The following is a 576716-nucleotide window of genomic DNA, read 5'->3' as shown; positions in this document are numbered from 1 at the left end:
TGCACCCGTGGCCGTTGTGCCGTTTTCCGTTTTTTTTCACGGACCCATTGACTTTCAATGGGTCCGTGTAAAAAACGGAAAATGCACCGTTTTGCAGCCGCATCCGAGATCCGTGTTTCCTGGCCGTGAAAAAAATATGACCTGTCCTATTTTTTTTCACGGCCAACGGTTCACGGACCCATTCAAGTCAATGGGTCCGTGAAAGAACACGGATGCACACAAGATTGGCATCCGTGTCCGTGATCCGTGGCCGTAGGTTAGTTTTTATACAGACGGATCCGAAGATCCGTCTGCTTAAAAGCTTTTTCAAAGCTGAGTTTTCACTTCGTGAAAACTCAGAACCGACAGTATATTCTAACACAGAAGCGTTCCCATGGTGATGGGGACGCTTCTAGTTAGAAGAATACACTACAAACTGTGTACAAGACTGCCCCCTGCTGCCTGGCAGCACCCGATCTCTTACAGGGGGCCGTGATCAGCACAATTAACCCCTTCAGGTGCCGCACCTGAAGGGGTTAATTGTGCTGATCACGGCCTGTAAGAGATCAGGGCTGCCAGGCAGCAGGGGGCAGACCCTCCCCCCCTCCCCAGTTTGAATATCATTGGTGGCCAGTGCGGCCCCCCCCCCCCCCCCTCTATTGTAATAATAGGTTGGTGGCCAGTGCGGCCCCCCCTACTCCCTCTATTGTAATAATTCGTTGGTGGCACAGTGTGCCCCCCCCCCCCCCCCCCCCCTATTGTAATAATTCGTTGGGGGCACAGTGTGCGCCCCCCCCCCTCCCTCCCTCTATTGTAATAATTCGTTGGTGGCACAGTGTGCGCCCCTCCCTCCCTCTATTGTAATAATTCGTTGGTGGCACAGTGTGCGCCCCCCATCGGCCCCCCTCCCTCTATAGCATTAACAACATTGGTGGCCAGTGTGCGGCCTCCCATCTCCCCCCCCCCCCCCATCATTGGTGGCAGCGGAGTTCCGATCGGAGTCCCAGTTTAATCGCTGGGGCTCCGATCGGTAACCATGGCAACCAGGACGCTACTACAGTTCTGGTTGCCATGGTTACTTAGCAATAGTACAATAGTAGAAGATTCATACTTACCTGCTGCTGCGATGTTCGTGTCCGGCCGGGAGCTGCCTCCACCTACTGTTAAGTGACAGGTCTGTGCGGCGCATTGCTAAATGAACCGTCACTTACCAGTAGGAGGAGCTCCCGGCCGGACACGAACATCGCAGCTCCCAGGTAAGTATGAATCTTTTACTACTGTACTATTGCTAGTAACCCTCTGCCACCAATGATCGGGGGGGGGGGGTAGATGGGAGGCCGCACACTGGCCACCAATGTTGTTAATGCTATAGAGGGAGGGGGGGCCAATGGGGGCGCACACTGTGCCACCAACGATTTATTACAATAGAGGGAGGAAGGGGGGGGGCCGCACACTGTGCCACCAACAAATTATTACAATAGAGGGAGGAAGGGGGGGGGCACGCCTGTGCCACCAACGAATTATTACAATAGAGGGAGGAAGGGGGGGGCCGCACACTGTGCCACCAACGAATTATTACAATAGAGGGAGGAAGGGGGGGGGCACACTGTGCCACCAACGAATTATTACAATAGAGGGAGGAAGGGGGGGGGCCGGACTGGCCACCAATGATATTCAAACTGGGGAGGGGGGGGGGGGGGGTCTGCCCCCTGCTGCCTGGCAGCCCTGATCTCTTACAGGGGGATATGATAGTACAATTAACCCCTTCAGGTGCGGCACCTGAGGGGTTAATTGTGCTGATCACGGCCCCCTGTAAGAGATCGGATGCTGCTAGGCAGCAGGGGGCAGTCATGTACACAGTTTGTAGTATATTCTAACTAGAAGCGTCCCCATCACCATGGGAACGCCTCTGTGTTAGAATATACTGTCGGAAAGGAGGTTTCACGATCTAACTCATATCCGACAGTATATTCTAACATAGAGGCGTTCCCATGGTGATGGGGACGCTTCAAGTTAAAATACACCATCGGATTGGAGAAAACTCCGATCCGATGGTATAAAAGGGACTCCAGACTTTACATTGAAAGTCAATGGGGACGGATCCGTTTGAAATGGCACCATATTGTGTCAACGTCAAACGGATCCGTCCCCATTGACTTGCATTGTAATTCAGGACGGATCCGTTTGGCTCCGCACGGCCAGGCGGACACCAAAAAGACTTTTTTTTCATGTCCGTGGATCCTCCAAAAATCAAGGGAGACCCACGGACGAAAAAACGGTCACGGATCACGGGAAAACGGGACCCGTTTTTGCGGACCGCAAAAAAATACGTTCGTGTGCAGGAGGCCTAAATCACCTTTCTTTCCCATTCTGACATTCAGTTTGGAGTTCAGGAGATTGTCTTGACCAGGACCACACACACCCCTAAATGCATTGAAGCAACTGCCATGTGATTGGTTGACTAGATAATTGCATTAATGAGAAATAGAACAGGTGTTCCTAATAATTATTTATGTGAGTGTAGAAATTACTATTTCCCGGACTCCAGAAGGACCATCTCCATCTATTATATACTGAGAAGGTGTCATGTAGGAGAGGTCCCTCTGAGTGATGGGATTTAGCCGGCTTATATAGAAATGACTATTTCCTGGACTCCAGAAGGACCATCTCCATCTATTATATACTGAGAAGGAGTCATGTAGGAGAGGTCCATCTGAGTGATGGGATACAGCCAGATTACATAGAAGTGACTATATCCTGGACTCCAGAAGGACCTTTTCCTGTTTCATTGTTTTATGGGAGGTTAGGCCTGGATTCCTCTGACACATTAGCAGTACATATAGCCATCTATGATACACTTTATGAACTCGGCTTTTGTTTCTTCTAACAAATATTTAAAAACCAACCTGAGCTTCTGCAGGACATACCGTTGAAATGTGGTCAACCTTGTAGTATTCTTAGACCCCATCTACGATGCTGTGGCGTGGCTGTGTACTGCAGCCGCTCTTCAATAGACTTCTATGGGATAGAGTGCTCTCCCAAAGAAGCCTATGGTAGAGTGACTCCATAGTATGCCGCACACTTGTATAAACGGGAAAACACCTTTTAAATTTACTATTTCTAGGCGTCCAATGCAAACGATTTAGGCAGAATGTATATCCTAAAAATGGATTTGTAAAATTAATTTATCTAAGACAGATATATTTATGTAATGCCAGCGTACTACTTCTCCCAGCAGACATAGTATTCCTGTTAACTTCCATACATGCTGTCTGTTCACTGCTCCTCCATGCTGGGACACACATGCACAGTGTCTGCCCGTGGTGTGGCGTGTGCTCCCTTCCTGATGTTTATAAGGAAAGTGCATGTTCTAATAAGAGGGAGACATTCTATTTGTGCTCGGATCGGCTCATGCTGAGAGGGTACCCTACCTAAGCCTATACTCCACCCCCCCAACCTAGAAGCAGCAGAGTTATGCCGGAACTGCTTATCGAAGGGTAGCCTAAAGGGGGCTACCCCAATGATGAGACCTGAAAGAAGGGAGGGCTCCTGGGTGGGTTGAAATCGTTCGAACCGACAAGTGGGGGGAGGAGGGCCAGGTTTAAATAGTGAACGCCCCGCCTCCCCTCACACAAATGCGGCACTTATAATTGCCTACCACTTGTGCTCGGATCGGCTCATGCTGAGAGGGTACCCTACCTAAGCCTATACTCCACCCCCCCAACCTAGAAGCAGCAGAGTTATGCCGGAACTGCTTATCGAAGGGTAGCCTAAAGGGGCCAAAAGAACCATGCATAGGAGTTAGAAAACTTGATAACAGAAACTACAGACCAAAACTCGAAAGCCAATGATATTTCGTATAAGGATCCGGGATATTACGCATGGAACACGCGGAACTGCGACGACCCAACCGTTTGATGACATGTACCGGCACCTAATGCATGGACACCGTTGCTGCCGCGCCCATGCGGAAGGAATGTCCTGTGATCCAGCGAGGACTGACCCCTGAACCTGTCAACTAACCTGAATGTACGTAAGAAAGGCCGCGGTGGTTAGCCGGGCATTGCCTAGTTTGAGTACGGGAGAACATGCCGCTTGGACTAAATACTACGCAGCCAAGCCTCCAAGGACTGCACCGGACACCATCTGCTGTCCGTGGGAAAGTATCTGACCGCCACGTCTTGGACGAGGCCAAGGTGAGGACATAGATGGACCCGCGCCGGATGAGCTGACCTTTCCGCAGGCACCCAGCCAGCGTATTGGTGCCCATGAGCTCGCCTGACCTGAGGAATCCATGGAAGGCCAGGTACAAAGCTGTTTCTACCAGAGCGCTAACCTGTGGCCCGAACGGTTTGCCCCTGCAGTTTGCCTGTCACGGCCTGAACAAGCTACCGGTAAATGGCTGACGCCCATGTCGTTTCACAACAGACATCTTGCGCAAACCCTTCAACGCCGCTTTGATCGGGTGGGCGGAGAAGAGTGACGGTAGGTCCGGATGTAGCCTGTACCAATGGTGCTGAATACCTGCCATGTATAGTTAACAATTCTATAGGACAAGTTTAATTGAGAGTGGCAAAAACCCTGACAAAGCCCAATAGGTGAGTGATAGGCCCCCTTTTTTTTTTTTTAATCTCCATGCGTGAGAGACTCTAATGGCGGAGTCCTGTGTGTAAACCTAAAGCGGAGAAGCCATGCGTGAGAGACTAATGGCGGAGCCATGCGTGAGAGACTAATGGCGGAGTCATATGTGTAAAACTAAAACGGAGAAGCTCTGCGTGAGGGACTCTAATGGCGGAGTCATATGTGTAAAACTAAAACGGAGAAGCTCTGCGTGAGGGACTCTAATGGCGGAGTCATATGTGTAAAACTAAAACGGAGAAGCCATGCGTGAGAGACTCAGATGGCGGAGTCATTTGTGTAACCTAAAACGGAGAAGCCATGCATGAGAGACTCTAATGGCGGAGTCATACGTGTAAACCTAAAACGGAGCAGCCATGCGTGAGAGATTCTAATGACGCAGTCACATGTGCCAACCTAAAACGGAGAAGCCAGGCGTGAGAGACTAATGGCGGACTCGTATGTGTAAAACTCACATTGAGAAGCCATGCGTGAAAGACTCTAATGGCGGAGTCATATGTGTAACCTAAAACGGAGAAGCCATGCGTGAGAGACTCTAATGGCGGAGTCATAAGTGTAATCCTAAAACGGAGAAGCCATGCTTGAGAGACTCTAATGGCGGAGTCATATGTGTAAACCTAAAACGGAGCAGCCATGCGTGAGAGATTCTAATGGCGGAGTCATATGTGCCAACCTAAAACGGAGAAGCCAGGCGTGAGAGACTAATGGCGGAGTCGTATGTGTAAAACTCGCATGGAGAAGCCATGCGTGAGAGACTCTAATGGCGGGGTCATATGTGTAACCTAAAACGGGGAAGCCATGCGTGAGAGACTCTAATGGCGGAGTCATATGTGTTACCTAAAACGGAGAAGCCATGCGTGAGAGACTCTAATGGCGGAGTCATAAGTGTAAACCTAAAACGGAGAAGCCATGCGTGAGAGACTCTAATGGCGGAGTCATATGTGTAAACCTAAAACGGAGAAGCCATGCGTGAGAGACTCAAAAATGTATTTTTTTTATTTTTTTTATTTTTTTTTCACTATCAACCACTTAAGCAGCTCTCGTATGGGCACAGCTCTGAGTATGAGCATGAAGAGCATGGTATAACGCAGATCACCTGCACGGACTAACTAACATCCTGTGCCTAAATAACCCCCTTGGAACCTAATGTACGGCCGGCAGCAGGAAGCCAGCCACCGCCTATGATCTGCTCCCCCTGACCGAGCCTAGTACTCCTTCCCCTGATCCCTGCCTACCTAACGGCACGGCGGGCCCGTGCCAGACTTTATTGAAGATGAGGAGCCTTACCCCCCAGCCGCGTGGGGAGCTCACGCTGCTCCCTGGCAGAATGCACCAGTGCGGGGGAGCCCCCCTCCTCAGCTAGGGCCGACCCACCGCCGGCTGGACACTCGTACCGCGTGGGGAGCAGCGCCACTCCCTGGCAATGTGCACCGGATCAGAGGGAGCCCTTCCTTTACCGTGGGCCCCGGCCCCCGCTGGTTTGAACCGTGTGCCGCGTGAGGAGCCGCACAGCTCCCTGGCATTGTGCGCCGGTGCGGGAGTGCCCCCCCTCACCTAGGGGCTGGTTATTGTGACTGGAACCCGCTGGGAGACTGAAGCCTAACTGGACCTACCTGTGACCGTGAAGGCTGACCTCCCAGGCCGTGGCTGACCCACGTGCGTAGTCGTGACGCAACTACCCGTAGATGCCCACCCAGTGCCTGTAGTTAACGGGAGTGCGACCGAGTCTGTGGATGTGACCGACTAGCCCCTGTAGTCGTGAGGGGACCCTACATCGAGAGTAGCGGTAACGGACCATCGCCTGTAGACGTGGTAGTATTACCTCATGAGTCTGTTGACATGAGACTAATGCCTGCAGTCGTGGCCGGTCTTAATAATGAGTCTCTAGTCGTAACGGATTTGTGCCTGCAGTCGTGGCAGGGCTTTAGAGCGGGTCTGTAGTCGTGACAGACTGATGCCTGCAGTCGTGGCAGGACTTTATAACGAGTCTGTAGTCGTGACAGACTGATGCCTGCAGTCGTGGCAGGGCTTTATAACGGGTCTGTAGTCGTGACAGACTGATGCCTGCAGTCGTGGCAGGACTTTATAACGAGTCTGTAGTCGTGACAGACTGATGCCTGCAGTCGTGGCAGGGCTTTATAACGGGTCTGTAGTCGTGACAGACTGTTGCCTGCAGTCGTGGCAGGGCTTTAGAGCGGGTCTGTAGTCGTGACAGACTGATGCCTGCAGTCGTGGCAGGGCTTTATAAGGAGTCTGTAGTCGTGACAGACCTGGCAAAGCAACATTCCTATCTATACCATTATTATTATTTTTTCTTTTTTTTTTTTCTTTCCCCCCCCCCCCCCCCACCAAAGGCCACGACTGTAGGCGCCACCCTGTAAGAGATGCGCCAGAGGCCTGGACATAATAGTCCACCATCCCCCGTCCCCCAAGCCTATGCAGGAGAAAAGAGGGGGTTGGCCCCCGCATGCACCACCCCTGACTCACCTGGCGGCCATGACAGCCACGAACCCCACAGTATCGTAAGTTAGCCCACCACCTGTGGACCTGAACAACCAAGAACAGACGTGTGAGTGAGCGCACGCCAGCTGGGCGACACTTCACTCATGCCACTGCTCCCTAGCTAACCACCGGATTATTGTGACTGCGCCCGAACCAACCCCCTGACTGACCGTATGGGCTTACGGGCGGCCCGGCTGCGTGCGCAAAGTGACGTGGCCAGCCCCCCTCCTTGAAGCCCTCTTTATATTTGATCCTTGAACATATTCCAAATTTTATTTAAATATTTTTTTTTTTTTTTTTATACTCCTGCCTTAGTACCTAGCCACTGTGCCTGAGCAGAGGAGCCCTGCACCTGGACTGCAGTACCAGTATGGGCCTGTAGGTGTCGACCATCCCCCGCCCTCTCTCAAGCCAGGACCTGCTGAAGCGCAGCAAGCCAGTGATTCCCTTCTAGTTTAGAATTAACCATTGAAATCATAACTTGTTATACAGTGCACATGTCTGAGTATCTGCTTATCTCGTCTTGCCTGAGTTTGGCGCAGTAAAGAAGACGAGTTTATTCTGCAGCGGATTCCTAGACATGACTGAAAGTCACATAAGCATGTCCACCTTCACAGCCTCGCTAATTGTAATTACCAGGAGAACGTGCATCAGGATCGGCTGCGAGGGATTTGCGCTCCGCCATGTGGAACATTGCATCCCGTGCCCACCGCTATCGACTATTTGTACAGGGAAAGCCGCGGCGTATTAATCGCCTATAGGTTTCGGCTTCCGTCCCCTGATCCTGCAGCTGGACCTCCGCTTACTGATTGCAGCTAATGAATAGATTCCTGTGTGAGCGGACGGCGTTTTCCTCTACGGCGGAACGTTCTGATACGGGAGTGAGTGATATATAACGCTGCGTCGTGGAGCCGACGGCCGGCGTGACCGATGCTCAGGGTATGCGAGCGGACGTCGTGACCCGTCGCTGCTGAGCCACAGGTGAGGGGTGCCTGCCTGGGGGACGCTGCATGTGGGAGCGGGGGTGCATAGCGCAGGGCCTGGAGCGGATCGGGGTGCCTGTCTCGGGGTGCCGGAAGCGATCGGGAGTGCGGGCAGTCTCCAGCGCAGCTGGGGACCGGCGGCACGCTCGGCAGCCCCACATGTTATACATAGCGAGACGGGTGTGCAAGCCACCCTGCCTACCTAATCACCGTAGCGACGAGCTCGACGCAGCCGATCCCCCGATCCTCCAGTGACGCATGCCCTTCTCTGGCACCAACCCACAAGCCGATTCGAAATCGTTCGAACCGACAAGTGGGGGGAGGAGGGCCAGGTTTAAATAGTGAACGCCCCGACTCCCCTCACACAAATGCGGCACTTATAATTGCCTACCACTTATCCGTGTATCTGACCCCGGCTTGCGTTCCTGTTCTTTGACCTATAATCCCTGTTCTGATATACCGCTCCTGACCCGACCTGCACCTATGCTACTGGCCCTGACTAGATGACTGACTACCTTGGCCTGTATTCAGTCACTGCTCCTGCCTGACCCTTTGAGACTTGTTTTGTAGACTCTATTCTGCCTGGTCAGCTGTCACCTACTCCAGGTTAGGTGCTACAACCCGCAGTATGTTAGTTTATGCAGTTCATTACAATTTACCTAGTTGTCATACTAAATTTCCATTGAATACCATTTATGCCACATATGGTCATGCTCTTACCAGTCCCACGTGTAAGTGCTGCACTCAATACTCACAATTTGCACTGACACATGGGATGTGAACATGTTGCAGAAGTGCTGCAGATTTTCACATGCTAACAGACTTGCTTAGGGAACAGCAATAATCTGCTGCTTTTCTGAAACGTGTGTTCGCATCCATAGACTATCCTCTTCTATAATGACACAAAGTCCTATGCCATCATCGCTGGAACTGTAGGTCATTATGCACTGGTTAGTTTCTTTAAGCACAACCACAATATGATGGCATGCAAAAGTGTGCCAGCATATAGTTACTGTCAGAGGTCGCAGTACATTTTTTCCAGAAGAGTAGAAATACTCCTCCGACCATTTTTGAGGAGTATTTTTACCTGAGTAGTACTAAATTTGCAGTAATTCAAATACATAATATATCGGCCTACACTTGCTCACATCTGGGTTTGGAGCCTCTGTTGCAGATTCTGTCTAAAGACTAGGGATCGACCGATATTGATTTTTTTTAGGGCCGATACCGATAATTTGTGAACTTTCAGGCCGATAGCCGATAATTTATACCGATATTCTGTGAATTTTCATTTTTGAAAAAAAAAAAATCCTACACAAATCTGCTGAAAATGAATGTTTATTGTTAACGTGTAGGTTTTTTTTTCCTTTCTTATTCATTTATACTTAATATTTTTTTGTTGTTGTTTTTTTACTAACTATTAGCCCCCTTAGGGACTAGAACCCTTGTCCTATTCACCCTGATTAGAGCTCTATCAGGGGGAATAGGATCTCACACTGTCCTTGCTGCTCTGTGCACACAGCAGCATGGAGCTTACCATGGCAGCCAGGGCTTCAATAGCGTCCTGCCTGCCATGGTAACCGATCGGAGCCCCATGCTTACACTGCTGGGGCTCCGATTGGAGGAGGGGACCCTGTTGCCACTGCCACAAATGATTAATACTGGGGGGGCTTGGGTGGGGGGGCGCACTGCACCACCAATGAAGATAAATCTCTCATTTATTCATATACAGGAGGCGGGAGCTGGCTGCAGAATCACATAGCCGGCTCCCGACCTCTATCAGCGGTAGCTGCGATCCGCGCGGCTGTTAGGCCCTCAGGTGCGGCACCTGAGGTATTAACTACCGCAGATCGCAGCTACCGCTCATAGAGGTCGGGAGTCGGCTATGTGATTCTGCAGCCAGCTCCCGCCTCCTGTATATGAATAAATGAGAGAATTATCTTCATTGGTGGCGCAGTGGCCACAGCCCCTCCCTCCTCTTCCCATCTGTCTCTTCACTGGCGGAAGCAGCAGCAGCACAGGGGGAGGGAGACACTGCTTCCTTCTCCCCTGTGCTGCTGAAGGAAAACGGAGAGCGCTGACAGCAGCACGATCTGTGTTCCCCATACGTTATCGGAATATCGTCAAAATAGATGCCGATAACGGTCAAAATCCTGAATATCGGCCGATAATATCGGTAAAACCGATAATCGGTCGATCCCTACTAAAGACTAGACAAAAATGCCTTGTATGCAGCACTTTTTTGGTCTGGTAAAAAGACAGGCTCGTGGAAGGAATTTGAACGGATCCCATCATAGTAAGCGGGGTCTGTTCAGCTTCTTCCCTGTCAGTTAGGCCTGGTTCACATTAAATTTTTGCCATATATTTAACGTACACACAAAAACTGTATATACATTAACAGACTCCTCACACAGACTCCATACTGTGGCATCTGTCACCATTTTTTTGTTGTAAAAAAATAAAATAAGTTAGCCTACATGTTTTTTGTTGGACTTTGCAGGATGGAAAAAACTATACTACACTTTCCCATCCTGCAGAGTCCTGATCATATGACAAAAACCCTTACATGCCCGATCCAGCTCTTGTGTTATTTTCGTTGTTCTGCTCCATTAGATGAGCAGAACAATAGAAATAAATAGTGGTGATGTGAACGGGGCCTAAGAGATGGGGATTTATGCAAGGGACTAGAGCTGAGCGAATTTCATATTTTGAAATTTGTTTGGTGGTAAAAACAGAATTGCCTTATGGATTCTGTTACCACGGACCATAACGCAATTCTATGACGGAATGTCTTTAGAGGCATTCCGTTATTCATTCTGTCATAATAGAAGTCTATGGGCTGCATAACAGATCCGTCCTGTCTCAGTTATGCAGGAGAGGACTCAGGATCAGGAGAGGACTCCCCTGCATAACGGAACGGATCCGTTATGCAGCCCATAGACTTTCATTATGACAGAATGAATAACGGAATGCCTCTAAAGACATTCCGTCATAGAATTGCGTTATGGTCCGTGGTAACAGAATACATAACGCAATTCTGCTTTTACCACCAAACGAAGCACAAATGAATTTCTTTCATGAAATTTGCTCATCCCTACAGGGGACCATTACTGGTCTAAATAACATCAAGCTATTATAGCAAAGTTATAAAGTCCAGTCCAATATGGCGGATCTTCCCTGTACTTTACCACTCGGCTATAATAGCCTGTCTGCATTCACTACATACTGCACCACATACATGCGTGTGATGTACAGTACAGACCAAAAGTTTGGACACACCTTCTCATTCAAAGAGTTTTCTTTATTTTCATGACTATGAAGGCATCAAAACTATGAATTAACACATGTGGAATTATATACATAACAAACAAGTGTAAAACAACTGAAAATATGTCATATTCTAGGTTCTTCAAAGTAGCCACCTTTTGCTTTGATTACTGCTTTGCACACTCTTGGCATTCTCTAGCTTCAAGAGGTAGTCCCCTGAAATGGTCTTCCAACAGTCTTGAAGGAGTTCCCAGAGATGCTTAGCACTTGTTGGCCCTTTTGCCTTCACTCTGCGGTCCAGCTCACCCCAAACCAGCTCGATTGGGTTCAGGTCCGGTGACTGTGGAGGCCAGGTCATCTGGCGCAGCACCCCATCACTCTCCTTCATGGTCAAATAGCCTTACTTTCAAAGTTTTCCCAATTTTTCGGCTGACTGACTGACCTTCATTTCTTAAAGTAATGATGGCCACTCGTTTTTCTTTACTTAGCTGCTTTTTTCTTGCCATAATACAAATTCTAACAGTCTATTCAGTAGGACTATCAGCTGTGTATCCACCTGACTTCTCCTCAACGCCACTGATGGTCCCAACCCCATTTATAAGGCAAGAAATCTCACTTATTAAACCTGACAGGGCACACCTGTGAAGTAAAAACCATTTCAGGGGACTCCCTCTTGAAGCTCATCAAGAGAATGCCAAGAGTGTGCAAAGCAGTAATCAAAGCAAAAGGTGGCTACTTTGAAGAACCTAGAATATGACATATTTTCAGTTGTTTCACACTTGTTTGTTATGTATATAATTCCACATGTGTTAATTCATAGTTTTGATGCCTTCAGTGTGAATCTACAATTTTCATAGTCATGAAAATAAAGAAAACTCTTTGAATGAGAAGGTGTGTCCAAACTTTTGGTCTGTACTGTATGTGGTGCAGTGTATGATGTATACATGTGTGTGATGTATGTAGTACAGCATGTGATGTATACATGTGTGTGATGTATGTAGTGCAGTGTGTGATGATCACATACTGCACTACATACATCACACACATACTGCTGTCACCTTGTTCTGTGTCCTTCATGTCCGGGCCCAGTCTTTAGCTCCACAGCCGCCAGGGTCCTTGTGCAGCGCGCCCGGCACTCCATATTCAAACATGATTCGGGAGCCAGCCCCTCCTCCTTCCAGTGCCCGCCGGCTTCCCCTGATGCAGGACCTGTATCACTCCTGCGCCTGCCCATACTAACCAATAGAAAAGCTTCTTGCTGTCTTGAGCTTTGTTATTGGTTATTGCAGGCACAGGCAGCATCGCTGTGCTGCCTGTGCCATTCATAGCGCGCCCTATGCTGATGAAAAGCAGGGAAAAGTCTAAGGTGTATTGGTACGTCTTAGACTTTTTCCAGGGAGTAAAATGGCCTGAACAGGCGTCTATGACGTTTGTACAGGTGTTATTGCGACCTCTGATTATGGTAAACTAAATATAAAAGTCCCTATGTGCTATTTGTTTTAGGGATCGACGATATTGATTTTTTAGGGCCAATACCGATAATTTGAGAACTTTCAGGCCGATAGCCGATAATTTATACCGATATTCTGGGAATTTTTCATTTTTGAAAAAAAAAAAATTCCTACACAAATCTGCTGAAAATTTATATGTTTATTGTTAACGTGTAGTTTTTTTTTGTAAATCTTTCTTTTTCATTTATACTTTTTCATTTATACTTAATATTTTGGTGGGGTTTTTTTTTTTACTAACTTTTAGCTCCTTTAGGGACTAGAACCCTTGTCCTATTGAATAGGAGCTTACCATGGCAGCCAGGGCTTCAATAGTGTCCTGGCTGCCATGGTAACCAATCGGAGACCCAGGCTTACACTGCTGGGGCTCCGATCAGAGGAGCAGGGATCCTGTGGTCACTGCCACCAATGTTTTTAATACTGGGGTGGGGGGCGCACTGCCCACCAATGATTAATACTGGGGGGCTTGGGGGGGGCGCACTGCGCCACCAATGATTACTACTGGGGGCGCACTGCGCCACCAATGAAGATAAATCTCTCATTAGTTCATATACAGGAGGTTGGAGCTGGCTGCAGAATCACATAGCCGGCTCCCGACCTCTATGAGCGGTAGCTGCGATCCGCGGCAGCTGAGGGGTTAACTACCATAGATCGCAGCTACAGCTCATAGAGGTCGGGAGTCGGCTATGTGATTCTGCAGCCAGCTCCTGCCTCCTGTATATGAATGAATGAGATTTCTCTTGATTGGTGGCACAGTGGCCACAGCCCCTCCCCTTCTCTTGTTCTCCTTCCTCTCATTGGCAGCAGCGGCACAGGGGGAGGGAGACACTGCTTCCTTCTCCCCTGTGCTGCTGAGGGAACACTGAGAGCGCTGACAGCAGCGCGATCTGTGTTCCCAATAAGTTATCGGAATATCGGCAAAATAAATGCAGATACCGATAACGGTCAAAATACTGAATATCGGCCGATAATATCGGTAAAACCGATAATCGGTCGATCCCTAATTTTTTTAAATAAATTTACTTTTTTTTATCAATAAAAATACACCATTTTTTTAAAAATAAAGAATTTAATTACATAAAATATATATAACATGTAATAACATTTGGTAACCCTCTGCGCAGACAGGCTCTTCATCCTTCTCTCTTATCATGGTAACATCTGCTTCAGAGCATGCCTGTTAAAAATAAAACAAGTGGTTTTGAGTAAAAGATCCGAGGCCATCAAGTAACCCCTTGTCACCAGAGTCTATTACCAGAAACTGCATTCTGCCCCATGTCAGATTGAAGACCATCATTGTGGATCATGGACAAGTAGATAAGGAATGGTCTGAAAAGTGCATTTACAACAGGGGTGCACAACGTTTCCTGGTTGGGGGACACATTGCCAGACTAAACCAATGACGAGGGCCGAAATTAAAATTTAAAGGTGTATTAACAACTGAAATATTGTACTTATGGCATATTGAACACACATTACATAACATTAATGTCTAGTTACACTTCCAGGACTCCCATCTAATGGGAGAAATACATGAAAAATACATGTGAGCAGCCACAAGACATAGGCATACATGTCTGTTACCAGATGGTTGGGGGCCGCACAGAATGGTATCATGGGCCGCATGTGGCCCCCGGCCCGCAGGTTGTGCACCCCTGATTTACACCATCAGATTATGTCACCAATTTCTGTCCAATTAAACCAATAATTCCTGTGTGTAACAAAACATGTGTGATAACGGCCATTTGAACAATAATTGGTTATAAAATCCGTCAGATAATCTGTTAGTGTCAATGTACCATTAGGGCCCAATTAAAAGGAGGGATTATTGGGCAACAAGTGTTCATATAAACGCTCGTCACCGCTAATCGGGCTGTGCAAGAGGCCCTTCAATCAATTGACGAACAGTTGCTGACTTTGTGCATGTACTGTATGCACTGACCGTACACTGTAACATCTGGACCCTGCAGACTTCTCTATAGTGTCGGCAGTGTGTTGTACCATGTAACCAGAGCGGCACGCTGCCAACAGTATAGAGAAGTATGCAGGAGGCAGGATCGCTCAGTATACAGTGCTCGTTTGTGTAAAAGGCCAATGCAAACGAGCACTGATCAAAGGGCAGAATCGTTGGTCAGTATTAAAAGGGGTTCTACAATTTGCTTAAACTGATGATCTATCCTCTTGAGGTCCGATATGGATATCTGGAGGTCCGATATGGGGGGGTCTAGAAGTCTTACAGTGGTCTGATATGGGGCTCTTGAGGTCTGGTTTGGGGGGGCTAATCGGAGTGTGGTCTGAGGTCTGGAGGTCTAGTCTGAAATCTGATATGGGGGTCTGTAGGTCTAATGGGGGCCCAGAGGTGTAATGAGGTTTTGATATGGAGGTCTGATATAAGGGGTCTTGAAGTTGGGTCTGAGAGGTCTGGTCTGAGGTCTAATACATGGAGGGTTTTCTGACATGCAAGCCTAAAGGGGGTCTCATCTGAGGTCTGATCTGGGGGGGGGGACTGATCTTAAAGTTAAGTTTTTTTTTTTTTTGTACTTGCGCACTGTGTGGTACCAGTATTTTCAGGGGAACTGTTTCTGCAGTATAGTATTGGAGAGCATAGCAGAAAATATTAGAGGTGGCAGGATGGGGTGTTGAGAAGGTGGGAGGATGATGGAAAAGTAGGAAACTAAGATATCTGTTTGTCAAACTCTGCAAAGAGAAGTCACCATGGTAGTCTAGGGTTGGGCAATATCAAAAATTCACACGATAACATTAAAGGGGTTTTCCCATCACAGACAATGGGAGCATATCGCTAGGATATGCCCCCATTGTCTGATAGGTGCGGGTCCCACCAATGGAGAACGAAGAGGGGAGCGCTGTGGATTTCCAGGGGTCTGTCCACCACCAAGCGCTGCTCAGTGCAGATGTGAATGGGAGCGCATGCGCGGCCAATGCTCCATTTCATTTGTATGGGACCGATGAAAATAGCCAAGCCAGCTCTCGGCTATTCTCGGTGGCCCAATAGAAATGAATGGAAGGCGCCATTCTCGATATAGGTGCAGGTCCCAGCAGTGGGACCCGCACCTATTAGATAATGTGGGCATATCCTACCGATATGCCCCCATTATCTGAGATGGGAAAACCCCTTAAAGAAATTCATTGCAATAAATACCCATTTAGAATTAAAAAAAATAACGTTTGGGGCCACAAGATGTTCCACTGTATGGGGGCGGCCACAAGGAGCCGTTATACTGTATGGGGGCAGCCACAAGGAGCCGTTATACTGTATGGGGCGGCCACAAGGAGCCGTTATACTGTATGGGGGCAGCCACAAGGAGAGTTATACTGTATGGGGGCAGCCACAAGGAGAGGTTATACTGTATGGGGCGGCCACAAGGAGAGGTTATACTGTATGGGGGCAGCCACAAGGAGCCGTTATACTGTATGGGGCGGCCACAAGGAGCCGTTATACTGTATGGGGGCAGCCACAAGGAGAGGTTATACTGTATGGGGGGCAGCCACAAGGAGAGGTTATACTGTATGGGGCAGCCACAAGGAGAGGTTATACTGTATGGGGCGGCCACAAGGAGAGGTTATACTGTATGGGGGCAGCCACAAGGAGCCGTTATACTGTATGGGGCGGCCACAAAGAGCCGTTATACTGTATGGGGCGGCCACAAGACTCCCCCCTTCCCGTCCAGCGAGTAGGAAGGGGCGGTGCCATTTCATTTTTCGCCTCAGGCAGTAGAAAAGCTAGAATCGGCCACAGCTGTGGCTTTGCCATCAGCAGCCTCTGATTAGCAGGATTCACATTTCCAGCATAGCAAATTCCGTAATCAGATGGCGGCTGCGCTGATTGCAAATCCCACATCAGATTCACAGCACTGTGTGAATCCAGCCCATGGGTGCAGAAATGCTGCAGATCCCCCCCCCCACACACAGCATGGTTCACCCCCCCCCCCCCCCACACACACACAGCACGGTTCACCCCCCCACACACACACAGCACGGTTCACCCCCCCCACACACACAGCACGGTTAACCCCCACACACACACACACACAGCACGGTTCACACCCCCCCCCACACTCACAGCACGGTTCACCCCCACACACACAGCACGGTTCACCCCCACACACACAGCACGGTTCACCCCCCACACACACAGCACGGTTCACCCCCCCCCACACACACACACAGCACGGTTCACCCCCCCCACACACACACACAGCACGGTTCACACACACACAAACACACAGCACGGTTCACACACACACAAACACACACAGCACGGTTCACCCCCCCCCCCCACACACACACAGCACGGTTCACCCCCACACACACACACAGCACGGTTCACCCCACCACCCACACACACAGCACGGTTCACACCCCCCCCAGACACACAGCATGGTTCACCCCCCCCACCCACACACACAGCACGGTTCACCCCCCCACCCACACACACAGCACGGTTCACCCCCCCACCCACACACACAGCACGGTTCACCCCCCCCCCCCCCCACACACACACACACACACACACACACACACAGCACGTTTCACCCCCCCCCCCCCCCACACACACACACACAGCACGGTTCACCCCCCACACACACACAGCACGGTTCACCCCCCACACACACACACAGCACGGTTCACCCCCCCCCCCCCCCCCACAGCACGGTTCACCCCTCACACACACACACACAGCACGGTTCACCCCCCCCCCCCCACACACACACACAGCACGGTTCCCCCCCCACACACACACAGCACGGTTCACCCCCCACACACACACACAGCACGGTTCACCCCCACACACACAGCACGGTTCACCCCCACACACACAGCACGGTTCACCCCCACACACACAGCACGGTTCACCCCCACACACACAGCACGGTTCACCCCCACACACACAGCACGGTTCACCCCCCCACACACACACACACACACACACACACACACGGTTCACACACACCCACCCACACACACACACACAGCACGGTTCACCCCCACACACACAGCACGGTTCACCCCCCCCCCCCCCCCCCACACACACACACAGCACGGTTCACCCCCCCACACACACACAGCACGGTTCACCCCCCACACACACAGCACGGTTCACCCCCCCAGACACACAGCACGGTTCACCCCCCCACACACACACACAGCACACGGTTCACACACCCCCCCCACACACACACAGCACGGTTCACACACACCCCCACACACACACACAGCACGGTTCACACACCCCCCACACACACAGCACGGTTCACACACCCCCCACACACACACACAGCCCCGTTCACCCCACACACAGCACCGTTCACCCCCCCCCCCCACACACAGCACGGTTCACCCCCCCCCACACACACACAGCGCGGTTCAGCCCCCCCCCCACACACACACACACACAGTGCGGTTCACCCCCCCACACACACAGCGCGGTTCACCCCCCCACACACACACAGCACGGTTCACCACACACACACACACAGCACCGTTCACCCCACACACAGCACCGTTCATCCCCCCCCACACACAGCGCAGTTCACCCCCCCCCCCCCCCCACACACACACAGCACGGTTCACCCCATACACACACACAGCATGGTTCACCCCCCCCCACACACACACACAGCACGGTTCACCCCCACACACACACACAGCACTGTGTGAATCCAGCCCATGGGTGTGCACACATGTTGCAGAAATGCTGCAGATCCCCTCCCCCCCACACACAGCACGGTTCACTCCACACACAGCACGGTTCACTCCACACACAGCACGGTTCACCCCCCACACACACACAGCACAGTTCACCCCACACACAGCACGGTTCACCCCCACACACACACAGCACGGTTCACCCCCACACACACACACACACACACAGCACGGTTCACACCCCCCCCCACACACACACACACAGCACGGTTCACCCCCCCCCACACACACACACAGCACGGTTCACCCCCCCCCCCACACACACACAGCACGGTTCACCCCCCCCCCACACACACACAGCACGGTTCACCCCCACACACACACAGCACGGTTCACCCCCCCCCCACACACACACAGCACGGTTCACACCCCCCCACACACACAGCACGGTTCACCCCCCCCCACACACACACACACAGCACGGTTCACCCCCCCACACACACACAGCACGGTTCACCCCCCCACCCCCCCACACAGCACGGTTCACCCCCACACACACACACAGCACTGTGTGAATCCAGCCCATGGGTGTGCACACATGTTGCAGAAATGCTGCAGATCCCCTCCCATACAGCACGGTTCACCCCCCCCCCCCCCACACAGCACGGTTCACCCCCCCCCCCCCCCCACACAGCACGGTTCACCCCCACCCTCACACAGCACGGTTCCCCCCCCACACACATGCACAGCACGGTTCACCCCACACACACACAGCGCGGTTCACACACCCTCCACACACACACACACACAGCGCGGTTCACACACCCCCACACACACACAGCACGGTTCACCCCACACACAGCACCGTTCACCCCCCCCACACAGCGCGGTTCACCCCCCCACACTCCCCCCCCCACACACAGTGCGGTTCACCCCCCCACACACACATACACAGTGCGGTTCACCCCCCCCCCACACACACACACACACACACACACACAGCACCGTTCACCACACACACACACACACACACACAGCACGGTTCACCCCACACACAGCACCGTTCATCCCCCCCACACACAGCGCAGTTCACCCCCCCCACACACAGCGCAGTTCACCCCCCCACACACACACAGCACGGTTCAGCCCCCCACACACAGCACTGTGTGAATCCAGCCCATGGGTGTGCACATATGTTGCAGAAATGCTGCAGATCCCCCCCATACAGCACGGTTCACCCCCCCCCCCCCCCCACACGCACAGCACGGTTCACTCCCCACACACACACACAGCGCGGTTCACACCCCGCACACACACAGCGCGGTTCACACCCCCCACACACACAGCGCGGTTCACACCCCCCACACACACAGCGCGGTTCACACCCCCCACACACACAGCGCGGTTCACACACCCTCCACACACACACACACACAGCGCGGTTCACACACCCCCACACACACACAGCACGGTTCACCCCACACACAGCACGGTTCACCCCCCCCCCACACACACACAGCGCGGTTCACCCCCCCCCCCCCACACACAGCACGGTTCCCCCCCCCCCCCACACACAGCACGGTTCACCCTCTCCCCCCCCCACACACAGCACGGTTCACCCTCTCCCCCCCACACACACAGCACGGTTCACCCCCCCCCCATTTTCCAAGCATGTTCACCTCCCCATTTTCCAAGCATGTTCACCTCCCCCCCATTTTCCAAGCATGTTCACCTCCCCCCCTAATTTTCCAAGCATGTTCACCTCCCCCCCATTTTCCAAGCATGTTCACCTCCCCCCCTAATTTTCCAAGAATGTTCACCTCCCCCCCATTTTCCAAGCATGTTCACTCCCCCCCCATTTTCCAAGTATGTTCACTCCCCCCCCATTTTCCAAGTATGTTCACTCCCCCCCCATTTTCCAAGAATCTTCACTCCCCCCCATTTTCCAAGTATGTTCACTCCCCCCCCATTTTCCAAGTATGTTCACTCCCCCCCCCATTTTCCAAGCATGTTCACTCCCCCCCATTTTCCAAGCATGTTCACTCCCCCCCATTTTCCAAGCATGCTCACTCCCCCCCATTTTCCAAGCATGCTCACTCCCCCCCATTTTCCAAGCATGCTCACTCCCCCCCCCCCCCCATTTTCCAAGCATGCTCACTCCCCCCCCCATTTTCCAAGCATGCTCACTCCCCCCCCCCCCATTTTCCAAGCATGTTCACTCCCCCCCCCCATTTTCCAAGCATGTTCACTCCCCCCCATTTTCCAAGCATGTTCACTCCCCCCCATTTTCCAAGCATGTTCACTCCCCCCCATTTTCCAAGCATGTTCACTCCCCCCCATTTTCCAAGCATGTTCACTCCCCCCCCATTTTCCAAGCATGTTCACTCCCCCCCCCTTTTCCAAGCATGTTCACTCCCCCCCCATTTTCCAAGCATGTTCACTCCCCCCCATTTTCCAAGCATGTTCACTCCCCCCCCCATTTTCCAAGCATGTTCACCCCCCATTTTCCAAGCATGTTCACCCCCCATTTTCCAAGCATGTTCACTCGCCCCGCATTTTCCAAGCATGTTCATTCCCCCCCCCCCCATTTTCCAAGCATGCTCACTCCCCTCCCCCATTTTCCAAGCATGCTCACTCCCCTCCCCCATTTTCCAAGCATGTTCACTCCCCCCCCCCCATTTTCCAAGCATGTTCCCCCCCCCCCCCCCCCATTCCAAGCATGTTCACTCCCCCCCCCCCATTCCAAGCATGTTCACTCCCCCCCCCCCATTTTCCAAGCATGTTCACTCCCCCTCCTATTTCACCTCCACCCCCCCCCCCATTTTCCCGCCATGTTCACCATCCCACACACACATTTTTCCCCCCATGTTCACCCTCCCCCCCCCCCACACACACTTTCCCAGCATGTTCAGCCCCCCTCCCCTCAACACATTTTTGTGCACCCACTATAATCACTGCTGTTTCCCTGAGTGTAAATACCAGTCTGTAAACATATGTGATAAGAACGGACTCCCTCCACAAAGTTCTTCCCTCCTCCCGCCGCCAGCACTATAATCACTGCTGTTTCCCTGAGTGTAAATACCAGTCGGTAAATATATGTGATAAGAACGGGTTCCCTCCACCACCAGCAGTCAAGAGCATCCAGTGTAAATACCTATGGTAAAGACAGGCACTGGTTCTGCTCTCCTCTCACTTCAGAGGCCATCACTCTGAATAAGGATGCGTCCGCTTTGCGGTCATGTGATTTCAGTATGTCACGTGCCTCCATGACATCACAAGGTCCCTCCGAGTCATGGGATTTAGCCTTTACCTCAGCTGTATGGCCAGCAGAAGGGAAGCCGCTGAGTGCGGCATGCCGGAATCCATTACATAAAACCCTGAACTCGAACCTGCCAAGGCACATTGATCCGGCTGATTCCTCTTTCTCATAAGGAATCAAAATAGCTCAGTTGAATGAGGCTAGAGGGACCTATCTGGCGTTTATATGTTGCCAGCACCTGGGGAAATCCAAATATTGCGCCCCACCCCATGTGGCCATGCCCCTTTTTACAGATAATTTAGTATAGGTTACCTGCAGTTATACGTAACACCACAGCTAACACAGTGATAACTCTCTGAGTACAAATAATGTAGTAGATGGGTGTGAGCCCCCAGAATTCAGAACACACACACAGTGTGACCTGAAGTCTGGGGCCAAGCTGCTACAGTATGGGCCAAATTCTATATCCACCCTGCCATCACTACAGAACATACAGGGTAATACAGCGCCCTATACCTCTTACATCCAGTGATGTCTCCTTTGATGTAGATGTTCTCTTTCCTCATCTTCTCCTTTCAGACCAGACCACCAATTTTCAGCCATTTCTCGTATCTGCAGTTTGAAAAACAAAATCTTAGTTTACTACTTTTCCTTCCTCCTCCTATCTTCTAAACAAATCATCCTACCACCTGTGACACAGTGAGGGGTTGTGTCTGACAAGGCAGGCATTTTCCTCCCAGGATGTGTGGCTGGGCTGGTTTCCAGCCAGGTGAGGTAAAATACTGGACCAGAGAATAATTGCCGGTCCGGGTTTTGGCAGCTCCTGGCTGTCCTTAAATAGGTAGCTGGGCTCAGCAAAGATGTCTCTGTTTTTGGGATCTGAGGATCTGTGCTGGAGGGCTGAGAGCTGAGAGCTGAGCGAGCCACATGCTGGAGAAACAGACCCCCTAAAGCCTGCTGACTTGTGTTATAGGTGAATTGTGTTATATGAACTTTCCATTGTGTGTAAATTAACACCAAGACTGCAAAGTTAAAAAGGACCTTTCACTAGAATAAAAAATCTAAACTAAGCATACAGACATGGAGAGCGGCGCCCAGGGATCCCCCTGCACTTACTGTTATACCTGGGCGCCACTCCGTTCTCCCGAGAGAGAAAAAAACCTCTCAGGCTATGAGCTGAGCGCTGCGATTGGCCAGCGCTACAGCCTGGGAGAAGGAGACGCCGGCAGGTTCAACTGGGTGGAGCCGAACATATGAAGATACCGGAGCCTATACCGGTATAAAGGTAAGTGCAGGGAGAACCCTGGGCGCCGCTCTCCATGTCTGTATGCTTAGTTTACATTTTTTATTCTAGTGAAAGGTCCTCTTTAAGTGCTGATTTGTGCAATTGCCTCAAGTGTGAATAAACACTGACATTTTGAGTAGAGAACTTGTATTTTGCCTCTGTACTGTGCCCGCCTAACTATGAGCGAAACCCCACATACCCCAAATACTGTACCGCTGTGCTCCCCAATACTATACTGCAGAAACAGATAAACCCCCTGATAATAGTGCCACACAGATAATGCCCCCTTCAATAATTATTGGCACACACTGCCCTAAAATAACTGTGACCAGCAAATTGTGCCCCCTGAAACTAACAGTGTAAACATAACGTCCCCCAAAAATATTTGTAGTAAGCTGATACTGTGCCAAGGTGCCACCACAGTAATAGTGCTCCCAAAAGTCCCACCAATAGGAATAATTCTCTGCTAGAGCACACATGGTAGTAATAGTGCTCCTACAGTGCCCCCAGCATGTCCCCACTGTGCCCCAGAAGTAATAATGCTCCCATAGTGCCCATAGTAGTAATCATGTTCCCCATAGACCCCCAGTAGTAATAAAGCCCATCATAATGCCCCCAGTAGTAATAATTATCATTATAATGTGCCAGTGCAAAAAATACCCCCTTTAAATGCACCCAGTTGATCTAATGTCCCCATAGAACCCCCATAATGTGACAGTATAAAGGGCCCTAGTAGATGCCCTCAGTGCCCACCATAATTTGCAAGTATAAAATACCCCTTCTTAGTGCCCCTCATAGATGAGCCCATATTACTCTTCTCTCCTCTTCCCCATAGTACCCACCATAATGTGCCCTAGTATAAAATGCCCCTATACAAGAGCCCCCCCCCATATAAAATACCCCTTCTTTGTGACCTCAGTAGAAGCCCCCATAGTGTTCCTCTCCCTCCTTCCCCTTATAAAATACCCCTTCTTTGTGGCCTCAGTAGATGTCCCCATAGTGCCCCCAATAATGTGCCAGTATAAAGTGCCCCCCAATAATGTGCCAGTAAGATATTCCCCCAATCATGTGCCAGTAACAAGTGCACCCATAGATGCCCCCCAATCATGTGCCAGTAACAAGTGCCCCATAGATGCCCCCTAATCATGTGCCAGTAAGTAGTACCATATAAAAAAAATAAACACTTGTGCCTCTTTTAGACGGGCGAGATTTCCGCATGAGTGCAATGCGTGAGGTGAACGCATTGCACCCGCACTAAATCCGGACCTATTCATTTCTATGGGGCTGTGCACATGAGCGGTGATTTTCACGCATCACTTGTGCGTTGCGTAAAAAAATCGCAGCATGCTCCTCTTTGTGCATTTTCCACGCAACGCAGGGCCCATAGAAGTGAATGGGGCTGCGTGAAAATCGCAAGCATCCGCAAGCAAGTGCGGATGTGGTGCGATTTTCACGGATGGTTGCTAGGAGACGATCAGGATGTGGTCCCGATCATTATTATTTTCCCTTATAACATGGTTATAAGGGAAAATAATAGCATTCTTAATACAGAATACATACACTGCTCAAAAAAATAAAGGGAACACTTAAACAACACAATGTAACTCCAAGTCAATCACACTTCTGTGAAATCAATCTGTCCACTTAGGAAGCAACACTGAGTGACAATCAATTTCACATGCTGTTGTGCAAATGGGATAGACAACAGGTGGAAATTATAGGCAATTAGCAAGACACCCCCAATAAAGGAGTGTTTCTGCAGGTGGTGACAACAGACCACTTCTCAGTTCCTATGCTTCCTGGCTGATGTTTTGGTCACTTTTGAATGCTGGCGGTGCTTTCACTCTAGTGGTAGCATGAGACGGAGTCTACAACCCACACAAGTGGCTCAGGTAGTGCAGCTTATCCAGGATGGCACATCAATGCGAGCTGTGGCAAGAAGGTTTGCTGTGTCTGTCAGCGTAGTGTCCAGAGCATGGAGGCGCTACCAGGAGACAGGCCAGTACATCAGGAGACGTGGAGGAGGCCGTAGGAGGGCAACAACCCAGCAGCAGGACCGCTACCTTCGCCTTTGAGCAAGGAGGAACAGGAGGAGCACTGCCAGAGCCCTACAAAATGACCTCCAGCAGGCCACAAATGTGCATGTGTCGCCTCAAACGGTCAGAAACAGACTCCATGAGGGTGATATGAGGGCCCGACGTCCACAGGTGGGGGTTGTGCTTACAGCCCAACACCGTGCAGGACGTTTGGCATTTGCCAGAGAACACCAAGATTGGCAAATTCGCCACTGGCGCCCTGTGCTCTTCACAGATGAAAGCAGGTTCACACTGAGCACATGTGACAGAGTCTTGAGACGCCGTGGAGAACGTTCTGCTGCCTGCAACATCCTCCAGCATGACCGGTTTGGCATTGGGTCAGTAATGGTGTGGGGTGACATTTCTTTGGAGGGCCGCACAGCCCTCCATGTGCTCGCCAGAGGTAGCCTGACTGCCATTAGGTACCGAGATGAGATCCTCAGACCCCTTGTGAGACCATATGCTGGTGCGGTTGGCCCTGGGTTCCTCCTAATGCAAGACAATGCTAGACCTCATGTGGCTGGAGTGTGTCAGCAGTTCCTGCAAGATGAAGGCATTGATGCTATGGACTGGCCCGTCCGTTCCCCAAACCGGAATCCAATTGAGCACATCTGGGACATCATGTCTCGCTCTATCCACCAACGTCACGCTGCACCACAGACTGTCCAGGAGTTGGCAGATGCTTTAGTCCAGGTTTGGGAGGAGATCCCTCAGGAGACCGTCCGCCACCTCATCAGGAGCATGCACAGGCATTGTAGGGAGGTCATACAGGCACGTGGAGGCCACACACACTACTGAGCCTCATTTTCACTTGTTTTAAGGACATTACATCAAAGTTGGATCAGTCTGTAGTGTGTTTTTCCACTTTAATTTGAGTGTGACTCCAAATCCAGACCTCCATGGGTTGAAAAATTTGATTTCCATTTTTATATTTTTGTGTGATTTTGTTGTCAGCACATTCAACTATGTAAAGAACAAAGTATTTCAGAAGAATATTTAATTAATTCAGATCTAGGATGTGTTATTTTTGTGTTCCTTTTATTTTTTTGAGCAGTGTAGTACAATGGGGCTGGAGGGGTTAAAAATATATTTTTTAATAATTTAACTCACCTTAATCCACTTGTTTGCGCAGCCCGGCTTCTCTTCTGTCTTCATCTTTGCTGTGCAGTAGGAAAAAGACCTTTGATGACGTCACTGCGCTCATCACATGGTCCGTCACACGATCCATCACCATGGCGATTGATCATGTGATGGACCATGTGATGAGCGCAGTGACGTCATCAAAGGTCCTATTCCTCAAAGAAAAAGACAGACGAGAAGCCGGGCTGCGCGAACAAGTGGATTAAGGGGAGTTAAATTTTTTTAAATTAAAGCCCTATTGTACTATGCATTCTGTATTAAGAATGCTATTATTTTCCCTTATAACCATGTTACACCGAACCCAAACCCGAACTTCTGTGAAGTTCTGTGGGTACCAAACATGCCGATTTTTCTCACGCCTCAGAGGAACGGGGAAGGGAGACGCCTCTCCCTTGCCCCGCCGCAGCACATCTATCTCCCCCCCCATCCATGCATCCTGCCACCATCTGTGCCCCCCCCCCCATGCTGGCCGTACCCCCCCCTTTACAGCGTTGCCCCCATTTGTGCCCCTTGCCACTGATGCGGTCCCCCTGCTGTATATGATGGCGGCGGCTCCATTCCTGAGCCGCCGCCATCAGCAGCGAGTGTCAGCTGTATGCTGACACTCTGCTGTAACCCCTTAGATGACAAGGCAGCAGCATCCATGGGGTGAATAGAGGGAGGGGGCTCCCTCTCTCAACCATCGGGGCTGCTGCGCTACGATGGCAGCGCATGATGGTTGCCATGGCAACCAGACGCTTTGCAAAGGCGTCCGGTGTTGCCATCTACAGGAAATCTGATAGTATTATACTTTGCAATGCAAGAGCATTGCAAAGTATAGTACAGCCATAAGCCCCACTGGATCTTCAAGATCCAAGTGAGACTTGATAAAAAAAAAAAAGTGAAAATAATAAAAGTTTAAATAAACAAATGAATTAACCACTTAAGGACCACAGGTTTATACCCCCCTAGTGACCAGGCCCTTTTTTACAAATCCGCACTTCACAACTTTAACAGTTTATTGCTCGGTCATGCAACTTGGCACCCAAATGAATTTTACCTCCTTTTCTTCTCACGAATACAGCTTTCTTTTGGTGGTATTTGATTGCTGCTGAGATTTTTCGTTTTTCTGATATTAATCAAAATAGAATAATTTTCTCAAAAAAAGTGTATTTTAAACTTTTTCTAGTAAAATTGTTCAAATATAATTACATTTCTATACAAGTTTGTGTCAGAATTTATTGCGCTACATGTCTTTGATAAAAAAAAATCCAATAAGTGTATATTTATTGGTTTACGCAAAAGTTATAGCGTTTACAAACTATGGTACAAAAATGTGAATTTCCGCATTTTGAAGCAGCTCTGACTTTCTGAGCACCTGTCATGTTTCTTGAGGTGCTAGAATGCCAAGATAGTATAAATACCCCACAAATGACCCCATTTTAGAAAGAAGACACCCCAAAGTATTCGCGGAGGGGCATGGTGAGTTTATATAGGATTTAATTTTTTTTCACAAGTTAGCGGAAAATGACACTTTCTGAGGAAAAAAAATAAATAATAAAGTTTCCATTTCTGCTAACTTCTGGCAAAAAAAAAAAATCTCCCATGGACTCACTATACCCCTCAGTGAATACCTTGGGGTGTCTACTTTCTGAAATGGGGTCATTTGTGGGGTGTGTTTACTGTTCTGGCATTTTGGGCGGGGATAAATTGTGAGCAACCCTGTAAAGCCTAAAGGTACTCGTTGGACTTTCGGCCCCTTTACGCACCTAGGCTGCAAAAAAGTGTCACACATGTGGTATCGCTGTACTCAGAAGAAGTAGGGCAATGTGTTTTGGGGTGTGTTTTTACATATACCAATACTGTGTGTGAGAAATATCTCTGTAAATTACAACTTTTTTCCATTTTTATATACAAAGTTGTCAATTTACAGAGATATTTCTCTCACCCAGCATCGGTATATGTAAAAATACACCCCAAAACACATTGCCCTACTTCTTCTGAGTACGGCGATACCACATGTGTGACACTTTTTTGCAGCCTAGGTGCGCAAAGGGGCCCAAATTCCAATGAGTACCTTTTAGGAGGGCATTTTTAGACATTTGGATTCCAGACTCACGCTTTAGAGCCCCTAAAATGCCAGGGCAGTATAAATACCCCACATGTGACCCCATTTTGGAAAGAAGACACCCCAAGGTATTCCCTGAGGGCATGGCGAGTCCATAGAAGATTTTTTTTGGGCACAAGTTAGCGGAAATTGATATTTTTTTTTTTCTCACAAAGTCTCCCTTTCCGCTAACTTGTGACAAAAAGTTAAATCTTTCATGGACTCAATATGCCCCTCAGCGAATACCTTGGGGTGTCTTTTTTCCAAAATGGGGTCATTTGTGGGGTGTTTGTACTGCCCTGGCATTTGAGGGTCTCCACAATCATTACATGTATGCCCAGCATTAGGAGTTTCTGCTATTCTCCTTATATTGAGCATACAGGTAATGAGATTTTTTTTTCCGTTCAGCCTCTGGGCTGAAAGAAAAAATGAACGGCACAGATTTCTTCATTCGCATCGATCAATGTGGATGAAAAAGTCTCTGCCAAAAAATGTGCAAAAAGAAAAAAAGAGGGGAAAGGCGTCTGCCAGGACATAGGAGCTCCGCCCAACATCCAAACCCACTTCAGCTCGTATGCCCTGGCAAACCCGATTTCTCCATTCACATCAATCGATGTGGATGAATAAATCATTGGCAGAATTTTTTATTTTTTCTATACAAAGTGTTTGCCAAAGCATATGAACACCGCCCCTCAGCTCATAAGCCTTGGCAAACGTATCTTTTTTACTGCAGAGGAGAAATCTCGTTTTGCAGCGCCGCATACACCGACTTTGTGTAATCTGACAGCAGCGCAATGCTTCTGTCAGAATGCACATCAGTGCTGCAGCTGGTTGATCGCTTGGTCCACCTAGAAGCTAAAAAAAAAAAACAGGCAGCAACGCAATAAATTTATTAACTTTATAATAACATTTGAACAGAACATTAACTTTTTTGCTTACCTGTGATTTTTTTTTTTTTACCTTTAGAGGACAAACCTCTCCTTCCCCATGGGACAATGTGCAAAGCGCAAATCGCCCAGAGATGTGGTGAAGTACATTATGCACTTTGTCGCAGGTGAAAGGAGAGGTTTGTAGCAGCTCTGTGTGAAAGGGCCCTAAGACCCTGTGCCTGTCCTGTGTCGCGCGATCCCTACACTAATAGTGTACCTGTGTGTGGTACTTGAGGAAACACTCCCCTATGCATAGGGCAGGCTGGTCAGGACAGTCAGGACAAAAAACGGTGGTGTCACGCCTTATTCCAGCCCTACTACAGACACAACATCTTTTTCTTGGGGAACGGTGTGTCTGTCATGTAGCCGGCTAACTACATCAGGGACTTGGGGCACGGACCCTCCTGGATACAGGAGATTTCCGAAATGATCTCTTCCTGGAATTTTAGGAAGAATCCCGTTCTCTCAGCCTTACTGTAGAGAAGAAAACTATTATAGACAGCCAATTGAATTAAATAAACAGACACCTTCTTATACCAGCATCTGGTGCGGCGGGACACTAAATAGGGAGCCAACATCTGGTCATTGAAGTCCACCCCTCCCATGTGAAGGTTATAGTCGTGGACAGAGAGGGGTTTCTCAATGACTCGAGTTGCCCTTTCAATTTGTACTGTCGTGTCTGCGTGAATGGTGGACAGAAGGTAAACGTCCCTCTTATCCCTCCACTTCACCGCGAGCAGTTCTTGGCCACACAAGGCAGCCCTCTCCCCCCCTGCAAGCCGGGTATTAACGAGCCGTTGGGGGAAGCCCCGGCGACTAGGTCACGCGGTGCCACAGCATTGAATTCCGACTATATGTAAGTGCCGAAAGAGGGCCACGCTTGTGTAACAATTGTCCACGTATAAGTGGTACCTCTTGTGGAGTAAGGGTGACACCAAGTTCCAGACAATCTTGCCACTGCTCCCCAGGTAGTCAGGGCATCCAACCGGCTCCAGTTTTGAGTCTTTTCCCTCATAGACACTAAAACGATATGTATAGCCTGTGGCCCTTTCACAGAGCTTATACATTTTGACCCCATACTGGGCGCGCTTGCTGGGGATGTACTGTTTGATGCCAAGGCGCCCGGTAAAATGTACAAGGGACTCGTCTATGCAGATGTTCTGATTGGGGGTATACACATCTGAAAACCTGGATGACAAATGGTCTATGAGGGGCCGAATTTTGTGGAGCCGGTCATAAGCAGGGTGGCCTCTTGGATGACATGTTTTATTGTCAGTGAAAAGCATAAAGCGCATGATGACCTCAAAACGTGCCCTGGACATAGCAGCAGAGAACATGGGCATGTAATGCATTGGGTCTTTAGACCAATAGGACCGCTATACATTTTTTTTAGTTAGACCCATGCTGAGGATAAGGCTCAAAAATATTTTAAATTCGGAAACTGTGACTGGTTTCTACCGGAAAGGCTGGCCATAGAAGCTTTCCGGATTGGCGGTTATATACTGTGTGGCGTAGCAGTTGGTTTCTGCCACAACTAAGTCATAGAGATCCGCGGTGAAAAACAGCTCAAAAAACTCAAGGACTGATCCTAAATGAGCTGTCTCCACGCAAACTCCAGACTGGGCGGTGAAAGAGGGCAATACGGGTGCGGCGGAAGCACTGGATTGCCAATTTGGGTTTGCCAGCACCTCTGGGAGACTAAGGGCTCTACGGGCCTGTGAACGTGGTGGCTGTGACGGGGAAGTTACTGCACGTGCCACCGTACCAGCTTAAACTGCCCTTCTGGTGCTCGCCACTTCACCAGGGAATACGGCAGTGCTGGTAGAAGGTCCAGGATGTGCTGCGCTGCTGGTGTATGCCGCACCATAAAAAAGATCAGCGCTAGCACCACTCTGCTGAAAATGAGGCTCATCACGCGGGGTATGCAGAACACTGACATGGGGTCGGGTACGCCTGACCATAGCAGGGACCTTAACCTCGTTATCTTCACTAGTGGTTAGAGTGCCATTGCTGTCTACAGGTTCATATTCTGAACCACTGGATTCAGCGGGTGAGGCGTCCCCATCGCCTCTTCAGCGGAATACCACTTTTTTGACATTTTGGGCTAACTAAATTTAGGGGGTATTCCTCTGAGACTACCCAGGAAAAAGAGCACACCTGCCTAGTAAAAAGGAGTGCTTGCGAAGTAAAGCTGCGATCGCTAATAAAGATCCAAAAAGCTCAAAAGTGATCTTTATAGCGCCTTTTACAGTGTTTTTGCAGTGATCAGAAAAAAAATAATTCTGGCACTGCGGTGGGGCGGACTGAACGCAAGTGTGGGCACAAGATCAGGCCTGATCGGGCGAACACTGCGTTTTTTGTAGAGCCTAAGGTGACCCTAATGTACTGATATAGATCTGATTGCGATTAGTCTTGATCACTTACAGATACTATATAGTACTAGTGCTGATTAGCAACAGCGATGATGCTAATCGGCGACTAATCAGTGACTGCGGTGCGGTGGGCTGGGCGCTAACTACCTAACAAGTAGCTAACTAACTGGTGGTGATAAGGGACCCTTACAGGGGGGTGATCAATGACAGGGGGGTGATCAGGGAGTCTATATGGGGTGATCAGGGGTTAATAAGTGACAGGGGGGGTCGTAATGTGTGTGTGGTGCTTGGTGCTACTTACAGAGCTGCCTGTGTCCTCTGGTGGTCGATCCAAGCAAAAGGGACCACCAGAGGAGCAGGTAGCAGGTATATCAGACGCTATTTACAAAATAGCGTCTGATATACCTATCTGATTGGTTATTTTAAAAATCTACAGCCTGCCAGCCAATGATCAGGCTGTAGTTAAACTTGTTTACTGCGCAATCCTGTGAACGCGCACTCCTGTGAGCGCGCGTTCACAGGAAATCTCAGGTCTCACGAGATGACGCCAATAGGCGTCGCTGAGACCTGAGAGCGCTGCCGCCCGGACACCTATCGGCGTTACCGTGACGGCAAGTAGTTAAAATATAAATTTAAAAAAATCGCCTTTTCCTATAAAAAATGGGGGGAAAAACTACACATAGGTATCACCGCGTCCGTAACGACCGTCTCTATAAATATATTACATGATCGACCCCGTCCGATAAAAAGCCATTTTTTACATCACAAAAAGTGCAACACCGAGTGAAGGCGTATATCAAATAAAATGGTACTAATAAAACAGTCACCTCATCCCTCAAAAAATGACACAATAAATAAGAAAATCATTAAAAAAATAAAAACACTATAGCTCTCAGAACATGGAGACACTAAAACATCATTTTTTTATTTCAAATATGCTATTATTGTATTAAAGTGAAATAAAAAGAAGTGTATATATTAGGTATCGCCGCGTCCGTAACAACATGCTCGATAAAAAGATCACATGACCTAACCCCTCAGGTGAACACCGTAAAAAAAAAAAGATATAAAAACAGTGCCAAAAAAGAAATGATTGTTACCTTACATTACAAAAAGTGCAACATCAAAAAGGCGTATGCCCCCCCAAAATAGTACCAATCTGTCACCTCATCCTGCAAAAAATGATACCCTATTTAAGACAATCGCCCAAAAAATTAAAAAAGTTATGGCTCTCAGAATATGGAGACACTAAAACATCATTTTTTCTGTTAAAAAAATGCTTCTATTGTGTAAATTTTTTATAAAATATAAAAAGTATACATATTTGCTATTGCCACATCCGTTACTGCTCTATAAAACTGTCACATGACCTAACCCCTCAGATGAACGCTGTAAAAATAAATAAAAAACAGCCAATTTTTTGGTCTCCTTGCCCCATAAAGTGTAATAATGAATGATCAAAAAATCCTATGTACCCAAAAATGGTACCAATAAAAACCTCAACTACTTCTGCAAAAAACGAGCCAGCCCCTGCACAAGACGATCGGCAGAAAAAAATAAATAAATATGGCGTTCAGAAAATGGACACACAAAAACATAATTTCTTTTTCAAAAATGCTTTATTATGTAAAACTCAAACAAAGAAAGAAAGTAAACATATTTGATGTCATTGCGTCCGTAACAACCTGCTCTATAAAAATAGCACATGATCTACCCTGTCAGATGAATTTTGTAAAAAATAAAAAATAACTAAACGGTACCAAAACATAAATTTTTTTGGTTACCTTGCCTCACAAAAAATGTAATATAGAGTAATTAAAAATCATATGTACCCCAAAATAGTACCAATAAAACTGGCACCTTATCCCGCAGTTTCCAAAATAGGGTCACTTTTTGGGAGTTTCTACTGTAAGGAGTTCACACGAGCGTTGCGGGAAAATGTGCGGGTGCATTGCGGGAGTGCAAAACATTGCAATGCGTTTTGCAGTCGCGTGAGAAAAATCACGCATGTTTGGTACCCAAACCCGAACATCTTCACAGAAGTTCGGGCTTGGGATCGGTGTTCTGTAGATTGTATTATTTTCCCTTATAACATGGTTATAAGGGAAAATAATAGCATTCTGAATACAGAATGCATAGTAAAATAGCGCTGGAGGGGTTAAAAATTTTTTTTTAACTCACCTTAGTCCACTTGATCGCGCAGCCCGGCTTCTCGTCTGTCTCCTTTGTTGAACAGGACCTGTGGTGAGCATTCATTACAGGAACAGGACCTGTGGTGACATCACTCCGGTGATCACATAATCCATCACCATGGTAAAAGATCATGTGACGAGCGGAGTGACGTCACCACAGGTCCTGTTCCTGTAATGAATGCTCACCACAGGTCCTGTTCAACAAAGGAGACAGACGAGAAGCCGAACAGCGCGATCAAGTGGACTAAGGTGAGTTAAATTATTATTTATTTATTTTTAACCCCTCCAGCGCTATTTTACTATGCATTCTGTATTCAGAATGGTATTATTTTCCGTTATAACCATGTTATAAGGGAAAATAATAATGATCGAGTCTCCATCCCGATTGTCTCCTAGCAACCGTGCGTGAAAATCGCACAGCATCCGCACTTGCTTGCAGATGCTTGCGATTTTCACGCAACCCCATTCACTTCTATGGGGCCTGCGTTGCGTGAAAAACGCAGAATATAGAACATGCTGCGATTTTTCACGCAACGTACAAGTGATGCGTGAAAATCACCGCTCATGTGAACAGCCCCATAGAAATGAATGGGTCCAGATTCAGTGCGGGTGCAATACGTTCACCTACCGCATTGCACCCGCGTGGAAATCTCGCCCGTGTGAACGCAGCCTAAAAAATCAGAGGGGCTTTAAATGGGAAGTCCAGCAAAATCTGCCTTCCAAAAACCATGCGGCAGTCCTTTCCTTCTGCTCCCTGCTGTGCGCCCTTACATCAGGTTACGACCACAGGTGGGGTGTTTCTGTAAACTGCAGAATCAGAGTAATAAATATTAGGATTTGTTTGGCTGTTAACCCTCAATGTGTTAAAGAAAACAATGTAATAAAATGGAAAATCTGACCAAAAAGTGAAATTTAGAAATGTTATCTCCATTTTCCTTTAAATGGAGTCTGTCATCACAGTTTCACCTTTTTAACCCTTCCCATAGCTTTCTAGCAGCATTACAGTTGATAAAAACGTTACCTTTATAAGCAATCGTGGCAAACTGGCAAAAATCATCTTAGTAGAATATGCAAATGAGGGCTCGCAAGTGCCCAGGGGCGGCATCAACCTCGTAGGTGCCCAGGCAGCTCTGCCTTATCTTCGCTTCCCCCCGCCCATCCTTTCCCTCTGCCCGCCCATCCTTTCCCTCTGCCCGCCCAACTTCTTACTTCTCTCGCCGAGATCCCGCGCCTGTGCGCTGAGTCAGTCGGCCGGCGCATGCGCACTTCGATCTCCATTCCTGGTACGGCATCACAGTAATTAATGCGCATGCGCCAGCTAACGGCGAGGGATTTTTTCATAAATAAAGGTGAAATATATTGACTCAAATTTATGACTGTCATGAAGTAGAATGTGTTACGAGAAAACAATCTCAGAATGGCTTGGATAAATAAGTGTTCCAAAGCTATTACCACATAAAGTGACGCATGTCAGATTTGTAAATTTTGACCTGGACACTGGGGCATCAATGACCCTTGGTCATGAAAGGGTTAATATTGCTACAAACCAGTTTATTAATAGGCATAGAGTAATAGTAATGTTTCCCCTATATTAATTCTGGTGCCAGTCTTTGAATTCATTTTTTCCCCCTTTTTTTTACTTTTTTGTTTCTGTTTAGCTTTTTTTTGGGCGTGGCTCAATTTTGTAGCAATAAACATAATCAAATATCGAGCATCAATTCCATTTTTAGTTTTTCCTCCCTGTCTTCCAAGACCTATAACTTTTTTACTTTTCTGTTCACACACAGCCTTACAATGGTTTATTTTTTGCAGGACAAGTTGTAATTTATCATGTCACATTTTTATTGATTGATTTATATATTTTTTTGCATTACAGAAAAACGCAGAATATAGAACATGCTGCGATTTTCACGCAACGCACAAGTGATGCGTGAAAATCACGGCATTGAAGTGAATGGGTCCGGATTCAGTGCGGATGCAATGCGTTCACCTCACGCATTGCACCTCAACGGAATTCTCACCCGTGTGAAAGAGGCCTTAGAATTTTAGAAACAATTTTAAAACTTTTCAAGAAAATTTCCAAAACCCACTTTTTAACCCTTTCTACCCCGTGCCAGTTTTCACCTACCTGCCCAGTCACTTTATGTGGTAATAACTTTAGAACGCTTTTACTTATCCAAGCCATTCTGAGATTGTTTTTCATTGTATATAGTACTTCATGACAATGGTAAAATTGAGTCAAACTATTTCATTTTTATTTCTAAAAAAATACAAAAATTAGCACATTTCCAAATTATTTCAATTTCTCTACTTTTATAATAAATAGTAACTCAAAAAATAGTTATTACTTTACATTCCCCATATGTCTATCTGTCTTCATGTTTGGATCATTTTGTGAATGCCATTTAATTTTTTGGGGACATTAGAAGGCTTAGAAGTTTAGAAGCAAATCTTGAAATGTTTAAGAAAATTTCCAAAACCTACTTTTTAAGGACCAGTTCAGGTCTGAAGTCACTTTGTGAGGCTTAGGCCTCTTTCACACGGGCGAGTTTTCCGCGCGGTTGCAATGCATGAGGTGAACGCATTGCACCCGCACTGAATTCAGACCCATTCGTTTCTATGGGGCTGTGCACATGAGAGGTGATTTGCACGCATCACTTGTGCGTTGCGTGAAAATCGCAGCATGCTCTACTTTGTGCGTTTTTCATGCAATCATTATTATTTTCCCTTATAACATGATTATAAGGGTAAATAATAGCATTCTTAATACAGAATGCTTAGTAAAATAGGGCTGGAAGGGTTAAAAAAATAAAAAATATTTAACTCACCTTAATCCACTTCTTTGCGCAGCCCGGCTTCTCTTCTGTCTTCATCTTTGCTGTGCAGTGGGAAAAGGACCTGTGGTGATGTCACTGTGCTCATCACATGGTCCGTCACCTGATCCATCACCATAGTGATGGTTCATGTGATCGACCATGTGATGAGCCGCAGTGATGTCATCAAAGGTCCTTTACCCAGGTCCTGAAGAAAGAAGAGAAGCCGGGCTGCGCGAACAAGTGGATTAAGAGGAGTTAAATTTTATTTAAAAAAATTTTAACCCCTCCAGCCCTATTTTACTAAGCATTCTGTATTAATAATGCTATTATTTTCCCTTATTACCATGTTATAAGGGAAAATAATACGATCTACACAACACCTAACCCAAACCCGAACTTCTGTGAAGAAGTTTGGGTTTGAGTACCAAACATGCCGATTTTTCTCACGCGCGTGCAAAACGCATTAAAATTTTTTGCACTTGCGCGGGGAAAATGCGCGATTTTTCCGCGCAAGTGCAAAAAATTTTAATGCGTTTTGCACGCGCGTGAGAAAAATCGCACCCGCTTCTCATCCGGCCCAAAAACATGACGCCCGTGTGAAAGAGGCCTTACATAATAGAAACCACCCATAAATGGCCCCATTTTAGAAACTACACCCCTCAAGGTATTTAAAACTGATTTTACAAACTTTGTTAACCCTTTATGTGTTCCACAAGAATTAATGGAAAATGGAGATAAAATTTCTAAATTTCACTTTTTTGGCACATTTTCAATTTTTATCTATTTTTTTCCGCTAACAAAGCAAGGGTTAACAGCCAAACAAAACTCTATATTTATTGCTCTGATTCTGTAGTTTACAATAACACCCCATATGTGGTCGTAAACTGCTGTACGGGCACACGGCAGGGGGCAGAAAGAAAGAAAAAGCCATATGGTTTTTGGAAGGCAGATTTCACTGGGATAATTTTAAGTTGCCATGTCACATTTGAAGACCCCTAGAGTAGAAACTCCAAAAAAGGACCCCATTTTGGAAACTACGGGCTAAGTTGGTAGTTTTGTTGGTACTATTTTATGGTACATATGATTTTTGGTTGTTCTATATTACACTTTTTGCGAGGCAAATTAACAAAAAATAGCTATTTTGGCAACGTTTTTATTTTTTGTTATTTACAGTGTTCATCTGACAGGTTAGATCATGTGGTATTTTTAAAGAACAGATTGTTACGGATGCGAAAATACCAAACATTGACTACTTGTTTTGGTTGGTTGTTTCAGTTTTACATAATAAAGCATTTTTTTAAGTGTCTCCAAATTCTGAAAGCCATATTTTCTTTTTTCTTTTGGGCGACTGTCTTATGTAGGGGCTCATTTTTTTGGTATGAGATGGTGGTCTGATTGGTACTATTTTATGGTGCATATGACTTTTTGATCGCTTGCTATTAGACTTTTTGTGATGTAAGGTGACAAAAAATAACTTTTTTGACACAATTTTTATTTTATTTATTTTACGGTGTTCATCTGAGGGGTTAGGTCATGTGATATTTTTATAGAGCAGGTCGTTACAGACGTGACAATACCTAATATGTATACTTTCTTTTATTTATTTAGGTTTTTCACAAATTTATACAATAATATATTTTTTGAAACACAAAAATCATTTTTTTTTTTTATGTTTTGGGCGACTATTTTGGGGGGCATACACCTTTCTTTGATCGCTTGGTGTTGCACTTTTAGTGATGTATGGTGACAAAATTTTTTTTTTTAGAATAGTTTTTATTTAATTTTTTGCACGGTGTTCACCTGAGGAGTTAGGTCATGTGATATTTTTATGGATCTAGTAAAAACGGACGAGGCGATACCCAATATGTCTACTTTTCATTTTTTTTATGTTTTTACATTATTTTGGGAAAAGGACGCTTTTTTTTTTTTTTAACTTGAAACTAAATTTGTTATGTAAAACATTATTTTTGTAACTTTTTTTTTCACTTTTTTTTTTGTCCCACTCTGGGACTTCAACTTTTGGGGGTCTGATCCCCTTTCAATGCATCACAGCAGCGCAGGGACCCGATGGAAGCTCTCTCTCACACATCGCACAGTGCTGTGGTCTGCGCTGACCCGCAGCCTCAAGGGTTATGCGCCGGCATCAGTCTTTTCACTGATGCCGGCGCATACTGCAGGGGTCCAGCTATCAGTGACTGCCGGACCCCCTGCCACTGACCGGGCGGGCGCAGGCTCCTGCCTGCACCCGCCCAATCAGTGCACAGTAATAGTAATGGCTCTGGGGGCAAGTCACCTCCCGCTGCGCCGTATATTATCTGCCTGGTCGGGGATTTAAAGGACCAAATTCAATATGAAGTCCCTTCATCTAGGGCTTGTATAATAGAAACTACCGATTATTGACCCCATTTTGGTATCTACACCAATCAAGTTATCAAAACTAAAGTTTGTTAACCCTTTAGGTGTTCCACATGAATTAAGGGGTTATCCAATTTCTCAAACCCCCCCACATGTGCCGGGCCCCTCACAGATAATATACTACCCCACTCCCCGACACAGCTCCTGGTCCTGCGCCGCCACAATGCTAGGGAGGCTCGTCCCTGTCTGCCATTGGCTGCTCCCCCCCTACACCGGATGTTTTTATCCGTGTAAAGGGAGAAACAGCAGCAGCGGTGCGGGGACCTCGATCGGGTAAGTATATTACCTGTGAGAGGCCCGTCACATGGGCGGGGGTTGAGAAATTGGATAACCATTTTAAAGAATAATGGAGGTGAAATTAAAAAATGTCACTTTTTTTTGCTGAATTTTCATTTTAATAAATTTTTCCTGTAGTGTAGAAAGGTCAACAGCCAAACAAACCTCAGTATTTATTACCCTGATTCTGCAGTTTATAGAAACACCCCATATGTGGTCATGAACTGTTGTATGTGCACACGACAGGGCTCAGAAGGGAAGATGCACCATATGGTTTTTGGAGGGCAGATTTTGCTGGTTTTCAAGCACCATGTCACGTTCCTAAGTGGAAATCCCCATAATATGACCCCATTTTTGAAACTACACCCCCCAAGGAATTTTTGAAGGGGTGTAGTGAGAACCTTGGCTCAAACAAGCATTTCATAGAATATGGAAAACCTTTGAACTGAAAACTGTTAACATTAGAAAATCACCCACAATTTGTTATTCATTTTCTCCTGAATATGACAACACCCATATGTGGTCATAAGTGCTGTGTGAGCACACAGCAGCTCTCAGAAGGGAAGGAAAGTGATGTGGATTTGAGGCCTAATTTAATGATTTATACAGCATTGACTGTAAACTGCAGAGGCTCTGAGGTTAAGCCCCCAATAAGGCTGCATTCACACGTCCGTGGAACACGGACCATGAGATACTGGACTAGCATCCTGCTTAGTACAGGAGCGCACGGCGTCATTGGTTGCTATGACACCGTGCGCTTCCTGCTGCTGCCGCTGTACAGTGATACACTCGTATGATCTATACGAGTGCATTACTGTACTGTGGCGGCAGCAGCAAGCGCATGCGTCATAGCAACTAATGACGCCGTGCGCTCCTGTACTAAGCAGGATGCCAGTCCGGTATCTCACGGTCCGTGTTCCACGGACGTGTGAATGCAGCCTAAGTGTCCCTATTTTAGAAACTACACCCCTCACAGAATGTACCAATGGGTATAGTGAGCATTTTGATTCAATAGGTGTTTTGCTAAATTAATTCACAGCAGATGGTGCAAAGAGCAAAATTGCTAATTTTTCCACAGATATGCCAATATTGTTGTGTGTGGACATAAATTGCTGTTTGGGTATGCTGCAGGGTTCAGGAGGAAAAGACCACCTTTTATATCTTGCAGTGCAGATTTTGATGTATTGGGTTTAGGCTGGGTTCACACGGGCGTTGCAGGTTTCATGCAGGAACAGATGCGGGTGCGTTGCGGGAAAATGCACAATTTTTCCCCCCGAGTGCAAATCGGTTTATTGCGTTTTGCACGCGCGTGAGAAAAATCGGCATGTTGGTACCAAGACCTGAAACCCGGTCGTCTTCACAGAAGTTTGGCTTCGGTTAGGTGTTGTGTAGATTTTATTATTTTCCCTTTTAACAAGGTTATAAGGAAAATAATAGCATTCTTAATACAGAATGCATAGTAAAATAATGATGGAGGAGTTAAAAAATAAAAATAAATGATTTAACTCTCCTTCTGTCTTCTTCTTTAATGATAAGGACCTTGGTGAAGTCACTGCGCTCATTAACATGGTCCATCACCATGGTGATGGATCATGTGATCGGACAATGTGATGAGCGCAGTGACGTCACCACAGGTCCTTTTCCTCACAGATCATCAAAGAAGAAGACAGAAGAGAAGCCGAGCTGCGCGAACAAGTGATTAAGGTGAGTTAAATATTTTTTTAATTTTTTTTTAACCCCTCCATCCTTATTTTACTAAGCATTCTGTATTAAGAATGCTTTATTTTCCCTTATAACCATGTTATAAGGGAAAATAATAAAGATCGGGTCCCCATCCCGAAGTCCCTAGCAACCATGTGTGAAAATCGCACTGCATCTGCACTTGCTTGCGGATGCTTGCGATTTTCACGCCGCCCCATTCACTTCTATAGGTCCTGCGTTGCGTGAAAAACGCACAATATTAGAGCATGCTGCGATTTTCACGCAACGCACAAGTGATGCATGAAAATCACCGCTCATGTGCACAGCACCATAGAGTGAATTAGTCCGGATTCAGTGCGGGTCAATGCGTTCACCTCACGCATTGCACCCACGCGGAAAACTCCCCCGTGTGAAAAGGAGCCTTACGGGCGGCATATGCTATTGAACTGCCTCTGGGATACTAGTACAGTTTTTTTAGGAGAACCATTGGGGTAATTTATCAAACTGGTGTAAAGTAGAACTTGCTTAGTTGCCCATAGAAGCAACTCTGGCTATTGCAGCATAAACAGTGTGGGGGAAAAATGACATGTTATTTTTACTTCTGCTGGTCAGTATGATTACAGAGATATCAACTTTATATATATATATTTTAAAATTTTACCACTTTTACACAAAGCATTTAAAAAAAAAATAATAATCTTGTTTTTGCGTCAACACATTTTTTTTATTTTGCTGGCTATAGTCTTGTGTGAGGTCTTGTTTTTTGCAGGATGAGGTGATGTTTTAATCGGTACCTTTTGGGGTACATCTTTTTGATTGCTTGATACTGCACTTTTTGTAAGCAAGGTGAGCAAAAAATTCTCAGGAGTTCAGGTTTGGGTTAAAGGTTGTGTAGATTGTATTATTTCCTTATAACATGGTTATAAGGGAAAATAATAGCATTCTTAATACAGAATGCATAGTATAATAGGGCTGGAGGGGTTAAAAAAAAAATTAAACTCACCTTAATCCACTTGTTCGCGCAGCCGGCATCTCTTCTGTCTTCTTTGTGGAATAGGACCTTTGATGACGTCACTACGCTTGTCACATGGTCTGTCACGTGACGGACCATGTGATGATCGCAGTGACATCATCAAAGGTCCTTTTCCTCACAGATAAAGACAGAAAAGATGCCGGCTGCGCGAACAAGTGGATTAAGGTGAGTTTAATTATTTTTTTAACCCCTCCAGCCTATTGTACTATGCATTCTGTATTAAGAATGCTATTATTTTTCCTTATAACCATGTTATAAGGGAAATAATAATGATCGGGTCTCCATCCCGATCGTCTTCTAGCAACCGTGCGTGAAAATCGCACCGCATCCGCACTTGCTTGCGATTTCACGCAGCCCCATTCACTTCTTTGGGCCTGTGTTTCTGAAAAACAAGTGATGCGTGAAAATCACCGCTCTGTGCACAGCCCCATAGAAATGAATGGATCCAGATTCAGTGCGGGTGCAATGCGTGAAGTGAACTGAAACTCGCTCGTTGTGAAAGGGGCCTAAGACTTATTATGGGAAAGGGGCACTTTTTCTTTTTTACTTGAAACTTTTATTATTTTATTATGTATAACTAGGGATGAGCGAACCCGAACTGTATAGTTCGGGTTCGTACCGGAATTTTGGGGTGTCCGTGACACGGACCCGAACACGAACATTTTCGTAAAAGTCCGGTTCGGGTTCGGTGTTCGCGCTTTCTTGCGCTTTTTGAAAGGCTGCAAAGCAGCCAATCAACAAGTGTCATACTACTTGCCCCAAGAGGCCATCACAGCCTTGCCTACTATTGGCATGGCTGTGATTGGCCAGTGCAGCATGTGACCCAGCCTCTATATAAGCTTGGGTCACGTAGCGCTGCACGTCACTCTGCTGATTCAAGCATAGGGAGAGGTTGCTGCTGCGACGTTAGGGCGTGATTAGGCAGATTAACTCCTCCAAAAGACTTAATTCAGTGATCGATCTCCAGCTGTGGATCATTGAAGTGCTAATATTGAATTGCTCACTTTTTTTAGGCTGCCCAGAGCGTTTTTATATCACTTTTTTTCTGGGGTGATCGCGGCCATTTTGTGGCTTGTGGTGCGCCAGCACAAGCTACCACCAAGTGCATTTAACCATCAATAGTGTGGTTATTTTTTGCTATATCCTACATCAGCTGCAGGGCTGAGCCTGTGTCACCCAAGTGCATTTAAACCATCAACAGTGTGGTTATTTTTTTGGCCATATACTACATCAGGTGCAGGCCTGAGCCTGTGTCACCCAAGTGCATTTAACCATCAACAGTGTGGTTATTTTTGGCCATATACTACATCAGGGCAAGTTGAGCCTGTCAACCAGCGCCTAAAAAATAGACCTGACGTTTATATTCCTCCAAATCAGTACTGTTTTAGCTGGTCAAGTTATTTGTAGGTGACCGTAAAAGCACAGTTTTTGTTCTGGGTTGAAAAACTATTCCCAAATTTGCCATTCTCCAAATTTGTAGTTTCTGCTATATCAGCCTACTTTAAATCTATCCCAAAAAAGGATATCTTAGATTCAAGGTGCTGAAGTGTAATTCTGAAAAACTTAACACACACACTACCGTGCAGATACAAGTCTAATTCTGTGATTAAAGGTATATCTGTCACACAGCGCGTAAAAAATAGGCCTCACATTTCTATTCAATCAAATCTGTACTGTTTTAGCTGGTCAAATTATTTGTAGTGACCGTAAAAGCACAGTTTTGTTCTGGGTTTGGAAAAAGTATTCCCAAATTTGCCATTTTCAAAATTGTGGTGAACGGGAACAATGAGGAAAACATCTAATAAGGGACGCGGACGCGGACATGGACATGGACAAGGTCGTGGTGGTGTTAGTGGACCTCTGGTGCTGGGAGAGGACGTGGCCGTTCTGCCACAGCCACACGTCCTAGTGTACCAACTACCTCAGGTCCCAGTAGCCGCCAGAATTTACAGGGATATTTGGTGGGGCCCAATGCCGTTCTAAGGATGGTAAGGCCTGAGCAGGTACAGGGCATTAGTCAATTGGGTGGCCGACAGTGCATCCAGCACGTTCACATTATCTCCACCCAGTCTTCTGCAGAAAGCGCACAGATGGCGCATGAAAACAAGCCCATCAGTCTGTCACATCACCCCCATGCATATCAGGGAAACTGCATGAGCCTCAAGTTATGCAGCAGTCTCTTATGCTGTTTGAAGACTCTGCTGCCAGGGTTTCCCAAGGGCATCCACCTAGCCCTTCCCCAGGGGTGGAAGAGATAGAATGCACTAACGCACAACCACTTATGTTTCCTGATGATGAGGACATGGGAATACCACCTCAGCACGTCTCTGATGATGACGAAACACAGGTGCCAACTGCTGCGTCTTTCTGCAGTGTGCAGACTGAACAGGAGGTCAGGGAGGAAGACTGGGTGGAAGACGATGCAGGGGACGATGAGGTCCTAGACCCCACATGGAATGAAGGTCGTGCCACTGACTTTCAGAATTCGGAGGAAGAGGCAGTGGTGAGACCGAGCCAACAGCGTAGCAAAAGACAAAGAGGGAGCAGTGGGCAAAATCAGAACACCCGCCGCCAAGAGACTCCGCCTGCTACTGACCGCCGCCATCTGGGACCGAGCACCCCAAAAGGCAGCTTCAAGGAGTTCCCTGGCATGGCACTTCTTTAAACAATGTGCTGACGACAAGACCCGAGTGGTTTGCACGCTGTGCCATCAGAGCCTGAAGCGAGGCATTAACGTTCTGACCTTAGCACAACCTGCATGACCAGGCACCTGCATGCAAAGCATGAACTGCAGTGGAGTAAACACCTTAAAAACAAAGAAGTCACTCAGGCTCCCCCTGCTACCTCTTCTGCTGCTGCCGCCCTCGGCCTCTTCTGCTGCTGCCGCCGCCTCGGCCTCTTCCTCCGCCTCTGGAGGAACGTTGGCACCTGCCGCCCAGCAAACATGGGATGTACCACCAACACCACCACCTGCGTCACCAAGCATCTCAACCATGTCACAACGGCAGCGTTCAGCTCTCCATCTCACAAACATTTGAGAGAAAGCGTAAATTCCCACCTAGCCACCCTCGATCCCTGGCCCTGAATGCCAGCATTTCTAAACTACTGGCCTATGAAATGCTGTCATTTAGGCTGGTGGACACAGACAGCTTCAAAACAGCTCATGTCGCTTGCTGTCCCACAGTATGTTGTTCCCAGCCGCCACTACTTCTCCAAGAGAGCCGTGCCTTCCCTGCACAACCAAGTGTCCGATAAAATCAAGTGTGCACTGCGCAACGCCATCTGTGGCAAGGTCCACCTAACCACAGATACGTGACCAGTAAGCACGGCCAGGGACGCTATAATCTCCCTAACTGCACACTGGGTAAATGTTGTGGCGGCTGGGCCCCAGGCGGAGAGCTGTTTGGCGCACGTCCTTCCGCCGCCAAGGATCGCAGGGCAACATTCTTTGCCTCCTGTCTCCTCCTCCTCCTACTCAGCTTCCTCCTCCTCTTCTCCACCTGCTCATCCAGTCAGCCACACAACCTTCACCACCAACTTCAGCACAGCCCGGGGTAAACGTCAGCAGGCCGTTCTGAAACTCATATGTTTGGGGGACAGGCCCCACACCGCACAGGAAGTTGTGGCGGGGTATAGAACAACAGACAGACGAGTGGTTGCTGCCGGTGAGCCTCAAGCCCGGGCTGGTGGTGTGCGATTATGGGCGAAATCTCGTTGCAGCTCTGGGACTAGCCGGTTGACGCACATCCCTTGCCTGGCGCATGTGCTGAATTTGGTGGTGCAGAAGTTCATTCACAACTACCCCGACATGTCAGAGCTGCTGCATAAAGTGGCGGGCCGTCTGTTCGCACTTCCGGCGTTCACACCCTGCTGCTGCACGCCTGTCTGCGCTACAGCGTAACTTCGGCCTTCCCGCTCACCGCCTCATATGTGATGTGCCCACCAGGTGGAACTCCACCTTGCACATGCTGGACAGACTGTGCGAGCAGCAGCAGGCCATAGTGGAGTTTCAGCTGCAGCACGCACTGGTCAGTCGCACTGCGGGAACAGCACCACTTCACCACCAATGACTGGCCTCCATGCGAGACCTGTGTGCCCTGTTGCGCTGTTTCGAGTACTCCACCAACATGGCCAGTGGCGATGACGCCGTTATTAGCGTTACAATACCACTTCTATGTCTCCTTGAGAAAACACTTAGGGAGATGATGGAAGAGGAGGTGGAAGAGGAGGAAGAGGGGTCATTTTTAGCACTTTCAGGCCAGTCTCTTCGAAGTGACTCAGAGGGAGGTTTTTTTGCAACAGCAGAGGCCAGGTACAAATGTGGCCAGACAGGCCCACTAAGGGAGGACGAGGATGAGGAGGAGGTGGAGGAGGATGAGGATGAAGCATGTTCACAGCGGGGTGGCACCCAAAGCAGCTCGGGGCCCATCACTGGTGCGTGGCTGGGGGGAAACACAGGACGATGACGATACGCCTCCCACAGAGGATAGCTTGTCCTTACATCTGGGCAGCCTGGCACACATGAGCGACTACATGCTGCAGTGCCTGCGCAACGACAGCAGAGTTGCCCACATTTTAACGTGTGCGGACTACTGGTTGCCACCCCTGCTGGATCCCCGGTACAAAGACAATGTGCCCACCTTACTTCCTACACTGGAGCGTGATAGGAAGATGCGCGAGTACAAGCGCACGTTGGTAGACGCGCTACTGAGAGCTTTCCCAAATGTCACAGGGGAACCAGTGGAAGCCCAAGGCGAAGGCAGAGGAGGAGCAAGAGGTCGCTAACGCAGCTGTGTCACGGCCAGCTCCTCTGAGGGCAGGGTTAGCATGGCAGAGATGTGGAAAAGTTTTGTCACCACGCCACAGCTAACTGCACCACCACCTGATACGGAACGTGTTAGCAGGAGGCAACATTTCACCAACATGGTGGAACAGTACCTGTGCATACCCCTCCACATACTGACTGATGGTTCGGCCCCATTCAACTTCTGGGTCTCCAAATTGTCCACGTGGCCAGAGCTAGCCTTTTATGCCTTGAGGTGCTGGCCTGCCCGGCGGCCAGCGTTTTGTCTGAACGTGTATTCAGCACGGCAGGGGGCGTCATTACAGACAAACGCAGCCGCCTGTCTACAGCCAATGTGGACAAGCTGACGTTCATAAAAATGAACCAGGCATGGATCCCACAGGACCTGTCCATCCCTTGTGCAGATTAGACATTAACTTCCTCCCTTAACAATATATTATTGTACTCCAGGGCACTTCCTCATTTAATCCTATTTTTATTTTCATTTTACCATTATATTGCGGGGCAACCCAAAGTTGAATGAACCTCTCCTCTGTCTGGGTGCCGGGGCCTAAATGTGTGACAGTGGCCTGTTCCAGTGGTGGGTGACGTGAACCCTGATTCTCTGCTATGACAGGAAGACTGTTTCTCTGCTGACATGAAGCCAGATTCTCTGTACGCGACCTCTCTCCTCTGCCTGGGTGCCTGGGCCTAAATATGTGACAGTGGCCTGTTCCATTGGTAGGTGACGTGAAGCCTGATTCTCTGCTATGACATGAAGACTGATTCTCTGCTGACATGAAGCCTGAGTCTCTGTTATGGGACCTCTCTCCTCTGCCTGGGTGCCTGGGGCCTAAATATGTGACAGTGGCCTGTTCCAGTGGTGGGTGACATGAAGCCAGATTCTCTGCTATGGCATGAAGACTGATTCTCTGCTGACGTGAAGCCAGATTCTCTGCTATGGGACCGCTCTCCAATTGATATTGGTTTATTTTTATATATTTTATTTTAATTTTAATTCATTTCCCTATCCACATTTGTTTGCAGGGGATTTACCTACATGTTGCTTGCCTTTTGCAGCCCTCTAGCTCTTTCCTGGGCTGTTTTACAGCCTTTTTAGTGCCGAAAAGTTCGGGTCCCCATTGACTTCAATGGGGTTCGGGTTCGGGACTGAAGTTCGGTCGGGTTCGGATCCCGAACCCGAACATTTCCGGGAAGTTCGGCCGAACTTCTCGAACCCGAACATCCAGGTGTTCGCTCAACTCTATGTATAACACTTTTTCCTATTTATATATATATATATATATATATATATTTTTTTTTTAACTTTCATTTTTTCCCACTATGGGACTTTTGGGGTCTGATCCCCTCTACAATGAATTATAATGCATCGCATTGTACAGTACGTCAGTAATACATTGACAGTGTGCCTATGAGACCAAGGCTGGGGGCTGATGGGGTAAGAGAGGGAGCCCACTCCCTCTGAAAACCCTGTATATGCCGCGTTTTCACTGAATTAAGTTGCTGCAGGGAGGTAGGAAGTGTTATAAGGCCCCTTTTCACACGGGCGAGATTTCCGCACGGGTGCAATGCGTGAGGTGAACGCATTGCACCCGCACTGAATCCGGACCTATTAATTTCTATGGGGCCTGTGCACATGAGCGGTGATTTTTACGTATCACTTGTGCGTTGCGTGAAAATCGCAGCATGCTCTATATTGGGCGTTTTTCACGCAACGCAGGCCCCATAGAAGTGAATGGGGCTGCGTGAAAATCACAAGCATCCGCAAGCAAGTGCTGATGCGGTGCGATTTTTACGCACAGTTGCTAGGAGATGATCAGGATGGAGACCCGATCATTATTATTTTCCCTTATAACCGTGGTTATAAGGGAAAATAATAGCATTCTTAATACAGAATGCATAGTACAATAGGCTGGAGGGGTTAATTTTTTTAAACAAATTTAAGTCACCTTAATCCTCTTGTTTGCGCAGCCCGGCTTCTCTTCTGTCTTCATCTTTGCTGTGCACAGGAATAGGGCCTGTGGTGACGTGACTACGCTCATCACATGGTCCGTCACATGATCTATCACCACGTAAAAGATCAGTGATGGACCATGTGGATGAGCGCAGTGACGTCATCAAAGGTTCTATTCCTCAAAGAAGAAGACAGAAGAGAAGCCAGGCTGCGCGAACAAGTGGATTAAGGTGTGTTAAATTATTATTATTATTTTTTAACCCCTCCAGCCCTATTGTACTATGCATTCTGTATTAAGAATGCTATTATTTTACCTTATAACCATGTTATAAGGCAAAATAATACAATCTACACAACACCTAACCAAAACCCAAACTTCTGTGAAGAAGTTCGGGTTTGGGTACCAAACATGCCGATTTTTCTCACGCGCGTGCAAAACGCATTACAATATTTTGCACTCACGTGAGAAAATCACGCATTTTCCTGCAATGCACCTGCATCTTATCGGTACAAAAACATGATGCCCGTGTGAAAGAGGCCTAACAAGTCCCTTCCATATGGTTACTTCATTAATAATCCATTCACCAGTTTGACCATAATTTCTAGGCAGCTATTATTTTGGCTTATTTGTTTTGTAACATAATTTTTGGGGTCTGTCATACGTTTTACCTTCCAGCCAGTTACTTATAGCCAGTAACACTTCTCTGAATGACATCTTCCATCCAATATTGTGGTAGGAGGTATATACTCTTGTCACTTGGTCATATTGGATACGAGAGGAGTAAGGGTCCATTCACACGTCCGCAGTATTTGCATATCCGCCAAACACCGGGGCCGCAGCTGCGGACAAGAATAGGACATGTTCTATTTTTTTTGCGGGAGCCACGGACCGGAAATGCGGATGCAGACAGCACACTGTGTACTGTCCGCATCTTTTCCGTCCCCCTTGAAATTGAATGGGTCCGCAATTATGCGGAACGGATCCGGGCCCAAAATGTAAATGAACCCTTAAGAGTGAACTTCTTTTGCTCGAGGATAAAGCTCCCTGAGCTGATGTGCTACAAACAGAAATCTATATTAAATATGGTGGGTTCCCCATTTTTTTAAATGTTTTCTATATTTACCCCTCCCCCGCCACATTTTACAAAGCCACAATAAGGGTCTTGCTTCAGACTGAGAAGGTCACATTTCATCAAGGTGAATTACAACATTCTAACAATACATTCTTGCCAGGCCTAAGGCTGTGTTCTCAAGGTGAGGCAGCAATTGGTGGCTGAAACCCACCTACATGCTGTGGCCAATGGCCTATTTTACAGCAAAATCACATGGCCATGCAGTGTATGTTGAGTGGTTTTAGAAGCCTAAGGCAGCCACACCTTCAAAACACAGCCTTAACCACCTCAGCCCCCTATAGCTTAAACACCCTGAAAGACCAGCCACTTTTTACACTTCTGACCTACCCTACTTTCACCGTTTATTGCTCGGTCATGCAACTTACCACCCAAATGAATTTTACCTCCTTTTCTTCTCACTAATGAGCTTTCATTTGTGGTATTTCATTGCTGCTGACATTTTTACTTTTTTATTAATCGAAATTTAAAACGATTTTTTTTGCAAAAAAAAAATGACATTTTTTCACTTTCAGGTTGTAAAATTTTGCAAAAAAAACGAGATCCATATATAAATTTTTCTCTAAATTTATTGTTCTACATGTCTTTGATAAAAAAAAAAAATGTTTGGGTAAAAAAAAAAATGGTTTGGGTAAAAGTTATAGCGTTTAACAAACTATGGTACAAAAATGTGAATTTCCGCTTTTTGAAGCAGCTCTGACTTTCTGAGCACCTGTCATGTTTCCTGAGGTTCTACAATGGCCAGACAGTACAAAACACCCCACAAATGACCCCATTTCGGAAAGTAGACACCCTATGGTATTCGCTGATGGGCATAGTGAAGTTCATAGAACTTTTTATTTTTTGTCACAAGTTAGCGGAAAATGATGATTTTTTTTTTTCTTACAAAGTCTCATATTCCACTAACTTGTGACAAAAAATAAAAACTTCCATGAACTTCACTATGCCCATCACGAATACCTTGGGGTGTCTTCTTTCAAAATGGGGTCACTTGTGGGGTAGTTATACTGCCCTGGCATTCTAGGGGCCCAAATGTGTGGTAAGGAGTTTGAAATCAAATTCTGTAAAAATTGGCTGGTGAAATCCGAAAGGTGCTCTTTGGAATGTGGGCCCCTTTGCCCACCTAGGCTGCAAAAAAGTGTCACACATCTGGTATCTCCGTATTCAGGAGAAGTTGGGGAATGTGTTTCGGGGTGTCATTTTACATATACCCATGCTGGGTGAGAGAAATATCTTGGCAAAAAGACAACTTTGTATAAAAAAAATGGGAAAAGTTGTCTTTTGCCAAGATATTTCTCTCACCCAGCATGGGTATATGTAAAATGACACCCCAAAACACATTGCCCAACTTCTCCTGAATACGAAGATACCAGATGTGTGACACTTTTTTGCAGCCTAGGTGGGCAAAGGGGCCCATATTCCAAAGAGCACCTTTCGGATTTCACTGGTCATTTTTACAGAATTTGATTTCAAACTCCTTACCACACATTTGGGCCCCTAGAATGCCAGGGCAGTATAACTACCCCACAAGTGACCCCATTTTGGAAAGAAGACACCCCAAGGTATTCGCTGATGGGCATAGTGAGTTCATGGAAGTTTTTATTTTTTGTCACAAGTTAGTGGAATATGAGACTTTGTAAGAAAAAAAAAAAAGAAAAAACATCATTTTCCACTAACTTGTGACAAAAAATAAAAAATTCTAGGAACTCGCCATGCCCCTCACGGAATACCTTGGGGTGTCTTCTTTCCAAAATGGGGTCACTTGTGGGGTAGTTATACTGGCCTGGCATTCTAGGGGCCCAAATGTGTGGTAAGGAGTTTGAAATCAAATTCTGTAAAAAATGGCCGGTGAAATCCGAAAGGTGCTCTTTGGAATGTGCGATACCAGATGTGTGACACTTTTTTGGAGCCTAGATGCGCAAAGGTGCCCAAATTCCTTTTAGGAGGGCATTTTTAGACATTTGGATACCAGACTTCTTCTCACGCTTTGGGGCCCCTAAAATGCCAGGGTAGTATAAATACCCCACATGTGACCCCATTTTGGAAAGAAGACACCCCAAGGTATTCAATGAGGGGCATGGCGAGTTCATAGAATTTTTTTTTTTTTGGCACAAGTTAGCGGAAATTGATATTTTTTATTTTTTTCTCACAAAGTCTCCCTTTCCGCTAACTTGGGACAAAAATTTCAATTTTTCATGGACTCAATATGCCCCTCAACGGAATACCTTGGGGTGTCTTCTTTCCGAAATGGGGTCACATGTGGGGTATTTATACTGCCCTGGCATTCTAGGGGCCCTAAAGCGTGAGAAGAAGTCTGGAATATAAATGTCTAAAAAATTTTACGCATTTGGATTCCGTGAGGGGTATGGTGAGTTCATGTGAGATTTTATTTTTTGACACAAGTTAGTGGAATATGAGACTTTGTAAGAAAAAATAATAATAATTTCCGCTAACTTGGGCCAAAAAAATGTCTGAATGGAGCCTTACAGGGGGTGATCAATGACAGGGGGGTGATCAATGACAGGGGGGTGATCAGGGAGTCTATATGGGGTGATCACCCCCCCTGTCATTGATCACCCCCCTGTCATTGATCACCCTCTGTAAGGCTCCATTCAGATGTCCGTATGTGTTTGCTGATCCGATCCAGTGGATCCGTAAAAATCATACGGACCATCTGAATGCAGCCTGACAGGGGGGTGATCATTGACAGGGGGGTGATCAATGACAGGGGGGTGATCAGGGAGTCTATATGGGGTGATCACCCCCCTGTCATTGATCACCCCCCTATAAGGCTCCATTCAGATTGTCCGTGTTTTGCGGATCCGATCCATGTATCCGTGGATCCGTAAAAATCATACGGACATCTGAATGCAGCCTTACAGGGGGGTGATCAGGGGAGTCTATATGGGTGATCACCCCCCTGTCATTGATCACCCCCCTATAAGGCTCCATTCAGATGTCCGTATGTGTTTTGCGGATCCGATCCATGTATCAGTGGATCCGTAAAAATCACACGGACATCTGAATGCAGCCTGACAGGGGGGTGATCAATGACAGGGGGGTGATCAATGACAGGGGGGTGATCAGGGAGTCTATATGGGGTGATCACCCCCCTGTAAGGCTCCATTCAGATGTCCGTATGTGTTTTGCGGATCCGATCCATGTATCAGTGGATCCGTAAAAATCATACGGACATCTGAATGCAGCTTACAGGGGGGTGATCAGGAGTCTATATGGGGTGATCACCTCCGTCATTGATCACTCCTCTTAAGCTCCCTTCAGACGTCCGTATGTGTTTTTGCGGATCCGATCCATCTATCAGTGGATCCGTAAAATTCATACGGACCTCTGAATGGAGCCTTACAGGGGGTTATCAATGACAGGGGGGTGATCAATGACAGGGGGGTGATCAGGGAGTCTATATGGGGTGATCACCTCCGTCATTGATCACTCCCCTGTAAGGCTCCATTCAGACGTCACTATGTGTTTTGCGGATCCGATCCATCTATCATGGGATCCGTAAATTCATACGGACTCTGAATGCATGCCTTACAGGGGGGGTGATCAATGACAGGGGGGTGATCAATGACAGGGGAGTGATCAATGACAGGGGGGTGATCAGGGAGTCTATATGGGGTGATCTGGGGTGATCAGGGGTGAATAAGGGGTTAATAAGTGACGGGGGGGGTGTAGTGTAGTGTAGTAGTGGTTGGTGCTACTTTACTGAGCTACCTGTGTCCTCTGGTGGTCGATCCAAACAAAGGGACCACCAGAGGACCAGGTAGCAGGTATATTAGACGCTGTTATCATAACAGCGTCTAATATACCTGTTAGGGGTTAAAAAAAATCACATCTCCAGCCTGCCAGCGAACGATCGCCACTGGCAGGCAGGAGATCCACTCTCTTACCTTCCGTTCCTGTTAGCGCGCGCGCCTGTGTGCGCGCGTTCACAGGAAATCTCGCGTCTCGCGAGATGACGCACGGATGTGTCCAGGAGGAATGAATCAACCACCTTCCGGACGCATCCGTGCGTTAGGCGGTCGGGAGGTGGTTAAAGGGGTTATCTGGGCAAACCCTTATCTTCACCCAGACAACCCCTCTGATATGAGCATCGGAGCATTTCATTAGATCTGGTGACGTATCGGGTCTCTGCTAGTCAGAGGCTTCCTCCTAGCAGTGTTCCCGTTTAGCCCTACCCTAGTGTGTAAAACAGGCTAGGGCAGCGCTAAAGCCTGCCCATTAGTGCTGGTGACGTCACCGGGAACAGTGCTAGGAGAAAGCCTCCTCCTAGCAGTGTAAGGCTACATGCACACGACCGTATGTGTTTTGCGGTCCGCAAAAAAAACGGATGACGTTCCTTATGGCATCTGTTTTTTTTTGCGGATTCGTTTTTACCCCAGATCTATTGTAATAATGCCTATCCTTGTCCGCAAACTAGAAAAAAATAGGACATGCACTATTTTTTTTGTGGGGCAATGGAACGGACATACTGATGCGAACAGCAGCGTTTTTTGCGGACCCATTGAAATGAATGGGTCCGCATCCTATCCGCAAAAAAAAACAGAACGGACACAGAAACAAAATACGTTCGTGTGCATGTAGCCTAAGTTTGTAAACAAAAAAGCCCTTGCCCTGCGCTATGTAAGGGAGAGAATCGGAGCATGATCATTTATTGAGGATTCTAGAGTCGCCAGAAAACAAAGCAAAGCAGAAGTATGCAGGGAGCTGTGCTTGATTTTACATGAGGGGAAAGACCTTTCAGGAAGTTACCTGTGGCATCATATTATAGAACAGTGGTGGCGAACCTATGGCACGGGTGCCAGAGGCGGCACTCAGAGCCCTACCGCAGGGCATGGTTGGAATTGTAGTTTTACAACAGCTGGGGAGCCGCAGGTTGGCCATCCCTGCCTTAGACTCTTCCTGCCATTCATCAGCGCAGGGCGCACTATGAACGCACAGGCAGCGCACTGAATGTAGGCAGGTATTATTGGTAAATGATAAAGTACATAGAAGATATACTGGACTGTAGTATGCAGGTTAAATTGCTGTGTTGGCACTTTGCCTTAAATAAGTGGGTTTTGGGTCGCAGTTTGGGCACTCGGTCTCTAAAAGGTTCGCCATCGCTGTTATAGAACAATGCTGAAATTCAGGGAGCTCTTTACAATAAGCCATTGTTTCACAAATGTCTGTAAAGGCGAATGCATGGCCGGGGGTAGATTTTGTACACTTGTGGTAATGGCAGACTGCACTGCTAGCTGGATGTTATACACTGTGGTAATGGTAGACTGCATGCAGATGTGTAACTAAAATAAAAGGCTGGACCCCATAGCAAATTTTACACCCCCACACCCCCACACACAAACAACTTCCCCACAACCCTCCCTTCAGCAGCTAGTCAAGACCATCCAAGCTTGCTATAGAACCTCCCTCATACTCAATATTATGCCCTCTGACTGCCAATGCCGGCCCTATACCCACGCTGACGACCTATAGCGTGATGAAGGGCACAATATGTAAAGCCCGAAACGTTGCTTTTTCAAATGTTATAAAGTCCGGCTGAATAAAACACTAATTGCATTGAAAACTCCTACGGTGTGCTGTCTGAAACTCTGATTTAACCGTCTGAAAAATTCCTGAGGTGGAGTCAGGGATAATAATTGACGAGCACCCACCCATTTGCCAGTTTTCTGCTGAGTGCTGTGATCCACTGTGAATTTAATGCTCCTACACAGTAGTTATGCCTCCTTACTGCTCCGAAACAATAGAATGCTCTGTTAATGCATCCACAGTTACACCCCCTTAGTCACCCCCACAGTAGTTATGACCCCTTAATGTCCCCATACAGTAGCTATGTCCCCTTAGTTCATCCTTACAGTAGTGCTCACCCTTATATACGTGAAGGCCCCCAGTGGTACAAATAAAACAAAAAAACTGGGTAGAGCAGGCACAATGCAATGATGTAATTGCACTTGCTGGGATGAGTAGAGTCCCAAGCTGTGAAGTTGCCACTGCATTGCACCTGCTGGCGAGCTCGGACTGGACCACAGGGGTACAGGTGAATCTCATGGTGGACCCCCTCCTGGGAGGAAGTATAAGAGGACAGAACTACAGGTCCTATCATGTCCAGGCTGTTATTATATGCTATCATAGGGCAATACAGCAAGGAATCATAAGAGGAGAGAAGTATAAATCCCAGTATAGTGGCCCAATCACGGAGTACGGTGGGTGGCAACCGCATGAGGAGTCAACACAGTGGGCCAGTAACAGAGTGGGGAGGTGGGGGGAAACAGCAGTGGCTCTAACAGTACAAGATGGTGGGTGGCAGTAGGAAGGGTGGCAGCCGGTGTGTGGCATCAGGCGGATGGCAGCATCAGAATAGTGGCTGAAGCATGTGGCCAGAAGAAACTGGTCTTTTTCACAAAGTTTTGGTGTGGCACCCAAAATGATCTAATCTGATGCTTTAGACACTGGAGTGTGGATCCACGCCTACAAAGGTTAGTCTCTCAATATTTTGGGTGGAAAGATGAGTTCTCCTTAGTGTAACTGTGCCCCCTGCTGCACTAAACACTCACTCTGATGCCACACAACTAGCCAGGCAGGAAAGCTTGTTCACGGCAAACTCTGCTAGTTGCGGCCACAAATCAAGTTTGGCTGCCCAGTAGTACAGGGTTTCTTGGATGTGGGGTGGCAGGGTGCAGTCCAAGTATGCCACCACCTGCTGGTTTAGGTTCTGCTCCATGTCCTGGTGCTGGGTGGTTTTCTCAGTAGGCGGTTGAAGAAAAGTGCTCATTAGAGACTCCAGATTTAAAGGGATTCTGTCACCAGATTTAACCCTATTAAGCTAGCTGACATTAGGGATGTGATAATGTCAGCTTAACCTAACTAGCCTATTCCTACTTTTATCTATGCCCCCGTTACGCCAGAAATCTAACTTTTATAATATGCTAATTAGCATCTAGGAGCAGGGGGGCGTTGTTCCTGCTCCTAGAGGCTCTGTTCTCCCAGCTTTGTCGCCTCCCTCCAAGTCCTGATTGACAGGGCCAGGCAGCGCTCGCATCTGTCTGCCAGCCTTGTGCTCTAGTGAAATGTTGCGCCGTTCAGTATTCAGCGCAGGCCTCGAATGCTGAACGGCACAAGATTTCACCAGAGCACAGGGCTGGCAGACAGATGCGAGCGCTGCCTGGCCCTGTCAATCAGGACTTGGAGGGAGGCGACAAAGCTGGGAGAACAGAGCCTCTGGGAGCAGGAACTACGCTAGCCCCCCCCCCCCCACACACACACACTCCTAGAGGCTAATTAGCATATTATAAAAGTTAGATTTCTGGCGTTACGGGGGCATAGATAAAAGTAGAAATAGGCTAGTTAGGTTTAGCTGACATTAGCACATCGCTAAAGTCAGCTAGCTTGATAGGGTTAAATCTGGTGACAGAAACCCTTTAAGTTTCTGCTGATGGAGCTGGTGCTGCTCCTGCTCCTCATATAGTCTGTCCAACATGTGGAAAATGGAGTTCGAACGGGTGAAAACCTTGCATATCAGGCAATGTTGGGGAACACTATTCTGCCTTTGCAGCTCAAGGAGTTCTTTTTTTGCATGGTAAGGCTAGGTCTACACGACGACATGTGTCAATTTTTATGATAATAGTCTATGGTGTCGCAATGCGACTGTGACGCGAAAGTCGAAGAAAAATCCATTGCGAATGGATATTTTGCAACTGTCGCGTCGCAGCCACAAATCAAGGTGCGACAAATGTAGTCGTGTAGGCCTAGCCTAAGATGGGTGAAGTGCATGCACAGTTTCCTGGCCATTTCCAGGAGGTCTTGCAGTTGGATGGAAGACTTTAGGAACCGCTTTACAACTAGATGAAAGAGGTGCACCATGCAGGGTGCATGGGTCAGCCCTCCTCGACACAGCGCCAACACAATGCTCTTCGCTTTATCGGTGACCCTTGTTCTGATCTTCATTTGGCAAGGAGACAGCCAGGATTTCCTCTTAAAGGACGCAAAGCCGTTCTTCCCCGGTGTGACTCCATTCGCCCAGGTGCAGAACAGAGTGACATCGCTGTGCTCTAAATAGGTCGTATGGTGGAGGAGCAGTCTGAATTATGCCTGCAGTTGAGGCTGAGGACAAGGTTGAGGATGAGGAGGCAGAGGAGGACATTAGTGCAGGATTCACAGCTTGAGTATGCGGAGGCGGCACTGCTGTCACCTGGCCAAGTTGCTGTTGTGGCTGGGCAGGAGCCACATCTACCCAGTGGGCTGTAAAGGACATATATTGTCCTTGACCGTAGTTACAGCTTCACACATCGGCTGCCGTGAACTTTAGCAGACACAGGCTCAAAGACTTGCCCACCTTCTGTTCAACATACATGTGCAGGGCTGGTACAGCCTTTTTGGAGAAGTAATGATGGCTTGGGGCACAAAGGGGACAAAACTACTGTGAGGGGACACCAAGAGGGCATTCTTACTGTAGGGGGACCCAAAGGGGGTATTCCTACTGTAGGACAAACACTAAGGGGGCATGACTACTCTAAGGGGTCACTAAGGGAGAATCATTACTTTGAGGGGGGGCACAAAAGAGGCATAAACATTGTATGGAGACACTATTACACTGTCATACAAAGAGGTCACTGTCAAAGTGTGTAGGGCACAAATGGTCACAAATTGGGCAGGTTTGCAAGAGTGACATTGTTAAAAAAAAATATCCCTTTATCCATCCTTGCTTTCTTTGAATATGATGACAGAAAAAAACTGATTTATAAAATAATTATAAAAAAAAGCAATTTTATCATGTAAAAAGTAATAAGACATAGTGATGGACGAACAAATGCGATCAAATGTTTGCGAACCGCAAGTTCGCGGCGGGTCCCATTCATTTTAATGGCAGGCGAACCTGAAAAACCTTCAGCTCATATTTGCAGCCAAGAAATAATTACTAGAAGTGCCCAAATAGTCCCACAACATGGACAGTGACATACCAGATGTATCATTCAAATTTGCGATCTCCATTCATTATATTTTTCAATGCGAAATATGGGTAATGTAAGTTTTGCGTATGCTAATGCACAAAATAGGCGCGGCCTACTACCGCAATCAAATGCTGCACTACCCAAATGCACCATATAGAAAGTATATTATTGGTATATAACACCCCTACTTCAATCAGTTTTTTGGGGGGGCAACTGGTATATGACAACAGTAGAAATTATTTGTTCCAATGGTGTTTGTCACTATCTGTAGCTGAGGTAACACAGCTAAACCGCAAACAAATGCTGCACTACCCAAATGCACTATATAGAAAGTATATTATTGGTATATAACACCCTGCTTCTATCAGTTTTTTTGGGGGGCGACTGGTAAATCACACAAGTTATAATAATTTTTTCTAATTGCGTTTGTCACTCTGTGTAGCTGCAGTATCGCTGCAGAACCGCACACAACTGCTGCACAATACAAATCCACTATAATATGCTTTCTATGTTAGAAAGTATATTATAAGTGTATTACACCCCTCTGTACTGCACACCTATCAATAGTACACCTATACCAGTCCTTAAAAGGACTTTTGTGGACCTATTTGATAGCGTTTTTGTCCCTAAAAGTCTATCCCTGCTCCACACAGCAACCTTTCCCTACACTGACAAAAGACTGAATGTAAAATGGCGGCCAGATCGGGTCTATTTATAAGGTAGGGGGTATGTCCATGGGCTGAAACGTTTCAATTGGCTGTCCTGTACCACCTGATGGATGTGTCGTGAGTCAAAGTTCTTCACAATGTAAAAGAATATGGCGGACGCGAATATCTCCATATGTTCGCATGTTCGGCGAATCGCGAACGGGCAAAGTTCGCCGCGAACCGACCACCGGGCGAACCGCAAAGCCATCTCTAATAAGACATAAAAACTGTCGGAATATTTATGCTATCTCCGATTGACAGTCTATTATTTATGTGAATAAATTTGAATCTGTAATGAAGGAAGGAGATTCTAATCTATTATCATAAACACCAAGCTAAAACGAGCTCGTGATCTGCGCTAAGTTAGACGACGAAAAGAAGGCGGTGGTATATCAAAATATATATTTATTTCATAACAATAATACTGTGTTTCCCCGAAAATAAGACCTCCCGATAGTAAGGCCTTCCCGATAATAAGGCCCCCCCCGGAATATAAGGCCCCCGAAGCTACTGTAAGGCGCCTGACTCCTCTGGACCGTAGCGGCGGGCGCCGCCGCGCAGCTCACTGATTGGCCGCAGCGCAGCCATAGCTGTTCAGGCAGTGCGAGAGCTCTTTAAATCAGAGAGCCCGTGCCGCCGCCAGGACAAGCTGCCGCCTGCTGCTCGCTCTGCCCTGACGGAGTCTGGCTGACTAACAATTAGACAGTGAGTGAGTCGCACAGGGCAGGAGTCGGGCACATTGTGTGGAATCTGGCCGGCACGGACAAACAGGGGTGACTGAGGTGGGGGGAGGGGGGGAATGTCTGATAAAGTGGTGGGGGATGTCTAGTGAAGGTGGGAGGGGGGAGAGACTAAATAATCCACTGTCCGCTGGCACAGGGGAGGGGGATCACTTAAAATGACACAGGGGAATCAGAGGGGGGAATCTAAATGACACAGGAGGATCAGAAGGGGGTACTAAAATGGTAATCCCCCCCCCCCCCCCTCTTATTCTCCTGTGCCATTTTGATTCCCCCCTCTGATCCCCCTGTGTCATGGAAAAATAAGACAACCCTGAAAATAAGACCTAGCGCATCTTTGGGAGCAAAAATTAATATAAGACACTGTCTTATTTTCCGGGAAACAAGGTACGGTGCAAGCTAATAAGAAAATTGGTGACAATTGAAATTCAATCAATGATATGCAAAATAGTAAGAAAGCCAAAATAATCTAAAGTATACATATTCACTACTATGCCTATAATGATACCCCTCAATTATATCTGAAATCAATTTGATACCTGATTTCTCTCAGCCGACAAATGTCTGATTAAATCCAAATATGGTCTATTTCAGATTTTCCTCATATATATATATATATATATATATATATATATATATATGTATATGTATATTTAACTACCCATACCGGCCTTGAACTGAATTCAGTTCTTTGAAGATGATACCGTGTTTCCAACAGTATATATAAATCTCCCTGAATCGGATTAAGTTGTAGGAGGATGCTGCAGGTACACCCAAATCTTATTCCAAAACAGATACTATACACAAGTTATGGTTGATTATATATATATATATATATATATATATATATATATTCAGAGAGAGAGATATTATATTAATTAATTATCCTATAAAATATAGGTAAGGGTATACTATACCAAAAATGAAGAAGAAATCAGTTTCAATGGTTCTAAGATGGCTGCCTACAATGGCTGAAAAGGTGGTCAGGGCTGGATCTGATGGATTAAGATGTCTTCTTCAAGATGACCATCTCAAGCTGATTCAAGAAGATGATGAGGATGATGATCTGACTCCTGATCTGAGGAACTGATGATGGTTCTTTTCTGTCGGCCCATACCATCTTTTTATCCTATCTAAAATGGGACTGGTCTAGTTTAATCAACAACTAGTGACATCATTTTATAACTAAAAGGACTTCCCCTAGGGATTTTGCAATACATTCTTTAATTTTTTATCCTAACACTAGGTGGCACTAAGGCTTCATATAAAAAGTCTTTGGCAATTATAGCTAATTTCTGTATATATTATTTTAATTTGAAGAAGAGATACATTTTAACTAAGGTTTCATACAGACCTTGAAGAGACTGAAAAGAAACAATTACGTTTATATTTTGTCAAACAAATAGATTCTTTATAAAATCCCTGACTAAACCCAATTCATTCCAAACATACACTACAACACTTGTGGTCATTGTTTGGTAAAAAGACAGGGTTGGTTTATGATCACCTGTGTCCACATTTCTCCATTCAAGAAATCTTCAGGGAAATACATCATTAACTTACACTTTACTCTTGGAGACATTCCCTTAATTCTTACACTATATATATAAATATTACACATCTAATTATTTAAAACCCACGCAATATTAAGACATATCATATAGAACTATAGATAAACACTTAATCCAGCTCACCTAGGGGAGTGTTCCCGTAGCAGGCTGCAGGTAAATGAAGAACAGAAGGTCCCGGAGACAAATGAAGTTCCTCTTTCAGCTTTTTCTTTAATATTCACGTAAATTTACAGACATCACCATCTTCCACATGACGTGACGTTGACGCGTTTCGGGTAGACACCCTTAGTCGTAACATCATGCCAAGTGTGGCGTTCCTATTTAAAGGGGTTTGGAGATCACTCCCCCCCATGACCGGGAAAGAGTCTCCAACTCCATAGGTTGCCACACACTTTGACACACCTTTTCATTTCCTGCGTCAATTACTGGTATAATTAGTAACACACTATGTGAGCATTGACTTGGGCATGTTAACCCTGGGAGTACCAGGACGCTCATTCGCCGCCAATAGCCGCACAGTGTGAACATCTCATCATTAATTAAAACCGTATAATATACCCGATCAAAAACATTACATAAAATGAAACAAAGAGTGACCTTCAGTACTACTACAAATTATGACCTGTTACATTATAGCAAGTTATGTTAAGCAATTCATTTGCAATGCTATTGTTTTTTGCCAAATGCTGATAGTCAAAAAGGCTCCTTGTTGCAATTTGGGGACCACAGTAATACTCCTTCAAAGCAGCAATTATGATGTGTATATAACACAACTAGTCACATGATTTAAAATAAAACATGTATACACTGCTTTGGGCCGTTTTAGACAACCTCACTGCAAAGAGAGAAAGACGCCTAGTCTGACCACAGTCATATGAGCTTGGTGGACAAATGAACAGAGATGTGTGCAAGATCAATCAGCCCAAAATATTATAGCCATTCGTTTGGTAGATATATATAATGCTATATGTTCAGCAGTATATATTTGCTGTACTATTTATTTAATCATTGGCTATTTCACTGATAGACATAGGTCAACTCTTTTCTCAAATTGAGACCCGCTGGAATCCTAGTAGCAAGTCTAAAAATCCAGTAGGCTTCTCTGAGAAGGATTTTCTTTCGGTGATCCCCACCCCTTTTGGGGGCCAGAACTCGCTCGATGGCAAAGGCCTGGAAAAAGGACACCTGTCGTGCATGTATATGTATGAAGTGTCTAGCTGGTGAATTGGAGCCGGGAGCTGATGCCTCCGCCCTGCCTCTCTCATTTGATAAGACTGGTAATATTGCCTCATATTATAAAAAAAAAAAAATAGACAAAGAAAAAAGAGACACAGTCAATGTCTCAAAAAACATAGAACCAGGGGCGGACGGAGGCATAGGCCAGCGGCATCCAAGGAATACCCGACTGCAGATGAAACAGAAATGAATTTTGAGCAACTAGGTGTGGTAAATTTGTCTAGTATGACATTGAGCGATGAACAGAGATGTGTGCTTTCCCTTGGTTTGAATTTTGCACCTACAGGGCATTTTGACATGTTTTCTACTTTACTCGATATAAACAAATTTGTACGCAATATCACAGTATCCCGACACTTCTATGACATCCCGCCCCCACCTGGCCCCTCGCAAGATAAGACACAAATCCATGAGGAAAATTCATATAAAAATTTATTATTTAAGGAGCAGGTGTCATTATGTTGTTTAGAAGGTCTCCAGGAAGAACAGGGAATCAGGGATCTACCCGGTCCTCCTGGAAAGTTCCGCATACAAAATACGAAATTTTATCCAGTCATGTCACGTACAGACAGTATGGATACTTTCCAGGAAGTGCTGGAGAAAGAACTGAAAAATATTGAGATGAAAAGCAAAAATACAAGCTATCATAGCAATCGCAGTGCATCCCAAATCCAGGCACTCCAGGAGTTACAACAATGTGACTCCCTGGTCATTAAAATGGCGGACAAGGGGGGGGGCGGTGGTCGTTATGGACAAACAAATTTATGGCAATCAATTACGGGAAATGTTGGCTGATATATCCACATACAGTAAGTTATCAAAAGACCCATTATGGGAATATATGGAGAATTACATGTCATTATTACTGAAAGGAAAAGACCTAGGTATTTTTAGTGATAGAGAATATAAGTATCTGTGTGTGGATAATCCAGTCACACCGATTATGCATGCTTTGCCTAAAGTCCATAAAGGCGTCCACCCCCCCCCCCCCCCCTTCGCCCCATAGTGTCTGGAATCGGCTCCCTGACGGAGCGCCTGGGCAGTTGGCTGGACAATGTTCTCCAGCCGCTGGCCAGGCGCACACCAGGGTTCCTAAAGGACACGGCGGATGTGTTGCGAGCAATGTACAAGTTTGTCTGGGAGGAGAACTACTGTTGGATCACAGCGGACGTGGTCTCTCTCTACCCCTCTATCCCCCACAGGGTTGCTCTGTTGGCGATGGAATACCATCTTCATCGCTATACCGGACTCAGTTCCTGCCATGTGGATTTCATATGTGAAATGACAGAGTTCCTGTTAACTCATAATTATTTCATGTTTGATGGTGTGTACTACCTACAGATCCGCGGTGTGTCAATGGGAGCCAAATTCTCACCATCATTAGCTAATTTGACAATGTCATATTGGGAGGAAAAATATATTTATGATTTGAATAATCCTTTTATGCCTGGTTTGGTCTGGTACGGCAGATACATCGACGACGTGCTCATGGTATGGGCCGGCGGTGTGTCTGCCGTCCCAGACCTCCAGGCATATCTAAACAATAATGATTATAACTTACAATTTGTATGCGCAGCACACGCTTCACATGCAAACTTCCTCGACTTGACGCTCCGCGGCAGCCCGGGTGAGGTGGTGCACACCATCACTTACAGGAAAGAAGTAGCAGGCAATTCTATTTTGAATGCCAAAAGTCACCATCCTATCCACACTATCAGAGCAATCCCGGTGGGGGAATTTACACGTACAGCTAGAAACTGCAGTGAAATAGAAAAACTAGAGGAAGAGTTCAATAAAGTGGAAAAAAGATTGAGGGACAGAAATTATCCAATGTGGATGATCAAAAGGGGGAGAGAGATAGCTTCTAAGAAGGAAAGAAAAAACATGCTATTTGGAAAACCAAGGAATAAGTCTGGCAAGAAACTAGTTGCGGGTGGCGCCGGGGTGCATGGAGACAGTGACCAGGACAGAATTCCTACTTTATCTTTAACTTATAGCAGTGAATTTAATGCAATCAGTTCTGCAATACAAAAATCTCTGCCTATATTGTATGATGATCACATTCTATACCAGGCGCTCAAATCAGGGTGTAGAATTGTGTCTAGAAAGGCAACAACTCTGTCCTGCTCGCTGTCTCCATCCCTGTACACCGCCGCCAATAAAGGATCTAATTTCAGGCAGAATTGGCTTATTTACAAAGGATTCACCAAATGTGGTGGGAATCCCTGTAAAACCTGTGAATATGTGCTGCCCACAAAGCTATTTGAGAATTCAGACCATACGTGCAAATATCCCATCCGTAGTTACATAAATTGTAACACGGAGGGTGTTATTTATGTAATTAGATGCACGCATTGTGATCTAATGTATATAGGCAGCACATCCCGCAAATTTAAAAGCCGTATTCTCGAACATCTGAATTATATTAATAACCCCAACAGTTTAAACATTTCGAACGTGGCTAGACACTTCATACATATACATGCACGACAGGTGTCCTTTTTCCAGGCCTTTGCCATCGAGCGAGTTCTGGCCCCCAAAAGGGGTGGGGATCACCGAAAGAAAATCCTTCTCAGAGAAGCCTACTGGATTTTTAGACTTGCTACTAGGATTCCAGCGGGTCTCAATTTGAGAAAAGAGTTGACCTATGTCTATCAGTGAAATAGCCAATGATTAAATAAATAGTACAGCAAATATATACTGCTGAACATATAGCATTATATATATCTACCAAACGAATGGCTATAATATTTTGGGCTGATTGATCTTGCACACATCTCTGTTCATTTGTCCACCAAGCTCATATGACTTTGGTCAGACTAGGCGTCTTTCTCTCTTTGCAGTGAGGTTGTCTAAAACGGCCCAAAGCAGTGTATACATGTTTTATTTTAAATCATGTGACTAGTTGTGTTATATACACATCATAATTGCTGCTTTGAAGGAGTATTACTGTGGTCCCCAAATTGCAACAAGGAGCCTTTTTGACTATCAGCATTTGGCAAAAAACAATAGCATTGCAAATGAATTGCTTAACATAACTTGCTATAATGTAACAGGTCATAATTTGTAGTAGTACTGAAGGTCACTCTTTGTTTCATTTTATGTAATGTGTTTGATCGGGTATATTATACGGTTTTAATTAATGATGAGATGTTCACACTGTGCGGCTATTGGCGGCGAATGAGCGTCCTGGTACTCCCAGGGTTAACATGCCCAAGTCAATGCTCACATAGTGTGTTACTAATTATACCAGTAATTGACGCAGGAAATGAAAAGGTGTGTCAAAGTGTGTGGCAACCTATGGAGTTGGAGACTCTTTCCCGGTCATGGGGGGGAGTGATCTCCAAACCCCTTTAAATAGGAACGCCACACTTGGCATGATGTTACGACTAAGGGTGTCTACCCGAAATGCGTCAACGTCACGTCATGTGGAAGGTGGTGATGTCTGTAAATTTACGTGAATATTAAAGAAAAAGCTGAAAGAGGAACTTCATTTGTCTCCGGGACCTTCTTTTCTTCATATCATATAGAACCTAATATCCATACACATGAGGATTAATATAAACCTTACAATGAATAATAAAATTATATTCTTTCTATTCACTGAGATAAACTAACACTCAGTACATTTCTACTCCAGTGTCTTATGTAGGTAAATACTTTTCATTAGACCTTGGGAAACCCCCTTCTCGCAAAAACAGACTTGGGTAAACACTTTTGTACAGATTGTTAATCTTAACCACCTCCGGACCGCTGTACGCAGATTCGCGTTCCGGAGGTGGCAGCACTGCGCACAATCACGCATATACGCGTCATCTCGCGAGACGCGAGATTTCACTCCAAGCCGGCCCGCGCATGCGCATCGCGGGCCGGCAAAATTCAAAGAAGAAGTTCGTCACCAGCCTGCCAGCAACGATCATTGGCTGGCAGGCTGGCGATTTTTAAAAAATCCAATCAAAAGTCATATAGCAGATCATATTAGTAAATATGATCTGTTATATGGCTTGTCTGCTCATGTGCTGGTCCTTTTCGTCGGTTGGATCCAGCAGAGAAGCAGACTGAACTGTAAGTACACCAAACACTTCACTGTAGCCCCTGATCACCCCCCTGCACCCCAATTAACCCTTTGATCACCCCTTTGATCGCCCCTGTCAATCACCAGTGAAAGGAAAAAAAGTGATCAGTGTAAACTGTCACTTTTTTTTTTTCACTAGTATTGGCTGTTAGGTTTTAGGGATAGTTTAGGCCCCTTGGTTAGGTAGTTAGCGTCAGTTAGCGCCCAGCCCACCGCACCGCAGTCACTTTTATTCGCTGAATAGCGTATCGCTAATCAGCATTTGTACTTTTATAGTATCTGTAAGTGATCAAAACTGATCACGGTCAGATCTATAATAGTATTAGTGTCACTTTAGTTCGCCCTCCACCCAAAACGCAGTGTTTGCCCGATCAGGCCTGATCGGTCGCCCACACGTGCGTTCACCCACGCCCGCCCCACCGCAGTGACAAAAAATATATATTTTTTGATCACTGCACATTCATTTTACACGCACTGCGGCGATAAAAAAAATCTGTTTTGATATTTTTTATCAACCGCAGCGGCCTCCGGTACTTCGCTAGCCTCCCCTTTGTAAGACAGGCTTGCTTTTTTTCTTGGGTAGTCTCAGGGAATACCCCTAAATTTAGTAGTCCAAATGTCAAACAGGGGGTATTCTTCTGAAGAGGCCTACAGGATTCTGACCCAGTCGGATGAGGAGTGGGAACCCTCATCTGATGAATCTAGCGGGTCAGAATATGAACCTGTGGAAAGCAGTGGCTCTCTGACCCAAAGTTCGGACGAGGAGGTGGAGGTCCCTGGCAGCACCAGGCGTACCCGGCCCCGTGTCGCTAGACCACAGTTTATGCAGGATCCGCTTCAAGAGCAGCAGAGTGGGGCTGTCGCTGCCGGATCACGTGGTGAGGCATACACCAGCAGCGCAGCCCTCCCTGGACCTAGTACCAGCACTGCCGTACAACATGGTGACGTGGCGAGCACCAGAAGGGCAGTTGAAGCTGGTACGGTGGCACGTGCACTAGTTACCCCGTCGCAGCACAGACAGGCCCGTAGAGCCCCTAGAATCCCTGAGGTGCTGGCAAACCCTGATTGGCAGTCACCAACTTCAGCCGCACCTGTAGTTCCCCCTTTCACCGCCCAGTCTGGAGTTCGGGTTGAGACGGCTCAAATCGGTTCGGCCCTGGGATTTTTTGAGCTGTTCTTGACTGCGGAGCTCTTGGACTTAGTCGTGGCAGAGACCAACCAGTATGCCACACAATTTATATCCGCCAACCCGGGAAGCTTTTATGCCCAGCCTTTCCGGTGGAAACCAGTCCAAGTTTCCGAACTTAAATTTTTTTGGGGCCTTCTCCTCAACATGGGCCTGCCAAAAAAGCATGAATTGCGGTCATATTGGTCAACGCACCCGATTCATCACATGCCCATGTTCTCTGCTGCTATGTCCAGGGCACGATTTAAGGCCATCCTCCGTTTCCTGCATTTTAGCGACAACACCACCTCCCGTCCCAGAGGCCACCCAGCTTTTGACCGGCTCCACAAAATTCGGCCCCTCATAGATCATTTCAACCAGAAATTTGCAGATTTGTATACCCCCGAGCAAAACATCTGCGTAGACGAGTCCCTAATACATTTTACCGGGCGCCTTGGCTTCAAACAGTACATCCCAAGCAAGCGTGCCCGGTATGGGGTCAAATTGTATAAGCTCTGTGAAAGGGCCACAGGCTATACCCACAAATTTCGGATCTATGAGGGAAAAGATCAGACCCTGGAGCCGGTCGGTTGCCCTGACTACCTGGGGAGCAGTGGGAAGACAGTCTGGGACTTGGTGTCACCCTTATTCGGCAAGGGGTACCATCTTTATGTGGACAATTTTTACACAAGTGTGGCCCTCTTTAGGCATTTGTTTCTAGAACGGACTTGCGCCTGTGGCACCGCGCGAACTAGTCGCGCGGGCTTCCCCCAACGGCTTGCAACCACCCGTCTTGCAAGGGGGGAGAGGGCTGCCTTGTGTAACGAAGAACTGCTCGCGGTGAAATGGAGAGACAAGCGTGACGTTTACATGCTCTCCTCCATTCACGCAGACACGACAATCCAAATTGAGCGAGCAACCCGTGTCATTGAAAAGCCCCTCTGTGTCCACGACTATAATGCGCTCATGGGAGGGGTGGACTTCAATGACCAGATGTTGTCTCCGTATTTAGTTTCCCGCAGAACCAGACGCTGGTATAAGAAGGTGTCTGTATATTTAATTCAATTGGTGCTGTACAATAGTTTTGTTCTCTACAGTAAGGCTGGGAGAACACGATCTTTCCTCAAATTCCAGGAAGAGATCATCGAGAACCTCCTTTACCCAGGAGGTTCGGTGGCTCCATCCACCAGTGTAGTTAGCCGTCTACACGAGCGACATTTCCCCAGTGTCGTTCCTGGTACCTCAACCCAACCGTCACCCCGAAAAAGATGTCGTGTCTGTAGCAGGAGTGGAATAAGGCGTGACACCCGCTATTTCTGTCCTGACTGTCCTGACCACCCTGCCCTATGCTTTGGTGAGTGTTTCCGGAAGTACCACACACAGGTACACCTAGCATAGGGATTGCATCTCACAGGACAGGCACACAGGGCTATTAGGGCCCTTTTACTCTCAGCTGCTGCAAACCTCTCCTTTCACCTGGGATAAAGTGCATAACGTACTTCGCCACATCTTTGGGCGATTTGCGCTTTGCACATTGTCCCATGGGGAAGGAGAGGTTTGTTCTATAAAGGTAAAAAAAACTAAACAAAAAAAAAATTACCGGTAAGTAAAAAAGTTAAAAAAAGTTAATATGTTCTGTTCTAAAGTTAATAAAGTTATTGCTTTGCGGCCTGGTTTTTTCTTTTTTGTTTTGTTTTTTTTACCTTTCAGGTGGACCAACCGATCGACTAGCTGCAGCACTGATGTGCATTCGGACAGAAGCATTGCGCTGCTGTCAGATTACACGCAAGTCGGTGTATGCGGCGCTGCAAGACGAGATTTCTTCTCTGCAGTAAAAGATATGTTTGCCGAGGCATATGAGCTGAGGAGGTGGCGGTGTTCATATACTTTGGCAAACACTTTGTATATATAAAAAAAGAAAATCCCGGCAATGATTTATTCATCCACATCGATTGATGTGAATGGAGAAATCTGGTTTGCCAGGGCATACGAGCTGAAGTGGGTATGGATGTTGGGCGGAGCTCCTATGTCCTGGCAGACGCCTTTCCCCTCCTTTTTCTTTTTTTGGCAGAGATTTTTTCATCCACATTGATCGATGCGAATGAAGAAATCTGTGCCGTTCATTTTTTTCTTTCAGCCCAGAGGCTGAACGGAAAAAAAAAATCTCATTACCCGTATGCTCAATATAAGGAGAATAGCAGAAACTCCTAATGCTGGGCATACATGTAATGATTGCGGAGACCCTCAAATGCCAGGGCAGTACAAACACCCCACAAATAACACCATTTTGGAAAGAAGACACCCCAAGGTATTCGCTGAGGGGCATATTGAGTCCATGAAAGATTGAAATTTTTGTCCCAAGTTAGCGGAAAGGGAGACTTTGTGAGAACAAAATCAAAAAAATCAATTTCCGCTAACTTGTGCCAAAATTTTTTTTTTTCAATGAACTCGCCATGCCCCTCATTGAATACCTTGGGGTGTCTTCTTTCCAAAATGGGGTCACATGTGGGGTATTTATACTGCCCTGGCATTTTAGGGGCCCCAAAGCGTGAGAAGAAGTCTGGTATCCAAATGTCTAAAAATGCCCTCCTAAAAGGAATTTGGGCCCCTTTGCCCACCTAGGCTGCAAATAAAAGTGTCACACATCTGGTATCTCTGTATTCAGGAGAAGTTGAGGAATGTGTTTTGGGGTGTCTTTTTACATATACCCATGCTGGGTGAGATAAATATCTTGGTCAAATGCCAACTTTGTATAAAAAAATGGGAAAAGTTGTCTTTTGCCAAGATATTTCTCTCACCCAGCATGGGTATATGTAAAATGACACCACAAAACACATTCCCCACCTTCTCCTGAGTACGGAGATACCAGATGTGTGACACTTTTTTGCAGCCTAGGTGGGCAAAGGGGCCCACATTCCAAAGAGCACCTTTCGGATTTCACAGGTCATTTACCTACTTACCACACATTAGGGCCCCTGGAAAATGCCAGGGCAGTATAACTACCCCACAAGTGACCCCATTTTGGAAAGAAGAGACCCCAAGGTATTCGCTGATGGGCATAGTGAGTTCATAGAACTTTTTATTTTTTGTCACAAGTTAGTGGAATATGAGACTTTGTAAGAAAAAAAAAATAAAAATCATCATTTTCCGCTAACTTGTGACAAAAAATAAAAAGTTCTATGAACTCACTATGCCCATCAGCGAATACCTTAGGGTGTGTACTTTCCGAAATGGGGTCATTTGTGGGGTGTTTGTACTGTCTGGGCATTGTAGAACCTCAGGAAACATGACAGGTGCTCAGAAAGTCAGAGCTGCTTCAAAAAGCGGAAATTCACATTTTTGTACCATAGTTTGTAAACGCTATAACTTTTACCCAAACCATTTTTTTTTTTTACCCAAACATTTTTTTTTTATCAAAGACATGTAGAACAATAAATTTAGAGCAAAATTTATATATGGATGTCGTTTTTTTTGCAAAATTTTACAACTGAAAGTGAAAAATGTCATTTTTTTGCAAAAAAATCGTTAAATTTCGATTAATAACAAAAAAAGTAAAAATGTCAGCAGCAAAGAAATACCACCAAATGAAAGCTCTATTAGTGAGAAGAAAAGGAGGTAAAATTCATTTGGGTGGTAAGTTGCATGACCGAGCAATAAATGGTGAAAGTAGTGTAGGTCAGAAGTGTAAAAAGTGGCCTGGTCTTTCAGGGTGTTTAAGCACTGGGGGCTGAGGTGGTTAAGTTAGGGATTCTAAGTCCCAAGGGTTTTTACCTCATCCTGCCCTTTCCAAATAAGACAAAATGGTTTTTCTTAATGTTCATGTCCATACATCTGTATAGGCCTTATACTATGGACTCTTTTTATACCCAATAGTGCTGACAAATCCCCTCCCTTCTTCCCACGTTAGTCAAGGATCCCCTTAAGACCTAACTGGGAGAAGGTCGGAAGAATTTTCATGTTCATCAATATACAGGGTGGGCCATTTATATGGATACACCTTAATAAAATGGGAATGGTTGGTGATATTAACTTCCTGTTTGTGGCACATTAGTATATGTGAGGGGGGAAACTTTTGAAGATGGGTGGTGACCATGGCGGCCATTTTGAAGTCGGCCATTTTGAATCCAACTTTTGTTTTTTCAATAGGAAGAGGGTCATGTGACACATCAAACTTATTGGGAATTTCACAAGAAAAACAATGGTGTGCTTGGTTTTAACGTAACTTTATTCTTTCATGAGTTATTTACAAGTTTCTGACCACTTAAAAATGTGTTCAATGTGCTGCCCATTGTGTTGGATTGTCAATGCAACCCTCTTCTCCCACTCTTCACACACTGATCGCAACACCGCAGGAGAAATGCTAGCACAGGCTTCCAGTATCTATAGTTTCAGGTGCTGCACATCTCGTATCATCTGAAGGCAATCGTCTATGCTGTGAAGATACGAGATGTGCAGCACCTGAAACTACGGATACTGGAAGCCTGTGCTAGCATTTCTCCTGTGGTGTTGCTATCAGTGTGTGAAGAGTGGGAGAAGAGGGTTGCATTGACAATCCAACACAATGGGCAGCACATTGAACACATTTTTAAGTGGTCAGAAACTTGTAAATAACTCATGAAAGAATAAAGTTACGTTAAAACCAAGCACACCATTGTTTTTCTTGTGAAATTCCCAATAAGTTTGATGTGTCACATGACCCTCTTCCTATTGAAAAAACAAAAGTTGGATTCAAAATGGCCGACTTCAAAATGGCCGCCATGGTCACCACCCATCTTCAAAAGTTTCCCCCCTCACATATACTAATGTGCCACAAACAGGAAGTTAATATCACCAACCATTCCCATTTTATTAAGGTGTATCCATATAAATGGCCCACCCTGTATTTTATCCGAGTCTTTTGTCGCATCATAAAGTCATATCCTGGAAATGTATAACATCACAGAGATCCTGTGTCCAATGGTTTTAGCATGTAAGAAAACTTGGCACCAATCATGCCATTATTGCCTTGCACAATGTACCAATTTGGTACCTTTTCAAGCTAAAAATGGGATATCCTGTAGTTTTCATCCAATGTACAGTACAGACCAAATGTTTGGACACACCTTCTCATTCAAAGAGTTTTCTTTATTTTCATGACTATGAAGGCATCAAAACTATGAATTAACACATGTGGAATTATATACATAACAAACAAGTGTGAAACAACTGAAAATATGTCATATTCTAGGTTCTTCAAAGTAGCCACCTTTTGCTTTGATTACTGCTTTGCACTTGGCATTCTCTTGATGAGCTTCAAGAGGTAGTCCCCTGAAATGGTTTTCCAACAGTCTTGAAGGAGTTCCCAGAGATGCTTAGCACTTGTTGGCCCTTTTGCCTTCACTCTGCGGTCCAGCTCACCCCAAACCATCTCGATTGGGTTCAGGTCTGGTGACTGTGGAGGCCAGGTCATCTGGCTCAGCACCCCATCACTCTCCTTCATGGTCAAATAGCCCTTACTTTCAAAGTTTTCCCAATTTTTTGGCTGACTGACTGACCTTCATTTCTTAAAGTAATGATGGCCACTCGTTTTTCTTTACTTAGCTGCTTTTTTCTTGCCATAATACAAATTCTAACAGTCTATTCAGTAGGACTATCAGCTGTGTATCCACCTGACTTCTCCTCAACGCAACTGATGGTCCCAACCCCATTTATAAGGCAAGAAATCCCACTTATTAAACCTGACAGGGCACACCTGTGAAGTGAAAACCATTTCAGGGGTCTACATCTTGAAGCTCATCAAGAGAATGCCAAGAGTGTGCAAAGCAGTAATCAAAGCAAAAGGTGGCTACTTTGAAGAACCTAGAATAGGACATATTTTCAGTTGTTTCACACTTGTTTGTTATGTATATAATTCCACATGTGTTAATTCATAGTTTTGATGCCTTCAGTGTGAATCTACAATTTTCATAGTAATGAAAATAAAGAAAACTCTTTGAATGAGAAGGTGTGTCCAAACTTTTGGTCTGTACTGTATGTCTTTGGATCCAACTTCGCAAAGATTCTTGAAGTAAAATCTTATTTCCCATCATTCACAATCCTGGGACATCTGAAAAAACGACTGTAGATTCGGGTTGATGATTAGTTCCGTCTTGAATTGGACATCTCGGATCAACACTATCCGCACAATATCCGTATCTTTGTCTTCATCATCGTCGCCAGGAATCAAGTCTGGTTCCGCCAATTACTTCCTTTTTCAAAAATGAAAGAAAATGAAAGTATGAATACATATTCTTTAATATTTTGAGATATACAATTTCCCTAGCGTTGCTATATAAAATGCTTTGCAAGGAAAAATAAAAAACGGAACATCTGTAAACTCAGAGAAATCAGATTAACGCAATCCTTATTCATTCTCTTATTCAGCATCGCCTTCTATGATTCTCAGTTGGGATCTCGGATGACATACAGTACAGACCAAAAGTTTGGACACACCTTCTCATTCAAAGAGTTTTCTTTATTTTTATGACTATGAAGGCATCAAAACTATGAATTAACACATGTGGAATTATATACATAACAAACAAGTGTAAAACAACTGAAAATATGTCATATTCTAGGTTCTTCAAAGTAGCCACCTTTTGCTTTGATTACTGCTTTGCACACTCTTGGCATTCTCTTGATGAGTTTCAAGAGGTAATCCCCTGAAATGGTCTCCAACAGTCTTGAAGGAGTTCCCAGAGATGCTTAGCACTTGTTGGCCCTTTTGCCTTCACTCTGCGGTCCAGCTCACCCCAAACCATCTCGATTGGGTTCAGGTCCGGTGACTGTGGAGGCCAGGTCATCTGGCGCAGCACCCCATCACTCTCCTTCATGGTCAAATAGCCCTTTGTCACGAGGGTGTCAAGAGCCACGTCTGACTCAGTTATACCCGGGGTCAGGAAGTCGCAGCGGGTGGCTGCGCGTTCGATGTACAAAGACAGTGCTGTTTCGTAATGGTAGCTTTCTGGGTTTGCCTTGCAATCCTTTTTGGCTCACTCAGGGATCCGTAGCTTCTCCTATTCAGCTGTTTCTTGTCCAGCAATCCCAACCTCCTTATATTCCCATCTCCCACTTCTCTGGTTAAGAGATATAGAGCTTCCTGCCTGGACTGTTATACTGACCCACTGGAGCTGTGTAACTGTGTTCCCTGGTTGTTGTTCCAGAACGTTACCTTTCGGATCCCTGTTGGGCCTTGGTGGTCTGCTGTTGTCGCCCACCTGGGATTATATGTTTGTCTGTATTGTCTGTCCTCTCCTTGGTGTTTTCCTCTTAGTGTCAGTGGTGCGGACTAGTGATCCCACTGCCCCGTTCACTACACAGGGCTCATCTGAGGGAAAGCCAGGGTTTAGGCATGTGATCAGCGTACGGGTGAGGAACCCGTCTAGGGACGTCAGGGCAGTCAGGTGCCAGCCGCAAGGTGAGTCAGGGGTCACCACCTTTCCCTCTCCCTTGGACAGGGCCTTCCCATTTCCCTCCCTTTGCGTGACGCCGGTCATTACACCCTTACTTTCAAAGTTTTCCCAATTTTTCGGCTGACTGACTGACCTTCATTTCTTAAAGTAATGATGGCCACTCGTTTTTCTTTACTTAGCTGCTTTTTTCTTGCCATAATACAAATTCTAACAGTCTATTCAGTAGGACTATCAGCTGTGTATCCACCTGACTTCTCCTCAACGCAACTGATGGTCCCAACCCCATTTATAAGGCAAGAAATCCCACTTATTAAACCTGACAGGGCACACCTGTGAAGTGAAAACCATTTCAGGGGACTACCTCTTGAAGCTCATCAAGAGAATGCCAAGAGTGTGCAAAGCAGTAATCAAAGCAAAAGGTGGCTACTTTGAAGAACCTAGAATATGACATATTTTCAGTTGTTTCACACTTGTTATGTATATAATTCCACATGTGTTAATTCATAGTTTTGATGCATTCAGTGTGAATCTACAATTTTCATAGTCATGAAAATAAAGAAAACTCTTTGAATGACAAGGTGTGTCCAAACTTTTGGTCTGTACTGTACTTGTAATTGATTTACATGGACCCATTTCTCTATGAATCCATCTTTGGTATTAAATTTCACCTTATACACTACGGGTGATATTTTATCGATAATGTCATAAGGACCTTTCCATGATGGGAGACATTTTCTTTCTTTAACCCGATCCCGGGCAAAGTTAGAGATATATTCTATCACCTACCTCATATTACTTTTTAGTAGTCTTTAAATCATAATACGTTTTGTTACTTACGGCAGCTTTCTCGAGATTCTTCTGCGTGAAAGCAAACGCGTGTTAAAGATACTTACGAAGGTCCTCCACATACTGATGTGTTGTGAGATTTGAATATATATATATATATATATATATATATATATATATATATATATATATATATATGTATATATTTCTAATATATACATATATATATTGGCCCTGTGTGGCCAGTATGGGCCCAGTGTATATGTGGGGATAGATTTGTATCCTCCAGGTTAAGGCCATGCATTGCCACCGGTATGTCTGGGTATATATATATATATATATATATATATATATATATATATATATATATATATATATATATATATATATATATAGATATATAGATGTGTGTATGCCACAGTTATTACATACATCTATATATATATATATATATATATATATATATATATATATACTTATATAATATGCCCCAGGTTTTATTATAATTTGCTATATGGGTGTGTGTGTATATATATATATATATATATATAGGATATATACTTGTGTCACATATAGATTTGCACATGTATCACATTGGTTTTTGAATCATGTTTATCTGACTTTACACATGAATTTATGAAATTTATCATGCTTTATACCTAATTATGTTCACTGATTAATTGAGATGTAACATGCTATATATACACACTATATGCACCTCCCCTTTTTGTATCACTGCTTGAGAAAGATTCCAGTGTGCGAACCGAAACGTTGCTGTTTGGTGAATAAATTACTTATTTTACGTAAGGAAGTGCCGTGGATTCTCTTGGATTTTGGTATTTTTTAAGTTTTGGATCGCTTCATCAGCCGCTGGCACCCGCTATCGAATTATACTGCTGTGCTGTTCACACCTGCTGGAATTGTGTTGAATATTGAATCTCAGTGGACTGGCACGCATTTTATATGGAGCACAGAGGTAATATAGACCCCGCTGGGGCAATTTCACCAGACTTTTTTTCATATACGCAGGATGACGTTAGCAGGATTTTGGGTGCATGCAGAGGAGATGCCAGCTTTCTATCTACAGTACACCAACGGTTCTGGATGTTAAAAAGAATTACGAGATGGCTAGAAAGAGGATGATTACCTTGGAATTACATCTGACGACGACATTAAGTGAGTATTATAAGGCTCTCCACATCCCAAGAGGATTGCGTACTCACTGTCAACCAACTATGTACATGCAAGACAACGAATTTCGCTCCAAATATGAGTTAATTGCGAACACATTTTCATCAGATCTCATATTACTTAATATGGAGTTTCTCCAGCGGGATCTGATGGACACCATTAAACAGAGGGACACAGCAGAAACCCTCTTGAAATCACTGTTGCCTGGTGAGGATTTTGATGCTTATTTATCTAAATTCACTCCTCATTTGGAGAAGTTATATAAGGAAACTCAGGACACTAAACGCAAGTGGCAAAGGGATATGAGAGATTACAGCGCTGGTGCGGTATACAACTGGACTAAGTTAAGAAACTTACCACAATATAACAACAATATGGAGAGAAGAATCCAAAAGAAATGTATGCCAAAGAAAGGAAAGACACACCTCTACCGACTACTTTTTTAGGGGTGACTACAACTCCGGATTTAGAAAACCAACTAGGAGAGGTGGGAGAAGGAGACACAGAAAATGGAAAAACCAGAAGCAAGAGACAAATAAAGAAGAAGATTGTCAACAGCAGACAGTGGTAAATATCTCTTCACATGTCTTGATGTACAATTACAAATGTTATCTAAAGGTCTTAGCTTCTGTCCCAATCAAAGGACGGACTGGATGCAATTTGAAATCGATTTGCACCAGTTCTTCAGGAGACTGAAGCTTAAGACCTGGTTTATTACATATAAGAAAAATGTGGACTACACCGTAAGAGCTGAATTACAATTATCTGATTTCGACATATTTACCAAAAGTGATTTTTCTCCTCCCACTCCCGCTGGCGCTATTGATGTATTTGTGGAATCAGTTATGAATGATATTGATGTTTTAAAAAAAGGAGATACTGGGCATTTAAAACACCCTAATGTCACTGTTGCTGAGAGAGAGGTGGTGGTTGCCCTCGCCCGTGACCACGACCTCACCATCAAGTCAGCTGACAAGGGTGGTGCGGTCGTGGTCATGGACACGAGGAAATATATTGAGGAAGCTATGAGACAGCTCAATGATCCTTCTGTGTAGAAAAAACTATCTCAAGACCCAAAATGGGATATAGAGAGGAATATTAAAGGATTACTAGATGCAGGCCTACAAGGTGGCCTAATAGACGAGAAATTGAAGACTTTTTTGACTGTGCTGTATCCTAGGACACCAATTGTGTACTTGTTGTCTAAGATACATAAGGATCTGTTGAATCCCCCGGGAGACCAATTGTCTCGGCTAGGGATTCCCTGTTCAGTAATATATCGATTTTTCTGGACAAAGTGTTGCGGATACATGCAATTTCCGCTAAGTCGTACATTAGGGACACTTCAGATTTTTTACTGAAAATGAGAGAGGTAACTATACCCAGTGGTGCATTGTTGGTGTCCTTGGATATAGTCAGTCTCTATACCAGCATAAGACATGAACTAGGTTTGGAGGCTACTAGAGTTGCACTTAAAAACTCAGAATACACATCTGAATGTCAGGAGTTCCTTTTAGGATTACACCATGCCGTATTAACCAACAACTATTTTCTTTTTGGTGATGACTTCTACCTGCAAATGAGGGGTACGGCAATGGGGTCTAATGTGGTGCCCACTTACGCCAATATCACTGTGGCCTATTTGGAGGAGGCGTTCGTCTATGTGTCCCACCACTTCACTTTTGTTTTGGGGTGGTGGAGATACATAGACGACGTCTTCTTCATCTGGACGGGTACGGAGACACAGCTGGCTGAGTTTTTTACGTATCTGAACTCAGTAGATTGGGATGTCAAGTTCACCATTACTCATTCTAGTGAGAAAATGGTGTTCCTTGACATTCTGATCACGATTAATGAGGAAGGCATAGACTGTAATATACACATCAAACCTACGGATAGGAGCACACTGCTACACTATACTAGTGCACATCCTAGATCTATGGTGAAAACTTTACAGAGTAGTCAATTTCTAAGGGCCAAGAGAATAGTGAGCAACCCAGTACATCTGAAATAAACCTTGATTAACATGAAAGACGCCTTTAAACAACGTGGGTACCCAGTAAGGAGTCTTGTTATGCAGATGAAAAAAGTAGAGGAAGTGAGTAGGGAGCAATTACTTACCACTAACAAGATAAAGGCACATAGAATGAATAGAATTCCTCTTGTTACTACGTATACAGAAGACAGCTATCACATTAGAAACATCATCAATAAATACTGGCCCCTTCTTAAATATGGTTTTGATGAGGTGGATGAGTTCAGAAATGTACCTTTGATGTCCTATAGGCGACCTAGGAATCTGAAGGACAGACTAGTCCATGCGGATGTGGGCTGAATCAAAAAAGTGGGACAGACCTTCTTAAAAACACCTAAGAAGGGATGTTTCCCATGTTTGAATTGCATTAATTGCAAACAGATTCAAAAGGGAGGCTGCTTTACACATCCAACAACTAAATTCACATACAAAATTAACTTTTACCTGACATGTGATTCATCGTTTGTGATATATGTGTTGTGGTGCCCCTGTTTATTATTATACGTAGGAGAAACAACATTGGAGTTACAAACACGTTTCAATTATCACCGCTACACCATCCGTAAAAAACTGATGGATTTACCGGTATCAAAACACTGTACAGAAATGGGTCATAGTGAGAGAGATATAAAATGGATGCTTATTGATCATGTTCCAATGCCGAGAAGAGGTGGAAACAGAGGCTTACTACTTAAAAAGAGAGAAATCCTCTGGATTATGAAATTAGATACATTAAGACCAGAAGGGTTGAATGTTGAGTTCAGACCTTGGATATGTACATAGTTGGCTGCTGCCCTCTGGGTGTTACCCTTTACCCTGCTATGTCTACCTGATAACTATATGTGGGGTGCTATTTATATTTTCTAAATAGTTTCCTTTGTTTTACTTACAGATGATGTACAGTTGGGCGTTTGGATGATAAGAAATAGTGATTGGGATCCCCGCAACACATGAAGATGCTGAATAACCGCTATATATAAATGTATTGACAACTGTATAGCATTGACAAGATCATACACATGATAACATTTTTTATATATGGGTGCTCCTCCTTCACTTGGAATCTTGGACTTAATTCTGTACGGTTTGTACCTAGTTCTGACTGAAATGAGTGGCATAATACCACAATAAAGAAAAGGAGTGCGTAACACACCGGTATGAGAAAATACAAATCAATTTTATTCAATATCCATAAAAGACATACATGATACATACAGTCATGTGAAAAAATTAGGACACCCTTTGAAAGCATGTGGTTTTTTGTAACATTTTTAATAAATGGTTATTTCATCTCCGTTTCAACAATACAGAGAGATTAAAGTAATCCAACTAAACAAAGAAAACTGAAGAAAAGTCTTTTCAAGATCTTCTGTAAATGTCATTCTACAAAAATGCCTATTCTAACTGAGGAAAAAGATAGGACACCCTCACATGTATTCCCTCTTAAATTGGCTCAGATCTCACACAGGTATATCACACCAGGTGCACATAATTAGTAGATCGTTACTCTGCATGTTGAATGAGGCTTGCCCTATTTAAACCTCAGACATTTAGTTTGGTGTGCTCCTGACTGTTGAAGTGAGAGTGAGCACCATGGTGAGAGCAAAAGAGCTGTCAGAGGACTTCAGAAAAAAGATTGTAGCAGCCTATGAGTCTGGGAAGGGATTTAAAAAGATCTCAAAAGATTTTGAAATCAGCCATTCCACTGTCCGGAAGATAGTCTACAAGTGGAGGGCTTTCAAAACAACTGCCAACATGCCCAGGACTGGTCGCCCCAGCAAGTTCACCCCAAGAGCAGACCGCAAGATGCTAAAAGAGGTATCCAAAAACCCTAAAGTGTCATCTCGAGAACTACAGCAGGCTCTGGCTACTGTTGATGTAGAAGTACATGCCTCTACAATCAGAAAGAGACTGTACAAGTTTAACTTGCATGGGAGGTGTGCAAGGAGGAAACCTTTGCTTTCCAAGAGAAACATCGAGGCCAGACTGACATTTGCCAGCGATAAAGTTGACAAAGACCAGGACTTCTGGAATAATGTTCTTTGGACAGATGAGTCCAAAATTGAATTATTTGGACACAACAGCAGAGGACATGTTTGGCGTAAACCAAACACAGCATTCCAAGAAAAGAACCTCATACCAACTGTGAAGCATGGAGGTGGAAGTGTCATGGTTTGGGGCTGCTTTGCTGCAGCAGGACCTGGTCAGCTCACCATCATAGAATCCACGATGAATTCTACTGTGTATCAGAAGGTGCTTGAAGAACATGTGAGACCATCAGTTAGAAAATTAAAGCTGAAGCGGAACTGGACCATGCAACATGACAATGACCCAAAACATACTAGTAAATCAACCAAAGATTGGCTGAAAAAGAAGAAATGGAGAGTCCTGGAATGGCCAAGTCAAAGTCTAGATTTGAATCCCATTGAGATGCTGTGGGGTGACTTGAAAAGGGCTGTACGTGCAAGAAACCCCTCAAACATCTCACAGCTGAAAAAGTTCTGCATTGAGGAGTGGGGTAAAATTTCCTCAGACCGATGTCGAAGACTGGTAGATGGCTACAAGAACCGTCTCACTACAGTTATTTCAGCCAAAGGAGGTAACACTCGCTATTAGGGGCAAGGGTGTCCTATCTTTTTCCTCAGTTAGAATAGGCATTTTTGTAGAATGACATTTACAGAAGATCTTGAAAAGACTTTTCTTCAGTTTTCTTTGTTTAGTCGGATTACTTTAATCTCTCTGTATTGTTGAAACGGAGATGAAATAACCATTTATTAAAAATGTTACAAAAAACCACATGCTTTCAAAGGGTGTCCTAATTTTTTCACAAGACTGTATTATAAGACAATAAATGAGCAGGGACAGCCACAATCCTGCATCACACTGCTACCTGCCCCATCAAATGGATGGACATAATGGAATCTCAATGTATATAATATATAAATAGTCAATTATCCCCATGGATATAAAGCCAGATGAATGGAGAATCTACAGCAAGGGTATGCTTGCCTCAATGAACCGGTGTGCATGAATACCAAAGTTGCGGACACAAGGTCCAAAAATACTAGGTAAAGCAAGTGTGTAGGGCTACATACCAACAGAGCTGGGACAGGTACCAGGGCAATGGCGCTCCTCAACGCGCGTTTTGCGTATAGTTTGCTTCCTCAGGAGGAGTTAAAGACCGGAGAGGGAGAGAACACTATTAAGGCGCCGACAGCCAATCCTGTGTCTATTCTAACGTCATGTGATTCTCTGTGAAATTCCATGTCATCACGGCGGCGCATGACCAATCAGCGTCCGCCACGTCATATTACTTCCGCCCTTACTCTGAGGCCAGTGGGGGAGAGGGCGGTCGCACATTTATGATGCCGATCGCCATCGCCACCACCGCCCTGCACAAGAGAGAGAGGGCGGAAGGAGACGCCCGGACCCAATGGTCATGCGCACGGATGACACAAAGTGTAAGGAATCGATGAAACTCAATCAAGAGTAGGTATGGATCTGGTCATAGTGTATACATAATTCTAATATTCTATACATGGATACGTGGAGGTCCCATACTTTGCACATGATAAAGTGAACATTCAATTTGAAACAAAGTGTTATTCTCATAAATATACAAACAGTACAGTGATCATGGCACTACATCAGACAATCAATATGAACTATTGATTGTCTGATGTAATGTCATGATCACTGTACTGTTTGTATATTTATGAGAATAACACTTTGTTTCAAATTGAATGTTCACTTTATCATGTGCAAAGTATGGGACCTCCACGTATCCATGTATAGAATATTAGAATTATGTATACACTATGACCAGATCCATACCTACTCTTGATTGAGTTTCATCGATTCCTTACACTTTGTGTCATCCGTGCGCATGACCATTGGGTCCGGGCGTCTCCTTCCGCCCTCTCTCTCTTGTGCAGGGCGGTGGTGGAGATGGCGATCGGCATCATGAATGTGCGACCGCCCTCTCCCCCACTGGCCTCAGAGGAAGGGCGGAAGTAATATGACGTAGCGGACGCTGATTGGTCATGCGCCGCCGTGATGACATGGAATTTCACAGAGAATCACATGACGTTAGAATAGACACAGGATTGGCTGTCGGCGCCTTAATAGTGTTCTCTCCCTCTCCGGTCTTTAACTCCTCCTGAGGAAGCAAACTATACGCAAAACGCGCGTTGAGGAGCGCCATTGCCCTGGTACCTGTCCCAGCTCTGTTGGTATGTAGCCCTACACACTTGCTTTACCTAGTATTTTTGGACCTTGTGTCCGCAACTTTGGTATTCATGCACACCGGTTCATTGAGGCAAGCATACCCTTGCTGTAGATTCTCCATTCATCTGGCTTTATATCCATGGGGATAATTGACTATTTATATATTCTATACATGGAGATTCCATTATGTCCATCCATTTGATGGGGCAGGTAGCAGTGTGATGCAGGATTGTGGCTGTCCCTGCTCATTTATTGTCTTATAATATGTATCATGTATGTCTTTTATGGATATTGAATAAAATTGATTTGTATTTTCTCATACCGGTGTGTTACGCACTCCTTTTCTTTATTGTGGTATTATGTAATTGCGGGAGTGTACCGTTTATAGTTAAGACCGCAGGTGATTTAATGAAATGAGTGGCAGACAATTACCATAGCAATAAGTGGATGTAAATGAAGTTGGCAGGAGCTCCTAGCAATGGGAGCCTTGCGCACTCTAATTAATCCCCTTTAGACAGTTTGGGATAAGGCCGCCTGATAATCGCGCTGAACTTAGTTCAGAGGGATAGATATGGTGGCAAATCCGCTCTGTTCTTACAGTTTAACCCAGTGCTTTTATAGGGGGTTGGCTGGCATGATGATACCCGCGCTTGGGGACAAGTGCGCTATGGCCTGAGCCGCCTACTGATACAACTGATGACGTCTAGCGATGTCTTCAGATGTTAAAGGCCCCTTTAGTGCAAATTTGTGATCTGCCACTCACACTCTGTCGGTAGACATTACTTTAAATTGATATTCATTTTTGTGGTCCGAGACTCTGTGGTGTAGGATAGAGAGCACGAACTTGAGGTGATGGAAGCCAGCTCCATCTTGTATTAAGCTGGCCTCATCGTCTTAAGAAGTAGATAATTATAGAGATCCTGTGAAAAGTTCTACCTAAAACTACAGGACCTGAGACATGTGATCATCTCCATAGCAACGCTTACAAATAGTCCACATGTGACTACAATATTCCGATCACATGACTTTGCGATCAGCTGACCTGGTGATCAGGTGATATGAATGTCCGTAGAAGATGACTCATACTACTGACGAATGCGCAACAGCGACGCGCAGGCGCAGTTATCGAGGCACCACGCCAGATCCCCATGTGTTGCTCGGATCCCCATCAGGTCATAGGCGATCAACTATTGTTTTTAATTACAGTTGCAAGAGAAAGTATGTGAACCCTTTGGAATTATATGGATTTCTGCACAAATTGGTCATAAAATGTGATCTGATCTTCATCTAAGTCACAACAATAGACAATCACAGTCTGCTTAACCACTTAAGGACCACAGGTTTATACCCCCCTAGTGACCAGGCCCTTTTTTACAAATCGGCACTTCACAACTTTAGTGGTTTATTGCTCGGTCATGCAACTTACCACCCAAATGAATTTTACCTCCTTTTCTTCTCACTAATAAAGCTTTCATTTGGTGGTATTTCATTGCTGCTGACATTTTTACTTTTTTTGTTATTAAATTGAAATTTAACGATTTTTTTGCAAAAAAATGACATTTTTCAATTTCAGTTGCAATATTTTGCAAAAAAAACGACATCCATATATAAATTTTTCTCTAAACTTATTGTTCTACATGTCTTTGATAAAAAAAAAATGTTTGGGTAAAAAAAAATGGTTTGGGTAAAAGTTATAGCGTTTACAAACTATGGTACAAAAATGTGAATTTCCGCTTTTTGAAGCAGCTCTGACTTTCTGAGCACCTGTCATGTTTCCTGAGGTTCTACAATGGCCAGACAGTACAAACACCCCACAAATGACCCCATTTCGGAAAGTAGACACCCTAAGGTATTCGCTGATGGGCATAGTGAGTTCATAGAACTTTTTATTTTTTGTCACAAGTTAGTGGAAAATGATGATTTTTTTTTATTTTATTTTTTTTCTTACAAAGTCTCATATTCCACTAACTTGTGACAAAAAATAAAAACTTCTATGAACTCACTATGCCCATCAGCGAATACCTTGGGGTGTCTTCTTTCCAAAATGGGGTCACTTGTGGGGTAGTTATACTGCCCTGGCATTCTAGGGGCCCAAATGTGTGGTAAGTAGTTTGAAATCAAAATGTGTAAAAAATGACCGGTGAAATCCGAAAGGTGCTCTTTGGAATGTGGGCCCCTTTGCCCACCTAGGCTGCAAAAAAGTGCCACACATGTGGTATCGCCGTACTCAGGAGAAGTTGGGGAATGTGTTTTGGGGTGTCATTTTACATATACCCATGCTGGGTGAGATAAATATCTTGGTCAAATGCCAACTTTGTATAAAAAAATGGGAAAAGTAGTCTTTTGCCGAGATATTTCTCTCACCCAGCATGGGTATATGTAAAATGACACCCCAAAACACATTCCCCAACTTCTCCTGAGTACGGAGATACCAGATGTGTGACACTTTTTGCAGCCTAGGTGGGCAAAGGGGCCCATATTCCAAAGAGCACCATTCGGATTTCACCGGTCATTTTTTACACATTTTGATTTCAAACTTCTTACCACACATTTGGGCCCCTAGAATGCCAGGGCAGTATAACTACCCCACAAGTGACCCCATTTTGGAAAGAAGACACCCCAAGGTATTTCGTGATGGGCATAATGAGTTCATGGAAGTTTTTATTTTTTGTCACAAGTTAGTGGAATATGAGACTTTGTAAGGAAAAAAAAAAAAGAAAATCATCATTTTCCGCTAACTTGTGACAAAAAATAAAAAATTCAAAAGAACTCGCCATGCCCCTCACGGAATACCTTGGGGTGTCTTCTTTCCAAAATGGGGTCACTTGTGGGGTAGTTATACTGCCCTGGCATTCTAGGAGCCCTAATGTGTGGTAAGTAGGTAAATGACCTGTGAAATCCTAAAGGTGCTCTTTGGAATGTGGGCCCCTTTGCCCACCTAGGCTGCAAAAAAGTGTCACACATGTGGTATCGCCGTATTCAGGAGAAGTTGGGCAATGTGTTTTGGGGTGTCTTTTTACATATACTCATGCTGGGTGAGAGAAATATCTCGGCAAAAGACAACTTTTCCCATTTTTTATACAAAGTTGGCATTTGACCAAGATATTTATCTCACCCAGCATGGGTATATGTAAAATGACACCCCAAAACACATTGCCCAACTTCTCCTGAGTACAGCGATACCTGATGTGTGACACTTTTTTGCAGCCTAGATGCGCAAAGGGGCCCACATTCCTTTTATGAGGGCATTTTTAGACATTTGGATCCCAGACTTCTTCTCACGCTTTAGAGCCCCTAAAATGCCAGGGCAGTATAAATACCCCACATGTGACCCCATTTTGGAAAGAAGACACCCTAAGGTATTCAATGAGGGGCATGGCGAGTTCATAGAATTTATTTTTTTTTGGCACAAGTTAGCGGAAATTGATATTTTTTTTTTTTTCTCACAAAGTCTCCCTTTCCGCTAACTTGGGACAATAATTTCAATCTTTCATGGACTCAATATGCCCCTCACGGAATACCTTGGGGTGTCTACTTTCCGAAATGGGGTCACATGTGGGGTATTTATACTGCCCTGGCATTCTAGGGGCCCTAAAGCGTGAGAAGAAGTCTGGAATATAAATGTCTACAAATTTTTACGCATTTGGATTTCGTGAGGGGTATGGTGAGTTCATGTGAGATTTTATTTTTTGACACAAGTTAGTGGAATATGAGACTTTGTAATAATAAAAAAAAATATTTCCGCTAACTTGGGCCAAAAAAAATGTCTGAATGGAGCCTTACAGGGGGGTGATCAATGACAGGGGGGTGATCAGGGAGTCTATATGGGGTGATCACCCCCGTCATTGATCACCCCCCTATAAGGCTCCATTCAGATGTCCGTATGTGTTTTGCGGATCCGATCCATGTATCCGTGGATCCGTAAAAAACATACGGACATCTGAATGGAGCCTTACAGGGGGGTGATCAATGACAGGGGGGTGAAAAATTACAAGGGGGTGATCAGGGAGTCTATATGGGGTGATCACCCCCCTGTCATTGATCACCCCCCTGTAAGGCTGCATTCAGATGTCTATGTGTTTTGCGGATCCGATCTATGTATCCGTGGATCGGTAAAAAACATACGGACATCTGAATGCAGCCTTACAGGGGGGTGATCAATGACAGGTGGGTGAAAAATGACAGGGGGGTGATCAGTGAGTCTATATGGGGTGATCACCCCCCTGTCATTGATCACCCCCCTATAAGGCTGCATTCAGATGTCTGTATGTGTTTTGCGGATCCGATCCATGTATCCGTGGATCCATAAAAAACATACGGACATCTGAATGCAGCCTTACAGGGGGATGATCAATGACAGGGGGGTGATCTGGAAGTCTATATGGGGTGATCACCCCCCTGTAAGGCTCCATTCAGATGTCCGTATGTGTTTTGCTGATACGATCCATGTATCCGTGGATCCGTAAAAACATACGGACGTCTGAATGGAGCCTTACAGGGGAGTGATCAATGACAGGGGGGTGATCAGGGAGTCTATATGGGGTGATCACCCCCGTCATTGATCACCCCACTGTAAGGCTCCATTCAGACGTCCGTATGTGTTTTGCGGATCCGATCCATGTATCAGTGGATCCATAAAAAACATACGGACATCTGAATGCAGCCTTACAGGGGGGTGATCAATGACAGGGGGGTGATCTGGGAGTCTATATGGGGTGATCACCCCCCTGTAAGGCTCCATTCAGATGTCCGTATGTGTTTTGCTGATACGATCCATGTATCCGTGGATCCGTAAAAACATACGGATGTCTGAATGGAGCCTTACAGGGGAGTGATCAATGACAGGGGGGTGATCAATGACAGGGGGGTGATCAGGGAGTCTATATGGGGTGATCACCCCCGTCATTGATCACCCCACTGTAAGGCTCCATTCAGGACATCCGTATGTGTTTTGCGGATCCGATCCATGTATCAGTGGATCCGTAAAAATCATACGGACCTCTGAATGGAGCCTTACAGGGGGTTATCAATGACAGGGGGGTGATCAATGACAGGGGGGTGATCAGGGAGTCTATATGGGGTGATCAGGGTTGATCAGTGGTTCATAAGGGGTTAATAAGTGACAGGGGGGGTGTAGTGTAGTGTAGTGGTGTTTGGTGCTACTTTACTGAGCTGCCTGTGTCCTCTGGTGGTCGATCCAAACAAAAGGGACCACCAGAGGACCAGGTAGCAGGTATATTAGACGCTGTTATCAAAACAGCGCCTAATATACCTGTTAGGGGTTAAAAAAAATCACATCTCCAGCCTGCCAGCGAACGATCGCTGCTGGCAGGCTGGAGATCCACTCGCTTACCTTCCGATCCCGTGAGCGCACGCGCGCCTGTGTGCGCACGTTCACAGGAAGTCTCGGCTCACGCGAGATGACGCCAATCAGCGTTAGCGTAGCCTGGGGGAGCCGCCGCAATGACGCCTTTCGGCGTTACAGTTGCGGGAAGTGGTTAAACTAATAACACACAAAGAATTAAATGTTACCATGTTTTTATTGAACACACCATGTAAACATTCACAGTGCAGGTGGAAAAAGTATGTGAATAGGGATGAGCGAACCCGAACTGTATAGTTCGGGTTCGTACCGAATTTTGGGGTGTCCGTGACATGGACCCGAGCCCGAACATTTTCGTAAAAGTCCAGGTTCGGGTTCGGTGTTCGGCGCTTTCTTGGCGCTTTTTGAAAGGCTGCAAAGCAGCCAATCAACAAGCATCATACTACTTGCCCCAAGAGGCCATCACAGCCATGCCTACTATTGGCATGGCTGTGATTGGCCAGTGCAGCATGTGACCCAGCCTCTATATAAGCTTGGGTCACGTAGCGCTGCACCTCACTCTGCTGATACAAGTGTAGGGAGAGGTTGCAGCTGCGACGTTAGGGCGAGATTAGACAGTGATTAACTCCTCCAAAAGACTTCATTCAGTGATCGATCTACAGCTGTGGATCATTGAACTGCTGCTATTCAATTGCTCACTGTTTTTAGGCTGCCCAGAGCGTTTTTCATTCACTTTTTTCTAGGTTGATCGGCGGCCATTTTGTGGCTTGTGGTGCGCCAGCACAAGCTGCCACCAAGTACATTTAACCATCAATAGTGTGGTTATTTTTTGCTATATCCTACATCAGGGTCAAGCTGTCATCAAGTGCATTTAACCATCAATAGTGTGGTTATTTTTTGGCCATATACTACATCAGGGGCAAGCTGAGCCTGTCACAAAGTGCATTTAACCATCAATAGTGTGGTTATTTTTTGGCTATATCCTACATCAGGGTCAAGCTGAGCCTGTCACAAAGTTATTCTCAATAACTTCACACACACGCTACTGTGCAATTCCAAGTCTAATTCTGTGTGTAAACGTATACCTGTCACCCAGCGCCTAAAAAATAGGCCTCACATTTATATTCATCCAAATCTGTCATTACTGCTTTAGCTGGTCAAGTTATTTAGTGTCCGTCAAAGCACAGTTTTTGTTCTGGGTTGAAATACAATTCCCAATTTTATGACAAGACACGGAGGCTCGTATTGCATTAACTTTCTTTACTGATCTACCATAGCAGCAAAGAACAAAACTGGTATTACATAGAGAAAAAACCATGGTAACCAACTCCTCCCCACTATCTCAGTATATATAGGAACAGCCCTCTGGAATCCTCCTCTTTCTTTGCTGCTACCATAGCAGATAAGTGCTTTCTCTTTTATTATGTCTATTTTATCTTGTATTGGATCAGTTGATTTTACTTGCCCCATCCTTGGGGGCAGTTTTGTTTGATGTGCTGGGTTTAGTGCCTATGCTCCGATTTTGTCTGGTTATTTGTCCTCCTTTAGTTTTGTCTCCCTTTTGTTTAGTTTTCCAGGCCCTCTCTCGGGGTCCGTGCTATGCTACTCCGCTTCCCCCCTGACCGCTTTGTTTGTGTTAACATATACCTCGTACTTTGTCCGGTCCTTCTACTTCATCCCGTTGCCCTGCTCTTCATTCCGCCCGAGTTCTCGTGATAGGCGGGATTTCGGGCGCCATCTTTAATTCGCTTCTTCTTCGCGGTCTTTGCTTTCGCGCACTTGGCCGGCTCCTCCCCCGTTTCTCGCGGGATTTTCGCCGCCTTCTCTGCCGGTCACGTCAGTTCCTCCTGCCTGTCCCAACGCTCGGTTCGCTTCTGCGTCACTGCGTTTGTTCTGGTAAGCCTTTTCTGCCTCCTTCTTTAGCGTTTTTTAGCGCTTTTTTCTTGGTCTCTCCCCTGACTTGGCATTTTTCTTTTTCTTCCTCAGATTCTTCACCTTCAATATTAGTGGTGTGGGGTGATATACTCCCTCCTCCTTTTTCTCTCATTATGTCTGTAACCAGTACACCTGCGGCCCCTCCTCAGGACAATCCTACTCCTGTAGTTTCTCTCCCTTCCCTGGACAGAGTAGTTGTCATTCCATCTCCTGATGACCATGCCACTCTACTGCAGCAGTCCATCTCCAATGCCATCATATCGGCCATGGGTTCCATGACGTCTGCTATATCCCAGTTCATCTCCCAAGCACTTGGTGTTCTCCCAGGGCCCTCAGATCCTACACCAGCGGGGCAGCTCCTTACCCCGCTTCTTCCCAACAACAGCTTCACTCAGAACTTCTGGAGTTATTCCAGAAGGGTGCAATAGAACGCGCTCCCGCACATTCCGGGGGTGTCATCAGTACCATGTTTCTGGTACAAAAGATAGGGTGGCCAGATGCGCCCGGTGATCAACTTGAGAGCTCTCAATTCTCTAGTACTATACCGTCATTTCAAGATGGAGGGCATCCATCTACTGAGAGATATGCTCATTCCTGGAGATTGGATGGTCAAACTAGATCTCAAGGACGCCTACCTGACTGTACCAGTAGCCCTTGCTTCCAGGGATCTGCTCCGCTTCTATTGGAACAACCAGATCTGGCGTTTCACCTGCCTGCCGTTCGGTCTATCCTCCGCCCCTTGGCGTTTCACCAAGTTAATGAAGCCAGTGGTTGCATGGCTACGCAGCAGGGGGGTCCGCATGATTATATACTTAGACGATATCCTCATTATGGCACAGACCCCTCAGCTCCTGTTACATCACTTACACATGTCCACCAACCTTATTTCCAACCTGGGATTTGTTATCAACCAGGAAAAATCCTGCCTCAGCCCATCCACCTCGATAGAGTTTCTGGGATTCAGGGTGGACTCCATCTCCCAGACCCTCCACCTTCCTTTGACCAAGATTTACGCTATCCGCAAGGAGCTGCGGCATACCTTGGTACGTCCTCATCTCACCCTTCACCATCTTGCTCGGATTATCGGGCTCCTTGCAGCTTCCATTCAGGCCATCTTCCCAGCCCCGCTTCACTATCGGGCTTTGCAACGCCTGAAGATTGCTCATCTTTGGGCGGGGTCTTCCTATGCCGACACCATTGTTCTGGACAAGGAGACACGGGACGAGTTACAATGGTGGATCCAGAACCTCACGGTATGGAATGGCAAGGCGATTGTTGGTCCGCAACCAGACCTTATTATCGAGTCAGACGCCAGTTTACACGGTTGGGGCGCCCACTGCGAGGGGGTGTCTACGGGGGGACCTTGGTCCCCGGAGGAGACACGCCTCCATATCAATGGTTTAGAATTGTTAGCAGGGTCATTTGCGATTCGCAGCTTCGCCAATGGCACCATCAGGTCTTGTATCAGATTACGGATGGACAATGTATCCGCGGTCCGATACGTCAACGGCATGGGGGGAACACGTTCTTCAGTCCTTACTCACCTTGCAAAGGATTTTTGGGAGTTTTGCCTGACCCGGGGCATTATGGTAGTGGCGGAACATCTTCCGGGCCTGCACAATACTTTGGCGGACTGGAACTCTCGTTACATGTCAGACTCCAGCGACTGGAAGCTAGACGAGCAGGTTTTCCTTGCTTTAGCTTCTCACTGGGGTTTCCCCTCTATAGACCTGTTCGCTACCCGTTTGAACACCCAGTTGCCCAGGTTCTTCAGCTGGCGGCCGGATCCGTCGGCGGAAGCCATAGACTCTTTTCTCCAGCCCTGGGGGATGGCTCTGCTGTATGCGTTCCCACCGTTTTCCCTCATTCCACGGGTACTCTTGCAGATCCAACGTCAGATGGCGGATCTTATCCTTATCGTCCCTTATTGGAGAGCCCAACCTTGGTTACTTCAGCTTCTAGATCTGCTGGTCGATTATCCACTCCTCCTCCCTGATCTCCGGTCTCTCCTCCAGGGTCCCCTGGGGGAATTTCACCCCCTTCTTCAGACAGGGTCCTTACGTCTCCTCGCTTGCAGGGTCTCAGGGGTTCCTGGGACATCTCAGGAGTTTCGGATACAACTACGTTCTTACTGGAGAGCGCGTGGGCTCCAGGCACAAGACGGGCTTATGGATCCTCCTGGAACTCTTGGTCTCGCTGGTGCGCCTCACGCGACTTGGATCCCTTTCAGGCTCCTGTAGGTGCGATTCTTTCCTTCTTGTCCTCTTTGTATGACGAGGGTAAGGCTTTTCGCACCATTAATGTCTATAGGTCGGCTATCTCGTCCAGACATATTGGTTTTGAGGGTTGTCCTGCTGGGCAACATCCTCTGGTCCGGCGTTTGCTCAAGGGGTCTCGCCTTTCCCGGCCTCCCAGACCTCGTTTTTCCACCACTTGGGATGTTGCGGTGGTTTTGAGATTCCTCTCGGATTGGCCATTGAACTCTTTGTTGTCTCTTCGCCAATTGTCCGCCAAGCTGGTCACTTTGTTTTGTTTGATTTCCTGTAAGAGGGTCTCTGACGTGCGCGCCCTGGATCATGACGCCAGATCATTTACTCCGGAGGGTGTTCATTTTAATATCTCCAGACGGACCAAGACCAATATCCGTTCAGTGGCATATCCTGCTTTCCCTCTTTCTCCTCAGCTGTGCCCGGTGGCTTGCCTTCAGGAATATGAATCCCGCACCTCCGTTTTTCGTTCGGCACAGTTCCCTCAGCTGTTCATCTCTTTTCGCAGACCTTTCGCTCCTGTCACCAGCGTGACTCTTTCACGCTGGGTAAAGTGGATCCTTTCCTTGGCGGGTATTGATTCTAGTATCTTCACTGCACATTCAGTCCGCAGCGCGGCAGCTACCTCTATGACTGTCTCTGGTGCTCGCCTGGAGGATGTTATGAAGTTAGCGGACTGGTCTAGGGTGTCCACTTTTTGTGAGTTCTATTTCAGGCCACCTTCTCATGCCTTTGCCTCTGTGGTTTCTAGGCTTTAAACTTGCAATACGAGCCTCCGTGTCTTGTCATAAAATTTCATGATTTTCCTATTTTATGGACGTAAAGTCATGATTTTATTAAAGACACGGAGGAGAGTATTGCCCTCCCTTGTTTTATTCCCTCCCGCATATGGGATTATTGTTATTATTTATTATAAGTATTATTTATGTGCTTATTGCTTTGCATTCTTCAGAATTGCAGGAATTTGTGGTTTTCAATCACATATTATTTGGTTCCCTTCTTTTGTTGTTCGCAGGTTGAGCGGTTTTCACGGTGCAGACCATACTCAAGATTCCAGGGGAGTGTTTCCTGTTCCTTGGTTCAGATTACCATCTTCCGTTGAAGATCTCAGCTGTTGGAAGTTCCGGTTCCAGGTCACTGTTGACGTTTGGAAGTTCGTTCGTTTCCGGTGGTCTTCGCAAAGAAAGAGGAGGATTCCAGAGGGCTGTTCCTATATATACTGAGATAGTGGGGAGGAGTTGGTTACCATGGTTTTTTCTCTATGTAATACCAGTTTTGTTCTTTGCTGCTATGGTAGATCAGTAAAGAAAGTTAATGCAATACTCGCCTCCGTGTCTTTAATAAAATCATGACTTTACGTCATAAAATAGGAAAATCATGAAATTTTGCAATTCTCTAAATTAGTGGTTTCTGCTGTATCAGGCCTACTTTAAATCTATCCCTAAAAGGGTATATAAGATTCAAGGTGCTGCTAGGGTAATTCTCAATAACTTCACACACACGCTACTGTGCAGATCCAAGTCTAATTCTGTGTGTAAACGTATACCTGTCACCCAGCGCCTAAAAAATAGGCCTCACATTTATATTCATCCAAATCTGTCATTACTGCTTTAGCTGGTCAAGTTATTTAGTGTCCGTCAAAGCACAGTTTTTGTTCTGGGTTGAAATACAATTCCCAATTTTGCAATTCTCTAAATTAGTGGTTTCTGCTGTATCAGGCCTACTTTAAATCTATCCCTAAAAGGGTATATTAGATTCAAGGTGCTGATAGGGTAATTCTCAATAACTTCACACACACGCTACTGTGCAGATCCAAGTCTAATTCTGTCCGTAAACGTATACCTGTCACGCAGCGCCTAAATAATAGGCCTCAAATTTATATTCAGCTAAATCTGTCATAACTGGTGTGCCTTTATTAGTGTAATACGGTACCTAAATAGATAGCCAGATAGTGTTAGGTGTCTGTAAAAAAAGGCCTGAATTTGAATTCAATATATTGGCCCGAATAATATTTTTCTTATTGTGGTGAACGGTAACAATGAGGAAAACATCTAGTAAGGGACGCGGACGCGGACATGGTCGTGGTGGTGGTAGTGGACCCTCTGGTGCTGGGAGAGGACGTGGCCGTTCTGCCACAGCCACACGTCCTAGTGTACCAACTACCTCAGGTCCCAGTAGCCGCTAGAATTTACAGCCATATTTGGTGGGGTCCAATGCCGTTCTAAGGATGGTAAGGCCTGAGCAGGTACAGGCATTAGTCAATTGGGTGGCCGACAGTGGATCCAGCACGTTCACATTATCTCCCACCCAGTCTTCTGCAGAAAGCGCACAGATGACGCATGAAAACCAAGCCCATCAGTCTGTCACATCACCCCCATGCATATCAGGGAAACTGTCTGAGCCTCAAGTTATGCAGCAGTCTCTTATGCTGTTTAAAGACTCTGCTGGCAGGGTTTCCCAAGGGCATCCACCTAGCCCTTCCCCAGGGGTGGAAGAGATAGAATGCACTAACGCACAACCACTTATGTTTCCTGATGATGAGGACATGGGAATACCACCTCAGCACGTCTCTGATGATGACGAAACACAGGTGCCAACTGCTGCGTCTTTCTGCAGTGTGCAGACTGAACAGGAGGTCAGGGATCAAGACTGGGTGGAAGACGATTCAGGGGACGATGAGGTCCTAGACCCCACATGGAATGAAGGTCGTGCCACTGACTTTCACAGTTCGGAGGAAGAGGCAGTGGTGAGACCGAGCCAACAGCGTAGCAAAAGACAAAGAGGGAGCAGTGGGCAAAAGCAGAACACCCGCCGCCAAGAGACTCCGCCTGCTACTGACCGCCGCCATCTGGGACCGAGCACCCCAAATGCAGCTTCAAGGAGTTCCCTGGCATGGCACTTCTTCAAACAATGTGCTGACGACAAGACCCGAGTGGTTTGCACGCTGTGCCATCAGAGCCTGAAGCGAGGCATTAACGTTCTGAACCTTAGCACAACCTGCATGACCAGGCACCTGCATGCAAAGCATGAACTGCAGTGGAGTAAACACCTTAAAAACAAGGAAGTCACTCAGGCTCCCCCTGCTACATCTTCTGCTGCTGCCGCCTCGGCCTCTTCTGCTGCTGCCGCCGCCTCGGCCTCTTCCTCCGCCTCTGGAGGAACGTTGGCACCTGCCGCCCAGCAAACATGGGATGTACCACCAACACCACCACCTGCGTCACCAAGCATCTCAACCATGACACACGGCAGCGTTCAGCTCTCCATCTCACAAACATTTGAGAGAAAGCGTAAATTCCCACCTAGCCACCCTCGATCCCTGGTCCTGAATGCCAGCATTTCTAAACTACTGGCCTATGAAATGCTGTCATTTAGGCTGGTGGACACAGACAGCTTCAAACAGCTCATGTCGCTTGCTGTCCCACAGTATGTTGTTCCCAGCCGGCACTACTTCTCCAAGAGAGCCGTGCCTTCCCTGCACAACCAAGTGTCCGATAAAATCAAGTGTGCACTGCGCAAAGCCATCTGTGGCAAGGTCCACCTAACCACAGATACGTGGACCAGTAAGCACGGCCAGGGACGCTATATCTCCCTAACTGCACACTGGGTAAATGTAGTGGCGGCTGGGCCCCAGGCGGAGAGCTGTTTGGCGCACGTCCTTCCGCCGCCAAGGATCGCAGGGCCACATTCTTTGCCTCCTGTCTCCTCCTACTCAGCTTCCTCCTCCTCTTCTTCCACCTGCTCATCCAGTCAGCCACACACCTTCACTACCAACTTCAGCACAGCCCGGGGTAAACGTCAGCAGGCCGTTCTGAAACTCATATGTTTGGGGGACAGGCCCCACACCGCACAGGAGTTGTGGGGGGGTATAGAACAACAGACCGACGAGTGGTTGCTGCCGGTGAGCCTCAAGCCCGGCCTGGTGGTGTGCGATAATGGGCGAAATCTCGTTGCAACTCTGGGACTAGCCGGTTTGACGCCCATCCCTTGCCTGGCGCATGTGCTGAATTTGGTGGTGCAGAAGTTCATTCACAACTACCCCGACATGTCAGAGCTGCTGCATAAAGTGCGGGCCGTCTGTTCGCGCTTCCGGCGTTCACATCCTGCCGCTGCTCGCCTGTCTGTGCTACAGCGTAACTTCGGCCTTCCCGCTCACCGCCTCATATGTGACGTGCCCACCAGGTGGAACTCCACCTTGCACATGCTGGACAGACTGTGCGAGCAGCAGCAGGCCATAGTGGAGTTTCAGCTGCAGCACGCACGGGTCAGTCGCACTGCGGAACAGCACCACTTCACCACCAATGACTGGGCCTCCATGCGAGACCTGTGTGCCCTGTTGCGCTGTTTCGAGTACTCCACCAACATGGCCAGTGGTGATGACGCCGTTATCAGCGTTCTAGGTCTCCTTAAGAAAACACTTAGGGCGATGATGGAAGAGGAGGTGGCCCAGGAGGAGGAGGAGGAAGAGGGGTCATTTTTAGCACTTTCAGACCAGTCTCTTCGAAGTGACTCAGAGGGAGGTTTTTTGCAACAGCAGAGGCCAGGTACAAATGTGGCCAGACAGGGCCCACTACTGGAGGACGAGGATGAGGAGGAGGTGAAGAAGGATGAGGATGAAGCATGTTCACAGCGGGGTGGCACCCAACGCAGCTCGGGCCCATCACTGGTGCGTGGCTGGGGGGAAACCCAGGACGATGACGATACGCCTCCCACAGAGGACAGCTTGTCCTTACCTCTGGGCAGCCTGGCACACATGAGCGACTACATGCTGCAGTGCCTGCGCAACGACAGCAGAGTTGCCCACATTTTAACGTGTGCAGACTACTGGGTTGCCACCCTGCTGGATCCACAAAGACAATGTGCCCACCTTACTTCATGCACTGGAGCGTGATAGTAAGATGCGCGAGTACAAGCGCACGTTGGTAGACGCGCTACTGAGAGCATTCCCAAATGTCACTGGGGAACAAGTGGAAGCCCAAGGCGAAGGCAGAGGAGGAGCAAAAGGTCGCCAACGCAGCTGTGTCACGGCCAGCTCCTCTGAGGGCAGGGTTAGCATGGCAGAGATGTGGAAAATTTTTGTCACCACGCCACAGCTAACTGCACCACCACCTGATACGGAACGTGTTAGCAGGAGGCAACATTTCACTAACATGGTGGAACAGTACCTGTGCACACCCCTCCACGTACTGACTGATGGTTCAGCCCCATTCAACTTCTGGGTCTCCAAATTGTCCACGTGGCCAGAGCTAGCCTTTTATGCCTTGGAGGTGCTGGCCTGCCCGGCGGCCAGCGTTTTGTCTGAACGTGTATTCAGCACGGCAGGGGGCGTCATTACAGACAAACGCAGCCGCCTGTCTACAGCCAATGTGGACAAGCTGACGTTCATAAAAATGAACCAGGCATGGATCCCACAGGACCTGTCCATCCTTGTGCAGATTAGACATTAACTACCTCCCCTTAACCATATATTATTGTACTCCAGGGCACTTCCTCATTCAATCCTATTTTTATTTTCATTTTACCATTATATTGCGGGGCAACCCAAAGTTGAATGAACCTCTCCTCTGTCTGGGTGCCGGGGCCTAAAAATATCTGGCAGTGGCCTGTTCCAGTGGTGGGTGACATGAAGCCTGATTCTCTGCTATGACATGAAGACCGATTCTCTGCTGACATGAAGCCAGATTCTCTGCTATGGGACCTCTCTCCTCTGCCTGGGTGCCTGGGCCTAAATATGTGACAATGGACCTTTCCAGTGGTGGGTGACGTGAAGCCTGATTCTCTGCTATGACATGAAGACTGATTCTCTGCTGAGTCGCTGACATGAAGCCAGATTCTATGTTATGGGACCTCTCTCCTCTGTCTGGGTGCCGGGGCCTAACAATATCTGACAGTGGCCTGTTCCAGTGGTGGGTGACATGAAGCATGATTCTCTGCTATGACATGAAGACTGATTCTCTGCTGACATGAAGCCAGATTCTATGTTATGGGGCCTCTCTCCTCTGTCTGGGTGCCGGGGCCTAAATTATATGACAATGGACTGTTCCAGTGGTGGGTGACGTGAAGCCTGATTCTCTGCTATGACATGAAGACTGATTCTCTGCTGACATGAAGCCTGAATCTCTGTTATGGGACCTCTCTCCTCTGTCTGGGTGCCGGGGCCTAAATATATGACAATGGACTGTTCCAGTGGTGGGTGAAGTGAAGCCTGATTCTCTGCTATGACATGAAGACTGATTCTCTGCTGACATGAAGCCTGAATCTCTGTTATGTGACCTCTCTCCTCTGTCTGGGTGCCGGGGCCTAAATATATGACAATGGACTGTTCCAGTTTTGGGTGACGTGAAGCCTGATTCTTTGCTATGACATGAAGACTGATTCTCTGCTGACATGAAGCCTGATTCTCTGCTATGGGACCTCTCTCCAATTGATATTGGTTAATTTTTATTTATTTTATTTTTATTTCAATTCATTTCCCTATCCACATTTGTTTGCAGGGGATTTAACTACATTTTGCTGCCTTTTGCAGCCCTCTAGCCCTTTCCTGGGCTGTTTTACAGCCTTTTTAGTGCCGAAAAGTTCGGGTCCCCATTGACTTCAATGGGGTTCGGGTTCGGGACGAAGTTCGGGTCGGGTTCGGATCCCGAACATTTCCAGGAAGTTCGGCCGAACTTCTCGAACCCAAACATCCAGGTGTTCGCTCAACTCTATATGTGAACCCTTGGATTTAATAACTGGCTGAACCTCTTTTGGCAGCAATAACTTCAACCAAACGTTTAGTATAGTTGCAGATCAGACGTGCACAACAGTCAAGAGTAGTTCTTGACCATTCCTCTTTACAGAACTGTTTCAGTTCAGCAATATTTTGGGATGTCTGGTGTGAATCGCTTTCTTGAGGTCATGCCACAGCATCTCAATCGGGTGGAGGTCAGGACTCTGACTGGGCCACTCCAGAAGGCGTATTTTCTTCTGTTTAAGCCATTCTGTTGTTGATTTACTTCTATGCTTTGGGTCGTTGTCCTGTTGCAACAGCCATCTTCTGTTGAGCTTCAGCTGGTGGACAGATGGCCTTAGGTTCTCCTGCAAAATGTCTTGATAAACTTGGGAATTCATTTTTCCTTCGATGATAGCAATCCGTCCAGGCCGTGACGCAGCAAAGCAGCCCCAACCATGATGCCCCCACCATACTTCACAGTTGGGATGAGGTTTTGATGTTGGTGTGCTGAGCCTCTTTTTCTCCACACATAGTGTTGTGTGTTTCTTCCAAACAACTCAACTTTGGTTTAATCTGTCCACAGAATATTTTGCCAGTACTGCTGTGGAACATCCAGGTGCTCTTGTGCAAACTGTAAACGTGCAGCAATGTTTTTTTTGGACAGCAGTGGCTTCCTCTGTGGTATCCTCCCATGAAATCCATTCTTGTTTAGTGTTTTTCATATTGTAGATTGGATAACAGGGATGTTAGCATATGCCAGAGACTTTTGTAACTCTTTAGCTGACACTCTAGGATTCTTCTTCACCTCATTGAGCAGTCTGCGCTGTGCTCTTGCAGTCATCTTTACAGGACGGCCACTCCTAGGGAGAGTAGCAGCAGTGCTGAACTTTCTCCATTTATAGACAATTTGTCTTACCGTGGACTGATGAACAGCAAGGCTTTTGGAGATACTTTTATAACCCTTTCCTGCTTTATGCAAGTCAACAATTCTTAATCGTAGGTCTTCTGAGAGCTCTTTTGTGTGAGGCATCATTCACATCAGGCAATGCTTCTTGTGAAAAGCAAACCCAGAACTGGAGTGTGTTTTTTATAGGGCAGGGCAGCTGTAACCAACACCTCCAATCTCATCTCATTGATTGAACTCCAGTTGGCTGACACCTCACTCCAATTAGCTCTTGGAGATGTCATTAGTCTAGGGGTTCACATACTTTTTCCACCTGCTCTGTGAATGTTTACATGCTGTGTTCAATAAAAACATGGTAACATTAAATTCTTTGTGTGTTATTAGTTTAAGCAGACTGTGATTGTCTATTGTTGTGACTTAGATGAAGATCAGATCACATTTTATGACCAATTTGTGCAGAAATCCATATCATTCCAAAGGGTTCACAAACTTTTTCTTGCAACTGTATGTATGTATATTGATCACCTGGGTATTGTTGAATACCTCAATTAGAATGAAATATGATTTAGAGCTGTATTTTTGTCTAAAATATGTTTTGGGATATATACTTGTGTCACATATAGATTTGCACATGTATCACATTGGTTTTTGAATCATGTTTATCTGACTTTACACATGAATTTATGACATTTATCATGCTTTATACCTAATTATGTTCACTGATTAATTGAGATGTAACATGCTATATATACACTATATCCACCTCCCCTTTTTGTATCACTGTTTGAGAAAGGTTCCAGTGTGCGAACCAAAACGTTGCTGTTTGGTGAATAAATTACTTATTTTACGTAAGGAAGTGCTTACGTAAGTAAGCCCAATTGTCTGTATACATATGTATATATTATATAGCCAAATCATAGCCCCAGTCATGGGTGCCCCCCCCCAGCCTAATCCACCTGCAGGCGCATACCAGTGCGCCTGCAGAAGGGTGATGCCGCCAAGATAGCTGGACAATTATGTCCAGGTGCGGCTACTTCAAAAGACAGGGCATCAATAATGATTCCCTGCCTTTTGATAACATCTCCAGAGGTACGTGTACATATGTGCAGTCACAGAAGATGCGCACGGCAGGGACGCGCGGGCTGGGGCGGTGATGTCATATTGCCGCGCCAGCCCACGTGTCCTTACCTGCAGGCTGCTCGGGAGCAAGCACTGCCGGATTTAAATAGTCCTGCGGCACAGCGCTCTGCAGTTGAGCCGTGCTGCCCGATCCAAGCAAGAATCATCGCCAGGACAACGAGCATCATTGCAAGAATCATCCCCTACAACCAGCAATACAACCCCTGGATGGCTGGGTATTATAACCCTATACCACCAACGCTGCATTAACCCCTGCATTCCCTATACCACCAACGCTGAATCCCTGCATTCCTTATCAGTGACCCACTGCCCTCAATTCACTATACCCCTGCATTAACCCTTGTTACCCACTGCCACCAATTCCTATCTACCCTGCATTAGCCCTTGCTCCCCTGCCCTGCATTACCCATTGCCACCAATCCTTATCATTAACCCTTGCTTCCTATCCACCCCTGCATTCCAATATCCCATTAATCCCTGCCCTGCACTGTATTCCAACCCCTACAACCCCCCATTACCCTACAATAGCCCTGTATTAACTCTTTACTGGGCTAATATCCCCTGCAGTCATTATCGTGTTTTTAATGCCTTTGTCTCCCCATAGGGACAGCGTATAGAGCCAGGAGGGTGGGCTGCTGATATTTGTGTTTATGTGAAGTGTAATATTTAGATAGATTTGGGGAGGAATATTGTACTGTGTGTAGTGTAGTTTAGGCGTATTAGTGTATTGTGTTATTATACTGCGGTGTGTGTGTCTACATGTGTATATATATTTATAACCATTGATATATTATGAATAATAAAATATTTATTACACAATACAAATATACAAGTTTAACAATACGATATATATATATATATATATATATATATATATATATAGCGTATTGTTAGACTTGTATATTTGTATTGTGTAATAAATATTTTATTATTCATAATACAGTGTATAGTGTTTTTGGTTGCCGCCGTAGTATATTGTAGTAGCAGTAGTAATTCGCACTTAGTTCAGGGAATTAGGTAAGGTAACAGAGTTAGTTCCTTTTATAGTATAAATAGGCGGAGTCATCACTAGACGACTTACGCCTATTTATGAATATTAATTATTGAGATTAACCAAAATATCAATAATTAATATTCCCTTTTACATTGGCGAGCTAGGCCCACTGCTAAGAATTTGTTTCTGTGTTTGGTTTTGGTGAAGAGAATCGCTTACTCTGCGAATTAAATCGGGCAAGAGAGACGCGGACAGTCGTTTCTGTGCGTCCAGGGCCCGATAGTTCGGACAGGTAACGCGATTTTTCAATCAGAGTTAAGCGCAGAGCAAAATCTACAGCAGAGAACCAAAAATTTTCTGAGTTTGTAGAGTAATAATTTTCTAGTTGCCTTACACGCCCACTCAAAAACTTGCTTAAAGTCATCACATACCGTCACGGAGATAAAACCATCACCGTTGGAGCTGAACAAGAAGTCTGGCTGGTCAGGAGAAGTCTGGCTGGTCTGGCAGCAATCAAGGACAAGAAAGTACAGCACCAAAGAAGATGGCCTCTCATCAAAAAGTGAGTATGGACTTCTCCACACTGCAACACCTAGGCAAACATAGCTCATTCAACCCTATCCTCCCCACTACATACAAATTGACAGAGCTGCTATGGTCCACTTTGTTAGACCAGGCATACGCTCACGATAAAGTATGTATTAGCAAAAGTGTCTTCAATAAAACAAACAAAAGGCTCCAAATGTTAGCTAAATTGGTACACACCTTTGAGGATACCATTTGGAAGCCTGTACACTCAGATAAATCAGTTCAGGAACAATGCGGTATCTATGGATACAATGATTGTTCAACTTCAAGAGGATCTGGCTACGAAAACGCAAACCATTGCGGCTTTGCAGCAGTTTATCTCGAATCTGTCATGGCCTGGTACTAATGGTATGGTGCCCATGAAACAGGTTTGTGTTTCGGGAATGGCACGGGTAGACGGCGGCAACTGCGCCAAGGTCTCCCATGGATCGAACAGCCGACACTTTAGACACCAGGGGACAGGTGGAAAGGACGCTAATGTTCTCCCCAACAACCAGAGAGAACAGATAAAGCAACCGCTTCCAGGATCAGGACAACAATTGGGGAGAGGAAAGTGGTTGGTAATATACCACTTCCAATCCGCCAACGCGTCCAGAAAGACAGGAGGCGTTTTATCCTAACCATTCCAGTATGGAAAGGATACATTTCCTGTTACAAATCTGTAAGGAGATCCCAAAATATGATCCCTATGTAGATCCGTTTTTACCGCATGCAATATTTTCGAGGGTCATTGTAACAAATATTCTGTGGCCCCAGAATATCATATGGACCTGTTCAAATTGTGGTTACCTACACACCTGAACCGAAAGTATGAGGTAACGAGAGGACGCAACTCAAGAATGGACAGTTTTATGACAAGGAGAAATGTCTCTCCATACTCATGAGACTGGCAACGGGCCATTGGGACGTCACTCCAGATATCCTGTCCAAGTTCAAACCCACCATACAAGATGAGCCTTTGTCTCTGTATAGTCGGTTTGAAGCTATGTACAGAAGGGTTACAAAGGATCAAGGTATTGGAATTCCACAGGGTATTATATGTATATTTGTGGAAAAATTCCCATACCTTGACACTGCAATCCGGCTGAGTGCAGCAAGGGAGCCATCCCTCACAGATGCGACCATGATTATTGAGCAGTGTAGACAGGATACGCTGCAGAATAAAAAAATCTGTCAAAGTGAGGGAGCGTGTGCCTGTATACGTTAGATCTCAAGATGAACGTGTACAGCACACCAAATCCTACTCAACTGTTCGCCCCACGGCCCCGCCATTGAAAAAGACAGGAAGCGTTCGATGCTTCCTGTGTTTACAATACAGGCACATAAAGAGAAATTGTCCACAATAGCCACGCAATAACCGGGCAAATCCTGAGAAAACTGGCAATAATAATGGTTTCAAGATGAAACCTAATTATGCCAAAACAGAGGGGGATCATGTTGAGAAAAATCTGGGGCATTCACAAGGCCAGACACCAAAATGTGTGGCTGTTTTGAATACCCCAGAGCATTCAGTAGGTGGTGTGGAATCCACACCAAGTGTCCAAGGTAAAAACCTTCAAGTGGCAGTATGTATCTCACGGGTACCTACTGGGAGTCTGGTAGATATTGATTGAAAATCAGGGGTCCCTAAACATCTGGCACCAATATGTCCCATCATACTGGATTCTTCAGGGAGACCCCACATAAAAGCCAGGATAAAGGACCAAGATGCTAAAATAATGCTTGACACTGACATTGATAATGGAGATTTCCACACCAAACATGATTTACACCCCAACAGCCCTCAGTCTGTGGTGATCGGATTTGATCACATACAAGGGGGGAGGGGGATGTGAAGGTCCACAGATTACCAGATACATGACCCTTAGGATCCCAATGTGGTATTACCGTGGTTCTGACAACATAATTGGAACCGACGTAATGACACAAAATGGGTGGATCCTAGATCTGGCAAACGGTATTGTATGGAAGGGTCCCAGACAATCCAAGGTGTTTGTCATCCAACGCCAGTGTCTGGGACTACCTTTGCCAGCAGTAGAAAATTCTACTGACATGCTTCAACACAAATGGCCGGAGGTCTCACACCATCCAGACCTTAAGCCTATTGTATATGAGCAACCTGATCTGTGGGCCCAGAGTAAAAATGATTGTGGCAGACTGATTGGAGTGCAGGTGGACATACAGGGTCCTGACCCTCCACCTCAACGCCATTACCGCTTTCCACCAGAAGCCACCCATTCAATTATGGACACTGCCCAGGAATTGAAAGCTAGGGATGTGGTCATAGAGGGCAATTAAAAATGCAACAATGCCCTATGGCCAGTAAAGAAGAAGGGCACCAATGCTTGGAGGCTCACCATAGACCTCCGAGTACTCAACAAGTACACCCCAATGTCCGCTCCAGTGGTGGCACAGACTCCTGACATCATGGCCAGAATAACCGTCAAAAGTCGCGTATTCTCGACCATACAGTTGCAATAAAAAGTATGTGAACCCTTTGGAATTATATGGATTTCTGCACAAATTGGTCATAAAATGTGATCTGATCGTCATCTAAGTCACAACAATAGACAATCACAGTCTGCTTAAGCTATTAACACACAAAGAATTAAATGTTACCATGTTTTTATTGAACACACCATGTAAACATTCACAATGCAGGTGGAAAAAGTATGTGAACGCTTGGATTTAATAACTGGTTGAAACTCCTTTGGCAGCAATAACTTCAACCAAACGTTTCCTGTAGTTGCAGATCAGACGTGCACAACGGTCAGGAGTATTTTTTGACCATTCCTCTTTACAGAACTGTTTCAGTTCAGCAATATTCTTGGGATGTCTGGTGTGAATCGCTTTCTTGAGGTCATGCCACAGCATCTAAATCGGGTTGAGGTCAGGACTCTAACTGGGCCACTCCAGAAGGAGTATTTTCTTCTGTTTAAGCCATTCTGTTGTTGATTTACTGCTATGCTTTGGGTTGTTGTCCTGTTGCAACATCCACAGATGGCCTTAAGTTCTCCTGCAAAATGTCTTAATAAACTTGGGAATTCATTTTTCCTTTGATGATAGTAATCCATCCAGGCCCTGACGCAGCAAAGCAGCCCCAAACCATGATGCCCCCACCACCATACTTCACAGTTGGGATGAGGTTTTGATGTTGGTGTGCTGTGCCTCTTTTTCTCCACAAAGTGTTGTGTGTTTCTTCCAAACAACTCAACTTTGGTTTCATCTGTCCACAGAATATTTTGCCAGTACTGCTGTGGAACATCCAGGTGCTCTTGTGCAAACTGTAAACGTGCAGCAATGTTTTTTTTTTTGGACAGCAGTGGCTTCCTCTGTGGTATCCTCCCATGAAATCCATTCTTTTTTAGTGTTTTACGTATCGTAGATTCGCTAACAGAGATGTTACCATATGCCAGAGACTTTTGTAAGTCTTTAGCTGACACTCTAGGATTCTTCTTCACCTCATTGAGCAGTCTGCGCTGTGCTCTTGCAGTCATCTTTACAGGATGGCCACTCCTAGGGAGGGTAGCAGCAGTGCTGAACTTTCTCCATTTATAGACAATTTGTCTTACCGTGGACAGCAAGGTTTTTGGAGATACTTTTATAACCCTTTCCAGCTTTATGCAAGTCAACAATTCTTAATCGTAGGTATTCTAAGAGTTATTTTGTGTGAGGCATCATTCACATCAGGCAATGCTTCTTGTGGAAAGCAAACCCAGAACTGGTGTGTGTTTTTAATAGGGCAGGGCAGCTGTAACCAACACCTCCAATCTCATCTCATTGATTGGACTCCAGTTGGCTGACACCTTACTCCAATTAGCTCTTGGAGATGTCATTAGTCTAGGGGTTCACATACTTTTTCCACCTGCACTGTGAATGTTTACATGGTGTGTTCAATAAAAACATGGTAACATTAAATTCTTTGTGTGTTATTAGATTAAGCAGACTGTGATTGTTGTGACTTAGATGAAGATCAGATCACATTTTATGACCAATTTGTGCAGAAATCCATATCATTCCAATGGGTTCACATACTTTTTCTTGCAACTGTAGATGTTGCCAATGGGTTATTTTCCATCGAACTCACCGAAAACTGCATGTACAAATTTGCCTTTACGGTGGGGGACAAACAGTACATGTTTGGTGTACTCCCCCAGGGGTTCCACAGCACTCCCACATATTTTCACCAGGCATTGGCAGCCGTACTGAATGTATTTTCACAGCCGGAATGTCTTCTGCAATACATGGACGACTTGCTCTTGCACACAGAAACCATAGAAGAACACTTGGTTTTGTTGAGAGAGCTATTGGGACTCCTGGCCAGGTCAGGACTCAAGTTGAGTCCCCACAAGGCAAATTTGGCCAAAGCAGAGGTGACCTTCCTTGGGGTCCAAATTTCTTTTGGAGCCAAAGGGATCGTGGTGCCTGGCAGGAGCCAAAGGAATCATGGTGCCTCACAGGATTTGAGAAAATGTCTGGCAGTGGCCAATTTTATGAGGGAGTTCATAGAGGATTTTGCTGCCAAAGCGAAACCTCTCTATGAACTCCTCCGAGGAGAAGAGCCATCACTCAAAGGTTGGTCTGATACTCAGAAGGAGGCCTTTTCTACCTTGAAAAGAGACCTCTCCTCGGCCCCTGTATTGGCCACTCCCCATACAGAAGGGGAAATGGCCATACAGGCGCATGCAGGAATGCAGTCGATCTCAACGGTCCTTCTGCAACAGATAGGATACAAGACTAGACTGCTGGGATACTTCTCCAAGCTACTTTCGCCCGTTAAACGAGGGTTCGATGAGTGTGCCAAACAACTGGCAGCCATACTCTATGCCGTCAAAACCACCGAGCATATTGTAGGCCTCAGGCCCCTTACCTTGCAGACTCCACACTCTGTTGGCCCTCTTGCTACGTGATACACTCCCTGGAGTCTCCCAACAGAGATTCGGGAGGTGGATCATGGATCTCAGTGGCCGGGGTCTGCAGGTGAACCACAAAGCCAAGTATGTTCTGTCCTAGTTACTGAACCTGACTGGAACTGAACATAAAATTGTTGGTGAGCCGGGTTTCTCAGGTGTCCTGTTAATACCCAGGGGGCGCCACATAAACTCCAGTGTTACCAATAAAATTATAGTGGATTAGACTATTAGTATCTTGGTGAAAGGTTGCACTTACTTTACCGGGGAGGAGGGCATAGGATAAAGCTCAAGACACCTATACCTCAACCTCCCCCGCCGAGATCGCTTCACAAGATGTAATGATAGCTTCCTGGTCCCCAAAAGGATGACACCGGGGCTCCAATGTATTATGGCTGCTTCCGCCGTGTGTGCCATGCCCCATTCCCACAGTTCCTTCAGGACTGACACATGAACCAGAGGTTTGTTTTGGCTATTCTCAACGCGTTTCGGGAATAAATCCCTTTTTCAAGAGCATATACATATAACAGAAAAGGACGAACTTATATAGGGGAATACAAACACATGATATGGGGACATCCTCCTATGACCCCATAGGATGACCCCATATCATGTGTTTGTATTCCCCTATATAAGTTCGTCCTTTTCTGTTATATGTATATGCTCTTGAAAAAGGGATTTATTCCTGCAACGCGTCGAGCTGAACTAATAAAAGACTTCCTGCATACATTGGAGCCCCGGTGTCATCCTTTTGGGGACCAGGAAGCTATCATTACATCTTGTGAAGCGATCTCGGCGGGGGAGGTTGAGGTATAGGTGTCTTGAGCTTTATCCTATGCCCTCCTCCCCGGTAAAGTAAGTGCAACCATTTGCCAAGATACTAATAGTGTAATCCACTATAATTTTATTGGTAACACTGGAGTTTATGTGGCGCCCCCTGGGTATTATCAGGACACCTGAGAAACCCGGCTCACCAACAATTTTATTTTCACCTCAGTCCACCAGTGGGTACTGAATTCTTTCTCCCTTTTTTAGGGGGGTTTGGGGAGCTACCAGCTTACGGGATTGCAGTAAGAGTAACCAAGCTGGAAGAAGGCCCGGTGTCATTTGGAGAGGAACAATCCAAATATCCTCTTCTAATGACACACATCACCGCACCACAGCATCCCTGGTAAACCCGACAAAGGATCCTGTGTTATGATACCGGTACACAGCAACTTCCTCTTCCAGTGGTCCCGCAACATCTGCAAACAGAGCTGACTAGACTGAACTACCAACTGTTTGGACACCTCGGCCGGGATAAACTCTTGTCTCTCCTGAGGGACAAATTATACTGGTCAGGGATGTCCAATACAGTGGAAGAGGTCACTCAACAGTGCCAGGTATGTGCTCAGGTCAACACAAGGGCGATGGCCCTGAAGCCAGTGTTGCAGCGAGTTCCTCCTGAAGATGGTCTGTGATCCGCAATCCAAATTGATTTTATCGGACCTTTACCAACAGACAGTCGTAACTGTTGTTACACACTGGTGGTAGTGGATGTCTTCTCTAAATGGGTAGAAGCCATCCCCACGGTCAACGAATCAGCTGCAACCACTGCCCGTGTTCTCTGGGAACAGGTTCGGTCACGATGGGGTATCCCCAGAGTGATAGAGTCAGACAGAGAAACCCATTTAACGGGTAAGGTGATGAAAGTACTTTGTGGTCTTTTAGACATAAAGAAAAGGTTTCATGTGCCTTATCACCCTCAGTCTGCGGGCATCGTTGAGCGGATGAACCGGACCATCAAGACACAGCTATCCAAAGCACTGCTGGAGAAAGGTTCCTCCTGGATAACCTCTCTTCCAGCCGTGTTAATGGGTATCCGAGCTAACGAGGCTACCAGTACCGGTATCACTCCATTTGAGATCATGACCGGACGCAAAATGCCCCTATGCCTGCCCAATGAACCTCTAGTGTCGTAGCCCATGAAGAACGCCATCGCTAGAGACATGTTCCTCCAACAGGTTCAGCAGAACCTGAAGGAGTTATTGCCTCATGCTGCGATATGGCTGCACAAACCGTACCTACAGGGGGAGACACCGATGCCCTCTGTAAGAGAGCTAGTGATGGTGAGATGCAAACTGGGAAGGACCCTATCAGGTCCTTGAAGAAATAGGTGACACAATGCTAAAGGTACAAAGGCCGATGACAACCAAGAAGAAATCCCATAGACGACAGGACGTTTTTGGGATTCACATCGACCAGACCAAGGCCACCCGAGCCTCATCAACTCAATAACGTATTTTTGCTTAGAGTTGGGTGAGGGGGTGTTTTGTGGGTCGATGGTGGATCCATGGTATTTACAACAGCATATTCAACTACTTGACAGATCACAGGATGGAGACACGCCATGGAGCCAAATAGCCTGAAAAGAGATAGGGATCCTCTGAACAGGGTGTGTCTCCAGCTTGTGACACTGGTGGTAAGTATGGTGGCATGATGATGGCGGGCTCAGCCTCTTCGGGGGAGGGCCTGGGAGCTAATAATGGTATGGCCAACATATCACTTAGTAAACCCGGACTTTTAATGGTGGAATGCTTGGATGGAAAAATCCTGGAACCATACGAGAACTTCTCCTTTACACCGGGACAGTGGGAGGGTTTTGCCAAAGGTGCAATTCAACATTATACCCCTGTAGAGAATGTGTCTGCCATACAACATGACTTGCATGTCCTCTGCCTCAAGGAATTTAGACATTTTTAAGACTTAGACCCTACACCTATCAAATCTTTAAGATGGGTGTCTAGGGACCCTCACTTGCACCCTTACAAGCAAGTGGAAGCCAACACTTCCACGGTGTTGTGTACTAAGGGGTTTTGAGTCCTGAAGATGTCACTGGGGCAGAGTATAGTGGCTGGTATATCCTTAAAGCTACCTTCATAAGGAAGGATAGCCATGATGAGTTGAGTGCAAAGGGCACCCTAAAAGCTTATTGCATGTTGAGGGATTCCCAGATGATTATCACTAGGGAATCCAGTTATGTTCAGGGACATGTGTCCACAGATTAATTACGAACCAGTGTAATGATGTTAAAGTTAAACTGCAGTAACTCTGGTCAGGCCCTATGGAATGACCAGAGTAGTCCGGCAAAACTAGCACGGACTGATGCAAAGGATCTTAGGTATACTCAGTTAAGGGGATCTCCATACATACATAGTTACATAGTTAATACGGTTGAAAAAAGACAACTATCATGAGAGACAACTGTGTACAGGAGGTGACGGGATACTATTTCGTCACCTATGCCCACTGGGAGCAGGATATCCAGATGATGATGTTCGACACTAATCCCTGGAGTTGGGATTTAGTGTGCAACGGGGTGGACATCCCTACAGTAGATGTATAGATGGACGGTACCCCTATGACTGAGGAATACCGGGATAGGTATGTGTCTTCTGATTGGAAAGACCCCAGTGGCAGGGATATTAACTTTGACATCAATATAAATGGTTCTTTTAAATGGCCTTTTTGTGAGGCAGTAGATGAAGGGTGCTGGACATTTACACAGTGGGTTTATCTGTCCAAATTCAAACCTGTAGGGAAATTAGGGTTACAGGCTGGAGAAAGTGACCAATGGTATCCGTTCAAAGGTAGAGGGCAAATGTGTGTAACAGTGGTGAGAATCCCCTATGAAACAGAAGGTCTCAAACCTGTGAGACCACATTCAGATTCTTGCAACGCCCCTATCTATCAATTGGCAGATCCTATAACTCCTCAACTGTCATCCTCATGGAAGACCATCACGGGTGCAAAATTTGTCCTATTCACCTGGAGAATTTCTGTGGAGGATTTCAGAGTTGATCATTGGGATCACAGATGTGGGGAATTTATGAGGAACCAAAATGACATGATCAGAGGTTGGATAGAGGCGGGGCAAGAGGCAAGAAAAGATGACCCTCGACACGGAAAATTCAGGGGAAGAGCGATCTGGTTGCCATGGGAGTGGGCGCCCTGAACATTATGGATATGGAAGTCCTGAGAACTAAACTTGGGGATGTTGCGCGACACGCCAGGGAAGGATTCAAGACCCAGCTTGATGTAAACCACATCCTAGAGGGTTTGCAGCATTTGCACATAGATACCACTACCTCTCTATCTTCTGCTCTACGAGAGACATTTAGAAGGTTAGTTGTGGGTCTCTCGGAGGAGCAGGATAGAGCTCGGCTTGCTCTGGCGTGTACGCAGGTCCAAAGTGAACTCTCGGACAACCTTAAACATATTGTATCTTCTTTGTACAGCGGCCACTTCCCATTCAACCTCCGTCAATGGGTAAGTCCCCTGATCTCCTCTTTCGCAGCCAATCACACCAACTGGTGGGTGGTCCAGTGGCACGGATGTCAGAACCTCACTTGCACTGCTTCATCATTGGCACCTGTATCTGGCCATATTACACAGGGATACAGCACCATTAACCTAGGAATTATTGTAAATAACCGGACGGTACATAATCCACAGCTCCTCTCGGACGTTCAGACCTATGAGGGAGGCCATCCTTATGTTTGACACAGATGGATGTTGGAAGAAAGATGATGCCATCCTCTGTCAAGGTAATCAGGATCGGGTGCTTAGACACCAGTGTTGGAACACCAATGGGTCCTGTGAGATGAAGGCCAACCCAATACCCTTCTCCCAGCTGAAATACTTATGACAGGGGTATTGGTGTTGGTACCAAGGGCAAAATATGTCATATGCACTTTATGGAACAAATTGCACCGAGAGAGGAGAACTCCTCCACGGAGCGTATTGCACCCTTAGGAAAAATGGAAGTATCCAGCTTAAAGATGATGAAAAAATCGTAGCTTTATTGCGGTATAAAATCGTCGACATACAGGAAAAGTTCAGTTACGCGTTTCAGACCATAAACAAATAGCAGTCCTTCCTCATGACACATCGACCTTCTTACAAAACCGCACCCTATGGGCTGTTTACGCAGCTGACCATGCAATCAATCGGTCACATGATCATGGAAAACAGCACACATGGTGCAATCAAACACATCTAGTCAACTTGAACGTGAGATACAGAAAATAAAATAAAATCACAGATGCTAACGGACAACCTAAACAGGTGTACCGTCAATGCACATACATTAAAAAACAATGGCAAAAAAGGGTATACAGGGAGTGCAGAATTATTAGGCAAATGAGTATTTTGACCACATCATCCTCTTTATGCATGTTGTCTTACTCCAAGCTGTATAGGTTCGAAAGCCTACTACCAATTAAGCATATTAGGTGATGTGCATCTCTGTAATGAGAAGGGGTGTGGTCTAATGACATCAACACCCTATATTAGGTGTGCATAATTATTAGGCAACTTCCTTTCCTTTGGCAAAATGGGTCAAAGGAAGGAATTGACAGGCTCAGAAAAGTCAAAAATAGTGAGATATCTTGCAGAGGGATGCAGCACTCTTAAAATTGCAAAGCTTCTGAAGCGTGATCATCGAACAATCAAGCGTTTCATTCAAAATAGTCAACAGGGTCGCAAGAAGCGTGTGGAAAAACCAAGGCGCAAAATAACTGCCCATGAACTGAGAAAAGTCAAGCGTGCAGCTGCCAAGATGCCACTTGCCACCAGTTTGGCCATATTTCAGAGCTGCAACATCACTGGAGTGCGCAAAAGCACAAGGTGTGCAATACTCAGAGACATGGCCAAGGTAAGAAAGGCTGGAAGACGACCACCACTGAACAAGACACACAAGCTGAAATGTCAAGACTGGGCCAAGAAATATCTCAAGACTGATTTTTCTAAAGTTTTATGGACTGATGAAATGAGAGTGAGTCTTGATGGGCCAGATGGATGGGCCCGTGGCTGGATTGGTAAAGGGCAGAGAGCTCCAGTCCGACTCAGACGCCAGCAAGGTGGAGGTCGAGCACTGGTTTGGGCTGGTATCATCAAAGATGAGCTTGTGGGGCCTTTTCGGGTTGAGGATGGAGTCAAGCTCAAGGGTATAAAAGAAGAAAATCTAATGACATGGCCTCCTTGTTCACCTGATCTGAACCCCATTGAGAACCTGTGGTCTATCATCAAATGTGAGATTTACAAGGAGGGAAAACAGTACACCTCTCTGAACAGTGTCTGGGAGGCTGTGGTTGCTGCTGCACGCAATGTTGATGGTGAACAGATCAAAACACTGACAGAATCCATGGATGGCAGGCTTTTGAGTGTCCTTGCAAAGAAAGGTGGCTATATTGGTCACTGATTTGTTTTTGTTTTGTTTTTGAATGTCAGAAATGTATATTTGTGAATGTTGAGATGTTATATTGGTTTCACTGGTAAAAATAAATAATTGAAATGGGTATATATTTGTTTTTTGTTAAGTTGCCTAATAATTATGCACAGTAATAGTCACCTGCACACACAAATATCCCCCTAAAATAGCTAAAACTAAAAACAAACTAAAAACTACTTCCAAAAATATTCAGCTTTGATATTAATGAGTTTTTTGGGTTCATTGAGAACATGGTTGTTGTTCAATAATAAAATTAATCCTCAAAAATACAACTTGCCTAATAATTCTGCACTCCCTGTATATTACTATACAGGGATTCGACATCCAGGCTAGCCAATATAGTGTTTGGTGTCATAATCATGTCGTTGATTTTTAGGAGTAGATCTTTTGTGTCTTTAATATAGGACGGTAAGGTGATTACAAAAGGCCTCAGTATTTGGTCAACATACTGGCTTGCCCCCTGTGTCAGATTATCATTCCCGGAAACTATCGGTCTCCCTGGGATAGGAGTTTTCCCCTTATGCACTTTTGGGAGTGCATAAAAGGTAGAGATGGTAGGGTCTTTATTAAGGAGATACGTAAATTCATCTTTTGTTATTATATCTTTGGACTTCGCCTCTTGCAGGAAATCCTTCAATTCAATAGTGTATTCACTAGTCGGGTCATTGGAGAGTATTTGGTAGGTCTTTCTATCTTTTAGGAGTCTCTGCACCATGTCTACATAGTCATCTCTGTCCTGAATGACTATGTTCCCCCCCTTATCACTGGGCTTAATAACAATATCCTCATTGTTCTTGAGTTCTTCCAAGGCTTTTAACTCCTGGATATTCATATTTTGGTCTATATGATCTTTTCTTATTTTTAATGCTTTTATATCCTGAGTAACCAGGCTAACAAAGGTATCAATCTCTTTGAATTGTGCAAATGGCAGAGTGGTCTTTGATTTTGGTTTTAAGGTGGAGAAAGGGGGGTCTGGAATAATACCTTGTCCTTCATTCTCCCTCAAGAGGTCCTCTAGAGTCTGAATGCATTTTTCCTCATTTTCTTGTGTTTTTCTCAGATCCCACTCTGCTTGTTTGTGTACTTTATGTAAAGCTAATTTGCGCGCAAAGAGATTGATATCCTTTATCCACAAGAACTTGTCGCTCTGTGGAACTGGATAGAAAGTCAGACCTCTATCCAAGAGTGTTCTCTGTGCTATTGTTAGGGGGTGTATGGACAGATTTATAATCCGTCTATCATTATCTTCCTCTGTTAGTGCATTATCTCCTATTTGCTGTATCCCCATTTCTCCCGATCCCGTAGTTGTATCCCTGCCTGTCCTAAAAAAAGGGGGGCTATGGGTGTATTTATCTGGGTATTCATCTGTGTTGATGTTATTTGAGAATTGGAAGGATTTGGGTTCACATTGGTTGCCCCATTCACTGTCTGTCCAAAAGCAAACGGTTGTGCAGAGGTAGAGATGGAGTAGGATCCAGTAGATGGACCAGTGGTTGTGTTGGTCATTGTTGTATTTAGACCTGTATGGTACTGTTTTCCCATTATTGATGGACATATTTTTGACGTTTGTCTATTTTCTTGACTAACTTTATTTGGTGGTTGATATCTCCCTTTCTTAATTTTCCGTTTTGTCCCTGTTCTTGAATTAGAATAATTTCCACTGTATGTTGAACCCTCTGCCCCAGAGGTGTCAGTGTCAGAGTACTCAGTATTTCTCTGATAGGTGTTCCTAATGGTATTTCTATTTTTCCAAATGTATACTCTGTCAGACTCAAAATCCTGACGATCTCTAATATATTTTTTATGTTTACGTTCCTTGATTTCGTTTTGTAGGAGCTCTATATTTTTCTTAATTTGCTGTTCTAAATTATTAAATTCTGAGTGTTGGTTAAAGTCCTGTATCTCTTATTTCCTTCTCCAATTGTTGGTCTAGTTTAGTGAAGGAACTCTTCTCATATTCTAGTAGATAGCTTATTAATCTTTGTGAGCACTCAGTTAATAATTGCTCCCAGCCTTTGGTAAATACTGTGTCTTCCAAATTTGTATTTGGTCGTAGGGGGATACATAGCCCTCTATATACTATACCCTGCTGTAAATATGTGTCCAGGCTCGCCATTTCCCACCAAGCTCTAATGTGCTGACTATATGTTTTGTTCAAATTCTTGAACGCAATATTTATGTCGGTTTGATTTAGTGGAATATTAGTATTAGAGAATACTTGGCTGGCCTCTAAGGACAAATTTTCCAGGCTAGGTTTCTGCTTGAGAAATCCTGCCATTACAAAGCATTAGGAAAGGAATATGTTGATGGATTAAAAAAACTATACAGATTAATATAGTAGTTGGCTGGAAAATCAGCTGAAGAATCACTCTATGATTGGGGATCAAATAAAGAGGGTTTACCTCACTTTAGACTATAATATTTACAAGTGATCCACTGGACCCAGGAGGTCAAATATTTCAGTTCCAATAGTCTGGGACTATAATTCCTGTTTCTGGCCTTTTCTCTAATTGTTAAAATATAACCTTTATTTCTCCTTTAATAAACGATATAGCCACAAAAAACATATAAATTTAAAACAACATATGGAGGGCAATGCTATTCGGGGGCTATAGGCTTAGCATCCTCTGCTTATCTGTAGGTGAGCTAAGATCTCTATTTATCTTGGGGCAGGTATATCGACGACATCCTTATCCTATGGGATGGCACACGGACACTTTTCAGGGAATCCGCCCAGGTTTTAAATGATAACAACATAGGAATGCGATTTACGTACGAACTACAGGATAGAGAAATTGTGTTTTTAGACCTGAAAATCAAGATTATGGACAATGGACATATCGGTACTGAGGTGTACAGAAAACCAACCTCCACAAATAGTTATTTACACTGGGAGAGTTGGCACCCTCTGCCACTTGAGAGGAATACCTACGGGCCAATATTTGATGGCCCGTAGAAATTGCTCTGATGTAACAACTTTTGAAAAAGAGAGCAGACACCTCTATACCAGTTTAAAAAAAAGAGGCTATCCTACAGCCCCCTTAAAAAGAGCTTATAATAGAGAAAAAGCTATAAGCAGAGATGAATTACTTACAACCAGTCCTCCCAAGAAAAATTAGACTATTCGGTGTATTGGTACCTTTGACGGATATAACAGGGAAATATACAGCATACTTCAAAAATACTGGTATATCATTCAGACAGAGAGAGATCTGAGAGAAGTACTTACCGTCAATCCAAGCGTTACATATAGAAGGAGCTCCAATCTAAAAGATCATCTAGTGCATAGCCACCTAAAAGAAAAAGGAATTGGAAAAAATCTAATTAGAGAAAAATACTGTGGATCTACATCATGCGGGGATTGCTCTTTTTGTAGATATATCCCACGTATTAAAAAATTTACAAATCCATCAGATGGAAAGGAATATACAATCAGGCAACTGATCACCTGTAAGACCAAAGGAGTGATATATATTGCATCATGCCCATGTCCTAAATTGTACGTGGGCAAAACTATCCAGGAATTGAGGCTCCGTATCTCTGGACATATGAGCTCTATAGAAACAGGGAAAGACACACCAATTGCCAGGCATGTTAGATATATGCATGGCAATAATAATAAAGTCCTACGTTTCTGGGGCATAGAAAAACTAAGTATGGGTCCCAGAGGAGGCAACCTGGATAGAAAACTCCTACAGAGTGAAGCTAGATGGATTCAGAGGCTGAATACCATGAGTCCAAATGGACTGAATGAAGGATTTACCTTCACAGCGTTTATATAAATAAAATCTGAAGGAAAATAAATAATCAGAATAAGATAAAGTATCACTCTAGTTATCAAAAATAATTCTATATAGGATAATAATGAAAATAATAACTAATAAACTAATATGAAAAGCAAAAAATACAATAGAGCATACCTATCCAAAATATGCGGTTATATTGGTAAACAACTAGAATTAAGTTGGTAGGTTTGGTCAGAGTCGGTTCTTATATGAGCATAATTATATTGAGGAATGAGTATAGTTGTAAGAACATAATATATTCTAAGACATGGGCACGATATTTAATTGGTTATATCCATACAAACTATTAAGAATAAATTAAGTCCCGACATATGTGACCTATACCTGGCGGTTCGGGGGAATGGTTCTCTGTTTACTCCCTTCAGTGCAAATAGATCCCTAAAGGAGAAAAAAAGTCTAAGTCCTTATACATGTATACGAGAACGGAAAAATTCTAAGTGACTATACATGCGCACTGATGATATTAAAATCAGTAGTAATTTAAAAGTCTAAGCGCAAGCGCACATAATAGTTATAACAAATAAATAGTTATAATAAATAAAACACTAAGTCCAGACGCAGGCGCATATAATAGCTATAACAACGAAACTAAGGAATTCGAAGTTCAGGCGCAAGCACACATAATAATTATAAAAAACACACTAAGTTTCGATGCAGGCGCACTTAATAGTCACAATAATCTAGAAACTAAGTCCCGACGAAAGCGCACAAAAACAGCCACAATATATAAAAAGACACTAAGTCCCGACGCAAGCGCATGTAACACTATATATAGGAAATAGACACTAAGTCCCGACGCAAGCGCATATAATAGTTATAAAAAGACACTAAGTCCCGACGCAAGCGCACAGAATAGTCACGTCAAAAAAAGATACTAAGTTAGGACGCAAGCGCATATAACATCAATAATAGAAAAATAACTAAGTATCGAACGCAAGCGCAAAAGAAACATTGTGATTAGCTGACAATCTGACCATCGTGACCGACGGAACCGCATCTGGATAGGTCTATTCACATGCTCTTTAACACGAGAAATAACTCTATTGGACATTACTGAGCGGAAATCCGCCTTACGGATATATAAGTCCTTACAAATGAAACATTTGTGTTGTTAGTAGCTCCTTACCCCCCTGAAGAAGCCGCATCTCGCGGTGAAACATGTCGGGGGAGCTGCACCATTAGTTTTTAATGATTATGGTAGGGCAAAGGAATGATTAATTGGACGGCGATCTGCAGACGCCGCTTATAGACATATATTATAGGGGCAGAAAATAGGCAAAAATGCGGGCGGTAAGAGCCGCTATGAGTACTTGTTAAAATACATCCTACCTGAATACATACAGCACTGTAGGTTGGGCAATATTCCTAAGAGTTTTAGCTGCAAGGTGTCTGATGTCGGCTGACATTACAGACACGCACTCTATAATAATTTGCAAAAGATAAAAAAAGATAAATAGAGATCTTAGCTCACCTACAGATAAGCAGAGGATGCTAAGCCTATAGCCCCCAAATAGCATTGCCCTCCATATGTTGTTTTAAATTTATATGTTTTTTGTGGCTATATCGTTTATTAAAGGAGAAATAAAGGTTATATTTTAACAATTAGAGAAAAGGCCAGAAACAGGAATTATAGTCCCAGACTATTGGAACTGATCTATTTAACTGTGCACGTCCGCCGTGACACCACCCCTGCATTCCAATATCCCATTAACCTCTGCCCTGTATACCAACCCCTACCACCCTTGAAATAGCCCTGTATTAACTATTTACTGGGCTAATATCCCCTGCAGTCATTGTTACCCCTTTGTCTCCCCATAGGGACAGCGTATAGAGCCAGGAGGGTGGGCTGCTATTTATGTGTGTATGTGAAGTGTAATATTTAGATTTGGGGAGGAATATTGTACTGTGTGTAGTGTAGTTTAGGCGTATTATTATAGTGTATTGTGTTATATTGCGGTGTGTGCGTCTATATGTATATAAATTTAGAACCATTGATATAGAGATATATATTGTGGGGGTTTTGCTCTGGTCGGCAGACGGTAGCGGTGGCAGTACAGAGGCTCAGGAGACAGGCTTTGTGTTCAAACTGTGCTCTTTTAATTCACTTCAGTGCGTGACATCAAAAACTGTGCAATTCACACAATAGCAATGTTCAGAAACCCCACCTCCCACAACGGAGCCCCAAACGCTGCAGGCGTCTTGGTGTCTGTTCACACAGTCTCTCCCACCAGTGATTGGTACTACACCTTGTCGTGGGGCAGGTTCGTCTAAGTTCGTCTGGACAAGGGTTTGGCTCCGGCCACAGGATCCCTTCTTTTGGTCCTTCTCTGCGCTTGCATCAGTTGTGCAGTCTTTGTTAGACGGAGCGGACTACAGAGCTCAGTCCGACCCTCCGATCAGCTTCCTGCAGAGAGACCGCACTTCATCAGTCCCCAGAGTCAGTGAACACCAAACCTATATTCATATGCTCTGGGTGTAGCAGGAGGACCACACCCACCGAGCATGGTGAAGGATTAACTCATCACTACCTGACTAGGGCCAGAGAAACCAACCTGCCCGGATCAGTGTAGACTGACACCAACAACCGAAAACTGTCTGTTGAGAACAGGGGTACAGCGTTTCCTCCCCCCTACCCCATCAACCCATGGTGGTCCGTGGGGAACAGACACCCACCCTGCTCTTCGCCTGTTCCCAGTAAGAGCCGGCCTGGACCACTGTGTGAACAGCACTCACTGCTGACAAAACGCAAAAGTCCCGGCTCTTACTCCACCGGGGCCACGACCCCCGGTGGCACGTATCTTCCATCCACTACCACTCCAGAAACTCCCCTACTATATATTGTATGACTTGTATATTTGTATTGTGTAATAAATATTTTATTCATAATACAGTGTATAGTGTTTTTGGGCACTGCCGTAGTATATCGTAGCAGCAGTAGTAATTTGCACTTAGTTCAGAGAATTAGGTAAGGCAACAGAGTTGGTTCCTTTTATAGTATAAATAGGCGGAGTAATCACTAGACGACTCACGCCTATTTATGAATATTAATTGAGATTAACCAAAATATCAATAATTAATATTCCCTTTTACAGTGATCTTTGGAATGAAAATGACAAGAACGAATCTAGACCTAGAGGTATATTGTGGAAAGGAGACCCCTCTGTACGGGTACGATAGATTAAAAATAGTATTAAATTTGGCGACATCCTAGACAGATGAAACAGTAAGGAACAAAATGGTGCTAATGTCCCTCTGCACTCTGAGAGTGCCTATGGGGATCACATGAACTCAGAGGCACATTCAGGGCCCATTCACACAACTTTCTTTCCGCACACATCCCACAAATTGCAGATCTCATGCAGACCAATTAATTTCAATGGGATAGAAAATGTCCCATTCTTGTCTGTATTGCGGACAAGAATAAGCATTGCCTTCATAGGGCAGTATGTTCTGATCCGCAAATGCAGAATGCACACAACGGTATCCATGGATCTGCAATTTGTGGTCCGCAAAATCGGAAATAGTTCTGTGAATGGACACCAATCTTAGTGACTAAGCGAAACTTCATGGAGAAGCTATCCCTATGTCCCTAGAAAACTGAAGCCAAAGCAGCTTTGCACTCTGCCATAGACATGGAATTACTGTTTCAGCAGGGAAACAATCTTTCTGACTATAAGTTCCCCGACAGAGAATAGTCTTCTCAGCCAGATTGGCCACTGGACTACTTACCTTAGAAGGTCTCCCCACTGAGCTGAGACTGCAGGCTCTGTAACACATTGCTGTAATCTAGCTCCCAATAATGTTACCTGTCTGGCTGGGACCATACATCCCTTTAATATGGCATCAGGCAATATCCTAGTGTTTGCGTTTTTTGTTTTATTTTCTATCCTTTTTTGGGCTTTTCCTCTGTAGGTGAAACCATTTTAAGGTGAGCTAGCACAGCTTCTAATAATGCAGGTACGCCATCATGAAACAAAGATCTTCAGAATCCTGCTGATCAGAGACAGAATCGACATCCAGATGAGATGAGGCAGGAGATGAAGTAAAAGGAGTTGTAGATAAGGGAGGTCTTATAGATATGAGCAGAAAGGACCTGAGAGAAAGCTTCTGACGGCTGAGAAGTAAACCATTCCACAACCTCTTTACTATGTCTACACTGGAGACCTTCAGCTGGGAGCCAATGGTGCAGACATCTCCTACATTGTCCACAGTTGGTCCTCATACTACCATTAGCTTTATGGGATTCTTTGCAGAGTTCTGAAATTGTAACATTAATTCGATCACACATACGTACAAGCTACATATGAGCCATTCAAGGACACAGTATCCTTAACGACCGGGTCATTTTTCACCTTAAAGCGAACCTTTCACCTGGATTTCACTTAATGAACTATCAAAAGTACCTTATAGATCATCCTCATTGTGTTAGCACACGGTCTTGTCCCGCTTTTCTGTCATGTATATGCATGGAAAAATCGCTTTATAAAGTACTCTTCTCCAGCTCCACAAGTCCCGGTAGAAGTAAAGGGGGTAGCCCTTCCCTCATTCCAGGCTGTAACTCCCCTGTCCTAACCCCGCCTCTATGCAGTCTAATTGACACCCGGCTCAGTCGCTGGGACCGCGCTTGTACAGGCGGCGCATGCGCCGTTGGACTCAAGCGCGATCCTGTAATTGCAAATTACTGTGGAAACCTTGCGCCTGCGCTGTCCCGTTCAGTATTCGGCGCAGGAACAGTGAGTGAAGGATGCCCACCAGCTTCCCTCACTGCGCCTGCGTCGACTACTGAACGGGAGGGTGCAGACATGAGATTTCCACTGCAGACAGAGCCGGCAGGAGGAGACCAACACTGCCTGGCCCTGTCAATCAAGTGTAGCAGGGCATGGCCAGAGGTGGGAGAACAGAGCCACTAGTAACAGGATCAACGCCCCCCCTGCTCCTAGAGGCTCATTTGCATATTATAACCATCAGCTGTTATCAAGCTAGCGGGGTTACCTTTCACTGTAATCGTGCCTGTGATAATGAGATAACTATTTAAATATTATAGCTACAGAACAGGAAGTGTTCCGATTGAAAACTGCAGGATTTTTTTTTTCTTCTACATATAGTGACATAAATTAAAATAAATAAATAAAATCCTTTTTGGATTACACATATCCGTTGACATCTACGTTGTGTCTTGCATGTATAATCCAAATCACAGCATTCTTTCAGATCTGTAATCAGAATGATCCCACCAGGTGCTCCAAAAACCCCAATGACTTATAATTCTCAGCATCAAAACAGGGACTTACAGTTGTGTTCAAAATAATAGCAGTGTGTTTAAAAAAGTGATTAAAGTTCAAAATCCTTCTAATAGCTTCTATTTCCATACACACAAATGCATTGGGAACACTGCACATTCTATTCCAAATCAAAACATGAAGAAAAATATATTCAATTTGTGTTGTTCCTCAAAAAAAATTAAGTGAATATTAGACAGTTCAAAAAAATAGCAGTGTTTGTATTCTTCTTTACAAACTCAAATATTCACTATATAAACTGAAGATTTTGCTTTCCTTTAAATTACTTAACTAATATTTAGTTGTATAACCACTGTTTCTGAGAACTACTGTACATCTGTGTTGCATGAAGTCAACCACCTTCTGGCACCTGTGAACAGGTATTCCAGCCCAGGATGATTGGACTACATTCCACAGTTCTTCTCTATTTCTTGGTTTTGCCTCAGAAACTGCATTTTTGATGTCACCCCACAAGTTTTCTATTGGATTAAGATCCGGGATTGGGCTGACCACTCCATAACGTCAATCTTGTTGGTCTGAAAACAAGATGTTGCACGTTTACTGGTGTGTTTGGGGTCGTTGTCTTGTTGGAACACCCATTTCAAGGGCATTTCCTCTTCAGCATAAGGCAGCATGACCTCTTCAAGTATTCTCATGTGTTGAAACTGATCCATGATCCCTGGCATGCGATAAATAGGCCCAACACCGTAGTATGAGAAATATTCCCATATCATGATGCTTGCGCCACCACTGTAATGTGGCTTGAATTTAGTGTTTGGGGGTCATCTGAAACTGTCTCCGGCCACTAGACCCAAAAAGAACTTTTGATCAGTCCACAAAATGTCTCTTTAGACCAGCCAATGTGCTCTTTGGCAAATGTCTTTTTTTCAACAGTGGAACTTTGCAGGGGCTTCTTGCAGGTAGATTGGCTTCTCATAGGCGTCTTCTAATTGTAACAGTACTCACAGGTAACTTTAGACCTTCTTTGATCTTCCTGGAGCTGATTGTTGGCAGAGTCCTTGCCATTTTGGCTATTCTTCTATCCATTCGAATGGTAGTTTTTTAGCTTTCTTCCACGTCTTTCAGGTTTTGGTTGCCATTTTAAAGCATTTGCGATCATTTTAGCTTTGCAGCCAATAATTTTCTGCACTTCTTTATATGTTTTCCCCTCTCCAATCAACTTTTTAATCAAGGTACGCTGTTCTTCTGAACAATGTCTGGAACGACCTATATTCCTCAGAATTTCAGAGGGAAATGCACTGTTTTTCAAAAAATGAATGACCTCACTAATTGAAAAACACACTTATTATTTTGAACATGCCCCTTTCATTTATTGATTCAATTACACAGAATCAGCAGAATGCATGTCATTACTTTTGGATTTCTATTACTCTACTACACCTGCTAGTAAATTATTTGCCATGTAGAAATATAATTTCTACCAAAAAGGAGTGATTGATCACGTACGACTGCTATTATTTTGACACACAACTGTATTTCTGTGAAATCAAATCAAGGAGCTTCTTAGGGTAAATGCACACGATCAGGATTGCGTGCAGATTTTCCACGCGGATTTGAGTGTGGAAAATCCGCACCGTAGGTCATGTACATTGTTTTCTATGAGAATTTGAAATTCTCATGCACACGATGCAGATTATTTTTTTTTTCATGTGGATTTTTAACTACGGTGCAGATTTTAAAATCTGCAGCATGTCAATTTATTTTATTTTTCCTATTCGGATTTTCTCCATTCACTTCAACGGGAACAGTAAAATCTGCATGCGGAAAATCCACAGCAATAGATGCGGATTGACCGCACAGATTTCCCTGTGAACACCTGCGGATTTCAGTGCAGATTACATAGTTCATACGGTTGAAAAAAGACATACGTCCATCAAGTTCAACCAAGGGATAGGTAGGGATGCGAATCCCAAAAGGAAATCGACTCTCAGATTTCTACAAGTTTTCATATGCATTTTTCACAAATCATTGAGCAGGCACCTGCGATAAGACAGTTGCAGAGCAGCACAAATGGACCTCCTGACCAATCCGGAATGCACCAGCCGCGATAGGACCACCGATCCACAGCAGTCCCACAAATAGTAGTAGAAGGTAGAAAGGTTCACAGCAGCATGTCCGGTGTGACTGTTTATTGGGAACCAAGAGTGCACACAAAAAAAGATACGACGTTTCGGCTACGCAGTAGCCTTTATCAAGTATACAGATACAAGAAAGTGAGCAATCATATATACACCAGAGTGGCCACCCATGTGACATAGTGAGGCCAATCAGCTAAAAGCTCAATCTCATCAACACATGTGTATTAATTAAAATGGTCTGAGCTCCAATCAGAGTAATGATAAATAAAAGCTATGTGTACCTGATCCTCATTGAAAATCATCCAAATGCCTCAGCAATGTCATTTTCGCACGCCGGCGTCTCAACAGACCTATTGCGGATGTCAGTGACATCATCGCCCTTCGACATAGGCGGACCGCCGTCACGAACATCAGCGATGCGGCCACATCTCTCTCTATGACTACGGCACATACCACCAATTGGCGTTCATACAGCAAATCACGTGCCGAGCGCGTCATCAGCCCACGTGATCATCACCTGACCGGCAAAAGGTCCTAGATCCACCTAGACATAAAAAGAGTAAATCGGCCTTATGAATATCTATTGTATAATGCCCCTAATATATATATGGGGACCAAAATAATGTCTCACTCATATCCAATCATATGATGGAAGATTGGATAGAATATTTAATACATTTCAGATATAACTTATTGCCATATCACTACAAATCTCACGGTGGACAAATGACAATCAAATTGTCAATAGACATCGGCTTAAGGGAAAAAGAGAAGGCAATGGATGAGACAATGAGTCTCGGCATATAATATGGAGCTAGTGACCCTAAAAAAAAAAAACTATATCAAGGAGACAAATAATTAAAGTGCAAAAAAGAGTGTTAAAAATATATACCTTAAAGTACCATGTAAAAACATTATATACCGAATCGGACAACAGTAAATGAAAATCTACCTATCCACACTGTTTACATTAAATTCAATGTTAAGTCCCTGGGGTTGTAGGGATTGTAGTGTAAAAATCAATTTCAGCTCTTTCTTCCTTAACATACGCCCCCTATCCCCTCATCTCTTGGGTACCTGAACAGAATCGATGACCCGGAATCTCAGTGGGCTGACAGTGTCCACAATCAATAAAATGTTTAGCCACCGGCTTATCCATCATTTTTTTCCTTATAGTACTTCTGTGTATGTTAATGCGCTCCCTAATTTCCATGGTCGTTTCTCCCACGTAGATTAAACTGCAGGGACAAACGATCATGTAGATGACAAACCTAGACCGGAACGTGTAATATTATGCAATGTTGAACTTCTTGCCACTGTATGGGTGAACAAAAGTGTTCCCTTTCAGCATATTCCCACAATTACAGCAACCCAAACATGGGAAATTACCGGTCTTTCTGGTCTTCAGATAAGTCTGGAGCAGGCACCTGGGGACAATGCGCAGGGGGGACGATCGGCGGACGGACCGTGTGGACGATCGGCGCAAACTGCAGGTCAATTAAGACCTGCGGTTTGCGGCTTTTACAGGTTACGGCGGCGCCATCGGGTCTCCATGCGGCTGTAATCTCATAGGCCGGAAGCTGGATCTCACAGGCCGGAAGCTGTATGAGTGAGTAATACACACTGTATTACTCATTAGGCTAATGCATTCCAATACAGAAGTATTGGAATGCATTGTAAAGGGGATTAGACCCCCAAAAGTTGAAGTCCCAAAGTGGGAAAAAAATTAAGTGAAAAAAAAAAAAAGTTTTAAAAAAAAAAAGTGAAAAAAAAAGTTGAAAAAAAGTTTAAAAAATAAAGTCCCCCCCCCAAAAAAAAAATTACGTTTCAAGTAAAAATAAACAAAAACGTCATTTTCCCCAAATAAAGTAAAAAAAATTTTTTTTTTTAAATTAAGAAAAAAATAAATAAAAAAGTTTACATTAGGTATCGCCTCGTCCGTATCGACCGGCTCTATAAACATATCACATGACCTAACCCCTCAGATGAACATCGTGAAAAAATAAAAACTGTGCTAAATAAACCATTTTTTTGTCACCTTACATCACAAAAAGTACAACAGCAAGCGATCAAAAAGGCGTATGCCCACCAAAATAGTACCAAACAGTCACCTCATCCCGCAAAAAAATGAGCCGCTACCTAAGACAATCGCCCAAAAAAATTAAAAAAAACTATGGCTCAGAATATGGAGACACTAAAACATAATTTTTTTTGTTTTAAAAAAGCTGTTATTGTGTAAAACTTAAGTAAATTACAAAAAGTGTAATAGCAAGCGATCAAAAAGTCATACGCACCCCAAAATAGTGCCAAACAGTCATCTCATTCCGCAAAAATCATACCCTACCCAAGATAATCGCCCAAAAACTGAAAAAACTATGGCTCTCAGACTATGGAAACACTAAAACATGATTTTTTTTGGTTTCAAAAATGAAATCATTGTGTAAAACTTACATAAATAAAAAAAATAGTATACATATTAGGTATTGCCGCGTCCGTGACAACCTGGTCTATAAAAATACCCCCATGATCTAACCTGGCAGATGAATGTTGTAAATATCAAAAAATAAAAAACGGTGCCAAAACAGCCATTTCTTGTTACCTTGCCTCACAAAAAGTATAATGTCACGGGTAGAGTCACGGGAATCAAGATAGAGCGGAGGGGCACCAGCTGAGCTGCCACCCGGTCCCCTGTCCCTGCCTACTTGCACCACCCGCCCTAGGTGACGGAGCGCAACTGGGCGACAGTCCCTAACCTACTAAGTGCAAACAGAGAGAAAGAGACAGCAGGGAAGAGGACAGCCACTGAGAAGTTACAATAAGCAGAGAAGAGGTAGAACAAAAACGGAAGGCGAGGCGGGTCAACTAGCCGAGGTCAGTCCAGGAAGTCACGTCAGAACAAGGGAAGAGGCAAAGACAAATCCGTAAACAAGCAGAGGTCAAAATCCGAGAGGTAGCGTCAAGGCACAGGGAGCAGGCAGAAGAGGTGTCAAGAGGCGGATCGAGGTTCAATTCCAGAGGTAGCTTAATAACCATAAAGTAAAGTAGACAGCCTATAGGACGAAAATCACAGGCTATCTGTAGCCAGCAGGCCGCCTGTATTTATAGTGGGGAGTGAGGGTCATGTGACGTGGCCAGCGTCACATGACCGACAGACAGGTCGAGCACCGAGTGATCAGCTCGGCGCTCAAGGCAGACCTAGGAGCAGGGAGCCTCCCAGCTAGCAAAGCCGCCCTGGGAACGAGGCCAAACACAGATCCTTGCTCCCGAAGCTAAGCAGCAGGTCTGCGGCTGATGAGAGACCGAGTGCGCCCGTTACATATAATATAGAGCAACCAAAAATCATATGTACCCTAAACTAGTACCAACAAAACTGCCACCCTATCCCTTAGTTTCTAAAATGGGGTCACTTTTTTGGAGTTTCAACTCTAGGGGTGCATCAGGCTTCAAATGGGACATGGTGTCAAAAAAAACAGTCCAGCAAAATCTGCCTTCCAAAAACCGTATGGCATTCCTTTCCTTCTGTGCCCTGCCGTGTGCCCGTACAGCAGTTTACGACCACATATGGGGTATTTCTGTAAACTACAGAATCAGGGCCATAAATATTGAGTTTTGTTTGGCTGTTAACCCTTGCTTTGTAACTGGATTTTTTTTAATAAAAAATGGAAAATCTGCCAAAAAAGTGAAATTTTGAAATTGTATCTCTATTTTCCATTAATTCTTGTGGGACACCTAAAGGGTTAACAAACTTTGTAAAATCAGTTTTGAATACCTTGAGGGGTGTCGTTTCTAGAATGGGGTCATTTTTGGGTGGTTTCTATTATGTAAGCCTCACAAAGTGACTTCAGACCTGAACTAGTCCTTAAAAAGTGGGTTTTTGAAAATTTCTGAAAAATTTAAAAGATTTGCTTCTAAATTTCTAAGCCTTATAACATCCCCAAAAAATAAAAGGTCATTCCCAAAATGATCCGAACATAAAGTAGACATATGGGGAATGTAAAAGTAATAACTATTTTTGTAGGTATTACTATGTATTATAGAAGTAAAGAAATTGAAACTTGGAAATTTGCAAATTTTGTATTTTTTTTACTCCATTTTACCAGTGTCATGAAGTACAATATGTTGTGAAAAAACAATCTCAGAATGGCCTGGATAAGTCAAAGCGTTTTAAAGTTATCACCACATAAAGTGACACTGGTCAGATTTGCAAAAAATGGCCTGGTCCTTAAGGTGAAAATGAGCTCGGTCCCTAAGTGGTTAAGAATTCGTCTAAACCCTTTTTGAAAAAACTGTCTACTGTTTCTGCTGTGACCACGTCCTGAGGAAGTCTATTTCACAGCTTCACAGTTCTTACAGTAAAGAAGCTTTGACACTTCTGGAAACTGAACTTTTTCTTCTCCAATCGGAGGCAGTGCCCCCTTGTCTTTTGAGCACATTTTACATGGAACAGCTTTTCACAGTATTTTTTGTATGGCTCATTTATATATTTGAATAGGTTAATTATGTCCCCCCTTAGAAGTCTCTTCTGAAAGACTGTTAAAGATGTGTGAATTTTATTCTATATTTTGTATCTCTAGGACTGTAATGAGTTAACTTTTACTTTTTCAAGTGCTTCCCACCCCCCTCTTTGTTTCAAGGCTGGAGAAGAGAGGGGGTTGGGGCAAAGAGCTGTGCTGTGAGAAGTGTCTGTTTTCTCATCCTTGTACAGGTGTCCCAAGGGAGGTATATATAGAGAGTGTAAAGGAATGCATAAGCCAATCATATGGCTTAATGATATGTATATATTATTCACTCCCTATAGAGAAGCACCTCTTTGAAGTGTCACATATGACATATGCAGTATTATAGTTAGGATAAACGCCATTACAAATTGGCGACGGTAACCAGATGTTTACATTAGTTCACATTCCAAAGTAGTGCCCAGTGCGCAGATGCCAGGGTGTTATCTCCTCTCTCATCTCTTCTTCCTTTTGAGCCAATGGAATAATGCCTGGGCCTTTAGAAAGTACTGCCCTTTTCTGAAGATACATATATTACTTACTCTGTGTAATAAAAATTAGAGATTGCTTTGACCAGCTTCTGTGTCAGTGTCCAGTCTCTCAACCACGCGTGGATATTAACCCCCTGGGGGTACATTGATTTGGAGCACAGAGTGCATCTCAAATGCTCTAATTTAGGGCTACTTTATCAAATTGCACCCCAGATGGGACTCTGAGCGAATGTAGCATCCAACAGCTGACCAGACGAGCCCTGAGCTTGACGAACGGCAGAGGGGAGAGGACCGCAGCCTCAAAAGAAAGGTGAGAAAACTTTTTTATCTCATCTGCCTTTCTGCTATTTACTTTGTCATGCTCAGATAGTTCAGTCTGCTGTGAGGTGGTACCGATGACAGTCGGCTGTAATGCTGAAAGCTTGGAGTCTATAGAACCAATAGTCTGAATTTATAGATCACTCTGGTGTGTATATGTTTTGTGTGTGTCTGTGATTTATCTGAGGAGTGAGTTGAGCACAGACGGTAAGACCACAGACAAAGGGAGGGGACAGTAACCTCCTGGTTTGGAAGGGGGCGCTGTAGCGCCGAGGTGTGGGACAAAGTAAACTCCGGCTGACCTGGCCAGGAAGACGCGTGGGGCCTCATGACCCTTAGCAGGGAAGACTGCGGAGATATTCTCCACCTGACCTGACCCAAGGAAGACGCGACGGAGCCGTCTGAGACGTGCGGGGAGTCCCAGCTGACTAGTCAGACGTGATAGTCAGATTTTGAGCCAACCAGAGGGGAGGGTGAATCCTTTGTCTGCGGAGGAAAGGGTTAAAAGGTGCTGATCACTCCTCTGTTTTGTGTGTGTGTGTCAGTCTGAAATACTGCGGTTGAGATGGGTCAGTCCCACTCACATGAAGAAGGAGAATATACTGCTCCTCAGCTTGTAGCGAGAGAAGAAGGAAGTCAACATGTAAAAAATTATAAGAAGTTAATGAAGATTGCAGGATGTGATATTAATGGAGAATTGAAAGTTAAAATGTGAAAAAGAATGTTAGAGAAAGTGTGGCCCCGGACAGCAGGTCGCCCGGCTGGCAACAGGGATGAAAACCTGTAAGAAACTGTGAAGTTAGAGCTTACAGACTGTGGGCATCAGAACTCCTGTGATGTTGAGGGGGGGTTCTAATGAGTGAGAAAACAGAGCAGTGTCAGGATGTTAATTGATGGCACTAGCAAGAAAAAAAAGTACTTAGTGTGAGCTACAGAGATTCACTTCCCCCTGCCTTCACACAGAAACATTCCTGAGATAAGAGAAACGGGCAAAAGAGAAGGGGGGAGGGAATCAGAGTAAGTGATGTGTAATATATTATACAAGACGAAGAATTGTTCAATAATTTTCTTTCTTCTTTCCCAAACAGTGTAATGTGTGAATCCAGCTTTTAACAAAATGACTGTATGATTATAACATGTATATTGTCTTCTTATAAGAGTTGATTAATCACAGAGTGAAGACCAGAAGACATTGGAAAACACAGCACAACAGCGACACACCAACAGCAATTCTGGGTGTGGTTATCTGTTTCCAGGAAAGCTGTGTTTGTCTGTGCTGCAAGTTTTGGGATGAAACAAAGTAAACTATGTGGCTGGGTTGGAAGACAAATGATTCAGTGGAATGTGAATGGGTGTGGCTTTGAGTTGTAGTTGAGTCGAAAATGTGTGAAGACTGATGGATGTTTTTAGCAGTGCTGTGAATGCAATTCATATTTTATGTATAAGGGCGTGGTTATGAGCTGTTTGTGAAAATGAGTACATGAAAATGTGAATATGTATGGAGTACGATATTTGTTTTCATATAATATGCGCATTGAGAATTTTATTTTATTTTTCTTGGAAGATTTTTGGTTTTTTATTGGGGCCAACAGTTTTGATTGAGCTGTACTTTTTTTTTTTAATTGAAGTCAATGAAAAGTTTCTTATGGGCCCTTTGTGTGTGCTTAACATCAGAGCTCTGTTCTTATGGATAGCTGGGACACTACTGACGGACAAAAGGAGGACCACAGCGTGTGGACTTAGATGACTCAGAGCGGAGGGAGGATAGGGGTGGACGTTACAGACAACGACAGCCCTTGTGACCATCCCCTAGTTATAAGACACTCCCATGGAAGATGAGAAGTCCTGTTTTCCAGTCTATTAATTCCGCGATAGGGAAAGTTGGATACTTCTGTAAGCCAAAATGCAGAGTAACATCAAGCAGCATTGGGTTGTTCAGTGGTGCCAACCATAGGTAGTGTTCCTTTGGCATTGCTTCAGCCCTGATGTCAAACGCCTCATTGAAGTGAGGAAAAAGTAAGTCTGCCACCCTATAATGGTCCTGGGAGATGGGCCTGCAGAGTCTGTGGGACCCAGATCCCAGAAGAGTGTTGTGCTGTGTGTGGTACTCCTCGTCCACACCACACGAGAGGATTGTATTCTATGTTGACCATGCCCGGATCACTGTCCGTCCTCACAGACACCCATGTTTTTTTGTCATAAGGAAAACACAAAGAAAGGTGAGGGGGGGGGGGAGTTAGATCAAGATTAGGAAACAGGAAATCCAGTATCGGCTCTACTTTTAAACATTTTTAGCAGATTCAGTCTGGCCCAATGATATCCCTCACTCTGGGTGATAAAGTAGTCCCGTTATTGATTGATACTGGAGCAGCCAAGACAGTTGTGCACAGCAAACATGGCCTCCCCTGATTTACTCTCCAAGAACACCAGTCTTTGGGTAGAAGTGGATGGGAAAGTAGTACGCTCCCTTTTCAACAGAAACCATCCATATTAGATTTGCCCCTAACCAAGATGTGCTTGCCCGTTTTCTGGTCAGTGGTAACGCCCCTTGTTGCCTCCTGGGTGCATATTTGCTTGCAAAAGTACATGCTGGTATCTCATATCAGGAGGACGGCACTGTGAAGCTTACAGGTGCCCTCAATGACCAGGAACTTTGTTGGCCATTAGTGATAAAATTCCCTGGTCCATGTTTGTATCAGTACTCCCAGAAGCTGAGAAAAGCAAAACCACTCACCATTGGATGGTACATGACCTACATGCCGTTAATGAAGCCACAGTTTCTAACACCCACATTGTGCCCAACACACACACACACACACCTTGTTGGCTCAGGTTCCCATTACCCCTACTCACTCCACTGTGATTGATTTGTCCTTTAGTCCCTACCGCCTCACAGATGAGGTGGTAGATGCTTTTTATGCCTAGAGCTGGCAATTTTGTGTTCCCCCACACTGGGCCTATCAGATTATTACATTTAGATTGTATTGTTATGAAGTGAGTGGCCATGACTCAGCTGTCCTCACCCAACTGCATGGCCAGCAATAACGCCCCATAGCATATTATTCAGTCAGACTTGACCCCGTGGCCAGAGGTGCCCCTTTCTGCATCAGAGCTGTAGTAGTTGTACTAGCTATGCTTGATGAAAGCTCTGAGATAGTTCTGAACTACAAAGTGATGGTGATCTTACATCTATCCTCATGAACGTACAATCCAAATGATTGTTTTGTTGCCCGTTATTTGAGAATGCAGTGTTCCATTTTGTTGCCTGACAATGTTGCTCTCCAAAAAGTGTAATACTTTGGACTCAGCCACCCTGTTGCCTCTGGATCAAGGGGGGAGGGAAGAGTTAGGGCACCGCACTTTAACCTTTTCTTCCAGATTCAAAGGAAGAGGCTCATGACTGTTTGCAGATGATGTCACAAGAGGTAGTGGGATTTGGTAAATCAGCCATTAGGTACTTTAGATCATGTGCTCTTTGTGGATGGATCGAGGTATGGTCAGGGTGGCAGGTACTACACAGGTTGGGCAGTGGTGATTAAACGTGAACTACCACACATGTCTGCTCAAGAGTGGAGCTAAAAGACTCTGAAGATGGCTTGCAGATATGCAGATGGAAAAACAGCCCACATTTACACTGATTCCAAGTGTGCTTTTGGGATAGCCCATGACTATGGGCCCATATGGAAAGCCAGAGACTCCTTGATCACTTCAGGTAAACCCATCGAAAATGGGGAAGCAGTGAGGTCTCGGATGGAAGCCCTCGTCACTAACATGAGAGGTAATGATAGCAACGAAAGGCCACTGTAAACAGATGCAGAGAAGGCAAAGGGGAAAGCCACGGCAGATCAGGCGGCAAAAATGGCTGCCAAATTACCTAAGTAGACCCCTGTCTTAAGTGGCCACAGTTCAGGTCCCTGAAGTAACTCCTCCTGTCTCCCGAAAGTTCTTAAGACATTACAGAACTAGATGGGGAAGGAGGAAAGGGACTGGTGGATGGAAAAGGGGGGACTACAAATAAGAAGGGAAACTTTACCTTCCCAGGTCCCTCTACTCCACGATGGCACAAGCAACCCATGGAGTGATGCACCAGACAAAAACTGCTATGTGTGATTCAGTACGTAGCATATGGTACGCCCCAGGGTTCAGCACTTTAACAGTCAGACATACTCAAGGATAAATGATTTGTGCCCAGAACAATGTGGGCAAGGTGGTTAAGGTACCCAAGAAACACTTCTTGCTTTTTGTATCTGTCAACGTTTGCAGACTACCTTCAACTACCCAAGGTGGGCATGTATGAGTATGTATTGATATGTGATGACTTGTTTTCAGGATGGCCAAAACCGTACCCAAAGAAGTAAAGAAGATTATGGCCGAAGTTGTGGGCAGGTATGGGGTACTTTACATCATTGAAAGTGACACAGGTGTTCACTTCACAGGTGAAGTGATGCAGGAGATGATGAAGGTTTTGGGTGTAGGACAGGCCTTACATGCTTCGTACCATCCACAAAGCAGCAGTAGAGTAGGGAAAAGGAACTGAACGGGACACTAAGTTAAAGATTCAAAAGCCTTAATACAGTGCCTGCTGGTAGCCCTCTTTTAGTAAGGTATACGCCTAACCGTGAGACAGGACTTTGTCCCTATAAGGTCCTTTTTGGGTCAGCCCCTAGGATAGGATTTTAGTTCCCAGAGCAGCTCCAGATGCAACATGGTTGTCTGACAGATTATGTGATCAGTTTTGTACAAGCATTTGACTAAAGTACATTTTCGAGTTTTTGCTTCACTTCCAGGTTTTGATAAAGTACCAGGAACCCACCCACTTGTGTCTGGAGATTGGGTGGTAAAAGACATGTTAGAAAAGTCCTAAAACCCTGGTTTGATGGTCCATTCCGAGTGTTGTTGACCACAAGCACAGTGAAGCTCAAAGAAAAGCATAATTGGATTGATTTCAAGGAAGTGTTGAGACTGGTTTTCCCTTGTGTGACTGTTGATCATGACTCAAAAGAATATGGAAAATTGTATGAAAACTTCGGTCCAGTCTCCCCCATATAATGTCAACGCCAGTTAGGGAAAGATCATCTGACTTCCCCGTGCTCAAATCCAGTGTCACGGGAGGCTGTTCGCTAGGAATGGCTTGTCGTGGAAGCTGGTGAAGAGGATGTCGGAGCATTGGGACAGATGTTTAGGTTTAGGGAGAGAATGAAATTCAAGGGGGGACTGTTAAAGATGTGTGAATTTTATTCTATATTTTGTATCTCTAGGACTGTAATGAGTTAACTTTTTCTTTTTCAAGTGCTTCCCACCCCCCTCTTTGTTTCAAGGCTGGAGAAGAGAGGGGGGGGGGGGGGGGCAAAGAGCTGTGCTGTGAGAAGTGTCTGTTTTCTCATCCTTGTACAGGTGTCCCAAGGGAGGTATATAGAGTGTGAAGGAATGCATAAGCCAAATCATATGGCTTGATGATATGTATATATTATTCACTGCCTATAGAGAAGCACCTCTTTGAAGTGTCACATATGACGTATGCAGTATTATAGTTAGAATAAACGCCATTACAAATTGGCGACGGTAACCAGATGTTTACATTAGTTCACATTCCAAAGTAGTGCCCAGTGCGCAGATGCCAGGGTGTTATCTCCGCTCTTATCTCTTCTTCCTTTTGAGCCAATGGAATAATGCCTGGGCCTCAAAAAGTACTGCCCTTTTCTGAAGATACATATACCACTTACTCTGTGTAATAAAAATTAGAGATTGCTTTGACTAGCTTCTGTGTCAGTGTCCAGTCTCTCAACCACGCGTGGATATTAACCCCCTGGGGGTACATTGATTTGGAGCACCAGAGTGTATCTCAAATGCTCTAATTTAGGGCTACTTTATCAGACTAAATAAATTAAATTATTTTAAGCTTTCTTCATACTGTAATTAAGACCCTCCATTCCGTTCATCAGTTTAGTCGCTCTCCTCTATACTTTTTACAGCTGCAGTGCATCCTATGTACTAGTGCCCAGAACTGAACTGCATATTCCAGATGAGGCAGCACCAATGCTTTGTAAAGTGGTAATATCACATTCCTGCCCCGCGACTCCATGCCTCGTTTAATGCATGACAATATCCTGGGTGCCTTAGAAGCAGATGATTGACATTGTATGCTGCAATTTAATCTACCATTCACAAGGACACCAAAATCCTTCTATATAATTGACTCTCCCAGTGCTACATCACCTAGGACAGGGATGGCCAACCTGAGGCTCTCCAGCTGTTGCATAACTACAACTCCCAGCATGCCCACACTGCCTACAGCCATCAGCCTGCAGTAGGGCATGGTGGGAGTTGTAGTTTTACAACAGCTGGAGAGCCTCAGGTTGGCCATCCCTGACCTAGGACATATGAAGCACAGATTATTACTACCAAGATGCATAACTTTACATTTGTCCACATTGAAACTCATTTGCCAAGTTGATGCCCAATCACTCTGTGTTCAAGTCAGCTTGTAGTTTATGGACATCTTCCATAGACTGTACAATTCTACACGGCTTAGTGTCATCTGCAAAAATAGATATGGTGCTATTAATCCTATCCTCGATGACATTAATAAATAAATTAAATAATAAAGTGCCCAGTACTGAACCTTGGGGTACACCACTTATAACCTGGGACCGGTCTGAATAGGAATCATTGACCACAACTCTCTGGACACAGTCCTTCAGCCAGTTTTCAATCCAATTACAAACTATACTTTCCAAGCCTATAGGTCTATAAATTACCTGTGGAGGACCTTGATCCTTTTTTGAATATGGGCACTACGTTTGCCTTGCGCCAATCACGTGGCACTGTTACCAGTACCTAGAGAATCTTTAAAAATTATAAACAGCAATGACTGAACTGAGCTCTTTAAGCACTCTTGGGTGTAATCCATCTGGACCCGGAGTTTTGTTCACATTTACCCTATTTAACTTCTTGGACCATATCTACAGTTAGCCAATTGAGTATACCACTGGATGTACTAACAGCCTCGGCGCCACAGATATCAGCTCCTTTCTCTTTGTACGGAGCTAAAAAAAAATAATAATAATTTAGGAACTCTGCCTTTTCCTTATCTTCAGTAACTACTTCCCCTTTACCATTATTTAGTAGACCTACCTGCTCAGACCTATGGTAGGTTTTTTAGCATTTATATATTTAAAAAACTTTTTGGGATTTGTTTTGCTTTCTTTTGCTACCTGCTGTTCGTTTTGTGTCTTTGCTAATTTTATTTCCTTTTTGCAGATTTTATTAAAGCCCATTGTAATCTTCAAACGCTACAGCTGACCCCTCAGATTTGTATTTTTAAATTCCCTCTTTTTGTCTTTTATTGCACTTTTAACAGTAGCTGTAAGCCATGGGGGGGGGGGGGGGGGGGGTTAATTTTAGCCGTTTATACTTGTTACCTAAAGGGATTAATTTTTTGGTGCAATTACTCAATGTGGATTTTAAGCTCTCAGTATCCTAAGTATTATGTGACAGTAGCTGCTCCCAGTCTATGCCCTGAAATGCTGCCCTCAACCCAGGGAAATTGTCCACACAAATCCTTAACGTGTGCATTTACCCTGTAAGGAGTTGTCCAGGATTCACTTCAATGGGAGAAACGCTGCAGTAACCAGCTCTGTCCATTACACAGTGAACAGAACTGTGTATTTCCAGTGCTAGAGCTACTTTGGAACAGCTGATTGGGGTTTAATGTGTTCTAAAGAACCCATCAGGATGTTTTGCTGTTCTGAAGACAGCATGCTGTAGTGTTTCCCTCCAGCGAATGGTTGACAGCTTTCTTGCTTTTACTATACATAGGGAGAAAGCTGTCAATCTGTGGTGGGAGGCACAGGAAGTGCGTCGTAGTTCTTCCGTAGGCATTTGGTCTGTGCCTCAACTACGTATCTTGCCGATTGCGGACTCATTCAAGTCAATGGGTCCGCGATACGGAGTGCATAGGGCCGATGCCCGTATGTTGCGGACAGTACCAGAGGTCGCACTACATTTTTTCCAGAAAAGTAAAAATACTCCTCTTAACAATTTTGAGGAGTATTTTTAACCGAAGAGGAATACAAATTTTGCGGTAATTCATATATAATGCATAGGTCCACATAATGTTATGAGGCTGATATTTCTGCAGGAAAACCATTGCTAGTCTCCCATGCAGAAATTTTACATTTATCCAACATCATAGACTAAACATAAGACCACTGCTGCCATACATAGCGCCCACCTGACACTACTATTTACATATTACATACACAGCTCTATCACATGCCCATTACACAGATAGTTTACTATATACACATTGCACACACAGCTCTGGTACATGTCCATTACACAGATAGAATTACACACAAAAAAACTGTACAATAGACTGGTTACACTGACATACCCCTGCTTTATAAACACCTTCCATACATAAAGTACCTCTGCATTCTCCACCAGCACAGTCCTACACAGGACTGTGTTCCCCTAAATAGGTTTTTCCCCTAAATAGGTTTTTTAGCACGTGTACAAAAGAAGAGAAAGGAGCCGAGATCACCACAGGTCCTATAACCACAAAGTAGTTTTTAGTCCAGACTCTGGAGCTGCTCCTGGTGGGAGAGATGTCTGTGAGGGGCGGAACTTCTCGGGAGAGGGGTGTGGCTTCATGTGTGCCAGACCTGGCAGCTTCTGATACAGGGCTTCTGACTAGAAAAAGACCATGCGTAAAAATACGCACAAGTATTTTTCCAGGGAGTAAAATGACCTGAACAGGCATCTATGATGCTTGTACAGGCTTTAATGGGACCTCTGGCGGACCTGCTGTATGTGGGCAGCAATATGAGCATGGGGAACCCTAGTTTCTGTGCATGTACCCTTTAGGCAGAAGAAAAATTGCTTTAAATTGTGGCAAAATGTGCAACAACAAAAAAATCTGTAGTTGTTTTGGTGGCATTTTCGAGACAAGTTTTTCTTTTTCTCTATTGACTTCTATGGAAATACACTCTGCATCAACTGTGCAAATGTAGTAACACTACACTTCTAAAGTGTAGCTGTTGAAAAAAGTCTAACATGCACATGGTCGAGTTTTTAAATTCAAGTCAATGTGAAGTTGCTGGTGTCATTTTAAACGTGGATTCCACAAAAGAAAATGTCTGATTTGGCCAATGTGAATACCTCCAATTTTTTTGCTCCCACCAAAGCTGTACAAAAGTATTACAATGTATCCATCATAAGAGTTGGCTTTTTGTCCGAGAAAACAAATCTTTAAAAGCCAAAAGGAAGACTCTTTTTCATGTTTTCTATGGAGTCCATTGTTTTCATCAGACCAGCCTCTTTATAGAGGCAGACGGAACAAATTTAGCCATTCAAGTGTAAATGAGCCTTTAGAGGCATTCTTATAACATTGTTATTCCTGTACAAGTATACTACAATTATTTTCAACGCTATGTCCACCTTTGCACTGCAAAACTACAGGATTACCCTACACAGAATTTGTTGCAGTTATTTTGTTTCTACAGTTTCTATGCACACCAAATACTGCCATGATATCCTATATGAAATGTTTAAAGCAGTTTTCAATTTTTTTTTCACCTTTTTCAAACCAGCACCTGGAAGTGAAAACATTTGTAATTGCATGTAATTAAAAGTTTAGTATAGTGGTCCTTCAAGATACTATGGACTCAAAATACGATGGTCAACAAATTTAATATTATAACTTGAAGGACCACTGTATAGCCACTGAAGTATTCAATAAAATATATCTTTACAGCACCACCTGCTATTTCTCTTTATTTTTCCATCCATCTCAGAAATATCGCTCAGGTGGTACATGCTGAGTTCCACCCCTCAGCTGCAACGAGCCAGATCTACTGTTAGAAGCTAGGACAGTTACAGGGAAAGAGCTGAAAATCTAGCATAGCAATCTGAGCAATGAGTGGAGAGACCTCTAGATCAATGTGAGGTACAGGGCTGGTCTTAGTTTTGTTAGATATTGTCATGCACAATATGTAAATTTTCTTTTTTTACATTAATCATGGCATACCCACTTTAATTAAGACATATTACAAACTTGCTTCCATTTTTTAACAGAAAAATAAAATTGGTTGCAAAGATTTACACAGTTTTTAACCCATGCACAACATTTGATGAATATATACATCATAATGCCACAGAGGATGTATGGAGCGGGATGAGTCGCTGAGCCCACTCCAGACACCGCACATCTGGGTTGTGCTGCACAGCAGCATACATCTGGGATCTGATAACTCTGATCACGGCTGTTTAAACACTTAAATACTTTGCTCAATAGTGTTCACTGGCTATGGAATTGCAGGATTCAACAGGTCACCGGCACATCTCTATTCAATACAATGGGACCTGGCTGCTTTCCGGCATAAATGCTAGCCATGGGCCTGACAAATACCGCTGCATGTAGCATTTTTTTTGTCAGGCCTACAGCTGCCATTTATGCCTGAAAGCAGCCGGATCAGGCTGCCAGATGATGAATGCAGCCTTACTAAAAAAAAAAAATTATATTATATATATACACACATATACACACACACACACACACACACACACACGGCTCGGCCGCGACTGTCTCATTCACAGAGTGGCACGCAGCTGACAGGCTGAGACAGCAGCCGTAGCAACACACACTCTGAGCTACGAGACCCTGGTGTATTTAAATCTCACTTAGCATGTCTTTCAGAAAAGTTTCTCCTGGGATTCGAACTCTCGACCTTTCACATCAGAGGCAAGGCATTTACCCACACAACTATGAGAGCTGTATAACCAGTTACTTAAAAAAAAAAAACGACTTCTACTGTAGATAACTTTTATACCTAGTGTACATACACATGACAGCTGCCCCCAGCACACTGTGTATGGGTGTAGCAGAGCTGGGTGTGTTGGGGCAACTGTCATGTGTATGGTTGTACACTAGGTATCAAAGTTATCTACAGTAGAAGTCTTATATATATATTTTTTTTAAGTAACTGGCTATACAGCTCTCATAGCTGTCTGGGCAAGTGCTTTACCTCTGATACAGAAGGTCATGGGTTCGAATCCCATCATAAACTTTTCTGAAAGACAGGCTAAATAAGAACACGAGCACCAAATCTTCAACACTAGAGGCTGGTGGGAACACAGAAAGAGGAAGAGGCCTGCATCGCTGACATGGAGGTAAGTATAAAAGTGTTTTTTTTTTTATTACTGCCACGGGGGAGGGGGGGCTATTGGCACCATGATACTGGCACATGGAGGGGGGAGGAGAGAGGCACTTGATACTGGCACATTAGAGGGCAGGGGGAGAGGATGGCACTATAATATTGGCACATGGGGGGGCAAGAAATGGATATGAATCATGAGGGGCAGAAATGTGAAATGATGGGGGGGGCAAGAAATGGACATGAATCATGAGGGGCAGAAATGTGAACTGATGGGGGGGGGGGGCAAGAAATGGACATGAATCATGAGGGGCAGCAATGCGAAATGATGGGGGGGGGGGGCGCCAAAATGTAGATTCGCTTGTGTTGACAAAAATCCTTGTACCGGCCCCTTCCAGTTGGATTTGAAAAATGAATTTGGTACCATATGAAAGCTTGATATCTTGTTATGTAACTGTGCAAATATCAGATGTTTATAATTGTTATAAATAATTTTAATTTCAGGTAGAACCTGAGATGGCAGAGGCACAAGGAAGTTTCACGTCTGGGAGTTACAGGCTGTCATAAAGTTTTTGTTTCTCCAGGGAAAGAACATTCACACTGAGGACACTTTCCCCCCTAGTGTTTGTGACATCTCATTGTCAATGTCCTTTGCAGACTTTCCATGGAGAAACAAAAACTTCATGACAGCCCATAACTCCACAGACGTGAAACTTCCTTGTGATTCTGCCATCTCAGGTTCTACCTGAAAACGAAAATGGTTATAACAATCGTCAACATCTTATATTTGCACAGGTACATAAGATACGAAGCTTTCATATGGTACCAAATTCATTTTTCAATTCCAACTGAAAGGGGGTAAAGCCAGGAACTTCTCAGCGTCCCCCCAAAATGGTATCAATAAAAACTAAAGTTCAACTCACAAGAGCCCTTGACAGAAAAATAAAACAAATTATGAGTGTCAGAATATGGCAAAAAAGCCAATTTATTTTAAATAAATGTCATTTTAAATGTTAAAATTAAACAAATTTAAAACAAAAAACTACATAAAATTTGGTATTGCCATAATTGTACTGACCCACAGAAGAAAGTTAATGTAAATGGTGAATGACATTAAAAACTAAACAATGGCACATTTGTGTTTTTGCCTCCATCCTAACCTAAATATTTTTTTTAAAGTTTCTCTGTTCATTATACAGTACATTAAATGGTGCCATTAAAAACACAACTTGCCCCATCTAAAACAAGCACTGAGATGCTGAAGGAAAAATTTAAATTAGGGGTCTTGGAAGGCAAGGTTGAAGAAACAACAAGATACTGGTGTGACAGGAAGGGGTTAAGCCATTTAAATTAAATTTTTATCATTCTGATATGCCAAATGCACAATAATTAAAAGGGGTTTTCTGGGTTTGCTACAGTTTTTAACATATATGACATGTAGTTGCTTACCTCATGGACACCTTTCCTGTGATTTTTAATTTTTTTTTCAATTTAGACTCTCCTGACCCATTTTCAATATGTAGACAAATCACTTTGGTTTGATTACATCTTGCATGTAGCACTTCCTGTTGCTGTATCCAAGCAAACTTATGATGATGTCTCTGTCACAGCTCCAGCATTGCCCCAGCTAGTTTATAGCTCATCTAGTTACATAGACACACTCCCCGATCACTGCCCCTGTTGCTGCTTTGACATGTTCATGTATATAACATAACAAGAAGTAAGATAGAGCTGCATGGCCATGGTCATGTGACTATAGCCCAGAACGGAAGATAAATGCATTAAAAGGTAAAAAATACATTACAAAATTACAGCTACCGTCATCAATTATTTTAAAGGGTATTGATGCAAACCAGAAAATACCTTTAAGTTGGGTTTTAGAGCTTCTGTTTATCATGGAAGCCACAACACAGTGTTGGATCTGTCAAACAACACAAGGCACTTACAGACCCATTGTCTGACAAAGAAGATCATGAGGCCCTAACAGGAAAAACACCATTCATGTTTTTCCTCTAAAATCGGAATAAATCTGTAACTTAGCCTCATACACAAATGTGAACCATAACTTAATTTGAAGTTCAAAATAGTTTTCAACATACATTTTTTGTTTTGCTTAGGGTCCATTCACACGTCCGTTGTTTCTTTCCTGATCTGTTCCGTTTTTTGCTGAACAGATCTGGACCAGATCTGGACCCATTCATTTTCAATGGGTCCTGAAAAAAAATCTGACATTGAGCTGTCCGTTTTTTTCCAGGACCCATTGAAAATGAATGGGTCCAGATCTGGTCCAGATCTGTTCAGCAAAAAACGGAACAGATCAGGAAAGAAACAACGGACGTGTGAATGGACCCTTAAAGGGATTCTCTGGGAATGATTTGAAACAGCAAGTAACAACCTGTCCTACAATGTGAGCAGGACTGGTTACCTCCACTTGCAGAACTGACTAGGTGGGTAAGGGGGTGGGGCTATACTACACTGCTCTACAATAAGGGGATGGGGCCTTGCTACACTGCTCTACAATAAATAGAGATGATGCAATCCTGCCTACGATATGCCATCATTGCTAAGCAGCCTGGCAAGTACGCTCACCACTGTATAGTATAAGCAAGTGCTAGAATTTAGTGTATAGTGAGGCCTGCCCCCTCCCCCATTACTCTAGAGAGAGTTCAGAGAAGAGCTACTAAACTAGTACATGGATTGCAGGATAAAACTTACCAGGAAAGGTTAAAGGACCTTAATATGTATAGCTTGGAAGAAAGAAGAGACAGAGGGGATATGATAGAAACTTTTAAATACATAAAGGGAATCAACTCGGTAAAGGAAGAGAGCATATTTAAAAGAAGAAAAACTACCACAAGAGGACACAGTTTTAAATTAGAGGGGCAAAGGTTTAAAAGTAATATAAGGAAGTATTACTTTACTGAGAGAGTAGTGGATGCATGGAATAGCCTTCCTGCAGAAGTGGTAGCTGCAAATACAGTGAAGGGGTTTAAGCATGCATGGGATAGGCATAAGGCCATCCTTCATATAAGATAGGGCCGGGGGCTATCCATAGTATTCAGTATATTGGGCAGACTAGATGGGCCAAATAGTTCTTATCTGCCGACACATTCTATGTTTCTATGTTTCTATTACCCCCCAGGTAGCTCTGCAAGTAGTGGCAACCATTCCTGCACATATTCTAAGAAAGGTTGCTTGCTGCCATTTTAAATTATTCCTGGACAACCTCTTTGAAAAAAAAGAATTAAGAATTTTATAACATCCAAATTCCCAGGTCTAGTCACATACAATATATACAAGTTGAAGTACTACTTTGTGAATAATCCATTAACTCTCAAGGCTTTTTTTCTTTACAAAAGTCTGTTTTGAATTCTGCCACCAATTAATATAATGTACTACAAATTACGTTGATTTCTCCTGCCCTGCTGCAGAAGTCTCTTGTGGTACACTTTCTGCTAAGTTGTGTGCATGCTCTAGGAAAAGGTCCTTCAATACACTTAACTCTTTCGTCAATAGCTTTATTTTGGCCTCCAGCCTCTCATTCTCCTCTTTTAACTGATTCACCCGTTGTAGTGTATCTTGGGCTTTTTGCTTGCTTTTCAGTCTACTTTTCTTCACAGCCATATTGTTGCGTTCCCTTCGTAGGCGGTACTCCTCACTGCCACGATCCATCCTCTGTACTTTCTTGTTTTTACTTGGAGGAGTAGCTTTTCCACCTCCTTCTGGATTTAATGGAACAAGCTGGGGAGTTGGAGGACTACTCAGGTGTGAATTATTGAGACCATCATCTGAAGAAGATGGAGATATATTCATTTTCAAGTGTTGTGAATGCAAAAATGCTTGATAACCTGCAGTGAAATTACAGAATTTTTACAATTATCACTATATCAAGTAATATAATTATTTTTTTTAAGGCATTTATGTAATATCCTGCTTGTGTTATTCATATTACAATATTAACTGCATTACCATTTTAATAATGTTGTCTGGCATTTTTCTTTAAAGCCATCTTATACTTTAAAGTGGTTGTGCAAGAATGGGGGGGCGGCAACCTCTCTGTCTGCGATGCTCCGCTGCGCTCCCTCAATGTCAACATCCAGTTTGACATTGCTGCAGCCAATTACTGGTTGTGGTAGTGACCGGCTCCCCTTTGGTCATGACGAATGGTAAAACCAGATGTTGATATTGAGGGAGCCCACCTAAGTATTGCATGCTGGGAGAAGGAGTGGAAAGGCAGCGAAGGGAAGTAATCTTTTGTTTACAAGTCTGGTAAGTGTGTCCTCAGGATAGGTCATCAGTATCTGACTGGAGGGGTCTAACGCCCAGGACCCCCGCTCATCAGCGGTTTGAAAAGGATGTGGCACTCGCAGTAGCTCTGCAGCTTTCCCTCAGCTTTTCCTAGGCCAGTGACGTCACGTTCATCGGTCACGTAGCCTAGGAGCAGCTCAGCCCCACAGAAGTGAATGGGGCTGAGCATGATAAGCACAGTCACTATACAATGTACAACAATGTTGGTAAGCCTCACTGTCCTGGGTGTCAGACCCCCACCGATCAGATACCAATGACCTATCTTGAGGACAGGTCGACAGTATTAAAGTCTTAGAAATGCTTTTAAACAAGGCATTAAGAAGCATCAAAGAGTCATAAGGAAAAAATAATGACTTGCAGGGGGTGAATGCACAGTAAAGTTCTCTATTTTTTGTCTTTATTTTTGTAACAGTAAAAAACTGCGTCTTCAAACTGGTTGGCATGTGTGAATCAAATAGGAGGAGGGGGGGAATTAATTTTATTTCAAGGTTTTAACACCTTCGCTAACAGCAATGTGTAAACATGGCGTCCGCTCGCCCGTGCAGCGGGCGTCATGGCTGGCAGATCTCTGCTGTTTCATACAGCAGAGACCTGCGGCTACTTACCTTGACCGGCAATAATGCCGATCGCAGTAATTGAAAGCTTTAGATGCCGTGATCAAGCGAGATCACGGTAGCTACATGCGCAAAAACCCTTAAGCTCGCACTTCCGGGCCTTCTACAGATGCCCCGTGTGGCCAATTCGGGCATCGGTAGTTGCGCTGAACACTTTCAGCCTCGCTGATAATGCTCAAAGTGTTCATGCTGCAATTCTTATTTTGGCCTCCAGATGGCAGGCCAGAATAAGAAATGAGCAAATGGGGGTTTAAATGTCAATTTAAAAATCCCTTATAGAACAAAATCAAAGATTAAAAAACATTTATTGGCTCATATGACCTTCAAAATTAGCACAAAAAACAAAAAAAAGTTTAATTATATATATATATATATATATATATATATATATATATATATACACACACACACATACATACACACACACACACACACACACACACACACACACGCACACACTGCTCAAAAAAATAAAGGGAACACAAAAATAACATCCTAGATCTGAGTTAATTAAATATTCTTCTGAAATACTTTGTTCTTTACATAGTTGAATGTGCTGACAACAAAATCACACAAAAATAAAAAAATGGAAATCATTTTTCAACTCATGGAAGGTCTGGATTTGGAGTCACACTCAAAATTAAAGTGGAAAAACACACTACAGGCTGATCCAACTTTGATGTAATGTCCTTAAAACAAGTCAAAATGAGGCTCAGTAGTGTGTGTGGCCTCCCTGTGCATGTATGACCTCCCTACAACGCCTGTGCATGCTCCTGATGAGGTGGCGGACGGTCTCCTGAGGAATCTCCTCCCAGACCTGGACTAAAGCATCTGCCAACTCCTGGACAGTCTGTGGTGCAACGTGACGTTGGTGGATAGAGCGAGACATGATGTCCCAGATGTGCTCAATTGGATTCAGGTCTGGGGAACGGGCGGGCCAGTCCATAGCATTAATGCCTTTGTCTTGCAGGAACTGCTGACACACTCCAGCCACATGAGGTCTAGCATTGTCTTGCATTAGGAGGAACCCAGGGCCAACCGCACCAGCATATGGTCTCACAAGGGGTCTGAGGATCTCATCTCGGTACCTAATGGCAGTCAGGCTACCTCTGGCGAGCACATGGAGGGCTGTGCGGCCCTCCAAAGAAATGCCACCCCACACCATTACTGACCCAATGCCAAACCGGTCATGCTGGAGGATGTTGCAGGCAGCAGAACGTTCTCCACAGCGTCTCCAGACTCTGTCACGTCTGTCACATGTGCTCAGTGTGAACCTGCTTTCATCTGTGAAGAGCACAGGGCGCCAGTGGCGAATTTGCCAATCTTGGTGTTCTCTGGCAAATGCCAAAACGTCCTGCACGGTGTTGGGCTGTAAGCACAACCCCCACCTGTGGACGTCGGGCCCTCATATCACCCTCATGGAGTCTGTTTCTGACCGTTTGAGCAGACACATGCACATTTGTGGCCTGCTGGAGGTCATTTTGCAGGGCTCTGGCAGTGCTCCTCCTGTTCCTCCTTACACAAAGGCGGAGATAGCGGTCCTGCTGCTGGGTTGTTGCCCTCCTACGGCCTCCTCCATGTCTCCTGATATATTGGCCTGTCTCCTGGTAGCGCCTCCATGCTCTGGACACTACGCTGACAGACACAGCAAACCTTCTAGCCACTTGTGTGGGTTGTAGACTCAGTCTCATGCTACCACTAGAGTGAAAGCACAGCCAGCATTCAAAAGTGACCAAAACATCAGCCAGGAAGTTCCGTATAATTAAAAAATAAATACCTAAATTACAAATATAAACATCCTGGGTATCATCGTGACCGAAAATGCCCGTGCTATTAAAATATTTTTAAAAAAAATCTAAAATGGCGTAACGGAAAAAAGGAGGAAAAAGGCCAATTTGCCATTTGTTCATTGCTTCTCTTACATAAAAAAAGTTTATAAAATATGATCAAAAAGTCATGCACACTCCAACATGGTATCAATAAAAACTACAGATTGTAACGCAAAAAATGAGCCCCCAAAACAGCTCAATAGACATAAGTATAAAAAAAAGTTATGGGGGTCAGAATATGGGGATGTAAAAATATATTTTTTTTTATCAAAGTTTACATTTATTTTTACACTATTTAGAAAAAAATAAAAACCTACACATAATGGGGTATCATTGTAATCATAAGTTTTTCTATAAACAAAACGCTGAGGGTACAAAGCCCGTAAAACGGTGGAAGAATTGCGTTTTTTTTTCCAATTCCAACCCATTTGGAATTTTCTTACTGCTTCCCACTACATTTGATGACATAATTAATGGTGGCATTAATAGTACAACCTGTCACGCAAAAAATAAGCCCTCATACACCGAAATATAAAAAAAAGTTATGGGTCACGGAAAATAGGGAAGAAAAATGAAAACGCAAAAATGAAAAAACCTAAGGGTTAATGCAAAAAAAAATAAAAAATTTCTTCACAGCCATATTGTTGCGTTCCCTTCGTAGGCGGTACTCCTCACTGCCACGATCCATCCACGAAAAACATATCAGGGTGGTGAATAACTTTGCAAGTCATTGTACGTATAAGGTTTATTCACTGTAACATCATAGTATACAAGAGCTTGCAATGTGACAGAAAACCATAACCAAGACTAGTAAAAGTTATTTGTTTGTTGACTACTTCTTATAGTCCCCATATTTCAGGGCCCAGTCAATGTCTGTGCATTTGTTGAGTCTGCAGTTAGGGTACATTCACAGTTGAGGTTCAAATCCAGCAGGCTCTATCTGTAGCCTGTTTTGGCATAAATGCAAGCTTTTGAACGGACAAAAAAAATTCTGCTGCATATTTCAACATACTCTGTAAGAAGGTACCTGGAATCATCATGATGTAAGGTATGTGTCAACGAGGTTCCTGGCCTCGGTGAAGTAAGAGCCGGTATTTTATGTGTCAGCAGCAGCTATTGCCAATTGGCACCTTGAGATTTAGCATGGCTGTCATAGCTGATCCGGGACGGCTCTTACTGGCAGTAGTCAAAGTGCTGGGTGGGTGACTACTCCCCATGTTCCAAGCCGGGTTTTGCTAGGCCTAAAAAACCAGCCAGCACTGCCAGGTGTGTTGGATTTACCTCCCTCTGACAGTGGAGCTCAGGAGTCTGTGTGCTGTAAACTGAGGGCTGTGCTGGGATTTGAGGTTTGAGCCGGGCTGGAGGACTCAGGCCCCTCTAAAGGAGAACAGGCCGCCTATGGACTTGATGAGGCTGAACTGCTAACAGGGTGTGAATTAACACCCAGGAGAAAAGGCGACTTTTGTTTATAAACTTTCCTTGTGTGTGAACAAACACCAAGCCACATGCGTTTTGTGATACAGGTTATCTGCATTTTGTTATACACCAATGTGTGAATAAACACTGCTGTTTGATTCAAGAACTGTGCACTTTGCCTCTATACTGCATTCACTAGTCCTAACTACTAGAGCGAATCAACACAATTGGAGGAGGATGCGGGCAAGTGCAGGGAGGCTGGCGTGAACGCCGATATATTTTTGGGTTTGCATTTTTGGGCACAGTTGTATGTCGTGCATCAAACCTTTCAACCCGTGCACCAAGACAAAATGGAGGCGGTTGTGAAGGCCCTCATAGAGGCTAATTTGCAGCAGCGGGAGACCAACCTGCACCAACGGGAGGCTAATAAGCAGCAGAAATAGACCAACCAGTTGCTACTACAACACGTGACGGCAGGAGCAACCGCAAGCATCCACGATGCCCGGAAAGCAGTCCAGACAGCGATCCCTAAGATGACACCCGCAGACGACATTGAAACCTACCTGGCGATGTATGAGAAGGTGGCCATCAGGGAAAAGCTACCCCGAGACCAGTGGGCTGAGGTAGTCGCTCCATTCCTGGCATCTGATTTCCAGCGGGTGTATTTCGACTTGCCGGACGATCAAGCGGCCGACTACCAAAAAGTAAAGGGTGAGATTTTGGCAAGACTGGGGGTGAATGTGTTGGTCCGGGCCCAGCAGGTACATCAGTGGGGGTTTAAGCCGGCTGAGCCCGCGAGACCCCAGTATTATGACTCTTTTGCAAAAGTGGCTACAGCCTGATGTGCAGAGTCCCATGGCTATGCTGGATAGACTATTGGTTGACATATTCTGGGGGGCGTTGCCACCCCCTCTCCAGCACTGGATCGGTCAGGTATCTCCTAGAAATGGTGGACCTGTTGGAATGCTATGAGGCCACCAAGAATCTCAAGAGGGGTTCTTTTGGGAGATCCCCCACCCCAGGCTGACCGGTATGAGCCAATGAAACCCCCCCCCTTACCAGGGTCACCAAGCTCCCTGAGTCCAGCAGCGCCTCCGCCTGAGTGTCTCCCACTTCCACCTGGCACAAGTGGTCTAGAGCCTCCGGGGTACCTGTGGCACACTGTTTCCTAGCATATAGCAATTAGTGTCCATGGGGTCAACCCGATGAGGACACTCAGCCCTGGTGTGGCCAGGTTCCTGACACCGCCAGCAGGTTAACTGGGTCCGGCCCATAGGGGGAACCTCCCGGAGGGGGGTTCATTGGCTCATACCGGTGGGCCTGGGGTGGGGGGGATCTCCCAAAATCCTGGTGCGGTCCGCTGAGTATACTGGCCGGAAAGTTGGAGTGATGTGCATTCATGGAGACATAAAAAAAGACTACCCCACCACACTGGTGCCTTAACCACGGTGGCCGGCAGGTAGACCCACAAATTGGCAGTCACCACAAATCTCCACTATGAACTCAAAATAGGGAGAGACTTTCCAGGTTTCCCTGCCCTATGGCCAGATGTGAGAGTTACGGATACCCCTGATACAGGAATAAACCCAGGAGATTGGCCTTGTTCAGAGGAACCTGAGGCCGAAGGGTCAGCAGTAGGGGTGACCGCCACTTCGGTGGAAGAGGGGGAGACAACCCTGCGTAGGGTAATGGTGGGAGACGTGGAGGAGTTGCCATCAGGTCCTGGGTTGGCAGAACTCAACGTCTCTGGGGAGAATTTCGGTACAGCCCAACACAGAGACCCAACCCTATCCCGGGCCTGGGGGAATGTGGTAATACTTGATGGTGTACCCCAACAATCTGGGGCCGAGTCGATGTTTCCCAGTTTTGTGGTCCACCAAAATATGCTATATCTGGTAAACCAGCTGCGGGTGAACCTGTTGAACAGTTGGTGGTGCCCGGGGCCTATAGAAAACTTGTGTTAGAGTTAGCCCACCAACATGTTCTTGGGGGTCATCTGGGACTGCAGACGTTACAGGACCGGATACTACAACGGTTTTACTGGCCCAGTGTCTTTAGAGAGGTGGATGACTTTTTTTTTTTTTTTTAAGTCTTGCCAGAGCTGCCAAACCACTAGCCCCCAGCAACTGTTCCACAGTCCCTTAGTGCCCCTCCCGATTATCGAGGTACCATTTGAGAGAATCGCTATAGATCTCGTAGGCCCAGTATCGAAGTCTGCTAGGGGGAACCAAAACATCTTGGTCATCCTGGACAATGCACTCGGTACCCGGAGGCGGTGCCACTGTGACATACATCGGCCAAACTCATAGCAAAAGAGTTAATGGAGATGTTTTCCCAAGTGGGGATACCCAAAGAGGTTTTGACTGACCAGTGGACTCTTTATGTACAAGGTCATGCTGGAGCTCTGCAAGTTGCTGAATATCAAACAGATACAGACATCCGTCTATCACCTGCAAACTGACGGCCTAGTAGAAAGGTTTAATCAAATGTTAAAAACTATGTTAAAATGAATAGTAGCTAAGGATCGAAAGGACTGGGACCTCCTTCTGCTCTATCTTATGTTCGCAGTGTGAGAAGTGCCCCAGCCTCTACTGGGTCCTCGCCCTTCGAACTTCTATATGGCAGACATCCACATGGTCTGTTGGACATAGCCAAAGAGGCGTGGGAGCAACAACTCACACCATATAAAAAAAGTGTTGTTAAATAGGTTACCCAGATGCAGGAACGTATGGAGACATTGTTGCCACTGGTACAGGAACATATTGAGGCAGCTCAGCGCGTTCAAAGTCGGGTGTATAAATCGGCAGGCTCGGGTCCATATCTTTAACCCGGGAGATCGGGTTTTGGTTCTGGTACTGACAGTGGACAGTAAGTTACTGGCTAGGTGGCAGGGACCCTACGAGGTACTCGAAAAGGTTGGAGAATAAATTACAAGATACACCAGCCAGTGCGGCGGAAGCAGGAGCAGGTGTACCATGTCAGTTTACTCAAACCGTGGAAGGATAGGGAGACCAGTACTGACGATAGCCCGCAGGGGGAGAGGTTCCGGCCCCAAGTCTGATGTAAGGGAAGCAGTTGCCACAGTGAAGATTGCTGACAGCCTCTCCTCTAAACAGACTCAGGAGGCCAGGGAATTCGTCAGCAGGAGCACGGATGTGTTCTCAGACCTCCCTGGACACACTTCCATAATCCAGCATGACATTGTCACTGAGCCTCAGGCCAAAATCCGGTTGAAACCATACCGGGTACCCGAGGCTCAGCGACAGGCCATCTCAGAGGAAGTACAACTAATGCTACAACTAGACTTCATCGAGGAGTCTAGAAGTGAATTGGCCAGCCCTATAGTACTGATACCAAAACCGGACGGGACGTTGCATTTTTGAAATGATGCTGATTGAAAGGTTAGGACAAGCCCGGTATTTTTCTGTTTTGGACCTCACTATAGGGTACTGGTAGGTACCCTTAACAGAGGCTGCCAAAGAGAAAACGGCCTTTATCACACCGGAGGGGCTGTACCAGTATAAGGGGTTACCCTTTGGTCTGCATGGCGCCTCCGCCACTTTCCAAAGGCTAATGGACATTGTGCTGCGACCACATCGTTGGTACGCTTCGGCTTACCTGGACAATATTGTCATCCACAGTACCGACTGGGAAAGTCACCTGCCCAAAGTGCAGGCTGTAGTAGACTCCCTTCAAAAAGCAGGACTAACCGCTAACCCAGAAAAAATGCACGATAGGGTTAGAGAAGACAAAATACCTGGGGAAGGTCATTGGGTGCGGAGTGATCAAACCCCAAGTAAACAAAATAGAGGCGATAAGAAATTGGCCCCGACCTGTCACTACTAAACAAGTAAAGTCGTTCCTAGGAATGATAAGCTATTACATGACATTTGCCACTATAGCTGTGCCCTTGACAGAGCTCTTTAAGGGACGAAAATCAGTTATGGCTCGCTGGGATGAGCGGGTGGAAGAGGCTTTTTCCACTTTGACGTCGGCCCTGTGCGGGTCACCGGTTTTGGTGACGCCCGACTTTAATAGGGAGTTTGTGATACAGACAGATGCCTCCACAGTAGGCCTCGGTGCTGTACTCTCTCAGAAAGTCAACGGGGAGGAGAATCCTGTTGTCTTTTTAAGACGCAAGCTCACCCCAGCCGAAACCAGGCATAGTATAGTGGAGAGAGAGTGCCTGGTTATCAAGTGGGCACTCGAGTCTCTCCGCTACTATTTGTTGGGGAGAAAGTTCAGCCTGGTGACTAACCACTCCCCTCTCAAGTGGATGAGCCAGGCCAAAGAGAGAAATGCCCAAGTCACCAGGTGGTTCCTGTTCTTACAGAACTTTAAGTTCTTCATGTAACACAGGGCAGGCTGGTTGCAGGGAGACGCGGTTGCCCTGTCCCGGGTATACTGTATGGCAGGTGTTCACCCCATCAGGGTTGAACAAAGGGTGGGTGGGTGGGGGCTGGGTATGTAAGAAGGTACCTGGAATCATCGTGGATGGAAGGTATGTGTCACCGAGGTTCCTGGCCTCGGTGAAGTAAGAGCCGGTATTTTAGGTGTCAGCAGCAGCTATTGCTAATTGGCACTGTTTGATTCAAGAACTGTGTACTTTGCCTCTATACTGCATCCGCTAGTGCTAACTACCATTGGCCACTCACCGTACATAAGTGGATACGGAGTAAAAGCAGGCCCAAATGTGGGAGGGGTGATGTTGTTGGGTAGCTAGCCTTTGACTAGAAAAAATTAAAAGGGTTGTCCGGGTTCAGGGCTGAACCTGGATATACAGTGGGATGTGAAAGTTTGGGCAACCTTGTTAATCGTCATGATTTTCCCGTATAAAATTGTTGGTTGTTACGATAAAAAATGTCAGTTGAATATATCATATAGGAGACACACACAGTGATATTTGAGAAGTGAAATGAAGTTTATTGGATTTACAGAAAGTGTGCTAGAATTGTTTAAACAAAATTAGGCAGGTGCATAAATTTGGGCACCACAAAAAAGAAATGAAATCAATATTTAGTAGATTCTCCTTTTGCAGAAATTACAGCCTCTAAACGCTTCCTGTAGGTTCCAATGAGAGTCTGGATTTTGGTTGAAGGTATTTTGGACCATTCCTCTTTACAAAACATCTTTAGTTCATTCAGGTTTGATGGCTTCCGAGCATGGACAGCTCTCTAAGTCACACCACAGATTTTCAATTATATTCAGGTCTGGGGACTGAGATGGCCATTCCAGAACGCTGTACTTGTTCCTCTGCATAAAGTGGATTTTGAGCAGTGTTTAGGGTCGTTGTCTCGTTGAAAGATCCTGCCCCGGCGCAGCTTCAGTTTTGTCACTAATTCCTGGACATTGGTCTCCAGAATCTGCTGATACTGAGTGGAATCCATGCGTCCCTCAACTTTGACAAGTTTCCCAGTCCCTGCACTGGCCACACAGCCCCACAGCATGATGGAACCACCACCATTTTTGACTGTAGGTAGCAGGTGTTTTTCTTGGAATGCTGTGTTCTTTTTCCTCCATGCATAACGCCCCTTGTTATGGCCAAATAACTCTATTTTAGTTTCATCAGTCCACAGCACACTATTCCAAAATGAAGCTGGGTTGTCCACATGTGCTTTAGCCCACCTCAAGCGGCACTTTTTGTGCTGTGGGCGGAGAAAAGGCTTCCTCTGCATCACTCTCGCATACAGCATCTCCTTGTGTAAAGTGCGCCGAATGGTTGAACGATGCACAGTGACTCCATCTGCAGCAAGATGATGTTGTAGGTCTTTGGTGCTGGTCTGTGGGTTGACTGACTGTTCTCACCATTCGTTGCTTCTGTCTATCTGAGATTTTTCTTGGTCTGCCACTTCGAGCCTTAACTTGAACTGAGCCTGTGGTCTTCCATTTCCTCAATATGTTCCTAACTGTGGAAACAGACAGCAGAAATCTCTGAGACAGCTTTCTGTATCCTTCCCCTAAACCATGATGGTGAACAATCTTTGTCTTCAGGTCATTTGAGAGTTGTTGTGAGACCCCCATGTTGCTACTCTTCAGAGAAAATTAAAAGAGATGGGAAACTTACAATTGACCCCCTTAAATACTCTTTCTCATAATTGGATTCACCTGTGTATGTAGGTCAGGGGTCACTGAGCTTACCAAGCCAATTTGAGTTCCAATAATTAGTTCTAAAGGTTTTGGAATCAATAAAATGACAACAGTGCCCAAATTTATGCACCTGCCTAATTTTGTTTAAACAATTATAGCACGCTTTCTGTAAATCCAATAAACTTCATTTCACTTCTCAAATACCACTGTGTGTGTCTCCTATATGATATATTTAACTGACGATTTTTATCGTAACAACCAACGATTTATACAGGAAAATCATGATGAAAGGTTGTCCAAATTTTCGCATCCCACTGTAAGCGCCTCTCCCTTACCATATAGGAGTGGAGATTCAGAGTATTTCCTTTCTCCGATGCTCCCCTTGCTTTGCGCTGCATCGTGCAGGGCAAAATCTGTTTATTGTGAGCCGGTGACGAACCAGGCTTCACAACACCATGCTAGGCAGAGACTTCGCCTAGCAGGGAGCCCGGTGACCATCACAAATGGTTGTATAGCGCTGTTCTGGGCTGTTTTAGAGGCAGGTATTAGTGATTCCAACTTCTAAAACCACACAGAACAGCACTATACACCGCCCATTTGTGCCAGTGACATCACCGGGCTCCCTGCTAGGCATTAGTCTCTGCCTACCATACTGATGTGAAGCCTGGCACGCCTATTCATAGGCCATATGACGACATCACCATTCATCGGTCACATGGCCTAGTTGCAGCTCAGCTTGATTCAAGTCAATGGTGCTAAACTACACTGCTCAAAAAAATAAAGGGAACACTTAAACAACACAATGTAACTCCAAGTCAATCACACTTCTGTGAAATCAAACTGTCCACTTAGGAAGCTCACTGAGTGACAATCAATTTCACATGCTGTTGTGCAAATGGGATAGACAACAGGTGGAAATTATAGGCAATTAGCAAGACACCCCCAATAAAGGAGTGGTTCTGCAGGTGGTGACCACAGACCTCTTCTCAGTTCCTATGCTTCCTGGCTGATGTTTTGGTCACTTTTGAATGCTGGCGGTGCTTTCACTCTAGTGGTAGCATGAGACGGAGTCTACAACCCACACAAGTAGCTCAGGTAGTGCAGCTTATCCAGGATGGCACATCAATGCGAGCTGTGGCAAGAAGGTTTGCTGTGTCTGTCAGCGTAGTGTCCAGAGCATGGAGGCGCTACCAGGAGACAGGCCAGTACATCAGGAGACGTGGAGGAGGCCGTAGGAGGGCAACAACCCAGCAGCAGGACCGCTACCTCCGCCTTTGTGCAAGGAGGAACAGGAGGAGCACTGCCAGAGCCCTGCAAAATGACCTCCAGCAGTCCGCAAATGTGCATGTGTCTGCTCAAACGGTCAGAAACAGACTCCATGGAGGGTGATATGAGGGCCCGACGTCCACAGGTCGGGGTTGTGCTTACAGCCCAACACCGTGCAGGACATTTGGCATTTGCCAGAGAACACCAAGAATGGCAAATACGCCACTGGCGCCCTGTGCTCTTCACAGATGAAAGCAGGTTCACACTGAGCACATGTGACAGACGTGACAGAGTCTGGAGACGCAGTGGAAAACGTTCTGCTGCCTGCAACATCCTCCAGCATGACCGGTTTGGCATTGGGTCAGTAATGGTGTGGGGTGGCATTTCTTTGGAGGGCCGCACAGCCCTCCATGTGCTCGCCAGAGGTAGCCTGACTGCCATTAGGTACCGAGATGAGATCCTCAGACCCCTTGTGAGACCATATGCTGGTGCGGTTGGCCCTGGGTTCCTCCTAATGCAAGACAATGCTAGACCTCATGTGGCTGGAGTGTGTCAGCAGTTCCTGCAAGACGAAGGCATTGATGCTATGGACTGGCCCGCCCATTCCCCAGACCTGAATCCAAAATGAGCACATCTGGGACATCATGTCTCGCTCTATCCACCACCACAGACTGTCCAGGAGTTTGCAGATGCTTTAGTCCAGGTCTGGGAGGAGATCCCTCAGGAGACCGTCCGCCACCTCATCAGGAGCATGCACAGGGAAGTCATACAGGCACGTGGAGGCCACACACACTACTGAGCCTCATTTTGACTTGTTTTAAGGACATTACATCAAAGTTGGATCAGCCTGTAGTGTGTTTTTCCACTTTAATTTTGAGTGTGACTCCAAATCCAGACCTCCATGGGTTAAAAAATTTGATTTCCATTTTTTAATTTTTGTGTGATTTTGTCGTCAGCACATTCAACTATGTAAAGAACAAAGTATTTCAGAAGAATATTTAATTAATTCAGATCTAGGATGTTATTTTTGTGTTCCCTTTAATTTTTTGAGCAGTGTACAATACAGAGCACTGCCGCTATACAAAGGTAGTGCTGTGCTTGGAAAGCTGCTGCGCTCACCAGAGCTCCATGGAGCATGGTGGCTCCCTAAAACAGGATAGGTCATCATTCTCAAGTCCTGGATAAGCCCTTTAACCCCTTCAGAACCCTGCCATATTTCACCTTAAGGACCAGCCTGTTTTTGGAAATTTAACATTTGTCACTTTATGTGGCAATAACTTTGGAATGCTTTTATTATCCAAGCCATTCTGAGATTGTTACCTCTATCAAGAAGTACATTCTGCCAATATTTTTAATTTAAAAAAAATACCAAATTTACCCCCCCCAAAAAAAAAAAATAAATGGGAAAAACTTTCCAAATTTCAATTTCTCTGCTTTTAAAGCAGATAATGATACCTCATATAACAGTTATTACTTTACATTTCCCATATGTCTACTTTATGTCTGGATCATTTTGTGAATGCCATTTTATTTTTTGGGGACATTAGAAGGCTTCGAAGTGTAGAAGCAAATCTTAAAAATGTTCAAAACCCACTTTAGGCTACTTTCACACTGGCGTTTCTGGGTCCGCTTGTGAGATCCGTTTCAGGGCTCTCACAAGCGGCCCAAAACGGATCAGTTTAGCCCCAATGCATTCTGAATGGATAAGGATCCGTTCAGAATGCATTAGTTTGGCTGCATTCAGCCTCCATTCCGCTCTGGAGGCGGACACCAAAACGCTGCTTGCAGCGTTTTGATGTCCGCCTGACATGCGGAGCCAAACGGATCTGTCCGGATTACAATGTAAGTCAATGGGGACGGATCAGTTTTCACTGACACAATATGGTGCAATTGAAAACGGATTCGCCTCCCATTGACTTTCAGTGTAAGTCAAAACAGATCCGTTTGCATTATCATGAACAAAAAAAATGGTAATTCAAACAAATCCGTTCTGAACAGATACAAGCGTTTGCATTATCGGTGCAGATACAAGACGGATCCGCACCTAACGCAGGTGTGAAAGTAGCCTTAAGGACCACCCATAAAATGACCCATTTTATAAACTACACCCCTCGAGGTATTCAAAACTGATTTTACTAACTTTGTTAACCCTTTAATGTGTTCCACAAGAATTAAAGGAAAATGTAAATGAAATTTCACTTTCAGTTTTCCATTTTAATCTTTTTTTTCCCGGTAACAAAGCAACGGTTAACAGCCAAACAAAACTCAATATTTACTACCCTGATTCTGTAGCTTACAGAAACACCCCATTTGTGATCGTAAACTGCTGTACGGGCACACGGCAGGGCACAGAAGGAAAGGAGCGCCATATGGTTTTTTGGAGGCAGATTTCACTGGCATAATTTTTAAGAGGACCTTTCACCAGTTTTTACTTTATAAAAACGATACCTCACACTGTAGCCCATGTTCCCTAGATGTCATATAGCAAATTTTCATGATATGCTCCTCCGTTGCGCTGCTGTGCCCCTCGTTCTGTTTAGGCGCCCTGTATGCTAATTAATAGCATTTCAACAGGGAGGAGGAGACATCAGCTTTTCTCAGTGGGCATCTATCTGGCTGTGGCACTGTCCAATCACAGTGGAGCGCATCACATCCGGGGAGAAGGTTTTTTCTCAATGGCTGTGACACACTCCGCTGTGATTGGACAGCGCCACAGCCAGATAGACGACGCCTACTGAGAAAAGCTGATGTCTCCTCCTCCCTGTCCCGATGCTATTAATTAGCATACAGGGTGCCTAAACAGAACGAAGGGCACAGCGGTGCAACAGAGGAGCAGATCATAAAAAAAAAAAATTGCGAGAGGGTACATATGATTTTTGGTTGCTCCATATTACACTTTTTGTGAGGCAGGGTAACAAAAAATTGCTGTTTTGGCACAGTTTTTATGTGCTATTTTTATAGAGCAGGTTGTTACGGATGTGACAATACCAAATATGACTATTTTTTTAGTTTTTTTGTCAGTTTTACATAAAGCATTTTTGAAAGAAAATCGTTTTTTTAGTGTCTCCATATTCTGAAAGCCATATATTTTTTTTTTTGGGTGACTTATGTAGGGGCTAATTTTTTTTCGGGTTGAGATGACGGTTAGATTGCTACTATTTTGGGGTGCGTATGACTTTTTGATCGCTTGGTATTACAATTTTTGTGATGTATTGGGAAAAAAAAGATGGCTTTTTTTGACAGGGGTTAGGTCATGTGATATTTTTATACAGCAGAACGTTACGGACGTGGCAATACCCAAAATGTCAACTTTTTTTTTATTTAAGTTTTACACAATAAAAGCATTTTTGAAACAAAAATTTTTTGTTTCAGTGTCTCCATATTCTGAGAGCCATACATTTGTTATTTTTTTTGCCCGATTGTTTTATGTAGGGGCTAATTTTTTGCGGGATGAGGGGAGGGTTTGATTGGCACTATTTTGGGGCGGCATACGCCTTTTTGATTGCTTGGTGTTGCACTTTTTGTGATGTAAGGTGAGAAAAAAAAAAAGAAGGTTGTTTTAGCACAGGTTTTTATTTTATTTTTTTCTACAGTGTTCAGGTGAGGGAGTGGATCATGTGATATTTTTATAGAACCGGTCGTTACGGATGCAGCAACACCCAATATGTCATTTTATTTTTTACAATTTTAAGTGTTTTATTTTGGGAAAGGGGCTTTTTTTTTTTTTTTTTTTCTTCCACTCTGGGACTTCAGCTTCTGGGGTCTGATCCCCTCTGCAATGCATTACAATACATTCTGTATTGTAATGCATTGACTGTCAGCTTGTATGCCGACAGCCTACCTGTGAGACCCAGGCTAAGGGGCTGGATCTCACAGGCTTCCTTAGAAGGCAAGCCACGATGCCTATGGAAGGCATTGGGCTGCCATCGGGTCCCTGTCACTGCAGTGTGGGGACGGATGGAAATGCGGAGGGCACCCGTATCCTCCGCAAACCTGCTGCATGCTGCGGTTAGCTTTGACCACGGCATACAAGAGGCTAATATGCCGTTATCAGTGTTTTAACCGATGCCAGCATATGCAGCAGAGGCTCGGCTGTCAGTGACTGCCGTGTCCGTGCTGCTAATCGGGCGGGCGCAGCTCCTGCACCCGCCCAATCAGCCTGCTGTACATGTACGGCGCTGGTCTTTAAGGGGCATTAATGTAACAGACTCAATATTTTCTTTGAACACATTTTTCCATACTTCAAACACAGGGTATGGGAAGGGGATGGTAAGCTACAAGGGTTGTTTAGATTGCCAGGGGCTAAAGCCAGGCAGACCCTGTCCACACATTCCATCATAACCTGCTCTGTCCTGACATGAGGCTATCATGCTCTTTCTTCTAATCGGATTGGATCAGTGTCCTATACCATAAACATTTCATTGGCTTTGTTTGTCTTTATGTATATAACACTGAGAAAGGGGAAACCCAGACTATTGTACACCACCTCTGTGCAAGCTTGTTGTCTTCCGATAAATTGCTTGATCCTTGACAACTTCATTTTTATTAGAGGAAGCTACTGTAACAGTGGTTTTCTGGTTATAAAAAGGTACCCTCTATCCACAGGATAAGGGATAACTGTCAGATCGGTGGGGGTCCTACCACTGGGAGCCATTCATTAATGATCACATCTGTGCTCAGTTTTCAGCACAACGTTTTTGGTTATTTTTACTGTAGGACTCTTTTCTGTTACTAAATTTTTATCTTAATTTTTTTCCTTTTAATTTTTACTTCCTCCTAAATTTGATTTGAAATTTATTACAAGCCCCTTCACGTGTTACAGCACAATATCCACACCCCTTTGAATAAATAAAATTACACACAGTTTACACATGTCTAATACCATTCTCCAATAAAAAAAATATGTCTTGTTTGTCCCAAAGAGTGTATTTAGCTGAGGATGCGTACACCATTATTGCCTCTGATAGCGATACAGCCAGTGAGGGAGAAGAGGATGCCACATTCCTCTATTCATCTTCCTCACCATCCACTGATGAGGGACCCTCAAGAAGGCACAGCAGGACCACAGCTGAGGCAGCCCTCTGAAGTGATCTCAAAAATAAAAATAAAAAACCCTTCTCTTTTTAAGACTGAGAAAGACCAGACTCCAGTCTCAGATGTTTGAGACGCTATTCTCTCCTACTGCATTATAGTGTGATATGGTAAAGCCACAGGAGAGAAAAGGAGATATGACTAGGATTGCCAAGAGTGCACAAATACTGGGGGGTTGAGATTCCGAAGTTGGATATGGTATTTAAGGAAAGATTGCATAAAAGAGAACTTGTGGTCTAATCAAGGATTCAACCCAACCAAGGCCATGGTATGTTTGACTTGTTGCATGGTAGGAGATACCCTTAAGGGTAGGTCATCAGTATCAATATCTCAAAAAACCTTTAAATGCTTTCCATCAGGAAAGATATTGAAAGGACATTTCTTTCTGCCCAACAGAATATTTGTTCTGCGATATTTGTTCCTGAAATATAGGACTTCTTGTTCCTCCCTGATGTTTAAGACACTGTTACATTGTCTGAGAGGATTTTCAGATGTTGTCCTTTTAGGAGAGGATTGCCTTTCTTTAGGGATACTAGCACTGCCTTTAGCTCCCTGAAGTTCTAGGATTTTCCTGCTTTTGCCTGAAGTGAACTGCCCTAAAAATAGGTGTCTCTTGTTTGGGCGCCCCATCCCTTCTTGCTGGCATCAGTGCAGATTACTATATAAGGGGTTGGATTCCAAGGAACTCCTTTCTTCAAGTACTCTGGTTGTATCCACCATAATAGGGATTTCTTTGTTGTTGCCATCACAGATATGTTCCCTTTTTAGGGAATGGTGGTTTCAGTTCCAATTTGATAATATTGTCCCCTGTAACAGTGTGGAGTGAAACTGGGCCCATGAAATCATTGGGATGCATTAGGTCATGGGCCCCAGTACACTCATTGCTTCCCTTAAGGAACATATTTTCTTTCTCCTGAAATGTTTTTATTTTTTATACCATCATCTCCTGTTTGGTGGCTGGGAGGAAAGACATCTGTTTTTCCGAGTCCAGTAGAGTACCTAGAAAAACGTTCTTGGTATTGGGGAGTAAATCCAATTTCCCATAGTTGATGATCCATCCTAAATAGGGATAGTACAGACAGTGTCATCTGTAAGTAGATCTGTAGACAATATTCTGAATCTGCTGTTAGTAAGAAATCGTCCAGATATGGTACTATCGTCAGGTTCTTCAATAGGCGTTATTTCCACTACCAGTTTTGTAAATATCCAAACGGTAGGCACTGGAATTGATATTGCAGATTTTTGCCCTCCAGTTCCCCCACAAATCTCAGATACTATTGGTAGTATGGATGAATGGGGAGGTGATAATATGCATCTTCAAATTCAATGTGCATATAACTGCTTCTGGAACTACCCTGCTTGTCCAAAGAAAAAAAAAAAAAAGGTCGCCACCTGGATTTAACTAAGCGAATAGTTATGAGTCTCATATTGGAGATAATTACTGCAATGGAAGAAGGTCATGTGGTCTGATGAGTCAAGATTTAACCTGTTCCAGAGTGATGGGCGCATCAGGGTAAGAAGAGAGGCAGATGAAGTGATGCACCCCCATCATGCCTAGTGCCTACTGTACAAGCCTGTGGGGGCAGTGCTATGATCTGGGGTTGCTGTAGTTGGTCAGGTCTAGGTTCAGGAACAGTATGTGCTCCAAGAATGAGGTCAGCTGACTACCTGAACATACTGAATGACCAGGTTATTCCGTCAATGGATTTTTTTCTTCCCTAATGGCACGGGCATATTCAAAGATGACAATGCCAGGATTCATCGGGCTCAAATTGTGAAAGAGTGGTTCAGGGAGCATGAGACATCATTTGCACACATGATTGGCCACCAGAGTCCAGACCTTAACCCCATTGAGAATCTTTGGGATGTGCTGGAGAAGGCTTTGTACAGCAGTCAGACTCTACCATCATCAATGTAAGATCTTGGTGAAAAAATAATGCAACATTGGATGGAAATAAATCTTGTGACATTACAGAAGCTTATTGAAACAATGCCACAGCGATGGCGAGCCGTAATCAAAGCTAAAGGCGGTCCAACAAAATATTAGAGTGTGTGACCTTTTTTTTTGGGGGGGGGGGTGGTGACTTTTTTTGACAGGCAGTGTATAAGGGGTGTTGCAGTCTTGATAGATCCTATTTTAAAATTCCGATATTTGATCCAGTTGTTTAAATATTTTAGATTTATGATGGTTCTGTAGGTTCCTTTTGGCTTCTTCGCCAGAAAAAGTTTTGAGTAATAGCCTATCTTTTCCTGAAGACAGGGGACTGGAATAATGGTCTGTAGGAGATACAATTTTTCTTCTGTTAGTCGTAAATTCAGTTTTGTTGAAAGATAAATATTTGATGAGGGAGAGACTGGAACTCCATTTTGTACCCTTTCTGGACTAACTGTACGATCCAAGGATTTTCCGTCACTTCCACCCATTCCTTCCAAAAAGACCAAAATCTTGTCCTCAACTGCTGTGGTATCATTGTTCTCCTGGTCTCTTGTTGTTAAGGTTAAGAAAGAACCCTCTTCCTCTACCCCCTTTGGGATAGCTCCATGTGCCTGTCTTTCCTTTCCCTCTCCCCACTGTATTTTGAAACTATCCAGAGGATTTACAAAATGACTGAGTGTCACGAGGGTGTCAAGAACCACGCCTGACTCCGTTATACCCGGGGTCAGGAAGTCGCAGCGGTTGGCTGCACGCTCTATGTAGATAGGACTGTTTCCTTATGGTAGCTTTCTGGGTTTGCTTTGCAAACCCTTTTGGCTCACTCAGGGATCCGTAGCTCCTTCTCCTCAGCTGTTCCTTGTCCAGCACTCCCAACCTCCTTATATTCCCCTCTCACACTTCTCTGGTTGCCAGATATAGAGCTTCCTGCCTGGACATCTATTCTGACCTTCTGGAGCTGTGTTGCTGCGTTCTCTGGTAGTTGGTCCAGAACGCTACCCTCCGGATCCCTGTGGGACCTTTGTGGTCTATTGTGGTCGCCCACCTGGGTGAATGTGTTTGTCTGTCCTCTCCCTGGTGTTTCCCTCTTAGTGACAGTGGTGCGGACTAGCGATCCCACCGGCCCGTTCACTATCTAGGGCTCATTTTAGGGAAAGCCAGGGTTCAGGCACGTGATCGCCGCACGGGTGAGGAACCCGTCTAGGGACGTCAGGGCAGTCAGGTGCCAGCCGCAAGGCGAGTTAGGGGTCACCACCTTTCCCTCTCCCTTGGGCAGGGCTTTCCCTTTTTCCTCCCTGTGCGTGACGCCGGTCATTACACTGATGTTTCTTGGGTTTTTCTTCTGGGAACCCTTTTTTCTTGTCAGCTGCTCTTTCCAGTATCTTGTCTAACTCTGAGCCAAATACCTAAGAAAGGAATGGCACATCATTTATTTTAGGAAGCTATATCATCCTTCCAAGACATGAGCCCAGGGGCGTAGCTAAATGCTCATGAACACTCGTGCAAGAGTTCAGATTGGGCCCCCCTTCCCTCAGTGCTTTGTGGCCAGGGGCAGGGAAGCCCATTGCCTTCATGCTGCCTGAGGCAGAAATTGAAACGGTACCTCGGCCCATGCCAAATACTTGACATATCCCCTTCCCTCCAGTCAGAGATCTAACTTGACCAGCATGCACTTTCTATAATACTGGTGTCTTCATATGCAGCACAAGGGTCGTTGGGCCTCCTCAGGCTCCTGGGCCCGGTAGCGACTGCTACCTCTGCACCCACTATAGCTACGCCCCTGCATGAGCCACAGAGCACGCATGGCTGTACTTGATAGAGTTCCTCTTTAGGCCTAAAAACCGGCTTGATTCCGCATATGCACCTGCTAGGAATGCTGTTGCCATTTTCATTAAAGGAAAGAATTCCAGGATGTTTTCTCTCAAAGTTCGAATTCTTTAAAAAAAAATTTTTTTTTTAATAAATTCTTTATTTTATATATATTTTTCCTATCAAGATACATTTTGACACGATAAACAGGTAGAATGTGATATATAAGATAACAGATACAGTATTGTTAGATAAACAGTAAACATTATCTCACAGACCACAATGAGAGCTGAATAAACGATTCAGGTCTCTACTGATTAATGCTTAGTACATAAAAGACGTATAACGAAGAAAAAAAGAAGAAATACCATTCTTTCCAAAATTGCCCCGTCCCTTGCGCCTGCTGAACCTTCAAGAAACCTCTTACTCACTTAAGGAGAGAATGTAAGGGGAGAGAGTTAAGAAAGTCATGAGGTAAGAGAGGGGGGTGGGGGTTGCTTCTGACATCATAACCAGTTCTGCTATGTGTCCTATACCCATATAATCTATCCCATATTACTCTACATGGAGTTTCATGCTTGCGACACTTTCAAGTACGTATCATAGCTCCTAGTCAACCAGCTAGACATCTCTTCAAATTGGAGTATCCAACCCACTTTAGCACTCCATTTCTGTACAGAGGGATGATTTACATCTCACTGATAAAGGGACATAACATCCCGAAACGCATTTGAGGAAGTTTTGGGGACTTACTATAACCTCGACTTAAGTTGGAACTATTCTGAACTTTATTATTTTTCGCTATTCAATTCGATAATCGGAGCGCTCCAGCACGAAAGTTTACATAATCAGTGACTTGATTGAGTCACTGGCTTTGCCCTTTTCCCGGTTCAACCACATTCCGGTCACGTGTGTAGAATACTTGGTGAAGACAGCGCAAACAAATCACACCCTCTAATCCAGGCAAAGCGCACTACCAGACTCCACGTGGGATGCCGAGGCCTAGTCCGGGTAAGGCTACAATCGATCAACAATTGAAAGAGCTGCGTAGGGGAGAACAAAAAGAGGTAAGCGATTTTAGGTGCCGAAGAAGACACGGGACGCCGCGTTAAGACACAAGCTACCCGAAAATATTCACCCTGCACGCAAGTTCCTTAACAGACTGCCTCTGACACTGTATTAAATCGACAGGAGGGTCTTCTGTATTTTTATTGAACACAATTTTAACTTTATACCAACATCTATTAAGACCTGTACTTGGAATTATAAATTCGGATCAGCTACAACCCGAAAATTTGCCAGCGAATATTATAACAATCGAGATTATATTACTTTCTCCAATGAAAGGACTATGTGATTTACTTTTTTGTACACCATTTTTTCTGCAGATCATTGGACACTTGGAGCTACTATTTTTTTGGCTTTTTTTATAATCTCTTTTTATCTTTCATCGATTTGAGACGGCTTATTATCCATTTTATCAATATTTATTAGCCTTACATTGTCGTACTAAGTATTTGTATACTTTTTATCCTGTTATTCCAATATATTGATAACCCATCATCATCTGTGTCCATCATTATAAGCAATATGTGACTCCAAATCAGAGAGTGCCTGCTATTACAGTATCTAGGATTTAGATAAAGGGGGATAAGAGCTTTTGCTGCTGCAATGAGATGGGTTACTACATTTCTCTTAGATGGGGAGTACTGACTGGATGATTTAGATAAAACAACCATCTCCAGAGTGATCTTGAAATCATCTTCTTAATCTAGGGTTGCTTCAATACCAAAATTTGGATTTGGTTTCGATACCATAAAAAAGTATTGCGATACTCGATATCATGCGAAAAAAATAAAACACAAAAAAAGTCGCGTGCATTCCGCATTTTATGGAACGTCCGGCCCATAATAGAACAGTCCGATCCTATCTTTTGGCGCAGTCTTTATTTTTTCTGTTACAGCGCTCACCGCATAGGACAGTTTATTTATATTTTAATAGTTTGGACTTTTTAGACGTAGCGATATGTAATATGTTTATTTATTGTTTATATATTTTATATGTAAAATTGGGAAAGGGGGTGATTTATACTTAATATTTGTAAAAAAAATTAAACTTTTTATTTAATAACTTTTTCCCCCCTTAGGGGCTAGAACCTAGGATCTTTGAATCCCTTGTACTATTCACCGTGATAGAGCTCTATCTGGGTGAATAGGATCTCACACTCTCCCTGCTGCCCTGTGCATAGTGCACACAGCAGCAGAGAGATTACCATGGAAGCCAGGGTTTCAGTAGCATCCTGGCTGTCATGGTAACCGATCGGAGCCCCAGGATTACACTGCTGGGGCTCCGATCGGAGACTGCCCTTGTTCTCCTGGCTGTAGCGCTGGCCAATCGCAGAGCAGAGCTCACAGCCTGGGAGGTTTTCCCTAACTCTCCCGCACGCGAGTTCCTGCTAAGAAGAAGGCTGGTGACTGTCTTATTAGTTCAGGGATCCCCTCCCTCAGAGAATTTTCTGAATCTGTTACTAGGTCCCCTTCTCTAATGCGCGATAGAGGTGTCCATATTTCAGCTAAGCCTTCCCTTGTGAGTCCCAGCAGATCTGGGAGAAGACTCCCTGGAATCAGAGGGGATGGGAGTGGAGCCAGAACCCTACCCAAGGTCCTCCACGTTTTGCATACACCTTTGAGCATGGGGTCCAGTTCCGTCTCCTGTAAATTTTTATTCGGTAGCCATAAGTGGCTCTGAAATAAAGGACCTGCGCTATATTCACATAGTTCCTTAACATCACTTTGTCTCTTTGGTTCCACCAGTTCCAACCATCCATTTAATTGTATAGCTTGATAGTATGTGGCCACGTCTGGTAGTCCTAGTCCCCATTTCTCCCTGTGCCTTCGCAAGATATTATAAGGAATACAAGATCTTTTTCTGTTCCACAAGTACCGAGAGAACATCTTTTTGATATCTAGGAAGAACTTTGATGGCATGTGTATGGGAACCATTAGTATGTATAGAATTTTAGGCAAGACATATGCCTTAAGGACATTCTTCCTACCCATCCACGACAAGAATGGCAGATTATATTTCTGTAGTAGTAGTTGTTTGATATCTTCTAGAAGCAGTGCTCCAGACAAAAAAAAAAAAATGACCAGGAGCCATTGGCTCCTAAACTAAAAAAATTTAGGAGCCAAATTAAATTTTTTAGTCGCCAAATTTAAGATGCATATAATTTTAAAAAAAAAGGACTTTGAGAAGATGAGGCAGGTCACAGTAGTGAGCCAGCACTACATATAGGAGAAAACAGCACCACATACCTCTCACATCCAGGGACATCTTCTGGGAGACAAAGTGACTAAAAATGGCGAATTGCGTGGTTTAGAGTTTTTTTTTCTGTTACGGTCTTCACCGAGCGGAAATATTTTTTAATATTTTAATAGCTCACACTTTTTGACGATATGTAATATGTTTATTCTTTATGGTTTGTAAATTTTATATGTAAAACTGGGAAGGGGGCCATTTAAACTTTTAGTATTCTGGGTGTTTTTTTTTACTTTTTATTTAATAACCATTTCTTCCCTTAGGGACTAAAACCTGGATCTTTTCATCCCTTGTGCTATTCACCCTGATAGAGAGCTATCAGGGTGAACAGGATCTCGCACATCTCCCTGCTGCCCTGTGCTCTGTACACACAGCAGCAGGGAGCTGAACATGGCAGCCACGGCTTCAGTAGCGTTCTGGCTGCCATGGTAACGATCTGAGCCCCAGCAGTGTAATCTGCCACTGCCACCAATGAAGGGGATGGGACCCTGTGATCACCATATAACAATGGGAGACGACGACGAAGACACTTGTGGCCAGCGATAATGGGGAGGGGCGACGACGACACTTGTGGCCAGTGATAATTGGGGGGGGGGGGGAAGAGGCTTTGGGGGGGGGGGGGGCGGCACTGCGCCACCAATAAATGTAATTAAAGAGGACCTTTCGTGGGTCCAAAGAATATGAACTTAGTAGCAGGCTGCATAGAGCGGCGCCCAGGGATCTAAGTGCGCCCAGGGAATAATAGTAAGTGCACTTAGATCCCTGGGTGCCGCTCTATGCAGCCTGCTACTAAGTTCATATTCTTTGGACCCACGAAAGGTCCTCTTTAACTCATTTATACAAGTGTCTGCAGCGGTATCACAGACCCGGCACCCGACCTCAATAACAGGCCATGCGATCTGTGGCACCTGAGGGGTTAATTGCCGCGGATCGCATGCCCTGTTATTGAGGCCGGATGCCGGGTCTGTGATACCGCTGCCTATACTTATGTTTTACATTAATTGGTGGCGCAGTGGCGACAGCTCCTCCCCTGCTATCTCCCCATTGGTGGTAGGGGCGGCCGCGTCACAGTGGAGAGGGAGGGACTCCCTCCTTCTCTACTGTGCTACTGAAGAGAACTTAGGCTGCGCAGGATCACGGCGGTACAGTCACAAATGGCGACAAGACTAAAAAGTCTTGTTGCCATCTGCAAATTTTAAGGCGCATTGGCGACCGTTTTGGTCGCCATCTGGAGCCCTGAGAAGGGGTAAATAGTTGTATTTATACAGGTCAAGACATCTTGGGATCTGTATCCCGAGATATTTTATGGGTCCCGTGGACCAGTGAAAGGGTAGAAGGGCTTTTAACTGTGCCACCTGTGTCTCGGGTAAAGTGATATTCAGTATCTCCGACTTGGTGGGGTTTACTTTAAAATCTGAGATCTTGCTGAAATCCTCTATCTTCTTTTCCAAAAGACCCAGCCCCTCCCCCCGGTTCGTCACCAGGAACAGTAAGTCATCCGCGAATGCTGTACACTTCAGCTCTCCTTTTCCCATACCTAATCCCTGAGATTTCACTAGCTTGTCTAACCAATTGTATGAGAGTCTCTGCTACTAGGATAAACAAGGATGGGGAAAGAGGGCACCCCTGCCTTGTCCCGTTTGTGATGTCAAATGTCGGGGAAAGTGTGCCATTCACCCTCAGTCTGGCATGTGGTTGTCCATACAAAGGAAAATATCGATTGTATAAAGGGATCCGGAATGGAAAACTTTCTCAGGGTCGATCTCATGAATTCCCAGTTAGCCCTGTCAAACGCCTTTCCGGCGTCTATACCCAATAAAACTAGCGGTATCCTCCTTGTATGTGCCAGATAGATGGAATGAAATATCCTGTGAGTTATCCTTCCTTTCCCTACCCTTAAAGCCCAATTGTTCACATCATATCAGAGAAGGTAATACTTTGCCTAGTCTAACAGCTAGTATTTTCGCCCAGATCTTTAGATCTAAATTTAATAGAGATATTGGCCTATAGTTATCACAGTTTTGTGGGCCTTTGCCTTCTTTATGTATTAAAGTCACAAACGATTCCATTTGTCTGGCGAGGGAGTCTCCTTGTAATAATGCATTGCACACATCCGTAAATCTGGGGATAAGGCTCCATTCACACGTCCGCAAAATGTGTCTGCATCCTTTCCGCAATTTTGCGGAAAGGGTGCGGACCCATTCATTCTCTATGGGGACGGAATGTGCTGTCCGCATCCACATTTGCGGATCCGCACTTTCGCATCCGTGCTTCCGTTTCCGCAAAAAAATAGAACATGTCCTATTCTTGTCCGCAATTGCGGACAAGAACAGGCATATTCTATTATGTCGGCAATGTGCGGTCCGCAAAATGCGGAACACACATTGCCGCTTTCCGTGTTTTGCGGATCCGTGTCTCCGTGTATCCGCAAAACACATTGCGGACGTGTGAATGGAGCCTAAGGATCTCCTGGAATTTCTTATAGTAAAGTAAAAGGAAGACAGTCTGGTCCTGGGCTTTTACCCGGGGGGAAACTGTGTATTATCTGCTGCACTTCAGCAGGTGTAATTAGGTTGGTTAGGTAGGACGCCATGTCAGGTGATAGCTCCTGTCCTGTCTAAGATTCATCCGCGAATCAGTCAATCACCGGACCTGAATCCGATTGAGCATGCATTTCACTTGCTGAAGACAAAACTGAAGGGAAAATGGCCCAAGAACAAGATTCTTCTGGTCCTGACTCTCTTTTTGATTGAGGTTATATAGTGCTGCATAATATTCCTGGAAGGCTTTAGCTATTGCTGGGGTTTCATTTTGTATGGAGCCATCTGCTCCTTTAACTTTGGATATAAATGTCACATTTCTTGCTTTTTTAAGTAGAGAGGACATTAACTTCCCTCCTTTATTGCCAGGTGCATATATTTTATGTTGAAAATATAGACAGTTGCAGTAGAGGCCTGGCAGAGCATCACCAGGGATGAAACCCAGCGTCTGGTGATGTCTATGCGTTCCAGACTTCAGGCTGTAATTGACTGTAAAGGATTTGCAACCAAGTATTTAAAAAGTGAAAGTTTGATTTATGATTATTCTGTCCCATTACTTTTGGTCCCTTAACAAGTGGGAGGCAAATTTGCAAACTGTTGTAATTCCTACACCGTTCACCTGATTTGGATGTAAATACCCTCAAATTAAAGCTGACAGTCTGCAGTTAAAGCACATCTTGTTCGTTTAATTTCAAATCCATTGTGGTGTATAGAGCCCAAAATTTTTGAATTGTCGATGTCCCAATATTTATGGACCTGACTGTACCTTTTAAGGGACGTTGACCACCACCATGTATAACTGACCCACTAGATCAGATAAGTGAAGGAGGAATTAGTGGGCAGAGTTAACAAATGCAAGGGGACACTGGTCAACTGTCTATTGGTGCTAAACAAAAAAAAAAACTGTTGAGAGGTTCAAGGTTATCACAATTTCTGTAAATAGTCTACACTTTTATAGTTCTTGTTTTAAATCTTTTTGCATTTGAATGTTTCCACTGGGTGGAACATTGTGGGTCCTCATGGGGCGGAGGGGAGGGGCGGGGCGGGTGGGAGGTGTTTGCCCCTTTCCCTTCTGTTCTCCCCTTTCCTCTCCCCTCACCACCCTCCTCCTCCTTCCCCATCCCCTTTCTCTCCCCGAGGACAGAAGAATAAGGTCACTCTACAGCAAATATCTAAGGGTCTGGTCGACACGCTTGGGGTAAGTGACTAGGCGGGGAATACTCGATAATACCTCTATAGCCCACCCTCTGCTGTTAGATACTTAACCTGGGTGGAGACTCTCCTCCCTGTTTAGACTGGGGTTCCAAATTTGATTTTATATTTTCAATTCATGAATCTGTTTTAATAAGCTTTGAACTTACAGGGGTTTCTGACCAGGCAAAATATATATTTATAATATATATTTATACCAGCAGAGGAGACCCTAGCCGGGCTTGCAGTTAATTATTTTTGTATAAAACTGCCTTGGTCTTTCTGTTCTTCACCTCCTTAATTGCTGACGATCCTCTTTTTTTTTCTACTGTCTATCCCCCCTTTACTTCATACGTTTGAACCGATCCCTTCCCCTCCCTCCATCACCCTTATCTGAAAACCCTTCTTCTCAATAGTCAGTCTCTCCTACTGTAGATTACAAGAATACTGGTCTACTATGAGTGATATTAAGATTACCACATTTAACGTCAAGGGAATGAACTCCCCCTGCAAACGTAGTCAGGTGATGCTTACCATGTGCAAATTACGCTCCCACATAGTGTTTATGCAGGAAACTCATTTTTGTCATGGAAAGATACTAAAGCTACCAGCCCATCCATACAAACAATGGTTCCATAGCACACATCCCTCATTGGCCTCCAAAGGAGTAACCATAGCCATACACCATTCTGTCCCATTTGTATTGAAACAGCAGTTATCTGATGCCGAAGGTAGAATGTTGGTACTGAAAGGAGAAATAGCTTCTTGTAAATTCACACTAGTCAATCTATATGCTCCAAACACTTCCACAGTACAGTGGTTTATTAAAAACCTTGGATACTGGCAAGCTTTTTGCAGAGGGGCTCATAATACAGAGTGCTGACCTCAATTTAGTTTTAAACCCTGTAATAGACTCATCCACTGCTAAGTCACATTTCGCCCAAAAACATATTGGCAAGCTGCAATGGAAACTCCAAGACCTCCACCTGGTAGATGTCTGTAGATGTCTCAACCCAACAGTGAAAGACTTCTCGTTTTACTCCAACCCGCATAGATCTTATCAGAGACTGGACTATGTTCTAACATCTGCCTCTCTCCTGCCTCTTTTTAGCGCCACTGGGATAGGAAGTATCACCATCTCGGACCATGCTCGATGTAATGTGACTCTCACCCTGGCCTCCCTGCCTAGACGAGACTGGAGACTCAATTAATCTCTTTTGAATAACCAGCAACATTTGGAACAGGTTAGAACTCGGTTAAAGGCTTACTTTGAGACTAACTCTCCTGCACACAGCGCACACCCAATAATCTGGGAGGCCCATAAGGCTTAGATTAGGGTTATTTTTATATCCCTGGGCACCAAAGTAAAAAAAAGACCAGCAAAAGGCCAAAGATTCGGTCCTTGCACAGATGGCCACTGTGGAAAACTAAACAAACAGAACTCAGACTCCAACTACACAAGCTCCTATCACAGAAGGCTGCAAAGCAGATATTATATTTTCAACATAAAATATATGCACATAGCAATAAAGGAGGGAAGTTAATGTCCTCTCTACTTAAAAAAGCAAGAAATGTGACATTTATATCCAAAGTTAAAGGAGCAGATGGCTCCATACAAAATGAAACCCCAGCAATAGCTAAAGCCTTCCAGGAATATTATGCAGCACTATATAACCTCAATCAAAAAGATAGTCAGGACCAGAAGAATCTTGTTCTTGGGCCATTTTCCCTTCAGTTTTGTCTTCAGCAAGTGAAATGCATGCTCAATCGGATTCAGGTCCGGTGATTGACTTGGCCAATGCATAACATTCCTAAAACTCTTTGGTTGCTTTTGCAGTATGCTTTGGGTCATTGTCCATCTGCACTGTGAAGCGCCATACAATGAGTTCTGAAGCATTTGGCTGAATATGAGCAGATAATATTGCCCGAAACACTTCAGAATTCATCCTGCTGCTTTTGTCAGCAGTCACATCATCAATAAATACAAGAGAACCAGGTCCATTGGCAACCATACATGCCCACGCCATGACACTACCACCACCATGCTTCACTGATGAGGTGGTATGCTTAGGATCATGAGCAGTTCTTTTCCTTCTACATACTCTTCCCATCACTCTGGTACAAGTTGATCTTGGTCTCATCTGTCCATAGGATGTTGTTCCAGAACTGTGAAGGCTTTTGTAGATGTCGTTTGGCAAACTCTAATCTGGCCTTCCTGGTTTTGAGGCTCACCAATGGTTTACATTTTGTGGTGAACCCTCTGTATTCACTCTGGTGAAGTCTTCTCTTGATTGTTGACTTTGGCACACATACACCTACCTCCTGGAGAGTGTTCTTGATTTGGCCAACTGTTGTGAAGGGTGTTTTCTTCACCAGGGAAAGAATTCTTCCGTCATCCACCACAGTGGTTTTCCGTGGTCTTCTGGGTCTTTTAGTGTTGCTGAGCTCACAGTTGCATTCCTTCTTTTTAAGGATGTTCCAAACAGTTGTTTTGGCCACGCCTAATGTTTTTGCTATCTCTCTGATGGGTTTGTTTTGTTTTTTCAGCCTAATGATTGTTTGCTTCACTGATAGTGACAGCTCTTTGGTCTCGTCATGACAGTTGACAGCAACAGATTCCAAATGCAAATAGCACGCTTGAAATGAACTCTGGACCTTTTATCTGCTTATTGTAATTGTGATAATGAGGGAATAACACACACCTGGCCATGGAACAGCTGAGAAGCCAATTGTCCCATTACTTTTGGTTCCTTAACAAGTGGGAGGCACATATGCAAACTGTTGTAATTCCTACACCGTTCACCTGATTTGGATGTAAATACCCTCAAATTAAAGCTGACAGTCTGCAGTTAAAGCACATCTTGTTCGTTTCATTTCAAATCCATTGTGGTGGTGTATAGAGCTAAAAATGTTACGATTGTGTTCATGACCCAATATTTATGGACCTGACTGTATAAAGCTCTTTCCCCGCTCCGGTTCTTCCAGTTGGGGTAGTTGCTGGTCTGATCAATGATTTTACCATCTTAGTGGTCTTGGCTTTAGACACCTTTTGCCAGGGCCGTTTGTACTACTGGCATCCAAGTGGGTACATCAATAGGTTGGATTCCTAGGACTGACCAGGCACTTTACAAGTCCTCAGGTGTATGGATTGCTATCCTCTTTCCATTTTTAGGGATGGAGATACCAAATGGATATAGGCACGAGTACAGTATTTTTTACGCTCTCAGGGCATCTAGCAGTGGCTTCATGATGCGTCGGTTTTGCCAAAGTAAATGGTGCAATATCTTGATATATGGCTATGTCTCTCTCTCTGGCCGTGGATAAAATACGTGCAGTGTCCACAAACGATAAAATGCCACACACCACATTTCTGGGTATTTCAGACGGTTTTGGTGCTGGTCTAAATGCTCTGTGGATGCGTTCTATTGTTATCACTGAAGCAGCCTCTTGGCCCAGCAACTCAGTAAATACCTCTATGGCCACTTTACTTAGCGATTAAGCTGCCTATGTCTCTGGCAGCCCTTTTATATGCATGTTGCGCCCCCTGCTACGATATTCCTGATCATCTAACATAATCATCGCTCTGTTGAACTCCTCTGTATGCATCTCCATATATTTCGCCATTCCTGCAGAGTGTGTTACAATCTCCTGGACTGTGGTCTCTACTCTGTGCCCTATTTGCATGAGCTCTATTTTAATGTCCGACAATTCTGTGAGGACAGGTCTAATTGCTCGCTTGAGCGCTTGTCCCAGTACCCTGGTTAAGAAGGATTTGGACACCGGTGAACAGTCCTGAGCCTCCGTCTCCTCTCCTTGTATGCTATCCACTTCCGACTCCTCTCCCTCCTCAGTTCACGCCGCTGCCATCTTGGCGCTGATGCTCGGTGACTGTGTGCCTTTCTTTTTAAAGAAACACTGCATGTCCTGCTTTGGCGTTCTTGGTGTCTGGAGGGTCAAGCCCCCTCTCCCTGCCATACTTGACCATTGTGGTTCAGGTCACTGCTTCCGATTTGGTGTTAAGCGTTTAGGTGTGGAGGAGCTGAAGCTTCACACAGCCATCCACTTCAGCGGCCAGGCTCCGCCCCCCGGTATTTTAACATTGATATCAGATCCGGGGAGGTCTGACACCCAGATCAGCTGGTTGAAGAGAAAGCCAAATTCCATGCAAGCCTTCTCTTCATTGTTTACCTGCTCACTGTTCACATTGCAGCGGTGAGCAGGTTTAATTACAAGCTGTCCCATTCACTTTTTATGCGTTCCTACATACTTGAATAAACAATGACGGGAAGGCTGTGCTTGCATGGAGTGCGGCCTTCTCTTCAACCAGCTCCTGAGGATAGATCAATATTAAAATCCCAGAAAACCCCTGTAAGTGATTGTCTAATTGGTTCAACCATAATAGCATGAATCTTGCTACGGATGTGGCGGCTATATTAGTGTTTATTAAAGCTGTTGCATATTCCATGTTTTTTGGAGTAGACCATCTGATTTGCGATCCAAAAGGTTCTTTAAGAGAATAGAAATCTTTAAATAGGATGGCTATGTTTTTTAGCACTTTGGCCAGAAATTCCAAAAATTTATATATCAGTTACCACAGTTTTGTTTGTTCCTTGTTAAAGGGTTTCCATCACCTCGTTTTGACATAATTAGCTATCAGACACTAGCGATCCGCTAGTGTCTGCTCTACCAAACAATGCTATTATAATACCTTTGTATGCAGCCGTTTGCCTAAAAAACGAACTTTTATTGATATGCTAATGAGCCTCTAGGTGCTATGGGGGCGTCTTTTCAGCACCTAGAGGCTCGGTCTACTCACATTGTATGCCGCCCCGCTCGTCCGTTAAGCCCGCCCATCTCCTCTTGAATGCCATCCTCCATCTGAGCCAGCGGACGTATTCTCGCGCCTGCGCGTCTGTATTCGGCGCAGGCGGAGTGAATGTCTGACAGCTGCCTGCACAGACATCTCGGTCATCGGCGCAGTGGAGAGGTCTGTGCAGGGAGCGGTCAGACATTCACCGCGCCGAATACAGACGTGCACGGCGCAGGCGCGAGAATTAGTCCGCTGGCTCAGAGGGAGGATCGCATTCCAGAGGAGATGGGTGGGCTGGAGGGACGTGCTGGGCGGCATTTTGTGTGAGTAGACCGAGCCTCTAGGTGCTGAAAAGACGCTTCCATAGCACCTAGAGGCTCATTAGCATATCAACAAAAGTTCATTTTTTAGGCAAACGGCTGCACACAAAAGGTATTAAAATAGCATTGTTTGGTAGAGCAGACACTAGCGGATCGCTAGTGTCTGATAGCTAATTATGTCAAAACGAGGTGATAGAAACCCTTTAAACAGAAATCTATTCCTAAATGAGGGTACTTTCCTACCTAGCGTTATCCTTTTCCGGTATTGAAATCCGGTAAATGGTCTCAATACCGGAAAGAAACACTTCCGTTTTGTCCCAATGCATTCTGAATGGAAAGCAATCCATTCAGTATACATCAGGAGGTCTTCCATTCCGTCCCTTGTACGGTATTTGACCGGACAAAATACCGCAGCTTTTTTCCGGCCAAAATTCCGTAACACTACCGCACTTGCTGGATCCGGCATTAATTTCCATTGAAATGTATTAATGCTGGATTCGGTACCAAGTGTTCCTGAAATTGCCGGTTTTCCAGCTTCTAGCTTTGAAAAAAATTAAATACTGGATCAGTTATTCTGGATGATACCTGTCACGACTATGACTGATCCAGACAGGTCTGGGAGGAGAAGGTCGCAGCGACTTGCTACTCGCGATAGCTTGTGAGTTTGCTCCGTGGTTCAGGGTATGTCATCGGGGTTTTGCCTTGTGAACCTTTTTGTCCTGACTGGGAGTTTGTAGGCATCCTTCTCAGGTGAGTCCTGTCTGCCACTCCCAGCTACTATATTAGTTTCACTTTCACTTGCAGTCATTGCCAGATATAGTCCTTACTTCCAGTGCTATTCTGACCTTTGAAGGAGATCGTTGGACGGTATTGCTGTGGAGCTCTTGTCTGGCGTGGACTGTCGTCATTGGGATCACCTTCTCTGCTCGTGACTGGATAAGTCTATCTCTGCTGTAGATTGTTTGTTTGTTGCTGTCTTCCCCTGTTGTTCTCCTAGACACGAGTGATGGTGACTAGTGCTCCCATCGGCCTTTCCCCACACTAGGCTTGTTAGGGTGACTGAGGGTTTAGGCATCCTGCTCGCCGCACGGGTTCACACCCCGTCTAGGGTATCAGGGCAGACAGGTGCCAGCTTAGGGTTAGTCAGGGGTGGCCGTTCTATTCCCCATCCGTAGATAGGGGTCCCCCTACCCCTCTGTCTGGTGCGACACGACTGCTGCTGGGATAGCAGTCGTGACAATACCGGAAAGACGGATCCAGTATTTCAATGAATGAGTCTAACAGATCCGTATCCGAAATTATTATTATTTTTTTTTTAAATCCGTTTGCATACGGATTTCCGGAATCCGGCATGCAGTTCCGGCAACAGAACTGCCTGACGGATTCTAACAACGCTAGTGTGAAAGTACCCTTACCTTGGAATAGATCATTTCTTTTTTTGCTCTTAATTCACCAAATACCTCATACTGTCACATTGTGGTGTACTGGAGTTCCTCTACCGCAATAGCCTCCCTTACTGCAGTTATGAGAGAATCTATAGCCTCTATAGAAAATAAATATTTTTCAGAGCCTTCAGATGATGTGGATGGAACACTTCTTTCCGCATTTTCTATTCCACCACCTGATACATTACCTGCTGTTTCCCCTTCCGAATTAGATTCTGGATTTTTTATTTTTTTTTAGCAGGTGGAGGAGGGGAAGATACTTGAGAGAATCAGGTCCGACACAGACGCCTGAACTTCTTCGCTAAGGGTACGTCTGCACAACAACATTTTCACACATCAAAATAGGTACAACTACACTGCGACATGTCACGCAACATTTTTTGTAATGTTAGTCAATGGTGTTGCACTGCGACGCGACAGTTAAGCAAAAATCCAACTTGAATGGATTTTTGTAAGACCGTCTTATCACAGTCACAGCATGACACCATATACAGTCCTGATCAAAAGTTTAAGACCACTTGAAAAATGGCAAAAAAAATAAAAATCATATTTAGCATGGCTGGATTTTAACAAAGGTTCCAAGTAGAGCTTCAACATGCAACAAGAAGAAATTAGAGTGAGACAAAACATTTTTTGAGCATTCAATTAATTGAAAATAACGATTAAACTGAAACAGGCTGTTTTTCAGCTGATCAAAATTTTAGGACCACATGCCTTTAAAAAGGCCAAATCTGTGCAAAGATGTGGATTGTCATTTTCTGTCAGGTAGTCACACGTTGTGATGGCAAAGGCAAAAAAACTCCTTTTGAACGTGGTCGGGTTGTTGAACTGCATAAGCAGTGTCTCTCACAGCGCGCCATCGCTGCTGAGGTGGGACGCAGTAAGACAGTCATTTGGAATTTCTTAAATGATCCTGAGGGTTATGGAACAAAAAAGTCCAGTGGAAGACCCAAAAAAATTTCATCAGCACTGAGCCGGAGGATCCAATTGGCTGTTCGTCAAGACACTGGACGATCCTCGACTCAAATTAAGGCCCTTACTGGTGCTGACTGCAGCCCCATAACCATCAGACGGCATCTGAGACTGAAGGGCTTCAAAAACAAAAAAAGTCTTCAAAGACCTCGTCTCCTTGAACGCCACAGAACTGCTCTTTTGGACTTTGCAAGATCACCAAACATGGGACATTCAAAAGGTGGAAGAAAGTTTTATTCTCTGATGAGAATTTTTTTTAACCTCGATTGTCCTGATAGTTTCCAACGTTACTGGCATGGCAAGCAGATCCCACCTGAGATGTTTTCTACGCGCCACAGTGGAGGGGGCGCAATAATGGTCTGGTGTGCTTTTTCCTTCAGTGGAACAATGGAGCTTCAGGAAGTGCAGGGGCGTCAAACGGATGCTGGCTATGTCCAGATGTTGAAGAGAGCATTCCTCATGACTGAGGGCCCTCGTCTGTGTGGTACTGACTGGGTTTTTCAACAGGACAACGCTACAGTACACAATGCCTGCAGGACAAGGGACTTCTTCCAGGAGAATAACATCACACTTTTGGCCCATCCTGCGTGTTCCCCTGATCTAAACCCAATTGAGAACCTTTGGGAATGGATGGCAAGGGAAGTTTACAAAAATGGACAACAATTCCAGACAGTAGATGGCTTTCGTGCGGCAGTCTTCACCACTTGGAGAAATGTTCCCACTCACCTCATGAAAACGCTTGCATCAAGCATGCCGAAACGAATTTCTGAAGTGATAAACAATAACGGCGGAGCTACTCATTACTGAGTTCATGTTTGGAAGTTGGATTTTTTTTGGAGGTGTGGTTCTAAACTTTTGATCAGCTGAAAAACAGCCTGTTTCAGTTTATTCGTTGTTTTCATTAAATTGAATGCTCAAAAAATGTTTTGTCTCACTCCCATTTCTTCTTGTTGCATGTTAAAGCTCTACTTGGAACCTTGTTAAGATCCTTCCATGCTAAATATGATTTTTTGCCATTTTTCAAGTGGTCTTAAACTTTTGACCAGGACTGTACTACCATTACGAAAAATGTCGTGCTACATTACTGCAACAAATTGCCGTGCGACGAGTCATTGTGTAGAGCCGATCTCACCACTTCCTCTGCCTCTGGAAGTGACGAACCACGAAGCCCACAGCGCGTCTGCCTGCAGCATGGCAGAAGTGATACCGCGGCTGTTAGAAATGGAAAGAGACCCAAAGAACCTCTTCACAGGGAGGTGCTAGCTAGGCATACACTGGGACTGGGAGGAGAGGCTGGACACCACCCGACATAGCCCAGGCCTAATAACAGGAAACCCATAAGGGCGCCTGTAATCTTCATCCCAAAGCAGGTATTCTCTCTGCTCCTATCCCCAGTAGGGACAGGAAGAACATTGGAGACGGAAGGTCGTGGAGGGGCCTTTTAATCTCTGTCTTCCTGTCACTAGAGAGACCTAGAAGGACAACCTCCTGTGCTGCTGTTATGAGGGACATTCTGTGTGAAGAAAAAAAAAAAAAAAAAAAAAGATTACTTATCGGTAATAGTTTTTCCATGAGCACATGACAGCACCCTTGAGAGACCGCCTCCATCCAGGAAAGGAAACAGGAACTTTCGTGGAGAGGTCTTAAGGGGCTCTGCCCCTGTAGCACCATTTAATTGCGAGAACTTGTCCTAAACTAATATAAATAAATATATATATATATATATATATATATATATATATATATATATATATTTTTTTTTTTTTTTACATATATTTATTTACATATGTATTTCATAGATATGAAAACATAGGGTGGGAATAAATCCCGGGTGCTGTCATGGGTTCATGAAAAAACGATTACCTGTAAGTAATCCTGAATTTCCCCTACGTCCATGACAGCACCCTTGAGAGAAGACTAGAAACTAGCTTGGAGGGGGGCACTACCGCTTGTAACACTTTCCTCCTGAAGGATAAACGATCATTAGAGTCCAAATCTAATTTGTAGTGTCGAAAATAAGGACATGGAGACCTCCATGTAGTCGCCCTACAGGATGCATTGGCCCTTTCTGCCCATGAAGTAGAAATGGATCTGGTTTAATGAGCACCAAAACCCAAAGGTGGAGTTTCCCCTGCTGAGGAATAGGCTAAAATGATAGCCCCTACTATCCATCTGGCAAGGGTTCTAAAAGAAACATTATTACCTGTCACAGTGTGGTTCACTGTGACAGTTGTGTCCGTGTTGGCTGGCTGCATGCCCTCTTGCGTACTGGCTGCAGGTTACCTCCTGTGCAGGCTGGTTGCTTGGGGCTGCAGTGTCTTATGTGAACTGCTAACTGTGAAGGTTTGCTCTCCAGGTGATGCTTCTGTTTGTCAGTGTTACATGGGTTGTTTGTGCTCTGGAGTACTGGCTGCAGTGGACTCAGTGTATGCTGGTTGCCAGGGCAACGTCCTGCACTGCAGCCTGTGTGTTTTGTGGTTCTGGTGCTCCTGTTCTGATGGGTTAACATTCCCTGGTCTGGTCCTGGGCAGTGTTCCCTCTAAGCCTTGGCAGCTGCTGAGCAAGGTCAGTGATAGGAAAACCTAAAGATAATTGTCACATGAAAGAGCATACAGTATAACCCCTGCACCATCCCGTACAATACAGTATAATCCCTGCACCATGCTATATAATATACATTATAATCCCTACACTATGCTGTATAGAATACATTATAATCCCTGCACCATGCTGTACAGTATACATTATAATCCATACACCATGCCGTACAATATACAACATAACCCCACAGTGTAGGTGTTACACTCTATATTAGACGGCTTGGTGTATTGATTATGATGTATAATGTACAGCATGGTGCAGGAATTATAATGTATATTGTACGGCATGGTGCAGGGGTTATAATGTATACTGTACAGCAAAATGTATGGAGGTTACACCATGCTGGGCAATATAACCCCTGTGGGATAGATAGACCTATATGCAGTCTATACCTATACACAGTCTATACAGCCTACACCAATACACAGCCTTATACCTATATAAAGTCTACACGGTGCAGGCTGTACATAGGTGGAGGGCATGCTGCTGCAGAGCACAAAGACCCTTGCCAAGGGGTGAAACCAATAGCAGGAACACACCATACCAGTCATAGACTAACACTGGGATGGGATAGTGTGTTCCTGCCAGTGGTACTTTCAAAGTCCCCCCCCCCCCCCCCCCCTTGTGTTCTGCAGCAGCATGCCCTCCAGGACTGTCCCTAACATACTTATGTAGCAGGCAGCTCTCAGTCTCAGGAGAAGTCTAGCTTCTAAGATGGCGCCAACAATGCCTCCACGTTACCTCTCCCTGCGCACTGCTGCTCTTCGGTCAGAAAAAGAAGGAGGCAGCAGCAGTACCGCTGGAATATGTGGTAGGCGGCAGCCCGCTTACCACGCACACAAAAGGAGGAAGTTTGGAAGAACTCATCACTAGTGTGGGCATTTTGGAAGCAGGGTGAGCGGGCGCTGAGCAGACTTGGTAAACTTGTGCGCGGGGGCACAATAATTGCTGCACAGCCACGCAGCTTAGAGGGAACACTGGTCCTGGGTGTGGCTTATCAGGTGCCATCGTTATCCAGCTGTATCCATCTGTGAGGCTTGTGGTCAGTCTTTCTTGTGTCTTGCTGGGTGTAGCACCTCGCTACTCACCCAGGGGTTTTTTCCTATCTGCCCTTGTTTGTGGGGTCACCTGGCGTTGTTACTGCTTTGTCTGATGTTGTTGGTACCCGTTAGTGAAGGTGTTTTGTGTTATGTCCTTGTCTGATCTGTACCTGTCCTGTATGATGTTTATGTTATCCTTGTCCGTTCCTTGTTTTGCCTAGCAGTGCTCTACTGCATCTGGTAGTCTGGCAGTGCTAAACTGCTTCTGATTATTTCCTGTCCTATGTCCTGCCTGGCAGTGCCTACTGCTTCTGATCCTTGTCTGTTCTTGTCTTCCTGTAGTTCCTTTCTGCGCCTGTTCCTATCCCATGTTTGTCCTGCCTTCGTGAGAGGGTCCATTGCTTCCCCGAAGGAGGAATCTCAAGTTTGTGTGAATCTCTTGTCTTTGTAATCTCTAGTCTGTGTGCAGCTCTGCCTGAAACCCGCCATGCTTCCATCCAGCTTGGGGTCCAGGCATCTGGTTCTGTGCTGGTTCCCGTTCATCTTGTTGTCTGTTTCATGTCTGGTGTTTGTATGGGTTCCAGTTCTGTTGCGGTCTGTTCCACTGGTGCTTGCACCTGCGTGGTTCTATGCAGGTAGGGGCCAAGTGTACCGGGACCTTCCTGCAAGTGCGACCAGTGAGCCCTCGGCCCAGTTCCTCCCCACCACCAGGGGCCCTGTGAAGAATGGGGCTCACTGGCTCTCCGGGTTTTGCCTCTGGTCTGCCAGTGCACTTGGTTCTGTGGTAGTGCTACCACTATTGCCAACCTGTCTCTGTTGGTCCTTGGTCTGTTTTGCCTGTGTCCTTTTTGCTTGACGTCCCGGAGGTCTGCCTTGGGCCTCCGGCACGTGACATTACCTTTGTTCCCTCCCCTCCCCCCCAAACTGGACAAACAGTCTAGAGGATTTCCTCCACTGACTGGTGACATTCAGTCAGGCATCTTTTAACGTCTAGACCAGGGATGCTCAGCTTGTGGTCCTCCAGCTGTTGTAAAACTACAACTCCCACAATGCCCTGCTGTAGGATGATACCTGTAGGCTGTTCGGGCATGCTGGGAGTTGTAGTTTTGCAACAGCTGGAGGGCCACAGTTTAAGGATGCCTGCTGTAGGATGATAGTTGCATGCTGTCAGGGAATGATGGGAGTTGTAATTTTGCAGCAGATGGAGGGCCACAGGTTGAGCATGCCTCCTTTCCTTCTCATTCTTAGGGGACTGACACAAAGATGGGAGAACAATATCCTGGGACCTATGAAAAAGACTGGGCAAAAAAGATGGGTCCGGTTTAATGAGCACTCTGTCCTGCAGGATTTTAGTACAGATGTGTTCAAAATAATAGTGTGTTTAAAAAAGTGAATAAAGCTCAAAATCCTTCTAATAGCTTTTATTTCCGTACACACAAATGCATTGGGAACACTACACATTTTATTCCAAAGCAAAACATGAAGAAAAATATATCCAATTTGTGTTCCTCTAAAAAATAAAATTGAAGAGTGAATATTAGACTGGTCAAAAAAATAGCAGTGTTTGTATTCTTCTTTACAAACTCAAATATTCACTATATAAACTGACTGGAACAGCCCATTTTCCTCAGAATTTCAGAGAGAAATGCACAACATTTGCTGCCTTCCTTCCTTAAATAAGGGCAATAATTGCAACCTGTTTTTCAAAGAATGAATGACCTCACTAATTGAACTCCACACTGCTAATATTTTGAACATGCCCCTTTCAACTAGTGATTCAATTACACAGAATCAGCAGCATGCATGCCATGACTGTTGGATTTCTATTACTCTACTACACCTGCTAGTAAATTATTTGGCATGTAGAAATAAAATTTCTACCAAAAACAGTGATTGATCAGGTTAGTGATGTCTGACTGCTATTATTGAACACAACTGTATAAGGAGGAGAAGCTGAAAAGGCAGAAATCTCATCATGGCCACCAAAAAGGCAGTTTTAAAAGATAATGTTTTAATAGATAAATCCTGTAGTGGTTCAAAAGGAGGCTCCGTCATCCTTGACAAAACTAGATTTAGACCCGACTACTGGCTTAATTCTACTGACTGCCTTAAAGAACCTCTTAATCCAAGGATGATTTGCAATAGGGAAATCAAAAAAGGCACTCAGAGTTCTGTACTTTAAGAGTGCCAAGTCTCAAGTTCTTATTAAGGCTACTTTCACACTTGCGGCAGAGAGATCCGGCAGGCAGTTCCGTCACCGGAACTGCCTGCCGGATCAGGCAAAATGTATGCTAACTGATGGCATTAGTAAGACTGATCAGGATCCTGATCAGTCTTAAAAATGCCTGATCAGTCGAAAAAATGCATTGAAATGCCGGATCCGTCTTTCCGGTGTCATCCGGCAAAAACGGATCCGGCATTTATTTTTTCACCTTTTTTTCAGTCTGCGCATGCGCATACCGGAATGACGGATCCGGCATTCCGGTATTCTGAATGCCGGATCCGGCACTAATACATTCCTATGGGAAAAAATGCCTGATCCGGCGTTCAGGCAAGTCTTCAGTTTTTTTAGCCGGAGATAAAACCGTAGCATGCTACGGTTTTCTCTTTTGCCTGATCAGTCAAAACGACTGAACTGAAGACATCCTGATGCAAACTGAACGGATTACTCTCCATTCAGAATGCATGGGGATATGCCTGATCAGTTCTTTTCCGGTATAGAGCCCCTGTGACGGAACTCTATGCCGGAAAAGAACAACGCAAGTGTGAAAGTAGCCTAAGACCTTCTTGAAGGAAATCCAGAATCTTAGGCATAGGAGGAGGACTCAAAGGATCAACCAGGGCCCTAGTGAATTTTAAGAAAGTCTTCTAGACCCTAAGGTAAATAGTGGAATTTACTTCTTTCTGACAAGATAAAAAGAGTAACGTATTTTCTGGCGTATAAGATGACCCCCAACTTTTCCATTTAAAATATAGGGTTTGGGCTATACTCGCCGTATAAGACTACCCCTACCTGCCCAGCCCTCCCTGTCTCCAAGACGATCTTCTCCTGTCCAGGGAACGGACCATGGCAGCCAGGGCTTCACTAGCGTCATGGCTGCCATGGTAACCGATTGGAGCCCAGCAATTACACTGGGTCCCTCCCCCGTTTTGTGCCCAGCCGCGCCTAGAATCCTGGATCTCAGCGCCACCCCTCAATTTATTCACTGCACGTCGTCTTTTTTTAAACTTCTGAAGCCACTCGTAATCTAGCGCACGCGCAGTTAGTTGGCGCTGTCTCCTCTATTCCCTCCGCAAGAACAAGCGAGTGCCCCAAATAACTGCGCATGCGGGAGATTACGAGCGGCTTCAGAAGATAAAAAAAACAGAAGTGCAGTGAATAAATTCAGAGAGGGGCGGCGCTGGGATCCAGAATTCGGGGTGCGGTTGGCACAAAACGGCGACAACCTCTTGGGCACAAAGGTACCAGTACTGGTAATTTGTATATCTACAAAATCATTTTTTTGCAATAAATAAACCACAGGCCCCACCTCCGCCCCTCTCTCATCATTGGTGGCAGCGGGCAGCACAGGGGGGAGACCTGCTTCATTCTCTCATGTGCTGCCTTATACCTGGCGTATAAGATGTCCCCCGACTTTTGAAAATAATTTCTAGGGTTAGAAAGTAGTCTTATATGGCGTAAAATACAGTAGATACAACGTACGGGTCTATCCAAAGAAGTTATAAGATTTCACCTTCAAATACCAGGCTGCTAGATGAAGGTTTTTTTACTTCTGGATGAAAGACAGGCCCTTGAAATAACAGATCCCTCCTGTCCGGAAGAATCCATGGATCTGAAAGTGACAGCTTCCTCAACCAAGTGAACTAGGTTCTTCTTGGCCAGAAAGGTGCAATTAGAATGAGCCTCATCTGTTCCTGCCTCAGCTTCTGAAATACCTTCAGGAGAAGTCTTAAAAGAAGGAAAGGAATATAGAAGCTGATCCGGCCATGGAAGAGAGAAGGCGTCTATCCCTAAGGGCTTATGCAAATTGCAGATCTTCAAAAAACGGATGTCGTCTGTGTGCCTTCCGCAATTTGCTGAACGGAACAGGAGGCCCATTATAGAAATGTCTATTCTTGTCCCAAAACGGACAAGAATAGGACATGCCTCATAATTTTTGTGGGGCCACAGAACAGAGCAACGGATGCTGACAGCACACAAAGTGCTGTCCGCATCTTTTGCGGACCCATTGAAATGAATGGTTCCGTATACGGAACGCAAAAAACGTTTGTGTGCATGAGCCCTAACGGAGTGTCTCTTGGATTTAGGGAAAAGAAAAACCTGCATTTTTTTTGTTTTGGCTGGTTGCGAAAAAGTCTACATAAGAACAACCCCACAGCTGAACTATCTGATTGAATACCTCTCAATTCAGACACTATTCTCCCTGATCCAAATGGTTTCTGCTTAGATGACCCTCCACCTCGTTTTATTTTTTTTCTGCACTTTTAAGTGCACTGCCTTGATAAAAGTAATGTAAGGAATGATTAGTGAGAAAACTTCTGCAGTTAAAGAGGACCTTTCATCAGTCCAAACATTGTAAGATAACCATCAGGCTGTGTAGAGCGGCGCCCCGGGATATCACTGCACTTATTATTAATACCAGGGCACAGCTTCGTTCTCCCGCTATGTCCCCCGGTATTTTCGCTGACTTGGGTTATACTGGGAGGAGCCTGCCCTTTTTCTCCTGGGCGTCTCCTTCTCCCAGGCTGTGAGCTCTGTGCTGCGATTGGGCAGCGCTACAGCCTGGGAGAAGGAGACGCCCAGGAGTAAAAGGGCAAGTCAGCGAAAATACCGGGGGACATAGCGGGGGGACATAGCGGGAGAACAAAGCTGCGGCCTGGAATAATAGTAAGTGCAGTGAGATCCCGGGGCACCGCTCTACACAGCCTGATAGTTATCTTACAATGTTTGGATTGATGAAAGGTCCTCTTTAAGGGCATGAGACATTCTGATCTTGTCCCTCCTTAGGGTACTTTCACACTAGCGTTAAAGTTTTCCGGTATTGAGTTCCGTCCTAGGGGCTCAATACCGGAAAAAAAACGCTTCAGTTTTGTCCTAATGCATTCTGAATGGAAAGTAATCCGTTCAGTATGCATCAGGATGTCTTCAGTTTAGTCACTTTTACGGTATTTGACCGGAGAACATACTGCAGCATGCTGCGGTGGCATTTTCTCCGGCCAAAATTCCAGTACACTTGCCGGATTTCAAAACACGGCACGTTCGTGTGAACAAGTGTCACTACCAGAGCTTTGGGACGTTCTCACAGCTCTGTTTCTCCACCCCTGTGATGATGTCACTACTAGAGCTGGGAGGAGTTCTCACTGCTCTGTTTACTTTTGGTTTCCTTCCTCCCAGCTGTTCCTCATGCGTTTGATTTCCCTCTCTTTATATCACCCCTCCTCCTATTGTAGGGCGTGGATTATAGTTCTCATTTCAGTTGTAGCTCTTGCTTTAGTATCTTCACTTGTAGCTATCAGTTCACTGGACCTGTGTTCTGCTGCAGCAAGCACTCCGGATATTGCCAGCTGTCCTTGGATCCGTCTTCTCTGCGGCTGCAACACCTTCAGCTAAGTGTACAGACATTGTTGTGTACCTGATTATTTTCTGACTGGATCTGAGGTGGCCACGGTTCCCTCCATATACTGAGTAGGGCACCGGTGGCCGTGGCCCTTCCACTATTGTAGGGGTTACAGTGGTCATCAGTCTTAGGTACGTGGGCATGCCTCGTTCCGCCATTTGGATCCGGGCATGTGCTTTAGCAGAATAGGGAGAGCTTTGAGGGTCTGACAGGGGTCACCCTTTATCCTCCCTAGTTTGGGTCCGGTCAGTAGCTCCTTTACTGTGTATACTATTGTTGCTCACATACAGCCGTGACAACAAGCCCTTATGTTTACAATCATTTTGAAAGGTCCGTCTGGAACAAGATTTAGAAAATTTTTCTTTAAAAAAAAAAATAAGTCGTTCACCGAATTTTGAGCTAGATTTGCAAATTTTTTGCCTTTACGGTGGAGGAGAGAAACTCTAGACGAAAACCGTCTTTTATGATACCATTTATCCAGGGGTTTGCCAAGATTTTTTCAAGCCCGAAAAAATAAATACATTTTTTTTAAAAAAGAGTCTCCCCCCCCAAGGGATATTAAACGTCACTGTTGACCAGACTTGGGCCCTGAAGTGGACTGGGTATTAAAGAAGAACCCCTTATCCTTTCTACCTCTGTTTTCTCTCCAATTATTTAGCTTTTTGTCGGTTTTGTTCTCTCCCGTTTCTGCGAAAAAAACTGCTGCCTTCTAGGAGGTTTGGAAACAGGAAACACTTTCTTGTTGTCAGAGGCCTTCTCTAAAAGGTCATCCAAAACTGACCCAAAAAGCGATAGCGCAAAGCTTATTTTTTGCACCCGTTTCACCTGACCACCCCTTAAGCCAAAATGCTCTCCTAGCTGAGTTGGAGAAAGCCGCAGATCTGGCATTTACGGTCAATGCGTCAGCCGAGGTGTCCAAAATAATGTCCACTGCTTTAAAGATGGTTGGAAACACCCCTAGGAGCTGGTCTCTGGAGGTTTACTTTTGGATATGGCATTCCAATTCCTGTAACCATAACTTTAAGGACCTGGCAGTAAAGGTAGTGGCTATATTAGGCTAAAAAGGTAGAGTCCTCCCATACTTTTTTTTTTTTTTTTTTAAAGGTACAGCTCTGCCCATTTATCCATCGGATCTTTCAAAGTGCCGAGGTCTTCAAATGGCAAAGCAGATCTTTTTGAAATTTTTGCAATTTGGGGATCCGATTTAGGAGGCCTATCCCAACATGATGACTCGCCTTCATCAAAAGGATATTTTCTCTTAACGTTTCTAGGCATAAAAAAAAAAACAAAAAAAAAAACACTATCAGGCTTTTTCCACGCTTTCTGAATTAAGCTACTTTCACACTTGCGGCAGTGTAGTCCGGCGGGCAGTTCCGTCGTCGGAACTGCCTTTCAGAGCCGCCGATTTGGATGTGACTGAAAGCATTTGTGAGACGGATCCGGATGCAATGAATTTGTGAGACGGATCCGCAAGAACGGATCCGACTCTCCGCTTGTCATGCGGACAGACTGATCCGTCTCGTATTTTTTTTCACGTTTTTACCGGTCTGCGCACGCGCAGGCCGGAACTGGCACGCAGGCCGGATCCGGCACTAATACATTCCTATGGGGAAAAATGCTGAATCCGTCATTCCGGCAAGTCTTCAGTTTTTTTTCGCCGGAGATAAAACCGTAGCATGCTACGGTTTTATCTTTTGCCTGATCAGTCAAAACGACTGAACTGAAGACATCCTGAACGGATTACTCTCCATTCAGAATGCATGGGGATATGCCTGATCCGTTTTTTTCCGGTATAGAGCCCCTGTGACGGAACTATGCCGGAAAAAAAAAAGCGTGAAAGTACCCTTAAATACTTTATATTTTCATTTAATGGAAAAACTCTAGATTTTTTGTGCCCCAGGTCACCAAACATTATATCTTGAATTGATTTCTGATCTCTAGTTTCATCCACTTTCATAGTTGCTCTAATAGCCTTGAGCAGGTAATCCGTATCCTCAGGGGAAAATAAAGGTCTACCCGTGAATTCTTCATCTGAGGAAGAGCTTGAATTAACTAGGATTTCTCCTTGCTCATTCTCGTCGGAAGAATCTGTATCAGATATTACATTATAGTGACCCTGCTTGCCAGCAGCTGAGGAAGGGAGGCATTTTTTAAACATTGCGATTGAATCGGAAACTTCAGATTTGACAATATCTTTGATACTCTGAAGTATTGACGGGGATCCTTCATCTACCACCTAGTTAACACAATCCTGACATAACTCCAGGAAGGAGCAAGTTTTTTCTTGCATACAGCCACACTCTCTTCCTTTAATTTTAGCTGTGGCTTTCCTAGGGCCCTCTTTGGTATTCTAAAATAAAGAGAATAAGCCCCATTAGAAACTAAGGGGGCCTGGACATCAGCGCACGGTCTGCTCTCTTCCTCCATACTTCCAGATAAGGATAGAGAGTTATCCATAGGCACATCCACGGATGCTTGAAGGCTGGCTGGGATCTTTCTGACCACATGCTGATAAGGGTTAAATACCCTAGGTCGGGTCCCTGCCGGCATTCCCATGCGGCCCTTTATGTAAGAGGATGTTCCCCTCCTCATTTCCAGAACATGCGTTCCAAATACCAGAAGTTGCGTCCTCCAACTTCCAGGTCGCAGAGCACGCTCAGAAAATTCGCAGCCCCCCCCCCCCCCCACCTCTGTAAGCTACAAGGCAGGAGGAAGAAAGAGACCAGGCTTCCTAGTAACACCGGCTCGACAGAAAGACCCAGAAGGATGGCCCCAGAATTAGCAGGTGGCTCCTAATGGAGTCTTACGCCGCACCAGGTAACCACTACACCTAATACACACATCCGGGGCTCCTGCAGCCTAATCCTTAGCTCTCCACTATAGTTCCTATCCCTAGGACAGGAAACAGAAACTGGTGCTACAGAGGCAGAGCCCCTCCTTAAGAGCTTTCCACGAAAGTTCCCGTTTCCTGTCCTGGATAGAGGCGGTCTCTCAAGGGTGCTGTCATGTGCGTAGGGGAATTTTTTTTTATTGTATAGGTATATACAATTGCAACTGTATCTGCAACCTTACAGCTTACTCCCTGCTTTATCATTCAACTGCAGGCACTTTCCCCAGCAACAGGCGCAATGCAGCGAGTTCGAAAGCACAGAGGTCGAGGATCATTCTACAGCTGGGAAATTTTATTTTGTAAACAGAACTGTAAGGTGGGCCCTAAAAGGGCATAACAACTGTGCAGGGGCACTAAGGGGACTGGGGCAGTTTCGGCATGTATATAGAAAGGCATTGGGCGAAGCATGGCTTAGTGTCAAACAAATTTGCTGTGGCGTGCTATGCATACTAGAGCTGAAGTAATTGAGGGTGTAAATTAACCAGGCTCCCCAGTTCACTTGCTCTCAGCCTTGGGAGAGGGAGAAGCCACATCTCTGAGAGACACTGAAGGTCCTATGCAAGGAAACCGCAACCATCACAGGTTGCTGTTCAGACGGTGCATTTATTTGGTTGGACTGAGGAGAGCTCAGCCACGTCCTAGAGAGGGACCTAATGTTTAGGTAGAGCCTGGACAAGGCTAGGTGTTGTGGTTATGATTTTGTTTTATGCAACCTGTGGAAATAAAACTGGCCGGTTTAAATGCACTTTTGTCTCCTGAGTCCTCCTTGTGCGTAAAAGACTGACTATTTCCCCCCTACCCTTCACCCCTGGCAAGGCGAGCTTGCAAGATGCATTGTCATATACACACACACACACACACACACACACACTTTAGGCATACACTATATATACATATTCAGAGTATACATACAGTGCATATGGGGTATATAAATATATACAGGGTCAGGCAAATGTCTGGACACGCTCTGGCATAATTTGTAGAAAAGCGACTTCCAATGTATGAAAGTATTAATTGGGAGGAAGGATGCAATATTTGGTGGAGAAAAAATTTTTTGGGCCACCATTTTGAAGTCTGCCGTATTGAATTCCACACAGGTTTTTCCAGTGGGAAGGGAGTTATGTGGTATGTGGCTAGAACTTACTCAGAAATACACTGGATGTATCAGTTTTGACCCATCTCTACCAGTTTAGGAGTTAAGTGGGGTCAAGGTTTCCTAAAGTGCTTTGCATGATATGTTGTAGGTGTCCACTTTTCTCCCAGATGCACATGGTTTTTAAAGGGCACCTGTCAGCAGATTTATATCTATGAAACTGGCTGACCTGTTAGATGCCTTCAGATGCCAAGCACAAATACATTTTGGTCCCATGTTCATACGTGCCTGCATTGATGAGAAAAACGATGTGCTATATATGCAATGCAAATGAGCCTCTAGGAGCAATGGGGGTATTGCCATTACACCTAGAGGCTCTTCACTCTTGCAGAAATTCAAGCAAGAAAAGCAGATGAAAGAACCTCTGTCGGTGCTGCCAATGAGGACATCGGGCGTGGTAAGTATTTTTACAAGGTGGTTTATTTGTTAACGCGTTTCAAGAATGAAGCGCCCTCTTCCTGAGGACAATTAGACCCAGGAAGAGGGCGCTTCACCCTTGAAACGCATTGACAAACCACCCTGAAAAAATACTTGCCACGCTCAATGTCCTCATTGGAAGCGCTGACAGAGGTTCTTTCATCTGCTTTTCTTCTTGCTTGAAGCAACTCCGGCACCTGGTCCAGAGGTGCAGTTAGGAACCCAGGCTGCAGCCAAGTATCCCCGCCTGCTGGTCGGGACCTATAACAGCAAAGTCTTCAAAGTTGTTGTGACTATCTCACAACAACCTCTGGTAAGAGAACTACAGTCATTGTAACAATTATACTGTGCAAGCAACATCACAAATGAGGCACTGCCTCCTCGCTCTTCTTTTCATGTGCACTCTTGCAGAGAACGCAGAGCCTATAGTTATTACAACACCCCGTTGCTCCTAGAGGCTTATTTGGGCACATATGAATAGGAGACCAACACATCCCTTCAGCCGCCAAGTACACATGTAACAGGTCAGCCAGTTTCATAGGTACAAATCTGCTGACAGATGCCCTTTAAACATCCAATCCAGTCTTCATGAACACGCTTAAGAACTGCAGATGATACTTATTCATAGCTTTTGACTTCGAGAAGGAGTGCGTCATTGGACTGAGAGAAGTAGGATGGTCATTTCTATGAATTACACTCCATTTAGGCCATTTTGACCTAGCTGTTAGGAGGTGTTGGGGGCAGTTACGTGAGGGCATGCACACATGGCAAACAGGCTCTGGATGGCCTCAACCAACCACCAGTAGAAGATTGTTTGATTCATAGAAACATAGAATGTGTCGGCAGATAAGGACCATTTGGCCCATCTAGTCTGCCCAATATACTAAATACTATGGATAGCCCCCGGACCTATCTTAAATGAAGGATGGCCTTATGCCTATCCCATGCATGCTTAAACCCCTTCACTGTATTTGCAGCTACCACTTCTGCAGGAAGGCTATTCCATGCATCCACTACTCTCTCAGTAAAGTAATACTTCCTGATATTACTTTTAAACCTTTGCCCCTCTAATTTAACCACTTGCCATCTGGGCCATTTGCCCCCTTCCTGACCAGGCCTAATTTTGCAAAACTGACCTATCTCACTTTATGTGGTAATAACTTTGGAACGCCTTTACTTATCCAAGTCATTCAGAGATTGTTTTCTCGTGACACATTGTACTTCATGATAGTCATAAATTTGAGTCAATATATTTCACCTTTATTTATGAAAAAATCCCAAATTTACCAAAAATTTTGAAAAATTTGCAATTTTCTAAATTTCAATTCCTCTGCTTTTAAAACAGAAAGTGATACCTCATAAAATATTTATTACTTAACATTCCCCATATGTCTACTTTATGTTGGCATCATTTTGGAAATGTCATTTTATTTTTTTAGGACGTTAGAAGGCTTAGAAGTTTAGAAGCAATTCTTCACATTTTTATGAAAATTGCCAAAACCCACTTTTTAAGGACCAGTTCAGGTCTGAAGTCACTTTGTGGGGTCTACATAGTGGATACCCTCATAAATGACCCCATTGTAGAAACTACACCCCTCAAGTTACTTAAAACCGATTTTACAAACTTTGTTAACCCTTTAGGCGTTCCACAAGAATTAAAGGAAAATGGAGATCAAATTTTTAAATTTCACTTTTTTGGAAGATTTTCCATTTTAATCCAATTTCTTCTTTAATACATCGATGGTTAACAGCCAAACAAAACTCAATATTTATTACCCAGATTCTGCAGTTTACAGAAACACCCCACATGTGGTGATAAACTGCTGTATGGGCACACGACAGGGCGCAGAAGAAAAGGAACTCCACATGGCTTTTAGATGCCATGTCCCATTTGAAGCCCCCCTGATGCACCCTTACAGTAGAAACTCCCAAAAAGTGACCCCATTTTGGAAACTAGGTAATAAGGTGCCAGTTTTATTGGTACTATTTTTGGGTACATATGATTTTTTGATCATTAATTATAACACTTTATGGGGCAAGGTGACCAAAAAATTTGTTGTTTTAGCACAGTTTTTATTTATTTATTTTTAAAGCGTTCACTTGAGGGGTTCAGTCAAGTGACATTTTTATAGAGCAGATTGTTACGGACGTGGCGATACCTAATATGTATACTTTTTCTTATTTATTAAAGTTTTACCCAATAATAGCCTTTTTGAAACAAAAAAATTATGTTTTAATGTGTCTATGTTCTGAGAGCTATAGTTTTTTTATTTTTTGAGATATTTTCTTATGTAGGGGCTAATTTTTTGCGGGATGAGGTGACGGTTTTATTGGTACCATTTTATGGGACATACGCCTTTTTGATCACTTGGTATTGCACTTTTTGTGATGTAAGGTGACAAAAATTGCTTGTTTTGACACAGTTTTTATTTTTTTATTTTTAAGGTGTTCACCCGAGGGTTTAGTTCATGTGATATTTTTATAGAGCTGGTTTTTACGGACGCGGCAATACCTAATATGTATACTTTTTTTTATTTATTTCACTTTAACACAATTATAGCATTTTTTAAACCAAAAAAATGATGTTTTAGTGTCTCCATGTTCTAAGAGCTATATTTTTTTTATTTTTTGAGAGATTTTCTTATGTAGGGGCTCATTTTTTGCGGGATGAGGTGACGGTTTTATTGGTACCATTTTATGGGACATACGCCTTTTTGATCACTTGGTGTTGCAATTTTTGTCATCTTACATCACAAAAAGTACTTGTTTTGACACAGTTTTTATTTTTTTATTTTTACGGTGTTCACCCGAGGGTTTAGTTCATGTGATATTTTTATAGAGCTGGTTTTTACGGACGCGGCAATACCTAATATGTATACTTTTTTTTATTTATTTCACTTTAACACAATTATAGCATTTTTTAAACCAAAAAAATGATGTTTTAGTGTCTCCATGTTCTAAGAGCTATAGTTTTTTTTAGGTACCATTTTGTGGGACATACGCCTTTTTGATGTTGGTGTTGCACTTTTTGTGATGTAAGGTGACAAAAATGGCTTTTTTTGACAGTTATTTATTTTTATTTTTTATGGTGATTATTGGACTGGGTCTATTATGTGATATATTTATAGAGCCGACCGTCACGGACGCGGCAATACCAAATATGTATATTTTATTTTATTTTTTCTATTTTTTTATTATTTTTTTATTCCTTACTTGGGGATTTTTTTTTTTTATATGTGAAAACTTAATTTTTTTATTTTTTTTTAACATTTTATTTTTATTTTTTTTTATTTTACACTTTGCGTCCCCCATAAGGTCATACAAGACCTCTGGGGGACATTTAACTTCACTTTTTTTTTTTCTTTTCACTGTTGATTTCTCCTATAACTGGGGCTGACATAGTAGCCCCAGTTACAGGAGAAATGCACCCCCAGAGAGGCTGTACAGCAGAATACAGAGCTGTACAGCCTCAGTGCAGGGCTGATCGAGGTCTCTGAAAGACCTCACAGCTCCTGCACTGTCCCGGCTCAGACAGTCACATGTCCTGGAGATCGTGCTGATTAGACTCCAGTGAAAACAGCTGCTGGGTGAGTGTAAATGTTCCGATCTCTCTCTCCTGCTAGCACTGAGAGGGAGACAGTACGAGCCTTTCTGAGCGCTGTAACTGCAGATTACAGCGCTCACAACACATGCTCTGGAGACAATGCTGCTGATTTGTCTCCAGTGTAAACAGCTGCTGGGGGATCGCTGCTGGAGTGTGACTGTACCGATCTCCCTCTCCTGCCAGCGCTACAGAGAGGGAGACGGTACAAGCATTTCAGAGCGCTGTAACTGGAAATTACAGCGCTCACATGCCCTGGAGACCATGCTGATCGGTCTCCAGGGCTTACAGTTAAGAATTACGATCGCGATGCCTAGTTTAAATACCGATCTCCCTCTCTGACTGGCAGCAATAAGAGGGAGATGGTAGATGCATTTGTGATCGCTCTGACTGCTTGTCAGAGCGATCAAAAGCCTGGAGACCAGCAAAAAAGGTCTCAGGGTAAAGCTCCATGTTCTTGGCTGTCAGGAGGGAGCTTAGTCATGGAGTTTGTATGTACAGGGGCAGAGCACAGGAGGGAAAGCTGCAGGACGTTTTAAAACGTGCTATCAGAAATAGAGATCCACCTCCTGGACGTTTATAGTCAATGGGCAGACGGGAGGTGGTTAAAACTATGTCCTCTTGTAGCAGTTTTTCTTCTTTTAAATATTCTCTCCTCTTTTACCTTGTTGATTCCCTTTATGTATTTAAAAGTTTCTATCATATCCCCTCTGTCTCGTCTTTCTTCCAAGCTATACATGTTAAGGTCCTTTAATCTTTCCTGATAAGTTTTATCCTGCAATCTATGTACTAGTTTAGTAGCTCTTCTCTGAACTCTCTCCAAAGTATCAATATCCTTCTGGAGATATGGTCTCCAGTACTGCGCACAATACTCCAAATGAGGTCTCACTAGTGCTCTGTAGAGCGGCATGATCACCTCCCTCTTTCTACTGGTAATTCCTCTCCCTATACACCCAAGCATTCTGCTAGCATTTCCTGCTGCTCTATGACATTGTCTGCCTACCTTTAAAGGGAACCTGTCACCAGGATTTTGTGATTAGAGATGGGGACATGGGCTGATAGATGGCCGCTAGCACATCTGCAATACCCAGTCCCCACAGCTCTCTGCGCTTTTATGGTGTTAAAAAACAGTTTTGATCAATATGCAAATGAACCTGATATGTGCATGGGTGTCCGCAGAAATTTTTCCAGGGGGGGGGGGGCATAATTTTATTGACATCCATGCTCTGCTTGTTTCTGAGAATGTAATGAAGGGGAGGGGCATATTCATTATCACAAAGTATAATAACGCATGAGTTGTGCAGTGGCGGATCCAGAGCCTGGTCTCGGGAGGGGCACTTCCAGATTATTTTCTGTCCGCCGCCACAAAACAATGGTGCTTATAGAACAGACTACACAGTGTAGAGGTATACTGTATATTGTGTGGCACAGTGTATGCTATATGTGTATAACAAACATATTTCACATGAAAACTTACAGTTACTTGGCTTGGCCCTTGGAGATCTCGGACACCACTTCAACACTTGGCTTGGGGTTCGGTGGAGCTGATGTTGTGTTTTATCCTAATGAGAAAGATTTCATAATAAGGATTTGGAGAAGGGGCAGAGGAATAGCAGAGCAGGGAGAGGCTAGTGCTGCTACTAGGGGGTCATACCATGGGGGAGTAATAAAGCCCACCATAATGCCCCCCAGTAGAAATAATTCTCCTTATAATGTGACAGTGCAAAAAATACCCTCTTGTAATGCCCCCAGCTAATGTCCCCATAATGTGCCAGTATAAAATACCCCTATATAGTGCCCCCAGTAAATGCCTCCATAGTGCTCCTCTCCCCTTTCCTCCTAGTGCCCCCCATAAATGTACCAGTATAAAATACCCCAGTAGATGCCCTCAGTGTCCCCCATAATTTGCAAGTATAAAATACCCCTTCTTAGTGCCCCTCGTAGATGACCCCATAGTACTCCTCTCCCCCTTCCTCATAGTACCCACCATGTGTCCCAGTATAAAATTCTACTGTACAGAGCCCCCATATAAAACACCCCTTCTTTGTGGCCTCAGTAGATCCCCCAATCATGTGCCAGTAATGACAGCCCCCCCCATCATGTGCCAGTAATGACAGCCCCCCCATCATGTGCCAGTAATGACAGCCCCCAATCATGTGCCAGTAATGACAGCCCCCAATCATGTGCCAGTAATGACAGCCCCCAATCATGTGCCAGTAGCCAGAGCCCCCCATTATGTTCCAGTAGCCACCAGTATTGTACACAAAAAAAATGAACACTTATACTTACCTCCTTGGCAGCGATGCGATGCAGGCCTCTTCCGGCCTGTGTCCCGCGCTGTACGGCTCAGGCGGCCTCTGATAGGCTGCAGGCACTAAGCCGGCAGCCTATCAGAGGAAGGGAAAGTGACAAGGGACACGCCTCTCCCTCCCCTGCCTCAGCACAGTCATCTCTGTATCGCTGTCCTGAGGACGGCGATACAGATGACTATGCAGATAAACACTTCCATTGTGGAAGCGTTCATCTCCCTGTGCCCCGCCCCCCCACTTCTAAACAGCTCGGGGGGGGGGCAATAGCGCTGTTGCCCCCCCCCCCCCTGGATCCGCCAATACTGCTGGCCCCAGGGGGGGCACTTGCCCCCCCTTGCGGACGCCCATGGATATGTGTCCTGTATCCGGAGAGGAGTCCAGCGGAAAGGAGCCCAGCACCGCCCCGTGTCCTCCTCCTTGCTGGCTGACGTCACAGAGTGGAGCACCAAAATCTCGCGATGCGCGAGCTAGCGCATGCGTAGTTCGTTCCCTGTGCTGATGCCAGCACAGGTAATGAACATGATGCAGACACTGCGCATGCGCTAGCTCGCGCATCGCGAGATTTCGGCGCTCCAGCTCTGTGACGTCAGCCAGCAAGGAGGAGATTCGGAGGACGCGGGGCGGTGCTGGGCTCCTTTCCGCTGGACTCATCTCCGGATACAGGACACATCATGTTCATTTGCATATTGATCAAAACGGTTTTTTAACACAATAAAAGTGCAGAGAGCTGTGGGGACTGGGTATTGCAGATGTGCTAGCGGTCATCTATCAGCCCATGTCCCCAGCTCTATACACAAAATCCTGGTGAAGGGTTCCCTTTAAGTCTTCTGAAATAATGACCCCTAAATCCCTTTCCTCAGATAGTGGGTTAGGACTGTATCACTGATTTTATATTCTGCTCTTGGGTTTTTACGTCCCAGGTGCATTATCTTGCACTTATCAACATTACATTTTTGTTGCCAGATGTTTGACCATTCCTCTAGTTTTCCTAAGTCCTTTGCCATTTGGTGTATCCCTCCAGGAACATCAACCCTGTTACAAATCTTTGTGTCATCAGCAAAAAGTCCCACCTTACCATCGAGGCCTTCTGCAATTTCGCTGATAAAGATATTAAACAATATGGGTCCCAGAACAGATCCCTGAGGTACCCCACTGGTAACAAGACCATGGTCTGAATATACTCCATTGACTACAACCCTCTGTTGACTGTCCCACTGCCTAATCCATTTAACAATATGGGAGTCCACGCACAAAGACTGCAATTTATTGATAAGCCTTCTATGTGGGACAGATAAGCGATGTCTACTGCACCTCCGCCATCTATTATTTTAGTCACCCAATAAATAAAAAAAAATCAATACGATTACCCCAAAAGAGGGGGGAAATGGCAGTGCGTCTTATAAAACGCTGGTTGACTTTTTTTTTTTCCTGACACGGATATATCGCCGGCCGCTATGCTGCCCAGCGTGGTAGTCGATACATCAGTTACAGTGCGAGGACGGAGGAGGGGCTGGAGGCAACTCACAGCGGGGCCCGGTGCAGTCACTGTATTACACTGGGCCCCGCGCACAGAAATCTCTTTGTATGTAAAGTCTTTCTTTAATCCTGAATCAGTCGCTCTTCTATTGATAAACTAGCCTAATCGCCTGCATCAGTACTCACTATGAATGCAGCTTGCGGTCCGGCCAGCGTGTGACTGACGTCAGTCACACTCCTCCCACTTCATTAATGAAGCAGGAGCAGGATGAAGTCATGCGCCGGCCGGACCGCACGCTACATTCATAGTGAGTACTGATGCAGGCGATTAGGCTAGTTTATCAATAGGAGAGCGATTGATTCAGGATTAATGAAAGATTTTACATATAAAGAGACTTCTGTAATGACTGCACCGGGCCCTGCTGTAAGTTGCCTCCAGCCCCTCCTATACAAAAAATAAAGTAATGTAATGCTGTGAAACCTAGGGCCATGAGGGGGAGTAGCATAAGATGGTATGTGTGTCATCCACACATATAGCATCTTATGCTGGCCCCCCTCATGGCCCTATGTGTCATAGCACACATCCCCCATAACAGTGCGTCATCCACAGAGCCCCCATAACAGTGCGTCATCCACAGACCATTAGTTCAAAATCCACCAAAAGCACACTTTTTTTTTCTTATTTTCCTCCTCAAAAACCTAGGTGCGTCTTATAAAGCGAAAAATACGGTAGTTTGACATGATCTCCCTGAAGTAAACCCATGCTGTTTTTCATCTTTCAATCCATGGGATTTTAGATGTTCCACAATCCTCTCCTCAAGTATGATTTCCATTAATTTCCCCACTATTGATGTCAGGCTTAGGCCTCATGCACACGACCGTGTCGTTTTTTTGCTGTCTGCAAACCGCGGATCCACAAAAAATGGAAACCGCCTGTGTGCCTTCTGCAATTTGCGGAACGGGCGGCCCATTGTAGACATGCCTATTCTTGTCCGCAAAACGGACAAGAATAGAACATGCTATATTTTTTTTTGCAGGGCCTCGGAACGGAGCGACGGATGCAGACAGCACACGGAGTGCTGACCGCATCTTTTGCGGCCCCATTGAAGTGAATGGGTCCACATCCGAGCCGCAAAAACTGCGGCTCTGATGCGGACCATAACTATGGTCGTGTGCATGAGGCCTTGCTGGCCTATAATTGCCCGATTCCTACCTACTACCTTTCTTGTGAATGGGCACAACATTTGCCAATTTCAAATCTTTTGGGACGACTCCCGTTACCAGTGATTGGTTAAATAAATCTATTAATGGTTTTGCTAGTTCAGCGCTGAGCTCTTTAATAGCTTTGGGTGTATCCCATCAGGCCCCAGAGACTTATTTGTATTAATTTTAGACAGCTGACTTAGAACCTCTTCCTCTGTAAAGACACATGCATCAAAAGATTCATTAGTCTTCCTTTCTAAGGCCTCTTTCACGCTTGCGTTGTCCGGATCAGTCGTGTACTCCATTTGCCGGAAGTGCCCGCCGGATCCGTAACACCGCAAGTGAACTGAAAGCATTTGAAGACTGATCCGTCGTCAAAATGCGTTCAGTGTTACTATGGCAGCCAGGACGCTATTAAAGTCCTGGTTGCCATAGTAGTAGTGAGAAGCACTATACTTACCGTCCGTGCGGCTCCCGGGGCGCTCCAGAATGACGTGATCCATGCGATCACGTCATCCATGCGCGTGGGGCACCCTGACGTCACTCTGAAGCGCCCCGGGAGCCGCACGGACGGTAAGTATACTGCGCCCCCGCTCCCCACTACACTTTACCATGGCAAACAGTACTTTAGCGTCCTGGCAGCCATGGTAACCATTCAGAAAAAGCTAAACATCGGATCCGGTAATGCGCCTAAACGACATTTAGCTTAAGGCCGGATCCGGATTAATGCCTTTCAATGGGCATTAATTCCGGATCCGGCCTTGCGGCAAGTGTTCAGGATTTTTGGCCGGAGCAAAAAGCGCAGCATGCGGCGGTATTTTCTCTGGCCAAAAAACATTCCGGTCCTGAACTGAAGACATCCTCAACGGATTTCTCTCCATTCAGAATGCATTGGGATAATCCTGATCAGGATTTTTCCGGCATAGAGCCCCGACAACGGAACTCTATGCCGGAAAAGAACAACGCAAGTGTGAAAGGGGCCTAACTGAGGTCCTTTTCCTTCATAAAAACTGAACAGAAGTATTCATTGAGGCAGTCAGCTAGCTCTTTATCTTCTTCCATATACCTTCCTTTTGTTTTTAATTTGTTAATTCCTTGTTTTAATTTCCTTTTTTCATTTATGTATCTGAAGAATGTCTTATCACCTTATTCACCTACAAGCATAAGTAGCTGGTTTTTGGAAGGCAGATTTTTCTGGACTGGTTTTTAGACATGTCCCATATGTCTACATTTTCTTGATTGCTTCAGTTTTACATAAAGGCATTTATAAAAAAAAAAAAAAAAAAAAACAAACACACGTTTCTGTCTCCATTTGCTGAAAGCCATTTATTTTTTATTTTTTGCTGATAGTCTTGTTCAGGGGCTTTTTTTTTTTTTTTTTGAAGAATTGAAATTTTTATTGGTCAAATTTTTGGGTGATTTTTTTTTGATCATTCAATATTACATTTTGATGGGCAAGGTGACCAACTAATTGGTTGTTTTGGCACCGTTTTTATTTTTATTATTTTACGGCATTCACCTTAAGGGGTAGATCATGTGATTTTTATAGAGAAGGTTGTTACAGACGCAGTGATACCCAATATGTCTCCTTTTAACCCCTTAAGGACTTAGGGTGTACCGGTACGCCCTGTTTCCCCGAGTCCTTAAGGACTCAGGGCATATCGGTACGTCCTAACTTTAAACCGCGATTGCGGCGCGGGTTAATCGCAACAGGATGTCCGCTGAAATCATTCAGCGGGCATCCTGTCAACGCCGGGTCCCGTGCACCGCAGGTCAATTCAGACCTGCGGTTTGCGGCTTTTACCTTATCCTGCGGGCGGCGGTGCCATCGGGTCCCCATGCGGCTGTAGGGGGGACCAGATGGCATGGAAGGCATCGCTCTGCCTTATGGTGAAGAGCCTGTGAGATCCAGCCCCCTGGATCTCACAGGCCAGAAGCTGTATGAGTAATACACACAGTATTACTCATACAGCCAATGCATTCCACTACAGAACTATTGGAATGCATTGTAAAAGGGATTAGACCCCCAAAAGTTGAAGTCCCAAAGTGGGACAAAAGATAAAGTTGAAAAAAAAAGTTGAAAAAAAGAAAGTTTTCCCCCCCAAAAAATTAAAAGTTTCAAGTAAAAACAAAAACGTCATTTTCCCCCAAAGTAAAAAAAAGGTGGTATACATATTAGGTATCGCAGCGTCCGTATCGACCGGCTCTATAAAAATATCACATAACTTAACCCCTCAGATAAACACCGTAAAAAATAAAAACTGTGCTAAATAAACCATTTTTTATCACCTTACATCACAAAAAGTGTAATAGCAAGCGATCAAAAAGTCATATGCACCCCAAAATAGTGCCAGACAGTCATCTCATCCCGCAAAAAATGAGACCCTACCTAAGATAATCGCCCAAAAACTGAAAAAACTATGGCTCTCAGAATATGGAAACACTAAGGCCTCATGCACACGACCGTTTTTTTTTGCGGTCCGCAAAAACGGGTCCCGTAGTTCCGTGTCCGTTTTTTCATCCATGGGTCTAACTTGATCTTTGGAGGATCCACGGACATGGGGACGGAACCATTTGACGTTGACACAATATGGTGAAATTGCAAACGGATCCGTCCCCCATTGACTTTCAATGTAAAGTCAGGAGTCCCTATTATACCATTGGATCTGAGTTTTCTCCAATCCGATGGTATATTTTAACTTTAAGCGTCCCCATCACCATGGGAACGCCTCTATGTTAGAATATACCATCGGATTTGAGTTAGATCGTGAAACTCAGATCAGACAGTATATTCGAACACAGAGGCGTTCCCATAGTGATGGGGACGCTTCAAGTTAGAATATACTGAGAACTGTGTAATAACTGCCCCCTGCTGCCTGGCAGCACCTGATCTCTTACAGGGGGCTGTGATCCGCCCAATTAACCCCTCAGGTGCCACACCTGAGGGGTTAATTGTGCGTATCATAGCCCCCTGTAAGAGATCAGGTGTTGCCAGGCAGCAGGGGCCAGACCCCCCCCCCTTCCCCAGTATTATATTCATTGGTGGCCAGTGCGGCCTCCCCTCTCTTCCCCCCCCAGCCCCTAATTAAAATCACCCCCCCCCCCCCATCAATGATGGCGGAAGGTGATTTTAATTGGGGGGGGGGGGGGGGGGGGGGGGGAGGCCGCACTGGCCACCAATGATGGGAGAAGGTGATTTTAATTAGGGGGGCCACCAATGAATATAATACTGGGAAGGGAGGGGGGGGCCGCACTGGCCACCAATGAATGTAATACAGGCGAGGGAGGGGGGTCTGCCCCCTCCTGCCTGGCAGCACCTGATCTCTTACAGGGGGCTATGATACGCACACTTAACCCCTCAGGTGCGGCACCTGAGGAGTTAATTGTGCGGATCACAGCCCCCTGTAAGAGATCGGGTGCTGCCAGGCAGCAGTCATGTACACAGTTTGTAGGATATTCTAACTTGAAGCGTCCCCATCACTATGGGAACGCCTCTGTGTTAGAATATACTGTCGGATCTGAGTTTTCACGAACTGAAAACTCAGCTCTGAAAAAGCTTTTTATGCAGACGGATCTGCGGATCCGTCTGTGTGAAAGTAGCCTACGGCCACGGATCACGGACGTGGATGTCAATCTTGTGTGCATCCGTGTTTTTTCACGGACCCATTGACTTGAATGGGCCCGTGAACCGTTGTCAGTCAAAAAAATAGGACAGGTCATATTTTTTTGACGGACAGGAAACACGGATCACTGACGCGGATGAACAACGGTGCATTTTCCGAGTTTTCAACGGACCCATTGAAAGTCAATGGGTCCGCAGAAAATCACGGAAAACGGAACAACGGACACCGATGCACACAGTCGTGTGCATGAGGCCTAAAACATGATTTTTTTTTGTTTCAAAAATGATATCATTGTGTAAAACTTACATAAAAATAAAAAAAGTATACATATTAGGTATCGCAGCGTCCGTAATAACTTGCTCTATAAAAATATCACATGACCTAACCTGTCAGATGAATGTTGTAAATAGCAAAAAATAAAACCGGTGCCAAAAACAGCTATTTCTTGTAACCTTGCCTCACAAAAAGTGTAATATAGAGCAACCAAAAATCATATGTACCTTAAACTAGTACCAACAAAACTGCCACCCTATCCCGTAGTTTCTAAAATGGGGTCACTTTTTTCGGAGTTTCTACTCTAGGGGTGCATCAGGGGGGCTTCAAATGGACATGGTGTCAAAAAAAAACAGTCCAGCAAAACCTGCCTTCCAAAAACCGTATGGCATTCCTTTCCTTCTGCGCCCTGCCGTGTGCCCGTACAGCTGTTTACGACCACATATGGGGTGTTTCTGTAAACTACAGAATCAGAGCCATAAATATTGAGTTTGGTTTGGCTGTTAACCCTTGCTTTGTAACTGGAAAAAAAAATTAAATGGAAAATCTGCCAAAAAATTGTATCTCTATTTTCCATTAATTCTTGTGGAAAACCTAAAGGGTTAACGACGTTTGTAAAATCAGTTTTGAATACCTTGAGGGGTGTAGTTTCTAGAATGGGATCATTTTTGGGTGGTTTATATTATGTAAGCCTCGCAAAGTGACTTCAGACCTGAACTGGTCCCTAAAAATTGGGTTTTTGAAAATTTCGTAAAAATTTTAAGATTTGCTTCTAAACTTCTAAGCCTTGTAACATCCCCAAAAAATAAAATATCATTCCCAAAATGATCCAAAACATGAAGTAGACATATGGGGAATGTAAAGTAATAATTTTTGGAGGTATTACTATGTATCATAAAAGTAGAGAAATTGAAACTTGGAAATTTGGTATTTTTTTTATAAATAAAAATGAGGTTTTTTTACTTCATTTTACCAGTGTCATGAAGTACAATATGTGACAAAAAAACAAATCTCAGAATGGCCTGGATAAGTCAAAGCGTTTTAAAGTTATCAGCACATAAAGTGACACTGGTCAGATTTGCAAAAAATGGCCAAGTCCTTAAGGTGAAAAATAGGGCTGAGTCCTTAAGGGGTTAAATTATTTTTTTTTTTTTTACACAAACATTTTTGAAACAATGTTTGTCTATTTTCTGAAAGCCATTATTTTTATTTTTTTGGCCGATTGTCTTATGTAGGGGCTCATTTTTTGAAGGATGAGGTGACGGTTTGATTAGTACAATTTTGGCCAGAAGGGAGCAATCATGATGGATTCTGGCTTTGTCTTCCCTGACCTTCTTGAGAACCCTCGGTATCAGCTGAAGTGGAGGGAAGGCATATAATAGACCCTGACCCAAAGCATCTATCGCCTCTGGTCAATCCTTGGGAGATAGGGAGTAGAATCTTTTTACCTTCCTGTTCTCCCTGGTGGCAAAAAGATCTACTTGAGGCATCCCCCATAACTTGACAATCTTGCAGAAAACAGAAGGGTTCAGAGACCATTCCCTCTGATCCAGAGATCGACGGCTTAGAAAATCGGCCTTACAATTGTCCACACCTCTGATATGAAGGGCCGAGACGGACAAAGCTACCCCCTCCACTAGGGAAAAAATCTGAACCGCCAGGGACACGGACCGGGTACCACCCTGATGATTCAGATATGCTACGACCGAGGCATTGTTGGATAAAATTCTCACGTGTCGACCCCTGATCAGAGGGAGTAACTCCTGAAGGGCCAGAAAAACTGCCATAAGCTCTTTTAGATTTGAAGAACTGTCCAACATCCGGCAGTCCCACAATCATTGAAGCAAGGTCTCTCCCACATGAGCCCCCCAACCTACTGGGCTGGCGTCCGTGGTAACTATAAGGGGATCTTCGATCCTCCATGGGGCTCCCTGCCCCAGGTTCTCTAGTGACAGCCACCACTTCAGTGTCTGACAAATCTGGGATGATATCACTATACTGCTTTCCAGGTCCTCCATTTTTCCTGACCAGTTCCCCAAGATTTCCTCTTGGAGAGCTCTGTAATGGATCTAAGCCCATTGAACTGCAGGTATACAGGCGGTCAGAGTTCCTAGTACTGACATCCCCTTCCTCATGTACACACACGGATTGTTTATCAGGGTGTGAACCACTGACCTTATTTTCAGAATTTTTTCTGAGGTTAGGAAGGATCTCAGACACTGAATCCAGTAACATTCCCAGGAACTGTTGTTTCTTTTCTGGAATCAGTCTTGATTTTTCTCTGTTCAGGATCCAACCCAGGGTTGTCATGATTTCTACCACCTGTTGGACCTGAAATAAGCATCTCTGGTAAGACAGTGCGACAATCAGAAAGTCGTCCAAGTATGGGACAAACAGGATCTCTCTTTCCCTGATATGGGCTGCCATCTCTGAGACTAACTTCGTAAAAATCCTTGGCGCCATCGAGATTCCCCCCTGGAATCTTAAGCCCACTCTGAGATACTTCTGGTGCCCTGGAAACATCAGAAGGTGATAGTAGGCATCTTTGATGTCTAACACTGCCATAAAACAGTCCTTGTAAAGAAGCTGAATTACCATCTTTATAGTCTCCATTTTGAAGCGTTGGTATAACAGGTACTCGTTTAGAGACTTCAAGTTTATGATAGTCCTGTATTCTCCACTTGGTTTTCTTAGGGTACTTTCACACAAGCATTTTTCTTTTCCGGCGCCGAGTTCCGTCCTAGGGGCTCAAATCCGGAAAAGAACTGATCAGTTTTATCCCCATGCATTCTGAATGGAGAATAATCCGTTCAGGATGCATCAGGATGTCTTCAGTTCAGTCTTTTTGACTGATTAGGCTTTTCAGAAAACCGTAGCATGTTGTATTTTTACCTCCGGCCAAAAATCCTGAACACTTTGACTGAACGCCGGATCCGGTCTTTTTCCCATTGACTTGCATGAACGCCGGATCCGGCGCCGTGTGTTCAGTCAAACCGGATCCGGCTTTTGCATGTTAAACCCGAAAAATTTGAAAAAAATGTTAAAGTCCATAAATGGCGGATCCGTTTTTTCCAATGCATTTTTTCATTGTGATCAAAATCCTTATCAGGATTCAAATGTAATCCGTTTTCACACGTTTTTCCGGATCCGGCGGGCAGTTCCGGTGTCGGAATTGAATGCCGGATTTAAACAACGCTAGTGTGAAAGTAGCCTTACTAAAAACAGTAGAATAATATCCTGTGCCCCTTTCCTCTTCCGGACACTGAATGAGTGCGCCTTTTTGAATGAGTTTTGAGACCTCCTTTTCTAAGGCAGTCGGAGTTGAATAATCTACTCGCGTAATTTTGAATTGTTGCGGAGGGAACTTTTTGAACTCTAGCTTGAATCCTTCTTCTAATGAACGCAGAATCCACGCGCTGTTGGATATTTTGGACCAGACTGGGAGAAAAGATTGTGACCTTCCTCCCACCCTGGAGTCATTGGGAGCGGTCTTTCTTAAGGGGGGTCCCTGGATTGATTTTTGAACAGCAGCCCTTTGGACCTGGAGAATTTCCATCTATCACTTCTATTTGCTGGACTCCTATTCCTATCCCTATTTCCTCTGCCTCTCTGGGAAAAACGGTTCTGCTTACGAAAGGACGACTGAAAAGAAGACGGGAACCCCCTGCCTTCTCTAATATGTCGTCCAAGGAAGACCCAAATAAATATTTCCCCTCACAAGGGATACCACATATGCAATTTTTTTTAGGCCACATCCCCTGACCAATTCTTGAGCCAAATAGCCCTACGAGCAGAATTAGCCATGGATGAAGCCCTAGCGGACAACCTAACTGCATCCGCAGTGGCGTCTGCCAAAAAAAAAAAATCGGCTGCTTTCCAATAGCCTCGACTGATTCTAATAATTTATCTCTAGGAGTCTTATCCCGGATCTGCGTCTCCAGCTGTTTAATATTTGTGCCCTAGCCGTACAGGTGGAAGCTATATTAGGCTTAAGGCCCCTTTCACACGGGTGAGTATTCCCTTATAACATGGTTATAAGGGAAAATAATAGCATTCTGAATACAGAATGCATAGTAAAATAGCGCTGGAGGGGTTAAAAAATAAATTTAACTCACCTTAATCCACTTGATCGCGCAGCCGGCATCTCTTCTGTCTTCTTTCTTTGCTTTGTGCAGGAAAAGGACCTGTGGTGGCGTCACTCGGGTCATCACATGGTCCGTCATATGATCTTTTACCATGGTGCTGGATCATGTGATGACCGGAGTGACGTCACCACAGGTCCTGTTCCTGCACAAAGCAAAGAAAGAAGACAGAAGAGATGCCGGCTGCGCAATCAAGTGGATTAAGGCGAGTTTAATTATTATTTTTTTAACCCCTCCAGCGCTATTTTACTATGCTTTCTGTATTCAGAATGCCATTATTTTCCCTTATAACCATGTTCTTATCATTTTCTTCATACATTTGACCATACTAGGGGATTCTTCCGCTATAGTACTCTCAATGCACCCTTTACATAGGGGCTTAGTGTATGAAGCATCTAGTTTAGCCTTACAGATACCACATTCCTTATGACGTATCTTAGCGGTAGTTTTTCTGGGTTTCTCAATTACACCCTGGAAATTTAAACAAACAAAAAAATCACGATCTCTAGAGAAAAAAGCTAAATGTAGATCACTTACATTTCTTCAGGCCCATACCCATTCCTACCATAGATGCAGGGGTGACTGGGTCCTTAGGGTTCTCTCCAGAACTCTCCAAGCTTGAAATATCCCTATAGTCCTGGATCTGGAAGACCCCAGCAAAGATCACAGGGGAGACTGACTGGATACGGGCTTTATCCTTAGAGACTGCACACGAACACCAGGCAGAAGCTGTGTGCTGCTCTGGACGCTCTGCGCTCCTTCCTTTTCAAACTTGCCGCCTCTCCCCTAAGCACCGCACCTTCCTGCGTCCTGGATCTTCACTTCCTTGTTGTTTCTTCTGTCCTGCGCTCTCTGCCCGCGCCGCAAATGTCCTCAGGAGGGCCTCCTATTCAGGTACAGAGCGGGGAGGGTAGAGAGGGCTTCCGCACCCGGTATTTCAGCCGTCCGTCTCCCTCCACGGTGTGTGGAGCGGGGTCACCCGGCGCACACCTTCTCCAGCCAGCCTGCAGTGTCAAAAGGGAGAAACTACTCCCCACCGAAAATAACAAACACCTGTAGGTTGTCCTCCTAGGACAGGAAACCACTGAGGAGGGGCGTCTGAAGATTTATACCTGTGGGTTTCCTGTCCTGGGAGGTGGACCCCTCTCTCCTGGTGCTGTCATAGGACGAAGGGATAAAAGATGTTCCGTATGGCATCTGTTTTTTTTTTTGGATCCATTGTAATAATGCCTATCCTTGTCTGCCAACTAGAAAAAAAACAAAAAACAGGACATGCACTTTTTTTTGCGGGGCAACGGAGTGGACATACTGATGCAGACAGCACACGGTGTGCTGTCCGCATTTTTTGCAGACCCATTTAAATTTCCGGACACGGAAACAAAATACGTTCGTGTGCATGTAGCCCAAGCCTGATCAAGCTCCTGCCTCCAGCAGGACCCTGTCTGGCTTAGATACCATGGCAAGCCGGATGCCTATGTAAGGCGTCCGGTTGCTGCTACGGTGGCGCAACAGCCCGATCAGGGTAGGAGCTCCCCCGAATAACCCTTCAAGTCATCGGGACGCTGCCACACTATGCTTTTCCCTCCTGCAGAGTCTACCAAAAAAAAATATTAAATCAAAAAGGAGCTTCCCCCCCTTTGTTTTTTTTAAACAATGGAAACCTATGGTGATGGAGGTCAACGTATAGCATTTATCTGATGCATCAGTTTAACTTGCAAGTTATGTGTATACAATAAATGTTGAACCAAAAGGCCACATGCACACAACATACATCAGGGTACTTTCACACTTGCGTTTTTCTTTTCCGGCATAGAGTTCCGTCACAGGGGCTCTATACCGGAAAATAACTGATCAGGCATATCCCCATGCATTCTGAATGGAGAGTAATCCGTTCAGTTTGCATCAGGATGTCTTCAATTCAGTCGTTTTGACTGATCAGGCAAAAGAGAAAACCGCAGCATGCTACGGTTTTCTCTCCGGAGAAAAAAAACGGAAGACTTGCCTGAATGCCGGATCCGGCATTTTTTCCCATAGGAATGTATTAGCGCTGGATCAGTCCTTCCGGCCTGCGCAGACCGGTAAAAATGTGAAAAAAAAATGTACAAGACGGATCCGTCTGTCCGCATGACAAGCGGAGAGACGGATCCGTCCTTGCAATGCATTTGTGAGACGGATCCGCATCCGTCGCACAAATGCTTTCAGTCAGCGGCAGATCCGGCAGGCAGTTCCGACGACGGAACTGCCCGCCGGATCACACTGCCGCAAGTGTGAAAGTAGCCTTATGCGCAAGTTTTCCCTGGGGGGAAAGGGGTTTAGCAAATAAAAAAATAAAAATAAACACAAACAAGTACTCAGTTCTTCATTGATGCCACTGACCTGTTAACCATTTAGCTCCCTCCCCAGTGTGGTTGTACTGCCAGACTCTGAACAGCAGCGCTGCCTCCCAATGGGATATTATTATTTTTTTTACCTCTCACTAGGAAACATATATTTTTTTAAAGTCATTGGTATAATTTGTATATCAATGCATTACAGCCTATCACTGTAATGGTTCATTCAGATGACCGTAAGGCTCCGTGCCCATATTGCGGCCCTTGGACTTCCGGGTACGTGCCTCTGCATCGCAAAAGATAGAACATGTCCTATCTTTTGCTGTATCTTGCGGATAACTGACCCATTCAAGTCAATAGGTCTGCATCCGCAAATGGGGTGCACACAGCTGATGTCTGTGCACTGCAGGCAGCAATCTGCATCCCGCAGCACGGCAGGGAGCGCTCGCGTTTGTCTGAATGAACCTTAAGGCTGGGTTCAGACCTGAGCGTCTTTGATATGCGCGTTTAACGCGCGTTTTTGACGAGCGTTTTTTGCAATAGTAAACGCGCGTTTGACGCGCGTTTGTGTGATTGACTGCAATGTCCTATGGCCACAAACGCTCGTCAAAACGCCCCAAAGAAGCTCAAGTACTTGTTTGAGCGTAGGGCGTTTTACAGCGCGTTTTTCAGCGCTGTAAAACGCTCAAGTGAGAACCAGGGCCATAGGGAAGCATTGGTTTTCATGTGTTGAGCGTTTTACAGCGCGTTTGAACGCGCTGTAAAACGCTCAAGTGTGAACCCAGCCTAAGAGCCTAATAGACTGCCTATCACTGTGTCTTCAGCGTAGTTTAATATACATACAGTCATGGCAGGCCTCGGAGACTTTGTTAGGCCTCTGGCAGCCATGGCAATGCATCGGTGGCCCTCAATTGTCTTCACAGGGGACTGATAGTGATAGGGAAGTCTCTGTGTAACTGCCTAGATCAGTGAAGGCAAACCTTTTATAGACCAAGTGCCCAAACTGTACCCCAAAACCCACATATTTATTCCCAAGTGCCAACACAGCAATTTAACCTGAATACTACAGTCCACCACTATAGTATATCTTCCATGTACTCTATCATTTAGCTATATTAGCCTACCTGCATTCAGTGGCCTGCTTGTGCCTTTCATAACGCGCCTTGTGCTGATAAATGGCAGGAAAAGTCTAAGGCATATTGGTACAGCATAGGCTACTTTCACACTGGCATTTCTGGGTCCGCTTGTGAGATCCATTTCAGAGCTCTCACAAGCGGCCCAAAACAAATCAATTCAGCCCCAATGTATTCGGAATGGATAAGGACATCCATATCGCGGTACAGACGCATTGCCTTCAATAGGTCCGTCATCCACAAGAAGCAGTGAGAACTAGGACATGTTCTATCTTTTGCAGCTCAGAGGCATGGACCCCATGGAAGGGCTTCCCCTCCGCACTGCAAAATATAGGACAAGTCCTATCTTCCGGATCTCAGACAACAGGTCCGCACTGTGATGAAGAGTGCACACGGCCGATGCCTATGTTTTGCGGGTTTTAAAATTTTACATGACACAAGTCAATCAGAAATGCTGTGAACTTCCTTGACAAATGTGCCATGATGATGGACTCCATTAAAAAGGGCAGTTTTGTATAACATTTTCTGTAAACATGGCCGTGTGGTGCTGCTCAGCAGATTGGGCCAATATGCACCACATGCAGATGTGTTGGGTCCAAAATTGAGAACCTCCTCCCTTCATACAATACCCTTCTGGGTGCAGCTGCCATAGCACAATATGTGCATGCACAAGAGCAGCACTATGTAAGGGCTTGTTCACACCACCGTTGGTGTCCCATGCTGTGAGTGGCAAATTGCGGTCTACAATGCACAGGCACCTTCCGTGGGGATCGCAGACCCATTCCGCGATCCCTCCGTTCCGCAAAAAGAGAGAACATGTTCTATCTTTTTGTGGTGTGGAGGCACGGTTCGGAACCCCAGAAAGCACTCTGTAGTGCTTCCGTAGTGTTCGGCGGAATGACAACAGAACGGCGCCCGTGTATTGCAGATCCGCAATATGGGAATGGGACACCAACGGTCGTGTGAACGAGCCCCTAACTGTGAAGGTGGGAGGATGACAAGGCTCTCCAGGGCAGGCACAGAACTGGACACATCACTGAACCTGAGGAGTGCTTCCTGGAGAAGGGCTTTTCCAGCTTTCCCTGGAGAACTTTTGGAAAGCTGCCAGAATCAGGCTGACAGTCAGCCAGGCACATGACCTCTGCTGGAAGGAGCCAGAAATCGCGCTCAGCCCTCAAGTTTTGGAGGCTCTGGAAATGAAACCGCAACCATCTGAATTGTACATAGCTCTCACACAGTTTGGCAAATCACCAGCCTTTACCCATACCTACCCAGTTACCGTCTCTGCCTGCCTCAGAACGGACCACTACAAAGTCAGCTTTGTCTGCGCTTCTTAAACATGGTGACTGTACCTGAAGCGTGCGATTCCTGGAATTTATAGAATCTTCGCCAAACTTCTATCCCGTTTGGAAATGGTTTTATAACCACAAGCAGCTTACAGGAAAACCTTTCCACACAAAGCCTCGTTGCGAAATCTCACGGGTCTTTCTCCATATTATAATCAGCATGATGCAATCATTTGAGTGACAGGTCGACTAACCAATCAGAGACCGACGTCTATGTCATCTAGTTTCAGCATGTACAGCTGTTTACACGCGCTGCTAGATCGCCACTAGCACGTCGGCAAATACATTTTCCATACCTCTGAACGCTTTTATTTAGTCCGAAAAAGATTTTACATATATGCAAATGGAGCTATAGAAAGGAGCCCAAGGGGCTGTTAACAAGGAGGGACGGGAAGAAGCAGTCACATGATTTCATGACGTCATTCCCTCAAAGAAGCCAATACATTCTAAGCTTTACCACCACCATCTTGCTGTGCGCCAGCTTCGGACCCACGTGACCTGTCACTTGATATTGTGACGTCAGCAGGTCCATACCGCGCATAGAGTTTAGACGCTATCTGGTGTCCGTTTAGGAAGTGAGTGTGACAGCTCTCAAGGTGAGTGGCCAAGATTAGCTTTTTACATTGATTTGCCCGTGTATATAAAATGGGCACAGAGTCATTTGTGGCTAGAAGACGAATGGTTAAACAAACGCATCTGTCAGAAGGGTAGAAAAGAAAACCAAAAGTGAAGGCCACTGATTCCCACGTGCCATGTCCCTTTCTCTGCTACTTTCACACCAGCGTTTCTATTTTGCGGTATTGAGATCCGTCATAGGGTCTCAATACCGGAAAAAAAAGCTTCCGTTTTGTCCCCATTGTCAATGGGGACAACGGAATGCACCAGAATGCTTTCCGTTCTCATCCCGGAGAGCAAACCACAGCATGCTGCCATTTGCTTTCCGTCCTGGGATGTGGAGCAAAACGGATCCGACACGACCCCCAATGCATGTCAATGAGGACTGATCTGTTTTCTCTGACACAATAGAAAATGGATCCGTTCTCCATTGACTTTCAATGGAGTTCATGCCGGATCCGGCTTGGGTATGTTTAGAGCTCTTTCACACTTAAAGAGGACCTTTCACCGATTCTTACCCTATGAACTAACTATACAGACATGTGGAGCGGCACCCGGGGATCTCACTGCACTTACTATTATCCCCGGGCGCCGTTCCATTCTCCTGATATGCCCTCCGGTATCTCCGCTCACTAAGTTATAGTAGGCGGAGATACCAGTCCCTAAGTTATGGTAGGCGGAGTCTGCCCTAGCGCTGGCCAATCGCAGCGCAGAGCTCACAGCCTGGGAGGTTATTTTCTCCCAAGCTGTGAGCTCTGCAATGCGATTGGCCAGCGCTAGGGCAGACTCCGCCTACCATAACTTAGGGAACGGAGATACCGGAGGACATAGCAGGAGAACGGAGCGGCGCCCGGGGATAATAGTAAGTGCAGAGAGATCCCCGGGCGCCGCTCCACATGTATGTATACTTAGTTCATAGGGTAAGAATCGGTGAAAGGTCCTCTTTAAGCTTTTCTTTTCCGGCATAGAGTTCCGTCGTCGGGGCTCTATGCCGGAAGAATCCTGATCAGGATTATCCCAATGCATTCTGAATGGAGAGAAATCCGTTCAGGATGTCTTCAGTTCAGGACCGGAACGTTTTTTGGCCGGAAAAAATACCGCAGCATGCTGCGCTTTTTGCTCCGGTCAAAAATCCTGAACACTCTCCGCATCGACGGATCCGGAATAATAGCCCATTGAAATGTATTAGTCCGGATCCGTCCTAACATCTTCAGTTGTTACGACGCAACGACGGATCCGGAAGTTGCGTCTGCGCCAGGAAGTAGGAAGAGCTTGGCTGGCGCAAAAACTTCCACTAGACAGCCCGCGCGTGAGAAGACAGGGCTTTTTCCGGATCCGGCGTGTAATTCCGGAAAATGGAGTACACGACGGATCCGGACAACGCAAGTGTGAAAGAGCCCTAAAAGATAATATAACCGGATCCGTTCATAACAGATACAGATGGTTGTATTATCAGTAATGGAAGCGTTTTTGCTGAACCCTGCCGGATCCAGCAAAAACGCTAGTGTGAAAGTAGCCTTAGGTTGTGTGTGAACGTATATATACATAGTTATCAATGCGACTCCTTTAGGGTACTTTCACGCGTTTTTCTTTTCCGGCATACAGTTCTGTCCTAGGGGCTCTATACCGGAAAAGAACTGATCAGGCATATCCCCATGCATTCTGAATGGAGAGAAATCTGTTCAGGATGCATCAGGATGTGTTCAGTTGTTTTAGACTGATCAGGCAAAAGAGAAAACCGCAGCATGCTACGGTTTTATCTCCAGCGAAAAAAACGGAAGACTTAGGGCTCTTTCACACTTGCGGCAGGACGGATCCGACATGCTGTTCACCATGTCGGATCCGTCCTGCAGCTATTTCGCCGTGCCGCCGGACCGCCGCTCCGTCCCCATTGACTATAATGGGGACGTGTGCGGAGCTCCGGCGCAGCATGGCGGTGCACGGCGAAGGCCGCCGGACTAAAAAGTCGGACATGCAGGACTTTTTAGTCCGGCGGCTTTCGCCGTGCTGCACCGGAGCTCCGCCCCCATTATAGTCAATGGGGACGGAGCGGCGGTCCGGCGGCACGGTGAAATAGCGGCAGGACGGATCCGACATGGTGAACAGAATGTCGGATCCGTCCTGCCGCAAGTGTGAAAGAGCCCTTACCGGATCCGGCATTTTTTCCCATAGGAATGTATTAGTGCCGGATCCGTCCTTCCGGTCTGCGCATGCGCAGACTGAAAGAAAGGTGAAAAAAAAAAAAATGCCGGATCCGTTTTTGCCGGATGACACCGGAGAGACGGATCCGGCATTTCAATGCATTTTTTCGACTGATCAGGCATTTTTAACCATCTAGTTAATCCGTGGATCCGCAAAACACATACGGACGTCTGAATGGAGCCTTACAGGGGGGTGATCAGTGACAGGGGGGGTGATCAGGGAGTCTATATGGGGTGATCGGGGGTTAATAAGAGACAGGGGGGGGGGGGGTGTAGTGTAGTGTAGTGTAGTGGTGTTTGGTGCTACTTACAGAGCTACCTGTGTCCTCTGGTGGTCGATCCAAGCAAAAGGGACCACCAGAGGACCAGGTAGCAGGTATATTAGACGCCGTTATCAAAACAGCATCTAATATACCTTTTTTAAGGGGTTAAAAAAAAAAAAAAAATCGGATCTACAGCCTGCCAGCGAATGGTCGCCGCTGGCAGGCTACAGATCCACTCGATTACCTGCAGTTCGCGTTCACAGGAAATCTTGCGTCTCGCGAGATGACGCGCCGGCGCGTCCACTCGGAATAACAGGGCCGCCGCAAAGACGCAATCCTGCGTACGGCGGTCCTGTAGTGGTTAAGACTGATCAGGATCCTGATCAGTTTTACTAATGCCATCAGTTGGCATACGTTTTGCCTGATCCGGCAGGCAGTTCCGGCGACGGAACTGCTTGCCGGATCTCTCTGCCGCAAGTGTGAAAGTACCCTTATAAAGCTTGTAGGGCACTTATTTATTTTTTTGGAGAATTTTAGAGCATGCCGTTCTGTTCAGTTAAGTTTTGTCCCCATTGACAATGAATGGGGACAAAATGGAAGCATTTTTTTCTGGTATTGAGACCCTATGATGGATCCTTAGTACCGGAAAATATTAATGGAAGTGTGAAAGTATCCTAAGCAGTCAAATGCGACAATCTACATCCATGCCTACAGGGAATAGGGACAAAAAAAAGTTAAATATAAGTTAACCCCTTAGTGACCAGTCTGTTTGGGCCTTACTAGCTGTAGCGGAGGGGTAGCACCATCCACAAGGTCTCCGCTGTTAGACAGTAAAAGCAGGCAATGATCCAAATAGGCCGGTACAGCATACGATCCTTCCCTCCCAAGAACTGTAACGGAACGCCTAGCACCCCGACCGGGTACCTCCGTCGATAGGTGCTCCGAGTGCTTCCAGAGGACTCCAAGCACTCCACTTGACCCCGTCAGCACTGCAGACCCCACGAACCGCCGAAGCTTGGTGGAGGTCTCGCCGTCTCCTACCCACCCTGGACCTATGACAAGGCTCCAGTGGGTGAACCTCTCCTAAATCCAGAGACAGGAACCAGGAGCAAGCTCTTACAAGAGCTAGGAGAGTATACAGCGTATAGCAATCCCCACACACATGGAGACGAGGCTCTATGTTGAGTGTAAAACAGGAACTGACTTTATTTTAACACACAAGCATTTTATACACATCTTCCGACAAAGTTACCACCCCAGGGTTTTGTAAAAACGGCCAATAACCAGGTACCATACACTCAGACACTCCCACACAAAATCCTCCCCTCTGTCCATGATAGAATTACCTCACACTGGGTTGATGCAATCACAGACAGACAAATACACAATATCCTCTGTCCTGGAGACAACCGAGAAGTAATTCAATTATCTCTCAGGACAAAAGGACATCGCCAATACACACAGAGAGACAACAGGACAGGAATCCCCACCCAAACACACAATGTCACACCCTCCCAGCAAACACAGACATTAACATATCCCAGATAGCTCAAGTCTGAGGACATATCATTAGGTGAATGCCGCTCAGAATACACAAATACAATACAATTAGCTATCTGGGTCCCCTCACATAACAACATACAATTGCATGAATGCTGGCGGTTTTCATGCAGCCAGCATAGGAACGTTACAGCCCACCTGAACCATATTACACAAAACATATATATGCTTGGTTCTTTAAAGTGGCATACACATATGCAATAACATCGTACATACAGGAATGACAATATACAGTGGCTGGGTTTGCCACACTAGCCAAGCATTTTTTTTTCCTTTTTCCATCGTCTCCTTCCAAAGGCTATAACTTTTTTATTTTTCTGTCGATATAGCTGTAAGAGGGCTTGTTTTTTGCTAGACAAGTTGTAGTTTGGGGTGCACATAACTTTATGATTAGCTTCTATTAATTCTTTCTGGTAGTGAGATGGGAAAAACAGCAATACTGGCACTTAGTTTTTACGTTATTAATTTTACAGCTTTCATTTTTTTAGTATAAATAGCATTTCTTTATTCTCTGGGTCAGTACGATTACAGCGATACCAAATACATTTTTTTTTTTTTTATGTTTTACTTTTGTGCAGTAAAACTTTTTTTTTTTTAAAAAAGGAAGAAAATCTTTTTGCATTGCTGCTTCCCCAGACCCATAACCTTTTTTTTTTTTTCTTTCTATGGAGTTGTGCGTGGGCTTCATTTTTGAGTTAGATTGTGAAAACTCAGATCCGACAGTATATTCTAACACAGAGGTGTTCCCATAGTGATGGGGACGCTTCAAGTTAGAATATACTAAAAACTGTGTACATAACAGCCCCCTGCTGCCTGGCAGCACCTGATCTCTTACAGGGGGCTGTGATCAGCACAATTAACCCCTCAGGTGCCGCACCCGAGGGGTTAATTGTGCGTATCTGTCACGGCTGAGGATGGGAGAAATCCTCAGCCGTGCGATGCCAGAAGATGTAAGGCGGCTCGGCCAGGACGACAGGATTAGGGAGCAGGTCACCTCCTAAACGCATCCCTAACCTGACCCTGACTCCTAGCTACATGAGCCGACCTTGATGGTGGGAGGGCTCATGCACCGGAACCTTGAAGTCCCTGCTAGCCCTCAAGATGGCCCTAACCTAGGAGCAGGGTAAGACGGCCTGTTCCTTCTGGACATGGAGGAACAGGGGTCTCACTGGCCAAGCTGCAAGGAATGGGGAAACACATACAACATACAGATATGACAGGCGAACTAAACAAGTTCCAAACGTACCTGTCACAGCCACGCTGACTGGAACCCATGCATGCACTACTCATGTCCACGGAACACAAAGGGACATAGCACACAGGTAACCAGGACATCCATAGTTGCACTAAATAGGAAACAAAGGGAAACATCAACTCAACATCATGCAAACATAACTTATACTTCACAGGGTGGCCCCCACTGGCAGGTGATATACACAGGAGGCTGCTCCAGCTACACATGGCTGAGACATGCCAAACACTGAGGCTTTATAGGCCAAGAGGCCACACCCAACAGTCAGACACACCCCGTGACTCACACACACTGAAAGGGAGTTAACCCTTCCAGCACCAGGGAAGGGAAACATAAAAAGGGAAGTGTCCAAACTACAAACACACTGTGGCTGTTGCCGCAGGCAACGACATGGGTGGCAAGCGTGTCCTGGGAGTCCGCCCGAAGGCCGGGACACTGCCACCACATGTACACATACTAAACGTTGCCACGGACAGCCACAGTGAGGGGAAAGGTAACATAAAACAGTGCACACCATACATACACACACACACACACACACCTAACATAAAGGAAGTCAGGTGAGACCGCATGCCAAAGCAGCAAGCTGCCTAGCGCCGCTCAGGCTGCTCTGCTGACAAATACCGAACACAACTAGTTGCCCGCGGCAACCACAAGTGAGGCCACAAACAGCGACCCTCACCTGTGGTTGAACACACAAACTAAACCGCAGGCAACCGCATGCGGTAAAGAGTCACGGCAATATGCATGGCCGTGACAGTATCATAGCCCCCTGTAAGAGATCAGGTGCTGCCAGGCAGCAGGGGCCAGACCCCCCTCCCTCCCCAGTTTTAAATTCATTGGTGGCCAGTGCGGCCCCCCCTCCCTCCCTCCCCAGTATTAAATTCATTGGTGGCCAGTGCGGCCCCCCTCCCTCCCCAGTATTAAATTCATTGGTGGCCAGTGCGGCCCCCCTCCCTCCCCAGTATTAAATTCATTGGTGGCCAGTGCGGCCCCCCTCCCTCCCTCCCCAGTATTAAATTCATTGGTGGCCAGTGCGGCCTCCCCTCTCCCCCCCGGAGGGGAGGCCGCACTGGCCACCAATGAATTTAATACTAGGGAGGGAGGAGGGCCGCACTGGCCACCAATGAATTTAAAACTGGGGAGGGAGGGGGGTCTGCTGCCTGGCAGCGCCTGATCTCTTTCAGGGGGCTATGATATGCACAATTAACCCCTCAGGTGCGGCTGTGATCCGCACAATAAATCCCCTCAGGTGCCGCACCTGAGGGGTTAATTGTGCGGATCACAGCCCCCTGTAAGAGATCGGGTGCTGCCAGGCAGCAGGGGGCAGTTATGTACACAGTTCTTAGTATATTCTAACTTGAAGCGTCCCCATCACCATGGGAACGCCTCTGTGTTAGAATATACTGTCGGATCTGAGTTTACACGATGTGAAAACTCAGATCTGAAAAAGCTGTTATGCAGACAGATCCATTCTGAACGGATGCAAGCGTTTGCATTATAGGTGCGGATCCGTCTGTGCAGATACCAGACGGATCCGCACCGAACACAAGTGTGAAAGTAGCCTAAGAAATAAGGCTGCTGTATGCAGCTACCTGGCAGCAGAGGATGCGCTGTGGAGGGGAGTACGTTTTACTTTTATTTTTATTTTTTTGTTGGGGGGCGAGGGGGGGCGGGTGGGAGCTAAGAAGGCTATTGCACTTCTGATTTGGAGAGGAGGGCTGTTAGAATTGTGGATGTGACTACAGTAGAGGAGTTGTGACTGTTGAGTTTTTTTTATTTTTTATGTCCAAATATTATAACTTTTATAGTTATATCTGAGCTGTGTGTAGGTGGGGCTTTTTTTTTTGCGCAGGACAATCTGTAGTTTGAGAAGCAATAAAAAAAATTGGCAAATTAGCCGTTTTAACTCTTTTTTTCCGTTACGCCATTTGTATTGGGAAAATATTTTTATATTTTAATTGGACAGGCGGTTTCAGTCACGGTGATGCCAATGATGTGTGTGTGTGTGTGTGTGTGTGTATATATATATATATATATATATATATATATATATATATATATATATATATATATATAATTTTTTATTTTTATTTTTTTTTTATTTATTTATGCCTTTGGCCATGCTTCCCGCACTGCAGCCCTCTGAAATGTAGCCAGATAAGCTTCCACATTATCCTCTGCTGTCATCTTTTGCAAAAAATTACCCACATGGATAGTTGTCTGCGCTTTTCCTGGCTGTATCACTGGAAGAGTTGCCACACGCTGCACCACTTCCTACAAGACTTGGCGGTCTTTATTCGTGCCTCTATCAGGGTGGTTAGCTGTGCAGACAGTAAGTGGTTTGCTTCTTGCTAGGTTGCATTTGTGCGCTGTTGTTCCCTGGTTGCCTCCTGCTGGGCTGCTGCAGACTGTATCAAGGCCTTTACCACGTCATCCATTTTCAGACTTTTAAAGTGTTGCCCATATTCTCCACCACTTGTGAGGGGTTATACTTGGGATCGCCTTTGCTGGGGTCAAAGGACACTTGTGTGTTCCATCCAATTCAGATCAAACACCAGGGTATAAGTTTTAAGCTGACTTGTAGCCAGGTTTATTAACCTGTTGCGGACACATGACGTACTGGTACAGCATGTGTAGTTCCGATCATCGCCGCCCGGCGGTGATCGGAACAAGGTGCCTGCTCAAATCATTGAGCAGGCACCCGGGGACAATGCGCACGGGGGGTCCTGTGACTCCCCCCGTGTCAGCGATCACCGCAAACCGCAGGTCAATTCAGATCTGCGGTTTGCGTCTTTTACAGGTTGCAGCGGCGGCGGTCGGCGGTGCCATCGGGTCCCCGTGCAGCTGTAAGGGGGACCCGATGGCATGGAAGGCAGCGCAATGCCTTCCTTAGGCATCGGCGCTGCCTTCCGGTGACTAGCCTGTGAGATCCACCCCCTTGGATCTCACAGGCCAGAAGCTGTATGAGTAATACACACAGAAGTATTGGAATGCATTGTAAAGGGGATTAGACCCCCAAAAGTTGAAGTCCCAAAGTGGGACAAAAAATAAAGTGAAAAAAAAAAGTTTTCCCCTGCAAAAATTAAGTTTCAAGTAAAAATAAACAAAAAAACGTAATTTTCCCAAAATAAAGTAAAAAAATAATAATTTGATAAAAATTAGGGGGAAAAAAAGACATATTGGGTATCGCCGCGTACGTATCCACCGGCTCTATAAACATTATCACATGACCTAACCCCTCAGATGAACACTAAAAAATAAAAACTGTGCTAAATAAACCATTTTTTTTTTGTCACTTTACATCACAAAAAGTACAACAGCAAGCGATCAAAAAGGCGTATGCCCACCAAAAAAAGAGCACCTACCGAAGACAATCGCAAAAAAAGAGCCCCTACCGAAGACAATCGCCCAAAAAATAAAAAAACTATGGCTCAGAATATAAAGACACTAAAACATCATTTTTTTTTTGTTTTAAAAAAAGCTGTTATTAATATGTAAAACTTAGGTAAATTAAAAAATATATACGTATTGGGTATCGCCGCATCTGTAATAACCTGCTCTATAAAAAATCACATGACCTAACCCCTCAAGAAAATACCGTTTAAAAAAAAGTGTAAAAAAAAGCCATTTTTTGTCACCTTGCATCACAAAAAGTGTAATAGCAAGCGATCAAAAAGTCATACGCACCCCAAAATAGTGCCAATCAAACAGTCATCTCATCCCGCAAAAAATCATACCCTCCCCAAGATAATCGCCCAAAAACTGAAAAAACTATGGCTCTCAGACTATGGAGACACTAAAACATGATTTTGTTTTAAAAATGAAATCATTGTGTAAAACTTACATAAATGTGGCGAAACCAACCTCGCCACTGGGTTTCGGAGGGGCCTGGCTACTAGCCTCTTGCCTCAGGATTATGGCCCATACTAACTTTAAAGGAGCAGACAGACCGGCCGCACAGCTTAAATCTGTCTTTGCAATTGTATTTTGTTATGTGAGGGTACCCAGATAGCTAATTGTATTGTATTTGTGTATTCTGATTACAGTATTCTGTAATGATATGCACTCAGACTTGAGCTATCTGGGAATAGGTTAAATGTCTGTGTTGGCTGGGAGGGTGTGACATTGTGTGTTTGGGTGGGGATTCCTGTCCTGTTGTTCCCACATGTGTATTGGTGATTTCCCTTTGTCCTGAGAGATAATTGAATTGCTCTTCGGGTGTCTCCAGGGCAGAGAGGAGGAAACCATGATGCATTGTGGGGATGTGTTGTGTCTGTTTATCCTGAGTGCTACGTGTCTGTCCTGTGTCACAGTCCTCCTTCTGGTCCCCTAGGGGCGTGTACACCAGATGGGGACCTGCATAAATACGGGCGAGTAGCCCTCAATAAAGTGTTCCTGTTTTACCCTTTTATCATGTTGAGGCTGATGTTTGGGTAACTGATGGGGATTGCTATACGCTGGGAGATTTGCTATACTCCCCTGGCTATAACTACTAGCTCTTTTAAGAGCTGTTCCTGCTCTCTGGTTTTAGGAGAGGTTCACCCACTGGAGCCTGGAGCCTTGTCGTAGGTCCAGGGTGGGTAGGAGACGGTGAGACCTCAACCAAGCTTCGGCGGTTCGTGGGGTCTGCAGTGCGTACGGTGTCAAGTGGAGTGCTTGGAGTCCTCGGAAAGCACTAGTAGCATCCATTCAACGGAGGTACCCGGTCGGGGTGCTAGGCGTTCCGTTACAATAAATTTAAAAAAATTGTATACATATTAGGTATCACCGCGTCCGTGACAACCTGGTCTATAAAAATACCACATGATCTAACCTGTCAGATGAATGTTGTAAATAACAAAAAATAAAAACGGTGCCAAAACAACTATTTCTTGTTACCTTGCCTCACAAAAAGTATAATCTAGAGCAACCAAAAATCATATGTACCCTAAACTAGTACCAACAAAACTGCCACCCTAAACCGTAGTTTCTAAAATGGGGTCACTTTTTTGGAGTTTCTACTCTAGGGGTGCATCAGGGGGGCTTCAAATGGGACATGGTGTCAAAAATAACAGTCCAGCAAAATCTGCCTTCCAAAAACCGTATGGCATTCCTTTCCTTCTGCGCCCTGCCGTGTGCCCATACAGCTGTTTACGACCACATATGGGGTGTTTCTGTAAACTACAGAATCGGAGCCATAAATATTGAGTTTTGTTTGGCTGTTAACCCTTGCTTTGTAACTGGAAAAAAATTATTAAAATGGAAAATCTGCCAAAAAAGTGAAATTTTGAAATTGTATCTCTATTTTCCATTAACCCTTCAGGTGTTCCACAAGAATTAACAGGGTGTAGTTTCCAGAATGGGGTCATTTTTGGGTGGTTTCTATTATGTCAGGGCTTGACAAATTTCCTTGTAATCTAAAAAAAAGTTAGGAGCCAGGCGGAGCCGCGTCATAAAATCTATATTGCAATATAATTGTGTGCGATATGCGATATATATCGCGATATATTGTTTTCTATATTTGGGGGGGGGTGTTTAAACTTTTTTTTTTTTTTTTTTTACTTTTTATTTAATAACTATTAGCCTCCTTAAGGGCTAGAACCCTTGTCATATTCACCCTAATAGAGCTCTATTAGGGTGAATAGGACTTTACACTCTCCTTGTTGCCCTGTGCTTTGTGCACACAACAGCAGGGAGCTGACCATGGCAGCCAGCCTATCATGTGCCCCCCAGCCTCTGATCAGCCCTTTCCAGCCTCTGATCAGCCCTTTCCAGCCTCTGATCAGCCCCCTCTGGTAACAAACCTACCCCCCCTCCCTCCCCAGTATTAATCATTGGTGGCAGTGGCCACAGGGTCCCCCTCCTCCCCCCCATCATTGGTGGCAGTGGGCAGTTCCGATCGGAGCCCCAGCAGTGTAATGCTGGGGCTCCGATCGGTTACCATGGCAGCCAGGACGCTACTGAAGTCCTGGCTGCGATGGTATTTAGTGAGCAGCATTATACTCGCGTGCGCCGTGATCGCCGGGGGCTCCTTCTTCTCATAGGTCTGTGCGGCGCATTGCTAATGCTATAAGCATTAGCAGTGAGCCGCACAGACAGAACAAGGAGCGCCCGGCGGCAACGGCGCACGTGAGTATAATGCTGCTCACTAACATACCATGGCAGCCAGGACTTCAGTAGCGTGACTCCTGGCTGCCATGGTAACCGATCTGCCACCAATGCAGACAAACATTCCCGGCACCCGACCTCTGACAGGACGCTGTGATCCGCGTGATTAACCCCTCAACTGAGGGGTTAATCGTGCGGATCACAGCGTGAAGTCATAGGGGCCGGGATATGGCCGGCACATTGGTATTCAGGCATTCATTGGTGGCGCAGTGGCCACAGTCCCTCCCCTCCTCCTCCTACTCTGTTCTCATTGGTGGTCAGCGGCAGCCGCGCACAGTGGGGAGAGAGGGACTCCTCTTCTTCTACATTGTGCCGGCTCAGGAAACCATGGTGCGCGCCGAGAGCGCATCTTTGAAAACGGGCTGACAAATACCCAAGCGCCAGGACCAAATTCCTGGTCGCCATGGCGACCTGGCGCCTGGGATTTGTCGAGCCCTGTATTATGTAAGCCTCACAAAGTGACTTCAGACCTTAACTGGTCCTTAAAAAATGGGTTTTTGAAAATTTCTAAGCCTTATAACATCCCCTAAAAATAAAATGTCATTCCCAAAATGATCCAAACATGAAGTAGACATATGGAGAATGTAAAGTAATAACTATTTTTGTAGGTATTACGATGTATTATAGAAGTAGAGAAATTGAAACTTGGAAATTTGCAAATTTTTCCAAATTTTGTATATTTTTAATAAATAAAAAAGATTTATTTTTTTTACTTAATTTTACCAGTGTCATGAAGTACAATATGTGACGAAAAAACAATCTCAGAATGGCCTGGATAAGTCAAAGCGTTTTAAAGTTAACATCACATAAAGTGACCATGGTCAGATTTGCAAAAAATGGCCTGGTCCTTAACCGCTTCACGTCCGCCCATAGGATATAAACGTCCTATGGGTGGACGTCTATTTCTGAAAGCACGTTCTAAAACGTCCTTTCAGAAATAGCAGATGCACGCTAATCGTGCAGCTGCTGATCGGGTTGCCCGCTGTCAGTGACAGCAGGGCAACCCTAAGACAAGGCAGGGACAGTGCCCAGGTGTCCCTGCCTTCTAGATCGCTGCAGACACAGCGCTCACCGAGCGCTGTGTATGCAGAGAAGGAAGCGCTGTGCGCTTCCTGTTCCGGCCCGGCGGTCATGTGACCGCCAGGACCGGAGAGTGCAGGGGCTGTGTGAGGTCTCTCAGAGACCTCGATCAGCCCTGCTGTGAGGCTGTACAGCGCAGGATTGCTGCTGTACAGCCTCTATAGGGGTGCATTTGTCCTGTAACTGGGGCTACTATGTCAGCCCCAGTTACAGGAGAAATCAACTGTGAAAAAAAAAAAAAAAAAGTGAAGTAAATGTCCCCCAGAGGTCTTGTATGACCTTATAGGGGACGAAAAGTGTAAAATAAAAAAATGAAAATAAAAAAAGGTTGAAAATAAAAAAATAAAAAGTTTCACATGTAAAAAAAAAAAGTCCCCAAGTAAGGAATGAAAAAAAAATAATTTAAAATAGAAAAAAATATAAAAAAGTATACATATTAGGTATTGCCGCGTCCGTAAAAAGCAGCTCTATAAAAATATCACATGACCTAACCCCTCGGATGAACACCGTAAAAAAAAAAAAAATAAAACTGTGTCAAAACAAGCAATTTTTGTCACCTTGCATCACAAAAAGTGCAACACCAAGTGATCAAAAACGCGTATGTCCCACAAAATAGTACCAATAAAACCGTCACCTCATCCCGCAAAAAATGAGCCCCTACATAAGAAAATCTCTCAAAAAATAAAAAAAACTATAGCTCTCAGAACATGGAGACACTAAAACATCATTTTTTTGGTTTCAAAAATGCTATTATTGTGTTAAAGTGAAACAAATAAAAAAAAGTATACATATTAGGTATTTCCGCGTCCGTAAAAACCAGCTCTATAAAAATATCACATGACCTAACCCCTCGGGTGAACACCGTAAAAAAAACAAAAAAAAAAAAACTGTGTCAAAACAAGCAATTTTTGTCACCTTGCATTACAAAAGGTGCAACACCAAGTGATCAAAAATGCGTATGTCCCACAAAATAGTACCAATAAAACCGTCACCTCATCCCGCAAAAAATGAGCCCCTACATAAGAAAATCTCTCAAAAAATAAAAAAAACTATAGCTCTCAGAACATGGACACATTAAAACATAATTTTTTTGTTTCAAAAATGCTATTATTGTGTAAAACTTTAATAAATGAGAAAAAGTATACATATTAGGTATCGCCACGTCCGTAACGATCTGCTCTATAAAAATGTCACTTGACTGAACCCCTCAGGGGAACGCTGTAAAAATAAATAAATAGAAACTGTGCTAAAACAACCAATTTTTTGGTCACCTTGCCCCATAAAGTGTTATAATGAATGATCAAAAAATCATATGTACCCAAAAATAGTACTAATAAAACTGGCACCTTATCCCCTAGTTTCCAAAATGGGGTCACTTCTTGGGAGTTTCTACTGTAAGGGTGCATCAGGGGGCTTCAAATGGGACATGGCATCTAAAAACCATGTGGAGTTCCTTTTCTTCTGCGCCCTGCCGTGTGCCCATACAGCAGTTTATGACCACATGGGGGGTGTTTCTGTAAACCGCAGAATCTGGGTAATAAATATTGAGTTTTGTTTGGCTGTTAACCATCGATGTGTTAAAGAAAAAAATTGATTCAAATGGAAAATCTGCCAAAAAAGTGAAATTTAAAAATTTGATCTCCATTTTCCTTTAATTCTTGTGGAACGCCTAAAGGGTTAACAAAGTTTGTAAAATCGGTTTTGAATACCTTGAGGGGTGTAGTTTCTACAATGGGGTCATTTATGGGGGTATCTACTATGTAGGCCCCACAAAGTGACTTCAGACCTGAACTGGTCCTTATAAAGTGGGTTTTGGCAATTTTCTTATAAATTTGAAGAATTGCTTCCAAACTTCTAAGCCTTCTAACGTTCTAAAAAAAATAAAATGACATTTCCAAAATGATGCTAACATAAAGTAGACATATTCCCCATATGTTAAATAATAAATATTTTATGAGGTATCACTTTCTGTTTTAAAAGCAGAGAAATTGAAATTTGATTTTTTCATAAATAAAGGTGAAATATTTTGACTCAAATTTATGATCATCATGAAGTACAATGTGTCACGAGAAAACAATCTCTGAATGACTTGGATAAATAAAGGCGTTCCAAAGTTATTACCACATAAAGTGAGATATGTCAGTTTTGCAAAATTTGGCCTGGTCAGGAAGGGGGCAAATGGCCCAGATGGGAAGTGGTTAAGTTGAAAATGAGCCCGGTCCCTAAGGGGTTAATAAGGTTGCAGATAAAATAGCAAAACGGCAAAATAAAACCTCGCCTGTTCGGCACTTACTATACATAAGACGTCCCTATCAGCTCACAAAACAAGACTTTCAGCAACCTTTTACTCCTGTTTGGCCCATTCACACAGACAGACTTTCTGTGTCCCCAGGCAGAGAGACACTGACCTCATGGCTCTGTTATCTCCCCACCCTCAGTGCTGCTTCATTAATTATCTCACAGGTGCTAGTCTTCTACCTGCTACTTCACATAGGAGAGGAATCTTGGGGAAATTTACTTCCCTTCCACCACCAATCCTGCATTGGTGTCACAATGTGTTTACTTTTTATTATGCGGAAAGAGGAGTGATTTAAACTTTTAGTTTTTTTATATATTTAATTATTATTTTGTTATGATTTTGAAGCTTGTACTTGAGTGTACAGAATCCCATCTAAAAAAAAATTGATGGGGTATCGGTAGATTCGCAGTTCTGAAGTAGAGAGATAATCCTTCTGGTATTATTTGGTCCTTGTCTGCCCTTCAAAAAGCCTACTTGGTCTTTTCCTATTAGCTTAAGTAATATACACTGCTCAAAAAAATAAAGGGAACACTTAAACAACACAATATAACTCCAAGTCAATCGCACTTCTGTGAAATTAAACTGTCCACTTCGGAAGCAACACTGAGTGACAATCAATTTCACATGCTGTTGTGCAAATGGGATAGACAACAGGTGGAAATTATAGGCAATTGGCAAGACACCCCCAATAAAGGAGTGGTTCTGCAGGTGGTGACTACAGACCACTTCTCAGTTCCTATGCTTCCTGGCTGATGTTTTGGTCACTTTTGAATGCTGGCGGTGCTTTCACTCTAGTGGTAGCATGAGATGGAGTCTACAACTCACACAAGTGGCTCAGGTAGTGCAGCTTATCCAGGATGGCACATCAATGCGAGCTGTGGCAAGAAGGTTTGCTGTGTCTGTCAGAGCATGGAGGCGCTACCAGGAGACAGGCCAGTACATCAAGTGACGTGGAGGAGGCCGTAGGAGGGCAACAACCCAGCAGCAGGACCGCTACCTCCGCCTTTGTGCAAGGAGGAACAGGAGGAGCACTGCCAGAGCCCTGCAAAATGACCTCCAGCAGGCCACAAATGTGCATGTGTCTGCTCAAACGGTCAGAAACAGACTCCATGAGGGTGATATGAGGGCCCGACGTCCACAGGTGGGGGTTGTGCTTACAGCCCAACACCGTCCAGGACGTTTGGCATTTGCCAGAGAACACCAAGATTGGCAAATACGCCACTGGCGCCCTGTGCTCTTCACAGATGAAAGCAGGTTCACACTGAGCACATGTGACAGACGTGACAGAGTCTGGAGACGCCGTGGAGAACGTTCTGCTGCCTGCAACATCCACCAGCATGACCGGTTTGGCATTGGGTCAGTAATGGTGTGGGGTGGCATTTCTTTGGAGGGCCGCACAGCCCTCCATGTACTCTCCAGAGGTAGCCTGACTGCCATTAGGTACCGAGATGAGATACTCAAACCCCTTGTGAGACCATATGCTGGTGCGGTTGGCCCTGGGTTCCTCCTAATGCAAGACAATGCTAGACCTCATCTGGCTGGAGTGTGTCAGCAGTTCCTGCACGACGAAGGCATTGATGCTATGGACTGGCCCGCCTGTTCCCCAGACCTGAATCCAATTGAGCACATCTGGGACATCGTGTCTCGCGCTAGCCACCAACGTCACGTTGCACCACAGACTGTCCAGGAGTTGGCAGATGCTTTAGTCCAGGTCTGGGAGGAGATCCCTCAGGAGACCGTCCACCACCTCATCAGGAGCATGTACAGGCGTTGTAGGGAGGTCATACAGGCACGTGGAGGCCACACACACTACTGAGCCTCATTTTGACTTGTTTTAAGGACATTACATCAAAGTTGGATCAGCCTGTAGTGTGTTTTTCCACTTTAATTTTGAGTGTGACTCCAAATCCAGACCTCCATGGGTTGAAAAATTTGATTTCCATTGTTTTATTTTTGTGTGATTTTGTTGTCAGCACATTCAACTATGTAAAGAACAAAGTATTTCAGAAGAATATTTAATTAACTCAGATCTAGGATGTCTTATTTTTGTGTTCCCTTTATTTTTTTGAGCAGTGTAGATTGGAATCTAGTGGCCAGTATTTTTGAATATATTTTTAAGTCTACGTTTAGTAGTGATATGGGCCTGTAGATTTTAACTTCTGTTTCATCTTTTTCTGGCTTAGGTATAGTTACTATCAATGCTCTCAGCATATCTTTAGAAAATTCTCCTGAGGCAAAAGCAGTGCTGTATATTTATTATAGATATAGAAGTAAGATTTTTGATTTTTTTTTTTTTGTAATAATCCGTGGTAAATCCGTTTGGTCCTGGGGCTTTATTAGGGGCTGTCATAATCGCTTTAACTATCTCAGCTGTGGAGATGGGTAAAGTAAGCTTTTTCTTAGTTGCTCATCATCTATTTTCGGTAGATTTAATTTTTCTAGGAAATCTGTGATTTTTGTGTGGATCGGAGAGGAAATGGTTGGGTCTAAAGCGAGATTATGTAGACTTTAATAATCTTTAAAAGTGTTCTTTATGTCCCTCGGGGCTAATTTTAGTTTGCCTGGTCGTAGGATGGACAATTTTTTCTTTATTTTGGATTTTTGTATTCCAACCCTTAAGCTCCTGCTTTATTGTCGTGTGAGTAAAAATTTATCTTGGATTTTCTCAGCATTTTTTCATAGTTGTGTAATAGTAGGTTGTCCATATGGAACCATATTTTTTGTAGTTCTATTGTCTTAGAGTATGTTGGTTTTGCTTTATTTTGAGATTCTAGGAGATTAATCTGCTTAAGGCCTCTTTCACATCAGCAGGTTTTCCGCACGGGTGCAATGCGTGATGTGAACGCGTTGCACCCGCACTGAATCCGGACCCATTCATTTCTATGGGTCGGTGCACATGAGCAGTGATTTTCACGCATCACTTGTGCGTTGCATGAAAATCGCAGCAAGCTGTATATTGTGTGTATTTCACGCAACGCAGGCCCCATAGAAGTGAATGGGGCTGCGTGAAAATTGCAAGCATCCACAAGCAAGTGTGGATGCGGTGCGATTTTCATGCATGGTTGCTAGGAGACGATCGGGATGGGGACCCGATCTTTATTATTTTAGGGAAAATAGCATTCTTAATGCAGAGGGTTAAAAAAAAATAATAAATTTAACTCACCTCATCCACTTGTTCGCGCAGTCTTTTTAACCCCTCCATCTCTAATTTACTTAGCATTCTGTATTAGGAATGCTATCATTTTCCCTTATAACCATGTTATAAGGGAAAATAATAAAATCTACACCAAAGAAGTGTGAAGAAGTTAGGGGCTGGGTACCAAACATGCCGATTTTTTTCTCACGAGCGTGCAAAAGAGGCCTAAGAGTATTGTTTATTTTCTTTTTCCCTCTGTTTTTTTTTATAAAAGTTCCTATAGACATAAGCTTTATGTGCGCTCCATATTACGAAGGGGTCTATATTTGGAGTATCGTTTAATTTGACATATTCTTTGAGGTCGTCCTCTATTTAGTTTATTTATTCCCCCCCCCCTCCCCGCAGTTTATTTTTTGACAATATGTAGGAGTTTACCCTACAAATATAGTCATTCATTTTTGGGTGGGAAGTAGAAAGAGTTACATTTATAGGTGTGTGGACTGACCATAATGTTCCCAATTTTTGTTTGTCACTGCATCTATTAATGATTGTTCAATCAGGAAAAAATCTATCTGTGAATATGAGGTACAGTTGCAAGAAAAAGTATGTGAACCCTTTGGAATGATATGGATTTCTGCACAAATTGGTCATAAAATGTGATCTGATCTTCATCTAAGTCACAACAATAGACAATCACAGTCTGCCTAAACTAATAACACTCAAAGAATTAAATGTTACCATGTTTTTAATGAACACACCATGTAAACATTCACAGTGCAGGTGGAAAAAGTATGTGAACCCTTGGATTTAATAACTGGTTGAACCTCCTTTGGCAGCAATAACTTCAACTAAACGTTTCCTGTAGTTGCAGATCAGACGTGCACAACAGTCAGGAGTAATTCTTTACCATTCCTCTTTACAGAACTGATTCAGTTCAGCAATATTCTTGGGATGTCTGGTGTGAATTGCTTTCTTGAGGTCATGCCATAGAATCTCAATTGGATTGAGGTCAGGACTCTGACTGGGCCACTCCAGAAGGCGTATTTTCTTCTGTTTAAGCCATTCTGTTGTTGATTTATTTCTATGCTTTGGCTCGTTGTCCTGTTGCAACATCCATCTTCTGTTGAGCTTCAGCTGGTGGACAGATGGCCTTAAGTTCTCCTGCAAAATGTCTTGATAAACTTGGGAATTCATTTTTCCTTCGATGATAGCAATCCGTCCAGGCCCTGACGCAGCAAAGAAGCTCCAAATCATGAAGGCCCCACCACCATACTTCACAGTTGGGATGAGGTTTCGATGCTGGTGTGCTTGCCTCTTTTTCTCCACACATAGTGTTGTGTGTTTCTTCCAAGCAACTCAACTTTGGTTTCATCTGTCCACAGAATATTTTGCCAGTACTGCTGTGGAACATCCAGGTGCTCTTGTGCAAACTGTAAACGTGCAGCAATGTGGCTTCCTCTGTGGTATCCTCCCATGAAATCCATTGTTCTTTAGTGTTTTACATATCGTAGAATCGCTAACAGGGATGTTAGCATATGCCAGAGACTTTTGTAAGTCTTTAGCTGACACTCTAGGAATCTTCTTCACCTCATTGAGCAGTCTGCGCTGTGCTCTTGCAGTCATCTTTACAGGACGGCCACTCCTGGAGAGAGTAGCAGCAGTGCGGAGCTTTCTCCATTTATAGACAATTTGTCTTACAGTGGACTCAAAGCTTTTGGAGATACTTTTATAACCCTTTCCAGCTTTATGCAAGTCAACAATTCTTAATCGTAGGTCTTCTGAGAGCTCTTTTGTGCGAGGCATCATTCACATCAGGCAATGCTTCTTTCAAAAAGCAAACCCAGAACTGGTGTGTGTTTTTTATAGGGAAGGGCAGCTGTAACCAACACCTCCAATCTCATCTCATTGATTGGACTCCAGTTGGCTGACACCTCACTCCAATTAGCTCTTGGAGATGTCATTAGTCTAGGGGTTCACATACTTTTTCCACCTGCACTGTGAATGTTTACATGGTGTGTTCAATAAAAACATGGTAACATTTAATTCTTTGGGTGTTATTAGTTTAAGCAGACTGTGATTGTCTATTGTTGTGACTTAGATGAAGATCAGATCACATTTTATGACCAATTTTGTGCAGAAATCCATATCATTCCAAAGGATTCACATACTTTTTCTTGCAACTGTATATCTATGGGAGAGGTGAGTGTAGTCTTTCTCTGTGGCATGTTTTAGGTTCCAGATATCATGTAGGCCTTCATATTCGACCAGTTTTTGAAAGGCTATGGGCCAGATTTATCATTAGCTCAAGTCAGAATAATGGAGTGAAAAAGTTGTAAATTTTTGCGCAATATCTTAAACTGTGGAATTATATACATAACAAACAAATGTGAAACAACTGAAAATATGTCATATTCTAGGTTCTTCAAAGTAGCCACCTTTTGCTTTGATTACTGCTTTGCACACTCTTGGCATTCTCTTGATGAGCTTCAAGAGGTAGTCCCCTGAAATGGTCTTCCAACAGTCTTGAAGGAGTTTCCAGAGATGCTTAGCACTTGTTGGCCCTTTTGCCTTCACTCTGCGGTCCAGCTCACCCCAAACCATCTCGATTGGGTTCTGGTCTGGTGACTGTGGAGGCCAGGTCATCTGGTGCAGCACCCCATCACTCTCCTTCATGGTCAAATAGCCCTTACTTTTCAAAGTTTTCCCAATTTTTCGGCTGACTGACTGACCTTCATTTCTTAAAGTAATGATGGCCACTCGTTTTTCTTTACTTAGCTGCTTTTTTCTTGCCATAATACCAATTCTAACAGTCTATTCAGTAGGACTATCAGCTGTGTATCCACCTGACTTCTCCTCAACGCAACTGATGGTCCCAACCCCATTTATAAGGCAAGAAATCCCACTTATTAAACCTGACAGGGCACACCTGTGAAGTGAAAACCATTTCAGGGGACTACCTCTTGAAGCTCATCAAGAGAATGCCAAGAGTGTGCAAAGCAGTAATCAAAGCAAAAGGTAGCTACTTTGAAGAACCTAGAATATGACATATTTTCAGTTGTTTCACACTTGTTTGTTATGTATATAATTCCACATGTGTTAATTCATAGTTTTGATGCCTTCAGTGTGAATCTACAATTTTCATAGTCATGAAAATAAAGAAAACGCTTTGAATGAGAAGGTGTGTCCAAACTTTTGATCTGTACTGTACATGAATCTCTAGACAGATTTTCTATTGCAACAATTTAACCCCTTAGGGACCGGGCTCATTTTCACCTTAAGGACTAGGCCATTTTTTGCAAATCTGACCATGTTCACTTTATGTGGTAATAACTTTTAAATGCTTTGACTTATCCAGGCCATACTGAGATCGTTTTTTCGTCAGATATTGTACTTCATGACACTGCTAAAATGGAGTAAAAAAATAATCATTTTTATTTCTAAAAAAAAAACAAATTTGCCAAAAATTAGCAAATTTCCAAGTTTCAATTTCTCTACTTTTATAATACATAATAATACCTTCAAAAATAGTTATTACTTTACATTCCCCATATGTCTGCTTCATATTTGGATCATTTTGGGAATGACATTTTATTTTTGGGGAACGTTACAAGGCTTAGAAGTTTAGAAGCAAATCTTGAAATTTCTCAGAAATTTTCAAAAAACGACCTTTTAAGGACCAGTTCAGGTCTGAAGTCACTTTGTGAGGCTTACGTAATAGAAATAGCCCAAAAATGACCCCATTCTAGAAACTACACCCCTTAAGGTATTCAAAACTGATTTTACTAATTTTATTAACCCTTTAGGTGTTCCACAAGAATTAATGGAAAATAGAGATACAATTTCAAAATTTCACTTTTTTGGCAGATTTTTCCATTTTAATAATTTTTTTTCCCGTTTCTCAAGTTTAGAAATAGGAATGCTCTCCCATTCTTGTCTAATACAGGCCTCTAACTGTTCAATCGTCTTGGGCCTTCTTTGTTGCACCTTCCTCTTTATGATGCGCCAAATGTTCTCTATAGGTGAAACATCTGGACTGCAGACTGGCCATTTCAGTACCCGGATCCTTCTCCTACACAGCCATGATGTTGTGATTGATGCAGAATGTGGTCTGGCATTATCTTGTTGAAAAATGCAGGGTCTTCCCTGAAAGAGATGACGTCTGGATGGGAGCATATGTTGTTCTAGAACCTGAATATATTTTTCTGCATTGATGGTGCCTTTCCAGACATGCAAGCTGCCCATGCCACACGCACTCATGCAACCCCATACCATCAGAGATGCAGGCTTCTGAACTGAGCGTTGATAAGAACTTGGGTTGTCCTTGTCCTCTTTGGTCCGGATGACATGGCGTCCCAGATTTCCAAAGAGAACTTCGAATCGTGACTCGTCTGACCACAGAACAGTCTTCCATTTTGCCACACTCCATTTTAAATGATCCCTGGCCCAGTGAAAACGCCTGAGCTTGTGGATCTTGCTTAGAAATGGCTTCTTCTTTGCATTGTAGAGTTTCAGCTGGCAACGGCGGATGGCACGGTGGATTGTGTTCACTGACAATGGTTTCTGGAAGTATTCCTGAGCCCATTCTGTGATTTCCTTTACAGTAGCATTCCTGTTTGTGGTGCAGTAACGTTTAAGGGCCCGGAGATCACGGGCATCCAGTATGGTTTTACGGCCTTGACGCTTACGCACAGAGATTGTTCCAGATTCTCTGAATCTTCTGATGATGTTATTGTCACGACCGCTATCCCAGCAGCAGTCGTGTCGCACCAGACGGAGGGGAAGGGGGACCCTTATCTACGGATGGGAAATAGAATGGCCACCCCTGACTAACCCTAAGCTGGCACCTGTCTGCCCTGATACCCTAGACGGGGTGTGAACCCGTGCGGCGAGCAGGATGCCTAAACCCTCAGTCGCCCTAACAAGACTGGACTGGGGAAAGGCCGATGGGAGCGCTAGTCACCATCACTCACGTCTAGGAAAACAACAGGGGAAGACAGCAACAAACAAACAACAGCAGAGATAGACTTATCCAGTCACGAGCAGAGAAGGCGATCCCAAACACGACAGTCCACGCCGGACAAGAGCTCCACAGCAACACCATCAAACGATCTCCTTCCAAGGTCAGAGTAGCACTGGAAGTAAGGACTATATCTGGCAATGACTGCAAGTGAAAGTGAAACTAATATAGTAGCTGGGAGTGGCAGACAGGACTCACCTGAGAAGGATGCCTACAAACTCCCAGTCAAAAAAGGACAAAAAGGTTCACAAGGCAAAACCCAAATGACATACCCTGAACCACGGAGCAAACTCACAAGCTATCGCGAGTAGCAAGTCGCTGCGACCTTCTCCTCCCAGACCTGTCTGGATCAGTTACAGTCTTGACAGTTATGCACAGTTGATGATGATAGATGCAAAGTCTTTGCAATTTTTCGCTGGGTAACACCTTTCTGATATTGCTCCACTATCTTTCTGCGCAACATTGTGGGAATTGGTGATCCTCTACCCATCTTGGCTTCTGAGAGACACTGCCACTCTGAGAAGCTCTTTTTATACCCAATCATGTTGCCAATTGACCTAATTAGTGTTAATTAGTCTTCCAGCTCTTCGTTATGCTCAAATTTACTTTTTCCAGCCTCTTATTGCTACTTGTCCCAACTTTTTGGGGATTTGTTGACACCGTGAAAATTGGAATCAACGTATTTTTCCTTTAAAATGATACATTTACTCGGATTAAACGTTTGATCTGTCATCTACGTTCTATTACAAATAAAATATTGACATTTGCCATCTCCACATCATTGCATTCAGTTTTTATTCACAATTTGTTTAGTGTCCCAACTTTTTTGGAATCCGGTTTGTGTGTGTGTGTGTATATATATATTATACACACTGTATTTTTTGCCCCATAAGACGCACTTCACCCCCCCCCCCCCAAAAGTGGGGGGAAAATGCCCCTGCATCTTATGGAGCGAATGCTGCCATTTTACATCGCAGACTGCGATATATCAGCTGGACAGGGGAGGGAGGAGGGGGAGGTGGCATGCAAATGCAGCGGGGCCGGTGCGGTCACTGTACTCCGCTCATAGAGTACCTTCCTTAATGCCTAAACATTTTATAATAATACCTTTCATTGAAGTTCCGATCCCCAGCCCCATGTGTACTACTCACTAAATGTCCTGTAGCAGGCAGAGCAGGGCGGGCGGCCTGCCGTAACTCACTGACGTCACGTGCCTGCGCCGCCTACTTCATTCATAAAGTAGGCGGCACAGGCACGTGACGTCAGTGAGTTCCGGCTGGCCGCCCGCCCTGTTCTGCCTGCTACAGGACATTTACTAAGTAGTACAGATGGGGCTGGGGATCGTAACTTCAATGAAAGCTATTATTATAAAATGTTTAGGCAATAAAGCAGTGAGTGAGCGGTGGGGCCGGAGTACAGTGACCGCACCGCCCCGCCGCATTTGCATGCCACTGGCCCCTCCCACAGGTATATTAGGGCATATGTAGATGGCACTATTATGGGGCGGGGGATATGTGGATGGCACTGTTATGGGGGGGTGATCTGTGGATGGCACTGTTTTATGGGGTGGGGGATATGTGGGTGACACATATATAGCAGTGCCATCCACAGATCACCCCCCCATAACAGTGCCATCCACAGATCACCCCCCCATAACAGTGCCATCCACAGATCCACCCATAACAGTGCCATCCACAGATCCACCCATAACAGTGCAATCCACAGATCACCATTAGTTCAAAACCCACCAAAAGCACACCTTTTGGTAAAAACATTTTTTTTTCTTATTTTCCTCCTCAAAAACCTAGGTGCGTCTTATGGGCACTATGTAGTGTGTCTAGATTCGAGTTGAGTATGGCATTAAAATCCCCTCCAATCAGGGGATCTCCTTTCTTTATAGAATTTACTTTTTTCTTGACTTTTTTCAAAAATTTCGTTTGGCCTGAATTTGGTGCATAAGAATGTGGATAGTGATCTGGATTATTTAAGACTTAACTTTTACTTTTGATACAATATAAAATAAATGAGATATATCCATCATAACTAGAAGCTGAGTACACAATACAGTTTTCCACTGCCCCACACTCAAGGGGACTCTTTTTGGAAACAGTGACAGCTGTGTCCACACTTATACAATCAGTGTCGGACACTAGGAGGTAACAAGAGCTGGTATGCACTGGTACCTAAGGTGCACAAAATCAAGGTAATAACAATCAATGTATACTGACACCTTATGTGCACAATTCAGGCAATAATGCAGACAAGTTGGTAAGGCTGATTAGTCAGCCTGCATTTGTGGGAGGGGCGGGGGCTCTTCATATACGACCCACAGCCTCACTCACAGGCGTGGGTTCTCAGGTGCACAGCTGCCGCTGGTTGTCATTAGCAAACTAGCTTCTCTGGTGGTAGGATTCTTTCTTTGCAGCATGGAGCTTGTTATTTTGCTCTCTGCTACCGTGGTATGCACGCGCCATACTACGTAAGTAGGTTGGGCCGGGGGCGTCTCCTGGCCGGTCGGAACCAACTTTGCTAGCGAACGGGAGGCTTCGCCTCAGAAATCTGCTACCTCCGGTTTGTTCGTTGGGGCTAAATACTTCTAGTTCTTTTCAACTTTGTTTGTTGGTAATAGGAGTTAGTTCCTATAAATCTTACAAGTTTCACTTCGCTTTGTTCATCTCGTATGAAAAGTTACTTCAGCCGGTTTGCTGTAAAGGAAGAGTTACCCGGGCTGCATGTAACGTCATGTTTGGAGATCGGACGCAGCTGTTATTGTTTAGGCCTCTTGCTGCAGCTGTTCCTTGCCACGTTTCTCCCCCTCCCCCCGCTACCACCATCTTTAGACTTCACGTATTTCACTGCTCCATGTACTTAAAAACCCTGCCGCACTTTCATGCTCTGCGTTATCCTGAGCGGCTTTTATTTCATGTCATGCTGCATCCGCACGTCATTACTATCCTGCACTTTTCTACTCTTGGTTCGTATTCACTCAGATTGGTCTCACATTCAAGCTGCGTTCACCTGTTGGCTGTTACATCTCATTCCGTACCCAGCCGACAGCCGGATCCGCACTACACGCCTGTTATTACATGTTGTATACTCGGCTTACAGCCATAGCTGCTACTGTTACTCCATTTTTATTATCTGGACGCACCACCCTGGTGTTCACACCTTGCTCCACTCACAACCAGAGCTGCGTTCATGCGTGGACTGGTATACCATGTTTGCTCTGCTCACTGTGAGAGCTGTGTTTACACGTCCGCTGTGACAACATGTTCATACTAGGCTTGTTTCAGAGCTGCATTCATGTTCACTGTTACATCATGTTTATGCTCCACTCACATTTAGAGCTGCTATTCTACCAATTTCATTCTCGGCCACACCCAGAGGTGCATTCACACTACGCTGTCAAATATATATATTTTTTTTTTACTTTTTTTTTTTTTTGACCCAGACCCACTGGTTCTTAAAGATCCAGTGGGTCTGATGTCTGTATAATACAGTACAGTACACTATATAGTGTTTTGTACTGTATTTTACTTACGCTTTGTCTGAACAGATCTCTGCCTTTAGCACAGATCTGTTCAGCACCATGGACAGCAGGATGCCTGAGACGGCGTCATGTTGCCATGGGAACCTTCCCTGTCTGCTCAGTAGTGGTCAGAACTTCGCAGACGGGGAAGGGTAGGGGGGGGGGGGCTGTCTGGGAGCTCTCTCCCTCTCCATCGGGGGGCTGCAAAGGCACTGCAGCCCCCCGATGGGAGAGGGAGGGAGCTTCCTCTTACTGTTAACTTTTTCCATACAGCGGTCCGTACTGGCCACCAACGATTTTTCAAGTGGAGGCCGGCGGGGGATCGCGATCCCGCCTCCCCCACCGCCCACAACTCCCCCCCTCCCCCCCTGCACCACCCACCGGCAAAAAAATCATGCAGGGGTGCAGGGGGGGGTGGAAAATCTATATTTGAGGGACACTAAAGTTTCTGATCCCCGCGGTCAGGGACCGCGGGGATCAGAAACTGCAGAAAGCGCAGCAAACCGCAGGTCTGAATTGACCTGCGGTTTGCGGCGATCGCCAATAGGGGGGGGGGGTCGCGACCCCCCCCCCTAGCGTTGTGACAGGATGCCGGCTGAATGATTTCAGCCGGCATCCCGTTCCCATTAACCCCCGCGGCGCCGGAATCTTCATTTAAAGTTAGGACGTACCGGTACGCCCTGAGTCTATAAGGACTCGGGAAATAGGGCGTACTGGTACTCCCTGCGTCCTTAAGGGGTTAATCCTGGTTCATAATCACTCAGACTGGTCTCCTTTTACTTCTGGTTCGTATTCACTCAGATTGGTCTCCTGCCCCAGTTCACCAAACAGCTCCTCAGCGGAGGTCAGTGGCCCAATAGGAGTAAGTTTCCTGCTATATTTTCACAAGCTGTTCATTTGTTTGTCACTATAAGAGACTTCTTCTCTTAGCGACCTTGCAATGTCTCAGGCTCTTGTTTTTCTCCCATCTCTGTTTCAATTTCAGGTTTACGTTTCATAGTTCACGGTGGTTAGTGTTTTATGTATGCACGTGCTTCGGATTACTAAAGTCTATATTTTCAACGCTTGTGGCAGTTATGGTTCTTTAAGCCACCTTCTAGCCAATCCAATCATTCAAGTCGCTGCATATCCATCAGGTCCGGCTTACGTTTTAATTACTTATCGTCACCGCAACGTCATCCCTCGGCTTCGGGGCCCTATGACTGATCTAGCCTCAATGGCTCCAGGGCCCACCTTGACCGTTTTCATGTTTTGTTTGTTAAGAGGTAGATCATTGTTGTAGGCTGGTTAGTGTCCCCAGTTTGCTGTAGAGGGGGTTCATGGGTTATGCGAGTCCCCAAGGCATTCTGGTGCTGCTATATAAATGGTTTATAAAAAAAAGAAAAATAATCATAAGAGGCTCCACGAGTGGCTCTTCGCTTATAGGACTCTTACGATTGGCACTGACACTTGTTAGTTCGCACATCCATCTGATACTTGTTTACCCGCCATAATGGCTCGCTGGAGTGGGTCCCCGCCATAAGGGCTCGCTGGAGTGGCTCTTGGCTTAGAGGATTCACAATTGTCATAGACATTGAAGGTCACACGGCCCATCTGATACTATTTTCCATGCTCACCTTTCAGAAGTTTCTTTTGTTCATTTATATTTACAGATTAGTACTTGCCGGTTCATTTCAAGCCTCATTCATTAAGAGCTTTACACCCCATGTCTTTGTCTTTCTAGGTTATCGAGTCCCGATTGATTACTAAACCCACCCGTCGGGTTATGCCCCAATCTTTCCCCAGCCGTCCTTAATTCTAAGGTTTGGCATCCCAGCGGCTGGCCCGGCCCCCATGGGCCCCTGTGGTTGCTTTCGCCCCATGGCTTTAGGGGTCCGACTAATGGTTTGTCTGTCCACCTGTGCAGCTATGGCTTTTGGGTTTTGAATGAGTCACATCTTTACCTGGCTTGCCAGCTTATGTTATTTAGGTTTCATTTTAGTTAATGTCCGTTATTATCTCCATTTTCTGTCAAGTTTCCCTTCTTCTTTTTCAGGTCATGCACCTCCCACGTCGGTCAGGTCTCATTCCTAACGATATTTTGCCTTGCATGGTTATTCAGTCCACGTAGTTTATCTTAGGTATCGCCTGCCACGTCGGTCAGGCTCATGGTTTAATTCAACATGCACCTTATTCCAGGTCACTTTATTATAGTTATAATTTCTTGAATTAAAATAAAACTTCGCCCGATGACTGGCTTCAATCCCCATGGCTTTGGGGCCCCGATGACTGGCTTCGGCCCTGCTGGGCTTTGGGGGGCCTGATGACTGGCTTCGGCCCTGCTGGGCTTTGGGGCCCGATGACTGGCTTCGGCCCTGCTGGGCTTTGGGGCCCGATGACTGGCTTCGGCCCTGCTGGGCTTTGGGGGGCCCGATGACTGGCTTCGGCCCTGCTGGGCTTTGGGGCCCGATGACTGGCTTCGGCCCTGCTGGGCTTCGGGGGCCCGATGACGGGCTTCGGCCTGCTGGCTTTCGGGGGCCTGGATGATTGGCTTCGGCCCTGCTGGGCTTCGGGGGCCCGATGACTGCTTCGGCCCTGCTGGGCTACGGGGGCCCGATGACTGGCTTCGGCCCTGCTGGGGCTACGGGGGCGCGATGACTGGCTTCGGCCCTGCTGGGCTAACGGGGGCCCCGATGACTGGCTTCGGCCCTGCTGGGCTACGGGGGCCCGATGACTGGCTTCGGCCCTGCTGGGCTACGGGGGCCCGATGACTGGCTTCGGCCCTGCTGGCTACAGGGCCCGATGACTGGCTTCGGCCCTGCTGGGCTAACGGGGGCCCGATGACTGGAGCTCTTCGGCCCTGCTGGGGCATCTGGGCTGATTTGGCCCGTATGTATCACATACATACCTGCTTCCCTAATTTTCCTAATAATCCATGTTGATCACGTCACTTTTGTTTTGACGCGAAAACTGGTCTTCTTCGCCCTACATGCATCATTGTCATTCTACGCAGATATTTTCGTCTTGCTTTAATTGTTCATTAGCTTTCGTTCAAGGTCCAGTTAGAGGAGGAACAAGTAGGTAATTCCCTCTAGCATTTCAGTCTCTGATCGTAGTCGATCATATCTTGGCAACCAGGTCCCCGCGCAAGTCCTTTGCCTTTTTACCACGACCAGGAATTCATTTCCACCGGTAGCTTCATTGCAATTGCATTCCCTCACTCATGGGAGGGGCTTAGACAGAATCTTTATATTATGGTTTCGTAGCTTCTTGCCGCACTAACTCAGACCCCCTACAACCACGTTGAATCGGGTTTGGACAGAGTCCAGCATTTCCTCACGGTAGAAGATTCAGATAGTAGGTCGTCTTAATGTTTTCCAAGCGTTAGGCCTCATGCACACGACCGTTTTTTTTGCGGTCCGCAAAAACGGGTTCCGTATTTCTGTGATCCGTGCCCGTTTTTTTCTTCCGTGGGTCTTCCTTGATTTTTGGAGGATCCACGGACATGAAGGAAAAAGTCGTTTTGTTGTCCGCCTGACCGTGCTGACCCAAACGGATCAGTCCTGACTTACAATGCAAGTCAATGGGGATGGATCCGTTTGACGTTGACACAATATGGGTGCAATTGCAAACGGAGTCCGTACCCCATTGACTATCAATGTAAAGTCAGGGAGTCCATATTATACCATCGGATCGGAATTTTCTCCAATCCGATGGTATTATTTTAACTTGAAGCATCACCATCACCATGGAATGCCTCTATGTTAGAATATACCATCGGATTGAGTTAGATCGTGAAACTCAGATCCGACCAGTATATTCTAACACAGAGGCGTTCCCATAGTGGATGGGGACGCTTCAAGTTTAGAATATACTAAGAACTGTGTAATAACTGGCCCCTGCTGCCTGGCAGCACCCGATCTCTTACAGGGGGCTATGATCCGGCACAATTAACCCCCTGCAGCGTGACAGGTCTGGTGCGGCGCATTGCTTATAGCACAGACCTGTCACAGACATTCGCAGGTAAGTATAATGCTTCTAAAATTGCTAAGTAACCATGGCAGCCAGACTGCAGGTAGCGTCTTGGCTGCCATGGTAACCGATCGGAGCCCCAGCGATTAAACTGGGACTCCGATCGGAACTCTCCCGCTGCCACCAATGATGGGGGGGGGGGGGGGGGGCCGCAGAGGGGAGGCCGCACTGGCCACCAATGATGGGGGAAGGTGATTTTAATTAGGGGAGGGGAGAGGGTAGGCCGCACTGGCCACCAATGAATGTAATACAGGGGAGGGAGGGGGGTCTGCCCCCTCCTGCCTGTCAGCACCTGATCTCTTACAGGGGTCTATGATACGCACAATTAACCCTTCAGGTGCGGCACCTAAGGGGTTAATTGTGCGGATCACAGCCCCCTGTAAGAGATCGGGTGCTGCCAGGCAGCAGGGAGCAGTCATGTACACAGTTCGTAGTATATTCTAACTTGAAGCGTCCCCATCACTATGGGAACGCCTCTGTGTTAGAATATACTGTCGGATCTGAGTTTTCACGAACTGAAAACTCAGCTCTGAAAAAGCTTTTATGCAGACGGATCTGCAGATCAGTCTGTGTGAAAGTAGCCTACGGCCACGGATCACGGACGCGGATGTCAATCTTGTGTGCATCCGTGTTTTTTCACGGACCCATTGACTTGAATGGGTCCGTGAACCGTTGTCCGTCAAAAAAATAGGACAGGTCTTATTTTTTTGACAGACAGGAAACACGGATCACTGACGCGGATGAACAACGGTGCATTTTCCGAATTTTCAACAAACCCATTGAAAGTCAATGGGTCCGCAGAAAATCACGGAAAACGGAACAACGGACACAGATGCACACAACGGTCGTGTGCATGAGGCCTTAAAACAATTCTCAGGGGCACACAGTAGCTGTTGTCTGGGGAACTATTCAAGGATTCTCTTCCTATCTACATGGGTCTTTTTGGCCTTCATTCCTCCCTAGTCTAGGCAGTTAGGTTTCGGTCCCACGATCTCCTGAGGCTAGGGCATTGCCAGTACTCGCACTAGAACCAAAACTTTACAAGGTTCAGTTGGTTTTCATGACACATTTCACAACGTTTTCCTGGTCCTCCATTCCGCTTTGGAGCAGTATCCGCAATATTGAGCATCATGTCTCATGGCCTTGTCATCCACAAGATGGGTTGTAGGTCTCTTTCTGGTCTTGCCTCATACACCCTGAATTTTCGCTCTAGATCCATGACGCCTTGCAGTTGGCTTGGGGATTCGTTTGCACATGCCATTCGAGTTCCTTTTCTACCCTACTTGGCTTGGTTTTTGCCCACTTATAGACCTACCCACGATCATGGCTTAGGACACACAAAAAGCCATTTAGTCAGGTCAGCTAAAACACACCTAGCTGGGTTAGGTTGTTCCCGTTGTTTCTTTCCCTAGGGTTCTCCTGGCCGTAGCCATGACCACAAGATCATTTAGCAGTGTATACATAATGCACAACGACATACAACAAAACAACAGAAAACATACAATGATTAGGTGTAAAAAGAAGAAACCGTGCAACAAACATGCATAGCTACACCTATATCATAAGGTGCACGGCGGCACCATTGAAACCCAATGTCCTACCCTACAGATGGTGGGTTCTCCAGACACCTCCGTTCCGATGTTTCTTGTTAGGGTGGTCCAGTTTGACAGCAGAGAGTCTGTACGATGTGGGGGGATCACAGGAAGATGTTCCTTTCTATCCCTAGACAATAATCCTGTTAGTCTAGCCAAGGGGTGTCCCACTAGTTGGGCCCCTGTCCGGAACCTAACCCTGGAATTGCATTCCCTATTTAGCCCTGAAAAGATCCCAACATGCACGTTTCTGAGGCAGAAACAGTCCTCTCATCAGGGGAATATATAGAATGGGCAAAAAAAATATGATTCGCTTGCCGGAGACTATGTTCACCGCCAAGCAGATGCTGGGAATAGTAATCACCAGCAGGTACAAGAACCACTAGGAGCAATGGCTCCTAGATGGAGTAGAATGCACAGATAGGTGCACAGCATACAGGGAAAGAAAGAAGGGGACAGATGAAGCACCCCCTCCCTTCGTTGCGGTACACAGGTTGAGGCCGCAGGCATTGATGTTACCTGACTACCCAGGAAAAAGAGCCAACCTGCCTAGTAAAAAGGAGTGCTTGCGAAGTAAAGCTGCGATCGCTAATAAAGATCCAAAAAGCTCAAAAGTGATCTTTATAGCGCCGCAGCGATTTTACAGTGTTTTTGCAGTGATCAGAAAAAAAGAAATTCTGTCACTGCGGTGTGGCGGACTGAACGCAAGTGTGCGCACAAGATCAGGCCTGATCGGGCGAACACTGCGTTTTTTGTAGAGCCTAAGGTGACCCTAATGTACTGATCTAGATCTGATTGCGATCAGTCTTGATCACTTACAGATACTATATAGTACTAGTGCTGATTAGAGACAGCGATGACGCTAATCGGCGACTAATCAGTGACTGCGGTGGGCTGGGCGCTAACTACCTAACAAGTAGCTAACTAACTGGCGGTGATAAGGGACCCTTAGGCCCCATTCACACGTCCGCAATTCTGGTCAGCATTTTGCGGAACGGAATTGCGGACCCATTCATTTCTATAGGGACAGACTTTGTCCTGCTCGGATCCGGAATTACGGATCTGCACTTCCGGGTCCGCACTTCCGTTCCGCAAAAATATAGAACATGTCCTATTCTTGTCCACAATTGCGGACAAGAAAAGGCATTTTCTATATAGTTCTGGCAATGTGCGGTTCCGCAAAATATGGAAAGCGCATAGCCGGTGTCCGTGTTTTGTGGATCCGCAAAACGCATACGGACGTCTGAATTGAGCCTTACAGGGGGGTGATCAGGGTGTCTATATGGGGTGATCAGGGGTTAATAAGGGGTTAATAAGTGACAGGGGGGTGTGTGTGTAGTGTAGTGTAGTGTGGTGCTTAATGCTACTTACAGAGCTGCCTGTGTCCTCTGGTGGTCGATCCAAGCAAAAGGGACCACCAGAGGACCAGGTAGCAGGTATATCAGACGCTGTTAACAAAACAGTGTCTAATATACCCTTCTGATGTTAAAAAAATCGAATCTACAACCTGCCAGCGAATGATTAGCGCTGGCAGGCTGTAGTTTAACTCCTCAGCCGCGCATCGCTGTGAACGCGCGCGCGTTCACGCAAAATCTCGGGTCTCGCGAGATGACGCCAATAGGCGTCATTGATCCCTGAGAGTGCCGCCGCCCAGACGCCTATCGGCGTTGCGTGTGCGGCAAGTGGTTAAAGTCTGCATGTATAGGGTTGCGTAGTGCAAGCAGCATGTATTTTATAAGGTGTGCAGACAGTTTTGTCTGTTGCTTGAAAGTCAGCAAAACGATCTAGTGAGTTATGGGGTATATGATCTGTACTCACTGTTTCCTCTTTAGATTCATGTGATGGCTTGGTTTTTCTGTTTCAGAGGACTAGTTGGTGATGTGTTACACTCTTGGTCTTCAGAGCCTTGGTTGTTCTCCTCTGCTTGGTAGCATGTTGTGAGCTGTTGAGGCTGGGCGGTGAGCTGTGTGTACTGGAGCCGCCGCCATCTTAGGCGCGCTGTTAGGGAGAGACGCCCGCCATCTTGTGTACAGCATTCTGTGTTTTCCCAGCCATGCATGCTGGCGATTCTTCTATGATTCTCCCTGGGGGTCTCGTTTTCACAGGGGGATTGGGAGGTTGCTGGGAAGTCGATTCTCTTACTTCTGTAGGAGTATTCAATGCCGCTTCTCTGTATTGGGCTATGGAAGATTGGCTGCCGGAGCTGGAGGTAGCATCTGAGATCGAGTTGACGCCATCTTGGATTACATATTCATGTACAAATAAAGACTGATATCTTCTGTTAGAAGGCTTGAAACCCTTAAAATTTCTTTTCCTGCCTTGTCCGCGTCTCTGGGAACCCGATTGCAATTTTTTTTTGTTTGCCTGCCACCTAGTGGTCAAAATAAGAATTGCAGTATAAATGCCCTCAGCCTCTTCAGCGAGGCTTAGTGTATTGAAATCAATTAGGCTTCATTCACACGTTCGTGAAACATGGTCCTTGAGATACCGGATTGGCATCTTTTGCGGCCCCATTGAAGTGAATGGGTCTGCACCTGAGCCGCAAAAACTGTGGCTCGGATGCGGACCAGAACAACGGCGTGTGCATGCGGCCAAAGGGTTAACTTTTTCGAACTGTGTGACTGGTACTTTCACTTTGTGCTGGTAATCTAATAAACCTTCTCTCTAAACTACTAAGAAGTCATAGACACATATTTAAGCCACATTCCTATCAGTAAGATAAGAACAGCAGAGACTGAGCAGCTAATTACTAATTAAAGACTTTAGAAGCCGTGATCAACTGAGGATACCGGATTGGCATCCTGCTTAGTGCAGGAGCGCACGGCGTCATTGGTTGCTATGACGCCGTGCGCTGTGTGTCCTCAGTTGATCACGGCTTCTAAAGTCTTTAATTAGTAATTAGCTGCTCAGTCTCTGCTGTTCTTATCTTACTGATAGGAATGTGGCTTAAATATGTGTCTATGACTTCTTAGTAGTTTAGAGAGAAGGTTTATTAGATTACCAGCACAAAGTGAAAGTACCAGTCACACAGTTCGAAAAAGTTAACCCTTTGGCCGCATGCACACGCCGTTGTTCTGGTCCGCATCCGAGCCACAGTTTTTGCGGCTCAAGTGCGGACCCATTCACTTCAATGGGGCCGCAAAAGATGCGGACAGCACTCTGTGGCCCCGCAAAAAAAATATAACCTGTCCTATTCTTGTCCGTTTTGCGGACAAGAATAGGCATTTCTACAATGAGCCGCCTGTTCTGTTCCGCAAATTGCGGAAGGCACACAGGCGTCTTCCATGTTTTGCGGATCCGCAATTTGCAGACCGCAAAAAACGGAACGATCGTGTGCATGAGGCCTTTGTGACAGATGCTTTTTTTCGTTTCACCATTTTCCACATGAGATAAATACCTTTTTATATTTTGATAGTATGGGCGTTTTCGCACGTGGCGATACCCGTGATGTGTATTTTTGAATTTTTTATTCTCCTTTTGGAGAAATGGGGTTGATTTTTAGAATTTTTATATTTTGTTTTTTATTTTTTTATTATTTTAAAAACTTTATTATAGTTCCCATAGGGAACTATGGCAAGCAATCATTAGATTGATATTCACATAGACTCAATACATTAGTATTGGAGTCTATGATGATTTTACTTATTTCCTATGGGGCCCTGCTACAGATAAGGGCACCATAGGAAACACTATGCAGCAGCCTCCTGTCATTATCTATGAGCGAGGATGCCGCATTCAAGCTCCGGCTCCTCTGATCGCCACACGGGTGAGCCAGAGCATTACTGGAAGTGCATGCTTCTGGTAATACAGGCTCTCATATGCTGTGGTCAGGCTAAATATCCGCAATTGTCGCGCTTCGGTGTGGGAGGGAAACAACACACCGAGCATAGGAGGGAAGGGAATCGGGCCTGAGAACTAGGGAAAGAAAATGGACACCTCCTAGTGAAAACCCTAACCAAAATTCTGACTGACTACCAGTATGAACAGACCCCAAAGGTAGGTGAGTTCATATGCAAGAATAACTAGAGTCCTATCTAGCCCTATAGGACCCTGGTACTAATGGGAGGGACGAGACTACCTGTTCCTTCAAAAGGAAGGGGAGAAGAGCAAGAAGAGGGGGAAAGGCACTCATAGGGTAGTATGTACGTGATGGAGAGGGTCGTTTGGAGAATTTTAGGCTCACTTTGTGTGATTGTGCTATCGTAGGCACAACACTAGTGTACGTCGGTGATGGTGGGAGGCCGGTGCTGCCAGTGTCGTCTGGTCCTCACTTGAAGGGGTTGCCAGCCCTTGTGAGGTGAACAATACAATAGGAAGGGATGGTGCCAGTGAGAGGGTCTGCACCCTTGGTAGAGACACTAACGGCGTAACTGGATGACTAGGTAAGTATTAGATATAAACGTTTCTTTAGTCAAGGTAGACAACGCGTTTCGGAACAAACAGTGCTCCTTTTTCAAGTCTAAAGAGGCTCATGTGTGCAAACGAACATTTGAAAAAAATGTAAATATAGAACATTAAAAGTAGCTGACATGATTAATATAAAAAATTTAAAATAGTTCACACGACATGATGCATGGTCATGGGTAAAATAAAACAATTCATGATAGTTAACCGCTTCACGTCCGCCCATAGGATATAAACGTCCTATGGGTGGACGTCTATTTCTGAAAGCACGTTCTAAAACGTCCTTTCAGAAATAGCAGCTGCACGCTAATCGTGCAGCTGCTGATCGGGTTGCCCGCTGTCAGTGACAGCAGGGCAACCCTAAGACAAGGCAGGGACAGTGCCCAGGTGTCCCTGCCTTCTAGATCGCTGCAGACACAGCGCTCACCGAGCGCTGTGTCTGCAGAGAAGGAAGCGCTGTGCGCTTCCTGTTCCGGCCCGGCGGTCATGTGACCGAAGTGTGCTGGGGCTGTGTGAGGTCTCTCAGAGACCTTGATCAGCCCTGCTGTGAGGCTGTACAGCGCAGAATTATGCTGTACAGCCTCTATAGGGGTGTATTTGGTCTGTAACTGGGGCTACTATGTCAGCCCCAGTTACAGGAGAAATCAACAGTGAAAAAAAAAAGTGAAGTAAATGTCCCCCAGAGGTCTTGTATGACCTTATGGGGGACGAAAAGTGTAAAATAAAAAAAATAAAAGGTTGAAAATAAAAAAATAAAAAAAAGTTTCACATGTAAAAAATAAAAAAAGTCCCCAAGTAAGGAATGAAAAAAAAAAAAAATTAAAAATAGACCTAACCCCTCGGATGAACACCGTAAAAAAAAAAAAAAAAAAACTGTGTCAAAACAAGCAATTTTTGTCACCTTGCATCACAAAAAGTGCAACACCAAGTGATCAAAAACGCGTATGTCCGACAAAATAGTACCAATAAAACCGTCACCTCATCCCGCAAAAAATGAGCCCCTACATAAGAAAATCTCTCAAAAAATAAAAAAACTATAGCTCTTAGAACATGGAGACACTAAAACATCATTTTTTTGGTTTCAAAAATGCTATTATTGTGTAAAACTTTAATAAATGAGAAAAAGTATACATATTAGGTATCGCCACGACCGTAACGATCTGCTCTATAAAAATGTCACTTGACTGAACCCCTCAGGTGAACGCTGTAAAAATTTACCTTGCCCCATAAAGTGTTATAATAAATGATCAAAAAATCATATGTACCCAAAAATAGTACTAATAAAACTGGCACCTTATCCCCTAGTTTCCAAAATGGGGTCACTTCTTGGAGTTTCTACTGTAAGGGTGCATCAGGGGCTTCAAATGGGACATGGCATCTAAAAACCATGTGGAGTTCCTTTTCTTCTTGCGCCCTGCTGTGTGCCCATACAGCAGTTTATGACCACATGTGGGGTGTTTCTGTAAACCGCAGAATCTGGGTAATAAATATTGAGTTTTGTTTGGCTGTTAACCATCGATGTGTTAAAGAAAAAAATTGATTAAAATGGAAAATCTGCCAAAAAAGTGAAATTTAAAAATTTGATCTCCATTTTTCCTTTAATTCTTGTGGAACGCCTAAAGGGTTAACAAAGTTTGTAAAATCGGTTTTGAATACCTTGAGGGGTGTAGTTTCTACAATGGGGTCATTAATGGGGGTATCCACTATGTAGGCCACACAAAGTGACTTCAGACCTGAACTGGTCCTTATAAAGTGGGTTTTGGCAATTTTCTTATAAATTTGAAGAATTGCTTCTAAACTTCTAAGCCTTCTAACGTTCTAAAAAAATTAAATGACATTTCCAAAATGATGCCAACATAAAGTAGACATATGGGGAATGTTAAATAATAAATATTTTATGAGGTATCACTTTCTGTTTTAAAAAGCAGAGAAATTGAAATTTAGAAAATTGCGGAATTTTTTAAATTTTGGGTAAATTTGGGATTTTTTCATAAATAAAGGTGAAATATTTTGACTCAAATTTATGATTATCATGAAGTACAATGTGTCACGAGAAAACAATCTCTGAATGACTTGGATAAATAAAGGCGTTCCAAAGTTATTACCACATAAAGTGAGATATGTCAGTTTTGCAAAATTTGGCCTGGTCAGGAAGGGGGCAAATGGCCCAGATGGAAAGTGCTTAATCATTGCTTATAATTGATAATGGAAAGAAATACTGGAAATATACGGATGTTAATGGGGATTAATATGAATAGAGAAATTTAACCTCCTCAGGACCGCCGTACGCAGGATTGCGTCTTTGCGGCGGCCCTGCTCTTCTGGGTGGACGCGCCGGTGCGTCCTCTCGCGAGACGCGAGATTTCCTGTGAACACAGGATCGGAACGTAAGCGAGTGGATCTCCAGCCTGCCAGCGGCGATCGTTCGCTGGCAGGCTGGAGATGTGATTTATTTTTTTTAACCCCTAACAGGTATATTAGACGCTGTTTTGATAACAGCGTCTAATATACCTGCTACCTGGTCCTCTGGTGGTCCCTTTGGATCGACCACCAGAGGACACAGATAGCTCAGCAATATGTAGCACCAAGCACCACACTACACTACACCCCCCCCCCCCTGTCACTTATTAACCCCTTATTCACCCCTGATCACCCCATATAGACTCCCTGATCACCCCCCTGTCATTGATTGCCCCCCTGTCATTGATCACCCCCCTGTAAAGCTCCATTCATACGTCCGCATGATTTTTACGGATCCACTGATAGATGGATCGGATCCGCAAACGCATACGGACGTCTGAATGGAGCCTTACAGGGGCGTGATCAATGACTGTGGTGATCACCCCATATAGACTCCCTGATCACCCCCCTGTCATTGATTACCCCCCTGTCATTGATCACCCCCCTGTAAAGCTCCATTCAGACGTCCGCATGATTTTTACGGATCCACTGATAGATGGATCGGATCCGCAAAACACATACAGGCGTCTCCCTGGAGCCTTCCAGGGGGGGTGACACCCCATATAGACTCCCTGATCACCCCCCTGTCATTGATCACCCCCCCCGTCATTGATCACCCCCCCTATAAGGCTGCATTCAGATGTCCGTATGATTTATACGGATCCACGGATACATGGATCGGATCCGCAAAACACATACGGACATCTGAATAGAGCCTTATAGGGGGGTGATCAATGACAGGGGGGTGATCACCCCATATAGACTCCCTGATCCACCCCCCTGTCATTGATCACCCCCCTGTCATTGATCACCCCCTCTGTAAGGCTCCATTCAGACATTTTTTTTGGCCCAAGTTAGCGGAAATTATTATTTTTTTCTTACAAAGTCTCATATTCCACTAACTTGTGTCAAAAAATTAAATCTCACATGAACTCACCATACCCCTCACGGAATCCAAATGCATAAAAATTTTTAGACATTTATATTCCAGACTTCTTCTCACGCTTTAGGGCCCCTAGAATGCCAGGGCAGTATAAATACCCCACATGTGACCCCATTTCGGAAAGAAGACACCCCCAGGTATTCCGTGAGGGGCATATTGAGTCCATGAAGGATTGAAATTTTTGTCCCAAGTTAGCGGAAAGGGAGACTTTGTGAGAAAAAAAAAAATAAAATCAATTTCCGCTAACTTGTGCCAAAAAAAAATTTCTATGAACTCGCCATGCCCCTCATTGAATACCTTTGGGGTGTCTTCTTTCCAAAATGGGGTCACATGTGGGGTATTTATACTGCCCTGGCATTTTAGGGGCCCTAAAGCGTGAGAAGAATTCTGGGATCCAAATGTCTAAAAATGCCCTCATAAAAGGAATGTGGGCCCCTTTGCGCATCTAGGCTGCAAAAAAGTGTCACACATCTGGTATCGCCGTACTCAGGAGAAGTTGGGCAATGTGTTTCGGGGTGTCATTTTACATATACCCATGCTGGGTTAGATAAATATCTTGGTCAAATGCCAACTTTGTATAAAAAAATGGGAAAAGTTGTCTTTTGCCGAGATATTTCTCTCACCCAGCATGAGTATATGTAAAAAGACACCCCAAAACACATTGCCCAACTTCTCCTGAATACGGCGATACCACATGTGTGACACTTTTTTGCAGCCTAGGTGGGCAAAGGGGCCCACATTCCAAAGAGCACCTTTCGGATTTGTAAACGCTATAACTTTTACCCAAACCATTTTTTTTTTTTATCAAAGACATGTAGAACAATAAATTTAGAGCAAAATTTATATATGGATGTCGTTTTTTTTTTGCAAAATTTTACAACTGAAAGTGAAAAATGTCATTTTTTGCAAAAAAATAGTTAAATTTTGATTAATAACAAAAAAAAGTAAAAATGCCAGCAGCAATGAAATACCACCAAATGAAAGCTCTATTAGTGAGAAGAAAAGGAGGTAAAATTCATTTGGGTGGTAAGTTGCATGACCGAGCAATAAACGGTGAAAGTAGGGTAGGTCAGAAGTGTAAAAAGTGGCCTGGTCTTTAAGGGTGTTTAAGCTATAGGGACTGAGGTGGTTAATATGAATAGAGAGTTGGATATAGATATATATAGATAGAGAGATATATACAAAAAGGGTTCAAAGAATCCAGCTTCACTTCGATAAAGAAATCTTTTATTTTGCTTGCGGTAAAATCTCATCCATTAGTTACAAAAACGGTCTTGTCTATGCGTTTCGGGCTACCAGAGTCAGTTCCAGCCCTTCCTCATGACACAGTAAGACATTAAAAGGGAATACCGCACCTGTTTTCACTAATTGTGTTCACATGACTGCAAGTGCCCTCAAAAAGGCGCCACGCCTTTAGACAACTCTTCTCATGAAAATAAAAAGAAAAAACCCGTATATAACCTAGTAAAGAAAACTATGCAAAAAACACACATAAGGTACGGTATATGCTAGACGTTTATTCAGACCATCTGGTTGGCGCGTATTTAATGGAAAAATCCAGAAGGACTCTCTATTTAAAGGGAACCTGTCACCGGGATTTTGGGTATAGAGCTGAGGACATGGGTTGGTAGATGCCCGCTAGCACATCCGCAATACCCAGTCCTCATAGCTCTGTGTGCTTTTATTGTGTAATAAAACCGATTTGATACATATGCAAATTAACCTGAGATGAGTCCTGTACGTGACTCATCTCAGGGACAGGAGTCATCTCTGGTTAATTTGCATATGTATCAAATCGGTTTTATTATACAATAAAAGCACACAGAGCTATGGGGACTGGATATTGCGGATGTGCTAGCGGCCATCTAGCAACCCATGCCCTCAGCTCTATACACAAAATCCAGGTGAAAGGTTCCCTATAATAATTTTCTTCTATGGTCTCTCCCACGTTTGGGCAAGAAAACTTTTTCTATGCCCTGTACCACCATATTCTTTTTTTATTATATCCTAGTAATTTTCTATCCAGCATATACCTTGTGTGTTTTGTGCATAGTTTTCTTTACTATGTTATATATGTTTTTTTTTTCTTTTTTTTTTCATGAGAAGAGTTGTCTAAAGGCGGGGCACTTGCAGTCATGTGAACACAATTAGTGAAGAGGTGCGGTATTCCCTTTAAAAGGTGCCACTTTTAATGTCTTACTGTGTCATGAGGAAGGGCTGGAATTGTCTCTGGTAGCCCGAAACGCGTAGACAAGACTGTTTTTGTAACTAATGGATGAGATTTTACCGCAAGCAAAATAAAAGATTCCTTTATCGAAGTGAAGCTGGATTCTTTGAACCCTTTTTGCATTTGTGCTACTCGGGCCTGACTCGGGTTTTCCGTGCTCACAGGTGAAGGAGGGGCAGGTGAGAGCTGCTAAACTTTCCATTTATATATATATATATATATATATATATATATATATATATATATACATACACACAAAACCATCAGTTTACGGCTAAAAATTTATTATATAGAGGCAATTGGATAAAAAATCGTCTATTGTATGCCTAAACACACAAATATAAAGGGGAAAACAGTGGCCTGCTGTTAAAACCAAGAATGAACTAATAAAATAGAATTAAAATTGATAGTCATAAATTAATTGAATAATCAGTGTTTTAGTCCAGTAATAAGAGTGTTTGATATCTAATATATGTCAGCTTTTTATTGATGCTTGTTTTGGTTTTAGCCAGTGATGGATATAATGTAATGTGGGGGTAGGGCAGTTTTCAGGTGGGGGGTATGAATGACAGAAATGAGGCTAATGGGATGTATATAATATACCACCAGTATTGAAAAAAAAATCTTTTATTTTTAAAAATGTTTATTATTAATTTCGTAACATAGTAGTAACATAGTACATAAGGGCGAAAAAAAGACATTTGTCCATCCAGTTCGGCCTGTCATTCTGCAAGTTGATCCAGAGGAAGGCAAAAAAAAAAACTGAGGTAGATGCCAATTTTCCCCACTTTAGGGGGAAAATTCCTTCCCGACTCCAATCAGGCAATCGGAATAACTCCCTGGATCAACGACCCCTCTCTAGTAGCTATAGCCTGTAATATTTTTACGCTCCAGAAATACATCCAGGCCCCTCTTGAATTCCTTTATTGTGCTCACCATCACCACCTCCTCAGGCAGAGAGTTCCATAGTCTCACTGCTCTTACCGTAAAGAATCCTCTTCTATGTTTGTGTACAAACCTTCTTTCCTCCAGACGCAGAGGATGTCCCCTCGTCACAGTCCTGGGGATAAATAGATGATGGGATAGATCTCTGTACTGACCCCTGATATATTTATACATGGTAATTAGATCTCCCCTCAGTCGTCTTTTTTCTAAAGTTTATTAAAGTGTTTTACCACTTAGTATGTACAAGTGACTTGCATTATTCCTTCCCATGTGCATAATCTTACATTTGTCAGTGTTAAACCTTATCTGCCACTTATCTGCCCAAGCCTCCAATCTATCCAGATCCCTCTGTAGTAGTATACTGTCCTCTTCAGTGTTAATTACTTTACACAGTTGTGTCTTCTGCGAAAATTGATAATTTACTATGCAAGCCTTCTACAAGATCATTAATAAATATATTGAAGAGAATAGGGCCCAATACTGACCCCTGAGGTTCTCCATTAGTGACTGTGACCCAATCTGAGTGTGTACCGTTAATAACCACCCTCTGTTTTCTATCATTGAGCCAGTTACTTACCCACTTACAGACGTTTTCTCCCAGTCCGAGCATTCTCATTCTATATACTAACCTTTTATGTGGTACAGTGTCAAATGCTTTGGGGAAGTCCAGATATACGACGTCCATTGATTCGCCGCTGTCAAGTCGAGAACTTACCTCCTCATAGAAACTGATTAAATTAGCATGACAGATCCCTCATGAAGCCATGCTGATATGGCGTTATTTGCTTTTTTTCCGTTGAGATGCTCTAAGATAGCATCTCTTACAAAACCTTCAAACAGTTTACCCACAACAAATGTTAAACTTATAGTTTCCAGGCTCTGTTTTTGGACCCTTTTTGAATATTGGCACCACATTTGCCATGCGCCAATCCTGTGGGACATTCCCTGTCAGTATAGAGTCCGCAAATATCAGAAACAAGGGTCTCGCTATGACATTACTTAATCCCCCTAGGATACGGGGGTGTATACCATCCGGTCCTGGCGATTTTGTCTATTTTAATCTTTTTAAGTCGCTGTTGTACTTCTTCCTGGGTCAGACAGGACACTTTTAATGGGGAATTTATTTTTACATTCTGCATGTCATCTGACAGTTTATTTTCCTCAGTGAATACATTGGAGAAAAAAATATTTAACAGCTTTGCTTTCTCCTCGTCGCTCTCTGCGACTCCCCCCTCATTACTCTTTTTTTTTATTTTTATTTTTTTTATTAGTAAATTACAAAAAAAGAAAAATAGCAATACATTTTACACTAACATAATAAAAACATCAAGCATCAGACAGAGAGTAATTAAAACAAGTACATAAATAGGTGTGTTAGGGTATCCATTCCCCTCTCACTTAAATACCCTCTACATGGGAATTCTTGACCTATCCAGTACATTACAATAAGTATCACATTGCTTATCTTACCTTTAACCCTTTATTCCTCACTAGTGCTTTGTAGAGCGGCATGAGTACCTCCCTCTTTCTACTCGTAATGCCTCTCCCTATACACCCAAGCATTCTGCAAGCATTTCCTGCTGCTCTATGACATTGTCTGCCTACCTTTCCAGGATGTCCCTCCATGACAGCACCCATGGAGGTTGTCCTATTGGTCTCTGTAGGGACAGGAAGCGAGAGAGATTAAAAGGCACCCTCCCCTCCCACTCTCCAGTGTTCTTCCTGTCCCTACAGGGATAGGAGCAGAGAGAAGTCGTTCCCTGCTCTGGGAATGGGAAGGATTTGGGGCCGAATCTGGTCGGGGGGGTTCTGCCTCTCCTCTTCAGATTATGGAGGCCTAACGCTAGCACCTCTCGGGGTAGAGGTCCCCTAGCTGACCCCGATACCTTTTTTTCCCCTGTACCTCTTTGGCCGCAGTATTGTGGGAAGCCGAGGCCGATTCTTCCGATTGGGAGCTCTGGGATCGGCTGCGGCAACTGCGCTCCTCCTGCTCGGCGTGCAGATCATGTGACCGGAAGTCGAGGTCACATGGGCGGAAGAAGATGGCGGCGCCCAGGTAACACTAAACCCGGTTCGGCCTTGGCATGCAGAGGGGGTTGACTCTTTGTTTGAATGAGTCCCCCCAAGAAGTGAGGAGGCGGAGCCGCGCAGCAACAGGATGGACCAGGTACGACATAAATTGAGAGGTCAATTTTGTCTGGGTGAGGCATGGAGGTCCAGATGTCAGCTATGCAGGACACCAGCTTAGACATCCCTGTCCTGGGTCATGTAAGTGCCTGTAGGTGGCTCATATATCCCTTTTTTATGCAGTGCATTTCAGCTAACAGACTCTCTCTCTTCCTATGTAGGGAGAGAGAGACTCTACAGTTAAATCCCTGGGAGAACCAAAAAAGAAAGCCAGAAGATGTGCTTTATGTTTAAAGAAATTGCCAGAGTCATATAAAAAAGCGTTATGTAGTGACTGTCTGGCGAAGATTCTCAGAGAGGAGCAATCATCCCTCCTGTCGGACTTAAGAGTGATTGTGAAAGAGGAGATCCAGGCGGCCAGTTCCAGTATGGTTCAGAAACCGTGCACTGGTTCCCCTCCCTCAAAAAGACCCAGAGTACTAAGGGAGTCAGAGTCTGAAGAAGAGGGATTATACCTTTCAGAAGAGATGGATGAAGATCAGGGTTCGTCATATATTGCTGATGATCAGAAGAGATATCTTTTTTCACAATAAGATTTAGATCCCCTTCTGTCGGCTGTAAGGCAGATAATGGATATTGAGGAGGAAGAGCAGACTCGCTCAGTGCAGGATGAAATGTTCGGCAGGTTAAAAGCAAAGAAAAAGAAGTTGTTCCCGGTAAACGAAAACTTAAGGGACTTAGTGATCGACGAGTGGGCTAATGCTGATAAGAAGTTATATATACCTCATGAATTTAAAAACAGGTTATTGTTCAACCCTGAGGATACAAAGCTGTGGGATGTGGTCCCTAAGGTGGATATCCAGGTAACAAAAGTGGTTAGGAGAACCACACTACCATTTGAAGATTCGGCCCAATTAAAAGACCCAATTGATAGAAAGATTGACGGATTACTCAAAAGAGCGTGGGAGGTATCAGCCAACACTATCAATACTAGGAGCATCTTAAACAAGACACCTCTAGGGAAGAGAACCTGGGTTCGCTACCTCTATTTAAAATGGCCGCATCTTTTATGGCAGACGCCTCTGCAGAGTCCATAAGATTTGCAGCAAAAGCAGATTCCTTAACCAATACAGCTAGGAGAGCATTGTGGCTAAAATCCTGGTCAGGAGATACAGCCTCTAAAAATAAGCTCTGTGCTATACCCCTTAAAGGGCTTCTGTCCCACTAAACTCCATATTTTTTTTTTTTGTATACTTATAATCCCTATCCTGCCATATTGCCATACATTATGTTATTAATAATTTTCGTTCAGTAGATTTAGCAAAAAACTTACTTTTATGATATGCTAATTACCTTTCTACCAGCAAGTAGGGAGTCTACTTAAACCACCCCCTCCTTCTGTTGATTGACAGGGCCAGCCGCGATCTCCTCCTCCGGGCGGTCCTGTCAGCATTTCAAAAATCGCGCGCCTGTGTTGATTCGGCGCAGGCGCTCTGAGATAAGGAGGCTCGCCTCCTCAGCACTCCCTCAGTGCGCCTGCGCCGATGACGTCACCGAAAGAGAAGCCTTCATCAGCGCAGGCGCACTGAGGGAGTGTTGAGGAGGCGAGCCTCCTTATCTCAGAGCGCCTGCGCCGAATCAACACAGGCGCGCGATTTTTGAAATGCTGACAGGGCCGCCCGGAGTAGGAGATCGCGGCTGGCCCTGTCAATCAACAGAAGGAGGGGGCGGTTTTCTGCAGCTGCTACCAGCAAGTAGACTCCCTACTTGCTGGTAGAAAGGTAATTAGCATATCATAAAAGTAAGTTTTTTTTTATAAATCTACTGAACGAAAATTATTAATAACATAATGTATGGCAGGATAGGGATTATAAGTACACAAAAAAAAATATGAGTTTAGTGGGGTGACAGAAGCCCTTTAAAGGTTCCCACCTCTTTGGGTCGGTATTAGATGAAATTCTGGAAAAGACAGCGGACAAAAAGAAAGGGTTCCCGGAGGAGAAAAGCAAGAAACCTTTGCCCTTTCGTAAGCCGGCCAGCAGTTTCCAAAACACTCCCAGGAGTAAAGGGAAGACGGGGAGGTGGAGCTACCCGAAAGGAGGAAGATGCAGAGGGTTTCTCTTTAATCCCAATACCAATCAGAGAGACAATGACGCCAGGCCAGTAGGGGGCAGACTCCCAGTTCTTTTGGGAAAATTGGATTCAAATAACCAAGAATCAGTATATTCTGGAATCCATCCAGAAAGGGTTCAGAATAGAGTTTCGCCTTCCTCCTCCACTGCTGTTTCAGACTACAGATTTCCAATCGGCTTCACTTGAGGATCAGCTTCACGCGGATGTCCAAAAAACTATTGAAATTGGGGGCAATAGTGCAGGTCCCTCCTACAGAGGAATTCAAGGGTCACTATTCAAAACTTTTTTTCATAACAAAACCAGACTGATCCAAAAGGACCATCATCAACCTAAAATTCTTAAACAGATGGATAACACATTAACATTTCAAGATGGAGTCAGTAAAATCTACTCCACTGATAGGTCCAGGGGTGTTTCTGTGCACCCTGGATCTAAAGGATGCCCATTACCACATCCTCATTCACCATCAGTTTCAGCAGTACTTGAGATTTGTGATCAAGAAAGGAGGGAAGATATTGCATTACCAATTTCAGTGCCTTCCATTTGGGATTTTGTCGGCCCCGCGTATCTTCACAAAGGTAGTGGCAGAGATAGTAGCCTATCTAAGACAGAGGCAGGTAACTATAATCCCATACCTAGACGACTTTCTTCTTGTGGCGGAGTCAGAACATGAGTTAGAGCTTCACAAAGGAAGGACTCTATCTTTACACAAATCTGGGATGGAAGATAAACCAGGAGAAATCGGATTTACAGCCGGCAACACAAAAGAAGTTCCTGGGAACTCTCTTAGATTCGGTAGCTCCGCATTCTTTCCTTCCTCAGGACAAGCAGATCAACATAAGGGAAAGAATAAGCTCCTTCAGATTAAAGGAGAAGCGGACACTATGGGAGGCCATGCAGATCCTTGGCCTAATGACCTCGTGCATCACGACAGTACCTTGGGCCCAGTTCCATTCAAGAACTCTCCAGGGGGAGGTCCTCTCTACCTGGGACAAAGACCACCAATCGTTAAACTCCAGGACAGTTCTCTGACAGAGCAGTAGACTCCCTCTCTTTCTGGTTGGTAACAGAGAACCTGTCAAGGGGGGTTTCCTGGAACATGATACCTCTCAAGATAATAACCACGGACGCAAGCAGCCGGGGTTGGGGTGCTCACTTAGAGGATCAGTTTTTTCAAGGCAGTTGGTCCAGTACAGACGCCCTAAGTTCCTCAAACTACAAGGAACTAAAAGCGGTTTGGGAGTCCCTGAAAACCGCAGAACATCTCCTCACAGGCCATCATGTCAGAGTCTTGTCGGACAAGACTATTCATATTAATTTCTCTATTCATATTAATCCACATTAATATCCGTATATTTCCAGTCTTTCTTTCCATTATCAATTATAAGCAATGATTAACTATCATGAATTGTTTTATTTTAACATATTGACATATTATTTATATTAATCATGTCAGCTACTTTTAATGTTCTATATAAAAAAAAAAATTCAAATGTTCGTTTACACACATGAGTCTCTTTAGACTTGAAAAAGGAGCACTGTTTGCTCCGAAACGCGTTGTCTACCTTGAATAAAGAAAAGTTTATATCTAATACCTGGTCGTCCAGTTGCGCCGTTAGTGTCTCTACCTCTCACGGGCTTCATCCCTTCCTATTGTATTCAAAAGGAAGGAAGAACAGGAGTCTCCTTCAGGCCTAATACAAACAATTGGCAAATGCAACACCCAGAACCCAAACAAAATACAAAAGGGAAAGGAAAGACTTAACTTCAAAGGAGCAATGGAAGCACCAGGAACTCCAATCTATCCAAAGGTCCAAACAGAAGCTATAAACCGCACAGCATTGTGGGATAAGCAACTATAAATAGAAAAGGTTAAATGACCCTAATAGCCACACCTGGGGAAAGATGTACCAAGCACCAGAAACAACACAGACGTCATTTGATCCAAACGGAAAACATGTCAGATCAAACCACGTGTTGCTAGTCTCTCCAATCTCCTGCCACCTTTAGCGGGAACGTCCGTGACAGTACCCCCCCTCCCCCTTCTACAGGTGACCTCTGGACACCCAGGACCGACCTTAGCCGGGTGAGGCCTGTGAAAAGCTTTCACCAAACGACTGGCATTCGCGTCAGATGCTGGTACCCACATCCTCTCCTCTGGTCCATAACCCTTCCAGTGAACAAGATACTGAAGAGATCTACGGAGAACTCAAGAGTCTTGGCGATCTGAAATTCCAAACTACCGTCCACCATGACAGGAGTGGGTGGCAAGGAAGACTGCTGCAAAGGTCCAAACAACAGAAGCTATAAACTGCACAGCCTTGTGGGAGAAGCAACTCTAAATAGAGAAGGTTATATGACCCTAATAGCCACACCTGGGGAAAGAAGGTGTGGCAAGCACCAGAAACAACACAGACGTCAATTGATCCAAACAGATAACATGTCAGATCAAACCACATGTTGCCAGTCTCGCCGATCTCCTGCTACCTGTCGACGGAATGTCCGCTCCAGCAATCGACATTACCACCAGTCGGGGACATTAGCTGTAGGGGCCTGCTGTATGAAAGACCCAACGTGACGTACTGTTACGTCACATGTCTGGAAAGGGATAATATTGTATTGTTCTATAAATAAAATAATATATTGTGCATCTCTTGCTCCTCTCTGTCATTAACTGAAGTAGGTAGGAGGAGGAAATTATTTTATTTGGGGCTTCTGCATTGTTTCTTCGGGAGTTGGGGGATAGCCTTTGTGGAAGCTATGGGAAATACAATTACTAGTAAGGGCTCATGCAGACGACTGTATGTATTTTGTGGTCAGCAAAAAATACGGATGACGTCCATTAGGGATCGACCGATATTGATTTTTTAGGGCCGATACCGATAATTTGTGAACTTTCAGGCCGATAGCCGATAATTTATACCGATATTCTGGGAATTTTCATTTTTGAGAAAAAAAAAAAATTTCCTACACAAATCTGCTGAAAATTAATATGTTTATTGTTAATGTGTATTTTATTTTTTTTTTTAAATCTTTTTCATTTATACTTTATATTTTTTTATTTTTATTTTTTATTTTTTTTACTAATTTTTAACCCCCTTAGGGACTAGAACCCTTGTCCTATTCCCCCTGATAGATCTCTATCAGGGTGAATAGGAGCTTACACTGTCCCTGCTGCTCTGTGCATAGTACACACAGCAGCATGGAGCTTACCATGGCAGCCAGGACTTCAATAGCGTCCTGGCTACCATGGTAACCGATCGGAACCCCAGGATTACACAGCTGGGGCTCCGATCGGAGGAGCAGGGGAGAGGGGATTCTGTGGCCACTGCCACCAATGAGTAATTGAGTAATACTGGGTGGGGGGCGGCGCACTGCGCCACCAATGTTTTTACGATTGGGATGGGGGTGGGGGGCGCACTGCGCCACCAATGATTAATACTGTGGGGCTTGGGGGGGGCGCACTGCGCCACCAATGAAGATAAGTCTCTCATTAATTCATATACAGGAGGCGGGAGCTGGCTGCAGAATCACATAGCCGGCTCCCGACCTCTATGAGCGGTGGCTGCGATCCGCGGCACCTGAGGAGTTAACTACCGCAGATCGCAGCTACCGCTCATAGAGGTTGGGAGTCGGCTATGTGATTCTGCAGCCAGCTCCCGCCTCCTGTATATGAATGAATGAAAGGCTTATCTTCATTGGTGGCGCAGTGGCCACAGCCCCTCCCCTCCTCTTATCTTCTCTCCTCTCATTGGCGGCAGTGGCAGCACAGGGGGAGGGAGACACTGCTTCCTTCTCCCCTGTGCTGCGGAGGGAACACAGAGAGCGCTGAGAGCAGCGCGTTCTGTGTTCCCAATACGTTATCGGTATATCGGCAAAATAGATGCCGATACCGATAACGTTCAAAATCCTCAATATCGGCCGATAATATTGGCCAAACCGATAATCGGTCGATCCCTAACGTCCATGTGCATTCTTTATTTAACGGAACAGCTGGCCACTGATAGATAAGAACAGTACTATCCTTGTCCGTAATGCGGACAATAATAGGACATCTTCTATTTTTTTGACGGAATGGAAATACGGACATACGGAAACGAAATGCCCACAGAGTAACTTCCAATTTTTTTGCGGACCCGTTGAAATGAATGGTTCCGTATATGGTCCACAAAAAAAACTGAATGGACACTGAAAGAAAATACGTTCGTGTGCATGAGCCCTAAAAGTTTTTAGCAGCAGTTTTTTCTAAATGAATCAATATTTGCCAGTTTTTCATATAGATATAAGATGTTAAAACATCATAGCACAGCATGCTGTGTATTTAAAAAACAGTCACCTAATTAGCAAGAATGCCAGTAGCAAAAAAATGTATTAAATAAATGCTTGTGTACAGTGTCTCATATTTCACACAAACTTTCAGCTAACACCTGGAGCTGGTGTTTTTACTCCAAAAAAGGGCACTATAAATGTAACTGTACGAAAATGCCATTAAAAACTTGTGAGAATCAACCCTAATGGAGGTTTTTCCATAACTTATCAATGAGGTTTTGTAAAACCCTATTCGACACTTCTAGACCAGTTTGCTATGTTTTAAGATGACCTTAAAATACATGTTGATTTCCACATTTTGTCAAAAATGGTAACTGTGGGAAGTTAAAAATAAAGAAAGAGAAGCAATCTCCAAAATGTGGATGTATTACTTGTTGCCTTTTTTCTTTCCAGATGGCACAGCGGTTGATGTTGAGCAGATTTATTTCTTCATTTGAGAAACCAATACAAGCCTTCCTTAGCTTTTTTCCACAGCGGCCAAAAACACATGGTCTGCTGTCTACAATCTCAACAACACCTGGCCTTACCACTGCTCGAAAAATTCATGCATCACAGTCTTTTAGAGTGACCTTCAACATTCAGAATAAAGATGACTTTCAGGATCGAGTTGTTGGGAGTGAAACACCAGTGATAGTGGATTTCCATGCACAGTAAGTTAAACTATATATATATTTTTGGGGAAATTTAACGTGAGTCTTTCCCACCAATATCATTTATAATATATCACTAGACCACTTAGCAGTCTGCAACATACTGTAGCACTCTAGTTGCAGAGCCTGGTAGAGCCAAACTGTGAGGCGGATCTCACTGATGAGGTACCCACCAGTTGGTGTAAAAAGCGATCATATGCAGCACATGCCTATCTATGGTTGCACCGATGTCTTTTGTAGCAGCATAACACTGTTTTATGCTTATTTTCATGTTTTACTTGGTTCAAGAGACAAATTTCAAGTAAGTTTTTCAGTATGTTGCAGTGCTCCAGACTAAAAAAAATAGTAGCCATTGGCTCCTAAACTGAAAAATTTTGGAGCCAAAATACATTTTTAGTCTCCAAATTTAAAATATATATAATTATAATAAAAAAATAAACTTGGAGAAGATAAAGACACAGGTCACAGTAATGGGCCAGCACTACATATTAGGGTTGTCACGCTACCAAAATTTTGATTTGGTTTCGATACAATAAAAAAGTATTGCGATATTCGATACCGCGCAAAAAAACAAACAAACACCATTTTGCATTTTATGGAACGTCCGGCCCGTAATAGGACAGTCCTAACCAATTTTTTTGGGGGGGGGGACAAGGTGACGCTGATAATTATATAAAATAATATATATAAATATATATATATAATTTTTTTTTTTACAACGTTTACCGTATAGGAGATATTTTTCAATAGTTTGGACTTTTCGGAAGTGGTGATATGTAATATGTTTATTTATATATATTTTAGAAGTAAAATTGGGAAAGGGGGCGATTTATACTTAATATTTTGGTGTTTGTGTTTTTTTTTTTTTTAACTTCTTTTTATTTAATAACTATTTCCCCCCCCCCCTTAGGCCCCTTTCACACGAGCGAGTTTTCCGCGCAGGTGCAATGCGTGATGTGAACGCATTGCATCTGCACTGAATCCTGACCCATTCATTTCAATACGTCTGTGTACATGAGTGCTGTTTTTCACGCATCTCTTCTGCGTTGTGTGAAAATCGCAGCATGTTCTATATTCTGCGTTTTTCACGCAGCCCTGGCCCATAGAAGTGAATGGGGCTTCAGTGGAAAAACGCATTGCATCCGCAAGCAAATGCGGATATAATGCGTTTTTCACTGATAGTTGCTAAGAGATGTTGTTTGCAAACCTTCAGTTTTTTTATCACGCGCGTAAAAAACGCATCAAAACGCATTGCACCCGCGCGGAAAAAACTGAACGCAATCGCAGACAAAACTGACTGAACTTGCAAAATGGTGCAAGTTTCACTGAACGCACCCTGAACGCATCCAGACCTAATCCGTCACGCTCGTGTGAAAGGGGCCTTAAGGCCTCTTTCACACGAGCGTGTCCGGATAAAGTCCGGATGCGTTGCGGCTGCGATTGCGTTCCGTTGTTCAGTTTTTATCGCGCGGGTGCAATGTGTTTTGCACGCGTGTGATAAAAAACTGAATGTGGTACCCCGACCCGAACCCAGACTTCTTCACAGAAGTTCAGGTTTGGGTTAGGTGTTGTGTAGATTGTATTATTTTCCCTTATAACATGGTTCTAAGGGAAAATAATAGCATTCTGAATACATAGTACAATAGGGCTGGAGGAGTTAAATTTTTTTTTTAACTCACCTCATCCACTTCTTCCCGCAGCCGGCATCTCTTCTGTCTTCTTCTTTAGGAATAGGACCTTTTAAAGACGTCACTGCACTCATCACATGGTCCATCACATGATCTTTTACCATGGTGATGGATCATGTGACGGACCATGTGATGAGCGTAGTGACGTCATCAAAGGTCCTTTTCCTCAATGAAGAAGACGGAAGAGAAGTGGATTAAGGGGAGTTAATTTTTTATATATCTTTTTTTAACCCCTCCAGCCCTATTGTACTATGCATTCTGTATTCAGAATGCTATTATTTTCCCTTATAACCATGTTAGAAGGGAAAATAATAATGATCGGGTCTCCACAAGTGATGCGTGAAAATCACCGCTCATGTGCACCCCCCCATAGAAATGAATGGGTCCGGATTCAGTGCGGGTGCAATGCGTTCACTTCACGCATTGCACCCGCACGGAAAACTCGCCCGTGTGAAAGGGGCCTAAGGGCTACAACCTGGGATCTTTTAATCCCTTGTCCTATTTACCCTAATAGAGCTCTATCAGGGTGAATTAGACTTTACACACTCCCTGCTGCCCTGTGCATAGTACACACAGCAGCAGGGAGATTACCACCAGGGCTTCAGTAGCGTCCTGGCTGCCATGGTAACCGATCGGAGCCCCAGGATTACACTGCTGGGGCTCCGAAAGGAACTGCCACTGAGGAGGAGGGGAGGGGACCCTGTGGCCACTGCCACCAATGACTTTAATACTTGGAGGAGGGGGGGGGGGGTCGCACTGCGCCACCAATGATGTTAACTCTCCCATTAATTCAAATACAGGAGGCGGGTGTCGGCTGCAGAATTATATAGCCGGCACCCGACCTCTATCACAGGTAGCTGCGATCAGCGGCAGTTAACCCCTCAGGTGCCACACCGGAGTGGTTAATTGCTTCGGATTGTAGCGCCCTGTCATAGAGGTCGGGTGCCGGATGCATAATCACATAGCCTCCTGTATTTGAATTAATGCGTGAGTGTTAACATCATTGGTGGAGCAGTGGTCACAGCCCCTCCCCTCCTCCATCCCTCTCTCTTCTTATTGGCGGCAGCAGCGGCACAGGGGGGAGGGAGAGACTGCTTCCTTCTCCCCTGTGCTGCTGAGCGAACGCCTGCGGTGGGGCAAGGAATTATTGGCCCCCATGCCCCTCCGCAATATTCAGATGCATCAGCCCTGTCGCAAATGGCGACACAGCTAAAAAGTCTTGTCGCCATCTGCAAATTTTAAGGCGCATTGGCGACCATTTTGGTCGCCTTCTGGGGCGCTGTGTTGGGAAGAACTGTGAACAATGCTTAGGACCAGGCATCACAATATTTTGATTAGTGAGGCCCCAGTAAAATGGGTTAAAAATGAAGTCTAAGACTTATTTCACACAAGTAATTCAGTTTTGATGCAGTCCATATTTATAATGGACAGCATCCATCAGAACACTGACCCATTTATTTCAATGGGTATATGCACATGTGCATTTTTACTGACCATCTGTCCGTTCAGGAAAAATTGCAGCATGTTATGTCTTCATCTGTTTTTCATTCAAGATTGGTCCATTCAAGTCAGTGGGCCCGTGAAAAAAACTAAACATCAGCACACGGACACCATCCGTGTGAGGTCTTTCACTGATGGTAGGAGATGTTGTGTGTGTTAGGCTTCTTTCACTCTGTCGTTAGTAGTTTGATAGAGAACAGCCTGCTGGAGCTTACTGGGTCCAGTATTGCCAGATGTTACCGGAATGCCCAGAAATCAGGTTCCTACCCAGCATATATGCTGGGATTTAAATGGACAAAAACTGCAGGTGGTGCGGGTACAATGGCGGGCATTCTGATATCATCGGCCAATGTCGGATCCAGAGAGCTGACACATTTGTTATCGATCATGTAAGAGAGACCTTAGTCCATAAAAACATCTAAAAAAAACTCCATTTTTTTTTTGTTGCATGCAATTTTTGATGAACTTTGTTGCTTAGGGTGGGTTCACACTAGCGTTAGGGATTCTGTTATGGCTTTCAGTTATGACATGGTTATAACGGAATCCATAAGACTGAAGGAAGGATCCATTCTTCTGCCTATAGACTTGTATTATGACGGAATGCAAAACGGAAGCCTTTAAAATGCATTCCGTTATGCTTTCCCATTGACTTCTATTAGGACAGAAAGCAAATGGATCCATCTGGGTCCTGTTATGCAAGACGGAAAACAAAGTCCTGTCGACAGGACTTTGTTTTCAGTCTTGCATAACAGGACCCAGACGGATCCGTTATGCTTTCCCATAGATTTCTATTAGGACAGAAAGCAAGCGGAATGCCTTTTAAAGGCTTCCGTTTAGCATTCTTTCTGGGCATTCCGTTATTTTCCGTGCAACAAAAGAAAATAATCCAGTGGCCCTCCCCAATCAACGTTTTCATTTGCTTTGTTAAACACGGGTCAGGAGCAGACACGATACAGTGCAACCAAGCAAACGGTAAGCGGCAACGGCCGTTTCGCGCAAGAAGCACTTCCTCTGGCCACAGCTCACAAGTCAAGCACACCTGTCACCTTTTATAGGTAAATGCACTAGGGGCACCCACTACTATACCCACTACATCTCTTCTTGTCTATAATGTAGCTCAGGTGTACGGCACTGCTGTGATCGCGCTCACCCATCTCCATCACACACACACGATCCGATTGAAAGTGTGTGCTTTAGTGGTGGCGTGATCGCTAACTCACTGGGTCACCATACACTGCGTATTGGTGGGTTCAATCCCCTGCTGTGCCATCCTGCTGTGCCATCCACCCATCACTCTGCAATCGAGCAGTGTTATAACATAAAAAAACATCAGGACATACATCGGGTGATATTAAAAACAAAAATGAACATTGAGCAAATAATTACAGAAATACACTTAAATCTATTTTTTCATTTAACCCAAGGGGACCCATAGCATTGGACCGTAGGATCCACCTACCTTCCTTTCTGAGAAGTTCACGATCCCTGTCCCCTCCCCTCTGAGGGGTTGGGACAACCTCCAGACCTGCAAAACGTAAAACTCTACTGTCTCCGCCATGTACCGTGCGGACATGTTCTATTAATCGTGGGACTCCTTTACCAGAGGCAATTGATCCCACGTGTTCAAGGAACCTTTCAAATAGACAGCGTATGGTCTTGCCAATATAAAACCTACCGCACACACATAATACTAGATAAACAACATAGCGACTTCAATATATTTACTCTATGATGTAAACCTCCAAACGAGACCAAGGACCCTTGTAAGTTGAATTTACAAAAGGAGCAACTTCCACAACGTTTGTTCCCCTGTGGGCGCCAACCATTCAGCCATGTATCCATTTTTTTTCCTTTAAAATTGCTTCTTACTAATTTATCCCTTAGGGTATGACACCTTCTGAAGGATACAAGGGGTCATGAACCCCCAATATCCCCAAGACTGGCGTCTCCCTCCAACATGTTCCAATTATCCTTAATGATTTTCCTAATTTGCTCCGCTATTGGACTGTATTTAAAGGAAAAAACTACTGGAGAAGGCTGACCCCTAATATTGGATTTTTTCTTTGCTTGTGATTTCTCCCCCTTCGAATAGTATCGGATGCTCGCATCATTGTATCATTTAACAATTCCATGGGGTAACCCCTAGAAGACTACCTACTCTTCAAGTCTCTTGCTTGCTTTTGGAAGCTTTCTTCAGTGGTATTAATTCTGGCCAGTCTTGTAAACTGGCAGAATGGTACAGCTCGTTTAACATTAGTTGGATGGAAACTCGGGTGGTGTAAGAGGGAGTTGGTGGTCATGGGTTTCCTAAAAACCCTCTGTCACCAACTCGCCTTCCTTAACAGATACCAGGACGTCTAGGAATTCAAATTTTTCCACCCCCCAAATACATATGTAAATTTTATATTCATCTCATTTACTCTATTGAGGTATTCTACAAAATCACCGAACGTACCTTCATCACTACGCCACACGATAAAAACATCATCCACAAACCTAAAATTGGTGTGGATATATGAAAGATATGGGTTGGCAGTCGATTATACGTATCTGTCTTCAAAACGTGCTAAGTAGAGGTTGGCAAATGTGCATGCCACGTGCATACCCATAGCAGTACCGCACCTTTACCTAAACCAACTGTTCCCAAAAAAACTGGATACATGGCTGAATGGTTGGCGCCCACAGGGGAACAAACGTTGTGGAAGTTGCTCCTTTTGTAAATTCAACTTACAAGGGACCTTGGTCTCGTTTGGAGGTTTACATCATAGAGTAAATACATTGATAACATGTAGAAGTCGCTATGTTGTTTATCTAGTATTATGTGTGTGCGGTAGGTTTTATATTGGTAAGACTGTCTATTTGAAAGGTTCCTTGAACACGTGGGATCAATTGCCTCTGGTAAAGGAGTCCCACGATTAATAGAACATGTCCGCACGGTACATGGCGGAGAGTTTTACGTTTTGCAGGTCTGGAGGTTGTCCCAACCCCTCAGAGGGGAGGGGACAGGGATCGTGAACTTCTCAGAAAGGGAAGGCAGGTGGATCCTACGGTCCAATGCTATGGGTCCCCTTGGGTTTTTCTGTAATTATTTGCTAGGGATTTGCTCAATGTTCATTTTTGTTTTTATTATCACCCGATGTATGTCCTGATGTTTTTTATGTAGTAACACTGCTCAATCACCACCACTAAAGCACACACTTTCAATCGGATCGCGGGTGAGCGCGATCGCAGCAGTGCCGTAAACCTGAGCTACGTTATGGACGAGAAGTGATGTAGTGGGTATACACCCCTAGTGCATTTACCTATAAAAGGTGACAGGTGTGCTTGACTTGTTAGCTGTGGCCAAAGGAAGCGCTTCCTGACCAGGGGATACGCTGAACAGTGTCCGTAGCTGTACTTGCAGGAGGAAGCGGGGTATGTGCAGTGCCATCGGATCTGTTGTCTAACTCCATTGATTCCGTTATTTTCCGTTACAACCAGAATCCCTAACGCTAGTGTGAACCCACCCTTATTGTGCCATTTTGTAAAAAGTACATGTGTTTTTTTTTATTTATTTTTTATAAGCCAGGTCTCCTCCTCTTTAGATATCTGGTGTAGTAAGGCAATGTAAAAGAATGTGAAAATAAAAACAAAATGCACATTAATATATGCGTTTTATCAAGCAGGGGCAAAAAATGGATGTCTGTGGCATAAAACGCCAGAAAATTAGCCAAAAACACCATACCCAGAACATACTTTGCTTTGAAAAAACACCATGAAAATGGGAGGTCCTAAAGATGGACCCTGATATTAATGAGGTTATAGGGTAATACCTGAACAAATGAGGTAGAAAGCCTTAAAGCTGTGAATTAGAGATGAGAGAATGTTTTGGATTTGGTTTGTTTCAAGTTCGCAGAATTTTTTACCAAATTGATTTTACCCGAAGCAAAGTTGATCCAATTGCCCTGAAAATTGGTATATAAAAACCCTTTAGTCTCCTAGGACACAGAATTTTTAGGGAAAGATTTTGGGGCATATTTGTTAAGACCGGCATTTTAGACGCCAGTCTTAGAGCCCCATACATTATGGGTTAATATTTTACACGTGGTGTAAAGTGGTGTAGGACTCATCTAAGTTAGACTGATACTGCTGGAATCTATAATGGCAATAGGAATAACCCCCTTGAGTAACCGTTAAACCAAATAACATTAACAAAGTGCTTGCAACCACTACATAACATGCAATATTGCTGAGCCTAACAAGGCCAGCAAATAGTAGTGGGTTAGTAGAAGGGAGACGGTGCCCAACAAGGGCAGACTGCTCCATTCCGGTCAACCCTGAAGGAGTGAGCAACATGAAAGTCTGTCACGCTAAATACCTGTAGGAAATAAATAAATCAAAAAACAAAACCAGAAGGGCCCCCAAAAGTGTATAAGAAAGGTATCACTTGCGTCCGGATCAGTAGATGAATGCCGTCCTTTGATCCTGGAGAAGGGTAGAGACCGTCCTGTAGTTGCATAGTCTCAATTAACTGCCGATCTAGTCATGCTAGGTGATGAGGGGGGGGCCTTGGTCCAGACCCTAGCCGGTCTTTGTGGTCTCAGTGGGGCAGCTGGAATTTCACAGCGTTTAAATGGGATTCCTGCCCGTTGCAGCACTTCTAGGCCTTCCGCTGGGGTATGGACTGTGTGAGAATGGGAGTTTAGCTGGAAGGATAAATTGAACGGAAACCCCCATCTGTAGCATACCTTTGCATTCTGCAGGGCTGATGTCACCGGCCTCATCTCTCTGCGTTTGCGGAGTGTGGAAGGTGCTAAATCCGCATATAGGTGCACAGAGGAAGGCAGCCCTGGTAAGTCGGGCCGATTGCGTGCTGCAGCCAATACTTGATCTCTCACCTCCGGATAGTGGAATTTGAGAACAATGTCCCTTGGTAGGTCCGCTGAGCGGGGTTTACCCAGAGCTCTATGAACTCTGTCCATTCGTAGCTGTGCCAGCTCAGTTCCCCAAGTCCTGGATTTGGCGGGAAAACTCCTCCACCGCCTGAGAGAGCTCCGCTTTAAACAGGGAAGCTATGTTTTTATATAGTGTTGCCTGGCCCGGATCGGTGATGTTAGGGCCCGATGAGTATCCACCATCAGTGGATGAGGCTGGACTGGCCGGAGATGAGGTCGGGTCCGCCATGACAGTTTCTCTGGAGTGCCGAAACATCTCCGGTAAAGTCTGTGATTTTGTTTCTACCTTTGTTGCGGGTCAACTTCGGGGTCCCCTGCATCTGTTTAAAGGGCTGTTGGAGCCGTGAGGACGGCGCTAACTTCGGGATATTTTCGGCGTACGGAGGCGGAGCTCACTGAAACATGTCCTCTCAGCAAGCCGCGCGCATGCGTCCCCAGGGACCCTGTTTTATTATCTACACCCCTTAAAGGCTATGTACACCTTTTGTGGGCAATATTTTTCTTATTGCTTTGCACTCTTTTTGAATTTTTTTTATTTTTTATTGGTCTATATAAAAAAAATATATACATACAGCTATTTTTTTCTGTACAGGGCTGAGATTATCTAGTAGCAGCCTCCTGAGTTTTTCTCTCTCTTCCATCAGCCAGCTCACCTGATGTACTCCTTATCTCTGCTCTCTGACATTATAAACACTCATTATAGCTCAGTTGTTATCTTACTGATAAGAATCTTGCTTAAAGGGATTGTCTCACTTCAGCAAATGGCATTTATCATGTAGAGAAAGTTTAATACAAGCCACTTACTAATATATTGTGATTGTCCATATTGCCTCTTTTGCTGTCTGGATTCATTTTTCCATCACATTATATTGCACACTATATGAAAAAGGGTCAGCCTCTCTGGTGGCCAGGACCATGCAAGCACGACCACCACTGATGGATTGCAGGGTGGGCGATAACCATGGAAACGAGTAGTGTATAATGTGATGAAAAAATGAATCCAGCCAGCAAAGGAAGCAATATGGATAATAACAATACATTAGTAAGTGCCTTGTATTAACTTTCTCTACATGATAAATGCCACTTACTGAAGTGAGACCACCCCTTTAAGGCTCTATTACACCTGCAGATTTACATAGTAACATAGTATATAACGCCAAAAAAAAGACATTTGTCCATCCAGTTCGGCCTGTTATCCTGCAAGTTGATCCAGAGGAAGGCGGAAAAAACTGAGGTAGAAGCCAATTTTCCCCACTTAAGGGGGGAAAAATTCCTTCCCGACTCCAATAAGGCAATCAGAATAACTCCCTGGATCAACAACTCCTCTCTAGTAGCTATAGCCTGTAATATTATTACACTCCAGAAATTCATCCAATCCCCTCTTGAATTCCTTTATTGTACTCACCATCACCACCTCCTCAGGCAGAGAGTTCCATAGTCTCACTGCTCTTACCGTAAAGAATCCTTTTCTATGTTTGTGTACAAACCTTTTTTACTCCAGACTCGGAGGGTGTCCCCTCGTCACAGTCACAGTCCTGGGGAAAAATAGATGATGGGAGAGATCTCTGTACTGTCCTCTGATATACACTCACCTAAAGAATTATTAGGAACACCATACTAATACGGTGTTGGACCCCCTTTTGCCTTCAGAACTGCCTTAATTCTACGTGGCATTGATTCAACAAGGTGCTGATAGCATTCTTTAGAAATGTTGGCCCATATTGATAGGATAGCATCTTGCAGTTGATGGAGATTTGAGGGATGCACATCCAGGGCACGAAGCTCTCGTTCCACCACATCCCAAAGATGTTCTATTGGGTTGAGATCTGGTGACTGTGGGGGCCATTTTAGTACAGTGAACTCATTGTCATGTTCAAGAAACCAATTTGAAATGATTCGAGCTTTGTGACATGGTGCATTATCCTGCTGGAAGTAGCCATCAGAGGATGGATACATGTTCTCATTCTGTTTATGCCAAATTCGGACTCTACCATTTGAATGTCTCAACAGAAATCGAGACTCCTCAGACCAGGCAACATTTTTCCAGTCTTCAACAGTCCAATTTTGGTGAGCTCGTGCAAATTGTAGCCTCTTTTTCCTATTTGTAGTGGAGATGAGTGGTACCCGGTGGGGTCTTCTGCTGTTGTAGCCCATCCGCCTCAAGGTTGTGCGTGTTGTGGCTTCACAAATGCTTTGCTGCATACCTCGGTTGTAACGAGTGGTTATTTCAGTCAACGTTGCTCTTCTATCAGCTTGAATTAGTCGGCCCATTCTCCTCTGACCTCTAGCATCCACAAGGCATTTTTGCCCACAGGACTGCCGCATACTGGATGTTTTTCCCTTTTCACACCATTCTTTGTAAACCCTAGAAATGGTTGTGCGTGAAAATCCCAGTAACTGAGCAGATTGTGAAATACTCAGACCGGCCCGTCTGGCACCAACAACCATGCCACGCTCAAAATTGCTTAAATCACCTCTCTTTCCCATTCTGACATTCAGTTTGGAGTTCAGGAGATTGTCTTGACCAGGACCACCCCCCTAAATGCATTGAAGCAACTGCCATGTGATTGGTTGACTAGATAATTGCATTAATGAGAAATAGAACAGGTGTTCCTAATAATTCTTTAGGGGAGTGTATTTATACATAGTAATTAGATCTCCCCTCAGTCTTTTTTCTAAAGTGAATAACCCTAATGTTGATAATCTTTCAGGGTACTGTAGTTGCCCCATTTCAGTTATCACTTTAGTTGCCCTCCTCTGAACCCTCTCCAGCTCTGCTATGTCTGCCTTGTTCACAGGAGCCCAGAACTGTACACAGTACTCCATGTGTGGTCTGACTAGCGATTTGTAAAGTGGTAGGACTATGTTCTCATCACGGGCATCTATGCCCCTTTTGATGCAACCCATTATCTTATTGGCCTTGGCAGCAGCTGCCTGACACTGGTTTTTACTGCTTAGTTTGCTGTTTATTAAAATTCCTAGTTCCTTCTCCATGTCAGTGTTACCGAGTGTTTTACCATTTAGTATGTACGGATGACTTGCATTATTCCTTCCCATGTGTATAACTTTACATTTGTCAGTGTTAAACCTCATCTGCCACTTCTCTGCCCAAGCCTCTAATCCAGGGGTGCACAACCTTTTTTGGTCTGGGGGCCGCATTGTCACATCGCTCTATTTCAAGGGGCCGAAAATAAAAAAATGTTGATCGGCACTCATCTGCCTATTACACAAGCCAGTGCAAAGTGACTGGGGATGAGTGATCACTGCTACAGTCGTGCTGCAGATAATCGGACATCTTTCATCCTGATAAAATATGCAAATCAGCCGACAAATGAGCAATTCCTTGTTTATCGACTGATCAGCTGCACAATTATACCGGCCAGATATAAGATATAAGCGCTCCTATGAACACTTGTTCCCAGTAATTGTCCCAAATATCGTGCTGCAGCATAGCCCCTGAATCCGAAGAGGTATACTTACCTGCTCCCCGCCTCTCCGTTTCTTCGAACTGCCTCCGCTGTTTACACCTGGCAGTGCATGGACATGGTCATACACCACTCCAGACAATGACTGGCTTAGGCGGTGATGTGGCCACAAGCAGCGTGTCACTGCTGAAGCCAGTCATTGACTGGAGCCGTGCAAGTGACCATGGTTATGCACTGTCAGGTGTAAACAGAGCAGGAACCGGAAGATGGAGGCAGCGCAGAGGACCAGAGCGGAGTGGAGCAGGTAATTATGAATTTTCTATTTCAGAGGCCATACTCCAGGCCTCATTTTTACCAGAAAAGTGGCGACATTTCCTTCCATCCTGCCTCCTATTTATAAATCAGTGCTTTCCTTCACTGCAGAGGACGGAGCTCACTGGTTATCACCATCTCCTGCCAATACAGTTATAGGCGTCCTGCAGTAACCAGTAAGCACATTACCTTGCTAGTGGGGAAGGCGCCTATTGATTAACGCTTGAATGACCAGGCCCGAAAAGGCCTTAATGACCAGACACTTTTTTGTGATTTAGCGCGCGTGGTGGTTCAAATGGTTGTAACTATCTTATTTGTTGGACTACCAAGATCATTTTTGCAACAATTTTTATTTGGGGGAAACTATACAAAACGTTTTTAAAAAGTATATCTTTTTTCAAACTATAGCTCCTTATTCTTTAAATATGCAAACTGACACCAAAATAAATTATTATAATTAGTTCTCTATTTTGTGTATTTTGCTATATAATTTGAAAAGTTTCACGTGAATGGGGCGGTAATGGTGACGGTTTTGATTGGTGTGGGTGTCTTTTCTTTTATGTATGATTTTTTTTTTTAACTTAATATATTTCTGCTACATAATATGTCCCCCAAGAGGTCATAAAAAGACCTTGAGGGACACTGTCACTTTTTTAAATTTTGCACTTTTTCATAAAAAGACTGTGGTGGGACTCTTTTATTAAGCACTTTTTCCTTTATATATTTTTTTTTTTATTATTTATTTCGTTTTCAAATTTTTAAAAATCATTTTTTTACTTTTTTTAAATATATTTTTACCACATAATTTGTCCCCAAGAGGTCACTGAAAGACTTTTGGGAGACAATAAGTGACTTGACGAGGGTATTGGTTATCCATGTTCGCCTCAACCATTACTTTCATACCCACCTTACTCACCTCTAACCACCATTACACTTTCCCACCCCAGAGCCCTAATCCCAATAAAACTCGGACCACCAATTGGAAATGTAATGGCCACAGCAGCCGTTTATTAAATAACATTTACAACCATAACATAACATAATACAGTAAAAACCCCAATGGGGGGAGGTCCTTGAAGCCCCAAAACATCGAGCTGTCAAACCGGGGTGAGCCATTCTTGCCTCCAGCCATACCGCCCAGCTCAAAGGCACCATCGAATGACCCCCCCTCGATTCACCACAACCGCTCGGTCCACCTGGGAGTCCAGCCCCCACCGTGGGGCCCCCCCAATTGTCCTCAGATTCCACCGTGCCCAACTCCAAGGACCCCCCCCCCCACCGCCACAAGCTGCCGTGACAAAAAATCCACTCCCCACAAAAAATCCCAGCACCACAACCCCGATCCCCTCCATTCCAAACTGGCCAAAAAAGGGGAAGGGTGGGTGGGAGCTTTTTCTCTCTACCTAAAATGGCCCCTAGCCTTCCTCTTCCCTGCCTATTTAACCCCTTAACTCCACCCCCTCACACCACCTAACCTATCCTAACCTTTCTCCCTGCCAAAGCCCCCTCCCCCCCCTAGCCCGACCACTCCCCCCCCCCCCAGCTCACTAAACCAAACCCCCGTCATGGTGGCCTCCACTAAAGGGGGCTCCGCCCCCCCTCAGTCCGGCCACTGCTTGACGAGGGTATTGGTTATCCATGTTCGCCTCAACCATTACTTTCATACCCACATTACTCACCTCTAACCACCATTACACTTTCCCACCCCAGAGCCCTAATCCCAATAAAACTCGGACCACCAATTGGAAATGTAATGGCCACAGCAGCCGTTTATTAAATAACATTTACAACCATAACATAACATAATACAGTAAAAACCCCAATGGGGGGAGGTCCTTGAAGCCCCAAAACATCGAGCTGTCAAACCGGGGTGAGCCATTCTTGCCTCCAGCCGTACCGCCCAGCTCAAAGGCACCATCGAATGATCCCCCCTCGATTCACCACAACCGCTCGGTCCACCTAGGAGTCCAGCCCCCACCGTGGGGCCCCCCCAATTGTCCTCAGATTCCACCGTGCCCAACTCCAAGGACCCCCCCCCCCACCGCCACCAACGACCCGACTTGACCATCTCAACTCCGGGCGTTCCTCCACAACCTCAGGGCCACCTCAATGCCTTCCTGCAACGCCAAACTCCACATATCCAGCCCCACCGCATTCAAATGCACTCCGTCCGATCTCTAAAAAGCCCCCATTCCAGCCTCCAAATCCCTATGCCTGACTACCACCGCCCCGTTCCTAGCCATAAAACGCCCAACTGCCCTGTTCACCTTTATCCTCGCCTTATTCACCGCATCCACAGACCTAGCCTCACTCCACACCTGCCGGGGAACAATATCCAACCATACGGTCACCATATCCGGAAATAACGACCACAACCGTAAGAAATCCCACTTGATCTCCTTAATCAACTCCCGGATAGGCTTCGCCGCCAAATCATTGCCCCCCGCATGTACCACCAACACCTCCGGTGCCCTATCCATTCTCACGAACCTATGAATTTCAGGCAGCACCCCTTTCCAAACCATACCCCGCCTCCCAATCCACCTTACCACCGCAGACTCCCTGTCAAATCCTAGCTGTTGACCGTCCGGCCGAACCGCTGCCCGGACGGCCCCCCAGAAGACATAGGAATGCCCCACAATCCACACCAGAGCGGGCGCCGTATCTGTAACGAGAGAACAAAAAGAACAATACCGCAGCTTTGCACAAACACAATAAACCTAACACCAACCAACCCTCCTCACTTTACAAGCGATCCAAACGCACATAAGATTTAAACCTCGCCGATTCCCAACGGCCAATCCTCTTAATAACGTCTTCACCCATACCCCATCTAGCCGCTTCTGTCGCTGCCCCGATTCTAAAGGAGTGGCTAGAATACCCCACCTTATCCACCCCCACCCGGCTCAAACTCCTCGAAAAAATAGCAGAAAACTGAAAGCGAGACAAAAAGGTGCCATCCGCATGAACCAACAACGGGGACCCGTCCCCACCCCTTATCCCATAATCCCGCAAACATTGAACCGGGCACATGTCACAATCCTCCACCCGGAAAAGCACCACCTTCTTCTCTTTACCCAACGTATCCGTCTTTGACCGCTGTATAATAAACTCTACCCTATCATCAAACAACCCAACATCCCTCCTCAAAAGTCCCCCAACCCGACTCACCGACGGACAAACCAACTCCCCCACCCGCATAGCCCCAAAAAAGGCCCGCGAGAAAGCCAACCGAAACAACCTCGTTTCCCCCCTCTGACCGACAAACCGTCCGCAACTGCCCCCCCAACTTAAGCAACAACCCAAACGAGACTGGCCTCCTCCCATCCACCCCAGCACCCATCCTCCTCTAACCTTTTAATGCCTGCACCACCAAAAATGACTTTGTCACATCCACCATCCGCCGAGCCTTAAAACCAAAAGCCAACCCGGCCATGTAACTGTTTATCTTGCTAACCGACCAACCCTGCTCCCTACCATGACCCAAAAACATTAGCAAAACCAACTCCGGCTCCTCAATCCCTCCTCCTAAAGCGGCACACCAGTCCTCCCACACCCTCCAAGCCCTCATATACGTATCCCACGTACCCGGAGCTAATGACGCCCGAATAAGCCCCATCAATGCTCCTCCAGCAGCTCCCACAGGCAACCCGGACACTCCAATCCAACCGCCTCCGCCTCCGGAGCCAACTGCCGAAAACGATTCCACTGCGAACGAGAAAGGGCGTCAGCAATACAATTGTCAACCCCCGGCACATGCACTGCTACAACCCAAGCATTAAGTGACAAGCACTCTAACACTAACCGCTGCAGCAGCCGCACCACCAATGGCGACGATGCCGACAGCCCATTTATCACCTGAACCACCCCCATGTTGTCGCAGTGAAAACGAACCTTTCTGTCCCGGAACCGCTCTCCCCACAACACAACCGCCAGCACAATAGGGAACAATTCCAACAAAGCCAGATTCTTCACCCAGACAGCTGGCCACACTCCAGCGCACCATTGATCTCCACAAAAAGCCCCAAAACCTGAACCCCCCGCCGCATCCGTGAATAACTCAAAATCAAACGCCTCAACAACTCCCCCCATAAACAGCGAGCGACCGTTGTACTGGTCCAGAAAAGAACTCCAAACCTGCAAGTCCGCCCGCAGCTCCCTACCCAACCGAATATAATAATGCGGAGCCACCACCCCCCCGGTTGCCTGCGCCAACCGCCTACAGAACACTCGCCCCATGGGCATTATCCGGCAAGCGAAATTAAGCTTCCCCAACAGCGACTGAAGCTCCCTCAACTGCAACTTTTTTGCCCGAATCGCCCTAGCCACCAAACCTTTTAGATCTACCAGCTTATCGCCCGGCAACCGACACTCCATCCTCACCGAGTCAATCACTATGCCAAGGAAACTCAATTCTGTTACCGGCCCCACCGTCTTACCTTCCGCCAGCGGGACCCCAAACCTCTCAAAAACTGAGCTCAAAATTGCCAACAATAATGCGCAAACCGGCGACCCCGGGGGGCCTATACACATAAAATCATCCAGGTAATGAATCAGCGATTCACAACCCGACGAGTCCACAACTGCCCACTCCAAAAACGAGCTGAAAGTTTCAAAGTAAGCGCACGACAATGAACACCCCATGGGTAAACACCGATCCACAAAGAACCCCCCATCCCAAAAACATCCCAACAAATGCTGACAGTCCGGATGAACCGGCAACAACCTAAACGCCGCCTCAATATCCGTCTTTGCTATCAACGCTCCCGCCCCAAAACGCCTCACCCAACCGACCGCCGCGTCAAACGATGTATATACTACAGAACAAACCGCCGGGTCAATACCATCATTGACCGATGAGCCCCTCGGGAACGACAGATGATGAATCAGGCGAAACTTATTCACCTCTTTCTTAGGTACAACCCCCAGCGGTGACACCCGCAAATTGTAAACCGGTGGCTCTAAAAACGGACCCGCCATCCGCCCCAGCATCACCTCCTTCCCCAACTTCTCCCCCACCACCTCCGGATGCTCCCTAGCAGACCGCAAATTCTTCCTGAGCAACACCGCCTCACCCGGAACAAACGGAATTCGAAAACCTTCCGCAAAACCCAAAACCAACAAACCCGCCGCCTCCCTATTGGGGTACCTATCTAAGTACGGTTGCATCCTTTCCAGCCGAACCGGCGTCACCCCCTTTTCCAAAACCATCACCCCCTATCGCACCCCCATCACCCGCACCCTATCCAGTCTGAAGCGTTCCAAAGGAAGCAAGGAAAATATCTCCACATATTCCCCCTTCCAAATCCTCTCCCTCACCTCCGACTTCAAATGCGCCCCCAATGGACCCTCTAAGCAAACATAAACCTCCCCTTTTGCCTTATCATCAACCCGAACAGAATCCTCCTCCCCCTCCGTTCCCGCCTGCGTCTGTACCGACACCCCCACACACGGCAACCCCCGCTGCGGCTCCACCGACGACCCTGTGCTCGCAGCCAAACCTTGCACGCCCCAGGCCTGTAACGGCGTCCCCCCATTCAACCCCCAACTAGCAACCAACCCCGCCAGACCCCCCAACAATTGCCCCAGGCCCTTACTCAACTCTAACTGGGAGACACCCCCCACCCCAGCTCCCACACCCTGCACTACCTGCGCAAGTGGACCCCATGCAATCTCACCTGGCTGCCTGGGCGCTGTGTTCCCATCAGCCGCAAGTCCTGACTCCTGAAGATCCCTCCTCTGCGTCACGCTGTCGCCGTCTCTCTGTCCCCTGGACCCGCTGGGACCAGGGACGTCCTCTCCCGGATAGACCATGCCGCTGGAACCTTCTTCCTCACCCTGCCTCCTGGCAGGGCAGGAACGCGCGTTGCAACAGGATCCCTCCACGGTCCGGACCTCCTCCCATCTCCTGGGCTCGGTCGATTCCTGTCCCCTGGCTCTATGCAAACCAGGGACGCCGGGGTTAACAATGTCATCATAACTGCTCCTGGGGGCGGAGCCTCTCGTGCTGCTTGCAACCTGGGGCCTGCTGCTACCACCGGATCCACATGCAGCAGCCCTGAGCTGAATGCCTGACCTCCCACGCCGAGGGGCCGCCCCTGTGCCAGGAGTTACAGAGGCGCCCGCAGTACCCGGTCCCGCTCCCACGCCATCGCGCTTGCAGGAGTGGATGGCCGGGCACGGCCACCCACAAGGCTCCGCCTACAATGAGGATTCCTCCAACGCCGGGGCCTAGAGGAAGCTGGTGTCGGCGGCACCCGACGTGGAGGGTCCCGGGAGGGGCTCCTAATACGGCGCTGAGCCCGAGGGGGGAAAGTCGATGGGGAAAGGCGCGCCGGCGGCCTGGCCCGCCGCAGCCGTAACACAGGTGAGTGAGGCAAGACGGACACCTCACTCGGCCCCCCCAGCAGCAGCTGGATCTGCTCCTGAGCCCACGCTGGGCCTCTCACCTCAGCCGCTGCCCGCAACTCGCCGATCATGGCCTCCAGACGCTCCATCTCTCCGGTGATGTACCAGCTTTTTCTCTCTACCTAAAATGGCCCCAAGCCTTCCTCTTCCCTGCCTATTTAACCCCCTAACTCCACCCCCTCACACCACCTAACCTATCCTAACCTTTCTCCCTGCCAAAGCCCCCTCCCTCTCCCCTAGCCCGACCACTCCCCCCCCCCCCCCCAGCTCACTAAACCAAACCCCCGTCATGGGGGCCTCCCCTAAAGGAGGCTCCGCCCCCCCTCAGTCCGGCCACTGCTTTTTTTTGTACTATTTCCACTGTAACTGGAGCATCCAAAGGAGCCCCAGTTACAAGGAAACCAGCCTGCTGCGGAGGCTTTGTACCAGGGCAGCGCTCCTCTATTCCCGAGACACCCAGAAATCACGTGATCGCTGGGTCTACACTGCAGAGCGCTCATAGAGGAGAAGGCAGAAGCGCTAATAAAGCGCTTCTGTCTTCTGCTCGGCTTCCCCGCTCTCACTAATAGCCGGGGACCCTTTCTGCTCCTGCTACAGTGCACGAGCAAAACCTGTGATCCATCTGCTGTGCGGTGCTCTGTGCAGAAACACAGCTGATTGCAGGATCAGCTGTGTTTCTGCCCAGCAGGGCGGGGGCCGCAAACCATGGCTCTGGGGGCCGCATGCGGCCCACGGGCCGCAGGTTGTGCACCCCTGCTCTAATCTATCCAGATCCATCTGTAGCAGTATACTGTCCTCTTCAGTGTTAATTAATTTACACAGTTTAGTGTCATCTGCAAAAATTTATATTTTACTGTGCAAGCCTTGTACAAGATCATTAATAAATATATTGAAGAGAATAGGGCCCAATACTGACCCCTGAGGTACTCCACTAGTGACAGTGACCCAATCTGAGTATGTACCGTTAATAACCACCCTCTGTTTTCTATCCCTCAGCCAGTTACTTACCCACATAGACATTTTCTCCCAGTCCAAGCATTCTCATTTTATATACTAACCTTTTATGTGGTACAGTGTCAAATGCTTTGGAGAAGTCCAGATATACGACATCCATTGATTCGCCGCTGTCAAGTCTAGAACTTACCTCCTCATAGAAACTGATTAAATTAGTTTGACATGACCAATCCCTCAATTTAGCAGACTATTTTCAGGAAAGATGCATTCCTTTCCGGCAATCGCCTGCCCACTAGCGGAGGAGACCACTGTTATTACATGCAGCGATCTCCTTCCCAGTATGGGGACGAGCAGTCGCTAATGCCATCGCTTGTCCCCATACAGAATCATTGTTTGCTGGCAGCAGAGTGCTGATTACACGGCATGATCTGCCGCCGGCAATCCATTATTCTTAAACATGTTGAAAGACTCCGTACCGATGAACGAGTATTTGTAATCTGTGGCAATATTAGCTCTCTTGCACATGACTGTATGCCCCCCCGAGACATACGGTCTGTGAGCGGGCCATATGGCCCGGAGTGGCATTGATCGTGCGCACGGGAGCACACAGCATCATAGATTACAATGATGCTGTGCACGTCGGGCCGCCTGCGGGACTAATGGCCCGCACTCATGATCTTATGAGTGCAGGACAATAGCCCCGCGGGCGGCCCGAAGTGCACAGCATCATTGTAATCTATGATGCTGTGTGCTCCCGTGCGCACGATCATCGCCACTCCGGGCCATATGGCCCGCTCACGGACTGTATGTCTTGGAGGGCATACGGTCATGTGCAAGAAGCCTTAGACTGCCAGATCATCACATATGAACACATTAGCAATGATCTTAGTGATTATCTGCTAGTGTAATAGGGCCTTTAAATAAGTGTTTTTGACCTCTTAGTAACTTACAGATAAGGTTTATTAGATGACTGGCACAAAGTGAAAGTACCAGTGATAAAGCTAGAAAAACAGTTAACCCTTTGTGACAGAACTGCCTCATATTTTTAATAAAGACTATTTATTTTTAGCCCAAAATGAGTAAGATGCAATCATAAAAAAATTGCCTCTAAAGGTATACATAGCAATTAAGGTGTTTAGTGGCCATGTGGTCTGCAACATTTTTTATATGCTGCAAATTTGTGATATTGTAAAAATAAAAAAAGTTTTCTACTTCAAGAGGAGACCTGTCCCTAACATTGCCTTTACAATCCTGTTCCCTGGATGAAAGTGCTAACAGGCTATGTAATTGTATTTTTTATTTTTTAAAGGACTGGTTGTACAACATCTTAGGGTATTTTCACACTTGCGTTGTGAGGATCCGGCAGGCAGTTCCAGAAATCTGTGAACAAAAGGATAGCATTTGTAGACTGATCCGGATGTGGATCCGTCTCGCAAATGCATTGCAATACCAGATTTGTCTCCCTGGTGTCATCCGGAAAAACGGATCCAGTATTTATTTTTTTCACATTTTTAAAGGTCTGCGCAGACTTGGTAACCGGATCTGTTTTGCCGGAACACTTGGTGCCGGATCCGGCATTAATGCATTTCAATAGAAAATATTGCCGGCCAAATACCGTAAGAGTGACTGAACTGAAGACATCCTGATGCATACTGAAAGGATTGCTCTCCATTCAGAATGCATTAGGCTAAAACTGAAGCGTTTTTTTCTGGTATTTAGCCCCTAGGATGGAACTCCAATACCAGAAAAGAATAACGCTAGTGTGAAAGTACCCAACTCCCACAGTAAATCCTTGTAAAAAGGACAAACCAGTCAAATAACACTGGTACACACTATAACAGTTTCCTGTTTGCCTAGGAGCCAAAATACACTACTCACAAAAAGTTAGGGATGTTTGGCTTGTGGGTGAAATTTCAGGATAAACCTTAAATGCACTCTAACCTTTACAGGTGAATGTAATGTGACCTTGTCTAACCTTAAATGCACATGTCCAACTGTTCAATATTTCAGTACTTTTTGCATAACTTGCTGTTCCCTAACATGGAAATTAACAGCAAAATTCACAACAGGATTTTGATCCATGAATCACCCTATAAATTTCCTGGTTCAATTAAAATTGGTATTTAAACAGGGCTTTTCGTCATACTGTTCACATTTTGACATCATGAGACCAAGACAATACCTAACAGTTGATCAACAGTACCTCACCGTTCCGATGCTTCCAGCATGATGTTCTCAGACGTAAGTGGTCACTGAGCTTAGTGTGTCACAGAGTGTCATCAGCAGGTTGCAAGAGAGATATAGAGAGACTGGAAGAGTCAGAGAAAGGCATAGAAGTGGATGTCCTTTGGCCACATCGCACACTGATGACCGCTTGATTGTGAACAATCCCCTACAGAACCAAATGATGAATATCGCACAATTCCAGGCACATTTAAGGGAGATGAGAGGCACCAAAATGTCATGTCAGACCATTTGAAACCATTTACATTAGCTTGGTCTGCGTGCTAGATGACATGCAAGGGTACCTGACCACAGAACCAGACACAGGCTTCATCTTCTTGCATGGACCAGGGAGCATCTACGCTGAACGGGTGGATCAGTTGGCCTCAGTGCTGTTCACTAATGAAAGTCGATTTACACAGAGCAGAATTAATGGCCACCAAAGATGTTGGAGACGTCAAGGAGAGCGCTATGGTTTCAGCCACTGTTGTCACCAGCCAAGCCTTTGGTGATGGTGGTGTTAGTGTGGGCAGCTGTGTCTAGTCAATTATGAAGTAATGGTGTCCAGCTCTCAGGTGGAAGGTCATCTGACCCACTCAGCGCGGATCTGGGTTGTGTTCACACCCTTCAAACATGCAGAAAAAGAGTTTGATCCAGCGAGTAAAATCCACAAAGTCTTTATTTCTTCACATCAAAATATTAAGAACAATATCCCTCCTTTGAAAAATCTGATGTGTTTCGACCAATTTTGGTCCGTGTGAAGACTGAATATATACCTGTGCAAACTAATGGCTACGTATACCCGCTGAGGAAGGAGCATGTTGCTCAGAAACGCATTTGGGAACAATAGCCATTGAAGCCTAACAGGCTAACTGACAAGCAGTATCATCCAAGATACCGGATAATTCCAAAATTCCAGGTATCACACATAAGGTGAACGAATGCCCCCTTCCATCAGCAGGATCTCCTTTGCAAATATCTATATTGAAGAGCCTTTCTCTGACCACATGGGGCGCCACTACAGCGCCGAGCCTCGTAGGGGAGAGAACAGCGCAAGTAAGCTCACCACGTAGGATGCCGAGATGAGACGCTGAAGAGAGAAGACATCACCAGCGTAGCCGCACGGACCCACATCGCGGACCTCTGAACCTGCATCACTACAGGAGCGGTAATGTAAAACTAACAAAACCGCTCCAAGACATTTTAACTTGATATCCAGTATTATTTGATTAGGCAAAGGCCGCAACAATATTATTAACTGCTATATAATCTATTTAGTAGTGGGTCTACATAGATATATGTATAGAGCCCATACTAGTGTATTGTTTTTTTTATAACAATAGGAATAATCACCTTTTTTTTTACACAATACAACCTACTTGGAATATTCCTCCTTAAAGGGAACCTGTGACCTCCAAAAGTGATATAAAACTGCCAGCATTACCTTATAACAGCCCCCAGTCTGTTATTGATCATGTGTGTGAGCCAGAAATTAGTTAATCCATACTTGAGAAAAACGCTTTTTTAATCTCCCTGAGCGCTCTGTTTGCAGTGAGCTTGAAGTCAAGGGGGCAGCGGCCTCCTTACTTCAAGTCAAGCAATGCCCGCCCCCTCCTGACTGATTTACATATTTAACATTCCTTGGGACCGTGCAAGTCTGGCGCCTGTGCGGTGCTCCGCTTGTGACTGCACAATGCCGTCTAGGGCTCCCGCAGTCAACCGGGCATAATTTTGTAACTGCGCATGCGCCGGCCAGCTCGATTCTGCATGCGTGCGCCAGCAAAAATCAGCATTCGCGCTGGTGAGTTATATTCACAGCGCGAGCGTGATCACTGGCGGCAGAAGCAGGAAAACTCAAGCCAGTGGTTACGCTTTGCCCCTCACCCCCACCAGAAACTCGGGTAGTTATTTAGAAATATAAGTCTGGGCCGGAAACGTTATATATAAGCCCAAGATGGGCTAAATGGACTATAGTCATCCTTAAAATGATTATACAATTATAAATGCATAGGACACATCCCCCCCCCCCCCCCCCCCCCCACACACAAGTATGTCGTTGTGCGTTTCCGTTCCATGCCTTGGGGACCGCAATTTGCGGCCCCCAATGCACGGGCAACATCCATGCAGCGGCCCAGACCCATTCAACTGGAATGGGTCCGTGGTCTGTCAGCACCGCAAAAAAGTAGCGCTTCCAGTGTTCTGTTCCGTGCCTCCGTTCCTCATCTCCGTAATTGCGGACCCATTCGGTCCCCATCCGTGATGCGGAGTGCACATGGCCGTGTGCATATAGCCTTATAATGTATATAACAGGAGTTAGGCCTCATTCACAGGAACGGAATGGGCGGCCCATTATAGAACTGCCTATTCTTGTCTTCGAAACGGACAAAAATAGGACATTCTTTACCACCTTTGCTGAGCCCCATTGAAGTGAATGGGTCCGCATCCTAGCCGCAAACAATGCAGCTCAGATGTGGGGAAAAAAATGAATGTGTGAATGAGCCCTTATCCTCATCATCCCCACTATACTGTATATGGAGTGTCGCCATATATTCTCACCACACTGAGTGTATTCCTCATCATCCTCACTATAAAGTTTATGGAGTGACGCCATACACTCTCACCACACTTGGTCAATTCCTCATCATCCTCACCATAATGTCTATGGAGTCACGCCATATACTCTAACCACACTGGGTGTATTCCTCATCATCCCTGCTATACTGTATATTGAGTGACTCCATATACCCTCACCACACTGGGTGTATTCCTCATCATCCTCACTATAATGTTTTTGAAGTGGCACCATATACTCCCACCACACTGGGTGTATTCCTCATCATCCTCACCATAATGTCTATAGAGTCACGCCATATACTCTCACCACAGTCGGTGTATTCCTCATTATCCTCACTATAAGGTTTATGGAGTGGCGCCATATACTCTCACCACAGTCGGTTTTTTCCTCATCATCCCCGCTATACTGTATATGGAGAGATGCCATATACTCACAACTCTTGTGTTTTTGAATCTGTATGTTTTTCTGTATTTCAACTTATTGTTATTATATCTGAATACAATTTCTTAATACAGATTGTTGTTTGGTGTTGAAAACCCTCAAGATCAGCGAGTGTACTTTCATCTTTTCTTTAAGTATTTAACAGATCAACATATATTACCATACTATTCTGCCAATTTTGACCAGTCAAAAATTATATATTTTTGGGGATAGTAATTGTTTTCATTCTTCAATCATGTAGGTTATCATATTACAGGTCCTCTGGACTAAAAGTTTAGGTAATACAATATCTAATAGTGAAAGGTAAGTTGGCAGTAGGTAAGTTATTGTCGGAAAGAAGCAAAAACAAAGTTTGACAAGAGTGTTTATGGTAAGAATTTGGAAATCTACTTTTCTCTACACCGATATAGAAATCAACAGGCCAGTTGTATCCTTTTTTACCGCCACAGACGGCTTGTAATAGTGTAGATCAAATTTTTTTAAATTATTTTTAATAAAGTAGAATCAATAAGTAATGTTAATTAGTGTGTACTTTATTATATAAAAATGGACTTCAAAGTACAGGCGGACGGTCCAACTTTTCCCTATTTGAGTGTGCATACAGATAGTGCTGTTACCCACCGCTGAAATAGGTTCACGGACTACAAAACTGATCATGTAAATATTCTAAGAATTTTTTTTATTTGACTTCTACAAGAATATCCAACCATCTACCAACATGTCGCTCATCTTATACAACCTAAAACTCAATTTCCAAAAATATTTACATTTTCTATGTTTCATTTATATATGTGGTTTATGTGTGTCCACTGTCATCAATATCTACTAATAATTTTTATTTTATTTATTTTTAAGGCAATTTATATCCGTCAAAATGCCCAGTTGCATTATTCAACTGTGCTCTAGCCGAACAGTTTAAAAAAAAATTATGATGAAGTAATACTTTATTGCTTCCCAAAGTATTTCAACGGAATAAAACTGTAACACTTTCCTCAAGAGTTTACAGATATTGACCAGCTGTCAAAGTAGATTCTAGAAGAGAACAAAAATAACAAATTTTGAATATGCTCTCTACATTTCGTCGATGAATCATACAACATGGTCGTGTGCTACGTCCAGACGCCGTCCCTACTATCGTTCCAAATGCTGAAGGCGAATTATTAATCTCTGAGAGTCTACACAAGTCTAGACCAACAAAAAGAAAAAGGTTTCTAGAAGCAAAATCAAAGGTCAATGAGGAAGAACAAACAAGGCAAATAAGTAGTGAGGCATCCTCGGAAATAACATTTGTTGGAGTCGTCAGTGTCTCTACTCAGACAGAATTCACAATGGAAAATTGTGTCATCCTTATGAAGTTTAAAAGTCCACGTAAGTGTACTCAGTTTTCCAGTGACCACATTATAGCTTCAACATCGATTACAAACCCCTTGAGGCAGAGAGAAGATTCAGATTCGCCCCTAAAGAGGCCAAACAGGTTGTCTTCGAGTCAAGATTGCTTCATTGCAACAGAAGATGATTTTACTAGTTCTTTTGCACCAATCTCTCCGATTCGTGAAGATTACATTGAGGGTGACACCCTTTCTAATGAAGAATTTGAAAACCAAGATCAAGACGGTGATTACATTCCTAACGTGTCAAGCTTCTTCGAATCTGAACTTGAGCAAATAGCACCGTTAATCTACAAAGGCAAAGTTCCTGAAGCGCCACTACTGCCTGTCCAAGAAGAAAAAGAACAAGTCAATCAACGTAAATTTATTGTTTTTTTAATCAAATCTAAACAATCTACTTTACAAAATACGATGCCGTGGTTGTAATTACCTTGTCAAAAGCTTTCAAAAGACCTTTGAGGGTTCTTACTGTAAGATTACTGGTAAATGCTATGACTGTCATTATTTTGAAACCCAACCCAGAATTGGTAAGTATGCTTCCGGTAATCTTCAACTAGCAGCTTCACTTTTATTTAGTGGGTCAAATTTCCAAAAAATTGCAGAATTCATGAATATATTTGGGTTGGTAAGTATATCGGAGAAAACATTGACCATCTCCCGAAACGCTCACTTTCTTTAGTTTGCGGCTATAAAAGTAATACTCTAGTTGTTTTCTCCAGGCACGGTCAATTGATGAAAATAGAAACTTTGATTGATAACTACCGGTATCAATCAAAGTTTCTATTTTCATCAATTGACCGTGCCTGGAGAAAACAACTAGAGTATTACTTTTATAGCCGCAAACTAAAGAAAGTGAGCGTTTCGGGAGATGGTCAATGTGACAGTCCTGGACACAATGCCAAGTACTGTGTGTACACAATGATGGACTATATCAATGATACTATACTCGACTTTGAGGTAGTTCAACGTAGCCAGTGTTTGTCTTCGGTGGCAATGGAGAAACATGGGTTTGAAATTGTCATGGATCGTCTAATAAATAAAGGCCTTGAAATCAAGATATTTGCCTCGGATCATCATGTCGGCATTCGGAAGAAGATGCAAACATGTTATCCACAAATTAACCATCAATTCGATATATGGCACTATGCAAAATCCATCAAAAAGAAACTAACAAAGGCGTCAAAATTGAAGTCCTGTAAACAAATAACTCCATGGATAGACAAGATTGGCCTTCACTTCTGGTGGTGTGTGAAAACAAGTAATAATAACGTTGAATTGCTACAAGAAAAGTGGTTTTCTCCTCTCCAACACATCTGCAACAAGCATACTTGGGAAGGAAATCGGTACAGCCATTGTGCTCACAAACCTATTGAGGAGGAAACTGAAGAAAACAGCTACTTATTGATCATCTGGGATACCCCGCCTTTTAAAAACATTGAGTAGATTGTGAAGAGCCAACAAGTTACAAAGGATTTGCCACATATTATTTACGGATGTCACAACGGTGCACTAGAGAATTTTCACAGCTTGGCATTGAAATATCGCACCAAACGGATTCATTTTGGGATTGACAGTATGGAGGCTAGAACAAAGTTAGTTGTTTTAACCCACAGCAACAGTGGAAGACAGCAAGCAAGAGTCAAAGTTTCCCGTTTAAACACAGAGAAAGTTGGAACAAGAAGAACAAAGCTGGTCATACCGAAAGGAAAAATGACGTTGGATCGTCCGTAATGCTTAAGACAAATTGTCTGTGGATTTCCTGGCAGATATTACAGAAGATGTTTTCAAAATGGCTGGTGGTAAAATAACACATGATTGACAAAGTGGTGTACCCACACTTCCACCCAATATTGCAAATCTTGAACGTCCAAATAAAGAAGAAATAAAACAAATGCAAATTAACCATTTTCGATTCAGTGGAAATCTGGGCAAATAAAATTAAAAAAAACCAGTAATGCTTAAATTTTTCATCATTGGTTATTTTCTATTACTGTGTTTCTCGTTGTGTTAATACAATCCTTATGGTAAATTTTTTCTATGTTAAGCCTTTTTTCCCACTAGCGGCACTGGTGTCCGCCAGGCTCTTCCAACGGCGGAACAGCCGTCCGGATTCGTGCTGCCGCTAGTGCACAATTGTGAATGGAACTGCGCTCCTGCCCCATTTACTATAATAAGGTATACTATAAATGGTGCCGGAGCAGAGTTCCGTCTGCAAGAATGCACTAGAAGCAGCAGGCATCCGGCCGGCTGTTCCGCCACGGGAACACCATGACGGACACCCGTGCTGCTACTGTTAAAGTAGCCTAATTTTTGCAACAACATCATTATGTAAGTGTGTTCCAGAAGAGAAATTCATTCTCGTATGAAAAGACATCGCACCATGCCTCGTTTTTAGTTGGGAGGAACGCCTATGATTTTCCTGATCATGCAATTCTTACTCCACAGTTAGTACGGTGTTATTTTCTATCTTTTTGTACATGTACCTGATATTGACAGCCTCAAGACATTTGAATGGTCTAAAGAATTAGCAACAATATTGTTTAAAATTTTCCTTAGTTATTTATCCGATCACAAAAGAAACCAAGAAAGTGTGCAGTCTCATACCGTTAATTGTGAATTGGATAAACCATGGTGGTGAGTCATGTAACAACGTACAAATATAAATTTTACTTTGTTCTAAAATCATACTGATCCTCTAACGATAACCATTTTTTTTCTTTTAGGACAGCCTGTCGAAGAATAAATTTTGGAGTACCTTTTTTGTATATTATATATCCAAAAATAATTGTATTTTTTTTATTTTATGTAGTACTGTTGAATAAAATTATTATTTTTTAATTACTATTGCTTTTCTGAGATTTTAATACCGATGACCTATTATTTAGGTTTGTCCTTGATAATATAATCATTGTAGATCAGACACCGGGCACCCCTCTGAAATTTCCATGAGAAAATTCTGTAGTCCATTGAGTTAAAAACCCAGCCACAACACCACACTACAAATAAGATGGGTTATTGTCACTTTACTGTCTTGCAACTGTTATATTGGCAAAGAACAGAATGATGCTCGTTAATGCGCACATCTGTATCCGTAAGCACATAGCCGTTGGTGCCTAGTGTTATTCGCCCTTGAGTATATGTCATCTCTATAAAAATCTCAGAAAAGCAATAGAAGGTTGGAGGCCATTAAAATATATATATATATATATATATATATATTATATACAGTTGCAAGAAAAAGTATGTGAACCCTTTGGAATGATATGGATTTCTGCACAAATTGGTCATAAAATGTGATCTGATCTTCATCTAAGTCACAACAATAGACAATCACAGTCTGCTTAAACTAATAACACACAAAGAATTAAATGTTACCATGTTTTTATTGAACACACCATGTAAACATTCACAGTGCAGGTGGAAAAAGTATGTGAACCCCTAGACTAATGACATCTCTAAGAGCTAATTGGAGAGAGGTGTCAGCCAACTGGAGTCCAATCAATGAGATGAGATTAGAGGTGTTGGTTATAGCTGCTCTGCCCTAGAAAAAACACACAGCAGTTCTGGGTTTGCTTTTCACAAGAAGCATTGCCTGATGTAAATGTTGCCTCGCACAAAAGAGCTCTCAGAAGACCTACAATTAAGAATTGTTGACTTGCATAAAGCTGGAAAGGGTTATAAAAGTATCTCCAAAAACCTTGCTGTTCATCAGCCCACGGTAAGACAAATTGTCTATAAATGGAGAAAGTTCAGCACTGCTGCTACTCTCCCTAGGAGTGGCCGTCCTGTAAAGATGGCTGCAAGAGCACAGCGCAGACTGCTCAATGAGGTGAAGAAGAATCCTAGAGTGTCAGCTAAAGACTTACAAAAGTCTCTAGCATATGCTAACATCCCTGTTAGCGAATCTATGATATGTAAAACACTAAACAAGAATGGATTTTGTGGGAGGATACCACAGAGCAAGCCACTGCTGTCAAAAAAAACATTGCTGTACGTTTACAGTTTGCACAAGAGCACCTGAATGTTCCACAGCAGTACTGTCAAAATATTCTGTGGACAGATGAAACCAAAGTTGAGTTGTTTGGAAGAAACACACAACACTATGTGTGGAGAAAAAGAGACACAGCACACCAACATCAAAACCTCATCCCAACTGTGAAGTATGATGGTGGGGGCTTCATGGTTTGGCGCTACTTTGCTGCATCAGGGCCTGGACGGATTGCTATCAGCGAAGGAAAAATGAATTCCCAAGTTTATCAAGACATTTTGCAGGAGAACTTAAGGCCATCTGTCCACCAGCTGAAGCTCAACAGAAGATGGGTGTTGCAACATGTCAACGACCCAAAGCATAGAAGTAAATCAACAACAGAATGGCTTAAACAGAAGAAGATACACCTTCTGGAGTGGCCCAGTCAGAGTCCTGACCTCAACCGATTGAGATGCTGTGGCATGACCTCAAGAAAGCGATTCACACCAGACATCCAAAGAATATTGCTGAACTGAAACAGTTCTGTAAAGAGGAATGGTCAAGAATTACTCCTGACCGTTGTGCACGTCTGATCTGCAACTACAGGAAACGTTTGGTTGAAGTTATTGTTGCCACAGGAGGTTCAACCAGTTATTAAATTCAAGGGTTCACATACTTTTTCCACCTGCACTGTGAATGTTTACATGGTGTGTTCAATAAAAACATGGTAACATTTAATTCTTTGTGTGTTATTAGTTTAAGCAGACTGTGATTGTCTATTGTTGTGACTTAGATGAAGATCAGATCACATTTTATGACCAATTTGTGCAGAAATCCATATAATTCCAAAGGGTTCACATACTTTTTCTTGCAAATGTGTGTGTGTGTGTGTATATGTGTATATATATATATATATATATATATATATACATACACACACAAAGCAAAAAACGAAGGCAGCACTCCAAGTGATGAAGAAAGTGGAAGGTTTATTCACCCAACCAGCAACCTTCCACTTTCTTCATCACTTGGAGTGCTGCTTTCGTTTTTTGCTTTGTATCTACAATCTGGACCTTGGTCACAGGTCTGATAAGGAGGATTTTTTGCACCCGCATACTTCTTGAGTGCTGCTTCTTTTCTTTACTTTTCTCTCTCTCTCTCTCTCTCTATATATATATATATATAATATATATATTATAATTTTTTTTTATATATATATATATATATATATATATATATATATAGAGAGAGAGAGAGAAAAGAAGTATGCGGGTGCAAAAAATCCTCCTTATCAGACCTGTGACCAAGGTCCAGATTGTAGATACAAAGCAAAAAACGAAAGCAGCACTCCAAGTGATGAAGAAAGTGGAAGGTTGCTGGTTGGGTGAATAAACCTTCCACTTTCTTCATCACTTGGAGTGCTGCCTTCGTTTTTTGCTTTGTGTGTGTGTATGTATATATATATATATATATATATATATATATATACACATATACACACACACACACACATTTGCAAGAAAAAGTATGTGAACCCTTTGGAATTATATGGATTTCTGCACAAATTGGTCATAAAATGTGATCTGATCTTCATCTAAGTCACAACAATAGACAATCACAGTCTGCTTAAACTAATAACACACAAAGAATTAAATGTTACCATGTTTTTATTGAACACACCATGTAAACATTCACAGTGCAGGTGGAAAAAGTATGTGAACCCTTGAATTTAATAACTGGTTGAACCTCCTGTGGCAACAATAACTTCAACCAAACGTTTCCTGTAGTTGCAGATCAGACGTGCACAACGGTCAGGAGTAATTCTTGACCATTCCTCTTTACAGAACTGTTTCAGTTCAGCAATATTCTTTGGATGTCTGGTGTGAATCGCTTTCTTGAGGTCATGCCACAGCATCTCAATCGGTTGAGGTCAGGACTCTGACTGGGCCACTCCAGAAGGTGTATCTTCTTCTGTTTAAGCCATTCTGTTGTTGATTTACTTCTATGCTTTGGGTCGTTGACATGTTGCAACACCCATCTTCTGTTGAGCTTCAGCTGGTGGACAGATGGCCTTAAGTTCTCCTGCAAAATGTCTTGATAAACTTGGGAATTCATTTTTCCTTCGCTGATAGCAATCCGTCCAGGCCCTGATGCAGCAAAGTAGCGCCAAACCATGAAGCCCCCACCATCATACTTCACAGTTGGGATGAGGTTTTGATGTTGGTGTGCTGTGTCTCTTTTTCTCCACACATAGTGTTGTGTGTTTCTTCCAAACAACTCAACTTTGGTTTCATCTGTCCACAGAATATTTTGACAGTACTGCTGTGGAACATTCAGGTGCTCTTGTGCAAACTGTAAACGTACAGCAATGTTTTTTTTGACAGCAGTGGCTTGCTCTGTGGTATCCTCCCACAAAATCCATTCTTGTTTAGTGTTTTACATATCATAGATTCGCTAACAGGGATGTTAGCATATGCTAGAGACTTTTGTAAGTCTTTAGCTGACACTCTAGGATTCTTCTTCACCTCATTGAGCAGTCTGCGCTGTGCTCTTGCAGCCATCTTTACAGGACGGCCACTCCTAGGGAGAGTAGCAGCAGTGCTGAACTTTCTCCATTTATAGACAATTTGTCTTACCGTGGGCTGATGAACAGCAAGGTTTTTGGAGATACTTTTATAACCCTTTCCAGCTTTATGCAAGTCAACAATTCTTAATTGTAGGTCTTCTGAGAGCTCTTTTGTGCGAGGCAACATTTACATCAGGCAATGCTTCTTGTGAAAAGCAAACCCAGAACTGCTGTGTGTTTTTTCTAGGGCAGAGCAGCTATAACCAACACCTCTAATCTCATCTCATTGATTGGACTCCAGTTGGCTGACACCTCTCTCCAATTAGCTCTTAGAGATGTCATTAGTCTAGGGGTTCACATACTTTTTCCACCTGCACTGTGAATGTTTACATGGTGTGTTCAATAAAAACATGGTAACATTTAATTCTTTGTGTGTTATTAGTTTAAGCAGACTGTGATTGTCTATTGTTGTGACTTAGATGAAGATCAGATCACATTTTATGACCAATTTGTGCAGAAATCCATATAATTCCAAAGGGTTCACATACTTTTTCTTGCAAATGTGTGTGTGTGTGTGTGTGTGTGTGTATATGTATGTATATATATATATATATATATATATATATATATATATATATATATATATATACACACACACAAAGCAAAAAACGAAGGCAGCACTCCAAGTGATGAAGAAAGTGGAAGGTTTATTCACCCAACCAGCAACCTTCCACTTTCTTCATCACTTGGAGTGCTGCTTTCGTTTTTTGCTTTGTATCTACAATCTGGACCTTGGTCACAGGTCTGATAAGGAGGATTTTTTGCACCCGCATACTTCTTGAGTGCTGCTTCTTTTCTTTACTTTTCTCTCTCTCTATATATATATATATATATATATATATATATATATATATATATATATATATATATATATATATATTATAATTTTTTTTAATTTTTTTTTATAAAAGGGAGTGAAGTGGCATAGCTGAAGATTAATTCACTCTACGGCAAGTTTTTTTTTTTTCAAAATCATCAATAACCCCAGCTTTCCTTAATTTTTGTCAAGTGCAAAGAAAACAACAAGCCTAAAATCTATGCCAATTTTATTGAACTAAACCCTTCTCTAAAGGCAAATTATATCTAGCACAACATGCACTCTCTAGATTAATAGTATCTTTGAATGCCGTACAAGGGTCTTTGCTACCTCTTAGGCTTTTTAACCCAGGCAAGGAGTTTAACCTCTAAACCACCTACAGCTATGGGACTCATTACACCATGAAGACAGATATTTATATAGGAATAATAAAGGACAACCTTTATGTTGAAACAATTTTCTTTATTTATATTAAAATTGGTACTAAACAAGAATATAAAATGTATTATTATTTTGTGCCTAAGCGTAAATGGTCATGCTAAGGAGCCCTTAGGATACCATAATAACATATGGATTACATATTTAGATGGACTATGGCTTATCATGGTCAAATAATTATATCTTTTTCAATATAGTACCCATTTTGTTGTTTCCTTGGTGGTGGAGTAAGTAATTGTCCGACAATGTGTAAGACAACGTTGACTGTGTCCTCTCGTTGACAAAAGATTGAAAAAAATTTATGCTGTGTTATACACTTGAAATCAGACATGAACTGAGCTGCATTGTCAACCTCTTTGCAGCATATGGATTCTATTTCAGTTGTCATCTCAACACAATTCTCACACTCACACCAGTCTACTCTACCAATTCTAGTCTCGGAAAAAAGAGGTAAAAAAAGTTTGTATCCGGAATTCTCGGTTCTTACCGGATTAGTTGGGAAACATTCGTCTTCCCCGGAATCGCAGCCAAATTTTAAAAGAAGGTGTTATTCAAATAATTTTTGATTTCTCAACAAAGAATGTGGAATAATTTCATCAAGAGAGTATTGAAAAAACTAAAGAATTTAATATAGAGAAACATTAATGGAACATACGCTACACAACATGGACCTTTGACTATCTAAGAAAATATTTTATTTACTGGAATCACACGTGTGTGAGTTCACTTTTTTTTTTTTTTTCTTCTTAATTGCCAATTTTTCTAAAATACGTATATAGCAGAGAAGTTGCTAACCTACAACAGTCAGGGCCTGGGCCCCGTATCTTTTGTCCCAGGCCCTGGATTTGCAGTCTGACTCGTCTTGTTTATGATTAGTGCAATTGTCTGTATTATGTATGTATACCTCTTCTCATATGTACAGTGCTATGGAGTGAATGGCACATTAATAATAAATAATAAAAATAATAATACAACTGTATTGCCGTCCTCAGAACGGCAATACAATTGAATCTAACGCGCTACAACATTTGAAGGACCTGTGATGACCTCACATGTCATGTTATCGGTGCAAAAGGCAGTGTTAAAGTACCTGCGATGATGTCACCATCATGTGACCAGTGCGGTACAGGAGGGCGTTTAGCAATGAGGAGGAAAAGTCCTGGAGAAGAAGTTGTGGTGTGGCCTGCTACATGAGGAGAGATAAGTTAAGGGCGAGGCAGAGCAATGCTGGGAGTTATATTTATTTAACAGGGACTGTATGTTCGGGCTGAAGGGAGGGATGTTATTATCATGGGACCGAATGTTCAGGGGTGATATTTACATGGGACTGTATGGTGGAGGGGATGAAGAATTATGTGTGAGGACACTAATGGTAGTAATATAAACTCAGGGGGCTCTGCAGGGGAGAGCATTATAACAGGAGAGGGCAATGTAAATATTGGGGGCACTGTAGGTGCATTATAAAGTGTGCACTGTGGGGGCACCAGGGTACATTAATTACATTCATATTACTAATGTGAGCTCAATAGGAGGGAAATTTTATTACCACTGATGGAACAATAGGCGGACTTATTTCTACTGGGGGCTCTGTAAGTAGGGCTCTTCTAATAATAAGGGCATTCTAGAAGGGAATTACTTTTGGTTGGACTGGGATGAGCACTATTACTATGTGGGGCTAGTATTTGTGGGTATTGGGGGGCACAGCGACCAGTATAGTTGGGGGATGATGAGGAATACACCCAGTGTGGTGTGAGTATATGGCGTGACTCTATAGATATTATGGTGAGGATGATGAGGAATGCACTCCAGATACAGTATAGTGGTGATGATGAGGAATACACCCAGTGTGGTGAGAGTATATGGCGTCACTCCATACAGTATAGTGGGGGATGATGAGGAATACACCGACTGTGGGGAGAGTATATAACGTCACTCCATATACAGTATATCGGGGATGATGAGGAATACACCGTGTGGTGAGAGTATATGGCGTGACCCCATAGATATTATGGTGAGGATGATGAGGAATACACCCAGTGTGGTGAGAATATATTGGGTGATGCCATAAACTTTATAGTGAGAATGATGAGGAATTCACCCAGTGTGGTGAGAATATATGGCATGACGTCATAAACTTTATAGTGAGAATGATGAGGAATTCACCCAGTGTGGTGAGAGTTTATGGCGTGATTCCATAGACAGTATGATGAGGAATACACCCAGTGTGGTGAGAATATATGGCATGACGTCAAACTTTATAGTGAGGATGATGAGGAATACACCGACTGTGGTGAGAGTATATTGCTTGACTCCATAGACATTATGGTGAGGATGATGAGGAATTCACCCAGTGTGGTGAGAGTATATGGCGTCACTCCATATACAGTATACTGAGAATGATGAGAAATACACCCAGTGTGGTGAGAGTATATGGCGTCATTCCATATACAGTATAGTGGGGGATGATGAGGAATACACCGACTGTGGTGAGAGTATATAGCATCACTCCATATACAGTATAGCGGGGATGATGAGGAATACACCCAGTGTGGTGAGTATATGGCGTGACTCCATAGACATTATGGTGAGGATGATGAGGAATTCACCCAGTGTGGTGAGAGTATATGGCGTCACTCCATATACAGTATACTGAGAATGATGAGAAATACACCCAGTGTGGTGAGAGTATATGGCGTCATTCCATATACAGTATAGTGGGGGATGATGAGGAATACACCGACTGTGGTGAGAGTATATAGCATCACTCCATATACAGTATAGCGGGGATGATGAGGAATACACCCAGTGTGGTGAGTATATGGCGTGACTCCATAGACATTATGGTGAGGATGATGAGGAATTCACCCAGTGTGGTGAGAGTATATGGCGTCACTCCATATACAGTATACTGAGAATGATGAGAAATACACCCAGTGTGGTGAGAGTATATGGCGTCATTCCATATACAGTATAGTGGGGGATGATGAGGAATACACCGACTGTGGTGAGAGTATATAGCATCACTCCATATACAGTATAGCGGGGATGATGAGGAATACACCCAGTGTGGTGAGTATATGGCGTGACTCCATAGACAGTATGGTGAGGATGATGAGGAATTCACCCAGTGTGGTGAGAGTTTATGGCGTGACTCCATAGATATTTTGGTGAGGATCATGAGGAATACACCCAGTGTGGTGAGAATATATGGCATGACACCATAAACTTTATAGTGAGGATGATGAGGAATACACCCAGTGTGGTGAGAGTATATGGCGTGACTCCATAGACAGTATGATGAGGAACGGAGTCAAGGAACAGAACACTGGAAGCGCTACTTTTTTGCGGTGCTGACAAACCACAGACCCTTTCCAGTTGAATGGGACTGGGCCGCTGCATGGATGTTGCCCGTGCATTGGGGACTGCAAATTGCGGTACCCAAGGCACGGAACGGAAACGCACGATGGCCGTGTACATGTACCTTTAGGAAGATTATGAGGGTAGATCTTTATTGATGTTGTCAGGGATGGCACAGTGTGTGTTTTTTATTTAGTTATTTCTTTTTTCTTACTTGTGGGGGGAGAATGTGTTCTTTGCATTTATAATTGTATAATCGTTTTAAGGATAACTGTAGTCCATTTAGCCCATCTTGGGCTTATACAGTATAACGTTTCTGGTACAGACTTAGATTTCTAAATAACTACCTGAGTTTCTGATGGGGGTGAGGGGCTTGAGTTCTCCTGCTCCTGCCGCCAGTGTTCACGCTCGCGCTGTGAATATAACTCTCCGGCACGAGCGCGCATGCTGATTTTTGCCGGCGCATGCGCAGTTACAAAGTTGTGCCCGGCTGACTGTGGGAGCCATACTTACCCGTCCCTCCTGACTATGATTTACATATTTACCATTCCTTGGGATCGTGTAAGAGGCGGGCATTGCTTGACTTGAAGCAAGGAGGCCGCTGCACCCTTGACTTCAAGCTCTCTGCAAAAAGAGCGGTCAGGGAGATTAAAAAAGCGTTTTTCTCAAGTATGGATTAGCGAATTTCTGTTTCACACACATGATCTGTGTGAAACAGACTGGGGGCTCCTATAAGGTAATGCTGGCAGTTTTTTTTTTATCACTTTTTGAGGTGATGGGTTCCCTTTAAGACTGTGATCCTGGTCATCTGCAGCCATTAGCCGCTTACCTAAATACACAGATTGAATATTACAACTATTGACATTATTGCTGCTCTCTTTCACCATTACCTATGCTACAACTAAGAGATACATATCCGCAATAAGCTATTTGGGATCCAAATCACCTATGACGCCATCAATTAAATACTACTGACAGCTTACAAAGATGGACTGCGGTCCACTTCAGCTAATGTTTTACCAGGCAATTTTTTACCAGTTAATCTTTCACTTCTCCACTATTTTTAACCTCTACATTTATCACAATTTATTTTGTATTGATGATCCAAGCCGCCATTATATCTATTTTTAATCATTTTTTATTTTTACGATTATGTATATGTAATTTGGAAAGGAGAAGAGAGAAAGGGAAAAGCAGGAGGGAAAAATTATAACTAATGTAAAACTGTATATATATTATGTATATCTGTTGGATCGAGGGCTAAATACATGAAGAGGGGAGGGGAAGAATAGATTGCACCCTCAATCCCTATATAAATATATAGGGATTGAGGGTGCAATCTATTCTTCCCCTCCCCTCTTCATGTATTTAGCCCTCGATCCAACAGATATACATAATATATATACAGTTTTACATTAGTTATAATTTTTCCCTCCTGCTTTTCCCTTTCTCTCTTCTCCTTTCCAAATTTTTGGAGTATATGCAATCACCTGTTGCAATTTCTGATTGTTTTTAATTATCAATAAATTTATATTGTATCCATGCTCCACAAGTTTAGAGTGCCATCCATCTGGTTTCTATATACATTTTCGATTGTCACATATTGTACTTCATGACACTGGTAAAATGGAGTAAAAAAATATAATTTTTACTTATAAAAAAAATACCAAATTTACAAAAAATTCGCAAATTTCAATTTCTCTACTTCAATAATACATAGTAATAACTAAAAAAAAAAAAATACTTATTACTTTACATTCCCATTTGTCTACTTCATGTTTGGATCATTTTGGGAATGACATATTATTTTTTGGGGACGTTACAAGGCTTAGAAGTTTAGAAGCAAATCTTGAAATTTTTCTGAAATTTTCAAAAACCCACTTTTTAACCCCTTAAGGACACATGACGTACCGGTACGGCATGTTTCCCGAGTCCTTGACCACCTAGCGCAGGATCGCGTTCCGGAGGCGGCAGCTGCAGGCATATATATATATGCGTCATCTCGTGAGACGCATGCGCATCGCGGGCCGGCAAAAGTTAGAGGGGGGTCACGCCATCAGCTTGCCAGCCAATGATCGTGGCTGGCAAGCTGATGATTTTTAAAAAAACGAATCAGAAGCCAGTTAACACATTATATTTGTAAATATGATGTGTTAAATGGCTTCTCTGCTCCTCTGCTGGTCCTTTTCGTCGGTTGGTTCCAGCAGAGGAGCAGACATCACTGTGAGTACCCACCAACACTACACTTAGCCCCAGATCACCCCAATTAACCCCTTGATCGCCCCTGTCAATCACCTAGTGAAAGGAAAAAAGTAATCAGTGTAAACTGTCACTTTTTTTTTTTCCACTAGTATTGACTGTTAGGTTTTAGGATAGTTTAGGCCCCTTGGTTAGGTAGTTAGCGTCAGTTAGCGCCCAGCCCACTGCACCGCAGTCACTGATTCGCTGATTAGCGTATCGCTAATCAGCATTGGTACTTTTATAGTATCTGTAAGTGATCAAAACTGATCAGTCAGATCTATAATAGTATTAGTGTCACCTTAGTTCGCCCTCCACCCAAAACGCAGTGTTTGCCCGATCAGGCCTGATCGGTCGCCCACACGTGCGTTCACCCACGCCCGCCCCGCCGCAGTTACAAAAAATATATTTTTTTTTGATCACTGCACAATCACTTTCCAAGCGCTGCGGCGATAAAAAAAAATCAGTTTTGATATTTTTTATCAATCGCAGCGGGCTCCGGTACTTCGCTAGCCTCCCATTTGTAAGACAGGCTTGCTTTTTTTCTTGGGTAGTCTCAGGGAATACCCCTAAATTTAGTAGTCCAAATGTCAAACAGGGGGTATTCTTCTGAAGAGGCCTACAGGCTTCTGACCCAGTCGGATGAGGAATGGGAACCCTCATCTGACGAATGTAGCGGGTCAGAATATGAACCTATAGAAAGCAGTGGCAGTCTGACCCAAAGTTCGGATGAGGAGGTTGAGGTCCCTGATAGCACCAGGCGTACCCGGCCCGTGTCGCTAGACCACAGGGTGCGCAGGATCCGCTTCAAGGGCAGTAGAGTGGGGCTGGCGCTGTCGGATCACGTGGTGAGGCATACACCAGCAGCGCAGCCCTCCCTGGACCTAGTACCAGCACTGTCGTACAACATGGTTAAGTGGCGAGCACCAGAAGGGCAGTTGAAGCTGGTACGGTGGCACGTGCATTAGTTACCCCGTCGCAGCCACCGCACAGACAGGCCCGTAGACCCCCTAGAGTCCATGAGGTGCTGGCAAATCCTGATTGGCAGTCCCCAACTATAGCCGCACCATTAGTTCCCCCTTTCACCGCCCAGTCTGGAGATCGGGTTGAGACAGCTCAGATCGGTTCGGCCCTGGGATTTTTGAGCGGTTCTTGACTGCGGAGCTCTTGGACTTAGTCGTGGCAGAAACAAATCGGTATGCCACTCAATTTATATCCGCCAACCCGGGAAGCTTTTATGCCCAGCCTTTCCGGTGGAAACCAGTCCAAGTTTCCGAATTAAAAAAAATTCTGGGCCTTCTCCTGAACATGGGTCTAACCAAAAAGCATGAATTGCGGTCATATTGGTCCACGAACCCGATTCATCACATGCCCATGTTCTCTGCTGCTATGTCCAGGGCACGATTTGAGGCCATCCTGCGTTTCCTGCACTTTAGCGACAACACCACCTCCCGTCCCAGAGGCCACCCAGCTTTTGACCGGCTCCACAAAATTCGGCCCCTCATAGACCACTTCAACCAGAAATTTGCAGATTTGTATACCCCTGAGCAAAACATCTGCGTAGACGAGTCCCTAATACATTTTACCGGGCGCCTTGGCTTCAAACAATACAATCCAAGCAAGCGTGCCCGGTATGGGGTCAAATTGTATAAGCTCTGTGAAAGGGCCACAGGCTATACCCACAAATTTCGGATCTATGAGGGTAAAGATCAGACCCTGGAGCCGGTCGGTTGCCCTGACTACCTGGGGAGCAGTGGGAAGACAGTCTGGGACTTGGTGTCACCCTTATTTGGCAAGGGGTACCATCTTTATGTGGACAATTTCTACACAAGTGGCCCTCTTCAGGCATTTGTTCCTAGAACAGATTGGCTGCTGTGACACCGCGCGAACTAGTCGCGCGGGCTTCCCCCAACGGCTCGTTACCACCCGTCTTGCAAGGGGGGAGAGGGCTGCCTTGTGTAACGAAGAACTGCTCGTGGTGAAATGGAGAGACAAGCGTGACGTTTACATGCTCTCCTCCATTCAAGCAGACACGACAATACAAATTGAGCGAGCAACCAGTGTCATTGAAAAGCCCCTCTGTTTCCATGACTATAATTTGCTCATGGGAGGGGTGGACTTCAATGACCAGATGTTGTCTCCGTATTTAGTTTCCCGACGCACCAGACGCTGGTATAAGAAGGTGCCTGTATATTTAATTCAATTGGCTGCATATAATAGTTTTGTTCTCTACAGTAAGGCTGGGAGAACCCGATCCTTCCTCAAATTTCAGGAAGAGATCATCGAGAACCTCCTGTATCCAGGAGGTTCCGTGGCCCCATCCACCAGTGTAGTTAGCCGTCTACACGAGCGACATTTCCCCAGTGTCGTTGCCGGTACCTCAACCCAAGTCACCCCGAAAAAGATGTCTTGTCTGTAGCAGGAGTGGAATAAGGCGTGACACCCGCTATTTCTGTCCTGACCACCCTGCCCTATGCTTTGGAGAGTGTTTCCGGAAGTACCACACACAGGTACACTTAGCATAGGGATTGCATCTCACAGGACAGGTACACAGGGCTATTAGGGCCCTTTCACTCACAGCTGCTGCAAACCTCTCCTTTCACCTGGGATAAAGTGCATAATGTACTTCGCCACATCTTTGGGCAATTTGCGCTTTGCACATTGTCCCATGGGGAAGGAGAGGTTTGTCCTATAAAAGGTCAAAAAAAAAAACACCAGTAAGCAAAAAAGTTAACGTTCAGTTCAAAAAGTTAAATAAAGTTTATATGTTCTGTTCAAAAGTTATTATAAAGTTAATAAAATTTATTGCGTTGCGGCCTGTTTTTTTCTTTTTTTTTTTTACCTTCCAGGTGGACCAACCGATCGACTAGCTGCAGCACTGATGTGCATTCTGACAGAAGCATTGCGCTGCTGTCAGATTACACAAAAGTCGGTGTATTCGGCGCTGCAAGACGAGATTTCTCCTCTGCAGTAAAAGATACGTTTGCCGAGGCATATGAGCTGAGGAGGCGGCGGTGTTCATATGCTTTGGCAAACACTTTGTATATATAAAAAAAAATAAAAAATCCCAGCAATGATTTATTTATCCACATTGATTGATGTGAATGGAGAAATTGGGTTTGCCAGGGCATACGGGTTAAGTGGGTATGGATGTTGGGCGGAGCTCCTATGTCCTGGCAGACGCCTTTCCCCTCTTTTTTTTTTGGCAGAGATTTTTTCATCAACATTGATCGATGCGAATGAAGAAATCTGTGCCGTTAATTTTTTCTTTCAGCCCAGAGGCTGAACGAAAAAAATAAATCTCATTACCCGTATGCTCAATATAAGGAGAATAGCAGAAACTCCTAATGCTGGCCATACATGTAATGATTGCGGAGACCCTCAAATGCCAGGGCAGTACAAACACCCCACAAATAACACCATTTTGGAAAGAAGACACCCCAAGGTATTCGCTGAGGGGCATATTGAGTTCATGAAAGATTGAAATTTTTGTCTCAAGTTAGCGGAAAGGAAGACTTTGTGAGAAAAAAAAAAAGTTTTTTTTTCGCTAACTTGTGGCAAAATTTTTTTTTTTCTATGAACTCTGCATGCCCCTCATTGAATACCTTGGGGTGTCTTCTTTCCAAAATGGGGTCACATGTGGGGTATTTATACTGCCCTGGCTTTTTAGGGGCCCTAAAGCGTGAGAAGAAGTCTGGGATCCAAATGTCTAAAAATGCCCTCCTAAAAGGAATTTGGGCACCTTTGCGCATCTAGGCTGCAAAAAAGTGTCACACATGTGGTATCGCCGTACTCAGGAGAAGTTGGGGAATGTGTTTTGGGGTGTCATTTTACATATACCCATGCTGGGTGAGATAAATATCTTGGTCAAATGCCAACTTTGTATAAAAAATGGGAAAAGTTGTCTCTTGCCGAGATATTTATCTCACCCAGCATGGGTATATGTAAAATGACACCCCAAAACACATTCCCCAACTTCTCCTGAGTACGGCAATACCAGATGTGTGACACTTTTTTGCAGCCTAGGTGGGCAAAGGGGCCCACATTCCAAAGAGCACCTTTCGGATTTCACCGGCCATTTTTTACAGATTTAGATTTCAAACTACTTCTCACGCATTCTCTCTTAAATGCCAGGGCAGTATACCCCACAAGTGACCCCATTTTGGAAAGAAGACACCCCCAGGTATTTCGTGATGGGCATAGTGAGTTCATGGAACTTTTTATTTTTTGTCACAAGTTAGTGGAATATGAGACTTTGTAAGGAAAAAAAATAAAAAAAAATCATTATTTTCCGCTAACTTGTGACAAAAAATAAAAAGTTCTATGAACTCACTATGCCCATCAGCGAATACCTTAGGGTGTCTACTTTCCGAAATGGGGTCATTTGTGCTGTTTTTCTACTGTCTGGGCATTGTAGAACCTCAGGAAACATGACAGGTGCTCAGAAAGTCAGAGCTGCTTCAAAAAGCAGAAATTCACATTTTTGTACCATAGTTTGTAAACGCTATAACTTTTACCCAAACCATTTTTTTTTTTATCAAAGACATGTAGAACAATAAATTTAGAGAAAATTTTATATATGGATGTCGTTTTTTTAAAAAAAAATTTACAACTGAAAGTGAAAAATGTCATTTGTTTGCAAAAAAATCTGTAAATTTCGATTAATAACAAAAAAAGTAAAAATGTCAGCAGCAATGAAATATCACCAAATGAAAGCTCTATTAGTGAGAAGAAAAGGAGGTAAAATTCATTTGGGTGGTAAGTTGCATGACAGAGCAATAAACGGTAAAAGTAGTGTAGTGCAGAAGTGTAAAAAGTGGCCTGGTCATTAAGGGTGTTTAAGCTAAGGTGGTTAAGGACACATGACGTACCGATACGTCATGGGTTTAAAACGCTTGCGGCGCGGCGTGGTTAATAGGAACAGGATGCCCGCTGAAATCATTCAGCGGGCATCCTGTCACAACGCTGGGGGGGGGTCATGTGACCCCCCTGTATCGGCGATCGCAGCAAACCGCAGGTCAATTCAGACCTGCGGCTTGCAGCACTTTCTGCAGTTTTTGATCCCCGCGATCAGAAATTTTAAAATGCCCAAAATAAAGATTTTTTTCACACCCCTCCTGCACCCCTGAATGATTTTATGCCGGCTGGTGTTGCAGGCGGTGCAGCAGGCGGGATCGCGATTTCCCGCCTGCTCTTGAATATTCATTGGTGTCCAGTTGGGTATACCAGAGCTTCAGCACATTGCTGACACTCTGGTATAAACGGCTGACATCTGTGCTGTGATGTCCGCCGTTTAACCCTTTCCATACCACGGTCCGTACGGATCGCTGTATAGAAAAGGTTAACAGTCAGGGAGCTCCCTCCCTCTCCCATCGGGGGGCTGCTGTGCCTTTGCAGCCCCCTGACAGGCTGGTGTCACAGAGGGGGGGAGCCCCTCCCCTTCCCCGTCTGCTCAGTTGTGGCACACGGGGAAGGTTCCCATGGCAACAGGACGCCTTCTCAGGCATCCTGCTGTCCATGGTGCTGAACAGATCTGTGCTAAAGGCATAGATCTGTTCAGACAAAGTGTAAGTAAAATACAGTACAATACACTATATAGTGTAACCGTACTGTATTATACAGACATCAAACCCACTCGATCTTCAAGAATCAATATGGCCTGGCCAAAAAAAAGTGACAAAAGTAATGATAAAAAAACACATTTATCACTGAATAAAAATAAAATACACTACACATATTGGGTATATAGTACCAATCAAACCGTCATCTCATCCCGTAAAAATCATACCCTACCCAAGATAATCGCCCAAAAACTGAAAAAACTATGGCTCTTAGTCTATGGAAACACAAAACCATGATTTTTTTTGTTTCAAAAATGAAATCATTGTGTATAACTTACATAAATTAAATAATGGATACATATTAGGTATCGCTGCGTCCGTATCGCTCTATAAAAATATCACATGACCTAACCCCTCAGGTGAACACCGTAAAAAAATAAAAACGGTGTAAAAAAAGCAATTTTTTGTCATCTTACGTCACAAAAAGTGTAATAGCAAGCGATCAAAAAGTCATATGCACCCCAAAATAGTGCCAATCAAACCATCATCTCATCCCACAAAAAATTTGACCCTACCTAAGATAATCGCCCAAAAACTGAAAAAACTATGGCTCTCAGACTATGGAGACACTAAAACATGATTTTTTTTGTTTCAAAAATTAAATCATTGTGTAAAACTTACATAATTTAATAAAATTGGATACATATTAGGTATCGCCGCGTCCGGGACAACCTGCTCTATAAAAATACCACATGATCTAGCCTGTCAGATGAATGTTGTAAATAACAAACAAAAAAATTATGCCAAAAAGCTATTTCTTGTTACCTTGCCTCATAAAAAGTGTATTATAGAGCAACCAAAAATCGTATGTACCCTAAACTAGTACCAACAAAACTTCCACCCTATCCCGTAGTTTCTAAAATGGGGTCACTTTTTTGGAATTTCTACTCTAGGGGTGCATCAGGGGGGTTTCAAATGGGACATGGTGTCCAAAAAACAGTCTAGCAAAATCTGCCTTCCAAAAACCGTATTGCATTCCTTTCCTTCTGCGCCCTGCTGTGTGCCCGTACAGCAGTTTACGACCAGATATGAGGTGTTTCTGTGAACTACAGAATCAGGGCCATAAATAGTGAGTTTTGTTTGGCTGTTAACCCTTGCTTTGTAACTAGAAAAAAAATATTAAAATGGAAAATCTGCCAAAAAAGTGAAATTTTGAAATTGTATTTCTATTTTCCATTAATTCTTTTGGAACACCTAAAGGGTTAACGACGTTTGTAAAATCAGTTTTGAATACCTCAAGGGGTGTCGTTTCTAGAATGGGGTCATTTTTGGGTGGTTTCTATCATGTAAGCTTCACAAAGTGACTTCAGACCTGAACTGGTCCTTAAAAAGTAGGTTTTTGAAAATTTCTGAGAAATTTCAAGATTTACTTCTAAACTTCTAAGCCTTGTAACGTCCCCCAAAAATAAAATGTCATTCCCAAAATGATCCTAACATGAAGACATATGGGAAATGTAAAGTAATAACTATTTTTGTAGGTATTAATATGTATTATAGAAGTAGAGAAATTGAAACTTGGAAATTTGTAAATTTTTCCAAATTTTGGGCAAATTTGGTATTTTTTATAAATAAAAAAGATTTATTTTTTACTCCATTTTACCAGTGTCATGAAGTACAATATGTGACGAAAAAACTATCTCAGAATGGCCTGGATAAGTCAAAGCGTTTTAAAGTTATCACCACATAAAGTGACACTGGTCAGATTTGCAAAAAATGGCCTGGTCCTGAAGGTGAAAATGAGCCCGGTCCTTAAGGGGTTAAGGACCAGTTCAGGTCTGAAGTCACTTTGTGAGGCTTACATAATAGAAACCACCCAAAAATGACCCCATTCTAGAAACTACACCCCTCAAGGTATTCAAAACAGATTTTACAAGCTTTATTAACCCTTCAGGCATTTCATAAGATTTAATGGAAAATGGATATAAATTTTCAGATTTAAATTTTTTGGCAAATTTTCCATTTTAATAATTTTTTTCCAGTAACAAAGCAAGGGTTAACAGCCAAACAAAACTCAATATTTATTGCCCTGATTCTGTAATTTACAGAAACACCCCATATGTGGTCGTAAACTGCTGTATGACCAAACGGCAGGGCGCACAAGGAAAGGAACGCCATATGGTTTCTGGAAGGCAGATTTTGATGGCCTTTTTTTTTTTGACACCATGTCCCATTTTAAAGAACCCCTGATGCACCCCTAGAGTAGAAATTCCATAAAAGTGACCACCTCTAAGAAACTACACCCCTCAAGGTATTCAAAACTGATTTTACAAGCTTTATTAACCCTTTAGGCGTTCCATATGATTGAATGATTACATCATCTGATATTACTGTAGGGGAAAGCTTGGGATCTAGTGATTACCAGTCAGTGTGGTTTACTATAAGTACAGTGACTGAGTCACACCAAACAAAATCTAAAGTTTTAGATTTTAGACTACGAGTCCCTATCAGATTGGAACAGTTTCAATGGCGTCCAGGTGAAATGGGACTACTTAAAAGTGGCACTATTGAAGGCAACAGATAATTGCATTAGGCTTGTCAGTAAAAGCAAAAAAAGGAAGAGACCACTGTGGTACTCAGCAGAAGTGGCCAAAATCATTAAAAACTAAAAGATAGCATTTAGTAATTATTAAAAAAAAAACACGAGGATGACGCGCAAATTTATAAGATTAGACAGAGATAGGCCAAACAAGTTATAAGAGCTTCTAAAGCACAGGCAGAAGAGAAATTAGCTCAGTCAGTGAAAAAAGGTGATAAGACATTCTTCAGATACATAAAGGAAACTAAAACAAGGAATTACCAAATTAAAAACAATAGAAGGAAGGTATATGGAAGAAGATAAAGAACTAGCTGACTGCCTCAATGAATACTTCTGTTCAGTTTTTACAAAGGAAAATGAAGGAAAAGGACCTCAGGAAGGAAGACTAATGAATCTTTTGATGCATGTGTCTTTACAGAGGAAGAGGCTCTAAGTCAGCTGTCTAAAACTAATACAAATAAGTCACAGGGGCCTGATGGTATACACCCAAAGCTATTAAAATAGCTCAGAGGTAAACTAGCAAAACCATTAACAGATTTATTTAACCAATCACTGGTAACAGGAGTCGTCCCAGAAGATTGGAAATTGGCAAATGTTTCGCCCATTCACAAGAAAAATAGTAGGGAGGAATCGGGCAACTATAGGCCAGTAAGCCTGACATCAATAGTGGAGAAATTAATGGAAACCATACTTATTGAGAGGATCGTGGAACATCTAAAATCCCATGGATTGAAAGATCAAAAACAGCATGGGTTTACTTCAGGGAGATCATGTCAAACTAATCTTATTGATTTTTTTTGATTGGGGGACTAAAATAATAGATGGCGGAGGTGCAGTAGACATCGCTTATCTAGACTTTAGTAAGGCTTTTGATACTGTCCCACATAGAAGGCTTATCAATAAATTGTAGTTTTTGGGCTTGGACTCCCATATTGTTGAATGGATTAGGCAGTGGCTGAGGGACAGACAACAGAGGGTTGTAGTCAATGGAGTATATTCAGACCATGGTCTTGTTACCAGTGGGGTACCTCAGGGATCTGTTCTGAGACCCATATTGTTTAATATCTTTATCAGCGAAATTGCAGAAGGCCTCTATGGTAAGGTCTCTTTTTGCTGATGACACAAAGATTTGTAACAGGGTTGATGTTCCTGGAGGGATACACCAAATGGAAAAGGATTTAGGAAAACTAGAGGAATGGTCAAAAATCTGGCAACTAAAATTTAATGTTGATAAGTGCAAGATAATGCACCTGCAAAAACCCAAGAGCAAAATATAAAATCGGTGATGCAGTCCTAACCTCAGTATCTGAGGAAAGGGATTTAGGGGTCATTATTTCAGAAGACTTAAAGGTAGGCCGACAATGTCATAGAGCAGCAGGAAATGCTAGCAGAATGCTTGGGTGTATAGGGAGAGGCATTACCAGTAGAAAGAGGGAGGTGCTCATGCTGCTCTACAGAGCACTAGTGAGACCTCATTTGGAGTATTGTGCGCAGTACTGAAGACCATATCTCCAGAAGGATATTGATACTTTGGAGAGAGTTCACAGAAGAGCTACTAGTACTAGTTGTACATGGATTGCAGGATACAACTTACCATGAAACATTAAAGGACCTTAACATGTATAGCTTGGAAGAAAGACGAGACAGAGGGGATATGATAGAAACTACATAAAGGGAATCAAAAAGGTAAAAGAGGAGAGAATATTTAAAAGAAGAAAAACTGCTACAAGAGGGCATAGTTTTAAATTAGAGGGGCAAAGGTTTAAAAGTAATATCAGGAAGTATTACTTTACTGAGAGAGTAGTGGATGCATGAAATAGCCTTCCTGCAGAAGTGGTAGCTGCAAATACAGTGAAGGAGTTTAAGCATGCATGGGATAGGCATAAGGCCATCCTTCATATAAGATAGGGCCAAGGGCTATTCATAGTATTCAGTATATTGGGCAGACTAGATGGGCCAAATGGTTCTTATCTGCTGACACATTCTATGTTAATGGAAAATGGAGATAAAATTTCTGAATTTCATTTTTTTGGAAGATTTTCTATTTCAATAATTTTTTTACAGTAACAAAGCAAGGGTTCACAGCCAATCAAAACTTAACATTTAATTCTCTGATTCTGTAGTTTACAGAAGCACCCCATATGTGGTTGTAAACTGCTGTTCGGGCACACAGCAGGGCGCAGAAGGAAAGGAATGCCATTTGGTTTTTGGAAGGCAGATTTTGCTGGATTGGTTTTTAGACACCATGTCCCATTTGAAGCCACCTGATGCACCCCTAGAGTAGAAACTCCAAAAAAGTGACCCCATTACTACGGGATACGGTGGCAGTGTTGTTGGTACTATTTTAGGGTACATATGATTTTTGGTTGCTCTATATTACACTTTTTGTGAGGCAAGGTAACAAAAAATAGAAATTCTGAAATTTCATCTCCATTTGCCATTAACTCTTGTGGAACACTTAAAGGGTTAACAAAATTTGTAAAATCAGTTTTGAATACCTTGAGGGTTGTAGTTTCTTAAATGGGGTCACTTTTTGGAATTTCTACTCTAGGGGTGCATTAGGGGGGCTTCAAATGGGACATGGTGTCAAAAAACCAGTCCAGCAAAAACTGCCTTCCAAAAACCATATGGCGTTCCTTTCCTTCTGTGCCCTGCCGTGTGGCCATACAGCAGTTTACGACCACATATTGGGCATTTCTGTAAACTACAGAATCAGGGCCATAAATATTGAGTTTTGTTTGGCTGTTAACCCTTGTTTTGTTACGGGGAAAAAAGGATTAAAATGGAAAATTTGCCAAAAAATAGCTGTTTTGACACAGTTTTTATTTTTTATTATTTAGAACGTTCATTTGACAGGTTATATCATGTGCTATTTTTATAGAGCAGGTTCTCACGGACGCGGTGATACCTAATATGTATACTTTTTTATTTTTTTTTATTTAGCTTTTACACAATATTATCATTTTTGAAACAAAAAAAAAAATCATGTTTTAGTGTCTCCATAGTCTGAGAGCCATAGTTTTTTCAGTTTTTAGGCAATTGTCTCAGGTTGGGTATCATTTTTGCAGGATTAAATGACTGTTAGATTGGCACTATTTTGGGGTGCATATGACTATCGCTTGCTATTACGCTTTTTGTGATGCAAGGTAACAAAATAATTGCTTTTTTGACACCGTTTTTGTTAAATTTTTTGTACAGTGTACACGTTAGGGGTTAGGTCATGTGGTATTTTTATAGATCAGGTTCTTACAGACGTGGCAATACCTAATATGTTCACTTTTTTTTATTTATTTAGGTTTTACACAATAATATGATTTTTGAAACAAACAAAAAAAAAATCATGTTTTAGTGTCTCTATAGTCTGAGAATCATAGTTTTTTAAGTTTTTGGCCGATTGTCTTAGGTAGGGTATCATTTTTGTGGGATGATATGGCACTAATTTTGGGGGCATACGACTTTTTGATCGCTTGCCATTACACTTTTTGTAATGTAAGGTGACAAAAAAATGGCTTTTTTTACGGTGTTCACCTCAGGGTTTAGGTCATGTGGTATTTTTATAGAGCAGGTACTCACGGAAATGGCGATACCTACATTTTTTTTTTATTTTTATTTTTTACGTTCAACATAAAAAAGCATTTTTTTTTTTTCATGTTTTAGTTTGAGAGCCATAGTGTTTTTTTTATTTTTTGGGCCATTGTCTCATGTAGGGGCTCATCTTTTGCGGGATGAGGTGACGGTTTGATTGGTACTATTTTGGCGTACATACGACTTTTTTGTCGGCAAAATTTCAATTTCATCATAGTTTTTATTTTAATTTTTTTTATGGAGTTCACCGTGCGGGTAAAATAACAGACCGTTTTATAGATCAGGTTGTTACGGACGCGGTGATATCAAACATGTGTAGGGAATATTATTTTTTTAATCAGTGATGAGTGTTTTTTTTTTGTTTTTTTTTTACCCGGACCCACTTGGTTTTTGAAGATCCAGTGGGTCTGATGTCTTTATAATACAGTACAGTACACTATATAGTGTACTGTATTTTTGCTTTACAGAGTCTAATTAGACTTCTGCCTTTAGCAGAAGTCTGATCACCACCATGGACAGCCTCTGATCAGCACCATGGACAGCCGGAAGCCTGTGAAGGTGTCCGGTTGCCATGGTAACCATTACTCGCTGCCTCAACATAACAGTGGGTGATGGGGAGGGAGGTGGGCCCCCTCCCTCTCCCATCGGGGGCTGAAAAGGCATAGAGATGTGTATGAGATCCTTACAGCGGGGGCAGGCGGATGATTGTGCCTGCCCGCCCTCCCCAGCACCGCCCTGATAATCGCAGCCCGCACTGCCGCACCGCCCGCACCTCTTCCCTCCCTATAACACAGAGGGGGGGGGGGGGAGTTAAACATAAAATAACAGAATTTTGAAGTTTATGATCCCTGCGGTCACAGACCGGGGGGATCAGAAACCTCCCGAAAGTGCTGCAAACCGCTGCAACCCCGGTGCATTGTCCCTAGGTGCCTGCTCAATGATTTGAGCAGACACAGAGTTCCGATCATCGCCCGCCGAGCATACTCCCTGTGTCCTTAAGTACTGGGACATCAGGACGTACCTGTACGTCCTATGTCTGGAAGAGGTTAAATCCAAAAAGGTGACCTGCTGACACCATTACTAGATTTTCCATTTTAGTCCATTTTTTTTTTTTTTAACACATCGAGGGTTAACAGCCAAACAAAACTCTCTATATTTATTACTCTGATTCTGCGGTTTACAGAAACTCCCCATATGTGGTCGTAAACTGATTTAAGGGCACACGGCAGGGCGCAGAAGAAATGGCGCGCCATATGGTTTTTGGAAGGCAGATTTTGCTGGACTGGTTTTTAGACATCATGTCCCATTTGAAGCCCTCCTTGATGCACCCTACAGTAGAGAACACTAAAAAGTGACCCCATTTTGGAAACTACAGGATAAGGTGACCGTTTTATTGGTACTATTTTGGGGTACATATGATTTTTAGTCGCGCTATATTCCGTTTTTGGTGAGGCACGATAACCAAATGTCTGTTTTGGCACTGTTTTTTTGTTTTTTAGACCTTTTTAGACATTATATTGATATGTCTACTTTGAATATGTCTACTTTCTTTGTTTCAGTTTTACATAATAAAGCATTTTTGAAAAAAAAATAGTTTTTGTGTCTCCATGTTCTTAACGCCATATTTTTATATTTTTCTGCTGATCATCTTGTTGCAGGGGCTTGTTTTTTGCAGGAAGATTTGAAATTTTTATTGGTTCCATATTTGGGTGCATACGACTTTTTGATCGTTTGGTGTTGCACTTTTTGTGATATAAAATGAGAAAAATTGCTTTTTTGGTTGTTTGTATTTATTTATTGATTTTTGCTGTGTTTATCTGACGAGGTAGATTATGTTATATATTTATAGAGTCGGTCTTTCTGTACCCTAATATGTGTATGTTCTATTTTTTTTATTATAAAATCAAGGGAAAGGGATTCCAGTTGCCTAGCAGACCTAGCCAGGCTTTTGTTTCAATATATTGTTTGAGATGAGGAAAATCGCCATTGCATGCTTCTACTTAAATGCCCTACTTTCATTATAAAGTATCAAAAATGTATCACATTGGCAGCTGATTTCCTGCTGTATCCCATTGGGATGGACTCTTTATGTCAGCTCTAGGTACACAATCTGGACTGGGGAAGTCTCCTGTTTCACTCTTGACTCATCTGAATGAGTTGGGAACACAATCTTTTTGTGGATTGAGTAGCAGAGTGTAAGAAGGTATTCATGATTAAATCAGAGAAGCCTCTAAATAGTAATAGAGGCTGATCAGTCTTGAGGCTGTCAGACCGAATCTCTTCAGGTCTTGGCAGAGTTAAGTACCCTGGACACACATTCATTAGGGGAAGTCTCAGTACACCCTCAACTCATGAGAATGAGTTGGGAAAACAATGACCTCTTCGGACAGAACGTTATGATGGCTGTCACCGTGGCCTGGCCTGATTTTCATCAATAACCTAGGTATCAAGTAAAGCAGAGGGAAAATGTAAGCCAGCCTGAACCTTAAAGGAATGGACAGAGTATCAGCTACCAAGGGATTGTCCTCCTGATAAAGTGAAAGGAATGTTTTCGCCCTCACCCATGACAGCACCCATGCGACTAGGTCCTCCCATCCAGGACAGGAAACCTGAAGAGATAAAATGGTTCACACCCCCACCCCACCTCGGTTCAGGTTTTCTGTCCTCCTGATAGGATGTACCTAGGGAGCTCTTGCTCCTAGCTTGGGTTCTCACCCCAGGAGCTGGGGAAGGACCGAGTCTACTTACCATGAAGGGGCCTATCCCATGCGGCGTTAGTCTCCTTGGGGAGCAGATCGCTAAGCCGGTCTTCCTCCTGCCTCCTCCCAGCCGCTGTGTCCAGGTGGCTTCTGGTTCAGTTCAGGCGAGGTGCTCGGCGTCCCTTATCCAAGATGGCGGTCATGAGTTGTTGCATGTTCGGAGCATGCGTGATGGGGTGAAGATTCTCTTTCGGCAACATGACGTCACTTATGGTGATGTGACACCGGAGGAGGAGGAGCACGTTTTGCTGGCTGGATTAGGCATTTGTGCCTGGTGTTAAAAGAATTCCATGGCGTGCTACAAATGGCAGCAGGAGAACACAGCCAGCTCTACTTTTGCACACACAGTGCTGTGCAGGATCCGGTGTCTGGATACAATGTCGGAGGCAGGTGAATTGGGACGCACTGACCCATTGGAACCCTCGAGGCCCACAAGCCCGGTATTGGACCTGAGGAATGGGTTACTTTACCTCTTCAAACTGTGAGAAATATTGTCTCCTAATATTTATGGGTGTTTGCTATATTGTTATAGGTAGCAAAAACACCTAAGAAGTTATCCTGCAAATCGAAGCATAAAGAATGTGGTGGATGTAGAGTAGCATTGCCAGTATCTTATGTTAGACCTCTATGTGAAGAATGTGTGGATAAATTGGTTATGGAAGAGTCGCAGAATGTATCCAAGAGTATTAAGGCATTGGTGAGATTTAAAAAGTTAAATAATCTCTTAAATCGCTGAAGCAGAGTCGAATGAGGTCATCAGAAAGGGTCGCTTTCTTTCGGTCCTTTCTGCTCTATCCCAAGAGCCGTTTGAACCAATTAATAACATCTCTATTTAAAATGCTTACCTTCAAAGTAACCTTTTTGGCAATTACTTCAGCTAGAAGGATCTCATAGAATCAAGCCTTCTCAGCCTTTCCTCCTTACACTACGGTATTGGAAGATAAGGTAATTATTAGGCCCATTCCATCCTTCCAGCCTAAAGTAGTCTCTGATTTCCACAGAAATCAGGATGTAGTTTTACCATCTTTTTGCCCAAATCCTACAAATCCGTTAGAGGATAAATTGCACTGTCTGGATGTCAAAAGATGCTTATTGCATTACTTAGATTCCACTACATCCTGGAGAATAGATAAGAATCTGCTAAGAAGTTCCAAGGTAGATTTAGGGAGCACAAGGCTTCTACTAGTGCCATTGCCAGATGGGTAAAAAAAATGCCATTTCGTTTTCTTATTCTTCTCTAAACTAGTCTCCCCCGACGGGGTTTGGGGCACATTCAACGAGGGCAGTTGCAGCCTCTTGGGAAGAGAAGGCGGATGCTTCTCTGGCCCAAATGTGTAGAGCTGCCACTTGGAGATCTCCTAATACCCTTTTTAGACACTATAGGCTGCATCTAGACTCAGATGCAGCCTTTGGGAGGAAAGTACTACAAGCTGTAGTCCCCCTCCCCCAAGGTTTGATTTATAGATTATTCTCGCATGGGTGCTGTCATGGATGAGAGGAAAACAAAAATTTACTCTTTCTTGAAACCCATGACAACACCCCAAATTTTCTCCGACTTAATTTAAAAAAAAGAAAAAAATGTACTATATGTCAAATAGATACATGAAATTTAATGGGGATATAATGTATCGAATTGGTTCCCTTTTTTTTGTGTATTATCTTTTTCCATTTATCAAGCCTTTTCATTGGTGGTTGGCATGCCTCCAGTGGTTTGGTTATTATAATTACTGAGGTATGGTGGGGGTGTGAACCATTTCTCTTCAACTCTTCAGGTTTCCTGTCTTGGATGGGAGGACCTAGTCGCATGGGTTTCAAGAAAAACTATTACCGGTAAGAGTAATTTTTGTTTTCCAACTTGGCATTGAACCTTGTTGCCATAAAGTCCGTCCCTTGCTCTTTCCATATCCTGGTTATCTTCTTGAAGAACTCAGGATTCAAAGACCATCTTCCCAGGACTACTAGACCTTGAGTCTGTTGGTCAGCAACAGTGTTAAGGAAGCCTCAAGTAAGCATAGCAGACAGGTGAGTCAGATACAGTTCTGTCCATGTCATGATCCTTCCCACTTCCTTTAGAAGGGGTTCTGATCTGGTGCCACTGGGCTTGTTGATATAGAGTTCTGATGTAATGTTGTCTGGCCTTACACAGAATATTTCCTCCTGCATCTGCAGGACTTGTGAGAGATAGCATATTATATAGCTTTAAGTTCTTTGAATTTTGCTGATAAAGACCTCTCAAGGGAATCCAAGAGTCCCTCCAGGTGCTTTTCTCAACCTAGTTAAGATACATTAGTAGTCAACTGGATCTAGAGAGGTTGGATCAAGTATCACCCGTCTCTAATATGTTTTAATCATCTGAGGAACTTGAAACAAGAAGGTGCACCTACTATTCAACCCTTCATAGTTATGTTTTCTCAGGGTCAGCATCTCTCTCTATAGAGGGCATAAATGCCATAAGGCTAAAGAAGCTGCAAAAGCTGACATGATGCCTAAAACCCTCTGCTGCTAGGGTGCTTTCATCCCTATCAAGAAGAAAATAAATAAATATCTCCAGGAAATCTATGCCAAAAATTTAAGAACATTTTGCGCTGGCAGTGGATGCGGATAAGTTATGTAGAGGTGCCGGCCTCTACATAACTTTGGCGTATCCACCCCCCCACTCCTAAAACAGGAATAGAAAATGATAAATAAGACTGGCCTGCCGACCCTCCCCCTTTCTCGTCCTTGCCACGCCGCCTTTTTAGACCTGACATGAGCGGGAATTGGTAAATAATCGATGTTTATTACTGTGCCACAGGTGTGTATTCCACACATGCTGATACAGCTGGCAAATGTGTGTCACGGTCCCTCAGGTGACTGATGTCAGGAAATCAAGGAGATTGGCTGAGTGTGGAGGAAGCTAACAGCCTCCTTGATTTCTCTTGATTCAGTGTTGATTGGGTTAATGACCACTTCAGTAGTAAGAGGGTATATGTTTCGTCAAACTGCAAAGTGACAGGTACCATGCCCCCTTTTATACAGATACCCCCGCCCCTTTTATATTGCTTGATATTAAGTTTATATTGTTTGATATTAAATTTATAGTGCTTGATAATACATTTATAGTGCTGGCTATTAAAATTTATATTGTTTGATATTAAATTTATAGATTTAAAATGTATATTGTTTGATATTAAATTTATAGTGCTTGCTTTTAAAATTTATATTGTTTGATATTAAATTTATAATGTTTGATATTAAAATTTATATTGCCTGATATTAATTTAATATAATAGCATTAAAAATCAAACGATGACAAATATAATTTGTTTAAAAAGCTTTATTCATTTTCCTTATTTTCAACAGTCCCAGAGGGACAGACACGTTTGATTGTAAATACAGCATCGTATACATAAGCGTTTCATGCGTTTTGTTACAAATGAGCGCACAATACGGTCATTTTTTCTAAAATCGTTAGTGAACATTTTTAACACATTTTCAAAAGATATTCCTTTAGCTAGACATTGTAAGATATAGATACAGTAATGCCCGCAGACCGTACTAACGGCGTCTTGTATTTGTCTGTTTTGATACCTTATAGTCTTAGAATTTTTATATAAAAACTGCATAAAGTCGCCAGGAAATATTTAATTTGCGGGTGATAAACCATAACTATCAAAAAAATAGATATAGCATTCGGGTATAATATAATTAAAATCCAATGCTTCCCCCGCTGATCGGAATTATCCGTATTTACAATGTATGCCTCGGGCCTGTCGATGATTTTACCCCCCGGTAATAAATCGCACGGGAATACACCTTTAAATATGCGCCTGGCGTTAATATCAGCTTTAATAACACAGGCAATTTCATAATTATTCATGTTTATTGAAAATCATATAATACCTCCCGCCGATTATTTATTTCAATAATATTTTCATGAACTGAATATACAATCATGTTAATTGTGTTCGCAATGTTCGGCAAATCTAATTTCAGCTCTCAGATTGCCAGTTTTTACTAGAGAGAAATGACCGCCGGGCTCTTGATCCGGCGATAAATCAAAAGCGAACAAAGTGTAACCGTTCAAAAACTCGTGCCGATCGACTGATAAAGCGTTGTCGGCCTTGTGTTTACCCGAAATATGTACTAGGGACATATATTCACGAACAGCTGATTCGTCTTGGAAGTTAGGTTGAAAAGGTTTTGCCGGTATCTGTTGACCATCCAAATATAAGGCTGCATAATTCACATTATAGTGGTTGAAGCACAAAGGATTACTCTGGTAACTCCCGGAAAATGATTCGTTATCCACAAACGCTAGTATTACTGTTTTTGGTAGGTTTCCGAGGAAAAGATTCTCGTGGTTAGATATGCGAGTACCGGCGGGTACGCTATACACTTTAAGCGACGCCCGATCGATCGAGTACTTTGCGTTAGCTGTTAACAGAGCGTGACTGTGACCGATTCTTACAGCGGGTGATACTTGTACTCTTTTGACAAACAGGGAAGCGTGCTGTATTTGGACTTTAAAATGGGGCGCCTCGGTGTCACGGCCAGGCCCATGACCGTGACTTCTTACCGCATGCAGTTGCCGGCGGTTTTGCATGGGTCTTCAACCACGGGTGAGGGCCGCTTGTCTGTGGCCTCACTTGTGGTTGCTGCGGGCAACCAGTGTTGGGGTTTAGCAGCAGAGCAGCCTGAGCGTTGCTAGGCAGCTTGCTGCCCTGGCATGCGGTCACACCTAGCAACCTTTTGTTAGGTGTGTGTGTTGTGTGCACTGTGTTGTATGTTATTGTGTGCACTTTCCTTTATGTATGTGTGTTTCCCTTCTGTGGTGCTGGAAGGGTTAACTCCCTTCCCAGTGTGTGTGATGTCACTGGGTGGGTCTGACTGTTGTGTGTGGCCTCTTAGGCCTATATAGCCTTGGTGTTTGGCAGGGCTCAGTAGGTTGCTTCAGCATGCTTGCTGATAGCAACCTCCTGTGTATACCAACTGCCTGTGAGAGCCACCCTTGTGGTTCATACTGTCACGGCTGAGGATGGGGGAAATCCTCAGCCGTGTGATGTCTATTTGATGTTTTCCTGTCCTATGTTGTTTAGTGCAGCTTATGGATCTGGATTCCTGTTTGCACAGGGATCCAGTCAGCAGGGCTGTGGCAGGTAGGTGGAACTCGGATAGTTCACCTGCCATATCCGTAAGTTTGTTTGTGTCCCCTTTTTCCCTGCAGCTTGGCCAGTGAGACCCCTGTTCCTCCGTGTACAGTAGGAACAGGCCGTCTTACCTTGACTCCTAGTCCAGGGACCGGTCGGAGGGTGAGTTAGGGATCCGAGGTTCCGGAGCATGGGTCCTCCTACCTTAAAGGTCGGCCCATGCAGCTAGGAGTTAGGGTCAGGTTAGGGACGCTTTAGGAGGTGACCTGCTCCCTAATCCTGCTGTCCTGGCCGAGCAGCCAAAACATCAACTGACATCGCACGGCTGAGGATTTCCCCCATCCTCAGCCGTGACACTCGGCCGACATAAGGCAGAAAGTGTCTTTGTTTCTGGTCAATTTTATCTTTAGATCTAAACCGTTCAGTATTAACTTCGGTTGATTAAATATATGGGCGTAAATGGGGCCCATTAATTCCACACTTCTAGAGCGAGCGGAATACTGTACTCTCTTGTTGAAACCGACATTACGCCCGTCGAGAACCCGTTCATCATGATATCCCGCTGTGTCTTTATAGAATAAACCGGCTGTAAATTGGGACGCTAAAGTTTGTGAATTATAATTTATTAGGAACTCTATATACGCTCTATACGTATAAAGGTTGTCGCTTATTGAAATCAACGTGTCGCCGAGCGTTATATCCAGTTGATTAAAAAGACTTGCTATAGGGTAGTTAATAAGTGCAACGCGGGATCCTTCTGGTATGGGTGTGTTATCAGGACTACCGATTTTGCAAACGACGTGTAACAATGTGTTATTAAGGTCGTAATAATATTCACCGCTGCCCGTGATGTAGAATTCCAAAGGGGCATTGTCAGTGATTGCGGCGATTGGCTGTATTCTACATAAAGCGATTTTTCAATGCTTGTTTGTGTAGGCTGTATTTGAAAGATGTCCAACTCTCATTTGGCGTACTCGGCGGATGCGTCATGCACGAAAGCCATAGCGCCTGACTAGAAGATGTCGCTCGGTGAACGACTTCTTGTTTTCTGGCGGCGATGTCTCTTAGGTTGTGCTACTTTATTCATAAAAGTTGGTAAGACAATGGCAGTGCGTTCACGTTTTTTTTTACACTTTTTTTTTTACGTATTTGTACGACACCAGAGCCCTCTTGGCTCTGCGTCTACCTATTTATACGATCCATAAAGGCAGTCGACGTTGTTTTCACGTGCGGCTTTACAAGCTCCACACCTTTCTTAAATAGGGGAACGACACGACGGAACAGACCCCGAAATAACCCGGCGAGGCCAGAACCATGCATGAATTCGGTACCGTGAAATCCGTCCAAACCATGACCGGCTTGCGTTATGTAATAATGCGTATATGCGTCCGGGTCACCGTACACTCTCTGGGACAACATTTTAGTGCGTCGTCACATTGCGCGGTCTAAAGTGTAATCGCACAATAGTCTTACCGTACTTGAATTTAACAGGTTTAGCCTGATCCGTGAGTATCGATATTGTAAGTGTGTCAAAATGATGTTTACAAACAGGTATATAGTCCGGCCGGTGATACTTTTGCGTGACTATCTCACCATTTTTACCGCCTAACTGGACAGTTCTTAAAAGTTGTACGTAACTATCGCCAACAAGTTGATGTTGGACGATATCTGTACAAACAAACATTGTATAAAATCCGGCTTTAATATCGGGATAATTTTTTTTTCTCTTTTGTTGAAACTAGAGCAAGCCCCTTTATACCACCAGCATGATGTTCTAAAACAGGTAAGCCGGGTCCTTTGTAGCGGAGAGTGATGTGCTCGGTGTCTACATTCTTGAGCGACGGAGCTTGCGAATACCCCGGCAGCCCCAAAATATTCCCCAACTTCACACAAGGCATGAACTTGTATAATGGTAAATTCATTACATAAACGGTTCTGTCAATATCGTCGTATCTTAGACGCAGTTGATCGGGAGGTATTTTTATAGATTCAAGTTTGCTATTAATGGCTTTAATGAGATCGTGCATATTGGAGTAATAACCCGATTTAACAAAAAGCTCGCTGATCGGCTCGTCGCGCTGCGCGACGTAGAATACACCATTTCCGGTGCCAAAGGTTTCCCACGTATGTGGATACTGAATCTCCACTAAAGCCACTTCATAAGGGCCGCGAAGATGGACCGCTTTTGCTAACTTAGTGGTGTAATCGGCGATGCTGTTTTCGGGATAAAGTTTGGCGGAGGCGTTGCAGGGCAGCGTGAAAAAACGATCCGTCCTCCATAGTTTACAGACGCATCAACTGTTTTTCAGGCACCCAAGAGTTAAACTTGTCAGGGTATCATATTCACTTTACAGAACACAACGTTTTACCCCGAACTTTCTTCTTTTTCAGTATTTTTTCTATCCTGTAAACCCGTAGCTTGTCGAGAGTTACTTTTTGGACTTCCTCCGGGTAGAACGAGCCTTCAATGAACTCATCAGACAGGTCTTTCAACTTATAAAGGGGTCTGAGGCCCCTAGTGTTTACAGCGTAAATTTTAAATATCTCGTCCGTATAGGTTTGTTCATACCCCTTTGCAAAAAAAAAACAACTTAACGCACAATTCTGACGTGATCACTTATATTTAATACTGGTTTAACTTTTTTAATAGTATCGGAATACCCGTAGATATTTTTCCAAACGGCTAAAGAGTTCTCTTTTGTCACATCGACGGGACGCCGCCTTATAGTTCTGTGGTATGTGCGGTTATAACTATACACCAGGTCTTGTAACTTGTCGATGTACCTGTACATGTTTTGTTCTCTAAGATAGCGCCACATTTTAGTTTTCAGCGTTCTATTAAAACGTTCGACCAACACTGCCTTAACAGCATTTGTAGTTAAAAAATGATGTATTTTATAGGTTTCACAAAGACGCCTCATAGGTTTGTTTATAAACTCACGGGTTCGACCGCTTAACTTAAATATCTGATCAAAAGCGGCAGCCACTGTAGCGCCGGACTTATTTGAAAGGCCCGACACCCAAGCATATTTAGATAGAATATCAACGACCGTCAGCAGGTATTTTACACCATTATTTTCTTTAGAGAAATCCATCATCGACTCAAGATCTGCCTGGCATTGAGCATCTATATCAGACACCATAACCTTGTTTCTTGTAAAGGATTTTTTAACAGGTTTGTACAATGTGTAAGTATCCTCGTTGCTCAACTAGTTTTTTACAGAGTCTTTTCTTATTCCAAATTTCCGGACTTCTCTGAATAAGGATTCAACGCCCCCATAAGAGCCGCCAGCTTTTGGCGTGTAGTACTGTTTTCGCAATATTTTGCTATTTGCAGGCATTTTAGCAGTGTTTTAAACTACTCAACAACGCGTCCTAACTGTTTATACAATTTTAACTAATCAAGCTATTATATTTATTGTAAAAATAAAAAAACTGAATACACTTTACACTTTATTTAAAACAGTTTATGTATAGTAAATAGAACATTATAAGACATTACACACACAGAAATGTTATATACATGCAAAGTAAAAATGTATGTAAAACAAATAAAAACATTATAAGATGTTTAATACATAGAAAGTTTATATGCAATCGCCAAAGTAAGAAAATTTACAACGTTAACCAAGCAGCTTGCAACAAAGGCGGGAGCCTCTGTTTAGGTAGTAATGAGCCACGTGTCGACACAGTAGGCGATGTTAATAACACCTGCGGTGTAAAAGGGCTTCGAGCCGCGTCAAAGGGCTCACTCAGCGACCGCTTTTTCAAATTATCGAAAAGTTCTCTTGTTCTTGTATTACCGATAACCGTTGACGGGACGTTCAGCTGTGCGATAGTCTCCATAAAATAGTCCCAACCATGAGGTTTAATCTTAGGCAACCCATGACTCTGGGTAGCTGTTCGAATCAGGTCAATAATGTTGGAACCGGGTACAGTTTGTTCTTTGTAAATGAATTCACCCATAGCGTTTCAGTACGGATTATTACCCGAGCGGTACAGTTTACTTAACAATAGTTCTGCATTTTTTCTATAACGTGTATTAATACTGTCAAGTATTTCGTTAGTATCTGTGCTGATTGAGGCGGCATTTGACAATTGTTGTTGATCGGTTTGCGGCTGTGTAATCAGGATTATAGCCGACATTTCTTTACTTGACTGTTTGTTGAGCATTAAGTACCTCTGTAACACTGCTGTGTATCTCTTAATTTTTTCATCATCTGAAAGGTCATTTCTGTGTAGTATTTCGCTAATCTCATCATCTAATCGGCTTATGGCGGTTTGGCGTATATCTGTTGCATCTACGGATGTTTTTTTAAGCCTGTCCATTTCATTTTTGGAAACCAGGAACATTTTCTCTGCATACTACATTATGAAACACCGGCTGTATTAGCTATCAGGCTAGTGATTAATGGTATTGCAAAGCTCCTATAAAACCGCCGCTCTGGTTCACAATGCGCTTCTTTCCTTTAATGGAGTACTTTTTATCGCGTAATTTCTTTATAGCCCTATGCCATTTTTTCAATATATTTTTTTGCCGCTCTTTAAGAGGGATCTTTCCTTTAAGGATATTGAGAGCGATCTCGCCAATAGCCGATATCAAATTATTACTGGCGTTACGCAATATTTATTTTCGGGCCTTCAGATTTGTTTTGACTAATGCTTTTAAAAGATACCAATTACGCCGGATCCTGTAAGACATCCTTCCAGCACCAGCGACGCTAACAAAAATAACCGTAAAGATGTGAGATACCTCATTTTAGAGCTTCTTTTTGCACACATAAGCCACCGGCAGATCTGGTGGGAACAGACCGGTTCTGAGTCGTAGGTCCTCAGGCGTGTCAGATCTTAAATCTACAAGTAAATAGCCGTAAGGCTTGTGTGTAGCATCTTCAAAAGCTTCTAAAAAGAAACGTGTTTTACCGGGGTACATCTGCCGAGCCAATGTAATATCCTGTAATTTACAAACCGGATTCCAAAAAAGTTGGGACACTAAACAAATTGTGAATAAAAACTGAATGCAATGATGTGGAGATGGCAAATGTCAATATTTTATTTGTAATAGAACGTAGATGACAGATCAAACATTTAATCTGAGTAAATGTATCATTTTAAAGGAAAAGTCCAATTTTCACGGTGTCAACAAATCCCCAAAAAGTTGGGACAAGTAGCAATAAGAGGCTGGAAAAAGTAAATTTGAGCATTATGAAGAGCTGGAAGACCAATAACACTAATTAGGTCAATTGGCAACATGATTGGGTATAAAAAGAGCTTCTCAGTGGCAGTGTCTCTCAGAAGCCAAGATGGGTAGAGGAACACCAATTCCCACAATGTTGCGCAGAAAGATAGTGGAGCAATATCAGAAAGGTGTTACCCAGCGAAAAATTGAAAAGACTTTGCATCTATCATCATCAACTGTGCATAACATCATCCGAAGATTCAAAGAATCTGGAACAATCTCTGTACGTAAGGGTCAAGGCCGTAAAACCATACTGGATGCCCGTGATCTCCGGGCCCTTAAACGACACTGCACCACAAACAGGAATGCTACTGTAAAGGAAATCACAGAATGGGCTCAGGAATACTTCCAGAAACCATTGTCAGTGAACACAATCCACCGTGCCATCCGCCGTTGCCAGCTGAAACTCTACAGTGCAAAGAAGAAGCCATTTCTAAGCAAGATCCACAAGCTCAGGCGTTTTCACTGGGCCAGGGATCATTTAAAATGGAGTGTGGCAAAATTGAAGACTGTTCTGTGGTCAGACGAGTCACGATTCGAAGTTCTTTTTGGAAATCTGGGACGCCATGTCATCCGGACCAAAGAGGACAAGGACAACCCAAGTTGTTATCAATGCTCAGTTCAGAAGCCTGCATCTCTGATGGTATGGGGTTGCATGAGTGCGTGTGGCATGGGCAGCTTGCATGTCTGGAAAGGCACCATCAATGCAGAAAAATATATTCAGAACAAAAAAAAAACTATATTCATATAGAACAACATATGCTCCCATCCAGACGTCATCTCTTTCAGGGAAGACCCTGCATTTTTCAACAAGATAATGCCAGACCACATTCTGCATCAATCACAACATCATGGCTGCGTAGGAGAAGGATCCGGGTACTGAAATGGCCAGTCTGCAGTCCAGATCTTTCACCTATAGAGAACATTTGGCGCATCATAAAGAGGAAGGTGCAACAAAGAAGGCCCAAGACGATTGAACAGTTAGAGGCCTGTATTAGACAAGAATGGGAGAGCATTCCTATTTCTAAACTTGAGAAACTGGTCTCCTCGGTCCCCAGACGTCTGTTGAGTGTTGTAAGAAGAAAGGGAGATGCCACACAGTGGTGAAAATGGCCTTGTCCCAACTTTTTTGGGATTTGTTGACGCCATGAAATTCTGATTCAACATATTTTTCCCTTAAAATGGTACATTTTCTCAGTTTAAACTTTTGTTCCGTGATTTATGTTCTATTCTGAATAAAATATTAGAAGTTGGCACCTCCACATCATTGCATTCAGTTTTTATTCACGATTTGTATAGTGTCCCAACTTGTTTGGAATCCGGTTTGTATCACGAGGGTTCTTAAAAAGGACCATGTATTTAGTGTTTAAATTTATGGTTCGGCTTTTCTTACCCTGACAAAAAAACGTTTTGAACGAGATACATAATGCTCAAATTTCTGTGGTGTACGTATTTGGTGAATGTGTTTTGTATTTCAAGATTTTCACAAGCCGCCTCCATAAGATCATCAACAGCCAAATTTACCTTGTCCGTTGGAAATAGATCAGCATCTGTAAAATTTTGCGGGACCCCCTCGATAAACCTGATATTTGTAATCAAACGGGTTAGTTCATCATACAATTTCTGCCAACATGCGTAAAACCAAATGACATCAGGTTTGTGCGACATTAACGTATCCCTGTTTATTAATACATTTTTAACAAAAAAACTTTCCGGAATTTGAGGGTCCTGCTAGAATACACGAAAAAGGGTGTTGAAATTGCGCAGTCATGTTTAACCACCTCAGCTCCCCTAGCTTAAACCCCCTTAATGACCAGACCACTTTACAATTCTGCACTACACTACTTTCCCGGTTTATTGCGCGGTCATACAACTTACCACCCAAATGAATTTTACCTCCTTTTCTTCTCACTAATAGAGCTTTCATTTGGTGGTATTTCATTGCTGCTGACATTTTTACTTTTTTTTTGTTATTAATTGAAATTGACCGAATCTTTTGCCAAAAAATGACATTTTTCACTTTCAGTTGTAAAATTTTTTCAAATAAAACTACATTTCTATATAAATTTTTCTCTAAATTGTTCTACATGTCTTTGATTAAAAAAATGCAATAAGTGTATATTTATTGGTTTCCGCAAAAGCTATAGCGTTTACAAACTATGGTACAAAAATGTGAATTTCCGCATTTTGAAGCAGCTCTGACTTTGAGCACCTGTCATGTTTCCTGAGGTTCTACAATGCCTAGACAGTAGAAACACCCCACAAATGACCCCATTTCGGAAAGTAGACACCCTAAGGTATTCGCTGATGGGCATAGTGAGTTCATAGAAGTTTTTATTTTTTGTCACAAGTTAGCGGAAAATGATGATTTTCTTTTTTTTCTTCTTACAAACTCTCATATTCCACTAACTTGTGACAAAAAATAAAAACTTCCATGAACTCACTATGCCCATCACGGAATACCTTGGGGTGTCTTCTTTCCAAAATGGGGTCACTTCTGGGGTATTTATACTGCCCTGGCATTTTAGGGAACCTAAAGCGTGAGAAGAAGTCTGGAATCCAAATGCCTAAAAAATGCCCTGTGAAATCCTAAAGGTGCTCTTTAGAATTTGGCACCTAGGCTGCAAAAGTGTCACACATGTGGTATCGCCGTACTCAGAAGAAGTAGGGCAATGTGTTTTGGGGTGTATTTTTACATATATCCATGCTGGGTGAGAGAAATATCTCTGTAAAAGTAAACTTTTCCAATTTTTTCATACAAAGTTGTCATTTTAGAGAGATATTTATCTCACCCAGCATGGGTATATGTAAAAAGACACCCCAAAACACATTGCCCAACTTCTCCTGAGTACGGCGATACCACATGACACTTTTTTGCAGCCTAGGTGCGCAAAGGGGCCCAAATTCCAATGAGAATCTTTTAGGAGGGCATTTGGATTCCAGACTTCTTCTCACGCTTTAGGGCCCCTAAAATGCAAGGGCAGTATAAGTACCCCACATGTGACCCCATTTTGGAAATAAGACACCCCAAGGTATTCCGTGAGGGGCATGGCGAGTTCATAGAAGTTATTTTTTTGGCACAAGTTAGCGGAAATTGATTTTATTTTGTTTTTTCTCACAAAGTCTCCCTTTCCGCTAACTTGTGACAAAAAGTTCAATCCTTCATGGACTCAATATGCCCCTCAGCGAATACCTTGGGGTGTCTACTTTCCGAAATGGGGTCATTTCTGGGGTGTGTTTACTGTTCTGACATTTTGGGCGGGGCTAAATTGGGAGCAACCCTGTAAAGTCTAAAGGTACTCGTTGGACTTTCGGCCCCTTTACGCACCTAGGCTGAAAAAAAGTGTCACACATGTGGTATCGCCGTACTCAGGAGAAGTAGGGCAATGTGTTTTGGGGTGTATTTTTACATATACCCATGCTGGATGAGAGAAATATCTCTGTAAATTGACAACTTTGTATAAAAAAAAAATTAAAAGTTGTCATTTACAGAGATATTTCTCACACACAGTATGGGTATATGTAAAAATACACCCCAAAAGACATTGCCCTACTTCTCCTGAGTACGGCGATACCACATGTGTGACACTTTTTTGCAGCCTAGGTGCGCAAAGGGGCCCAAATTCCAATGAGAATCTTTACGATTTCACAGGGCATTTTTTACGCATTTGGATTCCAAACTACTTCTCACGCTTTAGTTCCCCTAAAATGCCAGGGCAGTATAAATACACCACAAGTGACCCCATTTTTGAAAGAAGACACCCCAAGGTATTCCATGAGGGGCATAGCGAGTTCCTAGAATATTTTTTTTGGCACAAGTTAGCGGAAAATTATTATTTTTTTTTCTTTTTTTTTTCTTTTTCTCTTACAAAGTTTCATTCCACTAACTTGTGACAAAAAATAAAATTTTACATGAACTCGCCATGCCCCTCACGAAATACCTTGGGGTGTCTTCTTTCCAAAATGGGGTCACATGTGGGGTATTTATGCTGCCCTGGCATTTTAGGGGCCCTAAAGCGTGAGAAGAAGTCTGGAATATAAATGTCAAAAATTTTTTACGCATTTGGATTTCGTGAGGGGTATGGTGAGTTCTTGTGAGATTTTATTTTTTGTCACAAGTTAGTGGAATATGAAACTTTGTAAGAAAAAACTAAAAAAAGAATCTATTTCTGCTAACGTGACAAAAAAAAAAAATCATCTATGAACTCGCCATGCCCCTCAAAAGTGATCTTTTTATAGCGCCGCAGCGATTTTACGGTGTTTTTGCAGTGATAATAAAAAAAAAATTCTGTCACTGCGGAGGGGCGGACTGAATGCAAGTGTGCGCACAAGATCAGGCCTGATCGGGCGAACACTGCGTTTTTTGTAGAGCCTATAGAACTTGTCCTATTCTTGTCCGCAATTGCGGACAAGAAAAGGCATTTTCTATATAGTTCTGGCAATGTGCGGATCAGCAAATTGCGGAAAGCACATTGCCGGTGTCCGTGTTTTGCGGATCCGTGGATCCGCAAAACACATACAGACGTTTGAATGGAGCCTTACAGGGGGGTGATCAATGACAGGGGGGTGATCAGGGAGTCTATATGCGGTGATCACCCCCCTGTAAGGCTCTATTCAGACGTCCGTATGTGTTATGTGGATCCGATCTAATATGGGGTGATCAGGGGTTAATAAGGGGTTAATAAGTGACGGGGGGTGTAGTGTAGTGGTGTTTGGTGCTACTTTACAGAGCTGCCTGTGTCCTCTGGTGGTCGTTCCAAGCAAAAGGGACCTCCAGAGGACCAGGTAGCAGGTATATTAGACGCCGTTAACAAAACAGCGTCTAATATACCTTTCAGGGGTTAAAAAAAAAAAATCGCATCTACAGCCTGCCAGCGAATGATTGCCACTGGCAGGCTGTAGATTAGCTCATTTACCTTCCGATCCTGTGAATGCGCGCTCCTGTGTGTGTGCGTTCACAGGAAATCTCGCGTCTCGCGAGATGACGCGCCGGCGCGTCAAGGAGGAATGAATCGACCGCCTCCGGAACGCAATCCTGCATTAGGTGGTCCGGAGGCGGTTAATAGCCAAAAGGCAACATTGTAAAGTCAGCTGTCTCTTTGTGTAGACGCACTTTTGCGTTTTACGTAACGGTCTTGTCTCTATGGTCAAGCGCTTCCTATTTCTGAAAATGCCGTCTTGCTCGATACCTATTGTTTTCTGCGTCTCGGGGTCGGTGTTGTGTGAGTAATCCAACACAATGTCTTTTAAACTGTCAAAATTTTACAAGCCTAAAATAAAATAAATGAGATGTCGCATTAGGAGAAATGGACACCAAACCGGTGCACCTGTAAATTGAGACCACTCCCTCAATAAGAGAAATACGTAATAAATGTTGTAAAACAGGGCACTCAAGAAACCGTGACCATGTGGTTAGAACAATTAAGTGGTTTTATTTAATGTAGGAATAGATAAAAAAACAATTTGGCAAATAATGCAGTGAAATACTGTCTTAACAACCAACTTGTAAACAATGTTCAATAAATAGTCAATACCAGTTATCCTTATTATAATGGTAACAATATTATAGTTGATAAAAATCGACTAAATATTCAATAACATAGGATGCAAAATAATCGATATTCTAATTATTAAAAAAATCGACTAGATGATTGATGACATAGAATGCAGAATATTCGATAATCCTCAATATCACAGTCAATAGATTATTCGATCCAATGATTATGTGCAGCTTTAAAAAGTGTATATACCTGGGTATCGATGCATTGAGACCAAGACCTTATGTCCCACACTTTATTTCCGCGGCGTTCCGCCGGAACAGAGTTGGTAGCGGCGTCCCGCTACAATGTTACTTGCAAGTAAAATTTGTTACCTTTATAATCGACTGAAATTTTCATCCAGACTTTGAGATATTTGCACTCTCCGAGTATGCCTATATTCTTACAGCACTCGTTTAATCGGGAGGCTTTTGCAGACGTCTCTGTGGTTTAGTTTGACATCACTGCCAAGGCCTCTATGTATCGGCCTTTTGATGAAAGTTCCGCAGTGGTATTATATCAGAGATTTTCGTCGAAAAAACGTCCAGCTTTAGTCTGTTGAATAGTCGATTGTAGGTATTTGGGTCTTTCAGTATGAAGATGGGGGGTGTAGCACCAGACGCGTTTCGGGGTCCAACGTATTGCCCCTTCCTCAGTGGTATGCATCACCCCTGCCAAAGCCCCTCTTTTATACTAAATCTTCTATGGTCTCATTGGTCAGTCCTCAAACGTCAGATCCTGTTCGTCGATTAGCCCAGGTGTCCATCATTATTGCTCAGACTTGTTTGCAATGTCTTGCTGAATAAACTAAACCTAAAAGAGGTGTTTTGTAACTCTTAGCAAACTAACATAGTGCAACAATTTCACCCACTTACATAGTTTGGGCTTGTGCATCTCCTAAAGAAAAAACACACCTTCACCCCATGCGTTTTTAATGCGGCTTCTGTGCGTTTTTTCTTTTTTCTTCATTTTTTTATTGGGCCCGGACAGAAAAAAGTTGCCCACCATACAAATAATCTTGTTATACAAGTTAAAACATTTAAGATTTTTTTTTTAATTTTTTAAAATAATTTAATAGTCAATGTACATAGTTAAACTATATTAGTATTCAAATAAGGAGCACTAAAAATATATGATTAAAACATAATTTATGATAATTCAAAAAAAATATATACTTATGAAGGGTTGATTTGAGGGATGTGTAGAAGTGGAGACCCATGTGTAGAGGAGAAACCGAATGCAGTGAAACAAACATGCGGTTTGTCATCGACACATGGGTGCCCACTCAATTCATAAAAATCCGAAGAGTTCGAATTCTGCATTAAGACCCTTGGGTATCAGGGTATAGAATTCGAATATTCGTTTAGTTTCAAGTCTAGACATTCTTTTTATGTGATTGCCTCCTCTCCATTCTTTTTCCACTTTATCCATCGCAAAAAACTTCATGCCTGAGGGGTCCTGATTGTGACTAATTTTGAAATGATGTGATAGTGAATGGTTTTCAAATCCCTTCCGTATATTGTTTGTGTTCCGAAATCCGCTTTTTTAGTGATCTCTTTGTCCTACCAATGTATAATCGTTTACACGGACATTCAATAGCGTAAATTACATTTTCGGAGCTACATGTTAGGCAATCTCTAATTAAGTGACGATGATTATTGTTTGTGGATACTAGTTCATTAGTTCTTTTTTGAAAAGATGTTATTTTGCAATTCCCACAGATACCACACCTAAAAAAGCCTTGTAGGCCTATCCAGCTTGAGATGGTGGAATCCCTATTTTTCTGATTCTTAACTGTGGGGGCCACCTTCAAGCCCAGATTCGGGGCTTTTGAAAACGTTATTTTTGGATTTTGTGGCATTAGTGTACCTATAATCTTGTCCTTCTGTAACAAATGCCAATGTTTTGTCACAATTTGACGTATTTTCTTGTGATCGTCACTGAAGGGCAAGATCATCCGTACAATTTCCTGTGTCGCATCTGGTTGTTGTATTGCTCTATCTTCAAAAAAGCCTCCCTGTCCATATTTTTGACTTGTTGTAGTGCTTTATCTAAAATCTCGGTGGGATAATTTTTCTCCAAAAATTTGTCTCTCATCTTATTCGCCTCCAAGTCAAATTGTTTTTCTTGTGTGCAATTCCTTTTTACCCTTCGGAATTGTCCCTGTGGGATGTTGGTTAACCAACTCGGGAGGTGGCAACTATTAAATAAAATATAACTGTTTCTGGCAGTGGGCTTAACAAAAGTGCTACATATCATATCCTGATTTTTGATACTAAGATAGTATCTATCTCTGCTCTCCTCTGGTGCAGTTGAGAAGTCAGGGGCAATCCAGGCCTTGTTCATTTTTATCTGAGTCAACCTGTCAGCATTGGCAGTGGACAAGTGGATACGCTTAGCTGTTATAATGCCATCAGCAGCACTAAATACACGCTCAGACAAAACGCTGGCGGCAGGGCAGGTCAGCGCCTCCAAGGGCTAGAGCGCAAGTTTGTGCCACGTATCCAGCTTGGACACCCAGTACTTGTAAGGCACTGAGGGATCATTTAGGACGCTGACACGGTCTGTTATGTATTCCTTCACCATCTTCCAAAACGTTTCCCTCCTTGTACCACTAGGCCGCGCTTCATGGTGAGGTTGCTGGCGGGGTGTCATGAAAGTATCACATGCCTTGGAGAGTGTTGCCCTGCATTTTTTGGAACCTCTGTGTGTTCCCCTTGTCTCTCTTCCTCGGTTGCCTAAGGAAGTACGGACTCTGCCCTCAGCGTTGTCAGATGGAAAATTTGGGAACAATCTCTCAACAAGTACCTTCTGGTATTGCACCATTTTACTCGTCCTCTCCACCACAGGCAGGAATGAGAGATGAAAAGTTCTCTTTGTAGCGGGGGTAAATAAGGGTGGACACCCAGTAATCCATGTTATTTAAAATGTGTATAACGCGAGGGTCGTGGGAAAAGCAGCCTAACCGTAAATCAGCCATATGTGCCAGAGTACCAACAGGCAAGACGTTCATGTCGACATCAGGATGACTCTCCATCTCCTCATCCTCCTCCTTCTGCCCATCCACGCTGAACAGATGGAATTAAAGTTCCATGGGTAGTACCCTCTGTAGCAGAGGCAACTGTCTCCAGCTCCTCCTCCACTTCATGGTCCAATTCGCGCTGAGAAGACGAACTGAGGGTGGTCTGGCTACATTCAGAGTGTCGCTCTTAATTGTGAGCAGCAATCGTTTGAGTAGACACAGCAGTGGGATGGTTACGCTGATAATAGCGTTATGGCCACTAACCATCTGTGTGGATTCATCAGTTTTTTAAAACCTCACAGAGGCTGACATAAATGCCCACTCCTCGCTTGTGAATAGTGGCAGTTGATTAGAAAGGCGACGACCATGTTGCAGCTGGTATTCCACAACTGCCCTCTGCTGCTCACAAAGCCTGGCCAACATGTGGAATGTAGAGTTCCACAGCGTGCTTACGTCGCGCAACAGTCGGTGAGCTGGAAGCCGCAAGCGCTCCTGCAGCATTGACAGACCGGCTGAAGCTGTGGACGACTTGCGGAAATGGGCACACACGTAGCCAATCTTCACTAGTAGCTCTGGCAAATTGGGGTAAGTTTTGATAAACCGCTGAACCACTAAGTTTAAGATGTGGGCTAGGCATGGGATGTGTGTCAGGTTGCCGAGCTCCAAAGCCGCCACCAAGTTACGGCCATTGTCAGACACAACCATGCCTGGTTGTAGGTTGAGTGGCGAGAGCCACAGCTCGGTCTGGTCCCTTATACCCTGCCAAAGCTCTGCGGCGGTGTGCTGTTTGTCCCCTAAGCAGATTAGCTTCAGCACGGCCTGTTGACGCTTACCCACAGCAGTGCTACACTGCTTCCAGCTAGCGACTGATGGCTGACTGCTGCTGGAGGTGGTAGTGGAGGAGGAGGGGGCAGAGAAGTGGGGGTTGGAGCCAGTAACATAGCTGCTGGCGGGGACCCTGATGGACATAAGGCCCGCAGTGGGTAGCACCTGTGCCATCCCAGGATACGACTTACTCCCGGCCTCCACAACATTCACCTAATGTGTGGTCAGGGAATTGTAGCGTCCCTGGCCACTAGCACTTGTCATGTGTCCGTGGGGAATTGGACCTTCCCAGTAAGTGCGTTTGTCAGGGCACAGATGATGTTCTGAGACACATGCTGGTGTAAAGCGGGCACGGCACACCTTGAAAAATAGTAGCGGAATAGTAAGGGACGGCCACCGACATCAGGCTGCGTAAGGCCTCAGTGTCCACAAGCCTAAATGGCAACATTTCAAGGGCCAGTAATTTGGAAAGTTGCGCATTTAGTGCTATGACCTGTGGGTGGTTATTTGCGCTTGCGTTCAAATGACTGTTATGGACATTTGGACACTGCGCTGGGATAGGGAAGTGGATGTTGTTGCTGATGGTTCATGCGAAGGTCCAGGTGCAGGGTGAGGGGCATCCGGGCCTGCGCCTTAGTCAGGGGATTGGCCAGCAGTGTGTAACACAGGGGAAGAGGAGGCAGTGATGTGACCCGCAGACCCAGATTGTGGACCCAGGCCTTCGGCCCACTTATTAGGGTGCTTGGATGCCATGTGGCGGATCATGCTGGTGGTGGTGAGGTTGCTAGTGTTCACGCCCCGGCTCATTTTGGTACAGCACAGGTTGCAAACCTCCACTCCATACTCCATACCACGCTATTCTGCGGAAGACCTACCCCTTGGCAAGGTAGATTTAGATTTACGCATGTGGGTGCTTGGTGTAACAGTTGCGGACCTGTTTGGTGTGGGCCAACTTCTCCCTTTTGCAACCCAACTGCCTCTTCCTGCCTGTTGCGGATCACTCCCCCTCTGTACTGCTGTCCTTGCTCGGCTTTTCACCTTCCCATGTTGGGTCAGTAACCTCATTGTCAACCACCTCCTCTTCTACTTCCTCACTCTGCTCATCCTTCTGACTTGACCTAACCACAACCTCAGTGATTGACAACTGTGTCTCATCATCATCCACCTAGTGAACAAATGATTGCCGTTCACCACCGTCATCTTCTTGAGACTGTGAAGGCTGAAGAGGTTGGGAATCAGGGCACAATATCTCAGGTCCCTCTTCAAGCGTGCTGGGCGCGAGGGCCAAATGTAATAGTGGCGCTGGAAAGAGCTCCTCGAAATATCTTAGTGTGGGATCACTCGTTTGGCAAGCCTCTCCATGGTGGGAGGAAGGATGATCAGAGTGAAGATTCGGTTGACCAGACTCTTGGCTACAGAGACTGGACTTGATGGAAGAGAGGGTGGTGCTTAACTGACTGGAAGCATTATCTTCCGCAATCCAACCGACCAACTGTTCGTACTGGTCTGACTTGGACAGTGTTCTCCTGCGCCACCCAGCTAAGTTGCACATAAAGCTGGGTACGGTGGATTATTTTTTTTTTTCTGGTGCACTGGCAGCAGGCACAGTTTAACCCCTTAAGGACTCAGCCCTATTTCGACTTAAGGACTTGGCCATTTTTTTGCAAATCTGACCAGTGTCACTTTAAGTGCTGATAACTTTAAAACGCTTTGACTTATCCAGGCCGTTCTGAGATTGTTTTGTCGTCACATATTGTACTTCATGACACTGCTAAAATTGGGTCAAAAAGGTAAAAAAAAATTCATAAACAAATACCATATTTACCAAATTTTTTTACAAATTAGCAAATGTCAAAGTTTCAGTTTCTCTACTTCTGTAATACATAGTAATACCCCCAAAAATTGTGATGACTTTACATTCCCCATATGTCTACTTCATTTTGGGATTGATATTTTATTTTTTGGGGATGTTACAAGGCTTAGAAGTTTAGAAGCAAATCTTGAAATTTTTCAGAAATTTTTAGGGACCACTACAGGTCTGAAGTCACTTTGCGAGGCTTACATAATAGAAACCGCCCAAAAATGACCCCATTCTATAAACTACACCCCTCAAGGTATTTAAAACTGATTTTACAAACTTTGTTAACCCTTTAGGTGTTGCACAAGATTTAATGGAAAATAGAGATACAATTTCAAAATTTCACTTTTTTGGCCGATTTTCCATTTTAATAATTTTTTTCCAGTTACAAAGCAAGGGTTAACAGCCAAACAAAACTCATTATTTATGGCCCTGATTTTGTAGTTTACAGAAACACCCCATATGTGGTCATAAACCGCTGTACGGGCACACGGCAGGGCGCAGAAGGAAAGGAATGCCATACGGTTTTTGGAAGACAGATTTTGCTGGACTGGTTTTTTGACACCATGTCCCATTTGAAGCCCCCCTGATGCACCCCTAGAGTAGAAACTCCAAAAAAGTGACCCCATTTTGGAAACTACGGGATAGGGTGGCAGTTTTGTTGTTACTACTTTAGGGTACATATGATTTTTGGTTGCTCTATATTACACTTTTTTGTGCGGCAAGATAACAAGAAATAGATTTTTTAGCATTTTTTTTTTTTTGTTATTTACAACATTCATCTGACAGGTTAGATCATGTGGTAATTTTATAGAGCAGGTTGTCACGGACGTGGCGATACCTAATATGTATACAATTTTTTTTTATTTATGTAAGTTTTACACAATGATTTAATTTTTAAAACAAAAAAAAATGTTTTAGTGTCTCCATAGTCTAAGAGCCATATTTTTTTCAGTTTTTGGGCGATTTTCTTAAGTAGGGTCTCATTTTTTGTGGGATGAGATGACGGTTTGATTGGTACTATTTTGGCGTACATGCGACTTTTTTGATCACTTTTATTAGCTTTTTTGGGCAGTAAGGTGGGCAAAATTTCAATTTTCTGATAGTTTTTATTTTTATGGCGTTCACCGTGCGGGGAAAGTAACATGACCATTTTATAGATCAGGTCGTTACGGACGCGGCGATACCTAATATGTGTAGTGTATTTTTATTTATTTTTTATTCAGTGATAAATGTGTTTTTTTTTAAATCTTTTTTCACTTTTTTTTTTTTACATTTTTTTGACCCAGACCCACTTGGTTCTTGAAGATCCAGTGGGTCTGATGTCTGTATAATACAGTACAGTACAATATATATTGTACTGTACTGTATTTTACTTACACTTTGTCTGAACAGATCTCTGCCTTTAGCACAGATCTGTTCAGCACCATGGACAGCAGGATGCCTGAGACGGCGTCCTGTTGCCATGGGAACCTTCCCCGTCTGCTCAGTACTGGTCAGAACTTCGCAGATGGGGAAGGGTAAGGACGGGGCTGTCGGGGGGCTGTCTGGGGGCTCTCTCCCTCTCCCATCGGGGGGCTGCAAAGGCACAGCAGCCCCCTGATGGGAGAGGGAGGGAGCTCCCTGAGCTGTTAACCTTTTCCATACAGCGGTCCGTACGGACCGCTGTATGGAAAGGGTTAAACGGCTGACATCGCATCACCGATGTCAGCCGTTTATACCAGGGTGTCAGCAATGTGCTGACACTCCGGTATACCTCTGTACACCAACGATTATTCAAGGGGAGGCGGGCGGGGGATCGCGATCCCGTCTGCCGCACCGCCTGCGACACCCCCCCCTGCACCACTCGCCCACATAATATTATTCAGGGGTGCAGGGGGGGTTAATAAAACTTTAGAGACAGCGGGGATCAGAATCGGCTAAAAGCGCAGCAAACCGCAGGTCTGAATTGACCTGCGGTTTTCTGCGATCGTCGATACGGGGGGGTCAAATGACCCCCCCCCCCTGCGTTGTTACGGGATGCCGCCTGAATGATTTCAGCCAGCATCCCGTTCCGATTAACCCCTGCGGCGCCGGAATCGCAAATTAAAGCCATGACGTATCGGTACGTCATGGGTCCTTAAGGATTCGGGACCCATGCCATACCGGTACGTCCTAAGTCCTTAAGGGGTTAATTGCGCCCAGGGCCACAGCCTCTGCGTGCACCATCATCATCACGCCCACTTCCCCGTCCCTAAGTGCTCGCCTTCTTCATATTAATGGTTTTGTCACTAGATTTGGCGCAGATTTTTTTACTGTACGCTAAAGACAGTTTTCGGATGCTGTACAGTATATGTCACAGAACACCACAGATTATGGACACTATTTTAGGCCCAGATTATTGGAATCTGCAGTACAGACAATGTTTTCTGATGTAGTATGTATATTTATATTTTTCACTATATCTGGGCCTGACAACCACACAAGGTGTTGAAGCACAGATCACACAATTCATGGATTACACCGTTGACAGCAAAAATGTGGATAGATTATGGGGGAAAAAAATATTGTTTTCACTAATATTCTTCCTAACTTTGCCCCTGACACACAGAAGGTATTGCTGCACAGATGTCACAAGTCACTGCAGACACCTTCTATATAGCAAAAGAATCGTCATTTCACAAAGTATAAAAAAAAAAAATCGAGTACTACTTTCCACAATTAAATTTCTGCCACCACACACAATAGTCCTTAAAAGGACTTTTGGGTCTTTAAAACATTATTCACTGGAATATATTGCGATCACAATCTCCCAGCACTATCTGTCCCTTCCTAAGAGCAGCTCTCCCTGACTCGCAATGAGCCGAACCCGCGTCATTGGATGCTATATAGCACCCAATGACTTGTTCCGGCGAGCCAATCACTGTAATGCCAGTAGCCAACATGGCTACTGGCATTACAGTGATGGCAGTACTTACCTGCACGTTTATTGGCTACTTAGCAGCCACGAAACGTGCGCGGGGGGGGGATATTTGCTGTTCGAGCTGAACAGGTATTCGGCCGAGCATGCTCGCTCATCACAAGTCATCACTTCTACCCTTTATAGTCTGACCCCACCCTTCTGACTATACGATAGATAGTTTTATTTGGGTTTGGCTGAGCTGGTGTGAGTTTGTCTTTGTGTTCCTGCTCGTCCACCTCTACAGAAGTTAAGTGTCACGTTTGTTTGTGTTGTTATTTTCCCTGTTTGTATCTGGACCTGAGACAGAGACTTCCATTTATCCATCATCTGGGGAGGAATGGGTTGTCTCTCGGCCTAATAGGGATATAAAGGCCTAGGTATCCTGCATATTAATATTCCTACCTTTAGGGTCTATTCATATTGATAGATAGTTAGGGCCCGGATTTGGGTTGTCTAGGAGGTGACCTGTTTCTTCCCTAGTTTCCAGGCCCAGTTACTGTTCCCCTTCCCTCCTGTGTTTAGTGTGGAGTTTCCCCCCACACTGATCATGACAATATGATAAAGGTGGCTGTGGTTTCAGTAGGGCCACCTTAGCTCAGAGTCTAGACTACGCAGCCATCCTGACTGACCCTGTAAAGTCTTTTAAGTCTCTTGTCTCTGTATTTAGTTCTGGAACCTCAAAGGAGATGTTCCATTTTACCCTGACGGACTGAATGATATACATTTCATATCTGATAAGGTCTCCATTTATTTTATCCAGCTCTGAGCCAAAGCATCTACTTGGCTCCTACTATGACCTACAGAGGTTTACCTGGAAGCATTATGCTCAGTCTAAACCAGAGATCAAATGCACCTGTGGTAATCTAGGCCATAAACTTGGCTGATGACTTATCTGTTTGGAACTAGCAGTTCCAGCAGTTAACATATCATAGCTGGAACTCTAGACCTGAAAGATCCATTTCCTTAGGGCATTTGGAGACATTGAAAGCATCCACAGCAACCTAGGGATAGGCTGCTCTAAGTGCACTCTTAGTGAAGTGACCCTTAGACCTGTCCCAGTGGGTATAATACTGAGCCTGGATAATCAGGCTATAGCTATATCACCTATAGTTGAGTGAAGCGAGCTTCGGATGCTTAATCTGAAGTCGCTTTGTTCAAAACTTTGGAATGATACTGTACGAAGATTTGTCTCCGTACAGTATTAGATTGTATGGGCTCCGATGAGCAGAAGTCAGTTATAGCTTCAGTAGTTGATTTTTAAAGTGTAAAAAAACCACTTTAATAAGGACACAGCCTTATTTCACCTTAAGGACCAGGCCATTTTTTGCAAATCTGACCAGTGTCACTTTAAGTGCTGATAACTTTAACACACTTCGACTTATCCAGGCCATTCTGAGATTGTTTTTTCGTCACATATTGTACTTCATGACACTGCATAAAAAAATACCAAATTTACCAAAAATTTTGAAAAATTAGCATTTTTTCAAAGTTTCAGTTTCTCTACTTCTGTAATACATAGTAATACCCCCAAAAATTGTGATGACTTTACATTTCCCATATGTCTACTTCATGTTTGAATTATTTTGGGAATGATATTTTATTTTTTGGGGATGTTACAAGGCTTAGATGTTTAGAAGCAAATCTTGAAATTTTTCAGAAATCCAATTTTTAGGGACCACTACAGGTCTGAAGTCACTTTGCAAGGCTTACATAATAGAAACCACCCAAAAATGACCCCATTCTATAAACTACACCCTTCAAGGTATTCAAAACTTTGTTAACCCTTTAGGTGTTGCATAAGAGTTATTGGCAAATGGGGATGAAATTTGTGAATTTCATTTTTTTGCCTAATTTTCCATTTTAACCCATTTTTTCCACTAACAAAGCAAGGGTTAACAGCCAAACAAGACTATCTTTATTGCCCTGACTCTGCCGTTTACAGAAACACCCCATATGTGGCCGTAAACTTCTGTACGGCCACAACGGGGCGTAGAGTGAAAGGTGCGCCGTTTTGTTTTTGGAAGGCAGATTTTGCTGGACTGGTTTATTTACACCATGTCCCATTTGAAGCCCTCCTGATGCACCCCTAGAGTAGAAACTCCATAAAAGTGACCCCATCTAAGAAACTACACCCCTCAAGGTATTCAAAACTGTCTGAATTGACCTGCGGTTTCTTGCGATCGCCGACATGGGGGGGGGGTCACGGGACCCCCTGTGCATTTAGCCTAGGTGCCTGCTCAATGATTTGAGCAGGCACCTTGTTCCGATCACCACCTGCTGGGCAGCAGTGATCGGAACAACACATGACGTACCGGTACGTCATGTGTCCTTAAGGACTGGGGAAACATGCCGTACCTATACGTCATGTGTCCTTAAGGGGTTAAAGCTTGAAACCAAACTCTGCTTCGGTTCCGAGGTACTACTAACTGACTTCAGCTCATTGGAGCCCATACATTCTAATACTGTACGGAGATGAATCTCCGTACAGTATTAGGCTACTTTCACACTGGATCCGTTACTGATAATACAACTATCTTCATCCGTGATGAACGGATCCAGTTGTATTATCTTTAACATACCCAAGACAGATCAGTCATGAACTCCATTGAAAGTCAGTGGGAAAGGGATCAGTTTTCGATTGTGGCAAAGAAAACTGATCCGTCCTCATTGACTTGCATTGTGGGTCCTGATGGATCAGTCTTGCTCCACATCACAGGACGGAAAGCAAACCGCAGCATGCTGTGGTTTGCTTTCTGGTATAAGAACGGAATGCATTCTGGAGCATTCCGTTCAGTTTTGTCCCCATTGACAATGAATGACGGATCTCAATACCAGAAAATATTAACGCTAGTGTGAAAGTAGCCTTATTCTGATGTTTTGAACGAAGCGACTTCGGATTGATCATCCAAAGCTCGCTTCGCTCAACTCTAGTATCAACTTATTGAGGAGACTACACTAAGTTGTACTTTTCAGACCTGAAGCTGTGAACTTTTGCACACTACTCCAACGAGGGCAGACACATTCACCTCAGTAGATGGTTCAGTATACAGAAGAAAGATATGATCAGGTATACCCACCCTTGCACATAAGAGAAATGAGCAGATTACTTTCTGGCAATTTAGAACTGCTAGACAATCCTACTTTCTCAAGCACAACACCTGCTGAGAGGAGGCATATTTCCCGCACACAGACCCACTCTGCTTAACTTCCCACATTTGGTAGAGCTAAACCTGTTCAGGATTGAGAGGCTGCCCAAAAAGAATTTGGACTAAATCTTTTAGTAAAGATTATTTCCAGCATATTGTATTTCTATTCTGCCACCAAACAATAATTCTGTATGCTGACAAATGATGGCATTAGCGATCGCTCCTCCCCTTACTGTGGAGTAGATCACGGCATCTAAATGCAGCTGTCTCCTCCACTGAAGAACGCTTCCTTCCTGACAATCGCCATCCTCATCTGTCAGTATAAAAGGGCCTTTTAGAGTTTCTCCTGAAAGAAGAGAGATTGATTTTTGTCAGCTTAGATTATTCAAATCAGTCAACATTGCATAGATCAGGGATCAGCAACCTCCGGCACCCCAGCTGTTCTGAAACTACAACTCCCAGAATCCTCCTTTCAATTGTACGGGAGTTACAAGAGCAGCCAAGAAAGTGTGCATGCTGGGAGTTGTAGTTTCACAGCAGCTGGAGTGCCGGAGGTTGCTGATCCCTGGCATAGATGGTTCAATGCATGGTCACAAGAGACTCATTCTGGCACTTTCTGGAACCCCCCACCATGGTCCTTCACATTAGTGCATCTCCTTTCTGTTCTGACACTTTTTAGAAATGTATAGCTGTCGGACAAAGGCATATCATAATCCTTGCTTTCATTTGGAAGTTGCTTTATCTAGCCTCTCTATCTTACCTCTCTACCTATCATTATTTAACCATGTGCAAGCTGCTCTCAAGCAATGCAACACTATGCCCAGTTTAGGGTACTTTCACACTAGCATTTTTTTTTTTCGGCACGGAGTTCCGTCAAAAGGGCTCAATGCCGGAAATGAACTGATCAGGTATATCCCCATGCATTCTGAATGGAGAGCATTCCGTTCAGGATGCATCAGGATGTCTTCAGTTCATTCTTTTTGACTGATCAGGCAAAATATAAAACCGTAGCATGCTACTATTTTATCTCCGGCCAAAAAAACTGAAAACTTGCCTGAATGTATTAGTGCCGGATCCGGCATTCATGCGCAGACCAAAACAATGGGTCTCAACAGTGAGCTGGAACTGTTGCATCTGATAAATCAAATAGAAGATGTATTAGGCGAGCACGCTAACATAAAACACACATTTATTCTATAAAATGACATCAAGCATATCAGACAGAGGAGAGAGGTCCCATAGCAGAGATTCAGGCTTCATGTCATAGCAGAGAATCATGCTTCATGTCACCCAACACTGGAAGAGGCCATTGTCAGATATTTTTAGGCCCCGGCACCCAGACAGAGGAGCGGTCCCATAGCAGAGAATCAGGCTTCATGTCATAGCAGAGAATCATGCTTCAAGTCACCCACCACTGGAACAGGCCATTGTCAGATATTTTTAGGCCCCGGCACCCAGACAGAGGAGAGAGGTCTCATAGCAGAGAATCAGGCTTCATGTCACCCAACAATGGAACAGGCCATTGTCAGATATTTTTAGGCCCTGGCACCCAGACAGAGGAGCGGTCCCATAGCAGAGAATCAGGCTTCATGTCATAGCAGAGAATCATGCTTCAAGTCACCCACCACTGGAACAGGCCATTGTCAGATATTTTTAGGCCCCGGCACCCAGACAGAGGAGAGAGGTCTCATAGCAGAGATTCAGGCTTCATGTCATAGCAGAGAATCAGGCTTCATGTCACCCAACACTGGAACAGGCCACTGTCAGATATTTTTAGGCCCCAGCACCCAGACAGAGGAGAGGTTCATTCAACTTTGGGTTGCCCCGCAATATAATGGTAAAATTAAAAAAAGAGGATTGAATGAAGTGCCCTGGAGTACAAGAATATATTGTTAAGGGGATGTAGTTATAAATGTCTAATCTGCACAAGGGATGGACAGGTCCTGTGGGATCCATGCCTGGTTCATTTTTTTTGATGAAAGTCAGCTTGTCCACATTGGCTAAGGACAGGCGGCTGCGTTTGTCTGTAATGACGCCCCCTGCTGTGCTGAATACACGTTCAGACAAAACGCTGGCCGCCGGGCAGGCCAGCACCTCCAAGGCATAAAAGGCTAGCTCGACTAAATACTGTCAATACCGATAGTACGAACTTTCGGACTGTATTTGAACATATTCGAAAGGAACATCACGTGCAGTGAACTGCGATTGTTTCCTGTTGATATAAGACCAACCTCCTTAGCCTCATAAGGCAACAAAAAGCAGGAATAACATTCACAGCAACTGCAATCATTTTGTCGATTATCTTTGTCGATTATGTTGAGGATATGACATCAATTCCTCAAGCTTCACAAGGAACGAAAAGCACTATATTTATATGGTAAAAGAGATCTCCATCTGTACCACGGACTCTCATAGTGGCACACAGCAGTTGCCCTGCTGTGGTTATTGCGATTCAACAGATTTTAATTGTTTTATCTCACTATTGATTTTATATGCTTGATATCATTTTATAGAATAAATGTGTGTTTTATGTTAGAGTGCTCGCCTAATACATCTTCTATTTAAAATTCAACACTTTTGAGAGGTAGGGTGTCCTCTCCATTGGGCTGGCAGCACCATACCATAGGTAATAAGGAGTGAGCCACCACCACAACTGTTTTTTATTGCAATCTGATAAATCAAATCATGTGGATTTATATGCAGTATGTAGGTTTATTCTGAACTTTAATGAGGCAGTGTCATTTGCATAACCCCGCCCAGGAATCCTGGTAAGGATCTATAAAGTGAAGCAAAGGAAGTAAGGTTTCATCCCTGATGAAGAAAAGAGCAACTTTTTGAAATGTGTTGGATTTAGTACTCTGTCAGGTGACGTCACAAGCACAATGTTTGAGCAGGCGGCGTGCTGCTGGCTGGGGCACATTTCCAACTTAGTAGAAACTACTTCCTTAGGACTCTAGGATTTGAGTATGCAACAAGAATTTCACCACTGACAGATTACATACGTGTAGACCCTATTAGAAGCTCAGGAATGCATGATCTATATCGCCCACTATCGGCATTGTTGTTTTAGGGGAGTAGTGAACGTGATAGTGCTTCATCTGGAGCCTGACAGGATACAGTTCCATAGCAGATAATTTGTGCAGAAACATTTTGTTACACTTCATAATAGGATCAATAAAAAAAAAAATTGTATTAGTTGTCTGTGGTAAAATATAACGAATCATTATTGTATAGTATACAGTAATTTTGAAATAGGATTTCTAAACAAGATCAAACTCCTATAACAAGTCCTCTAATTAACACAAATATGAGAGTTATATCTTTTTTGTGAACAAGAAGTATGTCAGGGTGTAGGTAACATAGGTATTGTTTGCATTTAACCAGGGTGGATTTGATTTAAATCAAACTGATTTAAATCACTAGTCAGTAAGGCTTGATTTAAATCATAGTTTTCTACATAAAGACTAATTCTTGCTGGTATAACTTATAATATGCAAGTAGATGAAGATTTTTAGAATAACAACTTTTCATATTAGTTTGATTAGGTTGATTCTGTATTCATAGGTTTGTAGAATTTAGGATTAAGGTCTTTTTCTCAACTGTTCATGTTATAACATTTTTGCTGTGAAGAAGAGGCATGTGATCTCTGCTGAGTCAAATTCAGTTTTGAGAACTGCAAAAGTAAACCAAGCATCTGTGATAATATCTTGTAGGCAGAGAAACTGCCCAATAATCTTGCAAAAACCTATGGAAGAGCATGACATTGTGTATGGTCAAAGGGGGAAACTAACTCTCCTTAGGGAGAGAGCACCTTAATCAGTGTTAGGAGACTTTTAGGCCATACATGCTCCTCTGGAATTCTGGGAGGGAAGAAATGCAAATGAGCTCTTAACAAGCTTTGCCTATTATGCCACCAGATGTAAGGCAGATATCCTATAAGTCAATATTCAGCTCTTAAAATAAGCCTTGAGACATGACTGGGATATTAAATAAGCCAGCACCTCATCTGCAGACGGCTCTGCACTGATGAGGGGCAATCACCCCGAAACAGCTGTCTGCAGATGAGATCCTGGCTTATTTAATATCCAAGTCATGTCTCAAGTAGAGTTGAGCGAACACCTGGATGTTCGGGTTCGAGAAGTTCGGCCGAACTTTCCGGAAATGTTCGGGTTCGAGATCCGAACCCGACCCGAACTTCGTCCCGAACCCGAACCCCATTGAAGTCAATGGGGAACCGAACTTTCCGGCACTAAAAAGGCTGTAAAACAGCCCAGGAAAGAGCTAGAGGGCTGCAAAAGGCAGCAACATGTAGGTAAATCCCCTGCAAACAAATGTGGATAGGGAAATGAATTAAAATAAAAATAAAAATTAACCAATATCAATTGGAGAGAGGTCCCATAGCAGAGAATCTGGCTTCACGTCAGCAGAGAATCAGTCTCTTCATGCCATAGCAGAGAATCTGGCTTCACGTCACCCACCACTGTAACAGTCCATTGTCATATATTTAGGCCCCGGCACCCAGGCAGAGGAGAGAGGTCCCATAACAGAGATTCAGGCTTCATGTCAGCAGAGAATCAGTCTGCATGTCATAGCAGAGAATCATGCTTTACGTCACCCAACACTGGAACAGTCCATTGTCAGATATTTAGGCCCAGGCACCCAGGCAGAGGAGAGAGGTCCCATAACAGAGATTCAGGCTTCATGTCAGCAGAGAATCAGTCTGCATGTCATAGCAGAGAATCAGGCTTTACGTCACCCAACAATGGAACAGTCCATTGTCAGATATTTAGACCCAGGCAGAGGAGAGAGGTCCCGTAACAGAGAATCTGGCTTCATGTCAGCAGAGAATCAGTCTGCATGTCATAGCAGAGAATCAGGCTTTACGTCACCCACCACTGGAACAGTCCATTGTCACATATTTAGGCCCAGGCAGAGGAGAGAGGTCCCATAGCAGAGATTCAGGCTTCATGTCAGCAGAGAATCAGTCTTCATGTCATAGCAGAGAATCAGTCTTCATGTCACCCACCACTGGAACAGGCCACTGTCAGATATTTTTAGGCCCCGGCACCCAGACAGAGGAGAGGTTCATTCAACTTTGGGTTGCCCCACAATATAATGGTAAAATTAAAATAAAAATAGGATTGAATGAGGAAGTGCCCTGGAGTACAATAATATATTGTTAAGGGGAGGTAGTTAATGTCTAATCTGCACAAGGAATGGACAGGTCCTGTGGGATCCATGCCTGGTTCATTTTTATGAACGTCAGCTTGTCCACATTGGCTGTAGACAGGCGGCTGCGTTTGTCTGTAATGACGCCCCCTGCCGTGCTGAATACACGTTCAGACAAAACGCTGGTCGCCGGGCAGGCCAGCACCTCCAAGGCATAAAAGGCTAGCTCTGGCCACGGGGACAATTTGGAGACCCAGAAGTTGAATGGGGCCGAACCATCAGTCAGTACGTGGAGGGGTGTGCACAGGTACTGTTCCACCATGTTATTGAAATGTTGCCTCCTGCTAACACGTTCCGTATCAGGTGGTGGTGCAGTTAGCTGTGGCGTGGTGACAAAACTTTTCCACATCTCTGCCATGCTAACCCTACCCTCAGAGGAGCTGGCCGTGACACAGCTGCGTTGGCGACCTCTTGCTCCTCCTCTGCCTTCGCCTTGGCCTTCCACTTGTTCCCCTGTGACATTTGGGAATGCTCTCAGTAGCGCGTCTACCAACGTGTGCTTGTACTCGCGCATCTTACTATCACGCTCCAGTGCATGAAGTAAGGTGGGCACATTGTCTTTGTACCGTGGATCCAGCAGGGTGGCAACCCAGTAGTCCGCACACGTTAAAATGTGGGCAACTCTGCTGTCGTTGCGCAGGTACTGCAGCATGTAGTCGCTCATGTGTGCCAGGCTGCCCAGAGGTAAGGACAAGCTGTCCTCTGTGGGAGGCGTATAGTCATCGTCCTGCGTTTCCCCCCAGCCACGCACCAGTGATGGGCCCGAGCTGCGTTGGGTGCCAGCCCGCTGTGAACCTGCTTCATCCTCATCCTCCTCCTCCACCTCCTCCTCATCCTCGTCCTCCAGTAGTGGGCCCTGTCTGGCCACATTTGTACCTGGCCTCTGCTGTTGCAAAAAACCTCCCTCTGAGTCACTTCGAAGAGACTGGCCTGAAAGTGCTAAAAATGACCCCTCTTCCTCCTCCTCCTGGGCCACCTCCTCTTCCATCATCGCCCTAAGTGTTTTCTCAAGGAGACATAGAAGTGGTATTGTAACGCTGATAACTGCGTCATCGCCACTGGCCATGTTGGTGGAGTACTCGAAACAGGGCACACAGGTCTCGCATGGAGGCCCAGTAATTGGAGGTGAAGTGGTGCTGTTCCGCAGTGCGACTGACCCGTGCGTGCTGCAGCTGAAACTCCACTATGGCCTGCTGCTGCTCGCACAGTCTGTCCAGCATGTGCAAGGTGGAGTTCCACCTGGTGGGCACGTCGCATATGAGGCGGTGAGCGGGAAGGCCGAAGTTACGCTGTAGCGCAGACAGGCGAGCAGCGGCAGGATGTGAACGCCGGAAGCGCGAACAGACGGCCCGCACTTTATGCAGCAGCTCTGACATGTCGGGGTAGTTGTGAATGAACTTCTGCACCACCAAATTCAGCACATGCGCCAGGCAAGGGATGTGCGTCAAACCGGCTAGTCCCAGAGTTGCAACGAGATTTCGCCAATTATCGCACACCACCAGGCCGGGCTTGAGGCTCACCGGCAGCAACCACTCGTCGGTCTGTTGTTCTATCCCCCCCCACACAATTCCTGTGCGGTGTGGGGCCTGTCCCCCAAACATATGAGTTTCAGAACGGCCTGCTGACGTTTACCCCGGGCTGTGCTTAGTTGGTGGTGAAGGTGTGTGGCTGACTGGATGAGCACGTGGAAGAAGAGGAGGAGGAAGCTGAGTAGGAGGAGACAGGAGGCAAAGAATGTTGCCCTGCGATCCTTGGCGGCGGAAGGACGTGCGCCAAACAGCTCTCCGCCTGGGGCCCAGCCGCCACTACATTTACCCAATGTGCAGTTGGGGAGATATAGCGTCCCTGGCCGTGCTTACTGGTCCACGTATCTGTGGTTAGGTGGACCTTTGCACAGATGGCGTTGCGCAGTGCACACTTGATTTTATCGGACACTTGGTTGTGCAGGGAAGGCACGGCTCTCTTGGAGAAGTAGTGGCGGCTGGGAACAACATACTGTGGGACAGCAAGCGACATGAGCTGTTTGAAGCTGTCTGTGTCCACCAGCCTAAATGACAGCATTTCATAGGCCAGTAGTTTAGAAATGCTGGCATTCAGGGCCAGGGATCGAGGGTGGCTAGGTGGGAATTTACGCTTTCTCTCAAATGTTTGTGAGATGGAGAGCTGAACGCTGCCGTGTGACATGGTTGAGATGCTTGGTGACGCAGGTGGTGGTGTTGGTGGTACATCCCATGTTTGCTGGGCGGCAGGTGCCAACGTTCCTCCAGAGGCGGAGGAAGAGGCCGAGGCGGCAGCAGCAGAAGAGGTAGCAGGGGGAGCCTGAGTGACTTCCTTGTTTTTAAGGTGTTTACTCCACTGCAGTTCATGCTTTGCATGCAGGTGCCTGGTCATGCAGGTTGTGCTAAGGTTCAGAACGTTAATGCCTCGCTTCAGGCTCTGATGGCACAGCGTGCAAACCACTCGGGTCTTGTCGTCAGCACATTGTTTGAAGAAGTGCCATGCCAGGGAACTCCTTGAAGCTGCCTTTGGGGTGCTCGGTCCCAGATGGCAGCGGTCAGTAGCAGGCGGAGTCTCTTGGCGGCGGGTGTTCTGCTTTTGCCCACTGCTCCCTCTTTGTCTTTTGCTACGCTGTTGGCTCGGTCTCACCACTGCCTCTTCCTCCGAACTGTGAAAGTCAGTGGCACGACCTTCATTCCATGTGGGGTCTAGGACCTCATCGTCTTCCACCCAGTCTTGATCCCTGACCTCCTGTTCAGTCTGCACACTGCAGAAAGACGCAGCAGTTGTCACCTGTGTTTCGTCATCATCAGAGACGTGCTGAGGTGGTATTCCCATGTCCTCATCATCAGGAAACATAAGTGGTTGTGCGTTAGTGCATTCTATCTCTTCCATCCCTGGGGAAGGGCTAGGTGGATGCCCTTGGGAAACCCTGCCAGCAGAGTCTTCAAACAGCATAAGAGACTGCTGCATAACTTGAGGCTCAGACAGTTTCCCTGATATGCATGGGGGTGATGTGACAGACTGATGGGCTTGGTTTTCATGTGCCATCTGTGCGCTTTCTGCAGAAGACTGGGTGGGAGATAATGTGAACGTGCTGGATGCACTGTCGGCCACCCAATTGACTAATGCCTGTACCTGCTCAGGCCTTACCATCCTTAGAACGGCATTGGGCCCCACCAAATATCCCTGTAAATTCTGGCGGCTACTGGGACCTGAGGTAGTTGGTACACTAGGACGTGTGGCTGTGGCAGAACGGCCACTTCCTCTCCCAGCACCAGAGGGTCCACTAACACCACCACGACCATGTCCGTGTCCGCTACTAGATGTTTTCCTCATTGTTACCGTTCACCACAATAAGAAAAATATTATTCGGGCCAATGTATTGAATTCAAAATCAGGCCTTTTTTTTACAGACACCTAACACTATCTGACTATCTATTTAGGTACCGTATTACACTAATACAGGCACACCAGTAATGACAGATTTAGCTGAATACAAATTTGAGGCCTATTATTTAGGCGCTGGGTGACAGGTATACGTTTACGGACAGAATTAGACTTGGATCTGCACTGTAGCGTGTGTGTAAAGTTCTTGAGAATGACCCTATCAGCACCTTGAATCTAATATACCCTTTTAGGGATAGATTTAAAGTAGGCCTGATACAGCAGAAACCACTAATTTTGAGAATTGCAAAATTGGGAATTGTTTTTCAACCCAGAACAAAAACTGTGCTTTGACGGACACTAAATAACTTGACCAGCTAAAGCTGTAATGACAGATTTGGATGAATATAAATGTGAGGCCTATTTTTTAGGCGCTGGGTGACAGGCTCAACTTGCCCCTGATGTAGTATATGGCCAAAAAATAACCACACTATTGATGGTTAAATGCACTTTGTGACAGGCTCAACTTGCCCCTGATGTAGTCTATGGCCAAAAAATAACCACACTATTGATGGTTAAATGCACTTGATGAAAGCTTGACCCTGATGTAGGATATAGCAAAAAATAACCACACTATTGATGGTTAAATGTACTTGGTGGCAGCTTGTGCTGGCGCACCACAAACCACAAAATGGCCGCCGATCACCCCAGAAAAAAGTGACTGAAAAACGCTCTGGGCAGCCTAAAAACACTGAGCAATTGAATAGCAGCAGTTCAATGATCCACAGCTGTAGATCGATCACTGAATGAAGTCTTTTGGAGGAGTTAATCACTGCCTAATCTCGCCCTAACGTCGCAGCTGCAACCTCTCCCTACATTTGTATCAGCAGAGTGACGTGCAGCGCTACGTGACCCAAGCTTATATAGAGGCTGGGTCACATGCTGCACTGGCCAATCACAGCCATGCCAATAGTAGGCAAGGCTGTGATGGCCTCTTGGGGCAAGTAGTATGATGCTTGTTGATTGGCTGCTTTGCAGCCTTTCAAAAAGCGCCAAGAAAGCGCCGAACACCGAACTCTAACCCGGACCTTTATGAAAATGTTCGGGTCCGTGTCACGGACACCCCAAAATTCGGTACGGACCCGAACTATACAGTTCGGGTTCGCTCATCCCTAGTCTCAAGGCTTATTTTAAGAGCTGAATATTGACTTATAGGATAGCTGCCTTACATCTGGTGGCATTAGAGGCAAAGCTTGTTAAGAGCTCATTTTCATTTCTTCCCTCCCATTGCGAATGGATTAATGGAATTTATTTACCAAAAGAATGTAACATATACAGCCTTATTCTACATAATTAAAAAACTAATCTTTATTTCATGGTGGAATAACCTTTGGATGGTAATATATTTTCCTCAAAAAGCATTTTATATTTAAAAAAATCTGATTTAAATTAAAAAAAAATCGTTTTTTTTATTTTTTTAATCATTGATTTTTTTTATCCACCCTGCATTTAACTGTAAAATGTTTTTGTAATTTGTATTCTGTTATTTTTCAGATGGTGTGGTCCATGCAAGATTTTGGGACCTCGCTTGGAAAAGATGGTTGCTAAACAGCAAGGGAAAGTTTTGATGGCAAAAGTTGATATAGATGATCATACTGATCTTGCTCTTGAATATAAGGTATTTTTTGCTTACTTATGGTCAAACTAATTTTTTTTACTAGAAGAAAGGCAGTCGAAAGACAAGCATCCACATATGATTAAGATACAGTAACATAGAGTGCTGTCAAAAAGTATTTGCCCCTTCCCAATTTATTCTATTTTTACATATTTGTCACATTTGAATGTTTCAGATCATCATATTACTTTTAATATTAACCACTTCACATCCGGGCCGTTTCCCCTTTTCTGACAGAGCTATTTTTTGCTAATCTGACGTGTCACTTTGTGGTAATAACTTTAAAAGGCTTTTACTTATCTAGGCCATTCTGAGATTGCTTTCTCGTCACATATTGTACTTCATGACCGTGGTAAAAATACAAAATTTACCCAAAATTTCAAAAAATTAGCAAATTTCAATTTCTCTGCTTTTATAATGGATAGTAATACTTCCAAAAATAGTTATTACTTTACATTCCCCATATGTCTACTTCATGTTTGGATCATTTTGTTAATGTAATTTTATTTTTGAGGGACGTTAGAAGGCTTAGAAGTTTAGAAGCAAATTTTGAAAATTTCCAAAACCCACTTTTTAAGAACAAGTTCAGGTCTGAAGTCACTTTGTGAGGCTTACATAAAAGAAACCACCCAAAAATGTATGAAATTATACCCCATTTTTTGGGAAATTTTCAGTTTTAATCCATTTTTTCCAGTAACAAAGCAAGGGTTAACAACCAAACAAAACTCCATATTTATTTACAGAAACACCCCATATGTGGTCGTAAACTGCTGTATGGCCACACGGCAGGCCGCAGAAGGAAAGGAACGCCATATGGTTTTTGGAATGCAGATTTTGCTGGAGTGTTTTTTTGTCCCATTAGAAGCCCCCCGATGCACCCCTAGAGTAGAAACGCCAAAAAGTGACCCCATTTTGGAAACTACGGGATAAGGTGGCAGTTTTGTTGGTACTATTTTAGAGTACATATGATTTTTGGTTGCTCTTTATTACACTTTTTGTGAGGCAAGTTAACAAAAAATAGCTGTTTTGGCACCGTTTTTTTTTTTGTGTTATTTACAATGTTCATCTGACAGGTTAGATTATGTGCTATTTTTATAGAGCAGGTTGTTACGGATGCGACAATACCAAATATGACTACTTTTTTGGTTGTTTGTTTCAGTTTTACATAATAAAGCATTCTGTAAGCCATAGGTTTTTTTTTTGGGTTTTTTTTGGGCGATTTGTCTTATGTAGGGGCTTATTTTTCTTCGGTATGAGATGACTGTTTGATTGGTACTATTTTAGGATGCATATGACTTTTTGATCACTTGGTATTACACTTTTTGTGATGTAACTTATTATTCATTTTTTTACGGTGTTCACCTGAGGGGTTAGGTAATGTAATATTTTTATACAGCAGGTTCTTACGGAGGCGGCGATACACAATATCATTTTTGAAACAAAAAAAAAACATTTTAGTGTCCCCATAGTCTGAGAGCCATATTTTTTTTATTTTCTAGGCGATTTTTGCGGGATGAGATGACTGTTTGGTACTTTTTTGGGGTGCATATGACTTTTTGATCGCTTGCTATTACACTTTGTGATGTAAGGTGACAAAAAATTGCTTTTTTGACACAGTTTTTATATTATTTTTTTTTACGGTGTTCATCTGATAGGTTAGGTCATGTAATATTTTTATAGAGCAGGTTCTTACGGATGTGGCGATACCTAATATGTATACTTTCTCTTATTTATGTAAGTTTTACATAATATCATTTTTGAAATAATTTTTTATTTATTTTAGGGTTTCCATATTCTGAGAGCCATAGTTTTTCTTTTTTGCCTTGGGTAGGGGCAAATTTTTGGCGGGATGAGAGGACTGGTACTATTTTGGGGGCATACGTCTTTTTGATCACTTGGTGTTGCACTTTTGGTGATGTAAGGTGACAAAAAAAAAAAATTGTTTTTGCACCGTTTTTATTTTATTATTTGGACGGTGTTCATCCGAGGGGTTAGGTCATGTGATATTTTTATAGAGCCGGTTGTTACAGACGTGGCAATACCTAATATGTATACTTTCTTTTATTTATTAAAGTTTTAAATAATATTTTTAAAACAAAAACAAAAAATTATGTTTTAGGGTCTCTAAAGAGTCAGTTTTTTTTATTATTTATTTATTTATTTATTTTTTGGGGCGATTGTCTTTGGTAGGGTCTTATTTTTTTGTAGGATGAGTTGACTGGCACTATTTTGGGGTGCATATGACTTTTTTTGATCGCTTCATGTTGCACTTTTTGTGATGTAAGGTAACAAAAATGGCTTTTTTTGACTATTTTTTTATGGTGTTTATTGGACAGGGTGGATCATGTGATATATTTATAGAGCCGGCCGTCACGGACGCGGCAATACCAAATACAGTATGTCTGTTTTTTTTTTTTTTTTCCTATTGTTAATTTATTTTTTTAATGAGGACCTTTCACTAGAATAAAAAATCTAAACTAAGCATACAGACATGTAGAGCGGCGCCCAGGGATCTCCCTGCACTCACTATTATCCCTGGGCGCTGCTCCGTTCTCCCGGTATAGCCTTCATATGTTCGGCTCCACCCAGTGGAACCTGCCGGCGTCTCCTTCTCCCATGCTGTAGCGCTGGCCAATCGCAGCGGCACAGCTCATAGCCTGAGAGTTTTTTTTTTCCTCTCAGGCTATGAGCTGAGCGCTGCGATTGGCCAGCGCTACAGCATGGGAGAAAGACGCCGGCAGGTGCAGGGAGATCCCTGGGCGCCACTCTCCATGTCTGTATGCTTAGTTTAGATTTTTTATTCTAGTGAAAAGTCCTCTTTAATCTGAGAATTTTTTTTTTTTTACATGTGAAATTTTTTTTTTTTTTTTTTTACATAAAACACTTATTTAAAAAAAAAAATATTTGACACTTTGTGTCTCCCATAAGGTCATACAAGACCTCTGGGGGACATTTGACTTCATTTAAAAAAAAAATATTCACTATTGATTTCTTCTGTAACTGTGGCTGACATAATAGCCCCAGTTACAGGGGAAATACACCCCCCAAAGAGGATGTACAGCACTATACTGTGCTGTACAGCCTCAGTGCGGGGCTGATCCTGCACTCTGTGGGCCCCGGCGGTCACATGACCACCGGGCTGGAACAGGAAGTGCATAGCCTGCCTGCTCTGTATACACAGCACTCGGTGAGCTCTGTGTATGCAGTGATCTAGAAGGCAGGGACACCTAGGAACTGTCCCTGCCTTCTCTCTGGGTTGCCCTGCTGTCACTGACAGTGGGACCCCCGCTCGGCAGCTGCAAGATTAGCGTGCAGCTGTGATCTCTGAATGGACGTTCCAGAACGTCCATTCAGAGTTAAACATCCACCCATAGGACGTTTATATCCTATGGGCGGATCTGAGGTGGTTAATATAATTTACCTGATTATTGAATGGGATGGAAGGTCTCTATTACACTGCTCAAAAAAATAAAGGGAACACTTAAACAACACAATGTAACTCCAAGTCAATCACACTTCTGTGAAATCAAACTGTCGACTTAAGAAGCAACACTGAGTGACAATCAATTTCAAATGCTGTTGTGCAAATGGAATAGACAACAGGTGGAAATTATAGGCAATTAGCAAGACACCCCCAATAAAGGAGTGGTTCTGCAGGTGGTGACCACAGATCACTTCTCAGTTCCTATGCTTCCTGGCTGATGTTTTGGTCACTTTTGAATGCTGGCGATGCTTTCACTCTAGTGGTAGCATGAGACGGAGTCTACAACCCACACAAGTGGCTCAGGTAGTGCAGCTTATCCAGGATGGCACATCAATGCGAGCTGTGGCAAGAAGGTTTGCTGTGTCTGTCAGCGTAGTGTCCAGAGCATGGAGGCGCTACCAGGAGACAGGCCAGTACATCAAGCGACGTGGAGGAGGCCGTAGGAGGGCAACAACCCAGCAGCAGGACCGCTACCTCCGCCTTTGTGCAAGGAGGAACAGGAGGAGCACTGCCAGAGCCCTGCAAAATGACCTCCAGCAGGCCACAGATGTGCATGTGTCTGCTCAAAAGGTCAGAAACAGACTCCATGAGGGTGATATGAGGGCCCGACATCCACAGGTGGGGGTTGTGCTTACAGCCCAACACGTGCAGGACGTTTGGCATTTTCCAGAGAACACCAATATTGGCAAATTCGCCACTGGCGCCCTGTGCTCTTCACAGATGAAAGCAGGTTCACACTGAGCACATGTGACAGACGTGACAGAGTCTTGAGACCGCGTGGAGAACGTTCTGCTGCCTGCAACATCGTCCAGCATGACCGGTTTGGCATTGGGTCAGTAATGGTGTGGGGTGGCATTTCTTTGGAGGGCCACACAGCCCTCCATGTGCTCGCCAGAGGTAGCCTGACTGCCATTAGGTACCGAGATGAGATCCTCAGACCCCTTGTGAGACCATATGCTGGTGCGGTTGGCCCTGGGTTCCTCCTAATGCAAGACAATGCTAGACCTCATGTGGTTGGAGTGTGTCAGCAGTTCCTGCAAGACGAAGGCATTGATGCTAATGACTGGCCCGCCCGTTCCCCAGACCTGAATCCAATTGAGCACATCTGGGACATCATGTCTCGCTCTATCCACCAACATCACGTTGCACCACAGACTGTCCAGGAGTTGGCAGATGCTTTAGTCCAGGTCTGGGAAGAGATCCCTCAGGAGACCGTCCGCCACCTCATCAGGAGCATGCACAGGCGTTGTAGGGAGGTCATACAGGCACGTGGAGGCCACACACACTACTGAGCCTCATTTTGACTTGTTTTAAGGACATTACATCAAAGTTGGATCAGCCTGTAGTGTGTTTTTCCACTTTAATTTTGAGGGTGACTCCAAATCCAGACCTCCATGGGTTGAAAAATTTGATTTCCATTTTTTTTTTTTTGTGTGATTTTGTTGTCAGCACATTCAACTATGTAAAGAACAAAGTATTTCAGAAGAATATTTAATTAATTCAGATCTAGGATGTGTTATTTTTGTGTTCCCTTTATTTTTTTGAGCAGTGTATAATGAGAGGCTTAAAAAATTGGGCTTGTTCAGCTTGGTTCTTCAGTCTTCTCCTGCATAACGTAAACTGGACGGATCCGTTTTGCAGCCCATAGACTTCTATTATGACAGAATGAATAACGGAATGCCTCTAAAGGCATTCGGTCATGGAATTGCGTTATCTCAGTACTAGGTCCTCTACTCTAATCCCTCTATACAGCCCCCATTGGACAGACTTTCAGTAGATTTGGCTTTCGATACCATCTTTATGCTGACGACACCCAACTATACACTTCATCCCCTGACATCACCCCTGCTCTACTCCAAAACACCAGTAATTGTCTGATAGCTGTCTCTATCATCATGTCCTCTCTGTATCTAAAACTGAACCTCTCAAAAACTGAACTTCTTGTCTTTCTCCCATCTACTAACTCACCTAAACTTAATATTTAAATTTCGGTCTGCAGCACTATCATAACTTCTGTGCCACATTTGACTCTGATCTTTCCCTTGTTCCTCATATTCAATCACTTACACGCTCTTGTCGTCTGCACTTCAAGAATATCACCAGAATCCACCCTTTTCTTACGGTTGAAACGGCAAAAACTCTTGTTGTTGCCCTGATTCATTCTCGTCTTGACTACTGCAACGCATTACTAATCTGTCTCCCTCTCACTAAACTCTCCCCCCTTCAATCTGTTCTAAATGCTCCAGCCAGGTTCATCTATCCATCCAACCTCTACACTGATGCTACTAGCCTGTGCCAGTCACTTCACTGGTTGCCCATCCACCACAGAATACAGTTCAAACTTCTCACCCTCACCCACAAAGCTCTCCACAGTGCTGCACCTCCATACATCTCCTCCCTCATCTCCATCTACCACCCTACTCGTGCTCTCAGTTCTGTTAGCGACCTAAGATTAATAACCTCCATAAGGCTACTTTCACACTCGCGTTTTGTGCAGATCAGTCTTGTATCTGCACAGACTGATCCGCACGAATAATGCAAACGATTGTATCCGTTAATAACGGATCCGTTTGCATTATTCATTAAAAAAAAGTTAGTTAAAACGGATCTGTCTTGACTTACATTGAAAGTCAATGGGGGACAGATCAGTTTTCAATTGCACCATATTGTGTAAGTGAAAAATGGATCCGTCCCCATTGATTTACATTGTAAGTCTAGACGGATCCGTTAGGCTCCGCATATTCAGACTGTCACCAAAATGCTGCAAGCTGCGTTTTAGTGATGTGTAAAAAAACGTAACTAACACTAAACGCAGCCAAATTGATGCATTCTGAACGGATCATTATCCATTCAGAATGCATTGGGGCTGAACTGATCCGTTTTGGGCCGCTTGTGAGAGCCCTGAAACGGATCTCACAAGTGGACCCAGAAACGCCAGTGTGAAAGTAGCCTAATTCGTACCTCTCACTCCCATCTTCAAGACTTTTCTCGAGCTGCAACTACTCTCTGGAATACTCTGCCCCGGAATACTAGGTCAGTCCACAACTTCTCCACCTTCAAACGTGCCTTGAAAACACATCTTTTCAGGCAGGCTTATCAAGCTACCTAAACTGACTATTCCCCGACTAAACCTCTCCCCCACCAACTCCTCTGGGCTGAACTTGATCCTCTATTAGTCCCAAACCCGAAGCAGATCGGCTGGCACCACTCCTGTCAGTTCAATAATGGCTCAAATCCTACTTATCACAATTAACTACCTTATGTGTCACCCCCAATTCCTCATAGATTGTAAGCGCTTGCGAGCAGGGCCCTAACTTCTAGTGTTTCAGTTGCATATTAGCCAGTTAGTTTTGTTTCGCACATAAACCTCTATGAATTTGTAAAGCGCTGCGAAATTTGGTGGCGCAATATTAATACATTTTATTATTATTTATTATTATTGTCCTTGGTAACTGAATCCATAACGCAATTCAGTAAATACCACAAAGCAACCCCACACACGAACTTCCAAATATGAAATTCGCTCATCCTTAATGGTAATATATAGTATATGTATTTAATGTACATATACTATATATTGTATAGTATTTAATGGTCTAGTATTGGCATTTCCTGTATTATAAACTCTCTACAGCAGTGTATTTCACCTCCCCATTAGCCTCCTGGACTATATTACAGTGATCCACAGAACTGTGTAACAATCACAGACTGACCACAGTAATAAAGCTTGTGTTAGCCATCTAATTATATATATTATATATATATATATATATATATATATATATATATATATATATTACACACACAGTACAGACCAAATGTTTGGACACACCTTCTTATTCAAAGAGTTTTCTTTATTTTCATGACTATGAAGGCATCAAAACTATGAATTAACACGTGGAATTATATACATAACAAACAAGTGTGAAACAACTGAAAATATGTCATATTCTAGGTTCTTCAAAGTAGCCACCTTTTTGCTTTGATTAATGCTTTGCACACTCTTGGCATTCTCTTGATGAGCTTAAAGAGGTAGTCCCCTGAAATGGTCTTCCAACAGTCTTGAAGGAGTTCCCAGAGATGCTTAGCACTTGTTAGCCCTTTTGCCTTCACTCTGCGGTCCAGCTCACCCCAAACCATCTCGATTGGGTTCAGGTCCGGTGACTGTGGAGGCCAGGTCATCTGGCGCAGCACCCCATCACTCTCCTTCATGGTCAAATAGCCCTTACTTTCAAAGTTTTCCCAATTTTTCGGCTGACTTTCATTTCTTAAAGTAATGATGGCCACTCGTTTTTCTTTAATTAGCTGCTTTTTTCTTGCCATAATACTAATTCTAACAGTCTATTCAGTAGGACTATCAGCTGTGTATCCACCTGACTTTTCCTCAACGCCACTGATGGTCCCAACCCCATTTATAAAGCAAGAAATCCCACTTATTAAACCTGACAGGGCACACCTGTGAAGTGAAAACCATTTCAGGGGACTACCTCTTGAAGCTCATCAAGAGAATGCCAAGAGTGTGCAAAGCAGTAATCAAAGCAAAAGGTGGCTACTTTGAAGAACCTAGAATATGACATATTTTCAGTTGTTTTACACTTGTTTGTTATGTATATAATTCCACATGTGTTAATTCATAGTTCGGATGCTTTCAGTGTGAATCTACAATTTTCATAGTCATGAAAATAAAGAAAACTCTTTGAATGAGGTGTGTCCAAACTTTTGGTCTGTATATATATATATATATATATATATATATATATATATATATATAGAGAGAGAGAGAGATACAAAATATCAGGGCAGCACACCTAATAGGGTAATCAGTAAAAGGGGTGCCAGCGGTATCTCACTTAACCAAAGTGATAAATCGATAAAAAAATAAAACACACCGCAGCACTTCCAATAGGTGAAAATAGTGGGATCCTTTTATTCACCCATGCGTGACACGTTTCAGTCCACTTGCTGGGACCATTTTCAAGCCCTTGAAAATGGTCCCAGCAAGTGGACCAAAACGTTGCATGCATGGGTGAATAAAAGGATCCCACTATTGGAAGTGCTGCGGTGTGTTTATTTATTTTTTTTATATTGTGAACTGTTACACCTTCCTGCGGGGTTGTTTTGGGCAGAAACAGGAACAATCGACACCTTTGTAGCTTGTGTGTCACACTGTTGCTAATTTATTTTGCAAGTTGCTCAAAATAACAAACAAAACCCAAAACAACCATAGCCGTCTGGCTCCTGCCTATCTCACTCGGCAGCCCTAGCTAAACTCATAACACAAAAGACAAAGAGCATTTTCAAGGGGAAAACAGAGGAACTTACAGTTCAGTAGTTAGGTGGAGAAGCCAACCACTCTTAGAGCTCCTAGTCTTGCAGCTTCTCAAACAGACTGCCAGAGAGAGAGCTTTTGGGTCAGGGCTGCTGACCTAATTAGTACATCTGTGTGAGCAGTCCCCCAGGCAGGTAAAACCCGGACTGGCTCCGGGTGGTCAGGGAACCGACCCAACTCTTCCCTGACCGGCTCCAGGACCCTAAACTGGCTTTCTTTTTCCCCAGAAAGCTTCTGGATACAAAGAAAACCAAACCTTCCTGGAGCCTTTTAACACATGAAGTGCCGGAAACTTGGTGCAATGTACACACCATCCAGCACTTTCTCTTCAAAACATTGTGACACCCTGTCACATACCCCCTCCCTCTGTTCGAACCCGTGGGTACGGACACTTTCTGAGAACATACAATGAGTTCGGGAGAGAGCGTCAGCATTGGCCTGCAGCTTTCCTGCTCTGTGCTCCACTGAGAAATTATAGTCCTGTAGTGACAGGAACCAGCGGGTCACCCTTGCATTATGATCTTTGGCCCTTGACATCCAGGTAAGAGGGGAGTGATCTGTCACTAACTGAAATTGACGGCCGAGCAGATAGTATCGCAGAGTCTCTAAAGCCCACTTGATGGCCAAACACTCGCGCTCCACAATACTATAGTTTTTCTCAGCCGGGGTTAGCTTCCTACTCAAATACATCACTGGGTGTTCTTCTCCATGCACCAACTGTGACAACACGGCCCCTAGGCCCACATTGGAAGCATCTGTTTGAACAACAAACCTTTTTTTGAAATCCGGAGCGGTCAAAACTGGCCTACTGCATAACACCTCCTTGAGTTTACAGAACGCAACCTCAGCATCTTTGTTCCAAGAAATTCCCCCTGAGCTTTTGCCCTTGATTAGGTCCGTAAGTGGAGCAGCTATGGTGGCAAAATCTGGAATAAACCTTTGGTAATACCCTACCATGTAATAGAAAAGCGAAAAGGCCGGATTTGACGACCAGGTCTACTTAATCCCAAGGTTAAATAGCGTATATACTGATCCCGTAGGACAGAGGGATAAAACTTAGCATTTAATAACGATACAATCTAAAATGAATAGACACTAGAGGATGAGCCTCTACAACAAACATAATGAAAGACAGCCCAGCAGGCATAAACTTGTACATATATACAGTATAGTGTGGCCAAGATGATGTAAATGGTAAATAACAGATCCAGCGCAATTCTCGCTGTAGTATGGCACGATCGTGGGGACAGGGATCGTGCCATACTACAGCGAGAATTGCGCTGGATCTATTATTTGAAAACAATGACCCCTCTGGGCCTAAACGAGCAGCTCAATTTTAGCTGTTTCATCTAACTGTCTCATCTTCTGTACTTCTCTCTTCCCTCACTGGGCCGGTTATACCCCTCCTACGGCCGGTGTGTATGTGAACCTGCCTCTAATAGTTTGGTTCATTTATTTCAATTATTTGAATTGTTACCACGGATCCTTTTAACCATGGGTCCCCCTGGCGATTAATTGTACTGCATTTCACTATTGTGTTCAATTTCTACTGCCCTGTACACCAATCCGCCCCCTGTATAATATTATTTCGCTTCCACATCGGCGCCTGGGCAATGGGCGTGGTTTTCCCGGCCCGGCGCGCCCCGTGACCAGTCCCTGGTCATGTGATCCTGGTCACATGCCGTGCGGCGTCATCCTCTGGCGCCGCTCTCCACGGGCCGCGTCCGGCTGGAACGCACGCTCACTTCCTGCGTTCCACCGGACATGTGACATCCTGTCTACAGAGTCACATGTCCGGAAGTAGGAAGTCGCAGGGCAAACCGGCGGTCTTGGAGCACATTTAAAAGACACAGAGTGGTGAGTACACTCTGCTGACAGCCTGCCCTCGGATTGACTATCCTGTGGCTCTATCTATCCACTATAGCTGGCACCCACTGGTGCATCTATACCTATTGATAGAGATTTTTGATGCGGTCGTGTCTTGTGCGATTCAGCCTGACTGGCTACACACAATTTTAGACATTTGACCTATATCATCCCTTTTTTTGTACCATCCTCCCCCTTTCTCATTGGTCGCACAGGCCCCATTCATAGTCCTGTGACCACCACTGATCTCCCCTGATGATATTCTTTCACGAACTGAAACGTGACACGTAGGGAGCAAATTTTTTAAGGGACTACTAGGGAATATGTCCCCACAGGGCCAGGTATCTGGACGGGGACGCTCCTTGCGGGGCAAGTTCCCCCTTATAGATAGGTAGGGCGTACTAGCCCCTGCCCCCTTCTCAGGGCCGTCTACGGTTAACTACCCTGTCACCCACTTATGTTAAAGGGGCACATATACCTATCCTCTTCCAGTGTGGCTACCAAGAATTACAGGGCCGTCTCCATCATCAACCATCTCTGTGAGAAACCCTGGTCCACAATCGGGTGAGAACGTTCCTGTTATTTACCATTTACATCATCTTGGCCACACTGTATATATTTACAAGTTTATGCCCGCTGGGCTGTCTTTCATTATGTTTGTTGTAGAGGCTCATCCTCTAGTGTCTATTCATTTTAGATTGTATCGTTATTAAATGCTAAGTTTTATCCCTCTGTCCTACGGGATCAGTAGATACGTAATACCCTACCATGCCCAGAAACGTCCTCACCTGTTTTTTTGTGCAAGGTTGAGGCCACTCCTTAATTGCCTGTACCTTTTGAGCCTGAGGCTTGATGAGGCCTTTACCAATAATGTACCCTAGGTATCGTTCCTCTTCAAGGCCTAGAGCACATTTCTTGGGATTGGCCGTCAGACCAGCCTGCCGAATTGAGTTTACCACCGCTTGGACCTTGGGAAGATGACTTTCCCAATCCGAGCTGAATATCACCACGTCGTCAAGGTAGGCCGACGCGAAGTGCCGGTGTGGCCTGAGGACTTCATCCATCAACCTCTGAAAGGTGGCAGGGGCCCCATGAAGCCCAAATGGCATTCTCACATACTGGAATAGGCCCTGTGGAGTAGAAAATGCTGTCTTTTCCCTAGCCGTTGAAGTAAGTGGAATCTGCCAATAACCTCTGGTTAGATCCAGGGTGGTAATGTGCCTGGCTGGACCTAACCTTTCTATCAACTCATCCACCCGTGGCATGGGATAAGCGTCAAACTTTGAGATCTCGTTTAATTTGCGAAAGTCGTTGCAAAACCGCCAGGACCCATCCGGTTTTGGTACCAACACCACAGGGCTACTCCAATCACTATGGGACGGCTCAATAACACCTAGCTCCAACATTCTCTGGATCTCACCGGCTACTGTCTGTCTGCGAGCTTCAGGAATGCGATATGGCTTCAAGCGAACCCGAGCTTGTGGATCTGTAACAATATCATGCTTAATTACATGAGTGCAACCTGGCCACTCTGAAAACACATCAGCATTCCTAAGGAGGAATTCCTTTACCTCTTGGGCTTGTGCCCTTGACAAAGTCTCCGAGACCTTCACCTCAGTAACTCCCCCCTGAAGTGTAGGGCTGAGAGGCTCAGCCGCCATAGAAACTAACGGTTCCTCCCAGGCCTTTATTAAATTGACATGATAGATTTGCATTTTTTTCCGTTTGTCAGGTTGGTGGACTTTATAATTCACATCACCTATTTTCTCTACAACCTCATAGGGCCCTTACCTTTTCGCTAGGAATTTACTTTCCGCGGTGGGAACCAGAACCAGGACCCGGTCACCCGGCTGAAAAACCCTGAGTCTAGCTCCCCGATTGTATATGCGACTTTGGGCCTCTTGAGCCTGTCTCATATGTTCTTTTACTATGGGCATTAAAGCTGTGATGCGATCCTGCATCTGTAGAACATGTTCCACCACGCAGCGGTGGGGAGAGGGCTCCTCTTCCCACGACTCCTTTGCAATATCCAAAAGCCCCCGGGGTTGTCGCCCATACAAAAGCTCAAACGGGGAAAACCCAGTAGACGACTGAGGCACCTCACGAACAGCAAACATCAAGTAGGGGAGCAGGCAATCCCAATCTCTCCCGTCTGCCTCAACGACCCTTTTTAACATTCTCTTGAGGGTTTTGTTGAAGCGCTCAACCAACCCATCAGTTTGAGGGTGATAGACAGATGTCCTTAACGGTTTTATACCCAGCAGCTTACACAAACCTTTCATTAAGTTTGACATAAAAGGTGTTCCTTGATCCGTTAGGATCTCTTTTGGAATGCCTGTTCTAGCAAACATATGAAACAGCTCCCGGGCAATTGTTTTAGCTGACGTGTTCCGCAGAGGAACCGCCTCGGGATACCTAGTGGCATAGTCTAAAACCACAAGAATGTATTGATGTCCCTTTGCAGACTTCACCAGGGGCCCCACCAAATCCATTGCAATCCGGTGAAAAGGTACCTCAATGATGGGTAACAGTACCAAGGGTCCCCGGTAATGAGGCGCAGGGGACGTCAACTGACATTCTGGGCAAGACGAACAGAATCGTTTGATTTCTGCAAATATGCCAGGCCAAAAAAACCTCTGGAGTACCCGTTGCTGCGTTTTCTCAGCTGCCAGGTGTCCTCCCATGGGGTTTTTATGAGCCAGGTCAAGTACCACTTTCCTATGCTATTTGGGAACAACTAGTTGCTCTACGACTTCACCCCTTATATTATCAACACGATAGAGAAGATCATGGTTGACAGCAAAGTGAGGGTACACCTTCTCCAAGCCCGTACTTAGGGCAACCTCATTAACCACAGCCACATTTTCCCAAGCATGAGCTAACGTTGGGTCCCTCAGTTGGGATGTGCCAAAGTTATCTTGAGAGCAGTTTATTTCTGGCATAGGTAACTCTTCCACAGACTCTTGAGCTCTCTCGGATTCCCCCACTAGCACAGAGAAGGGGAACTGGTCAGGCTCAACTGGGGCCAGTCCACCGGCTGGTACTTCAGAACCGGAATCCCCAAAGTTAGGCAGGCTAGCCAGAGTTTCATCCCTCACACTTAGGGAAACTTGAGGTGGAAACTCGACCGCCCACAGGTCCCAGAACAAAGGAAAGTCCCGCCCTAGTATGACACTATGCATCAGGGACTTAGACACTCCAACCTCATGGGATGTCACACCAAACTGAGTCTCAATGGGGACCACCGCTGTACCTTAACTTTTTGCATCACCATGTATGCACACAACACCCATGCACTGGTTTTTCAGCTGGTCTGGAGCTACCAGGTCTGAGTGTACAAGCGTAACGAGGCTCCCAGAATCCAGCAAGGCCTGGACACTCCTTCCATCCACTTTGACCTGTGCCATATGAGCCAGTGCAGATGTCAGACACGCTGGATGAGCAAAGAAGGAAAGGCGCCGAGCGGCTCCACACTCCATAGGTACTGGGACATCAGGACATTTAGCAGCCACATGCCCCCGGGCTTTGCACCTCCAGCACTGGACACCGGAGCCTGGTAGGGTCTCTTTCAGCAGCCTAGTATCCATGTTGGTCTTCACCCACGTTTTCAAACCAGGATCAGCATTTAAGGTTGAGGCGCCTCTCCCCTCCACTGCGGGCAGACGCCGCTTTACGGGCAAGTTCTCAGGGTCAGACCCCCCTGCCAAAAAACCCTCTGCTGCGAGGTAGCGTTCAACCATCTCAACTAACTCATTGGCAGACTTTGGATCCGCGTGACTGACCCATTTTCTTAATTCATACGGCAGCGCTGTCAGGAAGCGATCCATTGTGACCCTTTCGACAATCTGGGGTGCCGTGAGTATCTCAGGTTGCAACCACTTTCGTACCAGATAAATTAGGTCATGCATCTGTGACCTGGGAGACTTATTCGATTGGTAATTCCAGCGGTGCACTCGTTGGGCCCGCACAGCAGGAGTGACACCCAAACGGCGGAGAATTTCTAGCTTTAACTTCTCGTAGTCCTGGGCATCCTCAGTAGACAAATCAAAATATGCTTTCTGAGAGTCACCCGTCAGAAACGGAGCAACCAACCCCGCCCACTGAGTCTTAGGCCACGCCTCCCGATCTGCGGTACTTTCAAACGTATTCAGAAACGCTTCCACGTCATCGTGTGGGGTCATTTTCTGAAGAAAGTGGCTTGCTTTGATCAACCCACTATTGCTAGGTCGGTCCTGACGCATATTCGCCAGCTGCTGCAGAACCTCTGTAAGAGTTTCTCTGTCTTTCCTAGCAGCTTCAGCTTGTGCCGCCAAAGCGTTTTCATATCTGGCATTAGTCTCTCGCTGGACTGCATTTGCTTCTTGTTGGGTTGCACAGGCTTGTGCCAACCTCAACACCAGGTCTTCCATCGTATTGGGTGATAAGATGAAATACAATTCAAGTTGCTAGATGGATGGTATCTGGCAGGGATCCGTTTGCCCGCATCCGACACCAATTTGTGAACTGTTACACCTTCCTGCGGGGTTGTTTTGGGCAGAAACAGGAACAATCGACACCTTTGTAGCTTGTGTGTCACACTGTTGCTAATTTATTTTGCAAGTTGCTCAAAATAACAAACAAAACCCAAAACAACCATAGCCGTCTGGCTCCTGCCTATCTCATTCGGCAGCCCTAGCTAAACTCATAACACAAAAGACAAAGAGCATTTTCAAGGGGAAAACAGAGGAACTTACAGTTCAGTAGTTAGGTGGAGAAGCCAACCACTCTCAGAGCTCCTAGTCTTGCAGCTTCTCAAACAGACTGCCAGAGAGAGAGCTCTTGGGTCAGGGCTGCTGACCTAATTAGTACATCTGTGTGAGCAGTCCTCCAGGCAGGTAAAACCCGGACTGGCTCCGGGTGGTCAGGGAACCCACCCAACTCTTCCCTGACCGGCTCCAGGACCCTAAACTGGCTTTCTTTTTTCCCAGAAAGCTTCTGGATACAAAGAAAACCAAACCTTCCTGGAGCCTTTTAACACATGAAGTGCCCGAAACTTGGTGCAATGTACACACCATCCAGCACTTTCTCTGCAAAACATTGTGACACCCTGTCACAATATATATATATATATATATATATATATATATATATATATATATATATATTATATACACACACATAAAACGGATATAAAAAGTCTACACACCCGTTAAAATGTCAGGTTTCTGTGATGTAAAAAAATGAGACAAAGATAAATCATTTCAGAACTTTTTCCACCTTTTAATGTGACCTATAAACTGTACAACTCAATTGAAAAACAAACTGAAATCTTTTAGGTAAACGATCTCTTTAAGAGGTACATTACCCAAAGTAGCATCTGAGATTCTTTTAACTCCTTCCCGCATTATCACGTACATGTACCGGAGCGAATGCAGCTCCTGCACCCGCCCGATCCCATCACGTACATGCACATGAGGATGCGGCAAGGAGCTGCACCTGCCCGATCCGCAGCACAGGCCCAGCTGTTACTGATAGCCAGGCCCTTGCTGCATCCGCCGGCATCGGTGTGTGCACTGATGCCGGCGGATTAACCCTTTCACGTGCGGCGGTCAGAGCTGACCGCAATACGTGTGGTGTATACAGAGGGAGGGGCTCCCTCTGACTCCATCGACCCCCCGTGCTGGCAGGGGGTCGATGGTTGCCATGGCAGTCCCGATGCCTTACACAGGCATCGGAGCTGCCAGCCTACGGAAGCCCAGGAGACGCTAACAGTTCAATTCAGTATAATACAGAATGTATTGTACTGAATTGAAACAGGGATCAAATCCTGAAAAGATGTAGTCCCACAGTAGGACAAATATAAAAAGTAAAATAAAGTGAAAAAAAGTTTTTTTGTTTTTGTTTTTTTTTAAGTAAAAAAAAAAAAAAGAGTCCTTTTTCAAAAATAAAGTAAAAAATAGGGAAAAAAAAGAAAATTTAGACATATAATGTATCGCCGCGTGCGAATAGACTGGCTCTATAAAAATATCACATGACCTAACCCCTTAGGTGAACACTGTCAAAAAAAGTTAAATAAAAACTGCAAAAACAAACAAACATTTTTTGTCACCTTACATCACTAAAAGTGCAACAACCAAGCGATCAAAAAGGCGTATGCCCCCCCCCCCCAAAAGTACCAATCTAACTGTCACCTCATTCCACAAAAAATGAGCCCCTACCTAAAACAATCGCCCAAAAAATAAAAAAAAACATGGCTCTCAGACTATGGAGACACTAAAAGATGATATTTTTATTTTATTTTTGTTTCAAAAATATTAAAGTATAAAACTTTAAGAAATAAAAAAAAGTAAACATATTAGGTATTGCCACGTCCGTAACGACCTGCTCTATAAAAATATCACATGACTTAACCCCTCAGGTGAACACCATAAAAATAAAAAAAAAGTTAAAAAAAAGGTATTTTTTGTCACCTTACATCACAAAAAGTGTAATACCAAGCGATCAAAAAGTCATACGCACCCCAAAATCATACCAATCAAACCGTAATTTCATCCCGCAAAAAATGAGACCCTACATGAGACAGTCGCCCAAAAATATAAATAAACTATGGCTTTCAGAATATGGAGACACTAAAACATGATTTTTTATTTTTTTTGTTTAAAAAATGCTGTTATTGTGTAAAACTTCAATAAATAAAAAAAGTATACATATTAGTTATCGCCACATCTGTAATAACCTACTGTATAAAAATATCACATAACTTAGCCACTCAGTTGAACACCATAAAAAAATAAAAATAAAAACGGTGTAAAAAAAGCCATTTTTTTGTCACCTTACATCACAAAAAGAGTAATGCCAAGCGATCAAAAAGTCATACACACTCCAAAATTGTACCAATAAAACAGTCATCCAATGCCGCAAAAAATGAGACCCTACATAAGACAGTCGCCCAAAAAAACAACAAAAAAAAACTATTAATTTCAGAATATGGAGACACTAAAAAATCTTTTTTTTCAAAAATACATTATTATGAAAAATAAAAATGGTGCCAAAACAGCTATTTTTTGTTACCTTGCCTCACAAAAAGTGTAATATAGAGCAACAAAAAATCACATGTACCTTAAAGGGACACTGATAGGCCCAATAAGCATAATTATCTATATATATGCATGCACAGGTCTTCTAATGTGTATTAAAAACATATAAGTCTAACCCCTGTCCACCCTGCAAACTGATGTTTTATAACCTGATGTAATCGCTCTTCTTTCTGCCCAAGGGGCGGCGTTTCAGCTTCACTTCTGCCCAGCCAGCCTCAACCGCCGTTTTGAAGCGCCGCCCAGCTCATCAATATTCACTTCGCTGGGCGGCTTCTGCTGCCCCCGATGTCTTTGAGAGCAGTGCTCTGAAGCGCTGCTCAGAAGAGTGCCCGGCGCAGGCGCAGAATGGAGAGGCTGAAGCGGCCTCAAAGAAGCAGAGGGGACGCAGGTGCGATGTGATCCCGGCGATGTGATCCCTCACTCGCCGGGCGCATGCGCAGAAGCTGAAAGTGAGTCCGATGCCCATAGCTTTCTATTGGGCGAGCGCTGCTCTCAAAGACATCGGGGACAGCAGAAGCCGCCCAGCGAATTGAATATTGATGAGCTGGGCAGCGCTTCAAAACGGCGGTTGGGGCTGGCTGGTCAGAAGTGAAGCTGAAACGCCGCCCCTTGGGCAGAAAGAAGAGCGATTACATCAGGTTATAAAACATCAGTTTGCAGTATTTATAAGGTGGACAGGGGTTAGACTTATATGTTTTTAATACACATTAGAAGACCTGTGCATGCATATACACTCACCTAAAGAATTATTAGGAACACCATACTAATACGGTGTTGGACCCCCTTTTGCCCTCAGAACTGCCTTAATTCTACGTGGCATTGATTCAACAAGGTGCTGATAGCATTCTTTAGAAATGTTGACCCATATTGATAGGATAGCATCTTGCAGTTGATGGAGATTTGAGGGATGCACATCCAGGGCACGAAGCTCCCGTTCCACCACATCCCAAAGATGCTCTATTGGGTTGAGATCTGGTGACGGTGGGGGCCATTTTAGTACAGTGAACTCATTGCCATGTTCAAGAAACCAATTTGAAATGATTCGAGCTTTGTGACATGGTGCATTATCCTGCTGGAAGTAGCCATCAGAGGATGGGTACATGGTGGTCATGAAGGGATGGACATGGTCAGAAACAATGCTCAGGTAGCCCGTGGCATTTAAACGATGCCCAATTGGCACTAAAGGGCCTAAAATGTGCCCAGAAAACATCCCCTAAACCATTACACCACCACCAGCAGCCTGCACAGTGGTAACAAGGCATGATAGATACATGTTCTCATTCAGTTTACGCCAAATTCAGACTCTACCATTTGAATGTCTCAACAGAAATTGAGACTCATCAGACCAGACAACATTTTTTTCTTCAACAGTCCAATTTTGGTGAGCTCGTGCAAATTGTAGCCTCTTTTTCCCATTTGTAGTGGAGATGAGTGGTACCCGGTGGGGGCTTCTGCTGTTGTAGCCCATCCGCCTCAAGGTTGTGCGTGTTGTGACTTCACAAATGCTTTGCTGCATACCTCGGTTGTAACGAGTGGTTATTTCAGTCAACGTTGCTCTTCTATCAGCTTGAATCAGTCGGCCCATTCTCCTCTGACCTCTAGCATCCACAAGGCATTTTCGCCCACAGGACTACCACATACTGGATGTTTTTCCCTTTTCCCACCATTCTTTGTAAACCCTAGAAATGGTTGTGCGTGAAAATCCCAGTAACTGAGCAGATTGTGAAATACTCAGACCGGCCCGTCTGGCACCAACAACCATGCCACACTCAAAAATGCTTAAATCACCTTTCTTTCCCATTCTGACATTCAGTTTGGAGTTCAGGAGATTGTCTTGACCAGGACCACACCCCTAAATGCATTGAAGCAACTGCCATGTGATTGGTTGACTAGATAATTGCATTAATGAGAAATAGAACAGGTGTTCCTAATAATTCTTTAGGTGAGTGTATATAGATAATTATGCTTATTGGGCCTGTCAGTGTCCCTTTAAAATGGTACCAACAAAACTGCCACCTTATCCCGTAGTTTCCAAAATGGGGTCATTTTTTGGAGTTTCTACTCTAGGGGTCTTCAAATGGGACATGGCCCTCCAAAAACCATATGGCATTCCTTTCCTTCTGCGCCCTGCCGTGTGCCCGTACAGCAGTTTACGATCACAAATGGGGTGTTTCTGTAATCTACAGAATCGGGGTAATAAATATTGAGTTTTGTTTGGCTTTTAACCCTTGCTTTTTTACTGAAAGAAATGGATTAAAATGGAAAATCTGCCAAAAAAGCGAAATTCTGAATTTCAACTCCATTTTCTTTTAATTCTTGTGGAACACCTAAAGGGTTAACAAGTTTGTAAAATCAGTTTTGAATACCTTGAGGGTTGTAGTTTCTATTATGTAAGCCTCACAACGTGACTTCAAACCTGAACTTGTTCTTAAAAAGTGGGTTTTGGAAATTTTCTGAAAAATTTCAAGATTTCCTTCTAAACTTCTAAGCCTTCTAACGTCCCCCAAAAATAAAATGCCATTCACAAAATGATCCAAACATGAAGTAGACATATGGGAAATGTAAAGTAATAACTGTTTTTGGAGGTATTACTGTCTATTATAAAAGTAGAGAAATAGAAATTTGGAAAAATGCTAATTGTTCCAAATTTTTGGGATAATTTTATATTTTTTTATAAATAAAAATTTACATTTTTTCACTCAATTTTACCACTGTCATGAAGTATAATATGGGACGAGAAAACAATCTCAGAATGGCCTAGATAAGTAAAAGTGTTTTAAAGTTATTACCACATAAAGTAACACATGTCAGATTTGCTAAAAACGGCCTAGTCCTGAATGTAAAAACTAGCTTGGTCTTGAAGGGGTTAATAGGGCAGCAGGGAAAGCACTTTTAAGCCCTCTTGTGGCAAAACATAGTGTCTAATCAGACCACCCTTGTAATCATTGACATACCTGCTGTAGACATAACTGCATGCCGAGTTTTGCAGCAAATCAACATTTCTATCTAGGTGTGTTAGATTTTTGTTTTTGGTTTCCAGAGAACTCAATTATTTAGCTTTTTATATTGGACTTAAAAACATAGAAACATAGAAAATAGAATGTGTCGGCAGATAAGAACCATTTGGCCCATCTAGTCTGCCCAATATACTGAATACTATGGATAGCCCCCGGCCCTATCTTATATGAAGGATGGCCTTATGCCTATCCCATGCATGCTTAAACCCCTTCACTGTATTTGCAGCTACCACTTCTGCAGGAAGGCTATTCCATGCATCCACTACTCTCTCAGTAAAGTAATACTTCCTTATATTACTTTTAAACCTTTGCCCCTCTAATTTAAAACTGTGTCCTCTTGTGGTAGTTTTTCTTCTTTTAAATATGCTCTCTTCCTTTACCGAGTTGATTCCCTTTATGTATTTAAAAGTTTCTATCATATCCCCTCTGTCTCTTCTTTCTTCCAAGCTATACATATTAAGGTCCTTTAACCTTTCCTGGTAAGTTTTATCCCGCAATCCATGTACTAGTTTAGTAGCTCTTCTCTGAACTCTCTCTAGAGTATCTATATCCTTCTGGAGATATGGCCTCCAGTACTGCGCACAATACTCCAAGTGAGGTCTCACCAGTGTTCTGTACAGCGGCATAAGCACTTCACTCTTTCTACTGCTTATACCTCTCCCTATACATCCAAGCATTCTGCTGGCATTTCGTGCTGCTCTATTACATTGTCTTCCCACCTTTTAAGTCTTCTGAAATAATTACTCCTAAATCCCTTTCCTCAGATACTGAGGTCAGGACTGTGTCAAATATTCTATATTCTGCCCTTGGGTTTTTACGCCCCAGGTGCATTATCTTGCACTTATCCACATTAAATTTCAGTTTCCAGAGTTCTGACCATTCTTCTAGTTTTCCTAAATCCTTTTCCATTTGGCGTTTCCCTCCAGGAACATCAACCCTGTTACATATCTTTGTGTCATCAGCAAAAAGACAAACCTTACCAGCGAGGCCTTTTGCAATATCACTTATGAAGATATTAAACAAAATCGGTCCCAGTACAGATCCCTGTGGAACCCCACTGGTAACATTACCTTGTTTTGAATGTTCTCCATTGACTACAACCCTCTGTTGTCTGTCACTCAGCCACTGCCTAATCCACTCAACAATATGGGAGTCCATGCTCAATGACTGCAGTTTATTGATAAGTCTTCTATGTGGGACAGTGTCAAAAGCCTTACTAAAATCTAGATATGCGATGCCTACTGCACCTCCACCGTCTATTATTTTATTCACCCAGTCAAAAAAATCTATAAGATTTGTTTGACATGATCTCCCTGAAGTAAACCCATGTTGTTTTTCATCTTGCAATCCATGGGATTTTAGATGTTCCACAATTCTATCCTTTAATAGGGTTTCCATTAATTTGCCTACTATTGATGTCAGACTCACTGGTCTATAGTTGGTCGATTCCTCCCTACTACCTTTCTTGTGAATGGGCACGACATTTGCCAATTTCCAATCTTCCGGGACGACTCCTGTTACTAATGATTGGTTAAATAAATCTGTTAACGGTTTTGCCAGCTCACCACTAAGCTCTTTTAATAATTTTGGGTGTATCTCATCAGGCCCCTGTGACTTATCCGTCTTCACCTTAGACAGCAAACTTAGAACATCTTCCTCTGTAAAGATACATGCATCAAACGATTTAATAGTCATTCTTTCTAGTGGAGGTCCTTCTCCTTTTTCTTTTGTAAAAACTGAACAGAAGTATTCATTAAGGCAGTCGGCTAGCCCTTTATTCTCTTCTACATACCTTCCGTCCTTTGTTTTTAATTTAGTTATTCTTTGTTTTAATTTCCTTTTTTCATTTATATATCTGAAGAATGTCTTATCCCCTTTTTTCATAGACTGAGCTAGTTTTTCTTCTGCCTGCGCTTTAGAAGTTCTTATAACTTGCTTGGCCTCTCTCTGCCTAATCTTGTATATTTCCTTATCTTCATTGCTCTGGGTTTTTTTATAATTACAAAATGCTAGCTTTTTATTTTTAATGATTTGGGCCACTTCTGCTGAGTACCACATTGGTCTCCTCCTTTTTTTGCTTTTACTGACAAGTCTAATGCAATTTTCTGTTGCCTTCAATAATGCACCTTTTAAGTAGTCCCATTTCTCCTGGACTCCATGTAATCCGTTCCAGTCTGATAAGGACTCATTTATGACTAATTTCATTTTTGAAAAGTCTGTTTTTCTAAAATCTAAAACTTTTGTTTTTGTGTGGTGGGACTCTTTCACAGTTCTTATATTAAACCACACTGACTGGTGATCACTAGATCCCAAGGTTTCGCCTACAATGACATCATATACCGAATCCCCGTTTGTGAATACCAAATCCAAAATGGCCTCCCTCCGGGTTGGCTCCTCAACCACTTGTTGTAGAGATAACCCCAGTAGGGAATTTAGAATATCTGTACTCCTGGTAGAACTTGCTATTTTGGTTTTCCAGTTTATATCTGGAAGATTGAAATCTCCCATAATGATAACTTCTCCTTTCATTGTCATTTTAGCTATTTCTTCAACTAGTAGATCATCTAGTTCTTTAACTTGACCAAGTGGTCTATATATCACACCAACACGAGTTACTGCATGGTTAGCAAACTGCAACGTAACCCAAACTGACTCTATGTTGGCCTCACCAACTTGTATTAGGTTAGATTTAATGCTATCTTTCACATACAGGGCCACTCCTCCTCCTTTCTTGCCTTCTCTGTCTCTTCTGTATAAGGAGTACCCTGGTATGGTTATGTCCCAGTCATTTCTTTCATTAAACCATGTCTCCGTAACAGCCACTAAATCTACATTCTCAGATGCCATTATTGACCCAAGTTCATTGATTTTTTTACCTAAACTGCGAGCATTTGTAGACAGGACTCTGAGCTTATCATTTCTTAACCTCTGTGCTTCTGACCTGTTCTGGCATTGTTTCGGGGGGCAATTGGACTCTTTTATTTTCACTCTTTTGCCCCCCCTTCCTAGTTTAAATACTTTTTCGCAAATTCTTAGAGTTGTTCACTAAGTACATTTGTTCCTTTGAGAGAAAGATGCAAACCATCTTTTTTGTACAGTTCCTTTCTATTCCAAGTAGAGCTATCATGAGAAACAAAGCCAAATCCTTGCTCTTGACACCATTTACCAAGCCATATGTTGAACTCCTTTATGCGCCTCTGCCTATCATTCTGAACATTATGCACAGGCAGAACTTCAGAAAATGAAATGGTGGATGCAAAATCCTGTACGTCATTACCAAGTGTGATAAAAGATTTTTTCACCTCTGACACTTCATTGCAAGCCAGGTCATTTGTCCCTAGATGGACAAGAACATCCACGTCCCCTTCCTGCTTTGCTTGCTTAACAATATTAATAATACGTCTTCTATCTCTTCTAGCAGTAGCCCCAGGGAGACATCTCACAAAACCATTTTCTTTAAAGGGTTTCTGTCACCCCGCAAAACTCATTTTTATTTTTTTTGGATAGTTAGATTCCTCATAGTGCGATATAGGAGAATATAATGCTCTTACTTACTTTCATGCGGCCGATTCTTTATAAAACGAACTTTTATAATATGTAAATGAGGGCTCTACCAGCAAGTAGGGCGTCTACTTGCTGGTAGCTGCTGCAGAAATCCGCCCCCTCGCCGTGTTGATTGACAGGGCCAGCCGTGATCTCCTCCTCCGGCCGGCCCTGTCAGTAATTCAAAAATCGCGCGCCTCGCGTCATTCGGCGCAGGCGCTCTGAGATGAGGAGGCTCGTCTCCTCAGCACTCCCTCAGTGCGCCTGCGCCGATGACGTCTTCTCTTTCGGTGATGTCATCGGCGCAGGCGCACTGAGGGAGTGCTGAGGATACGAGCCTCCTCATCTCAGAGCGCCTGCGCCGAATGACGCGAGGCGCGCGATTTTTGAATTACTGACAGGGCCAGCCGGAGGAGGAGATCACGGCTGGCCCTGTCAATCAACACGGCGAGGGGGCGGATTTCTGCAGCAGCTACCAGCAAGTAGACGCCCTACTTGCTGGTAGAGCCCTCATTTACATATTATAAAAGTTCGTTTTATAAAGAATCGGCCGCATGAAAGTAAGTAAGAGCATTATATTCTCCTATATCGCACTATGAGTTTTGCGGGGTGACAGAAACCCTTTAAGCTCCACACTTCTTATGATTGAATCACCCAGCAACAGCTGCATCCTTTGAGACTTCACTTTATCTTTTATGTTGCATACATTAGACATAGGAGTCGATGGTTTCTCACCCTCTGTGCTTGAGTCCATATCCATGTTGTCCTTACATTCTGAGAGTGCTGCAAATGAATTATGGAGAACCACCGACTGTGGGACATGTCTTCTATCCACCACTCTAAGACTTCCAGAACCTACATTAACCCATCTGCCATTTCTGGGGGTCCTCTGTGGCAGTGGCATTGCAGCAGTCCTAGCTGGAGTTTGTTTAACAGATAATTTAAATATTTCAGCTTTCAAAAATGCAATTTCCTGCTGCAGTAAGGAGAACTGTCTACAGATCTGACAGCATCCGAATCTCTAAAGAGTGGAACATGAAATAGAATAGACTAAACTATGAGCTCTGCTGTTGAATAATCTTACCATTGTCAATATTTTCATGTTCATTATTGTCAAACCATGTTTTTAAATGTTTCTTCCTTTTTTCATTCTGTTTCCACTCTTACAGGTATCTGCTGTGCCCACAGTTCTTGCTATGAAAAATGGTACCATTATCGATCATTTTGTGGGCATCAAAGAGGATGATCAGTTAGAAGCTTTTGTTAAGAAACTGATCGGACCATAAAATTCTTCACAGATACACAACTTACTGTGATTTATAATTTTCAAAACAGAATATTAATATATATATTTTTTTTTTAAAACAGTTCTGTCCCAAGTGTCCTCTCATACCTGTCATACCCCAGTCCTACTTAATATATAAAACTAAAACTTTTAACTTACAATTTGAGAATCTCTTGTTTAATTATTTTCTAATGAGCTGATTGCAAAGGGGTAGGTGTTGATTGAAAGCGGGGAGTTAGCACATACCGGGCTGTGCATAAGGACTGTATTACACAAACAGATTCTCTGACAGATTTTCTGACCAATCATTGGTCAGATGGCCATTTACACACACAGATCTTTTGTAATATAAACCAACTATTGGTAGGATTTGACAGAAATTGGTCACATAATCTGTTGGTGTAATACAGCCCTAATGCAGTAGCAAACATGCAAACTGTCCATTTTATTATTATTTATTATTAAAGCGCCATTCATTTCATGGCACTGTAAGGGGTATACATACATAATACAGACAGTTGCAATAATTAATACAGTAGTCTGGGACCTCCTTATACTAAATATTATAAAACTTAACTTTTACTTAATTATTTAAAACGTCTAACATTGATGCAAAAAGTGCTCAAAATATTCAGTAGGCCAGGTACCGTAAAGGTTCAGATAGCTCTGGCTGGGTATAGCCAATTGTGTTTCAAATAAATCAGTAGCGGTTTTTAGGTGGAAAGACAGCCCTTATAATTATTTTACTCTGATCCTATAGATACTAGTCTGATCAGCGGGGAGCACCTCAAGTGGCTGTCGTCTGAGCAACGGCCCTGAAAAGAGAGACCCCCAGCCTGCTGGAACCTTGGACCCGTGCTAGATTACCCAGTTGCTTACTAGACCCTCATAGTCCCAACGCGTTTCGCCAGGTCCTCTGGCTCATCAGGGAGCAGCGTCACGGGTAGTTGCAGTATAGAATGGCAGTGGCAAGTAAACGCATCAAAAAACACTTCCTTTCAAGCACCAAGTCCCACCCATAATGAGGTCTCGTCAATGCGGGCGTCTAATCTGGGGTGGAGGGCTGGAGCTGGCTAATTTGCACAAACTCCCTCCCACCTCACTCACTGAGCAGTAACACCAGTGTCACGAGGGGCGGAGAAGCTACCATGGGGATGACTGACGCTTGCCCATTAGGTTTGTTTATGTCGTGCTTAACTAAAATGCTTATAAGTCTGCATTGCTTATAATATACAAAAATAGATTACTGTATATACAAGAGGAGGCTGGTGTTAGCCACCAATCTACATAGGCAAATATATGATGAAGAAATACATATATATGGGTGACACACTAGAGGTCATGGAAGGGCGGCATAGAGATGCCGCCAGCAGATCCCCTCAAGGACTGTCGTCCACATATAATAAAGAGATTGACTATTATATAGGATCTATCTGAAATCGCATCGCACCAGTTTAAAATCGCGGTATGATTATTGCTTAAAAGAGAAAAATTAAGACATCTCATAGTATCTGATTATAAGGCTTAAATGAAAGCACTCCATTCAGACCATCAGGGGTAACACTCTTCATTTTAAATATCCATTTCGATTCTGCTCTGAGTATAGCACCATTCCAGTCACCCCCACGTGGGTTCTGGGGTATATGCTTATATATAATGCAAATGGAGGATGTGTTCCCATTATGTACCTCATTTATATGTCGAGCTACACTTTTGTGCTTATTATTCAGAATGTCATTAATATGATCCCTAATTCTAAGCTCTCTTTTCGTTTTGCCTATGTAATCCCGTGGGCATGTGCATTTAGCAAGATAGATCACCCCGCTTGTCTGGCAGTTGATGAAGTCTCTGATGTCATATTCATGACCTGTACATGCCGATTTAAATCTTTTCGTGATGAAGACTTGATCACAGACAACACATTTGCCGTATCAGAACATCCCCCTTGGTCTCCGTGATAACCATGTGTCAGATTGTAGGGGGGGTTGGTAGTGGCTATTGTCCAACCTATCCCTCAGGCTCCGCCCCTTCTTGGATGTAATCTTGGGGTAAGGACTGATGACTTCCTTCAGGTCTGGTCATGACATAATATACCCCAAAATTTACTAATGATTTGTCTCGCCTCAGCATGTGCACTATCAAAGAGGCCAATAATCCGAATTGGTTGCTTTTGATGGGTATCTTTTTTCTTAGGGGTTAACAGTTCTTCCCCTTTTGAGTGACAAGCATATTCAAATGCTGTCCTCAGAATGTTATCTGGATAGCCTCTCTCCCAGAACCTATGGCGCACATCATTGGCCTGATGTTTAAAAGCCTGCATGTTTGAGCAATTTCTCCATAGCCTGAGAGATTGGCCCTTTGGGATCCCTTTCCTCAGAGGGTATGGGTTTGCCCTTTCCCATTGAGTAGACTGTTTGAGGCGGTGGCTTTTCTAAATACCTCTGTAGTAATCATGTTGTTGGGGCCCCTTTGAATCAGGATATCAAGAAATTGCATACGGTGGGGGTCACAGATTGAAGTAACATTCAATCCAAGATCATTTTTGTTAATGACCCCCCACAAAATTACTGAAGGATTCATTAGGCCCCTTTCACACGGGCGAGATTTCCGCACGGGTACAATGTGTGAGGTGAACGCTTGCACCCGCACTGAATCCGGACCCATTCATTTCTATGGGGCTGTGCAGATGAGCAATGATTTTCACGCATCACTTGTGCGTTGCGTGAAAATCGCAGCATGCTCCACTTTGTGCGTTTTCCACGCAACGCAGGCCCCATATGAATTGAATGGGGCTGCGTGAAAATCGCAAGCATCCGCAAGCAAGTGCGGATGCGGTGATATTTTCACGCACGGTTGCTAGGAGACGATCGGGATGGAGACCCGATCATTATTATTTTCCCTTTATAACATGGTTATAAGGGAAAATAATAGAATTCCTAATACAGAATGCTTAGTACAATAGGGCTGGAGGGGTTAAAAAAATAATTAAACTCACCTTAATCCACTTGTTCGCGCAGATCGGCTTCTCTTCTGTCTTCATCTTTGCTGTGCACAGGAAAAGGACCTGTGGTGACGTCACTACGCTCATCACATGGTCCGTCACATGATCCATCACCATTGTAAAAGATCATGTGATGGACCATGTGATGAGCGCAGTGATGTCATCAAAGGTCCTATTTCTCAAAGAAGAAGACAGAAGAGAAGCCGGGCTGCATGAACAAGTGGATTAAGGTGAGTTAAATTTTTTTTTTATTTTTTTTAACCCCTCCAGCCCTATTGTACTATGCATTCTGTATTAAGAATTCTATTATTTTCCCTTATAACCATGTTATAAGGGAAAATAATACAATCTACACAACACCTAACCCAAACCCGAACTTCTGTGAAGAAGTTCGGGTTTGGGTACCAAACATGACGATTTTTCTCAAATCGTGCATTTTCCCGCGACGCACCTGCATCTTATCCGGGCCAAAAACAGGATGCCCGTGTGAAAGAGGCCTTAGTCCCCCTCCAAAGAATAAATATGTCATCTATGAATCTCAGCCACAGGCAGATATGTTCATGCCAGTGGCTGAGATCATCCGGCCAGATGACATTGGCCTTCCACCAGCCCAGGAGCAAATTTGCGTAAGACTGCACACAGGGGCTTCCCATCACGGTGCCCCTGAGCTGGTGGTAATAACAGCCATTATACGTCAAAAAGTTCCTAGTAAGGTTGAATTCTAGAAGGTCAAGAACAAATTTATTATGTGTCACAAGAGCAATATTTCTAGTGGCACGGAAGCTTGCTACTGCCTTAAGACCCAGGTGATGATGAATTGAACTATATAATGCTTCTACGTCAATTGACGCACGAAGAATTTCATCTAGTGAGATCCCCTCAAGTCTAAGGAGTAGATCTGATGTGTCTCTAATATAGGCTGGCAATGCTTCAACTAAACGTTTGATAATCCTATTTTGTCCTAAACTTCCCACCCCTGAGACTATAGGGCGTCCCTTGAGAGGTGATACACCTTTATGTATTTTAGGCAATGAATAAAAAGTCGCTGTCATCAGGTGGTTAGGTATAGGAAAATCTGCCTCATGTTGACTGATGAGTTTTTGTCTGAGGCCAATACTGTCAAGTTCCCTTAATTCAGTTAGAAAGATAGGATCTGGGTTCTTCTCTATTATGCGATAGAAGTTAGTATTACTAGGTATAGCCAGACACATCTTTTCATATATGATACTGTCTAAAACCACATTACCACCTGTTACAAAACTGTTATTTACCCTGTTAGTCTGAATAGATGAAGCACATGGTGAGAACAATGGATGGCGGCCATTTTAACTCACAGACACCTGTTTTGGGGTTCCTGTGATATGTTTTATAAAACTGTATTTCTCTGCCTGTGATAATTATATTCGCCATTGTATTCAGTAATCTTATCACAGGCAGAGAGGAGGATTTTGTGTGGGAGTGTCTGTGTTTATTGTACGGATTGATTGGTTGTATTTCAAACCCCTGTGGGCAGTACTATGTTTGTGGATTGTAAATAAAAGAGGCTGTATGCCCCAGGACAGTCAGTCCTAGCTTGACCCTCAAATCGCAGCCTCGCCTCATTTTGTGGGGGAAAGATTATCCTAGCTGTAAAATAGCTAGTGGGATTGTTCTACATTTACAGGATCCTTCTGGATATCAAGACGAAGCGGCTCCTCTCTCTCTCCCTAAACAGAGATCCAGACTATCCAAGCGGTCCAGCTTCCAGCTAGCCTGGGAGTAACCGTAACATTTGGATGGCAGCGGTGGGATTGTCCTGCATTTCCTAGGAGAGGTACTGAACGGATGGAGAGCGCTTACGAAAAATTGAAAGCAGAGGGGGGAACGCCAGCAACCGTCCGAGAAGGGAACTGATTGCAGAATTAACCGAACTGGATCAGGGCTTCACGATGGCAGAAACCCCGACCACGAGTAGTGACGAAAAGACCAGGATTGTTCGGGAGAGGCTCTCGCTATACGGGCCGAACCCACCTATGGAACTGGTGCAGCAGTTGATGGCAGAAGCGGACGAGGATATACGGAAGGCTCGAGCCCACAAACTCAGCCTAGTGACCGCACACCGCAATGCCGAAGCACCGCAGGTAATCGTTCCTGTCGAAAACGCCGGGAGGCCAAACATACCCTATGCGGCTTTTAGACCCTTCCTAGAGAGCGAGACAGGAATCGATGAATATTTGGCGGACTTTAAAAGACAATGTGCCCTGCACCAGATTCCCAACAGAGAGTGGCCCACGATATTGTCTGGGAAACTATCCGGGCGAGCCCTGGAAGCATTTCGGACTCTGGGCGCTGAGGAAGTGACACAGTATGCGCTGGTCAAAGAGACACTGTTGCGGCGGTACGCTGTAACTCCTGACACGTGTCGCCGACAATTTCGTAGCACGAAAAAGAAGCCTAACGATACACATATAGAATGAGCGCACCGAATGCGGAGAGCGGCAAATCACTGGATGAGCGGAAGTAAAGCTGTGACTGGTGAGGAAATTTTACAATTATTTCTCTTAGAACATTTTTATAACGGCATGGAGCAGCAGGGGAAGGAATGGCTGCGAGACAGACGACCTTCTACCTTAGAAGAAGCAGCCAAATTGGCCGATGAACATTACGACTCCCGTCTACACGAACTACCGAACCCCAGCACGGGTCGAACACAAAGATGTTTACCGTACGTCGCCACGTACCAAATTCCGAGCCCCAGTGCCCGCGGGGCCCGTACTGTACTCAGGACCACCGAATAACAACTCTGATCGTCCCAGACCGACCTGCTACCGATGCAAGCAACCAGGGCACCTCATGGCTAGCTGCCCCCTTAATGCACACCAGACCCCCCGGAATTATAATTACCCCTCTGGGTCATCTCATCCTGCCCGGGCGCTCTGTGTTAACCAAGAGGCCCCTATGGAGGAATATTTGGGACCACTTCACGAAGCAGATCCTGTAATATGCTGCTTCGGATAACCACCAGCACCATCGGCAGAAGGTATGGCTCGAGGGGCGATCTACCGAGGGGTTAAGAGACACGGGGGCTACCATTACACTGGTCCAGAGCCATTTGGTGCCGGAGCACAAGCGATCAGGGCAGACTGTGGCCGTTAGAGTGGCAGGGGGGGGATGTGTACAAAATTCTGACCGCTAAAGTACATCTTGATTGGGGAGCGGGAAAGGGGGCAGTGAACGTGGGCATAATGGATAATTTACCGGCCGAAGTACTACTGGGCAACGATTTGGGCCCCATGACTTCTGCCTATGCTCCAGTATACAACAACGAGGCGAACCCAGTGACTACCCGAGCCCAAGCCCGAACGGAGCGAGAACTCTCACCAGTGCGGGAGACACAGGTAAGACCTACCCCGACCTTGACTGACCCGTTAGGTCCCATACCCTGGGACACCCCAGATGCTTTCGAGACAGAGTCTAAGACTGACCCAACATTACAAAAGTACCGGGAACGAGCAGAGACCGGAGGGAGCGGGTCAGATAACAAAACCTTTTTATGGGAAAAGGGAAAGCTATATCGCTTGACGGAGAAAAGGGGGCAGCATAGGCGACAGCTGGTAGTGCCCCACAAATACCATCGAGAAATACTCAAGATAGGACACGACATTCCCTTGGCAGGCCACCTAGCTATAACCCGCACACTACACCGCATTACTCACACGTTCTTTTGGCCAGGGGGACTCGCTGATGTTAGGACTTATTGTAATACCTGCGATTTGTGTCAACGAGTAGGGAGGAGAGGCGATCACCCTAAAGCTCATCTAGTAAATATGCCCATTGTGGAGGAACCCTTCAGCAGGGTTGCTATTGACCTAGTGGGACCGCTGGCTACCCCTAGTCCCTCCGGTAAGCGCTACATTCTTACCGTAGTGGACTACGCTACCAGGTACCCGGAAGCTGTCGCCCTATCCAACATCCAAGCGGATACCGTAGCGAATGCGCTGGTGCAGGTGTTCTCCCGGGTAGGATTTCCGAAAGAAATCCTGTCCGACCGAGGCACCCAATTTACTGCCGAATTGACTCAGCAACTCTGGCAGGTTTGCAAAATTAAGTCCCTCCTGAGCTCTCCATACCACCCCCAGACGAACAGACTTTGTGAGAGGTTCAATGGGACCCTCAAACAAATGCTCAAGACGTTTACACAGGAATACCGAGACTGGGAGCGTTTTCTGCCGCACCTCCTATTTGCTTATCGGGAGGTGCCCCAGGAAACGACCGGGTTCTCTCCCTTCGAGTTGCTCTACGGAAGAAAGGTACGGGGACCCCTAAACCTGATCCGGGAGCACTGGGAGGGAGAGATGGAGACTGATGGTGTCCCCATTGTTGTGCCATACGTGCTGTAACTCGGACCGAATGGAGCAATTAGCCAAATCAGTGCAGGCTAACCTCCAATCGGCCCAGAGAAGACAGAAGGTATGGTACGATCGGGGGGCCCGAAAGAGAATCTTTACCATAGGGCAAAAGGTGTTAGTGCTTAAGCCAGTTAAGACAGACAAATTGCAGGCGTCCTGGCAGGGCCCCTACCAGATAGTGGAGAAAAGGGGAGACACCACTTACGTAATAGCTAGCTGCCATGACAGCAATCTTAGAAAGACATTCCATGTGAACATGCTCAAGGAATATCTTGAGCGGCCGGAGAACGTGACGGCCGTATGCTGTCCCCCTCAGGAAGACCCCGACAGTCTACCCATTCCAGATCTGTTAGAGAAGAGTCCCCACGCAGATATAGTAGCTCAGGTCAAGATAGGGGACCGACTTAGCCCCACTGAAAGGGAGCAGCTTAACCAACTCCTGCAGTCCAAAAGCCCCACTTTCTCCCAGAAGCCAGGGTACACTACCTTAACCACCCACCAGGTAGATACCCCGGGACAAGCTCCTTTACGCCAGGCTCCTTACCGAATCCCCGAGGCAGTTAGGACAGGGATGAAGAAGGAGATCGATGAGATGCTCCAACTCAGGGTAATTGAGCCCTCCGATAGTCCCTGGGCTTCCCCAGTGGTCCTGGTGCCCAAGAAAGATGGTACAACCCGGTTTTGCGTAGACTATCAGAGGCTCAATGAAAAGACAGTGACGGACACTTACCCTATGCCCAGGGTAGACGAGCTACTCGATCGTATAGCCAGGGGAAATTATCTGACCACCATCGACCTCTGCAAGGGTTACTGGCAGATCCCCCTGGCCCAGGAGGCTGTCCCCAAGTCGGCATTCGTCACCCCGTTCGGCTTATATCATTTTAAGGTAATGCCGTTTGGGATGAAGAATGCCCCAGCTACATTCCAGCGCTTGGTCGATAGGCTCCTGGATGTCTTCCAGAGTTTTGCTTGCGCATACCTGGACGACATAGCGATCCACAGTGAGTCCTGGGAGGACCACTTAGCTCACATAGGAATGGTTCTGGATCAGATCCGGGCTGCTGGCCTGACTCTGAAGCCAGAAAAATGCCACTTTGGGATGGCCGAGGTACAGTACCTGTGTCACCGGGTGGGGTGTGGGAAACAGCGACCAGAGCCGGCCAAGATAGAAGCTGTCGCCAATTGGCCCACCCCCACCACTAAGACTCAGGTTCTAGCATTCCTGGGCACAGCAGGGTACTACAGACGGTTTGTACCAGACTACAGCACACTTGCCAAACCCCTGACTGACCTGACCAAGAAAAACTTACCTCGACAGGTCCTGTGGTCTCCCCACTGTGAAACGGCTTTCCAAGCTCTCAAAAATGCTCTTGTTAACGCTCCTGTCTTGGCGGCCCCAGCCCTTAACAAGCGTTTTATCGTCCATACAGACGCTTCCATGTTCGGGCTGGGAGCTGTCCTCCGCCAAGTAGGCGAAGACGGAGAGGAGCACCCAGTTGCCTACATCAGCCGTAAGCTCCTGCCACGCAAAGTCAGTTATGCAGCGGTAGAAAAGGAGTGTTTGGCTTTGGTGTGGGCACTAAAGAAATTGACTCCCTATTTGTATGGACAAGAGTTCACTCTGGTTACAGACCATAACCCGTTGGTGTGGCTAAACCGGGTCTCTGGGGATAACGGCAGACTTTTACGTTGGAGTTTATCGTTACAACCCTTCAACTTCACCATTACCTACAGATCTGGGAAACAGAATGACAACGCCGACAGGTTGTCCAGACAAACAGACCTCAGCCCAGCATAACCAGTGGTCTGAACAGCCTTAGTCTGCCCCGAAAAGGGGTCAGACAGTGTCTGCCAGAGTGTTCCACAAAAAGGGAGCACTGTTACAAAACTGTTATTTACCCTGTTAGTCTGAATAGATGAGTTTTTGTCTGAGGCCAATACTGTCAAGTTCCCTTAATTCAGTTAGAAAGATAGGATCTGGGTTCTTCTCTATTATGCGATAGAAGTTAGTATTACTAGGTATAGCCAGACACATCTTTTCATATATGATACTGTCTAAAACCACATTACCACCTGTTACAAAACTGTTATTTACCCTGTTAGTCTGAATAGATGAAGCACATGGTGAGAACAATGGCTGGCGGCCATTTTAACTCACAGACACTGTTCTGACTTTTCAACACTGTGCTATCTTGCCTGTATTTGGTGCACAGAGACATCATTCAGTAGTTTGAAACTACCAAACAGGGGACACATTTATTAGTGACTATTTTCTGTATAACTTGTATATTTTCGGTGTAACTGGCATAAAACTGTATCTTCCAAACTACTGAACGGAACTGGGTGAATTTCGGATATGTGGTTCACCCAGATCCCCCGGAATTATAATTACCCCTCTGGGTCATCTCATCCTGCCCGGGCGCTCTGTGTTAACCAAGAGGCCCCTATGGAGGAATATTTGGGACCACTTCACGAAGCAGATCCTGTAATATGCTGCTTCGGATAACCACCAGCACCATCGGCAGAAGGTATGGCTCGAGGGGCGATCTACCGAGGGGTTAAGAGACACGGGGGCTACCATTACACTGGTCCAGAGCCATTTGGTGCCGGAGCACAAGCGATCAGGGCAGACTGTGGCCGTTAGAGTGGCAGGGGGGGGGATGTGTACAAAATTCTGACCGCTAAAGTACATCTTGATTGGGGAGCGGGAAAGGGGGCAGTGAACGTGGGCATAATGGATAATTTACCGGCCGAAGTACTACTGGGCAACGATTTGGGCCCCATGACTTCTGCCTATGCTCCAGTATACAACAACGAGGCGAACCCAGTGACTACCCGAGCCCAAGCCCGAACGGAGCGAGAACTCTCACCAGTGCGGGAGACACAGGTAAGACCTACCCCGACCTTGACTGACCCGTTAGGTCCCATACCCTGGGACACCCCAGATGCTTTCGAGACAGAGTCTAAGACTGACCCAACATTACAAAAGTACCGGGAACGAGCAGAGACCGGAGGGAGCGGGTCAGATAACAAAACCTTTTTATGGGAAAAGGGAAAGCTATATCGCTTGACGGAGAAAAGGGGGCAGCATAGGCGACAGCTGGTAGTGCCCCACAAATACCATCGAGAAATACTCAAGATAGGACACGACATTCCCTTGGCAGGCCACCTAGCTATAACCCGCACACTACACCGCATTACTCACACGTTCTTTTGGCCAGGGGGACTCGCTGATGTTAGGACTTATTGTAATACCTGCGATTTGTGTCAACGAGTAGGGAGGAGAGGCGATCACCCTAAAGCTCATCTAGTAAATATGCCCATTGTGGAGGAACCCTTCAGCAGGGTTGCTATTGACCTAGTGGGACCGCTGGCTACCCCTAGTCCCTCCGGTAAGCGCTACATTCTTACCGTAGTGGACTACGCTACCAGGTACCCGGAAGCTGTCGCCCTATCCAACATCCAAGCGGATACCGTAGCGAATGCGCTGGTGCAGGTGTTCTCCCGGGTAGGATTTCCGAAAGAAATCCTGTCCGACCGAGGCACCCAATTTACTGCCGAATTGACTCAGCAACTCTGGCAGGTTTGCAAAATTAAGTCCCTCCTGAGCTCTCCATACCACCCCCAGACGAACAGACTTTGTGAGAGGTTCAATGGGACCCTCAAACAAATGCTCAAGACGTTTACACAGGAATACCGAGACTGGGAGCGTTTTCTGCCGCACCTCCTATTTGCTTATCGGGAGGTGCCCCAGGAAACGACCGGGTTCTCTCCCTTCGAGTTGCTCTACGGAAGAAAGGTACGGGGACCCCTAAACCTGATCCGGGAGCACTGGGAGGGAGAGATGGAGACTGATGGTGTCCCCATTGTTGTGCCATACGTGCTGTAACTCGGACCGAATGGAGCAATTAGCCAAATCAGTGCAGGCTAACCTCCAATCGGCCCAGAGAAGACAGAAGGTATGGTACGATCGGGGGGCCCGAAAGAGAATCTTTACCATAGGGCAAAAGGTGTTAGTGCTTAAGCCAGTTAAGACAGACAAATTGCAGGCGTCCTGGCAGGGCCCCTACCAGATAGTGGAGAAAAGGGGAGACACCACTTACGTAATAGCTAGCTGCCATGACAGCAATCTTAGAAAGACATTCCATGTGAACATGCTCAAGGAATATCTTGAGCGGCCGGAGAACGTGATGGCCGTATGCTGTCCCCCTCAGGAAGACCCCGACAGTCTACCCATTCCAGATCTGTTAGAGAAGAGTCCCCACGCAGATATAGTAGCTCAGGTCAAGATAGGGGACCGACTTAGCCCCACTGAAAGGGAGCAGCTTAACCAACTCCTGCAGTCCAAAAGCCCCACTTTCTCCCAGAAGCCAGGGTACACTACCTTAACCACCCACCAGGTAGATACCCCGGGACAAGCTCCTTTACGCCAGGCTCCTTACCGAATCCCCGAGGCAGTTAGGACAGGGATGAAGAAGGAGATCGATGAGATGCTCCAACTCAGGGTAATTGAGCCCTCCGATAGTCCCTGGGCTTCCCCAGTGGTCCTGGTGCCCAAGAAAGATGGTACAACCCGGTTTTGCGTAGACTATCAGAGGCTCAATGAAAAGACAGTGACGGACACTTACCCTATGCCCAGGGTAGACGAGCTACTCGATCGTATAGCCAGGGGAAATTATCTGACCACCATCGACCTCTGCAAGGGTTACTGGCAGATCCCCCTGGCCCAGGAGGCTGTCCCCAAGTCGGCATTCGTCACCCCGTTCGGCTTATATCATTTTAAGGTAATGCCGTTTGGGATGAAGAATGCCCCAGCTACATTCCAGCGCTTGGTCGATAGGCTCCTGGATGTCTTCCAGAGTTTTGCTTGCGCATACCTGGACGACATAGCGATCCACAGTGAGTCCTGGGAGGACCACTTAGCTCACATAGGAATGGTTCTGGATCAGATCCGGGCTGCTGGCCTGACTCTGAAGCCAGAAAAATGCCACTTTGGGATGGCCGAGGTACAGTACCTGTGTCACCGGGTGGGGTGTGGGAAACAGCGACCAGAGCCGGCCAAGATAGAAGCTGTCGCCAATTGGCCCACCCCCACCACTAAGACTCAGGTTCTAGCATTCCTGGGCACAGCAGGGTACTACAGACGGTTTGTACCAGACTACAGCACACTTGCCAAACCCCTGACTGACCTGACCAAGAAAAACTTACCTCGACAGGTCCTGTGGTCTCCCCACTGTGAAACGGCTTTCCAAGCTCTCAAAAATGCTCTTGTTAACGCTCCTGTCTTGGCGGCCCCAGCCCTTAACAAGCGTTTTATCGTCCATACAGACGCTTCCATGTTCGGGCTGGGAGCTGTCCTCCGCCAAGTAGGCGAAGACGGAGAGGAGCACCCAGTTGCCTACATCAGCCGTAAGCTCCTGCCACGCAAAGTCAGTTATGCAGCGGTAGAAAAGGAGTGTTTGGCTTTGGTGTGGGCACTAAAGAAATTGACTCCCTATTTGTATGGACAAGAGTTCACTCTGGTTACAGACCATAACCCGTTGGTGTGGCTAAACCGGGTCTCTGGGGATAACGGCAGACTTTTACGTTGGAGTTTATCGTTACAACCCTTCAACTTCACCATTACCTACAGATCTGGGAAACAGAATGACAACGCCGACAGGTTGTCCAGACAAACAGACCTCAGCCCAGCATAACCAGTGGTCTGAACAGCCTTAGTCTGCCCCGAAAAGGGGTCAGACAGTGTCTGCCAGAGTGTTCCACAAAAAGGGAGCACTGTTACAAAACTGTTATTTACCCTGTTAGTCTGAATAGATGAGTTTTTGTCTGAGGCCAATACTGTCAAGTTCCCTTAATTCAGTTAGAAAGATAGGATCTGGGTTCTTCTCTATTATGCGATAGAAGTTAGTATTACTAGGTATAGCCAGACACATCTTTTCATATATGATACTGTCTAAAACCACATTACCACCTGTTACAAAACTGTTATTTACCCTGTTAGTCTGAATAGATGAAGCACATGGTGAGAACAATGGCTGGCGGCCATTTTAACTCACAGACACTGTTCTGACTTTTCAACACTGTGCTATCTTGCCTGTATTTGGTGCACAGAGACATCATTCAGTAGTTTGAAACTACCAAACAGGGGACACATTTATTAGTGACTATTTTCTGTATAACTTGTATATTTTCGGTGTAACTGGCATAAAACTGTATCTTCCAAACTACTGAACGGAACTGGGTGAATTTCGGATATGTGGTTCACCCAGATCCCCCGGTTCCGAGGATATCCTTGTTATGGGGTTATTGCATGTTTTGGGGTTCCTGTGATATGTTTTATAAAACTGTATTTCTCTGCCTGTGATAATTATATTCGCCATTGTATTCAGTAATCTTATCACAGGCATAGAGGAGGATTTTGTGTGGGAGTGTCTGTGTTTATTGTACGGATTGATTGGTTGTATTTCAAACCCCTGTGGGCAGTACTATGTTTGTGGATTGTAAATAAAAGAGGCTGTATGCCCCAGGACAGTCAGTCCTAGCTTGACCTCCAAATCGCAGCCTTGCCTCGTTTTGTGGGGGAAAGATTATCCTAGCTGTAAAATAGCTAGTAAGATTGTTCAACATTTACAGGATCCTTCTGGATATCGAGACGAAGCGACTCCTCTCTTTCTCCCTAAACAGAGATCCAGACTATCCAAGCGGTCCAGCTTCCTGCTAGCCTGGGAGTAACCGTAACATTCTTGTCAGAGGGCTTGATAACTAGACCTCTATTCTGTTCCAGTTTCCTTTAGAGAGATATGTTCTTCCCTACTGAGGTTGTCAAACCCCACTGACAGTAGGGGTTAGGCCCTCAAGCAGGGCTGGTGCAAGTATTTTTGCCACCCTAGGCAAAAGCTAATTTTGCCGCCCCCTTGACTCCGCCCATTGACCCCTCCTTTTTTTGTCGGCCACCTATTCAATGATTGTTGCATGCAACATTTTACTTGACCAGCTAATTTTAAATATTCTACAGCAGTCCCGTTACATAGCCGCCCTGAAATTTCTGCTGCGGAAAAGTGGAAAAATCTGCAGAAGGGGGCCCTTACAGTCGTGGCCAAAAGTTTTGAGAATGACACAAATATTAGTTTTCACAAAGTTTGCTGCTAAACTGCTTTTAGATCTTTGTTTCAGTTGTTTCTGTGATGTAGTGAAATATAATTACACGCACTTCATACATTTCAAAGGCTTTTATCGAATTACATGACATTTATGCAAAGAGTCAGTATGTGCAGTGTTGGCCCTTCTTTTTCAGTTCCTCTGCAATTCAACTGGGCATGCTCTCAATCAACTTCTGGGCCGATTCCTGACTGATAGCAACCCATTCTTTCATAATCACTTCTTGGAGTTTGTCAGAATTAGTGGGTTTTTGTTTGTCCACCAGCCTCTTGATGATTGACCACAAGTTCTCAATGGGATTAAGATCTGGAGAGTTTCCAGGCCATGGACCCAAAATGTCAACGTTTTGGTCCCCGAGCCACTTAGTTATCACTTTTGCCTTATGGCAGGGTGCTCCATCGTGCTGGAAAATGCATTGTTCTTCACCAAACTGTTGTTGGATTGTTGGAAGAAGTTGCTGTTGGAGGGTGTTTTGGTACCATTCTTTATTCATGGCTGTGATTTTGGGCAAAATTGTGAGTGAGCCCACTCCCTTGGATGAGAAGCAACCCCACACATGAATGGTCTCAGGATGCTTTACTGTTGGCATGACACAGGACTGATGGTAGCGCTCACCTTTTCTTCTCCAGACAAGCCTTTTTCCAGATGCCCCAAACAATCGGAAAGAGGCTTCATCGGAGAATATGACTTTGCCCCAGTCCTCAGCAGTCCATTCACCAAACTTTCTGCAGAAGATCAATCTGTCCTTGATGGGTTTTTTTGGAGAGAAGTGGCTTCTTTGCTGCCCTTCTTGACACCAGGCCATCTTCCAAAAGTCTTCGCCTCACTGTGCGTGCAGATGCGCTCACACCTGCCTGCTGCCATTCCTGAGCAAGCTCTGCACTGGTGGCACTCCGATCCCGCAGCTGAATCCTCTTTAGGAGACGATCCTGGCGCTTGCTGGACTTTCTTGGATGCCCTGAAGCCTTCTTAACAAGAATTGAGCCTCTTTCCTTGAAGTTCTTGATGATCCTATAAATTGTTGATTGAGGTGTAATCTTAGTAGCCACAATATCCTTGCCTGTGAAGCCATTTTTATGCAACGCAATGATGGCTGCACGCGTTTCTTTGCAGGTCACCATGGTTAACAATGGAAGAACAATGATTTTAAGCATCACCCTCCTTTTAACATGTCAAGTCTGCCATTTTAACCCAATCAGCCTGACATAATGATCTCCAGCCTTGTGCTCGTCAACATTCTCACCTGAGTTAACAAGACGATTACTGAAATGATCTCAGCAGGTCCTTTAATGACAGCAATGAAATGCAGTGGAAAGTTTTTTTTGGGATTAAGTTAATTTTCATGGCAAAAAAGGACTATGCAATTCATCTGATCACTCTTCATAACATTCTGGAGTATATGCAAATTGCTATTATAAAAACTTAAGCAGCAACTTTTCCAATTTCCAATATTTATGTAATTCTCAAAACTTTTGGCCACGACTGTAGACTGAGGCTGCACGGGGCCAAAGATCACTACGTAGCAGGGCAGCATTCTAACATTACGGAATTGAATGGGGATTTCCTCTTCTCACTTGCTGGGGCAGCTTCGTGCAGTGTGCGGGGCGACTACCTGCAGAGCCCTCACCCACTGCTCTGTCCTCCTCAGCCCTGGCATCAGCCTCCCATGTGCTATGTACGGTATATGCTCACCATCCAATCAGACCAGATGCCATGTGTGCCTGTTTACTACACCCGGGCTATGGCACAGCAGCACCGCTCTGTTACTTACACACCGGCTGATGTGCACTAGTGTCTATGGAGTGAAGAAGAGCATACATGTGGTGAACTATCCACCAGGAGGCTGAGCCCAGCCAAGAGACTACATAGAAACTTCCCCTAACTCAGCACATGGCACTGTGCCCACCTTCCCAGGCTGCGCCCGATGTAGCATCCCTATGGCCGGCAATGACACCCACCCCTGACAGCCTGCACTTGTCGGAGTACGGTCCCAACGCCACAGCGGGCAGAAGTCCAGCCAAAGTCAGCAGGCAACTTGTAAACACTTTCCCCATGGCGGCTCCAGGGCTCCACTGCCCAGCGCGACCGATAAGTCTCCTCAGTCGCAACCGGCAAAGAGCCGTGACAGGAAAAGTCGCGCCGCTGACTGCACCACATAGAAGTTTGGATGCTCCCGGTGCCGATAGTCCTGTGGGTGGGGAGCGTGACTGGCCCCATGCACACAGTAGTCACGTGACTGGCGCCATGCCCGCACCCAGTTCTTGTAATAACATGTGTCCTGCCGCAGCTAGTCTCCCAGCGCCGCCTCTCACTCTGTGCTCTGGATCTGGACTCTGGTGGTGACGTCACAGCTTTCTCCCTGGACTCGGGCAGCTGATGCTCCCGCACAGTGCGGGAGCATCAGCCGCCCCGAGTCCAGGGAGAAAACTGTCTGCACACACACACACACTGCTGCCTGCACACACACACTGCTCCCTCTGCTGCCTGCCTGCACACACACACACTGCTCCCTCTGCTGCCTGCACACACACACACGCTGCTCCCTCTGCTGCCTGCACACACACACGCTGCTCCCTTTGCTGCCTGCACACACACTGCTCCCCCTGCTGCCTCCACACACACACACTGCTCCCCCTGCTGCCTCCACACACACACACTGCTCCCCCTGCTGCCTCCACACACACACACTGCTCCCCCTGCTGCCTCCACACACACACTGCTCCCCCTGCTGCCTCCACACATACACACACACACACACTGCTCCCCCTGCTGCCTGCACACACACACACACTGTTCCCCCTGCTGCCTGCACACACACACACTGCTCCCCCTGCTGCCTGCACACACACTGCTCTCCCTCTATTCTCCCCTTCTGTTTAACCCTATAATTAGATTTGAGCGAACCCGAACTGTAAAGTTCGGGTTCGTAACGAACTTTAGGTTTTTCGGCACCCGGACCCGAACATTTACGTAAAAGTTCGGTGTTCGGCGATTTTTATGGCGCTTTTTGAAAGGCTGTTTTGTGGGTGCAGTGCACAATTGTTTTGAGCCTGCCCTGAGCCAACTACTACTGAAAACGAAGTTATTTTTTTCCTTCAGTTAGTCAATATCAATACATAATCGGCAGCCATTTTATGCAACGATAGTGCACCAGCACAGGATATCTGCATGTCTGCAAGTCCAGAAATACTGCTTTGAGACACTGGGGTTAAAAAAAAACTTTTTTTCATATAGTGCACATCTAGGATTATCGCTGCATAAGTGACTGTGAAATTTAGGCCAGAAATACAGCTTTCTCATACTAGGGCATACTGGGGTGAAAAAAACCCCATCTGTTTCATATAGTGCACATCTAGGATTATAGGTGCATAAGTGAGTGTCACATTTAGGCCACAAATATGGCTTTTTTTCTTACTGGGGTTAAAAAAAAAAACTCTGATATACTGCACATCTGGGATTAGACGTGCATAAGTGACTGTGAAATTTAGGCCAAAAATACGGCTTTTTGCTTACTGGGGTTAAAAAAAAAACTGATGTACTGCACATCTGGGATTAGACGTGCATAAGTGACTGTGAAATTTAGGCCACAAATACGGCTTTCTCATACTAGGGCATACTGGGGTGAAAAAAACCCCATCTGTTTCATATAGTGCACATCTAGGATTATAGGTGCATAAGGGACTGTTCATTTTAGGCCACAAATACGGCTTTTGCTTACTAGGGTTAAAAAAACCCTCTGATATACTGCACATCTGGGATTAGACGTGCATAAGTGACTGTGAAATTTAGGCCACAAATACGGCTTTTTGCTTACTGGGATTAAAAATCCCTCTGATATACTGCACATCTGGAATTAGACGTGCATAAGTTACTGTGAAATTTAGGCCACAAATACGGATTTTTGCTTACTGGGGTTAAAAAAACCTCTGATATACTGCACATCTGTGATTAGACGGGCATAAGTTACTGTGAAATTTAGGCCACAAATACCGCTGTCATATAGAGTTTTAAAAAAAAAAATTTTGTGCAATACCCTACATCAGGATTTTAATTTGCGGTTAATTATTTTTTTAACAGACTTAACCACTTTTTACTTTGCTTGGTGAACGCTAACTATGAGGCAAACATCTAATAAGGGACGCGGTCGTGGTGGTGGTGTTGGTGGAGCCTCTGGTGCAGGGAGAGGACGTGGCTGTTCTGCCACAGCTACAGCTCCTACTGAACCTACTACCTCAGGTCCCAGTAGCCACCAGAATCTACAGCGATATTTGGTCGGGCCTAATGCCATTCTAATGATGGTAAGGCCTGAGCAAGTACAGGCGCAAGTCGGTTGGGTGGCCGACAGTGGATCCAAAAGGTTCACATTTTCTCCCACCCAGTCTTCTGCAGAAAGCGCACAGGTGGCGCCTGAAACCCATGCCCATCAGTCTGTCACATCACCACCGTGCATATCGGGGAACCTGTCTGAGCCTCAGGCCTTGCAGCAGTCTCTTATGCTGTTTGAAGACTCTGCTGGCAGGGTTTCCCAAGGGTATCCACCTAGTCCTTACCCAGGGGTGGAAGACATAGAATCCACTGACGCACAACCACTTATGTTTCCTGATGAGGACATGGGAATACCACCTCAGCACGTCTCTTAAGATGACGAAACACAGGTGCCAACTGCTGTGTCTTTCTGCAGTGTGCAGACCGAAAAGGAGGTCAGGGAGGAAGACTGGGTGGAAGACGATACATGGAATGAAGGTCGTGCCACTGACTTTCAGAGTTCGGAGGAAGAGGCAGTGGTGAGACCGAGCCAACAGCGTAGCAAAAGAGGGAGCAGGGTGCAAAAGCAGAGCAGCCATCGCCAAAATAGTTCGCCTGCTACTGGCCACCGTCACAAGGGACCGAGCACACCAAAGGCAGCTTCAAGGAGTTCCCTGGCATGGCACTTCTTCACACAATGTGCTGACGACAAGACCCGAGTGGTTTGCACGCTGTGCCATCAGAGCCTGAAGCGAGGCATTAACGTTCTGAACCTTAGCACAACCTGCATGACCATCTACATGCGAGACACGGGCTGCAGTGGAGTAAGCACCTTCAAAACTAAGAAAGGGCTCGGGCCCCTCCTGATCCCTCTTCTGATGCTGCCTCGGCCTCTTCCTCCGCCTCTGGAGGAACGTTGGCATCTGCCGCCCAGCAAACAGAGGATGTGCCACCAACAACACCACCTCCGTCACCAAGCATCTCCATCATGTCACACGGAAGCGTTCAGCTCTCCATCTCACAAACCTTGGAGAGAAAGCGTAAATTCCCACCTAGCCACCCTCTATCCCTGGCCCTGAATGCCAGCATTTCTAAACTACTGGCCTTTGAAATGCTGTCATTCAGGCTGGTGGAGACGGACAGCTTCAAACACCTCATGTCGCTTGCTGTCCTACAGTACGTCGTTCCCAGCCGCCACTACTTCTCCAGGAGAGCCGTGCCCTCCCTGCACAACCAAGTATCGGATAAAATCAAGTGTGCACTGCGCAACGCCATCTGTGGCAAGGTCCACCTAACCACAGATACGTGGACCAGTAAGCACAGCCAGGGACGCTATATCTCCCTAACTGCACACTGGGTAAATGTAGTGGCGGCTGGGCCCCAGGCGGAGAGCTGTTTGGCGCACGTCCTTCCGCTGCCAAGGATCGCAGGGCATCATTCTTTGCCTCCTGTTGACTCCTTTTCGTACTCGGCTTCCTCCTCCTCTTCTACCACCTCCTCATCCGGTCAGCGACAGACTTTCACCACCAATTTCAGGACAGGCAGGGGTAAACGTCAGCAGGACATTCTGAAACTGATGTGTTTGGGGGACAGGCCCCACACCGCGCAGGGGTTGTGGCAGGGTATAGAACAACAGACCGACGAGTGGTTGCTGCCAGTGAGCCTCAAGCCCGGCCTGGTGGTGTGCGATAATGGGCGAAATCTCGTTGCAGCTCTGGGACTAGCCGGTTTGACGCACATTCCTTGCCTGGCGCATGTGCTGAATTTGGTGGTGCAGAAATTCATTCACAACTACCCCGACATGTCAGAGCTGCTGCATAAAGTGCGGGCCGCCTGTGCGCGCTTCAAGCGTTCTCATCCTGCCGCCGCTCGGCTGACTGCTCTACAGCGTAACTTCGGCATTCCCGCTCACCGCCTCATATGCGACGTGCCCACCAGGTGAAACTCCACCTTGCACATGCTGGAGAGACTGTGCGAGCAGCAGCAGGCCATAGTGGAGTTTCAGCTGCAGCACGCACGGGTGAGTCACACTGCGGAACAGCACCACTTCACCACCAATGACTGGGCCTCCATGCGAGACCTGTGTGCCCTGTTGTGCTGTTTCGAGTACTCCACCAACATGGCCAGTGGCGATGACGCCGTTATCAGCGTTACAATACCACTTCTATGTCTCCTTGAAAAAACACTTAGGGCGATAATGGAAGAGGATGTGGCCCAGGACGAGGAGGAGGAAGAGGGGTCATCTCTAACACTTTCAGGCCAGTCTTTTAGAAGTGGCTCAGAGGGAGGTTTTTTGCAACAGCAGAGGCCAGGTACAAATTTGGCCAGACAGGGCCCACTACTGAAGGAGGAGGAGGATGGGGATGAAGCATGTTCACAGCGGGGTGGCACCCAACGCAGCTCGGGCCCATCACTGGTGCATGGCTGGGGGGATACGGAGGACGCAGACGATACGCGTTCCACAGAGGACAGCTTGTCCTTACCTCTGGGCAGCCTGGCACACATGAGCGACTACATGCTGCAGTGCCTGCGCAATGACAGCAGAGTTGCCCACATTTTAAAGTGTGCTGACTACTGGGTGGCCACCCTGCTGCATCCCTGTTACAAGTTGGAAGGCTGAAAAGTCAGCCTGAAATTCTGGGAGGGGCATCTTACCTTCTTAAGCGCCAGCTCCTCAGGGCGCTTCTGTTCATACGCTGGATAAGGAGTCGCTTTGCTCTGGTACTGCACCCTTGCACGTCGTGAGCTGCTTCAACTGCTTCATTCGCCACCCATACACCGCCGATTCGCGTCCGCAGGACAGGTAAACTAATGTATGATGTTCTCCCCGCTCCACAAGGGCTCCTCCGAACGGCGGTCACATACTTCCGGCTCGCGGGGTCGGCGTGCGTTCCAGCGTGGAACGCACGTCAATATTCGCTCCAGATCCGAGCGCTTCGCCTCGCTCATGCGGCGGCGGGATGGGCAGGGTCCGGCCTGCTGGTCACCCCCTCCACAGGGCCTCACCCGTCCCGTCCTGGCTTGGGCACAGTCGCAAGGCCGGCGTGCGTTCCAGCGTGGAGCGCACGCCGGAATCCTCGTCCAGGCCTAGGCTTCCGGTCACATGACCAGCGAGCGTTCCAGCATGGAGCGCACGCCGGAATCCTCGCACAGGCCTGGGCTTCCGGTCAAGTGCTCAGCGTGCGTTCCAACGTGGAGCGCACGCCGGAATCCTCGTCCAGCCCTAGGCTTCCGGTCACATGACCAGCGGGCGTTCCAGCGTGGAGCGCACGCCGGAATCCTCACTCAGGCCCGGCAGCTCTAATCGGCCAGGCGGCTCCAAGGCAGGTAGGCTCTGTCCCCACTCGGTTCCCCCTTACAGGAGCCTCCGGGCCTCATGTTTCGGGCTTCTGATGATCGAATTAGCGTGCGTTCCAGCGTGGAACGCACGCCGATAGCTGCTCCCACATCTGGGTCTCCCGCTCCACTTACAACTCAGGACGGGTGGGCTCCGTCCCCTAGTCCACCCTTCTGCATGGCCATCCCCCACCAGGACATTTCTCCTCTTGTCCCCCTATGCTTCCGGGGGTAGTTGGGCGTGCGTTCCAGTGTGGAACGCACGTCAAACAAGTCCATATACGAAGTAGGCAGGGGTGTCTAGCCCCTGAGCAACAACTGTTCATGTCTTTAAGCGGCCATTTATAAATTGTGGGCACAAAAAAAAAAATCAGCAGGGTTACCCAGCAACCAAACGGTCACAAGCGCACACCCGCCGTACCGCGCGGCGTCAGGTGGGATGAAGAAAAAGTTATCCTCTGTCCCCACTCTTAGGGGATCAGGGGGAGGGCTCCTGGGTCCCCGTTAGGTCTGGTAGGGCACTAGTTTTAGTTCTGAGGCCGAAGAGAGCTCGGGGTCTCACCAGGTGTAGGTTAGGTCTTTATCGCACCCCATACGCGATCATCTGTCACTAATTGTTCACTGCAATTATCTGTTCTGATCTGTGGTGGCGGCAGGGCCACGTGATATATGTATGTACTTTCACGTTATATGCTGTTGTCTCCCTGCTCTGCTGTATCACCCAGGATCTCACCTGCCTCTGTCTCCTGGATCGCCCAGGCTCACACCTACCTCTGTCTCCTGGATCGCCCAGGCTCACACCTACCTCTGTCTCCTGGATCGCCCAGGCTCACACCTACCTCTGTCTCCTGGATCGCCCAGGCTCACACCTACCTCTGTCTCCTGGATCGCCCAGGCTCACACCTACCTCTGTCTCCTGGATCGCCCAGGCTCACACCTACCTCTGTCTCCTGGATCGCCCAGGCTCACACCTACCTCTGTCTCCTGGATCGCCCAGGCTCACACCTACCTCTGTCTCCTGGATCGCCCAGGCTCACACCTACCTCTGTCTCCTGGATTGCCCAGGCTCACTCCTACCTCTGTCTCCTGGATCGCCCAGACCTGTCATACTCCCCAGTTATTTCCTTTTTCCCTTCCGAACTTTATGGATTTGTCCTCCCAGGAACGTATTCTGACCGTTTCATTTACACGATATTTGACCAAGGTCAGGTGACCCAAGACATCAGCACAGGTATTAGCCTCTAGTCCCAGGTACGTTATCCAGACTGACACAAGCCTTCTCGTAGGCACCGGTCGTACTACATCCCGGTCACATATACACTGCTCAAAAAAATAAAGGGAACACAAAAATAACACATCCTAGATCTGAATAAATTAAATATTCTTCTGAAATACTTTGTTCTTTACATAGTTGAATGTGATGACAACAAAATCACACAAAAATTCAAAAATGCAAATCAAATTTTTCAACCCATGGAGGTCTGGATTTGGAGTCACACTCAAAATTAAAGTGGAAAAACACATTACAGGCTGATCCAACTTTGATGTAATGTCCTTAAAACAAGTCAAAATGAGGCTCAGTAGTGTGTGTGGCCTCCACGTGCCTGTATGACCTCCCTACAACGCCTGTGCATGCTCCTGATGAGGTGGCGGACGGTCTCCTGAGGGATCTCCTCCCAGACCTGGACTAAAGCATCTGCCAACTCCTGGACAGTCTGTGGTGCAACGTGATGTTGGTGGATAGAGCGAGAATGATGTCCCAGATGTGCTCAATTGGATTCAGGTCTGGGGAACGGGCGGGCCAGTCCATATTCAAATTGAATATTTAAAATGAAGAGACCCTGATAGTCTGAATGAAGTGCTTTCATTTAACCCGTAGGATACCAGCACCGTACAGCTCAGAAAAGTGGGTCTAATATCCCAGCACCGTACATATATGGCGCTGTGTACATCCGGTCCCTGAGCGAAATAGCTTGGTGACCGGGGTACGATGGATGCTCTGCATGGCAGGCAGCCATCTTTCCTACGGGCACAGGGAGGTTTTTCCGCCCCCCTGCACCTCGATCGCTGCGATTGGCTGGTTTCTGCAAACCGGCCAATCGTAGCTCTGGATCATTCATGGAGCTGCAGGGGGGTTGTACAGTGCTTGTCAGCACTAGTCACCCCCGAGGTCAGTCAGAGGACACCAGTGTTTGGCGTCCCCTTGCCAGCGATGCAATTGGCTGGAACAACGCTCCAGCCAATGGCAGCGCTACAGCAGCACAGGAAAGGGCTGAACCTGTCAGCTGGTGACTGCATGCAGAGAGGTTCTGTCCTTTTCTGTGCTGCTGTTGGCTTGCTGGGACTTGTGGTGCACCATCACTGCTATTTACCCCTTTCCTGCTGAAAGAACAACATCTGGAATTGCTGCTGATTTTTTTTATTTTTATTTGCAGCAGTTCCAGATCCGTAAACCACCCTCCGTCTTTGTCCCTTCCTACGGACGCCATTTGGTCCGTGCGTCTTTTTTTAAATATGCAATTCTCCAGCTCTGCACCATTTTTTCTGCGTGCGAGCTGTGACCGCTAAGTGCTATTCAGTGCATACCTGCCTGATGGGCACCTGGGGATTATTTTTAGCGATTTACTATTTATATATTCTTTTTTTTTCCACATTTGTGTTTTTTTTGCTTTTGTTTTTATTTTTGACAATTTTTCCCCTTTTTTAGTTAACCACCTCCTGTCCGCACATTGACTATAAATGTCCGGGTGGTGGTTCTCTATTTCTGAATGGACGTTCCAGAACGTCCGTTCAGAAACTGCAGCTGCACGCTAATCGTGCAGCTGCTGATCGGGTTGCCCGCTGTCAGTGACAGCAGGGCAACCCAGAGAGAAGGCAGGGACAGTGCCCAGGTGTCCTTGCCTTCTGGATCGCTGCATACACAGCGCTCACCAAGCTATGCGCTTCCTGTTCCGGCCCGGCGGTCATGTGACCGCCGGGACCGGAGAGTGCAGGAGCTGTGTGAGGTCTTTCAGAGTCCTCGATCAGCCCTGCACTGAGGCTGTACATCGCTGTATTGCACTGTACAGCCTCTCTGGGGGGTGTATTTCTCCTGTAACTGGGGCTACTATGTCTGCCCCAGTTACAGGAGAAATCAACAGTGAAAAAAAAAAAGAAAAAGTGAAGTAAATGTCCCCCAGAGGTCTTGTATGACCTTATGGGGGACGAAAAGTGTAAAATAAAAAAATAAAAAAGAAAGTGTTAAAAAAATAAAAATAAAAAAAAGGTTTGACATGTAAAAAAAAAAATTCCCCAAGTAAGGAATAAAAAAAAGTAAAAAATAGAAAAAATAAAATAAAATAGACATATTTGGTATTTCCGCGTCCGTGACGGTCGGCTCTATAAATAGATTACATAATCGAACCAGTCCGATAAACACCCCGATAAACACCATAATTTTTTTTTAAAAATAACTGTCAAAAAAAGCAATTTTTGTCCCCTTACATCACAAAAAGTGCAACACCAAGTGATCAAAAATGGTACCAATAAAACCGTCACCTAATCCCGCAAAAAATGAGCCCCTACATAAGAAAATCTCTCAAAAAATAAAAAAAACTATAGCTCTTAGAAGATGGATACACTAAAATATAATTTTTTGGGTTTAAAAAATGCTATTATTGTGTTAAAGTGAAATAAATAAAAAAAAGTATACATATTAGGTATTGCCGCATCCGTAAAAACTAGCTCTATAAAAATATTACATGACCTAACTCCTCGGGTGAACACCGTAGAAAAAATAAATAAAAGTGTCAAAACAAGCAATTTTTGGCACCTTACATCACAAAAAGTGCAACACCAAGTGATGAAAAAAGGCGTATGTCCCACAAAATGTTACCAATAAAACCGTCACCTCATACCGCAAAAAATGAGCCCCTACATAAGAAATTCTCTCAAAAAATAAAAAAATATATAGCTCTTAGAACATGGAGACACTAAAACATAATTTTTGGGGTTTAAAAAATGCTATTAATGTGTAAAACTTAAATAAATAAGAAAAAGTATACATATTAGGTATCGCCCTGTCCGTAACAATCTGCTCTATAAAAATGTCACTTGACCGAACCCCTCAGATGAACGCTGTAAAAGTTAATAAATAAAAACTGTGCTAAAACAACCAATTTTTTGGTCACCTTGCCCCATAAAGTGTTATAATAAAAGATCAAAAAATCATATGTACCCAAAAATAGTACCAATAAAACTGGCACCTTAAACCCTAGTTTCCAAAATGGGATCACTTCTTGGGAGTTTCTACTGTAAGGGTGCATCAGGGGGGCTTCAAATGGGACATGGCATCTAAATACCATGTGGAGTTCCTTTTCTTCTGCGCCCTGCCATGTGCCAATACAGCAGTTTATGACCACATGTGGGGTGTTTCTGTAAACCGCAGAATCTGGGTAATAAATATTGAGTTTTATTTAGCTGTTAACCATCGATGTGTTAAAGAAAAAATTTGATTAAAATGGAAAATCTGCCAAAAAAGTGAAATTTTAAAATTTGATCTCCGTTTTCCTTTAATTCTTGTGGATCGCCTAAAGGGTTAACAAAGTTTGTAAAATCGGTTTTAAGTAACTTGAGGGGTATAGTTTCTACAATGGGGTCATTTATGGGGGTATCCACTATGTAAGCCCCACAAAGTGACTTCAGACCTGAACCCGGTCCTTAACCCTTTCATGACCAAGGGTCATTGATGCCCCAGTGTCCAGGTCAAAATTTGCAAATCTGACATGCTTCACTTTATGTGGTAATTGCTTTGGAACACTTTTATTTATCCAAGCCATTCTGAGATTTGTTTTCTCGTGACATATTGTACTTCATGATAGTCATAAATTTGAGTCAATATATTTCACCTTTATTTATGAAAAAGTACCAAATTTATTAAAAAAAAATAATAATTCACAATTTTCAAATTTCAATTTCTCTGCTTCTAAAACAGAAAGTCATACCTAATAAAATATATACTACTTAACATTTCCCATATATCTACTTTATGTTGGCACCGTTTTGGAAATGTCATTTTATTTTTTTTGGACGTTAGAAGGCTTAGAAGTTTTGAAGCAATTCTTCAAATTTTTAAGAAAATTTCCAAAACCCACTTTTTAAGGACCGGGTTCAGGTCTGAAGTGACTTTGTGGGGCTTACATAGTGGAAACCCTCATAAATGACCCCATTGTAGAAACTACACCCCTCAAGTTACTCAAAACTGATTTTACAAACTTTGTTAACTCTTTAGGTGCTCCACAAGAATTCAAGGAAAATGGAGATGAAATTTCTAAATTTCACTTTTTTGGCAGATTTTCCATTTTATTACATTTTTTTCTTTAACACATTGAGAGTTAACAGCCAAACAAAACTCAACATTTATTACCCTGATTCTGCGGTTTACAGAAACACCCCACATGTGGTCGTAAACTGATGTAAGGGCGCACAGCAGGGCGCAGAAGGAAAGGAACGCCGTATGGTTTTTGGAAGGCAGATTTTGCTAAACTGGTTTTAGATGCCATGTCCCATTTAAAGCCCCCCTGATGCACCCATACAGTAGAAACTCCCAAAAAGTGACCCTATTTTGGAAACTAGGGGATAAGGTGCCAGTTTTATTGGTACTATTTTGGGGTACATATGATTTTTAATTGCTCTATATTAAGTTTTTAGTGAGGCAAGGTAACTGAAAAAGGCTGTTTTGGCATTTTTTTTTTACAAGATTCATCTGACAGGGTGGATCATGTGCTATTTTTATAGAGCAGGTTGTTACGGACGCAATGATATCAAATATGTCTACTTTCTTTGTTTGTTTCAGTTTTACATGATAAAGCAATTTTGAAAAAGAAATTATGTTTTTGTGGCTCCATTTTCTGAACGCCATATGTTTTTTATTTTTCTGCCGATCGTCTTGTGCAGGGGCTCGTTTTTTGCAGAAAGAGTTGAGGTTTTTATTGGTACCATTTTTGGGTACGTCAGATTTTTCGATCATCCATTAATACACTTTATGGGGCAAGGTGACCAAAAAATTCGCTGTTTTGGAACAGTTTTTATTTATTTATTTTTACAGCGTTTATCTGAGGGGTTAGGTCATGTGACAGTTTTGTAGAGCAGATTGTTACGGACGTGGCAATACTTAATATGTATACTTTTTCTTATTTATTAAAGTTTTACACAATAATAGCATTTCTGAAACCAAAACAATGATGTTTTAGTGTCTCCATAGTCTGAGAGCCATAGATTTTTTATTTTTTGGGCGATTGTCTTAAATAGGGTATCATTTTTTGCGGTATGGGGTAACTGTTTGATTGGTACTATTTTGGTGGTCATAAGCCTTTTTGATCGCTTGCTGTTGCACTTTTTGTGATGTAAGGTGACAAAAATGGCTTTTTTACACCGTTTATTTTTTATTTTTTATGGTGTTTATCGGACGGGGTCTATCATGTGATATATTTATAGAGACGGTCGTTACGGATGCGGTGATACCTAATATGTGTATTTTTATTTTTCATTTTTTATAGAAAAAGCAATTTCTTTTTATTTATTTATTTTTACTCATTTTCACTTTTTTTTTTTATCAAGTCCCTCTTGGATCTTGAAGATCCATTGGGGCTGATGGCTGTACTATACTTTGCAATGCTCTTGCATTGCAAAGTATAATACAATCAGATGCCCTGTAAGGTGGCAACAGCGGACGCTTTTGCAAAGCGTCCGGTTGCTATGGCAACCATCGGGCGCTGCAATCGCAGCGCGGCAGCCCCGATGGTGGAGAGAGGGAGCCCCCTCCCTCTATTAACCCCATGGATGCCGCTGCCGCGGCATCTATGGGGTTACAGCAGAGTGTCAGCATAGAGCTGACACTCTCTGCTGATGGCGGCATTCCTGAGCCGCCGCCATCACACACAGCAGGGGGAGCGCACAGCATGGGGGCAGCGCTGGAAAGGGGGCAGCATTGAGGGGCCAGCAATGAGTGAGTCACGGCCAGCATTGAGGGGGCAGGAGGAATGTATGGGGCGGGGAGGGGGCGGACCGCAGGAGATAAGAAGCGGATAGATTCAGCGGCATGCGGACACAAGGGGGGGCTTGAAGGGGCACACATGGGGGGCACAGATCGGGGAGGGGGGGCACGAGGACACATTGCCTGATTTCAGGCTCTGATCAGAGCGCAGATCAGAGCCTGAAACCGGCATTTTTTCACTGCCGCGATCCGATTGGTTAGTCTGCATAGACTAACCAATCGGATCGATTGTCGGCAAGGGGCCACTCTGATTGGTCCCCTTGCCGGCATTACTGAACTGTATGCTGTCCGTGACAGCAGCAGGACAGGGGCAGAAGCTTTAATCCAAGCGCTTTGCAGCGCTTGGATTAAAGAGCTGGCTTGACGTCTATATACGTGGTAGCTGCACGTGGTATGTGCAGCTATCACGTATATATACAGATTGCGGTCGGGAAGGGGTTAAAAAGTGGGTTTTGGCAATTTTCTTAAAAATTTAAAGAATTGCTTCTAAACTTCTAAGCCTTATAACGTCCTAAAAAAAATAAAATGACATTTCCAAAATGATGCCAACATAAAGTAGACATATGGGGAATGTTAAGTAATAAATATTTTATGAGGTATCACTTTCTGTTTTAAAAGCAGAGAAATAGAAATTTTGAAAATTGCTAATTTTTCTAAATTTTTGGTAAATTTGGGATTTTTTCAGAAATAAAGGTGAAATATATTGACTCAATTTTATGACTATAATGAAGTACAATGTGTCACGAGAAAAGAATCTCTGAATGACTTGGATAAGTAAAGGCGTTCCAAAGTTATTACCACATAAAATGAGATATGTCAGTTTAGCAAAATTAGGCCTGGTCAGGAAGGGGGCAAATGGCCCAGATGGGAAGTGGTTAAAAGAGAAGAAATTGTAGTTAGGCGTGTTATAAATATATATAGATTTTTATATATATATATATATATATATATATATATATATATATATATTTGTGGTCCTGGCTACGGCGCGAAGCCTGATGAGTGTGACTGAACCTAACCTAGCTAAAGTGGCTGGTGGTGTGCCTGTTGCCACGTGATGAGGGTAGGCCAAATAAAGGGGGCATACCCTGGGAGATGTAAGGAGAAGGGCCGGGAGGGAGGGGCGAGAGAGGACGTGCACCAGGAGAGCTGGGCGGCGGAGCTTAAGAAGCCCCCTACGCCCCTCCCACAAAAGCAGGCTGGATTCAGCCTGCTGAATTTGTGGTCCTGGCTACGGTGCGAAGCCTGATGAGTGTGACTGAACCTAACCTAGCTAAAGTGGCTGGTGGTGTGCCTGTTGCCACGTGATGAGGGTAGGCCAAATAAAGGGGGCAAAAATACAAGTAGGAAAGGTTTAGGAAACAACTCTTTATTGTAGAAGATGAGATTACAGAACTAAGTCAGAGAAAGCTGCGGCGATTTCGGCTTTTGGATGCGGGATGTATTGTGAGAAACAAGAGGACTTCCAGCGACCCATTTTGCGTATGATGTGGGCCGGAACCCCATGTTTGGATGTGGCGGAGGCGGCTCCGATCCTGAAAGAATGGCCCGTGATGGCCTGGGGGTTGAACCCTAGACCTGACGCGAGGCTGCGGATGTGTTTTACGAACTGCGAGGACGTGAGTGGCCGTGACGGGAAAGGAAGGAGAGGGCTGGCGGGAGCCCGGTTGCCCAGGGTGATTAGTAACCTGTTGAGGACAGCCACGGGACACCAGGAGTTGGAGGTAGGGAAGTATTCTATGCGCACTGGGGGCCCGATTTGTGAAGTTTTGGAGACTGGCAAGGTGAAAGTGAAATGCTCGTGACTACGGGTGAGTTGGTTTAGGGCGGGACCTGTGTTGTGAGGAGAGGTGCCGCTGAATTCCCCGGGCCGGAGAAAGCCGTAAAAGCTTAAGTAGAGGGCGGCTTTGAGAATGCAGCTTCTGAAAGGGCCAAAAGGACTGTTGTCTAGGGATGATGAGAGTTTCCTGAACAGGTCCCCTGAGACGGGTTGCCTGGAGGGCACGGGTTTGTGAGAGCTTTTTTGAATACCCTGCAGTGTGGCTTTGATGGCGTGGGAAGAAAAGATTGGGTTGCTGTCTGGATGACGGATCATGAGGTGATGTTGGACCCCTGACAGATACGATCTGATGGTGCTGAAAGAGAGGTGCAGATCCTTGTGGCAGTATGCCAGGAAGGCCATGATGAAAGTGGTTTCGCTTACGTTGCCCCTGGGGTGAAGGTGACGAAAAACCTGGAAAGCTTTCCAACCTGACTGGTAATTTCTGGTGGAGTTTTCGGACAGGGACTTGCGGATGAGATTATGAGCCATGGATAGGTGTCTGTCTAGTCCAGGATCAGGGAGCCGAAGTCCGGGGGGGGAATCCCGATTCTCTCGGCTTGTGGCATGACCTGGAAAAAAAGAGTAAGATTTAGGCGGGACAAGGCATCCGCTGCGACGTTCCTGATGCCCTGGATGTGGGTGCAAGAAACATGAAAATTGTGTTTGAGGGCAAGCCAGGTGAGTTTGCGAAGGAAGCGCATGACTTTGGGTGAGCTGGATCTGCCTTTAGTGATGATGTCGACGACCGTATGGTTGTCGGTGATGAAACAAACTGGCATGTTACTCCATTCTTCGCCCCAGACTTGTGCGGCTGCCACGATGGGGTACAACTCAAGGAGAGGAGAGGACTGAATGGCTTGAGGGTCTGAGTGAATTTGAGAGGGCCAGGAATCGGCGAACCACTGGTGGCCGAATAAGGCGCCGAACCCGACGGACGCGGCCGCATCGGAGTATACGGTCGGACAGGTGGGACTCCAGCGAGGGACAAACATGGAGATGCCATTCCATGCCGCCAGAAAGACCCTCCACATGTCTAGGTCGGCCAGGGCTTCACGGTCCAGTTGAATCAGTGAGTCCTGGGTTGTGGCTGTCGGTAACAATTGGAGGAGTCTTGCTGTGAAGGAACGTCCCTGTGGCATGATGCGGGTTGCGAAGTTGAGAGATCCCAGTAGTGACTGCAGGTCGCCCTTGGTCATGGTTCTGGATCCTATGTGAGCGGAAATGGATGATTGAAGTCTGACTAGTTTGTCCTCTGGGAGTCTGGCTTCCATTCTGCAGGTATCCAGCGTGATACCCAGGAAGGTGAGGGCCGTATTAAGGCCATTGACCTTTGATGGCGCCACTGGGACTTGTTAGGCGGAGAAAATGCTGAGGAGACTTTCCAGTCTGTCGGGCACGTGGTTGGGGTGCTCTATCAGCAAGAAATCGTCCAGGTAGTGTATGACTCTGGGACAATTGCCGTGGTTTACCAGGATCCAATGGAGGGCCTGGGCGAACTGATCAAAGAGCCAGGGGCTGCTCTTTGACCCAAACGTGAGGCGGGTGGCGAAGAAGTACTGGTCCCTCCATTTGATCCCGTGAAACCCCCAGAGGTGTGGTTGGATTGGCAGGAGCTTGAAAGCGTCCGAAATGTCCGCTTTTGAGAGCCAAGCGCCCACCCCAACCTGTAGGATGAGTTGGATGGCTTCATCCAGGGAAGAGTAGTGCATGGAGTATTCTTCTGATGGTATCAGGGAGTTGAGGCTCGGGACGCTGGATGCATGAGGCGCAGACAAGTCGTAGATTAAGCGTTTTTTATTGGTATTCTTCTTGCAGACCAGCCCGATAGGGCTCACCCTGTAGACCTGGAAGGGAGGGGTGGGAAAAGGGCCTATGATGAAACCCTTCTGCAGCTCGACCTGCAGAAGAGAATCCACCGAGGCCGGGTCCTCTATGGCCGACATGAGATTGGGGGTCTCCCAGGAATCCCGGGGCAGAGTGACAAGACCGGTGTGGAAACCTGTTGAAAAACCGGAACGCAGGAAATCAACGAAGGCGGGATCGTGGTGGGTATTGAGGAGGGAGACGAGAAGGGGGACATTAATGTCGGCTAGTCAGCTTTTGGCCGAGCGCTGGGAGCAGGAGGACTGGGGGTGGGCCCGGAAGCAGGTGGAACAAATGTGGAGCGCCTTACATTTGCTGTAGTTGCAGAAACTGGAATTAAAGTTATTGCACAACTGGTTTTTACCCAGGAACACAATTGGGCGACCTAATTTGTCCAGGAGCGGACCCGGTTTCTTGGGGGCAGAAGTGCTGGGCAACTGTTTGGGCTGGGATGAGGCGTGGGCGTTTGGGCACCAGTCGGATGCATGCAGAACTGACTGGCAGTTGGAGCAAAAAGGTGACCTGAGACCTGCAAAGTGTCTGCAGAATAGCTCCATGTCCAGAGAGGCCCAATTGGTGATATGCCGGAACTGGGCGAGGGCTGCGGCTGCCTTCGCCGAAAACGACCGGTGATAGTCGTAGAAAGCGCAACCTCCGTATTTGTGTCCGAGCTCCGTGACCCGGTATAAGTAAGCGTCCAGCTCCTCTCTCCTAGCGGGATGTGCCGAGCAGATGATGTCGCGGTAGAGGCTGAACGTGAGCACGAACTCCGGGATGGAGAGTTTTTTATTCAGGCGGGAGTCCTTGGCCTTCAGAACTACGGACACATCCCCGCATGCGATGGTCCGATTTTCCACCGTGTCGTGCGTGGAGATGAGGACCGCTGCCAGGTTCACGTCCTTGCCTGCGAGTATGTCTCTGCGCAGGTTTTCGGGGACGAAAAAGGAAGGAGCTATTTCGGGAGCCCCGGACGACCTACCTGGGGAAGACGGCTGAGAAGTGGAAGGACCAGGGGCGGGACTGGAGGGAGCAGCAGGCGAAGCGTCCCTGCTTTCGACTACCTGGAGCCTGGTGTTGAAGTCGCCCATGGCGCTGGACATGTTATTGATCGCGGCGTGTAGTTGTGTCAGTGACAACTGTATGGTTGACATGGACACCTGCTCCGTGGACTCTGTGGATGGCTCAGGGAACAATAGTCGATATAATTCGGCCTTTCGGGCTGTGGCCGAATGGCGGATTCCTCGCTTGTTGAGCTCGGCGATCATCTTGGGAATGGTCCATATCCGGTAAGAAGAGCGACTTGCTCGCTCCGATACCGCGGACTCTACGGTTGATAGAGCGTCCTCGAGATCGGAAACGTGGGACATGTTTAGAGCTGAAAAACGAAGAGGGAGAAGACGAAAAGCTGGAGGGGAAGCGAGAGCGTCTGGAGGCGGCCGTAGGACGCGTGATCCCCTTGACGGGCGTGATTTATCAACTTACCTTAAGTCACAGGAGCCGTCTATGCCGCGAAAAAACGGGGACAGGAAAACAGGGGAAGCCGAAAATGTCACTGCTTTGCCTACAAAGAACGGTATATGATGCAACGATTGGCTATGCCGGGCGGCCAGAATAGCGAATCGTGTCCGCTACTTACCTGGAAGATTGAAATAGATTTTTTAAGGGAGCACTTCGCGGTGTAGCTTAGCCACCTGAAAGAACAAAACCGGACGTGTTGATTTTTGGGAAACCATGGCTGGTGCGCGACCAGCGGTTTCCCTGGGATATGACCGGGCCGGTGCCGGGAATGCCGCGTGTGACTGCTGCAGCGGCAAGCAAAGGGGTGGGAAGCGCGCCATGGGTGGGAATGCATCCCGGCGAAACTGATGGAGAATGCAACAAGGGGTCAGAGGGTGAAATGTGTGCCAGGGCGATCCTGGGTGGACGAGGTTGAGGAGCGGTTCAGGGCGTACCTTTGGAGAAGAGGGACAAGGTAGGGCCTGGGCGTACCAGGCCCAGGGGAGGTGAGTGAAAGCGAGGTGGGCGCACCACCTTGAAGACACATGGGTTGCGTGACCCGAGCGAAAAAACAAAGAGAGAGATGGACACAGACAGGTGATGCCGGATGGAAACAGGTGTGGACAAGTGACCAGAGAGAGAGGAAAGAAAAGAGAAGAGAGCAGGGCGTTCCTGCGGACAGAAAGTAGTGGGTGTGCGAACCGGGTTTTGGGGGGGGGGGGCCAAAAGCGGGAGGGACAGATGCCGGGCGAAGACCGTACTGTCCCTCCCCTTATGCAGGGGGTGTTTTTTTTTTTTTTTTTTTCACTAAGCAAAAAAAAAACAGGAGGCGCACGGTTCCTGTGCTCAGAAGAAGAAGGTCAGCTGGAGATACATTCTCTGCATTGGAGTCAGTGGGGAATGCGTATGTGCCTAATCAGCTGCTTGAGTATCCCCTGATCCCTGTGAGACTAGAGACCCCATGCACGTCTAAGGACATGTTGGCGACAGGAGGAAGAGGGGGGGGGGCAGCATGGCGGGGGAAAGATAGTTTACTATGCCCGGAAGGGAGAAGTAGCGCCACGGATTTCCGGTGGAAAGTAAACTGCGATACCATAGTTGGAATGTGTGAAATAGTGAGAATACCGTGCAGTAGATATATTGTGAACAAATAGACACATGCATTGCCGGGAGCTGGGCAGGGGCAAAAGCGCTGAAGGCACCTCAGCATGCACGGAGACCGACGCGATTATAGGCATTCCCTCAGTACCGAGCCATGCATGCTGATGTGACCGGGGTGATCAGGAATGTGATCAGTCTGAGCGGCTGCGTGGGAAACCGGCAATAGATATGTCTATGGCGTTTATTGGGGAATCAAGTGCGGTTATGTGGGGGCGCTGCACAGATATGCCCCTTGTATCCAACCTGTCCCCATATGCCCAATGTATACAGTAGTGGTGGGCCGCGCGGTTGACAGCGGTCAGACCGATAGCAGGAGTGAATGCTGGAGCCAGGCCCCACCCCGCCGACCCCTGACCCGGCGCGGCGCGATGCGTTCCACGCTGGGACGCACGGCGGGCGGAAGGGGCGGGAGTGGGGGACCAGACGCAGGCCGCAGCGATGGACCCGAAGGACGGAGCTGGCCGAGCGGTGCGTGGTTGTCACGGCCATGGCTATGACCGTGACTCCTGTACCGCATGCGGTTGTCAGCGGTTTTCTTTGGTGTTCAATCACAGGTGAGGGCTGTGGTATTTGCCTCACCTGTGGTTGCCGCTGGCAACAGTGTGTATGTGGCAGCGTAGCAGGCTGAGCTGTGCCATTGCAGCTCGCTACGTTGTGCATGCGGTTTTGAGTTATTGTGTGCACGTCTCCTTTAAGTGGTGTTTTCCCTTCCCTGGTGTTGGAAGGGTTAATCTCCTTCCTAGTGTGTGTGTGCACTGGGTGTGTCCGACTGTGGGGTGTGGCTTCTTGGCCTATAAAGCCACACTGCTTTTGCAGGCCTGCAGGTTGCTTCAGCCATGCTTAGCTGAGAGCAGCCTCATGTCTTTATTACCTGCCAGTAAGAGCCACCCCTGTGGTCATAACCATAATGTCGCTTTAAGTTATTTCTAGTTATGTGTGATGTCCGTGTGATGTTTTATATGTGATTTTGTGCAGCTATGGATCTGGGTCCCTGTGTGGGGATGCGTTTGTGATCTGCACCCTGCTAACACAGGGATCCAGTCAGCAAGGCTGTGGCAGGTAGGTGGAACTCTTTGTTCACCTGCCATATCCATAGAGCTGTTTATGTCTCCCCTTTTCCTGCAGCTTGGCCGTTGAGGATTCCTGCTCCTCCGTGTCTAGGAGGAGTGGGCTTGTCTTACTCAGCTCCTAGGTGAGGGTCATCTTGAGGGCTAGCAGGGACTTTTAGGTTCCGGAGCATGAGCCCTCCTACCATCAAGGTTGGCTCATGTAGCTAGGAGCCAGGGTCAGGTTAGGGATGCGTTTAGGAGGTGACCTGCTCCCTAATCCTGTCTGCATGGCCAAGCAGCCGTAACATCACCGGGCTTCACACGGCTGAGGATTTCCCCCATCCTCAGCCGTGACAGTATGATCACAAGTCGCTTCTTACGTGGCGCGCCCTCGAAAGAGGGTAAAGCATGCACCGCTATCTACGGATGGGGTGCATGCGCGTTCTCCGGAGGGAGAGCGTTATGGGGCTTTCACCATTTACGGCGCGGTGAGTGGCATTCCCAGCTCACCGTTGTCCGTGTTGGTGTCCCCTTTTTGTTTGTCTTTCCCCTCCCCCCCCTCCCATTGTTTCTTATGCCTCACCAACTTTCCCCTTTTGTTGTTGGGAGGGGCTTTGAGGGGTGGGAGTATGCATCCCTCGAAAGAGGGTGAAGCATGTACCGCCCTCTGCGGAAGGGTTACATGCGCGCTCTTCGGAGGGAGAGCGTTCTGGGGGTTTCGCCTCTGACGGCGCGGTGAGTGGCGTTTCCCCGCCTTCCCTTCACCGTTGCCTCGTTTGGCGTCCCCCTGATTTTATAGCACTAGGGTGTTTGTTTGGTGTGCGAGTTGCACACCTTCGAAAGAGGGTGCAGCATGCAGTGCCATATCCTTGTGGCCTGCATGCGCGTTCTCCGGAGGGAGAGCGTTCCTGGGGGTTCTCCGTTAACGGCACGGTTGGTGGCTTATTCCCCGCCACCTTACCTTCCGTGTCCGTGTTGGGGATCCCTCGTCCCTCTCCATGTTCCCATCTCTGGTCGTCTGCTGGCAGCACTCCGTAAGTGGTCCGGCTGCGTGCTGGTTAGGAGTGTCTGCTGGCAGCGACTGGAGTGGGGACGTGAGTGGAGAGTCCCCTCGTCCACTCTCAGTGGTTCCATTTCCGTGTCGCTGGTGCGGGCTGCAGGCCTCGTCGGACTGGCTGTGTTGTGTGCTGGGAGAGGATGCAGCTGACAGCGACTTTCTGGGAACCATGTCCTGAGAGTGGACGTCCCCTTCTCTCATCCCCTTGTGTGAGTCCCTCACGTGTTTATTTTTTGGTGGGGGGGCTTTGAGGGGTGGGAGTGTCACGGCCATGGCTATGACCGTGACTCCTGTACCGCATGCGGTTGTCAGCGGTTTTCTTTGGTGTTCAATCACAGGTGAGGGCTGTGGTATTTGCCTCACCTGTGGTTGCCGCTGGCAACAGTGTGTATGTGGCAGCGTAGCAGGCTGAGCTGTGCCATTGCAGCTCGCTACGTTGTGCATGCGGTTTTGAGTTATTGTGTGCACGTCTCCTTTAAGTGGTGTTTTCCCTTCCCTGGTGTTGGAAGGGTTAATCTCCTTCCTAGTGTGTGTGTGCACTGGGTGTGTCCGACTGTGGGGTGTGGCTTCTTGGCCTATAAAGCCTCACTGCTTTTGCAGGCCTGCAGGTTGCTTCAGCCATGCTTAGCTGAGAGCAGCCTCATGTCTTTATTACCTGCCAGTAAGAGCCACCCCTGTGGTCATAACCATAATGTCGCTTTAAGTTATTTCTAGTTATGTGTGATGTCCGTGTGATGTTTTATATGTGATTTTTGTGCAGCTATGGATCTGGGTCCCTGTGTGGGGATGCGTTTGTGATCTGCACCCTGCTAACACAGGGATCCAGTCAGCAAGGCTGTGGCAGGTAGGTGGAACTCTTTGTTCACCTGCCATATCCATAGAGCTGTTTATGTCTCCCCTTTTCCTGCAGCTTGGCCGTTGAGACTCCTGCTCCTCCGTGTCTAGGAGGAGTGGGCTTGTCTTACTCAGCTCCTAGGTGAGGGTCATCTTGAGGGCTAGCAGGGACTTTTAGGTTCCGGAGCATGGGCCCTCCTACCATCAAGGTTGGCTCATGTAGCTAGGAGCCAGGGTCAGGTTAGGGATGCGTTTAGGAGGTGACCTGCTCCCTAATCCTGTCTTCATGGCCAAGCAGCCGTAACATCACCGGGCTCCACACGGCTGAGGATTTCCCCCATCCTCAGCCGTGACAGTGGTCCTGCGGGGAGAGGTGGCACGGTGAGAGGGGGATCTGTGGGGACCCTGGGGACTGGATATGCCAATTCCGAGTGCGAGGGGCAGGATGGATCGAGCCGGCGGCCCCCGCCGACTTCCACCCTGCGGTGACGTGATGCGCTCCACGCTGGAGCGCATTGAGGCAGGGCGGGAGCGGCAGGCGAAGGAGCGGACCGGCGGGGGATGAGGTGGTGGCTGCGGGGTGGTGCGGACGCAGGAGGGGAATGAAAGGAAGCTGGAGGGAACAACTTACCAGGGTAGCGGCGGGTTCTGTCGCGCAGAAACGCAGCACGTGTGGGCAGCTTGGCCGGAAGTAATGGACTGACGGGTGCAACTCCTCCTACCAAACGTAAAGGCGAGAGAGGACGTGCACCAGGAGAGCTGGGCGGCGGAGCTTAAGAAGCCCCCTACGCCCCTCCCACAAAAGCAGGCTGGATTCAGCCTGCTGAATATATCCAAAAAAGGCTAAGGCAGCACTCAAATATCCGTGTCAAACAGTGGGTGATTTATTAACACATGCGATAGCAGCAACGTTTCAGCTCACTCCATGGAGCCTTTGTCAAGCCATAATACATAGTACAAAATTAGCCAGGTGCTGCCAAAACCCTGACCGGCACTTAAACTCCAGTCACTATTTGACCTCACCTGCCTGGAAATCAGCCCAGCCGCACATGCTGGGAGGAAAATACCTGCCTTGCCAGACATAACCCCTCACTGTGTTACTATATATATATATATATATATATATATATATATATATATATAATAAAAAAGTTGGAGAGCAGCACACAAATAAAGAAAGGTGCAATACCTTGAAAAAGACCAAGGTCTTATTGCATGAGTACAAAAAAAGGCCAAGGCAGCACTCAAATATCCGTGTCAAACAGTGGGTGATTTATTAATCCATGTGATATCAGCAACGCTTCAGCTCACTCCATGGAGCCTTTGTCAAGCCATAATACATAGTGCAAAATCAAGTGCTTATATAGCATACATGATTAACAAAGTGATTAAACAATTACAGATCAATATTCATAAAAGCAGTATAAAATCCATAGAAAAAATTTATATAAAGAGAAGTGTACATGATTTCATATTAAAGCAATCGATCATAAAGTGCAAAGTGCCAGTGAGAAGTACATAAATTTGTGTTGCAGTACATATCATAAAGGACCCTTCATTAACCAATATCGGATCTCAGGTGTACATAATTGTGTATATTAAAAACAAATAGCTCATTAATAAAAGTTCTCACATGCAGCTTGAGACGGCAGGACCTGGTCGGTGTCCTAGACATCATACTGCGCAGGCGTAGAGTACTTCTCATCCCTCGAGAATAGTCTATCACATAGAGAATATGGGAGCCCACAACCAAGATGGCGACCTGTCACTAAATACCAACTGAGCATGCTCCGGCCCATAGAGAGGTGGATACAGTCTGTCGATCACATGGTCATATCACATGACCGTCATTCACACACAAACTATCCATTCTACGGTATTTCCTTTGTATTTACTTAAGGAGGGGAGTCAGGCTATAATATAAATCGGGCTAGTGGCATCCCGCCATTATCACCCGCTAGCTCCCATAACCTTATATATCAATAATTCAGGTGATACACTCACCATGCATAATACATCGTAGCCCACTCATCATGGATAGTCACTTACTAATTCAGGAGGCACGAAGTCCCCCCAGGAATCGCCTGATTGGGGACAACGTGTCATATCAGGGGCATGGAACATCATCGCCGCAGTCACGCGACCATGTATCCCAGTCCCCCTCCTGAATCACTTAGTCATGTCAGCAAACATTAACAGAGTTTGTAATACATTATAGGTAATAAACACAGGTACATGGCATCCAAAAGGGATGTCAATGTCCACTGTGTCAAAAACCAAATATTGAAAAATCGTGCATGGTCTATTCATGATGGTGGCGTCACATATCTCATTATAATTACATGCACACAACATCAAAGGAAAACAAAAAAATTATAGTTGTCCATAGCCGCATATCCGGTTCTGCTGTCTTAAAGCTTTCAAGGAGGTAATTCATTGTTGTAAATATTTGTATCTCCATCTGTATAAAAACAAAATAAATTAGAATAAATCAAAAAGTTGCACATGTAAAAAAAACTATACGAGAGAACGACCAGAAGAAAGAATTCAACAGAATAAAATGGGAAGAGGGACGGGGGGAGGGAGGGAAAAGGGAATAGAGAGAAATGTTCATATTACCCTAAATTCAACATTAAGGCCTCTGGGTTTGAGAGTCTGTAGCTCAAACATCCAGTAAAGCTCTCTTCTTTTTAAACGTATAGACCTATCTCCACCCCTTCTGGACATAGGTACTTGTTCCAATATTCTAAATTTCAAATCACGCTCAGAATGTCCTGCATCTTTAAAATTTTTGGACAAGCGTAAGTCCAACTTCTGTTTCCTAATAGTGTACCTATGTTGGTTCAGACATGTTTTGACATCCCAAGTCATTTCCCCAACGATAACACGGGCATTATAATACGTAAATAACATACGTAGAGTCAGATGTAAGATACTGTTGGATTCTAATTGTTGTACCTGAGACAGGATTCAAAAAAGATTCACCCCTTATCATATAAGGGCAATTAACACAATTGCAGCACGGATAACAGCCCTTACGAGTGGAGCCAAAATACGTGCTGCAATTAATTCTGGAGGACCCATCTGACTTAACTAGTTTATCACCTAAATTTCGACTCCTGCGAAAGGAACAAAGTGGAGGAACCCTAAATTCCTCTATATTGTCAAACCCACTGGCCAAAACTGGCCAGTGTTTCCTGACAATAGATGAGATCTGTGGACTATTGATGCTATAGTCAGTAATGAATGGAATCCTAGGCAAAACACTTTTGGGTCTCCTTGGATCTCCATTTAAAATTCTTGTTTTAGTTTTGCATATGATATCAGATATCAGACTCTTGGGATATCCCCTAGTGCAGAATTTTAGTGGCCATCCCAGTTAATCTTAGGTCTCTAACAGGACCTGTTTCCACTATCCTAGCTACCCGCAACATTTGGCTGAGAGGAAGGGACTTAATCATAGGTCATGGATGGTGACTTTCATACCTTAATAAGGTGTTCTTGTCTGTAGGTTTCACATATAAATCAGTGACTAACCTCTGTATCAAGAAATTTAAATTTTTCTGTTGAGTGTACCAAAGTGAACTTGACACTTGGGTCAATTTCATTCAAAAATGAGTGGAACGCCATGAGGTCCCCATGTGGCGCCCACCCACACAAAAAAAATATCATCTGTGTAGCTCCACCACCCCAGCACATGGCTGAAGTGGCTGCACCCATAGACGAAAGACTCCTCAAGATGGGTCATATATATGTTTGCATAGGTGGGCGCCACATTGGACCCCATCGCGGTCCCCCTCAGCTTAACATAATAATCATCTTGAAATAAAAAATAGTTCCTGGTTAGGATGAATATCAACAATGTGAGCAGAAATTCTTTACACTCCTCTGTATAGTCAGTAAGGCACAAACAATGTTGGACAGCCTGGAGACCCAACTTGTGCTCAATCGACGTGTATAAACTACACACGTCAAAAGATAATAATTTATTTTGTTTTTATACAGATGGAGATACAAATATTTACAACAATGAATTACCTCCTTGAAAGCTTTTAGACAGCAGGACCGGATATGCGGCTATGGACAACTATAATTTTTTAGTTTTCCTTTGATGTTGTGTGTATGCAATTATAATGAGATATGTGACGCCACCATCCCTTTTGGATGCCATGTGCCTGTGTTTATTACCTATAATGTATTACAAAGTCTGTTAATGTTTGCTGACATGATTGAGTGATTCAGGAGGGGGACTGGGATACATGTTCGCGTGACTGCGGCGATGATGTTCCATGCCCCCGATATGACACATTGTCCCCCATCAGGTGATTCCTGGGGGGGGGGGAATTTCGTGCCTCTTGAATTAGTAAGTGACTATCCATGATGAGTGGGCTACGATGTATTATGCATGGTGAGTGTATCACCTGAATTATTGATATATAAGGTTATGGGAGCTAGCGGGTGATAATGGCGGGATGCCACTAGCCCAATTTATATTATAGCCTGACTCCCCTCCTTAAGTAAATACAAAGGAAATACCGTAAAATGGATAGTTTGTGTGTGAATGACGGTCATGTGATATGACCATGTGATCGACAGACTGTATCCACCTCTCTATGGGCCGGAGCATGCTCAGTTGGTATTTAGTGACAGGTCGCCATCTTGGTTGTGGGCTCCCATATTCTCTATGTGATAGACTATTCTCGCGGGATGAGAAGTACTCTACGCCTGCGCAGAATGATATCTCGGACGCCGACCAGGTCCTGCCGTCTCAAGCTGCATGTGAGAACTTTTATTAATGAGCTATTTGTTTTTAATATACACAATTATGTACCCCTGAGATCCGATATTGGTTAATGAAGGGTTCTTTATGATATTTACTGTAACACATGAATTTATGTTCTTATCACTGGCACTTTGCACTTTATGATTGATTGCTTTAATATCAAATCATGTTCACTTCTCTTTATATAAATTTTTTCTATGGATTTTATACTGCTTTTATGAATATTGATCTGTAATTGTTTAATCACTTTGTTAATCATGTATGCTATATAAGCACTTGATTTTGCACTATGTATTATGGCTTGACAAAGGCTCCATGGAGTGAGCTGAAACGTTGCTGATATTACATGGATTAATAAATCACCCACTGCTTGACACGGATATTTGAGTGCTGCCTTGGCCTTTTTTTGTACTCATGCAATAAGGCCTTGGTCCTTGGTCTTTTTCAAGGTATTGCGCCTTTCTTTGTTTGTGTGCTGCTCTCCAACTTTTTTATTTTATATATATATATATATATATATATATATATATATATATAGTAACACAGTGAGGGGTTATGTCTGGCAAGGCAGGTATTTTCCTCCCAGCATGTGCGGCTGGGCTGATTTCCAGGCAGGTGAGGTCAAATAGTGACTGGAGTTTAAGTGCTGGTCAGGGTTTTGGCAGCACCTGGCTGAGCTCTGGGAGCCTTGTGTCTGGATGAAGGCTTGCTACCTTTGGCGTGAAAACAGGGAGGAGTGAGGCTGGCGTGAACGCCGATATTTTTGGTTTCTGCATTTTTCAGGCACGGTTGTATGTCATACATTAAACCAGCTGTATTAAAACCAGTGCCCCACAACAAAATGGAGGCTGTTGTGAAGGCCCTCATGGAGGCTAATCTGCAGCAGCGAGAGGCATACCTGCAGCAACGCAAGGTTAATAAGCTGCAGCAGGAGACTAACCAGTTGCTGCTACAACACGTGATGGCTTTGCAGACTGCAGGAGCAACCCCAAGCGTCCACTTCTTCCTGGGTTAGACAGGGCACATTTAATGGGGAATTGTCACGATAGGTAGGTTAGCGGGGAAATAACCAAACACAAGAAAACAAACAGAACAAATAGGCCCAAAAGCTAGAGAGAAAAGGTTCACCTCCTAGCGATCCCTAAAAGTTTTCCCTAAACTGCTGTGCCCATGTGCATACCCTAATGGTGGATATGCACATGCCCTTGTACCTAAACCCTTTAAACTCTGGGAAAACCCTAAGCAGTAGGGAAAAGGGAAGAGGCAACCTGCTTCTTCAAACCCGGAGGAAGCAAGTGTCTCCCTAGAGGCCTAGTTAAAAGACACAATGGGAAATAACAGAGAGGACTTATCTAGAGAAGAGCTGGAGAAGACGATCCACCACACATTTAGATCTCACAGGAAAGAACTATAACCCGCACAGGCCACTGGGGGAAGGAGGGATAAATAGCCTCACTAACAATCAAACGCAGTACACCTGAGGGAAGGTGGATCCAGCTCAAACCCAAACTAATACAAACAGAGAAGTCAGACATGTGCAGCCAGTCTGACAGACCTCCGCACATTCACAGGGCAAGGCGTGACAGGAATTTACTTTTACATTCTGCATTTCATCTGACAGTTTATTTTCCTCAGTGAATACAGTGGGAAAAAAATATTTAATAGCTTTGCTTTCTCCTCATCACTCTCTGCAACTTCCCCCTAATTACTCTGTAAAGGGCCGACACCTTCAGATTTATACTTTTTACCATTTATATAATTGAAGAACATTTTAGAGTTAGTTTTACTCTCTTTGGCAATTAATCTCTCAGTCTTTAGTTTGGCTGCTTTTATTTGTCTTTTACATATTCAAATTTTTTTTCCTTATAGTTTTTCAATGCTTCCTTGCTACGCTCCTGTTTTAGTGATTTAAATGCTTTCTTTTTGTCATTTATTGCTTTCTTTACATTTCTATTTATCCACATTGTTGTTTAACCTTTTATTCTTATAATGTATGTACAGTGGATATAAAAAGTATACACACCACTGTTAAAATGTCAGGTTTCTGTGCTATAAAAAAATGAGACAAAGATAAATCATTTCAGAACTTTTTCCACCTTTAATGTGACCTACAAACTGTACCACACAATTGAAAAACAAACTGAAATCTTTTAGGTGGAATAAAAAATATAAAAATAAAATAATATGGTTGCATAAAGTGTGCACACCCTTAAACTAAAACTTTGTTGAAGCACCTTTTGATTTTATTACAGCACTCAGTCTTTTTGGGTATAAGTCTATCAACATGGCACATTTTGACTTGGCAAAATTTGGCCACTCTTTGTAAAAACACTCCTAATCTGTCAGATTGCGAGGGCATCTCCTGTGCACAGCCCTCTTCAGATCACCCTACAGGTTTCTCACAATTAGATTTTAGGTTGCTTTTAAAAATATCCCATTTTGTGGCTGTATTTTTATTTTTGAGGACTTTGTCCTAGTTAGTTAGGCCTATGGCCTCTCTTAGAAGGCTAAATTTAGCTTTTTTGAAGTTTGGTATTTTTGTTCCTCCCTGAAGAAACACTCTTCTGAATGACAATTGGAAGGTTATTACTTTATGGTCACTTTTTCTAAGGTGTCACCCAACCTGCACATCTGTTGTTTTGTCAGGTCTGTTGGTTAATACTAAGTTCAGTATGGCTTTCCCTGTAGTCGGGTCCTGAACCAGTTGGTAAAGGTAATTGTTTTTGGTTATTGCCATGAACGTGTTTCCTTTATGAGTTGTACAGGTTTCAGTTTCCCAGTCCATATCTGGGTAGTTGAAGTCCCCCAAAATAACGACCTCATCATGATTTGCCATCTCATCTATTTTGTTTAGTAGTAGATTTTATACCAGTGAACTCTGGTATATTATATGGTTTATAATAAACTCCTATTAGTATTTTATTATTGTTTTTGCCTCCATGTATTTCTACCCACAGTGACTCCAAATGTTTATGAGAAAAATTCCTAAATGTGGCAACAGCCCATATGTGGTCTTAAACGGCTATATGGGCACACCACAGGGATCAGAACAAAAGGACCACCATTTGGAGGACAGATTTTGCTTAAATGGTATTTGGGCATCATGTTGCATTTGAAGAGACCAAGAGGAGCAAGTCTCATGATATTTGCAGCAAAATTGCAAAGACCTCCGTAAAGCCCATACATTTTACTGTACAGCGGCTATATACCGTATTTTTCGCCCCATAAGACGCACTTTCCCCCCCCAAAAAGTGGGGGGGAAATGCCCCTGCATCTTATGGGGCAAATGCTGCCATTTTACATCGCAGTCTGTGGTGATTTAAATGGAATCTCTCATCTAGTTTATGCTGCCAAAGTTAAGTATTCTCCATGAATTAAGAAAATGAAAATACTTAAAGGGGTATTCTCAACGCGCTATTTCATACTTACCTGCTCCCGGCGCGCTGTCCACTTCCTGGTTTCGGCACTCAGCAGGGGGTGGGCTCCATTTTGATTGAAGTCTTCTCCGGGCCGCGTGCTGTACTGAATATGCACGCCGAGGCTGCGCATGCACCCTGGTGACTTCTTCCTGGCAAGTATACTATACTGGCCAGGAAGAAATCACCATAGCGCATGCGCGGCCTCGGCGTGCACGTTCAGTACAGCGCGCGGACAGCCGGGGGAAGAGAAGAAGTCGCCTGAGCACGCGCGGCTACCGCGATTCCTGAGAAGAGCGGTGGCCGTAACCAGGGGAGACAGAAGACAACAGTCAGGTAAGTATATGTTTATTTACTTCTAAGGGGTGGGAATTGGTTAATTAAATATATTTAGAAAAATGATCACTGTTAAATCATTAACAGATTTAACAGTGATCATTAAGATGAGAATACCCATTTAAAGGGTTTCTGTCATCAGAAAAATCGTTATTTATCTGGCTGAGATTAGCGATTTGCCTATGTCAGCAAAACATAACTGTATGATTTTTAACTCCCTGCCTGCTGCCGTTCCCTCAAAATAAAGACTTTTATAATATGCTAATAAGCCTCCGGGGGGATAGACATTTATATGTCCTTATACCCTCACACCAAGGTGTGTGAAAAATAGAGTGCCAAATAGCGGCTAATATTTGCTTCATTCCGCTATTTAAACAGTTCCACAATCTGCCTGTCTCTATATGAGAATCAAAAGAGAGATTCGCCCATTTTTTATTGATAATTGTGAATAAAGTTCTTTTTTTTTTTTTTTCAGGCAGTTAGATATTCTATTAGATAGTACGGTAAACCTGAACATACCTTCCCGTGAATTGCTAATAGTTACATAGTTAATACGGTTGAAAAAAGACATAAGTCCATCAAGTTCAACCAAGGAATAGGTGGGGATACGAATCCCAGAAGGAAGTGAGACTCAGATTTCTACACGTTTTCATAAGCATTAATGTTGTTTACTTTTAAGAAATCATCTAAACCCTTTTTAAAACTGTCCACTGTTCCTGCTCTGACCACGTCCTGAGGAAGTCTATTCCACAGCTTCAATAGACTTTGGAATAGACTGCGGCTATTTTATGTCTCCTAATCATTGCTCCCTAGACAAATCAAACCATTGTAGCTAATGAAATGTATTTGGGAATATATTTATACTAAAGTAATATTTAAGTATTTTCATTTTCTTAATTCCCGGAGAACCCCTTTAAGGGCAACATTAAATCTTGACAAGCTTCCTCATTAGAGAGAGCTGCAGGCAGTTAAAGGGAATATTTCATCAGAAAATTACCTATTGTTTAAATCACGTTTTCTTTTTTTAAAATAATTTTTGGTGTTTTTTATTTTTAGTTTTTTACCCCCATGTCACTATAAATTTTATATATATATATATATATATATATATATATATATATATAGATAGTGGCAGTGGAGCTGCCAGAGGCCCATATGAGGGCCATTAAAATGGTGTATCTCACCCAGAGGAAGCTGGGTGAGAAAAAGAAAGGCTGGGAAAATAGTTTTCCCCACTGTCTGCAGCAGCTAGGCTGGTAATGAATGTAGTTAGCAGCCAGCTGAGGAGCTTGGATAAATGTGGGTTGAGCTTCTCAATCAGGGCTCCCAATCTGAGGAAGGAACAGGCTACGTCAAGGCCTGTGGGAGCCGGGACCCTCTGTGGGGTAAGCACTGATGTGTTTTGGGGAGCTGGGTGGTAGACCCAGATCCTGCTAGAGAGGGAGATTATACTGTGTAGTCAGTGGCCGGACGGCTGAGGTTTATGTTTCTTTGTTTGCTTTGCTGTTTTCAAAATAAAAGCACAGTTTGGTCCCTAAATCCTGTGGTTTGTAAGGAAGTCTGAGAGTTTGACCCCCTGAAGGAAGATGATCCCTTACAATATGTAAACATTTTTATTTTAGATAATTCAGCAAATTTCCCACTAGGCCTAAAATATGTTAACATTTCTTGTCTTTTGACTGAAATGGAAATCATACTTATCAATTGAGTCCATCTTAAGGTAATGTAGGAAGGCGCAAGGGTTCGTCGTTGACGGAAGGTATGTGTCACCGACGTTTCTGGCCTCGGTGAAGTAAGAGACGGTATTTTCAGGTGTCAGCGGCAATTAATGCTGATTGACACTTTGCTATTTTAGTATGGCTGTATAGCTGATCCGGGACAGCTCTTACTGGGAGTAGTCAAAGTGATGGGTGGGTGACTACTCCCCACGTTCCAGGACAGGTCTTGACTGGCCTATAAAAAAAACAGCCAGCAGTGTCAGCTGAGAGTGATTACCTCTCTCTGACAGAGGAGCTCTGGCAATTGCTGGTGTGGGAATTGAGCCCTGTGCTTGGCTGAAAAGCTGAGACCTGTGTATTGGGAGAGCAGGCCACCTAAAGCCTGCAATTTGACTGCTGGAGGCAGAACCGCTGACAAGGTGATGCTTTTTTTGTTATGCACAAACTTTTTACTTGGTGTGAACAAACACCAACCTTGAAAAGAGTGTTTTTTGTTTGACCTTATGTGTGAATAAACACAGACATTTGAATTACGAACTTGTACTGCACCTGCTTATCCCAACTACCAGAGCGAATCCCCACAATTGGTGGAGGATGCGAGCATTGCAGTGAGGCTGGCGTGAAGGCCAAAATATTTTAGTTTTTCCGGGCACGGTTGTATGTCTTACATCAAACCAGCAAGATTACAACCCGTGTCCCTCGACAAAATGGAAGCTGTCGTTAAAGCCCTCGTGGAAGCTAACCTGCAACAGCCGGAAACAAACCAGCTGCTGTTACATGTGCAGGAGCATCCCAAAGCGTCCACGATGCCCGGAAAGCGGTCCGTGCGGCGATCCCCAAAATGACCCCCCGCAGATGACATCCCCAAGATGACCCCCGCAGATGACCTATTTGGCGATCTTCAAGAAGGTAGCCGTGAGAGAGAAGATACCCCGGGAGCAATGGGCTGAGGTCGTTGCTCCGTTTCTGGCATCTGGATCCCAGCAGGTGTATTTTGACTTACCGGATGATCAAGCGGTTGATTTCCTGACAGTAAAGGGTGAGATCCTGGCGAGACTGGGGGTGAATGTATTAGTCCGGGCCCAGCGGGTGCATCAGTGGGAGTTTAACCCGGCTGAGCCTGCGAGGCCCCAGTATTATAACCTATTTCACCTGTTGCAAAAATGGCTGCAACCTGACGTGCTGAGTCCCACTGCTATGTTGGATCATCTGTTGGCTGATGTGTTTTGGAGGGCTTTGCCATAACCCCTCTAGCACTGGATCCACCAGGTGTCTCCTGGTAATGCCCTTGAGATGGTGGACCTGGTGGAATGCTATGAGGCTACCAGGAAATTGAAAGGGGGTTCGTTTGGTAGGGGGGCAGCCAAACCTCAGCAATCTCCATCCCAGAGCCTTGTGCCAACCAAGCCAGCCCGGGATGTACCCCCCGTAGACCCGGCTCCGATAGTATGCTGGCAGTGTCAGGAGCCTGGCCACGTAAGGGCCGACTGTCCACATCGGGGCGAACCCATGGAGACTAACTATGGACACCACAACTAGTTGTAGCCAGGAAGCATCAGGTATCCCAGAGACTATAGACAATAACCACCTGTGCCAGGTAGAAGTGGGAGACACTCTGGCAGTGGCTTTGTTGGAGTCAGGGAGTCTGGTGTCCCTGGTAAGAGCTACCCTGGTGCGGCCCAACGAGTATACTGGCCGAAAAATCAGGGTCATGTACATACATGGAGATTGAAAGGACTATCCCACCGTCCTGGTGTCTATCCACGGGAGGCGGCAAGTGGACCCACGAGGTGGCCGTTGCCACCACTTTACCTTATGAACTAATAATAGGGAGAGACTTTCCGGGCTTCCCAGCCCTGTGGCCGACTGTGAGAGTTGTTGATGCCCCTGAGTCAGAGGTAACTTCAGCAAAGTGGCCTGGCTCGGGCAGGAGGCCAGAACCCTGGGAACCCAAGGCCTAAAGGCCAGCGGAAGGGGTGACCGCCACTTCGGTGGAAGACGGGGAGACAACCCTGCTGAGTGTGTTGGTAGGAGACGTTGAGGACTTGTTGCCGGGTCCTGAATTGCCAGACCTCAATGTCTCTAATGAAAATTTCTGAACCGCACAACACCGGGACCCAACCTTATCCCGGGCCTGGGAGAATGTGGTAATAATTGATGGTGAACCACAAAAATCTGGGGCCGAGTCAATGTTTCCCCGTTTTGTTGTTCACCAGGAAATGCTGTATCGGGTAAACCAACTACGGGGTGAGCATATTGAACTGCTGGTGGTGCCCAAGGCGTATCGCAAACCTGTATTGGAGCTTGCCCACCAACATGTTCTTGGGGGTCACTTAGGGTGGCAGAAAATGCAGGACCGGATACTACAGCAGTTTTACTGGCCCCGGTGCCACTGTGACATACATCAGCCAAACTCATAGCTAAGGAGTTAATGGAGATGTTTTCCCGAGTGGGACTACCTAAAAAGGTTCTGACTGACCAAGGGACTCCTTTTATGTCCAAGGTCATGAGGGAAATCTGTAAGTTGCTCCACATAAAACAGCTACGGACGTCCGTGTATCATCCGTAAATGGATGGCCTGGTAAAGAAATGTAATCAAACATTAAAAAACATGTTAAAAAGAGTGGTGTCTAAGGATGGGAGGGACTGGGACCTTCATCTGCCATATCTCATGTTTGCAGTGAGAGAGGTGCCCCAGGCCTCTACTGGGTTCTCGCCCTTCGAACTGCTATATGGCAGACACCCTCATGGTCTGTTGGACATAGCCAAACAAGTATGGGAATAAGAACCCACACCGCACAAAAGTGTTATTGAGTACATCTCCCAGATGCAAGGACAGATGGAGACAGTGTTGCCTCTGGTCAGAGAGCATATGGAGGCAGCGCAGCGAGCCCAGAGTAGGGTCTATAATCGTCAGGCTCGGGTCCGGAACTTTAACCCGGGTGATCGGGTTTTGGTTCTGGTACCAACCGTAGACAGTAACTTCCTAGCTAGGTGGCAGGGGCCCTACGAGGTACTCCAGAAAGTGGGAGAGGTAAATTGCAAGGTACACTAGCTGGGGCAGCAAAAGCCAGGGCAGGTGTACCATGTGAATTTACTGAAACCATGGAAAGATAGAGAGTAGTTATGATCGAGCACCAAAGTATTCGGCTGTTCGGCCCGAACACATTGCTATATTCGTATAATGAAAGTCAATGGGAGACAACCAGGCACCACTTGCTCTGAAGAGGGGAGGGTGCCTGGTCCATTGGAAAAGGTCAGAAAGTGACAGAAACACCACCAAAATGGATCTGGAACCGCATGGGGAACATGTCTGGATGCATCTTGGACTCCCAGGTCACTGCTGGGAACAATGTTGTCACACCTGTGACAGGTCTTAGAAGGTCTGAAAGATTATCTGCACATTAGTGATCTGACAGCCTCTTTTGGTTTCACTTTGTCTGTGTGTTGCTGGTACTGTATGTCCACACCTCCTGTTCAGGTGTGGATCATGTCTAAGGATGGGAGGGACTGGGACTTTTACTTACCCCTATTTAGTCTGACTTTACCCATCACTACTTGCTCTGGATAGCTTCATTTGGTTTTGGAAGAGCTAGAGTGTGGTTCTTGTTATAGTCCTGTTCATCCATCATCCTCAGAAGTTGTGTTTTTTATTCCCCCCCCCCCTGGTTACTAGGCCTCAGCGAGACGCTGGTTCCTTCACCAGGGAAGGAACGGGTTGTCTCTGCCCTGTCATTACCTTTAGGGCATCCGAGGTTCACCAGGGTTTTCTAGGTTACTGTGTATGGGCATCTCTACCATTGAGAGGTGCCCATACGGATAGGAGTTAGGGCCAGGAGCAGGATTTTATAGGTGGTGACCCTTTTCCTTCCCTAGCAGTGAGGCCTTGTGTCTTTCCCCTTCCTTCTTGTTGTCTTTTGGTGTTCTCCCCTACTACATCCGTGACATTATCCAGAGCCCATACCGCCATTTATGTTCTGATCTGTGCAGCTATGGATACTATATCTGCACTGGTCGAACAGCTGCAGAATCTGACTTTGGTGGTAGCAGACCTCCGCGCAACTGTCTTGCAGATTCAGAGTCCACAGGCTGCTGGTACCGGTGGTGGGTACCAGGCCTGCCCTGAACCGAAGGTGGCTCTCCCGGACAGGTTTTCTGGGGGTTGTGACAATTTTATCCGGTTCAGAGAGTCATGTAAATTATACATTAGGCTGCGTCCATACTCTTCTGGGGATGAGTGTCAACGTGTGGGTATGATTATTTCATTGCTTAAAGGGGACGCCCAAGCTTTTTCTCTGCCAACCAGATCACCATCCCTCCGGTCGATAGATTAATTATTTAATAATTTCACTGGATGGAGGGCACTCAAAATGACTGGGTATATATATATGAGAAATCAATTACATATGAGGTATATCTCGTTTTATTATTGTCCCTTTATATACAATGATGAATGTATACAACAGGTATAGTAGCAATATTCAATAATTTAAGAACTTGCATAAGCAATATGCTTTCATCAGGCAATATAAGTTATTTAAAATTGTGTCAGGAACGTTATGCTAAAAAATAAATAATATAGGAGTCCTTATATGACTAAAGGATGCCTATCTATGCAGATGATCAGTCTGCATGTAGGTCTTATACTATAGTCTCCTAGTAGGTAGGTCTGCTTCTGTCCGTTTTTGTCCTGAACATATGTCACCTTATGGAGGAAAGCAGGAACAGTCTTACCCCATATAGATGAATTCCGGGGAGCTGCTGCAAAAGGAGTGTCCTTACTGGAATCGTCCGGTCCTCTGCGGCATGTAGCGGTGGTGCGCACGTGTGTTTCGGCGTCTTCGGCTTCCTCTTCTGTTCCGGCTTCCTGGATCGATGCGTCACTCTCTGCTGTACAGGATGTGACGTTCCTATGACCGGAGGTTATGGTCTGTTGTTCCGGTCTGCTGACCAAATCGTCAGAGACCTCTGTATCAGTATTCTCCTTTAGTTGATAAAAGGGCTCTTTTAGTACATAATCCAAGTACTATTCAGGGTAAAACCAAACGCGTTTCGGTGCACTCTTGCACCTTCATCAGATTAATTATTTGACCCGGATCGGATCTCACAGGCCGACACCAAATTACGGGGTTTGCGGCAGGGAGAACGTTTCGCAGAGACCTAATTCTCTGAATTTAGGAGATGGGCTCATGATACAGAGTGGAACAATCCTGCTCTCCGTAGCCAATTCTGTCAGGGTCTCTCTGATAGACTGCAGGACGCGTTGGCTTTTCATGAAAATCCTGAGTCATTGGAAGCATCTATGTCCTTTGCTGTACATCTTGATAGACACCTGAGGGAGAGATCTAGGGGTCCTCACCTTCAGGACGTACTGTCCAATAAGGGTACTGCTTCCTTTGACACTTATAGTGGAGAGACACTGGTTGTTGCGCCTTGTGAGGAGCCTATGCAGTTAGTAGGAGCTACTCCTGGAACTACTGGCAAAAGTTTGGGTCATGTGAAAGGAGTCTGCTTTTGTTTTGGCAAGAAGGGACATTTTGTGAATATTTGTCTGTACTTGCAGCATCAAGGTGTAAACAAAAAGGTAAAAACGGTTAATCTCCAAATTACTATTGGTAGTGTAGGTGGGGAGCAAGAAAACATATTTTTGTCTTTTACTGGTAGTACCCGTTCTCTCCTGTCTGCCGAGGTGGCGCTAGAGTCCAAAACTGTGAAAATCAAAGCATTTATCGACAGTGGGGCAGGAGTTAACTTGATTGATGGACAGTTTGTACGGGTTGACTACTAATGCATTAGAGAAAAGTATTTCTGTCTTTGCAATTGACTCGGCACCTCTCACCCAAAAATGCCTGTCGCAGGTAGTGAATGACATTCATTTAAGAGTGGGTGATGTTCATCAGAAGTCTATGTCCTGTTATGTGTTGGAGGGTCTGCCTGCTCCGTTGGTGTTGGGCTTACCATGGTTAAGCAAACATAACCCTAACATCGACTGACAAATGAGACAGATTCTCGATTGGAGTGATTTTTGCATGGACAATTGTCTTAATGCATCGTTCTCTATGGTTACCACTAAAACTGTACCCTCGTTCATTTCAGAATTTTCTGATGTGTTCTCTGAGAGTGGTAATAAGGAGTTGACTGTCCCATCAATCTTATTCCTAAAGCTAAATTGCCCAAATCTCGGTTGTATAATCTTTCGTAACCCGAAAAAAAAGGCCATGCGAGAGTATATTACCAGGAGTTTGGCAAAGGGACACATTAGACCTTCCAAGTCCCCAGTGGTTGCTGGATTTTTCTTTGTAAAGAAAAAGGATGGTATCCTGAGACCATGTCTGGACTTCCGTGAGCTCAATCGTATTACCGTCCGTGATCCTTACCCCCTTCCTTTGATTCCGGATTTGTTTAGTCAGATTGTCGGTACCAAGATGTTCTCTAAATTGGATCTGAGGGGGGCATATAATCTGGTAAGGATCAAGGAGGGGGATGAGTGGAAGACTGCATTTAATACACCTTAAGGTCATTTTGAAAACCTGGTCATGCCCTTTGGTTTAACCAATGCTCCTGTGGTTTTTCAACACTTTGTCAATGACATCTTTCATCATCTGGTGGCCTCATTGTATACCTTGTGAGACAGGTGTTACAGATCCTAAAAGAGAATAAGTTGTATGCTAAGATGTAAAAGTGTGTATTTGCTGTGCAGGAACTGCAATTTCTGGGTTACCTGCTCTCATCCTCAGGTTTTCGTATTTTCGTATGGATCCCGAGAAGGTCTGTGCCGTTTTGGACTGTGATTGACCTGAAAATCTGAAAGCGCTTATGCGGTTTTTGGGGTTTACCAACTACTACCGTAAATTTATCTTGAACTATTCATCGGTGGTTAATATAACAAAATAATAACAAAGACAGGTACACTCTGCGGGCTTACTAAACCCTCAAACTGATTTTAAAATTGAGAGATTAGCCAACATGTCCTACGGTGTAGGACATGTCTGAGCCCGAGCACCGCGCCAAGGTTTCTCAAGTAGCTCGGGGACCTAACACTCACCTACCTGTGCCATATGGGCAATACCAGGAGTCAGTGGGCAAATTACAGGAGCATGAGGCCGACTCACAAACAACTCACCAGTTACCTCCAGCATGTAACCATGCTAGCAGTGGGAGGAGGGAGGAGTCTGCGAGTCCCACTCAAGACTGGCTGATATGGCCCGGGCCTCACAGGTGCACCTAAATGTAGCCTGTAGATGGAAAGCAGGCACATTTAAATTGGAGTTTATACACCTCCAGGCATCTCTATATATACAAACTGAAAAGAATGGCCTGGTATTAAACAAGCAGGAAGTGCTCAAACCCACATGCAGTTGTGCATATACACTCACCTAAAGAATTATTAGGAACACCATACTAATACGGTGTTGGACCCCCTTTTGCCTTCAGAACTGCCTTAATTCTACGTTCCATTGATTCAACAAGGTTCTTTAGAAATGTTGGCCCATATTGATAGGATAGCATCTTGCAGTTGATGGAGATTTGAGGGATGCACATCCAGGGCACGAAGCTCCCATTCCACCACATCCCAAAGATGCTCTATTGGTTTGAGATCTGGTGACTGTGGGGGCCATTTTAGTACAGTGAACTCATTGTCATGTTCAAGAAACTAATTTGAAATGATTCGAGCTTTGTGACATGGTGCATTATCCTGCTGGAAGTAGCCATCAGAGGATGGATACATGTTCTCATTCTGTTTACGCCAAATTCGGACTCTACCATTTGAATGTCTCAACAGAAATCAAGACTCATCAGACCAGGTAACATTTTTCCAGTCTTCAACAGTCCAATTTTGGTGAGCTCGTGCAAATTGTAGCCTAATTTTTCCTATTTGTAGTGTAGATGAGTGGTACCCGGTGGGGTCTTCTGCTGTTGTAGCCCATCCGCCTCAAGGTTGTGCGTGTTGTGGCTTCACAAATGCTTTGCTGCATACCTCGGTTGTAACGAGTGGTTATTTCAGTCAACGTTGCTCTTCTATCAGCTTGAATCAGTCGGCCCATTCTCCTCTGACCTCTAGCATCCACAAGGCATTTTTGCCCACAGGACTGCCGCATACTGGATGTTTTTCCCTTTTCCCACCATTCTTTGTAAACCCTAGAAATGGTTGTGCGTGAAAATCCCAGTAACTGAGCAGATTGTGAAATACTCAGACCGGCCCGTCTGGCACCAACAACCATGCCACGCTCAAAATTGCTTAAATCACCTTTCTTTCCCATTCTGACATTCAGTTTGGAGTTCAGGAGATTGTCTTGACCAGGAGCACCCCCCTAAATTCATTGAAGCAACTGCCATGTGATTGGTTGACTACATAATTGCATTAATGAGAAATAGAACAGGTGTTCCTAATAATTCTTTAGGTGAGTGTATATAGGGGAGCAAATCCTGCAGTTTGAGGGTTTAGTAAGACCGCAGAGTGTACCTGTCTTTGTTATTATTTTGTTATATTGCTATATTGATTATCACATCCACATAATTGCTATCTTGTGTAGGATGTCTATTGTGGTACTTGTGGTTCGCTGCTGGCATCCTCCACTGTATGCATTTTTGCTGGGGATCGTCATTAGCAATGGGCCACAAGTGCAGGATTTGCTCCCCTATATATATGCACAACTGCATGTGGGTTTGAGCACTTCCTGCTTGTTTAATACCACGCCATTCTTTTCAGTTTGTATATATAGAGATGCCTGGAGGTGTATAAATTCCAATTTAAATGTGCCTGCTTTCCATCTACAGGCTACATTTAGGTGCACCTGTGAGGCCTGGGCCATATCAGCCAGTCTTGAGTGGGACTCGCAGACTCCTCCCTCCTCCCATTGCTAGCATGGTTACATGCTGGAAGTAACTGGTGAGTTGTTTGTGAGTCGGCCTCATGCTCCTGTAATTTGCCCACTGGCTCCTGGTATTGCCCATATGGCACAGGTAGGTGAGTATTAGGTCCCCGAGCTACTTGAGAAACCTTGGCGCGGTGCTCGGGCTCAGACATGTCCTACACCGTAGGACATGTTAGCTAATCTCTCAATTTTAAAATCAGTTTGAGGGTTTAGTAAGCCCGCAGAGTGTACCTGTCTTTGTTATTATTTTGTTATATTGCTATATTGATTATCACATCCACATAATTGCTATCTTGTGTAGGATGTCTATTGTGGTACTTGTGGTTCGCTGCGGGCATCCTCCACTGTATGCATTTTTGCTGGGGATCGTCTTTAGCAACGGGCCACAAGTGCAGGATTTGCTCCCCTATATACAGTACAGACCAAAAGTTTAGACACACCTTCTCATTCTAAGAGATTTCTTTATTTTCATGACTATGAAGGCATCAAAACTATGAATTAACACATGTGGAATTATATACATAACAAACAAGTGTGAAACAACTGAAAATATGTCATATTCTAGGTTCTTCAAAGTAGCCACCTTTTGCTTTGATTACTGCTTTGCACACTCTTTGGCATTCTCTTGATGAGCTTCAAGAGGTAGTACCCTGAAATGGTCTTCCAACAGTCTTGAAGGAGTTCCCAGAGATGCTTAGCACTTGTTGGCCCTCTTTTCTTCATTCTGCGGTCCAGCTCACCCCAAACCATCTCGATTGGGTTCAGGTCCGGTGACTGTGGAGGCCAGGTCATCTGGCGCAGCACCCCATCACTCTCCTTCATGGTCAAATAGCCCTTACTTTCAAAGTTTTCCCAATTTTTTGGCTGACTGACTGACCTTCATTTCAAGTAATGATGGCCACTCGTTTTTCTTTACTTAGCTGCTTTTTTCTTGCCATAATACAAATTCTAACAGTCTATTCAGTAGGACTATCAGCTGTGTATCCACCTGACTTCTCCTCAACGCAACTGATGGTCCCAACCCCATTTATAAGGCAAGAAATCACACTTATTAAACCTGACAGGGCACACCTGTGAAGTGAAAACCATTTCAGGGGTCTACCTCTTGAAGCTCATCAAGAGAATGCCAAGAGTGTGCAAAGCGGTAATCAAAGCAAAAGGTGGCTACTTTGAAGAACCTAGAATATGACATATTTTCAGTTGTTTCACACTTGTTTGTTATGTATATAATTCCACATGTGTTAATTCATAGTTTTGATGCCTTCAGTGTGAATCTACAATTTTCATAGTCATGAAAATAAAGAAAACTCTTTGAATGAGAAGGTGTGTCCAAACTTTTGGTCTGTACTGTATATGCACAACTGCATGTGGGTTTGAGCACTTCCTGCTTGTTTAATACCACACCATTCTTTTCATCGGTGGTTAAACCTTTAACAGACATGACTAGGAAGGGTGCTGATATTTTTATCTGGTCTGATGCAGCATTAGAGGCCTTTTCTGCTGTGAAAGAATGTTTTGCTTCGGCCCCTATTCTGGTGCAACCGGACGTGTCTCAGCCGTTTATTGTTGAGGTTGACGCATCCGAGGTAGGGGTAGGAGCAATCTTGTCGCAGGGTCCTTCACCCAGTAAATGGCCCCATGTGCATTTTTCTCTAAAAAACTCTCGACTGCTGAAAGGAATTATGATGTGGGGAATAGGGAATTGCTGGCCATTAAGTTGGCATTCGAGGAATGGCGGCATTGGTTGGAAGGAGCAATTCATCCTATTACGGTAATTACGGATCACAAGAATCTGGCCTACCTGGAGTCGGCTAAGCGACTGAACCCAAGGCAGGCCAGATGGTCATTGTTTTTCACCAGATTTAACTTCGTCACTTACCACCCTGGGGTTAAGAACATCAAGGCGGATGCTTTGTCGCGTAGCTTTCCTGGGGGAAAGGGGTGTGTGACCCTAGTCCCATTTTATCTGAAGGGGTAGTCATATCCGCTCTTTATCCTGATCTCGAGGCCAGGGTGTTGGAGGCACAGGATGAGGCTCCGGACTCTTGTCCTCCGGGGAAATTGTTCCCTCTGAATTACGTCACAAGGTGTTCGAGGAACATTACTGTACAGTGCTTGCCTGGCACCCTGGAAGCAGATCGACTGTCAATCTCATCTCTCGCAGATTCTGGTGGCCGGGGTTGCGTAAGTGTGTTAAGGACTATATGTCAGCCTGTGGTACCTGTGCACGTGCTAAGGTGACACATATTCGGCATTCCGGATCTCTGCTTCCATTGCCCATCCCGTCCAGACATTGTACCCATTTGTCACTTGATTTTATCATGGATTTACCGAATTCTTCGGGAAAAAACGTGATTCTGGTGGTTGTGGATCATTTTAGTAAAATGCCACACTTTATTGCATTACCTAGTCTACCCAATGCTAAAGCTCTCGCACAGGTGTTTGTCGACAACATTGTGAAACTACATGGCATTCCCTCTGATGTGGTGTCCGATAGAGGGACTTGTCTGGGTGTACAATTGTCCTTCTCTTTGGCTTTTCATCCTCAGTCGAATGGACAGACAGAGCGCACTAATCAGAAGACTTACTTGAGACTTGAGATGTTTTGTTTCAGAGAATCATGAAGAGTGGTCTCCATTTTTGTCATTAGCTGAGTTTGCTATAAATAACCATAGAGAGGAATCCACTGATAAGTCGCCATTTTTTGGGGCAGATGGGTTCCATCCATAGTTTGGTAAATTTTCTGGTGCTCAAAATTCCAGCATTCCTGAGGAGGAACGATTTTCCTCTTCTTTGTCTTCTATTTGGCAGAAAATCCCAAATAACCTGAAAAAGAGTCGAGTACCGCCATGTGCCGAGCATAGCGATCCTCGCACCGAACAGATATTCGGCCGAGCATGCTCGCTCATCACTAAAAAGGAGTCCTCTACTGAAGACAGCCCGTGGCCAGGTTTTCTAGGAGAGGAGGTTCAGGCCCCTCGGTCTGATGCAAGAGAAGCAGTTACCACAGTAAAAATCGCTGACAGCCTCTCCTCTAAACAGGATTAGGAAGCCAGGGAGTTCATTAGTCAGAACACGGATGTGTTCTCGGACCTCCCTGGACACACTTCCATAATCCAGCATGACATTGTCACTGAGCCTCATCCAAAAGTCCAGTTAAAACCATACCGGGTACCCGAGGCTCGTCGACAAACCATCGCAGATGAAGTGCAGCTAATGCTGCAACTATACGTCATTGAGTCCAAAAGTGAATGGGCCAGTATGATAGTCTTAATACCCAAGCTGGACGGGACGTTATGGTCCTGTAACGATTTTCGCAAACTAAACGAAGTCTCCAAGTTCGATGCGTATCCCATGCCCTGGGTAGATGAGTTTATCGAGAGGTTAGGACAAGCCCGATATTTTTCTGTTTTGAACCTCACGAAAGGGCTATTTGCAGGTGCCCCTAACGAAGGCTGCCAAAGAGAAAACTGTCTTTGTCACCCCTGAGGGGCTTTATCAGTACAAAGTGTTACCCTTTGGTCTGCATGGTTCCCCCACCACGTTCCAACAACTCATACACATTGTGCTTCGTCCACATCGTCGGTACGTGTCGGCTTACCTGGACGATATCGTCATCTACAGTACCGACTGGGAAAGTCATTTACCCAAAGTGCAGGCTGTAGTGGATTCCCTTAGGAAGGCTGGACTGACCGCGAACCCAAAGAAATGTGCGATAGGGTTAGAGGAGACGAAGTACCTGGGGTACGTCATTGGACGTGTAGTTATCAAACCCCAACTGAATAAAATAGAGGCGATTTGGAATTGGCCCCGACCTGTCACCACTAGGCAAGTAAAGTCGTTCCTGGGAATGGTGGGCGGTTCTGAAGTTTGTTCCCCATTTTGCCACTTTAGCGGCTCTGTTGACAGGGCTCTTGAAGGGACGGAAGTCTGTGATGGTCCGCAGGAATGACCAGGCGGAAGAGGGTCACGGATTTTGGTGACTCCCAACTTCAAGATGGAGTTTGTGGTACAGACCGATGCCTCTGAAGTAGGCATCGAAGCTGTACTCTCTCAGGAAATCAATGGGGAGGAACATCCCGTTGTGTTCCTGAGCCGCATACTCACCCCAGCCGAGACTAGGTACAGTATAGTGAAGAGAGAGTGCCTGGCCATCAAATGGGCACTCGAGTCGCTCTGCTATTATCTGTTGGGGAGAAAGTTCCGTCTGGTGACCGACCACTCCCCTCTGAGGTGGATGATCCAGGCCAAAGAGAGGAATGCTCGGGTCACCAGATGGTTCTTGTCATTACAGAACTTCAAGTTCTCAGTGGAACACACGGCAGGCCACTTACAGGGAAACGCGGATTGTCTGTCCTGGGTACACTGTTGGGTAAGTGTTCACCCCCTCAGGGTTGAACAAAGGGGGAGGTATGTAGGAAGTCGCAAGGGTCCGTCATTGACGGAAGGTATGTGTCACCGAGGTTCTTGGCCTCGGTGAAGTCAGAGACTGTATTTTCAGGTGTCAGCGGCAGCTAATTCTGATTGACACTTTGCTATTTTAGTATGGCTGTATAGCTGATCCGGGACAGCTCTTACTGGGAGTAGTCAAAGTGATGGGTGGGTGACTACTCCCCAGGTTCCAGGACGGGTCTTGACTGGCCTATAAAAAACCCAGCCAGCAGTGTCAGCTGAGAGTGATTACCTCTCTCTGACAGAGGAGCTCTGGCAATCGCTGGCGTGGGAACTGAGCCCTGTCCTGGGCTGAAAAGCTGAGACCTATGTATTGGGAGAGCAGGCCACCTAAAGCCTGCAATTTGACTGCTGAAGGCAGAACCGCCGACAAGGTGACTTTTTTTTGTTATGCACGAACTTTCTACTTGCAAAAGGTGTTTTTTTGTTTGACCTTATGTGTGAATAAACACAGACATTTGAATTACGAACGTGTACTTTGCCTCTGTACTGCACCCACTTATCCCAACTACCAGAGCAAACCCCCACAGTAGTTAAAGGCGTCCGACAATCCGGATGCAAACTGATGGCATTTGAAATGCATTGAAATACCGGATCCGTATCTCTGGTGTCATCCGGAAAACGGATCCGGTATAAAATTTTTTGCATTTTTAAAGGATTAATTAAAATGTAAATTAATGCCGGATCCGGCATTCAGGCAAATATTCAGCATTTTTGGCCGGAGAGAAAACTGCAGCATGCTGCGGTATTTTCTCTGTGCAAAAAATGTAAGAGGGACTGAACTGATGCATCCTGAACAGAATGCTCTCCATTCAGAATCCATTAGAATAAGGCCTCATGCACACGACCGTTGTGTGCATCCGTGGCCGTTGTGCCGTTTTCCGTTTTTTTCCGCGGACCCATTGACTTTCAATGGGTCTGTGGAAAAATCTGAAAATGCACCGTTTTGCAGCCGCATCCGTGATCCGTGTTTCCTGTCCGTCAAAAAAATATGACCTGTCCTATTTTTTTTCGACGGACAACGGTTCACGGACCCATTCAAGTCAATGGGTCCGTGAAAGAACACGGATGCACACAAGATTGGCATCCGCGTCCGTGATCCGTGGCCGTAGGTTACTTTCATACAGACGGATCCGAAGATCCGTCTGCATAAAAGCTTTTTGAAAACTCATATCCGACAGTATATTCTAACACAGAGGTGTTCCCATAGTGATGGGGACGCATCTAGTTAGAATATACTACGAACTGTGTACATGAATGCCCCCTGCTGCCTGGCAGCACCCGATCTCTTACAGGTGGCTGTGATCCGCACAATTAACCCCTCAGGTGCTGCACCTGAGGGGTTAATTGTGCATATCATAGCCCCCTATAAGAGATCAGGGGCTGCCAGGCAGCAGGGGGCAGACCCCCCTCCCTCCCCAGTTTGAATATCATTGGTGGCCAGTGTGCGGCTCCCCCGGTCCCCCTCCCTCTATTGTAATATCATTGGTGGCCAGTGTGCGGCCTCCCCCGGCCCCCCCTCCCTTCCTCTATTGTAATATCATTGGTGGCCAGTGTGCGGCCTCCCCTCCCTCCCTCTATTGTAATATCATTGGTGGCCAGTGTGCGGCCTCCGTCGGCCCCCCCTCCCTTTATTGTAATATCATTGGTGGCCAGCGTGCGCCCCCCCCCCCTCCCTCTATTGTAATATCATTGGTGGCCAGTGTGCGGCCCCCCCGGCCCCCCCTCCCTCTATTGTATTATCATTAATGGCCAGTGTGCCACCCCCCCGGCCCCCCCTCTATTGTATTAATATCATTGGTGGCCAGTGTGCGGCCTCCCCTCTCCCCCTCCCCGATCATTGGTGGCGGCGGAGAGTTCCGATCGGAGTCCCAGTTTAACCGCTGGGGCTCCGATCGGTAACCATGGCAACCAGGACACTACTGCAGGCCTGGTTGCCATGGTTACTTAGCAATATTACAATATTAAAAGCATCATACTTACCTGCTGCGCTGTCTGTGACCGGCCGGGAGCTCCTCCTACTGGTAAGTGACAGATCATTAAGCAATGCGCCGCACAGACCTGTCACTTACCAGTAGGAGGAGCTCCCGGCCGGTCACAGACAGCGCAGCAGGTAAGTATGATGCTTCTAATATTGTAATATTGCTAAGTAACCATGGCAACCAGGCCTGCAGTAGCGTCCTGGTTGCCATGGTTACTGATCGGAGCCCGAGCGATTAAACTGGGACTCCGATCGGAACTCTCCGCTGCCACCAATGATCGGGCAGGAGGGGGGGAGAGGGGAGGCCGCACACTGGCCACCAATGATATTACAATAGAGGGAGGAGGGGGCCGCACACTGGCCACCAATGATATTACAATAGGGGGAGGGAGGGGGGGCCGCACACTGGCCACCAATGATATTCAAACTGGGGAGGGAGGGGGGTCTGCCCCCTGCTGCCTGGCAGCCACTGATCTCTTACAGGGGGCTATGATATGCACAATTAATCCCTCAGGTGCGGCACCTGAAGGGTTAATTGTGCTGATCACAGCCCCCTGTAAGAGATCCGGTGCTGCCAGGCAGCAGGGGGCAGTCATGTACACAGTTAGTAGTATATTCTAACTAGAAGCGTCCCCATCACTACGGATCCGTCCACATTGACTTGCATTGTAAATCAGGACAGATCCGTTTGGCTCCGCACGGCCAGGCGGACACCAAAACAACTTTTTTTCATGTCCGTGGATCCTCCAAAAATCAAGGAAGACCCACAGACGAAAAAACGGTCACGGATCACGGAAAAACGGAATTCGTTTTTGCAGACCGCAAAAAAAAAGGTCGTGTGCATGAGGCCTAAAACTGAGCATTTTTTTTCCAGTATTGAGCTCCTGTGACAGAACTCAATACTGGAAAACAAAAACGCTAGTGTGAAAGTACCCATACTCTTTTAGGAAAGATATAAATCTTTTCGTTCAGTTTACAGGCATATTTCATGTTATGTTGTGTTATTGATTCATTTATGAATTGGAATTAAATTTCCCTAATTAAGTTCATCCATCCTTGTATGATCATTTAAAAGAACTGGAGAGGGGTGGGTGCTTTTAACTTCACTCTGTTACCTGTCCCAGCAGTGGCCGGGGGGACATCCTTCAAGTGGTGCTGTCATGTGAGACTCCTGGAAAAACAATTACAGCTATGTCGAATTCCTATTTTCTTTGTCCTTGACTTGCAGAATAGCATTGTTAATATGATATTGGTAGGTCTATACCATGTCTCGTAAACCCTTGCCATGTTTCACCAGCCTAAGAGTCTTCCAGCGCAGTCACTCTGTGGTGTAGCTGCTTCAACAGCCTTTAATTACTGGGTCTAGGGCTTTTTTAACCCCTTAAGGACTCAGCCCTATTTCACCTTAAGGACTTGGCCATTTTTTGCAAATCTGACCAGTGTCACTTTAAGTGCTGATAACTTTAAAACGCTTTTACTTACCCAGGCCGTTCTGAGATTGTTTTTTCGTCACATATTGTACTTCATGACACTGCTAAAATTGGGTCAAAAAAGTTAATTTTTTTGCATGAAAAAATACCAAATTTACCAAAAATTTGGAAAAATTAGCAAATTTCAAAGTTTCAGTTTCTCTACTTCTGTAATACATAGTAATACCCCCAAAAATGTGATGACTTTACATTCCCCATATGTCTACTTCATGTTTGCATAATTTTGGGAATGATATTTTCATTTTTGGGGATGTTACATAGCTTAGAAGTTTAGAAGCAAATTTCAAAATTTATCAGAAATTTTCCTAATCCCACTTTTTATGGACCAGTTCAGGTCTGAAGTCACTTTGTGAGGCTTACATAATAGAAACCATCCAAAAATGACCCCATTCTAGAAACTACACCCCTCAAGGTATTCAAAACTGATTTTACAAACTTTGTTAACCCTTTAGGTCTTCCACAAGACTTCATGGAAAATGGACATAAAATTTCGATTTTTTGGAAAATTTTCCAATATAATCTATTTTTTCCAGGAAAAAAGCAAGGGTTAACTGCCAAACAAAACTCAATATGGGTTGCCCTGATTCTGTAGTTTGCAGAAACACCCCATATGTGGTCCTAAACTACTGTTTGGCCAAACGGGAGGACATAGAAAGAGGGGAACGCCATATGGGTTTTGGAAGGCAGATTTTGCAGGACTGGTTTTGTTTATACCATGTCCCATTTCAAGCCCCTCCCTTGCACCCCTAGAATAGAAATTCCAAAAAAGTGACTCCATCTAAGAAAGTACACCCCTCAAGGTATTCAAAACTGTGTTTACAAACTTTGTTAACCCTTTAGGTGTTCCACAAGAGTTAATGGCATATGGAGAAACAATTTAGAAATTTATATTTTTTGGAAATTTTCCATTTTAACCCATTTTTTCAAGTAATAAAGTAAGGATTAACTGCCAAATAAAACTCAATATGAGGTAATTCAGAGATCCGCTCACTCCTGCTCTCTCAGGGCAGCTGCGCCAACCAAAATTTGAGACACCCCTCAAAATTGGATTTAAATATAGAAAAATATGGATGGGCACTCATATACGGAAATATAGGACAAAATGTATTTAAACATATAATAGATAACAATACAATAAAATAATACAATAAAATACAATGAATTAAAATAATTGATATCCTTGAGAGGGGGGAGGATAAATTGTGTGGCCGGTCTCCGCCCAAACAGATAATGTGTCTTCTACAAAAAATATTAATTTTATAAAAATGGCATATGTAGCCAATTGTAACGGAACGCCTAGCACCCCGACCGGGTACCTCCGTCGATAGATGCTCCTAGTGCTTCCAGAGGACTCCAAGCACTCCACTGGACACCGTCAGCGCTGCAGACCCCACGAACCGCCAAAGCTTGGTGGAGGTCTCGCCGTCTCCTACCCACCCTGGACCTACGACAAGGCTCCAGGCTCCAGTGGGTGAACCTCTCCTACATCCAGAGAGCAGGAACCATGAACAAGCTCTTACAAGAGCTTATACTCAGGGGAGTATTGTGATATAGCAATCCCCAAGAGTGTAGTTATCCCATCCCCCAAACATGAGCCAAGACTTCATGAAGGTATAAAACAGGAACACTTGAGGGCTACCCACCCGTATTTATGCAGGTCCCCATCTGGTGGACACGCCCCTAGGGGACCAGAAGGAAGACTGTGACACAGGACAGATACGTAGCAATCAGGATACACAGACACAACACATCCCCACAATGCATAATGGTTTCCTCCTCTCTGCCCTGGAGACACCCGAGGAGCAATTCAATTATCTCTCAGGACAAAGGGAAATCGCCAATACAGAGGTGGAGACAACAGGACAGAAATCACCACCCAAACACACAATGTCACACCCCCACAGCAAACACAGACATTTAACATAGCCCCAGATAGCTCAAGTCTGAGTGCATATCATTAAGTGAATGGCACTCAGAATACACGAATACAATAAAATGGGCTATCTGGGTACCCTCACATAACAAAATACAATTCCAAAGACAGATTTAAGCTGTGCGGCCGGTCTGTCTTCTCCTTTAAAGTTAGTATGGGCCATAATCCTGAGGCAAGAGGCTGGTAAACAGGCCTCTCCAAAACCCAGTGGCGAGGTTGGTTTCGCCACACACCAATTAATAAGAACACACGAAATATTACAAATCAGTCCTATATTCAAACATAAAACACACACAAGTGCTGTGTTGCCACTGAATGTTCTTAATTGATATACAGTGTGTCAAATATTGTATACACATGTAGCACTCCACGTATACACTCACCTAAAGAATTATTAGGAACACCAGTTCTATTTCTCATTAATGCAATTATCTAGTCAACCAATCAGATGGCAGTTGCTTCAATGCATTTAGGGGTGTGGTCCTGGTCAAGACAATCTCCTGAACTCCAAACTGAATGTCAGAATGGGAAAGAAAGGTGATTTAAGCAATTTTGAGCGTGGCATGGTTGTTGGTGCCAGACGGGCCGGTCTGAGTATTTCACAATCTGCTCAGTTACTGGGATTTTCACGCACAACCATTTCTAGGGTTTACAAAGAATGGTGTGAAAAGGGAAAACATCCAGAATGCTGCAGTCCTGTGGGCAAAAAATGCCTTGTGGATGCTAGAGGTCAGAGGAGAATGGGCCGACTGATTCAAGCTGATAGAAGAGCAACGCTGACTGAAATAACCACTCGTTACAACCGAGGTATGCAGCAAAGCATTTGTGAAGCCACAACACGCACAACCTTGAGGAGGATGGGCTACAACAGCAGAAGACCCCACCGGGTACCACTCATCTCCACTACAAATAGGAAAAAGAGGCTACAATTTGCACGAGCTCACCAAAATTGGACTGTTGAAGACTGGAAAAATGTTGCCTGGTCTGATGAGTCTTGATTTCTGTTGAGACATTCAAATGGTAGAGTCCGAATTTGGCGTAAACAGAATGAGAACATGTATCCATCCTCTGATGGCTACTTCCAGCAAGATAATGCACCATGTCACAAAGCTCGAATCATTTCAAATTGGTTTCTTGAACATGACTGTAACGGTCCGTTTCAGCAGACAAGGGGTTAAAATCCGTTTAGGCGATATGCCCCTTTCTGAGAGACAGGCACAGCTACTGCAGAACACCCAAACTCCCGAACTGGATACAAAATAGCACTCCAAACTGGAACCTCACGAATAGCTGCTAGCAGACGAACAGGAATCAGCTTACACTCCTGGCAATCGGTCTTCTAACAGCATACAGTGAATCCCCCCAATAACGAGACAAGGCTCCGTGTTGAGGGTCAAGCAGTGGTCTGAGGTGCTGGCACACCCAGCCTGGTTTTTATTACAGTTGTTGCAAATACAGGTCCGCCCACAGGGGTTTGAAATACAGCCAATCAATATGTTACAACACATACAATGTAAGTACACGCCCCTAGGGGACCAGAAGGAAGACTTGTGACATAAGACAGATATGCAGCACTGTAGGATACACAGAGACAATACATCCCCACAATGCATCATGGTTTCCTCCTCTCTGTCCCGGAAACAACCGAGGCGTAATCCAATTATCTCTCAAGACAAAGAGAAGTCACCAATACACATGCGCAGACAACAGGACAGACATCACCCTTTAAACACACAATGGGACAATGGCACAATAGAAACACACCCAGCATTTTCCTCCCAAGCTGACAAGTTACACTTATTATAAATTGTTACAACTTTGTGAGTTTACATTGTCCATACATATAACTTACATAAATTTAAACAGTATAACTTGGGGACAAACCTATCAAAAATTCACTTGAATAGGTTCAGGGGTTTAAAAGTTAGTATATGGCCCATAATCCTGGAGCAAGAGGCCAGCAGCCAGGCCTCTCCAAAACCCAATGGCGAGGTTGGTTTCGCCACACATCTCCCCCCCCCCCCAGGGAAGACTAACCAGATACCTGACCTCACGCCGGTCGGTACCTAAGTTAGTCTGGCAGCCCACCCACAACCAAATACTGGACCTGTTGAATTTAGTAGCCTGTCTCTGTCCAGTGAATCCAAGATTATATTGGTAGCTGGTACTCCTGGTCTCTGTGTTGCTCCCTGGCTTGGAGTGGAGGTTGCTTTGTGGGCAGGTATCAGCGGTACTCTGCCCTGGAGCCAGTGTTACCATAGAAGAAGCCTGGTTGGAGCCTGGTTGTTGGAGGGGGAGACCGACTGTCTCCCCTTTGGATACCCAGCTTTGCTGCTGGAGGGGGAGACCGACTGTCCCTACCCCCTGTGCTGTAAGTGCAGAGACAACGGTCCCATCTGTACTGTTGTGGGGCTTACTGTCTCCCCCTGGTGCGTTAAGCTGCCGCTGGGGAGAGGGGGTAACGAGCTCCTCTCCCATACATACTTCCAGCCGCTGGGGAGGGCGACCGACCGCCTCCGCTCCCAATACAATGTCCTGCTGCTGGGGAAAGGAGACTGGGCTCTCTATTCCCTGCTGGACACTCTGCCGCTGGGGAATGGAGACTGGGCTCCCAATTCCCAAAAAATCACTCTGCTGCTGGGGGGCAGGAACAACTACCTCTGCCCCCTGTAACTCAGCCTGCCGCTGGGGAGGGAGGACGCTGCTCTCCTCTCCCTGCACTTCACACTGCCGCTGGGGAATGGAGACTGGGCTCCCAATTCCCTGCAATTCACACTGCCACTGGGGAATGGAGACGGGGCTCCCAATTCCCTGCTGGACACTCTGCCGCTGGGGAGAGGAGACTGAGCTCCCTCTGTCCCGCAACTGTAACTTACGATGGAGGTCCACCCAACGTGGCAGCTGACCGTCACCTTCTGCCCGGTATAGTAGGGTCTTGAACACTAGACTCCTCACGAACTTCACGTATTTCTCAGCTGGATTGGGTCCGAAGAAGTTCAGCCGCAACCACATCATACGGTCAAATTCCTCGACAGAGTATCTGTACTCCACTGCTGGTTCCATCCTGGTGCTTTTAGGGTTGCTGTACTGAGACATGCGTTGCCCTTAAGTTGTAAAATCCAAAGAAATGGTGTCTCCTGTAGCTGTCCTTCTGGCTGTAGGAACGATCCCACCGCTGCCACCAATGTAACGGTCCGTTTCAGCAGACAAGGGGTTAAAATCCCTTTAGGCGATATGCCCCTTTCTGAGAGACAGGCACAGCTACTGCAGAACACCCAAACTCCCGAACTGGATACAAAATAGCACTCCAAACTGGAACCTCACGAATAGCTGCTAGCAGACGAACAGGAATCAGCTTACACTCCTGGCAATCGGTCTTCTAACAGCATACAGTGAATCCCCCCAATAACTAGACAAGGCTCCGTGTTGAGGGTCAAGCAGTGGTCTGAGGTGCTGGCACACCCAGCCTGGTTTTTATTACAGTTGTTGCAAATACAGGTCCACCCACAGGGGTTTGAAATACAGCCAATCAATATGTTACAACACATACAATGTAAGTACACGCCCCTAGGGGGCCAGAAGGAAGACTTGTGACATAAGACAGATATGCAGCACTGTAGGATACACAGAGACAATACATCCCCACAATGCATCATGGTTTCCTCCTCTCTGTCCCGGAAACAACCGAGGCGTAATCCAATTATCTCTCAAGACAAAGAGAAGTCACCAATACACATGCGCAGACAACAGGACAGACATCACCCTTTAAACACACAATGGGACAATGGCACAATAGAAACACACCCAGCATTTTCCTCCCAAGCTGACAAGTTACACTTATTATAAATTGTTACAACTTTGTGAGTTTACATTGTCCATACATATAACTTACATAAATTTAAACAGTATAACTTGGGGACAAACCTATCAAAAATTCACTTGAATAGGTTCAGGGGTTTAAAAGTTAGTATATGGCCCATAATCCTGGAGCAAGAGGCCAGCAGCCAGGCCTCTCCAAAACCCAATGGCGAGGTTGGTTTCGCCACACATCTCCCCCCCCCCAGGGAAGACTAACCAGATACCTGACCTCACGCCGGTCGGTACCTAAGTTAGTCTGGCAGCCCACCCACAACCAAATACTGGACCTGTTGAATTTAGTAGCCTGTCTCTGTCCAGTGAATCCAAGATTATATTGGTAGCTGGTACTCCTGGTCTCTGTGTTGCTCCCTGGCTTGGAGTGGAGGTTGCTTTGTGGGCAGGTATCAGCGGTACTCTGCCCTGGAGCCAGTGTTACCATAGAAGAAGCCTGGTTGGAGCCTGGTTGTTGGAGGGGGAGACCGACTGTCTCCCCTTTGGATACCCAGCTTTGCTGCTGGAGGGGGAGACCGACTGTCCCTACCCCCTGTGCTGTAAGTGCAGAGACAACGGTCCCATCTGTACTGTTGTGGGGCTTACTGTCTCCCCCTGGTGCGTTAAGCTGCCGCTGGGGAGAGGGGGTAACGAGCTCCTCTCCCATACATACTTCCAGCCGCTGGGGAGGGCGACCGACCGCCTCCGCTCCCAATACAATGTCCTGCTGCTGGGGAAAGGAGACTGGGCTCTCTATTCCCTGCTGGACACTCTGCCGCTGGGGAATGGAGACTGGGCTCCCAATTCCCAAAAAATCACTCTGCTGCTGGGGGGCAGGAACAACTACCTCTGCCCCCTGTAACTCAGCCTGCCGCTGGGGAGGGAGGACGCTGCTCTCCTCTCCCTGCACTTCACACTGCCGCTGGGGAATGGAGACTGGGCTCCCAATTCCCTGCAATTCACACTGCCACTGGGGAATGGAGACGGGGCTCCCAATTCCCTGCTGGACACTCTGCCGCTGGGGAGAGGAGACTGAGCTCCCTCTGTCCCGCAACTGTAACTTACGATGGAGGTCCACCCAACGTGGCAGCTGACCGTCACCTTCTGCCCGGTATAGTAGGGTCTTGAACACTAGACTCCTCACGAACTTCACGTATTTCTCAGCTGGATTGGGTCCGAAGAAGTTCAGCCGCAACCACATCATACGGTCAAATTCCTCGACAGAGTATCTGTACTCCACTGCTGGTTCCATCCTGGTGCTTTTAGGGTTGCTGTACTGAGACATGCGTTGCCCTTAAGTTGTAAAATCCAAAGAAATGGTGTCTCCTGTAGCTGTCCTTCTGGCTGTAGGAACGATCCCACCGCTGCCACCAATGTAACGGTCCGTTTCAGCAGACAAGGGGTTAAAATCCCTTTAGGCGATATGCCCCTTTCTGAGAGACAGGCACAGCTACTGCAGAACACCCAAACTCCCGAACTGGATACAAAATAGCACTCCAAACTGGAACCTCACGAATAGCTGCTAGCAGACGAACAGGAATCAGCTTACACTCCTGGCAATCGGTCTTCTAACAGCATACAGTGAATCCCCCCAATAACTAGACAAGGCTCCGTGTTGAGGGTCAAGCAGTGGTCTGAGGTGCTGGCACACCCAGCCTGGTTTTTATTACAGTTGTTGCAAATACAGGTCCACCCACAGGGGTTTGAAATACAGCCAATCAATATGTTACAACACATACAATGTAAGTACACGCCCCTAGGGGACCAGAAGGAAGACTTGTGACATAAGACAGATATGCAGCACTGTAGGATACACAGAGACAATACATCCCCACAATGCATCATGGTTTCCTCCTCTCTGTCCCGGAGACAACCGAGACGTAATCCAATTATCTCTCAAGACAAAGAGAAGTCACCAATACACATGCGCAGACAACAGGACAGACATCACCCTTTAAACACACCCTTTAAACACACAATGGGACAATGGCACAATAGAAACACACCCAGCATTTTCCTCCCAAGCTGACAAGTTACACTTATTATAAATTGTTACAACTTTGTGAGTTTACATTGTCCATACATATAACTTACATAAATTTAAACAGTATAACTTGGGGACAAACCTATCCAAAATTCACTTGAATAGGTTCAGGCGTTTAAAAGTTAGTATATGGCCCATAATCCTGGGGCAAGAGGCCAGCAGCCAGGCCTCTCCAAAACCCAATGGTGAGGTTGGTTTCACCACAATGACAATGAGTTCACTGTACTAAAATGGCCCCCACAGTCACCAGATCTCAACCCAATAGACCATCTTTGGGATGTGGTGGAATGGGAGCTTCGTGCCCTGGATGTGCACCCCTCAAATCTCCAGTTATGCCATCTTATTCACATAATATACTCAAAGGCCCCAAATTTTGGAATACAAATAGCACCCTCAGTAAAAGAAAAATCCAAAAAAGGCCCCACGACAAATTGGCTCTAATCAAAAGGCTTCTTTAGATGTGGGAGATGCTTGGGTTGCAAGAAAACCAAATTCCCAAGAAAAACAATATCAGTCACCTCCACACAAAACTCTCACTCCATGAATATCAAACATTTCCTCACTTGCAATTCCACCAATGTTATATACCTGATCCAGTGTCCATGTCAGAGACAATACATAGGTAGGACCAAGCGTGCCTTGAAAGTCAGAATAGCAGAGCACCTGAATAATATTACTAAAGGTTATGATAAACACTCGCTATCTAGACATTTCAAGGCTGCACACAATCAAGATCCTAGGGGTCTCTCCTTCATGGCGCTGGAGAAGGTAGATAAACATTGGCGAGGGGGAAATCAGATTGAGAGACTATCAAGGGCAGAATCTAGGAAAATTTATGAGTTTGGCAGTCTACTGCCGAGAGGATTAAATGCAGAATTAGAAATATTTGGGTTTATATGAGGATAGGGTGGTCCGTGTGGGTGTCGATGCAGAGTTGCATGTCAGGCTGTTTATTCCAGCACTGCAACTCTCCCTCTACCCCACGTGGGCCCCCGCTTTCTACATTATTTAAGAACTACTACAAATCCCAAATACGTCCCATGAAAAACCTTTTCCCACATGTAAAATACCTAAGATGACCCACATGAATATAAAAATATCGATGAGAGATAAAACGCAACTTAGTTAAAGAAAACGCAACTAAAACGCAGATGCGTTTTTTGATGAAATAGATTCAGAAGAGACCCATTTAGAGGGAAAATATCCTCCATATATAGAAACTGTGGAAATCTGCAATTAGCCTGTATGTATATGTATATATATATATATATATGTATTAAGGCTAAGTGTTGCCGTATTTGTGTGAGGGGAGGCTCCCTCTCACAGCATATAAGGCTCACCCCCATAGCCCACGTCGCGCGGCTCGTTTGCTTTTCCGGCGAGGTTACTTCCGGGTCGGCACTTCGGCACGCTCGCAGACGTCACGAGGCTATTTCGTGATCGGAGTCTCAGCGACAGCTCCGTTTTCTTCAGGACTTAAGGTGATAAGGTTGTGGGGTGGGGGGGGGCGTTAGACGCCGGTACTTGCCAGAGCATGCCGCAGTCTGCATACATGTGCGCGGCGGTCACGGGCCGCATCACTTACCCGGCAGCCGGTCAGTCAGCCGGCGCGGCTACAATAGCATCCGTGCGCATGGTAGGGGGCGTGTCTCTTGTGTCTGGGGCATGTGCCGCCGCCACGGGTGCCTCGCTGGGCGGCTTTTGAGTGCGGTACTCGCTTACGGGCAGCTCATGGTCCCTCAGGGGGGGCCGCAGTTGTGGTGGTCCTTGGCAGGGCAGTCTGGCGGTACACGTCAGTGCCCTCAGTCCAGGTCTTCAGGGCACGTCGCCTGGTCCGGCTCTTGGACTTTGGGCATTGAGGCTACGAGGCGGGTGGTCATTGCAGACAGCAGCCCATACTGCACTGCATTGTGGTTTCTCATTGGCACACGTAGTGGTTTTGGGTGGCCTCGGCCAGTGCCAGTTAAGCACATAGTGGTGGCACATCTAAATACATGGCTCATAACAGTTTTGGCCTATCAGGGTTTGAGGTGGTAACCGCAGCATCTTTTTCAGGTCAGTAGGATCATCGTCCCACAGCGCATACTGCCACTACGTATCCCCTGGTACTTTGTTTCCAGCAGGTAAAAGGAAAAAAAAAAAAAAAAAAAAATGAATGGAAAAAAAAAAAAAGGCGGGGGGGAAGGGGTAGTAGTAGAGGTCATGCAATGTGTTGAGTTCCTTTCTCCCCTTTTTCCCTTTAACTAGCAGCGGTAGGGCATTTCCGCATTGGTTCAGGTAAGGTGACACGGAATCCGTCTTTGGGTAGGGGGTTTGGTGTCACCGTCTAGTAACACGGGGGTGTGGCACATCTTATGCAGGGTATTCTACTCCTGAAAAAAAAAAAAAAAAAGAAAACAAGGGGGAAGATATATATTTCTTTTCACCCATTGCCTTGACCGGGGGTACTAAAGGTCTTGTCTCGGCAGCCCTTGTGTCGTGTGTTGCGGGTACTGACGTTCGTGGTCTGTCACCAGTGCAGATGCTCGTGGCTTGTCACCAATAGGCAGGTGCGGCCTCTCACTGGTGCAGGCACGAGGTCCGTTATGTCTAACAGACGATCAAGGCCTGTGGCAAATTCAGGCGCCTATAGTCACAGACGCTCAAACCCGTTACGACTGCAGTCGCCCAGAAGTCTGTCACGACTACAGACGCTCAATAGTCTGTCACGACTACAGACGCTCAATAGTCTGTCACGACTACAGACGCTCAATAGTCTGTCACGACTACAGACGCTCAATAGTCTGTCACGACTACAGACGCTCAATAGTCTGTCACGACTACAGACGCTCGACAGTCTGTCACGACTACAGACGCTCAATAGTCTGTCACGACTACAGACGCTCAATAGTCTGTCACGACTACAGACGCTCAATAGTCTGTCACGACTACAGACGCTCGATAGTCTGTCACGACTACAGACGCTCAATAGTCTGTTACGGCCACAGGTCACCAGGTAGTTATACACCTGGGGGTGGACCGTGGGCAGCTCAACAGGTTCAGGAGTACGATGCCCGTTCCACTGGGCAGCACTGCATCACGTTAGCAGGTTCAGACATCGCGGGTCCGGTGACACTGGTGGCGGGAGCACGAGAGTCGGTATCCATAGGTAACCACAGTTTCTTTTAGTCAGGATGTCTCAGCAGTCTCACGTGGAAGAGAGTGTCGCATCGCATAGCAATGAAGATACCCAATCCGAAAGAGAGGCGGTTCCAGCTCTCAGATCCTGGACTGTACCGAGGCTCACGGCAGAACTGTTAAGGAAAGGGATTCATTTTCCGGCAACTGCTAGGAAAGCGGAACTTTACAGGCTGCTGTTCTCAGAACCCCCTGCTTCAGGGGAGGACTCGGTGGCCACGGACACGATAAAAAATTCCTTGTCACAATTGCACGCTGTAGTCAGTACAATGGCGTCCTCTCTGTCCCGCTTTCAGACCAGACTGGAGGCAATGGAAAATACGGCCTCTACTTCAAACACGGTTGGCCCGAATACGGCCGTGCAGTTACTCACCCAGTCTTCTGTGGTTGGCTCCCAGGTCAACCCTCTTAACATAGCACCATGTCATTTCATTCCCGCCAATGTGCGTCAAGACATATTAGATGGTAAGGATGTTAACTTAGCCTCCTTGCTCGTAGCCACGCACGAAACGCCGGATAGCAAGACCATAGCGTGTGGGGAGGTTTCAGTGATCCTGAAGTCCAGAGATGTCAGGCTTAACAGGAAGCTCACCGTAGCAGAGTTTGTACTAGCATTTAGCTTGTTTAGGGATGTAGTTTGTTCAGTGAGTCCTAATAGGAGAGAGGAGCTGGATCTGTATTTATACAAGGTTGTGGATTTAGCCAACAAATACGGCGGTACGGCATTTTATGAATACCACAGATCGTTTCAGCTAAAGCTGCAGCTGCGCACAGGCAGTTTCAGCATACCATTGACTGGTCTATAGTCGATACCGAGCTGTTTTGCCGGCATTTTGCAGGGCTCAAAGCCCCGGCATGTAGTAGCTGCGGCTCTTACGCACATGCCACAGATTGGTGTACTAGTGCCAGGCCAGAACGAGCACAAGCTAGCTACACTCCCCAACCTCCGTTTGCCAGGCTTACGACAGGCACAGATAAGTTAGGGCGGCCAATTAAATATCTTGGGAAAACACAGATATGTAACAACTTTAACACTACCGGTTGTTACTTTAATCATTGTAGGCTGCTGCACTTGTGTACCCTTTGTTTCAGGGCTCATTCTGTCACCGTGTGCCCCCAGAAAGGGCAACATTCAGCGTGACTAAGCGTGGTAGATACGGATTTGCTGGCCATATTTTTGCTAGATCATCCAGATCAGAGTGGGTCCAGTTTCTGATCGATGGTCTGCGGCATGGCTTCACACCGGCTTGGTGGCGCTGCCGCAGGTTACATATGAATGCAAAAACTTGTTGTCGGCCGTCCGGGACCCCGGTCTCCATTTCACACTTACTATCTGTCGAGTTAGAGAAGGGATATTTGATAGGGCCAATGGCACAGTCCCCATACGATTGTTGGAGGGTCAACCCCATTGGTGTTGTCACAGGGAAATTTTCCAATAAAAAAAGGGTAATTTATGATTTGTCAGCTCCTCATTCACTCTCCATTCCAAGTTTGAACTCACTGATACCCTCTGAGGAAGTTTCTATGAAATATTCTTCCATAGATGAGGCCATACAGGTCATTCTGTCACTAGGCGAGGGAGCTTGGTTGTCAAAAGCCGATATCACGGATGCTTTTAAGTTGTTACCCCTTAAACCCCAGCTGTGGCAGTGGCATGGCATTAAGTGGCAAGGGCAGTATTATTTTGCGAACAAACTGACTTTTGGCGCTAAATCGAGTCCCTGGTTATTTGATCAGTTTGCCCAAGGCTTGCATTGGGTACTAGTGAATATTTTTCGAGCACATCACGTAATCCACTACCTGGACGATTTCCTGTTAATCGAGCCACCCACACAGGTGCCACGAGATCTCACGGTGTTGAGAGGAGTGTTTGAAGAACTTAAAGTCCCCGTAGCCCCCAATAAAGTGGAGGGTCCAGGTAATGTCATTACTTTTCTAGGCATTCGCTTGGACACAGTTAGCATGCAAGCTAGTCTGCCTCACGACAAGTTAACCAGGATCAGAGAAGTAGTACACAAACTTGCACGTGTTAGAGTCACCACTAAAACAGATCTCCAGAGTCTACTTGGTATGTTGAACTTTGCAATGAGAATAATACCACAAGGTAGATCTTTCATATCCAGGTTGCTGAAACTTCTACCCTTAGCCCCGGGTCAGGATAGCGCAGTTAGGTTAGATCAGGATGCTTTAGCAGATCTCATGATGTGGGATGAATTTTTGGCACAGTGGAACGGAGTGTCGTTCTTTGTCCCCTCTGTGTCCAGTCATTCCCCGATCGTCCATACAGACGCAGCTTCTTCGACCGGCTTTGCGGCCATTTACAAGAAACATTGGATGGCCAGTCCTTGGCCGCCTGAAGTTTTAGCTATTCCAGGCTTTCTACAGTCATCCACCCTGTTTGAGATATATCCGGTAGTGGCAGCAGCTCACACGTGGGGCAGTCTGTGGGGTAACCAGACCGTGTTGTTTTTGACAGATAATGCAGCACTGGTGGACATTATGATGAAGGGCAGGTCTGGGTCCAGAGAAATCATGGCGTTTCTGAGGAAGTTTGTGTGGTTGTCGTTGCAGCATAGGTTCAATTTTGTTTGCATGCATATTCAAGGACAGAGGAATCTCGCTGCAGACGCGCTGTCCAGGCTTAATGTTCCTTTCTTTTACAGGTTTCCCCAGGGGCAGATCCACTACCAACTACGATCCCGCAGCACAACCTACTAGTCATGCAGTAGCTCCACTACTACTCACCGCCAGATCCCTGGTGGAACAGTCCCTCTCCGTAAATACGTTGAAAGTGTACAAGACAGCATGGGCATTGTTTAGCAAATTCAGAGTCTCACATCCACCACTAGACATGGGACACATAACCTACCTAATGGCTTTTATTGGGTTTTGCCACTCAAATTTGAAGTTAGCTTACAACACAATCAAGCTATATCTAGCAGGTATCCAGCATCACTTTTATCTGGCTCACCCGGAGCAGCCTTCTTTGTTTTCTGCCTATCCCTTAAGGCTATGTTACGGGGTATACAGAAAACCACCTTTCAGAAAACCACTGGCCGTCAGCCATTCACAGGTCCCATGTTTAGGGCAGTCTCTGACATGCTACGTAACCGCCCCTTTGGTCTAGAGACTAGTAGTCTAGTGGAAACGGCGTTATACCTGTCATTTTTCGGTTTCCTGAGGCCCGGGGAATTTACGTGCACAGCCACTTCCACAAAGTTTCTCCGGAAGAAAGATCTAATTCCAGATAGTTCAGGTTTCTTGCTTAATTTAGAGCAGTCTAAAGCCGCTCGCCCGGGGGAGATGGTACGCATCAGGTATTTTCCCACCGGTGACCAGTGGTGTCCAGTCGTAGTCCTAAACCAGTGGTTACTCCATATACATACATCGTTACCAGATTCGCCGTTGCTGCCTCACAACGGCGCATCTCTCAGCATTCAGGTTTTCCTGAAGTACGTTAGGGCACTACTTGTCAATATCAATGTTAACCCAGCTAGCATCACGGGTCACTCGTTTCGTATCGGCGCCGCCTCAGCCGCTTCCAAGAACGGTGTCCCGGTCCATGTCATCAGGAAACTAGGGAGGTGGAAGTCCTCGTCATACCTTGCGTACATCCCAGACCCATGTCATGAAATGTCTGTTGCTTTTCGTAATTTGTTGGCATGATACGTTGTTTCATTAAAGCACTAACTACACTAACGTTTGTACTTTTTGGCCTCTTTAGGCTACTTTTACGACAGCAGTTATGGCATAATTCTACTGCTTATTATGGTTAGGGGGTCGTGGTAGGGCTTGCGTTCTGATAGCCTATCCGAACACAAGTATTAAGGCTAAGTGTTGCCGTATTTGTGTGAGGGGAGGCTCCCTCTCACAGCATATAAGGCTCACCCCCATAGCCCACGTCGCGCGGCTCGTTTGCTTTTCACCCACCCACCCATTCCCCCTTTTTCAATTATCAGACTACTAAGGTGGCCCTCTTTAGGCTACTTTTACGACAGCAGTTATGGCATAATTCTACTGCTTATTATGGTTAGGGGGTCGTGGTAGGGCTTGCGTTCTGATAGCCTATCCGAACACAAATATATATATATATATATGTATATATATATATATATATATATTTTTTCATATATCTTTTACATATTTTTATATATCTCTTTATATACATGTTTTATATATTTTTAATATTTATGTATTACATATACACACAATCTATATAAATTTTTTATAATTTGAGTCATACTCATATTTGAGAATTAGTAGTGTTTGTTTTTAATAAATAGATGGTAGTAATAACATAATAATATATTATGGACCATAAGATAATAACGAAATGTTCTATTTGACTAATTATAAATGGACTAAACCATAAATACAAAACTGCAACTATAACAGAGAAAACGCACCTTTATGAAAAATGCCGCATTGAAACCGCAAGCAAGTTATAACGATACAAAATTACATCCAGAAATTTGAGCCAGATCGGCTTTTTGGCGGAATTCTGAGTCCAGACCAGATCTTGAATAAGACCAATATTTAGTATAAATTATACTGACCTACAGAATCGGGGTATACCACTGAGGAAGGGGAAAGCGTCTCCCCGAAAGATTCCTGTTACTTTAGAAAGACCTCAAGACGTCATTGACCTGCGCCTAAAGCTGTAAGTGCGTGACTCTCATACCGAGTCAGCTCTTGGAATCAGCTGTGAAGCACACGTGGGACACGACGAACTCCATAGCCGGGACGCCGGCAATTAATACGGAGTAAAAGCTTACTCGCAAGCCCCAGTAAATCAAGAACCAGGCAAAGGTAAGCCCACCTAGTGGGTACAAAACTTATGAGGCAAAATATTAAGTTATCAGAAGGAGAAATAATGAATTGCACTTAGCAACATACTAAGGACTTTTCTTGCCAATAATCTGATTCGGATAAATCGCAACACTATTCTGTTGACACAATAGAGACTGGATACATTCTGCAAAGACTATTAAGTACAGAAGAAAAGTTATAAAAGTTATATATGTGGAGCGCTACATGTGTATACAATATTTGATACACTGTATATCAATTAAGAACATTCAGTGGCAACACAGCACTTGTGTGTGTTTTATGTTTGAATATAGGACTGATTTGTAATATTTGGTGTGTTCTTATTAATTGGCTACATATGCCATTTTTATAAAATTGCTATTTTTTGTAGAAGACACATTATCTGTTTGGGCGGAGACCGGCCACACAATTAATCCTCCCCCCTCTCAAACCACAGATTTGTATTGGGGAAAAACACAGTGAGGATTTTTTGCGCTGCTGACCTCTGCCTAAAGGATATCAATTATTTTAATTCATTGTATTTTATTGTATTATTTTATTGTATTGTTATCTATTATATGTTTCAATAAATTTTGTCCTATATTTCCGTATATGAGTGCCCATCCATATTTTTCTATATTTAAAACTCAATATGGTTGCCCTGATTCTGTAGTATGCAAAAACACCCCATATGTGGTCCAAACGGGAGGACATAGAAAGAGGGGAACGCCATATGGGTTTTGGAAGGCAGATTTTGCAGGACTGGTTTTGTTTATACCATGTCCCATTTCAAGCCCCCCCTTGCACCCCTAGAATAGAAATTCCAATAAAGTGACTCCATCTAAGAAAGTACACCCCTCAAGGTATTCAAAACTGGATTTACAAACTTTGTTAACCCTTTATGTGTTCCACAAAAGTTAATGGCAGATGGAGAAACAATTTTGGAATTTCTATTTTTTGGAAAATTTTCCATTTTAACCCTTACTTTATTACTGGAAAAAATGGGTTAACAGCCAAACAAAATTCAATATGGTTGCCCTGATTCTGTAGTTTGCAAAAACACCCCATATGTGGTCGTAAACTACTATTTGGCTAAACGCAGGACATAGAAAAAGGGGAACACCATATGGTTTTTGGAAGGCAGATTTTGCTGGACTGGTTTATCTACACCATTTACCCTTTCAAGCCCCCCCCCGATGTAGCCTAGACTAGAAACTCCAAAAAAGTGACCCCATCTAGGAACTACGGGATAAGGTGGTTATTGTTTTGGGACTATTTTAGGGTAAATATGATTTTTTGGTTGCTCTATATTACACTTTTTTGAGGCAAGGTAACAAAAAATTTAAATTCTAAAATTTGTTTCTACATTCGCTATTTAGTTTTGTGGAACACCTAAAGGGTTAACTAAAGTAACTTTTGATACCTTGAGGGGTGTAGTTTCTTAGATGGGGTCACTTTTTTTGGAGTTTCTAGTCTAGGCTACATCGGGGGGCTTCTAATGGGACATGGTGTCAAAAAAAACAGTCCATCAAAATCTGCCTTCCAGAAACCATATGGAGTTTCCTTCGTTCTATGCTCTGCCGTGTGGCTATATAGCCATTTACGACCACATATGGGGTGTTTCTGCAAACTACAGAATCAGGGCAATAAATATTTAGTTTTGTTTGGCTGTTAACCCTTGCTTTATTACCGGAAAAAAAGGATTCAAATGGAAATTTTGCCACAAAAATGGTGTTTTGGCACCGTTTTTATTTTATATTTTTAACGCTGTTCATCCGAGGGGTTTGGTCAAATGTTATTTTTATAGGGCAGATTCTTACGGATGTGGCGATACCTAATATGTCTACATTTTAAAATTTATTTAGATTTTACACTATATTATCATTTTAGGAACCCCCAAAAAATATTTTAGTATCTCCATAGCCTGGGAGCTACATTTATTTTGTTTTTTGGGAGACTATCTAATGTAGGGGCTAATTTTTTGCGGAATGAGATTGCGGTTTTATTGGCACTAATTGGGGGTGCATATGACATTTTGATCGCTCGCTATTACACTTTTTGTGATGTTAGGTGACAAAAATTGCTTTTTTTTTTACACACTTTTTTTTTTAACGCTGTTCATCTGGAAGGGTTGGTTAAATGTTATTTTTATGAGGGGCGTGGCCTGCCAGCGCATGGAGTAAGACGCGCCGTTCACTGCTCCTGCCGGTATCCTGTTTAAAACTCTCGGTAGCGCAACCTTGTTTCGCCATACAAACTTACCTGGTGTAGAACTAGTGGCTGGAAGCTGCGGTGTCGACTTGGGGTGCCTGACGATGCCGAAGAAGGCGAGTAAAACGACGAGGCAAGACAGAGTGGAGGCTGGCCAACATGGCGCTGATGGTGGAGAGGCGATGGCGCTGCAGGAGGCGGTGAGTCAGAGCGCGGCAGCCAAGCTCAGCAAGTTTGCTTGTGTGGAAAGCGGAATGGGCAACTGGTCTAAAGACAAGGGGACTGATATACTTACCTCCTCTGATCAGGAGGACGGTTCCATTGATGGCGACGGCCCGGTAACGGCTAGTCAGCCTATGTCTGCTCCTGCAAGCCCTGGAAAGGGTACGGAGGGCCTTCGGGCCTCGTCTACAGAAGAGCCCACCTCTGAAAGATATCATGGCGGCTGTAGCGAGCTGTAACAGCACCCTCAAGGTTCTCACAGTACAGGTCAGCAGTCTGCGATCTGATGTTTCTATAATCAGGCATGATCTGCATAAAATGTCGGAGCGCACAGCTGAACTTGAGAAAAGGGTGTCATCGCTGGAAGATGGAGTGCGGCCTTTGCAAATGGCGTCTAAGACGACTACGAAGGATATTGCTGCCCTCTACGCCAAAACAGTTGATCTAGAAAACAGATCGCGTAGGAATAATTTGCGCATTGTAGGAGTGCTGGAGAAGACGGAGGGAGCAAATACCACTGAATATGTGGAGAAATGGTTGTACCAGTTATTTCATGATAAAGGCCTGTCTTCCCTATATGCGGTGGAGCGGGCGCACAGAGGGCCCATGCGGCCGCTTCCACCAGGCAGACCTCCCCGCTCTATACTTGTGAAGATATTACATTTCAAGGATCAGGACACTATTCTCCGTCAGTCCAGAGATAATGAAGAGATGGTCCTAAATGGGGTCAAAGTTTAAATTTTTCCAGATTACTCGAATGAGGTGCAACGGAGAAGGAGACGTTTTATGGATGTGAAGAGGAGGCTCAGGGGGCTGCAGGTTCCATATGCCATGCTGTTTCCTGCTAAATTGCGAGTGGTGGCATTGGGATCCACTCGATTTTTCAAAGATCCAGATGAAGCGACACAGTGGCTGGACGTCCACGAACGGCAACTGAGAGATGGGGCCCTGGACACTTGAAGACATCAGATATGCAATTTTGTTTAGCTTATTTCTATGTTTGCATTTGAATGCCATTTTATGTTACACCAGTTAGGATGTGTACTTTATAATGCAACCGCATGGTAGATTCTGAGGTGGGAGTAGGTGGTTTCGGGGGTTACAATGTGTTTCCCTGTAGTGGAGAGGATTCTCTTTTGGAGGGAGAGTGTTTTTATGTTCAGTGATGTTTACTGTTTATTGGCGGGCAAGTTGCTTAAGGATTGCCCCGTTTGTGGGTCTGCAGTATGGGATGTAGGGATTATGGTTCTCCTTTTTGGTAATCTTGTTAGGGGTGGGGGGGGGGGGAAGGGGGGGGGGCAGCAGGGGGATGGTTAGGTGTAGGTTGGTGAGCGCGAACTCTGAGTGGCTGTTGATTGAATGGGGTGTGCGATGCGGGTATGTAACAGTGTTTTACCATGACACAGGTAATTAAAGTTCTGAGCTGGAATGTGAGAGGTATGGCTGATGCACGAAAACGACATTGTATTTTTCGCTACTTGAGGCGTTTCAGCCTGCCATTTGTTGCCTGCAGGAAACGCATTTGACTAGTGATACTGTACAATGGCTAAGTAAAACTTTGGTAGGCCATGCGTACACGCTATCTATTCGCCGCATTCCAGGGGAGTATGTGTGTTAGTGCATAAGAGTATTAGGTATGAACATATACAGCAGTGTGTGGAGTGCTGAGGGCAGGTTTGTTTGTATTGTGTGTAAGATTGATGGGATACAGGTGGTGTTGGTGACGGTATATGTGCCTCCACCGTTTGCTTCTCCTTTGGTGCGGGCAGTTATGACCTTTGTGGCGGACTTCCCTGGATTACCAATGGCTACTAGTAGGAGACTTTAACTGTACCCAGATGATTCCTGGACAGATGTCGGGTGGTGGGGTCAGGTGGATAACCAGGGAGTGTAGCTCTGAAGAACATTATGACCGAAACTGGTGTGTTTGATGTGTGGAGAGGTACGCAACCCGGATAGGCCGCGATATTCATGCAGATCTGCTACGCACCATTCATTATCACACATAAATCTGGCTCTTGTCAATGACGTTATGTTGCCGTTGATTCGGGATGTTACCTATCACCCTCGGATCGTTGTCTGACCATTCCTTGTTGCAGGAATGGGGGCGCTCAGACAGGGACCGAGGTTGTTCAAGTGTAACCCGCATTGGTTAAATATATTGGGAGACTTGTCCGAGGTTTCTCTGGCGGTCAGGGAATATTTTGCTATTAACGAGGGACGCCTCAATACACGGAATCTGGGATGCTATGAAGCGTTCTTAAGGGGAGTATTGATAAAAGAGATTAGTAAACGTAAATCTAAGTCTAGAGACGCGGATGTGAAAGCGCATGTACAGGTGGTGGAAGCTGAACGGGTTTTTGGTAGATCCCCTTCCTTAGTTAATAGTGAAGCTCTGGCGGTAGCTCAGGAGCAGTTGAGGTGTCATCTAATGCAAGTAGTAGAGCGTAAGTGTAGTTTCTATAAACAATGATCTTTTGAGAAAGGTGAAAAGTAGGCCATCTACTGTCAGTTGTTTCTCAGGCTCAGCGGGGATCTTCCTATATACAGGAACTGAGAGATGGGATTGGGACTATTCGGCAGGACACAAAGGGAATTCTAGATATACTTAAAGATTTGTGTCCTTATATGCATCCACTGTTTCTAGAGGACGATCTGACTGCCTTTTTGGCGGAGGCGCAGTTATTGGTGTTGTTTGATGCAGATAGGGAGAGACTGGAAGAGCCGATCTCACTTGAGGAATTGGAGGCAGCGCTTGGTAAATGGTAAAGCTCCGGGGGCCGATGGTCTACCGGTGGAAGTATATAAAAAGTTGCAGGGGGTACTCCTACCTGAATTGCTTAAGGTGCTCGAAAATTCACTGGAGACGGGTTTGCTACCGCACTCTATGTGAACCATAGTTAGCGTAGTGGTAGGACCCCTTGCCATGCTGAGAGACCGTGATGTGGTGCATGATTGGCTCCGATATGTTCCTGACAGGAATATATTGGCAAAAGTCTCAGCTTTTAATATCTGCTTGTATGACTAGCTAGTATAGTCAGTGGCATATCCGTTTGGTGCATTTTTTTCTGTGATTTATATCATAACAAAGTCTGGAAAGGATCCCAAATTGCCAGACTCATATAGACCGATCTCGCTTTTAACAGCGGATGTAAAGCTTCTAGCGAAGGTGTTGGCGAACAGGTTGTCCAGGGTGATTCTGACCATTATGCACTCGGATCAGACAGGCTTCATGCCTGGGAAGTCAACTGCTATAAACATCCGCAGATTGTACGCCAGTTTGAATCTTCCAGCAGATAATTGTGGAGACAGGGCCTTGCTAACGCTTGACGCCGCTAAGGCGTTTGATCATGTAGAGTGGAGTTATTTGTGGGGGATTCTGAGGGCCATGGGCTTTGGCACACGGTTTATCAGATGGGTACAGGTGTTGTACTCGAGCCCTAAGGCATGCATTAGAGCTAACGGGGGGCTGTCGGATAGTTCTACTCTAGCAAGAGGCACCAGGCAGGGATGCCCACTGTCGCCCTTACTATTTGCCTTAGCTATTGAGCCACTAGCGGCTTTAATATGCCTGTCGCCTCATATTGTGGGGTTCAGGTATGACATGATACAGAACAAAGTGGCTATGTATGCGGATGACACTTTGCTGTTCCTGGGCGATACTGGGACATCTCTGGATGCGGCCATGTCTCTAATTGATCGGTTCGGGAGGTACTCTGGACTTACTATTAATTGGCAAAAGTCTGCTCTGATGCCGGTAGACAGTATGGTACCCTGGGTGGATAAATTCAAGTATTTGGGGCTGTATATAACGCCTAGACTGTCGGATTTTGAAGAGTTGAATTTGACTCCCTTACTAGCTACTTTTAGACTAAGGTGAGGACTTGGTGTAGGCTCTTTCTGTCTGTAGTAGGTAGATGTGAATCTCTTGAAGATGGTAATGATGCCTCACTACTTTATGTACTCAACAATGCGCCTGTATGGATACCCTTAGATAGGTTTAGAAGGATACATTCTATGTTCAGGGACCTTATTTGGAAATGTGGTCGATCAAGGATTAAGTTGGAAACGTTGCAGTACCCGAAGACAGAAGGAGGTTTGGCTGTTCCAAATGCATGGATTTATTTTTTTGCCTCTCAGTGCCAGCATTTTAAGGGCTGGATGGACTGTCAGCTTCCAGATATGACAAGTAGGATACTGCAGCACTGGTTGGGCAGTCAAGACCTCATGTGTATACTGGAGGGGGCGGGCATGCATGTGGGGAGGGAGAAGACCCTGCTTATTGAGCTTATGAAGAAGGTTTGGGCAAAAGTTATACAGCTTAGAGGTGTGGGAGGAGTTGGAGAGCTGTCCCCAATATGGAACAACAGTTTATTGTCAGAGTTTATGTCTCTGTCAGGTTTCTGGAATTGGGAATCTCATGAGGTGCGAGGATAGGTCAACTGCTAGAGGGCAATGTTTTTAAAACATTTCAGGGTCTGCAACAGAATTTAATATCCCAAGGTTTGGTTCTATCAATATCTGCAATTACGGCACGCCTATGATGTCACGGTGAGGAAAGGATGTGTTATAGTCAAGATGGATGTGGTACACAAGCTCATTCTGCCGAAAGGGGGAAAGAGAGGATTGATATCTCAGGTATATACTCTATTGCTGGACAAGTTTTTAGCCGGGTTCCCACTGACGCGGATGATGAAATGGGAGGGTGACTTGGGAGCCATCTCCAAAGATCAGTGGGAAGATATATTGGACGCAGTTCCTAAAGTGTCCTTAAGTGAGCAGGGTAAATTGTTACAACTCTTTATCATCCACAGAGTATAAAAAACGGATGGTTGGTGTTAGGTCTGATGACAAGTGTCCGAAGTGTTTGGAGGAGGGAGCGGACCTGTTGCACATGCTTTGGTCTTGTCCAGTGATAGGTAGATATTGGGATGAGGTGTAGACCCTGATTAATAATAACATGGCGATTGGGTTGCAAAAAGACCCCAAGGTCTGTGTGTTGGGCTATGTATCAGAGATAGGTGGGAATAAGCTCGTTAAGATGGCAGTGGGGAGACTGCTTTATGTGGCCAGGAAGTTGGTGGCTCAGCGGTGGATCCAGGGGAGTCCGCCGACAGTGGGCGAATTTGTGCGGAAGGTGCATGACATGTTGACGATGGAGAGAAGTGTGTTTGTGAAGAGAGATTGTCCTCAGAAATTTGAGAAATTGTGGAATGAATGGTTGTCGCATACTCATATTGTGATATAAGATAGGGTAGAGGTATTTGTGCTCCTGTTTATAGGGGGGTGGGGTCTGGGAGGGGTGGGGGGGTCTAGACTTATGTTATATGTCTGCAAATTGCATTATTTGCTCTAGATTGTGCATAATGTATCCTGATAAGATCACTTTGTCATTGAATGATGATGTCTTTTGATAGCGAATTTTTCCACATTCAGTCTGATCACTGAAGAGACAATGTATTTTCAGATAAGTTTATTATAATTGATTATTACAATTGATCAATAAAAACTATTTGATAAAATTTATTTTTTATTTTTATAGAGAAGATTTTTACGGACGCGGCGATGCCCAATATGTATGGCTCTCAGACTTTGGAGGCACTAAGCAGGCATCCTCAAACTGCGGCCCTCCAGATGTTGTAAAACTACAATTCCCACCATGCCCTGCTGATGGCTGTAGGTTGTCTGGGCATGCTGGGAGTTATAGTTTTACAACATCTGGAGGGCCGCAGTTTGAGGATGCCTGCACTAAAACTAATATTTTTTGGGGAAAAAAAAATTGTTTCCGTGTCTCCAAAGTTTGAGAGTCATAGTTTTTTATGTTCTCTAGGGGACTGTTGGGGATTATAAAAATGTAGTACTCCATGGAAGTGTGATACTCCCTGAAGCAATCGATAACGCAGAGGCCCAGATGATCGGGGCAAGTGTCGCACTGAGTGGTGGTGTCCTTCCGTATCCCCCTCCTGCGACACACTCTGCACTTTTTTTGGGTTCGGCCCTTCTTTCCAGTATGGGGGGACCACACCTGGAAAATGTTGGCCAGGGATTATCCGGGTGCCTCCAATTCCAAGGTACTCTGGCCTGCTCTTTCCCGGTCCGAAAAGATCAGGTCCTTGAGGACTGCCTCATAGAATTGGAGGAATGTCCCTGTGCTGCAACCTGCACCAAGTAGACCGCAACTTTTTTGTACCATGCCTGGGTTTTGCGCATGGCATTATATGGCTTGAGGACTTGATCAGAGAGATCAACTCCTCCCATATACCGATTGTAGTCGATGATACAATCGGGCTTGAGGACCGTTGCCGTGGTACCTCGCACAGAGACGGGGGTGGTGCTGTTACCGTGGATTGTGGACAGTATAAGGACATCCCTCTTGTCCTTATACCTGACCAGCAACATGTTTCCACTGGTAAGGGCACAGGTCTCACCCCTGGGGATAGGTACCTGGAGAGGGTAGGTAGGGAGGCCGCGTTGATTTTTCCGCACGGTCCCACAAGCGAATGTGGATCTGGCGGCAAGGGACCCGAACAAGGGAATGCTAGTATAAAAGTTATCCACGTACAAATGGTAACCCTTATCTAGCAGTGGGTACATAAGGTCCCACACAAGTTTCCCGCTAACACCCAGAGTGGCAGGGGGGCAAGTGGCAGGGGGGGTCTAGGGTCTGAAAGCAGAAACAAAAAAAAAGTTTAGATAAAAGTGATTATTTTATTTTTTTCCTAACTAACTTTTCCCTTCTATCCCTGCCTAACGGTGCCTCTCCCTCACTTACCCTAACCTACCTGGAGGGTGATGGGTGCAGGAGGGTGATGGGTGCCGATTAGGGGGGATCTCAGGAGCCTGGTGAGGACGGTGCTGCAGGGTGCTGGTGCAGAACAGGAAGAGGAGGGGAGAGAGGAGCGCAGGAAGTTTGAATCTCGCACCTCTCTCCCTGCACCAATCAGCACCCTGGACAGCAGGCATCAGCACCATGGCCAGCACCGCCTCTCCAAATGCACGGACTGTGATTGGTGGTGTGTAATCACACCACCGATCAAAGTCTTTTTCCGGTTCATCGGGTCACCGGAGACCCGAATGGACCGGAAACGCAGCAAGCCGCAGGTCTGAATTGACCTGCGGTTTTCTGCGATCGCATATACGGGGGGTTCACATGACCCCCCTGGCGTTGTGACAGGATGCCGGCTGAATGATTTCAGCCGGCATCCTGTTCGGATTAACCCCCGCGGCGCCGCAAACGCGATTTAAACTTGGGATGTACTGGTACGCCCTGAGTACTTAAGGATTCGGGAAATTACGCCCTAAGTCCTTAAGGGGTTAAGGTCCTTAGTGAGGAAGGATTTTCATATTGGTGATCTATATGACTCATTAGTGGTATCAGAGAGCACCTCTCAGCTCTCGCCATCTAATTCCTTCCTCATGCTAGCAGTAACAGAGGGGTTAGGCGCCATCTTGTTTCTACTCGTGGGGGAAGTGAGCTTCTTCTGGAGAAACCTATCCATCTCCGCTTCTGATCTTTCCGTTTTGGAGGTGCCAGAAAGTGTCACGGTTTGTCGTTGCCTATCTTGACCATAATGTTGGATTGGTGGACTCAATCAGCTAGAGGTAAGGGCCAGGAGGAGCGCTGAGATTATGCGGCCATCACACAGTGCGACAGACTCCTCAACTCTTTTTACTGAATTTAATTGCTTCATTCTTAATTGCATATTTGCTCATCAGTCAAAACACTGTAGTTATCTAGGATTTTTGCAAGTCTAAATACTGTACCTGGGGTGGTGGTAGACAGGAGGTACGTGCCACCGGGGGTCCTGGCCCCGGTGGAGTAAGAGCCGGAAAAGTGCATTTTGCAGCGGTTATGCTGTTAACACAGCGGATCCGGGCCGGCTCTTATTGGGAGCAGGCAGATATGCGGGCGGGTGCCTGTCTCCCCACGGTCCAGGCCAGGTTTTGCAGGGAAGGGTTAAAACCCGACTAGCAACAAGGGTGTGGTGCGCAATGTGGAGTTTCTGTGTTCTCTGGCTGTGAGAATAAGAAGTGGAGGTGAGCTGGGCTGCTTGCTGAGGCCTGTAAAGGAGTGTGCAGGGACCCGCAGCTGAAGCCAGGAGGGATCCGTGTCCTGTGGCTAGAAGCAGGACCCATGGACTTACTTCACCAAGGAGAAAAAGGTGACATTACTCCTGGCTTTAAATAGAGTTTGCTTTATGTGACTGAAACAGGCCTCAAGTAGCCTGCAGCAGGGACTTGCTGTGTTTGAAGTATTATTTTGCGGTGTGTGACCACCCTCCCTATGAACTGCACCGTCTTTCACAAATATGCACCGTGTGAATAAACAAAGCATTGTGTTTTACACCAAGACCGGTCTGTGTTGCCTCTATACTGCACTCGCTACCACTGCCTACCAGAGCGGATCCCCACAATTGGTGGCTTCAGCGGGCAAACAGCAGTGAGGCCGAAAAATTGTGTTGTTTGGACTGTATGTCATATATTAAGCCGGCAAGTTTTGTGGCTCCAGATAAGATGGAGGAGGCCATTAGACACTTGGTGCAAAGTAATGAGGAGGCTACTCGGAGACATGAGGAAGCCCTGAGAGACCAGCGGCAGTTGAATAGTCTACTGTCCCAGCAACTGGCGTCTATGCAGGAGTCCATGCGTGTGTTACAACAACAAGCCGTCCCGGTTGGAACCGCAGTCCTGCCTGCTGCCCGGGATAAGGTGCGCTCAGCGTTAAGAAAGATGGGCCCTGAGAATGATATTGAGGCATTCCTGATGGTCTTTGAACGCACTGCGGAACAGGAAAGGTTACCTGCAGAACAGTGGGCCGAAGTAGTAGTGCCATTTTTAGTGGGAGACGCACAAAAGGCCTACTTCGACCTCAGTCAGGAGGAAGCCAGGAGCTATAAGAGGCTGAAGGGGAAGGTGTTGGCTCGTCTTGGGGTTAATACCTATGTGCGCGCACATCGAGTCTACCAGTGGGCCTTCTCCGAGTCCCGGCCTGCTCGGTCCCAGGCCTATGACCTGTTACACCTGGTAAAAAAATGGCTGCAGCCTGAGACATTGAGCCCCTCGCAGATGGTGGAATGGGTGGTGGTCGATCGTTTGGTGCGGACACTGCCAAGGGCCATACAGCGCTGGGTTGGTCAGGGAGACCCCGGCAACCTGGATCAGTTAGTAAGCCTAGTCGAGAGGTATGTGGCGACCCAGGACTTGGTGCGGGACTCAACGCAGGCACGGGAATCCCGTCAGGCTCCCTCTCAGGCTAGGGATCCGGGAAAAGGGACCCAACCACAAAGGGGGGGGGGGAAGGCTAGTCCTACTCCAGGGAAGAGAGACCGGGGAGGGACCACGGGGATTCAATGTTGGCACTGCCACGGCCTGGAACATAAGACAGCGAACTGTCCTCAAACACCTGAACCCACGACTGCAGGTTCGCTCGCCGGTCCTCTTTCTTTGCCCGGCCTGTGTGTACCGCGGATGCCCGGCCAGACGCCGATATGCCACCTCTGTGCCAAGTCTTGGTCGATGGGCATCCAATTAATGCTTTGCTGGACTCTGGGAGCCTGGTGACCCTAGTGCATGAGTCCTTAGTGTCTGAGACACTCCCAGAGAAGCAAACCCTGTCCATTGTATGTATCCATGGGGATCGCCGGGAGTACCCCACTGCCAGGGCTACCATGTCCGTGTTGGGCAAAGAGGTGCAGAATGTCGTCGGAGTGGGACGCCAAATCCCTTATGCCGCCATACTGGGAAGGGATTTTCCTTTGTTCTGGACTCTATGGAAGAGCAATATGCCTTCCCTTAGGGACAGACAACAATCGGGCCCAGTGCCCGAGGATCCCGATGCGGGGATACCAGCCGTAGGGGTCACCACATTACCTGTAGAGTGTCATCCCGATAGGTTTCCCCTAGAGGTGTTGGCAGGCAAATCCGTGGAAACCCCGTCCATCCCGGACCTGGAGGTATCCCGTGACACGTTCGGGACCGCCCAGCTCCATGATCCGACATTATGGCGGGCGAGGGAAGGGGTGACAGTGGTAAATGGGGTGGCTCAGCACCCAGGGGCCAACTCTGTGTTTCCCCATTTGAATTTTAACCAGGACCTGTTGTATATGGTGGACAAAGTGCAGCACGAGGTAGTGGAGCAGCTGGTGGTACCCCAGCCATACCGCCGTGTGGTACTGGACTTGGCCCACTCCCACGTGCTGGGAGGACATTTGGGCGTAAAAAAAACAAACAAGACCGGATTCTGCAAAGGTTCTATTGGCCCGGGGTTTATGAGGAGGTCAAAAGGTTTTGCCAATCCTGTCCAGTGTGTCAGATGACGAGCCCCCAGCCCCACTATCGCAGTCCCCTAGTACCCATGCCCATCATTGAGGTCCCTTCGAAAGAATAGGGATGGATCTGGTAGGCCCATAAACAAGTCGGCCAGAGGGCACCAGCATATCTTGGTGGTCTTAGACTATGCCACCAGATATCCTAAAGCGATCCCACTACGTCATACTTCAGCTAAGCTCATAGCTAAAGAACTCATGGGTATCAAAATATGTAGAGGAGATAACCAGTGGCACTACACCGAACCTATAGTTATGCTGGATACCAATACCGAGGAGTGATACTTCACGGTGGTGCTCAGCCTGTAGCAGCAGTAAAATGCAAAGTATCTTCAAACGAAGGAGAAAACAAAACGAGCGTCACTCACCGATTGTAGAAGGTACACTTTATTCCAGGGGAGGAGGGGGGTGCATGAGGTGCAAACACAGCATTAACAGCCATGTCTGAACAGAGACCAAAAGGGAATAAGAGATGCAGAAGCTGTTCCTTCTGCAACTTTAATTCCCAATTGCAAGTGATCTCTGTTGCAGGGATAGAACACAGGGTTTTTCCACTTATTACCTGCCGCAGCAAATTTGTGGTTTATTTAATTCTATGTAGATGCGGACGCTTCTACATTGGAAAAACCATCCGCTGTTTATTTGAAATATTCAGTGAATACCTAAACTCCTTAAAAACAGGAAGGGGGGTCCCGCGGTTAATAGATCATGTGAACAGGGTACATAATGGAAACCCCAGTGTATTAACCTTTGCCGGTCTCGAAATAGTTAACCGCACAGAGAGGTGGAGACAGAGAGAAGGAGCTTCTGAGAAGAGAAACAAAATGGATCCTACGCACAGATGCAATGGGTCCCTTGGGATTAAATGAAAAAATAGATATGAGTGTATTTTTGTAATGAATTACCTCTGCATTAATTTGTATTTTCGTATTTGTATTGTTTTATTGGTTTATGTACCTGCACATGCACCTTACACTATTGAAGGGGTCCCGCTATCAACTAGTAATCCATGTCCTCCGTTGTGGAAGTTCAGGTGTTGAGTAATTAAGTAATTACTGCGATGATGCGGCTTCCTGTGCACATTTGAAGGTGCCGTGACCCCTTCAATGGTGGAAAGCCAGAAGAAGCGCACACACGCGCGAAACGGCTGTTGCTTGTTAATGCTGTGTTTGCACCTCATGCACCCCCCTCCTACCCTGGAATAAAGTGTACCTTCTACAATCGGTGAGTGTTGCTCGTTTTGTTTTCTCCTTCGTTTGAAGGAACTCATGGGTATGTTCGCAAGAGTGGGGATTCCAAAAGAGATCCTGACCGACCAGGGGACGCCCTTCATGTCTAAGGTGACGAGGGAGCTCTGCAAGCTTTTAGGGGTTAAACGGTTACACACGTCCGTATACCATCCTCAACCGACGGACTAGTGTAGCGCTTTAACAAAACCCTAAAAACTATGCTCAAAATAACCGTAGCCAAAGACGGAAAGGATTGGGACCTGTTGCTGCCGTACGTATTGTTCGCAGTGCGAGAAGTGCCCCAGGCATCTACGGGATTCTCGCCCTTCGAGCTATTGTACGGTCGACGGCCAAGAGGGTTGCTGGACATCGCTAAAGAGGCGTGGGACCAACAGCCCACCCCACACAAGAGTAATATAGAGCATATAGAAAAGATGCAGGACCGTATAGAGACAGTCCTACCAATCGTCCGGGAACACATGGAGGCCGCCCAACTGGCACAGAGCCGGGTATACAACCGGAGTGCCCAGGTCCAGACATTTAACCCGGGTGACCGGGTACTGGTGCTAGTCCCCACCATTGACCGTAAGTTTTTGGCACGGTAGCAAGGTCCCTACGAGGTGAAAGAGAAGGTAGGGCCAGTGAATTACAAGATATCCCAGCCAGGCCGGCGGAAGCCAGAACAGGTATATCATGTAAATTTACTGAAATCGTGGAGAGATAGGGAGTGTCTCATTGGGGACGGCCCAAGCACTTGTCTGTGGGGAAGATCCCAGCTCCACCCGAGGTCCCAGAGGGCACCTCCGCGGTAAAGATAGCAGGTGGTCTGTCAACCAAACAAGCTCAGGAAGCCAAAGAGGTGGTGAGTCGAAATAGGGACGTGTTCTCTGAGTTTCCTGGTCGAACTTCGGTAGTCCGAAATGACATAGACACCGAGCCCCACGTCAGGGTGCGGTTAAAGCCTTATTGTGTACCGGAGGCCCGGCGACAGGCCATTTCAGAAGAAGTAAGGTCGATGTTGAGGTTAGGGTTGATTGAGGAGTCAAGGAGCGAGTGGGCCAGCCCCATAGTCCTCATCCCAAAACCTGACGGTACTCTGCGCTTCTGCAATGACTTTAGAAAGCTCAACGAAGTGTCGAAATTCGATGCCTATCCCATGCCCAGGGTAGACGAGCTCATAGAACGGCTAGGGAAAGCTCGCTATTTCTCGGTCCTCGACCTCACAAAAGGATATTGGCAGGTGCCTCTCACGGAGGCGGCAAAGGAGAAGATGGCCTTTGTCACCCCCGAGGGGTTATTTCAGTACCAAGTTTTGCCCTTTGGCCTACATGGCGCTCCAGCCACCTTCCAGCGATTGATGGACGTCATAATACGGCCCCATCGTCCATATGCTTCGACATATCTGGACGACATCATCGTGTTTAGCCAGGACTGGGAGAGTCACCTGCCCAAGGTACAGGCCGTAGTCGATTCACTTAGAAAAGCCGGACTGGCGGCCAATCCAAAAAAGTGTTCGATCGGGTTCGATGAGGCCTGGTACCTGGGATACGTGATTGGGCGGGGAGTTTGCCACAGTAGCGGCCCCATTGACAAGACTTTTAAAGGGGAGGAAGACGGTGATGGTCCGCTGGGATGAGCAGGCAGAAGAGGTGTTCTCCCGCTTGAAGTCGGCTCTGTGTGGGTCCCCGGTTTTGGTGACACCCGACTTCACACGTGAATTTGTCGTTCAGACGGACGCCTCTGCAGTGGGCCTAGGGGCAGTACTCTCTCAGGAAATCAGTAGGGAGGAACACCCTGTTGTCTTCCTGAGTCGCAAACTTAACTCATCCCAGCGGAAACCAGGTACAGCGTGGTAGAGAGAGAATGCCTGGCCATTAAGTGGGCCCTCGAGTCCCTTAGTTATTATCTGTTAGGGAGAAGGTTCCGTCTGGTGACCAACCATTCTCCTCTTCAGTGGATGAGCCGGGCCAAGGAGGGGAGTGCCCGGGTCACCAGATGGTTCTTATCCCTCCAGAATTTTAAGTTCAGTGTCGAACACAGGGCAGGCCGCTTACAGGGGAATGCCGATGCCCTGTCCCGGGTACACTGTTGTACGTGTGTCCAACCTCTCAGGATTGAACAGGGTGTGCAACCCTTCAGGGTTGAACAAAGGGGGAGGATATGTAGGAGAGTACCTGGGTGGTGGTAGACCGGGAGGTACAGTACAGACCAAAAGTTTGGACACACCTTCTCATTCAAAGAGTTTTCTTTATTTTCATGACTATGAAGGCATCAAAACTATGAATTAACAAATGTGTAATTATATACATAACAAACAAGTGTGAAACAACTGAAAATATGTCATATTCTAGGTTCTTCAAAGTAGCCACCTTTTGCTTTGATTACTGCTTTGCACACTCTTGGCATTCTCTTGGTGAGCTTCAAGAGGTAGTCCCCTGAAATGGTCTTCCAACAGTCTTGAAGGAGTTCCCAGAGATGCTTAGCACTTGTTGGCCCTTTTGCCTTCACTCTGCGGTCCAGCTCACCCCAAACCATCTCAATTGGGTTCAGGTCCGGTGACTGTGGAGGCCAGGTCATCTGGCGCAGCACCCCATCACTCTCCTTCATGGTCAAATAGCCCTTACTTTCAAAGTTTTCCCAATTTATCGGCTGACTGACTGACCTTCATTTCTTAAAGTGATGATGGCCACTCGTTTTTCTTTACTTAGCTGCTTTTTTCTTGCCATAATACAAATTCTAACAGTCTATTCAGTAGGACTATCAGCTGTGTATCCACCTGACTTCTCCTCAACGCAACTGATGGTCCCAACTCCATTTATAAGGCAAGAAATCCCACTTATTAAACCTGACAGGGCACACCTGTGAAGTGAAAACCATTTCAGGGGTTTACCTCTTGAAGCTCATCAAGAGAATGCCAAGAGTGTGCAAAGCGGTAATCAAAGCAAAAGGTGGCTACTTTGAAGAACCCCAGAATATGACATATTTTCAGTTGTTTCACACTTGTTTGTTATATATATATAATTCCACATGTGTTAATTCATAGTTTTGATGCCTTCAGTGTGAATCTACAATTTTCATAGTCATGAAAATAAAGAAAACTCTTTGAATGAGAAGGTGTGTCCAAACTTTTGGTCTGTACTGTACGTGCCACCGGGGGTCCTGGCCCCGGTGGAGTAAGAGCCGGAAAAGTGCATTTTGCAGCGGTTATGCTGTTAACACAGCGGATCCAGGCCGGCTCTTATTGGGAGCAGGCAGATATGCGGGCGGGTGCCTGTCTCCCCACGGTCCAGGTTTTGCAGGGAAGGGTTAAAACCCGACCAGCAACAAGGGTGTGGTGCGCAATGTTGAGTTTCTGTGTTCTCTAGCTGTGAGAGTAAGAAGTGGAGGTGAGCTGGGCTGCGTGCTGAGGCCTGTAAAGGAGTGTGCAGGGACCCGCAGCTGAAGCCAGGAGGGATCCGTGTCCTGTGGCTAGAAGCAGGACCCATGGACTTACTTCACCAAGGAGAAAAAGGTGACATTACTCCTGGCTTTAAATAGACTTTGCTTTATGTGACTGAAACAGGCCTCAAGTAGCCTGCAGCAGGGACTTACTGTGTTTGAAGTATTATTTTGCGGTGTGTGACCACCCTCCCTATGAACTGCACCGTCTTTCACAAATATGCACCATGTGAATAAACAAAGCATTGTGTTTTACACCAAGACCGGTCTGTGTTGCCTCTATACTGCACTCGCTACCACTGCCTACCAGACCGGATCCCCACAATGCATAGCACACAAAGGGTTAATAAAGCCAAACAGTGCGGATAATTAAACACTCTTTAAGTTCTGCCTGGCTCTCTTATGGCTCACATTTGGCCTCGTAATGTCACTGCACCTAGATTCTAGCATTAATTGCAACAAAATATGTTCTTTAGGTTTAGAGAAATTATTTGTGCTTTGCCCACAACCCTTTCCTGATATGCCTCCCCTCTTTTTGGGCTATGCAACATTTAGCATCAAAATTGCTCCACAATTCTGGTGTAAAATAGCTGATATAGACTTTGACAAAGTGTCTATCTGTGCACCAAATTTATCATCCAACATGTGCCACTGTAATAAATCTGGTGCAAGTCTAGATAACCTGTCTAAATTTACACCATCTATAGGATTATTAAATCTGCCCCAATGTTTTCTCTTAAAGAAATGTGTCATCAGAAAATGACCTATTATTTAAATCATGTTTTCATGTTAATTTTTTTTTTTAATTTGTGGTGATTATTTTACATTTTCCATGCCACCATTTAAAAAAAATATATATATATAATCCTGCAAGTTTCAAACTGGCTACAGGGCCTAATAGTTCATGATTTCCTGTTCTGTACAGGTAACTTTTCAGCAGCTATTTCGGGCAGATTATCCTGCGAATGCTCTTTCCAATAATCTGTCCATCTAAAGGTGCAGCAGATAACCGAATGAACGAGTGAAACGCTCGTTCATCAGGTTAAACTGTCGTTTGTGTGGGCACCTACGTTAGTTTCTGGGCTGCAGATCGTGCTGTCTAAACAGCGATCTTCTGCCCAGAAACAATGCAGATGTATGAGGATGAGTGATCACAATAGCAATCACTCATCCTCATACTGTGGAGGGATCACTGCATGTAAATGCAGTGCTTCACCTCCTCTTAACAAGCAACCAACTGTCAGGAAGGAATGGTTCCTTCCGACAACTGGCTGATCCTCGGCGCGTCTAAATGCTCCTTTCCAACGACAAGTTATCTGTATAGCTAACAGAGGATCCACGATTCACAATATGTAATATCACAGCTTATCAGCTACCTTCTGACCTCTGAACAGGTCACAGAGCATGCCTAGAAAACTCTTCCATAGAAGTCAATGGGGTCAACGCCTGTTCATTGTGTCTATGGTCTATATACAATGGATATAAAAAATCTACACACCCCTGGTAAAAAAATTAGAAAAAGATAAATCATTTCAGAACTTTTTCCACCTTTAATGTGACCTATAAACTGTACAACTCAATGGAAAAACAAACTGAAATCTTTTTGGTAGAGGGAAGAAAAAATATAAAAATAAAATAATATGGTTGCACACCTTTAAACTAATGCTTTGTTAAAGCACCTTTTGATTTTATTACAGCACTCAGTCTTTTTGGGTATGAGTCTATCAGCATGGCACATTTTGACTTGGCAAGATTTGCCCACTCTTCTTTGCAAAAACACTCCAAATCTGTCAGAATGCGAGGTGTTGTAGAAATATAAATAGTTGTAATCTGCTCTCATCAAAGTTTGTGTAAAGAAAAAGGTAAATCCCCTTTTCCCTCAGCCGCAGTCAGAGACAGACCCAGGTGCTACCATCTTGATTGAAAATTCTGAGCAACTCCTCCTTCTCCCTGCCCAGCCTGTACTTTTTATTTACTCACAAAAGGTGTAAAAGGGGCTGGCCCAAGACAAGGATACAGGAATCGATAACATACAGGAAGTGATGACATATCAAAGGACAGGGAGGGGCAATCAATGTGGCTGGACAGACAATGCACAGACCCCACCCCTGTATAAGGAAGGATGATTCATGTCTATTGTCTGACCAGCCAGATGGCCGCCTACCCCCCATCACTGTCAGCATGGACCTCATTCAATACTGCTCAAAAGTAATCAGTATCTAATAAAGATCATTCTACTGGTTCTTATAGGTTTGCGATTATCTGCGAGACATTGCTACGGCTATTGTCAGTATACGGTACGAGTATACCGACAAGGCAGATATGCATGTCTTAAAAGCAGATATGTATCCAGAAAGGGATAGCAAAGCTGCAGCAGAGGTATAATATGTATCTCTCATTATGCAGACTTCTCTTCTCTAATGTGTATAGACATCTGAAGGGAAGAAGCCCAGTGCATTGCACTTGGTGCTCACAAAATGGCAAACGCCCCCCCACACACTGAGAAACGTCTCCAAGCCCATGAGAAGGTTTTCATACTGACGGTTTTACCACTGGTCCCGATTCAGCCAAAGTACCTTCTGCTAGAGCGCTCTTTGGCTAAATCCGACACAGGGAGACAGATGACAATCTATAAAAACACACACACACATCCTAAAGTAAAATGTCCGCATAATAAAATTTCCACAACAGTCCCTCCTCTTTGTCATATGCTCCCCAATGTCCCTCGACAGATTTCGATCTTTGAAAAAAACTGTCTTGTAAAACCAAACAGATGATGGAAAACAGAAAGTCAATCTTGTCACGTAGCTTCTTTTCTTCGGGAGGTGACTTAGGAGGTTGCGTTTCGCGTTGGTCGCCGGCTGGTTTGGGATCCTCTGCATCTGGTCCATGGTTTGGTCTTCAGGGCGTCTTGTCTGTTCGGGCTTCAGTAACTCAGTCGATTAGACATCAGGAACATCTCACTCCGGCGTATAGAAGGAATGGAAACAAAAAACATAAGTACATGTCCTATTTCCTTTCGCCCGGATCCAATTGAAAACCAGTGAGCCCCAAGACCTCCCAAAGCTTTAAAAAGGATTCTGACCCTCACTAGTCATAGCTCCGCCTCTGTCCTGCTCCTGTCAGTATGGGCCTGGCCCTTGTCAATGGTGTCTGCTAGCCAGGCATAACCATATACCTTCCTCACAACTGGAGGATCCCACATCTACGGGTCGCCTAGCTGCCCGGACACCCATACAGGATTAACAAGCAGGAGCCAGAGCTAATATTAATATTACCCTCTCGGAATGTATCGTTATGTGCTATCAACAAATGCCTCCTTGTAACAAATAAACAAAAGTGATACTCTGCATTCTTTGACTTAGTTGAGCAGCTTCTTGCAGTGACCGGTGTGGATCCAGTTGTCTTGTCCCTCAAACTTCAGAGAGGTTGGCGTCATCAGCAGCACCTGGAATGGCCCAAGATATCTCGGCTCTAGTCCCGTCCTCGGATGTTTCTTTAGCACGACCCAATCCCCTGGTTGACTAGAATGAACACTGGTTATTGAGTCTGGGTCCGGGAGAAACTCCTGAACCCGGTGGTGGACATCGGGTGATAACCCGTGGGGCTGCCTGATGGCATACCTGATGGAATAAAAGGGTTACAGTGGAACATTCAGTCCATGGATCGGCCGTGATTTTTACCTTCTTTGCAAAAATCTGACCCAAGTACCATCAAAAAAAAGGCACTCGTGATGGTCCTTAGCGTAATTCCCTACTAGGTTAGAAATTGTTTGACATTTGAGAGGTTAGAAAGTTTGAAGATCGTTGTTTTCGGCACCACTTTTCCCCTTCTCATCGTCCTTAAAACCAGGACGAAGAGAAGCTGGATTAAACATGGTGCATCGGCTCAAGGTTAGATGGAGAGATGACGGAGGGATGAGAGAGAGATAGAGAAAGAGAAAAGCGCTTCTCTTGGACTCTGCAGTCTTAGCGGGACAGGAGTACATGACAGTGTTAGTTCGCACTGTCTGGGACTTTTGAATGCCCTGTTGCTGGAGATCAATGGATTCGTGCAGCCACAGTTCTGCTTTCTGGAGGGAACCATGGCTTTGGAGTCTAGTGGGGAATTTACGGACAAACTTTTCCCAAATCCAGACATCAAAGGTCCCTTCTTTGGGGATGGTCCACTCTGAACCTACAGTCCATTGGTGCCAATCTTTGAGGGGCTTAACAACTCCTCCTCCATAGATGGATTTCATGTGCTTCTTGGCTGTCCTATAGTCAGAAGTGGTACCCTTCTGTTCCCTAGATTTCCCTAAACCCATGCTTTAGCCTTCTAAAAGTAGGTGCGTCCACCTCCAGTGTCCCGCGACAAACGCCTGGACGGCTGCTACTCCCCTTCGTTCGCCTCTGAGTTGCCCTAGGGTTTCTGGCACCGACACACGGACTCCGTTCACCCTAGTTAGACCTCAGCAAAAGGAGTAATCAGTGTGAGGAAAAGGGCTCTCGCCAACACACGGCAGCCCTCTGAGTCAACTAATGAGATATACCAGCCTCGGTTTTGGCTCTGAATAGTGACCTGACCACAGGATAGGGCTTCCAATTGACCTGGAGTGGAAAAAGGGGTGCACAGAGAACACACAGGACCTTCTGTGGGGATGAGGGGTGCACAGAGAACACACAGTACCTTCTGTGGGGACAAGGGGTGCACAGAGAACACACAGTACCTTCTGTGGGGACGAGGGGTGCACAGAGAACACACAGTACCTTCTGTGGGGACGAGGGGTGCACAGGAAACAAACACACAGTACTCCTGTGGGGAATGGGGTTACTCACACAGCTATTGGTATGCCCGGGTGATATATATCACCTTGTCTCCTTGAAAAAAGATCATCAACTCACTTTCCTTTGCCGATATGATTCTATATAGTCAAGCTGAACAGCACACGAAGCCCTTTTTGCAGTGAATGATCAAAAACCTCTCACTCAGCAGCAACCCTTGAATTCAGACAGTAGTTCCCACACAATATCATGAGACCCCCAGTACTCCTAACCAAATCTACAGAGAAGAGAGAGGGCTAGAAAGAGAAAAAGAAAGAAAAAGAGAAAAGCGCCAAAATATGAAAAAGGAAAAAAATAATAATAGACTAAAAATAAAAATGGGTTGGTAAATAAGGAAAAACTGAAAGAAACTTCAATAAAAACCTAAAAAATAAAAATGAAAGAAATACCCAAACAAAAATATACAAAAATAACTGAAAATGAAACTGAAAAAGATGCCAAAATATGAAAATGGAAAAAAATTTATAATAGAAATAAGGAAAAACTGAAAGAAACTTCAATACAAACCTAAAAAAAATAAAAATGGATTAGTAGAAGACCTGTAAACAGGAGAGAAAAACAAACATAGTAAACTACAGTCCTGTTATATACATTGAGATTCAGTAAAAAGTTAATTTTAACTTAAAACCCAAAACTCAAATACAAAACCTAAACCCTTAGGCCTCATGCACACGACCGTTGTGTGCACCCGTGGCCGTTGTGCCGTTTTCCGTTTTTTTTCGCGGACCCATTGACTTTCAATGGGTCCGTGGAAAAAACGGAAAATGCACCGTTTTGCAGCCGCATCCGTGATCCGTGTTTCCTGGCCGTGAAAAAAATATGACCTGTCCTATTTTTTTCACGGCCAACGGTTCACAGACCCATTCAAGTCAATGGGTCCGTGAAAGAACACGGATGCACACAAGATTGGCATCCGTGTCCGTGATCCGTGGCCGTAGGTTAGTTTTTATACAGACGGATCCGAAGATCCGTCTGCATAAAAGCTTTTTCAAAGCTGAGTTTTCACTTCGTGAAAACTCAGAACCGACAGTATATTCTAACACAGAAGCGTTCCCATGGTGATGGGGACGCTTCTAGTTAGAATACACTACAAACTGTGTACAAGACTGCCCCCTGCTGCCTGGCAGCACCCGATCTCTTACAGGGGGCCGTGATCAGCACAATTAACCCCTTCAGGTGCGGCACCTGAAGGGGTTAATTGTGCTGATCACGGCCCCCTGTAAGAGATCAGGGCTGCCAGGCAGCAGGGGGCAGACCCCCCCCCTCCCCAGGTTGAATATCATTGGTGGCCAGTGCGCCCCCCCCCTCTATTGTAATAATAGGTTGGTGGCCAGTGCGGCTCCCCCCTCCCTCTATTGTAATAATTCGTTTTGTGTGCGCCCCCCATCGGCCCCCCCTCCCTCTATAGCATTAACAACATTGGTGGCCAGTGTGCGGCCTCCCATCTCCCCCCCCCCCCATCATTGGTGGCAGCGGAGTTCCGATCGGAGTCCCAGTTTAATCGCTGGGGCTCCGATCGGTAACCATGGCAACCAGGACGCTACTACAGTCCTGGTTGCCATGGTTACTTAGCAATAGTACAATAGTAGAAGATTCATACTTACCTGCTGCTGCGATGTTCGTGTCCGGCCGGGAGCTCCACCTACTGGTAAGTGACAGGTCTGTGCGGCGCATTGCTAAATGAACCGTCACTTACCAGTAGGAGGAGCTCTCGGCCAGACACGAACATCGCAGCTCCCAGGTAAGTATGAATCTTTTACTATTGTACTATTGCTAGTAACCCGCTGCCACCAATGATCGGGGGGGGGGGGGAGATGGGAGGCCGCACACTGGCCACCAATGTTGTTAATGCTATAGAGGGAGGGGGGCCAATGGGGGGCGCACACTGTGCCACCAACGAATTATTACAATAGAGGGAGGGAGGGGGGGGGCACACACTGTGCCACCAACGATTTATTACAATAGAGGAAGGAAGGGGGGGGCGCACACTGTGCCACCAACGAATTATTACAATAGAGGGAGGAAGGGGGGAGCGGGGGGGGGGGGGGGGGGCACACTGTGCCACCAACGAATTATTACAATAGAGGGAGGAAGGGGGGGGGGGGGCCGGACTGGCCACCAATGATATTCAAACTGGGGAGGGGGGGTCTGCCCCCTGCTGCCTGGCAGCCCTGATCTCTTACAGGGGGATATGATAGTACAATTAACCCCTTCAGGTGCGGCACCTGAGGGGTTAATTGTGCTGATCACGGCCCCCTGTAAGAGATCGGATGCTGCTAGGCAGCAGGGGGCAGTCATGTACACAGTTTGTAGTATATTCTAACTAGAAGCGTCCCCATCACCATGGGAACGCCTCTGTGTTAGAATATACTGTCGGAAATGAGGTTTCACGATCTAACTCATATCCGACAGTATATTTTAACATAGAGGCGTTCCCATGGTGATGGGGACGCTTCAAGTTAAAATATACCATCGGATTGGAGAAAACTCCGATCCGATGGTATAAAAGGGACTCCAGACTTTACATTGAAAGTCAATGGGGACGGATCCGTTTGAAATGGCACCATATTGTGTCAACGTCAAACGGATCCGTCCCCATTGACTTGCATTGTAATTCAGGACGGATACGTTTGGCTCCGCACGGCCAGGCGGACACCAAAACGACTTTTTTTTCATGTCCGTGGATCCTCCAAAAATCAAGGAACGAAAAAACGGTCACGGGAAAACGGAACCCCGTTTTGCGGACCGCAAAAAAATACGGTCGTGTGCATGAGGCCTTAGGAACACATACAATTGTATAGGACTGAATTAACAAATCAATGTCTTGGAGGGTTCCCCTGAAACCGTACAGGAGAATTTCTACCCACCCAGTCATTGAAATGTTAATTTGCCCAGCCCCAAACAGCTTCAGATTCATTTTACCAGAGAAGCAGGATTTAACATTACAAGGTCCTAAAACCGTTTTTTCAAAGACCTTGGCTGTCCCTGGGTTCTCTTCTGCCTTTGCAAAGAAGCATGTCTCGGACCATTACTCCACCTTGCTGAATAAACCACTTCACTTCTAGGTGTGGTTCTGGGGTACTTAACATACCTGTGTCTGTTGCCATTAGCAACATCACAATATCGTGCAATGTGCCCGTATTCCCTGCATGCAAAACAAAGGATAGCTCGCCTCCCTGCACAATACCTTGTCTGGGCACATGGCGATTTGGCTTGGCACACAACATTAACCATCCTAGCATGACTAGATCCCACACTACTATCTGTATTGAGTCCACTTACCACGGACTCATCTGAGGAATCTTCTGGCCTTGTGTTAATACTTCCAACTCCAGGGTCAGACGCATTGTCCATCTCCATTCCTGAGTCGGTTCCTCTATCTAAACCACAGTCCTCAGACTTATCCATGCTTACAGCCCATACATTGCCTCTAACCCCAGACACATTACTCTCCAACGGTTGTTTCAATAACTCTGGCAATTCCCTTACAGCACCCTGTGCATGCGTCAGGCTTTCAGATAAACATTCATTTTCCTTGCGCAGCTCAGTATTACATCTCACAGTACATTCATAATTAGCGCTAGCTTCAGCTGCCTGCTGGACAAGAGTTCTCAATTTAACAATTTCCACTTTTAAATCTTCCACTTCTCCTTCCAAACTCAGCTTCAGCCTACAAGACTCCTGATATTTATCCGCTATCCACCCAGCAGCAAAAATCAGAGCATACTTGCCTTTTCTTTTGCGCCATTTTTTGGTACCGATCAGGTTTGCTACACAATTCTGAGCCTGCAGCCATGGATCAGTAGATCCCTGCATAGCCTGAAGAATGGCCGCCGTGTCCTTCAACTTTGCTACTTCTTTAAAAATACTTTCCATTGCACAAGAAAAAACAAACACCACAATGGTTGCTACAAAAAACAAAACACTAATACCAATTTCTAGGAGTTGTCCCAATACTTTTGGCACAGAACCTTTCTACACTGTAGTACCCGTATTAATTATGCCAAACAAGTCTACAATTCAGTGTAACAGCCACAGATATACAAACATTAAGCAGAATCATCAACTATAGGACGATTTCACCACTAAACTGCCACTAATGCTCACACAATGATTCCTGTATCATACTGATCACTGAGGTATACCATAACCGAACACTCAACTGATATCCCGCACAAAACTTATCAAAACAAAATCAAACTGTACATAGAAAGGTTACAAAAAGACAAGATAACTATTCGACAAAACTAACATTTCAGGCAAAAACAATCAGATCGCTTTCCATAGTAAACTAACTAAGATGGCCAACATAAACTTAAAGATGGCCGACAAGCACATGGTCATAAAGATGGCCGACAAGCACATGGTCATCACACAAAGGAAATCAAGATAGTGTCTACAATATCCAGCAATAGGAACCCTGTTCCCTACCCCCGAAACCAGAGAAAAACCTCCACTCTGTGGGTGATTTACAGGTTAACAATATAAAAATACTCTCTAAATGCTGTCTCTAATGTACAAACACTAAAACCAATTGCTGCCTCTATAAACCTCTATAAAATCGCCTCTTACAAAATCACAGTAACATAAAAGTTAAGAAGTTACAAAAAAAACACAATACCCTGTACTGCTCATTAGGGATCGACCGATTATTGGTTTTACCGATATTATCGGCCGATATTGAGGATTTTGACCGTTATCGGTATCGGCATCTATTTTGCCGATATATACCGATAACATATTGGGAACACAGAACGCGCTGCTCTCAGCGCTCTCTGTGTTCCCTCCGCAGCACAGGGGAGAAGGAAGCAGTGTCTCCCTCCCCCTGTGCTGCTGCTGCCGCCAATTAGAGGAGAGAGGACAAGAGGAGGGGCGGGCTGTGGCCACCGCTCCACCAATGAAGATAAGTCTTTCACTAATTCATATACAGGAGGCGGGAGCTGGCTGCAGAATCACATAGCCGGCTCCCGACCTCTCTGAACGGTAGCTGCGGTCCGCGGTAGTTAACCCCTTAGGTGCCGCGGATCGCAGCTACCGCTCAGAGAGGTCGGGAGCCGGCTATGTGATTGTGCAGCCAGCTCCCGCCTCCTGTATATGAATTAATGAAAGACTTATCTTTATTGGTGGCGCAGTGCGCCCCCCCCCAAGCCCCCCAGTATTAATCATTGGTGGCGCAGTGCGCCCCCCCACCCCCATCCCCATAGTAAAAACATTGGTGGCGCAGTGCACCCCCCACCCCCATCCCAATCCCAATAGTAAAAACGTTGGCGGTGCAGTGCGCCCCCCCACCCAAGCCCCCCCCAGTATTAATCATTGGTGGCAGTGGCCACAGGATCCCCTCTCCCTTGCTCCTCCGATCGGAGCCCCAGCTGTGTAATCCTGGGGCTCCGATCGGTTACCATGGCAGCCAGGACGCTATTGAAGCCCTGACTGCCATGTTCAGCTCCATGCTGCTGTGTGCATAGAGCACAGAGCAGCAGGGACAGTGTGAGCTCCTATTCACCCCGATAGAGCTCTATCAGGGTGAATAGGACAAGGGTTCTAGTCCCTAAGGGGGCTAAAAGTTAGTAAAAAAAAAATAAAAATATTAAGTATAAATGAAAAAGATTTACAAAAAAAATAAAAATACACGTTAACAATAAACATATACATTTTCAGCAGATCTGTGTAGGAAAAAAAAATTTTTCGCAAAAATAAAAATACCCAGAATATCGGTATAAATTATCGGCTATCGGCCTGAAAGTTCATAAATTGTCGGTATCGGCCCTAAAAAATCAATATCGGTCGATCCCTACTGCTAATCATACAATCTCTGTACAATCAACTCAGATCCACCAAAAACTACACAAGGGAAAAACTCTTACCTTATCCTTACACCCCTTGACGCAGCAGACAACAACCACATACACCAAAAGGTTATTTAAATAGATTTCTTTCTGATGTCAGCAGATTGGAGTACACAGATTTCAGTTCACAAAGAGCAAAACTTTCTCAAAAATTAGAGTAAGGAAAAGGATATTACCTTATGCTGGCCTTTTTTGCTTTTTGCAAACTAAGCTGTGTCTCCTTTAAGTTCTGCTGACAACGGGGAAAAAATTATCTCCTTACTGAGCTCGCCAAACTGTTGTAGAAATATTAATAGTTGTAATCTGCTCTCATCAAAGTTTGTGTAAGGAAAAAGGTAAATCCCCTTTTCCCTCAGCCGCAGTCAGAGACAGACCCAGGTGCTACCATCTTGATTGAAAATTCTGAGCAACTCCTCCTTCTCCCTGCCCAGCCTGTACTTTTATTTACTCACAAAAGGTGTAAAAGGGGCTGGCCCAAGACAAGGATACAGGAAGTGATAACATACAGGAAGTGATGACATATCAAAGGACAGGGAGGGGCAATCAATGTGGCTGGACAGACAATGCACACACCCCACCCCTGTATAAGGAAGGATGAGTCATGTCCATTGTCTGACCAGCCAGGTGGCCGCCCACCCCCCATCACTGTCAGCATGGACCTCATTCAATACTGCTCAAAAGTGATCACTATCTAATAAAGATCATTCTACTGGTTCTTATAGGTTTGCGATTATCTGCGAGACATTGCTACGGCTATTGTCAGTATACGGTATGAGTATACCGACAAGGCAGATATTTTTCCACAACAGAGGGCATCTCCTGTGCACAGCCCTCTTCAGATCACCCCACAGATTTTCAATCGGATTTAGGTGTGGGCTCTTCATGTTCAGCTTTCTAACAGAAGCCTGAAGGTTTTGTGCCAATATTGACTAGTATTTGGAACTGTTCATAATTCCCTCTAGCTTAACTTAGGCCCCAGTTCCAGCTGAAGAAAAACAGCCCCAAAGCATGATGCTGCCACCACCATGCTTCACTGTGGGTATGGTGTTCTTTTGGTGATGTGCAGTGTTGTTTTTGCACCAAACATATCTGTCACAGCCACTATCTCTGGCTGTGACCTTCCGTCCTTGCTCGTTCGGCGCTCCTCGCTGAAGTTTTGTTTCTGTGTGTTATTTGTGGTTCTGTATGGGTTAACTCCCCTGTGTTCCTATTAGGAGTTAATCCTCTCTGTCTGCTCCATGGGTGTGGCCTCTCTGCTGCACCCATGGAACCTGTATATAAGGCTGAGGTTTCCTCAGTTCTGTGTCAGCTCTCCTGGTGTGTGTTGTCTTGTCCTGCTCCTGTTGGTACTCACTCTCCCATGCTGCTGACCCATGGGATCCGTGTCTGTCTGTGCTCTGTGGGTTTCCTACTTGTTCATTGACGTCCTCTCTCCCGTCCTCTTTCCTGTCTTTCTGTTATCTGTTCTGCCAGTTATGTTTTATTTACCTTGTGTGTATTCATATGTCTCTGTTCAGCAAGCCCTTGCTGCACCTTTCTTTGCAGCAGAGTGGTATGCACAAGGCCATGCAGTTTACTACTGGTGGAGTAAGTCCTTCTCTGCTAATTGCCACTCCTGCTCCCTTGCGTGAACTCCTGCTTGTATTTTTAGTTACCTTGTGTGTATTCATATGTCTCTGTTCAGCAAGCCCTTGCTGCAGCGCGCCTAGCTGCAGAGTGCTATGCGCAAGGCCACGCAGTATACCACTGGTGGAGCTAGTCCTTCTCTGCTCATTGTCACTCCTGTTTCCTTGCTATGTACTCGTGCTTGTGCTATTAGTTGCCCTGTTTGTATTTGCCTGTCTGTTATGTATGCCTATGTGCCGTCGGTACCTTCTGGTACCTGTTGTCCATTCGTTCCTGCTGTCACTGTCTAGTTCATGCTCCAGAGTGGACCCTGGCAACTTCCTGCTGCAAAGTCTAACCCTACCATCTGGGGCCCTAGTGAATACCAGGAGTTGCTTAGTCACGCCCCTCTGGAGTATTACTAGACAGTGGCGCAGTGGGGGTTTTCTCCCACTGTGCTGACGGTACATAGAGCTCATGTTTTGTCTGTGCTGCCTTCCCTGTTTTTTGTTTGTGCAATAAACTCTTGTGTGTCTGTACCTGATTCCTGTTTGGTTATTGCTTGACGACGCGGTGGTCTCTCCTGGGACCTCCAACTCGTGACAATATCTTTTGGAATTATGGCCAAAAAGTTCAACCTTGGTTTCATCAGACCATAACACCTTTTCCCACATGCTTTTGGGAGTCTTCAGATGTGTTTTTGCAAAATGGAGCCTGGCTTGGATGTTTTTCTTCGTAAGAAAAGGTTTTCGTCCTGCCACTCTACCCCATAGGCCAGACATATGAAGAATATGGGAGATTGTTGTCCCACACAGCCAGTACTTGCCAGATATTCCTGCAGCTCCTTTAATGTTGCTGTAGGCCTCTTGGTAGCCTCCCAGACCAGTTTTCTTCTCGTCTTTTCATCAATTTTGGAGGGGACGTCCAGTTCTTGGTAATGTCAATGTTGTGCCATATTTTCTCCACTTGATGATGAGTCAGTGTTTATTAAAACAAGAAGGCAAAAAAGAAACACAATACTTGGCAGGGCCCTGGGGTTAATTCACACCGCAGGAATCCTCGTGTTAATTCACACATCAAAAGTCCACAGAACTCAAAAACACGTCACCTGGTAGTCCACAGCAGGCTTTAGGGCGCCTGGCTTCCAGCTGGCAGATCTCATGCAGCTCTCAGCCCCGCAGTATGGCGGTACTCCTCAGCTCCCAAAACACATGGCTCCACTATAACCTGGAGGTTCATTCCACAACCAGCTCAGCTGCTGGTTGGGTTTTTAAACGCCAGCCCAAAACCTGGGCTGGAACATGGGGAACAGCCACCCACCCTGCTCTTTGGCTGCTCTCAATAAGAACTGGCCCGGATCGGCCACACTAAGAAAAAAAAACAGTGTCAGCGAGCACTAGCTGCCGCTGACACACAAAATAACCGGTTCCTATCTCACCGAGGCCAGGAACCTCGGTGACACGTACCTTCCGTCAATGACGGACCCTTGCGCCTTCCTACATACCCTGAGGGGGTGAACACACGCCAGACAGTGAACTTGGGACAGGGCATCCGCGTTTCCTTGTAACCGGCCTGCCCTGTGTTCTACTGTAAACTTAAAGTTCTGTAGAGATAAGAACCATCTGGTGACCCGAGCATTCCTCTCTTTGGCCTGGCTCATCCACTTGAGAGGGGAGTGGTCGGTCACCAGACGGAACTTCCTCCCTAACAGATAATAGCGGAGAGACTCGAGTGCCCACTTGATGGCCAGGCACTCTCTCTCCACTATACTGTATTGGGTCTCCGCTGGAGTGAGCTTACGGCTGAGGAAGACAACGGGATGCTCCTCCCCGTTGACTTCCTGAGACAGTACGCACCGAGGCCTACTTCGGAGGCATCGGTCTGTACCACAAATTCCCTCTTGAAGTCGGGCATCACCAAAACCGGGGACCCACACAGGGCCGACTTTTATAGCGGAGAAAGCCTCTTCCGCCTGGTCATTCCAGCGGACTATCACGGACTTCCGTCCCTTTAAGAGCCCTGTCAACAGAGCCGCCAAAGCGGCAAAATGGGTGGCAAACCTGATATAATAGCCCACCATTCCCAGGAACGACTTTACTTGTCTAGAGGTGGCAGGTTGGGGCCAATTCCGTATCGCCTCTATTTTGTCTACTTGGGGTTTGATGACTCCGCGCCCAATGACATACCCAAGGTATTTAGTCTCCTCTAACCCTATCGCACATTTCTTTGGGTTAGCCTTTCGAAGGGAGTCCACTATGGCCTGTACCTTGGGCAGGTAACTTTCCCAGTCGGTACTGTGAATGATAATATCGTCCAGGTAAGCCTAGGCGTACCGCCGATGTGGACGAAGTACAATATCCATTAGACGCTGAAAAGTGGCGGAGGCACCATGCAGGCCAAAGGGTAACACCTTATACTGGTACAGCCCCTCTGGTGTGATGAAGGCAGTTTTCTCTTTGGCAGCCTCTGTCAAAGGTACCTGCCAGTACCCTTTGGTGAGGTCCAAAACAGAAAAATACCTGGCTTGGTGTAATTTCTCAATTAGTTCATCTACCCGAGGCATTGAATATGCATCGAACCTAGATATTTTGTTTAATTTCCGAAAATCGTTACAAAATCGTTATGTCCCGTCTGGCTTGGGAATTAAGACTATAGGACTAGCCCACTAACTTTTAGACTCCTCAATGACGTCCAGCCACAACATGAGCTGCACTTCCTCCGAGATGTCTTTTCGCCGAGCTTCGGGTATCCGGTATGGCTTTAACCGGATTTTTGCCTGAGGCTCAGTGACAATGTCATGTTGGATTACAGAAGTGCGTTGGATTACATCCGTGTTCCAACTAACAAACTCCCTGGTTTCCTGAGCCTGTTTAGAGGAGAGGCTGTCAGCAATTTTTATTGTGGCAACCGCTTCCCTTGCATCAGACATAGGAGCCGGAACCTCTTGTCCAAGAAAGCCCGGCTGCGGGCTGTCTTCCATACAGGTTTCCCTATCCTTCCAAGGTTTCAGTAAATTAACATGGTAAACCTGCTCTGGCTTTCGCCTCCCCGGCTAGTGTACCTTGTAATTTACCTCTCCAATTTTTTCACGTACCTCGTAGGGCCCCTGCCACCTGGCTAGGAACTTACTGTCCACGGTCGGCACCAGAACCAAAACCCGATCACCCGGGTTAAAGTTCCGGACCCGAGCCTGCCGATTATATATCCTACTCTGGGCTCGCTGTGCGGCCTCCATATGTTCCCTGACAAGAGGCAAAACGGTCTCTATCCGCTGTTGCATCTTGGTAACATATTCAAGGACGCTTTTATGCGGAGTGGGTTGTTGTTCCCACGCCTCTTTGGCTACGTCCAACAAGCCACGAGGATGTCTGCCATATAGCAATTCGAAGGGCGAGAACCCAGTAGAGGCCTGGGGCACTTCTCGCATTGTGAACATGAGATAGGGCAGAAGAAGGGCCCAATCCTTTCCATCTTTGGTCACCACCCTTTTTAACACAGTTTTTAGAGTTTTGTTAAACCTTTCAACCAGTCCGTGCGTTTGTGGATGGTACACGGACGTCCGTAACTGTTTAATACGCAGCAACTTTCAGAGTTCCCTCATGACCTTGAACATAAAAGGGGTCCCCTGATCAGTAAGGACCTCTTTAGGTAGCCCCACTCGGGAGAACATCTCCATTAGCTCTTTAGCTATAAGTTTCGCCGATGTATGTCGCAGTGGCACTGGCTCCGAGTACCGAGTAGCGTAATCAAGGACAACCAAAATGTGTTGGTGTCCCCTAGCGGACTTCGGTACAGAACCTACTTGGTCCATAGCGATTCGCTCAAAAGGTACCTCGACGATCGCGAGGGGTAGCAAGGGACTGCGAAAAAGGTGCTGGGGGCTAATTGCCTGGCAGGTCAAGCAAGACTTACAGAAATCGTCCACCTCTTTAAACACACTGGGCCAGTAAAACCGTTGTAGTATCCGATCCTGTGTTTTCTGAATTCCCAGATGACCCCCGAGAACATGCTGGTGGGCTTACTCTAACACGAGTTTGCTATAAGCCTGGGTCACCACCAACTGTTCAACGGATTCACCTTGCAGCTGATTTACCCGATACAACATATCCTGATGAACCACAAAACGGGGGAACACCGACTCTGCCCCTGGTTGTTGTGGTTCACCGTCTATTATTCATGATTAGGACCAGAATTCTGGTGAAACATGTCGGGGGGCAGTCTTAGTTTTTAAACGCTGTTCTCCACTCCACTGCTAACTAGCTAATGATAGTCCGGCTGGACTTCACACCAATGCTAGGTTCATCAATGAGCCTTAGTTAGATACGACATCAGATTTGTTGCTAATTCCTGTCTGCATTGCTAACTGCCATCAGGCTCCATGTCAGTCTGAGAGCACATGTGACAAACAAGTGTGCCATTTTCCAGTGGGCTGATGTACCATGGTTCCCATTGTTTAATATGGTTGGATGAACAACCTTATTCAGTTAGCAATAGCTCTTCAAACAGTGACACAGCAGCACTTTGCATTTAAAGTGACAGGGTGGGAGATTGTGCACATCTCCTCGCCCCCCTCACTGATTAACGTTCATATTCATCAGTGGAGTGGCGACTGTATTTTTAACTTTTCTTTTTTGGTTTGTTAATAAAAATAAAAAATTGTACCTGTTCACATTTAGATTTTAGCTTTTGCAATAATAAAAGTGAAGTATTAATTTCAACCTGGGTCAAGATAGGTTTCACCGCCTGTTTAGGCATCTGTTAATAAATCACTGTCTATTATTAGTACATTTTCCCAGGCTCGGGATAAGGTTGGATCCCGGTGTTGTGCGGTACCAAAATTATCCCTGGAGACATTGAGGTCTGCCAGCTCAGGCCCCACTATTACACTCAGCGGGGTTGTCTCCTCCTCTTCCACTGAAGTGGCGGTCACCCCTACCACTGGCCCTTCGGACTCAGGTTCCCAGGGTTCTGGTCTCCCCCCTGAGCTGGGCCACTCTGCTAGGGTTACATCTGTCTCATGCGTATCAGTCACTCTCGGAAGAGGCCACAGTGCTGTGAAACCTGGGAAGTCTCTCCCTACTATAAGTTCATAGTGTAGGTTGGTTGCGACAGCCACCTCGTGGATCCACCTGCCGGAAACCGTAGACAGAGACACCATAGCAGTAGGATAGTCTTTTAAGTCCCCATGTATACACATGACCCGGAACCTTACGGCCGGTGTACTCAGTGGAGCATACCAGTGAAGCCCTTACCAGGGTCACCAGACTTCCTGAGTCCAACAGAGCCTCCGCTGGAGTGTCTCCCACCTCAACCTGGCACAGGTGGTTCAGAGACTCTGGAGCACCCACTGCACACAGTTTCCTGGCATATAATGATTGACGGAAGCCATAGTTCGTGTCTATGGGTTCCCCCTGACGTGGACAGTCCGCTCGAACATGGCCAGGCTCCCAACACCACCAGCAGATTATTGGAGCGGGGTCCACAGGGGTTACATCCCGGGGGGTTTGGTGGGCACCAGTTGCCGGGTCCGGGGTGGAGAGTTGTGGGATTTGACTGCCCACCTCCCAAAAGAACTCCCCTGAAAGTTCCGGGTAGCCTCATAGCGCTCCACCAGGTCGACCATCTCCAGGGCATCACCTGGAGAGACCTGGCCAATCCATTGCTGGAGAGGGGGTGGCAGAGCCCCCAGAACCTGTCTGCTAACAACCAGTTAAACATAGCAGTGGGGCTCAGCACGTCAGGTTGTAGCTACTTTTGCAACAGGTTGAGCAGGTCATAATACTGGGGTCTCACGGGATCCGCCGGGTTAAACCCCCACTGATGCACCCGCTGGGCCCGGACCAGCACATTCACCCCCAGTCTTTCCAAAATCTCCCCCTTTATCTTTGGGAAGTCAGCTGCTTGATCGTCCGGCAAGTCAAAAAACAGCCGCTGGGACTCTAATGTCAGAAAAGGAGCGACGACCTCAGCCCACTGGTCTTGGGGCAGCTTTTCCCTGGTGGCCACTTTCTCATACATCGCCAGGTAGGTCTCGACGTCGTCTGCGGGGTCATTTTAGGGATCGCTGCATGGACTGCTTTCCGGGCATCATGTACGCTTGGGGTTGCTCCTGCTGTCTGCAAAGCCATTACGTGTTGTAGCAGCAACTGGTTAGTCTCCTGCTGCTGCTTATTAGCTTCGCGTTGCTGCAGGTTAGCCTCCACGAGGGCCTTCATAACAGCCTCCATTTTGTCCCGTGACACCGGTTTGAGTCTAGCCGGTTTGATGAATGACATACAACAGTGTGCAAACCAAAAATATTTCTGCGTTCACGCCAGCCTCACTGCGCTTGCCCGCTCCAAGCCACCAATTGTAGGGATTTGCAGTACAGAAACCTGATATTTTAACAGGGGTGTGTAGACTTTTTATATCCACTGTAGCTGCTACAGGGCAGACAGCAGTCAGTAGCTTTCTACTGCTCGCACAGATGTTGAGTACCAGCGAGATGGAACGTTGTGGATTAAGCGATGTAGCTGCAGATCGTTCTGTTGCTGCAAGTCCACAAGAGCGTTCTGCAGTGGTCAGGTTTGGAGTAGTCCCAACGCTACGCTGGGTCCCCCCGACAACGTCGAGGTGTTACCACGCTTTGCATAGTAGTCACTTGTGACCCAGTGTCCACTAAAGCAAGACAGGAACATACCATTAATTCTGACAGTAATTGTAGGACATTCACCAATATATGCAGAAAAGTTTGGAACCAAGCAGTCTCCCCCTGAGGGTTGGTCCATTGCCCCTGGAGGCTCTAGTTAAACTGCTTGCATTCCTGCTCCACATGACCAACGTTTTGACACTTGTGACATATCGGTGGGCTATTGGCATCAAACTGGACAGTGGTAATTTCTCAGTTTACCATTAGAACTAGGGTTAAGGGAACCGGTACTGTAACGTTCGGGTTCGTACCGAACTTTAGGATTTTTGGACCCCGGACCCGAACCTGAACATTTCAGTAAAAGTACGGGTTCGGTGTTCGGCGATTTCTCTGCGCTTTTTGAAAGGATGCAGAGCAGCCAATCAACAAGCATTTAACTCTGTGCCCTTAGAAGCCATCACAGCCATGCCTACTAATGGCATGGCTGTGATTGGCCAGTGTATCATGTGACCCAGCCTCTATATAAGCTGGAGTCACGTAGTGCTGCACGTCACTCTGCTGTGCTTAGTGTAGGGAGTAGAGTTGAGCGAACACCTGGATGTTCGGGTTCGAGAAGTTCGGCCGAACTTCCCGGAAATGTTCGGGTTCGGGATCCGAAACCGATCCGAACTTCGTCCCGAACCCGAACCCCATTGAAGTCAATGGGGACCCGAACTTTTGGGCACTAAAAAGGCTGTAAAACAGCCCAGGAAAGAGCTAGAGGGCTGCAAAAGGCAGCAACATGTAGGTAAATCCCCTGCAAACAAATGTGGATAGGGAAATGAATTAAAATTAAAATAAAAAAAATAAAAATGAACTAATATCAATTGGACAGAGGTCCCATAGCAGAGAATCTGGCTTCACGTCAGCAGAGAATCAGTCTCTTCATGCCATAGCAAAGAATCTGGCTTCATGTCAGCAGAGAATCAGTCTCTTCATGCCATAGCAGAGAATCTGGCTTCATGTCAGCGCAGAATCAGTCTTCATGTCATAGCAGAGAATCAGGCTTTACGTCACCCACCACTGGAACAGGCCACTGTCACACATTTAGGCCCAGGCACCCAGGCAGAGGAGAGAGGTCCCGTAACAGAGAATCTGGCTTTATGTCAGCGCAGAATCTGTCTTCATGTCATAGCAGAGAATCAGGCTTCACGTCACCCACCACTGGAACAGGCCACTGTCACACATTTAGGCCCAGGCACCCAGGCAGAGGAGAGAGGTCCCGTAACAGAGAATCTGGCCTTATGTCAGCGCAGAATCTGTCTTCATGTCATAGCAGAGAATCAGGCTTCACGTCACCCACCACTGGAACAGGCCACTGTCACACATTTAGGCCCAGGCACCCAGGCAGAGGAGAGAGGTCCCGTAACAGAGAATCTGGCCTTATGTCAGCGCAGAATCTGTCTTCATGTCATAGCAGAGAATCAGGCTTCACGTCACCCACCACTGGAACAGGCCACTGTCACACATTTAGGCCCCGACACCCAGACAGAGGAGAGAGGTCCCGTAACAGAGAATCTGGCCTTATGTCAGCGCAGAATCTGTCTTCATGTCATAGCAGAGAATCAGGCTTCACGTCACCCACCACTGGAACAGGCCACTGTCACACATTTAGGCCCAGGCACCCAGGCAGAGGAGAGAGGTCCCGTAACAGAGAATCTGGCCTTATGTCAGCGCAGAATCTGTCTTCATGTCATAGCAGAGAATCAGGCTTCACGTCAACCACCACTGGAACAGGCCACTGTCACACATTTAGGCCCAGGCACCCAGGCAGAGGAGAGAGGTCCCGTAACAGAGAATCTGGCCTTATGTCAGCGCAGAATCTGTCTTCATGTCATAGCAGAGAATCAGGCTTCACGTCACCCACCACTGGAACAGGCCACTGTCACACATTTAGGCCCAGGCACCCAGGCAGAGGAGAGAGGTCCCGTAACAGAGAATCTGGCCTTATGTCAGCACAGAATCTGTCTTCATGTCATAGCAGAGAATCAGGCTTCACGTCACCCACCACTGGAACAGGCCACTGTCACACATTTAGGCCCCGGCACCCAGACAGAGGAGAGGTTCATTCAACTTTGGGTTGCCCCGCAATATAATGGTAAAATGAAATTAAAAATAGTATTGAATGAGGAAGTGCCCTGGAGTAGAATAATATATTGTTAAGGGGAGGTAGTTAATATCTAATCTGCACAAGGGATGGACAGGTCCTGTGGGATCCATGCCTGGTTCATTTTTATGAACGTCAGCTTGTCCACATTGGCTGTAGACAGGCGGCTGCGTTTGTCTGTAATGACGCCCCCTGCCGTGCTGAATACACGTTCAGACAAAACGCTGGCCGCCGGGCAGGCCAGCACCTCCAAGGCATAAAAGGCTAGCTCTGGCCACGTGGACAATTTGTAGACCCAGAAGTTGAATGGGGCCCGAACCATCAGTCAGTACGTGGAGGGGTGTGCACAGGTACTGTTCCACCATGTTAGTGAAATGTTGCCTCCTGCTAACACGTTCCGTATCAGGTGGTGGTGCACTTAGCTGTGGCGTGTTGACAAAACTTTTCCACATCTCTGCCATGCTAATCCTGCCCTCAGAGGAGCTGGGCGTGACACAGCTGCGTTGGCGACCTCTTGCTCCTCCTCTGCCTTCGCCTTCGGCTTCCACTGGTTCCCCTGTGACATTTGGGAATGCTCTCAGTAGCGCGTCTACCAACGTGCGCTTGTACTCGCGCATCTTCCTATCACGCTCCAGTGTAGGAAGTAAGGTGGGCACATTGTCTTTGTACCGGGGATCCAGCAGGGTGGCAACCCAGTAGTCCGCACACGTTAAAATGTGGGCAACTCTGCTGTCGTTGCGCAGGCACTGCAGCATGTAGTCGCTCATGTGTGCCAGGCTGCCCAGAGTTAAGGACAAGCTGTCCTCTGTGGGAGGCGTATCGTCATCGTCCTGTGTTTCCCCCCAGCCACGCACCAGTGATGGGCCCGAGCTGCTTTGGGTGCCACCCCGCTGTGAACATGCTTCATCCTCATCCTCCTCCTCGTCCTCCAGTAGTGGGCCCTGTCTGGCCACATTTGTACCTGGCCTCTGGTGTTGCAAAAAACCTCCCTCTGAGTCACTTCGAAGAGACTGGCCTGAAAGTGCTAAAAATGACCCCTCTTCCTCCTCTTCCTCCTGGGCCACCTCCTCTTCCATCATCGTCCTAAGTGTTTTCTCAAGGAGACATAGAAGTGGTATTGTAACGCTGATAACGGCGTCATCGCCACTGGCCATGTTGGTGGAGTACTCGAAACAGCGCAACAGGGCACACAGGTCTTGCATGGAGGCCCAGTCATTGGTGGTGAAGTGTGTCTGATCCGCAGTGCGACTGACCCGTGCGTGCTGCAGCTGAAACTCCACTATGGCCTGCTGCTGCTCGCACAGTCTGTCCAGCATATGCAAGGTGGAGTTCCACCTGGTGGGTACGTCGCATATGAGGCGGTGAGCGGGAAGGCGGAAGTTATGCTGTAGCGCAGACAGGCGAGCAGCGGAAGGGTGTGAACGCCGGAAGCGCAAACAGACGGCCCACACTTTATGCAGCAGCTCTGACATGTCGGGGTAGTTGCGAATGAACTTCTGCACCACCAAATTCAGCACATGCGCCAGGCAAGGGATGTGCGTCAAACCGGCTAGTCCCAGAGCTGCAACGAGATTTCGCCCATTATCGCACACCACCAGCCCGGGCTTGAGGCTCACCGGCAGCAACCACTCGTCGGTCTGTTGTTCTATACCCCGCCACAACTCCTGTGCGGTGTGGGGCCTGTCCCCCAAACATATGAGTTTCAGAATGGCCTGCTGACGTTTACCCCGTGCTGTGCTGAAGTTGGTGGTGAAGGTGTGTGGCTGACTGGATGAGCAGGTGGAAGAAGAGGAGGAGGAAGCTGAGTAGGAGGAGGAGGAGACAGGAGGCAAAGAATGTTGCCCTGCGATCCTTGGCGGCGGAAGGACGTGGGCCAAACAGCTCTCCGCCTGGGGCCCAGCCGCCACTACATTTACCCAGTGTGCAGTTAGGGAGATATAGCGTCCCTGGCCGTGCTTACTGGTCCACGTATCTGTGGTTAGGTGGACCTTGCCACAGATGGCGTTGCGCAGTGCACACTTGATTTTATCGGACACTTGTTTGTGCAGGGAAGACACGGCTCTCTTGGAGAAGTAGTGGCGGCTGGGAACAACATACTGTGGGACAGCAAGTGACATGAGCTGTTTGAAGCTGTGTGTGTCCACCAGCCTAAATGACAGCATTTCATAGGCCAGTAGTTTAGAAATGCTGGCATTGAGGGCCAGGGATCGAGGGTGGCTAGGTGGGAATTTACGCTTTCTCTCAAATGTTTGTGAGATGGAGAGCTGAACGCTGCCATGTGACATGGTTGAGATGCTTGGTGACGCAGGTGGTGGTGTTGGTGGTACATCCCATGTTTGCTGGGCGGCAGGTGCCAACGTTCCTCCAGAGGCAGAGGAAGAGGCCGAGGCGGCGGCAGCAGCAGAAGAGGCCGAGGCGGCAGCAGCAGAAAAGGCAGCAGGGGGAGCCTGAGTGACTTCCTTGTTTTTAAGGTGTTTACTCCACTGCAGTTCATGCTTTGCATGCAGGTGCCTGGTCATGCAGGTTGTGCTAAGGTTCAGAACGTTAATGCCTCGCTTCAGGCTCTGATGGCACAGCGTGCAAACCACTCGGGTCTTGTCGTCAGCACATTGTTTGAAGAAGTGCCATGCCAGGGAACTCCTTGAAGCTGCCTTTGGGGTGCTCGGTCCCAGATGGCGGCGGTCAGTAGCAGGCGGAGTCTCTTGGCGGCGGGTGTTCTGATTTTGCCCACTGCTCCCTCTTTTGCTACGCTGTTGGCTCGGTCTCACCACTGCCTCTTCCTCCGAACTGTGAAAGTCAGTGGCACGACCTTCATTCCATGTGGGGTCTAGGACCTCATCGTCCCCTGCATCGTCTTCCACCCAGTCTTGATCCCTGACCTCCTGTTCAGTCTGCACACTGCAGAAAGACGCAGCAGTTGGCACCTGTGTTTCGTCATCATCAGAGACGTGCTGAGGTGGTATTCCCATGTCCTCATCATCAGGAAACATAAGTGGTTGTGCGTTAGTGCATTCTATCTCTTCCACCCCTGGTGAAGAGCTAGGTGGATGCCCTTGGGAAACCCTGGCAGCAGAGTCTTCAAACAGCATAAGAGACTGCTGCATAACTTGAGGCTCAGACAGTTTCCCTGATATGCATGGGGGTGATGTGACAGACTGATGGGCTTGGTTTTCATGCGGCATCTGTGCGCTTTCTGCAGAAGACTGGGTGGGAGATAATGTGAACGTGCTGGATGCACTGTCGGCCACCCAATTGACTAATGCCTGCACCTGCTCAGGCCTTACCATCCTTAGAACGGCATTGGGCCCCACCAAATATCCCTGTAAATTCTGGCGGCTACTGGGACCTGAGGTAGTTGGTACACTAGGACGTGTGGCTGTGGCAGAACGGCCACGTCCTCTCCCAGCACCAGAGGGTCCACTAACACCACCACGACCATGTCCACGTCCCTTATTAGATGTTTTCCTCATTGTTCCCGTTCACCACAATTTTGAGAATGGCAAATTTGGGAATATTTTTTCAACCCAGAAAAAAAAGTGTGCTTTTACGGTCACTACAAATAACTTGAGCAGCTAAAACAGTACAGATTTGCTTGAATAGAAATGTGAGACCTGTTTTTTTTTGCACTGTGTGACAGGTTAAGGTTTAATCTCAGAATCAGACTTCTATCTGCACGGTAGCGTGTGTCTTAGGTTTTTCTGAATGACACTATCAATACCTTCAATGTAAGATACCTTTTTTGGGATAGATTTCAAGTAGGCCTCAAATACCAGAAACTAGTTATTTGGAGAATGGCAAATTTGGGAATGGTTTTTCAACCCAGAACAAAAAGTGTGCTTTTACGGTCACTACAAATAACTTGACCAGCTAAAACAGTGCAGATTTGGTTGAATAGAGATGTGAGACCTGTTTTTTTTTGCGCTGTGTGACAGGTATAGGTTTAATCACAGAATCAGACTTCTATCTGCACGCTAGCATGTGTCTTAGGTTTTTCTGAATGACACTATCAGCACCTTCAATGTAAGATATCCTTTTTGGGATAGATTTCAAGTAGGCCTCAAATACCAGAAACTAGTTATTTTGAGAATGGCAAATTTGGGAATAGTTTTTCAACCCAGAAAAAAAAGTGTGCTTTTACGGTCACTACAAATAACTTGACCAGCTAAAACAGTACAGATTTGGTTGAATAGAAATGTCAGGTCTATTTTTTAGGCGCTGGGTGACAGGCTCAACTTGCCCCTGATGTAATATATGGCCAAAAAATAACCACACTGTTGATGGTTAAATGCACTTGGGTGACACAGGCTCAGCCTGCACCAGATGTAGTATATGGCCAAAAAATAATCAGACTGTTGATGGTTAAATGCACTTGGGTGACACAGGCTCAGCCTGCACCAGATGTAGTATATGGCCAAAAAATAATCAGACTGTTGATGGTTAAATGCACTTGGGTGACACAGGCTCAGCCTGCACCAGATGTAGTATATGGCCAAAAAATAATCAGACTGTTGATGGTTAAATGCACTTGGGTGACACAGGCTCAGCCTGCAGCTGATGTAGTATATGGCCAAAAAATAACCAGACTGTTGATGGTTAAATGCACTTCGGTGACACAGGCTCAGCCTGCAGCTGATGTAGGATATAGCACAAAATAACCACACTATCGATGGTTAAATACACTTGGTGATAGCTTGTGCTGGCGCACCACAAGTCACAAAATGGCCGCCGATCACCCCAGAAAAAAAGTGATCTAAAAACGCTCTGGGCAGCCTCAAAAAAGTGAGCAAGTCAATAATAGCACTTCAATGATCCACAGCTGCAGATCGATCACAGAATGAAGTCTTTTGGAGGAGTTAATCTGCCTAATCTCGCCCTGTCGCAGCTGCAACCTCTCCCTACACTGATCATAGCAGAGTGACGTGACTCCAGCTTAAATAGAGGCTGGGTCACATGCTGCACTGGCCAATCACAGCCATGCCAATAGTAGGCATGGCTGTGATGGCCTCTTGGGCCAAGTAGTATGACGCTTGTTGATTGGCTGCTTTGCAGCCTTTCAAAAAGCGCCAAGAAAGCGCCGAATACCGAACCCGAACACGGACTTTTACGAAAATGTTCGGGTTCGGGTCCGTGTCACAGACACCCCAAAATTCGGTACGAACCCGAACTATACAGTTCGGGTTCGCTCATCCCTAGTAGGGAGAGGATGCTGCTGGCGATTTCAGGGAGAGAATAGGAGAGAATGTTTGCTCAAAACGTAAATCTAACTCAGCGATCTACATACATTGTGTTGTGTGGGTGCAGGGCACAATTTTTTTATCCTGCTATGAGCCCAGTGACCGAAAAAAAATAACTTTTATAAGTCAGTTAGGCGGGCAGTGGTGGCGGCCATTTTATGCAAGCTCAGTGCACCAGCACTGCATCTGAGCTTTTGGGACATTGAAATCCAAGCTTTAAAAACAGCACAAATAATCTGTTTGTAAAAAAAAAATCTATTTTTTTTTGTCAATTTACAACATCTGGTGCATTTGCATGCTTAGTCAGGGTGCAATTTAAGCTAGAAATATAGCCATCATTTTCTGGGTTTTTAAAAACACACATTTTTTTCACAAAAAACACTATTTTCCAGATCTGCAAGTGTTAAATTCAAGTTTAATATATACAACTTTCATATTCTGTTACCAAAAAAATTCACTTTTTTGGCAATATACAACATCTGGATTAGTCAGTGTGCAATTTAAGCTAGAAATACAGCCATCATTTTCTGGGTTTTTAAAAACACACTTTTTTGCCCAAAAACACTATTTTCCAGATCTGCAAGTGTTAAATTCAAGTTTAATATATACAGCTTTCATATTCTGTTACTAAAAAAACACTTTTTTGGCAATATACAACATCTGGATTAGTCAGTGTGCAATTTAAGCTAGAAATACAGGCATAATTTTCTGGGTTTTAAAAAACTAACTTTTTTGCCAAAAAACACTAATTTTCCAGATCTGCAAGTGTTAAATTCAAGTTTAATATATACAGCTTTCATATTCTGTTACCAAAAAAAATTTTTTTGGGCAATATACAACATCTGGATTAGTCAGTGTGAATTTAAGCTAGAAATACAGCCATAATTTTCTTGATTTTTAAAAACTTTTTTACCAAATGACATTTATCACTTTCAATTTTTCAAATAAAACTACATTTCTATATAAATTTTTCTCAAAATGTATTGTTCTACATGTCTTTGATTAAAAAAATAAATAAAAAATAAGTGTATATTTATTGGTTTGGGTAAAAGTTATAGCGTTTACAAACTATGGTACAAAAATGTGAATTTCCGCATTTTGAAGCAGCTCTGACTTTCTGAGCACCTGTCATGTTTCCTGAGGTTCTACAATGCCCAGACAGTAAAAACACCCCACAAATGACCCCATTTCGGAAAGTAGACACCCTAAGGTATTCGCTGATGGGCATAGTGAGTTCATAGAACTTTTTATTTTTTGTCACAAGTTAGCGGAAAATGATGATTTTTTTTCTTACAAAGTCTCATATTCCACTAACTTGTGACAAAAAATTAAAACTTCCATGAACTCACTATGCCCATCACGAAATACCTTGGGGTGTCTTCTTTCCAAAATTGGGTCACTTGTGGGGTAGTTATACTGCCCTGGCATTTTAGGGGCCCTAATGTGTGAGAAGTAGTTTGAAATCAAAATGTGTAAAAAATGCCCTGTGAAATCCTAAAGGTGCTCTTTGGAATGTGGGCCCCTTTGCCCACTTAGGCTGCAAAAAAGTGTCACACATGTGGTATCACCGTACTCTGGAGAAGTTGGGCAATGTGTTTTGGGGTGTCTTTTTACATATACCCATGCTGGGTGAGAGAAATATCTCTCTAAAAGACAACTTTTCCCATCTTTTTATACAAAGTTGGCATTTGACCGAGATATTTATCTCACCCAGCATGGGTATATGTAAAATGACCCCCCAAAACACATTGCCCAACTTCTCCTGAGTACGGCGATACCACATGTGTGACACTTTTTTGCAGCCTAGATGCGCAAAGGGGCCCAAATTCCTTTTAGGAGGGCATTTTTTGACATTTGGTTCCCATACTTCTTCTCACGCTTTAGGGCCCCCTGGTGACTTCTTCCTGGCAAGTATACTATACTGGCCAGGAAGAAATCACCATAGCGCATGAGCGGCCTCGGCGTGCGTGTTCAGTACAGCGCACGGCCGGCCGGGAGAAGAGAAGAAGTAGTCTGCGCACGCGCGGCCACCGCGATTCCTGAGAAGAGCGGTGGCCGTAACCAGGGGAGACGGAAGACAACAGTCAGGTAAGTATATGTTTATTTACTTCTAAGGGGTGGGAATTGGTTAATTAAATATATTTAGAAAAATTATCACTGTTAAATCATTAACAGATTTAACAGTGATCATTAAGATGAGAATACCCCTTTAAGTGCAAAGCACGAGCTGCAGTGGAGTAGACACCTCAAAAACCAATAAAAGTCTCTGGCTCCTCCTGCTTCCTCTTCTGCTGCAGTCTCTGCCTCTTCATCCACCTTTGGAGTGACAGTGCCACCTGCCACCCTGCAAACAGAGGATCTTCCAGCAACACCACCACCTGGGTCACCAAGCATCTCCACAATGTCCCACGCAAGCGTTCAGCTCTCCATCTTCCAAACGCTGGAGAGGAAGAGGAAGTACCCCCCTACCCACCCGCGATCACTAGCCCTGAATGCCAGCATTTCTAAATTACTGGCCTTTGAAATGCTGTTATTCCGTCTGGTGGAGACGGATAGTTTCAAAGGCCTTATGGCGGTGGCTGTCCCACAGTACGTTGTGCCCAGCCACCACTACTTTTCCAGGCGAGCCATCCCTTCCCTGCACAACCAAGTAGGGGACAAAATCAGGTGTGCACTGCACAACGCCATCTGTGGCAAGGTGCACCTCACTACGGATACGTGGACCAGTAAGCACGGTCAGGGACGTTATAGCTCCACAACAGCACACTGGGTAAATGCAGTGGCGGCTGGGCCTGAGGCGGATAGCAGTTTGGCGCATGTCCTTCCACCACCGAGGATTGCAGGGCGCTTCAGTTTGCCTCCTGTTGCTTCCTCCTCCTACTCTGCTTCCTCATCCTCTACCAGCTTCTCATCCGGTCAGCGTAACAACTTCACCACCAACTTCAGCACAGCCAGGGGTAAACGACAGCAGGCAGTTTTAAAACGTATCTGTTTGGGGGACAAACCCCACACCGCACAGGAGCTGTGGACGGGCCTTGAGCAACAGACCGATGAGTGGTTGGTGCCAGTGAGCCTCAAGCCTGGCCTGGTAGTGTGCGATAATAGGCGAAATCTCGTAGCAGCTCTGGGACTAGCCGATTTGACACACATCCCTTGCCTGGCGCATGTGCTGAATTTGGTGGTGCAGAGATTGCTTAAAAATTACCCCGATATGTCAGAGCTGCTGCATAAAGTGCGGGCCGTCCGTGCGCGCTTTCACTGTTCTCACCCTGCTGCTGCTCGCCTGTCAGCGCTGCAGCGTAACTTCGGCCTTCCCGCTCACCACCTCATATGCGACGTGCCCACAAGGTGGAACTCCACCTTGCACATGCTGGCCAGACTGGCCAGTTTTAGCTGCAGCACGCATGAGTGAGTCGCTTGGCGGAACAGCCCCACTTCACCACAAATTCCTGGGCCTCCATGCGAGACCTGTGTTCCTTGTTGCACTCCACCAACATGGCCAGTGCCGATAACGCCATTCTCAGCGTAACTATCTCACTTCTATGCCTCCTTGAAAAAACGCTGCTGGCGATGATGGAAGAGGATATGGCACAGGAGGAGGAGGAGGAAGAGAGATCATTTCGTAGGGTTTCCGGCCAGTCATTCCCAAGTGGCTCCGAGGGTGGGTTCCTGCACCCACAAACGCCAGGTACACAATTGTCCAGCCAGGGCACAGTTCTGGAGGATGACAAGGTGGAGGATGTGGAGGAGGAGATTGAGGAGGAGGAGGAACCATGTTCACAACAGGGTGGCACCCAGACCAGCTCATAGCCATCACTGGTGCGTGGCTGGGGGGATACAAAGGACACAGACGATACACCTCCCACAGAGGACAGCTTTTCGTTGCCTCTGGGCAGCCTGGCACACATGAGCGATTACATGCTGCAGTGTCTCCGCAACGACCGCTGAGTTGCCCACATTCTAACTTGTGCTGATTACTGGGTGGCCACGCTACTGGATCCCCATTACAAGGACAACGTACCGTCCTTAATTCCGTCACTGGAGCGTGATCGTAAGATGCGGGAGTACAAGCGCACGCTGGTAGACGCGCTGCTGGTGGCATTCCCACCTGACAGCGGGGGCACAGTGGAAGCACAAGGCAAAGGCAGAGGATGAGGAAGAGGTCGCCAACGCAGCTGTGGCACCGCCAGCACCTCAGAAGGCAGGGTAAGCATGGCTGAAATGTGGAAAAGCTTTGTCAGCACGCCACAACAACCAGCACCACCAGCTGATATGGAACGTCTTAGCAGGAGGCAGCATTTCGCCAACATGGTGGAGCAGTATGTGTGTACACGCCTACACGTACTGAATGACGGGTCTGCCCCCTTCAACTTCTGGGTCTCCAAATTGGGCACATGGCCTGAGCTTACCCTTTACGCCTTGGAGGTGCTGGCCTGCCTGCAGCCAGTGTATTATCTGAACGTGTGTTTAGCGCGGCAGGGGTCATCTTCACAGACAAGCGCAGCCGCCTGTCCACAGCCAATGTGGACAAGCTCACGTTCATTAAAATGAACCAGGCATGGATCCCACAGGACTTGTCCGTACCTTGTGCAGAATAGACATGTATACCGGCACCAACCAGCCATTGTTATACTTCAGCGCAATTGCTCATTGTTGTATTTTTGATATTTCACACTCTTTTGGAGTGTACCCTAATTTTAAAAAATAAAATTTAAACCAAAAACCTGTGTTGGCTACCTCATCCCCCTCCACCACCGCTTCCACCTACACTGCTACGTCCACCGCCTCCTCAAACTCCTACTCCATATGGAACTCCACCTCATAAATCAATTTTTTTATTTGTATGTATTTTATTTTATGTCATTTCACTACTTTGTCAGTTACATTTTCAGTTGAAACTCAACTATTTTTGGGTGTGAAGTACCAATGCTATACCTAGTAGACAGGTTAAGAAAAAAAAATTGTCAGTTACATTTTCCGGTGAAATTCACCATTTGTTGGTGTGAAGTACCACTGCTATACCTAGCAGACCAGTAAAAAAAAATAAAAAATTTGTCAGTTATATTTTCAGTTGAAATTCAACAATTTTTGGGTGTGAAGTACCACTGCTATACCTAGTAGACAGGTTAAAAAATAAAATAGTCAGTTATATTTTCCGGTGAAATTCACCAATTTTTGGGTGTGATGTACCACTGCTCAGGGGCGGACTGAGCGGTCGGGCACTTCGGACGTGGTCCGAGGGCCCGGCCGGGAAGGGGGCCCGCCGGCCGGCCTTTGGGGTGTGCGCAGGGCGGAAAAAAATGAATGACTTTTTTTTTTTTCTTTACGGTCCTTTACCTCACTTGTGCAGTGCGGAGCTGGCGGCGGCGGCAATGGGGCACAGGGAGATGAGCGCTTCCATTGTGGAAGCGCTCATCTCCAGTCATCTGTATCGCCGTCCTCAGGACAACGATACAGATGCCTGTGCTGCGGCAGGGGAGCGAGAGGCGTGTCCCTTTCCCTTCCTCTGATAGGCTGCAGGCACACTAGGCATCGCGCCGCCTGAGCCATACAGCGCGGGACACAGGCCGGAAGAGGCCTGCATCGCTGACATGGAGGTAAGTATGTTGTTTTTTTGTTTTTTTTAATATATACAATGCTGCTATTACTGGCAACGGGGGGGGGGGGGGGGGGGGCTATTATTACTGGCACGGGGGGGCTGTTATTACTGGCACAGGGGGGCTATTACTGGCACAGGGGGTGCTGTTATTACTGGCACGGGGGGGCTGTTATTACTGGCACAGGGGGGCTGTTATTACTGGCACAGGGGGGCTATTACTGGCACAGGGGGGCTATTACTGGCAGGGGGGGCTGTTATTACTGGCGGGGGGGCTGATATTACTGGCACGGGGGGGCTGATATTACTGGCACGGGGGGGCTGTTATTACTGGCACGTGGGGGCTGTTATTACTGGCACGGGGGTGTCACGACGGACGTGCACTCAGACTAACAGATAAAACGCTCCTTAATAGCCGAAAAGGCCTGCAATGCCTCATCCGACCAGACAGAGACGTCGGCGCCCTTCTTGGTCATATCAGTGAGAGGTTTTACTATGGTAGAATAGTTCGAAATAAATTTTCTATAATAATTCGTAAACCCCAAGAACCGCATCAAGGCTTTCTGATTCTCTGGTCGGTCCCATTCCAGAAACGCCCGGACCTTCTCGGGGTCCATACGAAAACCAGAATCAGAAAGCAAGTATCGCAAGAACGGAAGCTCTTGCACCGCAAACAAACATTTCTTCAATTTAGCATATAATTTATTCTCCGAAAGATCGTCAAAACCTGTCTCACATGATCCTGATGGGTCTTCAGATCAGGAGAATAATATAAAATATCATCCAGGTAAACTACTACGAACCTCCCCACCAAATGATGAAAAATGTCATTGACGAATCGCTGAAATACTGCTGGCGCGTTCGTCAACCCAAAAGGCATAACCAGGTTCTCAAAATGACCCTCGTGCGTATTGAAGGCCGTTTTCCACTCATCCCCCAACTTGATTCTGATCAGATTGTAGGCCCCTCTCAAATCCAGCTTGGAGAACACCTTGGCTCCCACAATCTGGTCAAAAAGATCAGAAATCAAAGGCAGGGGATATGGATCCCGGACTGTAATACGGTTCAATTCCGGAAATCCAAACACGGTCTCAGTGATCCATCCTTTTTCTTCACAAAGAACAAACCCACTGCCACTTGAGACTTAGATGGTGTAATTTGACCTTTTGCCAAACTCTCGGCGATATACTTTCGCATGACCTCTCTTTCGGGTTGAGAAAGGTTGTAAAGCCGAGACTTTGGCAACTTAGCCCCTGGAATGAGATTAACTGGACAATCATAGTCATGATGAGGGGGCAATTCCTGAGCCCCACCCTCTGAAAAGACATCCGCAAAATCTGAGAGATACTGAGGTAAAGCCGTTATGGACACACCAGAGATAGATGTGCCAAAACAATTATCCGAACAAAACTCACTCCAACCGATCATTTGTCTCGCTTACCAGTCTATAAATGGGTTATGTTTAGTCAACCATGGCAACCCCAAAACTATAGGAGCTGGCAAATCCTTCAAGACAAAACAAGAAATAATTTCAACATGTGAATCACCCACCCTTAAAGGGTTTCTATCACTTCGTATGACATAATTAGCTGTCAGACACTAGCGATCTGCTAGTGTCTGCTCTGGCCAACCATCCTACTATAATCACTTGTGGGGCAGCGGTTTTGCTAAAAAACTAACTTTTATAAATATGCTAATGAGCCTCTAGGTGCTATGTGGACATTAGCACCTAGAGGCTCCGTCTACCTTCATACACAGCCGCCGCCCAGCGCGTCCCTCCAGCCCGCCCATGTCCTCCTCCGTGTGACGCAGCGGACGAGTTCTCGCGCATGCGCCGTGCGCGGCTGTATCCGGCGCATTTGAGATCTCAGCTCGGAGCGGTCAGACATTCAATGCGCATGCGCCGAATACAGCCGCGCATGCGCATTGAATGTCTGACCGCTCCGAGCTGAGATCTCAAATGCGCCGAATACAGCCGCGCACGGCGCATGCGCGAGAACTCGTCCGCTGCGTCACACGGAGGAGGACATGGGCGGGCTGGAGGGACGCGCTGGGCGGCGGCTGTGTATGAAGGTAGACGGAGCCTCTAGGTGCTAATGACGCCCACATAGCACCTAGAGGCTCATTAGCATATTTATAAAAGTTAGTTTTTTAGCAAAACCGCTGCCCCACAAGTGATTATAGTAGGATGGTTGGCCAGAGCAGACACTAGCAGATCGCTAGTGTCTGACAGCTAATTATGTCATACGAAGTGATAGAAACCCTTTAAGTGAATACCATGAACAATGTGAGTAAGGCTCCTTTGAGAAAGAGGGGAAGAATCAATCGCAAAAACACGAATCTCGTTCTCTAAAGTGCAAGTACTTAGTCCTAGATTTTGAAGGAAAAGAAAGTCAATTAGGTTTACCCCAGCACCACAATCAAGGAACACCTCAACAAAAACATCTCTTGACTCCAGCGCCACCATAGCTGAAAGGAGAAAACGGGAACTGCAGGGAGCTTGCATACCTGCCTGCTCCACCACACCATTCATGCTACCAAGTGTCAGGGAAGTTTTTTTTTTCTTTTTCTCTACCACCTGCGGTTTAACATAAGGACAAGCAAAAACAAAATGACCACTCTTTCCACAATAGTAACATAGTTTGTGCAATTTCCTAAAGTCTCTACAATCAGAATGGCAAGAAATCTGACCCAATTGCATGGGTTCCTCCGCTACCCCCGCGTTACCTGTAACATCACCCGGGGAGGCAGTAGAGATGAAACCACTCACAGAAGGGATACCTTGCGCAGGGGGAGCCCTATACCTCTCTCTGATACGTCTGTCTAGCCGTACTGCTAAAGACATGGCGTTCTCCAAAGAGTCTGGGTATTCATGAAAAGCAAGGGCATCCTTCAATCTTTCAGATAACCCCTGACAAAACTGGCTACGTAACGCGGGATCATTCCACTCTGATTCAGTAGCCCACGCCCTAAATTCAACACAGTAAGCCTCTGCAGTATGTTCCCCCTGAAACAAATTATGTAATCGCGACTCTGCCATCGAGACCCGATCATCGTAGATTAATCCCAGAGCCTTAAAAAATTCCTCCACCGACCGGAGCGCCCGAGAACCAGGTGGCAGAGAAAAGGCCCAGGATTGCGCGTCCCCTTTAAGCAGAGAAATAATTATGCCTATCCTCTGACTCACATCACCTGACGACGATGGACGCAGCCGAAAGTACAATTTGCAGTACTCTCTAAAACGGACAAAGTCATCCGTACCCCCTGAAAATCGATCAGGAAGAGCCACTTTAGGCTCCACACAAACTTGACCTCCTCCTGATGCCAGAGTACTCTGACACCGTGCGACCGAACCACGCAGCTCCGCAACCTCTAGGGATAGCCTCTGCATGCGGTCAACTAATGCTTCAATTGCCGTCATCACAAAACCGCTGAGTAATGACAGTCAAAGTTTTGGGCGGATTATAATGTCACGACGGACGTGCACTCAGACTAACAGATAAACCACCAACCAGGCTCTAGGCGAGAGGCAGGGGAAGGGTCACCTCCTAGCTAATCCCTGACCTCTCTCCCTGCACTGCTCAGCCCACATGCAGACCTTGGTGGTAGGTATGATGTGTCCCCGTGCCTGGGCTGATACACCCTAAATTCCCTGAGATGGTGAAGAGGGGAAATAGGAGCAGCCTGCTCGCACAGAACCTGGATGGGAGAGATGACACAAAACAATCAAACTTGAAACCACACTTATCTTTCTGAGCTGGAACAGACAACCTTCCTTCCTAGCTTCCAAGACCAAAGTGATTCCTATAATCCGCTCAGAGCACTGGGCTGGAGTGCTATTTAAACTAATGACTCCACCCAGTGCACCTGATGAAAGGCGGATCCAGCACGGCTCCAAAACAAAACACTAAACTCATGCTGCTATTCTGGCCGACCTCCGCACATAGTCAGGGCGGGGCATGACAGTACCCCCCCTTCTACGGGTGACCTCCGGACACCCCGGACCAACCTTATCCGGATGGGACTTATGAAAAGCCCTCACCAGTAGTCGGCTAGCGTTGACATCTAGAACCGGAACCCACGTCCTCTCCTCAGGACCGTATCCCCTCCAGTGCACCAGGTACTGAAGGGAACCCCGAAGAATTCTAGAGTCGAGAATCCTGGAGATCTCGAACTCCAAGTTTCCCTTGACTAGAAGAGGAGGAGGAGGCAATGGCGATGGTTCCACCGGTTTCACGTATTTTTTTAGTAACGACCTGTGGAACACATCATGGATCCTCCAAGTCTGCGGAAGATCCAGCCGAAACGCTACAGGATTGATCACCGCAGAAATTTTATACGGACCAATAAATCTTGGACCCAGTTTCCAAGATGGCACTCTCAATTATATATTTTTAGTGGACAACCACACCAGATCACCCACACACAGGTCCGGACCAGTCACACGTCTCTTGTCAGCCATTCGTTTATACCTCTCACCCATCCTTTCCAAATTCCCTTGAATCCTCCGCCAGATGGAGGATAAGGCAGAAGAGAATCTCTCCTCCTCTGGCACCCCAGAGGAACCAGTCCCAGAAAAGGTACCAAACTGAGGATGGAAACCGTATGCGCCAAAAAATGGCGACTTACCCGTGGACTCCTGCCTACGGTTATTCAACGCAAATTCTGCTAAGGACAAGAATGAGGACCAGTCCTCCTGATTCTCAGCCACAAAGCACCTCAAGTAGGTCTCCAGGTTTTGATTAGTACGCTCCGTCTGACCATTCGACTGCGGATGAAAAGCCCAAGAGAATGAAAGTTGAATGCCAAGCCGAGAGCAGAACGCCCTCCAAAACCTGGAGACAAACTGCGTGCCCCTATCAGAGACCACATCCGAAGGAATACCATGCAATTTCACAATACACTGCGTGCAGAATTATTAGGCAAATGAGTATTTTGACCACATCATCCTCTTTATGCATGTTGTCTTACTCCAAGCTGTATAGGCTCGAAAGCCTACTACCAATTAAGCATATTAGGTGATGTGCATCTCTGTAATGAGAAGGGGTGTGGTCTAATGACATCAACACCCTATATTAGGTGTGCATAATTATTAGGCAACTTCCTTTCCTTTGGCAAAATGGATCAAAAGAAGGACTTGACAGGCTCAGAAAAGTCAAAAATAGTGAGATATCTTGCAGAGGGATGCAGCACTCTTAAAATTGCAAAGCTTCTGAAGCGTGATCATCGAACAATCAAGCGTTTCATTCAAAATAGTCAACAGAGTCGCAAGAAGCATGTGGAAAAACCAAGGCGCAAAATAACTGCCCATGAACTGAGAAAAGTCAAGCGTGCAGCTGCCAAGATGCCACTTGCCACCAGTTTGGCCATATTTCAGAGCTGCAACATCACTGGAGTGCCCAAAAGCACAAGGTGTGCAATACTCAGAGACATGGCCAAGGTAAGAAAGGCTGAAAGACGACCACCACTGAACAAGACACACAAGCTGAAACGTCAAGACTGGGCCAAGAAATATCTCAAGACTGATTTTTCTAAGGTTTTATGGACTGATGAAATGAGAGTGAGTCTTGATGGGCCAGATGGATGGGCCCGTGGCTGGATTGGTAAAGGGCAGAGAGCTCCAGTCCAACTCAGATGCCAGCAAGGTGGAGGTGGAGTACTGGTTTGGGCTGGTATCATCAAAGATGAGCTTGTGGGGCCTTTTCGGGTTGAGGATGGAGTCAAGCTCAACTCCCAGTCCTACTGCCAGTTTCTGGAAGACACCTTCTTCAAGCAGTGGTACAGGAAGAAGTCTGCATCCTTCAAGAAAAACATGATTTTCATGCAGGACAATGCTCCATCACACGCGTCCAAGTACTCCACAGCGTGGCTGGCAAGAAAGGGTATAAAAGAAGAAAATCTAATTACATGGCCTCCTTGTTCACCTGATCTGAACCCCATTGAGAACCTGTGGTCCATCATCAAATGTGAGATTTACAAGGAGGGAAAACAGTACACCTCTCTGAACAGTGTCTGGGAGGCTGTGGTTGCTGCTGCACGCAATGTTGATGGTGAACAGATCAAAACACTGACAGAATCCATGGATGGCAGGCTTTTGAGTGTCCTTGCAAAGAAAGGTGGCTATATTGGTCACTGATTTGTTTTTGTTTTGTTTTTGAATGTCAGAAATGTATATTTGTGAATGTTGAGATGTTATATTGGTTTCACTGGTAAAAATAAATAATTGAAATGGGTATATATTTGTTTTTTGTTGAGTTGCCTAATAATTATGCACAGTAATAGTCACCTGCACACACAGATATCCCCCTAAAATAGCTAAAACTAAAAACAAACTAAAAACTACTTCCAAAAATATTCAGCTTTGATATTAATGAGTTTTTTGGGTTCATTGAGAACATGGTTGTTGTTCAATAATAAAATTAATCCTCAAAAATACAACTTGCCTAATAATTGTGCACTCCCTGTATTATCCACAAAAATCTGCGCAAGAGTCTTAGCGTTAGGCAGACTAGTTAGTGATATAAAGTGAGCCATTTTACTGAAACGGTCAACTACCACCAAAATCACTGTTCTCCCGGAGGAACTCGGCAGATCCGTAATAAAGTCCATAGATAAATGCGTCCAAGGACGAGACGGAATAGACAATGGAACAAGTGAACCAGCCGGTCGAGTATGAGCAACCTTTGACCGAGCGCAGGTTTCACAGGCTGTCACGTAATTCTCAATGCTCTTACGTAACCCTGGCCACCAGAACCTCCGGGACACCAGATCACAGGTGGACTTACCACCAGGATGTCCAGCAAGGACAATATCGTGATGTTCCTTGAACACCTTGTATCGCAGGCCCTCAGGGCTGGAACAGACAACCTTCCTTCCTAGCTTCCAAGACCAAAGTGATTCCTATAATCCGCTCAGAGCACTGGGCTGGAGTGCTATTTAAACTAATGACTCCACCCAGTGCACCTAATGAAAGGCGGATCCAGCACGGCTGCAAAACAAAACACTAAACTCGTGCTGCTATTCTGGCCGACCTTCGCACATAGTCAGGGCGGGACATGACAGGGGGGGCTGTTATTAATACTGGCACGGGGGGGCTGTTATTAATACTGGCACGGGGGGCTGTTATTAATACTGGCACGGGGGGGGCTGTTATTAATACTGGCACATGATTGGGGGCACTATAGGGGCATCTACTGAGGCCACAAAGAAGGGGTATTTTATATGGGCGCTCTGTACAGTACAATTTTATACTGGGACACATCATTATGGTGGGTACTATGGGGAAGGGGGGAGAGGAGTACTATGGGATCATCTACGGGGGGCACTAAGAAGGTGTATTTTATACTTGCAAATTATGGGGGACACTGAGGGCATCTACTGGAGCATTTTATACTTGTACATTATGGGGGACACTAGGAGGAAGGAGGGTGTGGAGCACTATGGGGGCATTTACTAGGGGCACTATATAGGGGTATTTCATACTGGGACATTATGGGGGCACTATGGGAACATTAGCTCAACTGGGGGCATTACAATGGGTTATTTTTTGCATTGTCACATTATAAGGAGAATTATTTCTACGGGAAGGGGGGGGGGATTATAGTTGGATTTATTACTCCCCCATGGTATGAGCCACGTGGTAGCAGCACCAGCCTCTCCCTGCTCTGCTATCCCTCTGCCCATTCTCTAAATCCTTATTATGAAATCTTTCTCATTAGGATAAAACATTCATCAAATGAGCGGAAGAAGAGAGGTCACATACCGTATCTTAGAAGTAACAAATCCACAGGAAGACACCCCGACGCGCGTTTCGATTGAAACCTTCCTCTGGATTTGTTACTTCTAAGATACGGTATGTGACCTCTCTTCTTCCGCTCATTTGATGTATTTTATTGCGGTTTGAGCCTTTTGAACAAGTCTTTTACCATATTCCTTTGCCACTTTAATGTGGTTTGCACATGCACTTTATTATGGCATTCGCTGCATCTGATTAAATAGATGTATATTCAATCAATGACTTATATTTGAGAGCTGCCACTGTTTCTCTGCTTACACTGCAGTTTGCACATGCACTTTATACTTGATGGCATTATTTGCACTCTCATTGATTGTAGACATCTATATATAAATATATATACATTTTATACAGCAGCATTCTGTCTATAGGCTCTTGTGTTTAGGTCACTTGCTTCATTATACTTTTGTACTTTGTAAATTCTCCCAGGATTGTACCGCACTTTTTCTATTATGCATTTGTCTGTCATCTCCTTTGTATGTTTTAATCATGTATTTCAATAAAACAATATTTTTATAGCTTAGCAATTCTCAGTGTCCGTTTATAGGTTTCTCTAGTTGTTTCTGAGTTAAGCTCTTGTGAGGGTTTTTTTTCATTATGCTGTTGCTTTACGCACTTTTCATGTAACCTATTTTCGTATTTAATCACTGCTATACCTAGTAGACCGTTAAAAAGAAAAAAAAAATTCAATTACATTTTCGGGTGAAATTCAAAAATTTTTGGCTGTGAAGTACCACTGCTATACCTAGTAGACAGGTTAAAAAAAAATACTCAGTTACATTTTCCAGGGAAATTCCCCAATTTTTTGGTGTGATGTACCACTGCTATACCTAGTAGACTGAGAAACAAACAATTGTCAGTTACATTTTCTGTTGAAATCCACCAATTTTTGGGTGTCATGTACCACTGCTATACCTAGTAGACAGGTTAAAAAAATAAATAAATAGTCAGTTACATTTTCTGGTTAAATTACCAATTTTTGGGTGTCATTTACATTTGCTATACCTAGTAGACAGGTAAAAATAAAATAAAAAATTTGTCAGTTACATTTCCGCTCGATCCCAAAAATTTTTATAAATTTATCTCACTTAAATTTGGTCTCTTTTTCTTACGCTCCCTCTCCGGCGTGGAACCCTGATTCGCCGATAACCGTGATCAACATGGTAGGCTCAGAAAAGAACATTGAAAGTTGATAGAGAAAATATCCAAATGGATGGTCGATGTCACTGGGGCACCTCTACATAGGTGACAGGAACATAAATAAAAAAAAATCGTCAATTACATTGACAGGTGACATTTTTCAAATTTTACCAGATAGAAACCCCTGCTCTGCATAGTTGAGAGGGAATAAAATTTTATAAATTCTTTAGTAATTAATGAGCGCCACATCCTTTCATTCAATGCTTAAAGGATAACTGTCACACTTAGACCCTAATTTCAATTTTCATATATGTAGTTACTAATAACATGATATTCCAGAATCAGTTACTATTAGACTGACTTACCCCATATTTAATAAGATTCAGCCCTTAGCAACCAGTCTGCATAAAACTGTAGTTTCACTATTCAGTTAAGATGGCCGCAACTGCCCTCACCCTGAGGCTAATCCCGCCTGCCCTCACTAGCCAGTAACAATAGCCCCCCAAAAGTGTCAGTAACCAGAGCCCTCCCCCTAAAGGGTTAATCCCCTGCAGCACAAAGGGGTCCTCTTACCACATGTTGCATTCATTTATACACTGAGCAGACGGCAGATCTCCCTTCCCTGGTCTGCGCTGATTCGACTCTGCCTTCTCCAGCTCTGCTGAGTGAGGGAGCGTCTGCCAAGCGCAGGGACAGGGAGAAGTGCACACAGCCCAGGCACTGTTATCAGCTGCTGGGGAAGACCTAGCTTTAATCATTTACTTACAGTCCCTGGCTGTCAGTAATGTGACCTTGCACGCTGCTTGCGTCCTCCGTCCTTCAACAGAGAGACGGTGTCCTGTTCTCACAACATATACCCCCGGGGTCTGTATGCAGTTCAACAGGCAGATATCACCATTCTACTAGTTAATAAGATGAGACTTGTTTCTGTAGTCTGTGGTTTTATTAACCGGCAGTAGATAAGGTAAACTATAAGAAAATGAACATACAAGAACTGAACATACAGTACAGTGTACACAAAACTTACACAAAAACATAAATAAATCCCTTACCGACGATGCTTTAGTAAGAGACACACAATGTGTAGCTGCTCCTTCCATGAGGTGAGGAGAAAAGGAAGCAGGAGTCTGTCTCTTTCCCAGAAAGCACTGTGAGCAGGAAGTCAGGTGACCTAATGAATATGCATAACTTAACAAGGCAAAAGATGCACTTACAGATAAAGGTCACTAGATGGTGCTGAAGGCACACAAATGAACAGACTGTGCAATAGTGAAGACAGCACACTCCCCGCTTGACATCAGCCGATGTCACTATTAGAGTCCTCAACAGATAACAGTAGGATTAGTTCGGAAGTAGGTCTGATAAACAGTTTGGTCTCATTTTGTTTGAAAATCTTGACCTCAACTTTACGGACATGTCCGTCTTCACTTGGAAACACTTTAGTAATGAGGCCCAAAGGCCAATGATTTCTTTGAGCCTGAGAGTCTTTAACAAGAACAATGTCATAAGGTTTTGCGTTGGGCTTAACTGTGTGCCATTTGGTTCTTGTCTGTAAGGTGGGAAGATATTGCTTCTTCCACCTATTCCAGAAAGTATCGGCAAGGCCTTGCACTTGTCTCCATTGGCGTTTGTAGAGATCTTTGGTGCCAAACTCTCCAGAAGGGGCACTTACTATTCCAGTCTTTTGGGTAAGTAGAGAGGCAGGTGTAAGCAGTATTGGATCTCATGGGTCATTTGATATCAGAGCCAGGGGTCTGGCATTGATAATGGCAGAGACTTCGGCCATAAAGGTTGTAAGGCATTCATGAGAGAGTCTAGCATTGCCCACTTGTAGGAAGATAGAGTTCAAGATTCTGCGGGCTAACCCAATCATTCTTTCCCAGGCTCCTCCCATGTGAGAAGAATGAGGGAAATTGAAAATCCAAGTGCATCCTTGCTCACTAAGGAATCTTTTTACATTGTTATTATCCAAGTTGGAGAGAATCTTTAGCTCATTAGCAGCTCCAACAAAGTTTGTGCCTCTGTCAGAGCGGATTTGTTTTACAGGACCTCTGATTGCTAACACTCGGTTGTTAACGTAAATGTAGAAACGCCTAGTTTGGTTGTAAGTGTAGCCCAGGACCACTTTACTATCTGTATAAAACTCGGTGTCTCGAATCTCTAGGTTTATCTCTGTTGTAATTAATTCAACGACTAGTACAGCGGCACAGAGTTCTATCCTGGGTATTGTATGTTCGAGAAGTGGTGCGAGTTTTGCTTTGCCCATCACAAACCCTGTCTGGCACTGACCTTTGTTGTCTATAGTTTTAAGATAAGCTACAGCGGCAATTGCTTTGACGGACGCGTCAGAGAATACATAAAGTCTTTGTGTTTTTACTTCTGTGGATGGCACAGGAGCGTAAGAACGTGGAACATGCAGGTTAGATAAAGTCTTTAGGGAGTTTCTCCACTCTATCCATATGTTTCTTTTTTCAGGGGAAAGTGGGTGATCCCAATCCAATGTCTCCTGAGTTAAGTCTCTAAGTAGTGATTTGCCCTGGATTGTAACGGGGGCCGTGAATCCCAAGGGATCATAAAGACTGTTTATGGCAGACAGGACACCTCTACGGGTAAAGGGCTTCTCTTCCTGGCTGACTTGGAAGGTAAACGTGTCTGATTTTAGATCCCAGAGGAGACCAAGGCTACGTTGTATAGGAAGGGAGTCAGTCCCTAAGTCTAAGCTCTGTAGGTCGTTTGAGTGGTCTTGAGATCAGCTGCTTACTATTGGAGGCTATTTTGTGGAGTCTCAGGTTTGAGCATGCGAGCATTTCTTGAGCTCTCTTAAGGAGACTTACTGCGCCCTCAAAAGTTGGTAGTGATTTTAGACAGTCATCTACATAAAAGTCTCTTTCTACGAATTGTCTGACGTCTGACCCATATTCTAGTTCGCCTTCCTGAGCAGAGTGTCTGAGACCATAAGTTGCAACTGTAGGGGAGGGGCTGTTACCAAAGATATGTACCCGCATGCGGTACTCCGCGATATCTTTTGTGGGGTCATTGTCAATAAACCAAAGAAATCTTAAGAAGTTTCTGTGTTCCTCTTTAACAAGAAAGCAATGAAACATCTGCTGAATGTCCGCCATGAAGGCAACAGAGTCTTTACGAAAACGAAGCAGTACTCCTAGGAGCTTGTTGTTAAGATCTGGACCTGAGAGCAGGACGTCGTTTAAGGAGACGCTTTCATATTTAGCACTAGAGTCAAACACTACTCTAATTTGACCTGGTTTCTTTGGGTGGTAAACCCCGAATATGGGTAAATACCAACATTCTTCTGAGTTTTTAAGGGTGGGAGCTACCTCAGCATGACCATTCTCAAATATTTTCCTCATGAAAGTAAAGAAGTGGTCTTTCATTTCTGGCTTCTTGTGGAAGCTACGTCTTAGAGAGACAAAACGTCTGTAGACTTGCTCTCTGTTGAGGCCTGAAGGGAAGGGGTGCAACCCAACTATTTGTTTCATCCTTGCTGATTTCCTTTTGCATGGTTTCTAAAAATAATCTGTCTTCGTGGGACATTACTACCTGATTGTCCTCCTTGGTCCATTGGAACACTGAGCAACCTAAGTGGTCTTCGTCACTGTCACAAGCTATGTCGTGGTCTACAGAGTCTATGAAAGAACAAGGTAGTTGAGTACTATGTGGCAATTCCTTTATGAGGAAGTTGTTTTTACATGGTTGGAAGATAGAGGGACGTCCATTATCTAATGTGCTTGTGAGCATGCTATTAATGGAGGTTGGTTTGTGTATGCTTCCTAAGCAGACATCTCCTACTATGACCCATCCTAGGTCATGCCTTTGGGCATAAGGAGCATGATGTGGGCCATTGATCTGTTCTCTAGTTTTATGAACTTGTAAGATATCTCTCCCTATGAGTAGGATTATCTGAGTGTTAGGATCGAGTTTTGGTAAGAGATGGGCTATACGCTGTAAATGGGGGTGATGTATGGCTACCTCTGGTGTAGGGATCTCGTGTCTATTATCAGGGATTTGGTTACATTCAGTAATAGTTGGTAAGGAAAGACATGTTTTACCATCTATGGATTCAATTAGGTAGCCACTAGCTCTCCTCCCCGCTGTTTCTACAGTACCCGCACAAGTCTTTAGAGAATAAGGAGTGTTAGGCCCTTTGATGTTGAAAGTGTCAAAGAAAGTAGATTTGGCTAGGGACGCATTACTTTGGTCATCTAGGATAGCGTAAACATTGATGGCTTTGTCTCTGCAGCCCTTTGGGTATACTTTTGTTAGGCAGATTTTTGAGCAGGACCTGCCGCCTATGAGTCCTTTACAGACTTCAGTGCATTATGAAGTAACTGCTGGTGGGTTAGCTTCAGAGTTACTTTCCTCCCCGCCATGCTCTCTGGCACTGTTACTCTGTGATGAGGTCCATGGGAAAGGCCCAGGATGTAGGGCCGTGTTGTGATCTGAGTTGTTTCATTCTGTGCATTTTACACTAACCTGACAGTCTTTGGCAATATGTGATGTTGATGAGCAGCACTTGTAGCAAATGCGGTTCTCCTTGAGGAAGGCTTTGCGATCTCCTATGGACTCTGCACTTCAGAAGAGGGTGTGGCTTCTTGTGTAGAGGGCACTGCTTACCAGGATCTTTGACTGTTTCGTGGCTGGCGGAGCTGTAATGCCTGTAAGAATCTGCAGGTGAAATGTTAGTTTTGTGCACTGCCACTGATCCTTTGTGTGGTCTGTGGTCATAGGGAGTGGCACAAGACTGTGATAGATCAAAGCTAGGGTCATTACGAATATTAGCTTCTAGCCTTACAAAGTCAACAAACACACTGAAGGGAGGGAATGGCACATTGTGGATATGTTTGTACCTTGACCCGTGGGAGACCCATTTCTCCTGCAGGTTGTGGGGAAGCTTTAATACAATAAGTTTGACACCTCTGGCAGTGTCGAGGAAAGCAATCCCCGGTAAATCCCTTTCGGCTTTGGCAACCTGTAATTCCATCAGTAGATCACTTAAATCCCTAAGTTTCTGGAACCCTTTGCTAGATATTTTAAGGAATTCGTCAATTCTTTTAAACAACGCATCCTCTATGACCTCTGCAGAACCATAACATTCATCAAGTCTATCCCAGATCATTTTTAGGCCAATCTCTGGGTAGTTTATATTAATATCCCTGATTCTCTTGGCATGTTCTACAGAGTCTTTTCCAAGCCGATCTACATGGAAGTCTATCTCCTCACTGTATGACAGACCCAAGTCTTTTGCAATGTTATAAAAGGAGGCCCGCCATGCTCTATAGTTTTCAGGGCGATCACTGAACTTCGCCAGTCCCTTTGTAACTAGCTCTTGTTTACTAAAGAACCTGGCAAAGTCTATTGTGCTCTGGTTACTACTAAGGTTGGTTGGAGGTGGAAAGTCACAGTGAGAATGTGGTGGGCAATCATACCTGTATGGAGTCTCTGACTTAGGCCAGCCCATATCATACCGTCTTGTGGGATAAGGTCATTCTGCAGGCTGGACTGGAAGCTGGCTTCCTTGGTGTGCAGGGAAGTTAGCTGGAGTTTTGTCACATGGCTCTGGGCTCTCTTGTTTGTAGGACTGGGATCCGAGTGTGACTCTTTCTTTTGGACGGTATGATTCTTCTGTGGCATAGGTGACATCTTCGGTTCCTGGGAATGGATCAGCATTGCTGTTTGGTCTAGAGTGTTGACGGACGTACTCTGAAGTGCGTTGTACAGGATCTTGCTGGCCGAGTTCTGGGCTAAGCACACTGCGGTGACTTCCGGTTTTCGGGTATTCCATTGCTTCCAAGAACTCTGCTTCAGCTATGGCGACTGCCGTTTCTTTCTCTACGGCGAGTTTCTCTAGCTTTGCATCTAAGAGGACCTTTTGCATGTCTATTGAAGCCTGTTGCTTTGCTTTCTCAGCCTCTAGCTTTGCTTTCTCAGCCTCTAGCTGTGCCTTTTCTTCTTTCATCTTCATTTCCAGCTGTGCCTTTTCTTCTTTCATCTTCATTTCTTGTTCGGCAAAGGCTGCTTTGACCTTCGCAGCTTCTGCCTTTGCGCGGGCAATGGCAGCCGCATTGCTAACGGAAGACGACTTAGTGGAACCATCCTTCCTTGATCTTGTCTTGTAGCTTGATACTGTGCTACGCGACATGGTGTTGGTGAAGACACTTAACTGCGTGGAGACTACTGTGCTGTGGAATGCCGGTCGCTGTGCTTAGAGAGCGGTCACAGTATGCAATCAAATGTGTCTACATTGCTTGAAGCGGCTATCCCCTTGCAGCACTGGACTGTATAGAAGTCGCTGTGGTGTCTGTTTGCAGATATTGCGTGGACCGTAACAGACTTCTGTGTAGTCAGGTGCGTCTCTCTCGCTAGAAGTCGTCATTTACTGTCCTGTTCTCACAACATGTATCCCCGGGGTCTGTATGCAGTTCAACAGGCAGATATCACCATTCTACTAGTTAATAAGATGAGACTTGTTTCTGTAGTCTGTGGTTTTTATTAACCGGCAGTAGATAAGGTAAACTATAAGAAAATGAACATACAAGAACTGAATATACAGTACAGTGTACACAAAACTTACACAAAAACATAAATAAATCCCTTACCGACGATGCTTTAGTAAGAGACACACAATGTGTAGCTGCTCCTTCCATGAGGTGAGGAGAAAAGGAAGCAGGAGTCTGTCTCTTTCCCAGAAAGCACTGTGAGCAGGAAGTCAGGTGACCTAATGAATATGCATAACTTAACAAGGCAAAAGATGCACTTACAGATAAAGGTCACTAGATGGTGCTGAAGGCACACAAATGAACAGACTATGCAATAGTGAAGACAGCACAGACGGACCATGCCTAGCAACCCTATTTTAAGCACAGGTAAAAGTAGGCAGTACAGGGAACAAAAATGTGGAATTAAGGGGTAATTGAATACACAGTGAAAAGTTGAAATAGGGCCACCAAGGTGATATTAATCACCACAATCCAATACTCCAAAAAAAAAATATATATGACAGTTATACTTTAAACTTTAAAAAGTTGTCACACTTTTATGCTTTAATAATTTGTCCCATAATTCAACTCTATAATTTTAAATTTGAAAAAATTAATCCTCCCTTGGATGTGGTCTCTCTTTCTCACGCTCCATCTCCGGCATGGAACCCTGATTCCCCGCCACCCGTGAACACCATGGTAGGCGCAAAAAAGAACATCAAAAGTTGATAGAGCAGATATTAAATTGTATCGTGAACATCACGGGGACGTGCGACATGGTGGGGCAGTAAGTTTGCACACGCCTACACGAACTGACTGACAGGGGTCAGCCCCTGCAACTTCTGGGTCTCCAAATTGGGCACATGGCCTGAGCTTGCCATTTACCCCTTGGAGGTGCTGGCCTGCCCTACAGCCAGTGTATTGTCTGAGGGGGTCATATTTCCCAATGTTTTGGGGTGTACCCTACTCCATATGGACCTCGTCCTCCTAGATCAAGATTATTATTTTTTATTTTTACGTATTTTATGTTATTTAAAGTCATTTCCCTATCCACATTTGTTTGCAGAACACTTGCCATGCTCTTAACTAGGGTTGAGCGAACCCGACCTAAGGATTTTTGGACCCGAATATTTCAGTAAAAGTTTGGGTTCGTGTTCGATGTTCGGCAATTTCTCTGCACTTTTTGAAAGGCTGCAGAGCAGCCAATCAACAAGCGTTTAACTCTGTGCCCTTAGAAGCCCTCACAGCCATGCCTACTAATAGCATGGCTGTGATTGGCCAGTGTAGCATGTGACCCAACCTCTATATAAGCTGGAGTCATGTAGCGCTGCACGTCACTCTGCTGTGCTTAGTGTAGGGAGAGGATGCTGCTGGTGATTTCAGGGAGAGAATAGGAGAGAATCTTTGCTCAAAACATGAATCTAACTCAGCGATCTACATACATTGTGTTGTGTGGGTGTAGGGCACAATTTTTTTTATCCTGCCCTGAGCCCAGTGACCGAAAAAAATTACTTTTATAAATTAGTTAGGTGGGCGGCGGCCATTTTATGCAAGCTCAGTGCACCAGCACTGCATCTAAACTTTTGGGACATTGAAATCCAAGCTTTAAAAAGACCACAAATAATCTGTTTGTAAAAAAAAGAAAAAAAATTTTTTTGGGCAATTTACACCATCTGGTGCATTTGCATGCTTAGTCAGTGTGAAATTTAAGCTAGAAATACAGCCATCATTTTCTGGGTTTTTAAAAACACACTTTTTTGCCAAAAAACACTATTTTCCAGATCTGCAAGTGTTAAATTCAAGTTTAATATATACAGCTTTCATATTCTGTTACCAAAAAAACACTTTTTTGGCAATATACAACATCTGGATTAGTGAGTGTGCAATTTAAGCTAGAAATACAGCCATCATTTTCTGCGTTTTTAAAAACACACTTTTTTGCCAAAAAACATTATTTTCCAGATCTGCAAGTGTTAAATTCAAGTTTAATATATACAGCTTTCATATTCTGTTACCAAAAAAAATCACTTTTTTGGCAATATACAACATCTGGATTAGTGAGTGTGCAATTTAAGCTAGAAATACAGCCATAATTTTCTTGATTTTTAAAAACACACTTTTTTTTGCCAGATTCCACAATTTCTCTGGCCTTGCAGCGTCAGCACGTGTGAAATTCCAGGGTTATATACTGCTGTCAAATTCAGTTATTAAACAAACACCCGTTTGGGCAAAAAAAAATTAGTTGGCAGCCTTTGCTGCAGATGTCATTGTGAGATACCGCCTTTACATACTGTCTTTCTATTCAGGTATTTCAAATACAGCCATTTTGGGCAAACAAATTTAATTGCGGCCTAGTGTGGATCAGGGCGTGTGAGATACTGTCACGAGGGTGTCAAGAGCCACGCCTGACTCCGTTATACCCAGGGTCAGGAAGTCGCAGCGGGTGGCTGCGCGCTCTATGTATAAAGATAGGGCTGATTCTTAATGGTAGCTTTCTGGGTTTGCCTTGCAACCCTTTTTGGCTCACTCAGGGATCCGTAGCTCCTTCTCCTCAGCTGTTTCTTGTCCAGCAATCCCAACCTCCTTACATTCCCCTCTCCCACTTCTCTGGTTGCCAGATATAGAGCTTCCTGCCTGGACTTCTATACTGACCCACTGGAGCTGAGTAGCTGTGTTCCCTGGTTGTTGTTCCAGAACGTTACCCTCCGGATCCCTGTTGGACTTATGTTGTCTGCTGTTGTCGTCCACCTGGGATTTTATGTTTTGTCTGTGTTGTCTGTCCTCTCCTTGGTGTTTTCCTTTTAGTGTCAGTGGTGTGGACTAGTGTTCACTACGTAGGGCTCATCTTAGGAAAAGCCAGGGTTTAGGCACGTGATCGGCGTACGGGTGAGGAACCCGTCTAGGGACGTCAGGGCAGTCAGGTGCCAGCCTCAAGGTGAGTCAGGGGTCACCACCTTTCCCTCTCCCTTGGACAGGGCCTTCCCATTTCCCTCCCTTTGCGTACGCCGGTAATGACATTATATCTGGCCCTTATTTTTGTGTAGGTAGAAAAAAAAAAAAAAAAAAAAATCTTTTACTTTTTCTTTCTGCCTATCTAGAATCCAGCATGGATCCTATTGCTGCTTTGACAAGACAACTTCAAGGCCTGTCTATGGAGGTGGCAGGATTGAAGGCGTCGGTCCTCCAGCAACAGCAGCAATTGCAGCAGACCGCAAGCCCAGCGGTTGCTATAGGTAACCAGGTTGCTGTGGAACCCAAGGTTTGTTTTTCCTGACAGATTTTCTGGGGGAAGGGACAAATTTGTGACGTTCCGTGAGGCCTGTAAATTATATTTTAAGCTGCGCCCGCACTCCTCTGGTAATGAGGAACAGCGGGTGGGGATTGTTACTTCCCTGCTTCAGGGGGACCCGCAATCCTGGGCGTTCTCTTTACCCACTGATTCCCAGGCTCTCCGGTCAGTGGATGAGTTTTTTGGGGCCTTGGGTCTCATATATGATGACCCTGACCGAGTCGCCCTGGCTGAGTCGAAATTACGGAGACTCAGACAGGGAGAGCGGCTAGCAGAGGAGTATTGCTCAGAGTTTCGTAGGTGGGCTACGGATACCCAGTGGAACGACCCGGCTCTCAGGAGTCAGTTCTGCTCTGGGTTATCCGAAAGGGTTAAGAATGCGCTTGTGCTGTATGAGACCCCCTTTTCCCTTGATGCTGTTATGTCCCTTTCTATCAGAATAGATAGACGTCTTAGGGACAGATTGAAAAATCCTGAGCAGTTGGTAACCCCTCTGAAGCAGCAGTTAGTCTGTACGAACCTAGAAGAGCCTATGCAGCTAGGAGGAACTACTCGTCAGGTCCGTCCTCCTGAGGCTCGCCGTAGACAGGGGGTTTGTTTTTTCTCTGGGGGGAGGGGTCATTTCATTAATGTCTGTCCTTCCTTTCTAAAAAACAAAAGACCATCGGAACTACTAACCCCAGGCTATGTGGAGGATGTCAGCCGGGGGGTATACGTTTCCTCCATTCGTACATCTCAATTTGTGTTGCCAGCAGCTGTTGTTTCTGGTGTTAAGAAGGAGACTATTTCTTTCTTTCTAGACAGTGGAGCAGGGGTAAATTTGATAGATGCCCATTTTGCCCGCACTATGGGTTTGTCTCTCTGTACGCTACAGAGACCTATTCCCATATTCGCTACTGATTCTGCTCCTCTGTCTCAGAGAAACCTCACTCACATTGTCCATAACTTACACCTTCGGGTAGGGGACCACCATAACGAGTGTCTTTCATGTTATGTTCTGGAGGGGCTTCCCACTCCTGTGGTATTGGGTCTTCCCTGGTTGGTAACGCACAATCCAGTGGTGGATTGGCAGGCCAGGGAGATATTGGAGTGGAGTGAGCATTGCAGAGAAAATTGCTTAAATAGCAACTGCTTAGTTGCTTCCATAGCTACTCTACCTACATTTGTCTCGGACTTTGAGGACGTTTTTTCTGAAAAGGGTTGCCAGAAGTTACCACCTCACCGTCCTTATGATTGCCCGGTTAACCTGATTCCCGGTGCAAAATTACCCAAGACCAGGTTATATAATCTTTCGGGTCCCGAGAGACAAGCCATGAAAGATTATATCTCCAAGAGCTTGGCTAAGGGACACATCAGACCCTCTTCTTCACCCGTGGCTGCAGGGTTTTTCTTCGTTAAAAAGAAAGATGGGGGCCTGCGTCCTTGCCTAGATTTCCGAAAACTAAACCTGTTCAATCAGATTGCGGGTGCTAGGTGGTTCTCCAAACTTGATCTTAGGGGGGCCTACAATCTGATTCGTATCAAGGAAGGGGATGAGTGGAAGACAGCTTTTAACACCCCTGAGGGGCATTATGAAAATCTAGTTATGCCTTTCGGTCTGACCAATGCTCCTGCTATCTTCCAACATTTTGTTAATGACATTTTTAGTCATCTTATCGGCAGGTTTGTGGTGATATACCTAGATGATATTTTAATTTTTTCGTCTGATCTGAAAACACATGAGGTGCATGTCAGACAGGTACTGCAGGTCCTACGGACGAATAAATTATATGTGAAAATTGAAAAGTGTGTCTTCGCCGTTCAGGAAATACAGTTCCTAGGTTATTTATTATCTGCTTCAGGTTTCCGTATGGATCCTGGGAAGGTCCAGGCAATTTTAGATTGGGATCTTCCTGAGAACCTCAAAGCACTGCAACGGTTTTTGGGCTTCGCAAATTTCTATAGAAAGTTCATTAAAAATTATTCTGTGATTGTCAAACCCCTTACTGACATGACTAGGAAGGGGACTGATTTTTCTAAATGGTCTGACGCCGCTAAAACTGCTTTCTCCTCTCTAAAAGAGAGGTTTACCTCGGCACCTGTACTAATCCAACCTGATGTCTCCCAGCCTTTTATTGTTGAAGTAGATGCGTCAGAGGTGGGAGTGGGTGCTGTACTGTCTCAGGGTCCGTCTCCTGGCAAATGGCGTCCTTGTGCTTTCTTTTCTAAAAAACTATCTGCAGCGGAGAAGAACTATGATATTGGCAATAGGGAACTATTGGCTATTAAACTAGCGTTTGAAGAATGGCGTCACTTTTTAGAGGGGGCAGTCCACCCCGTCACGGTGATTACAGACCACAAAAACCTTCTGTATCTCGAATCAGCTAAGTGTCTCACCCCTAGACAAGCTAGGTGGTCGCTATTTTTTTACGAGGTTTAACTTTTTTGTTACCTATCGTCCTGGGGCAAAAAATACTAAGGCGGATTCATTATCTTGTAGTTTCCCTGGAGGGGGTAATGTGAGTGATCCGGTACCAATTCTACAAAGAGGAATGGTTGTCTCTGCTGTACACTCTGTTATGGAGGGGAAGGTGTTAGAGGCCCAGGGGGACGCCCCGGTCACTTGCCCCTCAGAGAAATTGTTTGTACCGTTAAACCTGCGTCTCGAATTATTAAAGGAACATCATAATTCGGCACTTGCTGGGCACCCGGGTAGTAAAGCAACCTTGGATCTATTGTCTCGTCGTTTTTGGTGGCCAAGGTTGCGTCAGGATGTAATGGATTTTGTGTCTACTTGTTCTACTTGTGCACGCGCGAAAGTCTCTCATACACGTCCTGCAGGGTCTTTATTACCACTTGTCATTCCTAATAGGCTATAGACACATCTGTCAATGGATTTTATCACTGACTTACCTTTGTCTGCGGGTAAAACAGTTATCTTGGTAGTAGTAGACAGGTTTAGTAAAATGGTACACTTCATTGCGTTACCCGCACTACCTAATGCTAAGACTCTTGCTCAGGTATTCATCAGTGAAATCGTGAAGCTTCACGGGGTCCCTTCCGATGTTGTTTCGGATCGGGGAACCCAGTTTATTTCTAAGTTTTGGAAAGCTTTTTGTTCCCGTTTGGGGGTACACTTGTCTTTTTCCTCGGCTTTCCATCCTCAGTCGAATGGACAGACTGAGCGTACCAACCAAAACCTTGAGACATATCTAAGGTGTTTTGTGTCTGAGAACCAGGAGGTGTGGTCATCATATTTACCGTTAGCCGAGTTTGCCATAAATAATCGCCGTCAGGAATCCACTGGCAAGTCACCATTTCTTGGTGCATATGGTTTACATCCCCAATTCTGTACTTTCAAAGAGGGGGGGTCTTCTGGGGTTCCTGAAGAGGAACGGTTTTCGTCATCTCTTTAATCTGTATGGCAGAAGGTGCAAGCTAACTTGAAAAATATGTGAGGTAAATATAAATGCATGGCTGATAAGAGACGGTCGCCAGGTCCGGACCTAGGAGTGAATGACTATGTGTGGTTGTCTACTAGGAATATTAAATTAAAGGTTCCCTCTTGGAAACTGGGTCCTAGGTTCATTGGCCCTTACAAAATAGTAGCCATCATTAACCCCGTGGCTTTTCGCCTGGAGCTACCTCAGACTTTTAAAATCCATAACGTCTTCCATAAGTCGTTACTCAAGAAGTATGTTCCACCTCTAGAACCGTCACCGCTGCCGCCCCCTCCTGTTGTTGTGGATGGTAATGTAGAGTTTCAAATATCCAAAATTGTTGATTCTCGTCGGGTCCGCCGCTCTCTTCAATATCTGGTGCATTGGAGGGGTTACGGTCCCGAGGAAAGAATGTGGGTTCCAGCGTCTGAGGTAAACGCCGCAAGGTTAGTTCGGGCTTTTCATGCCTCTCATCCTGAGAGACCTAGTCCTGAGTGTCCGGAGGGTACTGTCACGAGGGTGTCAAGAGCCACGCCTGACTCCGTTATACCCGGGGTCAGGAAGTCGCAGCGGGTGGCTGCGCGCTCTATGTATAAAGATAGGGCTGATTCTTAATGGTAGCTTTCTGGGTTTGCCTTGCAACCCTTTTTGGCTCACTCAGGGATCCGTAGCTCCTTCTCCTCAGCTGTTTCTTGTCCAGCAATCCCAACCTCCTTATATTCCCCTCTCCCACTTCTCTGGTTGCCAGATATAGAGCTTCCTGCCTGGACTTCTATACTGACCCACTGGAGCTGTGTAGCTGTGTTCCCTGGTTGTTGTTCCAGAACGTTACCCTCCGGATCCCTGTTGGACTTATGTTGTCTGCTGTTGTCGTCCACCTGGGATTTTATGTTTTGTCTGTGTTGTCTGTCCTCTCCTTGGTGTTTTCCTTTTAGTGTCAGTGGTGTGGACTAGTGTTCCCACCGCCCCGTTCACTACGTAGGGCTCATCTTAGGGAAAGCCAGGGTTTAGGCACGTGATTGGCGTACGGGTGAGGAACCCGTCTAGGGACGTCGGGGCAGTCAGGTGCCAGCCTCAAGGTGAGTCAGGGGTCACCACCTTTCCCTCTCCCTTGGACAGGGCCTTCCCATTTCCCTCCCTTTGCGTACGCCGGTCATGACAGGTGGAGACGGATAGTTTTAAAGGCCTTATGGCGGTGGCTGTCCCACAGTACATCGTGCCCAGCCGCCACTACTTTTCCAGGCGAGCCATCCCTTCCCTGCACAACCAAGTAGGGGACAAAATCAGATATGCACTGCGCAATGCCATCTGTGGCAAGGTGCACCTCACTACAGATATGTGGACCAGTAAGCACGGTCAGGGACGTTATATCTCCATGACAGCACACTGGGTAAATGTGGCGGCTGGGCCTGAGGCGGATAGCAGTTTGGTGCATGTCCTTCCACCACCGAGGATTGCAGGGCGCTTCAGTTTGCCTCCTGTTGCTTCCTCCTCCTTCTCTGCTTCCCCGTCCTCTACCAGCTCCTCATCCGGTCAGCCTAACACCTTCACCACCAACTTCAGCACAGCCATGGGTAAACGACAGCAGGCAGTTTTAAAACTTATCTGTTTGGAGGAAAAAACCCACACCGCGTAGGAGCTGTGGACGGGCCTTGAACAACAGACCGATGAGTGGTTGGTGCCAGTGAGCCTCAAGCCCGGCCTGATAGTGTGCGATAATGGACGAAATCTCGTAGCAGCTCTGGGACTAGCCGGTTTGACGCACATCCCTTGTTGGCGCATGTGCTGAATTTGGTGGTGCAGAGATTCCTTAAAAATTACCCCGATATGTCAGAGCTGCTGAATAAAGTGCGGGGCGTCTGTGCGCGCTTTGGGTGTTCTCACCCTGCTGCTGCTCGCCTGTCAGTTATGCAGCGTAACTTCGGCCTTCCCGCTCACCGCCTCATATGCGACGTGCCCACAAGGTGGAACTCCACCTTGCACATGCTGGCCAGACTGTGCGAGCAGCAGCAGGCGATAGTGGAGTTTCAGCTGCAGCGCGCATGGGTGAGCAGCTCGGCAGAACAGCACCACTTCACCACCAATGACTGGGCCTCCATGCGAGACCTGTGTTCCTTGTTGCGCTGTTTCGAGTACTGTACCAACATGGCCAGTGCTGATAACGCCGTTCTCAGTGTAACTATACCACTTTGAAGCCTCCTTGAAAAAACGCTGCTGGCGATGATGGAAGAGGATGTGGCACAGGAGGAGGAAGAGGGATCATTTCGTAGGGTTTCCGGCCAGTCATTCCCAAGTGGCTCCGAGGGTGGGTTCCTGCACCCACAAATGCCAGGTACACAATTGTCCAGCCAGGGCACAGTTCTGGAGGATGACAAGGTGGAGGAGGAGATTGAGAAGGAGGAGGAACCATGTTCACAGCAGGGTGGCACCAAGACCAGCTCATGGCCATCACTAGTGCGTGGCTGGGAAGATACAGAGGACACAGATGATACACCTCCCACAGAGGACAGCTTTTCGTTGCCTCTGGTCAGCCTGGCACACATGAGCGATTACATGCTGCAGTGTCTCCGCAAAGACCGCCGAGTTGCAGACATTCTAACTTGTGCTGATTACTGGGTGGCCACGCTACTGGATCCCAATTATAAGGACAACGTACCGTCCTTAATTCCGTCACTGGAGCGTGATCGTAAGATGCGCGAGTACAAGAGCACGCTGGTAGACGCGCTGCTGGTGGCATTCCCACCTGACAGCGGGGGCACAGTGGAAGCACAAGGCGAGGAGGGCAGAGGACGAGGAAGAGGTCGCCAACGTAGCTGTGGCACCGCCAGCACCTCAGAGGGCAGGGTTAGCATGGCCAAAATGTGGAAAAGCTTTGTCAGCACGCCACAACAACCAGCACCACCAGCTGATATGGAACGTTTTAGTAGGAGGCAGCATTTCGCCAACATGGTGGAGCAGTATGTGTGCACACGCCTACATGTACTGAATGACGGGTCTGCCCCCTTCAACTTCTGGGTCTCCAAATTGGGCACATGGCCTGAGCTTACCCTTTACGCCTTGGAGGTGCTGGCCTGCCCTGCAGCCAGTGTATTATCTGAACAAGTGTTTAGCACGGCATGGGGCGTCATCACAGACAAGCGCAGCCGCCTGTCCACAGCCAATGTGGACAAGCTCACGTTCATTAAAATGAACCAGGCATGGATCCCACAGGACTTGTCCGTACCTTGTGCAGAATAGACATAGTATACCGGCACCATCCAGCCATTGTTAGACCGCAGCGCAATTGCTCATTGTTGTATTTTTGATATTTCACACTCTTTTGGAATGTACCCTAATTTAAAAAAATTAAATTAAAACCAAAAACCTGTATTGGTTACCCCGTCCTCCTCCACCACCGCTTCCACCTACACTGCTACGTCCACCGCCTCCTCAAACTCCGACTCCATATGGAACTCCACCTCATAAATCCCCTTTTTTTTTTTTTATTTGTACGTATTTTATTTTATGTCATTTCACTATTTTGTCAGTTACATTTTTGGGTGAAATTCACGAATTTTTGGGTGTGAAGTACCACTGCTATACCTAGTAGACAGGTTAAAAAAATAATAATTGTCAGGTACATTTTCCAGTGAAATTCACCATTTTTTGGGAGTGATGTACCACTGCTATACCTAGTAGACCGGTTAAAAAATATGTAATTGTCAGTTACATTTTCAGTTGAAAATCATCAATTTTTGGATGTGATGCACCATTGCTATACCTAGTTGACAGGTTAAAAAATATATAAAATTGTCAGTTACATTTTCAGTTGAAATTCAACAATTTTTGGGTGTGATTTACCACTGCTATACCGAGTAGACAGGTAAAAAAAAAAAACTATTTGTCTGTTACATTTTTTGGTGAAATTCACCAATTTTTGGGTGTAATATACCCCTCCTTAGCTTAATAAATTTCAATAATTTTTCTTTTACATTTTCGGGTGACAATAAACAAGTTTTTTCTGTCATAGACCCCTGCTCTACCAAGTAGACAGGTTAATAAATTCCACAAATTTTTCTGTTACATTCTTTGGTTGACATTATACAATTTTAGACGTGAATAAACCCCTGCTCTGCATAGGTGACAGGGAATAAAATATCTGAAATTCTTCTTTAATTGATGCGCGCCATCTCCTTTGATTCAATGCTTAAACTTTAACAAGTTTTACCACATTTGCGCTTCAATAATTTGTCCCACATTTCCGCTTTACTCTTTTGGCCCACATTTGGGCTTCTGTAATCTGTACCACATTTGCGCTTTAACAGCTTTTTCCACATTTCCGCTTTACTCTTTTGGCCTACATTTGGGCTTCTGTAATATGTCCAAAATTTTCGCCTCAATAATTTTTCCCATAATTGTGCTTTACTCTTCTGGCCCACATTTGGGCTTCTGTAATTTGTCCAAAATTTTCGCCTCAAGAATTTTTCACATAATTCCGCTTTAATCTTCTGGCCCACATTTGGGCTTCTGTAATTTGTCCCACATTTGCAATTTAACAGCTTTTACCACATTTCCGCTCGATCCCAATTTTTTAAAATAAATTTATCTCACTTAAATTTGGTATCTTTTTCTCATGCTCCCTCTCCTACGTGGAACCCTGATTCGCCGATAACCGTGTTCAACATGGTAGGCTCAGAAGAGAACATCGAAAGTTGATAGAGAAGATATCCAAATGAATGGTGGATGTCACTGGGGCACATCTACATAGGTGACAGGAACATAAATTTTAAAAAATCGTCAATTACATTGTCAGGTGACATTTATCAAATTTTGCCGGATAGAAACCCCTGCTCTGCATAGTTGAGAGGGAATAAAATTTAATAGATTCTTCAGTAATTAATGTGCGCCACATCCTTTCATTCAATGCTTAAACTTTAAAAAGTTGTCACACTCTTATGCTTTAATAATTTGTCCCATAATTCTACTCTACAGTCGTGGCCAAAAGTTTTGAGAATGACACAAATATTAGTTTTCACAAAGTTTGCTGCTAAACTGCTTTTAGATCTTTGTTTCAGTTGTTTCTGTGATGTAGTGAAATATAATTACACGCACTTCATACGTTTCAAAGGCTTTTATCGACAATTACATGACATTTATGCAAAGAGTCAGTATTTGCAGTGTTGGCCCTTCTTTTTCAGGACCTCTGCAATTCGACTGGGCATGCTCTCAATCAACTTCTGGGCCAATTCTTGACTGATAGAAACCCATTCTTTCATAATCACTTCTTGGAGTTTGTCAGAATTAGTGGGTTTTTGTTTGTCCACCCGCCTCTTGAGGATTGACTACAAGTTCTCAATGGGATTAAGATCTGGGGAGTTTCCAGGCCATGGACCCAAAATGTCAACGTTTTGGTCCCCGAGCCACTTAGTTATCACTTTTGCCTTATGGCACGGTGCTCCATCGTGCTGGAAAATGCATTGTTCTTCACCAAACTGTTGTTGGATTGTTGGAAGAAGTTGCTGTTGGAGGGTGTTTTGGTACCATTCTTTATTCATGGCTGTGTTTTTGGGCAAAATTGTGAGTGAGCCCACTCCCTTGGATGAGAAGCAACCCCACACATGAATGGTCTCAGGATGCTTTACTGTTGGCATGACACAGGACTGATGGTAGCGCTCACCTTTTCTTCTCCGGACAAGCCTTTTTCCAGATGCCCCAAACAATCGGAAAGAGGCTTCATCTGAGAATATGACTTTGTCCCAGTCCTCAGCAGTCCATTCACCATACTTTCTTCAGAAGATCAATCTGTCCCTGATGGTTTGTTTTGGAGAGAAGTGGCTTCTTTGCTGACCTTCTTGACACCAGGCCATCTTCCAAAAGTCTTCGCCTCACTCTGCGTGCAGATGCGCTCACACCTGCCTGCTGCCATTCCTGAGCAAGCTCTGCACTGGTGGCACTCCGATCCCACAGCTGAATCCTCTTTAGGAGACGATCCTGGCGCTTGCTGGACTTTCTTGGACGCCCTGAAGCCTTCTTAACAAGAATTGAACCTCTTTCCTTGAAGTTCTTGATGATCCTATAAATTGTTGATTGAGGTGCAATCTTAGTAGCCACAATATCCTTGCCTGTGAAGCCATTTTTATGCAACGCAATGATGGCTGCACGCGTTTCTTTGCAGGTCACCATGGTTAACAATGGAAAAACAATGATTTCAAGCATCACCCTCCTTTTAACATGTCAAGTCTGCCATTTTAACACAATCAGCCTGACATAATGATCTCCAGCCTTGTGTTCCTCAACATTCTCACCTGAGTTAACAAGACAATTACTGAAAGGATCTCAGCAGGTCCTTTAATGACAGCAATGAAATGCAGTGGAAAGTTTTTTTGGGGATTAAGTTAATTTTCATGGCAAAGAAGGACTAAGCAATTCATCTGATCACTCTTCATAACATTCTGGAGTATATGCAAATGGCTATTATAAAAACTTAAGCAGCAACTTTTCCAATTTCCAATATTTATGTAATTCTCAAAACTTTTGGCCACGACTGTATAATTTTAAATTTGAAAAAAATAATCCTCCCTTGGATGTGGTCTCTCTTTCTCATGCTCCCTCTCCGGCATGGAACCCTGATTCTCCACCACCTGTGATCACCATGGTAGGCGCAGAAAAGAACATTGAAAGTTGATAGAGCAGATATTAAATTGGATCGTGAACATCACGGGGATGTGCGACATGGTGGGGCAGTAAGTTTGCACACGCCTACACAAACTCACTGACAGGGGTCAGCCCCTGCAACTTCTGGGTTTCCAAATTGGGCACATGGCTTGAGCTTGCCCTTTACCCCTTGGAGGTGCTGGCCTGCCCTCCAGCCAGTGTATTGTCTGAGGGGGTTATCATAGGTTATATTTCCCAATGTTTTGGGGTGTACCCTAATTTAAAAAAATAAAAATAAATTTTAAACCAAAAAGCAGTGTAGGCTACCTCCTCCTCCTCCACCGCCACTTCCACCTACACCGCCACATCCACCGCCTCCTCAACCTTCTACTCCATATGGACCTCGTCCTCCTAGATCAAGATTATAATTTTTATATTTTTGCGTATTTTATGTTATTTAAGGTCATTTCCCTATCCACATTTGTTTGCAGATCACATACCATGCTTTTAACCACATTTTGATGCCATTTGCAGCCTTCTAGCCCTTTCCATGACATTTTTACAGCCATTTTAGTGCTCAAGTTCGGGTCACCATTGACTTCAATGGGGTTCGTGTTCGGGGTCAAGTTCGGGTCCCGAACTTGAACTTTTTTTCACCCGAACATCCAGGTGTCTGCTCAACTCTTAACCACATTTTGATGCCATTTGCAGCCCTCTAGCCCTTTCCATTACATTTTTACAGCCATTTTAGTGCTCAAAAGTTCGGGTCCCGAATTCCAAAGTTCGGCCGAACCCGTCGAACCCGAACATCCAGGTGTCCGCTCAACTCTAATTAGAACCATATCTCGGTCTACCTCTAGGGTACCAAGTACCTCTATCAGCCTGGCGGCCTTGTTTCATGCCCTGTAACTCTTTTTGTAACACCTCAACATTTTTTGCTAGGTGTAATACCAAGTCCTTCACATTAACTTTGGTATTTTCATCATATTTCTTAGGCCTCATGCACACGACGTTGTTGTGTTCCGTTCCGCAAAATGGGGTTCCGTTGCTCCATGATCTGTTTCCTTTTTTGTTTCCGTGTGTCTTCCTTTATTTTTGGAGGATCACCAGACATAAAGGAAAGTTAAAAAAAATCTAAGACAAGTTTGCCATGCAAATGATAGGGAAAAAACGGATGCGGACGTGCGGACGCGGATGACAATCTTGTGTGCCTCCGTGTTTTTTAGCGATCCCATTGACTTGAATGGGTCCGCGAACCGTTTTCCGCAAAAATAATAGGACAGGTTATATTTTTTTGACGGACTGGAACCACGGATCACGGACGCGGATGACAAACGGTGCATTAGCTGAGTTTTCAACGGACCCATTGAAAGTCAATGGGTCCGCAGAAAATCACGAAAAACGGCACAACGGACACGGAATAAAACAACGGTCGTGTGCATGAGGCCTTAACATTAGACTCTACTGGTGTGCTCCTTTGTTCAGACATAATGGCACAATTATAACCTGGGTCTGAATCAGAACCCAGTACCTTTACTGTGTTGTGGAAAATTATTGTTCTCCGTATGGTCGCTATCTATCCTATGGAGATGCGCAGATTCGTTCGCGTTTGTATCTGCGCAGAAACTTTCTCACGATGGCCTGGTCGTCCCGACCTGTAGCTGATTTGTGCCCGGCCTGGTATTACTGCAGGATACCAGTGTCATGGCACCGGCTGAGGCGGGAGGGATGGGGACCGTCGAACAAAAGTTTTTTCATCCACGAGGATAAGAGTGGCAGCAGAAAAGGCCCATTATTGGATCCTACTTGAGAACATCTCTGTGATGTTATTTTGGAGGAATTGCGCACACATCGACGCACACTACTCCAAGGATTTCCCGATTGTACTTCTGGCGGTCGTTTTCGGTTGTGAGAACGAGACAAAGGAGCAAATGGCAATATCAGTTGGCAAGCACAGTTAGGGAGCGAATTTTTTTCTGCGTTTTTAGCAGAACTTAAAGGAGACACAGCTTAATTTTCAAAAAGCAAAAAAAGGCCGTCATAAGGTAATAAAATCCTTTTCCTTACTCTCATTTTTGAGAAAGTTTTGCTCTTTGTGAATTGAAATCTGTGTACTCCAATCTGCTGATATCAGGAAGAAAATCGACGGAAAGAACCTTTTGGTGTATGTGGTTGATGTTTTTCCAATAGTAGCTGCCCAGATACATGTTGTTGCATATTTGCATAACTGCTGTGGGGGTTTCTTAACTGTAAAGGGCTGGTCAGTGCTCTGTTGGGACAAAGGATCTATGGTGAGAGATCCAACAGAGGGCTTTGTGTGTAACGTCGGGTGTTTATAGTTTAACACCACAGCAGGCAGATATTGCCATCAGTATCTAAACAGGGGGTTTGTTAACCGCCTCCGGACCGCCTAACGCAGGATCGCGTTCCGGAGGCGGCAGCCCTGCGCACAGTCACGCACATATGCGTCATCTCGCGAGACGTGAGATTTCCTGTGAACGCGCGCACACAGGCGCGCGCGTTCACAGGATCGGAAGGTAAGCGAGTGGATCTCCAGCCTGCCAGCGGAGATCGTTCGCTGGCAGGCTGGAGATGCGATTTTTTGAACCCCTAACAGGTATATTAGACGCTGTTTTGATAACAGCGTCTAATATACCTGCTACCTGGTCCTCTGGTGGTCCCTTTTGTTTGGATCGACCACCAGAGGACACAGGTAGCTCAGTAATAAGTAGCACCAAGCACCACACTACACTACACCCCCCGTCACTTATTAACCCCTTATTCACCCCTGATCACCCCATATAGACTCCCTGATCACCCCCCTGTCATTGATCACCCCCCTGTCATTGATCACCCCCCTGTAAGGCTCCATTCAGACGTCCGTATGATTTTTACGGATCCACTGATACATGGATCGGCACATACGGACGTCTGAATGGAGCCTTACAGGGGGGTGATCAATGACAGGGGTGATCACCCCATATAGAATCCCTGATCACCCCCCTGTCATTGATCACCCCCCTGTCATTGATCACCCCCCTGTAAGGCTGCATTCAGATGTCCGTATGTTTTTTACGGATCCACGGATACATGGATCGGATCCGCAAAACACATACAGACGTCTGAATGGAGCCTTACAGGGGGGTGATCACCCCATATTGACTCCCTGATCACCCCCCTGTCATTGATCACCCCCTTGTAAGGCTCTATTCAGACGTCCGTATGATTTTTACGGATCCACTGATACATGGATCGGATCCGCAAAACACATACGGACGTCTGAATGGAGCCTTACAGGGGGGTGATCAATGACAGGGGGTGATCACCCCATATAGACTCCCTGATCACCCCCCTGTCATTGATCACCCCCCTATCATTGATCACCCCCCTGTAAGGCTGCATTCAGATGTCCGTATGTTTTTTTACGGATCCACGGATACATGGATCGGATCCGCAAAACACATACGGACATCTGAATGGAGCCTAATATGGGGTGATCAATGACAGAGGGGTGATCACCCCATATAGACTCCCTGATCACCCCCCTGTCATTGATCACCCCCCTGTCATTGATCACCCCCTTGTAAGGCTCCATTCAGACGTCCGTATGATTTTTACGGATCCACTGATACATGGATCGGATCTGCAAAACACATACGGACGTCTGAATGGAGCCTTACAGGGGGGTGATCAATGACAGGGGGGTGATCACCCCATATAGACTCCCTGATCACCCCCCTGTCATTGATCACCCCCCTGTCAGGCTGCATTCAGATGTCCGTATGTTTTTTACGGATCCACGGATACATGGATCGGATCCACAAAACACATACGGACATCTGAATGGAGCCTTATAGGGGGGTGATCAATGACAGGGGGGTGATCACCCCATATAGACTCCCTGATCACCCCCCTGTCATTGATCACCCCCCTGTCATTGATCACCCCCCTGTAAGGCTCCATTCAGACATTTTTTTGGCCCAAGCTAGCGGAAATTATTATTTTTTTCTTACAAAGTCTCATATTCCACTAACTTGTGTCAAAAAATAAAATCTCACATGAACTCCCCATACCCCTCACGGAATCCAAATGCGTGAAAATTTTTAGACATTTATATTCCAGACTTCTTCTCACGCTTTAGGGCCCTGGGTGAGAGAAATATCTTGGCAAAAGACAACTTTTCCCATTTTTTTAATACAAAGTTGGCATTTGACCGAGATATTTATCTCACCCAGCATGGGTATATGTAAAATGACACCCCAAAACACATTGCCCAACTTCTCCTGAGTACGGCAATACCAGATGTGTGACACTTTTTTGCAGCCTAGGTGGGCAAAGGGGCCCACATTCCAAAGAGCACCTTTCGGATTTCACCGGCCATTTTTTACAGATTTTGATTTCAAACTACTTCTCACGCATTCGGGCCCCTAAAATGCCAGGGCAGTATAACTACCCCACAAGTGACCCTATTTTGGAAAGAAGACACCCCCAGGTATTTCGTGATGGGCATAGTGAGTTCATGGAAGTTTTTATTTTTTGTCACAAGTTAGTGGAATATGAGACTTTGTAAGAAAAAATTAATAAAAAATCATAATTTTCCGCTAACTTGTGACAAAAAATAAAAAGTTCTATGAACTCACTATGCCCATCAGCGAATACCTTAGGGTGTCTACTTTCCGAAATGGGGTCATTTGTGGGGTTTTTCTACTGTCTGGGCATTGTAGAACCTCAGGAAACATGACAGGTGCTCAGAAAGTCAGAGCTGCTTCAAAAAGCGGAAATTCACATTTTTGTACCATAGTTTGTAAATGCTATAACTTTTACCCAAACCATTTTTTTTTTTTACCCAAACATTTTTTTTTAATCAAAGACATGTAGAACAATAAATTTAGAGAAAAAATTATATATGGATGTCGGTTTTTTTGCAAAATTTTACAACTGAAAGTGAAAAATGTCATTTTTTTGCAAAAAAATCGTTAAATTTTGATTAATAACAAAAAAAGTAAAAATGTCAGCAGCAATGAAATACCACCAAATGAAAGCTCTATTAGTAAGAAGAAAAGGAGGTCAAATTCATTTGGGTGGTAAGTTGCATGACTGAGCAATAAACGGTGAAAGTAGTGTAGTGCAGAAGTGTAAAAAGTGGCCTGGTCATTAAGGGTGTTTAAGCTAGGGGGGCTTAGGTGGTTAAACTGTTATTTTATCTGCTACGTCAAAAGGAAATTTCTGCTTGGTAAAAAAAAAAAATTCTATCTATTTGTGTAAGGACGAGGTAAGTGTTTTTCCGTTGTGTAGTTTTTGGTGGATCTGAGTTGATTGCACAGAGATTGTGATGTGTGTGCTGAGCAGTACAGAGTATTGTGTATTTTTTGCTGTAACTTCATAACTTTTATATTACTATGATTTTGTAGAGGCAGCAATTTGTTTTAGTGTTTGTACATTAGAGATAGCATTTAGAGAGTATTTTTATATTGTTAGCTTGTAAATCACCCACAGAGTGGAGGTTTGCTCTGGTTTCGGTGGTGGGGCACAAGGAATATAGAAACTGTTTTGTTTAGTTTGGTTTTTCTATTGCTGGATATTGTAGATACTATCTTGTCTTCCTTTGTGTGTCAAGCCATGTGGTTTTGTTTTTGTCAGCCATTTTATCTGGCAGACATCTTAGTTTGTTGCTGCAGGTTTTAACAAGGAATTCATTTCAGTTTGAGCTGGTTCACTTTTAGTTTTGGTGTCTATCGAAAGAGATTTGGTTGTTTTTGCCTTAAATGTCAGTTTTGTCCAGAATAGTTATCTTGTCTTTTTGTAACCTTTCTATGTACAGTTTGATTTTGTGTTGGTAAGTTTTGTGCTGGATATCAGTTGAGTGTTCGGTTCTGGTATAGCTCAGTGACCAGTCTGATACAGGAATCATTGTGTGAACATTAGTGGCAGTTTAGCGGTGAAATTGTCCTATAGTTGACGATTCTGCTTAATGTTTGTATATCTGTGGCTGTTACACTGAATTGTAGAATTGTTTGGCATAATTAATATGGGTACTACAGTGTAGAAAGGAAGTACTTGTAGTTCTGTGCCAAAAGTATTGGGACAACTCCTAGAGATCAGTACCAGTGTTTTGATTTTTTGTAGCAACCATTGTGTTTGTATTCCTGTGCAATGGAAAGCATTTTTAAAGAAGTTGCAAAGTTGAAGGACACGGAGGCCATTCTTCAAGCTATCCAGGGATCTACTGATCCATGGCTGCAGGCTCAGAATTGTGTAGCAAACCTGATCGGTACCAAAAAATGGCGCAAAAGGAAAGGCAAGTATGCTCTGGGTGGATAGCAGATAAATATCAGGAGTCTTGTGGGCTGAAGCTGAGTTTGGAAGGAGAAGTGGAAGATTTAAAGGGCTTCTGTCACCCCCCAAAAGTCATTTTTCTTTTTTGGGCTCATTAAAATCCTTATAGTGCGATTTTTCTATATATAGTGCTCTTACCCTTTTCTGTTGTCTAGTTTCTTTAAAAAACGCACTTTTATAATATGTAAATTTCTTGGCTACCAGCAAGTAGGGCGGTTACTTGCTGGTAGCAGCCGCATCCTCCTTTCAAAAAAACGCCCCCCTCCTCTTGTTGATTGACAGGGCCAGCGAGCGCTCTCCTCCTCTGGCTGGCCCTATCTGCGTTCTAAATCTCGCACCTGCACCGTATCGGTCTTCAGTCAGCGCAGGCGCACTGATAGGAGGACGCTCGCTAGGCCGCTCCTTCCTCAGTGTGCCTGCGCCGGGTGTAGATGTGACGTCATCGGCGCAGGCCCACTGAGGAAGGAGCGGCCGAGCGAGCGTCCTCCTATCAGTGTGCCTGCGCCGACTGAAGACCGGTACGGTGCAGGCGCGAGATTTAGAACGCAGACAAGGCCAGCCAGAGGAGGAGAGCGCTCGCTGGCCATGTCAATCAACAGGAGGAGGCAGCGTTTTTTTAAAATGAGGATGCGCAGCTACCAGCAAGTAACCGCCCTACTTGCTGGTAGCCAGGTAATTTGCATATTAAAAAGTGCGTTTTTTAAAGAAACTAGACAACAGAAAAGGGTAAGAGCACTATATATAGAAAAATCGCACTATAGGGATTTTAATGAGCCCAAAAAAGAAAAATGACTTTTGGGGGGTGACAGAAGCCCTTTAAAAGTGGAAATTGTTAAATTAAGAACTCTTGTCCAGCAGGCAGCTGAAGCTAGCGCTAATTATGAATGCACTGTGAGATGTAATACTGAGCTACGCAAGGAGAATGAATGGTTATCTAAAAGCCTGACGCATGCACAGGGTGCTGTAAGGGAATTGTCTGCTCTCTGCAGGAGGACAGAAGATGAACATTCTCAGTGCTTAGTGCAGCCAGAGTCATTGAAACAATCATTAGAGAGTAATGTGTCTAGGATTAGAGGAAATGTATGGACTGTAAGTATGGAGAAGTCTGAGGACTGTGGGTCAGATAGTGGAACCGACTCAGGGATGGAGATGGACAATTTGTCTGACCCTGGAGTTGGAAGTGTTAACACAATGCCAGAAGATTCCTTAGATGAGTCCGTGGTAAGTGGACTCAATACAGATAGTAGTGTGGGATCTAGTCATGCTGGGATGATTAATATTGTGCAGCAAGTCAGATCACCATGTGCCTATGCCCAGAGAAGGTATTGTGCAGGGAGACAAGCTATTCGTTGTTTTGCATGCAGGAAAATAGGGCACATTGCACGATATTGTGACGTTGCTAATGGCAACAGACAGGTTTGTTAAGTACCCCAGAACCACACCTAGAAGTAAAGTGGTTTATTCAGCAAGGTGGGGTAATGGTCCCAGACATGGTTCTTTGCAAAGGCAGAGAACCCAGGGACAGCCAAGGCCATTGATCAATGAAGCAGATTTTAAATCCCAATATGAACTGTTAAAATGTGAAAATGTGAAGCTCAGAGAGGAAAGAGATCAGTTCCTGGAATTCAGCAGAGTTTCTAATTTTGTGTGCCAGAGAAGGGTAAATTAAGGTCTTTGTAAACCATTTTACTGTTTGTATTTACAGAAAATGGAGGAACTCTAAGACCTAATTTAAATTTATTATTCCCTTCCCCTAACAAAAACGGTTTTGGGACCTTGTAATGTTAAATCCTGCTTCTTTGGTAAAATGAATCTGAAGCTGGTTTGGGGCTGGGCAAATTAACATTTCAATGACTGGGTGGGTAGAAATTCTCCTGCTATTTTTCACGGTTTGAGGTGAACCCTCCAAGACATTGATTTGTTAATTCAGTCCTATACAGTTGTATGTGTTCCAAAGGTTTTTATTTTTTATTTTTTTTGTATTTGAGGTTTGGTTTTAAGTTAACATTTACTTTTTACTGATCTCAATGTGTATAGCAAGACTTCCTGTAACTGAAGTTTTCTACGCTTTCTTTTACTAACCCATTTTTATTTTTAGTCTATTATTCAGTTTTTCCTTTTTCATATTTTACTCGCTTTTTCTCTCTCTCGCTTTTTCTCTCTTTCTTTCTTTCTTTTTTTTTCTGTAGATTTGGTTGGGAATACTGGGGGTCTCGTGATATTGTGTGGGAACTACTGTCTAAATTCAAGGGTTGCTGCTGAGCGAGAGGTTTTTGATCAGTCACTGCAAAAAGGGTTTTGTGTGCTGTTCAGCTTGACTATATAAAATAATATAGGCAAAGGAAAGTGAGTTGATGAGCTTTTTTTAAGGAGACAAGGTGGTATATATCACCCGGGCATACTAATAGCTGTGTGAGAAATCCCTTTCCCCACAGGAGTACTGTGTGTTTCCTGTGTGTCCCTTGTCCCCACAGAGGTACTGTGTGTTCTCTGTGATGACCCCCTTTTCCAACAGCTGGTACTGTGTGTTCTCTGTTGATCCTTCCCCCACGGGAGTACTGTGTGTTTTCTGTGCGCCCCTCGTCCCCACAGAAGGTACTGTGTGTTCTCTGTGTCTACCCCGTCCCCAAAGAAGGTACTGTATGTTCTCTGTGCGCCCCTTTTTCCACAGCAGTACTGTGTGTTTCCTGTGCGCACATTCCACTCCAGGTCAATTGGAAGCCCTATCCTGTGGTCAGGTCACTATTCAGAGCCAAAACCGAGGCTGGTATATCTCATTAGGAGACTCTGAGGGCCGCTGTGTGTCGGCGAGAGCCCTTTTCCTCACGCTGCTACTCCTTTTCCTGAGGTCTAACTAGGGTGAACGGAGTCCGTGTTTTGGTACCAGAAACCCTAGGGCAAGAATGAAGAGGAGTAGCAGCCGTCCAGGCGTGTGTCACGGGACACTGTAGGTGAACGCACCTACTTTTAGAAGGCTCGAGCATGGGTGTAGGGAAATCTAGGGAACAGAAGGGTACCACTTCTGAGTATAGGACAGCCAAGCAGCACATGAAATCCATCTATGGAGGAGGAGTTGTTAAGCCCCTCAAAGATTGGCACCAATGGACTGTAGGTTCAGAGTGGATCATCCCCAAAGAAGGGACCTTTGAGGTCCGGATTTGGGAAAAAGTTTATCCGTGAATTCCCCACTAGACTCCAAAGCCATGATTCCCTCCAGAAAGCAGAACTGTGGCTGCACGAATCCATCGATCTCCAGCAACAGGGCATTCAAAAGTCCCAGACAGTTGCGAACTAACACTGTCATGTACTCCCGTCCAACTAAAACTACGGAGTCCAATAGAAGACAGACGATGCACCATGTTGAATCCAGCTTCTCTTCGTCCTGGTTTTAAGGACGATGAGAAGGGGGGAAAGTGGTGCAGAAAACAACAATCTTCAAACTTTTTACTAACCATTCTAACTTCTCAACTGTCAATCAATTTTCTAACCTAGAATGGAATTACGTTGAGAACCATCACAACTGCCTTTTCTTTGACGGTACTTGGGTCAGATTTTTGCCTATCCAATGCATGCTTAAACTCCTTTACTGTATTTGCAGCTAACATTTTTGCAGGAAGGCTATTCCATGCATCCACTACTCTCTCAGTAAAGTAATACTTCCTGATATTACTTTTAAACCTTTGCCTCTCTAATTTAAAACTATGTCCTCTTGTAGCAGTTTTTTTTTTATATTCTCTCCTCTTTTACCTTGTTGATAACTGTTCTGTCCCCAGATAAAGATCCAGTTGTTTCTGTCTGTTTAGCAATTGATATTGCATTTACAGTGTTGTAATTCATTTGCATTGCATTGTGTGGTAACAGCACCATCTATTGATGAGTTTAGGTATTTCATACAGCCTGTTTTCCTATGCATTATGGGAGTCCCAGGGTATTGTGGGTAGTTCCTGGTTCTTGCTATTCTTGTGCTGGTACAGCAAGCAGCCACCATCTTATGTCTCAGGAGTAGAGTTGAGCGAACACCTGGATGTTCGGGTTCGAGAAGTTCGGCCGAACTTCCCGGAAATGTTCGGGTTCCGAACCCGACCCGAACTTCGCCCCGAACCCGAACCCCATTGAAGTCAATGGGGACCCGAACTTTTGGGCACTAAAAAGGCTGTAAAACAGCCCAGGAAAGAGCTAGAGGGCTGCAAAAGGCAGCAACATGTAGGTAAATCCCCTGCAAACAAATGTGGATAGGGAAATGAATAAAAATAAAAATAAAATAAATAAAAATTAACCAATATCAATTGGAGAGAGGTCCCATAGCAGAGAATCTGGCTTCACGTCAGCAGAGAATCAGTCTCTTCATGCCATAGCAGAGAATCTGGCTTCACATCACCCACCACTGTAACAGTCCATTGTCATATATTTATGCAGAGAATCAGTCTGCATGTCCACCTGTCAGATATTTTTAGGCCCCGGCACCCAGACAGAGGAGAGAGGTCCCGTAACAGAGAATCTGGCTTAATGTCAGCAAAGCATCAGTCTTCATGTCATAGCAGAGAATCAGGCTTAACGCCACCCACCACTGGAACAGGCCACTGTCAGATATTTTTAGGCCCCGGCACCCAGGCAGAGGAGAGAGGTCCCATAACAGAGATTCAGGATTCATGTCAGCAGAGAATCAGTCTTCATATCATAGCAGAGAATCAGGCTTCACGTCACCCACCACTGGAACAGGCCACTGTCACATATTTAGGCCCAGGCACCCAGGCAGAGGAGAGAGGTCCCATAACAGAGATTCAGGCTTCATGTCAGCAGAGAATCAGTCTTCATGTCATAGCAGAGAATCAGGCTTCACGTCACCCACCACTGGAACAGGCCACTGTCACATATTTAGGCCCAGGCACCCAGGCAGAGGAGACAGGTCCCGTAACAGAGATTCAGGCTTTATGTCAGCAGAGAATCAGTCTTCATGTCATAGCAGAGAATCAGGCTTCATGTCACCCACAACTGGAACAGGCCACTGTCAGATATTTTTAGGCCCCGGCACCCAGGCAGAGGAGAGAGGTCCCATAACAGAGATTCAGGCTTCATGTCAGCAGAGAATCAGTCTTCATGTCATAGCAGAGAATCAGGCTTCACGTCACCCACCACTGGAACAGGCCACTGTCACATATTTAGGCCCAGGCACCCAGGCAGAGGAGACAGGTCCCGTAACAGAGATTCAGGCTTTATGTCAGCAGAGAATCAGTCTTCATGTCATAGCAGAGAATCAGGCTTCATGTCACCCACAACTGGAACAGGCCACTGTCAGATATTTTTAGGCCCCGGCACCCAGGCAGAGGAGAGAGGTCCCATAACAGAGATTCAGGCTTCATGTCAGCAGAGAATCAGTCTTCATGTCATAGCAGAGAATCAGGTTTCACGTCACCCACCACTGGAACAGGCCACTGTCACATATTTAGGCCCAGGCACAGGAGAGAGGTCCCATAACAGAGATTCAGGCTTCATGTCAGCAGAGAATCAGTCTTCATGTCATAGCAGAGAATCAGGCTTCATGTCACCCACCACTGGAACAGGCCACTGTCAGATATTTTTAGGCCCCGGCACCCAGACAGAGGAGAGGTTCATTCAACTTTGGGTTGCCCCGCAATATAATGGTAAAATGAAAATAAAAATAGGATTGAATGAGGAAGTGCCCTGGAGTACAATAATATATTGTTAAGGGGAGGTAGTTAATGTCTAATCTGCACAAGGGATGGACAGGTCCTGTGGGATCCATGCCTGGTTCATTTTTATGAACGTCAGCTTGTCCACATTGGCTGTAGACAGGCGGCTGCGTTTGTCTGTAATGACGCCCCCCTGCCGTGCTGAATACACGTTCAGACAAAACGCTGGCCGCCGGGCAGGCCAGCACCTCCAAGGCATAAAAGGCTAGCTCTGGCCACGTGGACAATTTGGAGACCCAGAAGTTGAATGGGGCCGAACCATCAGTCAGTACGTGGAGGGGTGTGCACAGGTACTGTTCCACCATGTTATTGAAATGTTGCCTCCTGCTAACACGTTCTGTATCAGGTGGTGGTGCAGTTAGCTGTGGCGTGGTGACAAAACTTTTCCACATCTCTGCCATGCTAACCCTGCCCTCAGAGGAGCTGGCCGTGACACAGCTGCGTTGGCGACCTCTTGCTCCTCCTCTGCCTTCCCTTTGGGCTTCCACTTGTTCCCCTGTGACATTTGGGAATGCTCTCAGTAGCGCGTCTACCAACGTGCGCTTGTACTCGCGCATCTTACTATCACGCTCCAGTGCATGAAGTAAGGTGGGCACATTGTCTTTGTACCGTGGATCCAGCAGGGTGGCAACCCAGTAGTCCGCACACGTTAAAATGTGGGCAACTCTGCTGTCGTTGCGCAGGCACTGCAGCATGTAGTCGCTCATGTGTGCCAGGCTGCCCAGAGGTAAGGACAAGCTGTCCTCTGTGGGAGGCGTATCGTCATCGTCCTGCGTTTCCCCCCAGCCACGCACCAGTGATGGGCCCGAGCTGCGTTGGGTGCCAGCCCGCTGTGAACCTGCTTCTTCCTCATCCTCCTCCACCTCCTCCTCGTCCTCCTCGTCCTCCAGTAGTGGGCCCTGTCTGGCCACATTTGTACCTGGCCTCTGCTGTTGCAAAAAAACTCCCTCTGAGTCACTTCGAAGAGACTGGCCTGAAAGTGCTAAAAATGACCCCTCTTCCTCCTCCTCCTCCTGGGCCACCTCCTCTTCCATCATCGCCCTAAGTGTTTTCTCAAGGAGACATAGAAGTGGTATTGTAACGCTGATAACGGCGTCATCGCCACTGGCCATGTTGGTGGAGTACTCGAAACAGCGCAACAGGGCAGACAGGTCTCGCATGGAGGCCCAGTCATTGGTGGTGAAGTGTGTCTGATCCGCAGTGCGACTGACCTGTGCGTGCTCCAGCTGAAACTCCACTATGGCCTGCTGCTGCTCGCACAGTCTCTCCAGCATGTGCAAGGTGGAGTTCCACCTGGTGGGCACGTCGCATATGAGGCGGTGAGCGAGAATGCCGAAGTTACGCTGTAGTGCAGACAGGCGAGCAGCGGCAGGATGTGAACGCCGGAAGCGCAAACAGACGGCCCGCGCTTTATGCAGCAGCTCTGACATGTCGGGGTAGTTGTGAATGAACTTCTGCACCACCAAATTCAGCACATGCGCCAGGCAAGGGATGTGCGTCAAACCGGCTAGTCCCAGAGCTGCAACGAGATTTCGCCCATTATCGCACACCACCAGGCCAGGCTTGAGGCTCACCGGCAGCAACCACTCGTCGGTCTGTTGTTCTATACCCCGCCACAACCCCTGCGCGGTGTGGGGCCTGTCCCCCAAACATATGAGTTTCAGAACGGCCTGCTGACGTTTACCCCGGGCTGTGCTGAAGTTGGTGGTGAAGGTGTGTGGCTGACTGGATGAGCAGGTGGAAGAAGAGGAGGAGGAAGCTGAGTAGGAGGAGGAGACAGGAGGCAAAGAATGTTGCCCTGCAATCCTTGGCGGCGGAAGGACGTGCGCCAAACAGCTCTCCGCCTGGGGCCCAGCCGCCACTACATTTACCCAGTGTGCAGTTAGGGAGATATAGCGTCCCTGGCCGTGCTTACTGGTCCACGTATCTGTGGTTAGGTGGACCTTGCCACAGATGGCGTTGCGCAGTGCACACTTGATTTTATTGGATACTTGGTTGTGCAGGGAAGGCACGGCTCTCTTGGAGAAGTAGTGCCGGCTGGGAACAACATACTGTGGGACAGCAAGCGACATGAGCTGTTTGAAGCTGTCTGTGTCCACCAGCCTAAATGACAGCATTTCATAGGCCAGTAGTTTAGAAATGCTGGCATCCAGGGCCAGGGATCGAGGGTGGCTAGGTGGGAATTTACGCTTTCTCTCAAATGTTTGTAAGATGGAGAGCAGAACGCTGCCGTGTGACATGGTTGAGATGCTTGGTGACGCAGGTGGTGGTGTTGGTGGTACATCCCATGTTTGCTGGCCGGCAGGTGCCAACGTTCCTTTCAGAGGCGGAGGAAGAGGCCGAGGCGGCGGTAGCAGCAGAAGAGGCTGAGGCGGCAGCAGCAGAAGGGGTAGCAGGGGGAGCCTGAGTGACTTCCTTGTTTTTAAGGTGTTTACTCCACTGCAGTTCATGCTTTGCATGCAGGTGCCTGGTCATGCAGGTTGTGCTAAGGTTCAGAACGTTAATGCCTCGCTTCAGGCTCTGATGGCATAGCGTGCAAACCACTCGGGTCTTGTTGTCAGCACATTGTTTGAAGAAGTGACATGCCAGGGAACTCCTTGAAGCTGCCTTTGGGGTGCTCGGTCCCAGATGGTGGCGGTCAGTAGCAGGCGGAGTCTCTTGGCGGCGGGTGTTCTGCTTTTGCCCACTGCTCCCTCTTTTTCTTTTGCTACGCTGTTGGCTCGGTCTCACCACTGCCTCTTCCTCCGAACTGTGAAAGTCAGTGGCACGACCTTCATTCCATGTGGGGTCTAGGACCTCATCGTCCCCTGAATCGCCTTCCACCCAGTCTTGATCCCTGACCTCCTGTTCAGTCTGCACACTGCAGAAAGATGCAGCAGTTGGCACCTGTGTTTCGTCATCATCAGAGACGTGCTGAGGTGGTATTCCCATGTCCTCATCATCAGGAAACATAAGTGGTTGTGCGTTAGTGCATTCTATCTCTTCCACCCCTGGGGAAGGGCTAGGTGGATGCCCTTGGGAAACCCTGCCAGCAGAGTCTTCAAACAGCATAAGAGACTGCTGCATAACTTGAGGCTCAGACAGTTTCCCTGATATGCATGGGGGTGATGTGACAGACTGATGGGCTTGGTTTTCATGCGCCATCTGTGCGCTTTCTGCAGAAGACTGGGTGGGAGATAATGTGAACGTGCTGGATGCACTGTCGGCCACCCAATTGACTAATGCCTGTACCTGCTCAGGCCTTACCATCCCTAGAACGGCATTGGGCCCCACCAAATATCCCTGTAAATTCTGGCGGCTACTGGGACCTGAGGTAGTTGGTACACTAGGACGTGTGGCTGTGGCAGAACGGCCACTTCCTCTCCCAGCACCAGAGGGTCCACTAACACCACCACGACCATGTCTGCGTCCGCGTCCCTTACTAGATGTTTTCCTCATTGTTACCGTTCACCACAATAAGAAAAATATTATTCGGGCCAATGTATTGAATTCAAAATCAGGCCTTTTTTTACAGACACCTAACACTATCTGGCTATCTATTTAGGTACCGTATTACACTAATACAGGCACACCAGTAATGACAGATTTAGCTGAATACAAATTTGAGGCCTATTATTTAGGCGCTGGGTGACAGGTATACGTTTACGGACAGAATTAGACTTGGATATGCACAGTAGCGTTTGTGTGAAGTTATTGAGAATGACCCTATCAGCACCTTGAATCTAATATACCCTTTTAGGGATAGATTTAAAGTAGGCCTGATACAGCAGAAACCACTAATTTAGGAAATTGCTAAGTTGGGAATTGTATTTCAACCCAGAACAAAAACTGTGCTTTGACGGACACAAAATAACTTGACCAGCTACAGCAATAACCACAGATTTAGCTGAATATAAATTTGAGGCCTATTATTTAGGCGCTGGGTGACAGGTATACGGTTACGGACAGAATTAGACTTGGATATGCACAGTAGCGTGTGTGTGAAGTTATTGAGAATGACCCTATCAGCACCTTGAATCTAATATACCCTTTTAGGGATAGATTTAAAGTAGGCCTGATACAGCAGAAACCACTAATTTAGGAAATTGCTAAGTTGGGAATTGTATTTCAACCCAGAACAAAAACTGTGCTTTGACGGACACAAAATAACTTGACCAGCTACAGCAATAACCACAGATTTAGCTGAATATAAATTTGAGGCCTATTATTTAGGCGCTGGGTGACAGGTATACGTTTAATCACAGAATTAGACTTGGATCTGCACTGTAGCGTGTGTGTGAAGTTCTTGAGAATGACCCTATCAGCACCTTGAATCTAATCTACCCTTTTAGGGATAGATTTAAAGTAGGCCTGATACAGCAGAAACCACTAATTTTGAGAATTGCAAAATTGGGAATTGTTTTTTAACCCAGAACAAAAACTGTGCTTTGACGGACACTAAAAAAAACTTGACCAGCTAAAACAGTAATGACAGATTTGGATGAATATAAATGTGAGGCCTATTTTTTAGGCGCTGGGTGACAGGCTCAACTTGCCCCTGATGTAGTATATGGCCAAAAAATAACCACACTATTGATGGTTAAATGCACTTGTGACAGGCTCAACTTGCCCCTGATGTAGTATATGGCCAAAAAATAACCACACTATTGATGGTTAAATGCGCTTGATGAAAGCTTGACCCTGATGTAGGATATAGCAAAAAATAACCACACTATTGATGGTTAAATGCACTTGGGGGACAGGCTCAGCTTGCCCCTGATGTAGTATATGGTCAAAAAATAACCACACTATTGATGGTTAAATGCAATTGATGAAAGCTTGACCCTGATGTAGGATATAGCAAAAAATAACCACACTATTGATGGTTAAATGCACTTGGGGGACAGTCTCAGCTTGCCCCTGATGTAGTATATGGCCAAAAAATAACCACACTATTGATGGTTAAATGCACTTGATGACAGCTTGACCCTGATGTAGGATATAGCAAAAAATAACCACACTATTGATGGTTAAATGTACTTGGTGGTAGCTTGTGCTGGCGCACCACAAGCCACAAAATGGCCGCCGATCACCCCAGAAAAACACTGAGCAATTGAATAGCAGCAGTTCAATGATCCACAGCTGTAGTTCGATCACTGAATGAAGTCTTTTGGAGGAGTTAATCACTGCCTAATCTCGCCCTAACGTCGCAGCTGCAACCTCTCCCTACATTTGTATCAGCAGAGTGATGTGCAGCGCTACGTGACCCAAGCTTATATAGAGGCTGGGTCACATGCTGCACTGGCCAATCACAGCCATGCCAATAGTAGGCAAGGCTGTGATGGCCTCTTGGGGCAAGTAGTATGATGCTTGTTGATTGGCTGCTTTGCAGCCTTTCAAAAAGCGCCAAGAAAGCGCCGAACACCGAACCCGAACCCGGACTTTTACGAAAATGCAGTTCGGGTTCGCTCATCCCTAGTCACAATCATTCAACTGAACTTTTAAAACAGCATCTTCTTGCAGATCAATTAGCTCCATCTGTAGGGTAGCAGAATTTGCCCAGGTTAAAGCATGATGGGCGTCAGTAGCAAAACGCCCAATGTTTTTTACCAGATATGGATTTTTAATACATAGCAAAACTTCTTGGCCAATTGTGAAGTCTTGGAAGCGACTTTTAAAATTGTCAATTAGGCCTTGCATGAAGTCCCCATGGTTGGAGAATACACTTTCTTTGGTATTTTCTTGTTGGCTATATTCATCAAGCTTTGGAAAATGAAGCAAGTTCTCTTTTAGATCACTCTGAAAAACCTCTAATTTCTTCTTAAAAGCCCTCACTGCTTCCACAAGGTCAAAAATAGTTTGATTTTTGCCTTGTAGTTTTATATTTAAAGCATTTAATTGACTTGTAATATCTGCCAGGAAAGCAACGATTTCCATTTTGTCTTTGTTACTCATAAATGTCAAAAATGCTTTTGCTTTTTCTGTCTTCTGTTCAGCTAAAAACTTTTCCAGCTCTTTCCGAATACTCCAAAAGCATTCTAAAACTCTGCCCTTACTAAGCCACCTTACATTGTTGTGGACAAGTAGATCACTGAAGGCAGCATTGACATCAGTTAAAAAGTCTTTCAGCAGACGATGTTGAAGTGCTGAAGAGGCCCGGAGAAAATGAATCCGCTTCATAACATTTTCCATGACATTTGCTTATTTTTCTCCAAGGTTAGCACACAAGTTAGACTGGTGTATTATACAATGGTAAGAAATCAAACTAGGATTGATCACTTTCAAGCGTGGCACCAACCCTTTCTCTTTTCCTACCATAGCAGGAGCTCCATCCGTTACAACTGAAATAACTGAATTCAAGTTAACGTCCCTTTTCTTCAGCATTTCTGTAATTGCTCCATAAAGATCTTCACCTCTTGTGTGAGCATGGAGGGCAGTCATGCCAAGTAGATCTTCACAAAAATCTTTTTGTGTGTCGTCATAAAATCTAACAAATACCATGAGCTGGGCATTATCAGTTGCATCACACGATTCATCCACAGCTAATGAAATGCAATCTGCCTTTTTCATTTTCACCTCAAGCTGGGAGAGCAGATCTTCTGAAATTATTTCAGTTCGGCGTGCTGTCGTGGAATCAGACAAGGGAATTTGTTAGATTTTTCCTTGAAATCCTTGTTTCTGTTTACCTTCAAACATGGCGTCTACAACTTCAACCATACATTCTTTAACGATCTCTGCATCTGAAAATTGTTTTTTATGTCTTCCTAAAATCCAAGCAACCCTCAGTGATGATTCAGTTGTTTTTTCCTGCTGGGACACTGAACTAACAAGACGCTTAGTAGAAGCTTGATATGATGCAGTTAACGAAGCAAATTTTTTTTTTTTCGTATCTCAGAATTTTGTGGATAATTCTGTTCAAAACTTTTATGTTTTGTTTCATAATGTCGTTTTACATTACTACTTTTTATAAGGGCCACTGTTTCGTTGCATATTAAACACATTGGCTTTGGGTTGGCAACATTCATAAGAATGAAACAATATTTCGCAGTCCATTCATCTTTGAAATCTCGATTTTCTGAGTCTACTTTTCTTTTTTTTGATGTGCTAGCCATGGCTTATTATATTGTGTTTGTAACAGTGGACAAATGTGGTGTCTATCTTGCCTGGGGCAGTGATGTATGGCTGGAGGATACCAGTCTCCTCGGCCAGAGTGTGGCTTGACTGGTAGGGCAATGCTTGGCTCAACTAGGCAACAATTGTTGTCTCCTACAGACCTGCTGCTAGATTTTCAAGTTGTTTCCTGAGCTGTCTTGTCTCTGTTGCTCCCCCTGGCAGCACTTTGATACTCCCCCTAGCAGCACTCTGATGCTCGCTCTGGCAGCACTTTGATACTCCCCCTAGCAGCACTCTGATGCTCGCTCTGGCAGCACTTTGATACTCCCCCTAGCAGCACTCTGATGCTCGCTCTGGCAGCACTCTGATACTCTTCTGCTCCCTCTGGAAGCACTGTGCTACTCTGAAACTTTCCTGCTCCTTCTGTCTGAGCATTGGTGTTTTATCTTAGGCTACATTCTCTCCCTCATAAGCCTAGGGCTGGATGATATGACCTAAAAATAAAATGTTGATCTTTAAATATTGCAACAGAATGAGATAATAGTACACTAAGGTCTCCATTAAAAATACACACTTGCTTATAGTGGTTTTTATTTTTGGTTTGCGAATCCCATGGATTTCACGTGTTTTTCACAAATTTTTTAGTTTTTTTATATGTTCTTACATTTCTATTACAACGGATATGTCAAAAATTTCAAAAAGTATGACTTGGAGCATACTGCATTTTAAACATCTCCAATGAACCAAATAAAAAAAGGTTGTCCGGTTTCAGAAAGTATCCGGACAACACTGAAGATTAACCTGAATAAAGAATAAAATGGTACTTACCCTGCAACTCTAGAACTGCCGCTCAAGTTTTCCAATCTGGGTTCTGTTTTCTCAGCTGCGATGGTGATGTCATGTCCATAACATGTGATCACTGCAGCCAAGCTGGCCTCTTGGCTGCAGCGGTAACTTGTGAAGTTGCTGTTGCACCCAAGTAAACAGAGCCTAGTAGGGAGAACCAGAACAGCAGTGCTGGATTTTCTAGGTAGGTACTGCTCTGTTCTTTATTGCATCCTATTCCTAAGTGTTGTCTGGTTTCTTATTCAAACTGAACAGCCCATTTAACGGCCAGACACTTTTTTGTGATTTAGCGATTTGGTGGTGTAATGGGCCACTTTTATTTTTTGGGATGCCAAAATAATTTTGGAGTTTTTTTTATTTTTACATGACTCAATTTTCTGTGACACTTTCTTTGTTATTAAGTTTTATCACAGATTTTTTTTTATCTGCAGGGGGGGAAGACCAAAGAATTTTTAATGTCTTTTAGAGTATTTTCACACCTGTGGCATGGCTATCCGGCAGGCTGTTCTGGCAGGTGAACAGCCCGCCGGATCCACCATGCTGCAAGTGCCCGTGTGCTGCCGCTCTGTCCCCATTGACTGTAAAAGGGGCAGGGGGCGGAGCTACGGCATAGCACGGCCAGAGATTGCTGGACTAAAAGTCCTGCATGTCCAACTTTTTTGTGTGGCGATCACTGCCGTGCACTGCCGTGCTGCGCCATAGCTCCGCCCCGCCCCCATTATAGTCAATGGGGACAGAGCGGCAGCACAGCAGTGCACGGGTAATTGCGGCATGGCGGATCCGGCGGATAGCCATGCCGAAGGTGTGAAAGTACCCTTAGCTTGCAAATTGACACTAACAGTGCTTTAACACGCCAGATTTTGTGGCAGAAAATTTAGCGACTGAAAATCAGTTCCATTCATTTCAATGGGGTGGCAAGCACATGGATTTTTCCATGACTTCAGGTGGAACTGGTTTTCAGTCACTGAATTTTCTGCCACAAAATCTGCCACTTGTGTAGGTGCCCTATAATACATAATTAAAATAGGTTCCCTATTCTGTGTTGGTCATTTTGATATTTATGTAGTCTTGTGTGAATGGGGAGGATGTTTATTACAGTTTGGGGGAATTTTTTGTTTTAGTTTGTATGTGGTTCGACATGGTGCAGATTAGGTCAATTTCTGCACCTAAAGCCGAGTGTAAATGAAATTTGAGTAATCTCATTTACACTCTGGTGGTACTGTATTACGCTGTGGCTTATACGGATGAAAATCTGTGAGGAAAAAAACGCACTTAGGGTGCTTTCACACTTGCGTTGTGAGGATCCGGCAGGCTGTTCCGTCCCGCTGGATCCGTCACACCGCAAGACAACTGAAAGCATTTGTAGACTGATCCGGCTTGCGGATCCCTCTACAAATGCATTGCAAGTGCGGATCCGTCTCTCCGCTTGCCGTGCGGAGAGACGGATCCGTCTTGTATTTTTTTTCACTGTTTTAAAGGTCTGTGCATGCACAGACCGGATGGCCGGATCCGGCGTTCAATCATGTGTTCCGGCATTTTAGGACGGAGATAAAACCGCACCATGCTGCGGTATTATCTCCGTCCTGAAATGTCAAAAAGACTGAACTGAAGACATCCTGATGCATCCTGAACGGATTTCTCTCTATTCAGAATGCATGGGGATAATCCTGATCAGTTTCTTTCTGGCATAGAGACCCGAGGACAGATCTCTACGCCGGAAAGGAAAAACGCCAGTGTGAAAGTACCCTAAGGCCTCTTTCACATTGGCGTTGTGAGGATCCGGCGTGCACTTCCGTCGCCGAAAATGCCCGCCGGATCCGTCACAACGCCACACACCTGAAAGCATTTGAAGACTGATCAGTCTTAAAAATGCTTTGAGTGTTACCATGGCAGCCAGGACGCTACTAAAGTCCCGGCTGCCATGGTAAAGTAGTGGGCAGCCGGGGGAGAAGATACTTACCATCCGTGCCGCTCCCGGGGTGCTCCAGAATAACGTCACAGCGCCCCTACGTCGCACGGATCACGTGATCCATGCGATCATGTGATCCATGCGTGTGGGGCGCTCTGACGTTATAGTGGAGCGCCCCAGGTAAGTCCCAGAATTAGTAATGGCCACATTAGTGCTCCAGTAAGAATAATGTCCCCATTAGTGCCCCCAGTAAGAGTAATGCCCCCATTAGTGCCCCCTTCTCTGCTTTTGCAAAAAAATAAAAAATAAATTAGCATTCACCTGGCTGCGGTGAACATTCGCTGCTGACTGCAAGCTCAGGACCGGTGCTCCAACGTGATGACGTCTTGTAGGTCCTGTCCTGAGCTTCTAGTCAGCAGGGAGTGTTCTCCACAGTGTGAGCAAATGGAGGTGGAGGTACCGTAATTTTTTATTTTTTTTTACTAGCACAAGTAGCGGTGGAGGTAAAGGCTGTACTAATGGGCGTTCCATGATGGAAGCGCTCATTAGTAAGGGTACTTTCACACTTGCAGCAGGACGGATCCGACAGGCTGCTCACCCTGTCAGATCCATCTTGCCACTACTTCGCCGTGCCGCTGCTCTGTGCCCATCGACTATAATGGGGATGGGGGCAGAGCTACGGCGCAGCACGGTGAGAGGCCGCCAGACTAAAAGTACTACATGTCCGACTTTTTCGTCTGGCGGCCTCACGCCGTGCACTGCCATGCTGCGCCATACCTCCACTCCCGCTATAGTCAATGGGGAGTGGCGGTCCGGCAAAATAGCGGCAGGACGGATCTGACAGGGTGAACAGCCTGTCGGATCCGTCCTGCCGCAAGTGTGAAAGTACCCTAACAGTCCTTACAGGAAAATTCTGGCACCGGCAAGGGAACTAAAATACCAGCCTTGCTGGTGAACTACTGGCCGGGTGGCAACCCAAGCCACAGAACAGACATATGATAGTTTTGTTCAGCATCCAATTCCCATTATTGGGGGATTGGATGCGGACCCCTTAATTACAATGGGGCCACAAGAGATGCAGACAGCACACAGTGCTGATGCAGACAGCACTCCATTGAAACAGTGCTGATGCAGACAGCAAGAGATGCAGACAGCACTCCATTGAAACTAAGGGGTCCGCATCCAATGCCCCAATAATGGGAATTGGATGCGGAATAAAACTATCATGGTTTGATGGGGCTTTATTTAATCAGGTTACCTTTAATTTTAAAGAAGATGGCCCAGGAGAGATGGGAACACGACACTGACTGGAGTCCTTTCCTGCAGTCAGTGACGTGTTCCCGCCTCTCTGTAGCCCTCTCCACGCCCCCCTTCCTTCCCAAATGTGACATTTATTTCATTGGTGGCAGTGGTGATGTCCCTCCCCTCTCCAGCAGCACGTAAGTGTCCTTTGGAGCTTGAAGCTCCCTTACGTGCTGCCGCTGCTGCAGGGGAGGAGGGACCTGTGAGCGCACTGAGGGAGAAAGCTCCCTCCACGTGCAGGTGCCGGATGAAAGCGCTGGTGCCTGCATGTGGAGGGAGCCGTCTCTCAATGCGCCCCTGGGGCAGGAAGAAGTGCGCCGGTAAGCTCCTCCTCCTGCACGTACCAGAGTGTGCAGGAGGAGGAGTGCTACATGTGGAGGAAGCCCTGTCTCATTGCGCTGTGGGTCAGGCGGAAGTGCGCCGGTAAGCTCCTCCTCCTGCACGGTACAGTGTGCAGGAGAGGAGGAGCACTCTGAAGGATGGCTGGGGTCCGGACAACTGGCGGCCGTGGTCCGTATTTGAACCACGGTCCGCCAGTTGAGTACCCCTGATCTAGACAGTGCATTTCTGGTCCATCTCGTCGGCGGCAGGTAAGTTCAGGTAACCTAGGTTGTCTGTTGCCTTTTGTTACTTACCTGTCGTTCAGCTGTGAACCCTGTCTAGTTGGTGGGCAGCTGCTGGGCTTCTGGAGACAACATGCATCCGTTGTGTAGGATGAATGGGTGGTCTCTGCCCTGTCTTCAGGCTTAGGGCTTAGCAGGGATACCTAGGGTTCTAGGTTGGTGAGCATGAGCCCCCTTACCTTCTTATGCATTAGGAGTTTAGGGAGATCTTCAGGGTCATGTTAGGAGGTGACCTGCTCCCTGTTATCCGGCGTAGCAGCGACTGATATTGTACGGTGGGGGGTTTCCCCCATTCCCCGCCGTGACAGGTATGTGTCCACTGTAAAAATAATCCAACAGTTCTCCGATGGCTCTGCTCTCTGCTTGCAGTTTTAGGAGCAACGGAACTAGGCGCAGCCTGGGCATAGTGCTCTTCGACTTGGGGGGGAGTTCAGGCAGTTGAGGGTTAAGGTTAGGTCGTGGGGAGGGGTCTTAGTCATCTATTTTCCCGGGCAGTATATGAGGAAAGTGGGGGCGAAGTTTATCAGACGGCGCTTGTGGAAGAAGCAGGAAGGTTTTTAAGGTTTTGGAAGGATTTTTGCTGGGAGATATGGAGTCTTTGGACGTTTTATTGGATGCGGTGAAGGCAGCGGCGGAGAGACATGGGGCCGATTGGTTGCAGCAGAGTTTACAAGCTGTCTTGGCGGGTCCGGTCCCCACACCGGCCACCCCTGCTGCTAGGCCCAGGGCTAGGAGGTCTGTGCCCCCAGAGAGGCTGAGCCCTGAGGCTACCCCACGGGTGCGGCGGCGCTTAAGGAGCCCCAGCTGGGACCCTTCGTTGCGGGCGGTGAGGGCAGTGAGCCCGGCGCCTCGCCGCCGCAGCGGGAGGAATCCTGGTCGGCGCCGGGCACCAGCGGGAGAGGACCGGGCTGCGCCCGTCGCCTCGTCCTATTCACGGCATGGGAGGAGCTATGGAGGTGCGGCGTCTCCCCTTGAGGCCTTGTCGGATGGGGAGCGAGCCAGGTGTCGTCCTTTACCTGAGGAGCGGGCAGCGAGTCGGCCACGGCGGGGAGAGGAGCGTGCGGCCCCACGGCCTGTCAGTGGGGGCCTGGATCCTGGAGTGCGGTCAGCAGTGGTGCATGTTGCGCCGTGGCCCTTGTCGCAGGGCCGGCGGCGTTCTTCTGTGAAACTGCAGAGGAGCGGGCGGAGCGCGGCAGCGACACCAGTGGCTGTCCCAGGTACTGCAGCTGGATTTGTTCAGGAGGCTGAGGTTGCTGTGGGAGCTGGACTCGGAGGTGCTGCAGTACAGGACGACGGCAGTGATGGAGGTATTTCTGATGCGGCTGCCGGTCCCCCTTCCGGTGAGCCTGGACGGAGTCGATTTACGTTGGTTGCCGGGGGCGACGAGAGACAGCGGCCGCCTGCCGGCGGGCCTGGACAGCTGGCAAAAGTGGAGGACGGCGAGGTGAGCCAGGACGACTGGGAAGCTGACGACGGGCGGATGGACGAGGATGGAGCCGGTCCGGCGGCGGCGCAGCTGAGCGGACCATCGATGGTTGGAGTGTCTGGGCGGACCGTGGCTGCTGGGCGGATACCTCAGGGCCGGTCAGGTGAGGGGCCTTCGGGTCAGCAATGGGCTCCTGTTGAGCAATCGGTGGGGGGAGGGGGTGTTTTGCAGGGCCAGGGGTTGGCGCAGGAATTGCTAGAGGGGATGGTGTCGCTTTTGTCTAGGTTGGGGTCGGTGTGCGGGAGTCACCTGCGGCAGTATGGGCTCCAGTGGCGGCCGGTGTTACGGGGTGTCAGTCTGGCGGGGCTGGCTTGAGTAGCGTTGGGGCGGATTTGGCGGCTCCGGGGACTGGGGATGTGTCGGTCGGTGTTGGGGAAAAAGGAAAAGTCGGGGATGAGGTGCGGTTGGCGGACGCAGCTAAGGGGAGGTCTACGTCTGTTTTGAGGGGCCGCTGGGGGCTCATTTGAAGGCGGAGGTTAAAGAGAAGATCTGGAAGGACGAGTATGTGGAGATATTCTCTTTGCTTCAGTTGGAAAAGTTTAGTTTGGATAGGGTTAGGCCTGATGAGTCCAAAAAGGAGGAGGAGGAGAAGCATCGGTACCGGTTGATACCGCGGACGTATTTGAATTGGCTACAGGCTTTTGCCATTTTGGCAAGTGTGGTGGGGGAAAAAGCGCCGGAACACTGTTCTGTGCTTTTCTGTTACATGGATGCCATTGGTGAGGCCTATAGGACGTATGGGGGTGTGGCATGGTTGAGGTACGACGAGCAATTTCGTCAGCGGAAGGCGGTCCGGGCGAGTATTCGCTGGGATCACAAAGATATCGGTCTTTGGATGCGGCTTATGGCGGCTCCGAAGGTGGGTCATCAGTCCTTTCGTGGGGCAGCCGGGGGTCCCTCGGCGTCCGAGCCTGGTGGCGGGCAAAAGAAGGGTTGCTGTTGGCAGTTCAATGAAGGTTATTGCAGATACCTCGCTGACTGTCGGTTCAAGCACGAGTGTTCCGGATGCGGTGGGGCGCACAGTCTGTCACTGTGTTTCAAGCGGGGGCGAGGAAAAGGAGTTGATGGGGCGCAGAAGAGGGGTGACGCCGGTGAAGGTGGAAGAGATGGTGCCGTGGTTAGAGAGGTACCCAGATAGGGCTGCAGCGGCTTTGTTGTTTGTTGGTTTCAGGGATGGTTTTCGGATCCCGTGTTTTTCGGTCAGTCCGGTGGTGGCTCCCCGTAACTTGGCATCGGCTTTGCAAAGGTCGGACGTGGTAGCGGAGAAGATTGGTAAGGAGGTCGCGGCGGGGCGGGGCGCTGGCCCATTTGCGGATTCCCCGTTGTCAGGTTTGTGGGTGTCACCTTTGGGTTTGGTCCCAAAAAAGGAGGCGGGCAAGTTTAGGCTCATACACCACTTGTCGTTTCCTGAGGGTAGTTCTGTTAATGATGGTATTGCTGAGGAGCTTTGTTCGGTTTCGTATACTTCATTTGATGAGGCGGTTCGGTGGGTGCGTCGTTTTGGAAAAGGGGCTTTGTTGGCGAAGACGGATATAGAGGCCGCTTTTCGTTTGTTACCCATTCATCCGGACAGTTTTCACTTGTTGGGGTTGAAGTGGGAGGGCAGTTTTTACGTTGATTGTTGTTTGCCGATGGGTTGTGCAATCTCATGTTCTTTGTTTGAGAAGTTTGCTTCCTTCTTGGAGTGGGTGGTGAAGCAGGAGGCTGGTTGGACTTCCGTGGTACATTACCTTGACGATTTTTTGTTTCTGGGACCTGCTGGGTCGCGAGTTTGTTCGGTGTTACTTCACACGATGGAGAGCATAGCTGGTCGTTGGGGTGTCCCATTGGCACCGGAAAAGACGGAGGGCCCGGCGACGTCTGTAAAATTTTTGGGTATAGTGATAGATAGTGTGGCCATGGAGTGTCGGTTGACGGAGGAGAAGGTGGCGGACTTGCGCGATGATATTGCTTTTTTGAGGAGGGCAAAAAAGGTGCAGTTGCGGCGTGTGCAGTCGGTTCTAGGGAAGTTGAATTTTGCATGCAGAATTCTGCCAATGGGCCGGGTGTTCTGCAGGCGCTTGGCCATGGCGACGGCTGGGGTGCGGAGGCCCTTCCATTTTTTGCGATTATCATCTGAGGTTCGGGATGACCTGCTGGTGTGGGAGCGTTTTCTGGAGGAATTTAATGGGCGTTCGGTGTGGATGGGGGCGCCTGTGTCCAGTGTTGATTTGCAGTTGTGTACGGATGCGTCGGGGTCTTGTGGTTACGGGGCCTTTTGCGGGGGGCAGTGGAGTGCTGGTGCCTGGCCGGAGGTTTGGGTGGAGGCAGGTTTTTTGAGGAATCTGGTTTTGTTGGAATTGTTTCCGATCATTTTGTCTGTTGAGTTGTGGGGGGACGTGCTCAGGAATAAAAGAGTGAGATTTTGCTGTGACAACATGGGGGTGGTTCAGGCGATTAACAGTCAGTCTGCTAATTCGCCCCCGGTGGTGCGCTTGCTTCGCCATTTAGTGCTTAGTGGCTTGCGGTTGAATGCCTGTTTTGTGGCTGTGCATGTTCCGGGTGTTGATAACGACATTGCTGATTCACTTTTTCGCTTTCAGTGGGATCGCTTTCGCGGGCTGGTGCCGGATGCGGACGAGACGGGTCTATCATGTCCTCAGTGGCTCTGGAACGTGGCCTTGGGGTCTCCTCTGAGTTGATTCGCCGGTCCGTGAGTAGGAGTACGTGGTTGGCGTATTCTTCGGTGTGGTCCCAGTGGGAGCAGTTGTTGGATCAGGTGGGGGGTTGTGAGGTAGTGGAGGATTTTCAGATGTTATTGGTATATTTTATCGGTTTGTCTTATAGTTCGGGGGTGTCTGTTTCGGTGGTTTCCAAGCGAGTGGCGGCCGTCAATTTTTGGTTGCGGTTGCGGGGTCTTATGGATGTGTCTAACTGCTTTCTGGTTAGTCAAGCTTTGAAGGGTTATAGGCGTAGTGCCGCGCGGCCAGACACGCATAGGCCGGTTTCGTGGGCAGTGTTGCAGTCATTGTGGGAGATGGTTGGTGTGGTGTGTTTGACGCCTTATGAGGTTTGTTTGTTTAGGGCTGCTTTTTCCTTGGCCTTTTTTGGGGCATTCAGGATGTCTGAATTGGTGTCGGGTAATCGGTCGTGTGTGGGAGGTTTGTTGCGGCAGGATGTGTGTTTTTCTGGGGGGGGGTTTGCGTTGCGTATTGCGTAGGTCTAAGACGGATCAGGAGGGCAAAGGGGTGGTTATTATACTGCGCCCTTTGCTTGGGTCGGTCTTGTGTCCGGTCAGGTGTGTGGAGGAGTTGTTGGTGGTTAGGCCGGATGAGGTGGTTTCGTTGTTGATGCATGTAGATGGGTCGGCATTGTCGAGGTATCAGTTTGTTTCAGTTTTTCGGAAGTGTTTGGTTGCAGCGGGTTACCCTGCTCAGGACTTTGCGTCCCATTCCTTTAGGATTGGGGCGGCAACGGAGGCGGCCAGATGGGGCCTGGGGGGGGAGGCCATTAAACGTATTGGCCGGTGGGAATCTAGGTGTTATCAGTCGTATGTTCGTACTCACATGTTGTGAGTGCCAAGGGGAGCAATGTTCAGTTGTTTATACGGTATTTTATTACGCTGACCGGTGAGTTAGGTTTTTAATTTTATGTGTTTACATGGTCGGCTTGTATGGCTTGGATCTTCGGACACTCCTACGTGTACTGGGGAGCATTGCGGGCTGACGTGCGGAGGAACGGACGGCAGTTGGGGTTCGACCCGACTGACATGCAAGTGCGCTGGATTGGCATACGGGGCCTGTTGTGGGGTAGGGTGCTTCCGGAATTTCATGCTTCAGTTTCGTTGGATAGGTCACCTGATATTGTTGTATTGCACGTTGGGGGGAATGACCTGGGTGTTCGCAGTACTAGGGAGGTGATTCGTGATATGAAGCTGGATCTCCTGCGTTTGTGGTCGGATGTTCCGGGTGTGTTGGTGGTTTGGTCCGAGGTGGTGGCTCGGAGAGTCTGGCGTTTTGCGAGGTCGGTTGACCGGCTTAACAAGGCCCGGGCTAAACTTAATAGGGAGGTTGGACGTTTTGTGAGGCGCCATGGTGGAATTGTGGTGCAGCACCGGGAGTTGGAGGCGGCATCGCCTCAGTTCCTTAGGTCTGATGGTGTTCACCTGAATGAGGTGGGTATTGACATGTGGGCCTTAGGGATTCAGGAGGGTCTGGAGACGGCTTTTCGGGTGTGGCAGGAGTCCCATAGGTGAGGTTTCTCCTATGGTCGTTTGTGGCGTGGTAATGGAGGGTCCTGGAAGGCAATGATAGGTTTAAGAGGTGCATGCCAAGGTGGAGTGTGCATCTCAGAAGGTTCGGTAAGCTTGTGCATGGGGCTCCTGTTGGGCAGATGGGCCTACAGGGGAGACTAATTACAGTTGGAGTATTCGGTGCTCTCGGGTCGGTGACCGCAGCCGAGGGTAAGGCGATATTACAAGTGGAGGTGAATGGTGGAGAACACAGCTTACCTGTTGCCTTCTAGGATCCTATTCAATGGTTCAGATGTTATGGTAATTGTTATGGTAATTGATATGTTATGCGTGTTATTACGTATTTCTGTGAAGTGATAATTAATGTTGTTGAATAAATTGGCCGAGAAGGCTCTTTTCCCAAGAAGATGTCTCTGTGTGTTAATTGGGGAACAGGAGGGGGCGGTAAGGTAGACGGGTGGTTTATGGGCCTGAGTATCTTCCATCCTTTAAGTCATAGCCAGAGCTCTTTCTAAACTGGAGGTGAGGGGTCACAGGTCTGTGGAAAACAAGATGCTAGGTAGTCCTTG

At 45.3% G+C, this 576716-nt stretch overlaps 2 protein-coding genes, 1 long non-coding RNA gene and 1 pseudogene across 6 annotated transcripts; 2 read left to right on the top strand and 2 right to left on the bottom strand.

Annotated features, from left to right (window-relative positions):
* Nucleotides 1–145930: 145930 nt before the first annotated feature.
* On the bottom strand, nt 145931–217289 carry CEBPG (CCAAT enhancer binding protein gamma). Of its 3 annotated transcripts, XM_040406755.1 has the most exons (3): nt 216937–217289; nt 210155–210310; nt 145931–146674 (listed from the first exon to the last, which is right to left on the bottom strand). In XM_040406755.1, the coding sequence occupies exon 3, from the start codon at nt 146637–146639 to the stop codon at nt 146229–146231; it is 411 nt and encodes a 136-aa protein (XP_040262689.1). In that variant the 5' UTR covers nt 146640–146674; nt 210155–210310; nt 216937–217289; the 3' UTR covers nt 145931–146228. The 3 variants fall into 3 exon arrangements, with proteins under 3 accessions (XP_040262689.1, XP_040262688.1, XP_040262687.1); XM_040406754.1 differs by lacking the exon at nt 210155–210310 and having other exon boundaries at nt 216856–217289; XM_040406753.1 differs by lacking the exon at nt 210155–210310 and having other exon boundaries at nt 145932–146674.
* Nucleotides 217290–217392: 103 nt separating this feature from the next.
* TXN2 (thioredoxin 2) lies at nt 217393–387396 on the top strand. 2 transcript variants are annotated; one of them, XM_040406751.1, is made up of 4 exons: nt 217393–217526; nt 269597–269853; nt 361510–361633; nt 387115–387396. In XM_040406751.1, exons 2-4 carry the CDS (start codon nt 269597–269599, stop codon nt 387229–387231), a joined length of 498 nt encoding a protein of 165 aa, XP_040262685.1. In that variant the 5' UTR covers nt 217393–217526; the 3' UTR covers nt 387232–387396. The 2 variants fall into 2 exon arrangements, with proteins under 2 accessions (XP_040262685.1, XP_040262686.1); XM_040406752.1 differs by lacking the exon at nt 217393–217526 and adding an exon at nt 253995–254017.
* A 28800-nt stretch (nt 387397–416196) lies between these two features.
* LOC120979937 lies at nt 416197–416276 on the bottom strand (annotated as a pseudogene).
* Nucleotides 416277–487293: 71017 nt separating this feature from the next.
* LOC120979743 lies at nt 487294–504753 on the top strand. Its single transcript, XR_005774376.1, has 3 exons — nt 487294–487427; nt 493216–493217; nt 504742–504753. It is a non-coding gene; the product is annotated as an uncharacterized LOC120979743 (long non-coding RNA).
* Nucleotides 504754–576716: the final 71963 nt, after the last annotated feature.

This window comes from Bufo bufo, chromosome 9 (assembly GCF_905171765.1).
Source record: "Bufo bufo chromosome 9, aBufBuf1.1, whole genome shotgun sequence".
Taxonomy (NCBI): domain Eukaryota; kingdom Metazoa; phylum Chordata; class Amphibia; order Anura; family Bufonidae; genus Bufo; species Bufo bufo.
Note: the sequence above shows the minus strand (reverse complement) of the source record. Positions and strands in the feature narration are given on the sequence as shown.

Excerpts from the sequence above, each read along its gene's own strand:
- TXN2 (XM_040406751.1), top strand. The coding sequence starts at position 269,597 with ATGGCACAGCGGTTGATGTTGAGCAGATTTATTTCTTCATTTGAGAAA. Across the intron at positions 269,854-361,509 it reads ATAGTGGATTTCCATGCACA|ATGGTGTGGTCCATGCAAGA; the intron begins GTAAGTTAAACT and ends GTTATTTTTCAG. Across the intron at positions 361,634-387,114 it reads ATCTTGCTCTTGAATATAAG|GTATCTGCTGTGCCCACAGT; the intron begins GTATTTTTTGCT and ends CCACTCTTACAG.
- CEBPG (XM_040406754.1), bottom strand. The coding sequence starts at position 146,639 with ATGAATATATCTCCATCTTCTTCAGATGATGGTCTCAATAATTCACAC.